This window comes from Oryctolagus cuniculus, chromosome 10 (assembly GCF_051225735.1).
Source record: "Oryctolagus cuniculus isolate XC-2025 breed Fujian yellow rabbit chromosome 10, ASM5122573v1, whole genome shotgun sequence".
Lineage (NCBI taxonomy): Eukaryota > Metazoa > Chordata > Mammalia > Lagomorpha > Leporidae > Oryctolagus > Oryctolagus cuniculus.
Window position 1 is genome coordinate 15,316,851 of NC_142876.1, and position 576,716 is coordinate 15,893,566.

The window sequence follows — 576,716 nt, forward strand, 5'->3', positions numbered from 1 at the left end:
AAAATTAATTTGAGTGTCCTCCAAAGGTCCATGTGTTAAAATAAAGGTCCCCAAAGTTGTGTGCTAGCATTTTTTAAGACTTATTTACTTATTTGAAAGGCAGAGCAACAGAGGGAGAAGAAGAGACAGAGAGATCGTCCATAGACTGGGTCACTCCCCGAAATGGCCACACCAGCCAGGGTTGGGCCAGGCAGAAGCCAAGAACCAGGACCTCCATCCTGCTCTTCCATGTGGGTGGCAGGGACTCAAGTACTTGGGCCATCTTCTGCTGCCTTAACAGGTGCATTAGCAGGAAGCTGGATCAGAAGCGGAGCAGCTGAAATTCAAACCAGCACTCTGATATGGGATGCTGGCATTGCAAGTGGCAGCTTAATTCGTTGCGTCACAATGCTAGGCTTTATGTTAATGTATAATGGGGTAATGTTAAAGGTTAATTAATTAAAGATGGAAACAATTCAATTACGGTGTCTAAAGCTGAGGTCTTTGGGAAGTTTTGGATTGAATTAGGTTGTTGGGGTGCAACACTTATGATGGAATCATCATGACTTTGTAAGTAGAGATCACACGGAAACAGACAATGAGCATCTCCTGGTCTCTCTGCCTCCTAGTTCACCACATGGTCTTTACCAAGCAGGCACTCCACCATCCACTGACCTGAGATATCAGTCAAGAAGCGAAGCCCAGTCATGGACTGGGAACCTCCCATACCATGAGCCAACATAAACCTTTCTCCTTCCTTAGTAGCTCCTCTGTTATAGCAACAACACACTGACTAATACAGCACCTTTTGTGAAATGTTTGAAGCCTCCTCATATTATCCTCCTGTCATCTACCACATACACATTCAGCCTCGCAGTAGGCACAAGTGGAATACCTCTGCCTGTGAAAATTTATCTTTGCTCTGAACTAAATAAGAGAAAATGAATCAGAATGAGGTTCCTCATTTCAGAACTAAAAAGACAATATAATCAACAGGATTTCTTATCACACCTATTGCCCCAATAGTTTTCATGACATTTATTATTCTTTGCATTTCATCATTAGAGAAAAAAACTGGATTCATGCATTCTTTTACTTTATTAGCCAAAATAATGCTGATTTCAGATACTCAAAATCCAATGCACTTCACCAAAGTGATGACAACAGGAGGAGAACATTCGGAAAGCAAACTGAAGGTGTGGCTTCTTCAAGCTCTCCTTACCATTGAACCTCTCCAGCCCTGGAGCTGGCTCAGAAAAGCCCTATTTGTGTGGATTCTAATGCCTATACAATTGTGGAACTGTCACTTTCCTCCTAGGCAATTCTGGTACTCTAATTGACCACTTGAGCACCATGGGAGACCAAGATCATGCCACCTCCAGCTTGCTGTGACTGTAACATGTCATCGCATGTCTCTAAGTGCTTCAGTTTTCTGGTGCCATACCTTCACTTGGCAGCCAGATATGAATGTAATAACCACACACATACTGTACTAGTTTGCTAGGGCTGCCATAAAAACTACTACAGACTGCAGACTGGGTGGCTGCAACAGCAGCAATATATTTTCTTAAAAATCTGGAGACTGCATACTTGAGATCAAGATAACAGCAGGGTTGGTTACATACAACAGAAATACAAGCTTACCTAAACTGGAAAGGGGACAGACAGTATAAAATCTATTGAACCAAGTGGGTGTGGCAAGAATGGACCAGGGATTCCACACACTCAGGGTGTTTTCACTTCCTTTCATCTCTACTCTCTCTCTGAATGGTGGCTTCAGTCTGTTTCCCTGGTTCCATTGCTCAGTCGCTCATCATGGTACCCATCACCTGAGAGCTCAAGGCTGTCATTATGATCGGCTTGACCAAGGTCACACGTCCCTCTCCTGACCAACTCCTGTTGCCTGAGTCCATCATCAGTAACATGTATCCTACAATTAATGGAGTTTGCATCTTTCCCTTGCAAAGGGGAGCATCTCCTAGATGCCCTTTCAGGGACCTCATAGCAGTTACAACTGTAATGATTAAGCAATAATTACTTTAATGTTAATAATAAGTCAAAGAGCCTCCTTGATTTCAGCTTTAGTCATTTAAAATTTATTATCATACATACACATGACTGATTTGTATTTGCTTAAAAGTTCAAAACAGTTTATTTTTTATATTTGCGATACACTGATACACAACGTGGACTGAGAAAAATTATTGCTTTTCATTTAGTTGACTAATAACCATAAGTACTTCAAGTTATAAGTAATATCTTAAAGTATTAAATTATGTTTCTGTAGAAATGTTCCATAACTCAGAATTCTTCTTTATCTCAACTCAATTTTTTCCCAATGATTCTCAGCCAGCGAGGACTTCTCCACGCCTTCCCCCTCTCTCTCTTACCTCGATCAAACCACTCCCTCTGCTGCTCCCATAAAATGTTAAGAGGAACTCACTAACTTCATAAGACAAGACATTTGGCTTGAGGATACAAATGTGACGGGGCAGGTCCTCTGCCCAGGGTCTGGGCACAGTGCCCAGCAGGGTCCGTTCCAAATGGGAATCGCTCAGACAGGTCCCTGCAGGAGATTCGCCAGTTTCCAGTTTCCAGGAATGAATGCATCTCTATTACAGAGGCCCCACCCCTGTCTCCAGCGAAGCTGGGCTCGACGGAATGAACTCACATGTTAAGGAAGGGTAGGGACGGAGATCCATGTATGTATTTGGCAGTTTAGAAAAGGCTCACATTTCAGGTGCTTGATCACCCCAGGAATGGAGGTTACTGAACCGCACCTTTGAGGAATAAAAGCTGAGTACTCAAATCCATCATTATGACAAGTGCCCTACCTTAGGGAAGAGGTCTGTATGTGGTAATAAGTAATAAAGTATACGCGTACTCATTCCCAGAGACATATTTACACCCCAGGGAACCAGACACTGAACGATGTGGTTCCCTGGAGACTCTTCCCTTAACTTCCTGTCAATGATGGCTCCCGTGTTTTTATTGCCAACTGGTGACATAATCGCTGTCTCATTCTGACAGCCCTTTTTAAAGAGACACTCAACTTGACCCACTCAGCCAGGCGTAGGTGTTCATTGTAACCCTTCTGTAACCTACCACATGCTTTTAATTTATTGCATTTTCAAGCATCTAGGCATGTACCCAAGGTTGAAACAAAGTTTTCATACCCAAGAAATCAAATAAGCGATCTGTGCTTTTAACTGTAACACTTTTTAACTGAATAAGTGAAAAAAGGAATGAAAAACAAATGTCTTGGCAACATGGTACAAATCGTTCATAGATGTAAGGTCAGGCTCTGCATACTCTGAACTCCTGTGCTTCTACCACCGTAGCACCTCTTGGCCTCAGCTCCCCTCCATGCAGGTGCCATGACTGTTCCCATGGCTCTCCCTGAGACCCACATCGTCTGGTCCACTACCCAGACACTCCGCACCGTCTTAGAACCCCATTCTCCTGGGAACACGGTGGGCATACGCGTTGGGGATGTGTGATCAGATGTGGCTGCCGCCCTCCTTCTGCACGTCTCCAGCACGCTCAGCCCTCCCCTAGCCTAGGCATTGCTAGAGCCGGCAAATGAAGCTGTTGTGGCACGGCGGGTAAAGCCACCATCTGCAGTACCAGTATCCCATACGGGCACCCGTTCAAATCTCAGCTGCTCCACTTCCAATCCAGCTCCCTGCTCATGTGCCTGGGAAAGCTGCAGACCCTGCACCAACATCGGAGAAGCTCCTGGCTCCTGGCTTTGGATCAGCCCAGCTCCGGCCGTTGTAACCATTTGGGGAGTGAATAAGTGGATGGAAGGTCTCTGTCCATCTGTCTCTCTCTAGCTATTTCAAATAAATAAATCTTTTTTTTTTTTGACAGGCAGAGTGGACAGTGAGAGAGAGAGAGAGACAGAGAGAAAGGTCTTCCTTTACTGTTGGTTCACCTTCCAACGGCCGCTGCAGCCGGTGCACTGTGGCCAGCGCACCACGCTGATCCAAAGGCAGGAGCCAGGTGCTTCTCCTGGTCTCCCATGAGGGTACAGGGCCCAAGCACTTGGGCCATCCTCCACTGCACTCCCGGGCCACAGCAGAGAGCTGGCCTGGAAGAGGGGCAACCAGGACAGAATCCGGCGCCCCGACCAGGACTAGAACCTGGTGTGCCAGCGCCGCAGGTGGAGGATTAGCCTATTGAGCTGCAGCGCCAGCCATAAATCATTTTTAAAGAGAAAAGAAAGGGAAAAGGCAGAAAATATTGTAAGGAGGTAGAGCAGAAAAGACCCATGTCTCTCAGAGCCCCACCCCGACTCCAATACAATTAATGACTCCCAACTTGGAAAGAACAAAGAAGGATTAGAAAGGAAACTAGGGGCTGGTGCTGTGGTATAGTGGGTAAAGCCACAGCCTGCAGCGCCGGCATCCCACATGGGCACTGGTTCAAGTCCTGGCTGCTCCACTTCCGATCCATCTCTCTGCTATGGCCTAGGAAAGCAATAGAAGATGGTCCAAGTCCTTGGACCCCTGCACCCACATGGGAGACCCAGAGGAAGCTCCTGGCTCCCGGCTTCAGATCAGAGCAGCTCCAGCCATTGCGGCCAATTGGGGAGTGAACCAACTGATAGAAGACCTCTCTCTCTGCCTCTGCTTCACTCTCTGTGTAACTCTGACTTTCAAATAAATAGATAAATCTTTAAAAAAAAAAAAAAGAAAGAAAGAAAGAAATCAGAGGGTAAGATATAATTTGGGAGTCTCACCCATCCCTGGACACGTTGAGGTGGGGGCAGGAGGAGTAGTAAAAGCACATATGAAGCCCCCACATTAAGTTTCAGAACCCAGGAACAGACAGGGCCTGAGCTGGGGGTGCTAGAGGAGGCTCAGGGACACTCAGGCTTCTCGTTCGGGTGGTGGGTTGTGGCACCCGTGGAGGGAAGCAGCAAATCCAAGAATGTGAGAAGGGCGGCAGGAGGTGCCCAGGTCCGCTCCTGGCCGGGTCAGTCTGCAGTTGGGGTACAAACGTGGCCTCCTAACATCATCCTGGGGAGAGGAATACGCCTGGAGTGATAGCACTGAATGAGGCTGAGGTCTTTGTAGAACTAAATTTTAAATCAATAATGCCCTTCAAATTACTCTATCTAGCTGAACATACTTACACTTCTTTTTTTACTAGAACTAAATTCAGTTATCAAAACTGTTACATTTTTGCACACCTGGTTTTTTAAAATTCATAAGAATACGTGTGTAATTGACGGAGCAACTTTAAACATGTCTTTGCCTACTTGTTCTATCTCCATACATTATCTTACTTGGAATTCGGCTTTTGTCTGCTGGTACCATGATCCTTACAATCTTCTCCACCAGATGAGTCTCCTCCAGTTCTCTCTCCAGAAAGCATTTCCTGACCACTCCTCCTAGTCTAAGCAGGACTTTCCCATCCTAGCAATTATTGTACTTATAACTGTTTGTGATCGTGCTACTTCCTGAACTACAACATCTGTCTTTTTGTTTCTACTGATTTATTGTAAAGATAGAACAACAGAGAAAGACAACAAACAAGTGAGATTCACACACCAAATGGCTTCAACATCAAGGTCTCAGCCAGGCCAGAACCAGGACCTAGAACTCCATCCTGGTTTCCCACGTGGGTGGCAGGGGCTGAGCATGTGGGCCGTCTTCTGCTGCCTTCCTGGGCACTTTTGCAGGAAGCTGTATTGGAAGCGGAGCAGTTGGAACTCAAACCAGTGCTCTGATATGAAATGCCCACATTGCAAACAGCAGCTTAACCCCACTAAGGCACCATGCTGGCCCTGATCCGGTCTTTTTGATTGTGTTTGTCTCAGGGTCAAGCAAGATCCTGTCCTATAATGGGCTTTCAATAGGATCTAGCAGATTTTTTACCTGCAGACATTCAAAGATACGTGCAAGCTCTCTGGAAGGCAAGAGTGCATCGAATCGAATCCCCAGCAACACTGTGGTCCAATCTTGACTACAAGAACAGTTCATCTATAGCTAAAGCAAGCAGGTGGCTTTTCTTGGCTCCCAGCCCGCTCTGCCCTGTTTCAAAGGATTCCTACTTGGAATGCCCTTCAGCAAAGCAGCCTGTCCCCATATGGCAGTGTCTTCTCCAATTTTCAAGTCCCAACTTAAAAGCATCCAAGTTCTGTATCTCATTTCGGGAGAAAACACAGTCCTACGTGGGATGGTTCAATGATAAGATGGATTTTAAGTGAACTGATCTTGATATACGTTTTGGTGTCTCAATGCCAGGCACACTTGGGGATAAGCTGATCCATAATGAGGGGCAGACAAAGGAGACCTCAACACAGAAGCCAAGTCTTAGGGTTACAACCTCGTGATGGGGGTGGGGAGATGGCAGAGCCTGACAGGAGAGCCCTGGCCTCAGGACTACCTGCAGCACAGCTGGTGGTGCGGTTGGCACTCCCCAGGCCTCCCAGAGCAGCAGCCTGTGTGCAACATCTGCCCTCCTCACACCCTGATTGTCAGGGGTGTCCCAAACACACAACACACAGAGTCGACAGGTACAGACCGTAGCCAAAGAGGTCTCCAGTGCTGAGACCATGCAATGGACGACAGCAACTCAAGCTGTCAGGTGGAAGACAAAGGGAGGCCTGGGGCAGGCAGAGAGCAGCACCCGTCTGAGAGCCTCTCAGGAGGGAGGCAGGAGGAGGAAGGAAGGGAGAGGAAGCAGGCGGCATTCGTGGGCTGATGGAGGCGAAGCTCACAGCCTCCCCTCTAGAACAAGCAGTCAGGAGATCTTGACTGGCGCTGAAAAACCCACAGGCAGAAATTCATGTAGGTTATTTGGAGAATTGAAAGCAAATCACTCTACCAGTTCCAAAGCAGCGAATGAGGCGGCTTCTGGGGAGTGCAGAAGGGGACAGAAGGAGCTGATGCTCACTCTCGTGGATAAGACACAGGCACCACTGACAAGACCAAAGCCTGAGAAGTGAAGAGGAAAATCGTTTGCTGCAACCCTGTGTGAAAGCCTGTTTAATATCTGCCATGGGGGAATGTCCTATCAAGCAGCATCATGATGGTAACCAAATTCCGACATTGTTGCCACTGTTTCTACTATATATATTTTTATTTGACAGGTAGAGTTATAGACAGTGAGAGAGACAGAAAGGTCTTCCTTCCATTGGTTCACTCCCCTAATGGCCGCCATGGCCGGTGCTGTGCCAATCCAAAGCCAGGAGCCAGGAGCTTCTTCCTGGTCTCCCATGCGAGTACAGGGCCCAAGTACTTGGGCCATCCTCCACAGCCCTCCTGGGCCACAGCAGAGAGCTGGACTGGAAGAGGAGCAACTGGGACTAGAACCCGGGGCCCATATAGGATGCCAACGCCGCAGGTGGAGGATTAACCAAGTGAGCCACAGTGCCGGCCCCTACTTTGCCACTGTTTCTAATATAAATAAGGCCAGACTGAACAGCTGCACTCACCGCTCTGGGACTGCACCTCTCTATTCCTCCCTAGGGCAGGTGCCCTTCCAGGGCAGACGGCCTGGGAAAGTCACACCTTTCCCTACAAACCCTGGCTCCTTCTCATGTGACCCAAAAAAGGCCCTGGACAGCAAAGATCTTCATGATCAATAATAAATTTTGTGCAATTATCTACTTATTTTAATGGAATTATACAAGTTAACTATGATTTTCATTTTATGTATGCATGTAAGTTTTACCTAACCTACCCCCAACCTCAGATCCCCCTCCCCCCTGGGGGGGAAGGATAGGAAAGGAAGTCCTGTGTGTTAGCAGCACTGTCAGGTGGCAGCTGTGCCAGGGCCAGTGTAAGCAAAGACCTACAGCTGCCAGCTTCCGCCCAGCAAACCAGAGCTTGGCACCCAAAGCCAGGCTGTTGCTCGGATTCCACAGCTACGCTTCCCACAGATGGGCCCAGAGGCCCCAAATATGTAAGCCACCCTGCAGAACACTGTAGCCCTTGTGCTCAACAACGGCTCAAGATAACAGCAACCTCTAGGTTCTTGCAAGCCAATGCATTCATGTTTGCTTGTCTTTTTCTAGATGGATTTCAAACAAATGGTAAAGTGTGGCCCTGAGCTAAGGATGCTAAGCTATGAACCAGCTAATGCCACATCCCTTGTGCCCTGTTCTGGCTCTTGGCGTGAGTCCTGTCCCGTGCAACACAACCTCCACCAGCCCCGTGAGGCTGCTGAGCCCCTGACACATGGCTGGAGGCCCTGCAGGTGACAGTGCACACCAGCTTTCAGAGGCTTCCTGCAACAACAGAACACAAGTGTCACATTCATTTTTCATATTGGTTGCATGATGAAATAGTAATTCAGAGATACACTAGGTTACATAAAAATGTCATTAAAATTACATATTATTAAAATTAATTTTACTCTTTTATTTTTAGTTTTGTTTTAATATGGTCATTAGGAAATTTAAGATTACATGTGTGGCTCACACTTGGGACTTCCATTATTTTCCCATTGAACGCCTTGTTCCATAGAGAAAAGACATTTTCAATTCAAAGCATTTTTCAACTTAACTCAGAGAGCTGTGGGCTGACGCATACTTCACAGGTTTCCTATTCTGGGCCTTTCCGTGTTTGTGCCGGAGGCCCCTCCCTCTGACAATTTTCAAAGGTGGGTAAAGAGGTGAAGGTCACTTTTGAACCCCTGTGTTACAGTGGAGACTAAAAAGTTGTAGTTCCTAAGGACTGCCAGTAGAGGGATCTCTTATCCCACTTAAGACTGAAAACCTTAGGGACCTGCTCCTTTTATTTGGAATTTAAATTTGTGCAATATAAATTTGTTAGCCAATTCAGGATTAACAGATCAATTTTGTGAACTAAGAAAGTAAAATTAATTCATACTCAGTGAGAGTATTTTTTTAAAATTTACAAATAAGCCCAAAAGAGACTGTTCCAAAAGTCAAAAACGTAAAGGAGCAGTGATGTAAGAAACTGCCCCCCTTTAATATTTTCCCTCAAGCTATAATTTTTAAAATAATTTGAATTTTCCTTTCAGATCTCAAGAGCAAGATACCCAAATTTCCTGATGTAAGTACTTTATTTACAAAAGCAGTTTATCCTGTGTAAAATATTTGTGTAAAATATTGCCAAAGAAAGGGTGGCTTCGTACTCAGGAATGTTCTTTTTCTAAAAAAAAGTATTAATATAAAGAGAACAGATTTTATGCATTCCACAAGATCCATGAAGAGTCACCCTTCCCTCGCTCCCCTGCTGCCCCCAAGCGCCTCCCTCCCTCCTCTCTCTTCAGCAGTTTTTGCAAAGCCATAATTGTATCCACTATGCACGGGCTCTTCCGCTCCTGAAGGTAACTGTCTTTAGGTCCAGCTTTTCCCTGGAGTCCCTGACAAGATTTGAGCTAATACGTTTGTTCCCGTTGATGTCGCCTTGCTCAGAGTCCTCGCTTGCTGACAGACAAGGAGACAAGGAGAGAGACAGAGACTCGGACGCTCAAGGTGAGCGCATTATGATGAGGAGGGAAGAGCGATTTGTCCACAAACCGGATGCACCGCTACCGGCACAACTTGGAAGCCGCAAGAAGGGGTCCTTCCCCCGCACTTGCGAGGAGCCGGTGCCTCAGCACTGGGAGACAACTTCACCTCTGCTGTCGGAAGCCAGCAGTTCGCTCCAGAAGCCCCAGGAGACCAGGGCAGGGTGGTGCCTTGAAGGAGAAAGGGCCATTTGGAAACTGAGCAGCCAAACGTCGAGACGCAGTCTTCTGGTTTATTTGCTAACACGGTGGTACTTTAAAAAGTCCATGACAAGTGGGAATGAAAGGTAAGCTTATGGTAGACAGTGTTTAGCTTAGCAGTTAAGGCGTCCTGGACCCCTGTGGGAGTGATGGGTTCAATTCCTGGCGCTTGCTTCTCCTTCCAGCTTCCTGCTGATGTAGACCCTGGGAGGCAGCAGTTGATGGCTCAAGTAATCGGGTTCCCAGCACCCACACAGGAGACCTGGATGAGTTACCAGCTCTTGGCTCTGGCCTCAGCTCAACCCTACCTGTTGCAGGTATTTGGGGAGTTAACCAGTAGATGGGAGCCCTCTGTCTCTCTGTGTGTCTCTATGCTTGCAAATAAATAATTTTTAAAGATAAATTTATTTTAGTGCAAAAACATTTTGAGGGGCCAGTGTTGCTGCATAGTGGGTTAAGCTGCCTGCCTGTAGCTCCTGCATCCCGCATGGGTGCCGATTCAAGCCCCGGCTGCTCCACTTCCAATCCAGCTCCCTGATAATGTGTCTGGGAAAGCAACTGAAGATGGCTCAAGTGTTTGCGTCCCAGCATCCACGTGGGAGACCCAAAGAAGCTCCTGACTCCTGGCTTTGCTATGGCCCAGCCCTGCCCACTGCAGCCATTTCGGGAGTGAACCAGCAGATGCAAGACTTCTCTTTCTCTCTCTGCCTCTCCCTCTCTGTAACTCCACCTTTCAAATAAATAAAATTTTAAAAAAAGAAGTATTGTGAAATCCACCTGTAGTTATTTTCATAATAAGCATTTTCCATGAAAATTTTGGACAATTCTCACGCATTTGACTAGATTTCTATAAAACTATTTTTTTAAAATTATTCATCACAGAAATATTTCAGAAATAAAGAGCTAGGAAATCTACAAATCTGTGTTTAGAGTCATTCATACAAATGGGATTTACTTGTGAGTAAATTCTCAGGTAAGATTAGTAAACTACAGAGGTTAAGTACGACCTCGCCACCTGTCACATACACCCATGTGGAGCAGAAGCAGCAGTACTCACAGTCACCAGAACCTGCTCCTTCCCAGGGACCTCCCTGCCCCATCGCGGCTGTCACACTGACCCACGGCATTAGCCTTGGAGGTGGATGACGTCAGACTAAACACAGACACGCGGTCCAGCCAAGTGCATCCCTCCACTACCTGATGCTCGCTCTTCTTCTCTAGGTTACACCAAAAAGAAGGTCCACAGATCAGGGGGGCTTATGGGCTGCTTGGAAGATAAGGATTTCGCTTAGAAGTTCTCTCGAGAAGAAGCTGAACAAACCACTTGGTCAGCACTTTCTGCGCCCCCCCCCCCCCCCGGGCCTCTGCACTTCCACTCGCCAAAGCCCATCCCCTGCTCTCCCACACCTCAAGTTCGTTGGGCAGAGCCCAGCCCAGAAGGGATTCCACTCCTTCCAGACGCACCTGCTGCTGGCAACACTCTGCTTGTCCTTGTCACACAGGATTGCATTTGCTCATCTCTCCACTGGTGAACGTGCTGCAAACTCGGAGAACAGGGACCACACCTTTTGCGGGGATTTGCTAGTGAAGGGTAAACCCACTGAAGCAGGAAACACTACAAAGAATGCTCATTTGTGAGTGCCAACCAGGCCCCCCTGTCCAAGAACAGCCAAAGACAGGTGTTCAGAAACAGGATAAAAGAAGTGACTTGAAGTTGATTCTGGAAGCAAGCATTGTCCTAGAAAATGTAAATGGCGTATAACCTTGCACTTGTGAGGATGGGGGTGGGGGCTGTGCACAGGAGATGAAGGGAAACAGCCAAGAGAGGCAACGATGCCTCTGGGTTTTCCTGAAAGAAAGAGGAGGCATCCAAGAGCATCTTGAACGTGGTAGAATTGCAACAACACAGAGCAGGGCTGCTGCAGTGTCCTAGAGATGGTGTGAGAAGCAGGAGCTGGAAAAGTGTGACAGAGGAGACCCTTCACTCACTCTGTCTGTGGCCCTATCTTGGAGCGGGTGAGAGCTGGCCTGGCCACCTGCAGCAGCCCTGGGCATCAAATGTCAGAAAATGAGCAGCACCACAAGGCAACATCCAACACCTTCGCAAAGAAACAGATGCCTGGGTCCATTAGTAGGTTTTCCTACAATCTCATACGTGGCAGGCCACGTTACAAAAGATAGCTGCACGCTATGTCTGCCACAGCGATGCCCTAGACGTGCTAGATTGCTATGAAGCCTATTTACTTTCCCATAGGAATAATACTATACCTTGGCATCAAGTCATCCACAGAAAACTGAAAAAGCACCAGCACTAATGAGTGTCCACCATAGTTCATTATCTCTCCTCTTCGCAGCAACCATGTAAAGTAAGAATTACTAGAGTAGTTTTAAAGATAAGAAAACTAAGCTGCAGGGCAGTTAAGTGCCTGTCTGTGGGTCTCTCTTAAAAACCTCTAACATTTTCTGTTGCACCACAGTGCTCCAAGAGTCAGCCTAAAGGTCCACATACAACTCTTAAGTGTCCACTGTAACCACGGGTAATAGAATCATGCTGTGTATCAAGGGACTGGCTTAATACAGGCAAGAGATTTCAGAGATGATGGCATTTGTGTAAGAGAAACCAAGTGCCTTCCCCAACATCAAAATGCAAGGCAGTGGTAGAGCTGAGAGGAGAGCCAGAGTCTTCTGACGCAATCACATGACCTTAAATCCAAATCCCTCTCTTAGTCTCTGCTGAGTGGAGGAGACAGAGTTGGAAGCCAGGAAGTCAGAACTGCACCAGACCACAGTGGGCAGACATGGCCTGGTCAGATCACAAGGTCGTTGTTGGCACTTCTGAAATCCATTTGTGTTGTAATACCCGTGAGTTAGACAATCAATGCACAATGCTGCTCCTTTTCCTTTGGGAAACTTAGAAGGAGCTTGAAGGCTTAGGTGCCTTTTACAGACTAGTCACCTCGATTTAGATTTGTTGATTGACGTGTTGGCCACTCGGATCAATTACATGATACTTTACACCCCAGGGTCTTTGAAGGAGCCAATTTTTAAGTACGTTAATGTCTCCATCTCCCTCCAAGGTATAGATTTCCTCTGACCTAAATCTACCCCTAGAGACTCTTATGATATCCTACCCTGGAGTTTCTCACTTGTCCCTAGCACAATCAAGCTACTTTGTGTGGGGGTACTCCTTGCCTTGATGGAGTAGCATACTTTCTCTTTGAGGAGGGAACCTGAGACTTTTGCTTCTATAAAGTCCCACCGTTGAAAAAGCAGGCCTGAAAACATGAACAGCGAAAGCTAGCCTCTTCTATCCTTACATGTCTTGATTTGTAGTGTTCTCCAGCATGATGTCTCTTATTACAGTGCTTTTATCATCTGTGAATATCTGATCATAAGAGTATATTGGGAGCATTTCCATCCGAGTATGTTTAACACTAGAATCCTCTGCTTTCTCACGTGATTTTTATAAAAACAAGTTACCTCTTCACAAGAACTATTGCAAAATTGGTTTTGGACTGCTGCTGGTTGTCATTCACATGTTAGTGAATGGGTTTTACATGTTCCTGATTGGTCTAAAGCTTTGTTGTGCTGGGTTAGGTAAGCTACAGAATTCTCCAAGAGGACCAGGGGTGGAAGATGGAATTTTCCAACGAAAAACAGCCATTTTGCAACTTCAAAAATACCATTGGCCAAGAATAGCCCTTGGGAAGCATTTGTCTGGCACAGAAGAGCTTATTTTCCCAGGATGACCTTAGGATATAATTTGGTAATGAGATCATTTGGCAACCTTGAGCTTTAATACAGTGAAATTAAATAATTGAATTGGCTGGGGTTTTTAACTTATCCTTACCCTTCCAAAGTGGAATTTGGCCAAGATTATGAATAAATATTTGGGCTTTCAAGATTTTCATTTTGTAATTACAATTTGAATAATATGAAAAGACACCTCTCTCCAGTAGCACTGAATATCTTTATAGGAACAAGTAAATTCCTCCGCTGTATCTTATTTCCTCTCAGGAGCAGTTCAGGTCCAACCTTTTCTATGATCACTAAGGCTAACATTTCTCCTTGCTTTTAACTCACAAGGCACGCATTGTGTTCGGCATTCATTCTGACCCTTGTAGACTGCTTTCTACTTGTATCACCTTTATTTTTCCAACTATATTGGAAACTTTCAGAAAGAAGGGATCGTGTTTGAATTCTCTGTTGGATTCATATTTTGGGTGGTTTTTTTTTTTTTTGCTTTTATGTACCCTTTTTTAAAGCCAGAGAGATAGAGAAACAGGGAGGGGGAGAAAGAGAGAGGGAATGAGGGTGAGGAGAGAGAGAAAGAGAATCAATATTCCATCTGCTGGTTCAATCTGCAAATATCTGCAACATCCCAGACTGGGTCAAGACAAAGCCAGGTGCCAGAACCTCCATTCGGGTTTCTCACATGAGTGTATAGGACCCAAGTACTTGAGCCATCATCACTGCCTTCGCATTAGCATTAGCAGGAAGCTGGATGGGATTCAGAGCCAGGCCCTCCAATGTGAGACGCAGGCATCCCAAGTAGCATCTTAACCACTGCACCAAACACCTGCCCCATTCATTTTTTTTTAACATCGAATTCAAGTACTGCATATCCAATAGAATCTCAGTTAGGATCAGATGATCATGTGATTGAAAAGCATAACTGATTCAAGCATAACTGTATCACCAATCCTATTGCCTCTTCGTAGAGTCCTAGGGTTTACAGCTGTCTTCATGTAGAAATCAGCATTACATTTCATATACTTTGAGTCCAAAGCCCAAGATAGCTACAGCTAGAGTAGGAACAGGACTGAATGTCTTCTTCAACAAAAATATTGACCTTAAGATGCACTGCAACCACAGCTTCCAATAAAATATCTTTCATGTTTGGCAATTTTGGGGTTTTTAATCTCACCACTGAAATACACCACTTTTAAATCCATCTTTAAATGCTAACTAGGGAAACTAATAAATCACAAAGAATGTTACTAGCCCATCTGCAACCTTAAAGCTCCTTGGGGTTGACTTTTCCTCAGGGATCCCCAGCCCTGTCCCCATATGCTTGTACCTGGAGTGGTACCCTCCAGATAGCTACCAAAGGACCAATGACTGTTTAGCTAGAAAATAAATCATGGGTCTTCATCATGTGTTCTACCTTAAACTATAGCCAATTTATTTTTTCTCATGACACAATATCTGCTTTAAATATGTTCAGTGTCAAAAAATTATGTGTATTCACCTTGAAAAGGAAGATGGAACACAGTTTAGATTTCCACAAAGACTTGCACGAAGTCCGTACAATGAGATTCTACAAAAGTGAATACAGCATTATACCATTTCAAAAAGAAAAAAAGAAGCTACTACAGACATCATATTTGAGCCTCTCTGGTCCAGTACATGATTGCTGGTCTTACGCTGCATGCACTTCATTTCTGCTTAATGTTTTTTGGTTGACTTGATTTTGTAATCAAAGGGACAATGAACAACTAAACAACTAATGTAGGCTATAATTACCAAGAAATCGTTCACTTAAACACCAAGAAGTGAAATTCATTTGCTTATAGAGGTGGACATTAGCTTGATGATAACATTATTGCTGTTTGGGAGATGGTGCTAATCTTTTTGGAGGATGGGGGATGGAGAGTGGGGTCTCCTAGATCCTTCTCCTGAAACTAGTCCATAGACTATAAGTGATTCCAGTGCAAACCCTCTCCCCAGATCTATGTGTTGATGTAGTGACAGTGATCTGGGGGAATTTTGCCTGTATGGAAAAACAACAACAACTGGAAAGAATCACTGTGGACAGCAAGGGCGTCTGCGTCCAAATTATTTTTGCTGCTGGAAGAAGTATTGGTCAACATGTTTTGAAGGCTCAGAGACAAGTTCCTCTTTTCTGAATTAATTGCTTCTGCTCCATATGAGTCCCAAGGTAGCACTTTACAGATAACTGTTGTCTTAGTCTCATAAACATAAATTACAAATATATATATATACACATATATGTAGTGCCAACAAAAATTCTATAGTTGCTTGTGAATGCAGTGTTTACTATATAAAACCTTACATATTTCTTTTCTGTTAAGAGGAAAGCATTCATTCCTCCGGTCTCTTTTATAGAAATATGTTCTGAAATACTACTATGGGGGACGCACACCAAGGTGGCCTCAGTGAATCATGCATTGTCTGGAGCTCAGGCAGCACCCGTGACTTGCTTCAAATCAACAGAATACAGGTAATGTTAAGCGGATTTTGCAGATGTAATTAGCTTGGAGTTCAACGAGGAAATTATCCTGGTGAGTCAGACCAACCATATGAACCCTTTAAAAGAGGGCCTGAGCTTTCCCCAAAGTCAGAGACTTGAAATCAGAGACTCAACATGCGTGTGTGCATGTGTGCGCATACGCAGGAGTGTGCATGTGTGTGCGCATATGTGTGTGTGTACTTTCCTGGCTTTGAAGAAGCAAGCTGTCAGTCATCCTGAATCACAAGGAAATGCATTCTGCCCACAACCTCAGGGAGCTTGGGAGCATACCCATTTCTGGATAAACCTCCAACCAGAGAAACATGAGAACACAGCCCAGCCTCTACCTTGATTTCAGCCCTGTCAGATCCTGAGCACAGAACTCAGCTAAGCTGTTCTTGGACCCACAGAAGCTGTGAGAAAGTAAAAGCATGTTGTTTTTAAGTGGCTGAGTTTGTACTAGTTGGTCATGCAGCAATAGAAAACCAATACAATCATATTTAACATTTAAAATGACTGTATATGAGACACTATAAAGTTTAGAAGAAGAAGACGGCCCGGCGCCATGGTTAATCTTCCACCTGCGGTGCCTGCATCCCATATGGGTACCGGATTCTAATCCTGGCTGCTCCTCTTCCAGTCCAGCTCTCTGCTGTGGACCGGGAGGGCAGTGGAGGATGGCTCAAGTGCTTGGGCCCTGCACCCGAATGGGAGACCAGGAAGAAGCTCCTGGCTCCTGGTTTCGGATCGGCACAGCGCCGGCCGTGGCGGCCATTTGGGGAGTGAACCAACAGAAGGAAGACCTTTCTCTCTGTCTCTCTCTCACTGTTTATAACTCTACCTGTCAAATAAATAAATAAAGAAGAAGACAAGGATACCTACTCTTGAACTTGATTTTTATGAAAAAAAGAGGCAAAGATACCACTGTTCGCGGAAGTTTTTATTATTGACCTAGAAACTTAGGAGCATATATTGACAATCTATTAGAAACAAGGTAGCAGCCAAAATTAACCTCTGCATATATACCACAACCCACTAGAAAATATGAGGAGAAAATATATTATTAATGATAGAACAGTAACATAATAAAATACTTAGCAATTGTTCAGAAAATATATAAAGCAAAAGAAAGCACTATTAAGAAACATACAAGGATACTCGAATAAATAAAGATATAATGTTTTCTTAAATCTGAGGAAATGCAGTACTATAAAGAGGTCCATGTGGGACCTGCGTCGTGCTGCAATAGGGTAAGCTGGCCCTTGAGATGCCGGTATCCCGTACGAATGCCGGTCTGAGTCCCAGCTGCCCCATTTCTGATTCAGCTCCCTGCTGAAGTTCCCAGTTGGAAAGCAGCAGTAGGTGGCCCAAGTGCTTCACTTCCAATCCAGCTCCCTATTAGTGTGCCTGGGAAAGCAGAGGAAGATAAACTGAGTGCTTGGGTCCCTGCCACCCACAAGGGAATTCCTGGCTCCTGGTTTGACATGGCCCAGCCCTGGCCCACTGCAGCCATTTGGAGAGTGAACCAGCAGGTAGATGATTCTCTCTCTCTCTCTCTCTCTTTCAATCTCTCTCGATCTCTCTTTGTCATTCTGCCTTTCAAATAAGCAAATATTTTTTAAAAAATAATCCTCTTATAGAAAACTTCACTGGTTCAATGAACTCTACAACCTTTCTCAGATGAAATCATCAATTCCTGGCCACTCCCTTGTCACTACTGCCACACTCATCTTCCCAGCCTGTCCACCCCACACTGCACTATTATGGAGCAAACTGTGAGTACATTGCAAAGCATATTTTAGATTACAAAACGCAATTTTTCCTAATGCATTGGCAAAGATCAATGAATTAGAATTCATTTTGCTGAGAAGTTTGAAAGGGAAAAAGCCAGAATAATACAGCTTCCAGCTGATACCCTGAAAGTTCTCCACCTCTCTACAACAGAAGGAGCACTCTCAGCCACAGATGTTTGAATACAAAAACTAAAACAAGGGCAAACAAGGCATTTTGGTGGGAAGAAACAAAAGACGTTCAAGACAAGAAAAGTTGGGCAGGAGTGGGGAATGGTGTTTGAAACCAACTTTTTTTTTTTTTAATTTTATTTATTTGAAAGGCAGAGTTACAGAAAGAGGGGAAGAAAAGGAGAGATCTTCCATCTGCTGGTTCACTCCCCAAATGGCCACACTGGCCAAGGCTGGACCAGGCTGAAGCCAGGAGCTTGGAACTCCATCTAGTTCTCCCAAATAGCTGGCAGGGGCCCAAGCACTTGGAGCACCTTCCAATGCTTTCCTAGGCGCATTAGCAGGAAGCTTGATGGCAAGTCGAGCAGCGGGGACTCAAACCAGTGCTGATATGACATGCCAGCCATGCAGGCGGCAGCTGGACGTGCTGTGTCACAACGCCAGTCCCTGAAACCAACTTCTTAGGCACATTACTTGGATACCAAGTATTTGCAGTCTGGGAGATGATGATGTCAGTCTGCAATCTTCCCCGCCGGGCGGATGCCTCACACTGTACCCACCCTGTGTCGTCAACGGGCAGGAACGGCCACCTCCTCCCCACTCACAGCACGTGGCTGGTGGCTGGTGAGGGCTGATCCCCAGACCTGCTCAGCAGTCCACAAGCTGGCTGTCTCTTCACGTGAATCAAATGAGTAGTAGGGGCTGGACCTGCAGGGTAACTGGGCACATTCAGAAGGCTCCACCACCAGTCAAGACCCAACACATAGGGCCTGAGAGTCACTCCTCTCACAGCACTGGTCCTGCCAGCACTGTCTTCCCCGAGGCTGCTGTCCGCATCAGGCAGGGAGCTGACAACAAGTAGAGACCTGACTTCCAAGTGCAAGGCTGTGTGAGGACTCTAATACGCATTTCCTTTCAAAATGGTCTGAGTGAAAGGGATTCAGTCCTGAACAGGCTGCTCTTGAGTCCAAGCTGAAAGCTGACTCTGAAATGCCGCCTGCCTGCTCCCTGGCCTCCCTCATTTCCCTCTCAAGCAGGTAAGCTTCGCTGTGTTCAACAGACCTTGGCCATATAAGCCAAACATTCTGGGTGTAAGGACATAAGAAACTACAAAAATGAGTAAGACGAAGGCTGAGTCCTTGGGGGTTTTACAATCTGGAAAGACAAGACACATGCCAGGGAGGCTGACAATGAGTAAGTATCTGCCAAGTGCCAGGCGCTGTACTAGGCAATCAGCACACATCACCTGTGGGACGTGCAAGGTCCACAGGGCAATCAGAGTGGAGAGTGTCAGAGGCTCCTTGAGGAAGTGGCTTTGGAATTGGCACTTGAAAAATCGGTGTGATTTTATTTAACAGGCTGAATCAGTGAAAGCAACTGAGCATAAGAGGCAAGGAAGTGTAGGGAGGGGCTGTGCCCCAGGAACAAGGGGTGCCCTACAGGGCTCTGCACACCTCTATTTCTCCATTGTGACTGCCCCAGCAACCTCCGACATGATCTGCCCACGTCACCCTCTTCCTGGTCCACTCATCTTTATAAAACCAAAATCAAATCAAATCATACCTCTGCCAAGAAGGCAGGCAGGAAGGGAGAGAGGCAGGGAAGGAGGATGGGGAATGGGGGAGGGGGGAGCCGCTCAACAAATCCTTCTGCCCTCAGAGTAAAGTCCAAGTCCAACTCCTCATGATTCAATGCCTTGGGCATCTGGAGGTGCTGGGTGGGGCACTTTAAGCTTCCTTGGCCACTCCATTGCCATGGCTCTCCTTCTTCCAGCCAGCCCTCAAACCTGTCTGTCCAAATCAGTAAGATTGGGTTTATTTTTTATTTTTTTTAAGATGTATTTATTATTTATTTGAAAGTCAGAGTTACACAGAAAGAGGAGAGGCAGAGAGAGAGAGAAAGAGGTCTTCCATCTGCTGGTTCACTCCCCAGTTGGCCGCAACAGCTGGAGCTGCGCTGATCCAAAGCCATGAGCCAGGAGCTTCTTCTGGGTCTGCCACATGTGTGCAGGGGCCCAAGGACTTGGGCATCCTCCACTGCTCTCCTAGGTCACAGCAGAGAGCTGGATTGGAAGTGGAGCAGCCCAGTCTCCAATCAGTGCCCGTATGGGATGCTGGCACTTCAGGCCAGGATGTTAACCCACTGTGCCACAGTGCCAGCCCCAAGACTGGGTTAATTTATTTTATTTTATTTTATTTTTTGACAGGACAGAGTTAGACAATGAGAGAGAGCGAGAGACAGAGAGAAAGGTCTTCCTTCCGTTGGTTCACCCCTCAAAAGGCTGTCACGGCCGGCGTGCTGCGCCAATCTGAAGCCAGGAGCCAGGTGCTTCCTCCTGGTCTCTCATGCGGGTGCAGGGCCCAAGCACTTGAGCCATCCTCCACTGCCCTTCCGGGCCACAGCAGAGAGCTGGACTGGAAGAGGAGCAACCAGGACAGAATCCGGAGCCCCAACTGGGACTAGAGACCACAGTGCCGGCGCAGCAGGCAGAGGATTAGCCAAGTGAGCCGTGATGCCAGCCAAGACTGGGTTTAAATGACACTCCTCCAAGATGGCCCTAACCACTGGCTCAGGATGGAGTACTCTCTCTCCTGTGGCCCCACGGGACATCCTGACTCTATTGTAGCTCTTGTCAGGGCCTCATCTGACATTGACCCTGGATGGACTTCAGACACCAGCCATGCCAGAGAAGAGCTGTATGGTTCGGGGAACTTCTATTGATCTGAGGTTTAGTTCTCATTTACATGAACTGCCAGCTTTAAATTCTAACTGGCAGAGCTAGTACGTGAAAGTACTTTGTAAACGGTTACAATGTAACATATTTACATTTGGGTTTTAAATATGTGAAAGGAAAAAAGTTTCTATTCCACTAGAATCTAAGGTTCCAGGGAATAGGAATTTCAAAAAGAAAAGCTTTTAGTTTCAAACAGTATTTACAGAAGAGTTGCAAAAGTGTGTAGAGAATCCCCATCCCGGACTGCTGGCTCTACTACAGACGTTATTCTGTTTTAGTTTTCCAACGGATACTTTTCTTTCCGGCATCTCCTCCAGCACCGCATTTAACTGGTGTCTCCGTCTGCAGCCTGTGGCCGGCCCCAGTCTTCCCTGGTCTTCCACGACCCAGACGCTTCTTGAAGCGTGTTGGTTAGCTATTTTGTAGTAGGAACACCTCCGACCTGGATTTTTCTCGTGTTTTCTCAGGGTTAGCCTGAGATTACAGATTCTTGGCAATAATGCCGGAAAGGTGATGTTCCTTTCTCATTGAACACCAGGGCCCCAGGGGGTACATCACATCCACAAATAAAAAAAAAAGTTTTTTTTTTCTTTTCACTTTTTGTTCATAGCCAGCATTTAAAATAGACTGGCACACACGGATCACCATAAATCTCATTCAATTCGTCGAACCATTTGGTGTCTTCTCCACTAAACTTCTAAAATAGCAAGAACCCGATTATATTCATCCTCATGGTTTCCTGATGCTCAGCTCTTTCTTTCCTTTTCTTTCTCCCCCGCCCCCCACAGCAAACACTCCCCAGCAAAGTCAATACCCCGGAGGGCTAATGAAAGTCCTCCTGCGCTTGCGCGCAGCCTGGCTCTCTGCCTCTAGAGCGCAGGCGCAAAGCCAGACTTCCGCCAGGCGTTGGCTGGCTTCAGGGATACTTCTTGGGAAGTCCCTAGCCACAGTGAGAGGCCGACAGGGTGGTGACTGCGTAGAGCGCGTGTTGATGACGGAAGCGGAAGTGCCCCGGCCAGAGGCGGGACTAGGATCCGAAGGGGCTCGGGTTTGCGGAAGTTTTGAAGAGGGTCCGGTGCTGGCGAGCGCAGTGTTGTTTCAGAACAAGTTCCGGACAGAAGGCCTTCGCTTGTGATCCGAGAGCCACCAGCTTCCCCAGGTGTGGGGCCGTAACACTGGGCCCGATCCGAGGTCCCTGCTCTCGGCTCTCCTCGCACCCCGTTGGACCCCGGGGAACCGCCTCGCGTCTCCACCATGTCATCCAGTAGCCCCAATCTCCAGGTATCATGCTACCTGCGCCGCCCTAGAGCAGTTGGGTGGGGGGCGGGGAGGAGGGAAGACCGGCCGCGCCCCTGCCCGGGCGGAGGAGGGCGGGGCCGGGCGCGGCCGCTGGTCGGGGAGTGGGCGCCTTCCAGCCGAGGGGGCGTTTCCGGCGGGCTGGGAGGGTCTCCTGGGCCACTGGCTGTGTGACACCCTTGACTTGGTGTGGAGCTTCTAAACGAAACAGAAACAGGAAAGCACCAGCCGAGCTTGGACCAGAGTGGGCCAGTGTCTCCCATCGCTGCAAAGAAGAGAGGCAGGAACGTAGTTTTTGCCGGCTGAGCGTAGGGTGGTCCCACTTTTTTGTGTTCCTCGAGCTGATAGAGCCAAAGTCCTTTTCTCGAGCTGTCAAGTGGCAGAAATATGAGCACAGCCTTGGAATCCGAGGTTCCAGCCAGCCTGCGTGCAGTCGCCGCGAATTCGGGGTGTGTGTGCGTGTGTGTGCGTGTGCGCTGTTCTGAGACGCCCCATTTGTCATCTTTAAGAACAGGGGGCATCTGTAAACCTCCGTGCCTCCAGTTCTTCGCTTTCACCGCAGTGAGCGCAGCATTTTGTACGTAAATCATGGACTTCAAAGATTTGAGACTCAATCGTTAGTCGCCTGTAGAGTGGAATTCTTAATAAGAAATGTATGTAACGTTGTCTTCCACCCCCAGAATGGATCTGGGACTTAAGAGGGGCTTGGGCCTGGAGGACTCCCAGTCCTGCCTGTCAATTTGGTACAGAAGTGTCCCATGAGACGTGTACTTTCCGTCGTCGTCTTGGGCTTCCAGTAGTTTGTTGGACAGGCATTTATTTATTGAGGGCCCGATACAGACTCCAAAAGTAAAGAGCGCTCTCCTTAACCCTGGGTACTCCATCCTGAGGGAAGACCACCCCAGCAGACCCATCTAAACAAGAACGTGGGAGAAGAGCTTGCTTAGGACGTTTACGTTGAAACTGGACCCAAAAGATTATGAAAATAAATGCTTTATAGCATTCACAAAATGTTATAATTGCAGGAATCATTCATTTCTTAGAATTAAGAAAAAGTTATATGTCTTTTTCCACTAAGGTATTAAACTGAGATGGGGCAGTCGCCACGTGATCCGGAGATGTTTGATAGCCCCATTCAGAAACGATCTTTCTGGTAAATGTACCTTGTAGAAATATCTATTGTTTGGTAAGATATTGTTCCTTTGAGTATTAAAGGTGATTTTAAGTTCACACTTGTCATCACCCTCGTTGGTTGTCTGTTAACTAGTTTTATTTTGTCAGCTTTTCATTTGTCACAAACTTTGAGTCTGATCCGGGCATTCCACAGTGAGATTTTCATCCGTTTGCTGATACCTTTCTTCTGCGAGATTTGCCGTTTTCTTCTGTAATCAGAATGCATCAACCTGAATTGGATTGTTGTATGTTCTTCAGTGAATCAGCTAGAGTTTGACAGGTGTTAAAGGCCAGTAGTAAACAGGAAGGATGTTGAGTTACGGCTTTGATTAGGGGTTGACTCACTCTTGTGTTTCTCATTGAACCCTTTCTTTTCTTTTTGAGGAAGACAGATATATATGGAGAGAGTTCCTTTCTGCTGGTTTACTTCTCAAGTGCTGGGTTTGGGCCTGATCAAAGTCAGGAGCCAAGAACTCAAACCAGACCTCTCACGTAGGTGACAGGAAGCCGTTTACTTGAGCCATCACCACTGCCTTGCAGGATTTATACCAGCAAGAAGCTGAAGTCAGGAGCCAGAGCTGGCATTGAATCCAGGCATTCTGGTACAGGACATGGGCATCTTAACTGGAGTCCTAACTGCTAGGCTGAACTCCCGCCCCTCATCAAGTCCTTTGAATGAAAACTACTCGGATAATGAATAACCTTTCCAGTGAGCAAGGCAGAAACCTCTGTAGCCAGATGCTCATAATGTAAAAATCAAAATAATAAAAAGTAATTTAACAAATACTGGGATAGAGTTAGAAGTCAGTGTGGGAGCACAGAAGGAAAGGACGTATCTCAGTCTTCCGAGGACATGACGAATATGTCACAGAGGAGCTGATGTGCGCTTCGATAAAGTGAACAGTGCTAACACTAATTGTCTGTTTGGTGTTTGATGTGCTCTCACTCAATCCTTAAAACAACTTTTCAAGGTGGAGTCTCACAGTATAAGAAACCTAAGCTTGTTAAGCTTATGGTTGACCCAAAGACATACAAGTATTAGTATGTAGGTTAGTTTTGAATCCAGATCTGTCTACTGAATTCACTACAAAACTGAACTCTCTTGAAAAAGTTGAATGCTTTCCAGGCAGAGAAAAATGACTTGTTCCTCAATCCAAAAGTGTAATAAATCCTTTGGGGAGAATTGCAAGTAATGTAGATGAAGTAGAACTCAAAAGTTTACTCATCCTAAATATTGTGTCCACAATGCCATGTTGTGTATGTGTCTGTGTGTAATCTGTGACCTCAGAAGGCTTACATGCTGATGTGAAACTAGACATACAAGTATAAGATGACCAATAGAATATAGTGTGGTCATAGAAGGTATGTACAGGGGGCAGTGGAAATCTAGAGGAAGTGCAGACAAAGCAGTCCAGGGGTTGCTAGCAAGAGCTTTGCAGCAAGAGTGCCATGCCTGGAGAGCCCTGGAGAAGCTGGAGTTTTACAGGGATGGGTTGGAATAGAGCATTCTGGGCAGACATGCGTGCTGAGCTGGACTAGGTCATGCCAGTAGTTTGGGATGACTGGGACTTACTGTAAGGTGGGGGCACAAGCCCGAGGGTTAGGCCCTATCACGAGGAGTCTTGTGTGCCACATAAACAGTCATCATCCTGTTCTACATGGGAGTCATAAAAGGGTTTCCAACAGTGGAGTAACCTGCTCAGGTGTTTTGTTTTAGAATGAGACTGTCCTGTGTACAGGGAGAAACTGGACTGGAATCAGGGAGACCAGTTAGGAGTTGGGGTCTGTTGATGGCAGAACGTAAGGGGCCACCTTAGCGTAAATACCTTTCTCAGTGAAGCAGAAAGGTATCGTCGGAGAAAAGTTGGGGAGGATAGTCAGGCTTGTGCCTGTGAGGGAAAGAGAAAAGGCAGGGTTTCCTCCCAGGATTCTGCATTGGATGTCTGAGTGGAATACAAAAGGAGAAGTATCAAGGAGTGTTATGGGACTGACATAGAGAAGCAAAATAGCTTTAGCTTTTGTTGAGTTTAAAATGTCCGTGCAGCAGGACAAGCATTTGGCCTAACAGTTAAGATACCTGTGTCTCATGTTGGAGTGCTTGGGTTGATACCCACCTCTGACTCCTATTTCTACTTCCTGCTGATGCAGACCCTGGGAAGCATCAGATGATGGCTCAGGTAGCTGAATCTCTGCCACCTATGAAGGCAACCTGGATTGCGTTCCCAGCTGTGGATTTCAGCCTCAGCCCAGCCATAGCCCTTGTGGACATTTGTGGGGGCAGGGTGACCCAGCAAGTGGGGTGCTCACTCACTTTCTCTCCTCTCTTCCCGTCCTCCTCTCAAAATGAATACAATTTTTTTTAAAAAATAAAATGCCCATGGGCATAATCAAATGGAAATGTCCAATCAGCATCTGAATACAGAAGTGTAGAACTAGGGTGAATGGCCTTGGATGTGAATAAGGATTTTGGAGTTATTAGTATAAAGATGGTAGCACAGGTTGTGGGCATGGTGAGTCCCATCTTGGAAAGTTTACAGAATGAGGGAAAATAAGGACCAGGGCAGAACCTCATGGGATATTGACATTTAAGGAAAGAGAAAAGGGAATCTGAAAAACAAGCAGTGGACAGCTCAGTAAAATCATGGGAGGATGCTGTCCTGAAGGCCAAAGAGGAGACACTGTCCAAGAGTTTGTTGTTAGTGTTAAGTGCTGTAGGGAGGGAATTAAGGTGAGATTTGGCAGTCAGGGCAGAAAACACTGCTGTGGCGAAAGAGCTCAAGAAACATGAATTTGGGGTACTCTGAGGTTTTGCTTAGAAGAACTAAGTAAGATGGTGGCAAGAAAGGACCCTGGGAACTGAAGAGAGTTGGTGAATTTTAGGTACGAGTCTGAAATGGGACTACACATGTTTTTCTGATAAGGAAGGACCTCTCAAACAAGGGACAGGTTGAGGAGAGAGCATGCCATGGCATGCCATTGAGGGCGTAAATGCTGCAAAGGTGGGGACCAGCTCAGAAACACAGAAGAATTAGCGTTGACTGCCCTAGCACATCTTTGCTCCTGAGGTAGATAGCCAGTTTGCAGGGGTTTCTAGGGCAGATGCACTGTGGTCTCCTAATCTGGAAAGGGCTGTCCCAGATGTTCCCAACCTTTGTACTTCCATATTGATAACTGGGTGCTGCCTGACCCTGGGGCAGTGAAGTCATTCACTCTCATGCTTGCCATTGTGCTAGTCTTGGGAGTATGAGCAAGTGCAGACCACAGACATAACTCCTGTCCCTACAGAGCTTGCATTCCAGTGAGAGAACAAAAATAAAACCCACGTAGGTTCACAGAGAGAGGGATAACATGCCTGGAAGGATTTTAAACAGGAGTGATGTGGACAGCTGTGTTTTATTTTGAGAGACAAAGAGAGAAAGAGCTGGTATCTCTTGTTTCACTTTCCAAATGCCTGCAACAACCAGAGTTGGCCAGGGCTCAAGCCAGAAGCTGGGAAAGCAATCTAGGTCCCCTAGTAGGAACCCAGGTGTCCCCATGCCCCTCAGGCTCCACATTATCAAGAAGCAGGACTTAGAAACCAGAGCAGGGAATTTAACCTAGGCACTGTGATGTGGGAGGCAGGCATGTTAACTGCTCAGCGTATGGGTTTTAAATTGAATTAACTGGGTAGTCATCAACCCAGAGATCATCAGCCATGAATCACTGAAAATAGACAACAGGCGGGAGGAGGAACAGTAAGCAAATGTGAGCCCCAAGCAAAACCTCATCCTATAAGAGGATGTAACCACAGAGGAGACTGAAAAGTAGCTGCCAGAGAGCTAGGAAGAAAACCAGGAGAATGGTGCCAGTGGGCTCAGCAGAGGACAGTGTCCAGGAAGCAAGTGATGGACCTTGTTATCAGCAGACCAAGGTGAAGACGGAGCTGGTCCTTGAGCCTGGCACCGCAGAGTCCCTTGATGTGATAAGGAGAGAATAGAGGCTCCGCTGTTGAGATTGTGGCTCTGACAGGTAGCAGAGAAACAGATCCAAGATGGAGAGTTATTAGTCTTTTTTTTTTTTTTTTTAGCGATTTATTTATTTATTTGAAAGTCAGAGTTATACAGAGAGGAGAGGCAGAGAGAGCAAGGTCTTCCATCCGATGGTTCACTCCCCAATTGGCTGCAACTGCTGGAGCTGCTCCGATCTGGAGCTGGAGCCAGGAGCCTCCTCCTCCAGGTCCCCCGTGTGGGTGCAGGGGCCCAAGGACTTGGGCCATCCTCCACTGCTCTCCCAGGCTACAGCAGAGAGCTGAATCAGAAGAGGAGCAGGTAGGACTAGAACCGGTGTCCATATGGGATGCCGGTGCGTCAGCCAGGGCGTTAACCCACTGTGCCACAGCACCACCCTGAGTTATAGGTCTTTTTTAGGGAAGACTATTTGTCTCCTGATGGAGACAATATCTGGTGGAGAGAACTTAGAGATGACAGAGGTGGGATAACCAAACAGAGGAAGATTTTGAGAAAACAGGATTTTTTTTTCACTCATTCAGCAGTTGTGTACTGTAGCCATCACCTTCCAGCCCAGATTAGGTTGGTGATGGGAGTCCTGTTCTCATGAAGCTCGCCTTAGTAAAGGTACAGGTGGTCAGTGTGTTTAGAATAAATATACTGGTAACGATGGGAAAAGCGTGTGGGAGAGGGGACGTCAGGGATGCAGCATGTCCCTGACCTGCGGAGCACCTCTCTGAGGACTTGTCTCCGGGGTAGGTCTAGAAAGGGAGCCATGCTGCCTCAGCTTGTGGGAAGGAATTTGGCTGTGTGTTCAGACTGTTTGAACCATGAGAGTGTAACTGCTACACTTTATCAATTCTAAAGCATACCACTTAGCTTGTGGTTCCTCCCACAACAGAGGAAGTAGGTTCTCCATTGGGAGATTTGGTGCCATCCCTATCCACTCCATGAACACCTACTTAAAAGTATATCATTCTGACGTATGATTGGCTTTGAAATTGTTTGATGATTTTTACTTAGATTAATTATAACTTATTTTTAGTATTGGGTAAGCATGATCTTTTTTGTCTGCATTTATTTCACTTTTACTGCCGAAATTAACCCAATTGGAATGCTTTAATCATGCTTCTTTCTTTATTTGTATGTGTTTTGTGCATTGTTTTAAAATTCAAGGATAACTTTAATGAAAATTTTGTGTTGAGGTAATTGTACATTTGTATTCAGTTTTAAGAAATAATAGAGAGATCCGATGTACCCTTCACACAGTTACATCTTGTAAAACTAGTACAGTATCATAACCAGGATATTGACATTGGTGCATTCTACAGCTCTTACTCATATTTCCCCAGTTTTACCTGTGTGTGTGTTCCTGTGCAGTTCTATCAGGTGAAGGTTCATATGTGCAATACCATGATCAAGACACAGACCACTTCATAAAGAAGTTCCCCTTTCGGATTCCAATTCAATCCCATCAAGGTGGCATGTACCAATGCCATCTCACTATTCCAAGTGATCAATTTCAGTTCACAATTGATCATAATGAAAGGACTAAGAGTCAAAGGGAGCACATAAACAAGTCTAGTACCTGCTAACACTAACCGATGGAATAAATAAAGGGGAGAGTGATCCAACATGGGAAGTGAGATACTCAGCAGACTTATAGAATGGCAGATGTCCTAAATAGCACTCTGGCCTCAGAATCAGCCCTAAAGGCATTCGGATCTGGCTGAAAAGCCCATGAGAGTATTTCAGGCATGGAAAGCCAAGACACTCTGGCAAAAGATCTCTGCGAGTGAGATCCCAGTGGAAAGAACAGGTCTTCAAAGAAGGAGGTACCTTTCTCTGAAGGGAGGAGAGCCTCCACTTTGACTATGACCTTGTCTAAACAAGATAAGAATCGGAGAACTCAGAGGGCTTCCATAGCCTTGGAAACTCATGACTGGAGCATAGGGAGACTACTGATGCCATAGACAGGAGTGTCAATTGGTAAAGTCAACAACAGGAGTCACTGTGCACTTACTCCTCATGTAGGATCTCTGTCCTTAATGTGCTGTGTATTGAGATTTAATGCTATAACGAGTACTCAAAAATATATTTCACTTTGTGTTTCTATGGGGGTGCAAACTGTTGAAATCTTTACTTAATGTATACTAAACTGATCCTCTGTAAAAAAAAAAAAAAGAAATTATCAATTCCCAACTTGACTCTCACTGGGATTAAACATGACAATAGGTCTGATCTGATTTCATCATCATTTAAAAAAAATCATCTATTATTTTTCACTTTATGTTTCTGTGTGAGAGCAAACTGTTGAAATCCTTACTTAATGTATACTAAGCTGATCTTCTGTATATTAAGATAATCGAAAATGAATCTTGATGTGAATGGAGGGGAGAGGGAGTGGGAAAGGGGAGGGTAGTGGGTGGGAGGGACGGTATGTGGGGGAAGCCATTGTAATCCATAAATCGTACTTTGGAAATTTATATTCATTAAATAAAATTAAAAAAAAAAAAAAAAAAAGAAGTTCCCCTTTCATAACCACAGCCACCTCACTTTGTCTTCCATACACCATCCCTGTCTCCTGGCAGAACAAATTTGCTCTCCATCTCTAGTTTTGTCGCTTTGAGGGCATTATATAAATGGAATCATACAGTATGTAACCTTTTAGGGTTGGCTTTTTTCACCTAACATGATTCCCTCAGGATTCATCCCAGTTGTTTGTAACGGTGATTGATTCCTTTTGCTAGTGTACCACGTGGTTTAACCACGCAGCCCTTAAGGACATCTGAACATTCACGTACAGGTTTCAGTATGAACATAAAGCTCTGTTTCCCTGGGGCCAGTGCCCAGGGGTGTAGTTGCTTGTTCATAGAGAAGTTGTGAGTTCAGTTTTGTAGACAAAAACAGCTAGTTTCCTGGAGTGGCTGCACCATTTTACATCCCACCTGCAATGTGGGAGTGATGAGTTCCCTGCGTCCTCACTGGCATTTGGTATTGTATTACCTTAGCCATCTGTGATGAATGCATATGGATATCTCATTGTGTATGTGTTTTTTTTAATTTTATTTATTTATTTTATTTTTGACAGGCAGAGTGGACAGTGAGAGAGAGAGAGACAGAGAGAAAGGTCTTCCTTTTGCCGTTGGTTCACCCTCCAATGGCCGCCGCGGCCGGCACTCTGTGGCCAGCACATCGCGCTGATCCGGAGCCAGGAGCCAGGAGCTTTTCCTGGTCTCCCATGCGGGTGCAGGGCCCAAGTACTTGGGCCATCCTCCACTGCACTCCCGGGCCACAGCAGAAAGCTGGCCTGGAAGAGGGGCAACCGGGACAGAATCCGGTGCCCCAACCGGGACTAGAACCTGGTGTGCTGGCGCCGCAAGGCGGAGGATTGGCCTGTTGAGCCACGGCGCTGGCCCATTGTGTGTTTTTAAGATTTATTTTATTTTATTTGAAAGTCGGAGCTACACAGAGAGAGGAAGAGGTCTTCCATCTGATATTCACTCCCCAAGCCGATCTGAAGCCAGGAGCCAAGAGCTTCCTCTGGGTCTTCCACACTGGTGCAGAGGCCCAAGGACTTGGGCCATCTTCCACTGCTTTCCCAGGCCATAGCTGAGATCTGGATCAGAAGTGGAGCAGCCAGGTCTTGAACTGGCGCCCAAATGTAATGCTGGCCCTTGAGGCCAGGGCGTTAACCCACTGCGCCACAGCGCCAGCCCCTCGTGTGTGGTTTTGATTTGGTGTTTCCTCACTCTCTGATGATGCTGAGCTGCTTTTCCCGTGCTTACTTGGTGTCTGTGTGACCTCTCAGGTGAAATGTCTGTTCACAGCCTTTGTCCATTTCCTAATTGGATTCTTTAACTGTTGCAGTCTAGATACTAGTCTCTAGACACATGATTTGCACATATTCCTCCTTGTCTGCAACTTACCTTTTCATCCTTTTAACAGGATCTTTTATAAAGATTAGTGAGTTTGATCAAGTCCTTTTTTTTTCCCCTTTTATATGTTGTGCTTTTAATGTCAAATCTAAGAATCCTAAGAACCATAGATCCTGGAAATTTTCTTTTTCTCTGAAAGTTTATAGTTTTATGTTTAAAAATTTATTTATTTGAGAAAGATGCAGATAGGTAGACAGATAGCAAGCTCCTGTCTGTCAGTTCACTCTCCAAATGCCTGCAATAGCCACAGCAGGGTCAGGTAAAAGTTGGCAGGTGGGAACCCAATCCAGGTCTTGCATATGGGTGGCAGGGACGTAGCTACCTGATCCATCAGCCGCCGCCTCCCAGGACACACATTAGTAGAAACTTGGAATCGGGAGTGAAGCTGGGACTAGAACCCAGACACCCTGGTATGGGATGTGGATTTTTTAACTGCCAGGCCAGAAACCTGTGCCTAATTTTACATTTTATATATGTTTGTGATCCATTTTCAGTTAAGTTTTACAGGAAGTGTGAGTTTAAGTTGTTTGTTTTTGCCTAAGGATGTGCAGTTGCTCTACCACCATTTTGTAAAAAGTCAAACCTTCTGCCATTGACTTGCTTTTATGTCATTTTCATAAATCATTTGTATATGTTTTTATGCATCTATTTCTGCGAGGGTTTTTAATACAGTAGTCCCCCTTTTCCTTTGGTTTTCTTACTGTGGTTTCAACAACACCTGCTGTCAGTCCCAGTCTGGCTTGACTTGAGAGAGAGACCACATTCACATAACTTTTTATTTCGGTATGTTGTGGTAATTGTTCTTACTTTAATCTCTTACTGTATCTAATTTAGGAATAAAATTTTTCAAGGGCTGGTGCTGTAGTGTAGTAGGTTAAGCCTCTACCTGTGGCACCAGCATCCCATATGGGTGCGTATTTGAGTCCCGGCTGTTCCACGTCTGATCCAGCTCCCTGTTAATGGCCTGGGAAAACAGCGGAAGGTGGTCCAAGTGCTTGGGCCCCTGCACCCACATGGGAGACCCTGAAGGAACTCCTGCTCCTGGCTTTGGATTGGCTTAACTCTGGCCATTGTGACCATTTGGGGAGTAAACTAGCAGGGGGAAGACCTTCCTCTCTGTCTCTCCATCTCTCTGTAACTCTGCCTCTCAAATAAATAAATAAATAAATAAATATTTTTTTTTAAAAAGTGAAAAATGAAAAAAAAACTTTATTACAGGTGTGTGTGTATAGTGGTCCCCTCATATCTAGATTTCTAACATCTCTAGACTGTACCAACCACGGAGCAGAAATATTCATGAAAAAAAATTGTGTTTATATTGAACGTGTACAAATCTTTTTTTTTTCCTTCTTTCCTGTAAATAATACAGTATAACATCTACTTATGTAGTGTGTACCTTGTATCAGGTGTTAGAAGTAATCCACAGATTTTGATATCCACAGAGGCCCTGGATCCAACCTCTCTCAGATTCTCAAGGACGTCAGTATAGGAAACAACATGTAGTACTGTAAGGTTAGGTGTGGTATCCGTAGTTTCAGACATCCATGGGGGTCTTAGAACTTACCCTCCTTGACAGGAAGGATGACTGTACTACAAAAGTTGTCTGTGTTCATTATGGACATTTTTAGAAGTGTGAAAAGGGAGAAAATGAAAACAGTAAAGGCTTATTTAATAGGCTCTGTTAAATTTCCTCCCCTTTTCCTCTGTTTTTTTGTCTGTTTCAAACGGTTGAACTTACGCTGTGAGTTGTATCCTACTTTTTGAAAATGTCCATCATAAACCCTTTTCATATTATTATAAATGTTTATTATTTTTATTTTAATAATCCTTCATTATTCCATCATATGGCATCATTTGACTATTTAAAATTTAAGTTTCGGGGACCGGCACCATGGCTCACTTGGTTAATCCTCTGCCTGGGGCGCCGGCATCCCATATGGGTGCTGGGTTCTAGTCCCAGTTGCTACTCTTCCAGTCCAGCTCTCTGCTGTGGCCCGGGAGTGCAGTGGAGGATGGCCCAAGTGCTTGGGCCCTGCACCCGCATAGGAGACCAGGAAGAAGCTCCTGGCTTCGGATTGGCACAGCGCCAGCCCTGGTGGCCATTAGGGGAGTAAACCAACGGAAGGAAGACCTTTCTCTCTGTCTTTCTCTCACTGTCTATAACTCTACCTGTCAAAAAAAAAAGTTTAAGTTTTCAGGTTTTGTTTTGCTATTTAAAAGTCTTCACTGGTTATTTGGGATTTTATTTGAATTCCTAATTTTTCATTAATATGCTTTAGATACAGCAGCATTTAAGATTTGAAATTTCCCTCAATGCTGTTTTAATTTGAATTTACAGATTATTCAATTATTCCTTGCTAGCCTGAGTTTTACTTTAGTTGACTGAGTTATCTGACTCATAAGTGATTGGTACTAGATAAAATGGTATTTGAGTGGCAAGTTATCCCTATGGCAAATTTAACTTGCATTTAGAATAAGAGATGGATTTGATATTGCTTTTATTTAAAAAAAACTTTTCAATGTGATTATTTCAAACCGAGATATATGCTTTAATTTTAGTGTTCTTATTTTTCCTCCCTCAAACAGAAAGCAATAGATCTTGCTAGCAAGGCGGCACAAGAAGACAAAGCTGGAAACTACGAGGAAGCCCTTCAGCTCTACCAGCATGCTGTGCAATATTTTCTCCATGTGGTCAAATGTAAGGGCATTGTTATTTTTCTTATTTAGAAATGCTGAAAGAAAAGCTTACAGTATTTCATTTATGAAATTTGAAATACAGTGCCAGAAAATTCAGAACTATCCATTTGCCAGAAATTTTCCGCTTTCTTCCTAGTCACTTAAGTACTTAGACTTAGCTAACAAATGTGACACTTCCTAGTTTGTATACCTGAACACATTACAATGTCATATGATCAGTGGAAGTTTTTTTTATGTTATTGGTAGTAAACCCAAATTATGTGACTTCCATAACCATTTCTAACCATATGCTGGAAAAATTCTGTTTTAAAAAATAGTTTGGGTGACATTTTATCCATTTCATTTAATTTCATTTGTGTTTTCCATGAGCTGGGCACTCACTATTCTAGACACTGGGGATACAATAAGGAGGGAAAAAATCAATTAAAAAAAACCGTACCTTTGAGCATCTTAAGTTAACGTGGTTGAATAAGGTTTTTTTTTTTTTAACTTCCCTCTCCATTTAATTTTGAGAATTTGTGTCAAATTAAAGCAAAACTAAGAATTAATGATAACACATAAATAATGGGGCTAATCCATGTGTTGGGTATATTGCCGAAGTCTGCTTTTGAAAATAGCCCTGATGGATGTATTTATATGTAATAAAATTGCTGTATCAGTGATACATATAACATATGACATTTCCATCACTTGTTATTCTTTCAAAATTAATATACACATTAATGGAAAAGATTAATATTGTTTTACTTCTGTTTGATTTTATTGATTTTGTGTGAGGCAAGCAGCTTTCAAATGGTGGAGAGAAAAGGAAACTTAGAAAATACTAAAATTCTTATGATTACTTAACATTAACTGAAAACATCCTCTTGTTTTGTTCAGGTCTTTGTTTGTTTTTTTACACACAAACTCACTATTGGTCTCAACCTTGCCAGAATAAGTAGAAAAGAGTTGATAATCAGTGGTTAGCAAGAGTTACAGACGATCTTGCTTGTCTTCCCCGACATCGACTTCCCCTGTTTAAAAAATGGGTCTGAAGAGCTTAAACAAATTCCTATACCTAACGCTAAAGAAAAAGTCTCTCATTTCTCTTCGGTAGATGAAGCACAAGGTGACAAAGCCAAGCAGAGCATCAGAGCAAAATGCACAGAATATCTTGACAGAGCCGAGAAGCTGAAGGAGTATCTGAAACAGAAGGAGAAAAAGCCACAGAAGCCAGTGAAAGAAGCACAGCCGAGCTCAGCGGATGAGAAGGGGTATGTATAGAAAGAGTTCGGTTTCACTGGAACTTTTTAGTTGTGTACCCATTTCTTTTGTCTAAATCAGTTGTTGGCATCCCCTGGCTCACGGGCCAAAGCTTGTCTGCTGCCTGTTTTTTAAATAAGCTTTACTGGAACACAGCTTCCCCAGTCAGTTACCTACTGTTATCTAAGGCTGCTTTCCTATTGTGTCAACGAAGTTGGTTGGCTGCAGTGGAGAATGTGTGTTGCCAGAACCTAGAGTATGTACAGTCTATGAATATTAAAACCCATTTTGGAAATGTCTTCCTTGATAGGGAATGTACCATTCACAGATGCAGAATTTATTTCTTGAACTTGCAATATGTGTAAGCAGATGGAACACAGATCCTCTCTGACCACGCTTAGTTGGCACACAGTGGCTCCAGGTGATACACTTGACACGAGGCTCTGGGATTGAGTGACCTAGCCTGGTTAGGATTGACAGTAGCGCGGTTCTGGTTAGCTTTAAGGGATATGGTACCTGTAATTCACGGTGCTCAGTGGCAGATGTTTAAGTCATGCTCTGTGGTCACAAGGAATGAGGTGCCTTTTTGGCAGTGTTTTGGGGACTCTGGCTGCTGCCATAGGCCATTTTGAAGAACTTGGAGGAATAGAAGAACTAGACTTGATTGGCTGCGTAGAACCATGTGACAGAACTTGAAGAAAAGTATTAGCTCCGAGTTTTGTATTCTTGACATTCTAAGAATATTTTTTTCTTCAGCACCTACAACACTGACATAATAAAAAATCAGATGACAGTCCGATTATACGAATTATTGAACTACATTTTAACATTTCTTATATGAAAGGACATTTAATGTAAGACAGGGACTCCAAACAAGAAACTAAAGCATTGGGAAGAACTCAGTTGAGCTCAGACGCCAGGACCTGCACCTGCTGCTGAGACTCCCTGGCCAGCGCATTCTCTCCCCGTCCGCGGAGGATCTTCTGGTCGTGCTGCAGTGACCTCTCCTGAAATGGGAACCCATCAGGGAGAACCTGAGGAAAGGGGTCAGGGAAGCAAGTGTGGATTCTTTATCCCTGGGAGGAAAACTCAGCGAGATACCAGGGTTGTTCAAGTAGAGATCACACAGTAAAACCTCTGCCACAGCTCCCTCAGAAAAACCAGTGCTTTCACCTAAAGATGTGGTCTCCTCGTGAGCAGCCCCACCTTCTTGGAGGAAGTTGAGCCGCATGTGGAACCCTGCCTGCAAGGGTGCCTACGAAGGGCAGTGTTCGTAAGTATGGACTCTACAGTCCACACAGCCATGATTGGAGGAAGCTGGAGAGTCAGCTGCAGTATCTGCCTCATCTGTAATCTCCATCCCGCAGTAACCAAGACTAGTCCATGTTGCCCTAAAAGTCTCTTCTTATATTTAAAAAAATGATGTAATGCTATGCGGGTTTTGTTTGTTTGTTTTGTTTTGCTTTATTGCTTTTTGACTCCCAACATTGTGTTAGGAATATCTTAATAATAAATTATTTCTCCAATATAATGTTTAAAGATTACAATATTTTATTACATGCTAATTGCTAGAATTGAACATCAGTTATTTCTGTTTTTTCCCCCCTTTTGTGAACACTGAGGGCATGATTATCCTTGTAGTCAAATCCTTGAGTTCATTTTGAATTATTTTCCTCAAGATAAATGTGTAGGTAAGAGGTACCTGGTTGGCCCACCTATTCTTTGGGTTCAGTTCATTTTCATCAGGAAACTTACCCATCCTTGTGGAAAACTCAGACTAAGAGTTACAGGCCTTTGTGCCTTACATGATTAGTGTTCCGGGGCTTTGCTCCTAGTGTGACCTCTTGCTCTGATGTGTACTTTGCCTGGTCCTGATGGATTTTTTTTCTGATTTACAATTCTGTGTGGCACATGCATTTGTGAATTCGTACATGATAGGTATGTCATGGGGACTTGGAATTAGTTCCTGACTTCTTTCTGGTCTTTTTGTCCTTTACATGTTCCTTATTCCCTGTTAATTGATAATGTGCCTGCTTCCTGTTATACTTAATATATTATCAAAAATAGTGAAATGTCAATGTCTTGTTTTTCCATTTAAATTACAAATATTTTGGGGAATCTTTCCTTCGTTTTTGCTTTATTTGATAGCAGCAAGTGATCATTTGAACATATTAAATTCTTTCTATTAGGAATGACAGTGATGGGGAAGGAGAATCTGACGATCCTGAAAAAAAGAAACTGCAGAATCAGCTTCAAGGTTGCTTTAGATTTCATTTTTTAAACTTATTATCTTATTTAAAAAAAAAAGAAACACCTCAGTGAATTGTGTATTTGTAGTGTATTTTTTCTCTCCTCTCTGCATTTAAGTGAAGGTCAAGAAGTGGCTTTGGTTCCCAGGGTGTCACATGCTGGCTTTGTTAGCATTTTCACAGAGTGTGCACTCGCAGGTCTCTAGTAGTTCAGTTTTTTATAGTGAGGATGCTGGTTTTTTTTGTTTTATATCTGCCTGTAAAAGGCTGTCCTTTAGCTTACTCTCTTTCACTGTATTTTCCCTCTTGTAGAGAACTCAGCGTTTATACTCTTAGCGTGCTACAAAATCTAATGGGTTAATTAAATTTACTGTCAGATGAGCAGGATGGATTAGGAATACATTTGGCATTTACTGCTATTGCTACCGCTGAGTCATTGATAGTTTATTTCATGTTTCCTACCTGCTCTTCCTCATCCGCTTTTTTTTTTTTTTTTTTTTTTTTTTTTTGACAGGCAGAGTGGACAGTGAGAGAGAGAGACAGAGAGAAAGGTCTTCCTTTGCCGTTGGTTCACCCTCCAATGGCCGCCGCTGCAGCCGGCGCACCGCGCTGATCCTGGCAGGAGCCAGAAGCCAGGTGCTTTTCCTGGTCTCCCATGGGGTGCAGGGCCCAAGCACCTGGGCCATCCTCCACTGCACTCCCTGGCCACAGCAGAGAGCTGGCCTGGAAGAGGGGCAACCGGGACAGAATCCGGCGCCCCAACCGGGACTAGAACCCGGTGTGCCGGCGCCGCAAGGTGGAGGATTAGCCTATTGAGCCACGGCGCCGGCTCCTCATCCGCTTTTTAATGCTCTGATTTACGTTTATCTGTTTGCATTGCCTTTGAGCTCTTTAAGCCTTCTGCTTTTACCTTGAGCAACATAAAAGCACTTGCACACCACTGCAGTGCCATAATGGAAAGGGCAAAGATTTTGGCTCCATTCCAATCTCAATTCCACACCAAGAATCTCAATTTCACACCAAAAATCTGGATTGCACACCGAGGTCTGCTGTTAAAAACTTTATAATTGTGGACAAGTTCCTTAACCTCCTAGTCTGAGTCCCTATCCTTGAAATGAAAATTCATAATACCTTCCTTTCAGGGCTTTTATAAGATTAATGGCAGTGGAAAAACTACCTTATGTTTCAGCTGACAAATTCTAGAGACTCGATAAATCGGTGACTCTATGTATTTAAAAGGCGTCTGTTGGGGTTGCCATGGCACAGCAGGGGTAAGTCACCGCCAGTTGCCATGCTGATATCCCAAATCCGAGTGCCAGTTCTACTCATTCTTACTCTGTGCTTCTGATCCAGCAAATGCACCTGGGAATGCAGCAGATGATCCAAGTGCTTGCACCCCTGGAGTTGCTGACTCCTAGCATCGGGCTGGCCCAGCCCTAGGTGTTGCAGCCATTGGGGCGTGAACCAGTGGATAGATGATTACTGTGTGTGTGTGTGTGTGTGTGTGTTTCTATGTCTGTTTCTGTTTCTGTTTCTCCCTGTCACTTTGCCTTTCAAATAAGTAAATACAATTTTTTTAAAAAGGCATCTATTTAATTTCTGGCTTCTTAATTGCTGAGTTTAGATTTTCTTTTTTTATTTCAGAGGGTTTTTTTAGCTAATGATTTTTTCAAATTAAATTATAGGTTATAGGTAGGATGTATCTATTCATTTGAATCTTACCAAATAGAATGCATAACTGGTCAAGATTCTTAAATGGATGTAGCTTCATCCTTGGTTACTGAAGAGTGAATATACCTAGCTGAGCAGACCTTTATCCTTGTTTTACTAGCCTTCTCAATTTGGTAATAGGGCTGTCTTACCTACCGCACTGGAATGTGTAGAAGAACAGGGTGTGGATAGTATCTTAAACACAGTACAATTAATAAGGACTCAGACCATTTTGTATGCCAAGAATTTCAATGGTTGATATAGTCCAAGGGCAGAAACTTCTGTGTACAACTGTGTTCCTACTGCCTGAAGCAGTCTTTCTCTCTCTCTCTCTCTTTGAAGTGGTATCTCGTTCTCGCTCACAACTTCTTGCTTTCTCTCTCTCACACACATACCACTTAGTATTTGTTGGGTAACTTAGTGGTATGCCAAGTATAGGACAAGCAACATTTTCAGTCTGCTGTACTGGTTTTGTTCTCATCTCTACCCACCCCCTACCCACCCACCCCAGTGAAAATTGGATTCTATCCTTTATTTGACAAAGATATATCCAACTTTTTAATAGCAGTTTTGATAAGGGACAGTTTTTTTTTTAAGTGCATGCAGAAATTTCCTCAGAATTTCATAATAAAATGCAATAGGAAAGGTGTTCCAGCCTTTCTTATCTGACAATCCATTTTTCCCCTCATCTTTTAATTTAATGAACTGCTGATAGATTTCATAATATACACTTTTTAAAATCTTTTCTTTTTTCCTGAAACACTAGTATAATTTTGTTTCAGATTATGACATTAAGTGTAACTTGATTGTTAAAATTAAAAATATATTTATGCTTTGAGCTTTCTGTTAAAGTTTGGTGTTTAGTATTTATCAGCAAGTATTCCAAAGTCATCTTTCAACTTTAAGGAGAAAAGTATTAGATAAGTGGGAGAATAAATTGACAAAAAAAAATCTATCCTGTAATGTAGATATTTTCTCAATTGGGATTATTAACCTTAATGGAATTAAAAAAAATGAATTGACATTTTTCTTCATTCTACTCTGTACTTTCAGGGTACAAAAATCATGGTTTCATTTAACTTTAGTAACCAAAGAATTTCATGATGTTGGGGAATAAATTTCTGAGTATAACTAGCTTTTGGGTAGTAGTTGATCTTTCCTAATGAAAAGAAATAACCTATAAAACTTAATTTCATAGATCAGTCATTAGATTGTATATGTCGTAGTGTTATACTTAAAACAGCTATACATCTTAGAACAGGTTGCTTAATAGTTGTAGTTGAGGTTTTTCCATGTGCTAGAAAACTGGAGAAATCATTTGATAATAGATAACTAGAAAATTTTGCCAGCTAGTTACATTGAAAGAAATCTTTGTTGGATTTATTGCAGTAATTGCTATGAATTGTGACTACGCTGCATTCAGAAACTAAATCATTCATTTGTGTAACTTAGTTAAGTTTCAAAAATTATAAATAGGCCTTTTGGAGTCAAATAGAAAATTGGGTAAATCTCAGGGAAGTATTGCAGATCTAAAGGGATAAACGGCCTTTTCTGTCATCTGCTCCCATTCCATTCCATCCCTTCCTCTCCTTTCCCTTTTCCTTCCATCTGTCTCGTCTTCAGTTAGAGCTGTGGGGCATATTTTCCTTTTTTGTGAGGAGCGCAGTAGATCACCTTTTGATTAACAGGAGAAATATCACAGGAGTGCTTCAAAAAGTTTATGGAAAATGGAATTAGAAGATAATTTTTGATGCAAAAAAGGGTTTAAACCCATGCATATGAGGGGTCATCAAAAAAGCTCATGGGAATTGTGTATTATGAAAAACTGTATTTCAATTTTTTTTCACCAAAATGAACTTATCTTTTTTTTTTTTTTTTTTTTTTTTTTTTTTTTTTGACAGGCAGAGTGGACAGTGAGAGAGAGAGAGAGAAAGGTCTTCCTTTTGCCGTTGGTTCACCCTCCAATGGCCGCCGTGGCCGGCGAGCTGCGGCCGGCGCACCGCACTGATCCGATGGCAGGAGCCAGGAGCCAGGTGCTTCTCCTGGTCTCCCATGGGGTGTGAGGCCCAAGGACTTGGGCCATCCTCCACTGCACTCCCTGGCTACAGCAGAGAGCTGGCCTGGAAGAGGGGCAACCGGGACAGAATCCGGCGCCCTGACCGGGACTAGAACCCGGTGTGCCGGCGCTGCTAGGCGGAGGATTAGCCTAGTGAGCTGTGGCGCCGGCCAGAACTTATCTTTTAATTCCATTCTCTACTAGCCTTTGAAGCACCCTAATAGATCAACATTTATTGAATAAGTACTTTTGGTACTCTAGAATGGATGTTTCCAAATTATAACTACTTCATATAATGTGTAGTGCTTTTCCAAATACTGTATTATTCATTGTGTCATTTCCTCCTTCCACTAACCTAAGCAGTTTGGATAGATGGTAATATTTTCATTTCATGAATGAGGAAGCAGAAATAGATTAAGTGGCTTACTAGTTATGTAGTCACCCACCAGATTCCTGTCTACCTCAAGAACTACTCCTTCATCAGGCTATTTCAGACATATTTATAGCACCTAATACTTTTCCAAATAATTTTAAACATCATTATTTTGTATTGTCTTCTAACTTTTGATGAAACAAACTTCCTTAATTTAAAGATGACATACATTCTTTGTAGGTGCCATTGTTATAGAGCGACCAAATGTGAAATGGAGTGATGTAGCTGGTCTTGAAGGAGCCAAAGAAGCACTTAAGGAGGCTGTGATACTGCCTATTAAATTTCCTCATTTATTCACAGGTGAGGTGACTTCTCATTAATTTTATTTAATGACTCTTAATAAGCATTGATGACTGAAGTAAAGCATTGTGAATTCTTGTCACCATATCGTGTCACTATATCATTAAAGTCAGACTGTTACAAGGTGATGATAATATCTTTACACATAGATGTTTTATTTCCTGTGCATATCCAAATTTCCACTATATAGATTGCAAAACAACTTAAATGTCAACCATAGCGCATAGGGTAATCTCTGATGTGCATAGTAGAATACTGTGTACTCATTAGCATATGGTATACATCTGCAGTGACAAGTTTAAATGTATATTATGCTTTGTTAAAGAATGTCTACACTGGGGCAGTGTTGTGGCACAACAAGTTAAGTCACTGCCTGCGACATCAGCATCCCATTGTCTAAGCAGTGGTTCAAGTGTTCACTGCTCTGCTTCTGATCCAGCTCCCTGCTAGTGCACCTGAGAAAGCAGCAGGAGATGGCCCAAATCCTTGGACCCCGTCTCCACATAGGCGACCTGGGTTCTAGGTCCTGGCTTCAGCCTGGCTCAGCCCTAGCCATTGCAGTCACTTGGGACATAATCAAAGGATGGAAGATCTCTGTGTCTTCCCCCACCTCCCACCTGTCAAATAAATAAATATTTTTTTAAAAGTCTACATCTGTTACAAAGATCAGAAAGCAAGTTATAAAATCTGTATAGTATGATTCCATGCTTATTGTGTAGTCTGATTCCATGTTTGTTAGATAAATGTATATGCGGAGAAGTACATGTAGAGGGACTGACATAAAAATGTTACTGTGTACCTAGGAGATAAGACTTTAGATGATTTTTACTTTTGACTTCCACCTGAACTTTTTTGCAATAGTCATGTATTTTTTAAGAGAATTCCATTTCTTAAAAAAGAGGTGTAAGAATTAGTTAGCTGCTTCAGATGAAGCTCATATCCTCCCGAGACAAAGAGGTGGATCCTTTCTCCCTGTGAGGAGGAAGTTGCTGACCCACCATCTGGAGAGAGTTTAAAATTCTGGTTCCAGCAGAAGCATTCCTTCACATTGTCCTTTTTGTCACTGGTAGCCTTTGTCTGTAATAAGGCTAGCCTCACAGTCTTAACGGTCAAACAGACTTTTCTTTTTGAGATCAAGTTGACTTCATGTAGAGAGGTGTTAGCCTCAACATGAACAGATCCAGACAGGGCTGTCCTACAGAACAGTAATGAAGGGCAAAGAACCAGTGGGGCCATGTGCTGTCCCTGTACTTTTGAGGTGTCACAGCCTACCATCTGGAATATGAAAAAAAACAGTATAAAGGTTGACATCATAATACTATAAAGGTATAAAACCATGATTGAACTAATTTACATTTCTTTTACCAGTGTTTCCTGAATGTGAGTCATTTATGTATTACTTCATTAATTTTTCTTTTATTCTTTTTTACTTTTCTAAAATCACTTTTTTCCAAAGATTTATTTATTTATCTGAAAGGCATAATTCTCAAAGAGAAAGTGAATGTGCCCTTCTTTCTTGAGAAGGACTTGGCTTATTGATACCCGGGTCACTCTGGGCTCATTCTCCACCATAGAGAGGCAAACTTGTTCCCAGGACCCAAGTAAGAAAACCCGAAGAGACAAAGTGATCTTCTGTCCACTGATTCACTCCTCAGATGGCTGCAGCAGGGCTGGGTCAGGCTGAAGCCAGAAGCCTGGAACTCCATCCAGGTCTCTAGTTGAGTGGCAGGGGCCTAAGTACTTGAGCCATCTTCTGCTTTTTTACTAAGGACATTTGCAGGGAGCTGAATTGGCATGCTCATATAGGATGCTGAGGTTGCAGGCAGCAGTTTTATCTGCTGCGCCACAATGCTGGGCCTAATCACTGACTTTCTAGAACAGACTCTTTTTTTATAGTGCAAATATGTGAAGACATGCAGGAACCCATAAATGTTCAGCTTCCTTAATTATCACAGGCTGTGCCATGTGGACATCTCAGACCAAGACCACACTCCCAGTAACCTAGCAGTCACCCTCCTGCCTCTTTCCTCCCTGTTGGTCATCACTCTCTGACTTGCAACACTATAGATGATTTTGCCCTTTTTTAAACTTTAAATTATCTCACTTTTTTTTTTTTAAGATTTATTTATTTATTTGAAGGCGGAGGTAGAGAGAGGCAGAGAAAGAGATCTTCCATCTGCTGGTTCACTTCCCAGTTGCCCGCAATGACCAGAGCTGGGCCATTCCGAAGCCAGGAGCTTCTTCAGGGTCTCCCACATGGGCGCAGAGGTCCAAGGACTTGGGCCATCCTCTGCTGCTTTCCCAGGCCATAGCAGAGAGCTGGATCGGAAGTGGAGCAGCTGGGTCACGAACTGCTGCCCATATAGGATGCCGGCACTGCACACAGCAGCTTTACCTGCTTCACCATAGCACTGGCCCCTCTCACATATTTTTACTTAGTAACACTGTTTTAATAATTTTTTGTCTGTAAGTGAAAAATATGATTTTTTTGATAAATATTTTTTAAAAATTATTTAAAAGGCATTTGATTACCACCTAAAACTATTTCATATAATACCAGCAGTATACACTGACTTATAATTGCATACATTTAAAATGGGAAGATAGGAGCAGGCGTTTGGTTCAGTAGTTAAGACACCACTGGGGCAGAAACACCCCTTATTTGAGTGCCTCTGTTCAGGTCCTGCCTCTACAGGCTATTGTGCATCCTGGGAGGCATCAGGTAATGACTCCAGTAGCTAAGTCCCTGCCACCCCTGTGGATTGAATTCCTGGCTCTTGGCTTCAGTCTGACCCAGCCCCAGCAGTTGCAGGTATTTGAAGAGTGAGCCAGGAGATAGGGTATCTGTCTCTCTCTCTCTTTCTCTCTCTCTCTCTCTGCCTTTTAAACAGAGTAATAGGAAGATAGGATTTTAAATAAAAGTTGAAGCTTTTGTAACAATGATAGTTTTGCCATTAACCATCTATATATCATTCTTTTTAAAATTTTTTAAATTTCATTTTATTTATTTGAGAGGTAGACATTCCCCATCTGCTGGTTCACTTCCCAAATGCCTGCAGTGACTAGGGGTAGGCCCGGCCAAAGCCTGGAGCTGGGAACTCAATCCAGGTCTTCCAAGTGGGTGGCAGGAACCCAACCACTTGAGCCATAAACACTGCTTCCCAGGATCTGCACCAGCAAGAAGCTGGAATCAGGAGACTGAGCCAGAACTTGAACCCAGGCACCCTGATGTGGCCATTTTAACTGCTAGGCTAAAGTCCGCCTCACTATCCTGTGTTTATCATTCTTTTGTAGACACTTTGTACTCATTCACAGTTTCTACCTAGTAGGTTTTAAAATGTGTGTTTGATATTTATTGCCAGCTATAATTCAGCCCAGTTTATTTTAAGCAGCATTTAATTTCTCATTATCAAAATTGTGCAATGGAATTATCTGTTCACTTGCTCTATTTTGACAAAATTAGGAGTTAACATAGAGTTTCTTTATTATTCCCCAACTGGGGAGATTAATCTGTAATTCTAACCTACGCTTCCTTATGAAATCAAGAAGGCAGTAGAAAGTCACAAGTCATCCAAACTCTTGGGTAGTAGGTTTACTCCTCCAAAGTTAATAAATATTTCAAAGAAAATCTTTCCATTTGCTGTTCCTTTATGGATATGCAATATTCTGGAATTATGGAATATATTCTGGCATGGAGCAGTGTGCATAGACACTTGAAATCGCCTTTACTTGAACTCTGTTGCTCCATTATACTGTAAATGAGGACAGAGATCATTTTGTCTGTCTGCACATTATGATTTCCATGCATAGGATTGAATGAACAAGCAAATGCACTTCCTGTTTGAAGGCCCATATTTACATCAACACATTTTTGACAAAGTTGTCTCTAGATATATGAGACATACTTGGAATGACTTACTTTATTTTTACTTTTATTTTTCCCCCAGAAACCTCTTATTTAAGGAATACAAACTTCAAACATTTCTTAAATACAACTTTTGGAATACAGTGATTCTTCCCATCATACCTGCCCTCCCACCCACAATCCCATTCCTCCTCCTCCTCCCTCTCCTATTCCCATTCTTATTTTTTACTAAGAGCTATTTTCAATTGACTTGATATACATGCAGTTAACTATAGACTAAGTAAAGAATTCAACAAATTGTATTAAAAAAAAAAAAGAAACCTGTTCCTTAATAGTTGAGACAAGAGCTATTCAAAGTCATTGCATCTCGAAGTGTTAATTTCAGTGCTCTATTAGTTATCACAGATCAGGGGCAATATATGGTATTTGTCCTTTTGGAACTGGCTTATTTCACTTGGTATGATGTTTTCCAGTTTCATCCATTTTGTTGCAAATGATAGGATTTCATTTTTTTTTTTACCTCTGTGTAATATCCATGGTGTACATATCCCATAATTTCTTTATCCAGCTCCAGTTGACAAGCACTTGGGTTGATTCCATATCGTAGCTATTGTGAATTGAGCTGCAATAAACATGGGGGTACAGATAACTCTTTCATATGCTGATTTCATTTCCCTAAGGTGAATTATTCCCAGAAGTGGGATGGTTGGATCTTATGGAAGGTCTATATTCAGATGTCTGAGGTATCGCCATACTGTCTTTCACAGTAGCTGTAGCAGATTACATTCTCACCAACAGTGGATTAGGGTGCCTTTTTCTCCACATCCTTGCCAGCATTTATTATTTGTTGGTGTCATATGAAAACCATTCTAACTGGGATGGGGTGAAACCTCATTGTGGTTTTGATTTGCATTTCTCTGACGGCTAGTGATTCTGAATCTTTTTTTCATGTGTCAGCCATTTGGATTTCTTCTTTTAAAAAATGTCTGTTTAAGTCCTTTGCCCATTTTTTCACTGGTTTGTTTGTTTTGTTGTTGTTGAGTTTCTTGATCTCTTTATATATTCTGGTTATTAATCCTTTATCTATTGCATAGTTTGCAAACAATTTCTCCCATTCTGTCGGTTGCCTTTTCACTTTACTGAGTGTTGTTTTTGCAGTGCAGAAGCTTCTCGATTTGATGTAATCCCATGTTAATTCTGGCTTTGATTTCCTGTGCCTCTGGGGTCTTTTTCAAGAACTCATTGCCTATGCCAATGTTGTCTCATAATTTGATGATATCAGGTCAAAGATTTAGGTCTTTGATCCATTTTGAGTGGATTTTTTTGTCAGGTGTAAGGTACGGGTCTTTCTTTACACTTCTGCATGTGGAGATCCAGTTTTCCCAGCCCCCTTTGTTGAAGAGACTATCCCTGCTCTAGGGATTGATTTTAGCTCCTTTGTCAAGAATAAGTTGGTGGTAGATGCATAGGTTGATTTCTGGCATTTCTATTCTGTTCCATTGAGCTACCCATCAGATTTTGTTTGTTTGTTTGTTTGTTTGTTTGTTTGTTTTTTGCCACTACAAGTCTCTTTTGATTGTAACTGTCCTGTAGTATGTCTTGAAATCTGGTATTGTGATGTCTCCAGCTTTTTGTTGTTATTGTTGTTGTATAAGATTGCTTTAGCTATTTGGGGTTTCCTGTGTGTCCATATGAATTTCAGCATCTTTTTTTTCTGTATCTGAGGGGAGTGTCCTTAGGATTTTGGTTGGTATCGTGTTGAATTTGTAAATTGTTTTTGGTAGTATGGATATTTTGATGATAATGATTCTTCCAATCCATGAACATAGAAAATTTTTTCCATTTCTTTGTGTCTTCTATTTTTTTTAATGCTTTGTAATTCTCATCTTAGAGATTGTTTACATTCTTGGTTAAATTTATTCCAAGATACTTGATTTTTTTTTTTTTTGGTAGCTATTGTGAATAGAATTGATCTTTAGAAGTTCTTTCTCAGTCATTGGATTGTCTGTATACAATGGCTGTTGATTTTTGTATGTTGATTTTATATCCTGCCACTTTATCAAATTCCTCTTTGAGTTCAAATAGTCTCTTAAGTAGAGTTTTTTGGATCCCCTATATATAGAAACATGTCATCTGCTGATAGGGATAGTTTGACTTCTTCCTTCCCAATTCATATCCCTTTGATTTCTTTTTCTTGTCTAATGGGTCTGGCTAAAACTTCCAAGACTATATTGAATAGCATTGCTGAGAGTGGGCATCCTTATCTGGTTCCAGATCTCAGTAGGGATGCTTCCAACTTCTCCTCATTCAATATGCTGGCCATGGGTTTTTCATAAATTGTCTTGATTGTGTTGAGGAATGTTCCTTCTATACCCAATTTGCTTAAAGTTTTCATCATGAAAGGGTGTTGTGTTTTATCAAATGCTTTTTCTGCATCTATTAAGATAATCATATGGCTTTTGTTTTTCAGTTTGTTAATGTGATGTATCACATTGGATGGTTTGCAAATGTTGAACCACCCCTGCATACCTGGGATAAATCTCACTTGTCTGGGTGAATGATCTTTTGATGTGTCGCTGGATTCAATTGGCTAGTATTTTGTTGAGGAATTTTGGGTCTATGTTCATCTGGGAAATTGGTCTGTAGTCCCCTTTGCCTGTTGTATCTTTTTCTGGTTTAGAAATTAAGGTGATGCTGGTTTCATAGAAAGAATTTGGGAGGATTCTCTCCCTTTCAGTCGTTTTGAATAGCTTGAGAAGAATTGGAGTTAATTCTTCCTTTACTGTCTGGTAGAATTCAGCAGTGAAGCCATCAGATCCTGGGCTTCTCTTTGCTTGGGGGGTCTTCACTACTTATCCAGTTTCCATCTTGGTTATTGATCTGTTTAGGTTTTCTGTGTCTTCATGGCTCAATTTAGGTTGGTTGTATGTGTCCAGGAATCTACCCATTTCTTCTAGGTTTCTCTATTGATTGGCATATAGTTCTCTGTAGTAATTTCTGATGATTCTTTTTATTTCTGTGGTGTCTGTTATATTTCCTAATTTTATTGCTTTGGGTCTTCTCCCTCTTTTTTTTTTTTGGATAGTTGGGCCAGTGGTATGTCAATTTTTTTTATTGTTTCAAACAATTAGCTTTTTTTTTGTCTTTTGTATTTTTTTGGTTTCTATTTTTGTTTATTTCTTCTTTAATTTTAATTATTTCTTTTCTCCTACTAGTTTTTGAGTTTGGTTTGCTGTTATTTTTCTAGGTCCTTGAGATGCATTGATAGCTCATTTATTTGGTGCCTTTCTAATTTCTTGATGTAGGCACCAATTGCTATAAACTTTCCTCTTAACACCGCTTTTGCTGTATCCCATAAGTTTTTATATGTTGTAATTGTCATCTTCATTTGTTTCCAGAATGTTTTTGATTTCTCTATTTCTTCAGTGACCCACTGTTCATTCAGAAGCATGTTGTTCAGTCTCCATGTATTTACATATGTTATAGAGATTCTTGAATTGCTGATTTCTAGCTTCATTCCATTGTGGTCAGAGAAGATGGTATGATTTCAATTTCTTTGAATTTGCTGAGACTTGCTTTATGGCCTAGCATGTGGTCTATCCAAGTTCCATGCACTGCTGAGAAGAATGTGTATCCTGCATCTATAGGATGAAAAGTTCTGTAGATATCCTTTAGGTCTGTTTGGTCTATAGTGTTGATTAACTGTTGTTTCCTTGCTGATTTTCTGTCTGGTTGATCTGTCCATTGCTGAAAGTGAAGCATTGGAGTCTCCCATTACCATTGTATTGGAGCCTATATCTCCCTTTAGGTCCCTTTACATTTCTTTTAAATAGCTAGGTACCCTGTAATTAAGTGCATATACATTTATAATAGTCACATCTTCCTGTTGAATTGAGTCCTTAATCATTGCATAGTGCCCTTCTGTGTATCTTTTAACAGTTTTTGTGTTAAAGTCTATTTTGTCTGATGTTAGGATGGCTACACCAGCTATTTTTGGTTTCTGTTAACATAGAATATATTTTTCCATTCTTCTACTTTCAGTCTGTGTGTATCTTTGTTGGTGAGATGTGTTTCTTGTAAATATCAAATAGAAGAGTTTTTTTTTTTTAATCCATTCAGCCAGTCTGTATCGTTTAATTGGAGAGTTGAGGCAATTCACATTCAAGGTGACTATTGATAAATAATGTCTTGGCCCTGCCATTTTTCCATAAATATTCCTATTGTTTACTTTGGGTTTCCTTTGTATATTTACTGAGAGATTTTCTGCTTTCACCTTCTTTCATAGTGATGACCATGTTTCTGTTTCAGTGTATAGCACATCCGTAAGCATCTTTTGTAAGGCTGGATGAGTGGTGACAAATTCTTTCAATTTCTGTTTATTATGGAAGGTCTTATTTCACTTTCATTGATAAATGAGAGCTTTGCAGGGTACAGTATTCTGGGTTGACGGTTTATTTTCCTCTTCAGACTTGGAATATACCTCACCATTCTCTCCTAGCCTGTAGGGTTTCTGATGAGAAATCAGCTGTAAGTCTAATTGGAGAACCTCTGAGAGTAATTTGGTGTTTCTCATGCACATTTTAGAATCTTTAAGTTTTACTGTGGAGAGTTTGATTACAATGGATGTCGTGAAGATCTTTTCTGGTCATTGTCTAATAGGAGTTCTGTGTATTTTCTGTACTTGGACATCCCTTTCTCCAAATTGGGGGAAGTTTGTTGTAATTATTTCACTAAAAAGGCCTTCTAACCCATTCTCTCTTTCCATGCCTTCAACTGTATGTTGGGCCATTTGATAGTATCCCATAAATCTCCAACACTGTTTTTAAGTTTTCTAATTTCTTTTCATTTTTTTTTTTGTCTGACTGTAAAATTTCCAGAGATTTGTCTTCTAACTCAGCTATTGTTTGTTCTGCCTCATTGAGTCTGCTCTTAAGGCTTTCTACCATATTTTTTGTTTGTTCTATTGAATTCTTCATTTCTAGTATTTCATTTTGATTTCTCTTTAAAATCTTAATTTCATAGAAAAAGTTTTAATTCATATCACATAGATTTCTTTAGCTCACGAATTTGCTTCTGATTACTTCTACATAATTTGACAATCAATATTTTGAATTCCATTTCTGGCATTTTGTCATTCTTTATTCATCTTCACATTCTAATATTGAAGAATTGTGTTCTTTTGGGGGAGTCATGTTTTCTCCTTATTCTTGTTTCTTGAATTGCTGTGTTTGTTATTGGGCATTTGTGGTGACACATGTTTATTTTATTTTTTTCCCCTGTGATGGCTTTTATCTTTGGACTGTGCCTCTTAGTGGAGTTTCTGTTCTTTTGGTGAATACCAGAGGCGTGTGCTGGATATGGTCAAGGAGCTCTGCTCAGTGCTTCAGGGTGAGGGGATTGTCCAAGGTGCACTCACTTTGGGCATGGTAAATCTTTTTTTATTTTTTTTTTCATAGGGAACGTTTGTTCTTCTCTATTGGTGCATCCTCACGCTCACCTACTCTCCTCAAAGGAGACAATGCCTGGGCGCTAGCCCCAGTGGGTATGATGTTCATCTGTGCTGTTCCAAGAATCATACAGAGGATCTATGCAGAGGATCTGTGCAGTCCTTGGTGTGAACACAGATCCTGCAGCAGTGACCCTCACCAGGGACTCAGGGAGCCCCGAGCATGTGGAGTCACCCACAGTGACTGCTCCGATGGTCACGAGCACCCAGCCACCTATCAGTTCTCCCGGCCAGACTCAGGCGTTTCCACTCAGCTGGTTGCTGGGGTGGGACATGAGCTGGTGCAGCTGTTTTGTATATCCAAAATGGCACCCACCCTCTCAGCTAGTCACAGGATGCCAGTGCCAGGTGGTTGGAGAGAGAGAAATGTGCCTCCCTATTTTCCCTCCAGGTTGGCAGGTACACGTCTCCCACAGGGCTCCATGTCAAGCTCTGCCTGCAGCTTTATCGCCAGTGGCTTGGGCTGGTGCAGGGAGTGACTTATTTTAAACATTTCTTTTTATTATGGATGCTTTAAAATGAATGATGTTTAAGGTAACTGAAATTAACAGTTTTGAAATTCTCATGTTATTTTTCTAATGGAAATTTTAGGCAAGAGAACACCTTGGAGGGGAATCCTATTGTTTGGGCCACCTGGAACAGGAAAATCCTATTTAGCCAAAGCTGTAGCAACAGAAGCAAACAACTCAACATTTTTTTCAATATCTTCCTCTGACCTTGTTTCTAAATGGTTAGGTGAAAGTGAAAAGTAAGTAGTAAGTCAATTTGGGGTTGGAGAGGGGGGAAGGGTTGGTAGAAACTTTGTATCAGTCTATAGAGTAATAGGCTTATTACAGCTTAGTAGAACTAATAGAAGTGACATAATAAAGTATTCATTTCTCTGTCATATCCACCCCTAAATTTATAATGTCTTTTGTAGGAAAACCATATATATCAAACTTAAATTGTAAACTAAATTATCCATTTAAATATCATTTTATATACCTGAAACATGATTAAACTTCTTAATCTCAACAGTTTTTGTAATATTGGTATATTGCTTTCCTTAGTCTTTATTTTTTAGAGACTGACAGTTTTTAATTATTTTTTAGACTAGTTAAGAACTTGTTCCAGCTTGCCAGAGAAAACAAGCCTTCCATTATCTTCATAGATGAAATTGATTCTTTGTGTGGTTCAAGAAGTGAAAATGAAAGTGAAGCTGCACGGAGAATTAAGACAGAGTTCCTAGTTCAAATGCAAGGTAATAGTACTGATTTTTAAGAAGTATTTCATTATGTATAACCATTATTTTTAAAACATGGGGGGAAAATGCAGCAGGACTTCTCCATTCTATTCATCTGTTTCATTATGTCATGTTCCATTCTGATTGTCTTCATGTGTATATAATTTTTCCCAATTGTAATCAAGTGAAACTCATTGATATAAATAGTAGAGATGAATGTGTTCACTTATTCTAGGAACAGTATGAATAAAATAACACAAACTTCAAATGAAATCTTTAAATAAATGTCTTTACTAGGATAATCATAGTATCTGTGCACAGTCTAAGGTATTGGATCCTTAGGAATATTTGCATCATGTTGTGGTAATACAGTATTTGGTTAAAAAACAATTTTTTCAGAGAGAAAGACTCATGATGAGGCATTTAAGTGTTAAAGCACCACATTTCTTCACAGAACATACAGATGAGTTTAAATAACACAGACTGACAAATTATTTAAAATATTACCAATTTTAATGCAGGAGTTGGTGTGGACAATGATGGAATTTTGGTTCTGGGAGCTACAAATATCCCCTGGGTTCTGGATTCTGCCATTAGGCGAAGGTATGATGATATAGTAGATTCCTACTTCTGACTACAGATTTAGCAAGGAAATGATAATTCCCTTTTTGTCTAGTTAAGAGGCATTCAGATAACTTTTCAGAATTTTTAATTTACCCTGACTGTTACCCTTTGTCTTGGGGAAAGAATGGTGGTCATCTGCTTGCTTGCCTGCTATATTCAAGACAGAAGATTTCTATGTTGGAAACTTTCATACTGGAAAATAAATTACTTAAAGCTTACCTTTAATGTTGATTGAACATAGTGGGCACTGATGCTTTGAAAATTTACAAATACAGTTTTTGATATTTTGGAAAAAAATCCTTCATATAAAATGTTAACAAAATGATTGTTACAAAAGTCAAACTAAGACTTATTTGTGTGTTTTTTTTAGTTTAAAAAAGTTATTACTCTAATTTTTAAGTTGAAAATGAAATTTCAGCCCTAGGAACAGTGTACAGACTCCTCACTGCTTCCTAGTTCCCTATTCATTTAATTTTGCGTGGTAAACATTAGCACTTCAGTATTTGCCCCTTGTATCCCATGTGCTTGATGGTTTGCCAGCATGCTAGATTATCATCTAATACCAAGAAACGAAAAAAATAGCCTAATTGCAAGCCCACCTCTAGGTAAAAAAAATTCCTCTTGTTGTCAGGGAGAATTACCTGGAAGAAAAACATCTGCACAGACCATGTGAATTACCCCTCGTTACTTCCTCTTTATTTCCATGTACTGAAATTCTAGGAAAAATAATAATAAAACATAACTGTTTATATATGATATAGGTTGTTTGAATGTACTCATCGTAATAAGGTGGAGATTTTGTGAAGTAAGTGTGTATTTAAGATTTTGAAATAATTTAACTTTTTTTAATTTAGAGAATTATTTTGTCATTTCTGCTTCTATTTCACATTATGATCATTAATCCCTTGATCAGGAATTAAGAGTATAATTCTGTGGGAGACTATATCCTGTAGGACAAGTCTTTTTATGAATTCTGAACATACAAATGCTATGGCCAAGATAACACAAAAATCATGTGAAAAAAATCAAAGCACTTTGTTTCCCTGGATGTTTTTATTTTATTTGTTGTTTTTAATACTTTCTTGATACTTTTGCCTTACATAACTAACTGAAACATAAACATTTAACTCTGGCACATATGGATTATTTGAGAATAACTAAATAAATATTTCTTTTGGGAAATATCCTAATTTTTATTAAAACTGAGTACATATTAACATGATTAATACAATTTTTTTTTTAAGATTTGAGAAACGAATTTATATTCCTTTGCCTGAAGCTCATGCCCGAGCTGCCATGTTTAAACTGCACTTGGGGACGACTCAGAACAGTCTAACAGAAACTGACTTCCGAGACCTTGGGAAGAAAACGGATGGTTATTCAGGGGCAGATATAAGTGTCATTGTACGTGATGCGCTTATGCAGCCCGTTAGAAAAGTACAGTCAGCTACTCACTTTAAAAAGGTTAGTAACTTTTACCTATCATTTTAAAATTTAATTTTCAAGATCATCACTGGTTTGTCTTCAAAGAATCTGAAAAAGTTTCAATGTTGTATATTAAGGAGACTACATAATAGAGATACAAAGGTACTACAAAAAGTTCATGAAAATAAAATGTGGAAAAATTCTGAAATCCTGGCTATATCAGGAGTCTTCAGAAAGTTTGTGGAAAATGCATGAAGAAACTATGCATAGATTAAACATTTTAAAAGTTAAAACTTTTTACTTTAAGTTATATATCATAAAATGGCACTGAAGTTTCATTTCACATTTAATTTTGCACTTACATTTGAAAGAATTTTTGTTGTAAAAGACTAAAAGATTCAGTAGTTTCAGACTAAAGCTTTCAAATATCAGAACTTTCTCAGCTGTGGAAAATAGAACAATTTATAAGCATTTTTTTGGTTTTTGTAATTTATTTTATGAAATTTTTTGTTCTTTTAGAGGCAGAGATATAGCTATATATGGAGAGAGTTCCTATCTGCTCATCCACTCCTCATTCACTCCTCAAATGCTGAAGCCAGAAGCTGAGATCTCAATCCAGTTCTTATACATGGGAGGCAGAAATCCATTCTCTCTCTCTCTCTTTTTCTTTTTCAAAGATTTCTGTATTTGAGAAGTAGAGTTACAGAGAGAGAGACAGAGACAGAGACAGAGAGATCTTCCATCTACTGGTTTACTCCCAAATGGCTGAGCTGATCAAAGTCAGAAGCCAGGAGGTTCCTCTGGGTATCCCACACCAGTGCAGGGGCTCAAGCACCTGGGCCATCCTCCATGGCTTTCCCAGGCCACAAGCAGAGAGCTGGATCAGAATAGGAGCAGCTGGGACATGAATTGGTGCCCATATGGGATGCCAGTGCCACAGGCAGAGGCTTAGCCTACTAAGGCAAAGCACTGGCCCCAGAAATCCAGTCTCTTGATCCATCACAGCTGCCTCCTAGGGTTTGCAGGAGTCAGGAGCCAGAGCAGGGTCTGAGGCCCAGATGCTCTGATACCGGAGGTGAGTGTTTTTTTTTTTTTTTTTGACAGAGTGGACAGTGAGACAAAGAGACAGAGAGAAAGGTCTTCCTTTGCCGTTGGTTCACCCTCCAATGGCCACCGCGGCCAGCGCACTGCGCTGATCTGATGGCAGGACCCAGGTACTTATCCTGGTCTCCCATGCGGGTGCAGGGCCCAAGCACTTGGGCCATCCTCCGCTGCACTCCCGGGCCATAGCAGAGAGCTGGCCTGGAAGAGGGGCAACCGGGACAGAATCCGGTGCCCCGACCGGGACTAGAACCCGGTGTGCCGGCGCCGCAGGCGGAGAATTAGCCTAGTGAGCCGGGAAGTGACTGTTTTAACTGGCATCTTCACGACGAGGCCAGACAACCCCTTTGAGAGTTAATGTCTATTTTGGATCTCTAATATATCTTCCACTAAAAAACATTACAGGGAAAAAAAGGAAAGCTCAACCACCAGCTGTTTTTCTTTTTTTTTTTTTGTTTGACTCATTTTCTCCTGATCATAAAGTAATTTATTGTGGTAAATTCAAAATATAGAAAATGACATCAAGAAAAAAATGAAAGTCAAAATCTATCCCTTAACTCAGTGATAACTACTTTTTGTTGTCTATTTGCCTATTTTTTTCAAAAGTAAACATTTTAAGCCAATATAAAAATATTAATACATTTCCATCTTGGCTGGTAATGGCCTATATTGTAGTGCTTAATTTGCTCAAATAAATATTTAAGATTTACTTTTTATTCCAGGTTCGTGGACCTTCTCGATCAGATCCTGGAAACATTGTTGAAGATCTACTAACGCCCTGCTCTCCAGGGGATCCTGGTGCCATTGAAATGACATGGATGGATGTCCCTGGGGATAAACTTTTGGAGCCAGTGGTTTCCATGGTTTGAAATCTTATTTGTTCTCTCTTTTTTTTTTATTTTAATTTAATTTTATTTATTTTAAAGACAGAGTTACAGAGAGAGGTAGAGACAGTAAGAAAGGTCTTCCATCTGCTGGTTCACTCTCCAGATGGCCACAATGGCCAGAGCTGAGCTGATTCGAAGCCGAGAGCCAGGAGCTTCTTCCGGGTCTCCCACGCGGTTCAGGGGCCCACGGACTTGGGCCATCTTCTACTGATTTCCCAGGCCATAGCAGAGAGCTGGATCAGAAGAGGAGCAGCCGGGACTAGAACCGGCACCCAAATGGGATGCTGGTGCTTCAAGCCAGGACTTTAACCTGCTGCATCACAGCGTTGGCCCCAAAATCTTATTTGTTCTTAAAAAATATTTTAAAACATTATATTCTGTAATTTGTCTAAGACAAAAATGTTCAGTTATATGAAATTTGCTGGAAAATATTAGTATTGTCAAATATGTTTATTTAATACTATCAAGTCACTTTAAAAATTGTAAAACATTTACAATTTAAAAATTGTAAACAGTAATTGAACTTGAACTTAAAATATAAAAATCTTTAAGATATTTTCTTGGGATCTGAGGAAACTAAAAGTTTTTGAAAAAATAAATTTCTGTCATTCTGTCTTATAGTTGGCGTATCATTGCCAAAATGCTCATATATATATTTCTTATTTTGTTGTCAAGATTTAAGTAGAAAGTAGGGGCAGGCATTGTAGCATAGCCAGTTAAGCTGCCACTTGGGACACCTACATCCCATATCCAAGCGCTTGTTCATGTCCTGGCCCTTTGCCTCCAGCCCAGCTCCCTGCTAATGCATCATGGGAGGCAGCAGATGATGGCTCAGGTGCTTGGGCCCCTGACACCCACATGGGACACCTGGATGGAGTTCTGGGCTTGTTACTGTGGCCTGTCTGTTGAGGCATTTGGGAAGTGAACCAGTGGGTAGAAGTGCTGTGGCTCCCTCTTTCTTTCTCTTTTTGTCACTCAGACTTTCAAGTAGATAAAAATAAATAAACATTTTTAAAAAATACTTAAAAGGGAACAAATTTTTCCCTTCATCTCAATTTTTAAAAATAAACAGAAATGCTATTGCTTATATCCTTGTATTTACAAGTAATGTTTTTCGGTTTAACATATTGTTAAAACTCCATAGAAGGGGCCCACATTGTGGTGTAGGGGGTAAGCTGCCACCTGTGATGCCAGAATCCTATGAGTGCTGGTTTGTGTCCTGATTGTTCCACTTCTGATCCAGCTCCCTGCTAACAGCCTGGGAAGAGCAGCAGAAGGTAGCTTAAGTGTTTTGGGCCCCTCTTACCCACATGGGAGACCTGGAAGAAGTTCTTGGATACTGGCTTTGGCCTCCCCCGGTCCTGGCCTCTGTGGCTATCTGGAGAGAGAACCAGCGGACGGAAGATTTCTGCCTCTATCTCTTCCTCTCTCTTTCTCTGTAACTCTTGACTTTCAAATGAAATAAATCTTAAAAAAAAAAAAATAGACATTTTAAAAAATGCAGTTGTTAAAATTTTTAACTGAATTGAAATATTTTTATAAAAGTTATATTGTTTCAGGTTATATTAGAGGAGTTAAAGCAATTCCCAAGACTTACTTAGTAAGTTACATTATTTTAGGAACTTGGGGTGACAACAAGTTATGTTCATGTTTTCTTCTTAATGAGCACTCTGAAATTTTTATGATTTTTACTTCACTTGTATATTTTCAAAGAGCTCTGCAGTAACTTCCAGAACAGAAACTTTTATCTGATACGTAAACTAATACATGTATTTATGTGTTAATTATCATAATGCTTATCTGAGAAGTTATTAACTCTTATTATAGAGATTTCAATCTTTGACATAGAAGTTTCAAAAGTTTTTGTACTCTATCCATTTTAGCATTTCCATTCTATATTATAGGAGTTAGTCTATGCACAAGTTAGTTTTTTTATGAATCTCTGATATTAGCATATTTTCTTACCATTTCAATTTTAACTTATTTTAAAATTTCTATAGCTAGTTGGTTTTAATAAAATGGTATTTGCTTCACTTAAGTGTAAGCGAATGACACATTTCTTTTTAATTGCACATACTAGAAAACAGGTAAGGCCAGAAGTTAGATCATGAATATGCTTTGAAACACCTTGATATTCAGGCTCTGAAGATTCTACTTGCGATGGATAATGGGGAGCCACTGAATAGTTTTGTTCAGGACAAGGGAAGAAATTGTAAGTTTCCATGCAAAGGAATGATGTAACTGAAGATGTCCTTTAGGATAATTATAAGGAAATTTATAGTCAGTAACTTGGGGCACACTTTTAGATTTAGCCTTAGATGAAAGTTAGTAACAATAATGATAATGCAGTGAGTTTCATTTTATTAAATCTGTTGTTAATATTTGCTCCCACCCTTTTTTCCCTGACAGTCGGATATGTTGCGGTCACTGTCTAGTACAAAACCCACGGTCAATGAACACGATCTGTTGAAATTAAAGAAGTTTACAGAAGACTTTGGCCAAGAAGGCTAACCCAAAGACAGCAGTAAAGATGTGTACCCTATGTATTATTTCTTTCATAGATATTTTTGCCTTTCTTGGATGGCATTCAGATTATTTCCACTAAAACTTCCCACACAGGGAAATGTTCATCTCACTCCAGCGTTACTTCAAGTTTTATATTGTACTTTTCCTCTGTTACCTATTAAATACTTCTGTTAAAAAAATTACAAAACAGTGGGTTATAGGGAAGTGAGTAATACATAATGGCAAAAAATAGAAATTCCCCAGTAAAAGAAGAAAGTTAACCATTGATTAACATACAGATACTCAGAATTTTTGTGAATGATGATCTTTGCAAAGAACGTTTATCTTTTTTTTTTTTTACTAAAATGAAATAGGGCTTATTTTATATTTTGAAAAAAATTTTAAGCATCATTCATATTATCAATGTAAAATGTATTTACTTCATTAAAAAATTTAAAATAATAGAATCTTTACTCTCAGGGATGGGCAGTAAAACAGCAGAGAGTACTGTGATTGGGTTTGAGAGACTGAATTGTGCTACAGCCAGTGCTCTGATTTTCAGTAGGTTGGTTTTTTTTTTTTTTTTTTCTGTGTAGGTTTAAATAATTTCTTTCAAGGCAACCAGCTTTTGCATTTAAATTATACCTTTCACTGTGAAATCTCAAGAGAAACACTTTAAATTAGGCACTTCTTTACCTTAAAGAAGAAAATTGTCTGTTTCCATGTGTTTTTGTAGAAAGATTGACTAAAACAGCTGGTAAATAAATAAGAAATTTTAAGTGACTTGTGAAATACTGTAATGGGAACCTTTGCCAATGAGAAAATGTTCTCCCTTTGGATTATGGGAAGTTTCTTGTGTAATGTGGGATGTGTGTGTACATATATATATAAATGTGTACGTATATAAATTTTTTTAATGTAGGTTATCGAGATTTTTTTCTGTCACCTTTTAAGTTCAGGGAACAGTTTGTCCTGGCCAAATATATGTTATCAGTATAATGCTTTATGAAGAAATGAACTGATAGCTCATTAAATAATAAACTACAAACAGGATATGTTGTTTTAATATCTTCAAGTAAATAATCTGAGGATGTGCATTACACACTTTAGCAGCAACACTGAGTTGTGCCTTGTACATTTGCATCGGCTATACATGCGAAAGATTAAGTTAGCTAGAATGAGGTAGTTGGGTTAATAGTTCTACCTTGCAAGTGCTATAGAATAACTTGCATTTTAAGGTATACTTGCACATTTTACAGACTATGCTATATGGTTGCCTTGGGATTTTCTGTACAGATTGTTTTTGTTGATATTAAATGGAAATCATAGTCCTGAAAATACTGTTCTTATGTGAAGTAAATTGATAAAACCTACTGTTGGCTATATTCTGTGTATGCTTCTTTATTTTGGGACCTTGTGTATAGGAGAAAATATCTAAACTAATAACTAATTAGATAGGAAGAAATCTTTAAAAACTATTAGCTGAGAATATACACATGAAAATTCTGTTTTTCAGCAACTCTCATGTAAGGATTGGGAATTAACACGGCAGACCAACAATGAATTATTTGTAGATGATTTATATATCATATTGTTTATCAGCCTCAGAATTATACAGTATTGATATTACTTATATATTAAAGTTAATATAATTGAATTAATAATATTCTGTGACTCCAAGTTGAGAAAGTAGTCAGCTTAAGGACTGATCAATACTTGACCAAATAGTATGTGAGTATAGTATTGTTAATATGTGAGTACTGTATCACACTTAATTTCCATGCATACTTTGACAGCTGTGTGTCCTTACCCATATCACTTCTGACCATAACTCCATTTTCTAAGTTTCTGAGTCTCCAACTGTGGAATATAAAGCTTTATTCTAAAATAGTAGACTACTGAGCTGGCGCCACGGCTCACTAGGCTAATCCTCTGCCTTGAGGCGCCGGCACACCGGGTTCTAGTCCCGGTCGGGGCTCCAGATTCTGTCCCGGTTGCCCCTCTTCCAGGCCAGCTCTCTGCTGTGGCCAGGGAGTGCAGTGGAGGATGGCCCAAGTGCTTGAGCCCTGCACCCCATGGGAGACCAGGAGAAGCACCTGGCTCCTGGCTTCGGATCAGTGTGGTGCGCCGGCCGCGGCGGCCATTGCAGGGTGAACCAACGGCAAAGGAAGACCTTTCTCTCTGTCTCTCTCTCTCACTGTCCACTCTGCCTGTCAAAAAATTTAAAAAAATAAAAATAAAATAAAATAGTAGACTATTATTCCTAGGCTGTTTTTTACCTATTCTTTATAGACTGATAACACATAGGCATCTCAGTGTTGCATGCTCTTTCTCAGACTCTTGACCATTATCAAATCTGAAGTAGTCATATTTTTAGCCAACAAGTAGAATCTAGTAGTTAAGCATTTCTATGAGCTGTATTGTACATTTTTTTTAAGATTTTATTTATTTACTTGAGAGGTAGAGTTATAGATAGTGAGAGGTAGAGACGGACAGAAAGGTCTTCTGTCCGTTGGCTGACTCCCCAGATGGCCACAACATCAGGAGCTACGCTGATCCGAAGCCAAGAGCCAGGTGCTTCTTCTGGGTCTCCCTTGTGGGTGCAGTGGCCCAAGGACTTGGGCCATCTTCTACTGCTTTCCCAGGCCACAACAGAGAGCTTGATTGGAAGAGGAGCAGCCGGGACTAGAACCGCCTGTATGGGATGCCAGCACTGCAGGCAGAGGATTAACCAAGTGAGCCATGGCGCCAGCCCCCCTGTGCATGTTTAAGAGTATTTTATCTCAGCCTAAGAAATCTAAGGGATGCTAACTTAAAGTACGTTAGTAGATAACTGACTTTTTAAGTTCACTGTCAGCTATGCAGGACAACGGGATGCTTGTACTTGATTATTAGTGCTACAGACACTCCATTTAGCTACTTTCATCATGAATAAATTGAGGCTCACCTGCCTAACATTTGGGCCAGATGCTGCAAATGAAGCAGCACAGAAGGCTGATCAGTAGCTGGTCTCAAGTTTGTAAACTCTGGAGGTGCCACGTTCTTTCCTACTGCCATCCCTTCACATGTCACTCTCTTAGCTAATACTAGGTTCTTTATTTTCCCTGCTAGACCACATCACATAGTGTTTTGTTGTTGTGTTTTGTTTTGTTTTGTTTTTTTTAGTGGCCAGTAAAATAGCAAGGTTTATTAGGGTAGGGACATCCGTAAGAACGGATGGGTACCTCTCCAGACAGAACCTGAGAGAGCGCCTAGTCGCTCAGACTGGAGGGAGAGCGAGGTTACATGGTTGAGTGGAATATAGCCTGGCCAGGCCAGGCGGGCGGCTCAGCATGGAGGCAGAGGGCTAAGCGCCCATAGTGTTTCCATTAAGCCCCAGCTGATGAATGATGTAATGGTTTTCAGGAAGAATCCCTAGACGCTCACCATCCAATCTGTAGATTTCTTTAGCATCAAGTTGCCACTACCAGCCTAAGATTTTTCTGTAAGTTTCAAGCATGTTCTAATAACTTTATTTATATCATTTAGATTGTAAGCTTTTCAAAGAATTTTTTTCAGACCAATTAACAGTGCTAGACATTTTGATTCTTAATAGTCTTAAAAAAGAAGGGAATTATATCCTTATTTTGATCTGCCTCATGGTTTACCTGTGAGAATTTTTATCAAATAGCTAATGCTGAAATGTTTTTATTCTTGCTGGTCTTGTGAAGTTGTGATCCATTTCTTTCTTGGTTATTGGGGACTTCAAAATCAGAGGTGTGCTAGAGCCAACGCTAAAGGCCTACAGCTGTTGGCACATGGTACACCTATCCCCACAGTGAATTCCGTGGCATCTTGTTGGGAGCCTGAAGTCAGCCATGAGGGAAGATTTTCACCACGGAAACGGCAAGCCTTTCCGTTATTTGTGCAAAGTGAGAACTACTTGTATTTTAAATTGAAAAAGTTAACATTTACTGCATTTACAAAAAGAGAGAAAAGTTATCTTTAGAGATGCATAAAAAGCAATAAAATCCAGCGCTCAGGTTTTTTATTTCACAAACTAGGAGAAGGAAACTTAATAAATACAATGTAACAAAAACAAAACTATAGCAAACATCATACATAATTGTGAATTATTGAAAACTTTACTCTCCAGAGACAAGTATAAAGGTAAATATACCCACCCTCACCACTCTTTCTCACCTTAGTACAGAAGATCCTAGACAGGAAAAAAAAAAAAAAAAGATGAAAGAATTATCATTCACAGATGCCATGGTTTATATGTAGAAAATTGATATAAGTAATATAGGCCGGCGCTGCGGCTCAATAGGCTAATCCTCCGCCTGCAGCGCCGGCACACAGAGTTCTGGTCTCAGTCGGGGCACTGGATTCTGTCCCGGTTGCCCCTCTTCCAGGCCAGCTCTCTGCTGTGGCCCGGGAGTGCAGTGGAGGATGGCCCAAGTCCTTGGGCCCTGCACCCCCATGGGAGACCAGGAGAAGCACCTGGCTCCTGGCTTTGGATTAGCGCGATGCACCGGCGGCAGCACGCCGGCCACTGTGGCCATTGGAGGGTGAACCTACAGCAAAGGAAGACCTTTCTCTCTGTTTCTCTCACTGAAAAAAAAGAAAAAGAAAAAAAGAAAATTCATATAAGTAATATGAATTTAGTAACATTCCATAGTAAGATATAAGATTAAAAAAATTGTTTGGCAATAATTGAAATTATGAAAACAAATTAAAACATTAGCATCAAGTACCTTGAAATAAGTACCTTATGGGGCCAATGCTATGGTGTATTAGGTTAAGCCTCCACCTGTGGCGCCAACATACCATATGGGCACTGGTTTGAGTCCCAGCTGCTCCACTTCTGATCCAGCTCCCTGCTAATGACCTAGGAAAGCAGTGGAAGATGGGTCAAGTGCTTGGGCCCCTGCACTCAAGTGGGAGACCTAGAAGAAGCTCCTGGCTCCAGATTGGCCCAGCTCTGGCCATTGCACCCATTTGGGGAGTGATCCAGCTGATGGAAGATCTTTCTGTCTCCCTCACTCTGTAACTCTGCCTCTCAAATAAATAAATAAACCTTAAAAAAAAAAAAAAGTACCTTGTACTTGAAGATGTGCAAGACCTCCAAGTAGGGAACAAGGGGCATCACCAAAGGAAACAACAGAGAAGTAGAGGGATAGCACTGTTCATGAATTTGAGACTGTAATTAAATCAGTGCTGACTAATCTATTTGTAGATTTAATGCAATTCCAAATTTGGATCTGGGTGGTTGATGGAAAGATTATATATTTGTAAAAACTCAAACTACACTCTTAAAACTGTGGCCCATAGTTCTGTAGGCTAAACATATTCTTATATCTAGATATAGATTCTTAATCAAAAAATAGGTGCCAAGTATAAATAACTCATTGATTTGCTAAAAACATTTTATAGTCTGAATGCATTTTTATGATGGTGTATTTCTCCTAAGCCTCATCTTTCTGTCCATCTACCCATCTTTCCATGTATCCATGATCATAAATTATAGGTATATTGGGACTGGCTGTCACCTAATGCTCATCATGTTTTGGGGGTAGTGCAGTTTGGACTGGGATTTGTTTACTTTCTTTACTTCTCATCTTCTTGAGGTATACTCTCAGCTGTCACTTTTTCAGTGAAACCTTCCTGCAGTATTTTTCTCTGTAGCACTTATGATCATCTAACATACTATATGATTTACTGTTTTTCTTATTTGTTAATTTCTTCCACTAACATGTATGCTACTTGAAATTTGGGAGTTTCTTGTCTGTTTTGTTCTCTGTTGTAACTCAGTATTTGGAACAGTGCCTGGGCCTAAGGAGTGCTTAATAAATATTTGTTGAGTGAATGAATATTATATTCTAAGTTTGAATTTTTTAATAAGCATGTATAATTTTGGTTCCTGACCTCTGCCCCAAATGTTTATTACTTTAAAAATAAATGAAAACAAATATACCAAGCAATTAACAGGTACTTAATTTAGGAGATAGAAATATGGATAACTTGGTTTTGTCCTTTACATTTTTATCTCTTTTTAAATTTCCAAAATGAGGGGCTGGCACTGTGGAGTTGTAGGTTAAGCTTCCGCCTGTGGCTGCAGCATCCCATATGGGCACTAGTTCGAGTCCCAGCTGCTCCACTTCTGAGCCAGCTCTTTGCTGATGGCCTGGGAAAACAGTGGAAGATAGCCCAAGTGCTTGGGCCCCTACACCCATGTGGGAGACCTGGAAGAAGCTCCTGGCTTTTGGCTTCAGATTGGCCCAGCTCTAGCCATTGGGACCATCTGGGGAGTAAACCAGTGGATGGGGGACCTTTCTGTCCTCCCTCTGCCTGTAACTCTCTCAAATAAGTAAACAAATTTAAAAGAAAAAAAAAAACACAAAACATCATAACTTCCAAAATTAAAGGAAGAATTTCAGTCAGTTTAACAGCAATTAGCCGCCACCTCCTCCAAAATATAGAAAAAAAATTAAAGAGGAAAACAAAGAGAGGGAAGATACCTGTCCATCAAATGTATTTTGGTTTAGAGAATGCTCTGGCTTCCTACACAGGAGCAGAAGTACAGAGATCCTAGCTTACTTTCTCACTTGGCCCCTGACAGCAGCAGTGGCCTAATCAGGTGCTGCAATGCAGGTGCTTCCTCCTTGGGCGTGTAACACAAAGATGACAGGACAAATACTTTCTTAGCATCAGTAGCATCTCCTGGGAATCTCATGATGAGACAGCTCAGTACATCACCACTTAATGGCATGTGGAATGATGAGCCCAGTGAAAAGGCATTTGTGAGCTTCTTTGCAGCTGCTGTAGAACACAGTACAGGGCACGAGAACTTGAAGGATGGCTGGGGCCAAGGCATTGACGGAAAGCTAGGACTCTTCTGTGTACTCAAAGAAATGTTTTTGCAGGCTGGCGCCGTGGCTCACTTGGTTAATCCTCTGCCTGCGGTGATCAGCATCCCATATGGGCACCGGGTTCTAGTCCTGGTTGCTCCTCTTTCAGTCCAGTTCTCTGCTGTGGCCTGGGAGGACAGTGGGGGATGGCCCAGGTGCTTGGGCCCCTGCACCCGCATAGGAGACCAGGAGGAAGCACCTGGCTCCTGGCTTCGGATCGATGCAGCGCCGGCTGTAGTGGCCACTTGGGGAATGAACCAATGGAAGGAAGACCTTTCTCTCTGTCTCTTGCTCTCACTATCTATAACTCTACCTGTCCAAAAAAATTTAAAAAAAAAAGTTTTTGCAGCTACTGTTAAAGCAGTGAAAGCCAAATTCTAATTCTGCAAATTGCCAAATTCTATCAGTTGAATTTACAAATTCACTGAATTATTTATGTGTAATGAGAAAATTAGTAGAAAAAGAACAAGATCCATAATCTTGGAATGTGTATATTTGTGGGAATTTGGAGGATTCTGAACATCAGCAAATATCTGGAAGTGTGGGAGTGGATTGTTGGTGATGAGCCAAGGAAAGGAGTTGCAAGTTTCAGATACCAACTTTATCATTGTGGGCTCAATTAACATAAATCCCTGAGTCAGGATTTTGGTTTCCATGCTAAGAGTTGTTTTAACTGTCTGCTTGAGTAGTTGAAGAAACTGAATTCAACAGCAGGCACTCTGCACTCTGCACTCCAATGATGTATGTGTAACAAAGTGCCCAACATCTCTAGGAAACGGAAATGCTGGAGTAGATGTTATCATGTGAGAGTCATCCACTAAGCCACAGTGTGTTCCTGGAGGAGATCCAAAGTCTAGTCCCTGAACCAAGGCTTTGGTAGGTAAAAAGAGCAGGAAACAGTCCTATCTACCTACAGTCTCAAGGTAAAGTACAGTAGGTGGCCAGTGGAGATAATTCAGACAAATTTTTTCGAGTTTATATTGCTGCATTACAAGTCATCCTAAAACGCTGTGGCTTAAAATAATAACAGTCATCTCAGTTTCTGTGGGTCAGGAATTCAGGAAGGGCCTCGTTGGGTGTTGTGACCTGCAGTTCCTTGCACAGTTGCAGTCACACACTGCCTGGGGCTGGAACAACACAGGCTGAAGCACCCGGGGGCTGCCTGCACATCTCTGTGAAAGGGCAGGGGCCTCTCTAAGTGGTCCTCGCATGGGCTAGTAGGGCCTTCCATGCTGCACGGCGACCTCAGGACACTCTGACTGCTGACAAGATGACTGATGACTGAAGACCTGAGGAACAAGTATTTCGGGAACAAAGTGGAAGCTGTATCGCCTTTGTAGCCTCAGAATTCACACTGTGTCACTTTGACCATACTCTGTTGGTTTAAGTAGTAAAGTAGTTTAAGTAGTTGGTTTGTCTAGAATCTTAATAAAAGTACTCATACACACGCCTTTCCTCTAAGAGACACAAGTTTAGTTCTCCCAGATTCCTTCTGCTATCGGTTTAGCCACAAAGTAGAGAGAAACCTTTGGCAGCTTTTCTATGAATATTAGATGAAACTTTAGCTTGTAGCAATGTTCAAAACATGGGCGCTCCCCAATGGTAACCCTGAATTTTAGTTTAGAAACTCAAGTACAAAAAAGTTGTCTTTACATTATTAAATCCAGGTCTGCTATACTATCAGGAAATTAGCTGTTAATCTTGATTAGGCCTCTACCTCCTCCAAGGATCGTACCAAAGTCCAAGAGGCTCCCAAAGTACAGGAGATAAACCCCCAGCCCAGTAAGTCTGTCACGGATGTTTTTATTGTCCCAGGCCATAGAAGTACCTCAACTCTCCTTCTCTACACCAGCTCAAGGTCCTGGCACCCTTCCTGGGGTTTGTCCTCAGCTCAGCAGCTGCCACAGGAGGGTGGGGTGAGATGGTGCCAACCTTCAGATCACCAGTATCTATTTGAGATGTCAGTGTGTCTCTATTCCTGCCTTCAGAAGTCTGGCTTCTCCTGTTGCTCTCAAATGGACTTAACATAACATCTCCAGGGACATTTCAGATGAGGATCTGTTGGTGGGAGAGCCGGGAGAGGCAAGAATTCTATAAGCAATTGCGCTTTTGCCTGTTTACAGGAGGCAAGGCAGCATTCAAAGCCCTGGCTACCTTCACACAATAGGGGAAGGGAAGATAAATAGAGAGAATGAGTACCCGGGGCAGGTGTCATAGCATGGCAGATAAAAACCTTGGCCTGCAGGGCTGGCATCCCATTTGGGCACTGGTTTGAGTCCCAGCCGCTCCACTTCTGATCTACTCCTTGCTAATGCACCTGGGAAAGCAGCAGAGGATGGCCCAAGGACTGGGGCCTCTGCACCCACGTGGAAGATCCAGAAGAAGCTCCTGGCTCCTGGCTTTGCCCTGGCTCAGCTGCAGCTGTTGGGGCCATTTGGGGAGTGAACCAGAGGATACAAGATTCTCTATCTAACTCTACCTTTCAAATAAATAAACTAAATCTATAAAAAGAGTATCTTGATAAACCCTGCCATGCCACTATGAGGTCATCTCAAGAAAACGTCATGAGGAAAGCCTGGAGCCAAGAGTTCCTCTCTCCGAGTAACTGAATTAGGAGTAATTTCTATTGTTGGTAATTTATTTTCTAAATTTTATGAAAAACTTGTTTACATCGGTAAGACGTATATAATATAAAATTTGCCATTCTAATAATCTTTAAGTGTTCAATTCTGTATCATTAAGTGCATTCACAATGTTGTTCAACCATCACCACTGTCCATTTCCAGAATATTCCCAAACAGAAACTGTGCCTTTTGAAAAATAATGTCCTGTTACTCTGGGTTGCCACATGTATCAGAATTTCATTCCTTTTTAAGGCTGAATCTTTCATTATATAAATATACCACATTTTATTTTTGCTTTCATCTATCGATGGACACATGAACTATTTCTGCATTTTTTTGGCCATTGTGAATAAAACTGCTATTAACATGGTATGCAGGTATCTGTTTCTGCTGGATCATATGGTAATTCTGTTCAACTCTGGGAGGCACCACCAAATTGTTTTCCACAGCTGGCTACACCATTTTCCAGCTCCATCAGCAATGCATGAGGGTTCTAATTTCTTTACATCCGTGTCAACACTTGTCCATTTTGTTGTGTTTTGTTTTATAGTAGCCCTCCTAGGGAGTGTGAGGTGCGCTGGCTGGCTTTGATCTGTTTCCTTTCCCTGTAATAAGCCCTAAGGATGAGTCTGGCAGCTTTCAGTGCGCTCTAGGAGTCCCTGCAAAATACCAAACTGAAGGTGGCTTGGGAACCCCTCAAGCTTGCAGTTGGTGTCAGAAGCACTGGACTCTCAGCTTGGGCAACTTTGGGCAATAAGCCAAGATAGATGGGAAAAAGCCAACTCCTTTTGCTCTTTAGCTCTCTAATATTTCTAAAGAATAGAAACAACAACAGAAAGTAAGCAAACAGAAGAGAACACGCATCTTACTGCAAAGCTTTCATCGAAACAATAGATGGTAATGATGAGGATGAGGATCTGGAGCCCCTGGAGCTCACAGGCGTTGGTGGGAGTGTGAAAAGTAGGGTGCAGCCACCTTGAGAAACATTCTGGCAAGTTCACCAATGGTTAAACAGAGTTGCCCTAAAACCTGGCAACCCCACTTCTGGGTGTACACCCAAGAGAGGTTTCAACCCGTATCCCCGTGAAAACGTCTACAAGCACCATTCATAAGAGCCAAAAAGCGGACACAACCCAGATGTCCATCACTTGATGCAAGGCCAAGCAAAACGTGGCACATGCATGCAGTGGACTATGGATTTGGAAAAAAAAAAAAAAAGGAATGGAATACTGATAATCGAACAGTACAGATGAGCCTTGAAACCAGTGTGCTGAGTGATAGGAGCCAGATACAAAGGCTAGATATTAGTATGACCCCATCGATACGAAATGTCTGGAGCAGGCAGATCTGCAGGGGAGGGACGGACTGTCAGGACTTCAGGATTTCTTGGGGGTGCGACAGAAACGTTCTGAAGCCGACTGTGGCAATGGTTGCGCGATTTTATTACTAAACGCCTTCACGTCTTAGGCACTAGAAATCGGCAGATTGACTGTCACGGCGTGCGATTCGGATCCCCACAGAGCTGGGGTTTTCTTTCGAACCTGCTGCATTCTGAGCCCAACGAAATGGAATAATCTGATGTTTCCGAACTCCATGTTACGGATTTTCCCCAGTGCCTCTGCGACCGTGATGTCACGGCGCCAAGAAAACACGAGATGGAGCCCGGGACTCGGGACGGGAACAGGGCCTGGGGACCCACAGCCCGGGACGCTCCCTGCGGCCCCGCGGCCCGGGGTTGGACCCCGCAGAGTCTGAAGCGCGCCCTGCCCGGCGCAGCGCAGCGCAGCACCCTCGGCCGGCCGGGGGCGAGGCAGCTCGCGGCCGCCAAGCGCTCCCAGGCGGCGCCTGCCGGAGCTCACGGGCGGTCGGGGTCGCCCCACTTCCGTGGCGGAGGCGGAGGGCCGCGTCCCGACGCCGCGAGCAGCCGGCGATGCTCCGGCCCTCCGGAGCGAGTGGGATGGCGGCGGCGCCGCCTCGCCGCTCCCCGAAGCGCCGCCCAGGCTGCGCCCCGCTCCGGCTCCTCCTCTTCCCCTCCGCCGCCGCCCCGCCTTCGCCTGCAAACCCAAACACTCCCGGCTCCCGCTGCGCGCCGGCCGCCGCGCGTGATCGCCCCGCCGCCGCCGGCGTCCACCCCGCGCCCGGCCCGCCTCCGGGGCCCGCGGCCGCGGCCGAGCGATGCTGCTGCTGGCGGCCGCCTTCCTCGTGGCCTTCGTGCTGCTGCTCTACATGGTGTCTCCGCTCATCAGCCCCAAGCCGCTCGCCCTGCCCGGGGCGCATGTGGTGGTGAGTGGCCTCCTGTTGCTGCCCGCGACCGCCGCCGGCGCCGTCCGCGCGGCTCTGTGCCAGGCCATGGTCCTCGGGTTAGGGCCGGCCAGATGGGGAGGGTCACCTGCTGCCGTCCACCCCGGCACTGCCCCCTCGGGCCGGGCGCCCGGCTTCGGGACCCGCCCTCCGCTGCATCTGGCTCCTCCCAGGCCCGGAGAGCGGCGCGGCCGGGGACCTCGCCTGCCGGCGGGGCTCCCGGGACTGCAGGGGCCCGGCAGCTGCTCGCCGGTCCCCCTACCCGAGCATCCCCGGGCGTCTGCCCTCAGTTTCCCCAGTGAGTCAGTTGAGCCTCAGAGAGGCTGAGAAGAAACTTTGCCAAGGACACCGCGGTCGGGGGCGCGCGGGCCGGGTCTGCAGGGGACGGGCAGGAGGGAAGGGGGATCTCCCGCCGCGGCAGCCTGGATCCGGGAGGGGTGGGGGTGGCCTGTGCTGGAGACACAAAGAGGAGCCGCCGAAGGATTCCGGGAAGTGACTCACCTGAGCCGGGGCTAAACTGCTCGGAAGCTGCTGCGCTGGCGGAGTGTAGACGCTCTGCCGGGTCTACACCGCTGGTCTCCCAGCCCACACTGGGGTCTGCTGGTGGCTGCGCCAACGCGATGCTTTGCCACGATTGCAGAGTCGGAAGGACGAGCCAGACGTCCTGGCCAGGGTTTTTGGGGACCAGGAGAGGTTCTCGCCGGAAGCTCGCGCGTCCCTGGCGCTGCGGAACCTGGCACCTGGTGTGCGGGGAGCGCCGGGAGCCTGCTCACCTGCGCCCAGCGCGCCGCGGTCGGCCCGGCTTTCCGGCGGCCTTACCCGTTTGGGCCTCACCGCCCCCGAGGCGCGTCGAGGCGGGGACTTCGGAAGAAGGAGCGCGGGTTTCCCAGCCGCGGCGCAGGTGCGGCGCGTGTCTCCGCCGCGGTGGGAGCCCGCCCCGCTGGGTCGGTGCGGGTCGGGATGGTGTGTTTGCCTGGGCCTGAAATCCGGACATTTGTGAACACGAAGGTGTATTTCCTCCTGTGCCGTCTCCTTTGGAATCTGTTCGTGTGCTTTGCTGCCGTTCCCGAGGTAGACGCGAGTGAGGTTTTGGGTGTAGGTTCCTTACAAAGAGACGGAGGCAGAACTGAGCTTCCGAAGGTTTCACACGCACGGAATTCCTGCCTCCGAAGCGTGGCTTTCAAAGTTGGGTTCTTTCAGAACTTGTGCCCGCAGAGTGTAACTTGGGGGCAAAGTCGAGCCAGAGCAGCGTGTCTAAGACGTTTCACTTGACCCTGACGCCTACCCTCCCGGCCCCATAGTTCTCCAAGCCCCAGGAACCCCGGACTGTTGGCATACACCAAGAAACATTTCTTCTTTTTCGCCATCTCGCTTCAGTCCACCACCATGAAAGGAGAGCAGCACGAGTAATTCACGTGGTGTCACCATCTGTCGTTTTTAATGGCATTAGGGGAGGAAAGTGTAATTATTCCCATGTATTAGTAGGAGACAGGGTGGTGCCTGGACATGCGTATGAGCGAGCATGGCCAAGTCAATTTTAGACAGTTCTTATGGAGGGGTCTTCAGAAAGCTCATAGGAAATAGGGATTATGAGAAAGTATGCATACATTGCAAACGTTTTTTGCACCAAGATGAGCTTGTCTTTTAATGCCATTTTCTATGAACTTTTTGAAGTACCCTTGAGTACTAGTTTCCCATGAGCCCTGATCCAAAAGCTTAAGTGTTACTCTGTTTTGGAGGGATCGTCTTAGAGAACAGGCTTAAACGCCGCTTTTGCTTTGAAGTCTGATGTCTGCACAGCACCTTAGAGCATACACGTTTTTCTCCTTAACCTTGTAACTTCTGCTTCCATTAAGTTATTGCACAGTGAATGGGAACGTTTTATTTACAAGATTTTTTTTGTGTTTTTTTATTTTATTTTATTTATTTGAGAGGTAGAGTTACAGACAATGAGAGGGAGAGACAGAAAGATCTTCCTTCCACTGGTTCACTTCCCAAATGGCTGCAATGACCAGAACTGGGCCGACCCGAAACCAGGAGCCAGGGACTTCTTCCGGGTCTCCCATGCGGGTCCAAGGACTTGGGGCATCTTCCACTGCTTTCCCAGGCCATAGCAGAGAGCTGGACTGGAACAGGAGCAGCCGGGACTAGAACAGGTGCCTCTATGGGATGCCAGGGCTGCAGGCCAGGGCTTTAACCCGCTGCACCACAGCGCCAGCCCCGACATTGTGTTTTTCAAAGAAATGGCATCATGGAAAGGTCCTTCAAAAGTTCATGGAAGTGGCATTACAAGTTATTTGTTTTGGTGCAAAAAAGTTAGAAATCCAGTGTTTTTTTCTTGTAATACATATTTTTATGAACTTTCTGAAGATCTCTCGTATGCACAGATGTTGAGAATCTTTTGCACCAAAATAATCTTCTAATTCCATTTCCCAGGAACTGTTTGAAGTAGGCTCATACATCGTTTTGCAGACTACTGTCACAGGCATTTATTTCACAAGATCCTGGGCTAGGAATAAGTAAGATCAAGTAGACTGGGAGTCCAGCAAGGGAGCGGAGACCTGTCCAGAAGAAACTGGGTGAGATGGACAGTGGCGGGCAGGGCTGGACTGAGTCAAGGGTCAGGAGGAGCCCTGTGGATGAGGGGAGGATGTTCGGACCGGGCTCTGCAGGATGAGTCGGGCTTGGAAGTGTGGGTGTAGGGGAAGAGGGAGGATATCCAGGCAGCAGGGACAGCATCATGCAACACTGGGAGGGACACTTTTAGAGTCCTAATTGCAGTGGAATTGTCACTGTGGTGAAATTTAATAACCAACCCAAAAGCAGCCCTTGGAGGCAGCTGGTGTATTTTTACTGAAACCTTCTGTTGGTGATTGGTCAATTAGCCCAAAGAAACCTCTTTGGTGATGGCAAGTTGAGACTAAAGAGGAGTAAGGGGTACCTAACAGGTCATGTGGAGATAGGTCCCTCTGTGTAGGAGTGTCTCATGATCATTTTTAAATCATGGATTGGGAAAGAGATGTTCCTTACAGTGTGATTTACATATAATCTATAATATTCAGAATAATTGAAAAGTTGGACTACAGGGAAATGGAGTTTTTTAAATAAGCTCATTTTTTAAAAGACAGAGAGAGGTAGAGACAGAGAGGCCTCTGTTGGTTCACTCCCCAAATGGCCGCAACTGAGCCAATCTAAAACCAGGAGCCAGGAGCTTCTTCCAGGTCTCCCATGTGGGTGCAGGGGCCCAAGGACTTGGGCCATCCTTCACTGTTTTCTCAGGCACATTAGCAGGGAACTGGATCAGAAGTGGAGCAGCTGGGACTCAAACCAGTGCCCATATGGGATGGCAGTGCTGCAGGCCAGAACCTTAACCCACAGTGTCACAGTGCTGGCCCTGAAATGGATGTTTTGATACAGCTGTTTAACGCAATGTTGGGAAGTCTTTCAGTTTTTCTACAGAATATAGTATGGTACCATTTTTTAAAAAAGATTTATCTTATCTGTTAGAAAGGCAGAATGACAGGGAGAACAGAAAGGGGTGTTCTATCCACTGGGTCACTCCCCACGTGGCTACAAATGCTGGGGCTGAGCCAGGCCAAAATCAGGAATCAGCCTGGAATTCCATCCAGGTCTCCCACTTTGGTTTCAGTACATCTGCTGCTTTCCTAGGTGCATTAGCAGGGAGCTGGATCAGAAGTGGAACAGCTGTGACTCAAAGCACTGCTTTGATATGGGATGCCAGCGTCGCAGACAGCACCTTAACTCACTGCACCACATCACCAGCCTCTATACTTTTTTTTTTTTTTTTTTTTTTTTTTTTTTGACAGGCAGAGTTAGACAGTGAGAGAAAGAGACAGAGAGAAAGGTCTTCCTTCCGTTAGTTCACTCCCCAAATGGCCGCTACTGCTGGCGTGCTGCGCCGATCTGAAGCCAGGAGCCAGGTGCTTCCTCCTGGTCTCCCATGCGGGTGCAGGGCCCAAGCACTTGGGCCGTCCTCCACTGCCTTCCTGGGCCACAACAGAGAGCTGGACTGGAAGAGGAGCAACTGGGATAGAACCGGTGCCCCAACTGGGACTAGAACCCGGGTGCTGACACTGCAGGCGGAGGATTAGCCTAGTGAGCTGTGGCGCTGGCCCCCTGATACTTTTTTAAAAACAGTACACAGGGGTTGGCGCTGTGGTGTAGTAGGTTAAGCATCCAACCCTGGTGCCAGCATCCCATATAGGCACTGGTTCGAGTTCTGGCTACTCTGCTTCCATTCCAGCTCCCTGCTGATGGCCTGGGAAAGCAGTAGAAGATGGCCCAAGTGCTTGGGCCGCTGCATCTGCATGGGAGACCTGGAAGAAACTCCTGGCTTCAGATTGGTCCAGCTCCGGCTGTTGTGGCCATTTGGGGAGTGAACCACAGATGGAAGAACTCTCTGCCTCTCCCTCTCTCTGTAACTCTGCCTCTCAAGTAAATAAATAAATCTTAAAAAAAAAAAAAACCAGTATACAGTGCCATGCAAAATTATCTAATTTGCATAGGGAAAATGATAATTCTGGGTATCTTATTAAGTGAAATATATTTTGAGCCCTTACCCGCTAAGTGCTAAGGATGTAGTGAGGAACAAGCATAGAATTGTTGTTTTCACGTAGTTTATGAGCTGATGATTGGAGACATGATTGTGAGCCAAGCAATCACACAAATCGAGGCATGGCTATTTGCTTATGTGAGTGAAAAAAGAACGAAGTGCGTAGAGGTCAGGGTAGGGAAGCCAGTGAAGGCTCTCCTGAGGAATTGATCTTACGGTTGAGATTTGCTGGGCCGGTCAATGCCAGCAGGATGAAAAGACGGGAGGCGAGCATGGCCAGCAAGGGAAGTGGAATGTGCAAAGGCCCGGTCGCTGGGGAGTGCATGGACCTGAAAGAGCCGGCGTGGCTGAGCCGTAGATGGTGAGCAGCAAAAGAGCACAAGCGGGAGAGCTTTACATTTCCCTGTTGCCTTGTGACCACGTGCCATTTCATCATGAGCAGCCATTGAAAATTTGAGATACGTGCAGGTGCCATTGCTTTTTTATCTGTTGTAGATGTGCGTGCAGCTAGGAAATCAGGTTTGTTTGGATTTGAAATCAGAGGCACACGATAACTTTTTTTTAAAGATTTATTTTATTTATTTGAAAGAGTTACAGGGAGAGGGAGAGACAGAGAGAAACAATGAGATCTTCCATCAGCTGGTTCACTCCCCAGATGAGTGCAACAGCTGGAGCTGAGCCAAAGCTAGGAGCCTGGAACTCAGTCTGGGTCTCTCGTGTGGGTGCAGGTTGGGCCATCTGCTGCTGCTTTGCCAGGCACATTTACAGGGAGCTGGATTAGAAGTGGAGCAGCCGGGACTCAACCCAGTGCTCATATGGGATGCTGGTGTCACAGGCAGCAGCTTTACCCACTGTGCCACAACGCCGCTCCCCCAATATATCATTTATTAGCTAGACTTACAGGGCACTTTTACTCCAGTGCCTGTAATATTTTCCTCGGAACAATATTATAGGTGTGTGGTGTGTAGTTGAGTATTAAGGCAGTCAAAGCAGCAGACCCTGCTGCTATTGTGGTCATTCATGCTTGCATGGGTTCCAGCGCAATGTGAAGAAGCTGCAATAGCTAAACATCTACTTCTGTGAAACCCATCCTAGTTACTTAAAATTTCCCCTAAAAGGGGACATACCAATTGCTAAGAAGATTTTTTGATGTTTGCTTTAGGTTACGGGAGGTTCCAGTGGCATTGGGAAGTGCATTGCTATCGAGTGCTATAAACAAGGCGCATTTATAACTCTCGTTGCCCGGAATGAGGTAAGTCTTTTGGTTCCTTCGTACTAACTTATTTATGCAACCCTTCTTAGTCAAAGCAGCTGAGCTAATCGTCTTAGTATTCACACCTGCACTAGACTGGAACGCGTTTACTGCCTGATAGGAGGTGTGAGTCCTGAACGATGGGTTCTTTATCATATTGAAGCCAGCACTTCCCAGCCAGACCAGCTCCACAAATATTTATGTGGTGCCATTGACATATTAGGCAACATCATCATAGTCACGGCAGTGAAGACACGCCTGGCTAGCCAGGGTCCCCGCCAACCTGGAGCTGACGGCTGAAGGTTTACAGGTGTTTACAGATTGTTTGTAATTTGCTTGTGATGTGACAGGTTCACCACAAGGCAATCTCCTTCCTCCCCAGAGGTTTAGCAGGCTGTGCTTTCCTGTGTCAAGTCAAGGCAGGGTCTGTTTTTCTTTTCTTCAGGGTCTGTGACTGTAGCCAAAATTGTTTCCAGGGCGCACACACCTGTGGGATCCCCTGCCATTGCTCTCTGCCTGTATGGCGCTTGCCACTTAGCAAGTGCTCGGAACAGATGTGCTGAGTAAAGAAATGAAGGGAGGAGCGATGGGGAGAGGGGGGATGCCAGTGTGGCATCCTCAACCTTGCTTGGGGATTAACTGCTCAGGTGGGATTGGACAGCTGACCAGAGCCCAGTGGCCATAGCAAGGCAGGGCTGGCCTCTGGGGGAAGATGGCTAAATGACAAAAGTAGGCTTGGATGGTCATAGTTTCTTACCATGAAAGGCAGAATTAGCTAGCTACCTGTCTTCGCGAACAGTGAACAAGCTTTGGTGCTGAAGCTGCCTCGCATGAGTGAACACATGAGTGTAATGAAGTGGTATTCTGGGATTTTTACACAGAGCCAGTAATGACACAGAATGAATGAAGAAGGGTGGTGGGAGGCCCAGCAGGGCAAGTGCCCGGTCGCTCCTAGAGGGGGCCTTAGTGGCCAGAGGTGAAAGAGCCTTTGGGCATCAAGACATTATTTTCTGGTAGAATTTTCCATTCCAGTCTTACTAAGATATTGTTAGGTGAAAATTACCAACAATAATATTGCTCAATATAGTTCTGCTAATGAAGATACACACAGGTCAAGTAATTAATAGAATAGCAGTATGGTGTTAGAGACCCTGCCAGGCTGAGAGGCTGTACATGCCCTTCGGAAGAATTCTCCTCCCCTTTTGTTGTGTTCTAGCTCTCATGATGTATTTAAGGTACTCGTATAGTACATGAAGATACTCTAAACCAATACCTTTTTCTTGAAAAAAGTAAAGCAACTAGCATCGAGACCTTATAAGAGCTTTCCAATTACATATCTTAAGAGTATTTTGGAAGTGGCCAGAGATTTATCCAGTCCCTCTCAAAAGTGATTTTACCATAATTGCTTTCATGGTAGGGGAGGAAGATATGGGATGATATAGAAGCCCTCTTGACATGGAGTCATATGTACCTTCCATTTTGGGGGTCGTTGTATAGCAATATAGTCACTTTTATATCACAGCTGAACACGCTCAGATCAAAACATTTATTAAAATTGAAAGGGTGATTAGTTAATATTGGGTTTTTGAGTTTCACTTATTTTTCCTGTTGTGTTCCCCTGTGATTAGTTTAAAAACTTGCTGTCACTTGTTTGTAGCCCAACATACTTTACAGTTTCTTTCTTTCTTGGACCGTGGCCCAGTTTACCTATACAGTATAGGTACTGTTTGTGTGTTTCTTAGATTTTAGCACTCACACAAGAAATTTTTCCCCTCTCTTTCAACAAACAAGCAGATGGATATACAGACAACCACCAAAACTCACTCTTCTGTATTGCTTTCAGGACAAGTTGCTGCAGGCAAAGAAAGAAATTGAAAAGCATTCTATAAATGACAAACAGGTAAGTCACTGTCTATACAAATCTACACAGTCCTATAAGGGGGAAAAGGACTACTTTAACTGTTCATTAACAGCATATACTGTTTTTCCAGTTAAAGTACATATTAGACTGTTTTAGAGAAGGTATAGTTCTTGTCCCACCCCCTTCTTTAGCTTACCTGGGCAGGTAGCTACACCCCTGCCCTCTACACAACAGCTCTGCCAGCCTCCACGCGTGGGCGAGGACAGATCTTCTAAGGAGATTCACGCTGAACAATCCTACTCACATTGTGGGAAACAGCCAAACATCCCTTATCTTTTCATTTCAAGTCCTAAATTTGGTTGACATTTGGATTAATGGGCACACTGGGGAGTGAAGTATTCTGACTCATAAGATTTTCTGATAAAGTTCATGTAGACCAGAAAACACTTAAAAAAAAAAAAAAAGAAAGAAAGAAAAGGTTCAATTGTTTGAATTGTCCAGGCACTCAGGTTATTGGCAGAAAATACACAGATTTGCACACAAAAATCTGCCAGTGGTCCAATAACAGAATGTTTCACTAGAAAATGATTTAATTCCAATCTTCTATTTAAATGAACTTTATTCAAATGCTGGAGAGGAAAGGTATTGTACAAAAGGTCCTTTCGGTTGTAAAATTTTTTAATGAATGAAATTATATATACAATGTATATTTCCATGTAAAATACAACAACAAATTAACCACACCCTCATCACCCAATAAGAAATAGGGTTTACCAGGGTGTCTGAGGCTCCTGAGTGCCCCATCAGCCCCTTCCCTCCTGTCTCCTTCCCGGAGGTCACCTCCCACCTGGTTTCTGTGTTGATCCTTTGCTTATCTTGATAATCTTCCCTTATCTGTTAAAATGCATGTGACCCTACTTACTATGTTGTTTATGGCAGCCATCTTATTTTGTTAACAGCTTTGTGAAGATATAACCTATACACCAAATATACAGTTGACCTATTTAAGGCGTACAAGCCAGTGATTGGCTGGTCACAGAGTTATGCAACCATCCCCACAACCAGGTTCAGAACATCCTTGTCACACTCCTGGACCCATTATCAGGCACAACCCGTTCCCACCCATCCCCCTGCGAGCCCTGAGCAACCACTTACCTACCTCGTATTGTCCTTGGAGATTTGTAAGTCATTGTTCTTTATGAATTCCTGCTCAACTTGATTGCTTCACTCCATACTAGTTTTGGAATTTATCTATTTTGCTGCATAAGGTGGCAGTTCTTTTTGTTCTTGTTTAGTGCTGTTCTGTGTATAAATACATTTGTTTTGTCTCAGTTCTACTGTGGGTAATATTGAGGTGTTACCAGTATTTCTGTTTTGCTGTTATGAAAGTTTTATGAGCTCTGTGTGTGCAGCTGGGCAGGAGGAGTGTTCTGTACCTGCTCATGGGACTCCTGAGCTGTGGTATGTGTCTGTCTTCAGCCCCCCCCCCCCCACCAGGAGTGAAGGTGGCTCCTGTCACACGCCACGTCCTTGTCAACACTTGGTATTGGCAGATTTAATTTTTCCCTTTCTGATGGGCTCTAAATAAACTTCTTGTGGTTTTAGTTGCCTTTATCCCCCCTCCAGAGTCTGTTAGAGATCTTTTCATGTCAATAAAAATAACAGTAATCTACCTCATTTTTTAAAGTGATTGCAGCATAGTATTGGGTGCACCTGTGTTTATTTAATCAATTTCATGTTGTCAGGCTGAGTTTGTTTTGCTTTTGCAATCTCTGTTCCTGGTCCACACCTCCTTGTACACATGCTGAGTTCTTCTCTAGGACTCTGGCCTCTGCCTGTACCCTCTCTCTGAAGCTCACAAGTGGCAGAGCACCCCTCTGCAAGTTGCCCTGCTTCTCTGGATTCACGCAGCCAGTGATAGAGAGGAAGGATGTGGTGAAATGCGTGCCACTGGAGCCCTGATGGCTGGAGGCCTGTCTTGCCTGTTGCTCCTCTTCATACTTCTGGGCCCTTCTTCATCTGTCAGGGGCTTTGGGGTGCGTGGAAAACTCTTCCTTTCCCATTAAGGGAGGGGAGATAATCTAGGGTGGGGATCTGTTGAGAGGGGCTGATGCCTGGGAGCATTTTTGTCCTGGTAATTTGCTAACATTTTTGTTTCCAAATTCACTTATCTGTAGTATAGACTTTATTTACAGTACATTAGGTAACCTTACGTACAAAGTGTGGAAAAGCATTTTTAAAAGCTGATTCCTCAGGGGCTGGCACTATGGTGTATTGGGCTAAGCCACTAGAAGTGGGTGCCACTTCTAGTCCCAGCTGCTCCACTTCCATTCTGGCTCTTTATGTCCTGGGAAAACAGTAGAGATAGCCCAAGGGCTTGGGCCCCTGCACCAAAGTGGGAGACCCAGAAGAATCTCCTGGCTCCTGGCTTTGGATCAGCTCAGCTCCAGCTGTTGGGACAATTAGAGAGTGCCCAAGGGGATGGGAGACCTTCCTCTCTCTCTCCCTCTCTCTCTGTAACTCTACCTCTGAAATAAATAAATAAAATCTTAAAAAAACAAACAAACAAAAAACCTGATTCCTCAGCTCTCTGGTAATGGCCTGGGAAAAGCAGCGGAGGATGGCCAGTGTGTGTGGGCTGCTGCACCCATGTGGGAACCCTGGAAGAAGCTACTGGCTCTGGCTTCTCTGTTGCTGAGCCCTGGCTTTTGTGACCTTATGGGAAGCAAATCAGCAGGTGGAAAACCCCTCTCTCTGTAATTCTGTCTTTCAAATAATTAAATCTTTTTTTATAAAAAAAAAAAGTTTCCTATTTTTTTCACTTTTTTTTTTAAAAAAAGATTTAGTTATTTATTTGAAAGGCAGAGTTACAGAGAGGCAGAGAGAGAGAGAGAGGTCTTCAATTCACTGGTTCACTCTCCAAATGGCTGCAACAGCCGGAGCTGGGCTGATCTGAAGCCAGGAGCCAGGAGCTTCTTCCAGGTCTCTCATGCAGGTGCAGGGGCCCAAGGACTTGGGCCATCTTCTACTGCTTTCCCAGGTCAAAGCAGAGAACTAGATCAGAAGTGGAGCAGCTGGGACTCGAACCAACGCCCATATGGGATGCTGGCACTACAGGTGGTGGCTTTACCCACTATGCCACAGCGCCTGCCTGCCTTCCTTCCTTCCTTCCTTTTAAAAAACATTTATTTATTTACTGGAAATCCAGAGTTACACAGAAAGAGAGAGAGAGAGTGATCTTCCATCCGCTGGTTAACTCCCTAAATGGTCGCAATGGCTGGAGCTGGACCAGGCTGAAGCCAAAAGCCAGGAGTTTCTTCCTGGCCTCTCAAGTTTGTGCAGGGCCCAGGCACCTGGGTTGTCCTCTGCTGCTTTCCCAGATACATTAGCAGGGAGGTGGATCAGAAGTGGGGCCAGCGCTGTGGCATAGCTGATAAAGCCGCAGCCTGCAGCGCCGGCATCCTGTATGGGCGCCAGTTTGAGTCCTGGGCTCTACTTCCGATTCAGCTCTCTGCTATGGCCTGGGAAGGCAGTAGACAATGGCTCAAGACCTTGGGTCCCTGCATCCATGTGGGAGACCCAGAAGAGGCTCCTGGGCTTTGGACTGGTGCTTGTGGCCAATTGAGAAGTGAACCAGTAGATGGAAGACCTCTCTCTCTCCCTCTTTCTCTCTCTCTCTCTCCCTCTCCTTCTCTCTCTGTGTAACTCTGACTTTCAAATAAATAAATCTTAAAAAAAAAAAAAAAAAAAAAGAAGTGGAGCAGTAGGAACTTGAATCAGTGCCCATATGGGATGCTGGCGCTGCAGGAGGCAGATTTACCCACTACACCACAATGCAAGCCCCAGAAAGTAGTTTTTAAAGAAGAAAATAGGGCCCTAGCATTGTGTCTTTAAAAAATAAAAAAATAAAAAAATTGCTTTCTGTGTGAGAATGTGGAGGAAAAAAAATCCTCTTTGGATGTCGCACAGGAAGGATCCTGGTTCTTAGAATTTAGGTTTCCTTCTTGCACAAAATAAAACTGATGTCAAATCTGAAGGTGGAGGGTGGCTTTTCTTTCTTTTTTTTTTTTTTTTTAAGATTAATTTATTTATTTGAAAGGCAGAGTTACAGAGAGGTAGACGCAGAGAGAGAGACAGAGAGAGAGAGAAAGATCTTCCATCCTCTAGTTCACTTCCCAAATTGCCCACAATGGCCGGAGCTGAGCTCATTCAAAGCCAGGAGCTTCTTCTTGGTCTCCCACATGGGCGTAGGGGCCCAAGGACTTGGGCGATCCTCTGCTTTCCCAGGCCATACCAGAGAGTTGGATTGGAAGAACAGCAGCTGAGACTTAAACCTGTGCCCATCTGGGGTGCCGGCACTGCAGGCTGCCGCTTTACCTGCTACACCACAGCGCTGGCCCCTGGAGGGTGGCTTTTTATTCCGTCCTTTGGCCTGGCTGCCTATAGCTGGAGAACATCATCGTCGTCACTGGCTTCCGAGGCCCTGAATTTCAGGGGAGGCCCCTGTGCCCTTCTAGGTGGGCTCAGCAGGAAGAGGAAGCAGCAGGACTGTATCCTGTGCGTCCTCCCTAGCTCCCCTTCTCGCAGGCTCACTGCTGCACGTAGACTGCTGTGTCAGTGGGCATTGCCACTACTAACAGCAACATTGGCAGATCCCTCTTTTTTAATTTTTAGGATTTATTTATTTATTTGAAAGGCAGAGTTACAGAGAGAAGGAGAGATAGAGATCTTCATCCACTTGTTTTCTACCCTACCCAAAAGGCTGCAATGGCTAGAGCTGGGCCGATCTGAAGCCAGGATCCAGGAGCTTCTTCCAGGTGTCCCACATGGGAACAGGGGCCATCTTCTGCTGCTTTCCTAGGCACATTAGCAGGGAGCTGGATCGGAAGTGGAGCAGCTGGAACTCAAACTGGCACTCACAGGGGATGCTGGTGTTACAGGTGGTGACTTAACCCCCTGTGCCCCAGAGCTGGCCCTGACATTAGCAAATTTCAAACTCCGTAATCTATACATTGAAGGTTGACTTTCTTCTCTGTTAAAAAGAACTGCTTTTAATTAAAAACATCCCAAAACAGAGTTTTGACACCTGCATATTTTCTATCATTTATTCCCACAGGTTGTCCTTTGTATATCAGTTGATGTATCTCAAGATTATAACCAAGTAGAGAATGTCATAAAACAAGTAAGAGACTGAGCTGATTGAAATGAATGTGCTGGACTTTTGTTGGTTCTTGTCATTGGGTTCTGTGGGTTGGACTTGGTAAATCTTCCCTTTGGGGTAAATAGTTGTGTAGATTTTATGTATTAATATTGAATTTGCTGTTGAGTGAGTTTTCTTTCCTCCTCTCTTTGTAAATACCTGCTCTGATAAACTTTTCTAGGCACAGGAGAAGCTGGGACCAGTGGACATGCTGGTCAACTGTGCAGGAATGTCCGTGGCAGGGAAGTTTGAAGATCTCGAAGTTAGCACTTTTGAAGTAAGTATGGTTGTTTGCTCGCTGGGGTAGCTCATTTACTGAAGGTAGCACAAAGCCACAGGAAGGCTTTAAGCACGGAGTGGGTGAATGCATTCAGAAATTCACAGAAACTTGGGAAGGTGAAGGAAGAGTGAACAGGGTTTTGGGTCCAGTGTCACAGCCATCCAACCGTAGGAATGTCAGTTGTCTCAGATGTGAGTGAAACATCTACTGTGACACAGATTACTGCAGCCACTCGCTGAGACCTTGTCTCAATAGAGCACTCGTAAAGCAAGAGGCGTTGTGTGTTCACGTCAAGCATCCGTGATGCGGACAGTGGGAAACCCAGAGCTGAAAAAAAGACTTGCCACAGCACTCAAGTCACAATAAAAAGATAACGCATCCTCGCCGTGTTGATATTTTTAAACAAGCACATCGAGGAACCTCTCTTAGTGATTTATTTCAGCACCAAAGAAATGGACATTCAATTTGATGTCTTTAAGTACAAAACGGTTTATTTGGCAGAGCATAAACCATCTTTTTCCGCGTGTTCCGTTGAGCCTTCACTGCGGTCATAGATTTTAAACGCTTGAGCCTGCAAAGTGAAGGTGCTTTCTTCCGTAGAAATGCAGACTGCGCAGCCGGTGTTGCCGCTTCTAGTAGGCTGCGGGAAAACGCGGGGGGTTACCTAAAACAAGCAGGAGAGTCAGGATGCTGGTACAGGCAGAGAGGTGGGACTTGAGTCTCAGCAGGGGTTTCACCCCAAGGGAGAACTAAGCTTCCGAAAGGACAGGAGGACTGCTAACCCAGACCCGCTGATGAGAGAGGCTGTGATCCTGGACCTGATGGGGGTGGGCCTCTTGGGCCCTCTACTTGTGCTCCCCTCCAAGGGAGGGGAGGACACCGTACTCTGGTTGTGTCACCTTCTAAAGCCATTGTTTGCTCTCTCCCTTTGAAATCCCAATGACTTGCCTTGTGCTGTGGAGTCCATTGTGGCCTTACTCTTTGTATTCATAGTGAATTCTTGGTTATGTGTGTATTTGTTCTTAGTTTTACTTTTATTGATGTTCTTGGGGAGTCACACATGTCACAGCTCCTTGCTTGGGGAATAGGGCACATCAGCACTGTGAGAAACCTGGCCGGTCTTTCTCTGCACGCCGCCCCATGTGTCTCCTCCCTTTGCTGACGTTGTTGGCATCCTTTGTGGGTCCATAGACTGTAGTCGTAAGCCTGGCTGCGTGCTGAGAGCTCTTCAGTGGTCCCCAAGCCCGGGGGTGGTTCATGGGGAACCTAGCACGCTTACCTTTGTTTTCCTTTTTCATGGTTTCTTGGTGCTGGGTCTTTCCTAAGAGTTATTTAAGTTTTCTTTTGTCCTTTTGCACATGTGTTTATTTTGTCTAAAGGGCAGGGTCTCTCTGTTTCATGGTAGAGGCTTTGCTGTGCTTTCATGTTTAAAAAAGGGGTACAAAGGAGCTGATTGGAGAGCTCATTGCAAGTTCTGTGCTGGGGTAGAGTTGTTTGATTATGGGCCCCTCTCTAGTGATTGGGCTGTATACTGTGAGGGAATTTCAGTGCCCGAACCTTAGGTCTTTCCTCGTGGGTTGGGTCAAAGCCTTGGGGAAGTCTTCAGGCCTCCAGCTTCATATGTCCCTGTCTGCAGGTGTATCAGTACCTGGACAGACTCTCAATTAAACCCTCATTGACCTCCAGTGCCTACCACACTAGAAGAGGGGCCCATATTGGCTCTTTGGAGAGAGAAAGATGTCTAGGACCTGACAGTTTTTGTTTTGTCATTTTCCTCCATCTCTATCTCTACATATCTGCATATATTTTGAATTTTTATTTATGTATCTGCTAGGAAGAGAGAATGCCCATCCACTGATGCTTGCAGTGGTCAGGGCTGGGAGGGGCCAAAGTCTGGAGCCTGGAATTCAATCTGGGTCTCCCACGAGACTGGAAGGAACCCAGCTACTTGGGCTATCACCTGTTGCCTCCCAGCATCCATATTAGCAGGAATTTAGAGTCAGGAGCCAGAGCCACATCACACTCCAACGTGGAACGCAGGATGTGCAACGTCAACCAGCATCTTGACCACTAGACCAAACATTTGCCCTAAATATATATGATATATTTTTAAGGATTTATGTATTTATTTGAAAGAGTGACAGACACAGGCAGAGACAGAGACAGAGAGAGAGAGAGAGAGAGAGTGTTTTCATCTGTCGTTTCACTTCCCAAATAGCTGCAACAGCCAGGTCTGGGCCAGGCAGAGGCTGGGAGCCAGGAGCTCTCCTGATTTCCCACGAGGTCTTCTGCTGCTTTCCTAGGCACAGTAGTAGAGGCTGGATTGGAACCTGAGCAGCCAGGACTTGAAGTGGTGCTCTCATGTGATGCCAGCATTACAAGTGCAGCTTAACCTGCAGTGCTGGCCTCCCCCAGGTGTATGTATTTTTAAGGTGAGACATCATCTAACCTAAAATTAGCTGTCTTCAGGGATACAATCCGGAGGCATTCAGCATATTCACAGTATTGTGCAACTCCCATCTCTGTCCAGTTCCAAAATGTTTTCGTCACCCCAAGGGGAACTCTGGACTCATTACCCAGTTACCCTTCATTCCCTCCTCCCCCCAACCCTGGTCACTGGCAACCACCAATCTATATTCTGTCTTCCTGGATGTTTTGTATAAATGGCATCCTGTGCTACCTGGCCCTTTGTGTCTGCCTTGTCTCGCTGAGCATGTCTCTGAGGTCCGTCCACACGGTAGCCAGCCTGGGTCACACCTTATTCCGTTTTGCATTCTGGTAATACTCCATGGCATGCAAATAACACATTTTGTTTATTTATTCATCTTTGGTGAAATTTGAGCTCTTCTACCTGACCTTTTTTTTTTTTTAAGAGATTTATTTATTTATTTGGAAGGTGGAGGTACAGAGAGGGAGAGACAGGCAGAGAGAGAAAGAGACGTCTTCCCAGCACTTGAGCCATCTTCCACCCCTTTCCCAGGCATATTAGCAGGGAGCCGGATCTGCAGTGGAGAAGCCAGGACTCAAACTGGTGCCCCTACCTGACTGCCTTCACACAACCTCTTAGTCAGTACTTCTGCCTTTCAGCCCAGTGCCCACCCACCCCCACCCCTGCCCCAGGGATCCTTGGTACATCAAAAGCCTTTTGGAAGTGTGTGATATATTCCTACCCTTTAGTTTCTCCATTCCTTGCTTAGCTTTCAGTTTTCTGGGGTCATATTTTTTTTTTCTCTTTTTAAAGATGTATTTATTTATTTGAAAGGCAGAGTTACAAAGAGGCAGAGAGAGAGAGAGAGAGAGGTGTTCCATCCACTGGTTCACTCTCCAGATGGCTGCAGTGGCCAGCGCAACACTGATCCAAAGCCAGGAACCAGGAGCTTCTTCTGGGTCTTTCACATGGGTGCAGGGACCCAAGACTTGGGCCATCTTCTACTGCTTTCCCAGGCCATAGCAGAGAATGGATCAGAAGTGGAGCAGCCAGGACTTGAACCGGCACCCAAATGGGATGCCAGCACTGCAGCACCCGCCCTGGGGTCTTCTAAGTTAGTTACCACTCATTTTTCTATTCTTCAACTTCCCAAATATTACCATTGTCATTCTTGTCCACATTTTCTTTGTTCTGATGGGATCTTGCCTTTAAAAAGCAATCTCTTGGAGCCAGCTTTGTGGTGCAGTAGGTTAAGCTGCTATGATGCCAGCATCCCAAATGAGTACCAGTTCGAATCCTGGCTGCTCCACTTCTGTCCAGCTCCCTGCTAATGCACCTAGAAAAGCAGTTCAAGAGGGCTCAAGTCCCTGCACCCACCTGGGAGACGTAGACAAAGCTCCTGCCTCCTGGCTTGGCCTGACCTAGCCCCGGCTGGTAGGACCATTTAGGGAATGGACCAGATCTCTGGAGGATCTCTTTGTCTCTTCCTCTCTCTCACTGTAACTCTGCCTTTAAAAACAAACAAACAAATAAATCTTAAAAACCAAAATAAAAATAATAATGTCTTTACTGAGATTTTTAGAGAATGTTGAAAAGGGAAGAACTGAGGTGAATACCCAAGTTTGGTGTTCCATCTTTTTTCAGGGACTTTTAAGGAATATTTTTTATTATTAAAACATTTAGGGGAGAGTGGGAATCCCAACAGCCTAAAACAACCACTTAAGATTTTCCTTGGTTCTGTACCTGTGCATGTATGCTCTTACTTAATATTTAGAGTAGTTCCACACACAGCCTGTCTGTCTTCTGCTTTTTAAAGACTTGCAACAGAAATATATCCCCCCCCCAACCCCGCCGTCACTCCTGATGTTTCTGGTCATCATTTTTGAAAGGTCCCTAGGAGTCTATTATTACATATCATCATCATTGCCTTAAAGTTCCCCCAACTGAAGGGGTCAGCCCAAGCTATTTACTATGGAAACATTTTAAGGCAGATATTTTCAGATTTTCCAGTGTACGTGTGAGGCTTTGAAGAGTTCGCAGGATGAGGGAGATGTCCAGTGGGTGCTTTTGTAAGCTCTTGCCCATCATCCTTGTGTCATGTGCTGTACTATGGGCAGGGGCTCCGCAAGCGTTTCGCCTGGGGCTTCTCTGAGAGTCCTCGCAGCAGTCCTGTGCGGGAGTGCCGAGATGAGCCTCGCTTTCAGCTGTGAAAATGAGCACAGCTGTCTTTCTTGTTCATCATCAGATAAGGTAGGAAACGGTAGAGCACAGACTTGGACCCCAAATCTGCTCTGTTCATCACTGTCCTACTCTTTGTGGTCTTTAGCTTAGAACTAATAGGGCTGGAAACCGTCTGAAGCTGTGTCCTAAATGGTCTTTCAAAAAGTGTCACGCACAACACGTACTGTTCTCTTTTGTAAGGAGAAAACGAATCGTGACTGGTTTTCAGCAGATGCGCATCTGTCTGCTGCCACTGTGAGACGAGATTGAAACAGGCTGCCAGTGGCAGGTCCCGAGCCTCACGTCGCGTTTGCAGCATCACGAGGTCATTCGTTCATTCAGCAAAGCTGCTGAGCTCCCCAGTCACCTGGGCGTCCGCTAAGGAACGTAAATCTGGAAATGGGATCAAATTCCCACTGAGCGCAGCCTTGAGGCTCTGACCTCGCTCCCACCTCACGCGGCCTCTTTGTTGCCTGCAGAGACTGATGAACCTCAATTACCTGGGCAGTGTGTACCCCAGCCGAGCCGTCATCACCACCATGAAGGAGCGCCGGGTGGGCAGGATCGTGTTTGTGTCTTCCCAGGCCGGGCAGTTGGGGCTGTTCGGCTTCACGGCCTACTCCTCGTCCAAGTTTGCTCTGCGGGGCTTGGCTGAAGCTTTGCAGATGGAGGTAAAAGTTGGCTCATTTTTTGCATTTATTCCTCTTAGCTTAGCAACATATTCTTTAGTTTTGTTGCTTTGTATGTTATTGTATTAAATTAGAGATTTGACATCAGTGGAAGAGAACTGGTCAAGTTTTATAGTTAACATTTTTCATTGTGTAAAGATTAGTTAGGAAAGAAGCAAAAATGGTTATGGCATTTTGCTTGTATAATTCAATATACAAAATACTAGAAATATCCTTACAGTTTTATTGGTCTAATACTGTATATGGGTTAAGTTAAGCAGATATTTTAGAAATTTTTCTATAACAAAAAGATTTGTCTTTGTGACTGAATAATTAGTAACTGAAAGAACTTGAATCAGTTAAGAAGCAAGAAGCTTTTTTTTTTTTTTAAGACTTAGTTATTTATTTGAAAACAGTTACAAAAACAGAGAGAGAGAGAGAGAGAGAGCTTTCATCTGCTGGTTCAATCCCAGTTGGCCTCAACATCCAGGGCTGGGCCAGGCTAAGCCAGGAGGTGGGAGCTCCATCTGGGTCTCCCACGTGGGTGACAAGGCCTCAGTACGTGAGCTATACCTGTTGCTTCCTAGGTGCATTAGCAGGGAGCTGGATCCAAAGTGGAATGCCTGGGACTTGAACCAGCACCCCAGGATAGAATGCAGGTGTCCCCAACAGTGGCCTAACCTGCTTCAGCACAAAGCCGGCCCCTAACTCTTAGCATTTAGACAAATCATTTACATTGTCCTCAGTTTCAACATCTGTAATGTGAGAGGGCTGGAAAAAATACATCATTTCGCTCTCGTGACACTTATATTTTAATATCATGAATGCACATCGAGGACAATGAATACTTTCTGTTTCTACAATTGAAAGGACATTTTGTAGAAGAAGGGTAGAGTCAGGATTAGCATCAGAGTCAAGTCATATGCACAACCTCCGACCTCAGCTGGACCAAGTAGATTTCTGCACCGTTGTCACATGGGGGCGCTTAGGATCTTCACTTTACCCCTGTCTAAAACCATGAACCGAGAGGGGCAAGGTAAGATTCATGCCCTTCTGTGAGATTCTATCACAGTCTGTGCTGAAATATAACACTACGTGATGTTCAGCACCCAGAAAATCCTCCATATGACCAACTCTGTTACCATAGAGTATGCTTTTAGGAACCCTGGTTGATGATTTAGATCAGGGATCAGCAACACTCTCAGTAAAAGAGCCAGATAGGGCAGAAGGCCAGATAGGCTGTGAAGGCGGGCTGGTGTCTGTACAGCTACTTGAGTCCACTTTAGCAGCAGAAAGCACCCGTAATTGACAGTATGTAAGTGGGCAGGTATGACTGTAGTCCAGTGAAGTTTTGTGCACACAGGCAAAGGGCTGGATTTTTCTCACAAACCATGGTTTGCTGATCACTAGAGGACTCCTCGCTGGTGTGTGACACAGCACACATTACCTGGATATTGATAACTGCTGCAGTGTAGACGAACTGTGGAGCTGAGTCCTGAGGAGCATCTTAGGGACCAGTAGACTGCCGTTCTCATACCAAAGAAACCGGCCACAAATTTCATTGTTACCAACCGGCTTAATACCTTAATGAAGAGTAGATCATTGTAATACACTTAGCAACATGGCTGTGAAATTTCAAATAAGAATATTGGTATTTCTTTTGCCAACTTTTACCTAAAAGTCCCTTTGTGAATAGCTGTTTTATTTCTACCCCAGTTTTGTGAATATGTGTGGCACATCTTAAGCTGCCTTATAGAAAGAAAACTGAGTTCTCGGTGAATTCAGTGAGTTGCTCAGTCTCGTGGTTCCTTAGTGGTAGCCTGAGTCTACTCCTTGCAGCAGGGTTGTCCACTTCAGGGGAGAGTCGCCTGGTCACTGGACTACTTGCCTCAGCTCTCGGTTTGCTTTTCAAACCCATGCAGGTGCAGAGAGGTTTTGAAGATGAAAAATCTGCTAGTGTGTGTCCCTGAGTCTCATCTCGCAGAGCTGTTAGGATTCGCTGCTGTAGGGAGAAGTGCAGTCTGGTGCTCGGGTTTCCCGTGAGATGAAGCAGAGGTGAGGAGGAGACCAGTGGGTGCTGGTGACGCAGTCCCCTCTGATCAGCGTGCTGCAGCTCTCACAGAGCTCCTTCTCTGCTGCTTCCAAAAAGAATGTCCTCACTTGACCACAAAATCATATAAACATGTACCATGAAAAGCAGGTTTGGGAGAAGAGTAATTTAGTCATCAGATTCAGTTTGTTCATAGAACTTGTAACAAACCAGTCTTTGAAAGCTGAATAATTAAATCAAATTCTATAAATGAAACTATATAATTGATCAAGTTCCAAATTTTTTATAATCCTTTGGTTTAATTAATTTTTTTAAAGATTTATTTATTTATTTGAAAGGCAGAGTTACAGAGAGACAGAGGCAGAGGCAGGAGAGAGAGATCTTCTACCTGCTAGTTCACCCTAAATGGCTGCAATGGCCGGAGCTGAGCTGATTTGAAGCCAGGAGCCAGGAGCCAGAAGCTTCTTCTCAGTCTCCCACGCAGTGCAGGTGCCCAAGGACTTGGGCTGTCTTCTACTGCTTTCACAGGCCAAAGCTGAGAGCTGGATCAGAAGTGGAGCAGCCAAGTCTTGAACCCGTGTGCATATGGGATGCTGGCACTGCAGGTGGCAAAGCTTGACCTGCTACGCCACGGTGCCGGCCCCCCTAATTATTTTTTGAATCTTCCTGTCTGTCTCACCTCGTGCCCAAGCTAACGTAGGACCCTGGAATGGTCTATAATTTTGAAATAATGCTTTGTCAACAACTTTCTTCATCTTTTTTTTTTCTTACTTAGTATTTTAGCTACAAATACATCATTTAAAGATTTTGAAAGTTAATCTTTTTTGGAAAGCAGACTCCTGAAGTGGGTGATAGCCAAAGATGTGGTGGCAGAGACCAAGCCAAAAAAAAAGAAAAACAAACAAACAACAAAAAAAAACCAGTGCTCTCCTTTCTGCCCCTCTTCTTTCAGTCCTGCACTTGCCCGCCCTCCTTGCCCTGAAGGTAAGGTGGCACTGAGCTGTTCCATGTAAACAGCCATCAGTGTCTCTCCAGCTCCCATGTCTTTGTTTTGATGAAATAAGGAACACCATGTACTTAGTATTTTGATAACAAATGGGTTCTGGAGTGAGCATCCTTCTTTCTGTTTGAGGCTGAAGCCATGTGAAACTGAGCGAATGGTGACAGCATCCGAGCGGGGCAGGACAGAAAGAGCACGGTCAGGCAGCAGGGACAGGGATGTGCAGACGTGGCTCAGCAGGGCCACTGGTGAGCGAAGACCTGGCTGACACATTCTTAGAAAAAGCCACGTATTGGCATTGTCCTACCAGGATCAGGAGAAGCCAACCCCCTTCGTTTCCTGTTTGACAGAGTTGTTAGATAGTGGATGAGAGGAAGGTGTGCATACAGTGTACAGTATTCATATTTTAGCAAATTATTGCATCAAGACTTTCAGAGGCTCCATGGAGGTAGGGTTTATGTCTGTTTTGTTCACATCCATATGCTTTGGTCTTAGACTGCATTGCCGGTTAAGTGCCACTGGGGTCAGCCAGCCGTGGATGCAGGAGAGGTGGTGGATAACAATGGCGCAGACACCAGCCCAGGAAGGAACTGGACTTCAGCTGTGAGAAAGCTGTTCTGAAAAGCTCTGTTGTCACCCTTTGACAGCTCAGCCTTGACCTTGTGTTTGAGAAACACTGCTTCGAAATGCTTTTATGTTAGCTTGGGTACCACAGTCCTTGCTTGTTGTGGGCAGGGCAGAGGAGCTGCCTACAAGTGACTGCCTCTGGGTGGGTAGTCAGCATCGTTCTTTATGTATAGGCAACCTAGTTACCACTTACGGGCTGTTTTGAAAGCTTATTATTTTTTTAAGCTTAATTTATTTGAATGGCAAAGTGACAGAGAGAGGGAGAGGGAGAAAGAGGGAGAATCTCCCATCAGTTTGTTGATTCTCCAAATGGCTGCAACAGCCAGATCTGGGCCAGTATGAAGCCAGGAACTCCATCCTGGTCTCCCACGTAGGTGGTAGGGGCCATCATGCACTGCCTTCCCACACACATTAGTAAGAAGCTGGATTGGGGCAACTGGGACTCAAATCAGTACTCCAGTATGGAATGCAGATATCACAAGCAACAGCCTAACCTTAGCCCCAAAATTTACTTTTTTAAGTTTCATCTTATAGGAAAGAAAGGGAGACTGAGACAGATGGACAGAGAGAGCTTCCATGTATTAGTTCACCCCCCAAATACCCACAACAACCACAGGTAGGCCAGGCTGAAGCCAGGAGTCAGGAATGCAGTCTGAGTCTCACAGGTGGGTGGCATGGATCCAGTTGCTTGAGCCATCAACTACCACCTCCTAGAGTGCATATTAGCATAAGTCTGGAATCAGAAGTGAGCCAGAACTGGAACCGGGGACTCCAGTATGGGTAGTGAGCATCCCAAGTGGAGTTGTAAACAACTGTGCAAAATGCCCCCCGTTTCTTGACTTTTTTGTAATGTTTTTTCACCCCTGGTCTCGAGAGCAAGACCGTGGGAAACAAATTTTTAAGTCCCTATCTCACAGACAAGTGGAAGAGGAATTGCTCGCTTATCAACCCCACCGCCTGGCCCCGACCCAGAGCTGTCGGTGAGCATAGCTGGGAGATGAGGCCACAAGCTCTGTGGGCGCTGAGCAGACGCGCTCTCACGCCCTGTTCCCCTGGCACTGGACCAGCGGAGGCACCTCCCTTCTGCTACTGCACTTCCCGGGAGGGCCGGCCCAGATCTGCCGCACACTTCTCCCGACCCTGGCAGCCACCCCCGCGAGCTTGGCAACGGCTCTTCGCGGAGGAACCAGGGGGAGAGGGGTTCCAGGAGAGGTCAGGGCCCTGGCGTACCCCTAGAGGCTGTTGCAGTAGACAAAGGTGTCTCAGATACTCAGTCTGCTGTCATGATTACCCTCCCTGTGCCCTGCAGTGGCTGACCGTGCTATCAGTGGCCTCCACTCTCAGATCCCCTAGATGTCTTCATGAGAATAAAAAGTGAGCCAATGCCAAGTCAAACTCACAGCACGGAGATTCTGACGGCCACTGTTGTCCGTCAGCTCGCTAATGGCCAAGGCAGGATGGTGTGTGTGGCAGGGCTAACGCTGGACAGTCTTTGGCAGAATCTGCGGGAATTACTCGGGATGTGTTCACGAGTGGGGAGTTTAGAATAGGGTAGCAGTAGTGAGGTAAATTAGCATCCAGGAAGCAAGGTGGGGAGGGGCTTCTCTGTACAGGTACTGGCTGTGGAGGTCCTGCAGGGGAGCTGTGTGGCTGGTGCCACCCTAGGGGACAGTGACTGTGCTGTTGGTGGGTTGTGGTGGAGGATGGGCAGCGGCTGGTTGAATAGGGAGTTCTTGCACAAGCTGAACTGTCAGGATGGACAGATCCAGCCCTGGGTCTGGAGGCCACGGGGGGTGGGATTTGAGTGGTCAGACATACTCTGTAGATGAAAGCGACATAGCCAGAATACCAGAGACAGTGTGAAGGGAAAACACATTTGCAAGCTGGTAGACAAGGAGCAGACCTGTCCACTGCCTTCAGACAGTGCCTGGACAGTGTGCAGTGTCTGGGGAAGATGAGGAGGCATGTTTTTGTTGTTTTACTTGCTTGAGAAGCAGAGAGAGAGAAACAGCAGCTACAAGCTCACTTGCCACATATCTGCAGTGGCCTAGGCTGGGCTAAGACTGAAGCAAGGCGTCAGGAACTCCGCCAGACGCCCATGTAGCTGACAGGGACGTAACTACTTGAACCGTCACTGCCACTTCCTGAGGTACACAGTACAGGAAGCTGGAACTGGGTATTGGACCCAGGGACTCTGATACGGGACACAAGCAAATCAACTGCTAGGCAAAACACCCACCCTTGAATCCTTTTTATTTATTTATTTATTTATTGACAGGCAGAGTGGACAATGAGAGAGAGAGACAGAGAGAAAGGTCTTCCTTTGCTGTTGGTTCACCCTCCAATGGCCACCGCGGCTGGGGCGCTGCGGCCGGCACACCATGCTGATCCGAAGGCAGGAGCCAGGTGCTTCTCCTGGTCTCCCATGGGGTGCAGGGCCCAAGCACTTGGGCCATCCTCCACTGCACTCCCTGGCCACAGCAGAGAGCTGGCCTGGAAGAGGGGCAACCGGGACAGAATCCGGTGCCCCGACCGGGACTAGAACCCGGTGTGCCGGCGCCGCAAGGCGGAAGATTAGCCTAGTGAGCCGCGGCGCCGGCTCCTTTTTATTTTAAAGACAATTACTCTATCATTTTATTTTGAAAGGCAGACAGAGAGAAGAGGGGGAGCAAGAAAGAAAGAGACAGAACTCGATCTTCTATCCACTGGTCCACTCACCAGAGGCCTGAAGCAGCCAGAGCTAACTGGGTGCACTGCACTCAATCCCAGGGACCCAGCTCCTTGAGCCATCGCCCACTGCCCCGCAGGTGCACGGTAGCAGGATGCTGCTTCCTAAGCGGAGGAGCCAGGCTTCAGACCAGGCAGGCACTCGATGAGAGCGCCCGCCCAGGCAGCTAACCTCTGTGCCGAGCGCCTGCCCCAGCCCCGTTCCTCATGGCAGTGACGGGGTTTGCCCCGCTTGAGGGTCAGCTGGTTTCTGAAGTGGAGGCCAGCGGGAGCTTCCCCGCCTTCCGTAACCACGCTTCGGCAGGGGGTTGCCGTCTCCACTTCCAGAATCCCCCGTTGGCCGGCGCTCCCCGGCAGTCCCCGGCAGTCCCCGGCAGTCTGGGCCGGCCGCAGGTGTGGAAGCAGGAAAGGGAACCGTCTCACTCACCGAGGCTGCTCGTGCTGTTTCTACAACGCAGGTGAAGCCCTACAACGTCTACGTCACGGTCGCCTACCCGCCCGACACAGACACCCCCGGGTTTGCTGAGGAAAACAAAACGAAGGTGAGTGTTTCCGCGTGGCCTCTCAGCTGTCCGTCTGGTTCGCATCCTCCTGGCGGTGCCGAGCGTGGCGCGGGGTTCTCCGCGCTGATCTCGCCTTCCTCTCCTCCCCTCCTTTGAGCTTCCTGTAAATGTTCACTGAACCTGTTTCGGAGCGCTCCATCATCACCTTCGCTCCATCACCTTCGCTCCATCACCTTCGCCTCCCCCGCCCTTGCCCATTCCCTCTTCCCAGAGGCAGTGCTTATTTGAACTCGTTCGGTTAGGTCGCTACTGCATTTTATCAAGATTTGGGAGTTACTTAGGACTTCCCGCCCTGGGCGGAAGCATCGAAGACTCAGATCTGCTCCGCACTCCCGCCTGTCGCCCATCTCTGCTTGAGTCAGCTTCAGCCTGTACCTAAATATGGCTTTACAGACAGCGCGGCGCCGGCCTTTCCGAGCGGACACTTCCTCTCTCGCCTCTCCGTCTCCGTCTGCGCTGGTTTGTGTGTTCCCAGTGAGTTCAGCCCAGGCGGACGCACGAATCTCGGTTGGAAGTAATGTCCCTGAGAGGTTCACAGGTGTTTGTTCATCGACTCAGCCTTCCGGTTTCCAGTAGTCACCCGATGCCGTGTGACTCCCACTCCTTTGGGCAGCACCTATTTTCTGTTTATTTTGGAAGCTCTCAGGCCCTTCTGGTCACTAAGGTACTTTGGATTGGGCGTTCTCATTTCACATCCTTCCACACTCAAAGGAGCCCTTTCTTCAGCCCAGAACTTCAGCTCTGGGGACAGTTTATAAGATTCCTTCTTCGATAATGTGTCTGCATCCACAGTACTCAGGTGTTCTTTCTGGAGTTTGTGTTACTCAGATGTTGAATTTTCTGAACTGATCTACTTTCCCTTCTTTTTCTTTCATTTTCTCTTTATCTTTTTGAGCCATTTTCAAGTTTCATTAACTTTATCTTTTAGCTTTTCCATTGAAATTTTTATTTCTACTGACATGTTAAAATTCCTTGAATACTCTTATCTGAATGTAAATTTCTTAACAGTTTCTTGCCTTCCATGAATTACATATTTTCTCTTATTTCTAAAGATGTTGATTTTTTTTTTTTTAAGATTTATTTATTAGAGTGACAGAGTTACAGACAGAGAGAAGGAGAGACAGAGAGAGAGAGAGTTCTTCTATCTACTGGTTCACTCCCCAGATGGCCACAACAGCTGGAGGTGGGCCAATATGAAGCCAGGAGCTTCTTCTGGGTCTCATGTGGGTACAGCGGCCCAAGTACTTGGGCCATCTTCCACTGCTTTCCCAGGCCATAGCAGGGAGCTGGATTGGAAATAGAGCAGCCAGGACTTGAACTGATACCCACATGGGATGCTGGCGCTGCAGGCAGAGGCTTAACCTACTGTGCCACAGTGCTGGCCCCTGGGCTTAAAAAAAAAAAGATAATTTATTTATTTATTTGAAAGGCAGATTGACAGAGACTGAAAGAGAGGGAGAGGTCTTCCATCTACTGGTTCACTCTCCAAGTGCCCCAAACCACCGGGGCTAGTCCAGGCCAAAGCTGAGAGCCAGGAAATCTATCTTGGCCTCCCTCTTGGGTGCAGGAACCCAACTATATGGGCATCATCTGCCCTTTCCCAGGCACGTTAGCGGAAGCTGGATGAGAAGTAGAGGTGAGGCTCAATCCCAAGCACTCCAGTGTGGGATTTGGGCAGTGGCTTAACCTGCAGCACCACAGTAGCCACCCCTCATTCTGGGCTTTTGGTCTCATTTATTTTTGTTCTTTTCTCCTGGATTTGACATTTTCTTCTGTCTCCTGCATTATGCATGTCCTCTAAGTTTCTTTTTCTCTGTTGTTATTTTAGGCATTGCTGTTACGTCTGGTGATCCTTGGTTGTCCATAGTTAAGGCAGGTGCACTAACGTGCGAGTGGAAACACTGGCTTCTCCACGTTCTCTTAGCCATAGGGTGGGCAGGAGGGGCTCCAGCTGTTTCATTAGCAGATTCCCCCCAGAGGCATCGGCCCACAATTTCTAATGACTCAGCTTGTCAGGGAGGAATCATTAGTCTCCTGCCTCTGGGAGAACTACGACCAGCTCCAAATCGTGAGACCCAAGCAGGTCAGGAGGTCTGGGAGGCTCACCACTCAGCGCCAGCTTCTGCTTAGTTTTTCTGTTTCCAGCAAGGCGCCTCGTAACTGCTCAAGGAGTGGACATCAGTGTTCTAGAGTTAACTCTCTGATTAATGAACTGCTAATCTTCTGCCACTGTAAGGGAGAAGAGTTGGAGTCAGGTGACTGGGTTTCCAAAGCACTCATCGAACCCAGACACGTAAATGACTGCCAGTCATCTGGGCTGAACGCGAGCGTCACGCCTTGTTTGCTGGAACGTCCCCTTTGCCTTGACACACAGTTGTGGCTCTCTGAGCAAACAGACAAGTAACATGGGAAGAAGGGAATCAACCAGAGATTCTTTCTCCTTTTTAGATTCCCCATTGCTTCTCTTGTATAGTAATGGTGTAAATCTTCATAGCATAAAAATTGACATTTGTTTCATGTTCAGTATACTCGCAAAAACGACGTTTATGATTTAGAGGCTCTTTTACCTGTTCTCTTTGGTTTTGCCTCTTAAAATTAGTGCTATTTCAAAGAAGTAAACTTAAGCTGAATGAGCAGAGATCTGCTAGACAGATTTGTGACATTTGGTGCAGTGTGAAGCCAAAGCTGACCAAGGGTGATGGCTTTTCTGTTAAGATTTGATTTTGATGTCAGACTGGGTTTTTTCCTCAGGTAAAATTTTGAGCCAACTTCTTTGGGAGAAAAGAAAATTTCTGCATTGATCTGTGGGCTCTTTAGGGGGCGACATAGTGCTTTTAAATCTCATGAGTATTTAGAACCTAGAAGAATGAATTGCACTACTTTCCAATGGATCTTTCTCTTTATCCCGTTTTTCTTTCTTTTTTTTTTTTTTAATTTTCTTTTATTTATTTATTTGAAAGGCAGAGTTACAGAGAGAGAGGGAGAGACAGAGAGAGGTGTTCCATCTGCTGGTTTACTCCCAAAATGGCCACAACAGCCAGGGCTGGGCCGGGCCAAAGCCAGGAACCAGGAGCTTCAAACAGGTCTCCCACATGGCTACAGGGACACAAGAATTGGGCCATCCTTCGGTGCTTTCCCAGGCGCATTAGTAGGGAGTGGGATTGGAAGTGGAGCAGCTGGGACTCAAACTGGCACCCATATGGGATGCTGGCACTGTAGGCTATGGCTTGGACTCACTGTGCCACAGCGCCAGCCCCTCTCTTTTGTTTTTTAGTTTATTTACTTGAAACGCAGAATGACAAAGAGAGAGAGATTTCCATTCACTGCTTCACTCCCCAAATGCCTGCAACGGCTGGTGTTGGGTCAGACTGAAGCCAAGAGCTTGGAACTCCATCTGGGTCTCCCTGGCAAATAAAATTTAGTCTCCTATAGCCTAGGGCTTCAGTTTGAGATTTCTGATTGAAACTCCCTTTGAAAGAATTTTTGAGCATACATGTGCCACAGTGCTGAAGGCCAGGATTGAGGCTGCCCCTGCCCAGGGCCGCAGCTCTCTCCCCATCAGTCATCTCCTGGCTTAGGAGTTTGGTCAGAAAGGAAGTGCTGGTCACATGAGCAGATTTGCTTTAAACACGGGGTCTAGATCTGCTGCGACACCATAGGTCAAGTGTCTGGCCAGCAGTGGAGTCAAAGGGGGGCGTTACTAAACTTGGATTCCATGGTGCACTCTCTGGCCATGACGGACCTCTGAGGAGCCGAGACCACCCAAGTCCTACACAGAAGTGAGCTCAATTTTATACAGTAACCAGGTAGACACTGATTTAGAATCCAAAGCTTATTCTAAACATAGGAATCTGCTCAAGGGTAGAAAGTTAGGATTATTTGAAAATCATCAGGGGAACTGTAAGAATCATTATTTTTTTAAAAGTAATGGGCAATAGGCTGGTGCCACGGCTCACTTGGCTAATCCTCCGCCTGCAGTGCCGGCACCCCAGGTTCTAGTCCTGGTTGGGGCACCGGATTCTGTCCTGGTTGCTCCTCTTCCAGTCCAGCTCTCTGCTGTGGCCCGGGAAGGCAGTGGAGGATGGCCCAAGTGCTTGGGCCCTGCACCTGCATGGGAGACCAGGAGGAAGCACCTGGTTCCTGGCTTCGAATCAGCGCAGTGTGCCAGCCGCAGCGTGCTGGCCGCAGCGGCGTTGGGGGGTGAACCAACGGAAAAAGGAAGACCTTTCTCTCTGTATCTCTCTCTCACTGTCTAACTCTGCCTGTCCCAAAACAAACAAACAAACAAACAAACAAAACAAAAAAAAAGTAATGGGCAGTAGTGGTGTTAATATGTACATTTTTTTTTTCAATTTTAGCCTTTGGAAACTCGACTTATTTCAGAGACCACATCTATTTGCAAACCAGAACAGGTTGCCAAACAAATTGTCAAAGATGCCATAGTAAGTAAAATTCTTTTTTGTTTTGTGTACTACCATTTGAAGTTCTGGTTGTTGAAGGATTTATTTCAAAACAAAAATTATAATTTTTTAATCAGATTAATTATATCCAGTATTGGACTCTACTTTTCTTCCCTTACATACTTTGTTGATTCCATATTAATGTATGCTCCTGTAGCTAATTAGGAATAGATTTACCAGTAAGAATGTCTGGGAACTTTGGTTCTTTGTAAAGAAAATCAGTCCTATGGTATGTAAACAATATTAACACTATATAACACTATGGTACATATACAATATAAACACACAATATATACTATATTTTCTTTTTTTTTTTTAAAGATTTTATTTATTTATTTGAATGTCAGAGTTACACAGAGGGGAGAGGCAGAAAGAGAGAGTCTTCCATCTGCTGGTTCACTCCCCAATTGGCCACAATGGCTGGAGCTGCACCGATCCGAAACCAGGAGCCAGGAGCTTCTTCCAGGTCTCCCATGTGGGTGCAGGGGTCCAAGGACTTGGGCCATCTTCCACTACTTTCCCAGACCATAGCAGAGAGCAGGATTAGAAGTGGAGCAGCCAGGACTCGAGCCGGTGTCCATTTGGGATGTCGGCACTGCAGGTGGCGGCTTTACCTGCTATGACACAGCCGGCCCTATACAGTATTTTCAGCATATACTATATATAGTATTATATGCACATACATACACTATATGCTGTATTTTCAGTTTTAGATCTTTTTAATTGCCAGGCTCATTGACTAAGGGTTTTCTTACCCCTTCTTTCTTGCCAGCATCATTTCCCCATAAGTGAAATAATTAGAACGCCTGCTCGCCTGCTGGGCCGCCATCCAGTCATCTCAGCTGACATGCCTTCTCGGCTTCTGAGTTTACTGGGAACCAAAAAATGGTGCCTTTACACATCCTGTGCTATTTTGTAGAACAGCAGGATATGTGGCCCATGCGTTTTGACAACATTCTTATTAACCCACATGCAGAAAAAGAGACATTCCCGAGGGTGCCTGGGAGTCATAATCCCACACTGAATTTGGAAAAATCTTTAGGACCACTGAAATGAAGGCATCAGCAAGGCATCAGTATGCCATGTGGCTGCCTGGAAGTAGCCAAGTAGCGTTGTATGAGTCTGAACTGAGCAGAATAAAAGAAATAATGAATTCTGTTAAAATGATTACAGATGTGAAGAATTGTGCCATCACATTAAAAGGCCTGGGAAGATTGTACAAGTGGCCCAAGGGAGACTTTGTTTTCTGCTTATCTCAAGTCAAAGCAAATACACTGCTGCTTTTTAATTTTAGTTTATTTACTGGGGGGAGGGGGTAGAGAATGTACTACCATCCACTGGTTCATTCCCTAGATGTCTACAACAACCACACTGGAGCCAGGGTCCTAGAGTCAGTCCATGTCCCCCAGGTGGGTGGTAAGGACTCAGCTACTTCAGCCGTCCCCAGTGCCTCTAGGGTGTGCGTTAGTGGGACTCTGGTCTCAGGAGCCAGAGCCAGGTACAGAACCTGGCACTCCAAGGTGAGATGCAGTGTCCTAACTAACTGGCATCTTAACCATTAAGCTAAATACCTGCTCCCCACTGTACTTTTTAGTGATCCTACATTGCTCTTCATATTTTGGTAAGATCAATTTAGTCTGAGGGCTTTCAAACTGTTTCTTCCCTTGACCATTTTACACTATTAGAAGTGGTTGACAACCCCAGAGAACTTTTATTTATGGAGGTTGTTAAACGTATCAATATCTGCCATATTAGAAGGTAGAAATTATGTAATTTTTGAAGTCAGTTATGAATTAATTTAAAACTGACAATAATAAGCCCATTACATTTTAATGTGACATATATACAAATATTTTTAAAGATTTATTTATTTATTTAAGAGGCAGAATGACAGAGAGAGGGAGAGACAGAGAGAAAGGTCTCCCATCCACTGGTACACTCCCCAAATGGCCACATGGCTAGAGCTGGGCCGATCCGAAGCTAGGAGCCGGGAGCCTCTTCTGTATCTCCCAAGTGGGTGCAAGGTCCCAAGCACTTGGGCCATCTTATACTGCTTTCCCAGGCCATCGGCAGAGAGCTGGGTCAGAAGAAGAGCAGGCTCCCCAGTGCCCATATAGGATGCCGGTGCCTCAGGCAAGGCTTAGCCTGGTACACCACAACGTTGGCCCCTAAAGTTATTTGTTTTTTTAAAACAAAACTTCAGTGAGAAGCGTGGTATTATTTTATATTTTCAGTGGTCTTTTTTAACGTCTGTTCATGGAAGACAGCTGGATTCTCTTAGCTGCTTCTCCATTCAAGCTGTTTTGATTGAAGAATCTGAAAGAAACCTGGCCTTACCAGACATGTAGTTAAGGGGTAGTACTTTACTAAGCTTTTCAGATAATTATGGAGATAATTTTCTTTTTTGATATTAAACCAAAATTTGACAAATGATACTTTCTTAAATGTTAGTTGCAAATCCATTGGATACCATATCAATGAAGTTTTTGTTCTCAGTGACATTAAAATCCATCAGTCTGTCTTGGACTTTCAATGAATCTTTTACTCATTCATGATTTTGTATTAGTCACTTGGAAAATATGGTTTCACTGAGTTATCAAAAAAATTTATGGGGCCCACGCTGTGGCATAGAAGGTTAAGCCTCCGCCTACGGTGCCAGCATCCCATATGGGCACCGGTTCTTGTCCTGGCTGCTCCACTTCAGATCCAGGTCCCTGCTGGTGGAAAGGCAGTGGAAGACGGCCCAAGCTTTTGAGCCTCTGCCACTCGTGGGAGCCCAGATGAAGCTCCTGGCTCCTGGCTTCAGTCTGGTCTTGCACTGGCTGTTGTGGCCATCTGGAGAGTGAACTAGTGAATTGCAGATCTCTCTCTGTCTATCCCTCTGTCTCTCTAACTCCAACTTTCAAACAAAATAAATATTTTTTAAAAGCACATATTTTCATAGATCTGAATTTTCTGAAATCTGAGATCTGAAATATCAGATTTTAACATTGACTGCAAATGTGGCTGTTTTTCTTGAAGTGAATTCTCATTTCATTTTCTGTAAATCTGCCACGTACCCAATTTCGAATAACTACAGTTTCCTGCCCATGATTCTTTCATATAAAAAACAGTGTTCCAGGAGCTGGTGTTGTGGCTCAGCAGGGTAAACCATTGCTTGGACGCCCACATCTCCAATCAGAGCATGGTTCGAGTCCACATACTCTGTGTCTGACACAGCTTCCTGCTAATACACTGGGGAAGGCAGTGGCTGGCAGCCCAAGTACTCGGGTCCCTGCCACCCATGTGCAACACCCAGGTAGAGTTCCAGTTACTGATTTTGGCCTGGCCCAGCCCTGCCTGTGAACCAGTGGATGGAAGATCTCTTTCTCTGTCACTCTGCCTATCAAATAAAATGAGTCTTTTTTGAAAAATGGGATCCCAAGAACAAAACCTCAAGTTTGGCTCTTGACTTGAGCAGCCGCCATGTGGGGGTTTTCCTTCACATCAACCATTCCAGGGTCTGCACCTCAGCAGAAGTCATTTGTGAGTATTTCTCATTTGTCACCCGGGGGAGGGTTGTTTTTTTTTTTTTTTTTTTTTTAATTTTTTTTTTTTTTTTTTTTGGACAGGCAGAGTGGACAGTGAGAGAGAGAGAGACAGAGAGAAAGGTCTTCCTTTGCCGTTGGTTCACCCTCCAATGGCCGCCGCGGCCAGCGCGCTGCGGCCGGCGCACCGCGCTGATCCGGTGGCAGGAGCCAGGAGCCAGGTGCTTTTCCTGGTCTCCCATGGGGTGCAGGGCCCAAGCACCTGGGCCATCCTCCACTGCACTCCCTGGCCACAGCAGAGGGCTGGCCTGGAAGAGGGGCAACCGGGACAGAATCCGGCGCCCCGACCGGGACTAGAACCCGGTGTGCCGGCGCCACTAGGCGGAGGATTAGCCTAGTGAGCCGCGGCGCCGGCCTTTTTTTTTTTTTTTAACTTTTATTTAATAACTATAAATTTCCAAAGTACAACTTTTGGATTATAGCAGATTTTCCCCCTATAACCTCCCTCTCACCCACAACCATCCCATCCTGCACTCTCTCTCCCATCCCATTCTTCATCAAGATTCATTTTCAATTATCTTTATATACAGAAGATCTACTTAGTATTTGCTAAGTAAAGACTTCAACAGTTTACATCCACACAGACACACAAAGTACAGAGCACTGTTTGAGTAGTAGTTTTACCGTTAATTCACATAATACAACACATTAAAGACAGAGATCCTACATGGGGAGTAAGTACACAGTGATTCCTGTTGTTGATTTAACAATTGACACTCTTATTTATGACGTCAGTAATCACCTGAGACTCTTGTCATGAGCTGCCAAGGCTATGGAAGCCTCTTGAGTTCACCAACTCTGATCTTATTTAGGCCATATTCAAAGTGGAAGTTCTCTCCTCCCTTCAGAGAGAAAGATACCGCCTTCTTTAATGGCCCGTTCTTTCTGCTGGGATCTCACTCACAGAGATCTTTCATTTAGGTCGTTTTTGTTTTTTGTTTTTGTTTTTGTTTTGTTTTTGTCTTGGCTTTCCATGCCTGAGAAACTCTCATGGGCTTTTTAGCCAGATCTGAATGCCTTAGGGGCTGATTCTGAGGCCAGAGTGCTGTTTAGGACATCTGCCATTCTATCAGTCTGCTATGTATCCTGCTTCCCATGTTGGATCATTCTCTCCTTTTTAATTCTATCAGTTAGTATTAACAGACACTAGTCTTGTTTATGTGATCCCTTTGACACTTAATCCTATCATTATGATCAATTATGAACTGAAACTGATCACTTTGACTAGTGAGATGGCATTGGTACTTGCCACCTTGATGGGATTGAATTGGAATCCCCTGGCACGTTTCTAAGTCTACCATTAGGGGTAAGTCCGAGTGAGCATGTGCTGGGGTTTTGAACACATGTCCTCAAGAGCTGAGATTTAATAAAATGATGAATTCTCCTTCTGCACAAAGAACACTTTAAAGCAAAATTGCCATCTTTTTTTTCATTTTTACAGATGTTTTTCAGTTGTTACTTTCTTTGTGTGTTTATAACTGCAAGTGGAGGTAACAATGACTAATCGTGCACTCTGGCTGGACTACTGCGGTTTGAGCCAGTGTCCCATCAGCTTTGCCTGGTGCAAATGTCACTGATGAAAAAGGCAGTTCATATCTTAGTAGCAGTATGACAGCTGTGTCTCTGGGACCCCCTGCAACAGTCCCAGAGACCCCCCCAGAAGTCTCTGGGTCTTGTTTTGAGAACCACCCATCTGGCAAGGTCACAGGTCCATTTATAAGCTCTGAAAAATATGCCTTGTTACGGACTTCCCGCTTCTAAAGTGAACAGACACGCTTCCTTGTTGCTGCTGTGTTGAACTGAATCCTTCCCCTTCGCTGTGATCCCCTCTCTGCCTTCTCTTTCAGCAAGGGAACTTTAATAGTTCGGTTGGCTCTGACGGGTACATGCTCTCGTCCCTCACCTGTGGGATGGCTCCAGTGACTTCCATTACTGAAGGGCTCCAGCAGGTGAGCTCCGCCTGGGCCGGCAATCAGTCGATGGATGGGTGGATGGACAGATGGATCAGACGAAAACTGCCTCTCGTGCAGCCTGGATGAGAAAAGGCTAAAAGTAGACTAAATAACTCTCTTTGAGAATAAGAAGAATTTTTCCCATACCATATTAGCTTTTTCTCTAACAGACTTGTAAATAGGCAATTTGTTTTGAGTCCTTCCATATTTGAAAATGTTGCTCTTTCTCCTTAGAACTCCATGCCTTTTCAGAATGCCTTTGCCTTTAGGGTTGCTTTAGTGAGGACCTTGTCGGGCAAAGGGTGGAGGTAAATGGATATGGCTCATTGCTGTCTTGACCCTGGAATGGTAGTTACTTCTCCCATGATTTTCTTCCTAATTAACAGATACACTCACTGAGGGCAGAGACTGTGTCTTTTTCACCACAGTATTCTCAGCACCTAGTGCACAGTCTCACGTTTTGTGTTCAGAACATAAGTCTTAAAGCAAACAAGGGCCTCGGTTGCAGTTTGGATATTTGGGTGCTGGAATGGATCTCCCCTGGTTCTTCCTGAGTATTTAGGGCCACTGAGAATCCCTGTTTTGTTCTTTTCACAGTTTTTTTTTTTTATTTTTTTAAAAAAAGATTTATTTTATTTATTTGAAAGAGAGTCACAGAGAGAGGTAGAAACAGAAAGAGGTCTTCCATTTGCTGGTTCACTCCCCAGATGGCCACAACGGCCGGAGCTGTGCCAATCCAAAGAGGAGCCAGGAGCTTCTTCCAGGTCTCCCACATGGGTGCAGGTGCCCAAGGACTTGGGCCATCTTCTGCTGCTTTCTCAGGCCACAGCAGAGAGCTGGATGGGAAGAGGAGCAGCTGGGACTCGAACCAGCACTACTATGGGATGCCCGGAACTTCAGACCAGGGCTTTAACCTGCAGTGCCAAAGTGCCGGCCCCTCACAGTTTGTGTTTATTAATTGGAGGATATTTGTTGTGATACAGAGCACATGAACTCTATTCTCAGGACCTACACTTACCAAGGTTGTGTTGTGCGTATCCTTGGAGCAGATCAGAAGATGTGTGCAAAAACAGTTTGCTAGAGACCCAAATACCTTGAAAAGAATCAGCATCTTGCACCTCTGAGTGAGCTGAAAGGTCTCTCTCTGTCTTGCAGGTGGTCACCATGGGCCTTTTCCGCACGATTGCTTTGTTTTATCTCGGGAGTTTTGACAGCATAATCCGCCGCTGCATGATGCAGAAAGCAAGATCTGAAACTGCAGACAAAACTGCCTAATCCATACCCCTTGGAAGAAGACTTGTTTCCAAGTAATTCCAACAGCTTGCTGCTAAATGGGACCCAAGGTTTGGCCTGAAGACACTTCCATGTTGTTTTTGAATGTGTGAGATTGGACCACTGGTCTTCAGAAACCTGGCTGAAAGTGAGGGGGTCGAAGGCCAGCTCCAGAGAGTGTCGTGAACACTATGCAAACCTGGCATGGGAGACCATCGGACTGTCTGGGCTCCAGGCTGGACAGGTGGTGCTGGGAGAACCAGCAGCAGGTGAACAGGGTAAAGTACAGGATTTCAGAATGATCATTTAAATGTTTTGTATTTATTCCGCTTCTGCCCCCAACCATACCCCAGAGAGAGACCAGGTCCAGAAATATACTTAATGGCACAAAGAAATCTTGAGGACTTTTTTAAACCTTCCATGAAGGCAGAGTATGGATTACTGGGGTTTTGCTTTTTTTTCCACCTGTTTTTCACTTGGTCTGTTTTGTTGGAAAAGAGTTTTACACATCACTTATGAGTGAACGCGGCTGACACCTAGGTGTTGTACTTGGGACTCACTCTGCTGCAGCTGATGGAAACTCGGGGCTTCTCTCTCTCTTTGATCCCACTAAGCTCCCGGGGGATGAGAGAGGGCACTGCGGTGAAAGGTAAGGAGATTAATATTTTCCAGTAGGGAAAACAGTGCTTTCTTGTCTTCTTTAGACTCAGATGTTTGGGAACTTTTCATTTTTCATTCGTGGGGAAAGGCAGCCTCCTTAAATGTTTCTGAAGAGAAATAAAAATCTTAGAAGCTTAAAAGTTTACAACTTCTTCAGTAGCCATGCTGATCTGAAGTCCACTCATTCTATTTTAGCATCTTCTTATTCCTCCCATCTCTTCCTTCCCAATTCTGCTTATCTGGCTGTTAAGATTTTTGTAAGGGAAAAAAAAAGAAGAAAAGAAAAAAAGAAGGCCAGCTACAACTTTTTGACTTGACTTTTTAAATTAATTCTTGAATTAATTAAAACAAGTGAAAACATGACAAAGTGTGACATTCTTCTTGTAGCCAATCTGTAGCTTTCAGAGAAGACTCTTGATGGTTCATGTAAATTGTACTCATTAGGGAAAGAAGACAAGGCTGGTTTTGAATATACTCGTTTTGGAAATCAGATGATCACCTGTTCTTTCTGCGACTCGGCCCCCAACTCTGAGGGCATGACCTTCGGGCCACATGTCCAGGAAGCCACTCTTTACTCTCACAATAGGACGTGTCTTCAAAAAGTTCATGGAAAATACGTATTGGGAATAAACAATGTGTGGATTTCAAAAGCGTTTGCACCAAAATAAACAGCTTTTAATTCCACTTTTTTCCACGAACTTTGTGAAGTCCTCTCATCTAGCCCTGGAAATCCTCTCGGCTCCATGAATGTTCCCAGGTACAGGGACCTCTTGTCCATATAGGGGATTTCTACAGCAAGTGCCTGAGATAGGTTTTAGCCAAATTCCCTGCTCCTCCAGTTACGCGTATGCACACCTCTGACTTAAGAAAGTTACCTCTCTGTGTGTGACCCCTCCTTCTCACCCACACAGCAGTGCATTCTGGTTCACTTCGGCGAGAAAAAGACCTCTGCTTTTGAAGAAGAAACTTTTTTATTGTAAAATAAATAAATAAATGCTCAATAGAAGATGGAAACCTGAAAATGATAGCAAGCCTTTTATAAACTTGAGTTTTTGAAGCTTTTGAATTTAAAAAGACTTAATTTTTAGATAGTAAAATGTTTAATGGCTTAAATCCATGTTATCTTTTTATCAAGATCTGAGAAGGACATATTTTAAATACTGGTAAATACAGAAGAAATTATTACTTAATATATAAATTGCCCGGAATGACTTCATCACAGTTTACGGGAGTAGGTTGATGCCAAAATGGTTTTATAAACCTCTCAGCCTTATTTAGCCAAAGTTTGTGACTGCTGGGCCACAAAAATGGAAATATGGCTCTACCTTTGTAGTTTGCAGAAAATAATTACATTAATATCTTTTTTTTAAAGTAAATGTTCCTTGAATGTTGACACCTTCTACTACTGGTCTGTACATATTGAGGTCTATCCATGATGGTTTCTGATTCAATGAAATTAATATTCAGCAATTTTTCAATATACATTTTTTCCAGGTATCCTCAGAGAGAGTGTCTGTGGGCAGTCTGCTGCTTGGATGAATTTTAGAGCCCCTGTTCTGTGGTAGGAGGTACAGTCCCTAGCCTGGGTTAGGCTCAGGCTGAGAGATTTTGTAGAGGTCATAATGTCTTGGAAACAGCTTCTGTGTCAGAGAGGTTAAAGGTCCACAGTCCCTTGTCCCAAAAGCCTTCAAAACTAAGTGTGCTTTTCTGAAGTTGATGCCGTAATTGAATTGGGAGCAGCTGCTGGGATCACTGTGGTCATCATTATGCCACTTCACGGGACTGCTTGCTACTTCACCTGGGTTCGTTCCAAGCACTGCCCCAGACTCTCTGAAGGTATTCTGTAATACCCAATATGCTTCCTAAGACCTCGTTAAAATCCAACCAGCTATGAATTCTGATACGCATCTGGCCCAAAAGGTCTGGAATAGGGGATTTGTAGACTTTTAAACTGCCTCACACAATGGTCCAACTTTATCCAATACATGAAAATACTAGAAGGAAAATTTTCCTTTTTTATCTTTTTTGGCTCAGTTCTTATGCAACTTGTTTCTCTGCTCAGGGGAAGAGAGCAAACAAGCAAAATTCCCAAGTCCGATGGCTAGGGAGACGATCCACTTTGTCCTAGGGATCACACTGATTGGGCACCATCTACTTCCACCCAGAGGCGGAGAATCTTGCCCACGCCAGGAGAACGTTAATTACAGTTCCCTTGCAACATGAGAGAACTGCGTGAAGCTCAGTTCTGAAGTGCCTCCTCTGCTGGGTTTGGCTGCACTATTTCACTGTAATGCTTATTTGTAAGGATATTCATTTAAATAACATTCAGCCACGGAAATTCCAAAGTGTGTTCTAGGACCCTTCATAATTGAAAAGGGTATAGAAAGCAATCCTCGTTCCTTTTTACAAAAACAAAATCATGAAATTGTCCTTTCCTTTATATATTTTAACTTAATCACTTGCATAGTTGAAAAGAAAGTTTGATGCTGTTATGCTCTCTTTACATTAATACTTACATATATTTAGCTATAAATCTTTATCTAGATCTGTTCAACCATCTATTATAGAGTCTTACAACTGAAACCTTGAGGGACTATTTCTGATATTTAGATGATAAAAGCATTTTGGTAAAAGTTGTTTCAATTCCAAGAATTGTATGTTTGTCTCTTTCCAAAAGAAGGCAATATCATAGATATCTTTTGCTGAATTATATCACCATTTAGTACTATTACATCATGTTCCAATTTAAGCACACCTCACCCGAGATCACTTTTAAATATTGGTACTTTTTGACATAAGATGCTTTGTATCTTTCTCATTTCCTCTAGTTCTAACAACGCAGCTTTAAAAAGTACTTGCTAACTCGGACCTTCGGGATTCTGGAGTAAATCTTGCTGTTCAGATTACAGTTCAGTGCGATGACTGTGGGTTTGATATTTGGAAGAAGCGATGGTAGCAATTATATTTTACATTGGCTTGATGTGAAAACTGTAAAGACATTTTTAAATTGATAAAAGTGCACCTGGCTATTTTGATACATTTTAGAACTTGTGTTTGCTACTTGAGACGCTTTTGTGGCAGAATTGTAACCTAATTTTCATATCTTGTATTTCTGAATCACAACAAAAATAAATGGGGAACAAGCTTTACAGACTTGAAAACTTTTTTTCTAGAATTTCACTTTTTAAGGAGACCACTTAAGCAAAGCGCAAACGTCTAAAATTGTCCTGACTTTGCATCCTAAACATTTTCACATTTCTATCATTTTTAAAAATTAATTTTTCCAGAATATGTACTTGCTATTCTGAGCTCTTGTTTCAAATGTTGGATTTATGTGCATGATGTGAGATACAGGAGTAAAAGTTTAGGAAGTGTGAAATTTAGTAAGATTTCTTGATTTCCTATACTTTATTAAGCCTGCATGTTCCAACAATGAGTTATCTCCTGGACTGTGAAGAGTGGTATTATTTTCCAAGAGTGATTCGTAAAAGAATGTGCCTTGATACTTGTCAGTTCTTAAGTAGGACAGTTTGATCACATTGAGACTCCTTGCATGTCTTGGTTGATTGGCAAGCCCCACCTTTCTTTAAATTTGAGCAATTTATATACCTAAGTGGCATGTTGTACCACTCCTGTAACTTTCGTATGTGGACATTAAGAAGGTACTGTTCCTTGATTTGCATCCTACTCCTAAATTTATGCCTTCCTTATTCAGCATATGTTTTTTGTATCTCCATATAAGCTTGGAGTCTGAGCACTGCAGATACAATTCTGGGGGAACAATTGGTCCCTGTCTGGTGGTGGCTGCATTTCTTATTTCTTCCATGTCTTCCCTAACTCTCATTCCTCAGATGGGCCTAATGCATTCTCACAAGTCTTCCTATATTTCCTTCTCCAAGTTGTGGCTTCTAAATTCTGTGTTGAAAATATTTGAATACCAAGCACTGTTCCAGTCTGGGAATGCGTCAAGTAAAAATGTAGTCCCTGCTGTCAGATAATTTATAATCTAGTGAGAAAGTCATATGTCAGGAATTACACTATGATTGACAATAGCTTTGATTAATATATCATAACTAACACTGAAAACTTAACAGGTGCCAGTCATTGTTTTGAGTGCTTGACATGTTTTAGTTTATTGAAATCATACACTAATCCCATGGGTAAGTACTATTTATATCTCCATGTTATAAACCAGGGATCAGGCACCAAGAGGTTGAATAACTAGCTCGAGGTCATAGCTACTCAGTGAAGAGGCCAGGACTCAAACCCCTGCTCTTGGTTTCTGAACTCCTAGCCTCTGTACTAAACCATAGTGGTGTAGATGTAATCCTAAGGATGCCCAGGAGAGTCAGGGATAATTTCACAGAGGAAGACATTCGTGAGCTGAAACTTGAAGAAAGTGTTTGAATTTGTCAGGTGAAATACTGGGTGCACTGTTCAGGGAAGCCAGCAATTATGCAAAGGCAAAAGAGTTCAGAGATCTTGCATATTCCAGAAACCACCAAGAGTCAGTGTGTAGGGCCTTCAAAAACTCAATGGACAGTGTGTGTTATGAAAAAACTGACTTTCAAGAATTTTTGCACCAAAACAAGCATCTTTTAATTCTACCTTTCCATGAACGTTTTCAAGTACCCTTGCATAGCTTCAAGAAGGGAAAGCTGGAAGGGCAGGCTGAGCCCCAAGGTGGCAGGCCCGAGCCAGATCACACTGTAGATCTGTGGATGATCAAGCCTTTGAAGAACTTTGGACTAGCTGGGTTTTAGTTTCAGAAAGATCCGGGTACCCCTTGAAGCTTAGATCTATTGTTGCTGAGTCCTGAGGTCTTGGAGTAAACAATCATCATTATTTGTTTTTTAAAAATACCATATTAGATACCTATTGCAATGGGTTGACTCATGTCACTCTAAAAAACGATGAAGTCCTAACCCCTGCCTCATACCTGTAAATGTGACCTTATTTGAAAATAGGGTCCATGCCGATGAAACCGTGTTAAGATGAAGTCAGTAGGATGGGCCCTAATCCAGTATGACTGATGACCTTATAAGAAGAGGACAAAACAGACCCCCAACACTGAGTACCACGCTGTACCAGAGCCAGAGATGGGGATGCACCTGCTACCCAGGAGATGTCAAGGTTTGCTGGCCACCAAGGAAGCTAGGGAGAGAATAGGAAAGATTCTACTCAGGCAGAGGGACATGGCCCTGCTGACACCTTGATTTTGGACTTCCACCCTCCAGAACCATTGAGAGTAAGATTTCTGATGTTATAAGCCACCTAGTGTGTGATACTTTGTCCCAGCCACCCTAGGAAACAAATACTGTCAACCTTCACTGTTCACTGGCACTTTCTGGAAGATATGCTCTGTGCTCTAACAACATTCGAGAATAAAAGTTACTGCACATAAGAATGTAAACTGTTCACCGAATCCCCTGGATACTATGGTGTTACCCCTTAACTGGTTCTGTAACTGCAGTTTGAATCCATGCAGAGCAATAGACATTTCAAAAATATAAGACAAGTTCCTACTCCTTATTTTATTTGAAGCCCCATGTCATAAAATCTTGAAAGAGAAAAAAAATCACAAGTGAATGTCCTATGGTTTGATGTAAACCAAAAGTAAACATTATTTGTTGCTATTAAACTTGGACAACAGGATGGTTTATCTTGTAGTTCACTGCCTAGTTTTAAAGATAGGTGCTTAATCTTAACATTTTTTGAGGTGTAGGACCTGCCATAATTCATCAAGTGGATGTCTAAGTTAAACTAAGGCCACAACTTGACTTGCTTCCATTTGAAAGAGGCTCCTATGACGAGTGGTTTGAGAGCACAAGCAGAGGACCTGGATGTGCCCTGAGTGAGATGGCATAGAGCAGAAGAGATGTTCTGGGGCACAGGTGAAGTGGGAACAGTGTGACGGGGGCTTATTCACGGGTACTCCAAAAGGTTTATGGAAAACATTTATTGTGATGCATTGTTTTAAAATTGGGGCAGGCAGTAGACCTAGCAGTGCAGATGCCACTTGGGACACATGCATCCCATATTGGACTGCTTAGGTTCGAGCCCTGCCTGTACTCCCAGGTCCACCTTCTGGGTAATGCGCACCCTGGGAGGCAGTGGTGATGACTCATGGGCTTGGGTCCCTACCACCTACCTACGGTGGGAGACAAATTGAGAACCTGGTTCCTGGTTGGGGAGTGAACCAGTGAACGGGAACGTTCTGTCAGACTAATTAATTAATATTTTAAAAATGTTTGAAATCCATGGACTGTTTTATAATGCACCTTTTTTATGAACTTACTGAAGACCCCCGTGTGCATGAGTTTTAACATTTTTGCACCAAAAATAAGCATCTTTTCCATTTGCCACAAACTTCTTGAAACATGCTTTTAGAGTGCTTGTGTCCAAGGTATTAAAGCCAGTGCAAAGAATATTGCACTGTTCATAAGAGTTTAAATGTATAAAATACCAGAAATTATACTAATATAATACTAGCATAAATAATTTGGATGCTTCTGTAGGCCCATAGGTGCTGTAATTTGCAGGGTTTTTTGTTGTTGTTGCTTTTTAGGCAAGCTGCATGGACTACTTGGCTTTACTCTCTATTCATTTTGTTTATGGATTTTTTTCCACTTCCTTTGGAGAAACAGTTGATGTTTTTAACCTAAAATAACCGAAATGATTCTATATTTAACTCTTTGATCTTATCAATTAGTTATCAACTCCTCAGTTAAAAGTCTCTTTGTACCCTCGTTTCCACCAACAGTGTTCACAGCTGGGAAGACTTGATGCATACCTATCTTAGTAGCGTGTCCAGGTTAGAATAATGTTCTTTTTGGGTTTCATAAACTTGGGGAACACTCCTGTTGATGGAAAATGAGCTTTCTGTATAATGCTGTTCAACAGCAACCAGCAGGTGGCGAAAACTGGCAATAAACAGCTTTTTCTTTGCAGCCTGGAGAACCAAGAAGGAAAACACAGGCCTCTCAGACCCTTGATAGGCTCTCCATCCCCTGCATGTTCTGTGCTGGGCCTGGTGTAGAGTCCGCCCAAGGTCAGCCACTGGCTCTTAGGACGGTCTTGGGCAGTGAAGTCCACAGGAATACACTGGAGGGTTGCTGGGGAAGCAGGAGGCACAGATCCGGGATTCAGATCCAGGACTCCTGACCCAGGTCAGTACTCTGCACAACCTCCTCATCAGCCAAAGACAGAGTTAACGTCACAAGGTCAGACCACCAGGGAGTGCCTGCCCTTAAGCTTTCAAGTGCACTCTAATAACCCTGGACTCGGAGCAGAGGGATGATTTAGGTCTTTCAGCGTTCCAGAACATTCCAAGGGAACAGATGTCCAACAAAGTGCAGCACACAGACCTGTCCTGAGCTCAGTCATGGCCCAAGGCCACCTGAAAATCCTTTTTAAAAGGCTCTGTGGAAGTAAAGCAGGAGGCACGTCGGGGAGCTCTTCTTTCCTTGGGAACAGGGCTCCCTCTGCGGAAGTACAGTTTCTTTTCCAGGTCTGTCCGCTAGTTCCTCACTCACTTGTGGGTATTAAAAGCACAAAAGCCCTCAACTCCCCGCAGTGATTTGGGGGGTTTAAGACAAGCTTCCAGGAAGGTTCCTAAACCAGCGCGTTGTGGGCTGTGCCTGCATTTCTACTATCCCTATGAGCAGACACCCAGGTCAGTCTGCCCATGGCCTGCTGAATAAAGGGGCCTCTGCCTCATCTGTCAGAAGAGAGGGAGAAGAATTCTTCCCTTTGTACCTTCTCGCCTGGATCCGGAGAGGTTGGCACACTGGCTGACCGATGTAAAAAAAAAAAAAAAAAGTGCAAATAACCTAGCATGCTTTATTCACTTAAGAATAGAAGCTTTGACTTTAGGGTCGCAATGAGACAGAATAAAGATGAGCTCAGGACACCCGGCATGCGGCCTGCGCCCTCGGTAACCCAGCGTCCCTGTGCGCTCGCACCGGGGCTCCGCTGAGCACGCGGCTTTGCTTGCAGTCAGTAGTTTTGCTGGCCCGGTGCTTTATTTGTCAAAGCTTCGCAGATTAAAATGGTTACGCACGTGCAACAACGCGTGTGTCCCCTCGCCCTTCTCTCCCGGGGGCTCTCCACGAGGACGCATTTGTAAACGTGTCTGCTTGTCCATGCGCGCGCGCGCGCGCGCGGCCGTCGCCCGTCAGGTGCTGCCCTGAATGGCAAAGGTGCAGAGAAAGCCCTGCACGCCGCCCCGCGCCCGGTGCTAACGCAGAGCGAAAAGTGCTCCGGGGAGAGGGCACCCCACCCCCCTCCCGGCCCGTTCAGGTGGCGTCCGGCCTTGGCCTCCGAGCCGGAGTCCAGCCGGTGACCGGCTGCCGTGCGTGAGCGCCTAAGCCCTGCATGGACGCCCGGGAGGCGAGAGGGAAGTAAACACGACTTTCTCAGGGTGGTCTCACGGCTGGGGGTCGGCGAGGGCCGCGGGCTCCCCATGGCGCTGACCGGCGCGCGATGTGCGTGGCCCCGCACCCTCTCCACACACACACACGCCCGGCCCGGAAGGTCCACGCGGCTGCCGGCGCCTCTGCAGCCCTTGTTTTCATGGCGTAGCTCCGGCCCGGCCCGGCCGCGTGCGGCCAGCCCGGCGCCCGTGGCCCACCGGCGGGCCCCGGCGACCCCCGAGCGCAGGCCGAGCCCGCCGCAGGCCCGGGGAGGCCCCTGGCACACCTACCGCGCCGCGGCCGCGCCACCCACCGGCCGGGCCCCGCGGGCGGCCGCCCCGGGCGCGCCCTCCCCAGCCGCGGCCCCGCGCGCCATGTGTGCCCGGCGGGCCCCGGCCGGCCGCGGCGCCTTTAACCGGGGAAGGGGAGCGGGGCGGAGGGGGGGGCCGTCGGGCGGCTCAGAGGAGGGCTCTTTCTTTCTTCTTTTTTTGAATGAACAGTGACGTACGTACAGGAAACCAGTCGGTTTGTGAGGAGAATGAAGTCAGCGGCCAGGCCCCCGCCCGCCCCCTTCCTCCCCGCCCCCGCCCCTCCTCCGCGCGCCGCGCGCCCGCCCGCCGGCCCGCCCGCCCGCCGCTCCCGGGGTCCCCGCCGCGCCGCCGCCGCCGCCCGCGAAGGTGCCCGGGCGCCGGGCCCCCCGCCAGCGGCCGTCAGAGCGCGGAGCTGCCGCACGGCGCGACCGGAGGAGGCGGCGGCCGCCGCCGCCAGCGCCCCGGCGCGGGAGCGGGCGGAGCAGAAAGGGTGCGCAGCCCGGAGGCGGGTGCGCCGGCGGGTGCAGCGGAAGAGGGGTCCAGGGGGGCGAACTTCGTAGCAGTCATCCTTTTTAGGAAAAAGAGGGAAAAAAAAAAATAAAACCCTCCCCCGCTCCCCACCCTGGCCGCACCACACACGGCGCGGGCTCCTCGCGAGGCCGGCGCGTCCTGCCTTCATTGATCCGCAGCTTTTCGGAAAACGCGTCGGCTGCTCTCGGAGTTGAATCAGAAGAGGACCCCGCGCCGGCCGGGCCCCGTCGGCGCCCGGGGCAGAGTCCGCGCCGTGCCCGCGCGGCGCGCGCGCCTGTCAGTGGCCGAGGGGAGCCCGGACGGAGCGCGCTCCGGGGCTCGGGGCCGGATTCCTGCGGATTGACGTTTCTGAGGAGCAGAAACCCGGGGGCCAGCCTGGAGACCCCCCCGCCCCGGGGTGCCTACACCCGCGCCCGCCGCCTCCCGATTCATTCGGAAGTTTCCAAGCGGCTCTCACCCGGGAGCTCCGAAGATTGATGGGATCCTTGCCTTATGCGTTTGTTTTGGTTTTGCAGAGAAGGAAACTGGACAGAGGGTCATGCTGTCCTTTAAAAACACAAGTAAGTTCTTTGCGCAGCAGATCGGGCTCGCGTAACTTTCGGTGGCGGCACTCGAGATGCTAACTCTGAGTGCCTTCGAGTAAATGTGAATTTTCAGGCAGTTGAATGCGTTGTTTTTAGCCGTGTGGCCCGCAGCGTGCATGCCCCCGCTTTCTCTCCGTGTGTGCCGGAGAACGCACCTGAGTTTGGCTTAACCAGGTTTTGTTTTTGTTTGTTTGCCTTTTTTTTTTTTCCAACCTTCTAGCATCACGTAGGGAAAAGACTGGCGTTCACCACGCTTATGAATGATAACGTGCCTCGTGAAACAGAGATCCGAAAGGGATTTGAGTAAAAATCTCCTGCGCCTGCTGCCAACGGGGAAACACCAGAAGCGAGGGCTCCGCGTGACTGAAGACACCCCCGCGCCCGAGGATGCGGCGCGCGCCCGGGAACCCCGCCGGCTTCTGAGCGGGCCCGTGCGGCGGGACGGGGCCGGAGGCACCGCGGGCGCCCAAGGGCAGCATGGCGCACGCCGGGCGAACAGGGTACGACAACCGGGAGATCGTGATGAAGTACATCCACTATAAGCTGTCCCAGAGGGGCTACGAGTGGGACGCTGGGGACGCGGGCGCCGCCTCCGCGCCGGGCGTCTTCTCCTCCCAGCCCGCGCCCGCTGCGCCCCGGGACCCGGCCGCCAGGACCTCGCCGCCGCCGCCGCCGGCCGCCGCGGGGCCCGCGCTCAGCCCGGTGCCACCTGTGGTCCACCTGACCCTCCGCCAGGCGGGCGACGACTTCTCCCGGCGCTACCGCCGCGACTTCGCGGAGATGTCCAGCCAGCTGCACCTGACGCCCTTCACCGCGAGGGGGCGCTTTGCCACGGTGGTGGAGGAGCTCTTCAGGGATGGGGTGAACTGGGGGAGGATTGTGGCCTTCTTTGAGTTCGGTGGGGTCATGTGTGTGGAGAGCGTCAACCGGGAGATGTCGCCCCTGGTGGACAACATCGCCCTGTGGATGACTGAGTACCTGAACCGGCACCTGCACACCTGGATCCAGGATAATGGAGGCTGGGTAGGTGCCTGTCTGGTTGCACGTGAGTCTGGGCTTGCGGTCGCAGGTCCGAGATGCCGTGGCGAGGGTGTGGGTGGACCCCGGGGGCCGGGGCAGACTGCAGAGCCCGTGAGCTAACAGCAGGTGTGTCACTTTCCCTGCTTTCCCTCCCGCGCGCCCTGCAGGAAGCGCACCCTGCCCTCCCAGCTAGGGCAACTGCTTCCCGCCAAAAGTGGTGTGCCAGCCCTGGAGGCTCCCAGATGCTGCCTTTGCGACCCAGTAGGATTTTGTGATGCATGGTCCTGCCTTCCCGTGCTTCTCACACTGGGGCTGCGGAGTCCCCAGCACCACAGTTACGTGGCCTGGGTAGTTGAAATCGCAGGTTTCAGGGACTTGGTGTGGACCAGACACCCCGCACATCCCACGACCACCACCACCCCAGGGCGAGGCCCTGGCAGTCTGCATCCTAAACAGGCACCCCTGGTGGATTTGTCTTTGTCCTAAAAGTTGTAAGCCACCCCATTGAAGAACAGACTCCCCCAGAGGACCAAGAACATGTTTGCCTCACTGGGTAAAAACTGCCCCAGAGGAAGCCCAGTGTAACCCCTTTCCCTGAAGGTCTTAGCTGTGTTTGTGAAGAGGTAAGTGGACGCAGGGAGAGCCGGGGGAGTGTTCACCTGCTGGTCGGGCCGTGACCCAGTGGACACGATGGTGTGCGTTGAAGGGCAGCAGTCTGTGGATGCGCTGCGTCCTCTTGTCAGTGATGGGGTTTGGATTGGCTGCAGACTTTGTGTGCTGTCCCTTGTGTCGCATTTAGAAGTTTCCTGGAGTTTTACCATCTCTTACATTTTACCACCTAGACGCCACATGATTTTGTGGTCTCTGCTTACACACACCACACACACTCACAGAGAAACTTGCAGCTAGGGAAACTATGTAAAGCGTAGAAGAATTGATCTTTAGCTGTGGATTCTTTCATGCGCTGACCAGGGTTGAAGTGATGAGCAGCTGTGACTTTTAAGAACCTTGGTAAGACGCTTTTTCTCCCGCTCCGGGGCGGTTGCTAGATAGAGCTTCGATCCTGTTCACCACGCAGTTGTATTTTTCCATGATGCTCTGGGACTGGGGTGCGGATCCCAAGACTCAACGGTGCTTAATTAAGATTTCCATCTCTTACCTAAAAGGATTAATTTATGAGAAAGTAATCATTCTTGTCTGGAGTTTTGTTAAACTTTGTTTTTAGTCTGAAGAGTTATCTTGGAAGAAGGATGCATTTCTGTGAGCTCTTCTATAGTCTCTTAGGAGAATGGCTCACATTATAGAACCTAATGGGATCCAAAAGCCTAGACGTGACTGCAAGAAGCACATTTCTTCATTTTTGCTCCATTTTTCAAAGTATGCTAATATTAAGGGGCCAAAAAGAGACGGGGCCAAGAAATGTAGGTGATTGATGTGAACATCTGATATTATTTGACCAAAGTTGACAAAATATTGATGCCACTGTTCAATGTTTGAAAGTAAAATTAACTAAAATATCCCAATTTAAATCTCTAAAATTTAATGACTCTTTATGGATTGTTTGTTGAAATCCCACATTATCAGGTCTTTAGTGATTCTGGAGTAATTTGCTAAAGGATGAAAAGAATATTTTTGTTAAGTGTTTAGTTAAGCAGCTGGTTTGATTTTTAATCACCATAACCAAAGAGGAAGGGACTTGTAGACTCCGCAAGGATCATTCTAAAACCAAAGTAAAACTGATTTAATAGGTCTCCTGGTTCCTATTTTTCATAAAAAAAAAAAGAAATCCATATTAAAAAAAAAGTTCTGTCTAGTTGAAAGAAATCCATGGTGGAAACCGCCATGTATCAAGCAAGTTAATAAAGTGGTAGGAAACAGACACATGTTTATGATGGAGATTAAGATAGAACCTTGATGTTTGTTGTTGAGCTGCAGTATGTTAATGTCTCATACAACTGAGGTTTCCTTTTAAATGAGGGCTCACTTTTTCTTCCTTTCACAATAGAGTTTTCGTTGTAGAGCCTATCTTTGTGGTCAACAGGTATCTGAGGTCGATAAATGCACAAGCTACATTTTATGATGCCAAACCACAATGACATTCTGTAGCACATGATAAAAATTTTTTGACAAAACCTCTTACAGTAAAAATAAATCATATAGAAGCACAAATGGCTGATGGTAAAATGTGTAATAGTTTTCAGAGCAACACGTAGATGGATGACTACAGGAAAACAAAGGAATTTGGCAACAAAAAAGAGTATAAATCAGGAAATGCAAACATATGTGGATACTCTGGAATAATAAAAGTGGTAGTATTTGAGAGTTATACATGATTTGCCTATCATTTCAAATGTGTATTATTAATCTAAATTTTTATTTTAAACATTTGGCTTTCAGAAAGACAGGTTTTCCTTACAGTTCACAAAGTCAGGGTTGCATCTCAGACTGTAAAGAAGTCTTAGTGACAATGGTAAAGTTTCACAGAACTGACTTATTTTCTTGACCTGCAGAAATGATTGGCACTGTTGCCAGGGGTCAGTGGATCAGTCAGCCCAACTGCTAAATACCGCACCCAACACTCCAGGCTTCAGACTTGGAGCCACTTTTTCTTCTTTGCTGCTGCAAAATCAGAACCTTCTAAGGCTGGGGGAAACGTCTGCATTCTGTGTTTCGTGACACGGAGAAAGCAGGTCCTTGGAATGTTCAGCCTCTGAGAGATGATCCCAGAAGCTCACAAATTACGTGAAGACTAAAGAAGTAATTGGGTGTGGAGTGGAGTGTGGCTTTATTCCTAAGTCTGAATAAGGCATTGTGTGGCATCCAGAGAAAGGCAGAGGGAGCAGTAGCAGAACAGCAGTTCCAGAAAATGTCTAAGACTTGCTGCTCCAGTGTGGCTCTCAGGCCAGCGGCAGGGGCATCCCCCACAGCTTCCTAGGAAGGCAAAATCTCAGGTTCCAGCCACTGCTGCTGAGTTGGGATCTTTGGCTTGGGTGCCCAGTAAAGCTAGAGATGGGGCTGCCATGATTCCCAGAGGTATCTTTTAGGATGAGTCACTTCCTAGGAGGGATTCTGCAGTGTCCCTTTCCAGGGGCCTCAGGTCCGTGCTGTCACCTGGAATACTGAATATTTCCCTGTTGTCCACTAGAGTGATCCCATCCCAGGAAAAACGAGAATGCAAGGAAGAAGAGGTAGGAGGTTATGTGCTGAAAGCCCAGTGTTTTTCATGGGAGTTACACAATGTGTGTTGGCAGCACCCGTCCCATTGCAGTAAGATGGCTTTTTGAGCTCTGTTGGTTATTATTTAACCCCCTCCTAACACATCTTACATTCCGTAAATGAGTTTGGTGATCTTGTGCCTGCCTTGAGACAGAGGGACTCTTGGCAAGAGAAGGGTTGGGATACGGGCAAGGTGATAGTGAGTGTGAACTGTTGTCACCCTCCAGTCTGGGGAATGTGGTGGCATCCAGCTTCACTCTGAGGAGGGAGTGAGACACAAGCTCCTAGGAGAGTGAGATGGCTCAAGCAAGACACTGAAGGAGGTGGTTTGGCTCCAACCCCTTGAGGGGATGATGGTCCAACTCTTTCTTTTGCTGTTGGTAGTTTAGGACAATGGATGCTTCTGCAGACCCAGCAGAGCTCAGCTCCCCCTTTGTTAGTCAGCAAGCAGTTTTGTCTTTCTTAAGTGTTATCCACGTGCAGCTGAACATTGGATTCACTGGAAAGCGATACGTTTCTCATGCCAGTGACGAATTGCTTGAAAGAAAATAATTTTCCTAGTGGCCGAGTATCAACTACTTATGGCCAATTTTGGCAGCAAAATGATGGGATTAAAAATAGCCTGAAGATGATCCAGTCTTAAATAATATTGAATGATGCACTTTCCCAAGGAAAGTGCATCTTTCTGCCTGCTAAGAATCTCGTGACCCCTTTCAATAATTTATTTTGTAGAAAAAAAATACAATATTGCTCCTAGAGTTTTCAGTCATGTGCTGTTGAGTGATTATATTTCTGGATCTTCACAAAATTTTGCAGTTCACTCAGTTCTCTTTTCTGTTGAGGGCCTTTGTTGGTATTTAGTGTCTGTGAACAGCTTTGTTTTGGGCATCCTGTTTCTTTTAGTTGAGCTTTCTAGTGAGGACTGATTGCTCCTTTTAGTAATCCTTGATTGAACCAGTACATTTCAGGTTGCTTAAATGTCTTTAGGCCACAGAGCAAACCAGGTAACAGAAGGCAACCGATTAAAACAAAGCAAGCCAAATTCATACAGCTTTTTCATATCTGTTCTTAGAGTCCTAGTCCTCCTTTTAAAGGGAGGATAAACCCACTCATGAGGCGAGTGTGTGTGAGCAGTGGCATCTCCCCTGTGACACACCTGTTTCTGAGGGTCTTCCTCGTGTCTTAGCAGGAGTTGAGCAAAGCAGGAGTTCAGTAGAAGTGCATTTGTGTTGGGAAACAACACCGTCTTTGTAGTGTACAAGAAGAAAGTTTTCTTTTTCCCCCTGAGATATACTGTCTGTGAGGTTCAAAGGTTCTGTTAAGCTTTTCTAAGGTAATCTAATAGCACCGGATTCAGGTATAGCAGTAACCTCTCAGTCTGGTCACTCTTTCCCCTACTACATCGAGGAGACCGCTCAGGGACTTTACCTCACTGCTGGGTTTCTCTTTCATTCCCCATGTTTGGTTTGGTTCAAACAACGTGGTGCTTGAAGTCTAAGAGGGGTTAAGGGTGGAAGTTTTCCAAGGCCTGGGACAGTGACTCCACAGCCGTCTTGGGATGTCCAGCTCTGGCTTAGGTTGGGGGCACCAGAAGTAGAGCTTTGCCCCTGTGAGGAAGAGCTCATGGGTTGGTGTTGGAGGGGCCTTAATGAACCCATACAGCCCCATGAGCATGATCCCAGGCTCTTAGACAAAAAAAAAAAAAAAAAAAAATAGAACTAAGTACATACTGTCTTACATCCATTTCAGTCTTTGTCTAAAAAAAGTTATTTCTAACCATCTGGCTGTTCATGTATGCATTAGGTCTCATTTAAATAGGGGGCAAAACGTAGATACCTTTAAAAAATACTGTAAACCAGACCGATTCTTCTCAGAACTGAAAGACGGGGGAGTTCCCTTTGTTAAATATTATTCCGCTAAGTACTCTTTATGCACGTTGAGACGTCTTAGCAAACAGCAGTGTACACTCTTTAAAGTCTTTCATTAACTCTTTTTAAGTAGAAAACAATCAAGGCTCTGATTAGAATGATTAGAAGGGAATAATTTGAAGGACTATCTTCCCTAAGAAACTCATTCTTCTACGCAGAAAAATACAAACAGGGTTTGAGCCAAAACGAGGGCTCTTCCTTGGGGAGAAAAAAAAAATAGCTTTTGTTTTGTTTTTAGGTTGTAGTGCTGTTTTGTCGGTCAAGATGCTCCTCTTGTAAGAGCCGTTTACAGGATTCACCCTCCACTGTAACACTGATATTCCCAGAGAGCAGGTGTTTATCTTCTTCCTTCACGTGCCTCTGGTCCTCCTCCCTTAACTTTAGAAATTGCAGCAAGGATGTTTTCCTTTTTTAAAGTATTTTTGTAGTGGCTGTTCCGACAGATGCCCAATTCTCTAGTGCTACCACTATCTCTCAGCTCTTGATTTGCCGGGAAAGATAAACCCACCTGTCCTTTAGTGAGAATGAGGATTGAATGATTATTTCCATCACTCTTCGGACTTTCTCAGAAGTGTCCCCCATGCCCATCCCCTCCTTGCCTTGTCTCCAAAGACAGATCCCCCAGGTGTCGCTCCTTCTTACCTCCTAACCCCTGAAGGCTAGAGTTCACCTGGAGAAAATAGAAACATGTCTAGATGCCAGCAAGTGGCAGCAGAAATGCAGGTCTACCTACCCAAAGCATGAATATGTCCCCCACTGTAATCATGATACAGGCAGCTGAGTAAGTGAAGGGGTGAAAACTCCATCAACAGATGCTGTCCGTCCCTTCCAGAGGAAAAGCGAGCCTACTGACAACACTTTTACACCTTCCCATTTGTAGTGCAGGATTGTGGTGGGGCTTGTATGTGAACCGTAGATCAATTTCGACTGAACGAAAATAACTTATAGTAAGGACTACTTCCCCAAACACACCCTTCAGTGTGATAGAAAGGGAACCTCCCCGACATGCCGGTGTGACCATTTGTGCGATACACGGAGGGCACCGTGGATGACTCCTGGGCAGTCACCTGCCTCTCCATGGGAGCCTTGACTGTGGAACGTTCCCCTCCTTCACGTTGCACTCGGGGCACACGCTTCAGTAAGAAACTCTTTACGGGGGAAAAATATGTGTTTTCATTCTGCTGCTTATTTTGCTTTCAGAATTTCAGGGATGGAACCATATTCCCTTTTTAGTTAATAATCAGCTCTCTGGGGCTTCGGCGTAATGAGTCAGAAGCTTATGACTGACTCCACTCTGCTCTTTTTTATGTCTCCTGAAAACAACTGAGAACCCACTGTGTCTAATGAGGCTTTAATTTTTTAAGGGAGATTTTCCGTTGAGACCAACACATCTTTTCTTGTGACAGTTCCAATTACTGTATTTCTCTAGTTTTAACTATTGAGAAGACAGTTAAGCTGCAAAGGAGTAATGGAGAGTTTACAAATTTTAATGCTTCGAGCACCAAATGAAATCAGTGTTGTAGGTTGTCTGTTTTTGACTTTTTCCAGCTCTCCTTAGCAGAGAACTCAGATGTCTTCTGCTTTGCACCACAGTGTTAGATCTGCATTTTAATCCTAAAGTGGGATTGTAGCCAAATATTCCTCTCAGCTGCATTAGAATTTTCTAAGAGAATAAGGGACAAGTATTTGTTCCTCCTAATTCAATGCCTGTCTGATTATACAAGGGGGCTTCAAAGGGATTTTGGGAAATGGAATTAAAAGATATTGATTCTGTACAAAACCAGTTTTTAATCCTTGCATGATTATTCCATGATGCTTGTTTTCCACGAACTTTTTGAAGACCCCACATATATATGTATGTGTTTGTGTGTGTCTTGTAATTAGGATAAGAAGTAAACTGATGACAAGTTATATAATCAGCTTTAGATGTTGACTTGCTATCTTTTTGTGGAAATAAAAAGAGTCCAGAAAGGATGGTGGCATTGGCACTGCTGGGTCTAGAATTTCAGGGTTATCACCTGCTGTTTCCTTTAAGGACCCCTGCCAGCATCTTTTTTTTTTTTAACACTGAAAACATGGAAACAAACCTTTGAGGTATTTTATAACAAAAGTATAAGTTCAGCTAGAAAGAAACACTAACTAAACTTTAAAGTGACAGTATCAGAAACAAATGATTTGAAGAAGTCTTAAGCAAGGAAAATGAGCAATTTTCCTGAGTTCCCAAAAGCCAGAGCAGTGATGGAAAGAAGAGGATTAAAAGGATGGAATTATTTAGGAAAGGGTGTATACCAGCTTTTTTCATTGAAAAAAAAAAAGTTATAGTAGGTGTTTTAGTGAAGAAGAGAACCTTTGACTTCAAGGAGCTTACTAACCAGTTGGGGACTAAGTGGCTGTACCTCTTGACAGTCTAGTGGACAGAGAGATCTGATCTAGCCAGAAGAAGGTCTGCAGGGGTGTTACACAGATCATTCTGAGACCAGATTTGGACATTGGGGAGGTGGGGGCAGGCAGAGAAGGCATTTCAGGTAGAAGGAACCAGCATGGTCCAAGCAGGTGGCATGGCTGGGGTGTGTCTCGGGCATGGTGGGAGAGTCTGGCCTGACAGGGCAAGGGGAACTCAGGTCCCACTGCAGTTTGAGCACTCATCACTGGGTCATAGGTTGAACAATTGAACATAGAGTGTTGAAAGACTTCGGAGACAAGGCAGGATGTGTGGGTTTGAGGAAGATTGTCAGTGGTTGAGGCTGGATGGGGGTACCAGGCAGGAATCTGAACCCCAGTGGTGGAGTGGGGCATGGAAGACAGGGTAGATGTGGGACACAGAAGAAAAACCAAAGCACGGAGAAGGGGTTGGATGTGAGAAATGAGAGAGGAATGAGTCGGAGGACTCAGGCTCCTTCCCTGCTGGCTTTAAAAAAAAAAATAAGATAGTATTTTCTGAGAGGAAAGGTAGAAGAAGTTACTGGGGTAAATGTGGTGAATTTAATTTTAGACAGTTTCAGCTTGGATTTCTAAGTGGAATTGCTTATTCAGCAGTTGGACACAGAATCAGGAGGTCAAGAGGGAAACTGAGGCTGGAATAAGGTACAAGGAGACCTCAAAAAAGTTTCTGGGAAAATTAAATTTAAAGGTAAGTTGATTTGGGTGCAAAAAATTTTGGAATTCATTTATCATTTTTTTTTCAAAATATGTGTTTTCCATGAACTTTTTGGAGACTGTGTATGCCTTTCCCTTCAATCATGAAGACTCTTTTTCTCCTTCTTTCATTTCCAAATGTTGGCCCTAAACCACTACTGCTGCTCCTGCCTTCCTTAGAACTAGGGAACTGTAGACTTCCGTGGATGGGATTGAGATGATAAACTTGAAGCTCTGCTATTCCAAGCTTGGCCTCCCACTACCAGTTTAGCAACTTAAAAAATAACTCAACTTGAGTCAAATTAGTGTTTCTCCAGTATCCTGTTAATGCCTTCCGTTTATGACTCTGGTCTTAGGAAGTCAAGGTGTTATTCACTGGGGCTGCCCCACTTAATGAAATATTGCTTCTATTAAATGCAGTCTTCCAGCTAACACAGCCTATAGTAGGTACACACAATGTTTGTTTATTGAATAAAAGAACTTGTAAAATTATAATCTTAGAAGCACTTTAGATATTTAACGCATACTTATCAGCTAATGTTTTCCCATTTCTCTTATTTTAGTGTTTCCCAAATGTCCCATTCTGTTGGTTCATTAATATTTAATGACAGTGGAAAAGAGAGAAATGCCTATTAAATACTTGATTTTCATCCTTTTCATTGAATTGAAGAAGTCTGTCACTTATAACTATTTTTACTAGAGAAATCATGTAGATTTTACTCCATATGAAATACTTAGTGTATATTAGTTTTTCATGCAAATACTGGTTGTCACATTGTAGCTATTGATGCAAAAGCTGTATACACACACTCTAAGTCTGTGTCTAGTGGCTTTCATTCTTCATGTTTCCTATCTCCAGCCTGACCCAGACTGCGGAGGTCTTGGAAGTCTGAGATTATCCATCACCTCATCACTAAAAGCAGAGCTCGCCCAACGTTCTCAGAGGGGAGCAATGCAGTTTTAATTCAGATCAGTGTTGTGGCTCAAATATAGAAAGAACAGCATACAAGTCACAAGGATAAATGATCCCCTGGTCCTTCTCCCATAAAAACAAGCAGCTGGTTGAAACTGGAAGTCAGTGCAGGTCAACATTCCAAGAGGTGAGGGAACTTAAGATTTCATTTCTAGAGACGCAGTCCAACAAGAAGACCACTGGTGCTGTCACCGATAAAACTATTGGCCTGGCAGCTTTCGGCCAAGTTCTCTGCCCTGGGTCAAGCAAGTATCACAGCTGATCTGTGGTTTTTAAGAACTGGTGGAATTTGTATTTTGAAAAACTTCATCCCTTGGCATGAAGCAAACTGAAAGCATTGCTGCTCATCATTTGTCATCTGTTTGAAAAAGATTGCATGATTTGTTTATTTGTAATAAAACTTGACCATACTTCTCCAGGGGCTTTTTAAAAAGACGGATGTGTCAGCTTGCAGATTTGTCCCTGTGAATGAAACCACAAGCAAATTCTCTTCTTTCTTCCCTCCTCCCTTCCTCCCTCTCATTCCTTCAGTGGCCATCTGTGCATTAAGTTCCCATTGCCAGCCCCTCTTCAAGTGGCTTATCTTTGAGTGAATTCAAAAACTTCAAATTATAAAGGACACCCAGATAATTGGCCTGGTCTCCAAACTCTCCTTTTCCTGTGCTGCTGCCAGATTCCTCCTTAATGAATACATCCAGTGACAGTGGGATTCTTGAGCTTGTCGGCATCCGTGAGAAAATGAGCTCCCCTGCTTTGTAACAGCTTGCGGCACAGGCAAAAAAAATGACAGCCATTGCACAAGTTTTCTTTGAATGTAGTTTTCTTTCCCATAAATGATACTTTGAGAATACAGTGAAGGGGTTATTAGTTTTCTATTTCATGCTTGGCCTGTGTGTGAGAATAACACAAGCTGTCACTGCAAATCAGTAGCTAAACACGCTTTGTCTGGTTAATGTGAGCATTTAATATTTGGCTCAATTAAAAATTAACTGATGAAAGTACATGTCATTGGAATTTGAAAGTACCTTTTGTAAGGAATGTTTAGAGGCCACACCAATGAGTACATTAGTGGTTTTAAAATAAGGAGAATTGGGGTGAAATTTCATATGGGTTGGGACACTTGACTCCACCTGTTGGGCATGGTAGGATAGTGGGAAAGGGGCATCCTTCTCGTTGCAGTTAGGGACTCGAATCTCTGTGCTTTTTAGTGAATGATTGTTTCCTCACACTTGGTTATGTGATTAAGGCACACAGAACAAGTGATCAGTTACCCATTTATGCCACATGTTCCCTTACTGATCCCGTGCTGCAGCCCCGGCCCTGGAGAAGTGGGCCGTGGGCGCAGGATAGACCTGGCTGACACTCTGGGGAAGTTGGGATCATTACACTGCAGCTGCAGAAGAGCGTGCTTAGAGCTGGGAGAGAAGGAACGCTACAGTGGAGAGGCACTTGGGAAAGTCAGGGAAGTTATCCCAGGAACGGGACTAACCTAACCGGTGAGCTGGAGTAGCCTAGGGAGTGGTGGGAAGTGCAAAATGAAGACAGAGCCAGAGCTTCCAGAACGAAGGCCAGAGGCAAGAGACCACGTGCAGGGAGCTGCACGGACCAAAGAGGCCAGCCTGGCTGGGTTGGGTAGGCCAGAGGGCTGAAGCTGGACGGGCTTATTCCAGAGAGGTCACTCAGACTCCAGACAGTTAATGAGATGGAGAGGGAATCACTGACCATTGTGGAGGCTGTTTCGGTAAAAGGAGAAGAAACCAGGTGCATGACCCAGAGGGACGGTAGTGAGAATGGCAAGAATTAGGTAGCGCTCTGTGATGTTGAGGACTAGGGCGCATTGCTTTGTGCGGTGTAGCGATGGAGTGCAAGCTTCAGAGCGTCACTCGTTTTTTCGGCTATGGTTGTCTTTACTCAGAGCCATTGACAGAATGTGGTCCTTGTTTTGACTGAGTGTGTGTGTGTGTGTGTGTGTGTGTGTGTGAGATTCACTTTACATTCTCTTTAACATTACCTACTTGGAAAATTTATTTTAGAATCCATATCATAATAAGTCCTCATTAACGATCAGTTACTAAAGATGTTATTTGAAGAAAGAATTCAGTTATGAAAGAAATATTTCATAGAATTTTACTTCAGGTGAAAAAAAATTATAGTGGAATGTTGCCATTATGCAGGATTTTAAGGTCTCCATAGCAGTTCCATATCTGTTGGGCCATTTGAGCTTCACAACAACCCTAAAAAAGGCAGGTGTTCTATTCCAGCCTCTCCCCACTGTCCTCCCCTCATACACTTTTGGTTATTTGCTGATTCCCATGTGGAGAGAAAACTTTGTAATAAGACTATGTAAGAGCAGTAAGCCAAGGAAAAACTGGTTAATCCTCATTCTTAACCATTCTGAGACTGGGAGTCCGGCAGATAATTTCTTTATATGGTAATGTTGTCCTGGGTATGTTCTCACAGGGGCACTAGATGGTTCAGTACCAAGATAGTCAAAATTAGTAGGGTATCCTGTAATGGTGTCTCAAATAGTTTCAGGAAATTAAAGTGTAGTCTTTGTCTCTGGTTATTTTTCCTTCCTTTTTTCCCCCCACTTTTGAAGTGTATTTCATGCTCGCAGTAGAGAAACATTTAACTGCTGGCCATTTGCTGTGCAGGCTCAGGACTTTGTAGCGACCTGTGCACCAGGTGGGCTCCAATGTGGTCCTCTCACAAAAGAGGTGGGAGTGTACTCAAACCCTGTTGTGACAGGTCTGTAAAACAGCCACTCTGACGTGGAGAGTGAAGTGAGGTGAACATGATGACTGTTCTTGGTGGTGGGTATCTGACTATCATTGACATCTTCATTTGGCTTCAAAAGTAGGCCCCTTTCTTTAGGTGGCCAACTTGTTGAGTGTTTATTCAGTTCTTAAAAATGGTGGAGCCCTCATCAGCAGAGTTTCCACAGGGTTAGAAGGCATGTTAGCTTAACTTCGTTCATTTAACAAATATTTATAAAGACCCTACTGTGTGCTGGGTACCATGCTAGGGAGCTGGAGCTGTAACAGAAGACACGCTAGTCAAGGCCTATCTCTCTTATCTCTCGTGAATTCACTGTTATGAGGGAGTCAAAACATAAATGGGTCCATAATACTAAGGGCTACAGAGTCAAAAAAACAGGGCAGTGCTGTTACACAGAGGGTGCTGGTGGGACCATGAACTTCCAGATTAGTCTTCTAGATTCTTCTAGCAGAATCACAGTTTACACAGAGCAAGTTTAATGTACCCTTTTTTCATTAAGAGCTGCAAATGGTGTTTTACCTTAGGATTCATATGTTGATGAATATAATACAGCCCTAAAGCAGTTTAAAATCAGTTGCTCTGCCCAGTATCAAATAAGAGACTTTCACCACTTCTGGCTAAACTGTTTCTCCCTTCCTTACCAAATCTTTCTCATTTTCTCCATTTTTATTTAACACAGCATTGGCCATTGGCCTCAGTCACCAAAAGTCAGGAAGGAAGGAAACCAGCTTTCACAGAGCCCCCACATGTGCCAGACCCCAGAGTTCAGCTCTTCTCACAGAGAGGACGTCATTTATCCTGCACAACCTCCCTCCAGGGTAGGAAGTGGAATTACAGATGGGGAAACGGGTTCTGCCAACTCAAGTAACTTTGCCTAGAAAGAGGCAGAATCAGGATCCTTTTCTTAGGCAATCCAAGTGATCATCAATGTCCTTTGGCACATAAAGACATTTTTTAAACGTTTAAAACAGAAGCCTATTTTTAAAAACTGGTAAATGTGACTTTTTGGTTTTTGTATGAAGCTGATTAATTTGCTTTATTTTAGAAACTGGGAGGTGTAATCTTTCTTAAAACATGGATTTTTTTTTTCAAATTCTTTTCATGGTTTAAAAATGAAATTTTTATTTCTTTTCTTTTTTCAGCAGTGAGCATGCCAGTCCAATGAAATTTTTTAAATGAAACTGTTTTTCTGTGTCTCTCGCCTTTGACTCCAAGTCTGTGTATTGAGAGGTAGTAGTCTTGACTGGTTCCTACCAAGACCAGACACCAGGTTCACCAGCTCTTCCAGGGTAGAAGTATGCAGGAATAACACATCCACAGAGCTCCCTTGGCTCCAGAGAATGACCTCACTGTCAAATTGTAACCCGCCTAATGCTTTAATAAAAAGGTGGGGAAAGTCTGCGGTTTTCCCTCTGGTGAGAGCCTCATCTCTCGGCCCGGCCTATTTTAGGCAGGACCTGGGTGTTTTTTTTCAGCTTCCAGAGGTGGAATGACATGTTACTCAAGTTTACAAGATGATGATGTTTCTGTTTTTATATTTAGCTGTAAATTTTATTCTACTCATAAACAAACCCACCTCCAGCAGCCATGTGCATCAAGGGAGAGTTATTTCCATCCTCCTTGGTTGAATTTGGATACATTTGGCCTGGGACAGCACAGTGTTTCCACAATAACATTTGAACAGGATGCTGTTGTGTTGATTCGCGGGGCTCAAGGAGTTTCAGCATGGGCCAGGAAACTACTTTTTTAAGAAACTTAGACACCAAATTCTGACAAGATAGGAAACTCTGACCACTTCATTATGAAACCCATCTCTTTTTTTTCCTCTTTCTCGCTAATTTATGTATCTCTTTGTGCTATTAAACACATGTGGATTGCTTAACTGACTTTAAGTTCCTGCGCAGAATGCAATGCAAATTCAGAAGGAAAACAGCTAATGCTTCAAGTAGCTTGTTTAATAAGACATAATTAATAAAAAATTAAAGTGCTTTCCCAGGCACAGCATGTGATGACTTTTTAGAGTAGGACTTCATGGCATTTCATATGGAAGCAAAAACAGAAGGGAAATTGTTATTCAGGCAGAGGGACCATAGGGACGTTTCATTCAGCAAGACAGAGTTCAACTCAGGGCTCCCCAGGCCTGGGTTAGTTGAACTAAATAAGCCACCAACTATTTCCTCTCTTCCATGGACCAGTGTGCTTCAGAAATACTGGTGCAATATAATCTAATGCATTTTATTTATGAGCTATAACCCAATAGTGTGATGATTCAAAAGGCTGCTGCAAGTCCTTACCATGCTATTGAACTGAGATAATCAGAATCTGTTCTTTAAGCACCTTTCTGTGTGACCTCTTAGTTGTAGAGATTGAGTTCAGGAGCAGGGGAGTGCTGATCTGCATGCTTTGCCCAGGATGGACTCGCTGGTTTCCAGGGTAAAAAGGAGAAATCCTTGCCCTCTCTGGGCATTGATTCTCTTTGGGAGTATTCATGACATCCCCGGAGAAGTGAGGCTCATCCGCTGGTCACTAGTTCTGTGATTTGTGGGTAAAGGACCTTTGGGGCTGCAAAATACTGGAACAGCTTCCCATATCTCCCTTTAATGATGATGATCCTGCATACAACTGGGAACTAGGAGGTGATTTCAGTCTTTCTGTGCTGAAGGATGTCACCCAATTCACACCCATAACTCACAAGAGCTCGGCCAGCATTCTTAGTTTGCTTGAGTGTGTGTGGTGAAATATGCATAACGTGAAATTCACCATTTCAACCATTGGTAAACATAGAGTTCCATGGAGATAAGCACATGTAATCATCACCCCCATCCATATCCAGAACTGTGTCATCTTCTCTAACTGTGTCTGTACCCAACAAACAGTGACTCCCAATCCTTCCTCCCATTAGCCCAAGGGAAACTCTATCTCTGTGAATTTGCCACTTCTGGGTATCATACCAGTGGAATTTTATGGTATTTGACTTTTGGTGTCCACCTTATGTAATAATTTTTAAGTTCATCCATGTTGTGCTGTGTGTCAAAATGCCATTCCTTTTTAAGGCTGAATAACACCCTATCCTATTTGCTTTTCTGAAAAATAGATTTTGGGGCCAGAATTGTGGCATGGCAGGTTAAGCTGCTGCCTATGAGGCCTCATCCCCTATGGGAGCCTGTTCACGTCCCGGCTGCTCCACCTTGGATCCCGTTCCTTGCTAATGTGCCTGGGAAAGCAGAGGAGGATGGCCCAAGTGCTTGGGCCCCTGCACCCATGTGGGAGACCTGGAAGAAGCTCCTGGCTCCTGGATTCAGCCTGGCCAAACCCTAGCTCTTAGAGCCATTTGGGGAGTGAACCAGTAGATGGAAGGTTTCTCTGTTTTTCTCTCTCTCCACCCTCCCAACCCGTAATGTGCCTTTCAAATAAGTAAAGAAATAAAGAAATAAATCTTTTTAAAAAGTAGATTTTTATCGCAAGATTGGCTATCATTTTTCCTCCAGCAAAAATAGAAACAGCAAATATATTAAATTCGGCAGTGGAGGCCTGAAATTATTTTTGAGTCTGATAGCAAGGAATGATATAAAAATGCCACTAAGCCAGGCCTGGAAATAAAGTCTCATGGCCACCAATGTTATTAAATGCGGACAGACAGGATGATCGCAGTAGCAAAGGATGGCCTAAATTTTTCCTGATAGCGTTGCTGGGTTGTTTTCCATCGGAACAGTTGAAGAGTTCAGGGAAAGTGGGTAATAAGTTATAGAAATAGCTTCATTCCAAATGCTTAAAATTTTTTAAGAGTTTAGGCTTCAGTCATCTGAAAAATTCACTTATGTGCAGTGATTCACTGCAGCATGTAGTGAGCAAGTGGAGAGAGCGACGGCAATGACAAGGAAGCAATGGGCTGCGAGGCCTCTGACGGCATTTGCTTACTCGCCAGCACAATATTCCTTTCTTCTCGGGAACGCGACTCAAGGGGAGATGCACGTTGTTATTTCTGGGGAATTTTCGCTGTATAACTGGATCTGGATGATGCTCTGTGGACGTAAATTGTGCACGTATTTAGAACAGCTGGGCCACCCTGCTGCACGGTACGGAGCTGCCTTGCAGCGCCTGAACTCCGAGCCTCTGCCTCGTGGCTTCGTTTTGGGAATGACAAGAAGGGGAGGGCAATCAGAATATCAGATAGGAGCTGTGGGGTGGAATGGAAGGAGCTGCAGTTGGGAGGGTAGTGGAGGCTGAGTCACCAAGCAGTGTGTGCACACCATGGAATTTAGATTTGATCTGTCAGGCACTGGAAAGCTAGGATGCTGAGCCACATGCCCAGATTTTTTTGTTGAGGAAAATCCTGCTGGCAGTATGTGGGTGGGTAGAGAGGGCAGATGGGAAGATAGGACTGGTATCCATGTTAAGGGGCGATACGAATAGCGAGGACAGGACTTAAAACGCATGTCTAAGTTCAGATCCACAGGGGGGTGCACAGATGGCGGGAAATACGTGATTTGATCACCGCTGACTACACAGTGCTTAGCCCAAGGCAAGCACATGGAGGACAGTAGGTGCTCAGTAAACACTGGCTGGATGAATCCGTGAATGGACGGCTGACTGTGTAGATGTGACAAGCAGTGCTTGCACGTGGGGAAGGAGTGCTCAGCTCCACCTGGGACAGTGGTGAAGCAGATGTGCCATTGTGCATACCGTGAGCCAGGTACTTTCTAAAAGTTCTGTCTATACTAACATTCCTTTCTCACAACAGCCTGGGGGAGTCCGCGGAGGCTCTGTTTTTATCTTTATCTTGCAAAGGAGGACATGAGGCGTGGGGAGGTGACTAACTGCAGCTGCTTCCATGGTTAAGCTGGGATCTGAACCCAGACTGTCCTGGAGTGCCCGGTGCTCTGAATTACAACAGCGGACGCTGCACTGCCTCTCTGCTTTTGGAGTTCCAGGAAGCTGTTTATATCAAGGCCCCAGAAGTGATGACTCAGGGCAAACATACTAGTAGCAGGATGCAGAGAAGCCTGTATAGGAAGCCATTTATCTCACGCAGACACACCATTTGAGATGACCTTAGCAGACATAACAATGGCAGAGATAACAGCACCATGGCCTGTTCCCTGGCATCAGAAACCAGTTTGGTAATGAAAATGGAATTCCTCTGGGAATAGTCCTAGAGAGAAATAAGCAGTGAGATAAAAATAACAAAACGTAAAGTGGGATCCAGTTGCTTCCCTTTGCACCTGGCCTTCTGCTTTGTGACGCTTACCTTGTTCACCTGCCGTCTGCAGGCTGGACCTCACGGGCTCATGTGGTTCACTCTAATTTGATCCAGAGGGAGAGATGGGTGGGTGCCTTTGGAGGCAGGTGGTTGCACCTTACTCGAGTTTACCCTCAGAGTACCTGGCTAAAAGGAGGAGGGGTGCTTCAGGGTGGACGTTGCTCCAGGAATGGAATCTCACGGCTTTCTGGAATGAGGGGTGGTGAGCTTTGTTTCCCAGGTGGCCCACGTGCAGGAATCTGAGCTCCTTGCATTCAGGTGCGTCATGGATCATTACAGCCGACTGAAGCTGTGTTTTCATGCCACAGGTCAGAGTCACGTCAAATAAACTCTTGTCATAACAAAGGATGCAGCATCCAGATTACATCTCAGAGTTCTTTCACTCTTTTAACCCAGAGGACACCGAGTTCCATGCCACTAAGGGGAAAGAGATTCCACTTTTATGTTGATTCTAACTGGGGGTCTGTCTTGCTCGACCACCTTGGTACATGGTGATAAACAGTGGTGGCCATAGCAGCGCAAAGAAAGAGCACAGTTTGGAAACCCTGCCAAGCTCTCTTGGCTTCAATTTTATGCAAATTTGCTTAACAGAATGCAAATGACTTTGCCCTAATACAGAGCCCGGGGACACTGTTCATCTGTTTTCAGCAGTGTCCCTGAGTTCCTTAGGGCAGTCACTTTAGAGTCAGGCCAGCGTACAGTGGAGCAGGCTCAAGACTGTTAGGGAGGGAATGGCTCACACCGGCCAGAGATGCCATGCCTGGAATTTTATGCCAGAGACTTTCCCTTTGGTACAGGCCAAGTCTTACGTGTTTTGGAAACAGGAAAAGGTCAACACAGACTAAAGCTTTTTCAAAGTCCTGTATTTTCTTCTTGTACCTAAGATTTTTCTGTAACTATTATATTATCAAAACATTCATTTATTTGCTGCTAGGCATTGACAAAAGGCTACTAAGTACCACCAAAGTGTGAAACCATAACACTGTGTCCTAAATATAGTTCTATAGTACCCCATATGAAAGCCACTAGTGAGCTGTGGCTACTGGGCACATGAAATGTGACTCATTCGAATTGAGATGTGATCGGGGTATGAAATATACACTTAGTTTCAAAGCATGAAAAACTGAATGTGAATATATCAGTAATTTTTATGTCATGTGTTGAAATGATCATATTTTGGATATGTTGGTTTAGAAATGCATTAAATGTGGCCACTAGAAAAATTTTAAACTGCTTACATGGCTCACATTATATGTCTATTGCACACCACTGGTCTAAGCAGCTGCCATTTATTGTACAAAGTTTTTAGCTTTTATTCATGTATCTGGATATTATTCTAGAGGAGAGTAGAAAGCACTTTTCCATGATGACATACAGTTGAGACTATCGTGTGGCACACTGTGTAACCCTTTTCAAAGTCATGTTCTTGCTGATCCATTGTCAGGCCATTGAGGCAGACAGGGAAGGGACTCTCTGTACTTTCACAGGTGCGTGTAGTGAAATACAAGAAGGGGGATTTGCCAGCCTGCAGAGTTACAGCTGGTTGAGAATAGAACTTAGGCCTTTGACTTCTATGCCAGTGCCTGTTAGAAATATATTTAAAGTTACCCATGAAAATACTTACCTTTATTTCTATATCAGAGATAACAGAATACAGTCATTTAGAAGCATTTATGCATGCATATGTATATAAATTTACAAACATGCCCTGCAGCAGGCTAAGCCAACACATGAGTCAAGGGTCATAGCTGATGTTCAGCATCAAGATACAACTCCTGTTGGATTTTTAGGCCCATCAGAAGGGCAGGGCCAGGGTGGCAGGCATGTCATCATGACAAGGAAATGTTTTCTCCTGTTGGAAATCTGCTACTGCCATTTCAAATCCCCAGCAGCATGAAACAAGGTGGGTGGATCCCACCTGTTTGAAAGTCCTGCCATTGAGTGTCAGTCCTGAATGAGAGGGAGGACAAGGCAGGCAGCCGGACCAAAGAGGCAGGGAATCAAATCCAGGGGGTTCCCCCTCGAGGGGATGACACAGAACACAGGAAGAGCAGTTCTAGGGAATATGGGAGAATCCATGAAGGCCAAGAACGGGAAGTAGAGCTGGTGAGTGTGACCTGAGTGGGAGCTGAGGGCATTTGGGCTGGGGCCTTGGGTTGATGGGAGCTTGCTCTTGGAGCACATGGCACACATTTCTGAGTATCTGTGACTTCTGCTGCTAATGAGGTCACTGAGGTGGAGTGTTTTTACTAACGTTGTGTGGCTGAGTTTTCAAGGCCAGTGAATCTGTAAGAATCAGGTTACTAAGCCATCGCATAGAGGATTTGGTTCTCAGTACTGCTCTTTCTGCTGTCTGATGTACGAGGGGACACCCATGGACAATGAGATCATTGGCCTGGACATTCACTTGGCCCAGGCTGAGACACAGGCTTGGTTTAGAATTGCTTCACAGCTGTAGCCAAAACACACAAATGACAGTATAATACCTAAAAACATTTCTACTTACTTGTCTGTCTTGACTCTCTCTGTTCTTATCCCCACACTTTCTGGGAGTTATAATTATTTCTTATCGTGTATCTTTAGAGTCTGGTATCACTCAGGTAGTAATTCTTCCACATTGATCATATGCTTTAGTAAATCATTGCTTATTCCTTGTCTAGAGCTATTTTCTCTGCCTTATACTTCCTGGGAATTAAAAAGCTTCTGGGCCCTGGATGAACAGCATAAGAATTTAACTACCTTTTCTTTTTTAAAGACTATATTTTAATTGCCTCCCATAAATGCAGGCAGACAAAAGCCCTTGGATCTCGGGGTGTCTTTGTACTTCTCGGAGAGCCACCCCAGGAGCACATTCCCTGACGGAGGGCTCAGCCACCTCTTCCGCCTCATTATACTCTGCTCAGCACCGAGAAGCCTGGCATGGTTTCTGCTGGAATGAAAAGATTGGCAGAGCTGCCCTAGACAACAGCACCGCAAAACACTGTGGCAGAAGGTTTGGTCTACATACCAAGGCAGCCAAAGTATTAATTGCATTCTCTGTGATCGCAAAAAAGGCGCTGAATTCTTCTCTTCACGTTTTCAGAATGACAGACTTCTGCTCTGCCAGCTCTGAGCACAGCGCATCACATGGAAAGGAGCGGCTAGATTTGAGGGGGAAAACTCAGAAGACGGATGATGGTAGCCAGCTAGTTCTTCAAAAAGAGTTCCCCGTGAACTGTTTCGGAACTGTGGAAGGTCAGAAGCAGAGTAAGGATGTACTTCCATGCATTTACATAATCTACGAAGCCTTTTCCCATCTTGAAGTCTTACTTTATGTGTTGCAGTGGGACCTGGCCAGCTGCCAGCTGCAGTTTGAGCCCATTTCCTTTTGCATTGGTTTCTGTGTCCAGGGAAACCTTGTTTCTCTATGAGGGTGCTTCAGAAAGTGTTTGGAAAGGGCGTGCTATGAAAAAATTGCATGGGTTTCAAACTTTTTTTTGCACCAAAATATACTTAGCTTTTAATTCCATTTTCCATGGATTTTCTGAAGTACCTTCAGTTATTGACTTTGCCCCAGCTCCTCAGCACATATACTCATAAATATTCTGAATAGTGGGGGTCTTCCAGACATGCAGTGCTCTTTGATGCTGTTTTTCCTTGGAGCTTGTGTTCCCTCTTCCAGGAATACACTCCCTTCACAGCCCACACCTGGGCGTCCACCACCCGGCATACACGTGTTTTCTTGTTAGTCGTTCCTTTCATCTCTGTGAGCGTGGGGTGGCTCTTCCTATAGAACTGCTGGTATTCTTCAATGTAGTTGGGAGGGCAATAGATACTGCAGGTGTTGGCCTGGTATTGGGGATTTTCCTCTGCTGAAAATTGTTATTCTGTGTAGCACCCCACCCTCCTTCACACCCCAAAAAAGAGAAGTACGAGCACTGCTGCCCTTCAAGGTTTGAGTATGTTTTGCTTGAAAATGTTCAGTGCATCAGAGAGAATTGCATTCTGGGCATGGTAGCCGGGCTGGAGAGATCTTTTGATTTTCTGTCATTAAATCTCCTTCCCTGATCCTGCTGCCTTGGGGCAGGAAAGGCGGTCCTGAGAAGCTGGCTGGCCAGTAGGTCTGCACCAGGGGTCGAACTAGGGGTGAGATTGTCACAGTATACATCTCGCATGTTGCATGAGGCTTTGAGCCCAGCCTAAATCTTAGGAATTTCCCATGTAAGAACACACTCTCCAAGCAAAGTGAGGGTCCAGCTACTGCCAGGTGGTGGAATGAGAGCCATTGCCAGCATCACTTGATGTCCACAACAGGAGGAAGGGTGATCATGCCATGTAATCCTTCTGTCTTCAGTCCGTTTGCCTACTGCATGCGGTAGAGAGTCTTGAGCTCCTTCCCCAATTCTTGGCGTATGAGGGCACTTTATTCAGTGAATTTCCTGCAGCAGAGTTTTCCTGCCACTTCCTGCCTGCTCCATTCCTGCCTGTTTCACCCACAGAACCAAGGGGAACTATTAAGCCATTCCTCAGTATTGCATCTCCTGGCTGAGCCACGCATTCGAGCCATTGATGAAAAGGACTCATTGCTTTCTTTTAAAGACTGTTTCATTTGTTGCCCATTTACCCAGCACCTGGTTGCTATCACACACTAATTCTTTCCTTTCTGTGGGCAAGCCCCACTGTTTGTTATCAGAAAGCAACTTCCTACGTAGCATTGTATGTATACATGCAATACATGATGTTGGGAATATTCATGAAACATGTGACAAAATTCAGAAAGAAAGACTTCCTGAAATTATTTTGTTATCTGTGATGACCATTAAATGTATCATACATCATTATACTGGGCATCAGAGCAAAACAGTATGGTTCCAGGCAAGCTAATACCTATAATAATAATGCTGAACGTATCAGTCTTCTAAGAACTGGGCGTGATTGGAGGGAAGGAGAGTTTGTGATGAGTTCTCCAGTTTTTATGAAAACCAGTGAACTGTTTTGTAGGTTTCTATGTTGTTATAAACATGGAAACTTACTCACTAGAAGCCTTTGGTTGTCCACTGGCTTCTCCCCTGCAGACTTGTCACTGACACCTCATGGCCCATCCACATCACTGACCCTCTCTGTTTTAAATACTTTCTACTCTTCTTGGACTCATTGAACTTCCTTCCTGTTGGATTCTTCTATTTCCCTAAGTCACTGTCTAGGCAGTCATTTCTTGAGATTCTAAGAATAGAAGAAGAGACACAAACTTGATTCCCTGTCTGTCTCAGCAAGATGGTCTTCCACTTTCTGACATGGAAAGGAATGCATTTAAAAGTTCTTTCAGGGATTTTTCCATTTTATTGAGAAAGAAAAAAATACCCATGAGTACTCCATGGCCTTATGTGATATATTACTTGGTAGTGTGACAAAAATAGTTCCAACTGAACCAAGTAATGCAAGGCTATTTACTTTTACTTTGTACTCTGATGCACTCTTATATGCACTTTTATGGACTGGGATAGTACTACTTGGTTTACATTGGAAACTCCAAGAGGGTGGGAGCTCTCTTTGTTTAACTTTCTGTGAATGATACCCTGGGTAGGGCAGTGGACCGGGTGACACTTGGCGAGTACTGGTTTCCAGAGCTAATCATGACCTGATGAAGGGCATAAGGCCAGAGGTGACATAGCTACCCAACTAGATAATGTTCCCATCAACAAAGTTTTGTGAATCGTTGGTAAAAAGAGTAACAACTTTCTGAAACATGTAGTTTTATATAGCCATGAACTTTAATCTTCCCAGTCAAAATAATAATCCATTTTGGAAACAATTTGGGGATTCTTTCAACAAATGCAGAATAATGAAAACCAAGCATTCTTGCCTCAAAAATTTGATATTGGAAGGAAATCAGCTTCATCTTGCTAAGTAACTCTGGTACAGAAAAACCTTATCCACTACTGGCTTTTTTTTTTTGCACTTTTCAATCTACAGCTAAATTAGGCCACAGGAAAAGGATGGCGCACCTTCAAAGAGCCAGTTGGGTTGGCTGTGTTCTTTCTCTTCGTGGAAAACAGCTGTGGGTGCCGCGTAGAAGTCAGGCTTTTGTTCCATGCAAAGGTGGGGAGGTTTGGTCTAGAGAATTCTTCTGTGGGGGAGGGGCTGTCAGATGTGGAGTTTCTTGATCAACGTTTTAAGGGCTTTTGAAATGTGTTGATAATGACCTGGGGAAGAGCCTGTGGGATGAGGGTGGGAGTAGGAAAGAAACATTTCTCCCACACAGTGCTCATATCTTCTCTTGTTTTTGCATCTGTGGTGGCTGCAGATTAAATGAATTAGGTTATTCTTTTCCATTGCCTTCCACCAAATAAGAGTACTCATTGAAGCCCTTGGTTATTTTTTCCTGCTGAGTGAAGCCTGAACTCCGTCTGTGAAAGGAGATCTGTGCAAAGCTAGGAGATGCCCCGCCTTGCAGGTGGGGTTCCCGCAGTGGAGTTGACCCCCAGGCTCTGTCATGAATGATGACTGTGAGTCAAGTTAAAACCCAGTTTTAGGCATTCTCTTTGGCTGTGAAAAATGTGTTCTGAGGGAACCCAGCTCCTCCTTATTCCCGCTTTCATGCGGAGCCGGTGATTTGGAAGGACTTTTCATTGCATTGTCATGGCTCGTTCTCTCCCTTTCTTCTCCTGGCGTCTTCCCTGGAGACCATCTGCATCCCCGCAGCTCAGGCATCCCCTACCTGCAGTTGATTCTCCAGTGGGATTTCCACCAATGCCAGTTCTTCTTATGTACTCCACTTGGGTTCCTTTCTATCAGGATTTCCTGGTGGCAGTTCACATTAAGTGTGTGCTTGCGATGCTTCATTCAGGACTGAACTCGTCAGCATCCCTCTGCAATGTTCTTGGGTTGAATGGTTTCTCTTCACATTACCAGCAGGATCCTGGTCACCCAGTCCAAACATCAGAAGCATTTGTGCAGCTCCTCGCCAGGCCCTGCTGTGTGTTCCTCACTGCTCTGTCACCCTGTGCCTCCTCCCTAGTTTGGCAGTCACCAGACATCTTAACTGTTGGCTGCATGGTTTCACTAGCCTGCTCCAAATTCTCCTCACTCCAGTTTACCTTACAGTTCCCAACAGATTCGACTTAAGTCCTTCCCCAATTGAAAAAAAGTTCATCTCCCCCCCTGGCAAGGTGAAATCTTTGTTTCCTTCGAGCCCACTGTCCAGGTTCCTCTCTCATCGTTTCTTTCAGCCTTTTCAGCATCTTTCCCTGCTACTCCTTAGCAAATAGCTATTCCTTGAACCAATCCTGTCTTCCCTACTCTGGAGATCTTTTTCCTGTATTTTTACACTCCAGAACCCTCTGCTTCCCTGCAAGTTTTCCAAAATTCTCCATCCCTTATACATTATAAATATGTTGGGGCCCAGGGCCATGTCTTCTGTGTTTCTGTGCCTAGAAAAAAGATCTCTCACTAGCAAGTGCTCAGTCACTAAATGAATGAAGGAATGAATGATGTATAGTGACCTTTGCATCTCTTACTCTAGGTCTACTTGTTCATGTCTATCCTCACTTCATTCATTCACTCACTAGTTATATTTTGAGAATCTACCACATGCCAAGCACTGTGCTACACACATGGACACATGCATGAGCAAAACAAGACCTCCGCCTAAAGGTGCAAACATTCTACCTTCTCGCTAAGACTCAGCCTCCTTTGCTCGTAAACACTGGACAGTTATTTTGAAAGCATTAGCTTTATATTTAGTTATTAAACTTTGTTTCCAAGAACATTATGCCTCCTTGTATCTTTCCAACTGTTAGGTCCCGGTTCTTAAAATTGGTCACATAGCCCAGTGGCTGTGGTAGTGTTGCGAATTCTCCTATTTTTCTTTCCCTGGCTCCAAAAGCAAAAGTTAATTCCAAATTACTCTGAAACATTGGCAAAAATCTCCTTGATTTCAGCTCTGGGTGCAGCAGAGAGACTTAGAGGAGGATGCTGCCTGTTGACTAATAGCAGATCAATGCTACATATTATCAAACAAAACTCCCAAACAGAGCAGCAGTAAATTATAACCAGGCATCAATAAGAATGGAAAACAGCTGTTTTTCAAAGTTTGGTTTGTATTGTTATTGATAAGGAAGACAAATCTTTGTTGTATAGATTCATGAAAATATGGCTATATGGATGACAAATGGGTTAATAGAGAATGTGCCTACAATCTTTGTTAGGTCAGCATCATTCCGTCTTTGTGCTTTTTGAATGAAAAAATAAACAGTCACAAAACAGAAACCACTCAGAATAACGCAGTGTGCCATCTTCATGTGGGAACCCATAGTCGCAGTTCTTTTGCATTGTAGCAGCAGTGAAACAATATTTGTGGGAAGATACTGCTTTCAGTGCCAAAACCCAACAATTTTGTTTTCAAATTCCTGAAAACTAAAAAAGGAAATCTTGGTGCCATAAATGTTCCAAATACAAAATATCCCAAAGTGAACTCATCAACTTCCTCCTCGCGCCTGTTCTGTGTTCTGTCTGCTGAGCCCCAAGCCATTAGATGTTTTCGACCCAGTTTTCTCCCGTGATGGAGCTCTCCTGGATGGCTCCTAAGGTCCTTTCTGAACCTGAGAAGCTCTGGGCCTCAAGGTCTTCACCCTTACCCCCCACAAAGCCCGGGTCCCACGTCTGAAATCTCTCTCCGAGATTCCCAGCTCCTCTCTTAGTGTCTCTTCATTTCCTGACTATTCTGCAACCTCCCAGCTGGGTTCCCTGGTTTTCTTTTTTGTTTTCTTATTTTATTTTCATTTGTTTGACAGGCAGAGGATACAGAGAGAAAGTCAGAGAGAGATCTCCCATTCACTGGTTCACTTCCCCAAATGCCTGAAACAGCTAGGTCTGGGCCAAGGCAAAGCCAGGAGCTCAGAACTCAATCTGAATCTCCCAGGTAGGTGGCAGACACCAAAATGACACGGGAATTCTGGTGTTAGTATCCGGCTGGATTCTTGTCCCATGCTGATGAAGAATGGAGAACACAGGCTGGAAGGAGTGGGGGAAAGTGGGTTTATTGTTAAAAAAAAAAAAAAAAAAAAAAAAAAAAGACAGAAAGGACCCAGTGCTGAGAGCAGATCCTAGAGCAAGAAGCCATTGGCTTGTTTTTTATCCTGTTTCTTAGGGAACTGTTTTTGATTGGCTAGCTAAGATGTCAATCCTGAAAGTAAGATATCAGCCCAAAGTAGCCTACTTTTCTCCATCTCCTCCCTCCCCCACTCCTCTCAAGATGTATTTATTTGAAAGGCAGAGCTACAGAGCAGGAGAGGCAGAGAGAGAGAGAGAGAGAGAGAGAGAGAATCTTCTATCCAGGGATTCACTCCCAAATGGCCGCCTCTGCTGGGGCTGGGCCACGTCAAAGCCAGGAGCTTCAGTTGGGTCTCCTACATGGGTGCAGGGGAACTGCATCAGAAGTGGAGCAACCAGGACTTCAACTGGCACCCATATGGGATGCCAGCACTACAGGCAGCAGCTTTATCCACTACGCCACAGCACCAGCCTCAACAAGTACTTGAATCATCACCCGCTGCCTCCCAGGGTACACTTGAGCAGGAAGCGGGAAGCAGAAGCAGAGTTGGCACTTGCACCCAGGCACTCTGATCTGGGATGAGGCCATATTAGTTAAGATAAGTGACATCTTAACTGCTGCCCCAAAGGCATCCCCTCCCTGTCGTTTTTAAAATTACTTTTCTAAAATTTACATGCAGTAAAATTCTGTTTCTGTATACAGATTGTGCGTATGGGTAGATGCATAGAAAAATCACCAACCACTACTGTAATCAGGATGCAGATCAGGTCCCTCACCCCCCAAAAAACCCCTGGGGCTGCCCCTTTATATTCGAACCCTCCCCCACCTTTAGCCCCAGCGACTGCTGATCTGTTCTCTGTTCCTGGAGTTGGGCATTTTCCAAAGTGTCATAAGTTTGTGACTCTCTCCTTGAGCGCCTGTCCCCAGCCTGTCCATCCTCTGCATCAGTGCCCTAATCTCCTCCGAAGGCGTCTTTGCCACAGACTTGGAGAAACAGTTTCTCTGAGCTTCAGTTTCTTGTTGGTATGACTGGGCAAGAGAATAAAGCTCTGAGCAGGAGTAATTCTAACACTTCCTCAGGGTGCTGGTTCCTGAGGAAGACCCTTACTGGGCTGCTGGGGGTGCCTGATGGGGAGATCAGAGAAGCAGTAAGCCACTCTGGGGACTTGGTGGCCTGGAGCTCCTGGAAAAAAAAGAGTATAGGAAGTGGGAAGGAGAGACCGAGCCAGCAGGAGGACATGAGAATTCCAACTACAGGAGCAGAAATCTGGGTGGGGAGAGGTGGTCTACAGAAGACACCCAGCGGGAACTTTGCCATGGAATGCACCGAGCATCCTCCCCCAGGGGCCTCAGGAAACCTGCAGTGGAGACCTGCGTTGTAGGGAGTGTCCTTTGAATGGTCTTTGTGTTGAGAGGGAATTAGCAGACACAGCCCCACAGTGGGGATTGTGCCCATGCTGTGTGGCTTGTCATGAGGGGGCCAGCTGCAGCCCTATGGGGCAGACTTGGGGGAGTAAGGAAGTGTTGACCCCCTTCCCACCATTCTGTGCTGTCCTCAACCTGCCCCTCCCCGGAGGACTGTCCTCAGTCTTAACTCCTGGGCTTGCTGAACAGGGACATTTTGAGCTGGCCCTCAGAACTGACCCCAGTCCAACTTCCCACTGACCTCCCACGAACACACTTTTCCTGCTCCCCATCTCATGTCCCAGCCGTGTTTGAGACCTTTCTCGAACACTCCTATCTCCTCTTCAATCAGAATTAGACTCTTCTTTGTGTTCTTTTTGTCTTTATATAACACAGTGGGATTTTCTCATAATTATTCATGCTCCCTCCTCCCCTGACCTGTGTAAAAGACGCTCAGTTCCTTATTTGATGAGATGCAATTAATTCCCAAATAATCGTAGCAAGGTGAGAACGGTAAAGGGAACATTTTAAGGCGTTTCTTTTGTATTGCAGCATGCTGGCAATGGGACAAATTTTACTCTCACAGACTTGCTGCAGGTATGAATGCATCCAGCGGTCTGTTTCCAAATGGCTGTCACATGGACAAAGCTCTTGCATGACCCTTCTGTGTGCATAGGGTTAGGACACAATCCAGATAGACCAGAGAAGTAAGGCTTTTGGGACCTTGGCAAGCTACTGATGCAAAAAGTTGGGGGAGGAGACCAGAAACTGGGTATGCTGAACCCAGCACCCACCCCCACCATCAGATGTTTGGTGAGCTGTCAAATTTAAGCTGCTAGCGAAAGTACGGACCACAAAGACATGCTCACGAAGTTGTTGAGTGGCATGCACTTCCAGTACCTTCCATACCATTGCCGAGATGCAGAGTACCCCCCTCCAACACATAAACACATCTTCCCTGCACATAAACTTGGGCCACCTTCACATAACCATCTCTCCTTGGGCATACTCAGAGATGAGAGGAGATAGGCCTGCTTGTGAAACCCAAGCCTCGGATTCCGTTCTTGTGCAAGAACCACATGGCTGACATATGTTCAGTCTGTGGCCCACACAAGCCTCTAGAACACACCTCCTATCTAGCACCTCCTCAGCAATCACCCGTCTTGTGTCTTGTATTTGCATATGTTCCCCTTTCACAAGGGTACAGTCTGCAGCTGCCTCCTTCTGCGGATACGGCTCCCATGGAGGCTGTGTGTACTTGGGCAGACAGAGGAGAATCCCAAGGGCCCCTTCTACCCCCTGAGCTCAGAGTCAGAGGTCAGCCAGACAGAGAAGTAGCAAGGACAGAGCCCAGCCATGGTCTCCAGCAGGGAACAGCAGCTCCCGGGGAGCTGAGTACACACAAGGACTGGATGAGTGAGAAGATCACACAGTGATCTTTATTTTCCATTAAAAAAAAATCCTTGTTCCAGCGCCCTTCCCTCCAGCTGCTACGCGTCAGCCCTTCTCTGGCGCAGCTGTAGGTGAGCTGGGGAGCCCCCCACTGGGAAATCCTCCCAGAGATGCTCTGAGCCCCTTGCCAGCCACAAGGCTGGAGCCTTCCATGCCTCACTTCCCCTTTCCCTTTTTTCCTGGCATCTACACTTGCTGGAGGGGAGCCTGGTGGGAACCAGACCCTGAGGCCTTCCAGGATTCTCGTGGTCTGGAGCCAGGGCTGTGTGAGCCTGACCTTGGCCTGCAGAGAGGAGGGGCTTTGAGTAAGAACCAATGCTTCCCCTCCTCTGCTGTCCCTCTCAGCTGTTTCCAAGTGGCTATCACACGGGCAAAGCTCTTGCATGACTGCAGTAGAAAATGGCAGGAGGCCCCCGTGCCGTTTTCAGATTTGCTACAACTACAGATGTCCCAGAGTCCTCTGCTTGCAGTTGTATGCTCTTGAGTTATGGATTTGAAAGCACTTTCCCAAAATTTATTTGAAATGTCAGATGAATGAACTTACTTAAAAGTTCCTGTTGCTTGCTGGGAGCCACTTAAGTATTGCCGTACATGTGTACCTGGCATCACCTTGAAGCAGATGGACCTGGGACACAGCCAGGTGAATCCTGGTGGATGACCCTTGGGAGGAGTCTGTCCACCTTTGGTACAGCTCAGACCCTGGGTCTTCCAACGTTTGGGGCCTCCAAGTAAGAGACCAAGGGCTCAGCACAACACGGTCGGGTTGGGTCCTTGTTCAAGAGCCTACAAAAGTGTGATCTTGCAATCTCTCCTCCACTCACTCCCCTAATTTGGGGGTTTCTTAGGCTTCTTGGTGGAGAAGGAGTAGCTGATCCAGTTTAGTCCTGTCTTCAATTGTCTATTTGATACTGTTTCCATTAAAATCACCCAGCCAGGGGCTGGTATTGTGGTATACCAGGTAAAGCTACAGCCTGCCACTTCTGATCCAGCTCCCTGCTAATGCACCTGGGAAAGCAGCAGAAGATGACCCCAGTGTTTGGGCTCCTGCCACTCATGTGGGAGATCCAGATGAAGCTTCTGGCTTTGACCTGGCCCAGCCCTGGCTATTGCAGCCATCTTGGGAGTGAACCTATAGATGGAAGATCTCTCTGTCTCTCCCTCTCTTTCTTGAATTCTGACTTTCAAATAAATAAATAAACAAGGAAATAAATAAATAAAATCTTTTAAAAAGAATTTAACCAGGCAGCAGTTACAGGTCCCAAAGTTCAGGCCATGCCACAGACCAATTTAATCAGGACATCTGGAGGTAGACCCCAAGTAGTTTTTCAAAGCTCCAGAAACTTCCTCAGGCCATGGCTGCCAGTTTCATGTTCATCAGAGCACACGTGTTGGGACCCCTGGTGTTGACCTGTAGTTAGAGTGACAAGAAGTAATGCTGCCTTGCTGTCACTGTAGACTCTGAAGTCAGATTTTCCACTGGACTAGGAAACAAATGCCAAGTTTATTTTAAAGTGCTCTTGATCTACCTAAAACTAGGAAGTGTGGAGAATCCTCGGGGAACTATCTTTTCTCACATTTCAGTGCCTCTGGCTTCCTCCCGACCAAACCTTACAGTTTTATCCGTCTCCAAAGGGGCCCGATGACTTAGGAGGAATCGGATGGCACTGGAAATTCTGGGATCACAGCTGGGATCACACCGTGAAAGGTGACTTGGAGTGAAGACCCAGCTCTTTAGACTGCCTCCTTCGGCACGGTGCCCTGGGTGGGGGACACATCTCAGGCAGAGGATGTTCCTGGCCAGTTAAGTGATTATTTGCTGAAAGCTTTAAAAGAAGAAGGGCAGATAGCATACATTTATACCCGGTTAACCACACAGACACTGTTAGGCTAAGATAGCAAACACCTAAATTGGTGGTTTGTTTTATTACCAAACTGAGGAGAGTTGCACAGGCAGGAGGGAGTCCATCTCCCAGATTGGAAAAGGTTAAGTCTTTGTACGCGGATTAGAAACTCTAACAGCTTGACTTTGCTTGGATTTTATTGAAATCAGAATGTGCTGCATTTGCTAGCTAGTAACAAGAGGTGCTTCCTTAGAGGTGACATGGAATGTTTTAATGTTGAGAGATGAGCTTTTCAGGACTCTGCAAATGACATTTGTTTTGGCATTGGTATTTTTGTTGTCATATTTATTGCCTGTAGTTCCTAGTAGGAGTAGTTTTCTGCTCCTAATTACCCAAAAAGCAAGAGAAAAATAACTAGAATTTTTTTTTAAAGGAGAGGGGAGATCTGTCTTGAAAGTTTCGTTAATTGCAAAGTGAAGTTAAATGAAGCATTCAATAAAAGTACTTCTCAGAACCGATGGAGGATTCTCAGAAAGAAGCCCATTAAACCTGGATTCTCTAAAGCAATGGAAATCCCAGGAACAAAAGCCAAATGCCTGGGAATTGAGTTTGAGAAGAATCTTTGAATTTGTACAGCCCCGTAATTTACAAAATGGAATGGAATCATTGAATGGTCTGAAGTCCGTTCAGCTAAAGTGGGATAATAAATTTAACTCACGTGGACCATGCACATTCCACTTGTGCTGTTATTGTATTTTTACTACCACATTTTAAGCATTCCCTGTGAGCCAGGGCGTTGTTTCACGACCTTGGATGATTACAAAGATTCGGCGCCTTTCACAAAAGTCATTACTAGGTTGTGGGAGCATCCTCATGCTGATCTTTGGTATTTTGAGCAAGTAAGATCTGTAATAACATTTGAAATGCTACTTAGATGTATGTTGAAGATAACCTAGAAAATAAGATTTCCATTCGGTTGACAAGCTTTATAAACTGGACCTCCACTCAGGAGGGAGAAAAGAAAAAGAAAGGAATTCACTTTCTTTATTGTCCAAACCATAGGCTACACTGGGTATTTGGGCAGATCGTCTTCAAGGATGGCATGGGCCTTGTATGTAAATGTGAGTTCTTAAAACTTGGAAGCAATTCCTTTAAATTCCAATAAATTTGGCATGTGAGAGAAATAACTACTCCTAGATTGGAACTGCAATTTAAAGATAATCAGAAGTGCAGCTTAAACATCATCAAATGGTAACCCATAGTTTATCTTAATTATAGATGCCATGAACTTGGGATAGCCCTAATTGAAATGAGTTAATATCAGATAATATTAATACCCCTTTGGTCAACTACAATCATTAATTCACCTGAGAAGTATTACCCTCACCTTCACTAGGAGGGACTATGGGATATAGTCAAACTACAAATACAAAAATTGGTAATTTTAATAATATTAGTTACTGCTATGGACTAATTTTTGTTTGGTCTCTACAATAAGAAACTTTTATTGATATTTATATTGAAAGATAAAAATACCTTAGGGGAATTGTTAAAGGAGTATTGGATAGGGCAATAATAATAATAGTAAAAACCTAACTACCAACAGCTGAACAAATAAACAAACCTTCAGCCTATGGTAGACATGTTGTCTTTTCTCTCTTCTGAACATGTTGAAATTAACTGGTTCGGGGAAGTACGTTGCAATAACATTTCCTACCATTCTTTTATTTTTTTTTAACTGTAGTAAAATATAACATAAAATTTACTATTGTAGCCATTTTTAAGTGTACAGTTCAATGGCATTATATGTATTCACACTGCTGTACAATCATCACCACAATCCATCTGTAGATATTTTTTACATCTTTCCAAATAGAAACTTGGTATCCATTATACAGTAACTTCTTATTCTCCCCCCACCCCCTGCCCAGACTCTGGCTACCACCATTCTAGTTTCTGCCAGTGAATTTGACTACTCTAGGTAACTCCTATAAGTGGAACCACACTTGTGACTAGCTTGTTTCACTTAACATAATGTCTTCAAGGTGTATCCATGTTATGATGTGTGTCAGAATTTCCTTGCTTTTTAATACTAATATTCCATTGTATGTATATATGGCAGATGGTTTATCCATTCATTCATTGATGGACAATTGAGTTCCTTCCACCTTTTGGATATCATGAATAACACTGTTATGAACACTGAACAAAAATCTGCATCTCTGCTTTCAATTCTTTAGGGTATATACCCAGAAGTGGAATTTCTGGATCATATGCAAATTCTATTTTTCAGGTTTTCAAGAACCACAATAGTGTTTTCCATAGCAACTGTACCATTTTACATTCCCACCAGCAGTGCACAAGGGTTTCCGTCTTTCTACTTCCTTGCCAAGGCTTGTTCCTTTCCCTATTGTGATAAAAGCCATCTTAATAGGGGTGAAGTGATATCCCATTGTGGTTTGTTTTGTGTTTCCCTAATAATTTGTGGTGTTGAGCATCCTTCTTTGTGTGCTTCTTGGCATTGCTTATCTTTTTAGAGAAATTTCCATTCAATTGTTTGCCCATTTTAAAATGAGCTTGTTTTGTTGTTGAGTTGTAGGAGTTCGTTATATATTCTGGATATCCAGTCCTTATCAGATACATGGTTTACAAATACTGTCATTTCTTGAGCCTTACCATAGGCCCCTGTCTTCTGCTGAATGCTTCTTATATGAGTCCATGACCTTAACAATCACCCTGACAGGTAGCGATTTTCCGTATTGTTGGAAACAGAGATTTTGAGAGTTGAAATAACTTCTTTAAGATCACACAGTAAGTGGCAGAGCCAGGATTGGAACTCAGGCATGTCTTCCTCCAAAGCCCATGATCTTACGCCATTTGGTGTGGATTCTTTTCTACCTTTTGGATTTCTGATTTTACTTCATTTAAACAACATTTTTACATGTAGAAGAATAATTAAATCAAAGTGTACATAAAATATAAATATATATCCCATTGGATTATATTACAGTCAGCACCCTGTAACCATCATCCAAATCAAAGAAATAGAGCTTTGCCGCTCTCTAGAAGCCACCTGCATGTCTCCTGACAGTCACAGCCCTTGCCTCTCCCCGAATGGAAAAGTTATAACTTTCATGGTAGTCAGTGCCTTGCTTTTCCTTACACTTTTACCACCTGAGCATGTATAGCCTAAATGATATCGGTTAGGCAACTTTACAACTAATTTATTTAACTGTAGATAGATGAAATTTTAGCATATGTGTGGGAGCTTCATTTAATGGAAAATTCATCTTATGAAAAAACTATGCATAGATTTCTAAAAAACTTTGCACCAAAATTAACTTATTCTTTAATTCCTTCCATAAAACTTTTTGAGGTGCTCTTTTACATTTTACGTGTTTGCTTTCTTTTTCTCATGGTTAAATTCGTGAGATTAGTGAAGCTAAAATTTATTCATCTTCCTTGTTGTGTTTTTTGTTGTGAAAACTAACCTGTTCTATATTCATCCTGTTGTCATAACTACCACATATAATGCTGCTCTGAACATTATTGTATATGTCCTTCGGTACCTAACAAGTACATTTCTGCTGGGTAATCTTGAGTAGTGAAATAGTTGTAGATAGGACGTCAAGCACTATTCCAAAATAGTTGCTACCAGTTTACCATCTCTGCAGCAGTGCATGAGAGTTCCTGCTGTTTTGCATACTCTCCGAACTTAGCATTCTCAGGGTCTCTCATTTTAGCCATTCTGGTATGTTTATGATAGTATCACAATGTGGGTTCAATTTGCATTTCTCTGATTACTAACTACTGTTTACTAATAATCTTTTCCTATGTTTATTGGTTAACCTGTGTTGTGACATGCCTATTCAAGACCCTTGTTCATTTTCCCACTGTGTTGTCTATCTTATGGATTTGTAGGAGTCCTTTACAGCTCCTGGCTAGGAACACATTATTATATGTGTTGGAAATATCTTCTCTGGCTCTATGACTTTCTACTTTCTGAACAGAATCTTTTGATGAAAAGAGTTTCTTAACTTTAATGTAGTTTTATTTGTCATTCTTGGTTAGTGCTTGCTGTCTCTTGTTTGGAGATTTTTCCCTACTCTTAAGTCAGGAAGATTTTCTCTTACGTTAATTATTTCTACAAGTTGTATCATTTGCCTCTCTCATCTGCATCTATAGAATGCACCTGGGACTGAATCATGTGAATGATTTCAGCGCAGGGGAAGGTCAAGCTTTCTTTTCTCACATGGACATGCAGTTGACCCAGCAACTTTCTTTGGGAGGAAATACTTTTTTTTTTTCCTAATGCTTTGCAGTGTTCAAATTTTCAAAAATTGTGTACCTTTATATGTCTGTTCATGGGCTCTTTATTCTATTCCATTGGTCTGCTTGCCTATATTTGTCGCACAGCCATATTTATAGCTTTATAATAAGTCTTGATATTGTTAAAGATATAATTATTCATGACTTGTTTAAGACAGCAAGGGAGGCATCATTTGAGTAGAAACCCTTGTGTTACGCGTAGGGATGACTGCAATGGAGTCTTGCAGTGGTGTAGACATTGGACTTGACTCTCACTCCAACAAGGATAAGTGAGGTTTATAGCCAGAGATCCAGGTGGGAGTCAGTAGGTGGAAAATGTTTAAAAGGAAACAGCAGAGTATGGGGGATTCTTGTTAGGCTGAGTCTCAGAACTCTTGTGAAGGCAGGACAGGGTGATGTAATATTGATGGGGTATGTGTGTGGTGGGGAGGTGAAATCCTGAGGGTGGGAGATTTTCACTCAGTTGACTCAGATTCTAACTCAAATTGGATTCTGCAAGAACAGAGAAAGAAGCCAAAGGACCTAGGAGCCTGACTCAAGTTTTATCAAAGAAGTGAATCTGTCGATGTATTTGTACAATGGGATGAGTCCTGGTTTCATTTTCTTTGCCTCAAGTGTATCTTGGCTATGGCCAGCCTTTTGGGCTTTTATGTAACTTTCAGAATCAGTTTATCGAGAGCCACTAAAGTATTTATTGGGATTTTGATTTGAATAAAATTTCTTACTGATAATTTCTTAATAAAATTCATTTCAAGGAAGCAAGTGGGGACAGTGCCATGACTAAAATAAACAAAAACAAAAAAGAGAAGAATGAGGAAGGACAGACTTTTGCCATCACCAGCCAATGTTTAGAGATCTTAAAATATATCTGTTTTGGTTTTTGAGTGACAGAGACAGGTTGGTTATTTTTCAAGGAACCATGCCATCAGGAATCAAACATCTGCCTCCATAGCATGTTTCTGTCCACTGAATACAGTAGATGATTAGGGTGTCCCAAATCCCCATGTTAGAGCTGGTTCTAAAAATATGACAATTTGAAAAAATGTGCTCCCTTCCCTTTCACTGGCCTGGTTCCCTTTTTCTGCCCTTTTACCTGGCCAAGGGTGGTGCGTGAGAAACTTGGTCAAAGGGAAAAAGAGCACAAGGAGTGGGGGTGGAACTTCCTGATTCCCAGAGAAGCTGAGCCCTTTTGTCAGAACAAACTTCAGTCTGTTTGCGTCTTCCTTTATTCATCAACAGGTATTACTAAGTGCCTTTTGTGTGTCGGACACTGTTCCTGCTGCGGGGGAACAGCACAGACAAAAGCCCTTGGTTTCAGAGCTTGATTCTAACTGTAGAGAGAGTCAGTAAACAGTTAAGTGTGAAATGCAGTGTTGGGCATTGATGAATTCTACAGAAAGCAAAAGAGGGGACGTGGAGTTAGAAGGAAGCGAGGAAGGAGCCTTGTGGGAATAAGGAGACTCATGGGTATCTGAGCAATGGACTTTGCAGACAGAGGGCAAGTTAAAGGCCCTGGGGCAGAACCTGGGCATGTTCAGATAGCAGCAAAGAGGAGGCAGAATGAGGGAGGGAAAGTAGTAGGGCACAATATGGAGGGAGGTGGCCCTGGCCAGACCCACCCAGAGAAATTTAGTAACACCCCTTTTACACCCTTACAATGAAATTTGTAAAAAAAAAAACCACAGTTTATGTACTCATATAATTAAAACCATCAATATGATGCCTTAACATAACATGAACAAAATACAAAAGCAGGTTAATTTATAATAAGATAACAATGATTTAGGTGTTAGTTTAGGCCTGACCATGCAGGATGACATAATGGTGTGGTTCTGATTTTTTTTTCTATGTAAGATTATTGGGCCAAATAGTAAGGGCACAATAGTGAACTAATAAACACTTCTTCAGAGGCCACACACAAAACTGAAGGCAGAGTGCATTTCTGCCCTTGCGCACTTGGGTGCTAGGATGTAATGACAGCAGCAACACCATAGGCACAGCTGGATTCAGAGTTTTCTGTTGAAAACAATTAGCTTGTATTTATATTTACTCATTAGGTTGGAAAATACCTGGATTCAGCCAAGTGCCTGAAGGCTTCTTCCTTTGGAGGAAGGTGGGATTAGGAAGAAACCACTGCAGGCTGTATCCTTAGAGCCCAGGCTCCTAAGCCACACAGGTAGCACAAAGCCTTGTTGCCTGGTAGTTCCATTTGCTTCACAAATTAGGGTGGGAAGAGTTCAAAAGTGGATCTTTGTGTATGTGCAGCCTGGGGAAAGTGTTATGTAGAAGATCTCCTAAGAGGTGGACTCCCACGGTCCATTGGCCTAATCCAAGTTTATCAGCAGTCTCAAAAACCAGCATAGGAATTCCTAGGCTGTAGGAGTGCTCTGTTTTGGCCAGAGCAGAACATGGGGAGGAAAAATATCTTCCCCTCCTTCCTAATCTTAAGGGAGATAGGAAATAAGAAGGATCAGAGTCTCAAGGACGAGAACTGAGGACGCAGACTGTAAAAATGCCTTCCTAGATCCTTTCTTGAAAAGAAAATAGAGAGGTTCCCATATCACTCGACAGTCTTAGCTCATCTTTTTATCCCCTCCTTACCTTTATATGGTCTGAGATACCCACACAACCAAGAAACAGGAAGCATCGTGGTGAAAAACAAACTTGCACCTTCATTTGCTGCCATCATCTGCAGGGTTGAGAGCACATCGTATAGACAGAGCCTTAAGAGATGAGTCGGGTGCAAGGCTTTTGGGAGGTCAGAGTTGGGGGTGTAGCCACAGTCGTTCATCTTAAACACATGGAAGGTTAGAGCTGGAAGGAACCTTAGTCACTTTGTTCAAATCCCTTATTTCATAGATAAGAAAAATAAGGTCTAAAAAGATCTAAGATAATGCCAGAGATTGTCTAGCAAATTGGTGGCTGAACTAGCAATTGAAAGATAGATATTTTTTCAAGATTTATCTATTTAAAAGGCAGAGTTACGGAGTGAAAGTGAGAGTGAGAGAGAGAACTTCCATATACTGGGTCGCTCCCCAAATGGCTGCAACCTCCAAGGCTGGGCCAGGTTGAAGCCAGGAGCCAGATTTCATTCAGGTCTCCCACATGGGTGGCAGGGGCCCAAGCATTTGGACATATGTTTTCCAGGGCAATTAGCAGGGAGCAGGGTTGGAAGTGGAGCAGCTGGGACATGAACCAGTACCAATATGAGATGCTGGCATCTCAGGTGGTGGCTTTACCCACTATGACAATGCCAGTCTCCTGAAGAGTGGATTGTTGATGAGCTATGTTAAATTCTTCAGCTAGGCTCATATCACTGATAGAAGAGTAGAAAGGTTTGAGGGGTTGTATTTTAAAGGATAGGCTATTTTAAGAGGATAGGTTGTTTCTCTTTATGCTTTATTTATTTTTAGTTGACAAATTATAATGATATTTATTTATGGGGCATAATGTTATATTTTGATTTATTTATACATTATAGAAAGATTCAGTCAAGGAGATTAAATACCTAGCACCTCACCAAGTTATTTTTTCGTCATGAGAATGTTAAAAATCTATCAGTAAGTTTGAAATATGCAATATGCTCTTTAATCATTAGATCTACGCACTATTAGCGCATTAGATCACTAAAATTTACTCCTTCAGTCTAACTGAAACTTTGTACCCCTTTATCATCATCTTGCATTTCTCCATCCCTTCTCTTCTACCTAGACTTTTGTAACCAACTTTCTACCTTGTGTCTATGAGGTGGACTTCCTTAGATGACACAGATATGTGAGATCATGTGGTGTCTTTTTGTACTTAAGTTATTCCAAGCGCAATGTCCTGCATTTCTATCCCTGTTGCTGAAAATGATGGCATTTCCTTCTATGTAAAAGCTGTAGTGCTCCATTGCATCTGTATGCCATGTTTTCTTTGGCCGTTCATCCACTGGGGGACACCTGGGTTGCTTCCATGTCTAGGAGAATAGTGCTGAAATGGCAGTGCAGCAAATATCTTTTCTGCAGGCTGATTTCAATTCCTTTGAATAACCTATAAGTGGAATTGCTGGATCACATTGTAATTCTAGTTTTAGTTTTCCAAGGAACTTCCATATTATTTTCCAAAATGGCTGTCTTAATTTCCATTCCCACCAACAATGTACAAAAAATCCTTTTTCTTTACATCCTTACCAACACTTGTTATCTTCGGTCTTTTTGATAATCCTCTTTCTAACAGGTGGGAAATGATGTTATGATTTTGATTTGCATTTCTCTGATGATTGTGATGTTGATCCTTTTTTTCACCTGTTAGCCATTCAGATCTCCTCTTTTGAGAAATGTCTGTTTGGATCCTTTGCCCATTTTTTAATCAGGTTATTTGGTTTCTTGCTATTTATCTGTTTGAATTCCTTATGTAGTTTGAATATTAGCACCTTAACAGATATATGATTTGCAAATATTTATCATTGTCAATTTACTTTGGTTTGATCTTCAGCACCCCAGCTGGTAAGCGTAAATTGTACTTGCTAATTTGCTTTTCCCGGACATGTTTGTGAATGACTCTCTTTTTCTTTTAAAGCAGTCAGTTGAGTTTAGAAGGGAGGAGCATTTGAACGGCCTTGGAAATTCTTAGCAGACTGACACAAGGCAAAACCCAGGCTCTGATATGAAAAAGTTTGCATGATGCATTTTCCATGGGTATTGGTAGATTGGTTTTTGCTGGAAAATCTAAGACAGAGTATTCCGACCGTGGCATTAGCCTCCCTCTTCATGAATCAGTTTTATGCTTTCTACATTGTGTCTATGAAAGTTGCCATTTAAAACTATCCTTTTATAGAAAATAGAATTGATATCTAATTCCACAATGAGATATATACACATATGAGTTATGTATGATATATATGAGATACATGTATATTTCTCATTATGGAAATGTTGCTGCATTACCAAGCCCTCCTAAGAGGTTAAGGAGCTTATTTTCATTTGATTCCTATCTTTCCCATGTTCTTAGACTAGGTTGTAAACAAGCTGTAATGCAAGGGACTACTGAGACATCTACAGCAGACGCAGCCTCAGAAATAGAAATTGAATTCATAGGCAGTGAGATAGGATAATTAGTTTTTATATTTAAAAATCTCCTCAAACTAGAGGAGTCTGCTGTCTCAGATAGAGAATGGAATTGAGTTTGAATCTTAATACCTCAAATAATTTAGTAGAAACTATCTGGTTTGTAAAATCTGCTATGTACATGTGTGTATATTTTATTTATTCCTCTTTAAACACAGGAGTTAAAGTGTCAGCTTAAGCCCAAAGTTTCAGATCGCATGAATCATTTGTACTTAGAATTCTTGGTCTTAAAAGTTGTTGGTAGAGCTAAAGATATTCCTGTTTACCCACTGTTTCCAGTGTTTCTTTGAGTTGTTATTTGGAATTCAAAAATCACTCAAATGAAACCATTTTTCTGCTTTTTATGGGAGAAGAATTGTGTTTGGTGTTTACTTCAGTTTTGTTTTTAATCCAACTGTTAGTACAGAAGGGGCATTTAAAGCTCCATGTAGGTGAGCCTACCCAGTGTCCTCTGGTGTTAATAACCATGTGCAGGTTCAGCGCACCTTCTGTGGTGGCCAGTGTCTTAGCCCCTGTCCCTGTGGTTCTGAATTGGCAGGAACCAGACCCTGGTTTTGGATCTCAAACAGATTTTTTTCCCCCATCACGCCCCTGGGGAGGGCGTCCTGTCTGCAATGCGCTGCCTCCCCAGCCTGGGTGAGTGGGGACAGAGAGAAATCGCATCTGTCATTGTGCTGACCTCTCCCACATGTGGAGTCAGTCACTGCTTTTTTACATAACGTCAGCTAATGAAACTGCCACTGCTTGTGGCATCTTGGTTTCCACAGAGAAAAGCCTGAGAATGGGATGAACTTGGAAATAAGAGCAAACAGCTCTGTTCCTCCCACTGACCTCTGGAGCTTGCCTTTGAGCAGGGAGGAACCAAAAACGCCCACCCCGTTGGTACCTGCTCTGAGGACTGCACGGGGATTTCATCAACCCTGGGGTCTTTGCCCCTCTCTCTACCTCCTGTCATAAATCTCCGTTTCAAAGGAAAGAAAATGAATGGTTGTTAAAGCATAAACCTCTCGGTCAGCTCTTGTTACATCGAACTCCAAGATGATGTCCAAAACCTTTTGTTGTACCGAAGTGCTAGATTGGTTTGAAATAACTGAGCCATTCATTGCCCGAGGATAGGAAATATGCCTGTTGTAGAAAGGTGGTTGGTTGGTTAGCTGGTGTGTGGGTGTTTGCTTGTGTAGAGAGTGGGACGCTTTTGGAATAGCCGTTGCCTCGTGGAGGCTGCACGCAGAAAGCAGCAATACCCAGCAATGCCCCAAAAGTAGGGATCTGGACAGGCTGCTCCAGCCCACCTTCAGAGCTGTGCTCACTCAGGTGTGGGTTCTCTCAGCCCTTTGAAGTTTGCAGCATCAGATCAAGTTTTCTTTCTTGCTCCCCAATACCTCACGTGCTTGTTTGCCATCTGTTCATTGCCACTGCAGACTGCTCCATACAGTGTTACTCAGTGTTAATGAGAACATGTGCCTCTTTGTCATTCATCTGGGGAAGGGGGTTAATGATAATTTATGTCCCTTTAATTGGTTCTCTGCCAAACTATTATATTTAATTTATTGTTTTGTAAGAACTTCCAGAGACCAGGAAACGAGAAAAGTATCTCATTTTTATTCTTCACAGCTTTGGAAAGAAAACAATCTTGGTTGAAATGTTTTGATGTTTACAAAATACAGTCCTTCAAATTCTTATTAAATGGTAACATATATGAGTTTAAATTTATGGTTTATTGCTGAACAATTTATTAGTCATATTTGTTCATCTATGTTCATTTCTTTTTTAGTAAATAATATGTTTGCATGGCTCAAAATTCAAAAGGCCCCCCAAGTAAGCAGTGGAGTCTTCTCTCAGACTCTCAGGTTCCATTTCCAGAATCTGTTATCAAGGTCTTTGGTGTGTACTTGTTGCACTTGATGTAAACATTTATGTATTCACTTGAGTATGTGAGGGCACTTCAAAAAATTTCTTAGAAAAATGAAAGTAAAAGGCAAATTTATTTTGGTACAAAAAAATTGAAATCCATGCCTATGCATGTATACTTATTTTCCCCCTTCATGTGCAGGGGGTGGCATACATATGTGCTGTTCTGCAGGTGTGTTTTAAGTACATTTTGGAGTTCAGGGCATATCAGTCAGTTAAAAGCTTCCTCTTTCTTTGTTAAGGCTACATTGTATTACTGTGCTATGACTTGCTAACTAGTCCCTTACTAATAGACGTGTAGGCTATTTCTACTGTTTGTGGAGACAAACACTGCTGCAGTGAATAACTTTGTATTTTATTAGTATTTTGTATGTCTCTAGGACAAAGATCCTGGAAATAAAATTGCTGCAGCTCAAAATCAGTCCATTCATCATTTTGATTGATTCTGTCAAATGGCCCCGGATAGAAGTTAACAGTTACAATTCTACCCTCTGTGTGAATAGTCACCAGCCTTTTTTATAGTTGTGAAAATAATGGGTGAAATAGCTATTTTATCTTATGGCTTCATTTGTCTTTTCAATTATTTGTCATGAATGTGTTGAATATAATGAACACTTCAAGGTAAAAAAATGAATTTTTACAGTTAGATGTATAAATAAATAAACTTCAAAGATGGAAGCCTGTTTGTGCATTTTGCCTGCAAAACACCAGTAAATTGTATCTGGTTTCTAGTAAATTAGACAGCTAACTTCTATTATGCTGTGTTATTAGCAGTAAATATACTGCCATGTTGGAGGATACGTAATGCTCCCTTTCATACGATTACCAAACCATATTGCTGAAATCTGATTTCAACTGAAATTATTTTTCAAAATAATGCATTTTAAATCATCAAGTCAGGTTTTGTAAGGGTGTATGACATGATCTCTTCTATGATAAAGTACCAAACTCCACCATGCATTGCTTTTTTACTAAAAGTACACCAATTCTAGAGGAATCACAATTTGACTTGCGTGATGAACAAAAATATTCTAGATAAAAATGGCCACCTTTCTGGTATTTTTCTTTGTATTGAGCCTTATGTGACAATCGCCTGTGGCTGTTTATAATGACTGTTGCTTTCACTGAATGATCCCATTGCCCTCATCAGAAAGAGAAGTTGGGGGGCCTTTTATTTGTATTAGATTCCCCTGTTTGTATTCCTTGTTTGCTGGCAAAAACTCATAAAGGTCTCTGTAAGTGGGAAAACGCATTGTCCATTTCTTGGTAGACTGAACTTTCCATCTTCCTAGTCTTGAAATGTTAGTGTATCATTTTTATGGTTATGGACTGAATACTGATTCCTTGGTCTGGGTGCCTTTTTCTCACCCTTGTGAATACCTTCTTGTGATTTCTTTGGCAAATAAGAAATTTAGAAATTGAGCATTTGCTGCATGGTAACAGTAGGGCTCTCCCTCTGGGAGAATCAACTTGCCACTACAGGAAACTGTGCTAGTGAAATAATGACACGTCCATTGCCCAGTCAAGAAATCAACCCATCTACCCAAAATGAAATTTCCTCGAATGTGTAATTGTAGTTGTGAACTACTGAATATTCCACGTGGCCACAAAACCAACTTAAGTCTTTCCTCAAATCTAGACTCAAAATTTGAGATCCAGAAAGGGATTTGGAGAAGCTCAATTTTATAGGCGTAGAAACTGATGCCAAGAGAAGGTAAGGTTCACTTAGTGATTAAGTAACACAATGCCCCTCTCAATGCCTGGCTCAGTTCTTCCAGAAATCTTGCTTAAACATGATTATTTTTCTAGTAGAAAAAGGTGTCCTTTTATAAGTCAGCTCTAAGGTCTCTTAGTGAACCCGTTGGTAGGTCATCTGGAAGTGGAGGCTGGTTTCACTGAAGGCCCTCAGCAGAAGAGAAAGCTGCAGAATGCTCCTTCTAAGGCACACCTAGAGGGCTGGCGTTGCGGCATTGTTTGTGACGCTGGCATCCCCAATCCAAGTACTAACTATTCTGCTTCCAGTCCAGCTTCCTACTAACGCACCAGGGAAGACATAGACGAGAGCACAGGTGTTTGGGCTCCTGCCACCCATGTGGGGGACCCAGATGGTTCAGCCTGGCCAAGACCCAGCTGGTGTGGCCATTTGGGGAGTGAGCCAGCAGATGGAAGATATTTCTCTCTCTCTCTCTCTCTCTCTTTGCCATTCAAATAGATAAATAATTTTTTAAAAAAGGCACAGCATGCTTGAGGCAAGCTCATGGTGCTCCCTAACCCTCTCTTGTACTTGGGGCTGTAAGTTACCCACTGTGGGAAAATCAGGTCCTTTGAGGGTGGCGTGGGGATGCCTACACAACTGAAACCACTCTCACATGGCTTCAGCTATGTGAAGGGAGATTCAGAAGGAGTATTGGGAAAGTACCAGCACTACCACTGATTGGTGAGTGATGGGTTACTTCACTGGAAGCACTGCAGGAAGCCTCTTGTAAGGACTTTGATTAGGAGAGAAGGGAAAGAGAGAGAAAGAGAAAGAGAGAGGGGGAAGGAAGAAGGGGGGCGGGGGAAGGCTCAGGGATCCACCTGCATCACAGGTATTCACTTTCTCTACAGTCTATTACTTGGACCAAAGGGGCCAGAGGTGCAGCTGCCTTAACCACAAACCGGGACTTTGAAGTATTAAGGGCTTGTCTGGAACCTCCCAAAATTCTATTTGCAGCCTAGCTCCTTTGTCTGAAATGTAGACACCTACAGCTAAGCACAGGTTACCTGTGGGGCATCTGAACCGCAACAAATCCAGGACTTAACCTATCATCTTACTCCCTCCCCGGCAGCCCTTTCCCTAAACGCCTTCCAAAGACCTGCATCACAGGCCTCCAGAATGATCAAGTCAAAACTCCTCTGCATCACAGGCCTCCAGAATGATCAAGTCAAAACTCCAGGAATTATCCTTGATTCTATCGTCTGTTCCACTCAGCCCCTTCCAGAGCAACAAACCCGGTTGATTCCACTCCTCTGGGGCCCCAGATGCTTCCACTGTAGGGGCCCACTGCCAGTGGCTTAGTCCATGACCTCATTATTTCTTCCTTGAGCTGCTGTAGCAACCCCCAGCCTGCCTCTCCGCCACCCCGCTTGTACCTCTCTCCAGCTCTCTGTGCCGGAGAGACCTTTCTAGGAAAGTCTGTCCCGTTGTGGAACTCCCCCGCACCACTGGCTGAGAGACTGTCAGTACTCACCGCTCCAGCCACAGCTCTTGCTGCCGCCCCACCCTCACAGGCTGCACCCAGTCATGTCAGGCTTCCCTCAGCGTCACCAGAGCATTCTCCCAACCCTGGCCGCCTCTGCACATGCCACTTGTTCTACTGCTTCCCACCTCCTTGCCTAAGTGTTATTTATCTTTCTGATCCCACTGCAGGTGGCACTTCTCAGAGATGCCTTCCTTGACGGACTAGGTAAACTTATTTAACAAATACCTGGATATCTTCAGTGTGTGCCAGGCCCTGACCTAAGGGCTTCCTAGACACTCATTTATTTGTGCCTCGAAACCTTAGTAGGAAGGAAGGATTATTATCTGTATGTGATGGAAGGGGAAACAGGCCCTGTTTGTACAGTGAGAATGGTGAAGCATCTGGCCCAAGGTTAACAGCATTGTGAGTTAGAGACCACTTTGGTCACTGTGTGGCACTTGATTTTGATTTGTATAGAGTATGTATGTATTGTGTGTATGTATATCTTTTTTAATATTTTATATGTTTATTTGAGTAGTAGAGTTACAGACAGAGAGAGGGAGAGATAGAGAAGGGTCTTCTACCCACTAGTTCCCTCCCCAAATTGCTTTCATGGCCAGAGCTGGGCCCATTTGAAGCCAGGAGCCAGGAGTTTCTTCCAGGTCTCTCACGTGGATTCAGGGGCCCAAGCACTTGGGTCATCTTCCTCTGCCTTTCCAGGCACAGTAGCAGGGAGCTAGGTCAGAAGTAGAGTATCCGGGACTCGAATGGATGCCCATATAGAATGCTGGCCATATGGGATGCTGGTGCCACAGGCTATGGCTTAACCTGCTGTGCCACAGCACCAGTCTCCATATATCATTTATTTTTGCATAGGTAATATAAACATGTATTACAAACTTCAAGACATGCAAAAAATATAAAATACAGTGACAAGAATGTCAACTAACTTTGCATCTCAGCTGCCTACTTCTTAGAAGAAATTACTATTACCTGTCTTGTATGTGTCTTTCCAGGGGACACATACAAGTGTGCTTGTAGACACGATACGATTTTGTTTTTGCATTTGCAGTGACATTCTGCTTGCCATTTTTAATTTGTTTTGTTTGTTAACAGTATACCTTGGGGCTTGTTCCACATCAATATGTTAAGAGTTTCCTCTTTTTTTATATCTAAATGATAGACCATTATAGAAATACATCATAATTTATGTATCAGTCTCCTTTTGTGGGTTACTCAGGTTATTCCCCAACTTTTACTAGCATAAACAATGCTGCAAAGATTGACTTCCTACAGCATCGCTTTGCACACTTGAGAGTTTATCTGCAGGATAAAATCCTGGAATTTGAATTTTGGGTCAAGGGGTAAGTACATTTATAATTTTGATAGATAGTGCCAGATTGTCCTTCGTAGCGGATGTATCCATTTATGCTCTCATTAGTAATTTATGAGAGCGCCTGTTTCCTCATAGCCACACCATTGTGTCTGTATTAAAACATTTTGTTGTTTGTTGATCTAGTATGTTTAATCTGCATTTATCTTACTATTAGCAAAGTTGAGTACGTTTTGATGTATTTATGAACTATTTTGATTTTCTATTTGCTGACTGTTCACTGGGTTTTGTTAGATCTATTCTTACTGATTTATAAGCATTCCTTCCATATTAGGGAAATTAGCCTTTTGTCTGTGATTTATGTTCCAAATAGTTCCCCGAATTGCTATTTATCTTTGTCCTTTTTATGATGTTTTTTTCCCATGCAGAAAACTTGTGTTTTCATGAAATCAGATTTATTGTTTTTTTTTTTTTTATTACAGCCTTTGGGGTTTGAGTCATAGTTAGGCTGACCCTCCCTACGCCTAGACTGTAAAACGCTCTTCTGGGTGCATGCGTATATGTGAGAAATTGTTAGTAGAATGCCAGTCGACTATCAAAGCTTAGGAGACGGATTCTGGAGTCAGGCTGACCCGGCTGCCCTGTTCTCATCTCTAACTACCTCTGTCATCCTGGATGGAAATTATAAATGGGTTAGTAACAGCTCCATCCTAGGGTTATTATGAAGGTTGAATTGACAGTATAGGAAAGCGTCCGGGCATTCAATTACTGATAACTGTTCTTAGTGTGTTATTATTTCTCTCCAAATTCATGAGTCGTCCATGAGAACAGAGGCCCTTTCTTCTGTCTCCTCTTCGTTCCTTTTGTCACTATGGCCCTTCCCCACCCCCCCACCCCCCCTGCTCCCAGCCAGCCTTGGGTATAATGCTCTGCTTGGGAGCGCTTGAGTGCTCCTCCTGATTGCTTTGCTGTTTACTTTGACTTGGGAGGGAAAGGCCTGGAATTCTGGCTGGAGCCACCTGGAGGGCCCTGGTGCTTCCCCACTTACCCTGGTGTCCGCCTGGCCGTCAAGGACCCTGCATCTTCATGTTTTGTGCCTTCCCACGGGCACCAGTGAGAGCCCACGCTCTTCCCTGCACGCTGCCCAGCAGCCCACCCTGCGGGTCTCCTACCTCCGGGCATTCCACCTGTGCACCGTGCTGCTGCTGTGTAAGCAGTGGTGTCCTCCACTTTGCATAGTTAGTGCCTCACCTCATCCACTTTCTTTTTTAATTTTTAATTTTTTTTTTGACAGGCGGAGTTAGAGAGAGAGAGAGAAAGGTCTTCCTTCCATTGGTTCACCCCCCAAATGGCCGCTACGGCCGGCATGCTGCGGCCAGCGCTGCGCCGATCAGAAGCCAGGAGCCAGGTGCTTCCTCCTGGTCTCCCATGGGGTGCAGGGCCCAAGCACTTGGGCCATCCTCCACTGCCTTCCCGGGCCACAGCAGAGAGCTGGACTGGAAAAGGAGCAGCCAGGACAGAATCCGGTGCTCTGACCAGGACTAGAACCCAGGATGCCTGCGCCGCAGGTGGAGGATTAGCCTAGTGAGCCGTGGCGCCAGCAACCTCGTCCACTTTCATATTCTGAGAGGACCTGAGACAGTGTCCTCCACATGCAAGGCCCCGTAAATATATTTGACCAGATGATCTGGGAGAAGTCAGAGGTGTGGGTGTAGTATTGACAGCAAGGGCCTTAGATATCTCGGTCCATCTTTGTTCCTTTTGTAGCCCCAACTAGTATGGCTGTCACCCTAAAAATTTGTTATGTCAGCTTCCACTAATATTTACTAAAGTTTTAATTGCCATGATTTTACTCTTTAAAATGTTTTTAATAAGCTGTCAAACGTACCAGTAATTTGGAGACAGAGCTGGGAATTTGGCTTTAATTTCCTTTTATCTCTGTTGCTCCTTCTATTCTCACTTGTTTCTTGAAGTATTTCCTTTGTGTATTTAATTTTAACAGGAGTAGGACAAGCAGTGGAGCAGTAAGGTCATCTCATATTTAATTTTGCCACTAACCTAGCCATTAATTAAAGTAATAGTTGGGGCACAAATGTCAGGTTTTATATGGAAGTATATTAAGTGTTAAGCACGAATAATCTGGAGGTGCTACTGTTGCACCAGGAAGAGAGTTTAGGGGCCACAAGCAGGAGAAAATACTAGAGGAAAGAAAATGCTGTACTGTTTTGTTCAGTTTAACATGAGCTCCTGCTATGGGAAAATGCAGTAGAGATGGATAAGGTATGGTTCCTGAACTCAAGGCAGAAGCTATTTCATGCTGAATGTTCTCCCTGTACATTTAAGATTTGCGATAGTCCTAAAATGTAGTGGCTGGGGGCCGGCGCTGTGGCGTAACAGGTAAAGCTGCCGCCTGCAGTGCCGGCATCCCATATGGGCGCCGGTTCAAGTTCTGGCTGCTCCACTTCCCATCCATCTCTCTGCTATGGCCTGGGAGAGCAGTAGAAGATGGCCCAAGTCCTTGGGCCCCTGCACCCACGTGGGAGACCTGGAAGAAGCTCTTGGCTCCTGGCTTTGGATCATCACAGCTCCGGCCATTGTGGCCATCTGGGGAGTGAACCAGCAGATGGAAAACTCTCTCTCTCTCTCTCTCTCTCTCTCTCTCTCTCTCTCTGTAACTCAGCCTTTCAAATAAAATGAATAAATCTTTAAAAAAAATGTAGTGGCTGTATTCCCAGTACCTTGACATTGATTCCATAGTGTGGTGGAGCCAGGATTGGATGGGGTGAACCTGGTCTCAAAGCCTGGGCTCCACAGCCATGTTGCATTACCTTCTAGAAACTTATGACTCAGTAAAGGGGAACAGGTGCACGACAGCAATGTGACTGTTTTCAGTGGAGAAGTAAAAATAATGAAATAAAAATCAAAGAAACTCATTGAGTCCCTTGAGTTACCATTCTGTTTGAAGCTTTGGGGTCCAGGGTTCTCTGGTGCATGTCAGTGTGGTGGACGTTCAAGTGAGAACAGTCACTCTCCAGCGATCTGCTCAGCTCCCCCAGCTCTCACCTTGATAAAAGAAGTTCCCTTCGAAGCTGAGGCACCTGCAGATGACAGAACAGGTTATTAAAATATGAAGTAAAGAAGGACTGCTTTTTCCTCTTTGGCAGTCATCCTAGTGGAAGTGAAACTATGCAGGATTGGCTGCCTAGTTCCATGGACCCAAGGAGTTAATTTTTTTTTAAAAAAGAATTGGTTGCAGTTCCTGAGTTCCCATCGTAAATTACTAGAATGTTCTGTAGCTTTAAAAACTCTCAGTCCTCATTTCTCCCCACCCCCACCTTTTCTGCATAGCTGGGGACAGGTCGACTCCTTGTCCACCCTGAGTGCCCCCTTTGCCAACGCTCCCGCCTGAGCGTAGAGTTTCCATGGCAGGCTCTCAGCTCCTTTTTGGGAGATTTCAGTGATCTTGCTCTTGTTTCCAGAAGGAGCTTCCTTACCAACTTGAAATCTTGCTGTATTCCTTGGTGTTTTGGAAACAAAATGTGCAGTGGGAGAGTTCTGGCTTCGTGAATATTGGATCACTGTGTTCCCTGGCACAACAATCTCTCCTTTGTATTAAACATCTGAGAACAGAAGTTCTAAATAACATTTTGATTTTCCCTGTTGATGGGTGTTTTTTATTTGGGGACAACAGTTTTGTACTTGTTCCTCTGTCAGGTTCTGATGTGCTTTCCCCTGCGATGACATGGATGCCTCCGACCCACAGCCTGGAGCTGGTCTTAGGCGAGGCGGTGGTGGTGGGTTTGCCTGTCCTTTGGGGCTTTCTTGTTGGTTCTAGTCGGCAGTAAGAAGCCCACATCACAGTGGGATGGCCGACCGGGCAGAGCAGCAAAGGCACCTCATCTGCTGGCCTGGCCCTGAGCTAAGTGGAAAAAGCCAGGCACACAGAGACCCACTGGGCACTTCCTTCCTGGAAGTGCAGAAGGGCCGCTCCAGGGCTCAAAGCAGACCTCATTTGGTGAGGAGTCCAGCACTTACTCCCAATAGGAAGTGGAGTGGTGACCCTGGCTTGAGTCCCCAAGTCGAGTCTGATGTTTACGATTGTGCCTGCACATCTTCAAGGAGGTGACCAGCCACCCCAAGCACAACGAACAAATACCCTTACTGTGAAAGCACTGCTGATTAATTTCCTCAATTTTAAGGTTGTACAAAGTGCTAATACTTTGACTCCCAAGAAAATAGCTGCATGTGCTTTCATCTTTAGGCAAACCTAGTATCTTCAAAATCCAGTTTTGTGTGACAATGCAGGACATTTTTCTTTTTCAGAAAATTTATCACCATGTTCCTTAAATGGCATAGATAGTATAATAAAAGTATGATTTATCTGCCAAGGATGTTTTTGTTTCTGTGTAAGTCTCCAGGCAATCCCTTTTCCTCTTTCATTCAACAAATACATGTTGATCGTTGCACAGGGGACAAGGCTGGCCCACCCAGCTCTCCTGGGGAGAGGACCACACCAGCATTGGTGTTTGACCGCTGTGTGTCAGAGATGTATTTCTTGCTGCCTATTCCTTCAGTGAATATTTATTTTGGTCTTCGTATGGGCCAGGCGTGGTGCTGGTTTTCTCCCCTTCTGCCTTGATCCTGGTGGCAGTGGTGGATCTGGAGGTCCTGTCTTGTGCCTCACAGGAAGGGACAGTCTCTTGTCTGACCCACAGCCAAGAGCTGATCCCTGGCTCTTGGGAAGCTGGGGCACCACCAGGAAACCCCATAAGCCTGAGGCACTGGGATGGATTAGATTATTTTCTAAATGGAAGAATATTCTACCCTTCCTCTATAACCTTCCCTTGTAAGCTAAAATGGGAAAATTGCTCCACGAGCAGACAGGCTCAAGAGATAATAAAAAATGCCCTCTCAGAGGCAGCTTGACAGCACCTGCCTGAGCCAGCCAGTGTTTGGATAAGAAGCCCCCCGAGGGGGAATGGAGCCCTTCCCTGGACCTTAATTGATTTTTATGTTCATTCTGCTCCTTTTAATTCTTTGTGGAAAAGTGGCTTGTCGTGCAGAGTGGGTTTCCTTGCATGTTATGGGCGCTGTATAATGTAATATCACTCTTATCAACAGATCATTTCTGCTTGTTCCACCCTTTTTTTCTTGATCCAGCTCATGTTTGTTTCTCTTTGTCTTTTTTTTTCTTTTTGACAGCCAGAGTGGACAATGAGAGTGGACAGTGAGAGAGAGAGAGAGACAGAGAGAAAGGTCTTCCTTTTGACGTTGGTTCACCCTCCAATGGCCGCCGCTGGCCGGCACATCGCGCTGATCCAAAGCCAGGAGCCAGGTGTTTCTCCTGGTCTCCCATGCAGGTGCAGGGCCCAAGCACTTGGGCCATCCTCCACTGCACTCCACTGCACTCCATAGCAGAGAGCTGGCCTGGAAGAGGTTCAACCGGGACAGAATCTGGCACCCCTACTAGGACTAGAACCCGGTGTGCTGGCACTGCAGGTGGAGGATTAGCCTATTGAGCCGCGGTGCCAGCCTGTTTCTCTTTGTCTTTTCACATCTTTGTGCTCAGGCAGGCACTGGTCTTCTCATCTCGCCCCGCTCATCAGTGCCCACCCTCTGCCAGGGCAGGAGGAGACATGGGATTTGGTCCATTCTTTTCTTCACTTTTGCAATCCACTGGCTGGACAGCTTCAGAAATAGGCACCTTGTCCCCAGTGAGTTTGTTATATAATAAGGAGCCTCATTAGCTGTAAACTTGACTCTGAAGAGGTTGGGTTATGTTCATTCCTAGGGATTAAGGCTCCATTCTGGCCCGCTTGTCCCTTTGTGGTCTGTGCCATTGTCCAGTCCTGCTGACCAATGGGGGCTGGCTCCTAGCCGGGGTGCCCTGCTGTGTAAGAGTGTTCTTAGATTAGTAGCTACTAAAGTCTCTTTCATTAAATAAGGTCTTGAAGCTGTCAGTCTTGTGCCTCTTAAGCAATGTATGTAATAAATCTAGAACTTGGAGATCAAAGAGTATGACATACTTCAGGTTATATTGCCAGGAACCCTGCCTACATCCTCAAATGATACATTGCTCTGTGTGCACAGGTGTATATACCTGTGGAAGGAGAAAGTTCAAGATTCATGTTTATATGCTATCGTGAAAGACTCGTTAGGCTCATACAGTGGCGACCATAGCTAAAAAACACAGAATTTGTTTACAGCAGGGTTAATGTGACCAAGAAATAGAACAGATGAGAAGTAGGCAAGCATGTCGAAAGATTTCTAGAGCATTTGAGTCCAAGGGTTTGGTTGAGAGGTGATGTTTCATTTATTCTTTTTTAAAAAATTATTTATGTGAAAGGCAGAGAGATCTTCCATTCACTGGTTCATTCCTCAGATGGCCCACAACAGCCATGGCTGTGCCAAGCTGAAGCCAGGAGCCAGGAACTCCATCTGGATCTCCCATGTGGGTGACAGGGACTCAAGTGTCTGCTGTCTCCCAGGCACATGAGCAGGAAGCTTCGTTGGAAGGAGAGTAGCCAGGACTCAGACCAGGCACTGTGGGATGGGATGTGGGTGTCCCAAGCTGCGGCTTATTCTGCTGTACCACAACACCTGCCCTAAGGTGATATTTTAAAAGCAAAAAGTGAAGCAGATGTTTGACATAGCAGTTAGGCTGCTGCTTGGAACATGTCCAGAGTGCTTGGGTTCAAGTCCTAGCTCTGCTTTCTATTTCAGCTTCCGGCAAATGCCCGCCCTGGGAGGCAGCAGTGATGGCCACCACTGTGGGAGACCAGACTGAGTTCTGGACTCTGGGCTTTGCTCTGCCCCAGCCCTGGCTCTTGTGGGCATTTGGGGACTGAACCAAAGCATGGGAGATTTTTGTCTCTCTATATCTCTGCCTTTAAAATAGATAAACATGTATTTTTTTTTAATTTTAGTAAATAAAAACAAGAAAGGAGGAAAGGCCCATTGTGGAAAAAATGATAGCTGAGACAGTTAGGAAGTAGACTGTGCCGCTGGATGTGGTCAATTTCAAATACATCAATGATGTCCTCTGAGGGGCCGGGGGAGACTTCTGTTGAAGGCCACACAGTAAAAACTGAGTCATTTTATTCTTCCTGTTCAATACAGATTCACACATACAGTGGGTTTTTCAAATTGTGACTTGCTTTCTCATTGCCTGGACTCCCAGCTGCCTTTGGAAGCCTGTTCCAGGGTGACCTTGCCACCTGCAGCATGGAAAACTCTGGCTGAGAGTCCAGATGCCAGATAACCAGGTAGTCAGTGAGGCAGCCACCAGGGTTACCCAGGGAAGCCGGAGGCTGGGGTGCAGTGACTGCAGGCGGACTCTCCTGCTGCTAGGATGCTGGCCCTTTGTTCTGCTTCCTGCGTGTGCACCTGTATGATCGCTGTCAGGCATTTCATTCAGGTTTCACCCACCTGGTGCTGCGTCTGCAGCAGCAAATGGCACGCGGCTCCCCAGCTGCCATGGGAAGCTGTGTACAAACAGACCTCCGCAAAGCCTGGTCTGGTGCACACCGACTTGGTCTCGCATTCTGTTTCTCTCTCCGAGCCAACCTAGGGACCTGCAGCCTAGTACTCTTTCTGTGACAGGGGTAGTGTTCAGGCACTTGACCTCCCACAGGCATCAATAGTTCTGTTCATGTGAGAGGTGACAACCACGTTTTGCCACAGCACTCAGACTGCTGGGCTCAATGTGAACATTCTTAGAGAAAGCAAAGAGCATGGGATGGCATTAGCGTCTGATAGGCAGTCACAGCCTGTACTGAACAGCAAAGCCCCTTGATCCAGGCTGTGGGGAGCGCTTAGAATTTCTCCTTGTGGCTTCAGTAAACGTGATGAGCGGACGTTTGTGATGAAGTCTGTGGTGTGGTTTTCTGACAACGGATAACTGAATTACTGAAATCTTTGCCAGGCATTGTTCTTCATTTTTAAACTACAAGGGAAGCCACTGACAAGCTCCCTGCTGTTCTCTGGGTTCCACACAGTTCATTCTTAATCATCCAAGTCAAAAGGAAAAATCACCATCATCGATGATACAAACCCACAGAGAGTCCAAAAATAATTTGTGTTTGACCCTGAGATGAACACAGCAGCATGTGCTCACATGGGCTGAGATGTTAGCCTCCTTCTGCGTCCAGTCTGATGCCCTCCCAGCTGAACTCTGCTCACCCTGACCATGCTTAGGTTTCTGGGCAGGGTAAAGGGTAGGTGTTGGGGAGGGTGAGCCCCCAGGAACAGGTCGAGGAGGTGGCCCTCAATCCTCAGAGTACCTCAAAAGGCTGGTCAGTTTTTGCCCTAGCATCACATGGATATTTCATTTATACTTTTGTAACAATCAGAGTAACACATGTAACTGGTTAAAAAACCAAATGGCACGGAAAATGTTTAATAAAAAATTAGTAGCCTGGGCTTTCTCACTGTCTTCTGTAGGCCCTCTTGGTGGAAACTTCACCACTGAACCCTCCCACCCTTGTTTGTTTTTTTGGTGGTTAAAATCATATCCTTAAATAACATGGGTACCCCATTTGTATGCATCTCCTAGACTGCTGTAACAAAGCCCCATAACCTGGGTGGCTTACAACAATAGGGATGTTCTGTCTTCAGTTCTGGAGGCAAATGGCTGAGGTCAAGGTCACAGGCGCAGTCCTCCAGGGCCTCTTGCAGCTTCTGGTGGTAGCTGTGAATTCTCAGCATTCTTCAGCTTGCCCAGTGTGGTTCTCTGTGTCGATGTCTTCCTGTAGGGTCTCCTTAAACGAAACAGTCACATTGAGTCAGAGCCCACTTTCATGGCCTCATCTTCACTTGATTGTATCTGCAAAGACCCTTTTTCCAAATAAAGTCATGTTCATGGGTACAGGACACTTGATCAAATCCTTTGAGGGGACACAGTTCATCCCCTCCCACCAGTCCTTCTCAGTTCATAAATATTTGATTTTGTTGGCTCCCTGTTACAGGAAGTAAAGCTTCTCTCCCTTATTCAATCCCCTAAGCCTCTTTCCTCCCTGGTATATTCCTCCACTTCAAGGATATTGCTTAAATCTCAAGGATGTTCTTGAAACCTCGTTTCTTATTCTGTTAACCATAGAGGGTATCATTTAGTTACCATTTAAAAGTGAGAACAGGAGCTCTTTGAGCTCCATCTTTCACCTCCCAGTCTCTGCAAATGGTATCAGGATTGATAATACCCAGGTTCTTTCTGGATGACTAAATGATATACCCCTCTGTTATTTGTTCTCTGATGTAGAATCAATATTTGTCTGTAGCTTCTATAGATATGATCTAAAAGTTAAAAACCAATAAACAGTGTTTTCTTTCTTTAGTATTATTACTGTGTATGCTGAATTATATTACCTTGGCATGCCCTCTGGGATTTAATTAAAATACTCCATACCATTTGAAGAATGGCACTGTAATTTCTGTTTGCATAACACTTTAGAATCTACATTTCATTTTGTTTTAGATAACCATTTACTGTTCTAGCTCTGAATTTGGAAACTCTGCTATTACTACATCTTGAAATCCCTTTTGCATTTCTTGTTGAACTGGGCTTTGTATTTTACTGTAAAATGTTTAATCACATGCAGCAATAGCCACATGGGTAAGGCAGAGCTAGCCTTAGATTTCAAGATCCTTTTTATTCTTTTCCTTTTTCATTGTTAAACTTAAAGACCAGGGGCCAGCATTGCGTAGTGGGTGAAGCTGCCACCTGCACTGCCGGCATCCTATATGGGTACTAGTTTGGGTCCAGGCTGCTCCACTTCCCATCCAGCTCTCTGCTATGGCCTGGGAAAGCAGTGGAAGATGACCCAAGTCCTTGGGCCCCTGTACTCACGTGGGAGACCTGGAGGAAGCTCCTGGCTCCTGGCTTCAGACCTGTGCAGCTCCGGCTGTTGTGGCCAATTGGGGAGTGAACCAGCGGCTGCAAGACCTCTCTCACTGTCTCTCTGCCTCTGCCTCTCTATAACTCTGCCTTCAAATTAATAAATCTTTTTAAAAAATTTTTTTTTATTTTTATTTTTTTTTATTTTTTTTGACAGGCAGAGTGGACAGTGAGAGAGAGAGACAGAGAGAGAGAGAAAGGTCTTCCTTTGCCGTTGGTTCACCCTCCAATGGCCGCCGCGGCCAGCGCACCGCGCTGATCCGATGGCAGGAGCCAGGAGCCAGGTGCTTTTCCTGGTCTCCCATGGGGTGCAGGGCCCAAGCACCTGGGCCATCCTCCACTGCACTCCCTGGCCACAGCAGAGAGCTGGCCTGGAAGAGGGGCAACCGGGACAGAATCCGGCGCCCCAACCGGGACTAGAACCCGGTGTGCCGGCGCCGCAAGGCGGAGGATTAGCCTAGTGAGCCGCGGCGCTGGCCCTTTTTAAAAAAATTTAAAGACTAATATAGAGATGCTAACTTCTTAATGGAATTTTCTTAATTACTTTAATTTTCATTAAAGCCCTCTGCTTTCCCTAGTTTTTACTTTTTGGCGTATACTGGTGAAAACACTATATGGAGGTTGTCCTGGCTCAGCCATATTTGGTGGGCACGCATTTGATTTAAGTAGATGTATACACACTGTTAGTTACTCCTCTTATTCTGTGGATGGTTGCGTCATTAGAACCTGACATGGATGATGCCCAAGAGCAAGTGGGGAGGCTTTCTGTGGAGTGGGAGCATTGGTTTGCCCTTTCTTGCAGCCCTACACTATAAGAATACCGATTTACCCCTAATGACATTCCCCAGTGCAGACCAGCAGAGTCAGCTCACAAATGTGTGATGCTGGGCATGTCTTTACATCACTGCCTGCGGATCAATCAGATATTTAGATATGTAGCCCTTGAGTGAGTCACACTTGAACTCTAGCTTAATTTCTTTTTTCCAAAAAGTGGTCTGCCCATAGGTATTTTACCAGGGTCATTTTGTAACTGTAACTGGTAAAACGGAAGCATTCAACCGACACACAATGACAGCATTTAATGGTCTTCTCAGAGTAATTTAGTTCTGAAACAGACAAGACTATTGATTTATTTGTCCCATCAAGTATATATTTCTCTAATTAACTATCTGGTTAAGTTCATTTCTCTCCTAATAGAACTTGTGGGTTGGATAGTGCCATTACTAAGTGTTAATATGTTCCCCTGTCACATTCAACTGAACTGAGTTTTCAGAATGTTAATTTTTAAAAATACTTTTGTGAAACTCCTCACAAGCAAGAACAAAATTAACTCTTAATTTTCTTTTGAGGGGAGGGAGAAATGTTGGTTCATCCATGGCCCACCACACGTGATTATGATGCTGGTGATAGAGAGCGCATCCAGCTTCCCTAAGACCACGTGGTGTAAGGCATTGATTAGGGAAACCTTCATGACATCCCTGAGAGGTAGTTGGACATTGTCTTTCCATGTGCTTTCACACGGGGGAAACCCAAGACAGAGCAAGGGTAAGAAGTGAGTATCCCAAGCCACTGAGCAAGCTAATTGCAAAGTGGGAAAAGGAAGCCCAGGCTGTAAACACTACACAGCCTAACCTGGCTAGGTCCATTTTCTCAACCGTAGGATTTCACATGCGACTACTTGGGTTTTCAAAGACCTGAACGTTCAGATGAGTCATACATGACTTTCCAATTAGAAACATGGGTAGTTGTGTCCTTGGAGGTTTTGGTGGGCTGTAAACACTACGCAGCCTAACCTGGCTAGGTCCATTTTCTCAACCGTAGGATTTCACATGCGACTACTTGGGTTTTCAAAGACCTGAACATTCAGATGAGTCATACATGACTTTCCAATTAGAAACATGGGTAGTTGTGTCCTTGGAGGTTTTGGTGGGCTGAGAAATGAGGATAGAAATGACGTTGAGCTCTGGGACACCAGCCAGACCCCATAGTGGAGGAAGAGGGTTCTGACTGCAGCGTCACTGACCTTGTTTATCAGAAGCAATGGTTTGGCTGGAGCTGTCCACATGGTTATCCTTTTTGTTGGTGACTAGTAGCAAGATTACTGGAAAGGTCAGGTTTCAGTTTATGGCGCTAGAGACGGTGGCAAGTGTTGGCCCTCTACCGTGCTAACTCTATGTCACATGGTGCTGTGGGCCTCAGCTGGAGAGGATGCTGGCCACTGCCAGGCCTTCCTCATTGGCTGTAGTCATGTTCTTCCCAGTGCCGTTGATAGCTGTTGAGCTTGCACCTGATGCTCCTTGGGTCTGTGTGGTTCCACCATCCAAGGCTCCACCATCCAAGCACCAGGTCCAGGTCCTGGCAGCTGTCTGGAAGCTCTGCATTTTTGCTTGTCTGTATTTCATCTCTGTGCATTTACTAACTTATGGAAGACCTCATGCTTCACTCTCTATATTCTCCTTAGACACTTTTTGCAGAGATCCCAAGAACGTGCTACCCTGTGCTGCCAGGATGGTGCTTTGTGGTGATTCCCTTGAAGATCTGATCTCTGTTTTAGCTGAAACCTAATACTCGTTGAAGAACAGGACAGGACAGCTACATAAGGTAGCTATAGGATAGCTTTATGCTATCCTATATTTTGAACATGTATACTAATTTATAACTGAACCTTCTGAACATTTCATATAACTCTGGACTGTAACAAAAAGCTGGCATGAATAATCGTGTTCCTAGTTATGAGGAACACTCAAGGAAAGAAGATGAATTCAGGTTCAGCACACTTTAACTTTTATCCAGTCTTGTTGTCCATCGTCGAGATTAGAAAGTAGAAAAGTACCAGGCAGGCTTTCTCTATCTCCCAAGCAAACATTTGAAATAGTTGGGAGTGTGCTGTACATAAAAGGAGGCTTTCTCTCTTGCAAAGTTTTCAAACACATGGGGACTCCTGGAAATAAAGACCAAAGAAAGAGAAACTTGAACAAGCTTGCTGTAGTGGGTGGAAAATAAACACTGACTTTATATGTATTTCAAGAAAGTAAAAGACACAGGTGGGAAATGAATCCTCGTCGATAAGAGAGAAAAATGCTTAGTAGAGTGGAAAAGAAAAAAAAGAAAAGAAAACATTCAGCAAGTCTTGGAACTGTTCAAGTCCAGAGAGGTTTTTTTCCCCCCTTTTTTTTCTTTTCTGGTTAGCTGCTCATAGCCACAAATATGTATATTATTTCCTTTTTGCCCACAATTTACTGAGAATCATCTTTCTAATATACTGGGGAATCCCAAATAAAAATCTCATTTTCCTGAAGACAGACAAGCCTTTTAACTCTAGCAATTAAATCATTCAGTTGTTCATATCTAAACTGTAAAATAAATAGATTTTTTAATAGAGATCTCTAGCATCTATCTCAAATAGTTTCCTCCCCAAATTTATACTGTGACCTGCTTGGGTTCTTAGAAAGGGGTTTTTGCCCTGGTTATTGAGATTTTAAAATAAAGCTCAGACGTCTGCTTCGGGAAGCCTCTCTCCTGGTGTGCAGTGCAGTAGTGGGAGCACAGAATATGTTAACCCTCTTGAGAATGTTGCATTCTGTTTTTATGTCACAAATGATTATTAACCACCTTGAATATGCTTCTCATCCAAGCAGATCAGGACAGTGAGCACAGGTAACTTCCCAGCTGGTCAGTGTTGTGTCGCATGTGAGCAGGACAAGACTAACTGGAACCAGCATGCCTGGATTCAGACCTTAGCACCACCCTTTTCTTCCCTGGTTGTCTGTGTCTCCTTGTCCTTGTCTGCAAAGTGCCAAGCAAAACAGCAGCATCTTCATAGGGTTGCTTTGAGCTTTAAGAAAATTAATATGGGTCGGCTGCTTAGAACAGTGCCGGTACATAGTGAGCATGTTGTGAGGATGCAAAGCTAACTGTGCCTCCTAGGAAGAACTTCAGTTGCCATTGAACTGTGTTGTTGTTTATAGAGCTGTTATCTGTTGTCTGGGCATTGGCCTTTTTTTTTTTTTTTCCTTGTTCTTCCTCCTATCTCTGCTTGCTAGATCTAGGTCTAATATATTTCCATATGCAGAATTTCTTCTGTGCAGAACCAACTTTGTCAGAGTCACCTGGGAAAAATACTGTTTGTTTGTTTTTGTTTTGTTTTGTTTCGTTTTTCATTTGACAGAGTTAGATAGTGAGAGAGAGACAGAGAGAAAGGTCTTCCTTCCATTGGTTCACCCCCCAAATGGCCACCACAGTCGGAGCTACGCCGATCCGAAGCCAGGAGCCAGGTGTTTCCTCCTGGTCTCCCATGCGGGTGCAGGGGCCCAAGCACTTGGGCCATCCTCCACTGCCCTCCTGGGCCACAGCAAAGAGCTGGACTGGAAGAGGAGCAACTGGGACTAGAACCCAGTGCCCATATAGGATGCCGGTGCCGCAGGCGGAGGATTAACCAAGTGAGCCATGGCGCTGGCCCCCACTGTTGTTTTTTTTTTTAATAAGAGCTCTCCTACTAAGACATGTGGGCATATGCAGAAAATGAGTAAATAAAAGTAGCTTGGAATGTTAATAAAGAAAGTGATAAAGCTAGTAGGTGCTGACTTTCAACTTGCTTTCAATTAACTTGAAAGCAGATTTTTTGATAAGCCATGAAAGGAATGCTTTCACAAGTTCTATTTCCTTGTAAATATCCATTTTTTCATTCTATCTAATAATCTTAGTAAATGAAGATTGGTGTCTTTATTGAAGTATTAGGAAAATTAGCATTATTTTTATATGAGAAATGAAAGAGTGCTAGGGAAGTAAATGCACCCTTATGACTTGTTTGTGTTTTTGTTTCACAGATGATAAATATAACGTTCATGTTCACTACTTAAGACCAAACATTTTGTCTTGATAATCAAATAGCAAATAGTCCTTCTTGGTGTTACTCTTTTTTTTCTTAAGGTTTACATTAGCTGTGCCTGATTTTTAAATATTAAAATTAAAAATTTCCCCCTTCTACCAATATTGAAACTCCCTGGTGTCTGTAAACCGGGTTACACATTAATTATTTAACAAGCAATATAAATCCTTCCATGCTAGGTATTTTATTTAATTTGGTTATTCATGGATTTGTGACCAGTGTGACTTGTTGTTTATTAGTTTGTTGTTAATATTTTACTTGGACTTACAGATCACATGTGTGCTTCAGAAAATCTCCAAAGACAGCAATACCATTAGTAAGTTGAAAAAAATCACTTATTAATGTTCAAAGTATCTCAAAAAATGCCCATAAAGAGGTTTGAGTATTTAAGCGTGGATTACAGAAAGATGGATATGAAAAATAAAACACTCATAGTTTCTCAATGGATTATCCTTGAAGAAAGTTTCCATTCCCCTTTGGGACAACAGTAGTTTCGAATAGTGTATGTTTTTGTGTGTAAGATGAAAATGTGCTACCAACACCATCATATTAACTGAGCTAATGCCCATTGGAGATTTCACAAATAACCCAAGTGAACTAATACTTTTCAGGAGACACCAATAAACTCTAACGTTAAATGGTCATGCAGAGCTGTATTATATATTTGTGATATTCTGTCATACCATGATTTAATTCTCTTTACTTCCTTAACTTGATTTATTTTTCAGTAGTAGTAAAGATCCACATTCACAAGGGATGGAATATTTTGATGGAAAAACAAAGGTTTCCTTGTGTTGTTCTTTTCAGCTAGCACGAGTGGTGGTAGGCACTGCCACCAATCTCAGATATGGAGATTCCTAAGTTTGATATGTAATTCAACAAACCTTTAGGAGGGACTCTGGAGAAGGAATATAATACACTGGCAGGATGATGTGTTTTGGAGACGGACTGTTCTGAGCTCAGATCCTGGCACAAGCCGCTGTATTCCTGAGTTTCCTGATCTGTGAAATGCCTGACCTGCAGAGCTGGTGAAGAGCCAGGAGGATACACGGGCAAGTACATGGTTCGGCATTTGCTGGGGCTTCATCAGCGTTGGCTTCCCTTCCCTTCTGCACCAGGTCCACCGTCCTTAGAGTAGATGGTGGAGGGTCAAGGGTTAACACTACTCTTTTCTGTAGTGAGCCACACATCCCAACCTGTGACATCTTAGGGCCACTCTTCACCATGGCTACACTCTTCACCATGCCTCTGTTCAATCGGGTTTGATCTTCATGGTTGTTTCTAAGAGCATTCCCAGTTCTGACCTCCTGTGAATCTGATCTTAGGAAGCAGTAAGTTCAAGAATAGGAGACAATTATATAAAGTGGGCAGTACCGACGACAGTAGTCTAACATGAGTGAAGAATCACATGGACTTAGTGATCCCTTAGATGTGAACTAGGAGCTGTCCCAAGGCAGCCTTCCCCAGTATGCCCTGCCGACATAACCAGTCCTGGGGGTGGGAATAGGCAGCGACTGACGAAAGGCTTCTGAAAAATCACTTGGGAAATGCTGACTTAAACAGGTTTCTTTCCTTCCAGGACCTCCCAGAATCTTTAATATGCTCCTGTGCCTTATGATTCTGAATCTTGGGAATTTAGTAATAGTATGAGTGTTTCTAAAATTTTTTTTCATCATGGAATAGATTATTTTTTCCCCCTTATAGGACCAGTATTTCATGGGAAATATTCTGCAATGTACTGGTCTATGATTGTGGTAGACTCCAGATGTCATTGACTTAGATCCCATTAACCAAATGAGTATGTTTAGTGTGGACCACCTGCAGGGTCCTGCGGAGGCCAGAGGTGAATCACATCCAGTCTTTGCAACAAGTCCAGGAAGAAACCACCAAGTGTGGCATTGTCCCCAAGGCTAACTGCAGGGATCCTTGGAGGAGACAATATTCCACCAATCACTGACTCAGAATCAGCTGAGGCACAGAGTCCTGGTTTCTGCCTTCCCTGTGTTTATTTTTTGTCCTCTGTCAAGCTCTTATAATTGTCTCTGCAAGCTGTTCATCTCAGAGAAGTCTGTAGATAACATGAAGGTACAGTGCCCAGCCTCAGGTATGGGAGTTAAGCTTGTTGGAATTTTCATTTGGGAGATTTTGCAAAACACACTCCATGGACTTGGCTTTGTGAGTGCTTAGTCAATCATCCACCATTTTAAAACTCAGCTTTAAAGTCATCCAAGGAGGGAAGCTTTGACAGAAGGGCTACCTACTGGGTGACACCCTTCATTCTGAGAGGTGTGGTGGCTCGACGTTGCTGGGATCTGATGGCACCTGCTCATCAGTGTTTATTTCTCCCTGATGAAATAGGACTGAGCGCCCAGTGGCAGATTTCACTGGCAAGGACCTCTTCTCCCCACCCGACAGATCCAGGGGCTCTCTCACCACTGGGTTTCTGTGCCTGTTAGGCCTTCTGAAACTTCTTGGCAGGTCGAGCGGTTATTTTGCTCATGTTGTGAGTAGCATTTCTCTGACCTTTTGTTATTTACTGAAACAGTCCAGCCTGTTTTCTTTTGAGAGAAGCGTGAAATGAAGGGGAGTCACTCGGCGTGTGCTGACTCTGGTATCAGAAGACGAACTTTTGGGCTGCTTGGCTCGGTGCAGACTTTCAAAGTTAAAGGGTCATTGGCCTCCTTGTTTCTTATTCCTGTGATTTTGAAGGAGTTTTTTGGGGGATTTTTTTTTCTTTGCTAGAGCAGATTCTTGTAAGGTTGGTGATTTACTTGAAACATTTTACCACTTCTGAAAACACAACCTTCTATGAGTTTTCTCATCACATCTTGGCCGTGGTGGGTTATCAGAAGCCTGGGCCACCTTGGGCAGTGTTGGGAGATGTTCCCAGGGCCCAGGGAACACAGCTCAGCACTGCAATGATGGTTTGGAGACAGGGAAACCCTCACTCCTGACTTCTCTGGACCTTGTGAGTCTGACAGCCAGGGGAGGTGATGGCACCTTCCAGGATACTCCCCCAGGCCACAGTAGCACCTCGGTGGGCTCCCCCTGCCCCCACTTTCTGACTACTGTGCCCAGAAAGCCTGGATTCTCCATTCATTACAGGACAACTTCTAAGGGTAAAAGAAGCATCAAGATCTAATTACATCTTTGAAGATGAGAAAATGTGTGTCTGTGCATGTACGTGGGCATGTGTGTGGGTATTTAGATACATGTTTATGACCTTCGGATCTCTCTGTCTCAACAGAAAATTCAACAGGAACCAAGTCTTTTCTTTGGGATCACCATAGCACTTGAACTCAGCCACTAGATCACTCGAAATGATCATATTTATTCTCTTAGCCAAACATACAATGTCCATCATGGACATAAACTAGCAGGATTGGTCATTAATTAAGGCTCTGTGATTTAATAGTGACCTGTGCATGTGAGGACCATCATAGTCTAACAATGGGCCGCAGCTTTGGCAGATCTTGAATTCATTTCTTCACCTGCTCTGGCAGTGGGCGCTTAACCACAGCATCCTCAGTGCAGGACGTGCCTGGAGAACAAGAGATGAGCCTCCCGTTGTCCTCAAGTGGGAGTGCAGAGATGCAGAGCAGGCAGTGAAAAATTAAACAAGAGACAGTTAGCCCTAGACAACAAGACTGGGGAGGGGAAAGGCTACTGTGTAGCTTAGATTGCAGTGTCTAAACTCCCGTGCTGCTTTGGTTCAGACCTGTGCAATGAGGATCCAACCATGCGAAGTCCTGGGGGGAGCTTCTGGAGGCAGGAGGAAGAGCTGGACTTAGTTAGACTCCTGTCTCCTCCCTGTTCCTTGTCAAATGACCTCCTGTGTAACTTTTCCACTTAGGACTGCGACCCTTTAAACCTAGAGTCTGGCTGTTGGGAACACCCACGAAGCAGCAGGCACACGAAGCTTTGTTAGAATCCCGGTCCTGGTGCAGAGTGCGGCTGACCCGGGATGCATCTTCCAGGCACCCAGCTATCCCTCCACTGTGTCTCCCTAGCTCTCGTACGCACAGAGACTACATTTCACAGATCAGAAGCCCAGTTGACTTCATTTCTTCCAGGCAGATCATAAAAAATACTTAAAATTACTGTGAGAAGAAAGTAACAGTGTAGAGCTTCGAATAAAGTCAGGCCAAGTTGGGCAAGCTACTGCCAGATAGGCAGTAACCTTCTCCTGGGACTTTTTAAAAAACTTTTAAAAAACTTTTTATTTTTAAATAATTACCAATTCATAGGAAGTTGCAAAAATAGCGAGGCCTGGTGTTTCCTCAATCCAACTTCCCCCAGTGGCAGCGTCTTGCATAGTTAGTGTGTACACTATCATGAATATAGCACACACATTATTAACACCAGGAAACTGATGCTGGTAGGACCACCAGCTCTTACTTGGCTTCGACAGCTTTTACATGCACTCATTTACTCCATGTCTAGGTTCCTGCAGCCCCCACTGCTGCCAGGATACAGAGCTATTTCATCACCACCAAGAAGCTGCCTTGCCTTATGGCACGACCCTGCCTGGATCACATTCTGGATGAATCTCTAGTGAGAGAGTTACATGAGTCTCTGAAAGCTATTGCTGGCTTTGGCCACCGTGGAGTCTGCTTATTTGACATAAAAATGGAGTTCTTTGGTCTGGCCTACATGAAGACCATCTACAAGCTGAGAGCAGAAAAACACTGGTTTGAGCAAGTAACTCGGACCACGCTAAGGGTTTAAGAGGCTGATACCAGTCCTTCCAGTGGCCTCAGTACTTTACTTCTAAGAAGAATAAAACCATTTGGGGTACCACATAGCTCTAGGACTTACTGATTTATAAGGGGTGTTTACTACAAGTTTTGTGAAGATGGCCAGTGAGGGGTTAATAGGTTACCTGAAGAGTGGCTGCATACCTTATGGAAAACAGAACAAATGATTAGAAAATCCCCTTTGTGTGGAGGCAGAAAGCTTTAGGACGTGCCGTTAGCAGTGAGAACTTAAGGTGCAGGCTGGAATGGAAACACGCTATAAACAGATTGAGAGAGAGACAACAGATTTAAGGGAAAACATCTGTCTGCTGGATCTGACATCCAAAAGCTGCATCTGTGGCCTGGGATCAATCTTGTAATGCTTCAAAAAGGAATGTGAAGGGGCCCAAAGCAGGCTCTGAGCGTTTCTTTCTTTCCTTCTTTTTTTTTCCTCGAGATTTTCTGTTTGCTCTGTCCAGAATGCTGCCAGGGGCCGATGAAATGAACTCATGTGGTCCTGTTTCTCAGTGCTGAAATAGCATTCCTGAGAAGCTAACTTCAGAACCACTGATTGAGAAGACATTATTTACCTGTACGGTTGTAGACACAGGGGTCAGAACAGCCCATTTGCCTTGCCAATTGAAACCCCCGGAAATCTCAAGATGGACTCATGGACTAGTTCACATTTCAAGTTGAAATTTTCAGGAGTAAAGAATTGGAAGCTCGAAGAAAAGAGTAGATTGTGTTCTCAAGTGGCCCCAGAGGGGTCCAACAGCATCTACCTTGATGCTAGATTGAGCTTAAAATTTATCACAGCAGTCTCTTGATTTGCTACTTTTTACTTTCTGCCATTTGTTTGTATCCTGTAAACAGAGACTCAGGGGCTAATGTAGAGGAAAAAGAGCTTGAGTGTTGTCCTCAATTTCTCTGAGCTCAAGCAAAAGAGGACGGTGAACTTGGACATCATCCTTCCTCCACACAGTCTTCACAGTGAGTTGCTCTAAATTTGTACTTCATTTTCCATGATTTTTTCTCCTGATGAACTTAAATGAGCCCAGTCCTGGTAACCTGAAGATACTATAACTGAGGAAGTTGTGCTAAATTATTGAGAGCAGTCTCCTGGGAAATTCTGCAGTGCTCCATGGTCTTGCAATTCCTTCTTACCCTCTGTTCCACGTGACACCTTGTCAATGCTTGTCTTCATGTTGTCCATCTTACCACAACCCGAGAACATGGTTAGATTGCTAGATGACCTTGCCATCTGTCTTCAAAGCAGTTGGAAATCATATCTAACATGAATTAAGCCTGAATAGCAAATAGCCCTTCGTGGACATGTGGTCTGCTGGAGCACTGTGCTGGGGACGTGAGGATGCCATTAGTGTGTGGCAGTGGGGGGCAGAGGCTGTTGAGTGACCACTCATCCCATAAGCAGACAAGAGGAACCGAGGATGGCTGGGCAGTGGAGTGGAACAAAAAAAAAGCAGTGCTCTCACCTGATGAGCCAAAACCTGCTCACCTGCTTTTTCTGCTCAGCGTATCTGACGTGGTCTTTTTCCAGTCTCCAACACATGCATGTCATGGGCTCTCGGCATTTTTTTTTGTAAATAAACCCTAGCCTGTGATAGTAATTAAGACAGCAAGTTACACTGAAGTCAAGTCTTTGCCTCAAGTCACATGGGTTGTTTGTGGTGGATGTGAACTCAGAGCTTTTGACTCCCTAGTGGTACTGTCCTTTTCCAAGCCACTGGCTTCTCATTTTTCTAGGGCATAGAATCCTTCCTTTTAAAAACCAGACCTGGTGTTGAAGAAAAGCTTGACATAATGAACAGGCTTGAATCTCACTTTGCCTTTTCAGAAGAAATGCTGAGAACTGGGAGGGCTGGTGAAGTTTGAAGATCCCCACTTGACAGTAGTATATTTCCAACAATGCCAATGGGGTGCTCATTGGTGCATGGTTTGCAATACATTTCCTCATACCTTGGAAAAAACTTGTTGAATTTTTCCAAAGCAAGCAGTTGACTTTGCTTTCTTCTAGTTTCTGCCACAATTCAAATCTAACTCTTTTTATTTTTAATTCTATGAGAGTACTTCAAAAGGTTTGTGCGAAAATAGAATCAAAAAAGTAAGTTTGTCTTTGTTCAAAAACTTTGAAATCCATGCACATGAGGAGTCTTCAAGAAGGTCATGGAAAATACCTATTATGAAAAAAACTGCACAGATTTCAAATATTTTGAAATATTTCAAGCATTATGGTGCAGTGGGTTATGTGGCAACTTGCAATGCTGGCATCCTACATGGGCACCAATTTTATTCCTGGCTGCTCCACTTCCATTCAGCTCCCTGCTAATGCACCTGGAAACACAGCAGAAAATGACCCAAGTACTTGGATCCCTGCCACCCAAGTGGGAAACCCAAATGGAGTTCCAGGTTCCTGACATCAGCTTGGCCCAGACCTGGCTGTTGCAGCCATTTGGGGACTGAACCAGAGGATGGAAGATCTCTCTATAACTGCCTTTTAAGTAAATAAATAAATCTTAAAATAATAGCAGTAACAATAAAAGATATAAGTATGGGAAAGAAAATTTATTTAAAATTATCTTCGCACCCAAAACTTTATCTTTTAATTTCATTTTCCAAAGGCTTTTTGAAGTACTGTCATATGTTACACAAAATGTGGCCCAATATTAACACAAGAGTGGTGACAAGCCAGAGAACCTAAATGAGGCCAGGTGGCAGGCCAGGACATCTTGTTTTACTCAAATTATTGTAGTTATCTTACTTTTCTGTGTGTTTGCTGAGCTTTTGAGATTCTGTTGTGCTCTTTCTGGCTGGATGTTTTCCAGAAGGTCATCAGGAAAAAGGAGTATCTTCTGCATTAAAAACTTCGGGAAGAACCTAGCAGTAAAATCAGAGACCAGATGATCTGGTAGAAAACAGAATGAGGGGACTCTTTTTCCCCCTTCCAGGAGAGTCAAGTTCAGTGTGACCTAGCAGCAGACCCTTCATCCAGTAACTGAGGTCTTATCATATCAAGTTATCTCAATCATGATGATGTTAATGGCAAAATGACTACCCTTGTCTCTTGGGATAGGAATTGTTCCTTTTGAAGGCATGCAATACACAAAATAAGTGACCATGAAATATGCTTAGTGGAACAACTAATTTCCATGTGTGCTCTTTCTGATTTTTTTTTAAAGTGAATTCATGATTATGGAGTTCCAAAACAACTCTTTTTTTTAAAAAAAAGATTTATTTACTTATTTGAAAGTCAGAGTTACACCAAGAAAGGAAAGGCAGAGAGAGAGAGAGAGAGAGAGAGAGAGAGAGAGATATCTTCCATCCCATCCACTGGTACACTCCCCAGATGGCCACAACAGCCGGAGCTGTGCTGATCTGAAGCCAGGAGCCAGGAGCTTCCTCCAGGTCGCTCATGCAGGTGCAGGGGCCCAAGGGCTTGGGCCATATTCTGCTGCTTTCCTAGGCCACAGCAGAGAGCTGAATTGGAAGTGGAGCAACCAGGACTTGAACCGGCATCCATATGGGATGCCAGCACTGCAGGAGGTGGCTTTACCCGATATGCCACAGCACCGGCCTTTTTTTTTTTTTTTTTTTTTTTTTTTTTTTTTTTTTTTTGATTTATTTGAGAGGCAGAGTTACAGATAGAGAGAAGAGAGAGATGGAGAGGGAGTTCTTTCTTCCTTTAGTTCACTCCCCAAATGGCCAAAATGACCAGAGCTGAGCCAATCTAAAGCCAGGAACCAGGAGCTTCTTCTAGGTCTCCCATGTGTGTACAGAGGCCCAAGCCCTTGGGCCATCTTCTGCTGCTTTCCCAGGTCACTAGCAGAGAGCTGAACCAGAAGTGGAGCAGCCGGGACTTGAACCAGCACCCATAAGGGATGCTAGCGCCACAGGCAGAGGCTTAACCTACTGTGCCACAGCACTGACCCCCCAAAACAACTCTTTAACATTTATTTTTTCTGCAGTTTATCTAATTATTGCAAAACACAGGTTCCATATACAAACTTAAAGAATACACTGAGTTTATGGCAAAGATAAACACTGTAGCTCTAAGGTTAGAAAACTGATCTATGGGCCAAATCTTGATCACTACTTGTTTTTGTATATAAAATTTTATTGGAACACAGCCATTCCCACTTGCTTATGTATTGTCTATAATGCTTTAACACTGCAACAGCCTATTTGAGTAACTATATGGAGACCATGTGGCTTGAAATATGTACTGTCCGGTCTTTGGCTGCAAACATTTTCCAACTCCTGCTATAGACATTTCGTGATATTTATTTCCTTGCTCATTCTTTTATTCTTTCTTTGAGTGGTACCAACTCTGTTAATGACACTGGGGAATACAAACGGCTTTCACAAAGCTCATGAAAAATGTGTGTTATGAAAAAACTGTGCTTGGGGCTGGCACTGTGGCGCAGCGGGTTAATGCCCTGGCCTAAAGCACCGGCATCCCATTTGGACGCTGGTTCGAGACCCGGCTGCTCCACTTCCGATCCAGCTCTCTGCTATGGCCTGGGAAAGCAGTAGAAGATGGCTCAAGTGCTTGGGCCACTGCACCACATGGGAGATCTGGAAGAAGCTCCTGACTCCTGGCCTCGGGTTGGCGCAGCTCCGGCTGTTGTGGCCAACTGGGGAGTGAACCAACAGATGGAACACCTCTCTCTCTCTCTCTCTGTCTCTCTCTCCCTCTCCCTCTCCCTCTCCTCTCTCTGTGTAACTCTCACTTTCAAGTAAAGAAGTAAGTCTTAAAAAAAAAGAAAAAACTGTGCATAGATTTCAAAATTTGCACCAAAATAAGCTTACCTTTTCATCCTATTTCTTATGAACTTTTTACACTTGATCTTAGCCAAAAAGCCGAGAAAGTGATCTTATGAATTTTTTGAAGTCCTCTCATTTAAGGTGAATAAAGCAGTCTGTATTAGCCAAGAACTAGAATGTGATAGAAACAGGTCATGGATGCAAATGGCCCTCTGACCAGGCGGAGCGTAGGTAATAAACAACTAAATTCTCGGGCAGTTGAGATGATGAGGGCTGCTGACAAAGGGAAGGAGCTGGGATGTGCACAAAGATAGCACATCCCTGTCTGTAACTCCCAGTGATTTCCCAGTAGGAACTGCATGAGAAATGAGAGTCATTTCCTTCATGGAATTTTATAAATTGCAATATCCAAAGGGTGGAAGTGATTTAGGGCATTACTTTGTGTCCAGTTTTCTTTATCTGGAAGTGTATTTCCCCTGTAGCTATGGGAATAATCGTATTTATAGAAAATTTTTGAAGATTTGAAGGAAGGCTTCCTTCATCAGTGGGAGGACAGAGGGAGTTCTTTTCTTTAGTACGATGTTCACTGAACAAAATAATGGTGATGCTATGGGTATTAAAGAACAGAGCTTGAGGGAGAGCCTCTCAAATATCAATGGCTAATATAAACGAGAACCCAGCCATGAAATAACATGGCCCAGTGACACATCTCCTCCTTCTCCAGAATGCCATGGTGTCAGAGCGTGAACTGAGCAATTGGTCAGTTCCCGTTGGCCTGTGTAACCCTTTGAGGGTTGAGCCCCATAACCCTGAGTAGATTGCATTCATGAAGGCTCCTGGAATCCTCCAAATTGTTTTCAGGGTCTACCTCTTCCTTTGTGACCCATTAGAGGATTCCTGCCTATTGATCTGTGTGTCACCAGGAGTGCCTTGTCCGTGATTTGTGTTTTCCCAAAGATCCCATTCACTTGGCTTGGATAGAGACACACACCATGCATTCAAAATTCTGGTGGTAGGGGGTGCTGATTTGGTTAGTCTGAGAGTGAGTTGAGTGGGATTCCTTCCATGTGTTTCCAGCAGGTTATCAAATTGTTGGCTAAATGCCAGCCAGCCATTCTTATATTTGTAACAGAGGTAGTGGAACTAATGCAGTGCAGTTTTGTTTTAAAATACAACCTTGTTTCACCCGCGGAAGGGCATCATGTTTGGTCTAATAAAGTGAGTGTGTTTGGTGAGAATCGTACTAAAAGTGAATAGTATTAGACACCCAGTTAGGTAATTTAAATGCATAAGAAGCACCAAGCTCAGATACTGTCACTTCTTCCTATGAACTGGCAGGTACCTGCAGTGGGGCAGACACCAGCAGCCCCCAGACCCACTTTCCAGCCTGTCTCCTAGTGCATCTTGTTACTTTCGCAGCTCTCTCCAGCCATTGTGCAGAGGGTTGCCCTGCATAGAGACTGCAAGAGGGAAACACAGGCCAGAAGCTCATCCTGTTGCTCTCCTCGTACTCCCTGAGCCAGAAAGGAAAACCCAGCCCTGCGTGTCTGAAGAACACATTTCAGGGCATTTCCTGACAAGCAGGTACAGTTACTGCGTACACACGGGAGGGCTGTGTGCTCTCAGAACTGTCTAAATAAACACAGACTTTGCCGTCCCCTTCAAGCCCCCCATGCATTTTTGAATGGGATTGCTGCATCATTTTCTTTCCATGTCAGTAGCTGGGAAGTCAGAAGACATTGCCTCCAAAACAGGGACAGAACATGGCAAACAGGCGCATTCTCAGCCAGCCGCGGCGGTAACCAGCAAACACAGTCGCCGTGGCCCGTCGTCACGGGCCCTGTCCCTCTGGGATTTTTCCTGCTTTTCTGACTTTATAAGGATCCCTTTTGAAGGGCTAGAAATGCTTAGGTGAGATTAAATTACTGATTATTCTACAGTTCTGTTTTCACTGGAGTCTTTTGGACGGCTGCTGATTCCGTCCCATTTAAAGCATTTGGTGGCATGAACTCACTTGGTTTCTGCCCACATCACTGCATTCCTGGGATGCCGTTCACAGGCCTTAGCAAGATCATCTGACAGCCGCCTGTGAGGTCAACGAACTTTATACACAATTAAACACTCGCGGAGAGGAGAATTTGCTTCTTTCCTCCCTGCGAAGTGGGGAAAGAATACATGTTGTGCTGCCCTCCATTATTGGGTAAACGTTACGTGGCGTCGTCAGGCTAGTTTCACATGATTTAATGCTGAAACGACTAAGAAAGTGATTGTATCCTCTGTGGGGCCTCACACAACAGTCACCACCCACACTGTTTATTCAGACTGGGATCTTGGCCATTTGGGGTTTAGGCCAGAAGAAAGGGGGGGGGGTGGACCCAACCCGGGAATGAACGCTTTTGAAACTCTGTTCTCGATGAAATGCAGCCAAGGATTCTTTTAAAAATCTATTTAAAATCAATTACTGGGATCATATTTTCATTTACAATGGATTGTTAGCAACAGCTAATTCTGTTTTCATCCCGATTTGGAGGCTCGGCTTGGGTTTGCTGGCATTGGAACCATCTCCCTGTTTTGCCTGGTATCTGATGCTACCACCAAACTATGTTGTGGTAATTGGGCAACTCTGACCTTTGACCGACTTTCCATAAAATAACAAGGAAAGGTGTGAGGAGGAGAGGGATTGAATGAAAACAAACCTAAGAGGGGAGGAATGTATACAGGGGGTGCCTGGAATATTGTAAGGGAGATGAGGAGGCAAGAGGCAGAATCGTAGGCTTGGGAGGAGGGGTCTGTAAGGCACCTAGGCCATCTGTCTCTAGTCAGAACTGCAAAAAAATCATTTCAGACATGTGAGATTGGATTGTATTTTTAGAGATCTCTTGAGGAGATTCCGGAACCTCCCTTGGTTACCCACCCTACTATTTAGCAATTCCTATGGCCAGGAAATTCTTTCTTATTTCTAGTCTAAAATGTCCATGTGGTGCTGCTCTAGGGAAGTCACTGGTGGAGACCACTCCCATGGCCCCACAGCACGCCTGCTCCTGGGCTGGGACAATCTTGTTGCTTGCTTGTTTATTACTTGGCTCTTTGGCCTAAGAGAGAGAGAGGGGGAATGGTGCAGGCGTGGGGGTGAACAGACAGGTAGCATTTCCAGAGACTGCTGGATGCCAGACACCATTGCTAGGCATTTATGCATTTATCAGAGGTGCAAGAACATATCTGTGGCATTTCTAGCAGTGAGTTGCAAACCTACGTGCAAATAGTAAACGCAGAAGCTCCTCTTTCAGTTTTCTTAAAGGAAAGGCAAAAAATCCAGAAAGAAGAGTCTAGCATTCCATTGGCCTCAAGATGGTGTTGAAAACTGCCCTCTAAGTTTTAAATCAGGGGGGTAAGGGACCCATCCCCAGACCAGATCTGGGGTGTGATGCCCCCAAACACAGCTACCCTGTCCCTAATTTGGGCAGTGACACTGAGCTCCAGGACCGCAGCCACTTTTCTCACTTCCTCCTTCTCAGCAGATGCACAGTGAATGGTCAGGCCCTCCTGGGGTGAATTTCAGATCCATTGAAAAGCTGTCAGATGACCCAAGCAGCCTGGCTTCTTCCCTTTTTATCAAGTGATGTCACTGCCCTTCCTCAGACTGCAGTTTGCTCCAAGGAGGAAGAGGCCAGCTCCCCCATCACCCGCCTGCCCAAGGTTGCAATGAGTCCCAGTTCCTTGTGTTAAATAAGCGATTGAATGAGTGGAGCAAGTGCTGCCATGTGATGTGTGTGTGTGTGTGATGTGTGTGTGTGTGTGTGTGTGCGTGCACACCCTGCAACAATAAACCCCGGGTTCCTAAGCTGCTCAGCTTCCTCACCTCCCAAAGGATAGTAACACTCTTCCTATCCACTCTTGTGGCCCCTGAAAACAAATGATGATACAGTTACATGTCACATAATGAGAAATGTATTGTTAGGTGACCTGGTGGTGTGAGTGTAATCCCAGGAGCCCTCTGTCAGCCAAGCTGCCTGCCATGGGTCTAAGTGTGGGTGCGCAGCTGTACTTACTGACAGCTCCAGAATGCGCACACACGGGGCCAGCGTCATGGTGCAGCGGGTGAAGCCGCTGCCTGCAATGCTGGCATCCGTATCAGAGTGTTGGTTCGACTGACTCAAGTCCTACCTGGCCCACTTCTGATCCAGCTTCCTGGGAAGGCAGTGGAGGATGGCCCAAGTGCTTGGGTGCCTGCCACCTGCGGAGGAGACTGGGATGAAGCTCCTGGAGTCAGCCTTGCTCAGCCCCAGTTGATGCAGCCATTTGGGAGTGAACCAGGGAGTGAACCTCTCCCTCTCCCTCTCCCTCTCCCTCTCCCTCTCCCTCTCCCTCTCCCTCTCCCTCTCCCTCTCCCTCTCCCTCTCCCTCTCCCTCTCCCTCAACTCTGCCTTTCAAATAAATAAAGTAAATTTTTTAAAAAAATGCTCAACACAGTGTTTCTTATTGTGAAGTACATCAAGCAGACAGGAAATACAGAGAACACGTGTGGTTCCACCACTGTTTTGTCAAATCCACACTTGATGCAGATGCGCCCTCCTGGTGCTGTTTTCTAAATAGAGGTGATGCATTCTCTCACCATTGTGCCCTTCCTCCTTCTCTGAGCATGACAGCATTGATGCAAATGGGATGCTTGTTATCACCACACATGATACTTTCTCCTACAGGTGTGGATCCATAAGCAACATGGCTATTTTTATGGGAATGTTTCTGACCTTTATCTAAATGGTGTCATGAATTTGTTGTGCTTTGTCTGATGTGACTCCTGTGCCTCTGCCTCATCCATTTTTAACACCATGTCATAGTCTGCTGTATAAAGGATTTTAAAGTTGTTCCCAGCTTTTGAAATGTCTCTGGAAGGACATAGGAGTTTCTGAGTTTGTGATGTTAGAGGCAAGGCTGTGACCCACCTGTGCTCCTTGCACACTGTGTGGGATAGTTTCTATGAGGTCTGTAGCCGGTGGCAAAGTGAGAAACTTTAGCTCTTCTTTGACTTTCCTGAATGTCACCAAATTACTCTGCAAAGTGCAGAAAGTACCGAGTCACCTTCCCATCAGGAGAATCGGAGAACTGCTGTGGCCCCATATTCTCTCCACTACTTGTCATATCATGTTTCGAAGTTTTCCTTTGCCCAATCTGACAGTTGCTTGGGGTTTAGATTGCAATCTCCTGATTCCCAATGAGGTTGAGCATCTTTGCTTCTATAATAATCTCGATTCCTCCTCAGGAGCCACCTCATTTTGTCCTTTGTACCTTTGTTCATTTGTCTTTTGGGTCGTTTGTTTCCTTGTTGATTTTTTTGGAGCATGCAATGTATGCTTGATCCAGTTTCTTGTCCATGTTATGCTTGGTTTTGCAGTCTTATTGTGTTGATGGTGCTGTGCTAAGAGTTTGCCATTCTTCATTTATTTTCTTCTCGTGACAAGTCTATGAGCTGGATAGGATCCGCTGCTGTTTTCTAGGTGAGGACAGCGCTCTGCGCACCTTGAGTGAATTAAGGTCCCCAGCAGTGGATAATGGAGCTGGAGATGTGGTCCTGATCTACTTCCAGAGCTGTGCTCCTCACCACTGCTCTCCAAGACATAAGCACCACAACTCCCCCCATTTTACAGAGAAGCATTTTACAGGGTGACTTGCCCAGGGTCACACACTGGGATGTGTTAGCACTGGATGTATTCCTAGGACTCCAGACAGGTAGCATAACTGTATACCTATAGAAAGATGGTGAGAAGGGGCAGATAAATATCGCATGCACATACTCTCATGAAATTTGACCTCAAAAAATAAGCTGGTGAAAAAGCAAAAAAAAATTTGTTACAGAGATAAAGCCTCTTTTGTACCCACCTCCTTCTACTCGCCCCCAGATCTCGAGCAGTGGCTGCTCCTGCATAGTTCTGTTGTCAACAGAATACCAGCTCTTGGGGTTTGCTGTGTGGTTCTGTGCCATAAACAGTACCTACTATTATTTTGCCAGTTTAAAAAAGCCAGGTAATGCTCTCACTTAGTAATCTATCTTTCTGCAACTCAGTTTATTACTTGAGCCTTATCCTAATTATACAGAGCTAGTTCCTTTAACGGCTGTGTTGCTGGGGACTGGAATGTTTGTGTCCCCCACCTCCCCACAAAAATGCATATGTTAAGATCCTGACTCTCAATGTGATGTGATGAGGAGGTGATTAAGGCATGAGCATGGAGCCCTCACAAATGTCATTAGTGTCCTTATAAAGGAGACTCTGCAGAGTCCCCTCACCTGCTTGGCCATGTGAGGTTTCGGTGACAAGGCTGTCTGTGAACCAGGGCCTGGGCCCCTACCAAACTCCAAATCTGCTGGTGCCTTGGTCTTGGATTCCTGGCTTCCAGAACAGAGAAGTAAGTGTTTAACTCACTCAGTCTATGTATTTTCATTACAGCAGCCTGAGCAGATGAAGTTGTTTGGCAGTTCCTTTCTGGGAGTGTATTATAACATTTTGCAGCATCTCATTTTATGCCCACGAATATCTGTACATGTTTTCACGTGGAGCGTTGTACTTCTGAGGATTCAGAAGTGCAAGTGAGATTCTGGGTCTTAGGCTACAAACATCATAAACTTTGCTGGATGTTTCTAAATTGCTCTCCAGTTACACTTCTGGTAACAACCTAGAGTTCTTCCTGTTCTGTGAGTTCTGCCACTCTATATTTTGCTCATCTGATGGACCGAGAAGGCATCTCACTGTGATGTTGATTTCTGTTTCTCTGATTACTCATGAGGTTATCTCTTTGTTGAGGTTTTTTTTTCATGTTTTTCAGTTATTTGGGTTTCTTTTTATTTGTATTATCCATTTATAGACTTTGCTCTTATTATTTTTTTTTGGAGTTACTTTTCCCTTCTAGATTACTAAGTGTTCATTATTCATTATGGATACTTAAACCAAACCTTCTCACTCCAGCTCTTATTTATTGCCTTTCAACGTTGTTCCTGGCAATTTTTTTAAACCACATAATATTTAAAATTTAATTTGTTGATTTTTTTTCTTTTTTGCTTTATGGTTTGTACATTTGTGTCATTCCTTAACCTAAGATCATAGTTACATGTCAAAACCATTACCATTTTTTCTTTCTTTCTTTTTTTTTTTTTTTTTTTTTGACAGGCAGAGTGGACAGTGAGAGAGAGAGAGACAGAGAAAGGTCTGCATTTACCGTTGGTTCACCCTCCAATGGCCGCTGCAGCCGGCGCACCGCGCTGAGCTGAAGCCGGGAGCCAGGTGTTTCTCTTGATCTCCCATGCGGGTACAGGGCCCAAGCACTTGGGCCATCCTCCACTGCCCTCCCGGGCCACAGCAGAGAGCTGGCCTGGAAGAGGAGCAACCGGGACAGAATCCGGTGCCCCCACCGGGACTAGAATCCAGTGTGCCGGCGCTGCAAGGCGGAGGATTAGCCTATTGAGCCACAGCGCCAGCCACCATTTTTTCTAAATGCTTTAAAGTTTTCCTGGAATTCACTTTTGTTTATTGTATGAGTGAGAAATCTGTTTGTTTGTTTTTTCCCCCCCCGTATGGAGAAGAATTGCTCCAGAACTACCCATTAAGTGGCCCAGTCTTTCTCCCATAGTTTTGTAATGTTGCTTCTTTCACTTACTAAGTTCCTATACACTGTGGGGGCTCTCCTTATTACACTGGCCTAACTACCTGTATCCGTATCAATAAAGACATCTTAACTATATGGCTTTAATTATTTTTATTTATTTATTTAGATTTTATTTATTTATTTGAGAGGTAGAGTTACAGACAGAGAGAGAGAGACAGAGAGAGAGGTCTTCCATCCACTGCTTCACTCCCCAAATGGCTGCAACTGCTGGAGCAGCATGGATTCGAAGCCAGGAGCCAGGAGCTTCTTCCAGGTCTCGCACTTGGGTACAGGGGCCCAAGGACTTGGGCCATCTTCCACTGCCTTCCCAGGCCATAGCAGAGAGCTGGCCTGGAAGAGGAGCAGCCGGGACTAGAATTGGCACCCATATGGGATGCTGGTGCGGCAGGTGGAGGATTAACCTAGAGCACCACAGTGCCGGCTCCTGTGGCTTTAAGTATATAATCAATGTCTTGGTACCTGGTGGGACAAATTCCCCTATCATTCTTTTTCAAAATTATCTTGACTGCTTTTAGACCTTTATTTTCCCATATGAATTTGTAAATATGCTGCAAATGTCCATGAAAAAAGCCTTTCTATGGTTTTTATATGAACTTTACTCAATTTACCCATTAACCTGGGGGCCTTGAGCTTGTTGGATATCTTGGTTTATTCAGGTCTTATGGCTTTTGATAAAGTTTTATAATTTTTAATGTAAGCGTTGCAACCTCTTTCTTTAGATTTATTCCTAGGTACCTCAAAATTTATTGCTAATGGGTTCTTTAAAAAGTTACCATTGATGGGGCCGGCGGTGTGGCGCAGTGGGTTAATGCCCTGGCCTGAAGTGCCAGCGTTCCATATGGGCACCAGTTCGAGACCTGGCAGCTCCACTTCCAATCCAGCTCTCTACTGGGAAAGCAGTAGAAAATGGCCCAAGTCCTTGGGCCCCTGCACCCGCATGGGAGACCCAGTAGAAGCTCCTGGCTCCTGGCTTCGGATCAGTGCTGCTTCGGCCATTAAGGCTATCTGGAGAGTGAACCAATGATGGACCTCTCTGTGCCTCTCCTCTCTCTGTGTAACTCTGACTTTCGAATAAATAAATAAATCTTTAAAAAAAAAGTTACCTTTGCTACTTGGTTGCTGCTGTTTAGGGATACAATGGATATTTATATAGTAATCTTGTCTCCAGCATCCTTGCTGAACTCTCCTTACTTAGAATTGTCTTTCATGCATTATCTACATAGATAATCTCATCTTCAAATAATGCTGCTTTTTTTTTCATCTAATCCTGATTTGTATTCTTCATTTTTCATGTTTTATTGCACCACTCAGGATCATTCACACAGTGAACAGAGTGGTGAAAGGGGAGAAGATATGTTTGTATAGTTTAAAAGAAATGTCCCTGTAGTTTATTGTAGGTTTTTAGTAGAAATTACTTTTTTTTTTTTGACAGGCAGAGTTAGACAGTGAGAGAGAGAGACAGAAAGAAATGTCTTCCTTTTCCTTTGGTTCACCCCCCAAATGGCCGCTGTGGCCAGCATGCTGTGGCTGGCGCTGCACCGATCCGAAGCCAGGAGCCAGGTGCTTCCTCCTGGTCTCCCATGCAGGTGCAGAGCCCAAGCTCTTGGGCCATCCTCCACTGCCCTCCCAGGCCACAGCAGAGAGTTGGACTGGAAGAGGAGCAGCCGGGACAGAATCCAGCGCCCCAACCGGGACTAGAATCCAGGGTGCCGGCGCCATAGGCAGAGGATTAGCCAAGTGAGCCGTGGCGCCGGCCAGAAATTACTTTTTTTTTAAAGTATGTATTTATTTGAAAGGCAGAGTGATAGAGGGAGAGACAGAGAGAGCAAGACAAGGAAAGACAGAGGGAGAGATCTTCCATCTGCTGGTTCACCTCCACAAATGGCCAGATCAGCCAGAGCTGGGCCAGTCTGAAGCCAGGAGCCAGGAGCTCCGTCTGGATGGGTCTCCATGTGTGTAGCAAAGGCCTAAGTACTTGGACCATCTTCAGCTGCTTTCCCAGGAGCATTTTCAAGGAGCTGAATCAGAAGAGGAGAAGCTAAGGCTTGCTTGAACAAGCAGTCAGATTTGGGATGCTAGTACCACATGCAGAAACTTAACCTGCTGCATCTTGCCAGCCCCAGAAATCACTTTTCAATAAAGTTTTTCTTTTGTTCTCAATTAGCTAGACATTTAATAGTATTCTTGACTTGTGAATAGTTAAATTTTTTAAAATGCTCTTTTTCTTTTTTTTTAAATTTTTTTTTTAATTTGACAGGTAGAGTTATAGACAATGAGAGGGAGAGAGACAGAGAAAGGTCTTCCTTCCGTTAGTTCACCCCTTAAATGGCTGCTAGGGCCGGCGCTGCACAGACCCGAAGCCAGGAGCCAGGCACTTCTTCCTGGTCTCCCATGCAGGTGCAGGTGCCCAAGCACTTGGGCCATTCTCCACTGCCCTCCCGGGCCACAGCAGAGAGCTGGCCTGGAAGAGGAGCAACCGGGACTAGAACCCGGCGCCCATATGGGATACCGGCACTGCAAGGTGGAGGATTAACCAAGTGAGCCACAGCGCTGGCCCCTCTTTTTTCTGTCTATTGAAAGAATATATATATATTTCCTTAACCTGTCAATGTGGTGAAATGCATTAAGATTTTCTAATGTCAAATCCTCCTTGAGCTTCTTGGATAAATTGTGCTAGGTCATTATACTGGTATGATCCATATATATCTCATGTGATTAAGTATGTTACAATAATACATGATATATAAAATGTATTTATTAAAGAAATACTATGTATCTGCACACACTACTTTCCTGTAATGTTTGTTAATATTTTATTTGGGTGTTTGCACTGATATTTTTAGCTGAGATTCAAAGTATTATTTTCCTGTTTCACTATCTTAGTCTATTTCTTAAAATCTAGACTTAGATAGAACTCATAAAAGTACACTTAAGAGCTTTTGTTCTATTTTCGTCAGCTTTGGTAGCATTTTTCTAAGAAATTTTTCCATGGCATTTGTCTTTAGATTTATTGCTTTAGAGTAGAGAGTAGAATTCTCATACTTCAAGAAAATATTTTTCAGCTTTAGCTATGGTTCTTTTTCATGCTTATGTTTTTTTGTACCTTCTTTTCCTGCTCAATATTGTCAAATATTTACTTATTTCAGTAGTCTTACAGTCACCTTTTGTTTTTTCCTACTGTCTATTGTTTCTATTTTATTGGTTTTTTTGTGTCTTTGTTATTTCTTTCCGACTACTTTCTTTATCCAAGTGTGGAAAAGACTTTTATTCCCATTTTTAGTTTACTTTGTTGCTCTTTCTCCAGCTTCTTAATTTTAAATTTTTCTTGTTTTCTGATAGAGCATTTAATGCTAAACTTTTTTTTTACTGCAATCTATGGCTTCGATTGTTCAGTTCTAAATGTGTTTTTACTTTCATTTTTATTTCATATTAATAATTTAGCAGGGTGTTTTTGAAATTTCAAGTACTTGGGGACTGTGGTTTTGTTATTGATTTCAAATTCTATTATATTTTGGTTGAAGAATGTGGTCTCCATGATAGCAGTTCTTAGAAATTTGTTGAGACTTGTTCTGTGGCATGGAAGCTGTTCAATTTTTATCAACATTTCATGTGTATTCACTATGTATTGGGTGAAGAGTTTTCATTCCATGTCAATTAGATGAAGTTTATAATATGCATTATTTAAACATCTCTCTCTCTCTTTTAGCTTGGTCTATCAATGTTATCAAGCCATGTGCAAAAATCTTCCAAAATTATATTGATTTTATTACTTTCTTATAGTTAAATCAATTTATGATGTGTATATATATATTTGACATTGTTACATATATTTCTGATGTAGATATTTCTGATATATATTTATATTTGACATTGTTTTCGGAATATATGAAAGGATTCTGGAAAATGTTTCCTTTATTGTTAAGCAATGATTGTCTTTTTCCCCAGAATTGCTTTTGGCTGTGAAGTCTGTTTTATCAGATTAATTCACTGATTCAATTGAAACTAATCTGTGTTGAACATTTATTTGTAGAAGGTGTTCTAAACACTGGAGACACAAAAGTGAATGTTATGAGAACAAAATGAGGACATGTCTACCTTCTTGGATTTTACATATCTTACATTTTACCTGGATATCAAATAAATACAAAGTGTTTCAGGTGGTATAGTGCCATCAAGAAAAATAAGGCAATAGCAGGTGTTCTGCCTAGCAATTAAGATGCCACTTAACGTGCCCATGTTCCTTATCTGAGTGCCTAGGTTCAGTTCCTGGCTCCTAATTCCAGTTTCCTGCTGGTGCAGACCCTAGGAGGCAGCAAGAATGGCTCCAGAGGTTGGGTTCCTGCTGCCTGTGTGGGGGCCCTGAATTGAGTTTCCAGTTGCTGGCTTTAGCCTGTCCCAGTCCCAGGCTATTACGGTCATTTGGGAGGTGAGCCAGCAGATGGGAGAGCACCATCTCTCTCTCCCTCTCTCCCGTTTCCCGTTCTCCCCGCCTTCCACTCTCCTCTTCTCCATGCCCCTCTCCCTCTCCCTCTCCCTCTTCTCCCTTCAAATAATTTAGAAAAATAATATTTTCTAAAAATTTTAAAGGTCACTCTCTAAAGATTTTTTTAGAAAAAGAAAAATATGGTAAGATGAGGTGCATCAAGCATGCACACAGAGGTAGCTGTCTCCTGTAAGACAGTCATGGGCAGCTCTTGGATTAAATGACATGTGGGCAGAGACCAGAAGGAAATGAGCCACTTGATGTTAATGTTACCGTTGTGGACTGTTTGTGCCCCCTGAATTCATATGTGCAAGCCTTAAGTGCCCAGGTGATTAGGATTAGATGGAGTTAGTGGCTGTGAAGGGACCTAGTTCTCTGAGGACAGACCACGTGAGGACATCACCAGAAGGCTGCAGTCTGCCTGCCAGGAAGAGAGACCTCTGTAGGAACCAAACTGGTGCCATCTTGGTCCTGGACTTAGCCCCCCTAACTGGGAGAAGTTTCTCTGTCTGAGCCACCCAGTCTATGACACTTTGATGTGGCAGCCTCAGTTGATAAATTCACACCAGCTTCCTCTTGGTTCCCTAGGATGTTACTTTCTCTCCCTTTATATTTAGCCTTTTTATGACATTGTGTTTTAGGCTTATTTCTGGTAAACAACTGGACTTTAAAAATCTGATGATTTCTGTGTTAACAGTTAGCTTAAGCCATTTACATTTATTATTTACATATTTGCAATTCACCAGGAACTCACATGCTTTCTAGATGCTGTACTTCTTGAATTGTTTTTTCTTCCTGTTTTGTTTTCTGTTAAATTACTTTTTTTCTTTATACTTTTTTCTTTTTTACTGACTTGTAATGTGTAATGTATATGCTTTGTCCTGTTATTTTGGGTATCTGCTAACTGTGCCTGACTTTCTCTGCTCTAGCCCAGAGTTCAGCTTCTTTTTGTCTGCTAGTTTACTTCAAAAAAAAAAAAAAACTTTTTTATTTAGAGAGAGAGAGAAAGCTCCCATCTGCTGGTTTGCTCCCCAAATGCCTGCAGCAGCCAGGGCTGAGCCAGGCCAAAACCGGATGCCAGGAACTCAATCCAGGCCCCCCATGTTGGTGGCAGGCACCCAACTACTTAAGCCATCACCTGCTGCACCCAGGGTACTCATTAGTAGGAATCTGGAATCAAGAGCAGAGCTGGGCTTGAACCAGGCACTCCAGTGAGGGATATGGGCATCCCAAGTATCACCTTGGTCTCTGTAGCAAATGCCCACCCCTCATCTGCTAGTTTAATTACTACTTGTCTGTCTGTTTTCCATCCTCTAAATCTTGTTATGAGTATCCCCTCACCTGTTGTCCTTGTCAGTTTATAGCTTTTGAAAGATCACCTCCCTGAGTGAAGTTTCAGGCAAAGCCTGTCTTAGATATGGAACATTCACTTCTCTGGTTTCTCTTGAAATCCCACGTTACAGTTTAGGGGAATTTCTTCAGATCTGGCTTCTGGTAGTCTGATGATCTATTTTGTGTTGCTCTCTTGTCTAACATTTCTATCGAGTTACTTCTAGGAGTTCTAGTTTGTTTTTTCTCAAGTCTATTTTCTTTTTCATTTAATCCCACTTTTTATTGTGATTTTCAGTCTTTTCTTAATAATTTTAAGCAATTTTGTTTGGTAGTCCATTTCAGACTGTTGTGCTTTTCTGGTTCTGAGGACTTAATTTAAACTCTTTCCCCTTTATGATTGCCTCTCTTGAATGTTCATTATGGGAGGTAGGGTAGAGGGGGGCAAGTTCATCTTCAGAGATTTTTTTTCCAATAGGAATCTTGTGAGTTCTGAGTTATGAAATTGTCCCTACATGGTGGTCATGTATGTGTTTCTAGATACTTGAGGACTTTCAGTGGTCTTGGAATTATGTTTCTGTAATGGCTTGTCATGGGATGCCTGTCTTCAGATTCACAGGTGTTACAAATTCTGATCCTACCATTGAACGTGGTTCATGTTTAGGGTTTTTAGTTCTCTAAGGTGTCCTGGGTGTGGATTCAGGGACTTTTCTACTATTCATCTCTAGGCCAGTGGGCAGAGTGCTTTTGAGTCCCTTTTCATCAACAAGGTGACTTTTTGAGGCTTTGAGGTTTATACAGGGAACTCAGTTCTGGGCCTCTTCCCTCACATAGGACTGACGTCATGTCCCAGTATGGGTCTCTCATGCGGGCAAGGGCCCAAGCACTTGGGCCATCTTTTGCTGCTTTCCCAGGCTATAGCAGAGAGCTGGATCAGAAGAGGAGCAGCCGGGACATGAACTGGCACCCATGTGGGATGTGGTGCCCAGGCAGAGGCTTAGCCTACCACGCCACAGCACTGGCCCCAGGTCTCAGTTTTTGGCTGGAGCCCGGGCCTCAGTTTTTGTCTTCATTTCTGGGGCTTATGCTTCCTTGCCTGCCTCCCTTTCTTTCCTGCCTTCCCTTCCCTTCTTTTGTGGCAAGCTCAGCTCTGTGAAGTTCTCTTGAGAATTTCACACATTGTAGTGGGAAAGGAAACAGTGCTTTCCCTGTTGGTGGAAATCACTTCATATATAATTTTAAACTGAGCCTAGAATATACTAAACAAAACCTTAAACTGATTGTCAGAGGTTGTGAATTGCCAGAGATCAACATTCCCTAGCATTTTAAGGAAGCCAAGGCCCAAACTGATGAGACCACCTGCAACCTGACAGTGGCCTGTTGGTGGGAAAGCGGAGATGGAAAATGGGGCTGTACATCTCAAGGAGGAACACTGCCATCCAGCAGCTAGCACCTGTCTGGTTGTTAAGACACCTACAGCCGGTGCTTGTTGAGCCATGAGCCACTGCTACATTTTTGGAAAGCCATGGAGAGTAATAATGCTTTCAGAATCATTTAAGTGGCTTATTCATATCCGATTTTGTTTTCCGCTTTCATTTTTCCCGAAGACTAGACACCTTTTGTTTCCTTTTGCCTTTCTATTTTCGTGGCGCAGTTCAGGATCCGTCCATCTCCTGGAAACCCGCACTGGAGTCTGAAGCCTGTAAAAATTTCACCTTCATTTGAAATCGATCTTTAAGCCACACAGTCATCATCATGATGAGTTTATCCTATCCTCTTTAGTTATAAGGGTGCATATGCTTTATTTCTCCAACAAGATTACAAGTGCTAGTTTGCAAACTTACAGCTTATGTATCTTTACCATTTCCCAGAGTGTTTTTCTGCTAATTAGTTGATAAAGAAACAACCTACAGGAAATATGTTCTTTCAGATAGTGCCAGAGCTTGGAGTCAGGAAACCTGAATCCTGCCCCTTTTCTCTGCCCTCAGGTGTACTTAGGCAAACCATTCTACCTTGTATTGCAAGCTACTGGCCATCTGTCTGACAGTAGCACTGATAGAGTACTCATATAATTCATCACTCAAACTGGGACAGTTTTGAGAGCAAGAAGGGGTTACTGTTTTTCAGGGACAACAGGTGTAAACCGGGACTTTCCCTGACAAGCTGGGACATCTGGTCACCTTATGTTATACATCACCTTGAGCTCTTCAGAAAAATTTGCACAGCTGCTCTCAAGATACCAGTCTTCCAAGCAAAAAATTATCATCCCTTACAAAATTTTTCTTCCCTCAGCCCCACTTCACAAGTAATAAAATGTTTGGTCTTTCCAGACATTCTTGTTATCTCAGCTCCTTTCGTGGCTTTAGATGCTGTAAGTGATGTTCAAGGAGATTACAGACTTGAGGATGAATGCTCCCAGGTGATGAATGCCTTCATTTTCCATATGACCCTTCTGTCTGTCCCCGGACAAAAGAGGACCTGTGATTCCCAGAGTTCTGAACCTTACTTCGGGTGCAACGTAGAGATCTTATCCCTGGTGTAGCCAGTAAAGAAGGAAGGCCTATGAATGACTGGTGATCCATGAGACTGGATATGGCTTGGTCATAATGGTCATAATTTGGTGGCTTAGCATGGTGAGTTGACGTAGGTCTCTAAAAAGATACATTATAAATCCCATTGCTCCCCAGCTTAGCGCCTGCCAGAGTGCCTTGTACGTAGTAGGCACTTAATAAATGGTAAACTTTCTTTTTTTTACTTACTTATTTAAGAGGCAGAGAGAAACAAACAATGGAGAAAGAGAGACAGAGTTCCCACCCACTGGTTTACTCCACACATTCCCAGAATGGCCATGGCTAAGCCAAACCAAAGCTGAGAGCTGAAAACTTAATCCAGATTTCTCGTATGAGTGGGAGCCATCACCAGTGCCTCCCAGCATGTGCCTTAGCAGGAACCATAGCTGAAAATCAAACCCAGGTACTCTGATGTAGGACATGGGGCATCTTAACTGGCATCTTGACTTCTAGGTCAAGTGTCCATCTCAAGCTGTTAAAAATTCCAGGGCACACTTGGAAGACAGTTGTATTGGTCCATTTTCTATTGCTAAAAGAATATAGCTTGAGCTGGTTGCTTTAGCAAGAAAAGAGGTCACAGTTTTGGAAGCTGAAATTCCAAGAGCAGGCCCGTCTGTCGGGACTCTAGTGAGAGCCCCTTGGCTGGGTCACTGCCCTTACAGAATGAAAAGGATGCGGTTGGACCTGAATGTCGTTTCCACACGTGGAGAAATGACGTTCGTCTGGAGGAGGGTGTTGCTCCCTTTCTGCCCAGCCTATCCTGAAACTTTGCAGGAGAATCCAATTTCCCCTAATTGCTTTTTGTGACTGGAGACCAAGTCACATTGACTTTCTCTGATGAGACACTTCAGGGTCACTCTCAATTAATTCTTTTATTAGAAGCACTGGCCAACACTTGGTCTTACTCAATGCCTTTTGGTTTCTTTGTCTCAGTGTCTGATTATTTGGTAAACATTTTAGTTTCGTGATTACGTGGTGTTTAGATGGCAATGCATGAATTGTGTTACTAAAATTGTTTGCTTTCAGTTATAGTACATCTGCTTCAGGAATGTCAGAAAGCATAAACACAGTTTATTTAGTAAACTACCTCTGTGGGAACATGTGAGAGAGGGCAGGCATAAAATCTGGGGCTGGCATGGGATGGCAGCTGGAGTCAGAGTCCCGGGGCTGGGCAGCCACCTTCTACGTGGGTACACCATTCCCTGCCCAGGTCTTCTAATGAAAAGGAGTTCTCAGAATGTGCAGACTCTTAGAAAAAGGCAAACCACAGTAGAATAGAAACTTTTAAATTAATTTCTCCTAACACTGATCATAGACTTGTTGACTACAGCGTGAAATGAATCAAGCCAGAAGTTCCCTAGGAGTATTTTTATTTGATCTAAAAAAATCCCAGCGTTTGAGGTGACGCTTTCCAATGATTCATTTTCTGTGCATAGAAAAGCGTTTTACATCATCTTAGAATGAAGTTTCTCTTTGTCTTTTATGGTTTCTACAACTTATTTTTTTTTTCTTTTCCCCTGGGTATTATACCTTTCCTTGATGTGGGTTCCAAAATGTCGCTGTATTTAGAGACTCGATATTCAAAACAGGCCAGTCTCTAAAACAACTGCAGTGCCTGTACCTTTGGGATCAAACCCGCCGACTGTGACGTTTGGCCGAGTGTGGCTGCGGACCTCGGTGCAGGTCCTCCAGGGGCCTGTGAGCCCCACAGTTCTTCCTGAGCAACACTCTACTCACTCCTTCAGTTTAGAAAATGTTTAAATCCTATTTTCCTTTCCATTCCTGCTCTTTCTTCTCTGTTTGTGTCCCTTATTAATGCACATGATCACCCCTGCTTCATTGAAGGGTTTTCATAGTTTTTCTCCAGTACCCCAGAACACCATTTTCACTTAAAAACTTCTGCTGCATTGTTTTTTCCATAGTACATTTTGGGTAACAAAAGCAAGATAGAATTTTTGTAGGAAATCTGAAAAATAGAGAAAAGCAAACAAGGGAAAATCAGCTACAGTCTGCCACCGAAATGGACAAATGACAGAAGCGGGCACTATTCATGAGATGAGATGCATCTTACACACTGTTTTTCTTCTGTCTTTGCCTGGCACTTAGAGCCTTCCAGTTACTCGTGTTCCGGCATGACCTTACAACCTCATTTCCTAGCCTGCTTCTGCGCAGGGAACCATCCTGCCTTCAGGAGGACTTTTCATATTTCCCCCTCAATGAATTTTAAGTGATTATATAAATAGAGCATATGGACATAAATATTTCAAAAATACATACAAGGATAAAGTAAGAATTATCTTTAAAAGCTTCAAAATCAGAACATCTATTTAGCCTGCTGATTACCATACAAACCGTTCCCTATTGGAGTACTTGGAGTTGAGTCTCAGCTCTGCCCTTGACTCCAGCTTCCTACCAGTGCTGACCCCTGGCAAGTTATTGGGTTGATTCCCAGCTCCTAGCTATGGTCCTGACCATAGTGTTTGGGGAGTGAACCAGTGGATAGCAGCATGATTTCTCTCTCTCTGCCTCCCTCTCTCCCTCTACATCCCTCCCTCTCAAATACATAGTAAGTTAAACCCACTGACATTTTGGAAACCATCCCATCATCAGTTGTTTGTGTACATGTATAGGTCCACACCTACCAGGTTTCCCATAAATAAGATCATAGTATCTGTGTTGTTTTTGTGTCAACACCGTTTTTTTTTTTTTTAATTTTCTGTGTATTTTTTTGGTCACACTTCTTCCCTCCTATTCTAATCCCTCTTGCCCAGATTGTCAGTGTTAGCAACTTTCTTTGTATCCTTCCATGGCTTCCTCCTTGCTCATACATTTATACAAAAAAATTTTTAGATGGATGGATGGATGGAGAGAGAGAGAGAGAATTACAAAGTCATATATTCACACATCTATGCCATGATTTTAGTCATTCTGTAAAAATCAGATCCTATGTTCTTTCCTGCATCATTCTTTTTTCATGGAGCAATGACACATTTTGAAATTCCTCTTTTCTTTTCATGACTGCATAGTATTTCTTGGTTGTAGTATGATTTATTGAAGTCAACAGCCAATAACAATGTATTAAACACCCTTACATTTATGTGGGCATGAGATGGCTTGATCAGAACAGTGTTTACTTTTTAATTGGGCTAGGTATTTCCAGATTGTGTCCTAAAGTAGCATGACAATTTGTATTTTTATCCACAGTGTATGAAGGTACCTCTCTCTGGCAGGCATGTGGCATAGTGATTAGGATGCCAGTTCTGATGCCTGGCTCTAGCTCTTTACTCCAGCTACCTGTTAGTGCAGACCCTGGCAGGCAGGGGTGAAGACTCAAATAGTTGGGTCCTTGCCACGCTAGGAGACCCAATGCCTTCCTAGCTCGAGACATTTGAGAAATCAGTCAGTGGATGGGAGCGTGTGCGCATGCTCTCTGTCTTTTCTGCCTCTCAAATAAACAAATAAAGATTTCAAATAAAGTACTGCTGTCTACATCCTGCCCAGAGGCAGTACTTCTGAACTGCAGGAGAGGATGAGATGCTTTGCCTCTTCGAAATCCAAAGAATCAAGACAAATGTGGAGCTCTAATAAGGCTGTCCCAACAGTAAATATAAGAGAATTCATTAAGAGATGATCATGGCTCGCTAGAGCTGAGTTCTGGGGAAGTGTTATTTATAGAAAGGTGCCCCAGGGCCTCAAGTGTAATTTTATTTTTAAGATGACTTTTTTTTTTAAATAATATGACATTATTGGGTTAGCGGAGAAGTTAGAAATTTCTCTCCTGACTTTAATTTTTAAAATGCTTCACAATTTTTTTCAGAAATTTAAAAGGTAAAACACATCACATGCACCATTCGAACATTTGAGTCCATCTTCCAGATATGCAGGCGGAAGCATGTCAATGTAAGAGTAGGCCAGAAGTTCCCACAAAATGGCTTCTTTCAGGTGTTTCTAATAACTGTATGTGATGTTAGGAGATGAGAAGTGGGTAGAAGGGTTGGATCTTGCAGCCCTGCTGGAGCTGTGTGGGAAGGCTTGTCTCCCCTCCTCTGCTAGTCTGCCTCCAAACCAGGGACTGTCCACCTCTTTCTGCACTTGCCCTTGCTGTTGACATCTGCCCCTGCTTCTGCTGTCCCTCCTGCTTTCCCTCTGCCTTGTCCCCTCAGTTTTCCCACAGGGAGCCTTGGCCTTTGCAGCCATGGCCTTCCATTGAAGTCACACGTTCTTGCCATTAGCCTCACCTGCTCACATGGTTTTGTGGCCTACCCCAAGGTCATAGGTCTGTCTTTCCTAAATTCATCCCTACTTGTTCTGCTAGACTTTCCACCAGCTCCCTTGTGAGTTTTTGTTGTTGTTCTGTTTTTTTTTTTTGTTTGTTTGTGGTTGTGTGTGTGTGTGACACCTTTTGGGGACCTTCCTTGTACTCTGAGGTTGGCCAGATAGATTCTCACCCAGCCTGTCCTGGGAAGGAATGTTGGCAGATGTTCGCACCAAGTAAGGATTAAGGTAGATCCATTGGCCTCTGAGAAGAACCTGGAATATGACTCCATCGCTCTTGAATATCTTCTCATTGTCAGGGAGAGTCGCGAGTAGGATCCTGGTCTTCACTCTTTAATTCTGAATTTAGTCACATTTGTGGATTAGACAAAGCCTCAGCATTATTGTGATAGAGGGTGTGTGTGTGTGTGTGTGTGTGTGGTTTAATGTGCACAACTCGTCTGAATGCAGTAGGTCTGTGGTTTATCTTCTACTTAGAACTTTTTTTCTTCCTTTTCTAAGAAAATGCTAGTTTCCTAAACTAAAGTCTGTCTTGAGTTCATCAGCCATGAGGGGTATTGTGTGAGGACATGGTGGTGATAATAAGATCAAACAATCACCCAGTTCAGGTGACTTGAACACAAACTGTACGGACTAAAATAGTATTGACACATGATGCTGGTGTGTGGTATTTGAATATTTGCCAAGAAAAGCACCTAAGTGGCTATAACTGGCTGCAAGTGTAAGAGATTTGCCTGTTTTGTTGTTTTGACAGTTTTTACATACACTTTTATTTGAGAATCTGAAACCAACCTTTATAGTTTTCAGAGGGAAAGCAGTACGTAAGAATTCACTGCTCCTAAGAATCCAGGTCCATCCTGGCTGGAGCACTTAGTCCTAATCAAGACAATGCAGAAATTATTGGATAAGTGAGTATCAAATTTGACCTTTCTGTATGCTCTGTGTCTCTCATGCGCCCTTCCTGCAGTCTATTCATGTGAAGGTAGCTTCATGTAAAAAGCTTGGAATTCAATTCGTGGCTTGTGGCCAGTTCTTCCCATGAGAGTCACTCTCAGGATTTGGTTTTCTAATCTCTAAAATGGGATATCTCAATTCATGAGGCTAGTAAAACATCCTAACTTCCTTCCTTTACTCCTTCCTTTTGGAGAATATTGCTTTTAGGTGCAATATTTTAGGACCACTTGGATGTCACCCCTTGTGATAGATGTCACCCCTCATGATAGATATGCCCTATTCTCCTACTGCCTCCTTCACAGAGCAAAAAGGAGCCACAGCTACTTTTCTGGTAACACCTGTGCAAGGATAGAGACGTCAGAGATGCTGTGTTCCTTGATTTCTGTGATGGAAGAGCTCCCTCTGGGGCCCCTGGAGAGAAGCCATCACATGGTGTGAGACTCCCCTGTTGGCAAATGCATCATTAGCTGTGTAGAGACAGAGGTTGTAGCCAGGGCAGAACCATACAAAATGCTGGGCTGACATTCAGGAAGAAAAGAACTACATATCAGCAGTACGTACGACTGTCAGGTGCTACATCACTGCGTGTGTCTGTAGGACTCAAATGAGGCCAGAGCCCCACCAGCAGCATCTCCAGAAGATGTAGAAAGTGAGAGGTATCCCAAACCGCACTGCACTACCTAATGGAATTTAGTTAAGGTTGAAAGGTGAAGACTTGAAAGATAGATGGCTTAAAGCTGGAAATAAAAGAAGCAAGAAGATTTGAGTTAAAGCGAGATCAGCCTCTCTCAAGTGGCAGTTTTCTGAGGCCTTGGAAAGATGTGAAGAAATAAAAACTGCAAAGCGACAGAATTGGGGCAGAAAGTGACAGTGGAACAGTGTTAGAGCCCAACACTTGATATCTGGGATTTGGTGAAGAGAAATCAAGAGAAGGGCTAAGACCCCGGAAGTGGGTCAGAGAACAATCAGGTCACAAGTGAGGGCCCAGAGGAGCAGAACCCCAGCGCAGGGCTGAGCACAAAGCAACCAGCGTTGGCAAAGGCCTTCAGAAGTGAATGGGAGCGGAATTTAGAAACAGAGGTCGCTGTGAATGGCAGGGGAAAAAACTGGAAGGAAAGCAGATGTCTCATGGGCAAGATAAGCTCATTCTTAGACATGTGACTAAACTGAAACACAGATAAAATATTATCTTTTAACCCAGGGTCTTCCATTAGTTGGAAGTTCAGTTTCTTTGAATTTCATTCATAAAAACAATACAGAGGTACACTGATACATTTGATTCTGGAATGATGGATGGAAACTCATTGCTGATAAGCGTGCTGCAAATTAAGGAAGTCTTAACAAAACATCCTTGAGAAGTATAAGACGAGAATGAAATTTTAAGCCAATGATGAGATAATAAAGACTCAATGCTAATCTACATTCCTTGAAGAGTCAAAGACTATTCTTAATGAAGCCTGAAGTCGATACTACTGCCTTCACCAAGGTTGTAACCACAGGGGTGAGGCCGCATCCCTCTGCATGAATGAATTCCCTTCTACACATTCACTTCCCGTCCACTGCACCTCTTGTCCTCCCTCTGAGAACTCCAGGCCCTTTGAGCACCTTCATCATCCCCCCTTGCTGCCCACAAGTATTCTTAGGGCTCCTAAATCCTAGAAAAAATTGGCTTTAATTCTGTTGCTCCTTTGGTCTGACTTTGTCTCCACCCAATGTCTGTCTTCATGAAGGCTGGCTCCTTTCTGACTCTTTCTTCATCCCCTCCCCTCCCTTACCACCACCCTCCACCACACCAGGGGGTCTTCTGTTTGTAGGGTTTTAACACAGTGGCCATCCTGGGAGGGAATTACATGCTGTTTCCACGGACATCCAGAGGGAAGCTATTCCACCTTTCTAGCAGTCGAGCCCAGGGAAGACATCTATGCTTAACTGTTAGGCCTCCTTGCTCCTGTCACACCAGCCTAATTCCTCCTCCACCCTGCTGATCAGCCCGTCTCTATCCATCACTTACAGCTCTTCCTTCTCCAACTCAGGTAAACTGAGATGATTGCCCCAGCCCAGGCCTTGTGTTCCTCTCCCTGGCTCCATCTCATAGAGCTCTCATCTGTTGCCTCAACTCATTGCAACTTGTATGCAGATTGTTCCAAGCCCCTATCCCCAGCCCTAACATTTCCCCTGTTTCCATTGTGCATTGCTGACTCCCTGATGGTCACATCCACTTGGACAACCCACCACCGTTTCAGCCAAATTCTCCCTTCCCCTACCATTGCCATGGGAACACCTCGTCCTGGTCCCCGCATCTTGGTCCTCTGTGGTTCCATCTTCTCACTTTCTTCCACTCTGGGCAGTTGCTAATGCTTCATTCTCCTCACTGCATACTCTGTCCTCCTGATGTTCTTAGAAGTTGAACAGCTGGGCAGTCTCCTAAATTCTGTATAAGTGGAAGGCTTCTGGGCTAAGTGAACAGAAAGCCTGGTTTGAACCAGAAAAACAGAGTCACACCCCTCCATTCATTTCTACACATGAGCCAGTGTTCAGACCCAGAACCTCCCCAATGACGAGGAGGCCAGGTCCCCTTGAGGAAAGCAGCCAGCACACTGCCAAAAATGTAGACTGCTAACTCTCCCAGCCTTCCCCAGAGGGACCTCCAGCCTGACTGTGCTATGGGGAAAAGGAAATCATCAAACCTCTGGAGACCCCTGGACCCTGGCCCTGAATTGACACCAATTCTAGGAGATGCACAGTGTCATGACGGTAGAGCAAAGACTGATGGAGGCCGGGGAAAACCACTGGGGTGCTAGCTCCATTTCTGTGTCCATTCCCATAGCACTCTGTGCAGGCCAATATGGCTGGGCCTCCGCACTACTACTGTGGCTTCCTGCAGAATTCTGTCCAGAGCTCTTCTGTGGTGTTTCAGTTCTCTGGCTTAAAACCCCCACTGGTACCCAGCTATCAGGAACGCCAGCTTTCCTTAGCCTGGTAGTTAAGTTCCTCCCACAAAGTATCCTTCCCCTCCTTTCCTGGCCTCCCTGACCATAAGTACTCAATTCAATACCCCATCATCACTCCTACACCTCACCATTGTACCCCCCCCCCCACCGCGCCAAATATGACTCCCATTCTTTCTCCTCTTCACTGCTACCCACTCGGCTCCTGCACTGGTATTTCTTGTTGGCTCCCTTTGAATTTGTGGGGTGCCTGGAATATACCATATTCCCTTGTAAAACTTTTTCCCCCTTTACTACAGCCTGTAACAGCCAGGGAAATGAGCAACAAAGTGCAGATGGATTAATTCACCAGTGGAAGGGGAGGGTGACTTTCTATCAATGGGTGGTTAACAGTCTTCATCAACAAAAGATTGCCTTGTTTATACCTGTTCTTCAGCGTCAGCATTTCTTAAATCTGCTTGAGGTGAAATGAGTGCTTTGTGTTTAAGAAAAATCATATGGGAAGCACAGAAATACGAAATGTTCACTTTGTTTAATGTGTAAGTATATTCTGTGACAGGTGGCTTCTCAACTTGCACAAATAAAACAAAATTGGCTGGCAAAAGCCTATCAGAAGGCGGAGTCATGGGCAGGTGGTGGGACCAGGAGCAGATGGGGGATATTTACTTAGAGCTTCAGCTCTTCTCATTAAGTAACCCTCTAATCAAGTCCCTTCCCCTGGACGTTAAATAAACTTCCAGTGCTTTGAGTATCCTTTTAATAAAAGGTATATTCCCGTGCCAGTTTCTTCTTTTTCCAAAGTCAAGGGTTGGGTAGATAACCTCTGTGCTAGCGTAAATGTTCCAAGTTTCCTTTCAGACTTTTATTTGAAGTTTCCCTATTTCACAGCCAAAACAGAAATTACACTGAAAAGATTATAAACCCAGGAGATGTTTTTTCCATACCACATAAGGCAGTGTCAGCCCTGGGGGTCCGTGGAATTCATGGCCATTGAGGCAGCTTCTGTCACACCCAGACAGGCTGGGACACTCAGTGTTGCCATGGTTTTCAGTAATCACTACAGTTCTCTTCCCGGTGTCCACTCTTGACTGCCTTTGAATTCTTCTTTGCCTTTGAGTTAAACAACAAGGCTGTGCTGCTGGTCTTCTCTCCATAGCTCTGACTCCTGCGTTCCCGTTCCTTCCAAAGACTCTGTGAAACATTTATGTCACACCTGCTGGGATCAGAGGCACACCCAGTTCCACGGCTCTGACAAAGATGAGCCAGACATCCCATGCCCTCTTAATGCATGACTCAGGTTTCAGTCGCTGCCCACCTCTGGGGCTGAATGGCCCCCATGTGTTTTCTCCAGTCCTCTTCCCCCATGTGCTTGCTCAGAAAGGCTCTTCTCTCCTGCCGTCAGTTGTCGACACTGTCGTTCCTGTTCTATTTTCTCATCTGGTGTTGAGTGTTCAATCTCTCGTCCTCTACCAGCTGGCCTGCCACGAGCGCCCTCTGCCTCTGTCAGCAGCCAACACACACAAGCTTCCTTCTTTCCCAGATTCCCAAATCTGGAAGCCATCTTTAAGGTACCTTCTCCCTCTCTGTGTCCAGAAACCAACTTTCAGGCCTCCCATGAGCTTTTTTCCTCTCTATCCTCAGCGCCTCCGTCCTGCACTGGCCCAGAGGCTGCTCCCCTGCGTCACCCCTTCCCATGTGCTCGTCACACCAAGCCAGATGCCCTCCTTGAATCCCTGATTGACGTCATTCTCTTTAAGTGGCAGGGATAGCCTAATCGTTTCCGTCTCTACCAACATCTGACTCAGCACTCTGCACACAGTAGGTACATAGCAATATCTGACCTGTTATGGCAAAGGCTTACCTGGATTTTTAACTGTGTCAGTTTTCTTACCATGTTTATCTGGTGGATCTTAATGGCAGGGCCTCCACTGTCTTCATCACGGGGAAAGAAAACAGTGAAACTGCCCAAAGCATGGGAAAGTGGAATCTAGGAGGTAAATGAAGGAGTTGGAATTACTTGACCTGGCAAAGACAGACATGATGGCGAGAGCATAAAGGGAGAAGTCTAACTGCCTCTGTGTCTGAGACAACTCTGTACACACCCTTAGTTTCCACTCTTACTTATTCATAGCCTTGACTAGTTCTTTAATGCTTAATGCTTTACTGTCTCCTGAGTTGTTGCCCGCAGCTTTTATCTTGTGTTGGTCAGACATGGTGCCAAGGCTCTGTGATGCTATTTGTGCAACCCAGTGGGGGAAGGACAGGGACATGGCAGTGCAGGTGGCCCACACTTCCTTCTCAAAGAGTTTGCACGCATGGGAATCAGGCATGGACACAGTAAACTCCAATAGAAGGGGAGGAGAGCTTGTGGCACAGTAGGACAGGTACAGGTTCAAAGTAAAGATCTCCAGTGAGAGTTGTCAAACCCTTGAAATGGGTTACAGAGAAAGCTGTGGTCTCCTCTTTCCTAGAAATGCTGAAGTCGTAACAGAAAAGTTTTGCTCAGTGGTTGCTTGTCTCCTTCTCTCGAGGCCTGAGGATGGGGCTGGGAGCCTGCTGGCTCTACATTCCCACAGTCTACTTATCTGGATTGCTTAGTTTGCTTGGTGAGAGAGCCACTTATTCCAACCACAGAAGTTACATTTGTTATTTATGGGAAATAATTAAAAATCTTGCTTCCTTTCTTTTTCTAGACTCCTTCTAGTCAAATACTGTTGTTTTTTGGAAAGAGTTGGTTTTGTATTTTCAATAGTATTCAAATTCAGCATTTGTAGGTACCCTTCTCAGAAGTTCAGGGTGCATTTCTAAGAGAAGCAAACCCTAAGTCATAGTAAATGTTCACTCTTCTCCTTAAATATGGTATGTGAAGTGCATATCCAGATGGAAGAAGTTAGGCTGGCCAGCGCCGCGGCTCACTGGGCTAATCCTCCGCCTTGCGGCGCTGGCATCCCGGGTTCTAGTCCTGGTCGGGGCGCCAGATTCTGTCCCGGTTGCTCCTCTTCCAGTCCAGGTCTCTGCTGTGGCCAGGGAGTGCAGTGGAGGATGGCCCAAGTGCTTGGGCCCTGTACCTGCATAGGAGACCAGGAGAAGTACCTGGCTCCTGGCTTTGGATCAGTGTGGTGCGCCAGCCACAGCAGCCATTGTGGGGTGAACCAACGGAAAAGGAAGACCTTTCTCTCTGTCTCTCTCTCACTGTCCACTCTGCCTGTCAAAAAAATAAAAATAGGCCGGTGCCGCAGCTCACTAGGCTAATCCTCCGCCTAGCGGTGCCGGCACACCAGGTTCTAGTCCCGGTTGGGGCGCCGGATTCTGTCCCGGTTGCCCCTCTTCCAGGCCAGCTCTCTGCTGTGGCCCGAGAGTGCAGTGGAGGATGGCCCAGGTGCTTGGGCCCTGCACCCCATGGGAGACCAGGAAAAGCACCTGGCTCCTGGCTCCTGCCATCGGATCAGCGCGGTGCGCCGGCCGCAGCGCGCCGGCCGCGGCGGCCATTGGAGGGTGAACCAACGGCAAAGGAAGACCTTTCTCTCTGTCTCTCTCTCTCACTGTCCACTCTGCCTGTCAAAAAATAAAAAAAAAATAAATAAATAAATAAAAAAAAATAAAAATAAATAAATAAATAAAAAGAAGTTAGGCTGCTGAAGATTATATAGAACATTCCAGCATGGACAATGGATGCTTTCAGTGACATTAGAATTTTTTTGTTTTATTTCTTTGATGCAGTGAGCACATGCTCTGTGCCCTGCACTATGCTTGCCAGCGGCTGGAGAAACAGAGATTCAGGAGATGTCCTTCCTGCTCTTAGGGAACTCCCAGTCTAGCAGACAAGATAAACATGTGTTCAAGTAACATTATATATTACAAAGAAGGGATCATTCTGGTTCCGGGGAAGACCACTCGTTATGAAGGATGAATTCATGGATTTGTTATCATCAGTTTAGAATTCAACTTGTTCAAGCTTTTCAATTCTATCTTGTATTGTTCTTTACTTTTTAAAAATAATTTCTGAGGCAACACATTCATATGATTCATAGGCTGAAATAATTTGAAGGTGTTTTCTGAAAAGTCTCACTCCCATCCCATCCCTATCTACCCAATTCGCTATCCTCGACCTCATTAAAACCAGAAATCATGGTTATTAATGTCTTGAATATATGTCCAATAATGTCTTTGTGCAAAATAAAAACCCATACATTAAAATTTTCTAGCTCTTTCATATGCCAAAAGCAGTGTATGTTTGCCATGTTCTTCACTAATCTGTTAACACTATTGTATCTACAGACCTTACCTTGTCAGTGCATAGAATGCATCCTGTTCCTTTCTCCATAAGTAGTACACCATCTTCCTAGTCTTTTCACTGTTTTGAAGGTATTATGATGCATCTTCATCTATTGCTACGGTACGAACTTCTCCATAACACAGTGATTGCAAAGCAGTCGTCTTATTAATTCACAATTCTGTGGTGAGTTTTTATATTGGGTTCAGCCAGGATGTTTTCTGCCAGATTTGACTGGATTTACTCACGTGGGTACAGTCAACACAGAGCTAGATGATCTCAGATGGCCTCCCTGGACAGTGGAATGGTAGGCTCTGACCGCTGGCTGGAACATGTGCCTCCCCTGGCCAGCCCAGACTGATTCACACACTGCCTGGTCCCGGAAGCAGGGAGGGGTTGTGCCCCAGTTGAAAGCCTTGATTAAGCTTCTGCTTACATCATGTTTGCTCATGTCCCATTGGCAAGAGCAGATCACGGGGCCTAGCCCACTGTCATGTGGGAAGTACCATCAAGTTGAGAAACTCATTGGAAGTTGTTCTTACTACACATATTGTAATCAAGCAGCCTTTGTTGATGGACATCTATTTCCAGTCTTTTGGTATTACAAATAATGCTTCAGTAGATAACCTTGTCCACAAGTGAGTGCATATATGAGCAGGGTAAGTTACCAGAAGAGAGTTGTTGGGTCGAAGGGCAAATGCTCTCAAAATTATCTACTCTATTTTTGTGGTGCTGTTTCTCTGGTTATTTTAAGCTGTGTTTTTCTGACACTTGCACAGGAGCTTTGAAAATGTGAAAAGAGCTTAGATAGGACATGTATACAAACTGAATTAATTAGAAACTCACTCCTAAAATAACAAAAAAGGATGAAAGCTGAAATACAAATCAAGTCATTTTGAATATGGTGACATGTATATAATAGTTGAATAAATACAAACAAATCTGTTATTATAACAATATTGTGTTTCCAGCTTAGAAACACTCTGCTTATAGTATCTCTTAATACTCAGAACAGTTCCATGAGTAGAAGGTATAATTGGCCCCATTACAATATGAGCTCAGAGAGGTTACCTGATTTGCCCCATCTAGCAAGTTCAAGCCAGAATATATCCCCAGCCTAGTAACAACAAACTTGACTTCTTCCTATTAATTACATCTCATTAGTAGGGATTTGTGTCTTAGATCTGGCTTAGCTTCGGATGACATAAATTTGTTCTTAACCTGCTAATTGCTATAGTAATACATCACAATCACATGTGGTCTCCTCCCAGGCTCTTTTAAAAATTATAAGTAGTTTGTTTCTAATTTCTGAATACTTCTGGGCTTCTCTAACGTGTTCCCTGTTTTGCACAGGATGCTAACGTCCACACTGAGAGTTCTGACCCCTTCTTGAGTCTCTTGACAGGAATGTTCTTTAAGCCCATATGCTTGCTTCTGCCTTTGAGGAGGAGGGGTTACTTCTAAATAAAACCTCATCTTGGCCTTCCTGCAGGGGACATGGAAAGTTGACTATTTTCTTGTTTCTAATTCACACTTAGACACTTTCACAGGGGCTTGATCACGGCAGTGTGGGCTTGGCGTCCAAACCACCCACTTTCCTGAAGCGTGATTGACTCGCAAAGCTGTTCTGCTCAAGGACAGCCTGTTTTCCCGAGCTGGGATGATGACAGGTCCGACATGCACAGATTTTAAAACAGGTCGCGAGTCCCCAGGCTGTAGGCTGTGGGCCAGGATGCTTGTGCTTGAACGAGAAGACAGGAGAAAGGATCTACTTCAGGGAGCAGGGGAAGGTACAAGGATCAGGAGGCACCCCACCTTCTAGACTTCCCGAAACACGGCAGCTCAGACCAGTGTGCTGCTTGTGTCTGGCGTCCCTGATGATGCTGGCTGCCAAGAAAACTCTGGCTTCAGAGAAATGCAAGGTGAAGGCAAATACAAGGATGTGTCGGAAGGCCTGTTCATTTGACTGAGAATCTAAAACATCAAAGAGAGGCAGGCATCCATTTAAAGAGATAGAGAAATTTGTTATCTAATCAAGGTAGCCCATGATGGAAATTTGAAAACACAGCCAAGCAGTGACTCTGTAAACAAGACGAGGCACAGGTTTTGCCTTTGCATGTTTGTCTCCTCCGTGGCATCTAGCAGAGTGGAATTTTTTATAGAGTGGAATCTTTGTAAATATGGTCATAAATTGTTACAGCTCAAAGAAGTCTTAGAAACATCTTGTCCAGGGCTCACACTTCTAGAGACAAGTAAACTGAGGCACAGGTCCAGTAAATAACTTTAGGCTACAATCCTGGGACAGAAGCAGGTCTTCTCAAACTTAGTAGAGTTAGTTGTCATTGTGCTGCCAATATTCAAATGAATATTAATGAATGAATAAAATCGTATATAATCACTTACTTATGTATTAAACATAGGAGATCACCCCAGATTCATCTGCAGGGGAAAAGGGGTTTCGAATGATGAAGTGCCTGGTGTTACGGGGATCTGGGTTTCAGGACATGTTGGCCATCTTACAGAAAGTCTTAAATGTCAGAGTTGGATGAAAAATTGTGGACTTTCTTGCAATGATATGTTGTATGCTCAAGCTGCAGATAGCATGATGGGGAAAACTCAGCCTGAGGCTGAGTGGTTCTTACATGCACTTGAGTAGACTGCATGTGTGTGCAGTAGAAGGAGTAGAAATCATTAAGAAAAGGACTCCAGCAGCCGTTCCACTGACTGAGCTCCTGTGGCACCACCTGCCCATCGGCCAGTGCACACAAGGGCACTCATGCACGCCTTGCTTGATGGAGCTTGGAGAGCAGCAGCTTCCTGGTCGTCGTGCAGATGCTGTTACGCGGTGCATTGTCAGCTCCGTCTGCTCTGACTCCTGTCGCACCACCTGGGAGGTACAGAGAAGCTTCTGTGAAGGCTTACAGAGATGCATGTGACAGAATCTGTTGTCATGAGTGCATTTTCACACCTGACAAACAAGTGTCGCTGCAAGGTTTAAGGGGTCAGATATTATCGCCCCCTTGGGGATATAAATCAGTGACTGCTCTGCCAACCACTGAGAATATTTTAGAAGCCCACTTACCTGTGTCTAAAAAGTGCCTCATACTTGGTTTCCTGTGTCATAAAGAAAACCCTGCCACTAGCTAAAAGCAGGGATTCCAATGAAATGTGGGCTCCACTTTGCTACATTTGGTGTGGGAGGCCGTGTGACTCTAACTCTAAGAATACCGGTAGTGGTATCTATCTACATTCTAAGAATTGGGGGAGGCGAGGTTTGTACAGAATGAAATCACCCTGTCATATCTGTGAGGTTTCCTGCAGAACGAAGGTGAAAATCAACCCAAACAAACAAAACAGGAACGAGTCTGAGTGAGGTGCGCACTTCGCGAACAGAAAAGATGATGGTGACCTGAGCCTTGCGGAGTTCGCCAAGGACCGACCTACTTGAAAAGATCCTAATTTTTGTTTGTTTTTGTTTTTGTTTTGGCAGCATTGTTTTTTGTTTGTTGTTATGGTTTCAGTTTTGATCCTTGCTACAATTTTTTACCCTGCATGTGGTTGGAAATGTCAGTTTTCTTGATAAAAAGGGGAGAGGAGATGAGAGATTCTGCCATTCACACCACAGAAGAGAGATAGACCTAGCAATGACGTGGACATGTGTATCCATGAATGTGGGTGCATGTTGTGTGCCTCCGTGTGCCAGTAGGTATTGTGTTCATGTGTGTTAAGTGTATGCATATGTTGGTGCCTGTCATGTATCTGGTTACACACTGTTATACCTTCTTTTCTTAAAACACTTCATTCCTTCCTGAAGCTGATGTGCTTTGCTGTGAAAACAGACATAACTACTGTCTTATAAACTAAAAACCAAATACCTGAAAAGCTCAAATAAAATCCACCTTATGACACAATATTGAAAAATAGAAATTCTCCATGGAGAAAAGCCCACGCCGCACTGGGGAAGACAGACCAATTTGCTCAGAGGCTTTGCTTGTTGTGTTTTGTTTTCTGACCTACATCCCCATTTGCCAACAGAACAATGCTCTGTCAGCACATCTCACACCTCAGCGTCTGACTGCGGATGACTTTCACTTGAAAATCAGAATCTTTGGTGATGAGTCGGGATAGGGGATTGAGTGTTACACTATCCTACTGCAGCTGTCTCCCTCCCTCCTCTCTCCTTCCTTCTATTTTCTTTGTTGTTCTTTGGGATAGTTCACCTGGTTTACCAGATGAGGGTGTGCAGACAGCCCACTGTCAGAGTGATTGACGCCTCCTAGACACGGCTGCTCTGAGGTAGCTCTCTGGAGGAACCTCACTGAAAATGTAGGAAGAGTTTGGCGTTCAAGTGCATCTTGCCCATTTCAAAAAGGACAACTGACAGCAGAAGATGATAACAAGAAATAGCCACCACACAGTGAATTGTCACCACATGAGAGACAGGGTGCTAAGCTCTTGGCTTGCCCTGTCTGAGTCCTGAAGTTCTCCAGCAGATCCCAGTCTTTTCCCCATTTTCCGATGAGGATACAGAAGCTCAGAGACAGTGAATGACCTGTCCAGGATTGGCCAGCTAGGAAGCCACAGAGCAGGGCGTGAGCCAGATTGGACTGTGAGGGTCATGCTCGTGCTGTGTCAGCATCCTTGCAAGGACACAGGCCCTCAGGTGCACGTTAAAATCTGCTTCAACCCATGTGCGTTTGGCAGCCACGTGTCAACAAGCCGTCATTTTCTTAGGTACATCAGGAAAGTTATTTTCCCTCCCCTGTGTTTACATCCATCCTATCTGGTGTTCTGAGAAATGAAAACATGTGAAGAAGAATAGTTTCACTGCTTCCTGTGGTGAGATGCAGTCAGGAGATGGAGATTAGATGGTGGGATGTTGGAATTTCTGATCTAAACTCATGGCTGGGGGGAATGTAAGCTGCAACATGGAATTAAGAAATTGAGGAAATCCGAGCCAGCAGAAATGAAAGCCTCCATAGCTGTGGGACTTTTAAGAGTAGGGAGCCAGGAAGCAGTCAGAAGGCTTTTTTGCTTTGTTTTATTTAAATTGAATATATATTTAAATTATTTAATTATTTGTTTTTAACTGACAAGTGAAGGTTTCACATAAGGTTTTTGTATTTTGTTCTGCGTGATGAAGGGCTGTGTTATTATCTCTTGCTGCCTGAGTTAACTAATCATATTAACTGCATGCAGTGTTCAGCTCTCATTAATTTTCCATAGTCTCATTTGGCTTTGATCTTTTTATTTCAAAGCCAAAAAAGACCATATATAGAGAGAAACCATCAGGTTGTATCTCCTCTCCCAGTAGGAGTAGTTCAGACTCTAAGGATGCCTTTCAGGAAGGTTTTCACCAGCAAGTGACCAAGTTACACAGCTAAATACCTCCCCTGCCCCTTATCCGTCCTTTATGAGTACTGACTCTCTTCTTGGCTAAACCTCATTTCAAAACCTGCATCACAAACTGTTTCCATAAAGGAACGTTTTAAAGCATGTATTTGAAATATCCTTAGGTCTAGGAGACTAGTTTTGAAACAACTTACACGTTGCAGTCCTCTCACTCTGACATATCTTGAGTGACTTTCCTGAAGGATTCTCTGTGGTTTGCTGCACACGGAAAGCAATCAGTGCACCAGTTTTGGTAGATGGAGGTAACAGCATTTGTTCTACAGGAGCTTAGGTCTCCTGGAGGAAATAATACACTTTCGACAAATAGCCACAAGGTAAAATAGAAAATTGTCCAGCGCTAAGTTTTCATGCCTATGACTGCATACCTAAAGGCTGGTTAAATTATAGTTTTATTGAAAGCTAACGAACTCTTACTCCTCTCCCGCACAGAATTTTAAAAACCCTTTCCTCTCTCTGGGTTGTAATTATGGTGACCACATTTTCCATACCAAAAATTAAGGCCCAGGGTCTGACAAAGGGTTGTTGTGTCACTTGGAGGTGTGAGACCACCCATGGTTAGATTTTTTTGAGCAGCCTTTTTCAGGCAGGCCCTATAAAAATAGATTCATTAAATAGATGTGTTTTCAGACTTTTCATTAAAAGCCTATAATACAAACAGTATTTTATTTTGTATCTGAATCAACATGTTATATCCTAGAGCACTATTTTACAGCCTGAGGGTATGTGTTGGCCTATTCATACAAACATACTGCTGCATAGAGTAATAACACCTGCCATTATCCAGGTGGAATAAAAAGGTCCCAAGTGGTCTACTCCAGGTCTTTAATTTTCCTTTTGAAGATAAAGCTCCTTATTTCACTTTCAAAGTTTTTGAACCTTGCAAATGATTGCCATTGAGGCGTGCCAGATGTGAGCAATTGTGAACAGTCGTTCTTGAAAAGAGGGTGAAGGAGCGACATTTTCATCCTCATTGTCTCCCCTACTATCATTTGCAACTTCCACACATGTCATTTTTCAGCCCATAAAAGACATGGGGTGGATACCAGCCAGAGATGCCAGAGTCCAGGCCTGGGGCTTTGGAACTGAGAGGACGTTAGAGGTGAAATAGGCCAGTCCTGGTAACTTCCAGGTGAGAACACCAAGGCCTGTTTGACCGAAGATCGAATGACTTGCCCAGGGCCATCCATCTTGTCAGTGGAACAGCCAGCTCCTGTCCCAGCTTCCCGACCAAGGCGGCTTTCTGTTCTCCAGCCCTAAGACTTGTTTCTATTCTGGAGTCCCTCGGGTTGGTTTCTAGCCAACCTGATGTTGGAGGAAGCCCCTAACTATGATTATTTCATCCCAGAATCATATATTTTCTGTATGGACCACCACCACGTTACTCTCAGAGAAATAAGACAAAACACCTGCAGAGAGGATGCCTGGCTGTGAGGCCTGGTGGCAGACGTGACCTTGCAGGCAGCAGGACTCCAGGGAGGCTCTCACCTAGCGTGCAGTTGAGTTCAAGGCAACTCTTAGAACACGGCTCTGCTCCTGCTGCTGATCCAAGGACTCTTGAGACCAGGTGTTTCCCATTACAGCTTTATTTGGGGTTGAAGTATCATAGTGTGTGGTTGACCTGTTATTCTCATCAATAGACAGTTTTGATAGCTAATTTATTTTGTAAAATGGCTGCATGTATAAGCCGATTTTCTGAATATGCTTACAGACTGTGTCTCTTCCATTAAAAGTATACCAGATAATTCAACCTCATTTCACTATAACTTCAATTTGTCATTCATTCGCTCATTGGCTGTTCATTGAGTACCTTCTAGTTGGCAAGCACTTTTCTGGGTGTTGAAGACATAGCAGTGAACAACAGAAAACAATTTCCAGTGCTTTGGGGCCTCACATGCCACTGAATGGTTTTAATAAATTCACCAAAAAATAAAGAATAAAAACTCTTAGCTTGCTAAAAATTTGGATTATCATGAGAGCAGAGAGCCAAAGGAAAAGGGATCTATGTTTATTGAATGTCTGTGACTTTGTCATGTGCTGTGTTGGGTGCTTTATCTCAATGAATCATCACAGCAACTCTGTGAAAGATGAATATGAGGCTTTTATTTTTAAAGATGAGGAACCAGAGTTTAGAAATGTAATATATCTTGCCGATGGTCATATTAGGAAGGAAATAAGTCTGCATCAGTCTTTTTTAGGACCATGACACATATGATTATATAATTTAGAACTATATATTCGATGCATGAATCAACATACTATCACAGAAAATAAGTGAGAAGATCAGAGGGCACATCTTTGCCGATGTTAATTATATAAACAAAGAAATGCCATTTCATGGCTGGATGGATAAAGAAAATGTGGTAGATACATATAGCAGGATATTTTTCAGCCTTAAAAAAGAAGGAAACCCTACCTTGCGCAACAACAGTGTTGGTGAACCTTGAGAACATTATGCTTAGTGAAATCAGTGAGGCACGGAAGGACAAATACTCCATGATTCCACTTCAATGAGAGGTCTGTCGTAGTCAAACTCAGAGAAGCAGAGATAGGATGGTGTTTGCCAGGAGCTAGAGGGAGAGGGAAAGGGGCACTTGCTATTCAGTGGGCATAAGAATACAGTTATAAATGATACAACTTCTTGATATCTGTGACACAACATTGTGACTATAATTGGCAGAACTGTATTGTGACTTTAAAATTTTGTTATGAGAATAGATCTCATGTTAAGTGTTTTTATCATACACACAAAATTGTCATTTAACTGGACTTGTTTGAAATGTTATTTGGAATTAATTATGTCCATGTTCCCCCGTAGTAGTGATCACATTCTATTTCAAAACAAGCACCTTCCATAGAATACCTCACACTAGACTAGCTATTTGATGACCACAATAACATGTGCTTCTCAGATAACACATGACCTTTCATTTGGCTCAGAACTTAGTGGTTGACTTGCTAAAAATAGCTTGTTAATGGCTGAGTGTGATGTTCATCATAGGACGCTGATATTTGGGAGTTTTTCTCTTCATACCATGAAACCAGAGTGATTACCAAACTGATTACTCTCGTGTCTTAGATGAAATGTATTAAGAATTTCAGAGATAATTCCCTGTATTTTTCCCCTGAGCTAGTTACAAAGGAAAAGTATGGAATCTGCCAGTGCTCAGGGACTCAAATCTTTCCATTTGTCCAAAATACAGAGAGTAGACCGGGCAGCATTTCTGAAGAGGGGAGAAGGGCTGAACTGAGGGAGAAGGCCTTGGTGACTTAGGCCTTAATGAATTCAATACTGATGTGATGGCATGTGATGGCCATGATGACATGTGGTTCTGTCACTCCATGAACCCAGCTGCCGTCAGCACTTCCCAGGGCCCTGCTCATTGGGTGAGGGGTCTCAGGAGATGTATATCCTCCCACCCAGCCTTTTTGGTTAACTCTCTGGTTTGAGGTCTTTGAATTGTGCTTCTCAGCCTTATCACCCCAAACACTTCCTGTCACCCTTAGTTTAATATCCAGACTCCAACATCTGATGTCCAAAGTCTTACACTTCCTCCTTCACACTCCTCATCTCTCCCACTGCCCCACTCACATGTTGCTCATGGGTTACTCTGGCTGGCTTCCAGACCCCCTACCACGTCAGGTTGTTTTTACATCCTTGGGGCCTTCTGTGACCTGTTACACCTGCCTGTATTGTGCTAACCTAGGATTGGCTCCATCCGGCCTTCCCATGGCCTCTCCTATTGCCTTACTTTAATTTTATGGACATTTTCACAATGTACAGCCATTGCTTTGCTTGTTTATCCTTTCAGCTTCACACAAGCAGGGACCATCCCTGTCTTACTCTCCACAACATCCCCACCACCTAGGCAAGCACCAAGTGTGTGGTAGTTGAATGAATAGATGCCAGATGAGGGGAGGGGCATTCAGACTGCAGCTGATTTAGATGTACCAAATATATCTGGGAGTTATTTTTTAATAACGCAAAATAAATAAAGACCATGGCATTTTTTTAAAGTTCACATTTCTACTCAACATGTAGCTAGTTCTGACTTGTCAGATATTCACTGATCACATACAATAGCCTGTCCTAAAGAGATCCAAACCCGCTGCCCTTCTCAGCTCTTTGCAGATGCCCAGCCTGCAGCCTCACTCTATGGCACTGATTTTGGAATCTCCATTTAATGCATCAGAAACCGCTGGGCTTATCCTGAAATCCAAGGCTGGCTCTCCTTCCTGGGTTAGCAGCTGCTTATGCACAGATACCCACGTCAGTGATGTCACCAGAAACCAACCTCAGATGCTCCTGTAGAGTTGCATTTATTTCACGCACACACAAACCCACTTTTTCACTTGAGTAGCTTAGTAATACCATTGAATACAAATGGCCTTTCCCGAATATACTGAACCCTCACAAAATTTTTTTCTGGCTAAAAGGTGGAATTCAGTTGAAGATGGGTCTGTCATAAGCAGACCCAAGGGATCTATATAATTACTAAAATAAAAATCTCAGAAGTGGTTTCACTTGCTGGGGCAGCCTCATGGTTTCTAGGGCTTGGGGCCAATTTCCAGGAGCTTGGCCTCAGAAGGAAGTGGGAGAACCCCTCGTCTTTGCAGGGGCAGGGAGTACGTGGTGGTGGCAGCCTTCGGATCTGAAAGTGAGCTGCGGACTGTGGTAAGAAGAGACTTACACCCCTCCAGGCTGTGAGTGACCAACTTCCAATGTGTCAAGGTTTCCTACTTGGAAACCTAACTTAATTGATTATCACTTCTTGGCCTTTTGGCTAAGATCAAGCATAGTAACCTAGTTGATTTAGGGGGAAGTTGTAGACTGAGTTTCCAAAACTGACTTTTGAAAGCTTTTAGAAAATATATATTTTAAATTTTTTATAAATGATATTAGCAAATCATAGAAAATCTATGGCATAAAATCATTGAATCAAGCCTTGCATTCCAAACCAATGACTTATTTGCTGTAATCTGAATGATGTAACTGTTAACTTGGAGATTCTTATTAAGGGCAGATTTAACAGCCTTACATTGGATTGTTTCTAGGGGGAATGATGGGAAATGGCTTTTTCAAGTTTTTTATCCTGGGAGGGGGCTCTCTGTTCTTTTGCTCAGTTTGACAGTAAGAGTGAATTGATGGGGAAATCAGAGCTGAGTAATTTGGCAAATCCCAGTTTTAAGTACAGTAAATTCTCAGTTACAAGAAGAATGAGATATTCTGGTTAATTCAATCTTTAGTTTTTTCTAGGTATCCAACAGACCAGCTCTCTATGACCAATTTTTTTTATAGAATTCAAATACAGCAAAATATACTTGACACCCAACTATACCAAACACATGTTTACCTCTTAATGATTCAGAAGATCTTTGATGATCTCACCAACCCAGGGTCATCACAAAGAACATCAGTTATCTCAGAAATGGCCGTTATAGGGATTTTTGGCTGATAATAAGAGGGCCCGTTAACTGCTGATTGAAAACAGCACTCCATTGGGTGCAGTGGGTGGGAGGTGGGTCACCAATTATGTTCCCTGTGTCTTCAGGCAGGCTGTGAGGCTTACTCAAAAATTCACAGATTCTAAAATAAGGTGATGTATGTAAAACATGTAGTGCTGAGCCTAACAAAGAGAAGCAGTCATGAAGACGGGAACTTTAACACATTGGTTTGTGCTTGGTTTGCTTTTGGGGACGGGGGAGCATGGTCATGGGCTCAGCAGCTGGAGGAACCTGATGTATCTAGCCTGGGACCAGCGGAAGCTTTCTTTTTAAGATTGATTGATTGATTTGAAAGAGTGACATAGAGAGAGAGAGAACAACAGAGACTGGCTAGCTCACTCACAAATGGTTGCAACAGTTGGGGTTGGGCCAGGCTGAAACCAGGAATTCCATCTGGGTCCCCACTTCAGTGGCAGGAACTCTTTACTTGGGCCATTATTTGCTGCTTTCTTGGCACATTAGCATGAAGCTGAATCGCAAGCAGAGATGGGACTCGATCCCAGGCACTCCGGTCATGGATATGGGCAGCTCAAGCAATGGCTTACTCCACCTCGCTGCAATGCCTGCCCCAAGCAGAAACTTTTTAACCTCCAATATTGTTCACATTTTTAAACTAAGCACCTACAGAGGATAACTACATGGACAATTATTAGCTAAGGGTAAATTTTGCATATTTAAATCAGTTATGACTTCAGATTGTACACTGTCTTCTGGGACAAGTCTGTAAAAAGTTAGGAGAAGCTAGGAAAAAATGTCTAGTGTTTTATTTTTCCTTTCAAATACTATTCATGAAGGTAAGTGCTTATAAAATTTTTGGAAGTCATTTTGTCCTTAATTTTAAAGATGCAGAGGCTGGCATTGTGGTACAGTGGGTTAAGCCAGCACTTGCAACACCAGCCTCCCTATTAGAGTACCAGTTCAAGTCCTGGCTGCTCTGCTTCCTGTATAGCTCCCTGCTAATGAACCTGGAAAAGCAGTGAATGATGGCCAAGTGCTTGGGCCCTTGCTAACCATATGGGAGACCCAGATGGAGTTCCAGGCTCCTGGCTGTTGCAGCCATTTGGGTAGTGAACCAGTGAATGAAGGAGCTTGCTCTCTCACTCACTCACTCTCACTCTCTGTCACTCTGCCTTTAAAATAAATAAAATAAATCTTTATTAAAAACTTTTGAAAATGCTAAACGCTTTGACTCAGTAAGTTTGCTTCTGGGAGTTTTCCCTACATGTATATAAAGGCAGTAGTATTTCTTTTTGTTTTTGCAGAAAAACAATTTGGGAAGGAAAGAAATGTCTATGTAGGGAACTGGTAAGTTGGTTTTATAAAATAAAATGCATCTATGAAGAAATGAGATAGAGGGCAGTTTTTGTGGCCCAGTAGGTTAAGCTGCCGCTTGGGATGCCCACATCCCATTTTGGATGCCTGATTCAAATCCCAGCTACTCCACTTCCCACCCAGCTTCCTGCTAATGTACTTAGAAGGCAGCAATGATGGCTCAGGTACTTGAGTCCCTACCACCTACGTGGGAGATCCAGATGGGGTTCCTGGCTCTTAACTTTGGCCTGGCCCAGCCCCAGCTGTTGCTGGCATTTGGGGAGTCAACCAGCAGATGGAAGATCTGTCTCTCCCTCTGTCTCTGTCACTCTGCCTTTCAGATCTTTTAAAAAAATAAAAAGAAATATGATAGCTATATATAAACTCACATGGAGAGATGCCCAAGATCTGTTGCAGAGTGACGAAGTTGAAGTCTGTGTGGATTATACAGTTTCACTGATGAGGGGAAAAAAATAGATGCACATGTATATGCCTTCTATGATTGCAGTTTCTGGAATGATACGTAGTACACTGTTCAGTTCATGTAACTTAATTATAAGTGTTACATGTTAAAATTAATAATTACAAATAAATAAAAATTAAGATTAATTGCTCTAAGCATTATTGATGGTAAAATAAGCGTGATTAAAGGATATAAAAGTTTACTGTCTTTCATTTGTTAACAATTTCCTAGTTTACTTATTTAAACCTAGTTTATTTATAGCACCTGTACAACTGAACTTCGGTTCAGCTTAAGCTTGTTCATAATTTCCAAAGCGATGCTTTTACTCTTTGTGCAGTAGTGTGGGAGAAAGTGGTGATCATACCGGTCACTGAGTCCCTGCTATGTGCTTATATTTTCTCCAAATTCCTGAGAAATGAGGAGGAGCCTGAGGCTCTCCTGTCTTAAAGAACTTGCTGAAGCTCTGAAGTTTCAGGCCCGCACTGAAACTGGGCTCGTTCTCCCAGGGGTGTGCTATTCCCATGTGTCGTTCTGCCCAAGATGTGGCACTGGCGAGTTAATCTCTCAGTCTGTTTTGTGGTGAAGATAGATTATGTCAAAGAGAAGATATAACAGAAAACGTACTTTGGAGAGTTAGCTGTTTACTGCTTTCTACATTTTCCACTCGCCATTGTTTTACTTACTCGGTACTTCACTTTTGTCTGAACTCTGAACATATACTTGGAGTTTTATGGAAACGTCCCAAGCCTTTTTCCATGGTGTGAACAGCGGTCCCCTTCTCCGGGGCCAAGGAGAGCCGTCTGAAGCCTGCTTCAGCTTTCAGGGCTGGACCTAGTTCAGATGAGAACACCATGCCATTGTTTATTTTCATGAGATAAAGAACAAAGAAAAATAAGAGAGCAAAATTGGCTTTTGAAAACATTCAAGTAATGTAATTTTTATTAGTTGAACTAATTCTAGGCTTGGCTTTTGATTTAAGCGATCTCTACAGTTCCATGGGGTACACCCAAGTGGCCATGTAGAAGTTAGAATAACAGTGATAGGGAGGCCCTTCCATACTCTGTTTCTTGCCTTGCTTCGCGGACATCCTTCATCCATTCTTCCATTCAACCACTTCCTGAGATGTGCAGGCTTTATATGAAGTTCTTCCTGGTATTTTCAACCTAGTAAAGTAAATGGAGTGGGTGTGGGTGGTGGTGTCCACAAAATGGGCCTCTAACCCAGTTTCAGCAGAGGCTTCTTAGAGGAAATCATAGCTAAAATGTCCTGAAAGAGAAGCAAGAGAGGTGCCCAGTTACCTCAGAAGAGGAAACAGTGTGTGCAGAGGCCAGAGGTAAAAGAGAACACCGGACATCTACACAGCTCTGAGTCTCCAACTAGCTGATCTGTGGCGTGAAGATGCTGACTACAGAGCCGTCACTTGACCTATTAAAGGCTCATGTATTCCTAGAATAAATGGCTTTGTTCCTAAACACGCCTCCCACTCCTACTGATTCTGCTTGTTCTGATTGGGTAGCCATCCCCTCAGCGCATTCAACTGGGTATGGAAGGCTTTCCTAATCTCTCATATTGTTCATACCAGCCCCATCTTCCTAAATTCACAATTGGCATGTGATACCCGTGGGCAGGATGAATATTTTAGAGACTCATGTAGAATGAAATTATAACTGCCTTCTCCAGGAAGAGAGAAATGCTTAAGGATGGCTTTTCTCTTTTTAATAACAAAGATGGGCATTAAAAAACAAAACACTGCACCCCAGCCACAGCTAAACAGTTCACTCTTTTGATTCATCATTGAAACAAACATCAAATAATTCTTCCTTTGTTTCTCTTTTTGTATCTTAAAGCATGCTACTAAGGTCTAAATTTTATTAGCTCATGACAGTGAATAAACTTAACTTTCCAGTTTATATACGCCACCATTTAGGATTCCCATCTATCCTCCTGTAGTCAAAGGAATCTTCGAAATTCTTTTCCTTACTGTATTTCATCATCTGAATTTATTTTTTTCTTTTTTTGCCTGTGAAAACTGAAAAAGTGAAGACCAAATTTGGGCATTCATGTGTGACATCCACATGGCAACCTAAAAAGCTAAGAAAATACATGTTGGGGAGCTGGCTTTCTGGCATAGCTAATAAATCCACTGCCTCCAATGCCAGCATTCCAGATGGGCACTGGTTCTTGTACTAGCTACTCGGCTTCCTCTCCAGCTCCCTGCTAATGCACCTAGGAAAAGCAGTAGAAGCTGACCCAAGTGCTTGGGCCCCTGCCACCCATGGGGGAGATCGAGAAGAAGCTCCTGGCACCTGGCTTCAGCCTGGCGAAACCCTAGCCATTGGTGCCATTTGGGGAGTAAGCCAGCAGGTGGAAGATTTCTCTCTCTCTCTCTCTCTCTCTCTCTCTCTCTCTCCCCCCTCTGCTCTGTCTCTGTCTCTGTAACTCTGAATTTCAAATAAACAAATAAATCTTCTATTGGATTTTGGAAAGTGAGGTAGATCTATCCTGGCTCATGATAAGCCATAAATGGAATTGAGGAGGAAGGATAGAAATAACATATGGTTAATATTCAGGAACAAGAATGGCCATATCCTATATAAATGAATTTAGCTAAAAGATAAGTAATAAAATACTGCTCTTCTAATTGTCAGCAGACTTCCACTAATTATACGTTAAAGATTGTCAATAATACCCATGGATTCAAAACCTATGGAAGACTGAGAATCTTGTAGTATTAAGCATTGCAGGGTACATGGGTCGCATGTGTATAATAAAGACAATAAATCCATTTAAGTATAGCTATGATGAAATGTGTATAAAGTGCTTTGAACTCTACAGAAGTAAGCAAAGTATAAATAGCTAGCATGCTCAGGCACAGAGAAAATCAAGTGCTATTTTAGCGCTTGGGCCAGTGATAATTTATTGTTCAGGCTTTCCAGTTGAGTCAATGTTTACAACGTGCTGTATATTAACGGAGACAAAAATAGTCTGTGCACATTACTGTCTTGGATAGATTGCTGAGTGATCAGCAGCAACTGCATCAAACAACCACTCCCCTATGAGCAAGGGATTTATAATATTTAAAATATTCATCCTAAAAATCCAAGCTGTTTTGGCAATTTTATCTGTTAATAAATATGGTTCAGAGAGAGGCGGTATGATATCAGTAATGGAAAAAGACAGCAAAGTGAGTCACAGTCCAGTCTCAGAGCCCAGATTCCCTGTTTTCTCATCCTGCCTCCATTACCTGCTAACAGTACTGACCTTGGATAAATCACTTCACCTTTCTGTGCCTTGATTTTCTCATCGACAAATGGGATTAACAACACTACCTACCTCACGGGACTGTTGTGGAGCTGAAGGGTGTTAATACCAAGAAGCACTTGGAATACTGCCTGACACAGAGTGATTGTGAGGTGTGTAGACTCTTCCAGGGGCCAGCAGAGTCACTTTAGATAAGTCACTTAGCCGCCTTCACTTTCGGATTCTTCTTTGTAGAATGCCAAGGGTAATGAACCCTTTGCAGTATGCCTGTGAGAATCCAGTGAGACTCTCTCTGGAAAGCAGTGAGTCTGAGGTTCTGTGTCTTTTGTCAGCCTTTGCCCTTGCATGGAGAGCTTCCCATGACCCTTTCTTGGGTACCTCTGTGTGTGGCCTTGCCCATACCTTATGAAATCACAGCCATGAGGGTGGTTGGGTCCACATCCTTTTGAACAGGACACTAAGTTCCTTTTCCCTAGAAATACCCCTTTCAGAAAGTGTTTTTGAGATGAACACTTAATCCTGCCGCACTCCTTTAGCAGTCTGGGCTCTGTTTTTATTTGTGATATGGAATGTGTTTGACGATTTTGTGTGTATATTGTGTCTCCCCAACGAAAGCCAGTGTTCTTTGGGAACAAGTACGTCCTCCGACGGCTGGCTGGCTGACCCTATCTGACTGGCGTTCGCTCTGATTATGTCAAAGGTGGGTGTGGCCACAGGGTTCCACAGGTCCCTGATGCTGTCAGTGTGAAGCTGGCTTGGGAACCAGTTGTGCACCAGGGCTGCCCACTGCTCCTAGGGCCAGACCAGTCATGCGCAGGCATCCAGACCCTGTAAAACCTGGCGGGGGTCGGGGGTGGGTTCCTGAGTCTACAGTCTTCATGTAAGAAGTAGCAGTGAAAGTCTTGCAGCACTGTGTCGAGGTCTCAGGAGAAGACTATGTGGGTGAGCTCCACGAGTGACATCACTTGCGCATTCACCACTGTCCAGGGGCTGGACTGCATCCTGGCAGACTTGAAGACCTGATCTGTCCACCCTGCACAGGACAGATCCGTCTCTGAAGGGCGGACTCCCGCTAAAAGCTTAAAGTGGTCAACGCAGAATGCCAGTGTAGTCACTGGAGTCTGTGTGCTTCTCTGCCCTAGCCACGCTCTCCTTGCAGGCAGAGTTGCCCGGGAAGCCAGATGTGCCCCAGGGGTGGCTTGGTGAGCAACACAATCTCAGACAAAGGCAGTTAGCACACTGAGATGATGTCACAGGCGGACTCACAAGATCGCCTCCAGCTCACTGACCAGCAGCTGGCAAGTCTCTGTTCTGACTGGCGTCGCCATCCACTCCATGCGTGCAGTCTGCTCGTTGTCAAGCACAGGGGGAACGGGGAGCCATTCTGTTTCTTTAAGGTCCATTTTCTTAGCCCGTCATGTTTCTGCCTGTGTGGTCCTAGAACCTGCACATGTTACAGGGGGCGGGGCTGCAGTGCAGTGGGGCACTGGTGCTTTGCCACAAGCCACCTCCAAGAGCAGCCCAGAGTCAGGCAAGAAGAGAGGAGTTATTCTTGCTAAAATAAATTACACCACTTAATGTACACAGAGATAGGAGGAAGAAGAGCGCGGAGGCGTTTTCTCCAGGCAGATGTTTACTGTTGAGACTGCGTGACTGCGATGTCCCGGGACAGCGCGCAGGGTGCCTGCTGAGGCCCCGGCCCCCGGGCACAGGGCGGTGTCGTGGCTTCTTTCTTTTCTTGTGAATGCCTGCCATGCAGGCACTGATTCCGAAGCTGGCCATCTTCAGGCACCTCTGTCGCTTTACGGCTTAATGTCTTTGAAGTGCCTCTCATTAAGAAGCTGCTTCGTCTCTCAGGTACCCAGTGGCACAGCTGAGCTGCTGGCCAAGCGCGGGGCCCCATCTGCAGCTGTCTCTCAGGAGCAACAGCTGTCCCAAGCCCAGGCAGCGAAAAGGCTTGTGTCCCTACCCAGCTCTGGGCTCCGCCTCTCTCTCCTCATGATAGTGGTTTAGCGGACGTAAAGCCTCGTGTGACCCAGGCGTGCCCCACTCCAGCCAGCCCAGGAGGGCCGCTTTCCTCACCTGGGGTCACAGAGGGGCAGGCCCACTGTTCTGCACCTCTTCTTCTTCCTCGCTCCTGGCCCCCAGCCAAGAGTTGAGGGTGTCCAAATGGGTCATTTCCTGCCCTCTTTCCTGGGTCACCCCTTCAGCTCTCACTTACCAGCTTCCCCGCTGCTAACCTATCCCCAGCATTTCCTCATCTTTGTGCTGTCCGTGGCCAGGGCTGGAGCCCCATCCTCCAGGGCGATGGGCATTGACTCATGTGTGCATGAACAGAGATTCACTGGTGAGGTGCACCTGCCAGGCTGTGTGCTACACGTGCCTTCAGCGTGTGCAGGTGCACTCTGAGACTTCAGCAGGCCTCTCTTTGCAGCCTGCTCTTTCTGATGGGTTACAGTGTGGATTGCACATGAGGTCCTCCTGCAGAGAGCTGTTCCTGTCTTCCAGCAAATGCCCCGGTTGGGACATGAGGTCTGACTACTCTCTGCAATGTTTGCTTAAGGGGAGTGCTGCAAAGCAGAACTCACTGCAAAGTTTTGCATCCTTTGTGGGCTTTGAGTGTCCGTGTGTGCAGACAGTCTCGGGAGTGGGTTTGCAGAGGGGCCTGTGAGGCCTGATCCATGGCTCTGTTTATAGCACAGCCACTCCTCGTGTGCCAGGCGGCTGTGGTAGCCATTCTTCCTGTCATCCACCCGTGGATACTCGCTGGTCTCAAGGGAGCAGGTTGTTTCCCTGAAGTCACTCTGCAGTGGCCAGGCAAGGATGCACTTTGCCCATCAGGTGTTAGGGTCCCTCACTCCATGTGGCTGGCAAGTGGTGGCCTGCATGGGCCGATGCAGCTGGACTGTTGCTGGCACTGTTTGGTTATTCTTCTTGATGCCCTGTTTAAATGATGGGCAGTGATCAGCCACCTTTTCAACCTGAATGTGTTCCAGGGAATCTCCTGATTCTGCAGCCTGTGGCTCCCAACCGTGGCTGCCCTCTGGAATCACCAGAGGTGTTTAAAGGTGCTGATGTCCCAGGCCACACCCTGAACCAATTCTGCCTGGGAATGTGACCCAGAACCCCCCAAGGGATTCCACTGTGTTGGCAAGACTGGGACCAACTGCTGTAAGGGAAGAGAGGAACGGGGAAGGCAAAGCCAGGTGAGAGGAGAGAATGGAGGAGGGACGAAGAGAAGAAACAAAAGGGCTGCCTGTGTGCGGGTGGGGAGCATCTCCCAGCAGGTGCCTAGTGCTCCCCAGCAGAGCCACACCCTGGCCCTGCCCCTGCCCCTGCCCCTGCCCCTGGACCTGGACGTGAGGCTTAGGAATGGAGGCAGTGCCAGGTGGGAGGCCGGACGCCTGTTGTGGGCTCTACGTGCATCTGGTCTTTCTGTGATGTGCACCCCTTCCTACCTGAGGACCCCTGGATTGTGAGTTCCCTTGAGCCTCTGGGAGCTTCTGGTTCCTGATCCAAGTGAGGTCACATCCTGCTTTGTGCAGTTGCTGTGTGGTTTGGATAGGATGCTGGTACTGAGAGCACATGCCAGCGCGTCACACCTGGAAGCGGCATAAGAGCGCGTCTGTTTCATTGGAACTGCTGCTGCCCTCCCCGCCGTCCTGAAAGGCAGTGGTTCTGAAATGTCGCCTTGGGAGCGCGAACCAAACCACCGAGGCCTAGGCTCACGGAAGGGCCCTGGCATCGAACTTTCCCTAAGCTCCCAGCTGATTCTGAGGCTCCTAACGCTGAAGATCCTCTCGGCGGGCCCTGCCTCACCAATGCCACGCATCAGTGGGACCACAAAGCCACGCCAAGGACTCTGCAGCCCACAGAGCTTCACTGCCTCCCACGGCTCGCTTTTCACCTCCTTCTTTCTCTTTGTCATGATTTCAGTGACTCCTGTCCTTACCTGAGCATGGAACAGAGGCGTCTGCCAGGTGTGCAGGCACCGCGGGGCAATGCTGGCGAGGTCCCACCTCTTGTTCACAAGTCAAACTGAGAGCAGTCGTAAGGCGTCCGTCATCCGCTGAGTTAGAAAGCCCTCGCCAAACAAGGCGAAAACCTTTGCGCTTGTGACTACAGAGGCAAAGTTGAGTTGTCTGCTTTTTAGTCCAGCTGCCCTGAAGGTCCTTTCCAGGGAGCCTCGATGGTCGATGGTCGATGGCTGGCTGTGAGGGTGCTAATCAAAGAGCATTCTCCCGGCCTTCCGGCAGCTTTTAAAGGCCTGAAAAGCCCCCTGCATCACAATGAGTCAAAGGCGCTGTGCTCCGACTAGTTTCCAGTGTGCAGTGTGAGAATGCCGGTCCGTGAGAGCCCACAAGGCCCCACGGTGGGTTTACTGCTCATTGTGTTTGCTGTAACTATAATAAGAAAGAGGATGTGTCTGCCCATACGGGCAGCCCACAGTAGGAGCCCTGCCCTGAAAGCCTGGGAGCCGACAGTCAGAGAACCTCGGTGGTGGGTCTCAGGGTCTCATGGCTAGCAGGCGGTCCACCAGGGTTGAGGAGAGACCCCGTCTGCCTGACACCGCGGCTTCCGGCCACACTGCTGCTCCACGGCAGGAGCAGTCACTCAGCTGGCTGGCTGGCAGCGAGTCGTTCAGGTTGCTGCAGTGGGCCTGGGAAAGTGGCAAACGCCATGGAGACTCAGCCCAGGGTGGGCGCACAGCCCTGCCTCCTCCTCCTCCTCCACCTCCTCCTCCTCCTCCCCCTCCTCCCCCTCCTCCTCTTCTGTCCGGGGGGATGAATGCTCTCCCAGGAGTCCCCATGGAGCAAGAGAGCTGGAGCCAGCCCTTTATTTTCCATTTCACAACATGGGGAGGTCTTGCTGCAAGTTTTGCCGAAGAATTCCTAGCAACACCAAGGGCATCTGCCTCATTGTGAGATTTTAATTTCTCCCTTCCGTGATCCTCACATTTGGCTAGGGTGCCAAATTTGATTTGAGAAAAGCAACCCCACTAAGTGGCGTTGACCTTCATCCTGCTAAAACCCATTGTCCATAACCTGTCAACAGGTAGTAACATTTCTGCTGGGAATGTCTGCAGATTTAGAAGGGAAAACAAGGGGAAAGAAAGAAGGGGTGAGATACAAATGCTAAAATCTTAGCAAGCGCTGTACTGACTTGGTGGATAGCATCGATGACCGCATGCTTGCTTACAGGGGACCCTGGAGTCATTCATGAGTGAAGAGGGATCTGTTATTGTCACAGTGCCATTTTGACACATGTCAAACTACAGAAGTCTTATCCAATGAGAGAATGGAAAGCCGGATAAGTCATCAGAGAATAAGGATCCTTACAACAATAGTGCAATCCAACATCTACAGTACATAGGGTTTCAAGTTTTTTTCTTGCACCTAAATAAGCTCATCTTTGGGTTTGATATTTCTGTGAACTTTTTGAAGTACCCTCATATTAAGCACCTGCTGTATGCCATCGTAAGCACCACATGTACCGACCCCTGTTGTCAGCACAAGAACCCGTACTCTGAGTTAGGTTCCATGACTATCCCCAGTCAGAATCCAAGATGTGGGCCAGCGCCGTGGCTCACTTGGCTAATCCTTCGCCTGTGGCACCAGAATCCCATATGGGCGCCAGGTTCTAGTCCCGGTTGCCCCTCTTCCAGTCCAGCTCTCTGCTGTGGCCTGGGAGTGCAGTGGAGGATGGCCCAAGTGCTTAGGCCCTGCACCCGCATGGGAGACCAGGAGGAAGCACCTGGCTCCTGGCTTCAGATTGGCGCAGCGCTGGCTGTAGCGGCTGTTTGGGGTGTGAATCAACGGAAGGAAGACCTTTCTCTCTCTCTCCCTCTCACTGTCTGTAACTCTACCTGTCAAATAAATAAATAACTAAAAATCTTAAAAAAAAAAAGAATACAGGATGTACAGACTTGATGAGATCCTTGACATGATCAAGGAATAGGCTCCCAATGTGAGTTTCCATCCAAAGATGGCTGGTGATTGATAGCCACACTGGGTGGAGCCCCAGCCCCTTGCTGAGGGTACCCCTCCCTGATGATGATCTAGGGGCCTTCACCTCTACACCTCCCTCTGCACCCCAACATGTGGCTCTTGGGGACCAGCCAGTGGGATCACACTCCCTTGATGTCACCCTCTTTGCTCCCCTGTTACAAGTGGCCCCAGGAGCGAACATGGGAAGGGGTTCCTATCTGTCTCAAGCACAGTCCGCTCCAAGGACTTGGAAGCAGAGCCAAGGCCCAGGCACGCTGGAGGGACCTAGGGGCTGCCTGTTGAAAGCCAGGCTGCCTGAGACACGGCAGCTTGCAGACAGCCTGTTTCAAGCCCTCAGTCTTTCCCACCCTTGCCTTAAGGACTCCTAGGCCCATCCTTTTACCCACCCCCTCCAGTGTTTCTGAGCACCTTACCTCTCTCAGGAAACATTCAGGGGCGGTGGACCCTTTATTCCCGCTCTGCACAGCAGAACCCTTGTGTGTTAAGGGCAGGGAAGTAGGTTTTAAAAAAAGCACCCATGCTGTGCCTCAGGAAGTCTGCTCCCAGTTTCCCAAGCAGGCTCAAGAATGGAAGCAGAGAGCCAGTCAGAACAGCCTTGTGCCTTATTTTATCCCTATTTTCAACTTGTGTGTTGTGCTTTTCCATTACTTTTAATTGAGTCAAGTCCGTGACTTTTGTGATCCCCAAATCCTTCATAAATTCATGGCAATGGGCCCCCCACTCCCCACCCCCTTGAACCTTCTCCCTTCAGCGCCTGGGAACCTGCCCTTTAAATTGGACATGGCTGGGATTTTAATCGCTCCTCAAAGGCACAGTGACAATTTCACAACAAAGCAGGGAGGTTGAGTTGGGGGGAGGAAGAGGGAGTTTTGTTTTCTGCCCCGATTAAGAGAGCAACTGTTCTCTCTTTGTCCCCTGGGGCCGACTCCTGGCACCAGACTGGGGAGACCTCAAACTCTGTGTTGCAACATCCATCAGCTCGGAGCGAGCCTGAGACTCCTCAAAGGTGCACTGCAGCTGTTTGGATAAAATTCCAAAATCTTGTTTGGGAGAGTCTCAGCCCTTGTTTTACATTCGCCCTTCCTGGCAGAGAAACCAGGAAGTTTTACTTTCCCAGGGATCTCAGGCAGGTAATTGTTTTCCCAAACCATATTTTAATCTGATGGCAGTGGACATTCTTGCTCTGAGAACCTTTGCCCGCGTCCATAAACTGTTTGTGTTTGCCTTGTATTTTGGAGCCTCAGTTCCAGAAAGCTCCAACCCCCTCCTCTATATGCTGTACCTCTGTAACGTTAGAGTTGAGGGCTGTTTTTGTTCCTCCACAAAGTTATGAGCCCGCTAGTCCTTGGCATCTTGGAGTGCTTTGCTGTTATGAGGCTGGCCACGTCCAGGTGCTGGGTGATCTGTGAGGACGGGAATTGGCAAAATCTCCTGCTCAATACCATAGTAAGGCAGAGGAGCAGCAACTGTGCCTGCCCGGTGGGTTCTGCCACAACCAGGCGTGTGTGGCCTTTGACGCCAATCCGTTTATCATGAGGCCTCTTTAAGAAAAAAAAAAAGTACTTATTTATTTGAAAGGCAGAGTGATGCAGCAAGAGAGAAAGAAAGAGATATCTTCCTTCCACTGGTTCATTTCCCAAGTGGCTGCAATGGTTAGGGCTGGGCCAGGCCAGCGCCAGGAGCCAGAAACTCCACCCAGGTCTCCCACAAGTACTTAGGCCCTCATCCGCTGCTTTCCCAGATGCGTTAGCAGGGAGCTGGATAGGAGTAGAGCAGCTGGGACTTGACCCGGTGCCCATAGGGGATGCCAGCATCACAGGTGGCTTCTTAAATGGCCATCCTGGGACTGTGAGCTTAGAGGTGTGCCCACCATCCACAGGTCCCATCCCCCTGCTGCTCCAGCCCCACTGAGAGTCCACGTCATTTGCTTCTTACCCCAGACATCAGAGCTGTGTTCTTGACAGCCACTAAAAACATAAAAGCCAAATAGTTTGGAGCAAAAAGTCTCATATGCCACCTGGAAGCTGGGCCTCTACTTGTGCAAGGTGAGCCATAGGGGGACCTTGGAGAGGCACTGCCCCCGAGAGGGGTTACCCCCGGTCTCTGGAGTGAGCCAGATCTCCAGAGAGTGGGTTGTTACAAAAGGTCAGAGAGAACGGCCCCTCCCTGTGCTTGCATCCATGCTCCTGCCATCCTCATCCGCTGCTGTGAGGTTCTCACCAGAGGTTGAGCCAAGGAGCTGCCTGGCCTTGGACTCAGCCTCCAAAACTGTGAACCACAGAAACCTCTTTATAAGCACCCCGCTCCAGCCACTCCAGAGGGGTGGGAGAAATGGTGTGAGGATGGAGGAGGGGGCCTGGCTGAAGTCCCCAAGCTCACGGTGGGTGCTCAGAGAACTGCAGCGAGACCCCACAGCTACTGTCATGGAGGGAAGCTGTCCCTGCACTGGGAGGTTTGCTCTGTGTGATTGCTGCCTTCGTCAGCATGCACGCACACCCACCCCTCACTCGCTCGCGCACATATGCACTACCTTTCCGTTCATGCGCTCATTGATTCCGTCAACACATCTTTCCTGAACAAGCACTGGCGACGCACTGGGCGCTGTGCTAAGCAAACGTCCCACGGTGAGCTGGCAGCAGGAGGGTTTCACAGCCCTGACCCCAGGCACCTGACCACCGGCACGCATCTCACAAGGCTTCCTCCTCCCACCCAGTGAGTGTCTAGAGTCGGGAAGGTGTGGAGAGAGCCTGGGAGAGCAGACTCCAGGCCAGCTCTCATCATTCCAGCACACTGAATAGACTGTAAGGAACTTATCTCGAGGGCTCTCAGAGCACTTGTTCCCATCCTGCCGCTGCTCCCTGACCTAACAAAGTCACATCCAGAGTGCTGACCGGAGCTGATGGAACCACCGGTCTGGGAGCATACAACCAAACAACAATGGCAGGAGCTCGGCCGAGATCTCTCTTTAGATTTGCCTTTGCTTCAAAATGCCATCCATGATTTCCACCTGCCTTCCCCTCGTTCCAAGTCAAATTTCACTCCATCATCCACAGCCCCGATATCTGGTGTGAGGGCCTCCTCCTGCCTCGCGTGGCAGGCTGCGATAGCAGTGGGGCTGTCCCACGGGCTCCTCAGTAGGTCCAGTAGCTTTGCTGTCTGATGGGGCAACCTGGTATCCCGAGAGCATTTGGGGCACCTGTGTAGTAGGGAGGAGGTGACTGCAGAGGTCAGAAGTGTGAATGTGAAACCCATCTCTACCACTTACCAGCTGGTTGGTGCCGGCCACCTCTGAACTTCCCTGAGCCTGGGTTTCTTCACCTTTGGGTTCCTTCTGAAAGCTATTGATAAAACAGGTTTAGCACCAGGAGGGACCTTAGTGAACGAGGAGCTAGAATTCACCTGGGATGCCCTCACACAGCTGTGCTGGCTGTTTCCAGCCACTTTCAAGTCTGGCCTGATTGGCCTGCGGACACACCGGGCTGCTTGTTCGGTGTTTTGAATATGACTCTTAGAAATAACATAGGTGGGAGAGTTTGTAGAATGAGCAACACCCTGTCAGCTCATTTGACTCTGGCATTTGGGTAGTTACCACTTTCAAGTCTAACTTAAGACACATTTCCTATCGACAGTTTTTTCATCCACTGACAAATCAGTAGTCATTAAAATTGTGGATCTTTTGGCAAATTTGGGCTTGCCACAGGCAAACCTTCTGCAGCAACATTTAGGTTCACTCCTTTCCTGTTCATGAGTGCTGATTGGAAAGTGCCTGCCAAACCCCTCACTGCAGCCTTGTGCATGGGGGTGGAAGTGGACTTGCAGAGAGTCAAGACAGACACCTTCAACCTTGATTTGTGGGCCAGTGTGACATCTTATTACAAGCAGTCAGTGTTTTTTAAGGGGCAGGGGAGTGCTTTGTGGCTCTTAGTTGAGTTCCATTGCATTACAAAAGGGCCATAGAACCTCTTTAGGCTGCTTATAGTGGAACAGTAATGTATATTCTTCAGTTGGATCTCAGGAAAGAGGAGTATGACTTGGTGTTTAACTTTATAGTAGGATGTGAATTGACAGGGGACCTATCTGCATGCATCAGAAAAAAGAATAGAGGGAGGAATAACACAAAAGCAACCTGAGACATCCACTCATCCACCCATCCATGCATAGTGATACACCTGCTGGAAACTCTAAGCTCCACTTTGGCTTCTCAGTGAGTGATGTTTTGGGTTCACAGTCTTGCCTGGGCCCCTTAGCATTTAGTGAAATACTGCTAGAATGGAGATCAAAATAGCTCTTATCTCATGGTTCTTTTTTCAAGAATTAACTGAGTGTGAACATGTATATGTATTTTTACATATGTATGCTCATCTATGTATATAATATCATAGATCTGTGTCTGTGTGCCTTGAAAAGTAAGGCTCTGCACATTCTATCCAGAAAAATTCATAAATACAAAAAACTAAGCCTACTATTGTCAGGAAATTTATGGATTCCCCAAACTGTAGGCCTCTTAATAAAAGGTTCTCTTATCTAAGGGGAGGAAATCCTTGCAGTGCTAACACCCGTATTATTTTTCTTGCTTAAGAGGAACCTGCAAGTCAAACTTGATGATAGTATTTTGTGATGAATATTTCACCAACCCCTTAAAGTACAGTCATGTGAAGCATGTACCTAATGATGATAAGTTTGACACAAATAAGAGGTCTTATGCAATATTATAGTTCATTGCAACAGGATTTGTTCTGTATTAGCAGGGAAGTTATTATCTGGACAGGCATTCATTCATTTCCAAACTTAACTCCGGATGAGGAATAATTTTCAGTCCTCACTTGTGCAGGGTGGAGATGTCCTTTTTTTTCTTTCAGTTTGTTTTTTTTACATCTATTTAGAGCAAGCAAAATAGGAAAACTACTACACAGGTCTTAAAATTCACTTCCTCCATCCATTTTCTGCCCCATGCTCTGGGTCTGATGATTGCAACTTTTTAAGCACGTCATTTTTATTTTTGTTTTTATTTTAGTCTGAAGGTCCCTTCAGAAACACTGGGGTGCAGGGAAGGACATTTTTAGCTCAACTAAGAAAACAAAGATGTTTAAACAAATAACACCCAAAATGTCCAGGTAGAGCTAGGGGTTTTGGCATGTGTGAGTTTTAACAGTGAGCCAACTCACACTGGAAACAGAACTTTTCCTCATCTCAGATGTGCTGGTTTCTCTCTAGAGTAAAACAAAGAGGATAGTTGATGATAACTTTTATATCAAAGCCAAAGTGTCTGTTGTTTTGAAAAGTTATTTCAAGCTGGACAATATGTTGCCTTTTTGTTGTTTTTAATCACCATTTGTAGACATCCCAGGCAGAGTCCATGGAAATGCAGAGAATGGCTCAGGAAAGACAAAGACGACCTAGAAGAGGATTGAATGCTGAGGGGGGACTGTTACAGCACTGTGAATGTCTTTGTGACCTCATAGGATCCTTTTTAAATTTCAGAGTAGAATCAATAACTTAAAACTCATCTCTGCTCTCAGAGCGTGAAGCTTGACTCTCCAAAGTTCCAATGTGGGGAAATAATTGTATTTTGATGAGAAAGCTCTCTCCAGTTCTTCGGGGCCAAGCAGTCTCAGGATCGGCATTGTTCTTGCTCAATAAACAGATAGGCGAGGAATAGTTCTCATTCAGTGAGCGAGCACATGAATGAGCGGGTGTATGAAGTAATTACCTGGCAAAGCGTGCCATCCGTCTTTGGAAATACAATTGAGATTGCATTTGATCACTGAGTTTTTAATTACATAAGGTCATGGTAAGCCCAACATGCTTTGCATCATGGGAATCAGAATATTCTGTGCCTTACATGATATTACCTCCAGTATAGCTCAGAGTTGAAATCTCTCTTCTGCCCAATATATTTATTATTTCTGTCTTCTATGACTTGAAGCATGTTTACCCCATGCACTTAACTAGCTTTCTTCCAAAAGGTTTTCCAGTTTGACTTTATCTGTTGAAATATAGGAGCAGTGAGTGAGGGACCTTACCTAGACTCTTACATGGAGGAGAATGTTACCGACCTGCTGGCTATTATCAGTATCATCTCTTCTCATTTCATACTTAGAGTGTTTTGCTCTTGCAAGCCTTCTGAAGCCTGCTGGGTCACGAGTTGCTAAGCATTTTCATTATACTTTATCTGAATTTATCAGGACCCTCTAACCTCCCTACCTGCACAGTGAATTAGGCTCATTCACACCATGCTTATAGAATTGCAGGGCAGACACTCTGAAATGTTTCAGCAGGCTATTTAAATCCTTTCATTTCCTAAAAGGTGAAAAGGCCAGATCTTAGAAATTAAGGTATTTTGTTTTGTTTTGTTTTCTGTCCATTAAGCTGGCCCAAGGTCTGAAACTTGAAAAGTATACAGGGAACTCAGACTGTTGTCAGGTGATGGATCCATAGCCCACGTGACTCACTAATACTTTGGCAAAGCGTGGTTTTTAGACTTAAAGAAGAACATTCACTTTGAATTCCGAAGAGAAGAAAACATTCATTATAATAGTGAGAAAACCTCACAGCAACTCAATTTATAATATTTTACTAACACTATTTCAAAAATAAATCAATCTTTTTCCAATTTTCTCCCAAGAAAAGTCTATTTACTAAGAATGCCTAATGAAAAGATTGTCTTCCATCTGATTCTACGTCTTTGGAGGAAGGCAGCTGATTGATTTAATTCTATTTGTACCAGTGTACAACCAATTGCCAGCAGCAGTACGCAAGATATGCATCTTTGTAAGCACAGTGACCATCCATCCATCCATGACTAGCCTGATTGATTTCCTATGCTGTTTTCCATATGTGTGAAATAGAAGTACAAATCAAATATACCTTATCTGAAGTGCTAAGAAACAGAAGTGTTTCAGATTTGGGATTTTTTTTTGGAATGTTTGCATATACATGATGAGATGTCATAGGGATAGGACTCAACTCTAATCACAGAATTCATTTATGATTTATATACACCTTATACCCATGACCTGAAGACAGTATTATATAATACTTTTAGTACATAAAAGTTTTGGTCATGATCTGTCGCATGAGGCTGGGTGTAGAATTTTCCATTTGTGGCGCATCATTTCAGTACTCAAAAAGTTGTGGAATTTGAAGCATTTCAGATTTTGGGTTTTCATCTTCAGGATGTTCGACCTGTAGTAGTGAGTGAAGGTTTTTAAAAGTACAAAGGACCCCAAGATTGGAGACTCAACAGATGCGAGGGAAAACGTGTGGAAGGAAGTTGAAACCAGAAAACTCCAAAATAGGACCCTTCGTACTGGTTCTATATCAGCAGCTGCCAAGTACCTCACAGTGTCTGAGCATCCTCTCTGACCTGAGGCTGGGGTTGGGCCCTCTTCCCTGAATACCAAAGATGAGAAAAAGGAAGTAAAATGTAGTATGGTACCCTGGAGCTTTGGAAGGATTAAGTCAAGATCATAAAAAACAGTTCAAAGTAAGTGTGGCCCAGGTGCCCAAGTTATTCATTGCTAGCATTGAACACTCTTTGCACGAGGCACAGTTCCAAGCTGTTTACTGTATCATTGTATCCCATTGAAAACCCGAGTTCCCAGATGCTGCCTCACCTGCTTGGTGTTGATTAGTTCACTGATTAATTCATTCACATTAGGACTGCTGACATAGAGCACTTCTCATGTGCCAGTCACTGTTTGAAGCATGTTCTGTACAACAACTCATCTCACCTTCACAAGAACCAAGTGAGGTGTGTGCTGCCAGTATCCCCACTTCACAGATGCAGAAATCGAGGCACAGTGCCGTTTACCACAGTCTGGCCAAGGTCACACTGTAGTAAGAGGCTAAACCAGGCTTCACCCATGTCTGAGGCTTCCTCTTTTATACTGATCACAAATTCCGTCATAAATGGTAGTTGTTTATATTAGTTTGGTTGTTACAATTTAAAAAAAATGGAAATACACACAAGAACATAAACGGATACTCTCTGTTCTTCCCAAAATAATAAAAAGTTAAAGTAGCATTAAAACTACTTCTCTTCAAGGAAAATACAAAGGGTGAAAAACTCTTCGGTCTGCACTTAGTTTAGAAAGCACAGCCTGACTGCTTCTGAGAGCCCAGCAGAAGCTTAAGGAATGAATGTCACCAGGAACTCTGGGGTGCCTACCTGTGAGTGCAGGCTTCTCAGCCCTGTTGAACTTGAAGCATCAGGGCCAGGCAGGCATTGGGTGCAGCAGTTAGGCCACCTCCTGGGACACCCGCATCCCATATCAGACTGTCTCACATCCCTTCCAGCTTCACTACTGATGCACATGCCGTGAGGCAGCGGGTGATGGGTTGAGTACTTGGTTCCCTGAACCCCCAAGAGGGGGAATCCGACGGAGCTCTGGGCTCCTGGCTTTGCCCTGGCCCTACCCCAGCTGTTGTGAGTATTGGGGGAGTAAACCAATGGATGGGAGATAGTCTTTCTCTGTCTCTCTCTGCATTTCAAATGAATAAAATGAATGCTTTTTTATATATATAAAAGAAAGAATTAGGAACTGGATTCTGCAAGAGAGAGCAGAGCCTATGAATCATTTATGCAATGCTATTAGGCTAATAAGTAATTTTATCAAAAACAGTTGAGACCAAGATTAAGACTGATGACCACTGAGCCTGCTAAATGATACGTGGGTTGTTGCTGTTCAGCTGTTGAGGGTGGTAACCCTTGTGGCTTGGATTCCAATACAGAATGTGCAATAATCATCGCTCAGCAATGTCTCTAGAAACACCCTCAGATTACCTTTCCTCTTACCGTGACATGTACACCACCTAAAAAGCCCTGGCATTCCAGCTGGACCTTATACTTAACAGAAGGTGAAGGAGCACGTGGAACTGTGTGTTACAGAGGCCAGATTCTCCACGAAGCAGAGCAGTCTACACTTCCCTCCAATTAGAAACAGATAGAAGCCTTAGGGCTACAGAATGAAATCCCGAGTTCAAGCATCTCACAGCTTGCTGGCTCTCGATGTCAGTTGTGGGGATCATAAGCCTAGTGCAGCTCTCAGTGTGGAGGTGGCAGTCGCTGTTAGGACTGCAGCCAGCGGCAGCACTGACCTCTGAGATCATGCAAATGCACCCTCCAGGGCTGTCACTCCTCACCTCAGCTTTTGGCCTGGGCGGTCAGGCGCAGTATTGAAAGGATAGCAGCTGCTCATGGTCCATGGGGACTTATAGCTCTGGGCACTGGGGGAAACAAGGATATGGGAACCCTTGACGTGTCCCACTGCCTTAGGCAAGACCACCCAACTAGCCAGATGAGAACAATCCTGTTTTTAAAGACCTACAAAGAAGAACTCCAAACCCCTTTGTCAGCTCTCACTTTGGCAAAAAGGATCTTTGGTAGCTAGGCTTTCTCTGTAGTGAGAAGAGAAGCATGTGTTAGAAAGTAAAATTGTATGTTTAAAATGTTTGAGAGAGAGCGAGCGAGATGGATGATGGATAAAGATTGAATGTGGGATGTAGATAGATGAGTGGATGATAGAAGGAAGCAAGGAGAACTCGTGCCTGTGAGACGCAGCCAGGCCCCTGGCAATGAGACTTCTTTGCTGTAGAATTTGTGCTGGAGGAGGCCTCTAAGTCCTGGTCAGTACAGAAACCCCTTCCCTCGTGCTCCCCGCACAGTGCACTGTGCCCACATAGCTCTCTTACAGCACCTTATCATATTGCAGTGTTAGAATGTGTTTGCCGCAGGTCTCGGGGCAGGCGTGTAAGCTCTGTAAGGAGGGTTATGTCCAACCCCGGCTCAGTGCCTAGTCCCTGGTAGGTGCTCTGTGGGAGAAGGGAGGATGGAAGAAAGAAGGCAAGTTGGAGGGAAGTCAGTCAGCCAATGCGATCAGTAAAACTCACCTAAGATGCTGATGTCCCCTTTCGGGCGTGCATTGTTCCTTATGCTGCCGGCATTACTGTCTTCTTACCCAAACTTAAACCATCTGATATTCCATTTCTACTCCACACACTCCACATCAATACAATTATATTACCTGCTCAGTGATGGAGCGATTTTTTAATACCTGTCTCCGCTTCACATTCTAGGGAACACCAGTTCATCCTGACACTAACATCTTCCTAACATCTTCCTGTGTTCAAGTCCTGCCCCTCCAAGGTTGGGCAAAGCCTTCTCTCTTGCTTGGTTCCCTCCCTTTCTTCTTGGCACCCCCTGGTGTTCTCTCTTCCCTGTGAACCATCTCTCTCGGGGCCTTGTTCTAGGTGATCTAGAAAGCCCTGAGCACCTGCAAGCCAGAAGTCCCCTTCTGAGCTCCTCCTGCTAAGGGCCAGGCTTGTGGCCCCTGAACACCACTGATGTGGGATTAGGGACCATGGCTTTTACAAAAAGGACTTGCTCAGAAGTAGACAGCACAGCTCTTGGGCAGTCTGGCTCAAGACCTCTGCCCATTTGGGGCATTTGATTTCTGCCCAGGAACTGCATAGCTCCCATACACACTTGCTGGGAGTTGTCTCCGCTCTAACATTGTCATATGGGTTGTTTACTGTTTGGATGTTCCCTTAGGCTGCATTTTTCCCTCCTGTGTACCATAAAGTGCTTGAAGACAGTTTTGCCTAATCCCACCTTTCTCCCTTTATGTTGGGCCCTTCTCATTCAGCAAAAATTGTTGCACAATTAAAACACCTAAGCCAGATGCCGTAACCCACATGAGTACATTTCTGCAGAGGCTCCTCTTCAGGGTCTGCAGCCGCAAAGCATGACACAGACTTGGGATGGGTGGAGGCCACTCCTGCCTCACTGACAGATGCGGATGAGGCCACTGAGCAGGGTGGAGGAGCCGGAAGCAGCCACTGGCCAAGGATGTGGTTGGAGGCACAAACACAGGAGATGCCCATGGGCTCCTCAGGCCAGGGAGGTCTGAGGCCAGGAGCCTGGGAAATGGGGATGTAGCAGTCAGGTGACCAATGAACAGAGCCAGAATCATGGAAAGGGATGGCGGCAAGCCCAGGGAGAGCGACAGACACGGAGTTAACACCACATGATATTCGTCCAAGCTAAACCACCCCCAGTGCTGCTCCGCCCTGGACTGTGAGGGTGCTGTGCGTCTTGGTTGCTTCAGGGCCTCGCTGAGAGCCGCATGGGGCCTGGTGCATGGTGGGCTCCCGGTAAGGCTTTCTAGCCGGAACTGAATAAAAGGAAGAGGAATTTTCAGCCTTTCCTGTCTACCCAAAGGGCGACCAAGGTTTCCATCACCTTGAATGTCGAGAAGTTCTCTCCCTCAAGTTCATTGTGCTTTCTGGACACAGCTTCCTTCCATTTCTCCTCAAATGGTTTCAAATGCATGAGATGATTTTTTCAGCCATTCAGGAAGAAAGAATGCTGTGTATAAAGCCTGGATTCAATAAAACCAGATTTTTAAAAAACAGCTCTTAGCATCTTCTGCTACAGACATTGGTCTGGGCAGGGCTTTTTATTTTATTGAATCCAGCTGAATAGCTTGAGTACATTAATAATGGGGCTTCATTTCCAACCACTGCCTCCCAGTCTTTTCCCCTAAAAGCCTTGTGGTACTTAAGCAACTGCTAATACATGAATAATTGTCTGTGGCATCATTTCCTGCAGAGATCTGACCACCAGGATGAGGTTTTTCTTCTGGTACCTAATCTGGAGTTTTCAAGCTTGCAAGATTATGTTTAAACAATAGTAAACAAATCTCAATGCAGATGTGATTTGGGTGGTATTGAGTTTCTTTATGTTGAGAAATTATGGATTTAGGAAGATTCTGTTGGATGTGCAGGAATATTTGTTTGAAGCAAGCCTGCTTAAAGATTGCCTGGGGTTGGAATCTGGTATTCCTGCAGAAGGTAGATGGGTAGTATCATTTTTTGGGGTCCCAGGGGTGGCCTGGCAGAGTTTACCCTCTACATTTCAAAGAAAAAACTCTATTTGGCTCTGATCCTGAAGCTTCCCTGGAAGATTGTATTCCATTTTGTTGAGTGCCAAGGAGCTTTGGTCAACATAACTGCAATAAGGTGTCCATGTAGAAGACAGGTTTCTCTTGCTGCAGTGAAAGAAGCCATGGAAAAACACACACCTACACCCTGGAGCCAGATCACCTGAGTTTGAATCCAGCGCAGCCACTTTGGACTCGTTACCCACTGCATGTGTACCTTGGGCTCCTCATGTGTAAAGTGGGGATAATAATAGTATCTACTTTGCTGGGTCAGAATGAAGTGTACATGAGTTGGTATCCGTTAAGTACATCACTAGTGTTTATAGACAAGGCTCCATAAATGACTGTGGTTGCCTTTTTTGTCATACTGATGAGCATTCAGGGATTTTATTCCTCTCCCCAGAGCTGCCTACAAGGCTGAAAAAAGAGGGCTAGAAGTGTGGTAAGACCTCGCATGTTATACCACTTTGCAAAAAGTAAATTGTCATTTTTAAACCTGAAGCTCAATTCACCCATTGCCATGGATCAAGGCAAGGTAGGGCTATCCAAGAGCAAAACACACGATCCCCTCCCAAGGGAACCTGCGATCAGACATGACTCTGACCTATCAAGGAGCAAAACAAAACTGAGGAACCAACCTGGACAAGTGCTGGGAAGCTGAGGAGATGCAGACAAATGGCCCGAGTGGGTGGGTAAGCAAGGTTTCATGGAAGGTGTTGAGGTGGGATGAGCTGAGCTGTTGGAATAGGTTAAGATACGGGTGGTGAGAGGGCTCCACCAAGGTGAAGGTATGGAGAGTGGGAAGGAAGGGTGTGGGGCTTTTGGAGGGGATGGTGGAAGGCCAGGGGTGGGAATGAATTTTCAATGTCTTCATTGAAGGGGCTCTGAAGATGCTGTCCTGGTACTACCCAAGGATGGGCTGTGCAAGTAGTAGAGATGGTACTAGAATAAGGCAGGCGAGGCCAGGGTATGACGGGCTTCACATAGCAGGCAAATGAGTCTAGATTGGGCTTAATAGAAAATAGGAAGTGAGAATGAGGTAGGAAACACTATCTAGAGTGCTTGGCAGCTGTGTCACCCGCGTGCCTTCCTGCAGTAGCAGCGTCCCCAAGCCATGCCTAACGCTATTCTCTACCAATGGAGGAACAGAGACAAGCTGGAGAAATAAAGACATTTTTATGTCTGAGAGTTACCAAATCAAACCACAGCGGGCCCCAGGAGTGGTTTTCTGAGTTAGAAGTGAAGAAATGTTGCCAAGTTTGGGGTTGGTGTGGATGTGGGTTTAGACCTGCCTGGCTAGGTCTAAATTTCTACTGGAGCAAGAAAGAGACAGAACATAGAGTCATTGTTGTTTGTTTGGGTTCTTGTCATATTCTATTTTTGTGGATTTTTTTTTCTCAGAACTTCCAGTGGTCTACTAATACTAAAATAAATGCATTAGGCCCTTTGTCTACCTCTTTTATTTTCTGTCTTTGGGTCAAGTCTTTTGTTTCCTCGAATGGATACATTCCAGGTTTGTATGCAGACAGGCGGCCCCCAGCAGCTCATCTCCATCTTTACCCCCTCCCTGTGAAAGGAAGGAAAATAAACAGCGTGTGGGAGGGGCAGTGTGTTCTAAGAACTGTTCTGGTTTACACATCTATAGATACACTCAACCAGCACAGTGGGTCACATGTGCTGGCTGGTGAAGCTGAGGATGAGTCACTTGTAAATTACTCATAGAGGAAGAAATATGTTTCTGAAAGCCAGCGCTGTTGGCTTATACATGGAGCAGGGGAGCAAGCAGACAGCTTCATAAAGCACTCAGGCCTCCGGTGACAGCTGGAGCACAGTGCTTCAGGTGGGAAGAAGGGGTCCTGGGGCCCGAGCGCTCTTTGCTGTGCAATGATGAGGCCCTGTGTCAGTGAGAATGCCTGCACTGGGGCGGTGTGTGGGTGGGGAGAAGTTTTCCATCGAGCCAGTCTTTCTCTTACAGTCTCCCTTCGTAGTTGGCACTAGAGTTCTTCATGCAAAGCATCTGAGCCTGGAATTCTGAGAAGTGTGTCAGTTCAACAGGGGGTCAGGGAGGGAGGAGCCCCGTGAGAGGGCCCTCAGAACCCCTGGGAAATCAGGGGCTTTGCATGAGCCTCTGTGGTCTTAGTTGCTTGCAATGGAGAAGGAATTCCAACCTAAGCGAGATGAAAGATCCCCCAAGCATCTGCCTCTCAAGTACAAAAAGCAAGCATACGTGACCCAGGCTGCAGCTTCATTGCGTGCGTTGGGGTCTAAATGTGTTTGACAGAGAGAAAATAGAGAAGACCAGAGAGCAATCACTAAAGAAGCCCAAGGCACTGCTTACTAAATTGGTCCAAGGGAGGGATTTCACCAAATGCAAATGATCAAAGAACAATACATGTGACTCAAAATATCCGTTATGCTCTTAATGCAAGAGGGTGTGAGGCTGGGAGGTGACCTTTTCAAGGGTTGAAGGTTGTAAACTTTTCAACCACATTGTTTTGAGGGCTGGGAGATTTAAGAAGGGATCTCCTCTGGGTACCATTTTGGTAATGTGATTTTAAAAAGTACTACTTCCTACATGCTATCTGAGGACATTTTTCAGGTTTTTTTTTCTTTGCTTTGAAGGCACATGATTTAGATGCTCGTGAAGGAGCTCAACTTTCTTGAGAAACTAAAGCCACTCAGGTCTTCTACTCCTGGAATCCTGTGCCAACGTGTGGGTGGGCAGGAGGAACAGTGAGGCGTTCAGGCCCACTGGAGCACCCCGACTCCAAAGGAAGCTCATGCGGCCACGGTTTTCCTGCCACGTCCCCTCCTCTTCCACAGCCCTAGAGCGACAGTGTGCCAAAGTGGCAACATGGGGGATGCAGGTGGTGGAGGGACCCAAAAATACCATCTCGCCCCATCCTTAATGTGCTACCCCGAGTCAGACATTCCCTCAAGGACCTCTCTGAAATCTGGGAAACAGGAAATGCTAAGGAAACTCCTAAACTGTCTGCTCCTGTGAACCCCTCTGCGGGTGTTGCAGCAGAACTTGGGAAGAGCGCTCGAGCTGTGGTTGAGCCCTCCTGGGCAGACAGCATTGGCTCCTGTGAGAATATGGTAGATTTGACTATTAGGCCTCAACTTCCCTCTTTCTAAACATGGAAACCCTGATGCCTGAAGAACAAAAACCAGAAAAGAAACCCACTCGGTCTTAGTTCAGTGGTCAAATGCCAGCAGGGCTGCGGAGAGGGGCCACGTGCCCGTCCCTAAAAGGCCCCTCTGGCATTTCATAAAAGGACCCGTCCCTGCTGCTAACTTGCCTGTGCAGGCTCACGTACCATCTTCAAAACCTTTGCTACCTATGTTTGTAGTAGGTGATTAATGATCAGGCTTTGTTCCCACACATTTGGCTTTGATAATCTCCACTCAAAAACATTCAGATGCCAATAATTTAAAAACCAAGTTGGCTTCCAGGGATCTTTCGGGGAGGAGGGAACTGCTCCTTATCTTGATGGAGGACTGGTTACAGGGGAGCATGCACTTGTCTGCATTATCAGATGGTGCACCTGCACTGTGTTCCTTTTGCTGTAAATAGGAGAGTCCTCCATGAAAAACTTTGAGAAATAAAGTGGATTGGATTTGAAAGTATTGAAAGTAGACATGATGTAAATGAGCCCATTTAAATAAATTTGGAAGCCTAGGAGTTGGCCAGAGGATGTGTGTGCAGAGGTTGTCGCCCACTGATGGAGACTCTGCCAGGTGGGCACATTCAGCCCCACTCCCAGAACCAGCAGGAGGCTGTGTGCCCTCACCAGTGTCTTTGTGTCTTTATGACCAGTTTTGTTGGACTCATTTCCAATTGTTTTGATTTTGACTTCTATTTCCTTAAGACACCTCCCCTCACAGAAGCTAGTACCCCAGGCCTGTAAAAGTGAACGTTCAATCATGTCCATTGCCCTCCTACCCCCACCCCCCACCCCAGGATGGGAGTGCCTCCCCTCTCTCCAGAACACTCTATCAAAACCAACCAGTGCACATTCTCCTTAAATGCATACGTAAAATGGAAAGTGAAAGGAGAAACATCCGTACTTGTGCTAGTTTTGAGACAATTCCCAACTATATCTGCTTCTAAAAAATACATTTCAGGATTTTTACTTTGGAAAAACTTGTTGCCCAACAGGAAAAATAAGACATGTACACTCTACGCTGTGATGTTCACTTTAAAAGAGACATAATTAATGATTTTATCTTCGTGGCAGGGAGGGGGCTTCGGTTCCCCTCAGCCCCTCCCCTCCTCCTCCTCCTCCAACTCCGCTTCGAGGCAAATCAGAAACTCAGGTGTGGAAATTCCCGCAGGTTGCGCGGTGGCCGTTTGCACGTTTGTATGTGGAGTTTCGTGTTTTTTTCTGACAAGTCAGTCTTTTTGTCATCATCTCATCTTGAAACTAGAGAGGAATGCAATGGAAGGGCAAATTGCTAATATCAGAGGCCTCTGGAAATTCCCCTTTTATGGTACGTGAGTGTGTAAGAATAGTTCTCTTTCAGTTGTGTTTTTGTGACATGGGGGACCGTCAGCGTGCTTGGCCCTACCTCTGCTTGGGCCCCAGTTTACCTAAGCAGCGTCTCAGCTCTCCTGAGGGCACGGGACCGGAGCCGGTGGAAGGAGGCCGACTAGAATTACCCTACTTGACAGAAAGGGCCCAATATACCGTCCCGCTTTGAGCAGATAACTTGAGCGTGAATCTACACTCCTGTGCTTTGGAATAATCGACTTCTCCAGTATCTTCTATAAACTGATAAATCTCCCATGAATCAATGGCTCCCCGCTGCTTCGCTGGGGACGTAGACAGGGAGCTCTGGGCGTCTCTGTTGGCGTTTTGTGTGTTCATGCATATCATCAGTTCCCGTCACACCCTGGCTTACTTGAAGGTATTTTCAAGTCATACAATGCAGAGCTATTTTATAGGAAAAAGCTTTTTCTTTTGCCCCAGTTGCTCACAGGTAAACAAGACCCACCCAGCCTGGGCAGGGCCCCTGGGAAAAGGCAGAGCCCTGCTCTCTGGCTGGCTCACCACCCCTTAGGGTCTCTGAGGGCTGGAAACCAGGAGAGCCTGTGACAGCCAGTCACTTGCTCCTCAAGGCACCCCCAGACTAGAAGAGAAATATGCCTTGTGCACCCCCTGCTTCCTTACCCCCCCCCCTCCCCAATCTCACAGCCACGGGAACAGGCGCTCTGTGACCTAGGGGCTGCCCCGCCCCCAGTCAAAGGTGTCTGCAGGTTGTTGGCCAGGTGAGCTTAGACCTCGAAGGAGCTTTTCTTGTGAAATGTCTTCACTTCTGAGTTTCTTGTTCCTGCCGCGCACAGCCCCGTGTGTTTGTTTTCGTTCTAATTTTGGCTTCAGAAAAAAAGAAAAGAAGAGAAAAGAAAATGTTTGGGTACAGTGTAAAAGTTTTCTCGTATCCAGACTGGAAACTCCCTAGTCACTCTGAAAGTGGACAGGTGCCCGTGTGTTTCTCTGTCAATAAACAGAGCGTACTTGGCCTCAGAGCAGCTCCTGCGGCGGCGGCCGCGTCCTCGGGCCCCTGACAGTGTCTGTGGAGGAGGATTGCAAGGCCCTGGCTGGGGAGGGAGGCCTGCCTCTTGGCCCGTCTCCTTTGATCTGCTGAGAGAGACCACCTAGAGCTGTCTTCAAGGTGTTCTGGTGGCAGGCAGCATCCAAACACAGGTGTGACCTTTGCGGGTGCACTGCGTGAACAGCTTAATAAGGGAGAGGAGATGACGCCGGCTGGAGTTGAAGGTTAAAGCTGCAAGCAGCTAATGCTGATTTCCACCGAAAACAAGGCACAGGCCGAGGTGCCCCTCCAGGGAGCGCTTTTCAAGGCCCTCTCGTGGGGCTTCACAAAGCAGCCCCGGGGGAGTTGTCCATGAAGTAAGCAGCCCCTTGAGGTCCAGAAGCACTCAGGGGCACACGACTGAGGCCCTGCCCTGGGGGACGCGTCCCTGGGCCACATCTGGGAAAGGGGAGCTCAGGTTGCCTGGAATCGGGACTGTGTGTCTGGTCCTGGCTCGGACTCTGGCTTGCGTTCCACTTCTCTGGGGCTCAGCGTCCTCGCCTTTAAAATAAGGGACTTTGTTTGCCTACATTCCTTCAGCTTCACGCATTCTGGTTTCTTGGAGGCTCCAACTGGAAGCCTGACCCAGAATGGGCGCTTAATTCCTTGGGAGAAAAAAATATATATTTGTCGGACCCGCAGTTAGCTTGATTGTTTATTTGGGCAAAGGCTGTCGTAGCTCCAGGACTTGCTGTCTGCACTTGAAGGAGAGCAGCCCCAGATTCGTGTTCACAGGAGTAGCTGCTGCTGTGGCTTCCACTTGTTGAGGGCAGAGAAAAGGCGAGGAGAAGATAGAGAGTGAGGTCTGCCCCTCCACCTGCTGCCTGCCTTCCGGGCGGGCTTTTCCCTGCATCTCCAGAGGGAGATGGAGCACTGGCCATCAAGGCCCTTCTGCCACTAGGATGTGCACTGGGTTGAGGAACAAGCAATGGCCCCCAGATCTGGACTCGGAAGAGGGTTCCTGGGCTCTGTCGGGTGGGGGAGGAGGTGGATGCCCATGTATGGCATTCTTCAAATGCTCAGGTGAGGGTGACACTGAACAGGAGGTTCCGCTTTGCGTATTTGGGTGGGACCTAGTTGTAACCCAAGGCTGTGCTTCTCAGAGGGGGTGATTTTACCGCCTAGGGAACACGGGTAAGGTCTGGGGACCCTGGATATGGGTTTCTCCTGACACTTAGGGAAAACCAGAGATGCCCCCCAGTGCCAACAGTGCCCCCTCCCCAGCTGTCCTGTGCTGTCAGCTCCAAAGTCTAGAAATATCGTGTAGATTGAAAGCTCTGGACTGACGTGATGGGAACACTTATCTGCAGGCTTTCTCCCGAGGGCAGCCACTGCCCCCTCTTCCACCCTCTGCTGGGTCGCAGTCTGGGTTAACTCTTGCCTCCTTCACCTCGTTGTCCCTCCCTGTCTGATGCCCCTTCAGCCCTGTTGTTGTTTGCTTCTCAGCAAACCTCATGAGTGTTAACTGGGGCATTCAGGGCCATCGGGGGTCCTGGCCTTGCTTGACAAATTCCTCAGGCAGGAAGAAGAACAAGGGGCCCAAGAAAGCTAAGTGCATCTCACTCCTCACCTGGGCCACACCAAGGGTCCACACCTGGGCCTCTGGCCTGCAAAGGGAAAATGAGTGGGGGCCTACCAGGAAGTGAAAGGTGTTAAAAGCGTCCAGGGAAAGAAAGGCAGGGAGGGCTCAAGGCGTCCCCAAGTGCCGGACTAGGCCCGCAGGGGCTGCCGTGAGCATGGTGCCCGCATCTGGCCAAGCAGCCCTCCTCTGTCTTCCCCATCTGTATAAGGTTGTGTTTCTTGTTCCCTCTTCAGCCTCAGCTCTCTTCCTCACCTGTTTGGCATTCCCCTGTCTCATCCAACTGCCTGTCCTTCCCTCCACACCAACAGGGGTCAGCAGAGAGCAGCACAAGAGTAGACAAACCCTGTCTCTTAACCCAGCCTCCCCTGCCCTCCAGGGGTCCTTGTGGCCTTGCAGGTTGACCTTTGGGGACCTCCTTTTGGCCTTGCAAGTTGACCTTTGGGGACCCTCCTTTTCTACCAAACCCCTCCACTCCCAACCAAACAACCAGAGAGCCCTCTCCCCTTCCTGGCACTGCATATCCAGGCCACCTCTCAACCCCCTCCTGCTTCCAGACATGCATGAAGTTACTCACTTGTGGCGTGGCATCTCAGCTTTGCAAGTGAGGGAAGCTGCCTGTGCATCCCAGAGGCAGGCGCCCTCGTGCTTTCTCGGGCAGTGTCGTTCCCGGAGCTCTGTACAGCACTGGAGATTCTAGGAGGAGGACAGCACCGTTTGCCGCGTGTCACTCTGCCAGCCCCCAGTGGACACTTGGCCAATGCGAGCCCGTGCAGCACTCATCCCAGCCTTTGCAGTCATTGCCGTGTCGTCCTCTTATGTTCACGGAATAGACCGTGGCTCCGAGAAGTCGGAGTAACCCTGTGAAGCAGCACGGTAGGGATGCTAGGTGGCTTCTGGCCCCACACTGTGTTGCCGGCTCAGTCCCAGGCTGTCCTAAGTCTTTCTCCGAAGGTGCAGTGAGACCATCCTCCTTGAGTGCAGCACAAGCTTTATGGGCCTCCTTACGCAGTTTTCGTTTTGATCCATAGATGAATTCATTCCGCAACACTCCCAGAGCTCTTACCAGATTGCAGCCATCCTTAGAGAGACAGAGGCAGATAAAACACAGGCACCGCCCTCCAGGAGGAGACAGACAGTCTGAGAGTGAGCCAACAGCCAATAGTGAGCTGAGGCAGGGCAGGGCAGGTAGGGCTTGGTCAAGAAACACTTCCCAGAGGAGGTGGAGATTGAGATGTCCTGAGAAGCCTACAAAAGACAGAAGGGCCTTCCAGCTCCAGGACATGGCAGGCAGTGGCTGCCAGTGCTCACTTGGGGAGAGGTGAGGCTGGGGGTGCAGTCAGGGCCAGCTGCCCTTTGAATTAGTCACTGGGGTATTTGAATAAGAGAGCAAGACCCAATAGCTTTGTGGTTTGGGGAAAATCCTCTGGAGCAGTGCCAAGGGGTCTGGACTGGGCATGATGAGCTATGAGCTTCTGGCCATTGTCAGGGAGCCATGCAGTGCAGTGCACAGCAGAGCTGGAAAGAGAAGGCATCCATGAGAGACATTTGGGGGCAGGGGGACAGCAGTGCTGAGGCTGTGGGAAGATTTCGGGTGACATCTAATTCCCTTGCCTGAATATCTACCAACTGCCCCTCGCTCGCTCCCTCTCTCTCTTTTGAGAAACTATTTTACTTGGCTTTTGACCCTGCGTTTGCACCTTGTACCCTCTCTGGAGTGCTGAGGTCACTGTCAGCAGGCAACGTGGTAGAGAGGAGGGAGTGTGGACTGCAGATGATTCGCACTATCAGTGAGTTTATCTGATGTCCTTTCCTTCACATGATGGGCCCTCTGAGTCTCAGTTTATTCATTTATAAAACAAGGAGAATAAGTCTCTAGTTGAGTTGACAGAGGATTAAATTTGTACTTTTTGTACAAAGGCTTTATAGATTTTTAATTTTAGGAATTCATTTCCTAACAGCATGAGTCAGGCTAAGTTCTTAAAGAGAGCACTTCCAACTAGAAGAGAGAAGCTCTGAGCCACAGGCCTGGAAGCAGAGTTCTGGAGTCAGTGGAAGTGATTTCCTGAAGACCTTGGTACATGAAGGCCCTCAAATCTTGGGCCTTGTCTGGAAGGAATTTCCAACCCAACAGAGTAACCTTAGAGCCTGTGCTAAGCCATGAGGTGCCTCCCATCCACCTATTCACTAGAATGTTCTGTGCAAGGCCAGCTACTCCAAAGGCCAGTGCCAGGCCCAGAGCAGTCAGACAGCTAAAGTGGCCAAATGGAAAGAAGCCTTCCACCAGACATGAATATTTAAAAACTAGAGATGGCCCTGGGTGCTAGGGATAATCAAGAACTCTTAGTGATACAAGAAGAATTGAAACTATTTATTTCTCACGTCCCTGAGTTTTCTAACTTTGGGCTATTTCTGTCAACCTGGAGCAGGTAGTTCAGGGACAAAAGAAAAAAGTAATACTGATCCACCCTGAGAGATGGGTTTTTAGAAATATCTGCTCCCGCAGACTAGAGAACTCCTACCCTTCCTTGACTTCAGCCATAATCTTGTTTCTGGCCTCTGAAATGATGGCTCCTAAATCTCTTAAGAGCCCCAACCGTAGCTTGTACCCAAGTGTATCTGTGTATGCACCAGACACCTCACTCCAACACACCACGAAGGGGAGTCATCAAGCTTCCTCAACACCTGCCCCTAAGAGTGCAGGCAGTCTACCACCTCAGCAGAGAAAACAGAGGGACCTGAAGAAGTGGCAGAGTGTGACCGCCTGACCTGTCCACCATCCTGTTATAATAGGTTTTGCAGTTTCGCCAAATCCCAGTAATTACATCTTCAGAAAGAAAAGAACCTCTAGGTTGCAGATATGTTGATGGTTAGTTCTGGGCATAAATGCTAGAAAAATGAAGAATAGATTTGGTCATTGCCTCACTTGACTTAGGAGTGGTCTGGTAAAATCTCAGGTATTTAAAAATTTTATTAATTTGTTTGCTTGTTTGTTTATTTATTTGATAGAGCGCATGGTCCTGCATCTACTGGTTCACTCCCCAAAGTGCTTGCAACAACTGAGATGAGGCCAGGCTGAAGCTGGGAGGCAGGAAGGCAATCCAGGTCTCCCACATTGGTGGAAGGAACTCAGTTAGTTGAGTCATCAGCCACTGCCTCCCAGGATCTGCCTTAGCAGGAGGCTGGAGCCAGGAGCTGGAGCTGGGACTTGAACCCAGGTACTCTTGTGTAGGATGTAGGTGTCTTAACTGGCAGGCTAAATGCCTACCCCCATGGCATTTTAAATGACCTTTGGGAAGGTTTCTACAAATTAATGAAAACATCTTTCATTTTAGAATTTTCTTGGAAGAGATAATGTTTTTAGATTTTCAAGTACCTAGAATTGGGCAAATGAGGTGTTGCCTAGTAGAGGCTCTGCTGAGCGAGTAATGACCACATCAAAACCCGGCACCTGAGGTGTGCTCCAGTTCTGCAGTTGCATGGTTTGGTGTCAAATGTATGTTTCTAGAGAACTTGAATTTTGTTTTCTCTTGGTTAGGTAAACAAACTCCTTGATGTGTGTCTACAACTCTCTGTTAGCAGTCCCTGGCTCAAAGCAGTTAGAACATGAAGGAGGCATTGTACAGGCTGGCTGTTGAATCAAGACTGTCCATTTTGATCAGACTCAGGGTCCCCTCCCAAACCCCTGTAGGAAATTCTGAATGGGACTTCTCTAATCACCATCCAAAGCTGTCCTGCCCGCCACTGTAGTTTATATATGTAGGGAGCAGCAACTATGTTTGCTTTTGCCTGTAGTTTAGCCAATGGGCCTATTTGAGTCTGTTTTCTCACTGCTTTATCCAGAGGCTCAATGCACCATGGTAAACCTCCCTTTAACAGAAAGCCAGTGTTTGGGGGCATTTGGTTCTAACTTGTTTGTGTTTGAACATTTATATTTATAATAGTGTTGATCTCTAAGGGACTCAAATCACATTAAGAGCTTTCTCTTAGGCTGCCAAGGAAATTAGCATGTATCCACATGACTAGGAACTATGAGAAATTGGGTTGGGCCTACAGAAATTTAATAAAGTCTGACTTTTATTTCATTTATTTTTTTCATGAGATTTTGTTTTAAAACTCACGCAATGAGGCCAGGCCATTAGCATTCCCTGTGCACACACATCCACCCAACTCCTGCCTGTGCCGTCCCTTTCCTCCTCCACCTTCCATCACCCTCAGTCTCTCACCCCTGCCTCCCCCTTTCCTGTCCCTTCTCTGACCTCTCATGACTGTGTATTGGGCCACACAATCTGCCACAAGGCCATTCCTTCTTGTAGTACCCCCTTCTACCTTTGTGTCTAACTAGAGGGAGAGAAATGGTTGTACGTTTTCTTGACTCCACCCTAGATTTTAGATCATTCCAGTAGTGTACCGATGCCCAGTCAGTTTTTGCTGATGGATGTCAGTCAAGGGTGCACTGATATTGGGGAGGAGGTAGAGGGACCATAGGCAAAAAATAGTTTAAGGGTATAACAGTCACTATCAGTGTGGCGTAGGGAAATTTGGGGGAAAATCTGAAAAAATTAATCTACCCAGTCGATGTGGCTAATGAATAAAAAAAGCTCAAGAAGGGGAAAAAATCTTTTTTGGCAATTGGAGAGATGAAAGAGAAGCAGGGAATGCCCCTGACTGCATTACAGAAGGGGAAACCAAGATGATTAAGAAGCAACTGGTCGAAGCTCCAATGAGAGTTCACCGTAGTCAGGACGAAAAGAGACCCGTTTTCTGTCTCAGTGGAGACGTGGCTTAGGCATCTTTGACAAGTGTTGTCTGTCCAGCTGAGAATTATGGCCGGACTCTCCCCGTGAAGGCTGGAGCTCCAACACACTCCCCACCCCCAACCTGGAGAACTCTTTCTGAAGCCTCCAGTTTTTTTTTTTTTTTTTTTTTTTTTTTTGACAGGCAGAGTGGACAGTGAGAGAGAGAGACAGAGAGAAAGGTCTTCCTTTGCCGTTGGTTCACCCTCCAATGGCCGCCGCGGCCGGCGCGCTGCGGCTGGTGCACCGCGCTGATCCGATGGCAGGAGCCAGGAGCCAGGTGCTTTTCCTGGTCTCCCATGGGGTGCAGGGCCCAAGCACCTGGGCCATCCTCCACTGCACTCCCTGGCCACAGCAGAGGGCTGGCCTGGAAGAGGGGCAACCGGGACAGAATCCGGCGCCCCGACCGGGACTAGAACCCGGTGTGCCGAAGCCTCCAGTTTTATGTTGCAGCCCAACATTCCTCGAAATTTTACTGCCAGAAGCTCTCCAAAAAATGTGTTAGCTAAGCTTCAGCTTTTTTTAGGAATTCATATTTAAATCTACTTCTTTATCCCTTTGTGGAGACTGTTGGCGTATCAGACTAAAACAGCTCCCTGGGAGGCTGAACAGAAAGAGTCTAATTCTAGAATTTGTGGCAGGCTGGTGGGGCACAGAGAAGGCGTAGCGATGGCGGGTTCACAGGGTGGGGAGAATGTAACTGAGAGAAGACTGCTGAGAGCAGAGCAGAATGCCAAGAGAATGGGAGAATGGCCCATGAAGAGAGAGAAAGCAAACGAGAGTAGATCTACCTAGATGTAACGGAAGGAAAACCCCAACCATGCTCAGTGAGCACACCAGGGATGTGTCCTGCTTTTCTCTGGTTGCCACCGGGCCCCCAAGTGCAGCTAGGAGGTGAGAACAGAGAGCTGTCTGTGGAGGCCACTGCTGAAGGAGACACTACTAACCAGAGGGGAGAGAAAACCTAGCAATCTTTCTACCAAATTTCCATTTTTCAGGCTGACCCAAAAGAAATGGGGGGAGGAGGGGGAATTTGCATCACAACGAAGGAAACTTCTCTCGCCAAACTGAAATCCTTAGGTCAGTGGAAGTCTCTCTGCAGACAGCCATGCTTGTATAGTGAAGCCTTGTGTGTAATTCACACAAATCCTAGATAAAGAGTAAGAAATCAGTATCATGGGTGACACCGCCTTTCGCGGCCATCCTCCACCAGGTCACTGTCATACAGTGTTCTTTTTCAGGCTTGAAAGGAAAATTGGAGATTCCATCAAGAACAGCCTTTGTAAGGAAGGCTGAGTTACTGCATTATTATTTGGACTCTCACTGTAAATATATGAATGATTCCAATTTCTTTTATCATGGATTGAGGGTGGCAGACTTGCATCTCACTGGGCTAGAAACATGACATAGTCAAGAACAAGTCCAGGTCCTTTAAGGTCAGCCAACTCATCTTTGGTCATAGGTCATTCTCTTCTATGAATGAGCTTCACTTTTTTTTCTCATAATTTAAGCTTTATCAAAGACATAGATGTTATAAATAAGCAAGGCTATGGTGTAAAAGTATTGTTTGTACTTATGCTATCTTGGCTCAGGGCAAGTCCATTTAGTTGGGAGGCCAGGCAACCAAGTGCAAAGGCAAGAGAGTTCATGTCAGAATTCTTTTTTTATATATAAGATGTATTTATTTGAAAGACAGAGAGAGAGAGATCTTCCATCTGCTGGTTCTCTCCAAAAATGGCCGCAACAGCTGGAGCTGGGCCAATCAGAAGCCAGGAGCTTCTTCCAGATCTCCCACGTGGGTGCAGAGGCCCAAGCACTTGGGCCATTTTCTGCTGCCTCCCCAGGCACACTAGCAGGGAGCTGGATCAGAAGAGGAGCAGCCAGGACTTGAACTGGCACCCATATGGGATGGCACTGTAGGTGGTGGCTTTACCCACGATGCCACAGCACCGGCCCCATTGTCAGAATTCTGGGTCTGAGTCCTGGTGCCACTGTGGATTAACCATGAGGCCTTGGAGAGGCTACCTATTATTCATCTGTGCAATGGGATGACCACAGCATTAACATCCCATGGGCTGTGCGGGTCATGTCAGTTGACAGGTAGCTCTGATAGGCAGCTCTCAAGTAATAGGAGAGAGAAGGTTATTGTCTCCTCCTCAGCGAATGCTCCCTCTTCTTATTTAACTAGTCTTTCATCCTCTTACTTCCAGGCAGCAGGCCAGAGGCCAGAAGATCCGTTGCCGCCCTGTAATGTTGTGTTGCAGCATTGTGAGGCTTATCCTTACCTAGCACCAAAGGTTCTTTCTGTCTTTAAAAATAAGGACAAGAGTCCACGAGCCAGGAAGACTAAGAATTAAGCTAATTTTTAAAATCACAAATGTTTTCTTATATTCTCTTTCCATTTACATGACACTGGCAATTTCTAAAATTAGATTTTTCCCTTGGGCCTTTCCTGCTAAACAGACAGCGTTCCCTGTGCCTTGTGCATTCCTTTTGATTTTCTGTTATTATGACTTGTGTATCACTGACACTTTTTTCCTGGAATGCTAAAAGTGTACATTATCCAACTAAAAGGAAAAAATACTGTTTTCATAAAAATGGAAAAAGAGGGTGAGACAGAAAGTGGATGGTCCTCTCATTTGGTTCCAAACAAGGCAAAAGTTGTCCTCCCTGGTTCTTCCTTCAAGCCAAGGCTAATGTAGAAGATCCAAACCAGTTTTGAGTTATCCAGGAAAAAAAAGCAATTCTGAAGCTTTAAAAGCAAATTTTCCACAGTCTGGATATCCCAGAAATGACTGATGGATCTCCTCTGCTATGTCGAGGCAGGGGCAGGCACAAAGAAGGAGACATTTCGAGAAAAGACTTACAGACGCAGTTTCATCTCAAGGGGGTGCTCTGGGGCAATGAAGAAGTATCTCCTGGAGAGGTCAAAGGGGACTAGCTCAGTCATCCTGAGTGACACATGGGCCTGTGGCTAAGACATGGGGAAGAAGACCGTAGCAGTCTGGGTTGATGCATTAACATCACCAGATGTGACCACGCATGGGTATAATTTATGGCTGATAACTAGGACGCAGAGAGAGAAGGCAGCCCTCGGTTTTTCATAAGCTGGAAGAGAGTTACTGAGATACGGCCTTCATTCCATCTGAACTGGGGTCCCGAATGGCGATGAGCAGAATCATCAGCAGAAGTAGCTGGGACTTCGAAGCCCTGCCCAGATTCCGGCTGCCGGCGCCTGACGGTTTTGGCATGTGTTTCTTTTGATGTCTGGACTATCAGGCACGTTCCTGGCACCTCTAGCAGGCCAGGCCATTTGCCCCAGCAGAACCACCCCTGGGATTCAGGCCCCTGTTTGCACCAGTGTGATGGCAACTCTCACACTCAGCTGCAGGGCCTGTTTCTTGCAGCCTGCAGCTACTTAACCTTTCTTCTCCTCCCTGCTCTGGACGCACACACGCAGAACACAGTTCCCCGACCTTGAATTTCCATCACCTGCAAAATGCCTACGGCCTTGACAGGGCCTTGGGGTGTTCCCTTCCTGGGACAGGGAGGCCCATGAGATGAATTCCCGGGCAGCAGGTAGGGGACCTGGAAAGGAGTCGCAGACGGTCATCCTGCACAGCTCGCCATTGCGGGACGGCAGCATCACAGGGGCCATCAGGACAGAAAGTCATTGAAGGCTGAGGATCTGGGACTTCCCAATGAGGGGCTGAGCCAGGCGTGCGGCTTTGCGCCAGTGCCTGCCTTGGAAAGGTTGCGTTTCATGGCCCAACACTGACACCTTGCAATCCTTGCAGTCTCACCAAAAGGTACTATGGATATCACGATGGTGAAATTATAATTTTTTTTAACTTTGACAATTACCCTTAATAAAAGTACCTTTTCCAAGTAATATATACTGTTAGTAAAATCTCTATTGGAATCTGTAATCCATCAGCCATGAACTTAAACCCAGAGGTGAAATACCGCCTAAAACCTTCCAGGTGTGTGTGTAGAATAACCCTAATATTTTTCACAGTTTTTCTGGGTGTCTCAGTAGGTCGGGATTACCTCAGAAGACATTTAAATGATGTCTCGGGCTCAAACGGAAATGAAAAGCACATAAAATGGTTAGACTTCGGAATTCCAGGAATTTGGCAGAAGTAAAAACACACCAAGAGAACGTGAAACTGAGACATTTTGTTATGCTCCTTCCTCCTTCACAGATCCCTCTCCACTTGTCCCGAAACTGCAGCGCCAGAGCCCAGCTCTGCAAGGGTTTAAAGCAGGTTTGCAGGAGGAGCCTGTGGCTGGCTGCAGCCAGGATCAAAGCTGAGCTCCACTGATGGTGACATCGATGCCCTGTGTCGCCTCTCACACTTCCTGGGGGCTCTGGCACAGCCCACTTTCTCCATCAGTGCCCAGGGCCAGGGTCCTTTCACCAGCAGGATGGCTGGGGGTGCCATGCAGCTGTAGCCAAGCTTCTGAGGTCTCACCCACTGCACTTACCCAGCATTCATTCTGTCGCATCGTCTTCCAGCAAATTCAGAGCAGGCCTGTCCTAGAACAGGGCATGCCAATGCAGATGAGAGAGAGAAATCAGAACTGCCGATGAACGCCAGCTGCTAAAATTCAAGACAAGGGGGGAACAGGAAAGCAAAGAGAAGACAAAGGCCCAGGAGGAAACAGGAGAGGGTGTGGGAGAGGCATCCTGAGTGATGCTGGTGGCACACTTGGCGTCCAGCAAACCCATGGAGCAGGCAGGCTCCAGGCCTCCTGTGTGCCACGGTGGAGCTGCGTGCAGAGCCGCTGTCTGCGGGGAAGTGTGTAAGGGACTCTGCAGTTCTGCTTGTGTTTGTTCACCTTTAATTGGGCGTCTGAGGTAGATTGCCCTGAGCGCTCTCTCCCTCCGCTGTGCTGCGAGCAGCTTTAAGCCGGCGTTTGACTTGCTGGGTCCGACAGTCACCAGCTTGCCCCACCGACTTCCAGCCTTCCAGAAAGAAACCTAACATTAAAGGATTAACTACTCAGTGAACACAGATAGCTTCTTGTAAAATGCTCCCTGGGCAGGGTCCTAGGCATTTGAAGGTCTCTACCTCTGTTAAATTATAAGACACGTGCCACGTTAAGTTAGTAGGGAGAACAGTCGCTAACCTGAGCACCAGTGGATGATGTCCACGGAGGAAACCCTTCTAGTTGCTGGCTGGACCGCAGCAGAGGTCCAGATGGCTGGGTGGCCATCACCCCCCGTGTGTCTTGCGCGTGCTATCATGGTGTGGACACAGCCCCTGCTCAGCTGTGGACAAAACTGCTCCAGGCTCCAGGGGAACCACTAGCTGATCCTGGGAAGGGATCGGGATCCAGTGGCCCCTGTGGAGACTGCGGGCCACGTCTTTTACTGTTCCAAAGAGGCCTCACGTTGCATTTGTTTTTGTGACTCAAGGAAATTGTATTCTCCTTCGCATTCCAGAATTCCCCGCGAAGCAGCCCTGTAACGAGGAAGGCTTTTCCTGAATTATGCGGAAGGAATTTCTCCTTTGGGACTCGGGTCTTTATCACACAGCTTTTGCAAACGCTCTTGAGGTGGCGCGTGCAGCAGCCGCCAGCAGGGCCAAACCGCAGACAGGGGCATTCCAGAGTGTGCCGCACACGTTCCCGTGGGAGCCAGCTCTGCAGAGAGCCGGGGGTGAGGGCGGTCCTTGGGACTTGTGGTTTCTCATGGTCACAGGGTCTTCTTTCTGTTAGTGCAGCCCTGTTCACTCTGACTGCCCCTGCCTGCAGACACAGCTGGCTGTGGGAGCTGCCATGGCACAGCTCCAGACTCACCCTAACTCCACACCCTGAAACGGCAGCCCCAGTTTCCTTCGTTCACTCAACATTCTCATCGCTCTTGCTTTTTGCTGGTTTTTCTAGGGACTGGGTCTTGCATATCTTTTCTGCCTCCTGCAGGAAAAGCACCGGTCTAAGATGTTGCACTGTGCTAGGTTCAAGTCTCAGCTTTGTCACTGTGAGCTGTGTGACTTTGGGCAAAGTGCGGGACTTCTCTGATGGGTGTCACTCCTGTCTCATGTTTATATAAGCCGCTTTAAGGGGGTTGGCACACCAGTTGGATCTCTCCCACATCCCAGATTTAGTGCCTGGCTAGAAACAGACACTAAATAAATACTTGGATAAGTGGTATGGCTGTGGTTGCATTGCTTGACTTAGATATGTGCAAAGGGTAGAGCAAAGTGAGAGGAACCAGGCCACCCCCGTAAGTGAGGACCCATCCAAAGTCTGCACCAATTCTATTCTGAAAAACCTGCTGCAGGGACTGACGCTGTGGCATAGCAGGTAAAGCCGCCGCCTGCAGTGTTGGCATCCCATATGGGCACCAGTTCAAGTCCTGGTTGCTCCACTTCTGATCCAGCTCTCTGCTATGGCCTGGAAAAGCAGTCCTTGAGCCCCTGTACCTGAGTGGGAGACCCAGAAGAAACTCGTGGCTCCTGGCTTTGGATTGGCTCAGCTCCAGCCATTGCAGCCATCTGGGGAGTGAACCAGTGGATAGAAGACCTTTCTCTCTGTCTCTCCCTCTCTCAGTATGTAACTCTGCCTTGCCTTGTCAAATAATTAAATAAACCTTAAAAAAAAGAAAGAAAAATAAAAACATGCTGCACATGGATCCAAGATTGGCTGAGGTTCCCGTGGGGCATAATAATTTGCCTGACCTAATGTGCCTCCTAAAGCCTTCCCCAACCAGACACGAGCATCTTCTCAAGGATGTGCACCTCTGAGTGCCTCATGGGAATAGCATTCATTGAGCCCTTGACTTTGGTATTGAGTATGACATCAGTCCTGCCTCGAGGAACCCACCTGTGCAGGGTTCTGGTCACCCAGCGTCGGTGAATGTTAGCTTCTTTGAGTTCAGCTTAAAGGGACCCACTCCGAGGGTCCAGCAGTAGTCGTGCCACAAGACCATGCCCGCAGGCGTGGGCACCGACCACTGCCTGACCTGCCATTTCCACCCCCACCTAGAAGTTCCAGCCCCGCCCTTTTGTCTGAGGAGTAGTCCATGTGTGAAGGCCTAGCAGTGCGGTTCAAATCTCATGTCAGATTCAGCAACCACTTGAGTACCTTCTGCAGACAGCGGCCTGAGGCTGCACACTGCGAGCTGCAGATGCGCCCGACCCCTGCTGAGTGCGTGACGGGCAGTGGCGGTTGCTTTGGAAGTCAAGCTCCCAGGGGCATGGCTTTGTTTCTTTTAAGTGCCCACTGCTGACAGCAATGATGGGCCTTGTCCGGTGGGCACATGTAGTTTTCTGGCCTTGTTCATGTCCACAGCAGGCTCACTTCACTGCAAGGTGTCCTTGTGTCAGGGCAGCCAGCTGTCAACCTTCCCCCTGGAGGTTGCGCTGATGGAAGATTTTTTCAGCCCCTTCTCTCATTGGAAACTCATCGTGATTGCGTGATTGCTGTCAGGATCTCTCTCGCTCTTGCCCTGGCTCTGTGTGTGTGTGTGTGTGTGTGCGTGTGTGCTTGTGTTTTTTCTCTGTGTGTTTGTAAATATTGCCCCATCTCATTCTGGCAGCACATAACACACTGTCTGAGAGCCTTCACGGTGAGCATTGATTCAGACGAGAGGCCACGCCGGCGCATCCTGTCCACGTGTTAATGAGTCTGCATGCAGAGCTGCAGCCTGACCTGATGCAGCATTCGCATGCATCCCGACTCACAGCTCTTGCATGCTTCTGTGGTACAGAGGTCTGCCTGCTCCCCGGGCGCGGGAAGCCTGTCTGATGAGGAAGGAAGAGCTTGTCAGAGCGCCCAGCAGAGCGCCTGGAGATGCATCTGGTTTTGTTCATGTTGAGTCTTTCCAGGTGAACTGAACTAAATCATAAACTACAAAATGAAAGCAGATTTTTCTTAGCATGCCCATATGGAGCACACCCAGAGAGGTCACCACCGTCCGTCAGCCACCCTCGCCTCCGGAGCACTGAGGATGTAATTGTTCCTCCCTCACTGATGGGTGCGGAAGAGGCCTCTCCCGCAGGCTGCTCAGAGGGGCTTCGTGGTCACCACGACCAGGCCAGAATGAATGACTCACTGGACTGCAGAATCAGGGAGCTAGGAATAGGGCAAGGATGTCTGTCTTGCAGTGTTTTGGGATAGGATAGTAGCCGACTGTGAGATTTTGGCAGAATTGGTAACTTATTTGTCCCAGACCTGAAACAGCAAAACCAGCACCATTGGGTGCCAAACCGGTCCTGGACAGATGCTGGCTGGGTCTGTGGTAGGTCCCCATGCAAGAGCCCAGGAACCCATTCAAGAGGGGCTCCCGGGAAGAAGCCCAGGCCTGACCCTTCATGTTAAGCAAGGGATAGCGGGAAGCCGCCCGTGCCCTGTGCTCTGCATACGCTGCCTATGCAACTTGCTCTACTCCACTCTTTCTCCCCTGGCACACCCCCCTCCAGGGCCGAGGCCACTTTCAGCAAGTTCCTATTAGGAAATGCAGGTTCTTTGTACTCCCCACAACCACCAACCTCAGTCAACACTTGCTGATTTAAACAAGTGAGAATCAAACATTCAGCCCTCATCCCTGGCCTTGCGTGTTTAATCAGTGCCCCCAGCAGTGCTGTCCTGATGACAGCCGTCAGGCCAAGCTGCAGAGCTTAGCAAGCCTCTGCTCTCAGTTCCCATTCTGGCATAGTTTCATGAATTAACTCTTGCAGCAGCAGGCATGGAGATGGGAAGCCACGACAGGCCATCCGGTCTCAGGCCACAGGGTAAGCACTGGGGCACCACATGCCTGGCCACAACAGGGACACACAGGTAGAGCCCATGCAGCTGCCGCTGAGCCCTGTGGAACACACAGTGTCTATGCTGATGCTCACATACGCTGGACTGGTGTGCACACTGGCAAGGGAGAAGTGAGGGTGCCTACACCTGTACCTCCAGCTCCCAAGAAAGTCAGTGCATCTTTTCTAAGGGCCAGCCTGCCCATGGCATCCCCAGCCCACATCAGGCCCTAGAGTCCTGTTTGGTCTGAGGATAGCAGAGCCTCCCAGCCACTCCCTACTCGGAGGCATACTCACATCACCAGTCCTAACTAAAAGTGGCAAGAGAGGCACAGGGCTCTGAGGAAATACGGGCAGTAGAGGATAAGCCTCTTAGGTCATGCTCACAGAACAAAGAGTGGGAACACTGAGGGTCACGAGTGGCCACCACGGCTTCCTGCCATGCTGGAGAGAGCAGGGACTCAGATTAGAAGGCCCAGAAGATGAGCCTCACTTCAGGACGTTCTGGGTCAGGTGTGGATTTGGCGGAGAAGAGAGCTGTAGATCCCTTGGAGCAGATCCCAGAGACCCAGTATTTGCAGGAGCTGCCATGACACAGTTTCTGACATGCATCAGTGTATCCCAGATCACATCCTGGAGGATGCATGAGGACAGGTGGAGAATCAGATCACCAACCAGGTGAGCCCAGGTGGCGACGCAGAGCCAGACCCCTGGAGGTCACTCGTGCAGTTTTCAGATGAGGACCACCTAAGACTCATGCACACATGAGCATGCCTGCGTTGGTGCTCAGCCATCCTAACTTCTCGGTCGGAGCAGGCTTCACCAAACCACACACCTCCTACTTTTTTTTTTTTTTTTTTTTTTTTTGGAGGATGACAATATCGCAAAGGTTCTAATCAAAGGAGTCCTATTCCCCCATACACAAGGGTTACAGAACAGCTAGTGCTGCCATCGAATTCCATGCGGTCTAAAAATAGTTCAGTCCCTCTGTTCATGCAGTTTAAGGAATAGAGTTTAAATTCCATTTAAAGCAATTAATTCGTGGATTTTCTAAGCGTATTTACAAGGTTATGCAACCATCACCGTTATCTAGTTCCAGAACTTCCCATCACTCCAAAAAGAAGCCCTGTGCCCACCAGCAGTCACCCCTTTTCCTCCCTCTCCCCAGCCCTTGGCAACCACTAACCTAGTTCCTATCTCTATAGACTTGCCTGTTTGGGACATTTCATATCAGTGGAATCAGATAGCATCTGAGGTCTTGTATCAGTCTTCTCTCAGCGAGTTTTCAGAGTTCATCTGCTGGAGCGTGTGTTAGTGTTCATTCCTTTTCAGTGTTCATTCATTGTCATGGGTGCATAATATTCCATTATACGGATATATTACACCTTACCCATCAGTTAACAATATTTGGGTTTGTTCCACTTTTTGGTTATCATGAATCATGTTGATGTGAATATTCTTATACAAGTTTTTGAACAAATTTTGTAGTTGCTTTGGGTATATATTTATGTGTTGGATTGTTGGGTCATATGGCAACTCTGTTCAACTTTATGAGGGACCACTGAACTGCTTTCCACAATGGCTCCCCCATTTTACATCCCTACCACCAATATGTGAGATTCTAATGTGTCCATTCTTTTAAATTATAGCCATCCTAGGAGGTGTGAAGTGATTATCTCATTAGAGTTTCAATTTGCATTTCCCGAACGCCATCAAGCATCTTTTCATGTACTCATCAGCTGTCTGTATATCTTTGGTGAAGTGCAAGTTCTTTGCCCATTTTTAGATTGGACTAGTTATCTTTTTGTTGATTTATCATTGATTATTTTTGCTACACTGATTTCCATACTCAACACCACAACATAAAGCGATGGTCCCCACCACACAGTGAAACAGCCTAAGCCCCAAACAATAAAAGACTGAGCACAGCATCCCCAGAGGCCAAGCCGGAAGACAGTAAAGGAATGAGGAAGGTAAGAAAGAGACGAGGAAACTTTGTTCTGCAGCCAAAACACTGGAAGGCAGGTGGCTGAGGTCGCTGTGTGGGTGAGATCTGAGAGAGGCACCTTCTGCAGGGTCCCTGAAGGGTGCTGAAAAGTGTAGGCAACAGCTCAGTCCCTTCTCTCCTGGCCAGGGATCAAAGTGCCCATGCACACGTCGGAGAACGCTCTCATGCCCACGAAAGCTCCTATGAATTATTGGGGAATTACCCAGCAGTTAGTAAAGGGCAAGGCCTGTGTCCTATTTAGCTCTAAGATGCCTCGGCACCTTGCAAGGCTGTGCTTGGGACTGAATGAAGAAGCCAGCTGAAGATGAGGGTTCAGTGTCCAGCATGGACATGGCCTTTACTCTCCCTTGTTAGAGTGTATGACACAAACCTGATGCATCAAATAGCATAATGGCTACCATATTTGCAGCTCATTTTGCTGTAAATGCATTTCTTTGCCCATTTCCACCTAAGTCTTTTGAAGTACTGGACTGATCACACCTCTTTGCGGGAAGGACCGGCGTGCACAGGTGGCCGGGCGGCCTCTCCCAGTGCTATTTGCATAGCTGGTACAGTAGGGGAATTTATCTCTTTGCTCCACCTCCTGCCCAGTCCGAACAGTCGTGTGGAGTGAGGAATTCTCTGAGGTCCTGCCCAGGGAATGGCCTGCGTGGGGCTGAGCTCTCGGCCAGCAGGTGCACACGGCCAGACATCCTTTGACCTGGTCCAGTGGCTGCAGGTTCCGCGGAGCAAAGCCTCCTCACTGTACCCCACTCAAGAACGGAAACAACCATTTGGGCTTCTCATTTCTCAGCCTCCCCACCTCTTGAGGGCCCTGCCTTATTTGCATCCTCAGTCGAATTTACATAGCCAAATACACCAAAACTTCCCTGGTCCAGCTCTGGTAGGCGGGCAAGGTCTGTTTGTGTTTTGTTTGGGTTTTTCATCTCCTGCCATTTCTCTGACAGGTTTCTGGTTACATACAAGTGGCACTTCGATTAGGTTTCCTTGCCCGACACCTGTGATTCAGTTAACCCTGCCTTCTTGGCCCAGGGTTGCTCCCTGGTCCTCTCCGGTTCGTTGAGGTGACTTCGGTGGGCAGCCCTTGCCCGCCCTGGAGGAGAGCCCTCTGGCTGGCGCCCTCGCTTCTCTCTGCGGACCCCAGCTGGGCAGCTGTGCGTCCTTCGGTTAGACGCTCCAGGGTTATTTTTTCCCTTTCCTCTTCCGTCACACCCGGAATCAGTATTTTCGGGAGTAAAGGGAGGGTGAGGGAGGAAGAGTCGCAGAGGACAGAGGCGAGGCGAGCGTGCAACTGCCCAAGCCGCCGCGTTGCGCAGACGGTGCCCTGCGGGCTCATTCAGCACAATGTGGCTGCGGAGGAAATCCTGCCCGGCCAATGATAAGGCGGGAAATGGAGTCACTTCCTCACCAGCTGCTAGCTTCAGGTAGAAAAAAGTCCTCACTTCCCCGCGTGTGCTCTGCTGGCCGCCACTCACAGCAGCCCAGAGCTGCCCACTTCCCCTTTTGCTCTGAGCCAAGGCTGGCGTCAGGAGACTCACGGCTTCCTTGGCTTTGTGGAGAGGGCACGCCTCCGCCACGCGTGTGCCGCCCTTCCCCCTCCTTCTCCCAACGGTTGCTCTCCTGTGACGGTCAGCAGTTCACGATCGCATGGGGATGACGAGTCTGTCATCCCCCGAGTGGAGTCCAGGGTGAGGAGCCTTGGAGGGTCGTTGAGTTTGCGTGGGTGTCCAGAAAGGGCACTTGACCTTGGGTCACCTCCTCTGTCCTGCGCAGTAGACCTCAATGCCCTGGATTACTGTTCTTGCACCCTAGGTGGCGTCTGTCACTGGGTGTCTTCCTAACCCGCGTGGCACAGCAGGCATCTCCCTGCCAGAGGAGTAAGTGGGTAAGTGAGTTTGCAACCTGCTGCCCGGCTTCTTCCTGTCTTGGAGATCCGCAGTGCACTGCGGGTCAGGGTGCCCTGGACACATAAAATACTTGACCCCCAGCAGGGCCCGGCTGCCAGCCATGGCGATCCAGTGCTGCTGAGAGCGCTGCCCTTATGAATGGGCTGCACACCAGACGCTGACAGGAAGACAGTACAGGTTGCTTCAAAAGAAAAGAGCCCCGAGTCTTGTTTAAACTGGCTGTGTATTTGGCCTTTGAATGCTTCCCTTTTTTTAAAAAAAAAAATCATCTGTTAGGATATGTTTAGAAAACCTGCTGGGTGGTAAAAGAAATCTGCTTATTTCAATTCCACAAACATTTGCTGAGTGCCTAATATGTGACAGATACATGCTCCAGGGATCTGAAGATAAATAAAACGTGGCCCGGCAACTCCAGGTGCTAATAGTTGAATGGGAAAGACAGACACGTAAACAGATGATGTTCATATAATACCATGCCCAGGGAACAGCCGAGGATTATTTAGCTCAACCTGGGGGTTTGGGGAAAAGTTGCCTGCAGAAAATGATTGCATTGAATTTATGAGAAGCAGAGTTAACTTAAAGCGACACACGCTGGGAGGTGGAATGAGGTTGGGGCCAGAGATCGGGAGCCTGGACAGAGAATTTGGATGTCTGCATGAGTGACAGATCTATTCTGAATGGATCATGGTGACTATAGTAGGAAGAGGAGATATACAGGAGGCACAAGACTGCAGGTAGAGAGATCAGATCCTGTCCCCAGCTCGCTTCCTTAACTTCCAGCTACACAATAGAGCCTGCATCTCTTTCCTTGAGGGCTTCCGCAGGTCTCCAGGCTGGAAGTGCCGGGGAACTGACACCTGCTAGGAGCAGCCTTTAATGAGTGAGTGCCAGGAACCCATGTCCAAACATCCCAAGTCCTCAGTGGGACAACGAGATTCACACTGTACACCAGCCTCCAGGTTTCCCTGCAGGGTGAGGCTCCAGTTGCCAGCAATAGTAACTTCATCAGTAGAAGAATTCACGCCTGGCTGATCGCCCTTTTCCCTCCGCTTCCCCACTCCCTGCTAGAGTTTCCTGGCATCATCTCCCCGGTAAACTGCTTACACTCAAATCTTTGTCTTAGAGTCTGCTTCTGGAGGAACCCAATCCCAGGTGGGATTTGCTACTGAATGGATGTGGGAGTGAGGAAGAGGAAGACGTGCAGGAGATGCTGTGGGTGTGGTTTCCTTGGCAGCACGGACAAGGGAAGCCAGGAAGAGAGGCAGACTTGGTGGAGGGAGTGGTGACCTCGGGGTTGAGGCAGGTTGGTGGCAACTCCCCAGGGGACCTTTTCGAAAGCATTGAAATAAGACTCGGACAGTTATAGCAGCTCTCAATGTACATCTTTTCCATTTTTGGCAATCTGATCAGTTTGTTGTTTAATCTTAGTTGAAGTTTAAGTGAAAGGGAAACTTGTGGAGAGCAGGCCACATCCAGGAGTGGGTATGTATTTGTGTGTTTCAGACAGACATGGGAGCAGCCAGTGGTCCCACACTGGTCATAATACAGGAGGAACAAGGACACTTCTGCTGAGTTGAGGCATCCTGGTTGTGGTTTGTCTCCATGCATGCTTTCTTGGCTCACCTCCCACCCTGCGCCAAGGGCTTGGGGTTCCGGTGTGTGGCCATACTGCCCCTTCAGTGGAACTCACTCTCAGATAGCCTGTGACCTCAGAAGTGGAAGTGCGTGGAGGAGCTGCTATGGGAAGAGCAGAGCCAACCCCGCCTGCCTCCTCTCTGATGGGAGATTTGTCGTGTCCGAGCCTCTGCATGTCTCGCCTGAACCTTTGCCAGCCCCAACTTGAGCGAGGGACACACGCCCTCAATGAAGGTGCAGGCTGGGAGGTTGGCCGAGTCACGTGATGATGGCCCAGGGTTGCTTTTAATACATGAAATGAGCGTGTGTTTGTTTTAAAACGGCTTTTAAACTTAAACAAATAATGACAGACTGTTCAAACAGACTTCGGAAATCGCCCTAATCAGGATGTTTGAGAAACAAGAAGACTCCATGAAAGTAGGTTCAACCTCGGGGGGTGAAGTGAGTCGCCCCCTAGTCCTGCAATCTGATCAGTAATTCACGAAAAAACTCGGGGAAACATTATGTTGTCACTTCCCATCTCCACCTAGAACCCAGAGCAGGTGCATTTCAACGCATGATTCCTATAGAAATCACCAACCACCTTCAACACTAGAAACCGTCTCCGTAATGGGCTTGTGAGATGCCAAGCTGGCTGACCCTCCACAGGGAAAGGCAGGCACGGGGGGGTGCTTCATGTCCGGTGCCACATCTATAATGGCTTTCAGTGACCTCTGGTAATCTTCACATCAACCAATTTGAAGTAAACGAGGCCGGCCCAGGGTTGGGTGATTGGCTCAAGGAGCTGGATTTCACCCCAGACTCGCCTCCAAGTACAATCCCTTGCCCAAGAGTCAAGGGATGTCTCTGCAGCTCATTTCTCTTGGAGATGACATTTTTATTCATAATAGACATCCAAAATGCCTGTCGGATCCCTTCCAGGCGCTGCTGTCTCTGTGAGGGCTGTGGTGGGGCATCACTGGGAGGGGCATTGGGGACGGCATTTCTTTTGCACCTGGTGCTGTGAACCAGGCAGACTGGGAGAAGGTCCCAGTCAAAACTGTGTCCCTGCTTCCTCTACTCTCCCAGGATGGCTCCATGTCCAGAAAGGCCAGAGGATCAGGGACCCGGACCAGTTCAGATTTTGCTATTCAGTCAGTGACTAAAGGAATTCAGGGCCCATCCTTGTTCTTTTGAAGGTCAAGCCACAATGCAAACAGGGTCAGTGGCCAGGAAAAATGGGGGCATCCTTTGCCTGTCCTCAGAGAGAAGCATGGAGGAGGGACTGTAAGATGTTGGCATCTGGGTCTGTGGAAGCCTGGGGTGCTGTCTGAAGAGACACAAGTGTCCCTGCTTCTGATCGGTCCTGACTCCCTCCTGCCATGTGTGTCCCCAACAATGTCCAGACAAGGTGTGTTTCTTGGCAGTCATGTTTGTGCCTCAGTTTTGCACTAGGAACACTAAGCATACTTCATGTATGTCCAAATTTAGCTACATTTTAATAGATTTTCTTTTCTTTTTTGTAAAAAAGAAGAAAATCACTGTACCCTCTCCTGGGCAAAGCGAACCCAGTGTCTCTGAAGACTCAGAGCAGTTACTTCTTGCGTGACTGATTTGACCAGCTTTGCAGGATGCTGGGTGGGCCCTTTGTCCTGCTGTCAGTGGTCACTGCGCCAGCCCGACTGGCATTGGGGCCAGATGCTTGCTGTTGGAATATGCCCTGCGTTGAGCAGCAGCTCTGTCCTCAACCCACTTGATGCTAGTAGCAGCCCCACTCCAAATCGTTAAGACTAAAAATGTTTCTAGACATTTCAAATGTTGCCTGGGGGAGGGGGAGGGACAAGACCACCCTCAGAGTGATCCACTGCCTGAAACCCTTGCTGCCTTTTTTAACAGATGCCTTTGGGAGCAGGGCAACCCTGAGAGTGAAGCTAGCTCAGTACAGCCCCTTGTGGTTGCAGGAAGCAACTGCAGCGACTGTCCCTTCTAGGAATTTATTTGAAACACAACTGAGCAAGCAGACAAGAATTTGTGTGCATGGATATATCGTAATATTGTTATAACTGCAAAATTAAAGTATCCAAATGAGGAACTGGTCTAATAAAGTACGACATATACAAGGGTACTTCAAAAAGTTCACAGAATATGGAATTAGAATATAAGCTTATTTTGGTGCAAAGCAAGATTTATTTATTTGAAAGGCAAAGAGACAGGGAGAGAGGGAGACAGAGAGAGAGATATCTTCCATCCACTGGCTCACTCCCCAAATGACTCTAACAGCCAGGTCTGGATCAGACCAAAGCCAAGAGCCAGGAATTCCATCTGGGTCTCTCAAGTACTTGGGCCATCTGCTGCTTTCCTCAGGTGCGTTAGCAGGGAGCTGGATCAGAAGTGGAGCAGCAGGGACTCAAAGCAGAACTCTGATATGCGTTGTTGGCACCAAGGAGGCAGTTCAACCTGTGCATATTTTTAAATATTTTAATAAGTGAATATTTCAATATTTTAAATAAGTGAATATTTTTTACAAGATTGTCGCAAAGAAGCAGTGTGCACGAGCATTCTCTCCAGTGCCTGGCGTGCCATAGGCCGTCAGCGAGGGAGCGGGGAAGCCATCGTCCTCACTGCTGTTTTATTGTCTTACGAGTGGCCGTGGGAGTGAACACTGCAGGGCAGCCAGTGTTCTCCAGCTGCTCTGCTGTTTCCTTGTTTCTCCTCAGCTCTCCGGGTCTCGTGCGTCTGTATGTAGCGTGTGTACCGTCTAGCCTGCTCCGTGAGACAAGAGCCTCGCGGGATGGGAAGCTTTCTTCCGTCTCATGCCCTGCTGTCTCTCGGAGGCGCTAGCAGGTGGATGTGTTTGTAATCGCTATTTCTTGAGGGAATGAAAGAAAGTGGTCCCTCAATGACTGCCTCTAAAGAGCATTCTCCCTTTCCCTGCCAGGCTTCCAAGGGTGCCCAGGCACAATGCCTCTCTCTCTGGGTCGGGTTCTGTGCTCTCTCCCCCACCCCCTCTAATACCCATTCTTTCTCTCCCCACCCCCGCCCCCTGCAGGATGCCTTCGTGGAACTGTACGGCCCCAGCGTGCGGCCTCTGTCAGACTTCTCCTGGGTGTCTCTGAAGACTTTGTTCAGCCTGGCCCTGATAGGAGCTTGCATCACCCTCGGTGCCTACCTGGGCCACAAGTGAAGACACCAGGCCTGCCCCCCACAGATATGCAAACAGTTCACGAAAGCAGGAGACATGATATGCATTGTCAGTGCCGCACCATGCAACGCAGCTGGCTCTGTGAAGCGAGAGCCAGCAAGCCCCACGCGTACACAAAACAGCTTTCAGGCAAAATGTCGAATCAGCTATTTACTGCCAAAGGGAAATACCATTTATTTTTTACACTTTGAAGAAAAAAAGATTTATTTATTTAAGACAGTCCCATCCAAACTCCTGTCTTTGGAAACCTTCCCACGAGTGGCCCGAGCACTCCTTGTGCGGCTGCCCCCGGTGCCCCACACCCGTGGGCGTAGATTTGCTGGCCGTGTTCTTGGCCGCACTGAGCGACCATCTGAAGAGCAAGAAAATGGACCCAGGGCTTGACCCCGGCAAGCCAGCTCTCGGACCTGTCTAGGCTGGGAGGAAGGTGTCTTTCCGACCTGCATCTACCTGCCCTGGGGCCTGGGACGTCAACTGGGAAGTCCTCATTTCCTTGGCCTCAAGAACACACACTTGGCCCGTGACCCACATGGTCCAGACCCAGTTGCAGGAAAGGAAAACAAACAAAAAATACCTGGGAGCTTCAGACGGACGTGGCCCCCGCTGCCCTTCCCACGCCCAAGGACGGCTGCGGGAACAAAATGCCCTTAAACCATAGGAAAGTATTTTTTTAAGCTACCGATTGTGCCGAGAAGCGTTTCAGCAATGTATACCATGTCATCCAGTACCTTAAGCCCGGATTGTGTATATTCGTATATTTTAGATACGCAGTGCCCGCCGCCCAGTACTGGCTGTGTCTGAGCCGGAGACAGCATCCTCTGGAGTTCAAGGCAGGGGACGTTTCGGTGACTTCTTCAACACAGGAAGGCTGGCCCAGAGCGTCAGGCTGCCACAAGTGCCTGCATTCCGGAGACGGCGTCTGTAGAAGCTGCCTTGTGTCCGGCTCTGGGGCCTGGCCCTGGAACTGAGCCTGGGCACCCGCAGGCTCCTGGTGGGGATTTTTCAACAGAGCGGTGCGGTCCTCGAGTGTTTGGAAGCTGATGCAGCTCAGAATTCCACTGTCAAGAAGGAGCAATAGTGGGACTTGGCCCTGGGCCTGTTGCGCTCGGGCCGGCAGGCAGGCCTGTTCTCTGGTAGAGCGTGGAACCTGGGGCCACAGCTCCCCTAAAGACTTCGTCACTGTGGAGGCAAGGAAAGAGGCCGCGTGCGTCTCCTGGCAGAGGGACGTAATGGAGACTGAGCAGCCGCCACCGAAACGGGGTGCGGCCCGTGGTGGCCGAGGCACAGGTGCATTGGCTGCTCGGCCGTGCGCCTGTCTGTGCAGTTTAAAGCAAGGTTTTCAATGACTTTGAGTAGGGTCATGAGCCCTAAAGGAAGTGTTGAAATGAGGTGTCATGGATTAATTGACCTGTGTCTGTGGAATTAACATGTAAAACATTATCTTGTCATTGGAGGTTGTTTTTATTTGAAAACCTGATAGAAGAAAAAAAAAATAGTTCCAGGTGTGGAATGTGGGGATTATCTGTACATCCTGGGGCATTAAAAAGGAAGAAAAAAAACCAGTGGTGGAAAACTGTGGAGAAGTAACAGAAAAAGTGAGGTCTCTGGCTAATAAACTAGCAAATACTTTCGCAAGTTTAGAATCAGCTTTGAGACATTCATGGAATAACTTTGTGGCATTATTGCATTATATACCATTTATCTGTATTAACTTTGGAATGTACTATGTTCAATGTTTGATGCTGTGGTTGATATTTCGAAAGCTGCTTTTTGAAAAAATACATACATCTCAGCATTTTCTGAAATAATTGTATTTAGTTATGGCCTGCACACTATTTGTTAGCAAAAACGATCATTTTTCCATTGGAGATGCTTGTCTCTCGTTCCTTCAGAAGCGTTTCTGAAAGGACGGGTCAGCCCTGAGTCTCGGCTGCCTGAGGAAGCCTGGGTTTTGCTGGCCACTGGGAGGCTCGGATTTCACCGAGTTGCATGCAGCTCCATGTCGACAGAACTGCTCCGGGCTGTGGATGCATCCCCTTGTCCCTTTGCCCTCGTGCCTTGAAGGGTTCCTTGGCCCTGGGCAAGTCACCATTTTGCTCACATAATTTAGGATTCCATGCATGTGTGGGTAAACCCGGGAGATTCATTTGGTTGCAAACCCAGTGGGGAAGTGACCCAAGGATGGACATCTGGCTCTGACGGCTGCCCCCTTTAGGCGACCTGTTTTGATGCAGACCCACCCCGACCCCCCCGAAGGAGGCTTTTCTGCCGCTGCCCTTCGGGGCCTCCTGAGTGCCGTGGGGCTGCCACTTCGCAGGGAGGGCAAGAAACCCACGGTTTGGAGCCAGACCTCCCTGGCGGGCCTCAGGGAATGGGACGATCAGACCTTTGAATGATTCTAATTTTTAAGCAAAATATTATGTTATGAAAGGTTTACATTGTCAAAGTGATGAATATGGAATATCAAGTCCTGTGCTGCTATCCTGCCAAGATCACGTTCATGGAGTCAGTGTGCCGGACACGCCGAGGCGCGAGACCCTCCAAGCTGCTTCAAAAGTCGCCACGAAGAACACGGACAGTTTTCATAACAGAAAGCCTGCTCTCATCTTTTATTGTTTTTGTTATTGTTGTTCAAATTGGGATTTGCAGAGTATCTGAAAAAAAATGTACATATAAACAGAATGGTCCAGGGGGCTACCCTCCAGGCTGGTTTGTCCTCAATGCACCCAGCCACCTGGCGTGTACAGTCCCGTGGCTGTGCCCACTCCACGGGGAGTCGATGTTGCAGTTTTCCTTGTTGTTAAAGACATACTAGAAGCAATGAATGTGTATAAAAGCCTCAACTACTCATTTTTTTTCCTCTTTCCTTTCTTCATTGGCTCAGTTAGTTGGCAACTGGGCAACAGAGAACCATCCTGAAGTGTTTCGTGTTGAGAAGGGATTCATACCCAAATCTTAACACACAGAGAGGAGTCCTCCTTCTGTTGGCCCAGGTCCCAGTTAAAGAGGACACCTTCACTTTGCAAATTGTGGTCAAGGGCTTTAAAAAAGAAACCAGGAGGCAAAGAGCATCCAAGAACCTCCCTGTTCCTCCCAAGCCTCACCATCCCAGCACTCAAAGAAAAGACCCAAACAATGTAGAGAAGAGTTCATCCCAGCTTTTGCAGATTTAAGATTTGGATTAAAGTCCCACTTAGAATTAAGGAAGCACTTTTCTGTAGTTCAAACGAAACCCCACCATCTCTGCCCCAGCTCACTGTGTCTCTGTGCATTCACGTGTGCCCTGCCATTTACATGTGACTTTTATTTCATTAAGAAATGTTTGTTACCTATCACCTGGAGACCTAGCCCAGGCCCAGTATTGGGGACAGCAGGAAGGGATGATATATCAGAAGGGTAAGTTGTAATAATCAGGACTAAATGTAAATCATTAGGGCAGTCCCAACAAATGTCTAGCTTTCACATCCCGAATCTAGGGAATGAACAGAATTGCAGTAGTCTATATTTGTAAAGCTATAGTAAAACAAATAATTTATAAATGTGAACTTAAACTAATTCCAATTGTCCTTTGAAGGCAATGGCTGTTTTTATACTTTCTTATCACTTATAGTTAGTAACATACACCTCCTCTATCAGAAAAAAAACAGGAAAGACTTGAAACATAAGCTGTTCTAAGGAAATCAGGGCTTCAGTTGAAATCCTATTCTGATCTTCCTCCGTGGTGTCCTTTGCAGCCCAGACAAATGTGGTTGCACACTTTTTAAGAAATACAATTCTACATTGTCAGGCTTATGAAGGTTCCAATCAGATCTTTATTGTTACTCAATTTGGATCTTTCAGGGATTTTGCTTTTTAATTTCTACAAGACAAAGGACATTTGTTGTGGGTGGGAGGGGAGAAGAATTTTTAAATGAGTAAAATATTCCCAAGATTGGATCAGGGAATGGAGGTTTTCAGAGAAGCCAGATGTATGGGGGGGGGGGGGGGGTGAGGGATCTTTAGAAGGGTCCGTGTCATTCCTCCATAAAGGCCCTTATGCAACAGATGAGAAACATTTTTTTAAGTCCTGTGGTGCTTTCAGATTTGGAGATACTGGCACACTCAAAGGCCAGCTCAGTGTGGCTGCGCAGGGGTATAAAGTTTAAAGCTGGGTGTGTGTAATGGGAATGTTAGCACAAAGTTTGCAGTTGGAACTAACAGGATATTTAATGACAATGACAACTTTCTGTTGGTAGGAACATCTGTTTTAAAATATTTATTATGCAGGACACAGAAAACATTTAAATAGAATGAAGTTGAATAAAACAATGGAAAGCTAAATTGGGTCCCTTAGCCTTACCCAACGACTCATTCTGTTCTGTGCCTTTGGACAACCATGACCTGGGACAACCATGAAATTGGGCACAAAGAAAACCAGATGGAATATGGATGGTACTGCAACAGTTGCGTCAAGACGATCCCAGGAAAATAACTTAAAACCAAATTCCTGTTGTTAATAATTTTTCTCTATGTACCAAGATCAGCACCCTCTGTTAAGCACTCATGGAAGATGGAATGTTAATAAATACGACCGTAGTGTTGACACTCCATAATGCCATGCACCTAAATATCTTGGAAAATCTGCTCTGCGGCCTCCAGCTAGCTCATTTCATTAAGTTTTGCCCTCCAAGGTAGCATTTGAAGGAGTGATGGCTGATCAAATTTCCTTTGGGGAAGCTTCCTTCTGGTGGTTGTGTTTGTTATTTTCTTTAAACTAATTTTTGCTTTTGTTTTTGAGTTACTGGGGTTATTTTCATTTTAAATAAAGTAACTGTACAATATGTATTTTTGTATTGAAAGCTTTTGTTGTCAAGATTTTCATACTTTTACCTTCCATGGCTGTTTCTAAGATTGATAATTCTTAGCAGTGGCTCATAGCCTGAAATACTGTATACACCAAAAATGTATGGTAAGCATACTTTACATAGTTAAGGTAAAGTAAGTTTCCAGTTGGCCACCATTAAATATAATGGCACTTTGTGTTGTTGGGAAAAGTCACATTGCAATTAACCTCTCCTTGTCTGTCCAGTTAATTTCGTGAAGAAAAATAAAGTACAGTGTGAGATATTGGTTGTGCCCTGGAGTTGTTTATAATGTGTTAACATGATTTTACCCTGCCATTCGTCGTCATTAAACAGGACCTTGGAAAGCCTCCCTAACAAGCCACTAGAACCATCATGAACCCCACTCTAATGAAGCCCTCAGGGACTAGAATACGGTTGCCTTACAGGTGAAACCACCTTGGAGGGAGGCCCTTTTGTTTCCCAGCCCTCCGGGGTAGGTTCGATGGACCAGTGTTGAGCTCTCCATGACAGAGTGGCTGTTGCTGTTGGGTGTGTTCATCCACTGGCACTGCAGATGCCAGCTTCTGCAGTCCTGGAGATGATCGCTTGTGGCAAAAGGAAGGAAGCAGCTGAAATTCAAGTTTTGAAATTAACATTTTAAGAAAACCAAAGCAGTCACTTGCTTTGGAGCTTGCGAAGCCCAAGTTAGAAGGGATGCAATGTTTCCCTTTTATGTTTGAATCCTGATACACTGAGCTTCGACTTCCAAGTCTCTTCCCTTTGACTTAGTTCAAGGACGCTGGTGGCAGCATCCTTCTGGTGAGTGTCAAGCACACTTCCACCTAGTCTCACACCTTGGAAGGGAGGTATTGGAAAACCAGGACTCAGAAGTTGAACAATACACCCACGTTCTCAACCATCCTAAGTGACAGAGGCAGGTTTTGAGCCCTGATCTGGCCAACTCCAAATCCAGTGCCCCATCATTTCAATCAGTGCTTCCACACTAGTGTATGGGGGGTCACGGGGACACAGTTTTCCAAGGGAGCCCGGCATGGGATGTTGAAAGGAACCAACGTTCTCAACACTCATGGATAAGCTTTCATAAACTAATCTTGAGACCACCCTGGAGATCAGACCACTTCTCACCCTCTTCCCCTTTCACAATTGTCTATCGCACTTCTCAAGAGAGAGGCATGCTGTTCACTCTTTCTGAATCCTATTTTGAAGCACTGTGTGGGCTTGCTGGAGCTGCCTCATTCTGGCCGGGGGAACCAGCTCTGCTCCTCCATTCCCAATTGCATGTCATTGAAGTCAGGTTGGTAGCTTCAGATTGGCCAAAGTGGAAGTATTGACACCACAGGAATGAGCAAGCACCCCAGGCAGATCTTTTTCCTTTATTTTTCTTTTTCTTTCCCCCAACTGCCTCCCAAGGAGTCAATCGATCTCCATACCACTTGCCTTGGAGTATGAAAACCTTTGTGGTTACGAAAAGACATGGTTTAAAATCCTGGAGAATATTAGATTCTTGTAACTGGGAAATAAGTCCTTATACAGGTCTATTTTTTTTCCAATTCTTTGCTTTCAACTGTCCCTGCATTTTTCATGTAATGTTGAGTGTTGTTTCATTGTGGTACTTAGATTCCATTGTATATAATTAAAAAGTGATGCAACAATTTTATTTTTAAATTTCAATTGTTAAAACAGCTTCTCAGACAAGCTTATTATTAGCATGTGTCACAATTCTATTTCAAACTAGCCTCAGGGGAAGAAGTTCCCAGGAAGCCAGCCAGTGCAGCCGTTCTCTTTTAGAATAGACACACCTAGAAAAAAAGCAATGGTGCCACACCAAGAGAAAGGCTAGATCCTGGTTGGCATAGTTAGCTGAGTAGCTCAACCCCACGGCTCAGCCATCCTATTTCTTTTTAATTTATTTTTTATTTATTTCCCCCCAAAGAAACATTTTATTTAAGGAATACAGACTTAATGCATTTCATAAGTACAACGTCAGGAATATAGTGATTGATACCCACCCTCCCACACCTCCTCCTCTTCCCTCTCCCATTCCCAGTCCCATTCTCCACTAAGATCCATTTTTGATTAACTTTGTACACAGAAGAACAACTCTATACTAAGTAAAGAGTTCGACAATTTGCACAGAAAAAAAACACCATAAAACAAAAAACAAAGCAAAACAAAACAAAAAAAACTATTCCTCAACAGTTGTTGAGCGAAGGGCTATTATAAGTTATTGCATCTTGAAGTTATTTTCACTTCTTTTTTTTTAGACACTTAATTAACTTTATTTTTTTTAAAGATTTATTTATTTACTTGAGAGACATAGTTACAGACAGTGAGAGGGAGAGACAGAAAGAGAAGTCCTCCATCCACCGGTTCACTCCCCAGATGGCCACAATGGCCGGAGCTGCGCTGATCCGAAGCCTGGAGCCAGGAGCTTCTTCTGGGTCCCCCATGCGGGTGCCAGGGCCCAAGCACTTGGGCCATTTTTCACTGCCTTCCCAAGCCACAGCAGAGGGCTGGATAAGAAGTAGAGCAGCTGAGACTCGAACTAGTACCCATATGGGATGCTGGCACTGCAGATGGTGGCTTTACCCACTACACCACAGCACCAGACCCCACTTAATTAACTTTAAAGAAGCACCCAAGAATGATACATCTTTTGTGAGCACTTAGACATGATTTCAACACAAATCCTTAAGGACAGAAGTCCTGCATGGGAAGTTAGTGCACAGTGTCTCTTATTAATTTAACAACTAACACTCTTAATGTATGACATCAGTGATCACCCAAGGCTCTTAACATGAGCTGCCTAGACTATGGAAGCCTTTTGAATTCACAATCTCTGTCAGTATTTAAACAATTCCATAGGCCAGCACCGCAGCTCAATAGGCTAATCCTCCGCCTGTGGTGCCAGCACACCGGGTTCTAGTCCCAGTTGGGGTGCCGGATTCTGTCCCAGTTGCCCCTCTTGCAGGCAAGCTCTCTGCTGTGGCCCAGGAGTGCAGTGGAGGATGGTCCAAGTGCTTGGGTCTTGCACCCCATGGGAGACCAGGATAAGCACCTGGCTTCTGGCTTTGGATCAGCGTGCACCAGCCACAGCGGCCATTGGAAGGTGAACCAACAGCAAAGGAAGATCTTTCTCTGTGTCTCTCTCTCTCTCTCACTGTCCACTCTGCCTGTCAAAAAAAATGCCATAAGCAAAATAGAAGTTCTCTCCTCCCTTTAGAGAAAAGTACCTCCTTCTTTGATGACCAATTCTTTCCACTGGGGTCTCATCCACCACGTTCCTTCATGTAGGACATTTTTTGCCACAGTGTCTTGGCTTTCCATGTCTGAAATGCTCTTTTAGACATTTTAAAAGGACCAGAATGCCTAAAGGGCTGATTCTGAGGTCAGAGTGCTATTTAAAGCAATTGTCATTCTATGAGTCTGCTATGTGGACTGCTTCCCATGTTGGAACATTCACTCCTTTTTAATTCTATTATTACCAGACCCTTAATCCTATCCATATAATCACTTTAACACTAAAATGGTATTTTTACCACCCAGCTTAAGGGGATTAGTAGTCCCATGGCAAGTTTTTAAACTGTACCCTTAGAAGTAAGTCCAGGCTGGCGCCGCGGCTCAATAGGCTAATCCTCCACCTTGCAGCGCCAGCACACCGGGTTCTAGTCCTGGTCGGAGCACCGGATTCTGTCCCGGTTGCCCCTCTTCCAGGCCAGCTCTCTGCTGTGGCCAGGGAGTGCAGTGGAGGATGGTCCAAGTGCTTGGGCCCTGCACCCCATGGGAGACCAGGAGAAGTACCTGGCTCCCGCCTTTGGATCAGTGCGGTGCGCCGGCCGCAGCGCGCCAGCAGTGGCGACCATTGGAGGGTGAACCAACGGCAAAAGGAAGACCTTTCTCTCTGTCTCTCTCTCTCTCTCACTGTCCACTCTGCCTGTCAAAAAAACAAAATAAAAGAAGTAAGTCCATAGGAATGTATGCAAAACTATACAGCTTTACAGTTACAAACTTCATACACTTCATAATTACAACTTTAGGAACATGGTGATTCTTCCCACTGTGCCCACCCTTCCACCCATTCTCCCAACGCCTCTTACACCTCCCTCTCTTATCCCCACTCATTTTTAACTGAGATCTATTTTCAATTGACTTTATTCACATATGTTTAACTCTAAGTTAAGTAAAGAGTTAGTATTAAAAAAAACTGTTCCTCAACCGTCAATACAAGGGCTGTTCAAGTCATTGCTTCTTAAAGTGTAAATTTCACTTCTACATATTGCCTTTTAGGTGCTCTATTAGTTATCACAGGTCAGGGAGAACATTTGGGATTGGCTTATTTCATTGAGTATGATGTTTTCCAGATTCATCCGTTTGGTTGTAAATGACCAGATTTCATTTCTTTTTACCCCTGTGTAGTATTCTATAGTGTATATATCCCATAATTTTTTATCCACTCTTTAGTTGATGGGCATTTTGGTTGATTTCATGTCTTAGCTATTGTAAATTGCGCAGCAATAAACATGGGGTGCAGATAACTCTTTCATACACTGATTTCATTTCCCTTGGGTAAATTCCCAGGAGTGGGCTGGCTGGGTCTTATAGGAGGTCAACATTCAGATTTCTGAGGCATCTCCATACTGTCTTCAATAATGGCTTTACCAGTTTACATGCCCACCAATAGTGGACTAGGGTGCCTTTTTCCAAACATCCTCACCACCATTTGTTATTTGTTGATTTCCGTATGAAAGCCATTCTAAATGGGGTGAGGTGAAACCTCTCTGTGGCTTTGATTTGCATTTCCCTGATGGCTAGTGATCCTGAGCATTTTTTCATGTGTCTGTTAGCCATATGGATGTCCTCTTTTGAAAAATGTCTGTTTAAGTACTTTGCCCATTTTTTCACTGGGTTGTTTGTTTTGTTGTGGAGTTCTTGATCTCTTTACATATTCTGGTTATTAGTCCTTTATCAGTTACATAGTTTGCAAATAATTTCTACCATTCTGTCATTGCCTCTTCACTTTCGTGGGTGTTCATTTTGCAGTACAGAGGCTTCTCAATTTCATGTAATCCCATTTGTGAATTTTGGCTTTGATTGCTTGTGCCTCTGGGGTCTTTACCAAGAAGTTGTTGCCTATGCCAATGTCTTGCAGGGTTTCCCCCAATGTTCTCTAATAATTTGATGGTGTCAGGTTGTAGATTTAGGTTTTTAATCCATTTTGAGTAGATTTTTTGTAAGGTTTTAAAAGGTAGGGTTCTTGCTTCATGCTTTTGTATGTGGAAATCCAGGTTTCCCAGCACCATTTATTGAAGAGACTGTCCTTGCTCTAGGGATTGATTTTAGCTCCTTGGTCAAATATAAGTTGGGTGTAGATGCCTGGGTTAATTTCTGGTGTTTCTATTCTGTTCCATTGGTCTACCCATCTGTTTTTTGTACCCATACCAGGTTGTTTTGATTATAACTGCCTTGTAGTAAGTCTTGAAATCTGGTATTGTGATGCCTCCAGCTTTGTTTTTGTTGTATAAGATTGGTTTAGCTATTTGGGGCCTCCTGTGTTTCCATATGAATTTCAGCATCATTTTTTCTATATCTGAGAAGAATGTCCTTGGTATTTTGATTGGTATTGCATTGAATCTGTAAATTGCTTTTGGAAGTATGGACATTTTGATGATATTGATTCTTCTAATCCATGAAGATTTTTCCTTTTTTTTTTTTTGTATCTTCCTCTTTCTTTAATGTTTTGTAATTCTTATCCTCTGCCATTTTCTCCTTAACTCTCCCTGAGACTACGCTCTCTCCAATTTTCTTTAAACTATCTTCTCCTAGACTAGAGTGGTAAACACCCTCCCTACTCTGCCATCTTAATCCAATCTCCCTCAGCCATTCTTAATCCCTTTAAAGTCTGTACCGAAATGACCCTGGCATTTTATCAGGAATTATAATTATTTCACAGGCAAACCTATACATTATAAATTGTAGCAAAAAGTTCTGCCATAGTCAGAGGATAATTTTCTCTCTCCTACTAGTACTAACACAGTGAAAAGGATATCCTTAGCAACTACTTACCTTTCCATTTTTTAAATTAAATGTCAAAGTAGACAAGTGCAAGGGTGGTCCCTGCCTTTCAAACTTCTTTCGCATGGCACAGCAGCCGAGTATGGAAGTCCCTTCCCATCTGCTCTGCTTGACTTGCTTTCTTACCTTCTTGGAAATTCAGGGGGAGGTGTGCTGGAAAGTCAGACAGAAAGTGACCCGGGTTCCTTTGTATTCAAATGAATCTTTCTGTCAAAGCCAAGGAAACAGGTCCCTGGATAATGATCATCATTCAGAAACAAAAAAGGAAAGCCATAACATCAGGGGAATTCATTTTAATACATAGATTTAACTTGTTTTGTAGAAGAGTGTGAGAAGCTGATCAGTTTTAAGTATTAAATTTGACAAGCGTTATCTAGGGTCAAAAATGAGCTTGAAGAGTAAAAGAAACAATGCCACATTTGCAAGTGTCAAAAATAACTTGTTCCTGTGTTCTTCATATATATGTTGTTGAGTTTCAAATTGTTATGATACTTACATTCCATTGCATTCATTTTCAGTGTGAGAATTATATTGCATACAATCTCAAAGATTTGCTTGGTATTCCCACTCCGTGTTTATGGGAGGAAGAGAGAAGGCAACAGATTTAGGGACTGTGTTTCTCCATGCCCCCACCATACACTGCCACCAAGTGGAGGATTGCATGCTAAGTCTCTGTCAACCTCATACCAAGAATAGAGAATTTGCCAAAAGACCATTCCAGGGCAATGTTTGGTCCCTAACAACCAGCCATAAGGGACCTTCCCTGGAAAGGCATGGTCCATTCACTCTGGTGAGTTCAAACATGACTACTGTTTTATTAGCCTCCCAACTGGATGAATGGTGGTGTCGTTTACTGAACTAGAGAAGGACTGCGAAGTGAGGTGGGTGAGGATCAGCTCTGGTGGAAGATGGTGAAGAGAAAACTGGAAGTTGATGGTTCCGTTACCCATCTTTCTCCTGAGCATTTAGTCTCCTCTTGGGTAACAAGTATCTCATCCTTAATTTGGCCAAAGCAGAACTCTGATGAAAGTCATCAGCATGTAGATAGATAATATGTAGACATGGGCCTGGATGAGGTTACCAGGGAAAGTGGAATACAGGTGGGGACCAAGGATAGAGCCCTGGAATTCTCAACAGATGGGACTCCGTCATGGAGCCAGCAAACAACAGACAATAGGAAAGATGTGAGCAAAGAGGTAGGAGGTTACCAGTGTATTATGGTGATGGTGCCATCGTCTCATTTCAATCTCACAACAATCCCATGAAGTGAGTGTACTGTACTCATCTTTCCGGTACAGAAAATGAAGCTAAGAGAAGTGCACTGGTTATGGTTGGCTACATTAGGCTTCAACAACAAACACACCTCCAAATGTAAGTACCTGCACCAAAAGATGTGTGCTGGTGTCATAATCTGGAGGCGGGTTGGAATCCTCTCCTCCAGGCAGTGACCCAGGAACACAGCCTTTCTACCTTGTGACACCATCGTCTTCAACAGGAAACTCTCACAGGTAGGTCCCTGGAGCCTCTCAAATCGTGACAGCAAGAAGGAACAGTCTTGCCCTTCTGGATGTCAGATGTGCTAATACAAACGGTAAAATGACTCACAGTGGGCTCAATGTCCCAGCCATTCTCCAGCCCCATTGGATGTCCTTTATTTCTCAACATCCCATTAGAAGATTACACCAAACCCGAATAGTATTCCCTAGACAGCAACGGATCTGTCTCAAGTGCCCTGTGGCTGCCGCCTTCCTGAACTGGAGGTCACCCTCTCGTAATAAGAAGGTATGGCAAAAAGTTCGTGGAAAACAGAATTAAAAGTTGCTTATATAGGGGCCAGCATTATGGCGTAAGAGGTTAAGCCACCGCCAGTGATGCTGGCATCCCATATGGGCACGGGTTTGAGTCCTCGCTGCTCTGCTTCCAATCTAGCTCCCACTAATGTGCCTGGGAAAGCAGTGGAAGATGGCCCAAGTCCTTGGGCCCCTGTACCCGTGTGCAAGACCCAAAAGAAGCTCCTGGTTCCTGGCTTCTGAGCAGCCCAGCTCTGGTCATTACAGCCATTTGGGGAGTGAACAAGCAGATGGAAGATTCTCTCTCTCTCTCTCTCTCTCTCTCTCTCTCTCTCAACTGTGCCTTTCAAATAAAATAAAAATCTCTTTTTAAAAGTTGCTTATTTGGGGCCCAGCATTGTGGCATAGTAGGTTAAGCTGCCACCTATGACAAGGGTGTCCTATATGGGTACTGGTTCAAATTCTGGCTGCTCCACTTCTGATCCAGCTCCCTGCTAATGTGCCTGGGAAAGCAGCAGAATATGACCCAAGTGCTTGTGCCCCTGCACTGATGGGAGACCTGGATTAAGCTCCTGGCTCCTGGCTTCAGCTTGGCCCACCCCTAGCCATTGTGGCCATTTGGGGAGTGAACAAGCAGATGGAAGATCTCTCTGTCTCATCTCTCTCTATAACTCTGCCTTTCAAATAAATAGAATAAATCTTTTTTTAAAAAAATTGCCTATTTGGTGCAAAAACTTTTGAAGCCCATACATAATATGTATTTTCCATGAACTGCTTGAAGACCCTTACTATGGCTCAGGGCCAAGACTATGTTTCCACCTGTTCCATATTATCTCTCCAGTTAAGATTGGCATTAACCTCAGATCTTTTATGCAACTGATGTATTTTAGCATAAACACAAGCCTTGCTGTTATGTAAAATTTCATTTCTTGGTCTCTGCCTTGCCTCCCAAACCATGTGAACATTCTAAGACTTGGTTCCTATCTCTGTTTTATTATCCAGACCTCTGAGTTTGTGTCCTGCAGAGATTTGATAAGCCAGCCTTCCTCACCTCTGATCAAATTATAAAACAGATCAGGACCAAAAACCAGACACCTGTGTCACTCTCTTAATATCTCTGCATCAACATTAGACCATCATTTCTTCTTGTTATCTTCCTAATTCGCTCAACAAAGGCATAAGAGAGAACTGAGCTTCCTCCCTTCTCTGTAGCACCTGTAACTATTGTTCAGGCTGTGCCTATTTATGTTCTTTGTCTTGCAAATATATGTTAAAAATTCCTTTGGATATTTTTTATTTTCTCCACCCTAGTTGTCCTTTGTCTGTATCTTTGATCACACAGCCTCCTATCCAGCCCTTAATACATGCGCTTAAATACTTGCGCCTGCAGCTGTAGTGACCGGCATTGCCACACAGTAATCATTCCCTGTCCTTTGCCTCCCTCTACTCTTAGCCTCTATAGAACTCTCACTGACTTGACTTAATCAGAGATTCTGTTCAGGGTCTTCTCCATGGACCTCTGAGCAGAGTGTCTGAGGGTCAAAAACTCTGAAGGCATTGGGTGTTTCCCTACTCACAAGCTGACAAATCAGTCTGTCACCATTTTACGGATGTTGGCTTGCAAACACGAGGTTCCTGGGTCAGAGACAAAGGACAGTGCACAACTCACACTTATCAGCATTTTTAAGTAGAGTCCCCAAGCCATAATTCCCACAGGGCAATATGAAGAGGACCAGTTGACACCTGCAGACACAGCGGGTCGTGATAACGGAGAGGAACGCTGAGCTTAGGGCGCTTGAAACTTTTATAATGGGCAGTAAGCCTGTCTGACCTTTGCTCTCGAGGCAGACGTTATCTCTGACTTCCAAGGCTGTTCACTACGCAAACATTCTTGGAAAGATAGTGGGGAACAGAGAGATGCGTGCTTTGCATGTAACAGACACAGAAACGTGAGAGATCCATGGAGAATTCTCTTCCAGCCATGATGACATAGTGCAAGCTTGCCTGTACTGCATGCCAGGCCGCCAGACACTAAGATAGCAAAATATATGCCATGGGCTTCAGTCACCAAAGCAGAATGTTCTAGCCACACTCAGCCCAACAGCATCCTAGCTCCTCCATTTAGACATACGCTATATATCGTCATCTCCTAAAAAGGATTGTGCCAAACATGGTCATGCAGCTAATGCTGACTGCGCGCTGCTGATCCCCCAAGGTAACTTTGATTCTTCTGTTCACAGATACGTGCTGCCCACAGGTGTCATCTCAACCATGCCAACCAGGAGCCAAATCACGTTCACAATCTACCCCAAGACGAGGTTCATTGTTAGTTTCCCCTTTTCTTTTCTTTTTCTTTTTTTTTTTTTTTTTTTTTTTTTTTTTTTTTTTTTTTTTTTGACAGGCAGAGTGGACAGTGAGAGAGAGAGACAGAGAGAAAGGTCTTCCTTTTTGCCGTTGGTTCACCCTCCAATGGCCGCCGCGGCCAGCGCGCTGCGGCCGGCGCACCGCGCTGATGCTGATCCGATGGCAGGAGCCAGGAGCCAGGTGCTTTTCCTGGTCTCCCATGGGGTGCAGGGCCCAAGCACCTGGGCCATCCTCCACTGCACTCCCTGGCCACAGCAGAGGGCTGGCCTGGAAGAGGGGCAACCGGGACAGAATCCGGCGCCCCGACCGGGACTAGAACCCGGTGTGCCGGCGCTGCTAGGCGGAGGATTAGCCTAGTGAGCCGCGGCGCCGGCCCAGTTTCCCCTTTTCTATCATTTCCGTTTCCCTTGGACACATCAGTTGACACTCAGTGCTTGTTCTGTGGATTGATTGATGGATCTAAGTCACTGAACAAGTATATGTTGGACTCTACTCTAGGGACAAGGGTGGGCTGGGCTCCCTATGGTGTTAAAAAGCTGTTGAAGGGGCCAGTGCTGTGGCATAGTGGGTAAAGCCGCCACCTGAAGTGCCAGCCTCCCATATGGGTGCCGGTTCAAGTCCTGGCTGCTCCACTTTTGATCCAGCTCTCTGCTATGGCCTGGGAAAGCAGTAGAAGATGGCCCAAGTGCTTGGGCTCCTGCACCTATGTGGGAGACCTGGAAGAAGCTCCTAGCTCCTGGCTTCGGATCAGCACAGCTCTAGTTGTTGCGGCTAACTGGGGAGTGAACCAGCAGATGGAAGACTTTCTCTCTCTCTCTCTCTCTCTCTCTGCCTCTCTTTCTCTCTCTATGTAACGCTGACTTTCAAGTAAAAATAGATAAATGTTTTTTAAAAAAGCTGTTAAAATTGTGCAAATGCTGGGCATGCTTGGCATGAGATAATCTTTTATTTTTACAAAATTGTAACATAACTACCCAAATGTGTTTATTAAAAAGACAACAACTTAAAAAATATTATTAAGAGTCCTTAACCTCAGGAGCTCTCCATTCCAGGCATGGAAAACCAAGACACTGTGGCAAAAATGGCCTACATGAAAGATCTCTGAGTGAGATCCCGGTGGAAAGAAGGGGCCATCAAAGGAGGAGGTTCCTTTCTCTGAAGGGACGAGAGAACTTCCACTTTGACTACGACCTTGTCTAAATAAGGTCAGAGTTTGTGGACTTAAGAGGCTTCCATAGCCTTGGCAGCTCATGATAAGAGCCTCAGGTGATTACTGACATCATAAATAAGAGTGTCAATTGTTAAAGCAACAAGAGGAGTCACTGTGCACTTGCTCCCCGTGTAGGATCTCTGTCCTTAATGAGGTATACTATGAGAATTAACGGTAAAACTACTACTCAAACAGTACTTTCTACTTTGTGTGTCTGTGCGGGTGCAAACTGCTGAAATCTTTACTTAGTACAGAGTTGATCTTCTGTATATAAAGATAATTAAAAATGAATCCTAATGAAGAATGGGATGGGAGAGGGACTAGGAGTTGGGATGGGAGTTGGGGTGGGAGGGCAGGTATGGGGGAAGAACCACTATATTCCAAAAGCTGTACCTACGAAATTTTTATTCATTAAATAAAAGCTTTCTTTAAAAATCTCAGAAGCTCTCATTGTAGTTTCTTGCTTGTTTTCTGTTTTTTAATGTGTGTTGGATACCATTCAGTGGATTGATTATTTTCAAGAATGGCTTGCTACTTACATTACTCAATAATATTTTCTTCCAAAACGTGTCTCACAGGTAAACCGAAATCTCTCTCTCTCTCTCTCTGTCTCTCTCTCCCCCTCCTTTCCCCTCGCCTCCCCTCCAAGGCCCTTCTGTTTGGATGCTGTATAGCTGTGGGTTCTGTTTTTCCAGTGTTGAACCCACTGCATCTCGAGTCTGCAGGCAGGAGCGGGCAGAAGCTGTGCAGCTTGCGAGTAAAACTCAGCAGCAAGTAGACCCAGGGTGGCTTTGATCCTGCCTCCCAGGGGGAACGTCATCTCCTTCATCCATGTGGAAACTCTCAGCTGGAGAACAAAAGGGGAAGAAAAAAGAGGAATAAAATATTTATAGGAAAATTATTTCTCACAAGCAAGCAATTGTTTCTAAAGGCTTTTAGAAATATAATTATTTTTCTCCTTCTTGGCTTTTTCTGTTTTTAATATGAAACACTTTAAAGTCCCCTGGTTCGATTTCCAGGAAGCAATAATCCCTTTTGCCTTGGGTGGAGTTTAGGAAAGAGGCTGCGTTTTAGAAGTGGAAATGTTTCCATTGAAATTGCCACATGGGGCTCTAGCTGCTTCTTTAATGTTCTTGCATAATCAGGGCCCATTCCCAAGGGCAGGGCTGACGGCTCTCTCGCCTTCAGCGCTTCCTGCAAGTCTGTCCTGTCTGAGCCCCAGCAGGACCCCTGGCCTCACTCACCCTCCCTCCCAAGTGACCGGGAAACTCCAAGGAGGAAACCTGCGCGCCACTGCCCAACAGAAACCAAATGTGAGCCCAAATGTGGGCTGTGTGTGTACATTTCAATTTTCTCGGAGCCACATGAACATTTTTTAAATAATTCAGGGAAACAAAGCAGAGTGATATATTTTATTTAACCCAACGTATCATGACAACACAGTAACAGCTGTCTAGATGCCGCATTCCTTTTTCCTACAAAGTCTGAAATGGGTGAGTTGACAGTGGTAACACAGTTCCATTGGAAAGATCCAGGTGGTAAGTGCGCAACTGCCGCATGTGGCTGGCGGCTGCCTGCTAGAGGGCACAGCTGCAACTCCGTGTCGGAGAGTTTACGGTTCACATGTGAACACCATGCCCATAAACCGCCCTCCTCCGCATGCGCCACACTCCTCATCTCAAACTTGCCAATTAAATTGCTAAGGCGAGAAAACATCTTTGTCTTCAGTTTCCTCAATTCCTCTTTTCCAAGCGTACCACACAGATTTCTTACTTTTGAAACGTTTGCTGTTGGTTCACAGGGAAACTAGGTCTAGTTAGGTCCAAGGCAAGTAGTGCTTGTCCTGTTGGCAGGCAGTGAACTCGCTCCCGGAAGAGCAGCGCTCGGATCCAGGCCTACTAAAAGAATAACTAAGCAAAGCACTGGACTGCTTTCGACCTCTGTTTTCTCGTCAATACGGTGGGCGGCACTTGTACTGTGTCCTTCCAGCCTCATGGGATGGTAGGGTAAAGACAATCAACACGGTAAACGTGAAGGCACCGTCCGCCACATAGAAAACATTATGGACTATTCCAAACCACTAAACACTGTTTAGCTACAGAAAATAATAAATCTTACGATATCTACAAAGTCAGGGTAAGGAGTCAAACAAAGAAACTGAACCAAAGAAGTAAATTCCTGTAATTACCCACAATGTCAACAATTTTCCTAACCACTACCAAACACTGACTTGTCATTTTTATTTACAGAGAGAAAGAGAATGATAAATGACCCCCCCCCCCAGGATAATAATCAAGTGTGGTCCTTGGGGCCAGGTACGGACCGAGACAAGCGTGGTGATGTTGCCTAGCAATAAACTCGGATCCTGCCGATGACACCGCAGCGCAGCGCACGTGGACCTTACTTTCAAAGAGCAACAATTTGAGAAGTCTACAGAGAGTTCCTGCAATATCTCTGCCCCATAACCACCTGGATCCTGCCTTGCGCTGATAGCTTTTAGATTAGGAACATTAGCTTCTAACATTCCCTAGGACACACTTAAAATGTACCTTCTCATTGTTTTCTTTAAAATGAGATCTGTGTGCAGGGGACTGGGGACATATGTTGTCTTCATTCCTAAATTGTTCTCTCCCAAGTGTTATGTAAAAACAAAACTCCAATTTTAGACTCTCCCCACTTGCCTTCACTAATTGCTTCCTTTATGTTCCACCCAGTTGCACCGTAACTAATTCACATTCAAGTGGAACTTAGTCCCTATTGCATCACCCTCATCTCCTGCTCCTTGGGAAGGCTTGCACACTCCACAAAGACAGGAACCAAGAGCGGCCCAGGGTGCCGTGAGGCCACAGTGTTGTCACTTTGATCCAGTCACAGAAGACCAAACTTGTCTAGGCCCAAGTACGTAGAACATAACCTCACCTCCAGATCCGCACTCACCAGCTGCACGGTGTGTGGGAATGAAGACCAACGAAATGAGAACAGTCAACGGCTGCTTGTTCAAGGCTTGCTATAACAAAGGAGACAGTGGGCCATTACCGCTGGCCTTGGGCAGAACTCAAAGGCAGGGGAGTGGGAAAGCTTTATGATAGAGAAGAGGTAGACAGTTCCAGGCCTTCCGTGACGAGAAGGGGTCGGCATGAGGAAGCTGGAGGTGGGAGAATTCGAAGGACGACATCATTTGTGACTGATTACAGGAGCATATTTGGTTTTCTCTGGTTGGTCCTACATTATAAACAGAGAAAGAAAACCAAGGAAGTTCTCGGTTATCCATCAAATCCCGGCCATCTGGGGTCCGTTGTTTCAGGGGTTAGTGTGTGGCTTCCTGGGGTATTACTGGAGGTAGTGGTCAGCCTTCCTATGAGTCTGCCCGAGTGTAGGCTGGCTTGCTGGGCTGGTTGCTGCAGATCGTGGGTCCAGGTTCTGTTTCTATGTTCGGTGAGGCCATTAGCCCTTCATATACTAAGTCTCTCTGGTGTGAGACAAGGCCAGGGAGGATGGCAGGAAGCAAGGGATACACACGATGATGAAGATATTACAAATGAAACCACAAGACTCATGTGACTGCCTGGCAGACGCTTCCCAGCCACACAGCTCGGGGACATGGTTCATCTCCGCTGTCACACTATGAGAGTGCCTCAAGTGCGTGTGCATCCTGCAGAGGCCACCAGGAAGTACAGGAATTGAGTCACGTGTCTGGGGCCTGATGATGCAGCGGGTTATCTACGGAGGACCCTAGAGTCCCAAACGCTTTCTCAGATAAAGGACTAGGGAGTATCTCCTTGCACTCCAGCATTCAGGAAAATGCTTTACCATAGGTTCTTTAGGAAGTTGCATCCACTTTCTATGACCCTGAGCTACAGTGTGGTCGATAGGCAAAGCCAGACCTGGGATCCGACCTTGTCTCTGGTGATACAATTTAAAAACCGAAGATTAAAATCATCTGCCACCAGCACCTGGCGTGCACTGTGCTACGTGCTTCAGACACAGGGTCACATTTAATCTGTCCCAACCGCCCTACGAGGTGAGTACCATTGCAGGTGCATTTCATAGAGCTCACCGGGAAAACATCCATAGTTGGCAGAGCTGTGTCCCTTCTGGAGGCTCCAAGAGAGAATCACCTCCTTGTCTTTCCCCGCTTCTGGAAGCCTCCTGCATTCCTCGGCTCATGGCCGCTTCCTCAGATGGCTCCAGCCCCCTTCTCTCTCTCACCTGACAATCCTGCCTCCCTCCTAGTGGAACCTATGATTAGGCTGGGCTCACCTGGACAAGCCAGGGTGGTCTCCCCTTCTCGCCATCCTTAGCTTCGAAGTCCACTTCACCTTGCAAGGTAATTATCCACGAGCTCTGGAGATCAGGAGGTGAGCAGCTCTGGAGAGGCCGCTCTTGAGCCTGCCACAAGAGAGAAAGAGCCTGAGCTTCAGAGAGGGTAACTTTCGCGGTGCCTCATCGCCTGCAGCCCTGGCGCTGAGCTGCGTTGTCCAGCAACAGCAGCTTTCTCTTTCTGAGCTCACCGCTTTGACAACTGAAGCCAAACTGCGTCAGTGTAGAGGATAGCCTCTACGCTGACTTCCCCAGCACAGCGTTGCACCAAGAGGGGACGACCCACAGCCCTCTTTTATTGTCCTTATTGCGTGTGGGTGGCGAGGGGTTGGAAGAATACAGAAGACGTATTCATGATAAAGGAGAAATTAATAAGGACTACAGTGAGCCTAGATTCTTCCTTTTATCTTCTCTCCATACCATGGTTCAGTTACCTGTTGGGATAATTGCAGATCAATTTCATTTACTTAGTAATTAAAATAGTTGCTAAGAATTGCCTTTGATCTCTGCAATAGGGACAGGGAAGGTGACCCTCAGAGGAAGGCTCTGGGCCCCGTCCCTGGGGAAGCCCAGCAGGAGTCCCCAAGTCCTCCATCCCCGACCTGTAACACGCTATGGCTCTTTGTGTTTGATTCCTACAGGGGAGCAGAGCTTCAGGCCACCCACCCACCACGAATCTGGCCCCCAGTGAGACCTCGCGTGAGGCTCCACATAAATCCAGGACACGGCTGAGTGAGTGAGACATTTATTGTCTGTCTGGGCTCTCAGAAGCGCTTACGAAGCACACTCAGGACACACATGTCGTGCGCGGCCGGCACACTATCCTCCCAGGCTGGATCTGACCAGCGATGGGGACTGACGGTGGCTGTTAGAACTCCAGGGCACGGCCGATCTGTTGACCTTGTCATACGACGGATCTCCATTTTCCAAGTGTTTTAGGAACATAACAGTCTTCCGGGCACACCCCTAGGTAGAAGATAAGCACAGTCATGCTTCTCGGTCTCCAGAAATAAATTCAGTCCTCATTCTTGTGAATCTTCACAGGCCACTAAAAATAGGGCAAGAATTTAAACAGAATTGAATGTGCCACGATGAGGCCCTCCAAAAAGGATCCAGTGTTTTTACGTTTCAGGACCATTTCTATATTACATTATTTATAAAAATCAAATATCTATCTGGTATGAAAAATCTCCTTCAAAAATCAGGATTGACACAAAGAAGACACCCCTCTACCCAAGGATTCCAAAATAGCAAAGAAATATATTCTCATAAATCACTATATAGGCTTTTTTGAAGTTACTTAATCTTCATAGGTCACATTTGACTCAAATCCTGTGAAAAGTCAAGGTGTTGGCTGGGTAACCCATGAGGCAGAGCGCACCATTGTCAGAAGTCTTCTGCAGCTGCTCTGCTGTGGTAGCCGCCTGCCTCTTCTGGCTACTGAGCTTCGGGTACGGCTAGTGCGAGTCAGGAATGAAACTTCTTTTAAAGATTTATTTATTTATTTGAAAGGCAGAGTTACAGAGAGTGAGGGGTGTGAGGGGAAGAGAGAGAGAGAAAGAGAGAGAGAGAGGTCTTCCATCTGCTAGTTCACTCTCCAAATCGCTATAACAGCCAGAACTGCACTGAGCAGAAGCCAAGAGCCAGGAGCTTCTTCTGGGTCTCCCATGTGGGTGCAGGGGCTTGGGCCATCTTCTACTGCTTTCCCAGGCACACTAGCAGAGGGCTGGATCAGAAGAGGATCAGCAGGGACTCGAACAGGCATCCCAGCACTGCAGGCAGCAGCTTTACCCGCTATGCCACAGCGCCGGCCCCAGGAATGAAATGTTAAAGTTTACTTAATTTAAATTTAAACAGCCATATCTGGCTAGGAGCTATGTACTGGACAGGAGTCTCCTCTTTTTTTTTTCCTTTTATTTGACAAGTAGAGTTATAGACAGTGTGAGAGAGAGAGAGAGACAGAGACAGAGACAGAGAGAAAGGTCTTCCTTCCTCTGGTTCACTCCCCAAATGGCCGCCATGGCCGGTGCTGCGCCGATCTGAAGCCAGGAGCCAGGTGCTTCTCCTGGTCTCCCATGCGGTGCAGGGCCCAAGCACCTGGGCCATCCTCCACTGTCCTCCCGGGCCACAGCAGAGAGCTGGACTGGAAGAGGAGCGACCGGGACTAGAACCCAGAGCCCATATGGGATGCTGGCGCCGCAGGCAGAGGATTAACCAGTGAGCCATGGCGCTGGCCCCAGAGGTCCCTTTTTGATACAAGGGTGATGAAAAGAGGGATGGAGGTTGGTGATCTAGGACTGAGGGCAAGCCTCTCGTCACCTGCAGAAAGCCACGCCTCCGCCCTGGCACACCTTCTGGCCCTCCCAGCTAGCCAAGGACAGGATGCTGCAAGACCCAGCGTACCATGCACCACTCGCCTCCTGGATGGCACCAAAGCCACTTGGAATGCAAAGGTGAAAGGCGTGAGGAGCGGGCTGTGCACCAGTCAGGCACGTGGCCTCACACACGAAAGAACACGCGCCAGGCCCCTCCCCGTGTGTCCTTGGTCTAACCCCAGACAGCTGCAGACACCAATGGCTCAGTGACTGCCGAGAAAGCGGGAACACAGTCCAGTTAAGATGAGGGTGCTGGCTCCCTGCCGCCAATCAATCAGAAAGCTTTTAAGATGGGAGTCTATGAAATATGTATTAAATGCAAAAAAAAAAAGAATACAATGAAGTTTTCAACTTGGAAGCACTCTGGGGAGCCGCGAGCCAAGTTCTCACAAAATAAAAACCTGCATTAAGACCTCACTGAGGCTGGACTCAAATCCACCTCCTAAAGGAACCCTTAGGCCATCGGCTCTGTCCCCTCTTTGGGCCCAGAGGAAGGTCTGAAATTTGGTATCCTTCTGTAGAGCTAGCTTTCTTTCTGAAAGAAACAAAAGCCACAGAAACATGGGCTGGTGCCATTGTGTGTTTGCACAATCCCACTCCTTGAAATCGCCACAGTAAAACTGTGGTCCTCCACGGAGGAGCTGGGTGACTATGGCTAGTGCAACCTTGTGGGTTCTGGTTTCGTGCAGATCCACGAAGCCCGTGGAGACATGTAATCCCAGCCCGCCCTCAGAGCGAGCCTCCATTAACATGTTTGTTTACTTATCTGCTAATCTCATTATTTTTTGCCAAATCCGCTCTCAGTAAGAGTCCAGAATGTGACGTTCAGCCATTTCTGAAATATGACCAGAATGGCAGCAGGGAGAGAGCGCTATTCAGCTGGGGAAAGGAAATACGTCAACCCCCAAATGAATGACTTGGAGTGTCTCTCACTTTCCCCTAACAGAAAGCCATTTTCTGCCGACAAGATTTGTGCACAAAGGAGCAACTTTTTCAAAATTTACCAGTGATTTTTATCGTGGTGCCGTGAGCCACAGTCCCAGGGAGAATACTCGCTGTTATTGCTGAAGTGCACAGAGCCTGCATTTAGTTTCGGAGGAGTTTGGTATCATTTTTATTATTGCTCTTCGCAGAGAGCAAAACAGAAACCGCCCGAACCTCTTAGAGGTAGATCAGATTTTATCTCTCCTCTCTCTCTCTCTTCCCCAGCCCCCTTTCCGAAGGAGGAAACCACACAGAGGATTTGGCCTGGACAGGCCGGGCTGGGGGCCAGAAGCTCCGGTCTCTGGATCCCCGACCAGCTGAACTGTCCCTGGAGCCCGCCCCTCGTGTCCTCAGTGGAGGCGACGCGTCAGGCGCCCTGCGGCTGGTCAGTGCCCACAGCCGCTTTGCCCGTGACTCCCAGTGTCACTGGCCCCGGTGCCTCGCCAGGGAGACCTCCTAAGGTGGTTCTTCGGTTCCTTTGTAACTGACACTCCCTGGATGGAGTGCAGGATTCTTCTTTTTCTAGATTTGCTTCTATTGCACATAAATCGTATTATTGTTTTTACTATGATCTGGCCATGACTCCCAGCCGTTGTAAAGTGCCTGTTGGTGTCTTCCCTGAGCAGGAGGTTCTTCAGGGTGGGCTCCTGTATGCATGGCGGGGGCAGGTGCTTCCCAGGCCTGCTAAGGAACCAGAGAACACATCTCGGGAGACGCGGCCGTGGAGCCCGAGCAGGAAGCCGTCTCCCACCTGCCCATAACCTCCAGAAGCTGCTCCGGAAGCTGCTTTCCCGCTGCCTGCTTCCCTCCCAGGCACTCGCCCACCTTCCTCTGCCCCCGACCAGTTTCCCGGGCATTGGCTCTTGCTGGGACACCTTTGTACTTGCTCCGTTCTTCTCCCTTGCCCCCGTTCCACCGTGGCCAGGGACACGTTGCCCACTCTGATGTGGTCTTCCTGCTCTCTGGCAGCTCCCAGGAAAGCCTGGCCAGCTCATGTGTCCTACGTATTCCTTCCGCAATGGCCTCTGGCCTCCTGCAGGGACTGGAAGCTTCCGCCTGCCGCCTCCTCTGTCTCCAATACCCACACTGCTCTCACCATCAGACCACGTGCCCCTGCTCAACTCCACTTGCGCCTCCTCTGCCTGGCAAGCCCCACGAGAGACTGTAAGAGCTGAGCCTTTGGCCCCAGATGAGTTTGAATCCTATTCCTCTCTGTATTGGCCCCGTGGCTCACGCCTCTCGGGACCCCGGTTTAGGGGCTGTCATCCTGGTAGGGTGAGATCGCACATGTCAGTGTGTGCCCTGGCACACAAAAAGCTCAACAAGTCTCCTCCTTTATCTTAGCTAAACACTCCCTGCTAACCCCACTTCCAGGGGTGTGCTTGTTCACACACATGCACATGCATGCACATACATGCACACACTGGCACATGCACACACATACACACATGCACACACTGGCATGTGCACACACATACACACATGCACACACTGGCATGTGCACACACATACACACATGCACACACTGGCATGTGCACACACGCACACACATGCACATGCATGCACACATGTGCACACTGGCATGTGCACACACATACACACAAGCACATGCATGCACATATGCACACACTGGAATGTGCACACACGTGCACACATGCCCATGTGCTCATGCACACACTCCTGAAACTCACTGCATCCTCCCCACTTCCTAGACCTCAGTCTTCCCTGCCAAACCCATTCCCACCCCGCCCTGGATTCCTCCCTGAAAAGACCTGAGCGGCTCTTCCGACCTGGTTTCTCCTGCAGTACGGCCTCAGGCGCCCCGGGTGCTGCTGCACCATCACCAGGTGCAGGGGCCTCTTCCCATCACCGGCGTGGGCCCGCAGAGCTGGGCTCTGCTGAGCTGAGGAGTGGCCTGGTTGTGTTCACAGCACGAGGAAGAACCCCGTGTCGTCCTGCTGGCTCTTCAAAAGCCTTGCTCGCTCTCCATTGCATAAGCTATGAAACCTCACCTGGATGGCACACGACCACACGACGGCAAGAAGGAAACACTCGGATACACCAAGGATGACCCACACGTGGATCTGAAGACGCATCGGGTGGCACCTTCTCTGGGGCGGTGGTGACACCTGTGCTTCCACCCCTTGGCCGCTGGGACCCAGGTGAGGGGGCTGAAATTAGTAACTGGGACCGTCGAGGGAGCCTGCTACCTTCCCTGCTCCCAGCACCCGCAGGCTGCCCTGTGGCACAGAGGGGAAGAGAGGAGGCACAGAGAGAAAATGACCAGATTTCAGACTTTCCACATGCAGGGGCCCTGAGGGAGCTGGCAAGCAGAGCGCGGCCCCCGCTCCACCTGCTCCTCCCCTGCTAACGTCTCTGGAGGCTGTAGGGAGCCTGTGTGCCAACCTCTCCCGCCCTGCACACCTGCAGCAGAGAGACTCGGCACACACACAGCAAATGGAGGCCTTGGCTCTGCTGAGCTTCACGTCAGGAATCCTCCCCCGCTGCCACACACACACACACACACACACACACACACGCTCATTAGGTCCCAGGGAACACGCGCCCTTTAATGCTGCCACCTGCTGGCCCGTGGAAGAACAGCAAAGAAGACGCCAAAGACACAGGCCTTCCCTCAGCCACAGGACAGGGACGGCAGGGCTGCTGTCTCTCCTGTGTTCTTCACTGGGAGAGGCGCTCCGCAGCAGAGATCAGCGCGGGCAGCAAGCCAGGGCAGACCTTCATCTCAGGGTCCCCTCGGGCCTCCCTCTCTGGCCTGGGGTCTCCGGCAGCTGCCCGCGTGGGCCTGGCTTCCCCCACACACACCGAGAAGAACCCGATTCCTCTGGCCCTGTTCACATCAGCAGGCCTGCCCTGGCCTGCATGTTGGTGGCCCCCAAATTCCCATGTTGGAGTCCTGGCCCCCCAGGCATCAGAAGGCGGAGTCTTTGGGAGGGGGTCAGGAGCTGAGCCCCCCCGCCTGTCCCTGCCACCCTGTGAGGGCGCAGTGAGATCTGGGAGTGGGGACCAGAGGCTTCATCCCCAACCTTCCGGCTGTGTGGCTGTGACATTGCTTTCTCCCTGCAGCCCAGACGAGGCAAGATCTCTTCTAACTTCTAGGGAGGTGGGGGGGAGGGAAGGAGAAACCAGACAACATTTCGGAGTCAGGGGTTTCCTGTTCTCTTCCTGGCTCCAGAGCTCCCTCCTGCTCAGCGCCTCCCGGCCTCCCCACCCCCCGCCTCTGCTCTTCCTGTGATCTACCCCAGATCCTCAGGAATGATCTACCATGGTCCCCGACTACAGGCACCTGCGCCCATTGCAGTCTGTACCACTGTCCCCCCTGCAACCCTCTGCCCTAGGTGTAGACAGTCTGCACAGAACAAATTGCGCGGGGAGTGGAGGAGCCTGGGGGTCCCTTATCTATCTGTCCGCAGCTCCCCAGCACAGCGGCACGCACTTGGAAGTGTGCGCTCCTCCAGACCCTGGGAGCATCCTCTTACTCCACAGAGCTTCATCTGCTGGTGGCCGCGTGGTGACAACAGCTGGGAGGTTCCCATCAGTGACCTTGGAGCACCTGGAGTAAGGGCAGGCGGCAGAGTGCCCAGAAGGAGCCAGGAGGGGCGGGAAGGACAGCGGGGTTGGGGGAGGGCGGGGGGAGCATGGGGGGAGAGTTGCAGGCGTCTCAGTGCAGGTTAGCAGTGAGCACTCTCACAGCGCTCCTGCTCTTGACTTTCTGTTTTGTTCTTCAACTCTTGGAATCACGCACAGCAGTTAAACCGCCCACACTTAATTGTCTCTCTCACAAAAGGCAGTTTGGAGTTGCTGGCGAGCAGCTGGTGGTGGCGAGGCTGCCAGACGAGGGAGTGATGGATTCAGGGTTGGGAGGAGGTGTGCCCACAGCACCGGCGAGGTCAGCCTGGGGACCCGCCAGCCTGGACCACATCTGTGGAAAGTCAGCAATGGCCAAAGCTTGGCGCACGGGAAGCTGTCCCACCGTGACGTGACGGGGAAGGCGGTGAGCTCCACCCCACTCCCAGGGCTCCGCACCCAGCACAGAGCAGAAATCAGGACCCCTGAGCAGAAGCAGGGGCTGATGTGTGTGAGATCCAGTATCAGGGACGTAGCTTAGCGGGGGCGCCCCAAGAGGAAGGGGGCAGAAGCCAGACTCCCCACTGCGCCAGGAAAGGTCAGAGATCAGCGTTGAGCTCCCACGTGGAACCTGCACTCCACGGGGGCCTATTTTCAAGCATTGCACCAGGCTCGTGGCCTCCATTCAGCTTGGAGCTTGAGCCTTCTGCAGTGTGCCACGGAATCTGTCACTGGCTGTGGACTCAGTGTCCCCAGGACTGCCCCACGATGTCTGAGAGAGCGAGATCACCCCTGGAGTGAGCCCAAACACAGGGCCCTCGGCTTCCCAGACACTCACTCTGCCCTTACGGCTGAGCCCAGCGGACCAGGGAGCGAGGAGCTGAGGGCCTCAGGGCAGGTCGTAGCCACCCACTCAGGGCTCTAAGCCCCGGCCGGAGGAGAAGTGTGGGCCCCTGGGGGGCCACACCCTGGCCGGCCGTGCCGCTGCCTTTCCTGGTCCAGGGAGGTCGGGCCGCTTTGCTCCAGGACCTGCAGAGTGAAGGAAGCCACCCCTGGTGCTGGCAGTGCCGCCTGCACACCGAGGGCGCACCTCCTGTCCTCCCGCCTCTGTCATCGCTCTCCTGCCTTCTCGCCCTTTCTTGGCTGTTTGTGGTTTGTTTGCTCCTGCTTGCCCTTTGCAGTCAGTGCGCTCACAGCTTTGGCGTCTCCTACCTTGGAACTTGGAATGAAATCGTTGCTGTCTGTCCTGGATGGCTGTGATGCTGTCTCGGGCCCCGCAACACCTCACGGGTGAGGCTGTGGTGCCACAGGCCCAAGCAGGTGCTGCCGTTAGCCTGTAGCCAGCTCATCACCGAAGATCCCTCTTGACATCTCTGATGCCCTGTGAAGTCTTAGTACTTGGTGCCCAGACAGGTGACAATGATGGAGCTGAAATACATGAACAGCACCTGCACAGGCTGGAGTGTGCAGATGGTGCAGGAGCCAGGGTGCAGGCGGTTCTCACTTGAGGAACAGGTTAATTGATCTTTCAGGGAGGGAGCTCGTGGCAGGGCGGGGACTCAGCTGTGCGTCCAGGGACACCGCTGCCATGAGGCTGTTCCGTCTCGGATGCTTCATGAGTGTGAACATGCTGCACGCGAAATGCACTGTGCTCCCCACGGCCGGTCTCAGCCACTCATCCTCAGTGCACTGGTGGCCTTGGCCTTACGGGAGGCCAGCCCTGGTCAGTGGGGTACAACAGCCTTGGGTGCATCTAGAGCTGCAGAAGGGAGGAAAAATACGTGGGACAGACACCACGAGTAGGCTCGTGCATGGGGAAGCAAAAAGGAAAATCACCTGCCTCTCCCATCCCCCCCCCCCCAAAAGCACCAAAGCCTAATTAAGACCCACATGACAACTAAGTAGAGGAGCTAGGGAGCAGCCAGCCGTAAAGGAAATTCGTTTGTGACCACAGAGGTTGGAAAAGGCTTGTCTCTTCCCCGGTCAGCTAAGTGGTTTATTGTGCAACCTGTGAGACTCAGCCCAGTACCTCTTATCTGGGCTGTCAGTTAAACTGACAAAGCGCGCCTCTCCCCACAGCCAGCTGCACCGGGACAGGCCTGGGACACTTCCAGGGGCTGGTTATCGGCTCCAAAGGGACCTGATCGGCAGTAGCTCCCTCTACCTGTGCTCCTTCCACACCCAGGCTGTGCCACGGAGGCCACTTGTGGAATGGGAAGGGGACACGCACTCCCGCCACGGGCGCTTCTCACGGCCCTTGGCCTTCCAGTGAGAAGCAAAACCAAGTTAATAAGTTAAGCCTTTACAGGCCTTCTTGTACCCTTGAGAGATAAGGCAGGCCCTCGGTCTGGCGCTACACGTGGCCAAGGGCAGAAATGGAGGCTGAGGCTGCCCACTCAGGGACAGGGCCACTTGGGCTGGTCCTGGACATGGTGGCCGGACCTCAGCTTCACGCTGTGGCTCTCAGCACCTCCCCGGCTTCCCGTGAGCACTAGCGAGAGCCTGGCAGAGTCTGCCTCCTGGTAATCAAAAGGATTTCAAACTCCATGTCTGGGAAGTCCAGGAAATTCTGATTTTCTCACGGCGACAGCTCTGCTGCGGCCCTTCAGTCCCTCCTGCTTCCCTCCTTCTCCCCTCTCTCCTCTTCTTCGAGTGTTAGATTCCTCCAAGCACGCGTGCATTGGGCACCCCTGCTGTCCTTGTGCCTTAAGCATGGGCTTCGTCTGCAGTGTGGAAACGCAGTGTCGGCCCTGCCCTTGCTCTCAGCAAGAAGCTGCCGTGGTGGGATGACCCCCACCCAGGGCACCAGTCCCGGGACGCCTCCCCCTGTTAAGGCCCCGAGTTCAGCACGTTGGCTGCCCATGGAGACACTCAGAGTGCACGTACGAAATGAAATCACTCTATGCCACCCATCTCCGAAGACTTGGGTGCAGAATTCCCCAGGCTACCCTAGGGTCTCGTGGGGAAAGAGTTCTGGGTAGCCCTCCTAGGCTAGAGGAACTCGCTTTCCCGGACCTGAGAAATGTGGATGTGGAAAACAGGAGTTCAGTGTGTTCCTGGAAGTGGACACTGGGCCGCGTCCCTCCAGGCCACGGAGTTCACTGGGTTTGATCCATTTCCTTGCGAGGAAACACTGCTTCCCAAGGTCCCCAGCGAGGCCATCTCGATGAGTCTGTGCACACTGGACGTCTTGGCTGAGACCGATTTGCAGAAGGGCGAAGTCCCAGCACCGCCGTGGATGAGCCGGTTTAGCTACATTTAGGGGGTTTCTTTCTGAATGCTTTGGGGGGAAGGAACATGGTATCTGAGTCACCATTTTCTCCTATCTAAAATCGGGGTGGTGACAAGAGGGCCCCGGGCCTGGGTGGTCAAGGGCTGCGGTGTGTCACCGGAGGACCCACTCAGCACAGTGCCAGTCGCAGGGCGAGCACCCGCTTGGTGGCAACTGTGGTTCCACTCGCCGGGTTCTTCAGGCAGCAGCCTCATCTTTAAATCATAAAATCTCTGCCTGCCTTTTTTTCCCCCTTCACAGACATTATCCAGAGCAGCAGGCCTTGTTTAATGTTTCCCTGGCTTGCTTCCCTCTGTTTGCAGTCTCCGGGGAGGAGAAGAAAGGGAAGGCGTCCTCGTGTTGTGAACACCACCTCTGCTGATCCTCACGAACCCACGGCACCCGCCCGAGATGACTCTATTTTTAGCACAATGGAGCGCTCGGTATATGATAAAGGTCACCGCCCACTCCAGTGGGGACAGCAAGGGCCACTCAGTGAACGGAGCTGGAACCCTGGCTAACGACTTGGGAACATGGGGGCACACTTTCGCTTTTAACCAGCACCCAAACCTTTACAGATGGATAGAAACGAATGCTCTCCCAAATCCAAAATCAAATATTTGCACTTCAGAATGAAGAAGATCTTTCCAAGCTCAAAAGTGATAAAGAGATAGACATAAAACACACGCCTCTGAAATAAAAAGAACAATGAAGCCAGAGAAACTGTCAAAGCAGATTAAAATACTTGTAACCTAGCCAAGTGTCCATTCTTCCACTGGGTGATTTCTCTTTTTATTCACTTTTAAAAGCTCTTTGTATATTAAGGGAATTAGTCCCTTGGGTCTCCCATGTGTCATGTGCCTCCTGTCTGCTGGTGTGTGGTGTTCTCTTTCTTACAGAAGTCTGTCACTGCTATGCAGGTAAATGCATACGTCCAACAGAAATTAATTATAAGCTGACTTCATTGTATATATATCTACATGGTCACCTTTGGTGTCGCCTTGCCAAGAATAACATAAACTGTGCTGGAGAACTGTTTGTTGTTGTTAAGAGTCTGAGTTGAGTGGGATTACATGGAATTTTGGATCCATAGTCTCTCGCTGCCCTGAAAAAAAAAAAAAAAAAGAGCCAATAACTATTTTTGTTGGAATGTGGACAGAAAGCTGCCACTCTTAAAGCCTTAAAGCCCTGTCTGTTTTCAATCCATACCCTCATTTCTTTGTCTGAAACACTGACCAAGTCGCCAATTTCCACTGAGTGTTTTCAGAGGCAGAGCCAAAAGCCTTGCTCCATCCCTGTGCGGCTGGCTCCGTGCTGACCGGAAGGCACTGGGCCTTGTGTGACGTCATCCTTCCCCTCCTTCGTGTCTCCACTGGCTTGGACAGCAGTCGGCCAGGTCCAGGGCGGGTTTCCACAGCGTTGTTCAAAGCTGGGTCTGTGGCAGTCTCAAATAAGGGCTAGAACAGGCAGGCATGGAGCCCGGTGCTCCTGTTCCATTAGTTCCAAGTCCCGCGAAGTTTGCACTGTCTTCTGGGGGCTGTGTGCGGGAGGAAGCAGCAAGACATCTGTTCCAGCCATCCAGCCGCACTAAATGGATAAGCTCTGCTAATTGACCTCGAGGAAGCTCAGGGACACTGTAGATCAGCTGTTAAGTGACTTGTCTATCTAAATTTAGAGAAGATGCCTGCTCCCTAGCAGATTTGTCTGCCCATAAATTTCCTGATTAGGCTAAAGGCCTCTGCGAACATACCCAGATCTTCAATTCCCTGTGTCCTTCATTGGCGCTCATGTCACGACGGAAAGCATGTTCACTCTGGATGACACAATATTTAAATTTAAAGTTGCACTCACAGCCGGTTTCCAAGAGACCGACTTATTAGTCTAGGTGGGAGATGGACACCACCAAGGTTGAGGGGAGGCTGCTCTTGGAGGTGTGTTAGCCGGAACCGCATGGCGGAGGCAGGAGCTGCGTGCGCTGTCACACTGCCTGCCCGGGATGCCAAGGGTTTGGTACAGCGGTGCCCTTTGCTGGAAAACACTGGTATATATGCAGGCTCCGTAAGACATCGGCGAAATGAGGAAAATTCTTAGTGTAATCACTGTCAGTAAAGACAAGACAAGAATTTCCCACTGTATTTCCATGACTTTAAAACAGGTTTAGCTGGCGCCGTGGCTCACTTTGGCTAATCCTCGGCCTGCGGCGCCGGCACCCCGGGTTCTAGTCCCCGTTGGGGCGCCGGATTCTGTCCCGGTTGCTCCTCTTCCAGTCCAGCTCTCTGCTGTGGCCTGGGAGTGCAGTGGAGGATGGCCCAAGTGCTTGGGCCCTGCACCCCATGGGAGACCAGGAGAAGCACCTGGCTCCTGGCTTCGGATCAGCACAGCGCACCCGCAGTGGCAGCCATTTGGGGGGTGAGCCAATGGAAGGAAGACCTTTCTCTCTGTCTCTCTCTCTCTCTCACACTGTCTAACTCTGCCTGTTCAAAAAAACAAAAACAAAAAACAGGGTTCAGGGGTCTGTTCAAAGAGGACAACTGGTTAAAGAAGCTGTGTGGGACTTACTTCCCAATTTCTCACTCTTCAATCATTGGAGAGTTACAGGCAACACGCCCCCTCTTACATCAATATGCTCCTCTCTCTCTCTCTCTCTCTCTCTGCCTCCTGACTTTCTTTCCCATTAAGAAAAATTGCTTATAAGAAAGCGTGAAAAATCAGCTTAGAAATGCTAAAAACAAAATAAAAACAATAAGCAAGCAAAAAACTTGCAAAAGTTTTAATTTTCTAGAACTTTCTTACACATCCCAAATGGATCACATGCAAGCACCACACACACACACAGGCCTCAATCAGACCACACACAAACACCACATACACACATCACACACACACACACACACGCCTCAATCAGACCACACACAAACACCACATACACACATCACACACACACACACATGCCTCAATCAGACCACACACAAACACCACATACACATATCACACACACACACATACACACACGCCTCAATCAGACCACACACAAACACCACATATACACATCACACACACACACACACACAGGCCTCAATCAGACCACACACAAACACCACATACACATATCACACACACACACATACACACACGCCTCAATCAGACCACACACAAACATCACATATACACATCACACACACACACACACATGCCTCAATCAGACCACACACAAACACCACATACACATATCACACACACACACACACACACGCCTCAATCATACCACACACAAACACCACAGATACACATCACACACACACACACACACACAGGCCTCAATCAGACCACACACAAACACCACATATACACATCACACACACACCTCAATCAGACCACACACAAACACCACATACACACATCACACACACACACACATGCCTCAATCAGACCACACACAAACACCACAGATACACATCACACACACACACATACACACACGCCTCAATCAGACCACACACAAACACCACATACACACATCACACACACACACACATGCCTCAATCAGACCACACACAAACACCACATACACATATCACACACACACACATACACACACGCCTCAAACAGACCACACACAAACACCACAGATACACATCACACACACACACACACACAGGCCTCAATCAGACCACACACAAACACCACATATACACATCACACACACACACCTCAATCAGACCACACACAAACACCACAGATACACATCACACACACACGCCTCAATCAGACCACACACAAACACCACATATACACATCACACACACACACACACACATGCCTCAATCAGACCACACACAAACACCACATACACACATCACACACACACACACACACAGGCCTCAATCAGACCACACACAAACACCACATACACACATCACACACACACACCTCAATCAGACCACACACAAACACCACATATACACATCACACACACACACACACGCCTCAATCAGACCACACACAAACACCACATATACACATCACACACACACACACACACCCCTCAATCAGACCACACACAAACACCACAGATACACATCACACACACACACACGCCTCAATCAGACCACACACAAACACCACATATACACATCACACACACACACACACACACCTCAATCAGACCACATACACACATCACACACACACACACACACACACATGTGCACAGGGCACAGGCCCAACACATGCCACATGCACAGAGGCTCTGTTCCAGGCACGGTCCTGTGTATGTGGCAGCAAACTCTGACGTGCTTGTCCCTCTCTTAACTTCAAGACGTCCACCAGGCCCTGACCCCGTGACAGCTCTGTCTGGGTGTGCGGGGCTCAGCCTGCTGCAGAAGGGCCTCGGAGAGGGGGCCACACTGTAGGATAGCCAGTTAAGCCTCTGCTGCTGCACTGGCATCCCATCTGGGCGCTGGTTCGAGTCCCAGCTACTCCTCTTCCGATCCAGCTCTCTAGTAATGGCCTGGGAAATCAGTGGAGGATGCCCCAAGTGCTTGGGTCCCTGCACCCGCCAGAAGAAGCTCCTAACTCCTGGCTTTGGATCAGCTCAGCTCCAGCCATTGCAACCATTTGAGGAGTGAACCAGTAGATGGAAGTTCTCTCTCTCTCTCTCTCTCTCTTTCAGTAACTCTGCCTCTCAAATAAATAAATATTTTTTTAATTTTTTTTAATTTTTATTTTTTTAATTTTTTTTTGACAGGCAGAGTGGACAGTGAGAGAGAGAGACAGAGAGAAAGGTCTTCCTTTGCTGTTGGTTCACCCTCCAATGGCCGCCGCGGCTGGTGCGCTGCGGCCGGCGCACCGCGCTGATCCGATGGCAGGAGCCAGGTGCTTTTCCTGGTCTCCCATGGGGTGCAGGGCCCAAGCACTTGGGCCATCCTCCACTGCACTCCCTGGCCACAGCAGAGAGCTGGCCTGGAAGAGGGGCAACCGGGACAGAATCCAGCGCCCCGACGGGACTAGAACCCGGTGTGCCAGCGCCGCAAGGCGGAGAATTAGCCTAGCGAGCTGAGGCGCCAGCCATAAATATTTTTTTAAAAAGAAGTACAATCTTACTCTCCACCCCCAGCATTCCCCACTTAAATTTAACTGCTCCCAGGCAGGCCCGGCTGACCTGAAACTTTTCTACAGTGGCTGCAACATCTGGGACCGTCTTTCAAAACCACAAGATGTTGCAGTTGGAAAACAACTGAATGAAATCTGCACTTGTTCTACATTTGCCAAGGTGCTTGCCCACTACAGACAAAGATGGCCCTCGCTTCTGCTCCTTTGATGTGCCCTGCTTCCCCAGCAAATCAGTTGCTGGAACAACCCGAGTCAGCACAGGCATGGCTGGGGTGAGTTTGGACCCCTGGGGGAACCCTTGGAAGCCAGGCCTGTGGCCTCTGCTCCCTTCCCAGGCACAGCGAGCCCTGCCCATCATTCCTAGAACTGTGTAGGGACACTTGGAAGTCATTCCCATGGGAAGTAGGTAACTTTCCACCACAGATGCAAATGAGAAGCAGAAGGTCTTGCGGTCCAGTGCAGGCGTGCAAGACCTGCATGTGGCTGCAGAGGGAACACGGCTGTGACTGTCACTGGCGCTGCCTGGCTGCTGCCTACCAGCTGCTCAGAGCTTAACTTGGAGCCTCCGCGGGCCAGAGGTGCTGCCTCAGTAGGTGCTGGGGACTTCCTCCCCGGCCAGTGCCGCTCCCTCTGCTCCTTGCTGCAAACAGTTCTGGGCTCTGGGAAACAACACTGGAGCTCCAGGCCTGGACTCCGTTTCTCAGTCATCCTACCTTTAAGCCGCGGCTGGCTGGAGTCTCGGAGCCATGACCTGTGCACCTCTCCAACAAACATGAGATGCCCAAAGAGGAACAGCCCCTGGGAACGCGAAACAGCAATTAGGCAAAAATCCTAAATTACACAGTTCTCATTCCGCAGAGAATGCAAATTATAATTTTGCCTCCTCCAAAGCCCACAGCCCGGCTTGGCTGTCCATCTGCAGAAGGCCGGCTCCCGCTCCACCTGCCTCCCCAGCCAGCCTCCCTGCACAAGCCTAGGAGTGGCCCTCCTCGGGGAGGAGGAATGGTCGCGGGCGGAAGGCAGTGAAGTGCAGGCTGGGCCGGTGGACTGAAGCCTGCCTTCTCCTCCGAGGGCCCCAGCAACACCTGCGCCCCTCTGAACCCCGCCCAGGGTGACTCCCACAGTTCCCTCTGTGTCTCCCAAGTTCTTCATGACTTAGTCCAATGTCCCCGCAGGGCTCCAGGAGGGCCTAGATGTCCCTGAGGGTCCTGCTGCAGAATCAGTGAGCCCTCCCCCACCAGCCAGAGAAGGGGCTCCCGCTCCACAGCGCTTTGGGCATCACCCTCAGCACTGGGCTGCCCCAGACCCGCAGGTGACAGCCCGGGGCTGGCTCCTGGTCCTGATGCCCCAGCCTCCCCTCTCCACGGCCTCCTGCCTGCGTGAGCCCCACAAGCATCCGCCCAGCTCTCATTCCCGACCCTGAACACCTCCTCTTCCAGATCTCAGCAGTTTCTTGGCTCTGGCTCAGGCCGTATCTGAGGGTGTCACTGTGGTCTCAGCACTGGGTCCTCCGGCGGCCGAGCTGAGCTGGGGCTGATGGGACAGGGGTCCCTGGTGGCTGAGGAGAACAAGGTGCAGCGGCAGGAGGAAGGGGCCATGGGTGTCAGGAGCTATTGGGCATGTGCGGCGTGCAGGGCTGGGGGAGGCTGGGAAGGAGCAGCCCCAGGAGGGCCTGGCGTGGTGCAGAGCAGGAGGAATTCCTCTGCGGGAGGAGCACCATTAGAGTCTGAAGTGGAGGAGGCACACGCTAGATCTGTGCTTGGGGAGGATAACCCAGCTCTGATATGTTCAGCGGTGAGGCGTTGCCTAGCTTAATGACTCACTTTTTACAGTCCTGTCTCCCTTGTATTCATCCATCAGTACCCATCTCTAATTCATTATCCAGACACGCAGGGCATGTGGATTTAAGGGGATGTGGGAGACAGCCATGCACAGTGGGGGTGCGGAGGGGCCATCTGCACAGGAAGGCCTAGGAGGGCCCTCGGGCTGTGGTATTCTGTCCCCACCCCTCCCACCCCCAGTCCCGGAGTAAAATCTGTTTTCTCCACACACCACTTGGACTTTCTACATCTCTGTTTCACAACACACCAGAACTAGGTTGCTGTACACTTGTTCCACCAGAAGTTGATGTAAATAAATCATTTCATTAAGTTATTTCTGGGTCAACCAAGAGCACCTGTGTGGGTGAGAGAGTCTGAGATTCCAACACTGGTGGTTTGCAGCAAGGTCTGATAAGAATATCCCCACCTGGGGCAGGCATTTGGTGTAGTGGTTAAAGAGCCTCTTGGGACATCCTTGTGGGATGGAGTAACTGGTTCAAGTCCTGCCTCCAACTCCTGATTCCAGCTTCGTTCTAATGTGCACCCTGGGAGGCAGCAGGGGCTGGGTCGGATACCTGGGTCTCTGGCACCAAGGCGGAAGACCTGGATTGAGTTCCAGGCTCCTGGCATCAGCCTGGCCCTTCCTGGGTTATTGTGGGAGTGAACCAGCCAATGGGAGAATCCTCCCCCCCCCCTTTCCAATAAAGTAATCTAAAAATAACCCTTTTTTAAAAAAAAAAAAAGAGGGGCTGGCACTGTGGCATAGTGGGTAAAGCTGCCGCCTGCAGTGCCAGCATCCCATATGGGCACCGGTTCGAACCCCGGCTGCTCCACTTTTGATCCAGCTCTCTGCTATGGCCTGGGAAAGCAGTGGAAGATGGCCCAAGCCCTTGGGCCCCTGCACCCGCATGGGAGACCCGGAAGAAGCTCCTGGCTTCTGACTTCAGATCAGCTCAGCTTTAGCTGTGTGGCCAACTGGGGAGTGAATCAGCGGATGGAAGACCTCTCTCTCTTTGCCTCTCGTTCTCTCTCTGTGTGTAACTCTTTCTAAATAAATCTTTAAATTAAAAAAAAAGAAAAAAGTATCTCCATTTGTGCAACTTCAGAGAGCCAAGGGTCTATCTACCAGCTGGTGCCTCACTTAAGCCCTATGATCACTGAGGCATGGACTGTAGGGACAGGCTGCCTGGATCAGACCCCGGCCCTGCCATTCACATACTGTACAACCCTGAGTAAGGTACTTAGCCTCCCTGTGCCTCCACAGCCTCATTTACAACACAGGACTTATAGCAGAAGCTATACCCCAGGGGTTTTGAGGACTAAAGGAATCAATACACACACAGTGCTTAGAACAGTGTCTGCTACTTGAGGAACAGACAATAAATGTTATGTCTTCTTCTTAGGATTATTCTCTTGGCTACTGGAACATGGCCAGAATTGGGTTTAAATCTGTCATTTTCCCATAGACTGGCCACTGATTCTTGACCCTTCCAAGTCCAAGGAAAGCGCTCCCTGTTGGTCCCCAGCACGTGCAGTTCCCATCTGTGCTTCTCTAGGGCTCAGTTCCAGACTATTTATAGTCTTGTGTGATTCCTTGGGTAGTATCAGTCCTCATCTAATTAGAAACTAACATATTTTCAGGGATTTAGGATTGGGTGCCTTGCAGAGAATTAATCTAAGTAATTGTGTGATATGAATTAAGCAGTGACGTTTGTATTCCCAGTTTCCAGAATATTCTAGGCACCTGCTAATGCTCAGTGGGTGAATAAGTGTTGTTAGAGTCAACAATAGCAAGTACCCTCTGGGCTACTGTGGATTCATTATTTCATCATTCACATCACACACTGGGAGTCAGCCTTGTGCTATGAGTAGTTATAAAATGATCTCATTTAATTTACTAAGTGCCAAGCTTAAATCATCCTGCAAAGCTCACCAGAGTGCTGAAATCACATCAATTACTTCTGGTCAACTGGTCAGATACTCTGCGACTTGATGAACTTTCAAATGCAGCGTCTGTGAGCCAGAGGTAACTATGACCCAAGAAAATGAAAGAGCATTGGCACATGAGAAGTTATTTGACTTGCACAAGCCTTTTCCAGCTTTGCAGAGTCAATACATTTCAAACTCCTTGTGGGTGTTCAAAGTGTGACCCAGAGGCAGGCGCTGAGCTGCTGTATGCTGAGCTGCAGCTTGGGATGCCCACATCCCACATCAGAGGGTCTGGTTTTCAGTCCCACTTCCACTTCAGATCCAACTTCCTGCTAATGCACCTGGGAGGCCGCAGCCGATGGCTCGAGCACTTGGGTTCCTGCCACTCTGTGGGCGGCCCAGATGAAGTTCCTGGCCCAGTCCTGGCTGTTGTGTGCATCTGGAGTGAAGCAGCAAATGGAAGATTTTCTCTCTTTCTCTCTCTCTGTCTCTGTCTCTGTCTCTGTCTCTCTCCCTCCCTGCCACTTCGCCTTTCAAAAAAATAATAAATGAATCAGTCTTTTTACAAAGATGATTCAATTTACTGAAATGTCATCTTTTTTCCAGGAATGCAACCATTTTACCAGTAAACTAAGCTATAGGATATTGCTGTTTACCTAAGTCAAAGAGCACATGTAAGGGTAACTGAGTATGGAGAACATGCAAAAGACTAAAAATAGAGAAACTTACTAGGGATGAAAGAAGGGACAGAGAACCAAAGGTGATTAGAAAAGGAATGTAGGAAAAGGAAGAAGAATGTCATGAAGGCTAAAGGCCAAAGTAATAGAGGCTTGTGGGACATTCTAATGACAAGGAGGTGTATGGTTTTCATCCCTAGCCCAGAATAGCAAAGAAAGGCAGACGCTGCTGGGGCAGACAGCCCAGTATTAGCTGAGAGTGCAGAGAAGCAAGCTCTGAGCTCTGTGAGTGCGAGGAAGGGTCTAGTGTCCATTGACCATGGAAGGTGAAGTTGAAGCCACCGCCCATGAACCACACTAGGAACCGTCCTGACCTCCAGGCTTGGCTTTCATTTTAACCTTCACTGACAAATGGGCTCAGCCTGGGATTCCATCTTTGTCCCTCATTCTTCAACCTAATGTTTTGGCCATGTCAACACCCAGGATCTCATGTGTCTGGAGTCTCCCAGCCACCAGGTACCTTTATTAGTCTTCAACCCTTTGGCTCAAGTACTCTCTGCTCTTATTTCCTGCTTCGACAGAGCCAATGGCTTGGAAGAACACAGCATGCTGGAGCTGTGGCATACTAGAACTTGATCTCAGCAAAATACTTAATAAACCCTTTCATTTGGGCCCCCGTGAACAGTGCATGCTAATAGACATTAGATCGTTGTTTCCCAAGTGTGGTTTTTGGGACTCCGTAGATGATACCCTCACACAAGGACACACACATATAAAACAATCCATGTTTCTAACAATTCATGGGCACAATAAAAACTCAGAACTTTTAAAAAAGCAAATCTTACCAGAAGCAGATGTTTAGCATAGTGGTTGAGAAGTTGCATTCCACATCAGAGCATCTCTGTTTGACTTACCTGATTCCAGCTTCCTACTAATGCAGGCCCTGGGAGGCACTAGTGATGGCTCAAGTAACTGAGTTGCTGCCACCCACGTGGGAGACTGGATTGCATTCCTGGCTCCTGGCCTCAGCCTAGCCCCAGTTGTTGCAGGCATTCAGGGAGTGAACCAGTGAATGAGAGCGCGCTCACTCTCCCTCTCTCTTCCTCCATTCCTTCCTCTCAAATAAATATATTTTTAAATATTTAAGTAAATCTTGTCAATATTTAGAAGACCAGTTCCTCCATCAGATACATCCTGAGGTTCCCCAGCGTTTGGGCCAATTCATAGATGGTTTAATATCTGTGCTCGAAATGATTGCCCAGTGTCGTTTTGTAGAGACCTTGCTAGTTCTGTCTGGATCAAAGGCTTTGCATGTGGCTCTGGTCAGTTCAATTTGTTTTTCCATCAATGACTAGCAGTAAGGCATAGAATCCTTACCTATCAGTTGGTGGTGGGAGATAATGTAACAGAAGGCAAAGATCAAAATAATCTGAATAATGACCATTCATTGTTCATTTTTGATTTGACTCAAGTACTAACCTATATTTATAATTCAAAAATTAATTGCAAAAGAGCAAACAATGAGTTGGCAGTGGTTCATGAATTGCCTACAAGCAAAACCCAAGTCAACACAGTGTTGACAGTGTAGTCCACAGCTACATTCATGTAAGCTTATTGTCCAGATTATGTCTGAACTATATATTCAGTCCTAGATACTACATTTTAAGAGGGCCACTTGAGACTAAATTATGAAGAAGGAGTTGGAGAGGCTAAAAGTTGCCATCGTATGGAACAGTTGGAAGGTGTTAAATACATTCACCTAGAATAAAAGAAAACTAAGAGGACTGTTTTTGATTTGTCTCCAGCAGGCAAAGGGTTATCATTTGCACAGTTAACACTGTGTAAGACTCGCTGTGTGTGCTCAGTCTGGATGCAGACCATAGGGTAGAGTCGCATTTCCCTTCAGCGGAAAGAGGTTTCCATATTGGCCAATCACTGAATAGTTGTCCTCATAAGTAATATGTGCCCCATCATGGAAAATGCTCAATGTCAAGTGTCAGGGCTAAAAAACAAGAAATGATACCAATATATTCTAAAGGTTTCTCTGGCTGTTTAAATATATTTTTAAATTGGCCGGCGCCGCGGCTCACTAGGCTAATCCTCCGCCTAGCGGCGCCGGCACACCGGGTTCTAGTCCTGGTCGGGGCACCGGATTCTGTCCCGGTTGCCCCTCTTCCAGGCCAGCCCTCTGCTGTGGCCAGGGAGTGCAGTGGAGGATGGCCCAGGTGCTTGGGCCCTGCACCCCATGGGAGACCAGGAAAAGCACCTGGCTCCTGGCTCCTGCCATCGGATCAGCGCGGTGCGCCGGTCGCAGCGTGCCAGCCGCGGCGGCCATTGGAGGGTGAACCAACAGCAAAGGAAGACCTTTCTCTCTGTCTCATTCTCTCACTGTCCACTCTGCCTGTCAAAAAAAAAAAATTAAAAAAAATTTTAAAAAAAATATATTTTTAAATTACCAAGCAGCCATCTCTTTTGGAGGATGTAACGGGGATCACCACGCTTGCTGTCTCATTTCATGCCACCCACGTGTGAAGCTCCTGCTTTGAGTCCTCAATCCCATCTGAAAACGAGGAGGCCCCAGGAACTACAGCAGAGCCGCCCACTGTCCGGGGCTTGTGCCTGCTCTCCCGACCATGGCCACTCGGGCATTCAAGCTGAAGGGCACCTCGTCATCCTCCCACCAACTTACTCTTTTCACGCAAGCTGGCCTAACCTGGATTTCACCACTGGCACATTAAAGAACAGAGCTACAGACTCAGTCTAGTGCCTTCTACGATATTATCTCACTGTACGATAGTTCGAGTTTACTTAAGCAGGAACGCTGACCCTTATTTTACGATATGCCCATGTCACACCCTTATGTCCTGGGCACCGAACTCCACCCACTCAAGAGCAATGGGGCAGTCTGATGCTCCTCACGGTGATTCTTCCTCACACGGCTGGGATATTTGGAAAAACCCAAAAGAAGGCTGCTCTGAACAGATTTAGCTAGATTTTAATTAAAAAGCATTCATGCACATTGGATTCAGAAGGTAAGCCTTTATCATGCAAACACCATTTTCTCTCTGAAATGTCTCACTAGTGGTATTGAGTTTTATATCTACCATTTCTGGCCTGGAACCAAGAAAATGGCACAGCCACTAAAAATTCACTTGTTACACAGCTGGCCTGACAGTTAATGGACTTTATTAGGCTGGAGGATGCACAGCTTTCCTAAGCCAAGTTCAGGATCCAGTGGGGTCTCCAGGGTCGAGTGCCTCGAACAAAACTCAAGCGTCATGCTGTTCTCTCCCCCGAGCTCTTGGCAGGTGCAGTTTTCTGTCTGGGAAGTAATGGCTTCCTGTCTCTCATGAACAAGCCCGGCTCGAGATCAAAGCAACCTTCCACAACCTCGTTTCGATGAGTTTAGGGAAAATGAACCAAAACATGAGGACTAATGTCCTTTAGCATTCCCCTTGGGAAGTAAATGTTGAGAACACACAGGGCCAACTCATCCATGGGCTTTTATCAGAGCCAAGCCAGGTAGGCAATGCACAGCCAGGCTTCTGACAAGTTGAGACACGTCGCAGTCTGCCTCCACCTGGCTGGTCTGTTTTGGTCTTTAAGGAGGTCCCTTAAAGCGCTCCCATCTACGGGGCATAATCTCTTCACATGGACCAAATGTAGCTTCTAAAATTGGTGCTGCTTTAGCTTTAAATTGGTCATAACATGAAGTAATTCTGTACAGTTACAGATGTCACATAGGTTTGCATGCATGTAAGAGAAAAAGGACTCTGTTATGTGTTAATTTCTCACTCAAAACACAGCTCTCTCTCAAAGGGGTTTCTAGAACGCATATAATGTCAAAGATGAGTGCCCAGTCTGCCTCTGACATGTGCAGTGAATAGTCCTGCATATAAGATCATGAGGGTAATATCTGTTTTTATTGAAGTGAAATTCACATAACATAAACTTAATATTCTATTCTATTCTATTCTATTCTATTCTATTCTATTCATCGAGAGAGACAGAGATTGACCAACAGAGAGCTCCCTTCCACTGGTTCATTCCCAAAACACCTCAATGGCTGGCACTGTGCCGGGGCTAAAAAACCGGAGCTTGGAACATAATCCAGGCCCCCGACTCGAGCGGCAGGAACTCAATCACGAGCCATCACTGCTGCCTCCCGGCGACTGCACTGACAGGAAGCTGGTGTCGGGAGTGGGCTGGAAATAGCCCTGGGGCACTGTGGTGTGGGACACAGGCGCCTCAGCGCTACACTAAACACCTGCTCCAGGCAGACAGCAGTGGTGCGAAGGCCTTGGTCTGTCTGAGGACCAGCAGAGAACCGCGACACTGACATGCAGGGAGCAATGGGGAGGTGGTGGAACGTGCATTGGGAGGAGTGAGGGCCTGGGTCACACAGGGCCTGTGGGCATTGGGAGGGTTCTGGGAAGCTGGTAACCAAACAAGGGCAGCACGAGAAAGGGAAACCACAGGCCGATCTCAACCATGACACTGCCAAATCCTCCACGTGATAATACACCAAATCCAGAGAACCATTCTGAAAAATCCATTTGGATTTATATCAAGAGTGCAAACACGGCTCAGGCCATGTTACCATGTTAACAGATGAAAAGAGAAAATCGTGTGATCATCTCAATAGTTGCAGATGAAGTGTTTGATACATTCAACACTAATACCAGATTTAAAAAAATCATAATAAATTAGGATTAGAATTTAATAAACTTAACTCGATAAGGAGTCTTTATAAGCAACATCCCCAAGGAAGAAGTGTCAGAAGTATTCTCCCTAAAATCAAGAACAGCCAAAGATTCCCACTCTCAACACTATTCAGAATCTTCCTGGAAGCTGGACAGGAAGACAAGGAGAAGCATATGAGGATCTAGTGCTGAGTCAGGGGGTCTGTAGCACCTCGTGTCCTCACTCCTTCCCCCTTCCTTCTGCAGTCTTCTCTCAGCTGTGCAGTGGAAGCCAGAAACTACATCTCCCAAAACCTCCCCCTTTGTATGGTTCTGCATCAACATTTACAGTCGAGTAAGATCTGACAGGTATAACATGAGTTCAGGCTTTTATCCTCCAAATATGAATGAACCAGGCATCTGGCAGACGTGAACTGCCCAGGATTAAGTGAGAAACACCTGCCCCGTTGCTGGAGGCTGAGACACTTGACAGGAGTTTCTTAGAGATTCTTAGGATTGCAGTAGTTTGCTGTCAATACCACCAACAGGATGCATCGCCACAGTTGTATACATTCATCTCTTATATACAATAGGGGCAAAAAGAATTGCAAACATTTCTTAAATAGTGTTTTGTTCTTGTGAAGCTATTGGATATATTTAGTAGACTGAAACAAATGTAATTATGCTACTGTGATTAGGACGCAGGTTTTCACGTGAGAGAAAAGACATCCAAATATAAACCAAAGAATAAAACTCTGTAATCTTAGATTTAAAATAGAAATATGAGAATCAGTTCATGATGACTCTACTCTTTAAAAAAGTTAATGTACTAGAAAAAATACTTCCTACCAAGCTCTGTCCATGGAAAAAATTATCTTGAAATGAAACAGCCTAGAAAGAAATGCTAAGCTTGGGATCTACTAAGGAAATGCGGATCAAAACGGCAACATGATATTGTTCCACACCGCTAAGACGATTATAACAAGTGTTATGAAGATGTGGAGAAACGAACCTTCCACACTACTGCCAGGAACAGGATGTGGTGCAACCATGTTGGTGGCAGACTGGCAATTTCTTAAAAGATTATACGTAGAGTTACCATATGATGCCCAGTAGATATCCCCCCAAATGAAAACGTGTTTCCACAAAAGCTTGTACATAAATGTTCACAGCAACGTTATTTATAATGGCCCAAACTGAAAGCATCTCAAATATCCAACAACTGACAACTGGGTAAAACGTGGAATATCCATACCACAAGGGATTACTCAGCAATCTAAAAGCAAGAAGTACTGGTACTTCAGCATGGATAAACTTTGAAAATATAGATGCTAAGGGGCTGGCACTGTGGTATAGCAGGTTAAAGCCCCAGCCTGCAGTGCCGGCATCCCATAACCACACTGGTTCAGGTCCTGCCTGCTCCACTTCCCATCCAGCTCTCTGCTGTGGCCTGGGAAAGCAGTAGAAGATGGCCCAAGTCCTTGGGCCCCTGCACCTGCATGGGAAACTTGGAAGAAGCTCCTGGCTCTTGGCTTTGGATTGGCCCAGCTCCAGCTGTTGTGGCCATTTGGGGAGTGAACCAGTGGATGGAAGACCTCTCTCTCTCTGCCTCTGCCTCTGCCTCACTGTAACTCTACCTTTCAAATAAATAAATAAATCTTTTTAAAAAATTTACTATAGTTTACTACACATATATGTATACACACACACACACACACACAAGTGTGTCACGAAAGACTGCATATTGTGCAATCCTGGTTGTATGCAACGTCCTTCTCGGGCAAATCCATGGGACAGAAAGCAGATCTGTGGCTGTTTAGGGCTGGAAGAACAGAGGGATCAGGGAGTGAAAGCTAAAAGGGGTGAGACTTCCTTTTGAGATAATGACAACGCTCTCAAGTTAACTGTGGCGACGGCTGCACAAATCTGTGAACGTGTGAGGGTTCTTCAAAAAGTTCATGGAAATACGTGTTAGGAGAAAAACTATACCTGGATTTCAAATTTTCTGTGCCAAATAAACTTATCTTTTAATACCACATTCCATGAACTTTATGAAGCACAATTGTATTAAAGATCATTGAATTATATAGACTTTCAGTGGATGGGTTGTATTGTGTGTGAAATATATCTCCACAAAGTTGTTAAAAATGACAAATTATTTTAGAACTTAATTGTAATGAAAGAACTAAAAACACCAAGACTTGGGACACAGTTAAAGAGTTAAAGGAGGCCGGCGCCGCGGCTCACTAGGCTAATCCTCCGCCTTGCGGCGCCGGCACACCGGGTTCTAGTCCCGGTCGGGGCGCCGGATTCTGTCCCGGTTGCCCCTCTTCCAGGCCAGCTCTCTGCTGTGGCCCGGGAGTGCAGTGGAGGATGGCCCAAGTGCTTGGGCCCTGCACCACATGGGAGACCAGGATAAGTACCTGGCTCCTGCCATCGGATCAGCGCGGTGCGCCGGCCGCAGCGCACCGGCCACGGTGGCCATTGGAGGGTGAACCAACGGAAAAAGGAAGACCTTTCTCTCTGTCTCTCTATCTCACTGTCCACTCTGCCTGTCAAAAAAAAAAGAGTTAAAGGAAATATTTATAGCCTTAACAATATTATAGGATATAAGAAAGACAGAATAAATGAACTGTGTCAATCCAAGACAGAAAAGAACAAAAGTTTAGCCTGCTCCCCCACCTCAAAAAAGTGATGGAAATACTAAAGATTAAAAGCAAAAAAAATACAGAAAGGGAAACAAAAGGAAAATACAAGTAATTAATGAAATGAAAGTCATATTATTGCAAAAGAAGTAACAGACAGATACCTAATAAAATAAATTCCTGACAAGGCCAGTAAGTATAAGAGAAGGAATAAATAAATGCTAAGATAGAAAAAGTGGTGCAACCAGAAATGCAGTAGAAATGGGAAAAAAATCAAAAGGGGATCTGGAACGTACTTTACGTCAATAATCTAAAAATACAGATGAAATGGCTAATTTTCCAGAAGAAAATATAATTTCAAATGGGCCAGATTAATAATAGAAAATCTGAAAAAAAGCCACCAACATTAAAGACATCAAATATCCCTGCCACCCCAGCCACCTCCCCTTGAAGGCACAGGTCTTTAGATGATTTCAGCAGTGAATTTTAAAACCTTCACGGAGAAGGTAATCTGTGTCTTACATAAACTCTTACAGACTACAGGAAAGAACAGGCTCCTTAACTTGTAAACGTGGTACAGGCCTGACATCGAAATGCAACAAGGACCACAAGAAAAGGAAATGTAGAGGCATCCCACTTGTCAGTGTAGATTAAAAGTCCTAAGTCAATATTAGCAAATTAAATTCAACCAAAGTAGTTTTCAAAACGATCATGACAAATTTGGCATAGCTCAGGAATATGAGAATGTTAGAAAAATCTATTAGTGGAAGTTTATCAGATTTAAAGATCAGAAAGAAATAAAATAATTACATCTTATTTTGGAAATTCAACACTCACCCTTATCCGAAAGAAAAACTCTTACAAAACTAGAAATGAGGGAACTTCCTTAACTGATAGTATTTTTACCAAAAACCAAGAGCCATCCTACCATTTCCTTTTAGAGTATTCCCATTAAAAGCAAGAACCAGCATGGGGGGAGAGGGACAGTTATCACGACCACAATGCAACAGTCTGCAGAAAATACTAGTGACTGCATCGAGGAAAAGTGAAGAATTGAAATGCATGAGGTTTGCAAAAGAAACAAAAAAGTTAATTTTTTAGGCATAGAAAATGCACAAACATCAGCAAATAATCTATTGCAACAAATAAAAGAATTCAGCAAGGCTGTTGATTCCAGGATCAAAATACAAAACTCAATAATCCTTCCTTGTGTATCTGTGAACAACAGAAAATGGGAAAATAAAATCAAAAAGAAAAACAAAACCAGCCAACTCACAAGAGCAGCAAACACTATAAACGACCTCAGGACTGTCCATCACTTAAAGTGTTTAAGAGCTGTATGGAAAAAATTATAAAACTTTATTAAAGGACATAAAAGAAGATCTGGAAAATGGGCAAGAAGACTCAAAAGTATAAACATGTCAATTCTTTCTAAATTATCTATAAATTTAAGTAAACTCTAAACAAAATCCCTGCAGAATTTGTTTTTTTTCTGAGTTGATCCTAAAATTCATATGGAAGAGAAAAAAAGGCATCGCCAAGATAAGCTTAAAAAAGAAAAACAATGGAAGTGGACAGAAAGTGCCCTGCAAGCAGTAAAACAATCGAGAAAGTTGCAGAAGTGAACAGGGTCTCTGGGCAGAGGAATGAGCCATGGAACAGAAGAGACAGCCCAACACAAGTCTGTGTTCCTCCAGCAGAGTGGAATGTGATGGGCTGGCATGGCAGATCAGTGGAGAAAGGAGAAGCTTGTTCAGTGAAAGATGATGGGAATACTGACTTGTCATGCAAAACAGTAACTGCTTGCTAGAACAATTTATACAGAATTAAACATCCCAACGTGAAACACTGCAACAGTAGTGTATACACTACTGCAACCTGGAGAATACCTTTACGATCTCAAGTGAGTCTGTGGTGGCCTTCACTGCCCTGTCTAAAGGCTGCTCGTTCTCCATTCGGGAATCCTGCTTACCCGGGGTGGAGGGTGGGGGGTGAGAATCAGAACATCCCGGGACTCCTTCCCAGGCAAGGTGCAGGTGTGTGACCCAGACTGGCCAATCAGACGCGGGGTGCCTCAGACCCAAGGGGAAGCAGAGTGGCCAGGACCGCCCCTGACTCCCATCTTCTCCGTGAGTTTGCAAGGTTTGGGTGAGGTCAGGTTCCTGGAACTGCCGGTTGGCTCGGGGAGAGTCCCTTTCACTGGGTCTCAGCCCTCTTTTCCCATCGGTCCAAGCATTGTGTGAGCTCCCTACTTACTATCTCTCACAAGTTTCTCCTCTTCTTGAACTGGTCAGACTGGATTCTATCGCTTGCAGCTCACAACAGTAAGTGATATACGATTGCCCGGAACTGAAAATATCTTGGTAGCAAAGCATATCATGTCAAAGTTGGAGATAAAAGATGGACGAGACCAAAGAGATTGGCAGAATCTGTAACAAAGGAATTGAGAAATGTACATATTTATTTTATCAGAGAATTTATTCTGATTGGAGAAAGAACAACAAATAAATGAAGGATGATACACAACAATTGGAAAGCTGGGTGAGACTATAACAGGAAACTTTCAGAAGTGGAAATCCACGTGTCTTCATTATATATACATTTTATTATTATATAATAATAATACTATATAGGAATTATATAGATAGAATTATGGTATTCATGGTCCATTACTTTTTTCACTCAGAGGAGCATATACAAGAATTCAACCATGCCTTAAGTGAAAAAAATTATAGAATATGAGTCATTTAGAAGTTTTAAAATAAGAAAAAGCAAAATTGTTATTTGTGTAGCTATTTAAAAACATTAAAAAAAAAAAAAAGTGGGAAGCCCAGCCAGTGATGAGGGAAAACCAACAGTGTGACAATCAGGGGGTACCTAGAGGGATTTGTTTATAGGTAAATAAGAGTGTATACAGTGGTTCATGGCCTGGTTTGGATTCTTTTTATTTCATCGCCTGCACTTACAGTTTTAAACATGTCCTTATTTATTTTTTGCCCTTCATAAAACATGGGAAGGACAGACACATAGTTTCATCTATACATTATGGAATGTGGAGAAATAACGGCAGAGTCTCAGTGTAAGAGTCTCAGGGAGATGGGTGGGCTGTTTGGCTAGCAGTAAGACACTGCCTGGGACACGCGGATTCCACATGGGATTGCTGGATTCAAGTCCTGGCTCTGCTCTCAGTCCCAGCTTCCTGCTAACGCAGACTCTGGGCGGCAGCAGTGATGGCCGAAGTAGTTGGGTCCCTGTCACCCACAGGGGACATCTGGGTTGAGTTCCCCATTCCCAGCTTTGGCCCAGCCCAGCTCCAGTTGTTCCAGGCATCTGGGGAGTGGTGCAGTGAATAAGAGCTCCCTGTGGCTGCCTGGTCTCTCTCTCTCTGCTTCTCAAATAAATAAATGAATAAATAAATAGATAATTTTTAAAATTCTCAAAAACATGTTACTATATATTAAAGACAACTAGAAAGGGAAATTAGATTTTTTTAAAAATAAGTAAATTTCTCCAGCTTTATTCTCAATTCAATTTTAAATTATGTGTTCCCTTTATTCTCACGAGGTAAAGATAAAAGCCCATAACAACTCACTCACAGTGATTTTAGGTCTTAACAAATTACTCCTAGCTACTTTTACTTCTGGGATTGCCAAGTTTTCCCAGTGAGCCTGTATTTCTGTGTAACATCCTGAGTCCACGCTGTTGACGCACACCTGTCATTCACAGATCCAGCCACAGGATGCCACTATTGCATTTTTGCTATAAAAGGTTTATACTCAAACTAAGAGGAAAATCTGTTGCTATCAAGGCACACATGGTAATTAAAGCCTACCAGTCAAACCTTAGTTATTAGTTATGACTAATTATGAATCTCGGTAAACTGGATTTTGAGAATCACACATTGAAGTCATAGGCATCTTTCATTAACTACATTCCAGAATCAAAGCAAAACAAATGATTTTAGGACAGCTGAAGAAGAACGCGGGCACCCACAAGTGCTTAGAAGGAAGCCTGGGAGAGTTAAATTCCGGTGCCGCGTTTCCCCTCGTGGGGTCTCTGTGGTACAGTGCTTCCCCCTCTGGGAACACAGTCACTGCTTCACACCACGCCAAAGTCACTTGCTTTCTAATGGTGTCAGCGCATTTCTGAAATCAGAGTACTGGGCAAGATCAAGCTATACGTGTCCCTTGACTTACCCAAAGACTCTTTATTTGCATTTCTTTTTCTTTTGGTTTCTTATTTCTTTTAACCAATTATTATGAACAATTGTACATATTTTGGGGCTACTGTGTGACATTTCAGCACATATAGATGAGGTTGCTGACCTAATCACGGTGAGCCACATTTCTACTTCTCTACTCCATGATTACAACCCGGGAGCCCCTTCTTCTACTTGTTCATAATAGATACAAGGTGACTGAACTGTGGTCACCCTTTGCAATTCTGATCGAATCACAATCAGTACTTATACTTGGCACTTTAAAATCTTTTTGGTGACTGTCCCCAGACCCTCTCACAAGTAAAAGTTTATATGTTAACAATTATGGACCCCCAAAAAACTTGTGTTGACCGGGAAGCATTCCTTTTGTCTCATGAACAAATAAAATGTACAGAAAGCTGTTCTCAAAGTAGGAGGTGCTTCAAAAAGCCTACAGAAAGTGGAATGAGAACTTAAGTTTATTCTAGTGAAAATAATTGAAATTCATGCTATCTTTTCATAACACACAGTTTCCCTGAGCTTTCTTAAGACTCATATTTTTGACCAAAAAACCCTTATCTTCTAATTTCACTTTTCCATGGAATTTTTGAAGAACCCTTGTAGAACATATGCTATTACAAAGTGACCATATTTATGGATGCCTGGTCTACGCATATAGGAAATCAATAAACTATAGTCTCTCAAAGAGCTTGCGATCTAATTGGAGTCATTATGACACATTAAACATGAAGAAGGGAGCCCTGGTATTAGGAACGTGAAGTGCCACAACATCTGGAAAAGCTCCATGTGGACGAGGTGAGTCCTTGCAGGTCCAAGCAGAACAGGAAAGTCTTTGGAGGAGGCAGAGAGCATGGCCTGCAGGCTCAGGGTCCCCTCCCTGCAGAGTTCACCTGGCCCTCCCTGCACCGAGCCAAGTGGTTCCCTTTCCTTTGCCAACTCGGTCATTTCTTCTGCATATTACATAACTCTTTGAGCATGTGTTTAGCTATAAAGTGTTCTTTTGTTTATTCTTTTACTGATCCAACAAATGCTAGGCACAGAGACCCAGATACTATACTACTCCTTGGAGCTTATGGTCAATAAACGCACATATGCCTGTGAGCCGCTCCTCAACACCCCCAGAAGGCAGGGTGGAGCAGGTGGTGAGGGAATGCTGCTTGCATGAATGACATGCCAGGATGGCGTGGAGACAGGAAGGTCAGAGGCTGGCACAGCTGCCCAGCCAAGAGGGGCTGGAAGCTCAGAGAAGAGTGACGGAAGTGGTGATGGGACAAAGGGACTGTTAAATAGGAAGATAAATGAGCCAGGGACTTGTTCTTGTGAGCAGTCGGGGAGAGGACCAAGCCAAAACCACCTGCCAAAGATGGCTTTACTCAGTGGCTGGGTTTGTCAGCTGTGGTCGGACTCTAAGGGACCCCTCCCCCAAATTTCTCTGTTGAAATCTTACTCCCAGGGTGATGGCATTAGGAGGCGGGGCCTTTGGTAGGCGATGAGGTCATGAGGATGGAGCCCTCATGAATAGGATGAGTGCCCTTATAAAAGGGATCCCAGGGAACTGCCTGCCCCTTCTACCATGGGAGCACCCATCGAGAAGAAAGTGGTCTCTCACTAGACACCAGATCTGCCTGCAGAACCATGAAAAATAAGTTTCTATTGTTTCTAAGTTGCTCATTTTATGGAGTTTTCATAGCAGCCAGAACAAAGACAGCTTGGACCGGTGGTCTTTTCACGTTGTAGAATGAAGCGTGCGTCGGCCTCATTACCGTGAAATCATTCACCTGTTCTGCAGTGAACAGTGACCCAGCAGTGCAGGGCAGGTCTGCTGACAGGCCAGCACGGAGAGGCCTCAGTCCCTTCTATCTGAGGCACTTGGCGAGCAGAGGAGCAGGCCGCCGGCAGTGTCTGGCTCCACGGTGCACCTCTCCCAGCATCTCACGGCACCCGAGCCACCCATCTCAATTTAGAGTTCAAGGGTCCTCTCCAGGGCTCAGTGTGTCTCATGGGAGCCAGACACGGGCAAAGTGATGAGCTGAGTGGTTGTAAGGTTGTAAATTTTTTAACTCAACCTAAATAGCCCAAGTCTTAATTCAGGATGTTGGTTACCTAAACAACAGAGAAGTCAAGCAGCAATAAATGCTGGCCAGTCTTATCAAAACAGCGCTGTTACACTTTTACAACAGAGAATGAGTGTCCTAACTGTTGGCTGCGAAACACAATTCAACATGGAGAAATTATCAGGAGGTCCGTGTCGAAGGAAAACAGCAAACCACAACCAAGACCCGAGAAGGCTGAGGGGTAACCTCAGCTCAGAAAACAGGACACCACATCCTAATCTCAGCGGTGCCCTCCACTGAGTGTGTGACCTTGTGTGGCCACTCATTTGCTCTTTCTGACCCCCAGGCTGCCCCCTTTCACGGGGAGACGTGCAAGGCTCTCAGGAACCCAAGTGCGTGGAAACACTCTGAAAACAGTCAGCTGCTGCAGAAACACTACCCCCCCCCCCCCGGCTCTGAAAGCAAAAACCAAAACCTCCTTGAGTAGGACCAAGGCTAAGCCGGCAGTGCTCGAGTAAGAAACACCTGCCAGCCCGCAGGAGACGAGTGACGCTGCCTGTGACAACTTCTTAAAGGCATCTTCTGTGAACACTCAGGCTGACCTTTGGAGATGCTGGTGTTCTGGCCAAGTTGGAAATGCCTGGCCAGCTCCCGGGAGGAGACTCACAGCAGGGCTGTCATTCCAGTGTGCGATTAGTGTTTCTAGCACACAGCCTACGTCCAAGTGCCTCCGTCACTGGTTTGGTGCCTTGTGCATCCCACGTGATTTTATACATCTTCTCCCCACCCCGCCCCCCACATCCAAGTTGTCCTCTCCAGCCATCCTTGTCCCACATGCACTCTTCATTGTCCTTTGTCTCTGAAGACCAAGGCCAGAGCATCAGTGACCCAGCGATGCCTGCCCCACATAGGGTCCACTTGCCAAAGGGCTGTGCTATCTTTCTCTCTGGGCCTTCAAACAGCCTTTGAGCCCTCTGAGTAAGACCCAGGAGGGACTCTGCTTGTTGCTATTCACATCACAGGACTCAGTAATCAACCTGCCCAGGCTGAAGAGGGGAGAAAGAGGAAGATACAAAGGGCTGTGCGCTGTCACATCTCCGCTACACCCCACAGGGCTCAGCCCAAACGTTCCTCCAAAAAGAGAAGCCTTCCCTCTCCAGAGGAACATAAGCAGTTACCCAAGTCAGCGTGGACCGAGTGAGCTGTGCCGCCACGCCGCTGCCTTCGCCTCCTGTCTGTCCTCCCCGCAGATCTGACAGATAGACCGGCATGGAGAAGACACACATCTAAGCAGGGACTCAGCCCCATTGGCCCAGAGGACCACCTGCCAACCCAGCGGCTGATTTTACTCTTCCCATCCCGGACGCAATGCAAGGACTCGAGGACCCCCAGCGGTGACCCCTGCAGTCCACCAGCAAGGCAGCACGCACGAGGCCGTCTGCGGAGGAAGGGCCACTTGCGTATCTGCCGTGCTGGCTACCTGCTCAGAAAGGCAATGGCAAAGACACAGCAAGCACAAGCACAAATCAGGTCTTACTACAGCCAACTCTGCATCGATCTCGTCTCCCTCTTGCTTCTTGTCAGCGATCTGTCCCTGCCTTCCCCCACCCACTCACGCCTCCTCCCCAGGAGACGTCTTTTAAGCAACTGAACGTGTGAACCTTTTCCTCAGTACCCAGTGCTGTTCCGAATCACAGAACGTGGCCTCGCCCTTGGAAGGCTCAGGAGCCGTGGAAGAGCAAGTGCGGTTAGGAGAGAGAAAGATGGGAACCTGGAGTCAGAGGACAAAGGGCAGGGGGCAAAACCAACATCTGCAATGTTAGAGACTGAGGATGCCACTGAGAGAGAGGCTCAGGGGAGGGGAGGAGCTGACGCTGAGATGATGGTGGTGGGACAGAGGCTGAGGGGGCAACGCGCGTGGGACTCCCAAGGAGGAGATTTGAGAAGCCATCTAATCAGAGTGTTTCTGCTAAATGATGCTAAGAGATTATCTAATCTGACATGGACTGCTCTTTTTTTTTAATTTTTATTTATTTGAGAGGTAGAGTTACAGACAGAGAAGGAGAGACAAAGATCTTCCATCTGCTGCTTCACTCCCCAAATAGCTGCAATGGGCAAAACAGGGCTGGTTGAGGCCAAGAGCCAGGAGCTTCTTTTGGGTCTCCCACGTGGGTGCAGGGGCCCACGCACTTGGGCCATCTTCCACTGCCTTCCCAGGCCACAGCAGAGAGCTGGATTAAAGGGGGGGCCGCCAGGACACACACCGGCACCCACATGGGATGCTGACCCCCGCAGGCAGAGAGAGACTTAGCCTACTATGACACAGCACTGGCCCTGCTCTTTTTCTTTCTTTTAAGTAAAACAAAATCCCACTGTGAGTAAGTCTCAACTTTAGCATTTAGCAGATAAGATAATGAGGTCAAGAGTTCCCACAAGGCACTGAGGTTCAGGGCACCCTGGAGCCCTTGACCAGAGAGGCCAAGCTTTCTCCTGCTTTATTCATTAGGATGAATTAGTCACGTGATTCTCTAAGATAAATATCCAGGTAAGCCCAGAAATGCGAGGGTCCGGTGACTTACCATTTCCTTTGCAGTACTGACAATTTCTCCTGCTTTCCAGCCCCAACGGCCTCACTCCGTGCTGTGACGGGGGCTCATTAATCATGGTGTCACCCTTGCTCCCCAGCTTCCTCACCTGGTCTTGTGCCCAGATTGCTGACCAACTGAGATTGTGAAATAGTGGTAGGTGCTACTGAGAAAAATAAAGCAAGAAGAACGAAGGGGCATGTTTTAGTTAGGATGGGCCAGGAGACGCCTCCGTGAGAATGAGGCTTGAAGAACGGTCTCACAGAGGGGAGGGAAGCCGTGCTGCCTAAGCAACAGCAAGGACCAAGGCACCGAGAGGGGAGCCTGGTGCCAGGGCAGAGTGTGCAAGAGGGAGCGTGGTGAGGTGGGGGCCCTCGGCTATGGCAAATGGTGGGTGGGTTTCAGACTTGCAGGTGCACCAGACAGAGCCGCATATCCCCAGAGCTTCTGTATCAGTAGGCCTGGAGGGAGGCCAAAAATCTGCATTTCCAACACATTCCCTGGCGAGCTGTGGCTGCTGGTCGGGAGCCCCTGCCACACACCAGGGCGCACCGGCTTCCTGCCACCTCAGACGCCCTCTCCCAGGCGGCCCCAATCTCTCTCACTTCCTTGCCATTGTTATTCAAGTGTGACCCATGCAGTGGACCTGCCCTGGCCACAAGACTGACAGTTTCCAACCTCCTCCTCCACTGAACATACTTCTCGCCCACCATGGCTGCCTGGGGCCGCCGTCACAGCCTACCAGGCATGACTGGAGACCGGAAGTCCTGATTCAGGGTGCACGGGTGGAGAAAGCGGCCATGCCTCCCTGCCGGCTTCCTGAGGTTCCCAGTGATGCCCTGCAGCCACTGGCTACAGAGGCAGGGGCCCCATCTCTGCCTCCTGCTTCCCTGGCCTTCGTCCCTCTGTGTCTGCGCGGGTCCTCCTGGTAAGGATACCAAACACCGAATGTAGGGCCAACTCCAATGCAGTCTGACCTCACTCTAACTAGTTACACCTGGACTCTGTTTCCAAAGCAGGTCCCATTCTGTGGTTCCAGGTAAGCGTGAATTCTGGAGATTTTATTCAGCCCAGTATATCACCCTTCGACACCCAGTATTTTGAATTATTCTTGCTTATTTTCTAAGTCCTCTCCCCATGCAAATGTCCCTGCTACAAGTTCCATGAAAACATTTTTTTTCCTTTTTAAAATCATCAGCAAGGGTCCAGCACTGCAGCATAGCAAGTAAAGCTGTCTCCTGCCGTGCTGGCATCCATATGGGCAACTGTTCATGTCCTGGCTGCTCCGCTTCTGATCCAGCTCCCTGCTAATGGCCTGGGAAAAGATGTGGAAGATGGCCCAAGTGCTTGGGCCCCTGCCACCCACGTGGGAGACCCAGAAGAAGCTCTTGGAACCTGGCTAAGCCCGGCTCATTGAGGCCACTTGGGGAGTGAATCAACAGATGGAAGATCTCTCTCTCTCTCTCTCTCTCTCAACTCTAACTTTCAAATAAATAAATTTCTTTTAAAAGTGTTCAGCAACTAGAAAAGTTGAATCAATCAATGACTGCATAATAGAATAAAGACAATACCTGGCTTGGGTGCACAGAAGGAGTGTGCAGAGTCCCAGCACTGAGCGTTCCAGTGTTGGGAAAGGAGGGGGATGAGGAGGGGCAGCCTAGGAAGGTGGCAAAGAACCAGGATACAGCACTGTTCAGGAAAGTCACTGAACAGTGTTTCAAGGTGAGCACATCACTGTGTCTGATGGGGAGGTCAGGTGGAATGAGAACTGAATTTTAGCCATGTGGAAATCATTGTGACCTTGAAAAAAAGTCATTTAGATGGAGTTTTGGAAATGAAAGATCAAATGCACAGAAAATCACCCGGTTGGAAAACGTATCAAGATGATAATAGTGGTGTCACTGGATGGCGAGAAATACTGGTGTCATTATCTGCTCTGTGCTTGCCTGTAACTCTTCCAACGCAATGAAGAGACAGCTGCTTTTACAAAAATAATCTTCAGCCATATATAATAAAATAGGAAAACATTACCTCTAATTTTTCAGGATTAAGCTTTTTTTCCTTCTAATTTATTTCTAACCTGCTTTGCCTGTCTGTCAATGTGATCATGAGATTTTACAATTGGACAAAGTGGGGCTGGTGTTGTGGTGTAGCAGCTAAAGCTGCCACCTTTGATGCTGGCATCCTATATGAGCCTCCATTTGTGCCCTGCCTGTCCCAGCTCCTATCCAGCTCCCTGCTTATGGCCTGGGAAAAGCAGCAGAAGTCCTTGCCTCCCAGGTGGGAGACGCAGATAAAGCTCTTGGTTCCTGGCTTCAGCCTGGTCCAGCCCTGGCCACTGTGGCCATCTGGGGAAGCGAACAGAGAAAAGAAGAGGTCTCTGTTTCTCCCCTTCTGCCTGTAACTTTGACTTTCATATAAATAAATAAATATTTTTTAAAAATAAAGTTTTACATTAAAAATAAATAAAATTGGACAAAGTTACACTTTCTAAATTAAATTAACAGCTCATGTTTTTAAAGTGTTTGTGGATAAGATTCTTTTTATAATTTAGTTAATCAATCCCTTGTTGATATACTTTTAAGTTATTTCCAGCTAAATTCCTATTTCTAGGCATTTTGGTTGTTTCCAGTTTGGCCCTAAGAAACCAACACCAGAATAATTGATGAAACCAATAATTGGGTGAAATAAACTACCAGAGCTAGAATAATTGGGTGAAGACAAATTATAAATAAAGGAGGGGCAGGGCAGAAAAAAACCTGGAAAAATTCAAGTAAAAATTATATAATTTCTCAAAGAAATAAAAGTTTTTTTTTTTAAAAAAAGTCCCTTGATGAACAAAGTTTGCCAATGTATACAAAAAAAACATGATTAGGGCATTCATTTTCAAAATATTATCTTTTAGAAATTTTTGATTAATGACTCAACCGGGTTGTTTTCAACAAAATCCTGGGCATGTCCTCTCCCGGGCCAGTGGGTCAAGAGGCCCTCAGGGAGCTGTGCTGTAGTTTGTGGGTGAATGTTTGCAAGATGGCCTTCTCTCCCATCTCAAGTCTGGTAGTGACGCAGACATGTCCCACAGGTAGTTCACCAATTTTACACCAAAAGGGCGCACTTCACAGCCCTTAAATGTAACGTCACAGCACTTAGATTCAAGGTAACCAGACTCAACAGTGAAATGAGCCCCTTCTCCCCCCAGAACTCCTGAGTCCCACAGAGGCCTGTGCAGAAAGAGACCCAATCCCTATCATTCTGCCTTTCAAATAAGTTAATCTTTTCTTAAAATTCTACCTCAAAGTTGAGGCTCACACACTATCTTTGGTTTTTATGTCTCTTCTAGTGCCCTTTTGTCTGTTCTCCATGACTTGGATTTTTTTTTAAGTCTCCATCAATTGTCTCATAGCCTCTCCCACACCCTAGCTTTGTCTGCTTACTCCCTCATGATTGGATTTGGGTTCAACATGTTGGGCATGAATGCTATGCAGATGACGGTGTACACCCACAGCTTCAGAAAGCGGGTAAGTACAGACTGCCCAGCTGCTCGTCACCAACTTACTTCTTGAAAACAGCATTAACAAGCCATGCGGTACAGGAATGCGTGTTTGCTAACGCCTCCAGTGTGACTGTTCTCCCGAGCCGCAGCTTTGCTGGCTTATTCGAATCACCCATACACAGCATCCGCCCCTCCATCACTGTGGCAGGTGTGTTTAAACAGTCTTCCAGGCTGTGCATTTACTCGCAAGCCAAAGCCCCAGCTGAGACAGGCTGCTGGGGACAGGCGGCCACGTGGATGCGAATCTGGCCTGCGCCCTTCTGGGGCAGGTCTCTGGTCACCTGGCCCAGGCACAGCTCAGTCACACGAGGGGTGCTCAGGCAGAGGAGTAACCTGTCCGGGTAAATCTGAGTGTGTGTGTGTCTTGTATTTTGGAACTGGTTCGGTGCTTTATTGTGATCAACTGCCTGGATGAGACTTGCGCCGTGGGGGCAGCCACTTCCAGACTCCCCGCTCCTCTTTCTGGAAACAGACCCCGCGCTGTCCCACTCCACGGACCTCTCAGGGCCCCGCCCCTCGCTCTGGGGAGAGATAAGGAAAGAGGGCTGAACATTGACTCAGTACTCCTTCCATTACTACTCTCGACTTGCATACATGGAAATGCCTTTCAGTGAACTGCGTTTTCAGCTGCTGCCAGCTACAACTTGAGCAAATGTCGTTTGGGAAAACACCCTCAGTAAATATTAAAATCACGAAGAGTTTCGTGAACTCGAGATACAACACGAAGTCACAGAAGATTGGCCTAATTTGAAATCTGCTTTCAGCTGCCGTGTCTGTTTTCAAGGTAACAAACTAATTGAACTTGAGATTCACCTTTTGACGATGCATCAAATTGCAGAACCGGAGGACAGGCAGGTCAGCGTGAAATGATGAGCAGTCACGCTGACCTTGTTCCGTCATTTGTGGGCACAAGCCCTTCGTGTTCTTTTATAAACACCTCTGGATGTCTGAGAACATACCGATGTCAAAACATTCTGGGATTGTGCCTGGGGAGAGAAAAGGAGGAGAGACTGGGCGGGGGGCGGGGCGCAAGGATGGAGGGAGGCGGAGAAATCTCTCACAGCGGCCCCCTCCCCTGCCCTCTGTTTTTCCTCCTCTGCTACATGGGAAAACAGGCCTCCTGTGACAGAATGAATTAGAGAGAAGGCCTGTGTTTATTTTCCCCGGCTTTGACTCAGGGAAGCTGCGTTGTGAGGTGGTAATAACTGTATAATTGAAATCGCCTTGCTTTGTAGTCCTTAGGAGTGGCTTGTTTTGTAGGGGCTTCAGATTTATTGAGACAGATTACACTCCAGGGTGTAAATCACTTTGTAAAAGTAAATCAGGCAGTTTTCCATAATTCCTTTAAGCCTCTAGGGCACAATTTAATACACTAAAACAATAATTTACTACTAAGTGGGGCCCCCGGGCTGCCTCCTCTCCTCGCTGGGAGACCCGGATCCACCGAGCCACAGTTCAGATGCCTCCTTGCTTTGAGCGCCCGCGTCTCTCTTTGTTTATGTGTTGAAAGGGGGAATGTTGGGACTCCAGGTCTGGGGGGTTGGAGGTCAGGTCTTGTGTTTCTGGCACAGGGAAGGCGTTCGGGATTCTCGGGAATGACAAGGCGACATCACACGGAGGATGTGTGTTGGTCTTGGCAGCAGCCCAGCACGATTTGTCCCCTTCAGCCGGCCAGGCTGCCCTGGGCGGCTTGAGAGGCCAGCCTGGGCCCCTGGCACGGCAGTTCGCTCTGAAGTTGCGACGGGCAAACACTGGTTCCCTCAGACACTTAGCCCGCATTTTTGTTTGATTTAGGACGCTGCAGTAGTTTCAATGTTTTCATCTTTGCAAAAATAATAGGAGGAAACTTCAAAAAAGTTTGTGGAAAATGGAATTAAAAGATAAGCTTATTTTGGAGCAGACAAAATGTGAAAGCTCATCTTTTCCTTAATATGCCCTTTTCACGAACTTTCGGAGGATCTCTTGCAATAACTGATCGGCCGCTTAACCCTCAGTGGCCAAAATGAAGTAGAACATGGCGGGTAACGGCTCAATATTTTAAAAAGTGTCCATTGAAATGAAGAAGGCCCCTTTAAGAACCGAAGCCTTGAGTTTATTGAAAATGTGATTACTTTGAGCCTTTGTGATTTTGTTCCCTCTTTGGTGGACAAAGACAAGCATTCCACAAACAGTGCCATTCAGTGGAACTTAATATTCAAGTGAGGATTTGAGTGGTTCAAGATGAAATTAAATCACATGCTTGGGTAGGCTGCAATATGAGGAACCCCCAAGCTACATTGTCGGATTTGCTCGTTTCTAGTTTCTCACTACAGCGTGGTGCCCTCCTCCGAATTGGTGGCCAGCAGTTTTGGTGCCACTCGGAGGGCCGATACCCTAAAGACGCTGTAATCCTTCTTCCCCACCTACACTTTTCTATTTCATTAGGAAGGGAACAGGGTTTAGATGACCTTTCTCCTACGCCGCCTTCTCTCTTCTCACGGCTCTACTGTTTTACTCCTGAATTTAATTTCTTCTTTTCTAGTAGCTTCTCATTATGTAATTCAAAGAATAAAGGCTAAGAAAATAGAACTACTCAGCATTGCACACTCATGTTCCGCATAGGATCAGGATTCCCATGCTTATTTAATCGGCCTTAAGCAACAGTAGAGGGGTAGGTCGCTAGGAGCTGTTCACTGTCCTGTGTTGCATTAGAAAATTGGGTTTGATTACGGTGGGGATGTTTAAGAAATAAACGATGGCAAAACCATGTGTGACTCAAACTCTGCTTTTATAAATTTGTCAAAATCCTGCCTAGTAATACCCAGAGAAAAGGGAATGTGTTGAGTTTACTGTGTATAGCCTGTTTTGACCTAACAGTATGTGAATGTTTTCCATGGAACTAGACACATTATAAAGCTTTCTTATGGTTACAGATGATTTCATCTATTGGGTTGTTCATTGTTCATTTATTCATGTCAGTGTTTCTAGTGTTTTCTTATTTTTCAAACAATACTGTGATGTATGGGTTTACGGCCATTTCTGTTCCCATACTGCCAGGCTTTCTGTCTTCTCTCCGCTTATTGCGGGGTGAGGAACGCCCCTGGCAAGGATGTTGCTTGGCTGTACCGACAATATGGTTTATCTCACCCATAAATGACTGTGGCTTAGAAGGGATCTCAGGAATCCACAAGCATTAAGGTCACGTATTTTACAGATGCAATTTAGGCTTAGCCAAGAAATCTCATATTTAATGAGTTCAAAGCACAGACTGGAACCAGGAAGCTGGGGGCCCCCATCCAGTGATCTTTCCACCCTGCTGGATCACCTCCCAAAGTGCCTTGAAAATGAAACTTTTGGAATCATGCAAAGCAAAACAGATTGGATGGATAGCCAGCCAGCCAGCCAGCCAGCCAGATAGATAAAAAGACATATATACATATGTATATTTATTCTAATTTAGGAAGAACTAAATGTAATAGATAATTACATTATTAGTTTGTTTTTAAACTCACTACAATATTACACAGATTGCACTGTAATATTACAGCATGAAATAATTCTAGGGTCATCTAGGCCCCTGAAGAGTTTCCCCATGAAACGAGGTCCAGAGCAGGAAGACACCTGCAACCCCCTAAACCCCATGGGGGCTCCATGTGCCGGGTGAGAGAGGATCTGTGCAGTGTCGAATGCAGCGTAGCAACCTGCAGCCAGGTGTCCGAGCACGCATCCGACTTTCCTCCCACCCTGCCATCCATCCTTGGAAGCCATGAGAAGACAAACAAGGCTTGTCTGGAATCAACGAAGCAATCAAAGAGCCAGATCTTGGTAGCATTTCATGAGTGCTGTGTCTTTACTATTGCTGTCCCAGGTTATGGGCTGTAACAACTACAAAAATATACTTCGAAGCCTAAAAGGAGAATCTCACATAATTGAAACGCTGCTGGTATTTAGGGTGATGATATTTAAGAGAAAGTTGTGAACAACCCTCGGAAGGTCTGTTGTGCCAAGATAGTCTGCAGAGAGCAAGCTGCTGGTAGTTGTGATTCTTTGTGTGTGTCTGTAGCCTCCTGGAGTTGTTCGGAAGCACCACAGTTCAACACTGAAGGATACTCAGAACAATCCCAGAGGGCACTTGGACTCATGTTTCTAGCTGGCTGGATGCAAGGTGTGTACCTAGCACCAATCTGACTTCTGCAGGATGGACGGACCTGGTGACACCCCTGCATTGATGTCAGCCGACTTGAGCTGGTGTTTGGTGGTGTTGCTCCCAGGAGAAAATAAACCAGTACTTACAGACGTGCAGTAGGCAGATCCTGAAAGTCTGAACCACTTTTAGATCTTTGCAAACGGTGACTACAAGCCTAGTATTTTTCAAATACCTAATAATACAGTAGTATTTTACATAATTGCCTTCCCTAACATTCGTAGAAAACTATAAATAGCCCTCTTAATATGCACAGTACTTCTACTCCAGATGTTCCCATGGTGAAGGGACTGAGCTATAATTTCTACCTATTTCAGAAGCACTGAGATGTGGGAACTTGACAAGCACATTCTTTTCTTTTCCCTCCTACAGATTCCCTCGCCCCCCATCCTCCCAGCCAGTGTTCAGGATCAATGCCTCCCCCTCAATGTGGGGTTCCAGGGCACATGCAGCCATCCCTGGCCTTCCCACTTGCTCTGAAATAAACCTCGAGAAAAGCTGGCTGCAGAAAAGTTATCTCCCCTTTGTGGAGGCAGGGTGTCTTGTGCCACTGGCTTCCTTGTTTGCGTCTGTGCAGACAACTGCAGGTGGGTAAGCTGAGCAAAGGCTTCCTGACGTCACTTCACTGGGGAAAGCTTTCCTGGCTGACTGTGCTTCCATGCCTAGTTATGAAGCCACTGGCGTGTACATCTAGCAAAGAGTCTTGCCCAAGTTTGCATTAGATCCTTGACCACACAGACTCATTGTCTGCTAGAATCAGAACTGGGTTTTGTTTTTTTTTTTTAATCATTTTGGCCCTGCGTGGCACCCCTCAGTGCATTCCAAGCCTCAACTTCCAAACGTGCATTGCACTTGATTCTTTGAAACCCAGGCCTGTGGTTGGAGGGGTGACAGAGCCAAGGTGGAGGGAAGGTCCGGAAGCCTCTGAGCCTCACTTGTAAATGCTGTAGGAAGGACAGAAGGGTTGCTTTGCTCTGGGTGACGTTACTGCCTCTGTCAGGCACATCAAGAGCAGGCAAGATTCCCAAGGAAGTTGGGGATCTGGGAATGTATTTGCATGAACCTAACTCTTTTCACTTCTCCCTAGAAGTCTTTTGGTGGTAAGCCTCCCACAGTTGGGTTAACACAAATAGATTTCCAGATCATGACTTCCTTGGGAATCCTGCCTGATAACCGAGCTCCTGAGAAAGGAGCAGATCTCCCACACCTACCTCCCATGGGTTACCCAATGCCATCTGACATACTGCTGCTTAACCAAAGCATCATAGACTTGCTGCCACACATAGTTCTGTGAAGTGGAAGTGCAGCTTCAAAACTGGGCTTTTCCCACCTAAGTTAGGTGTTCAGACTATTCTAAAGATCTCTCCTCTTTCACCTCCTTACTGTTGACAGGGTCCTAGACTGACTCCTACAGGAAAACAAGCAAGGAGAGAAACCTACCTGCAGTTGGTAAAAGAGTATTGCTGTTGTTTCCACAGCAGTCTCTGGAGGGAGGCATTATGTCAGAGATACATCCAAACACATTCATTTGAACTGAGGAATGAAGGTAGATTCCAACGGAAAGCCTAAGTGTAATTTGGCTGATTTGTTGTACATTGAGGACTGATTTTGTCCATTTGCTTATATGACAGATATTTTCAAGATAGGAAAAAAAGAAGTAGAGAGAGTGCAGTCTCAGGGAAAAGTTAGGGAGAAAGCAGCAGAGGAAACTCCACAGAAATTAGAGGACCCTATGGACCTATGTGGAGGGTGTGGATGTGCTCAACTCAGGGCCCCAGCTGCCAAGAGGCTCAGCACCAGCTTTGGAGTGAGAGGAGACCAGACTGCAGCAGCCTAAGCCACTGACGATAAAGCCACAGGGAGATCCTGGCAGGAGTCCAGCTTGGAGCCCTGTAGGGGACAGTATACCTGCCAACCTAGAGAGAAAAAAAGGGGCCCACTTCTCTCTCCCAGACCTCCTGGCCCCAGCAACTATAACTAGCTGAGAGAGGGAAGGCACCACTTTGGACTTCTGTAACAGCCAGCTTGTGTCCACACCCACAGCGACCATGAGGGGAGACACCTGCATCTGGCTGGGAGAATTGACATGGGGCTGGGAGCCTGTGACTGTGGTGGCTCTGTGTGCCCTGATGATGAAAACACTGTGGCTGCGTGGAAGGGTATAGGGTGTGGCCGGGTCCTTGGGTAGGCAGTGTGGGTAGCTCCACACGTTTGGGGCTCCCTGATTCTCGTGAGAGTCATTACTGCGGGATCTGTGCTCACACCGAGGACTGCACAGATCTTTTGTGTGGTTCTTGTGGCAAAACAGATGAAAATTGTGTCCACTGGGGTGAGCACCCAGGCATTGGCCTTCTTTGAGGGGAAGTGGTGAGCATGAGATGACACCAACAAAGTTGAACAAAATTCCCCTCTGGTTAAAAAAAGAGAGAGAGAGATTTACCATGCCCAACTTGGGTGTCACCTTAGACACTCTCCTCACCCTGAATCACTGAACAGAGCTCCCTGACCACACCCAGCACATGTCTCTGGGTATTCACTGAAAGAGTGGACACTCCACTAAGCCACAGAGGAATAGTTCAAAGATAAAAGCCATCCCAGAGGGAAAAAAATAAGTGTCACCACAAATGCCTAATAATAAATGCAACAACTCAAGAACAAGAATAAGGAAGATGGGCCGGCGCCGCAGCTCAATAGGCTAATCCTCTGCCTTGTGGTGCCGGCACCCCGGGGTTCTAGTCCCAGTCGGGGCGCCAGATTCTGTCCCGGTTGCCCTTCTTCCAGGCCAATGTGCACAAGAGAAATACCAAATTACTTTCAGAGGAACTCCAATTACACTCACAGCTGACTTATCATCAGAAAACCTACAGGCGATGAGAGAATGGTGAGATATATTCCAAGTCTTAAGAGGAAAAAAAAAACCTGTAAACCCATCATACTTTACCCTCCAGACCTCTCATTTATGAATGAAGGTGAAATAAAGACCTTCAATAACAAACAGAAATTGAATTTGTCATCATTCTTCCAGCCTTACAAAAGATGCTTGAGGATGTGACATACACCAAAACACAGAAACATGGTCATCACTATGAAAGAAAGTGAAAGGCCAGCGCTGCGGCTCACTAGGCTAATCCTCCGCCTTGCGGCGCTGGCACACTGGGTTCTAGTCCTGGTCAGGGCACCGGATTCTGTCCCGGTTGCCCCTCTTCCAGGCCAGCTCTCTGCTGTGGCCAGGGAGTGCAGTGGAGGATGGCCCAAGTCCTTGGGCCCTGCACCCCCATGGGAGACCAGGATAAGTACCTGGCTCCTGCCATTGGATCAGCGCGGTGTACCGGCTGCAGCGTGCCAGTCACAGCGTGCTGGCCATGGCGGCCATTGGAGGGTGAACCAACAGCAAAGGAAGACCTTTCTCTCTGTCTCTCTCTCTCACTGTCCACTCTGCCTGTCCAAAAAAAAAAAAAAAAAAAAAAAAAAAGTGAAGGCAGAAAATCTCCCAGTAAAAGTATAAGGGAAATCCGAAGTAAACAACTGGAATATTTACAGAAAAGTGGCAGGACCAAGTTGTTACTTATCAATATTCACCTTGAATGTAAATGGTCTCAACTTTCCAGCTAAAAGATATGGACTGGCTGAATGGATTAAAAACAAAACCTATTTATTTGCTGCCTACAAGAAGCACATCTCACCAACAGAAATACACACACACTGAAAATGAAAGGATGGAAGAAGGTATTTCATGCTAACAGAAACCAGAAAAGAGCTGGTGTAATCATCCTAATATCAGACAAAATAAACTTTAACACAAAAACTGTCAAAAGAGACAAAGAATGGCATTATGTAATGATTAAGGGGTCAATTCAATAAGAAGGTGTGACTATTATAAATATATATGCACCTAATTACAGGGCACCTGGCTATTTGAAAGAAATGTTAATAGAACTAAAGGGAAACATAGATTCCAATACAATAGTAATGGGGGACTTCAATAATCTACTTTTAGCATTAGACAGATCAACCAGACAGAAAATCAGCAAGGAAACAACAGAGATAATTAACACTATAGACCAAATTGACCTAACAGATATCTACAGAACTTTTCATCCTCCAGATGCAGAATACACATTCTTCTCACCAGTGGTAGGATAGACCACATGGTAGGTCATAAAGCAAGTCTCAGCAAATTAAAAAAAAAATCATACCAGGCATCTTCTCTGACCAGGATGGAATGAAGCTGGAAATCAACTTAAGAATCTCAAAAAATATGTAAACATATGAAGAATGTACAACATGATCCTGAATGAACAATGGGTCATTGAAGAAATCAAAAGAGAAATCAAAAAAAATTCTGGAAACGAATGAAGAGGATAATGCAATGTATCAAAACTTATGGGATATAGCAAAAGCAGTGATAAGAGGAAAGTTTATAGCAATTGGTCCTCACATCAAGAAATTAGACAGGCACCAAATAAATGAGCTATCAGTGTATCCCAAGGACCTAGAAAAACAAGAGCAAACCAAAACCAAAACTAGTAGGAGAAAAGAAATAACTAAGACTAGAAAAGAGATAAGCAAAATTTAAACCAAAAAAGTAACACAAAATATCAGTGAAACAAAGTTGTTTTTTAAAAAGATAAACAATCTTGACACATTATTGGCTCAACTAACCAAAAAAAGGAAATAGAAGACTCAAAGCAATAAAATTAGAGATGAAAAAATAAATATAACAACAGACACTACAGAAATAAAAAGAATCATCAGAAATTACTACAAAGAGCTGTATGCCCACAAACAGAAACCTAGAAGAAACGGATAGACTTCTGGACATATACAACCTACCTAAATTGAGCCATGAAGACATGGAAAACCTAAACAGACCAATAACCAAGACAAAAATCGAATCAGTAATAAAAGACCCTCCCTGCAAAGAAAAGTCCAGGATCAAATGGTTTCACTGCTGAATTCTATCAGACATTTAAAGAACTAACTACAATTCTTCTCAAGCTATTCAAAACAATTGAAAGGGATGCAATCTTCTCCAACTCTTCCTTTGAAGTCAGCATCACTTTAATTCCTAAACCTGAAAAAGATATAACAGAGAAAGAGAACTATAGACTGATTTCCCTGATGAACATACACACAAAATTCAACAAATACTAGCCAATAGAATCTAACAACACATCACAAAGATCATCCACCCAGACCAAGTGGGATGTATCCCTGGTATGAAGGGACAGTTCAACATTTGCAAATCAATGTGATACATCACATTAACAAACTGAAGACAAAAACCATATGATTATCTCAATTGTTGCAGAGAAATACAACACTCCTTCATGATAAAAATGTTAAGCAAATTGGGTATAGAAGGAACATTCCTGAACACAATCAAGGCAAGTTATGACAAACCCATGACCAGCATCCAACTGAATGGTGAAAAGTTAGAAGCATTCCCACTGAGATCCAGAACCAGACAAGGATGCCCACTGTCACCACTGCTATTCAGATTAGTCCTGGAAGTTTTAGCAGAGCCATTACGCAAGAGAAAGAAATCAAAGGGGTAAAAATTGGGAAGGAGGAAGTTTAACTACCCTTATTTGCAGATGACATGACTTTATGTATAGGGAATCCAAAAGACTCCACTAAGAGACTAATGGAACTCATAGAAGTGTTTGGTAAAGTGACAGGATACAAAAGCAATACACAAAAATCAACAGCCTTTGTATACACAGGCAATGCCTTGGCTGATAAAGAACTTCTTAAGATCATTCCAATTCAGAATAGCTGCAAAAAAAAAAAAAAAACCCAAATACCTTGGAATAAATTTAATTAAGCATCTCAAACATCTCTGCAATGAGAATTATGAAACATTAGAGAAATAGACAGATGACTCAAAAATAAAAATGGAAAAATCTTTCATGTTCATGGATTGGAAGAATCATATCATCAAAAAGTAATTTCCAGATTCAATGCAATCCTAATCAAAACACCAAGGACATTCTTCTCAGATATAGAAAAAATGATGCTGAAATTCATATGGAAACAAAGGAGACCTGAATAGCTAAAGCAACCCTATACAATAAAAACAAAGCCAGAGGCATCATAATACCAGATTTCAAGACATACTACAGGGCAGTTATAATAGAAACAGCCTGGTACTGGTACAAAAACAGATGGATAGACCAATGAAACCGAATAGAAATGCCAGAAATCAACCTACACATCTACAATCAACTTATCTCTGACAAAGGAGCTAAAATCAGTCCCTGGAGCAAGGACGTCTCTTCAAAAAATGGTGCCGAGGAAACTGGATCTCCACATGCAGAAGCATGAAGCAAGGCCCCTAGCTTATACCTTACCCAAAATACACTCAAAATGGATTAAAGACCTAAATATAACACCTGATACCCTCAAATTATTACAGTACATTGGGGAAACCCTGCAAGACATTGGCAAAGGCAAAGTGTTCTTGGAAAAGACCCCAGAGGCACAGGCAATCAAAGCCAAAATTGACAAATGGGATTACATCAAATTGAGAATCTTCTGCACTGCAAAAGAAACACACAGGATAGTGAAGAGGCAACCAACAGAATGGGGGAAATCATTTGTAAATTATGCAACTGATAAAGGATTAATAACCAGACTATACAAAGAGTTCAAGAACTCAACAATAGAACAACTAACCCAGTCAAGAAATGGGCAAAAGACTTAAATAAGCATTTTTCAAAAGACAAAATTCAGATGGCTAACAGACATTTGAAAAAATGCTCAGGGAAATGCAAATCAAAACCACAATAAGGTTTAACTTCACCCTATTAGAATGACTTTCACACAGAAATCAACAAAAAAAAATGCTGGTGAAGATGTAGGGAAAAAGGTACCCTAATCCACTGTTGGTGGGAATGTAAATTGGTAAAGCCACTATGCAAGACAGTATGGGGGATACCTCAGAAATCTGATATAGACCTACCATACGATCCAACCAATCTACTCCTTGGAATTTACCCAAGGGAAATGAAATCAGCATATGAAAGAGTTATCTATACCCCCATGCTTATTGCAACTCAATTCACAATTGCTAAGATATGGAATCAACCCAATGCCTGTTAACTGAAGACTGGATAAAGACATTATGGGATATATACACTATGAAATATTACATAGTGGTAAAAAATGAAATCCTGTTGTTTGCAACAAAAGGGACGAAACTGGAAAATATTATATTTAATGAAATAAGCCAGTCCCAAAAGGTCAAATACCATATTTCTTCCTGATCTGTGATAACTAATATCACACCTAAAGAGTAATCTATAGAAGTGAAATTAACACTTCAAGATGCAATGACTTTGAATATCTCTTGTCTTGACTGTTGAGGAACACTTTTATATATATATATAGATAGATAGTTTGTTGAACTCTTTACTTGGTATAGATTTAATCATATGTGTATAAAGTTAATTGAAAATAGATCTTAGTAAAAAATGAGAATAGGAGAGGGAGGAGAAAGAGGGGAGGGAATGTGGGTGGGAGGGCGGGTGCAGTGGAAAGAATCACTATATTCCTAAAATTGTATTTATGAAAAGCATGAAGGTTGTATTCCTTAAATAAAAGGTTTCTGGGAGAAAAAAAAAACAGATATTTTCATAAGCTAAGTGAGCTAAATTAGTGATTTCTATGTCGTAAACAAAATTGATGTAAAAACTCTGATAAGGAAAAATCCCACTTTATCCAAAGTATTTGATTGCCAAAGGTATACTGAAACTAACAATATATAGTTTTCCCTAAACCTTTCTGATAATATTGGGTACAATAAAATAACTAAATGAAAAAATAATGGGTATAATTAATCATCATTTACTAAGTTTTCATTAGAGCCTTGTTGCTTGTACTTTCTCAAAATTGAAAAACTAAATGAGTCCAATAACTAATCTTTTCCTTTGTTGGGGGTGGGGGTAGAGAGGTTTTCAATAAAATTGAAGGAGGACCTAATTGAACCGTCAGCTGACAGATTATTGAAAATCATTTTTGATGATGGATTACTAGGTGATTTTTGGAATATCCTCGGTAGGAACTCAAAGGATTGAGTACTGTGTAAAAAAATGTCTGTCATTTATTTATGGAAACAAACATTTTTAGAACTTACATATGTAAAAACAAAAACTAAGACTAGAATTGAAACTGAATCCTGTTTTACTCTAGCCATCAGTAATATCTACCTATGGACAAATCACCTTTGTAAGAGAGGCATTTCCAACACTTTTTTAACTTTAATATGTAGTAATTATATATACACCTTTGAAGTATAGTAATGGTGTTTTGATCAACTGTGGACTAATAATTCTTATACATCAATCCAGATAGAAATCAGTGGATGGAAGACCTCTCTCTCTCTTTTTAAAGATTTATTTATTTGAAAGACAGAGTTACAGAGAGAGCTTCTTCCAGATCTCCTACACAGATACAGAGGCAGAAGGACTTAGGCCATCTTCTATTGCTTTCCCAGGCCATAGCAGAGAGTTGCATTAGAAGTGGAGCAGGCAGGACTCGAACCGGCATCCATATGGGATGGCCAGCACTACAGGTGGTGGCTTTACTCACTAGGCCACAGCGCCATAGTTGGTTTTTTGAAATGCCACTATTTACAACACAATGGAAAGTATATCTTTTGTGACCATTCTAATTTATGATGAAAAATTTGAATGTCAGAAAATAGTGCATGGAGGATAACTTGCTTTGTTTTAATTATTATTCTACATGCTATAAGAGAAAAATTTGAAGTCTACTCTCTGGGAGACTCAGGTTTCTTGATATAAGACAGGACAGACCCCCTCTTTTCCCTTTATGTGTCTGTGAATCTGCCTCAGGGGGCCGAGTGTGGCTAAATGTTCCCCTTCCTGCTACCCAGCTGTTTTAAAGCTTGAGCACTATATGGGCACTTTTTAAAGGGAAAAATTCTGTGGACCCTCATTATTGGCTCAAATGATTTCTCTAGTAATGTTAAGATCACTGATCTCCATATCCCTTATACACTGATTTATAAAAACAAACTTACAAATCAAAAACAAATCACAGGACCACCAAAATGCTGATTTTATCTAACAGGACTGTTGATATTGTTTGCTGAAGCTGAGTTGTTGCTCTCCATGGAAATAGAGCAGCAACTGCTGTGTGGCTGGTTTTGTCATTTTGTCTTAATGCTGACATCCCCATACCCCCTGGGACAAAGACTGGCTCAATGATTTCCTCACCTTTTCTCAGTCAACTGCTGTGAGCCTTTGTGGACAGCTGGCCCCGTGGCTTCTCCTGGTGAGACCCCCTTTACCAGATCCCACTGTTCTCCGCTCAATAGCCCAGAACAATGATATGCTTCTTGCGACAAAAGGATTGTAAACACAAACGCAGGTGCCTCACTCCAGGAGTGGGAGTTAGTTTCAAAGTGGTCACCACACGACCCTGAATTCAGTTCTATTAAGATCTTTTTTAAGTCAGCATCAAAATCAGATATGAAATTAAAAAGATGGCTATGGGGGGGGGGGATCTGTGGGCTCCCCATCCCATCCTTGGACCATCCCAGTTTGCGCACCCCGGTTGGAGACATACACAGCAGTCTCTGCTCTTTCCTACAACCTCAGTGGGGGCAAATCTTACCCACTCAGACAGGTCTGAGAAGACAAGGAGGCAAGAGAGGGCATGAAATAGAATTTTCCATCCAATCCACCCTGAGCAACTCAAAGTAAAAGCATCTTGGAATGGTTCGCCATGCCTGGCACACTACCTGACATTAGCAGTAAGCACTTAATAATTTGTTTGTTAAAGTGATTTGAATAAAGGAGCCAAGTTATTACATCACCTGAGATGGACCTCTGATGATGAGCTTTGTTTCTAGATATCCCCAGGATAGAGTTACTGGGTGTAGGATCTCTATGGGTTCCAACTGGACCCTCCATGGCCAGATTGCTGTGGATTCTAAGCTCCTCCTATGTATCTATTATATATGATCACATTAATAAATAATAAAGTATAAATTATATGGGTATATATTCATAAGTTCTTCCTTGTTAGAATTATATAGATATTAAATATATAACTACAATAATACAGATATATACTGTACCTGTCATGTGTAACACATGTGTTATGTAAAATGTAAACCTGCATAACAATTCATACATCAGAGAGAGAGGGAGAGACTGGCAGGAGCTGGTGTTCCTGTAAACCCACCTTGAAGCTTCCAAAGCTGGGCAAACACCCTGAGACTGTGTATTTCTGCAGGAGCCGCTCTTAGAAGCCCTGGTGGGAGCCTACATCCTGGGAAGTTCTGTACGAGATTCCCCATGCTGCCCATAGGAGAGAAGCTCCCACATCCAGATATTCCACGGAGAATGGAGTTCTCGCCATGGGCTGCATAGGCCCTTCCTCAACCCTACGCCAAGCTTTTGATTAGCACATATTTTCCTTGTTAACAAAAGAATTTCTCAGAAAGATGAATAATGCCTTCTAATTCCAACTTGGAGACCAAACATAGCCAACACTTTTAAACATCAGGTGATGTCTGCCCTATCATTCTTCAGCACTTAGTATATTTTGAGGCTCCAGCTCCCTGACACCGTTGGTTTGCTTCCAGCTACGTTGTCAAGTTCTAAGACATGTGTGTCCGTTCTGTGCCGTGTGGCATCATGACTCAACACCAAGACTTAGAACCACGTTCCTTGGTTTGAATCATACCCTTGGCTCCTTCGTCACTCTTTAACTTGGAAAGTCACTTACCATCTTGGAGCCTCAGTTTTCTCATTTTAAGAATGTGTGTTGGGGCCAGTGTTGGTAGAGTTGTCACCTATGATGCCCGCACCCCATACGGGTGCCAGCTTATATACCAGTTGCATCACTTCTGATCTAGTTCCTTGCTAATGGCCTGGAAAAAGCAATGGAAGATGGTCCAAGTGTTTGGGCCCCTGCCACCCATATGGAAGTCCCAGATGAAGCTCCTGGCTCCTGGCTTTGGCCTGGCCCAGCCCTGGCCATTGCAGCCATCTGGGACACGGACTAGCAGAAGGAAGACCTCTCTGTGTCTCTCCATCTCTCTCTCTCTCTGTAACTCTGACTTCCAAATAAATAAATCTTTAAAGACATTGTTGAAAGTATTGTGTGAGCTAATACGGATAGTCTTTTATACCTAGCACAAAAGAGGCACTCAATAAATAATGCTGTTTTCTATCATTACCTTCTAAATAATAATAAATTCAAGCACAGCTTTGGGAATAAAATTCTTTTAATGAGATTTCACAGGACCTTGTTAGATGTAATTCACTGTCTATAACTTAAATTCTTCCTGGGTTCCTCCAGAACTCAGCACAGTACCACACACACATCCATTTATAGTCTCCTGAAACCAGAGCAGCAGGCTTAGGTACTGTTACTCATTCATAAATCAGCCACAGTTTCACGTCTGCTCTGTCCTTGAGAAATAAGAGACTGACACATCACTTGAAATAAGACAGAGACTTTGTCGGATTCAAGAGGCGACTGGGCTGAAGGCCATGCTAACACGCAAAACCTTGGATTTTCTTTCACACTTGACTAATTCTCGGCTGGCTTTAAATTACAGAACTCCCAGAAGATTCTGAATTGAAGTTCTGAACCCAAAGGGGACAACTTGGGTTGAGCCATCTTGGAGGAAGAGCAGGGTCTCAGCAGCGAGGGTCCCAGCCTCATCACTGCCATGGCCTGGCTGTGTGATCCCAGGTAACCCCCTGCCCCACTCTGACCCTCTGTTTCCTCTTAATCCAATGAGAGGAAGGATTACCTGAACTGAAGGTTCCAAGTTCCATTATTCTAAAAGTAATAGGCGAATTCTCCTTATATCCCCAAGAATGAAGTGGTTAAAATGCTTATAGGGCTCTACAACTTACAAAGCACTGTCTCGTTTGGTTCCTAGACCACTGCTACGAACTGTTATCATTAACCCATTTTATGGATGAGGCTTTTGTAACACTGAGACATGAAGTGGCAACCAACTAAGGACAGATCGAGCACTTTTATTTCTGAACTTTCTCTAACGTGTTACCATTTAATTAAAGGAGAAATTTATTTTTCTTTTTTTTTTAAGATTTATTTTAGTTACCTGAAAGGCAGAGTCACCCACAGAGAGACGGGGAGAGACAGAGCAAGAGAGAACCTTCTGTCTGCTAGTTCAGTCCCCAAGTGGCCGCAATGGCTGAGGCTGAGCCAGAGCAGAGTAAGGAGCCTGGAGCTTCCTCTGGGTTTCCCACGTGGGTGCAGGGGCCCAAGGACCTGGGTCATCTGCTGCTGCTTTCCCAGATGCATTAATAGGGAGCTGGATCAGAAGTGGAGCAGCTGGGTCTCCAAGTGCGCCCACGTGGGATGCCAGCATTGAAGGCGGCAGGCTCACCCACCACGCCTGCCCCAAGAAGAAATTGCTTTAAACTTCAGATCCAGAAAATTCTCTTCATCCTCGTGACCATTTGCCTATTCCCAAGTCTGTACATTCTACAAGTTGCATCACTACGCATTCATTCATTTCAGCAGGGTTAACGGGCCATGTAGGTACAGCAGGGTTCAAAGTGCTATGTGGAGAGACAGAAGAGAAGAAAGCGGAAGCTCCTGTTGTTCCCAGGTACTGGGGAAACAGCAAGCAGCGTCCAGGTCTCTGTGTTGACCGGCAGGGCCCCAGCACTTGCCACGGTGTCTGCCGCATGGCAGATGAGTGACTGAATAAAACAGCAGGCAGGTTGAATCCCACGGTCACATAACTGTGACCAAACCTCTTCCAGGAAGTCTTCCCTTCCGAGCGCCACTCAAAACTCCAAATGTCTTCCTCTCCAGCCCCACTCCCAGGGCACATTCCACATCGTGATGATTTCCCCTTATTTCTGCATTTCTTATCAAAGTCATGGACATTTTAACATGGAGTTAAAATCAAATGGTAATAAATCCCAGCAATCCCTTCCCGCGGCCACCAGCCCTCCGACACCGGAGGCAACTGCTCTGAACTCTGAGCTGCTGCTGCCGGCAGTCCCCTTCCCATTACTAGCCAGTGTGCTTATATGGCTGCCTCCTGATTTCTCCATCTTAGGTAGGATCTAGCATCACAATTCTCGATTAAACCATGATGACTACATGAGTATCACGCGCTGTGTTTCAAACACTCCACCAGTTCTGCCAGCTGTCTTTTCTCTTTCCCCAGTGAGGAACCGACTGGGACATCACCGAGTCCCACTTCTTTCCTGCACCCACTCTTCCCAGCCCCACTGCCTGCTGCGGGTTGGCCTCAGGCACTTCTCTCCTCGCTGCTGGATCACATGGCTCTCTCCTCCAGCCCAGTGCCTCCTTACTTCTTGGTCTTCTGGGCCACAGACTCCATTCATTTCCTGTGACCCAGTGAATGGAAGGTGGAGACTGGGTCCTGGCACATCTTGGAATCCGCTTAGCCACACGTGACAGTGAGTTTAGTGCCAAATTCTAGGCTGAATTCATTTTTCTCAGGGTTTAAAAGACATTGCACCCCATCTTCTTTATTTATTTATTTATTTGAAAGAGTTACACAGAGAGAGGAGAAGCAGAGAGAGAGAGAGAGAGAGAGGTCTTCCATCCACTGGTTCACTCCCCAGCTGGCTGCAAAGGCCAGCGCTGCACCAATCCGAAGCCAGGAGCCAGGAACTTCTCTGGGTCTCCCACATTGGGTGCAGGGGCCCAAGGACTTGGGCCATCTTCTACTGCTTTCCCAGGCCACAGCAGAGAGCTGGATCAGAAGTGGAGCAGCTAGGTCTCGAACCAGCGCCCATATGGGATGCCGGCACTTAAGGCCAGGGTGTTAACCCGTGTGCCACAGCGCCACCCCCGCCCCCCATCTTCTAACATCAATGTTGATACACCAGATGCCAATACTTTGGTCTTCTCCTTGGAAAGGAAGAATGCTCCTTTATCTTTGCTGCTCACTGCAAAGATCTTGTCCCTTTGCTGTGCTAGTAACTCAGTCAGCTATTGCAATCTGAGGATTTTGTCTCAGTTCTAGAAAATGCACCCTGATGGTTTCTCTGTCCATTTACTCTGTTCTCTCATTCCTAATCTCTTATCAATCAGATGCTGGACCTTCAGAAATAACCTTGGATACCTGCGTTTTGGAATCTGTAAATTACATACTCAGTTCTAGGCGGAGTTTGGTGTTGAGGGGCAGCTAAGTAGACCCTATCTGAAGATGGATGAAGAACTCCCCCACCCCTTCACCCCATCACATAGCTCTGCTTGTTCCTTCAGTCCCAGCCTGAAGGAGAAGGGACGCCAGGGGACTCCTGCAGCCGTAAGTAAAGGGACATCCAGGATGGCTGCCACGCAGTGACATGTCCTGTTTCATTTCAAAATTCTCCTTACACATTTTCTGGGATAGCCAGAGGTACCTGCTTGATTTTTCTTCTTGGTGCCAGGTATTTGAGAACAGATGGTTAATATTTGCTAGGTTGTCTTCAAAAATTTCCTATAGGAGGTACTTCAGAAAGTTCATGGAAAATAGAATTCAAAGATGAATTTATTTTGGTGCAAAAAAATCTTGAAATCCATGCATAGTTATTTCATAATACACATTTTCCATGAACTTTCCAAAGGCCTTTCGTATGTGCATAAACGTTTTACCCTCCAGCCTTGAGCTTAAATATTAGAGATGACAGCCCTTATTACTGTTAGAAATTGTAAGTAAAAGAAAATTCTCATTCTGTGCACTCAAGCAAAATGACTTAATCAATTTCTCCTTGACTTACACAAAGGGAGTTTGAAGTTAAAGTTCATGCTTTAGAAGGCTTTATGTAGGGGACTTTTTTCTTCCACACTGCACATCAAACTGACTTTTTATTCAACTGCTAATGATGTTGGGATAATTAAAATAAGTCTCTGGAACACTGTGTGAAGAAAAATAGAAATTCCATGTATGCAGTTAAGATGAGAAAATTGTCAGAATGTTTATTGTCAAGGAATGCATTATGCAATCATATATTATCGTAAGTCAGTTATTGGCATGTTTTGTGTCTATATAACACTTTACAATTCACCTAGTTCCCACAATATAGAGTAAATTGGCTCATCTAAACAGAACAGAAAGAAAGAAAGAAAGAAAGAAAGAAAGAAAGAAAGAAAGAAAGAAAGAAAGAAAGGGAGAGAGAGAGAGAGAGAGAGAGAGAAAGAGAGAGAGAGAGAGAGAGAGAGAGAGAGAGAGAGAGAGAGAAAGAGAGAGAGAGAGAAAGGAAGAAAGGAAGAGAAAGTGGCCTCAATTGCAGGTGTCGTCTTTTAGTGACGATGTCCTTTTAGTTGCAGCTTGTAGTAAAATTAAAGGGTACTGGGCTTACTCTGTGTTATTTTTCCTGCTTCTTAAAGGTTATTTTAGGTTTTGGCGCTGATGGATTTTAGCATTACTCTCTTTGGGTGGTGCGGGAAGGAATCTGGGAACTTGGGAGTGAGTGTTGGAATGCGGCAGCACAGAATGCAGGATAGAATCTGCCCCCAGAGCCAGTAATATCCACATAAAGGATGATGTTGCCTGAGGACCTTGCAGCTCAGAGGTAGAAGAGACAGCACTGGAAGGTCTTGTTATAAATGCAGACTCCCAGGTCCCACACCAAATGAATTGAGTCCGAATCTGCATTTTTAACAAACCCCCGCCCCCTCAATTGTGAGAAGCACTCCTTTAGGAGATATTTGAGACCAGGACTAATTCACATATTTTGTAAAGGAGAGAATGCACTTACCCAAGGATTAGTCCCCTTGTGTTTATGCTGTCCTCTGACTGTTCAACCTTGCTGGCCCTGTAGTTACAGTTCTCTTTGAGTTCCTATTATTTTTCATTTGTGTTTGCTTTCTTGGTTAATATTGCTAGATGTTTATTATGGCTCCTGCAAAGAAAACCTGTCTGATAATTCTCTCTAGTACACATTTTTCTATTTCATTAATGTCTTATTCAGTAATATTTTTCTAATTCTTCAGTTGGCTCTTACGTTTATTAAATTTTAGATTTTCTTCTTTCCTAATATAAACAATTAAGGCTCTAAATTGTTCTCTACATACACATGAGGCTCATGAGGCTTTTTAGCTATCTCTTTTATTTTTAATTTAATCAAGTTATGATTAAACATTATGATTTGTATACCAATCCTTTGAAATATTTCCCCAGGTCGGTGCTGTGGCCTAGTGGGTAAAACTACCACCTGCAGTGCCAGCATCCCATATGGGCACAAGTTTGAGTCCTGGCTGCTCCACTTTTGATCCAGCTCCCTGCTAATGTGCCTGGGAAAGCAGCAGAAGATGGCCCAAGTCCTTGGGCCCCTGTACCCACATGGGAGAGCCGGAAGAAGCTTCAGGCTCCTGGCTCCGGATTGGTCCAGCTCCAGCTGTTGCAGCCATTTGGAAAGTGAACCAGCGGATGGAAGACCTTTCTTTCTCTCTGCCTCTGCCTCTCTGTAACTCTGCCTTTCAAATAGATAAATAAATATTTTTTTAAAAGAAATATGTACCAAAATAGGTCTGTTAAAATTTCCCACAGAGATGGTAAATTTGGCAGTTTCTCCTATGGAGCTATCAAGTTTTGTTTTACGCATGTTCGACCTATTATTAGTTGTATGTATGTCCTATTATTAGTTGTATTCAAATTAATAATTGTGACATGTTTCTGAAAAATTAGAGTATTATTCATTATGCCATGACCTTTAGCTCTAGTAATATTTGCCTTATTGTTTAGTCTGATACTAATGTTACTATCACAACTTAATTTATCCTTTGGTTGGTATTTCCTTAGCATATAATTTTTTTCATACTTTCATGGCTAATCTTCCTATATTCTTTTCTTAAAAAAAGATTTATTTATTTGAAAGGCAGAGTTACACACACACACACACACAGAGAGAGAGAGAGAGAGAGAGGGAGGGAGAGATGTCTTCCATCTGCTGGTTCACTCCCCAGGGGGCCGCAACAGCAGGAGCTGCGCTGATCCGAAGCCAGAAACCAAGAGCTTGTTCCAGGTCTCCCACATGGGTGCAGGGGCCCAAGGACTTGGGCCATCTTCTGCTTTCCCAGGCCATAGCAGAGAGCTGGATCAGAAGTGAAGCAGCTGGGACTTGAACTGGTATCCAAATAGGATGCCAGCACTGGAGGCAGCAGACCTACACAGTATACCACAGCACTGCCCCCCACCCCATATTCTTACATTTAAGAAGCATCTTTTTTAAACAATATACACATGGACTTTTTGAAATTTAGTTTGGCAACCTTTTCCTTTTTAAGTTTAATACTTTTACATTCACAGTGATTATTCCTATATTTTTATCTACCATCTTCTTATTTGATTCCTGTTTGTAATGCTACTTTGTTGTCTTTGTTCTTTTTTGCTTTAAAATGTTTCCTTCTTTTTCTTATTTCATTCCTTCCTCTACTTATTTGGAAATTATATGTAACATGTCTCTTTTATTATTGGTTATTTGAGCATTAATATGTATGCATAACACAATTTAAAGTTAATCAATAACTTTATGCTCTTGTTGATGACATTAGAAAGCTTTGACTCCAGTCATGCCCTTCCCAACTTGTATGTTGTCATTGCTAATTTTTTTAAAGATTTATTTTATTTATTTGAAAGAGTTACAGAGAGAGGCAGAGACAGAGAGAGAAGTCTTCCATCCACTGGTTCACTCCCCAGATGGCCGCAATGGCTGGAGCTGTGCTGATCTGAAGCCAGAAGCCAGGAGCTTCCTCTGGGTCTCCTACAATGGTGCAGGGGCCCAAAGACTTGGGCCATCTTCTACTGTTATCCCAGGCCATAGCAGAGAGCTGGATGGGAAGAGGAGCAGCCGGGACTAAAAGTGGTGCACACATGGGATGCTGGCGCTTCAGGCCAGGGCTTTAACCCGCTGTGCCACAGTGCTGGCCCCTATTGCTAATTATTTAATCCCAACTTTCCCCTGTAAATCAGATGTTCTTGTTAGCCCACATTTAGTGAAATCACTTTCCTTTGGCCTGGAATACATTCTATGGGATTTCCATTGGTCAGAGTTTTATTGTTTATGATAAATTCTCTTTGTTTCTACTAATATCAAATTTTCTTTATTTTGGTCTCATTCTTATGAGCTATTTTTCTGAGTATAGCTTTCTATGTTGACAATTATTTCACACATCAAGTATTCATTCCATTGTCATCTGGTTTCCATCACTGTGACTGAGAAATCAGTGGTATTTCTAATGATCATTTATTGCAGGTGATTTTTCTTTTATCCCACTGGTTGTAATGTTTCTGCCCAGGAGCCAGCACTGTGGCTTGCCAGTTTAAGCTGCGGCCTGCAATGCCTGCATCCCATATGGGCGCTGGTTCAAGTCCTGGCTGCTCCACTTCCAATCCAGCTCCCTGCTAATGTTCCTGGGAAAGCAGTGGAAGATGGCCCAAATCCTTGGGCTCCTGCACCCACGTGGGAAACCTGGAAGAAGCTCTTTCTAAGTTATGGGATGCTTAGAGGCAAAAGGCTAAAAGAATATGGTCAAATAGTCACCATGAATTTAACAACAGGTACAGGTGGTGAAATGCTGACCTCAAAGGTTGTCACTAGTATTTCCATTGTTGATGAGATTTTCCAAATGGTAGAGTCATCATTTCATGCTAAAAAGTATAAACAGGCTCAGTTGCATTGTCTAAAAACTCAATGTATATTGAAATCATGCCAAAAAAAATTTCATCATTGTATATAAAATGGACTTAGGTGTGGAGCTCAAAATTTTTAACCCATATGAATGTCTATCAGGACACTCAAACCTGGGGCTAATCTGAGAATTTTAAGACACCTAATTTTCTGGTTCCTTGCCTTTTAAATACCATTTTCACATCTTCCGCACATAGCCACTCTCACTCCTCATTTATAACTAAAAGTGTCTCCCCAGATTTTTCATCTCCCCCTAGGGGGCAGCATTGCTCCTGTAAAGGCCTCTGCAGTAGTTCCACGTGGTTGGTAGGGAATAGTAGAAGCAGCTTAGAGCGATTCCCTTCCGTTCTTTTTAAGTTTTTATACATACATATGAAAGAAAGCTTGGCACCTGGCTTAGGCTGCTTGGGAAGCTGATGGGGTGACTCACAAAAAAGCCATAGTTCTAGAGCCGAGCAGCCCCGACCAAGGCACCTGCAGATCTGGTGCTGAGAAGGCCCGCTGCCTGACTCCCAGGTGGGGTCTTATTGTGCCTCACCTGCTGGAAGAGGCAAGGCAGGTCTGGAGGTCTTCAGATAAGAGCACCACTATCAAATGTGAGGGCTCCACCTCATAACCCAGTCCTCTCTCAAAGACCCCGCCCAGTCTCCTCATACAGTCAGCCTGGAGAACTGGGGGAGGTGAACATCAGTCTATAGGGCAGTATAGAAACCCAAGTGTTAACAGTGGTCGGTGATGAAGCTGGATTCAAGGAATGACTTTTTTCTTTTGCTGCATCTGTATTTAAAATTTTTTTTCTATAGAAGAAATGGTTAAGTTTATTCAAGGCAAATAAAATACACAACAGGTCAGGCCAGGCAGCTGCACGTGTCAGGATTCTGGTTGTTGGATGTGTCCCACCCAGAGGTTGTCGACAGGAGTTGGCTGCTTGACACAGCCTCTGCCGGAAATGCTGCCCTCCTTCCTGTACGTGAGCCACACAGGTGCCTGCTCTTCCTTCAGGACGGGGAACAGAGCATGTCCTTCCTGGGCAGGCACTGCCGGTCTGATGTAGGCCACGCTGCACTTCCGACCTCCTAGCAACTTCTATTAAGAAAAAAATTAAAAATTAAAATAAACCCTCAACTCAGTGCCCTGTGATGTAGAAATATCTCACCTTCACGCCTGCACCACAAACCTCAGCTATAAAGCCCAAACGGGGAGACCCAGCCCCAGGCTTGAGAAACCACTTCCCATCCATGGGCAATGCCCAGTGGAGGGAATCCGTGCAATGCAGGGAGCTAAAGGCCGCGTGCTGGATGCTGTGGCGGGACTGGCATTGTGAGCCCTGCCACGAATAGCCGAAAAAAGCTGGTAGGATGGGAATGCAACGTGGTGCTGCTCGCAGCCAGTCCCAGCATTTTTGTAACAACTGTGGCTTAGGATTGAACCCGACTCTCCCAACCTGCCGCCTGCCTGAAGACCTCTGCCCCACTGGGGCCTTCTGTTCGCATCAACAGACAGGGTGTGGTTGTACCTGCAACACTCATCTCTGCAGCTTCAGGCCTGGGCCAAGACAAGGGATAGTTTCCAGATGTGGGCTTCCCGTCTGGGCCAGCCATCAGGAGGCTGCTTATTTGAACAAAGACTGGAAGAACTCAAAGAGCCCCAAGGTCCAGAAAAGGCTGCCAAGACCTGGCGAACAGATGATGCAGAACAGACCTTAAGTTACGGTTCCAGGCGAGAAAGCGGGCTGCACTTCATGGTCCCGTGCCGGTGCACACGAAGCAGGAGACTGCTCGCACGGGACAGGCAGCCACTTTGATCCCGCACATGAGGCCGCCGCCCATGGAGGGCTTTGGCTTTAGGACGAGCAGAATGCTACGCGGAGGATGCCTTCCAATCTCCACTTGCCATCTCTCCACGCTTCCGCCCGTCCTGTGTCATCTCTTCTTCTGGGAGAATGACAGACTTTTACAGCTGCGCAGTGTGTGTGTGTGGGGGGGTGGCTTTGAGCTCACCAGGCCCAGTAGACACAGATGCCCGTACAAAACCATGCGACTTCAGAATGTTCCCCACTTAAGACGGGGAAACTGCCGAGGCCTCCCTGTCACCCAGACTCGCATGTGGAAGTCCTAACGCCTGGTACCTCACAATGTGATGCAACTGGACAGAGCAACAAAGCAAAAATGAGGTTACCGGGGTGGGCTTTACTCCAATATGACCGTGTCCTTGTGAGGAGATCAAGTCACAGGTTCACACTGACGGGAGACCAAGGAGAAGACAGCTGCCTACCAGACAAGAAGAGCAGGTCCATAAGAAACCCACCCTGCCAAGAGCTGGATCTGGGACTTCTAGCCTGCAGAATAAGGACATAAATGTCTGCTGCCCAAGGCACCTGGTGCGCGGTGTTCTGCCATGGCAGCCCCAGCGGTGAGCACTGGTGGGGTCCGTGGCTGCTTGTCTTGCAGGGAGGACCAGGAGCCAGGCTGGCCATGAGGCCTGGGAAGCCCCACAAGGAGGCCTGGGTTTGGTCCAAGCCCAAGGATGTGTGTAATGTATTTTCAGTCCCGTGCTCTAGTTACCCTCTAACTCAGTAACCTATCAGATGCCAAGGCCTGGCCTCTGCTTTGCTGTGGGTCATTAAGGAGAGGACCTCACCGAGGACGGGGTAGTCAGGGGACAGCATGTCCCTTCCTCTGGGCACAAGGGACAGTTATGCAACAGGGCAGGGACCTTCAATCCAGGCCCAGGACAACTCGCCCACCTGTCCGCACACCCTGGGGTCCTTGGGAACAGGAGCGAGGAGTCTGAGGAGTTTTAGCTTCCTCCAGGGAAGCTGGTGCAGGGGTGTCTATCCTAATTTGGATTATGCAGAAAGTATCAACGTTCCTAGCTGTGTAACCTTGGGAAAGTTACTTCGACTCTCTGGTCCTGTGTGTTGGCTATAAAGTAGATAGAGTTGTTGTAAGGATTAAATGAAACAATGACAAGAGTTTAACACCTTCTCTTATCAAGTATTTCTTGAGCACCTACTATGTGCCAGGTACCATTGAGTGCTATGAGGTTATAAAAAAAAAAAAAACAAGAGAAAGACTGCCCCAGCCCTCACAGAAGTTATACTATACATAGGGGGAATGATGAAGAAAACAAGTGACTCCAACAGGGAGAGGGAGGTGGCCTGTGGGCCAGACGTGGCAAAGTCCAGGGAAAGAGAGCAGAGGACCCACAGCAGAGACCACCTGTTTCATTTCACTCACGCATTCGTGTGGGTGGAGGGCAGAGCCTCGCCTTGCAAACTGGGTCCTGGAGAGGCAGCGCCCAGGGAGAAGCAGCCGGAGGCACTGGTCCAGGGAAGCCACCAGAACACAGATGGAGGAGGGAAAAAGCCTCCTGCGTAGAAGTAAAGAGTTTGGTGGCTTTTTGAAAATGTTAAACACAGAATTACCCAGTGACCCCGAAATTCCAGCCTCGGTTTCTTCTCCCAAGAACTGACAGCAGGGACCCCGGGGCACCCAGTTCTCAGCAGCCAAAAGATGGACACGACCCCTGCACCCCTTGGCAGATGAACAAACAAGACATGGCGTGGATGTACAGTGGGCGGTTACTGAACCTGAGAAGGAAGGCAACCCTGATGCAGCAAGCACAGAGGAACCACGATGTTGCACGGCATGAAATAAGTCAGGCACGAGAGGACAAACACCGTACAAGTCCACTCACACGAGGGACCCAGACAGCCACAGTCACAGAGACAGAAAGCAAAATGAATGTGACCAGGGCCTGGGGAGGGGAGAACGAGCAGTGATTGTCTGATGGGGACCCAGTTTCTGTTTGAGATGATTAGAAAGTTCTGGAAACAGATCATTGTGATGTTACACAACCCTAAGTATTTAATGCCACCAAATCAAATACCTAAAAATGTACTTAAAATACAAAAGAAACAAACATAGAAAAGTAAAGTGATTTGCCCTGGGTCCCAGAGCCGGGAGAGCAGTCCCTGTTCTCGCACCACCCGGGCTGATGGCACAAGCACTATGCTGTCGCGGGAGCAGCGGGGAGAGGACCCAGCTCCCTCAGCTCCTTCACTGCACCTTCCACTGCTCTCCCAGCTTTCTTCCTCGACTGCCTTCCAACAGCTGCCCCCACCATCCTTCCAAAGCCTCCATTCTCCTTGGTTTTGAACAGTAATGAACTGAGACAACCCTGGGAAGGCGAGGAGCAAGGTCACCCGGATTCACCTCCCAGCTCGGTCATTCATGGGAGGTGAGGTCTAGGGCGTTTCTCAGCCTGTCTGGAGCTCCGTTTTCCCTCCTGTGCAAGGGTAAGTAACAGCAGCACAACTTCTGGGGGGCATGGAGACAAAGGTTCTCTCCTCCTTGTGGCTGTGACACAATCCTCTCCTGGCAAAGGGCTTGGACTGCTTCCTGCACACTAAGTACATTGTGGGGCTTTGTACTTTGATGGCTGCGGGGCTGAGAGCTCCCTTGGAGGGAAGCTCTGTGGCCGGCTTCCAGGCTTGCTCTGAGAATCCTTTGGCATGGTTCTGAAAGCCGGGGGCTCTTCTAGGACACTGCATCCCAGCCAGGCAGGTTGGCAAAGGTACAGCGAGACACGTGGCCCTCGGACATCAGGCCTTCCTCACTCAGCGGAGTTGACTGTGTCTCCACGTGAGTATCCACTGCAGGGTGGTCTAAAAATGTACAAAATGTGCTCAAAATTCCCACACAACAACGAGAGCACCACCTTCCATTTAGCAGTGCTGTTCCCTCTGGTGCACACCTGCAGTCGGGACTCACCTTTGCAGGTGCAAAGAGAATTGGAAGGGCTGCTGGTACTGCTTCCCCTGGCAAGAACCCTCTAGCCCCTCTGTCTTCCCTTAAATAGGTTTGTGAGATACTTACAGCATCCCTATTCCCAGGAAACAAGGGTTAACAAGAAAAGAAAAAGACAGCTGACCACTGTTAACCCAAGGACAGCAGTGCCCCTCTGGGACTTGGGGGTGTCCCCCAGGTTTCTGATCACCCAGAGCCAGTGGCCGTCCAGAAGCCTGGGTATGCTTGCTCCTGTAGTGTAGCCCTCCCAAACTATGACTCAGATCCCAGGGATGTGAAGCTACATTTAAAAAATGTTCATTTATTTGAGAGAAACAGAGACAGAAGAGAGAGAGAGAAGCAGAGATACATGCGCAATAGACAGACAGAAGGAGCACCCATCTGACAATTTACTCCGCAAATGCATACAACAGGCCAGGCTGAGGCTGGGCCAGGCTGCAGCTGAGAGCTGGGTACTCAACCCAGGTCTCCCACGTGGATGGCAGGTGAGTCAACACCTGCTGTCCCCCAAAGTGTACATTAGCAGGAAGCTAGAATCCAGAGTGGCCAGGACTTGAATCCAGACACTACAATAGGAATTCAGGTGTCCCAAGACACATTCTGACTTCTAGGCCAATGCCAGCCCCTACTGCACATTTAAACCTTTCACACTGAATTGAAAAAGAAACACCACCGTATGCTAAATTGTAAAAAATGAAAATGGGAAAAAATTGCAATTTGTATGATAAATAAAGCCTGATCTTCCCAATACATAAAGAGTTCCTAGAAACTGGATGAAAGCAGAGAGAGGGGGAGAGAGAGGAGAAAATGTGGGCAACACTTGCAGAAAACAACATTTTCACTCATCAAATTGGCCCAAGTCCCTATGTGTAATACCACACTCTGATGGTCACTCCTGAAAGACAAGTGCTCTGAAACACCGATTGTGACAAGGGAATGAAAACTGGTATATCCATTACGGAGAGAATTTGGCCGTATCCATCAAAACCCGCAGTGCATAATTTCACTTCTGAGATTTTACCCTGTAGCTACAGGAGGCTGTGGGAGATGACATGTGTATGAGATTACTCATTGCAACATTGTTTGCCATCAACAACATGGAAACAAACAGGTGGCTGCTTCCCGATTCTGATGGAAGGATGGGTTGACAGGTGGATGGGATGGATAAAGCTAATGTTGATCTTAAAGGGTAAAATGACTCTCACTCAAGTTTTGTGTGTGTCTCAGTTTAGGAACAGAGGAATTACTGACTTAATTCTCTTCTAGGAAGGGGGGACAGCTTTTCCTTACTAATCTCAGTAACAGATCCAAGGCTACCCATTGCAATCCTTTCTCTTTCCATCCATTGAATAGCAGAGAGAGAGGCGTGAAGGCAGAAAGAAGGTGCATGGGTTAGCACCTTTATTTTAGAAGTAAGATAACTAACTGAACCTTCCTTGTGAATAACAAATGTCCAAGCTATTGGAAACCTTATAAATATCTTGCATTTGAACTAATATTGTAGACCATAGAAACGAACAAAAGGAGAATGAACAGGGTCATTAGAGTCATTCTAGCGACGGGACAGGTCACCCCATGGTAGTTACTGCCAAAGCTAAATTACAGTGTGCAATGCCATCTGCCCCAGCATTCTTCTGTCGCACACGAAAGCACCATCTATTTTAGCAGTGCCAAAAGGTGTGTTTCTAATTCTATTCCTCTCCAGTTCTTTTTATAGTACTCGAATCTGTACAAACGTAATATAAAATGTGCCCTCTTTTTTTGTATTGTAAGTCAGCAATAAATTTAAGGATTTCCTGCTTCTTTGGACTTTGTCACCTGCTGTTTTCTGTGCCAGCTGCACCTGCGTGGTTTGCAGAGCACATGTCTACGTGCTGGACTGCGCACAAGGCCACGAGCAAAGCCAGTGGACAGATCACACACAGTTGGGTGTTTTCAGAGCCTGTCACTTTAATGGTAGTGACAAGCTCCAGTGTTTCTCCCAGCCAGAGAACTGGGAGCTGGGAGCAGGAGTTGATTTAGAAAATGTCCGTAAGTAGCAGGAAGTGCTAAAGTGCCTTTCATCTAGGAGGAAGACAGCACTTGATGCCCTGCATTTGTTGGGGTCTTTATTTTCACCTGTAAAAAGTGCCATCTCCGAAAGCCACTGAACTCAGGTGGTACGGCGGGTACTGCCGGAGCCCACTCACATCATCTTGCTTTCCCCTTCAATGACAGGTTCCCCAATGTCTTGGTCTGAGGACTTGTCTTGCTGTGGATCCTCCCTTGTCATCTGTGCAGCTGGCCAAAGTGCCAGAGAGTTGATGCCTCTGGGAGCAACCTCCCAACAGCGACTGACAGGAGTTGGTGCATACACACCCCAGCTCCCTTGCTCCTCGGGTCTGAGTTCCACGTTGGCTTCTGGAATTTTCCGAGTGGAATTAAGCGTTAGTCAGCCTTACGTAGGGGTAGTGGCCGACTTGACAAGACGTGCTTTTCTGGCTGCCTCCCCTTCCCAGTCATACTCCCCAGCCTCTCCTGGGATCATCTCTCAGATAAAACACTGGATCTGGAATGTTTGTCTGCTTTGGGTCTAATTCAAATGGTGGACCAGTCATCTCGGAGATCCCCTCACAAAGTCAGAAAGCATGGCTACTTCTACAGCCAGAGCTATGCACAACGTGGATTCCTCTGATGCAGTCTGGGGTCTATCCAGATGCCATGTACATCTTCAGTCCCAAGAGTGGTGACTGACTGGGAGCCCAGGCAGAGGTGTTCAGAACACAACACGCACAAGTGGACACAGACACATGGAGTGGTGGGACGGGTGTGCAAGAGAAAGTCCCACTGTGTGCTCCTGCCGTCACCCCTGAGTACACTTCCTCCTAAGTGGGAGACACCACTGGGAAAGCAGAGGCCTTCCTGCACCTGCTTTGCTATGGAGTCAATGAACTATTTTTCTCCAAAGTTCACTTTTGTAGTGTTTCAGGAAGGACGTGCTAGCACTCATCTCTCAATTTTTATGTGATTGAAGATCGCTTGATTTTGCCCTCACTCTTGAATACTAATTTGACTAGGTTTTGAAGTCGATGTCTTCTGTTGGGGTGTGTGGGCAATGGCTTATGGCTCCTCTATGGTGGACACTCGAGGGCTGTTGTTAATCCAGATGTCTTGTTTGGTAGGTGAGTCCCACCTTCTTCACCCCTGTATCTTTTTTTTTTTTTTAATGAGCATAAATTTCCAAAGTACAGCTTATGGATTACAACAGCTTCCTCCCCACCCCCCCATAACTTCCCTCCCACCCACAACGCTCCCCTCTCCCACTCCCTCTCCCCTTCCCCTTCACATCACGATTAATTTTCAATTATCTTTATATACAGATGATCAATTTAGCATATGTTAAGTAAAGATTTCCACATTTTGCTCCCACACAGAAACACAAAGTGTAAAATACTATTTGAGTACTAGTTATAGCATTAATTAAACACCTAAGAGTAATTGTGTATTAATTACAGAGTTCAACCAATAGTTTTAAGTAGAATATAAAATGCATCTTTTGTATTGTTGTGGCTCCTCCCCCCCGACCTCCCTCCCTCCTGTAGCCCTCCCCTCACCCACTCCCTCTCCCATCCCACCCTTCATCACGTTTCATTTTCAATTACCTTCGTATACTGAAGATCAACTTAGTATATACTAAGCAGGGATTTCAACAGGCTGCACTCACACAACCGAACCAGGTATAGGGTATTGTTCGACTAGTAGTGTTGTTTTTGAGTTTCATAGTTAAACACATTAAGGACAGAGATCCTGCGTGGGGAGCATGAACCCAGTGACTCCCAGTGTTGATTTAACAATTGGCACTCTTATTTATGACGTCAGCAATCACCCGAGACTCTTGCTATGAGCTGTCTAGGCTATGGAAGCCCCTTGAGTTCACCAACTCTGAATTTGTTTAGTCAAGGCCATATCACAGTGGAGGTTCCTTCCTCCCTTCAGAGAAAGGCGCCTCTCTCCTTGATGGCCTGATCCTTCTGCTGGGGTGTTGTTCACCAGGATCCTTCATTTAGATTGTTTTTTGCCACTGTGTCATGGCTTTCCATGCCTGCGAGACTCTCATGGACCTTTTAGTCAGATCCGAATGTCCCAAGGGTTGATTCTGAGGCAAGAGTGCTATTTTGGGCATTTGCCATTCTATGAGTCTTCTGTGTGTCCTGCTTCCTCCGCAGGATCATTCTCTCCCTTTTGATTCTATCCTTCATTATTTGCTTACACTGGTCTTATTTGTGTAATCTCTTCGACACTTACCCTATCTTTTTGATCAGTTGTGTATTTATATTTATCACTTTACCAAGTGTGCTGGCATTGGTACCTGCCTCCTTGGTAAGGTTGAGTTGAAATCCCCTGGCACATTTCTAGTTCCACCATTGGAGGTAAGTCTGAGTGAGTATGTGCCGTCCTATATATCGCCTCCCTCTCTTATTCCCACTCCTATGTTTCACAGAAATCAATTTTCTGTTAATTTTTAAACGCTTAAGAATGGTTGTGCATTGATTGCAGAGTTCAACCAGTGGTCTTATGTAGAGCAAACCGAGCAACAACAACAACAACAAAAATACTAAAGGAACAAAATAGTAAGTTGTTCCTCAACAGTCTAGACAAGCACCCCTGTATCTTAATCCAGAGATTTCACCTCTCTTCCCTCTGGTGTTATGAATTTTATGTATTTACTTGTGTCAACTTCCAAGGCCCACTGCCCGCCTGGCCGTCTCACCTGAACAATTTTTGAGGGCAATGAGCACAACCTGTGTATTTGCATGGCCTTTGGTCAAGCAGGAAGCACAGTGCTAAGGAGCAGGTTTGAGGGAATTCTGACTCACCGAATGTCAAGTTAGACTTGCAATCTGATGCTTGCTCCCTAAGTATAAAATAGAAGCTGGCTTAGAATACTAGGCACTTTTGATGATTATAAAGCCATTTTTGGTTTGGGCTATAAGTTCTCTTTTTTACACAGCATTTTTTTGGGGGGAAAAAGAAGACTGGGCTTGCCAACGGTTTTAGTGGTTCCAAATCGCTATCCTCCCCTGCCCTCTAGTGGTTTCATGATAAATTGTAAGAACCTCCCCAATTTTTTTTTTTTTTTTTTTTTTTTTTGACAGGCAGAGTGGATATTGACAGAGACAGAGAGAAAGGTCTTCCTTTGCCATTGGTTCACCCTCCAATGGCTGCCGCGGCCAGCATGCTGCGGCCGGCCTACCGCGCTGATCTGATGGCAGGAGCCAGGTACTTCTCCTGTCTCCCATGGGGTGCAGGGCCCAAGCACTTGGGCCATCCTCCACTGCACTCCCTGGCCACAGCAGAGAGCTGGCCTGGAAGAGGGGCAACCGGGACAGAATCCGGTGCCCTGACCGGGACTAGAACCCGGTGTGCCGGCACCACAAGACAGAGGATTAGCCTAATGAGCCACAGCGCCGGCCCTCCCCATTTGTTTTTAAAGACAATTTTCTTCATTTCTCCTATTCTTTTTCTCTTGTTCTTATTTTTACTATTGTTCACAGAAAAAGACTTTCTTAAACTTGCAGGGCCTGAAAGTACGCTATGCTAAACAGGAAATGAATTTGAGGTGTGTTTTCCTGAAAACATGTGTGTAGTCAGAGGCATAGTCCTGGACACAAGAGACACAGAAAGTGACTTGGGACTTGATGAGGAGTGACTCTCTCATCATCCTCCACAAGGCCATCACCCGTGGTGTACATGCTTCCTGAGACAACTGGTCAGCACACTGGGAACCTCGCTCCACAGTTCCACCTGACTGTCTGAAGCATCATGCCTCCCCTACCTGCATTCTGTGACCTAGAACCTCCCAAATTAAACCTGCACTGCTTTCACATCATTGCCAGCCGCAGGCCCCTGCGCCGGCTGAGAACAGTCCCTTTCTCACCAACGCCTTGGCTCCTACCTCCAACCGCTGCCAGTGATCGTCACATCAACACTAGAGGGTGGAGCCCCCCACAGAACTAGACCCTTGATTTGAACACAGAACTCCTTCACAGTGTGGTTGACAATACCAGCTAGCTATTTCTGGTGAAGCATGGACTGTGCAAACCTGTTCTTTACCTATGCCACTTATGTCTGCATTTGTTCCTCTGTCAAACACAGAGTCCAGTTGGCACCTACGGAGCTTGCTGCCTCCTGACCCCTCGGTCATCTTCATGTCTATCACTACCCTTCAGTGGCAAAACTCCAGTGTCCGGGGCCTAAGCAATATAGCGCCCTACACAGAGAGACCCTTTCTTAGTGCCCTCACTCTGCCAGGAGGCTGGGACCTGCTATTCTGAACCCAGTTTACTCTTTCTTTTTCCCTCTGGAAGCCCCTTAAAGCAATTCCAAAAGACAGAAAGAGCCCTTGACATTACGTAGATTTGTCTTCAGGTCTTCCCTGAGGGAAGGTCTTTCAGAGCCTGGTTACCTGCATGGACTGGAGGGAGGGAAAACAAGATGAACAGTAAACTCACACGTCAGTGGACTGCCCTGCCACACGTTTATAAGGCACAAGGCAGTTCACCGATGGGAGAGGACAGGCTGGCGGGAATCACACACAGGAACATGCAGCCTCTCTCCTGCTTTCCGAGCCCAGCCCCAAGGCAGCTGCCCTCCTCACCAGGTGCTTCTGGGACTGCAGACGATGGACGAGTGGGCTCTGCTGGACACAGGGCTTACACTGAGAGCCACAGGGGACAGATCTTGGGAAGAGATGGGGAGGGAGCCATAGTCTCATTTGAGGTAAAAAGAAGTAACCACATGCTTGGCAGGATATCCTGACCCTGAACACCATAGGAGCTGGTTGGGTGCATTGGGACTTTTCTGCCCTAGAAGTAGTTGCTTTGGGAGACCTGAGGTCAAAGGGCCAGAGACATCACTGCTTCTCACCACATGTGAACTTCTTGTCACTAAGGAAAAAAAAAACAATTCCAATCAAAAGATTTTTTTAATTGGTAAGCTTATTCTATGAACTTATTTGGAAAAAATAGCCAAAATATTCCTTAAGAAAAAGAATGAAGTTAAGAAGTTAACACTCGCAGATATCAAGAGGTATAACATGATTACATACCTAGATATACACACAATAACTGGAAGCAGGGACTTAAACATATGTTTGCATACTCACACTAATATCATGATTCCTAGTAGCCCAATGTGGTAGTAATTCAAATGTCCATCCACAGATGAATGGCTAAAATGTGGTGTAGACAAATGCTCCTCAATTTACAATTGGGTTATATCCCAATAAACCCATGCTAGGTTGAAACCCATGCTAGGAAATGTCTGTAATACATCTGTCCTACTAAAGAGCATAGCTTAGCCAATTTTTTAAAAAGATTTATTTTTAATTATTTGACAGACTGAGTTACAGAGAGAGGTCTTCCATCTGCTAGTTTACACCCCAAGTGGTTGCAACAGCCGGAGCTGAGCCGATCCGAAATAAGGAGCCAGGAGCTTCTTCTTCCAGGTCTCCCGTGTGAGTGCAGGGGCCCAAGCACTTGGGCCATCTTCTACTGATTTCCCAGGCCACAGAAGAGAGCTGGATTGGAAGAGGAGCAGCCAGGACTCGAACCGGCACCCTTATGGTATGCCAGCGCTTCAGGCCGGGGCTTTAACCCACTGTACCACAGCACCAGCCCCTTGCCTAGACTCTTAAACATGCTCAGGACATTTACCTGAGTCACAAGTGGGCAAGATCGCCTAAGATCATTTTATCATAAAGTGCTGACTAGATTAGGTAACTGGACACAGTAGAGGATAGGCACTGGATCAGCTGTTCCCTCAATACCAAGTGGCTCACTGGGAGCCCGGGCTCTTTGTCACTGCCCAGATTCACCAGAAGTTATTGCACCACATATCGCTATCCCAGGAAAGATCAAAATGCAAGATCATGGTGGGCTTCTACTGAACGTTTATCACTTTGCACTATCATAAAGTAGAAAGATCCTAATGTGGATCACCGTAAGTAAGGGACTGTCTGCACATGGAGTGAAATATTATTCAGTCTGAAAAAGGAAGGAAAATTGAGGCCACTGTTGTTGTGTGTCAGGTTAACCTGCTGCCTGTGACATGGGCAGCCCGTATCCCGGCTGCTCCACTTCTGATCCAGCTCCCCGCTAATGCACCTGTGAAAGCAGTGGAAGACGACCCACGCAGTTGGGCCCCTGCCACCCAGATGAGAAATCTGGATGAAACTCCTGGCTCCTGGCTTTGGCCTGGCCCAGCCGCAGCCATTGTGGCCATTTGGGGAGCGAACCAGTGGACAGAACATCTCGCTTTCCCTGTCTCTCCTTCTATCTCTGTAACTCTGCCTTTCAAATAAATAAATCTTTTAGAAAACGAAACAAAAAAAAAAAAAAAAGGAAGGAAGGAAGGAAAGTGTGACAACTGCTGCAGGATGGGTGAGCCAGTCACAAAAGGACAAATACTGTGTGATTCACATATATGAGGTTCTACACTAGTTGACTTTATAAAGACTGGAAGTCAAATGATGGTTGCCAGAGGCTTAGGGGAAAGGACAGGAACTATCCACTTCATGGGTACAGCACGGACTTGCAGTTTAGGAAGATGGAAAAGTTCTGGGGGATGGATGATGGGGATGGCTGCAAAACAAGGTGAATGTGGTTAATGCCACTGAACCGTCCACTTAGAAATGGCTAGGATGGGGCTGGCACTGTAGAGTAGCGGGTAAAGCCATACCTGCAATGCCCCGTACTGGTTCATGTCCCCGCTGCGCCACTTCATCCAGCTCCCTGCTAATGACCTGGGAAAAGCAGCACAAAATGGCCCTAGTGCCTGGATCCCAGCTACCCTTGTGGGAGACCTGCATGAAGCTCTTGCTCCTGGCTTCAGCTTGGCCCAGCCCTAGCCATTGAAGCCAGCTGGGGAGTGAACCAGTGAATGGAAGATCTCTCTCTCTCTCTCTCTCTCTCTCTCTCTCTCTCTGTGTGTGTGTGTGTGTGTGTGTAACTCTGACTTTCAAAAAAAAATATTTTTTTTTGACAGGCAGAGTGGACAGTGAGAGAGAGAGACAGAGAGAAAGGTCTTCCTTTGCCGTTGGTTCACCCTCCAATGGCCGCCGCGGCCAGCGTGCTGTGGCCGGCGCACCGCGCTGATCCGAAGGCAGGAGCCAGGTACTTCTCCTGGTCTCCCATGGGGTGCAGGGCCCAAGCACTTGGGCCATCCTCCACTGCACTCCCTGGCCACAGCAGAGAGCTGGCCTGGAAGAGAGGCAACCAGGACAGAATCTGGCGCCCCAACCAGGACTAGAACCCGGTGTGCTGGCATCGCAGGCGGAGGATTAGCCTAGTGAGCCGCAGCACCAGCCAAATAAATAAATATTAAAAAAATAATAATTGGAATGGTAAATTTCATGTTATATATATTTTGGCACAAATTTTTTTTTTTTTTAAAAAAGGACTTGTTATAAAGCTACAGCAACTAAAAAAGTGTGACAAGGTCACCAGAACAAATCAACCAATGGATCAGTACAGAAACTCCCAACACAGCCTCACATATATGGCCACCTGATCAATGCTAGTGGTGACAATACAGTAACAAGGAAAGACTGCTCTTTTCATAAATGGCTTTGGATCAACTGGATACCCTAGGAGCAAAGAATGGGCCTGACACCTAAGTCACACCACACACAGAAATCACTTCCAGATGGGTTGTAGGTTTAAATGTAAAACAGAAAATAATAAATTATTGAGAAGACAACACAGGAGATCTAAAAAGCATTAAACCTAAGGGAATAGGTAAAAGAGAATTAATTGAAATTAAGAACTTTAGTTCATGAAGAGATCACTAAAGAGATGAAAGGGCAGGCCTCAGGGTGAGAGAAGACATGTGTAATACATACACCCAAGAATGCATAAAATGTCCCATGAATTGGTAAGAAAACACAGACAACCCAACAGAAAAAATGGACAAAAGGTTTGAACATGCACTTCACATAATATACTCAAATGATCAATAAACACAAAAGTTGATTGACATCAATATAAATGAGACATTTTATTGTCAATAAGACATGATGATAAAATAAGATAAAATAGAATAGACAGTGCAATGGACTGCTGAGATTTTGGAACAACTAAAACTTTGATGTACTGCTGAGAGTATAACTTGGTACAAGTAGCCCAGAAAGTTACTTTTCTATTTTGGCTGAGAATGTGCATGCCTTATGGCCCAGAAATTCCATTCCTAAGTATAGATCCAATAGTAACTAAGAAAAATTTATTGTAACAATAATCATATACACCCCAAATTAGAAACAAAGCAAATATCCATTAACAATAGAATGTAGGGTCAGTGCTATGGTATCATAGGCTAAGCCTCTGCCTGCAGTGCTGGCGTCCCATATGGGTGCTGGTTCATGTCCCGGTTGCTCCTTTTCTGATCTAGCTCCCTGCTGATGGCCTGAGAAAGCAGTGGAAGATGGCCCAAGTGCTTGGGCCCCTGCACCCGCGTGGGAGACCCGGAAGAAGCTCCTGGCTCCTGGCTTTGAATTGGCGAAGCTCTGGCTGCTGTGGCCCTTTTGTGGATGGAAGACCTTTCTCTCTGTCTCTCCCTCACTCTGTCTGTAACTCTACCTCCCAAGTAAATAAATAAATGACAGTAAAAATGAAAAATAAGTGTGCTGTATCAATAGAATATAATACTATACAACAACAAAAAATAACAATTATTGGGGCAGGTGTTTGGCCTAGCAGTTAAAAATGCCCATATCTGGGGCCGATGTTGTGGAGCAGTGGGTTAAGTCTGCAATGCTGGCATCCCAAATGGGAGCCAGTTCTCATCCCGGCTGCTCTCCTTCTGATCCAGTTCCTTGCTAATAGTGCGAGGAAGCAGAAGAGGATGGCCCAAGTCTTTGGGCCCCTCTACTCAAGAGGGAGACCCAGATGGAGTTCCAGGCTCCTGGCTTTGTCCTGGCCCAGGTCTGGCCATTGCAGCTATTTGGGGAGTGAACCAGCAGATGGATAATCAATCTCTCTCTTTAACTCTGCCTTTCAAATAAATAAATACACATTATATTTTTAAAGTGCCCATATCCCATAACAGAAAGCCCACTTTGAGTCCTGGCTCTGGGTCCTGACTCCAGCTTCCTGCTAATGCAGACCCTGGAACACAGCAGGTTATGTTAGAACAGTTGGGTCCTTGCCATCCATGTTAAAGACCTGGATTGAGTTCCCAGATCCTGGCTTTGGCCCTGACTCAACCTTGGCTACTGTGGGTATTATGAACATCTGGGGAATGAACCAGCACATGGGAACTCACTCTGTCTCTGTCTAATCCCAAAAATAATATTTTACTTAATGAAGAAATACTAGAGGTAACATAATAGTAAAAAAAAAAAAAAAAAAAAAAAGACAAGGTTGCCCATTATGTCCATACTTAGAAATTTGTACTGGAGATCCCAGCCAATTAATCAAACAAGAGAGCCCTTAGAGGCATAATAATTAGAAACAAAGAGATAAAACTGTCTCTGTTCATAGATGATATAATTATATATTAGGGAAACAAAAATCAGTGGAATGTGCTAAAAATAATAAGAAAATTGGGCACAAATAACAAAAGCAGCATCCTGGGAACAATAGCTCTTAAGAATTTATATAATGACCAACTAGAAGATATGAGATTTACAATACAAAAACATTTAAAATCAAATAGCTAGGCATAAATAACATGGAAAATATAAACTCACATGAGAAAACTATAATACTCCTTAAATATAGAAAAGAAGACTTGGGGGAGGGCAATTAGCATAGTGCTGAAGATGCAACTCAGGATGCCCGCATCCCACTCCAGAGTGCCCGGGCTCAAGCCCAGCCTTCTGCTAATACATACTGTGGGAGACAGCAATGGTGGCTCAAGAAGTTGGGTTCCTGACACCCACATGGGAGAACCCGATTGAGTTCCTTGCCCCTGGCTGCTGCCTGATCCAAGCCTGGCTATTGTAGGCATTTGGGAAGTGAACCAGCAAATGAGAGATCTCTCTATTTGTCTGACCCCCTTCAAACAAATTAAATGTATAAATAATATTTTAAAAATAGATTTGACAAACTATTTTTAAATATAGAAAGATTCAATGCCATAAAAAATGTTGAATCTTCCTAAGTTTTCTACAACTTCAATGTGATATTGGGCTTGTTTTTGTTTTGTTTCCTGGAGTCAGCCAAGTTAATTAGAAAGATCATGTTGGGTGAAAGGGAGGGGATTTGGCCTAGTGGTTAACACACTACTTGAGATATCTGTGTCCCATGTCAGAATACCGGGGTTCAAGTCCTGGCTCTGCTGTTAATTCCAGCTTCATACTAATGCAGACAGTGGGAGGCAGCAGTGATGCTCAAGTAGTTGAGTCATTAGCACTCATGAGGGAGACCTAGAGTGAGTTCCTGCCTCTTGGCTCTGACCTGGCCCAGCCCTAGCTATTGAAGGCATTTGGGAGATGAACCAGTGGGTAGGAACTCCCCCCGCCCTTTCTCTGGTTCTCAAATTGATATATAAATAAATAATATATCTTTTTAAAAATATCATATGAACTAAAACTCAAACAGCACTAGCTAGGAAAACTGCAAAAGAAGAAATTGTGTATGTGTTAAGGGGAGCACTACAGGGCTGGTGTTGTGGCGTGGCAAGTTAAGCCATGCCTGCAACTCTGGATGCTGTATCAAAGTGCCGTTTTGTGTTCTAGTAGCTCTACTTCTGATCCAGCTCTCTGCTAAAGTGCCTGGGAAAGCAACAGAAGTTGGCCCAAGTGCTTGGACTCCTGTACCCATAGGCAAGACCCAGATGGAGTTCCTGGCTCCTAGCTGCAGTGTGGCCCAGCCTCGACCATAGCGGCCATTTGAGGAGTGAATCAAGGAGGATCTCTTTCTCTCTGTCTCTGCATCTCTCTCTCTGTCACTCTGCCTTTCAAATAAACAAAAGGGTGGCGGGCACGACATGATTTTAAAATGTACTGCAAATCTTTATAATTAAATCTATGAAGTATTAACTAATGATAGGCTAATGAAAAATAAGAAATCCAGAAAAAGACCAAACCATATAAGGGTATTTACTGTACAATAAAGGCAACATCTCAAATCAAAAGAAAGATGAAATTTTTAATAAATTTTAAAATGAATCTGAATGAATGACTTTTTTAACAAGTGAATTTGATGGCTAACACGTGGCTGCTATGATTTAGATGTGATGTAGTTTGTTCCCCAAAGATCCATGTACTGGAAGCTTTGTCCTCTGTGTGGCAGTGTTGAGGTGACGCCCTCTAAGAGGTGAGGCCTGGTAGAAGGTGATGATGTCATGGGAGCCCTCCCTTGTGACTGGATTAAGGCTGTCTCTTGGGAGTGGGTTAGGTCCTGTGAGGCCGGATTCTTTCTCAAGAAAACTGGTTGCTACAGGTGAGGCAGGTGTCCAAGTTTGGCCCATGTGCACACAGCCAGTTCCCTTTCCACTTCTCTACCACGCACCAGGATGCCAATGCCATATTGTCAGTCATCAGTATCATGAGTCAAATGAATCTCTTTTTAAGTTCATAACTGAACTTAATATCATAATTGCCAGAATGTGGAAGCAACGGAGATATCCTTCGAGTAGGTGAACAGATAATACTATCCAGCAATAAAGAACTGTCAAGCTAAAAGACACAGAGAAACCTTAAAATGCATATTGCTAAGAGAAATAAGCCAGTCTGAAAAGGACATATAGAACTTTTATCTGTATGACATTCTGGAAAGGGGAAAATTATAGAGACAGCAAAAATATTGCTGGTTGTTTAAGGTTTGGAACAAGAGAGGAAGGGAAAGAAAAACAGGTGCAGGGGATTTGGGGAACAGTGAAGTTATTCTGCACCACACTGTAATGGGGGACATATGGCATCGTGCCTCTGTCCAAACTCAGAAAACTATACAAAGAGTGAGGCTTAATGTAAACAATGGATTTAGTTAATAATGATGCACCAATATTGGCTCATCAGCTGTAACAAACATGCCACACTAATGCAAGATACTAATAACAGGGAAACTGTGCAGGCGGAAGGGAGGGATATGGGAACTCTGGACTTTATGCTCCATTTCTTCTGTAAAGCTCAAATGTATTTTAAAATAAAGTCTATTAAGAACAATAACACAAGCAAAGTCAAATGACTAGAAAAATACATGTGACTTTTTCACAAAGGACTAATTTCATGAATGTATAAAGAGCTGGAAATTTGAGAAGGAACCAACAATTTAAATGAAAAAATATTGGAAAAAAATCCAATGGATAATTCAAAAAATAAATGCAAATGGCTTTTAAAGACACAAAAAGCTTTAAAACTCCCCTCATTATAAGAGGAATGCAAATTAAAGCTATATTGAGATGCAATTTTTCACCAGCCAGATTGGCAAATAGTCCTAAATCTGACAAGCACTCTGTAGTGAGGCTGTGGGAAACAGGCGGTTTCACACATTACTGCTAAGAATGCAAAACAGCATGACCTTTATGAAAGGGAACTTGGCAATATCTACTAAAATTGCACATGCATTTACCCTTTGGATCAGTAATCCTACTTTTAGGAATCTAGCCCCAAAAAGATACTGGGAGGCATGAAGTGGGGAGTAAAAATGATATATGTGGGAGCTGGCACTGTGGCACAGTAGGTTAATCCTCCACCTGTGGCACCAGTATCCCTTATGGGTGCTGGTTCTAGTCCTGGCTGCTCCTCTTCCAATGCAGCTCTCTGCTATGGCCTGAGAAAGCAGTAGAAGATGGCTCAAGTCCTTGGGCCCCTGCACCCATGTGGGAGACCGGGAAGAAGCACCTGGCTCCTGGCTTCAGATCAAGGCAGCTCCAGCCGTTGTGGCCATTTGGGGGGTGAACCAACAGACGAAAGACCTTTCTCTCTGTCTCTCTCTCACTGTCTATAACTCTACCTCTCAAGTAAATAAATAAATCTTAAAAAAAAAATGATGTCTGTGAAAGGCATTATGGTATCATAGGTGATAGAAAAACAACCCAAACACCCATCCACAGGCAGGATGAAACCAGGTACATACTTTCCACAAAGTATTGTGCACACCACTGTGAAAAGCAACAAGAAGATCTCCAAACACTGGTATGGAGACATCTCTGGGACCTATGGTTAGGTGGCGGTGGTGGAGAGGCAAGGAGAAAAATACAAAACAATTTCTTATAATATATTGCCTTTTTCAAAAATATATTTGAACAGCAGAGAGAGAGAGAGAGAGAGGGAGAGAGGGAGAGATTGGTGGACAGAGCTGGGCTGGGGCTGAGCTAAGAGCAGAACAGAACACAATCCAGGCTTTCCATGTGGGTAGCAGAGACCAATCATCTGAGCCATAAACCTGGTCTTCCAAGGGTCTGCATTGCCAGAGATCTGGAATCAAGAGCCAGAGCTGGGAACTGGACCCAGGCCCTCCACTGTGGGCCAAAGGCATATTAATCACTAAGTTAAATGCTGGCCCCTAATGTACTACCTTTTGGGTTATCTTCTCAAAAAGAAACAATACAAGGATAAAGAAAATTAATAAACAGGGCTAGCTACAGGGGAAAGAATGAATTATGGAAAGAAACACAAATGGATGCTAGACTTCTTGAGGTGCATCTTGTTTCATAATTTTAACTTTGGGCCATGAAACTGTTTATGTAACAAAAAACCAACACTAACAGTGAGATCCTGTTTTTGTGGTCCCAGGTCTCTATGCTCAATGCTGTGAAACACATCCTCCCTGTATGTCCTGACACCTTGGTTCCTTCATTTCTATAGGATGGAACCCCTAGGAAAAGAATTCTTAAAGAGGACATGCATTCCTTAACTTTACATTATGAAATGGTCAAGCATACAGAAATCAAACGAAATGTAATGAACCTAATGCATATTAAGCAGCTGGCAGGACCTCACAGAAAAATGGCTTTTGGGGTCTTTTCAGTGCAGTATTTTGACTGTACATACCTGGTGGAATATGCAAAAGAAAGAACAGCAAAATAATTAAAAGCTGGCCGCAGGAACTAAAACTTGAAAGGGCCCCTACAGGGCTAAGTTCGAACAATTTGGGCTTTCAAATAAATGACACAATGGATTGAAACACATAAAATACATAAAAACCACAAATAAACTACAAAGAGTAAAAACAAAAAATGTTGTTCAGCATTGGAGAGTATGGGGCAGCAAGTCATTGGCCTTAAAATGGACAAACAATGGAAAACAAGCCAACACTCACCCTGCCTTTGTTGAACATCCTGTATCCCACAGCAGCCAGGGTCCATGAGGGAAAATCTGGTTTTACAGATTTCAGCTAATCTTGTCAGAAGGGATGTCATGACTATGAAATCACATTTCGTGACAGGTAATGGAAAAATGCATCTGTCTAGGCTGCATCACCAGTCCAGGGGGCTCCCTGAACCATGGCGGATACATTCCAAGACCTCGTGAAACCTCAGAGTACCAGCTACCATATATGGCACGTTTCTTTCTCAACATGTGTCCCAGTGGTCGAGTTTAACTTGTGAATTAGCATAGTAAGAGCTGAACAACAGCACAAACCATAAAACAGAACAACTGTAACAACATACTATAATAAAAATCATTGCGTGTAGGCGGTCTTTCTTGACAGAGTTGCGATAAATACTAACATTTTCAGATCCTGGCTGATCCCAGGTAATTGGAACTGGGAGTGGGAGGGGGAGCGGACGTGGATACTTGAACCATCTGATGAGAGGTTGGCAGGGAGTTCTACCTTGCTCTGATCCGAACTTAAGGATCAGTATTCACGACGTCCCTGGATTTGTGTATGCTAATTATGACTCTACACAAACATACAGGGCTGTGGCAGTCTGTGCATATGCAAAGTGTAGGAAGGGACAACAGATGGCTAACATAGGCTACCTACGTAACAGGATTCTGTTACACCGTCTGCTTCTCCAGGAACCGGCACCACACATGGGCCCCCCAGACAAGGAAATCCCAGGCAGGAAGACGGGACGGGATGAGACGCTTCAGGCACCAACAATGCAGAGATGCTTCAAGGTTCAGCTCTACTTCGTCTGTCTGCAGAATTTAATGATCGGGTGAGAGGTAGACAGGTGTGGGCGTCATAACTGCAGGCCCCTGTACAAATACTGGCATTTCTAGGATAAGATCACTTTGACTTCTAACTCGGTGAAAGAGAGTACCTGAATAAGAAACCTGCTGCTTCCTTCCACCTTGCTCTCTAAATTCAAACCAATGGCGTCACGTTAGATATTCCCGCTCTGAGGTCTGATTGAAGGGAATGGGAAATGACACCTGCAGGAGTCAAGTGCAGAGAGAAGGGAGAGACGAGGGTGGAGAGGCCCTCATGAGGCAGCTGGTACGTCTCTGAGGAGCTGAGATGCAAAATCATTAACCTTTGGAAAGGACGCGGGGAGGGGCTCTGGCATTTTCCCACCTGGCTGAGGCCACAGGTTAATTGGTTTGCCCTGGGTGGGACAGCCAGGTTCAAGCTGTCAAAAGGCTGGCACTGGCATCACGCACCCGAAGGGCAGAACCTGCGCCTTCCTGCCCGCAGCCTCGAGCCCCGGACTGGCCCAGGGCCATCTGCTGCTCATCTTGCTGAGGCCAGCTGTCCCCCGGGGCCGTCGCTGAGGTCTTGTCAGAGTTGCTCCGTGGCTGCTCCAGCAGACAGCGTGGCTCTGAGAGCAGACGCTTGCCGCACCACCAGGGACGAGGCTTCACCCCCGGCCAGCGCGGCTGCGACAGGCTCTGTCCTCTCTGCTCCGCCGGCTCCAGAGGGGACGGCATCTGCCAGAACTTGCTCTTCTGTGAAGAACACGCGTCCTGGCTTTCGGTTCAGCGTACATGGGGTCCTCGAGTCCCTTCCTCGCCGAGTTGGAAAAAGAACTCTCGGTTTTCTCCTTCAGCCCCTGTGGTTTTCCACGCTGGCTGCAGGACAGAATCACCTGGGGGGGGTCCCAACCCCAGGCCCACTGAGGCACAGTGGCTCGGGGCAGGCCCGGGCACCCGTGTTTTCTTAAGGCTTCCCACGCGACTCTAACTTGCAGCTGGACAAACACCCGGCGCGCCCTCACGTCCCCTTTCCTATCTCAGCAGCCTCTGCGGCGGCGCTGTTCCCACTCAGCGAGTCCCTCCTCTCCCCAGGCTGACAAGCAGCATCACTGCCACCCAGACCTGTGTCCCTACCAACCATGAGGGCACCAGCCCCAACCAGCCTCCTGTCCCAAGGCTGGGCTTTGGTTCCGGACCCTCAGCAGAATCACTGGGCAGGCTCATGACCCAGTGGACCCCTGCTTCCCGTCACAGGTCTTCCCTCGGCTGGGGTCCCCACCTGGTCTTTTCCTCCCTCACTGGCCACGTGTGCCTGTCGGACTCCCAAATGTTGAGCAGTGCAAGTTTTTTTTTTTTTTTTAAGATTTAATTATTTATTTTGAAAATCAGAGTTAATAGAAAGAGGGAGAGAAACAGACAAAGAAAGATCTTCCATCCACTGGTTCACTCCCCAGATGACCGCAACAGCCAGCACTTAGCAAGGAGCCAGGAGCTTCTTCTGGGTTTCCCACACAGGTAGCAGGAACCCAAGCACTTGGGCCATCTTCCACTGCTTTTCCCGGGCCATTAGCAGGGAGCTGGATTGGAAGTGGAGCAGCTGAGATACAAAACAGTGCTCATCTTGGATGCTGGTGTCGCAGGCAGTGGCTTTACCTGCCAAGCCACAATGCCAGCCCCAAGCAAGCAGTGCAGGTTTGAGAAACACAAGGCCCTCCAGGGCTGGGCATCAGCCTCATTCCTGCTTCCCCATTGGTACCTGCTCTCTCAGGTGTGTCAGTGCATGGTGCCCCAAGATACTCAACTGTTCAGGCACCTTGGTTTCTTCTAAAATCTCAGAATCCTTCTCTACGGCATTACCCCCGAATCTGCAGCTCATCTAGCACTGGGCTGTGCTGGTGCCACATCTGGCCCTGCCGGAGGAACTGGTTCAGAAGCGGGGAAGTCCGGTGAGCTAGGTCGGAGCATCTCCCTGCAAGCTGCAGCCACACTGCAGTCCCAGTGTCTTCCCTCCTCAATGTCCTCCTGCAAGCACCTCACACCCAGCCCAGGGCCTTAGCGCTGTCGGCTGGGGCGCTTCGTGTCCAGCTTCTTCAATGCCCTGGGAACTGTCTGCCAGCCCTCGTTCATCCCTGGCCTCCACAGCTCGAAGGCGTCACAACCACTGACACACAAGGACCAGTACAGCGCCCCGGAGCAAGTCACTTCATGATGGATGATGAGTCCCTAAAACGTCACTGGTCAACTCAGGAATCACCAATCCCAGCATAACACGAGGTCCCTACAGCCGGATGTCAGCACCCCACAGATTTCCCTCCAGCTACTGCTGAGAACAATCAGGGTGTTTCACAGGAGTTCCTAAGAAAGGCCCTGTTATCAGTTGAACTGTGTCTCCCCGCAGATTCCTATGCTGTAGTCCTAACCCCCAAGTGTGGGGAGCAAACCGGACTAGACTGAGTTACTGGAATTAAGACTTATTCTATGCATCTGCTCTCCCACAATATGGCGCTGGGAGAGAAGTAAACAGCTTCCGCACAGCTGCCTCCAGTTCAACCAATAAACTGTAGGACTTGCTCCTGATTGGAGGAGAGCAGCGTACTCGGCGTGTGGGCAGCCGAGTTAGGATTGGCGGAGGAGGACTATAAAGGAGGAGAGAGACGGCATGCACCAGGAACATCTATGGGGAACATCTAGCTGAAGGAACACCTGTGCAGCCCCCGAGAAGAGCCGGCCGGCGGTGTGCCGCTCCCCTGCGGAAGTGGGGAATGTGGCCAGGGGGAACTGCCCTTCCACGGAGGTGGAAGGGATAGTAGCCAACCCGGGAAGAACCAGCAGCAAACCCGGGGAGGGCCGAGCAGACGAAAGAACAGCGCAGGGTCCTGTGTCGTTCCTCCACGAAGAGGGGGAGCGACATAATGGTGCCGTGACTCGGATGTGAAGCCTAGGCAGGGCTTAGTGTCGTTCCTCCACGAAGAGGGGGAGCGACATAATGGTGCCGTGACTCGGATAGGAAACCTGACTCGGATAGGAAACCTAGCTCGGATAGGAAACCTAGGACGGATAGGAAACTTAGGAGGGAAGAAACGGAAAGAAGTGGGAAAATACCGGAGAGAGAGACTAGCAAAGAGCCTAGGTGCCGGAAGAAGCTATTGAAAGCCTAGGCATAGACTCGGATGCGGACTATGGCGGGGAAGCTAGGAGATTGAAAGCGAAAGTGAAACCTGGAGGAGGCTTGGACTCGGATACGGACTGTGGGGAGTAGCCAGGAGAAATGAGAGGAATATTGTTGGAAGAAAACTTAAGGAAACATACCGGGTAGAGAAAAATGTTAGGGAGGATGAAGCCGCGAGTGCAGGCCGAGGCGGAGATATAAGCCACCTTGGAATTCTTCAAGTCACCCCGGGGAGCAAGAGGCGAAGATCTGGAACCAGAGGCAGAGACGTGGGCCGCCAGGATTCGCCAGGTTAGTCCGGGGAACTTGGACTGAATGCCGGTGGTGGCGGAAACATTCGCGGAAGCCGCCGCGTGCAGAGAGAGCACGGGGCGTGAATAAATAGGGAACGCGGGGCTGGCGCGAGGCCGTGGTGCGGGCGCGAAGTGCGTGGAGACCGCGGAGCGTGCGCGCAGAGCCGGGAACCCACCGGCGGGGCGAGGCGCCGGGAAGCCGCGCAGAGCCGTGAAGCCGCCGCGGGGCGGGCGCCGGCGGGGCGAGGCGCCGGGAAGCCGCGCAGAGCCGTGAAGCTGCCGCGGGGCGAGGTGCCGAGAAGCAGCCTCGGGGCGAGCGCCGCCGGGAAGCCGCAGGGATAAGAGAAACAGAAGTTTAGAAGTAAAATGAGAGAAATAGGAATGCTGGAAGATAGAAGTAAAATGGGAGAAATAGGAATGCCCGGAGATAGAGAAATAGAGAAATAGAAAGGCCTCCCCTCAACATGGCAATGAGAAAGCTTGGATTCGGTCTGCCCGATTAGTGAGGCGATGAGCACCTGCGGTGCTAGCAGATTATGCGCCGCAGGTCACCGAAGACAGGCACGAATTAACATCAGTAAGGCCTCCCCACAATACTGCAATTAGAAAGCTTGGATTCGGTCTGCCTGATTAAGTGAGGCGATGAGCACCTGCGGGCCGCTAGCAACTTACGAGCTGCAGGTCACCGAAGATAGGCACGAACCAACACTAATAAGTCTCCCCCACAATATGGCAATGAGAAGGCTTGGATTCGGTTTGCCTGATTGTTAGGGCTTGTAAGCCCCTGCGGGCAGAGCAGAGCATGCGCTGCAGGGCACCGAACACAGGCACGTATCAGCGCCTAAAAACCTCCTCACAACATGGCGAAGAGAGGACCCAGATTCGGTTTGCCTGATAGGACTTGTAAGAACCTGTGGCAACTCTAGCAAGTAGAGCAGAGTGTGTGCCGCGGGACACCGAAGACAGGCGCGTATCAACGCCAAAAATAAAAAGAAAGGGGGATCTGTGGGGAGCAAACCGGACTAGACTGAGTTACTGGAATTAAGACTTATTCTATGCATCTGCTCTCCCACAATATGGCGCTGGGAGAGAAGTAAACAGCTTCCGCACAGCTGCCTCCAGTTCAACCAATAAACTGTAGGACTTGCTCCTGATTGGAGGAGAGCAGCGTACTCGGCGTGTGGGCAGCCGAGTTAGGATTGGCGGAGGAGGACTATAAAGGAGGAGAGAGACGGCATGCACCAGGAACATCTATGGGGAACATCTAGCTGAAGGAACACCCGTGCAGCCCCCGAGAAGAGCCGGCCGGCGGTGTGCCGCTCCCCTGCGGAAGTGGGGAATGTGGCCAGGGGGAACTGCCCTTCCACGGAGGTGGAAGGGATAGTAGCCAACCCGGGAAGAACCAGCAGCAAACCCGGGGAGGGCCGAGCAGACGAAAGAACAGCGCAGGGTCCTGTGTCGTTCCTCCACGAAGACGGGGAGCGACACCCAAGACCTCAGGATGAGACCTTCTTTGGAAATGGGGTTCTTACAAAGGTGATTAATAAAGTTGAGGTCATACTGGAGTAGGGTGGGTCCCTAATCCAATGTGAGTGGTGTCCCTTTAAAAGAGAAACAGACACAGACAAGCATACGGGAACAAGATCAGGTACAGATGAAGGCAGAAGGCAGAAGGCAGAAGGCAGAAGGCAGGATGGGGGCCCGTGTGGTGGCACAGCAGATTAACTAGGATGCTGACTGACATCCCACATGGATGCCAAGTCCTGGCTGCTCCACTTCCAACCCAGCTCCTTGCTAATGCACCTGGGAAGGCAGCGGAGGATGGCCCAAGTACTTAGACCCCTGCCACCTATGTGGGAGATCCAGATGCAGTTCTAGGCTCACGACTTTGTGCTGGCCCAGCCATGGTCAATGTGACCATTTGAGGAGTAAACCTGTAGATGAACAGTTTCTCTCTCTCTCTCTCTCTCTCTCTCTCTCTGTCTCTGACTTATTATTATGTGAAATAACTACAGAGATAGAGGGATATATATATATATACATACACACATATATATGTATATCTATCTATCTATCTATCTATCTATCTATCTATCTATATATACACACACACACACGCACACACACACAGATCTTGGATCTGCCAGTTTACTCCCTAGTCAGCCGCAATGGCCAATGCTTGGCCAAGACAAAGCAAGGAGCGAGGGGCTTCATCTGGGTCTCTCATGTGGGTGGCAGGGGCCCAAACACTTGGGTCATCTTCCATTGCTTTTCCCAGGCCATTAGCAGGGGGCTGGATTAGAAGTGGAGCAGCTAGGACACAAACCAGTGCCCATATGGGATGCCAGCATTGCAGGAGGCAGCTTTATCCACTACGCCACAACTCTGGTCCCCTACCCCTTTCCCTGTAACCTTGCCTTTCACCTACATAAAAATAATAAATAAATCTTAAAAGAAAAGAAGCCAGGATGATGTTCCTACAAGCCAGGGAACACGAGAGATGGCCAGCAAACCACCAGAAGCCAGGGGAGAGGCCTGGAACACATGGATCCTCATAGCCCTCAGTAGGAATCAACCCTGCTGACTTGAGCTTGGACTTCTAGCTCCAGGACTGTGAGACAATAAAGGCTTGTTGGTTAAGCCACCAGTGTGTGGTTCTCTGCTATGAAGCCCTAGCAATCAGATACGGGCTCCTATGCTGTTTTCCCCCAGGATCTTTGCTCCCCTACCTCTCCGGCCCTCCCCATGTGACCCCACAAGGCTGAGCACACAGTTCTCCTTTGCTACCACTGCTGTCCCCCTTGCCCCTCATCCTGAGACCTCTAAGGTACACCACTGAGAACTGAGGTGGACTCAACACTTGATTATAACTGCAGGGGTGAGCTGGCGCCGTGGCTCACTAGGCTAATCCTCTGCCTGCGGTGCCGGCACACTGGGTTCTAGTCCCAGTCGGGGCTCCGGATTCTGTCCCAGTTGCCCCTCTTCCAGGCCAGCTCTCTGCTGTGGCCAGGGAGTGCAGTGGAGGATGGCCCAAGTACTTGGGCCCTGCACCCCATGGGAGACCAGGAGAAGTACCTGGCTCCTGCCATCGGACCAGCGCGGTGCGCCGGCCGCAGCACACCGGCCACGGCGGCCATTGGAGGGTGAACCAACGGCAAAGGAAGACCTTTCTCTCTGTCTCTCTCACTGTCCACTCTGCCTGTCAAAATAAATAAATAAATAAATAACTGCAGGGGTGGAGGTGTTGGGAGAGAATGACCCAGAAGACCAGCTCTCCCCAAACTGGCTCCGCTCAAAGCCGCAGCTACAGACATCTCCTTCCTGGGTACCTGCCTGTCCCACACGGCAGGGACAGAGTCTCCCAGGGTGAAGGGCCACAGTATTTGGAGTTCACCCCAACTCCACGAGACCCCTAAAGAGAACAGGTTTTCCTAATCCTCTTGCCTCACCAGGACCTGCCTCTCTTCTGAAAAGCTGTGTGAAATGGCCCAACTTTGTCTTCTGCTGGAGTTTTTGGAGCCTGCCTGCCAAATACTGCTGCCTCCCAGCGTGTGCATTGCAGGAAGCTGGAATCAGAAAAAGGCTCATCCCCAGGCACTCCAGCACGGCATGCCATTAGCCTAAGTGGCATCCTAACTGCTGCACTAAATCTGTCCCCCTTGTGTCTTAAATGAACAGAAGTATGGAGTTATCACACCACACCAATTTCAGAGGATCTACTGGGTTGAGTGGTATCCCCCATAAGTTCATGTCCACCCAGAACCTATGAATATGAGTTTGTTGGGTGTGGGGAGCAACTCGGACTAGACTAAGTTACTGGAATTAAGACTTATTCTATGCATCTGCTCTCCCACAATATGGCGCTGAGAAGGGAGTAACAACTTCTACGCAGCTGCCTCTCGCCAATTTGATTGACTGAGCTGCAGGAGCTGATCTTGCTCCTGATTGGAGGAGAGCAGCGTAATTGGCGTGTGGGTAGCAGAGTTGGGATTGGTGGAAGAGGACTATAAAGGAGGAGAGAGACAACATGCACCAGGAACATCTATCTGAAGGAACACCTGTGCAGCCCCCGAGAGAGCCGGCCGGCGGTGTGCCGCTCCCCCGCGGAAGTGGGGAAAGTGGCAGGGGGAACCGCCCTTCCACGGAGGTGGAAGGGATGGTAGCCAACCCGGGAAGGACCAGCAGCAAACCCGGGGAGGGCCGAGCAGACAAAAGAACAGCGCAGGGTCCTGTGTCGTTCCTCCACGAAGAGGGGGAGCGACATAATGGTGCCGTGACTCGGATAGGAAGCCTAGGCAGGGTTTAGTGTCGTTCCTCCATGAAGAAGGAGAGCGACAGTTGGGGAACAGAATCTCTGAAGATGTAATCAAGTAAAGATGGGGACACACAGGGAAGAAGGTCATGTGACAACAGAGATGGGACCCTAGGATTGCTGGCGACCACCAGAAGCTGGAAGAAGCAAAGCAGGGTCCTCCCCAGGAGTGTGACGGAAGGGTTGCTGTTGCTTTAAGCCCCTGGATCTGTGGTCCTGTGTCGCAGCTCTAGGAGACGAGGGCAGCCTCCCAGTCCAAGGCTGCTCCTTCCAGTTGTTCTCCTGAGTGAGTTTCTGTGGACTAGGAAAGGATGCTTTCACGTGCACACAACTGAGACCAACTCAACCGGCGTAAGCAACAAAGGAGTTATCCTCAATCTCAAGTTCCTTGATAAAGAGAGACCAGTGCTTCGATGAGTTCACGTGCACTGAGACCGTGAGCTGCGCTTACCTGGGTCAGGGACAGCCTGTGGGGCTGACAGAAGGTGCCTTTCTAGCCAACCATGTCATTCTGCCTCCCACAATAAAATAGCTCTTTCTACAGTATTTGTGCATGAGACATGGATTTGTACTGGAGTCAGCCCCCCAAAAGACATAGTTTAGCCTCTTAAAACAAAAAGCCTCCTAAGATTTTCCTTAAAACATCCAGTACATTCCACTATGATTTCAAAATTCTTAGAGCTAAGCTCTAACTAGGGCATCCAGTGTGTATGCGTGTGTGTGTGTGTGTGTGTGTGTGTATGTGAGACAATTTAACAGGCCTCTGGTAAAATAATCTGGAATCTCGTCTTCCAACAGGACTTCTCCACTTCCCTTCCTGCTTATTGCCACCAGGATCTATCCAGGTGGAAGCCCAGCTGGAGTCACAGCATCCTCCAACATGAGCTCACTGCAGAGCCATAAAAATGACAAATTCACATGTGTCCCAGGACTCCGGATATCCCAGCCTTGGCAGTATGGATGCTGTTACTGTGAGAACCGCAGACTCTTGCATGAGGTTCCTTCCCCTAAGGACAAAAGCCACAAACAGCCCTGGATGCTTGGCCCGAGGCCAGCCGGCCTGTGTTGTTTACTGATCGATGGGTGCTTCGGCAACCTGGAGGGTACTCTGCAGCAGCTACATGTCTGTAGTAAATAACAACATGATTCATTTTTATGTTGAGGACTTCAGTCGTTGACATAAATTCTGTCAATATTGTCTTTCTCTCTCAATTCCTGCCTCTGATATTTAATTGTAATGTATTGTATTTGTAACAGGCAGAATCAGTTGAGATTGAAAAATGAGATGTTAAAAAAAAGGGGGGGAGAAACATATCCATTGTGGTTAATATTAATCTTGCAAAGGATTTCTTTTCCTGTGAGGAAGCCTGCCAAGAGCAGAGGAGGCAATTAGGATAAAAAGTGATTCATTACATCAGCGGCTTCAGAGAGGTCAAAAGGAGGAGACAGAACTGGCCTTGGTATTTGGCAAAGAGAGGAAAGTCAAGAGTCTGGGATGGAGCCGCACAGAATCACGTCCCATGAGACCATGGGATGGTCAGGCGGATGGGGCTGCTGCCACGCTGCTTAACGGAGGGAAGCGGCCAGCCTCCTGCAGCCCGGCCCCCGCCCTTCTACACTGTGGCTCCCAGCAGGGCGCCTTCCCCTTCCTGGTCCAGCTTCCGGCACCAAATATAATACTCAATGCCTGCTTCAGTCCCAGCCTCTCCAGACCAGACTATTCTTGGCCCACAGCACTTCCGCCTGTACTGTCCCAGGAGCAACCGCTATGTCAGGGCCAAGAAAGCCGTGTGGGACTGCGTCAGTCAGAGGATTGGATCCCTGGGGTCCCTCACCTGTGACCACTGGGACTTAGTTAATCACATTCAGAAGCTGAGGCTACAAGAGTCTGTCCAAAGCAAAACTACTCCTACTGACTTTCTCAAACAGCCATGTATCGCTGAAGGTCAAGGATGTGTTCTGAGAAATGCACTGGTAGGCGATTCTGTCACTGTGCAAATATTACAGACCATGTGCATACAAAGAGACTATGACATCATTAGGCTACATAATCTGTGGAACTACTGTCATATACATGGCCCGTTACTGATGGCAATGTTGTATGGCACATGACTGTAATTATGTGCCGACATTCTTAAAAATTATTTATTTATCTATTTATTTGAGAGGTAGAGTTACAGACAGATAGAGGGAGAGACACAGAAAGGTCCTCCATCCGCTGGTTCACTCCCCATTGGCTGCAATGGCTGGAGATGGCCCAATTTGAAGCCAGGAGCCAGGAGCCTTTTCCAGGTCTCCCATGCAGGTACAGGGGCCCAAGCACTTGGGCCATCTTCCACAGACTTCCCAGGCCATGGCAGAGAGCTGGATAGGAAGAATAGCAGCTGGGATATGAAGTGCTACCCATATGGGATGCCAACGCCATAGACGGAGGCTTAGTCTACAATGCCACAGCACCAGCCCCATGTGCTGACGTTATTCCAAGCATTTTGTAACACCATCATGCCACCAATCCCCAATCTTCCAAAGTTCTCAGTAAAGAAGGAAGTTATTTATGATCCATTCAATATCTTGCAATTATGCCTGGTATGGCTTGTCCTATTAGGGACACTTCATATAGGTTAGTAACTGCTTTCATGAATGGAGGGATGGTGAACAAACAGAAAAATTAGGTCATTTTGTATATGGAAAGAGGATCAAGAAGCTAAAATACAGTGTTGGCGCCAGTGCTGTGCCACAGTGGCTTACACTGCCACTTGAGATGCCAGCATCCCGCATCAGAGCGCTGGTTAAGTCCTAGCTACTCCACCGCTGACTCAGCTTCCTGCTAGTGTACCTGAGAAGGCAGCAGGCAATGGCCCAAGTGCTGGGCCCCAGCTACCCATGTGGGAGACCAGGATGGAGCTCCTGGTCCCTTCGGCTTGGCCCAGCCCTCGCTGTTGTGGCCATTGGAGGAGTGAACCAGCAGACGGAAGATCTCTCTCTCTCTCTCCCTCTCACAGTTGCTCTGTCTTCCAAATAAAACAAATCTTTACAGAATACAGTAGTGCAGTACAGGCCATCTTACTGAGGATGTTCAAGGAAGACCCTCCTGAGCGGTCAACATCCAAGCTGAGGTCAGAGCAGGAAGGAGTCAGACGTGAGGCTACGTAAGCAAGAGAATTTGGCAAGGGAGAGTCCCCAGGATGGGGCTAAATGGGAATTAAACTTGGCTCGTTCAGCAGGAAGGAAGCATTGTGACGAGCAGCTGTCACCCAGGGTGAGTTTGTACCCTCCCCCTCAGGAAATACTTGCCAATGTCTGGACACATTTTTGTTGTTACAAGTGTGGGAGGGTGTTGCCGGGTGCTGGTGGGGGCAGGGCTGGAGATGGCACCCAACATCCTTTAATACACAGGATGCAGCCTCAACCTAGATGTCACCAGTGCGGAGGTTGAGAAACCCTGGGCAGAGGGTATGAGTGAGACCAGGAGCAGAAAGGCCTACAGACAGGGACCTTGATGGGTCACAGTCCTGATGAGGAGCTGGTATTTATTCAAAAAGGACAGAAGGACACTTTTTTAAAAAAAGGGTTTATTTATTTATTGGAAAGGCAGAGTTACAGAGAGGCAGAGTCAGAGAGAGAGAGACAGAGAGACAGAGAGAGAGACAGAGAGGCTTCCATCCGCTGGTTCACTCCCCAGATGGCCATAAACGGCCGGAGCTGTGCCCGACCTGAAGCCAGGAGCCAGGAACTTCCTCCGGGTCTCCCACACAGGTGCAGGGGCTCAAGGAGTTGGGCCATCTTCTACTGCTTTCCCAGACCACAGCAGAGAGCTGGATCGGAAGTGGAGCAGCTGGGACTCAAACCAGCACCCATATGGGATGCCGGCACTGCAGGTGGCAGCTTTACCCATTATGCCACAGCGCCGTCCCTCAACTATAGTCTTTTTTGCCTCAGGTGCCTGATATGCCCTTCTGTGTTTAAAGAATGATGGTCGCGTGGGCCGGCGCTGCGGCTCAGTAGGCTAATCCTCCGCCTTGCAGCGCCAGCACACCAGGTTCTAGTCCTGGTCGGGGCGCCGGATTCTGTCCCGGTTGCCCCTCTTCCAGGCCAGCTCTCTGCTATGGCCTGGGAGTGCAGTGGAGGATGGCCCAAGTCCTTGGGCCCTGCACCCCATGGGAGACCAGGAGAAGCACCTGGCTCCAGGCTTCGGATCAGTGCAATGCGCCGGCCGCAGAGCGGTGCCAGCCATTGCAGGGTGAACCAACGGCAAAAAAGAAGACCTTTCTCTCTGTCTCTCACTATCCACTCTGTCAAAAAAAAAAAAAAAAAAAAGAGAGAGAGAGAGAGTGATGGTTGTGGTGGGAAGCAGATGGGGGTGGGTATGAGAAGTAATAGTTTGGACAAGCAGTGAAGATGGACATACATAGCTAGTTTGGAACTGTTGAGGAATTGGCTGTGTGGAGTGGAGACAGAGAGAAATCCAGGGTGATTCTTGGCAAATAGATAATGATGGCCTTCCTGTGATGAGAAAGACTAAAGAGGAATAGTTTGGAGTGGAAAACAGCAAGTTCTGTTTTGGATGCGTGTGCGCTGCCTAGGCAGAGATGGTATTTACAGTCAATGAGACACAGCAACTCCACCGCACCAACAGTGTACCAGTTACACCAGACCACATCAGCAACACTAAACTCAACATCAAGGAAAAAGATGTGTGCCTAGAAAAAAAATCTCAGCTCTAATCATCTGTGATTCTTAGAATTTTGTTTAGGAAGCAGGACAACAGTCAACATGTCAACAGTCGACATGTCAACAGTCAGTATGTCAACAGTCAGCACATCAACAGAGGCAGATAAGCCGGCAGACGCAGTTAAGAAGCAAGGATCAGAGAACCCGAACTTGTTGCTGGAGCCCAAATTTCACATCCCTGAAGCAAGTGTTCCCCAGATGGGGATGCTGCTCCTGTAATTCCCCACGGGCCTCCCAAACAATCTCTAAGAACCACTGTGGAAAGATCCATCTGTGAAGCCACCCCTGGTCCTGACCTGCCACCTGCTCTCTCTCCCGTGCAATTTGAGAGACACTCTGAAGCGAATCCCTCCACGAGCCAGGCCCTGACACCCACATGGCAAAACATACACAGTGTTTAGTGCTGTTTACAGCTTCTGGTATCCACTAGAGGTCTTGGAATACAACCCCCATGAATAAGGGGAGACTACCTTAAGCCAAACTGGGTTCAGAGTGCCAATGTATCACCTATCTGAAACACATCTTTTTTTTTTTTAAGATTTATTTATTTATTTGTAAGTCAGAGTTACATAGAGAAGGAGAGGCAGAGAGAGAGAGAAAGAGAGAGAGAGGTCTTCCATCTGCTGGTTCACTCCCCAATTGGCCACAATGGCCAGAGCTGTTAATCCAAAGCCAGGAGCCAGGAGCTTCTTCTGGGTCTCCCATGCAGGCGCAGGGACCCAAGGACTTGGGCCATCTTCTACTACCATAGCAGAGAGCTAGATCAGAAGTGGAGCAGCTAGGACGCCCATATGGGATGCTGGCACTGCAGGTGGCGGCATTACCCACTATGAAACAGCGCTGCCCCTGGAACACTTCTTAACATTCAAAATCCAAGCTATGAAATTGCAGCCACCAGATTTCAGCCTTAGGGAGTTTATAACCCATGCCACGGAAACCTGCTATCTATCACCAGGCACTAAAGGAACATTTTTCAGAGAGGAAAAAATAAAATCTTGGTTTTCTTCTCAAAACTGAGATGTTTAACCTTTTAGTAAACAGCCCAAAGGTATAGCAGATCAGTTTTTTAACTGAACTTTCTTTTTCTTCCAGAAAGAGGGAAAGGGGGAACAAACGAACAAACAAAACCTCACAGTACAATTTCCTTTGTGGCAGGTGCTTTGACTTCATCACTCTCCTGCCTCATAAAACACTGTCCTGGTACACAGCCAGCCAGCAGCATGGTCAGCAGGGCTGCACCGATCCTCCATCGAAACCAGGGCCAAGCTCTCCTACACTGCAGAGAGTAAATACCTTGCTTTCTCATCTCCTGCTCCGACTGTCCACAAACTCTAACAGACAATGGTGAAGATATTCAACGCAGTGTTATTTATAATAATAAAAAGCTGAAAACCATCCAAATGGTCATTATTGCTATGCTTGAACAATTACTGTACTGCACCTAACAGAACACTACACGCTTTTATAATGTTTACTAAGAGCTTTTAAGAGACGAGGCTCAAAGCATAAAAAAGCTATCAAATAGAGCATATTCATGATCACATTTTAAGTGATGCTTAACGGAAAAGCTAGACGGGAGAAAACAATGCTCATCGGTTTATCTCTAGATGATGCTATCCCAGGCCATCTTCTTTTCTCCATTGTGTTCTTATCTTTTCCACTTCCGTGTGTGTATTATTTCATAGTTAGGAAAAGGATGATTGGCTATATTTGTAAATGTGCCCATAGCTTCTGGGGCAAGCGAAAGCTTTGTTCTATTTCCAGCACCTTTGTGGCACTGGCTGGCCACATCTAATGCTATTGGGGCTGGCGCTGTGGTGTAGCAGGTAAAGCCGCCACCTGCAGTGCTGGCATCCCATATGGGCACCGGTTCATGTCCTGGCTGCTCCACTTCCAATCCAGCTCTCTGCTGTGGCCTGGTAAAGCAGTGGAAGATGTCCCAAGTCCTTGGGCCCCTGCACCCATGTGGGACACTCAGAAAAAGCTCCTGGCTCCTGGCTTCAGAGCGGTACAACTCTGGCAGTTGGAGCCATCTGAGGCGTGAACCAGCGGAGACCCACCCCTTCTCTGCCTCTCTGTAACTCTGCTTTTCCAATAAATAAATAAATCTTTAAAAACAAAAGGGTACCCAACTAAAAGCCAACAGGTCATGTTGTTTGCAGAGTCAGTGCAGCACTTCATACACACAATTATGTTGCAAGTTGATAATGTGCCAGGCCCAGTCGGAGCCCCTGAGATACAAACATGAGTAAGGTAAGATCTTTCCCTCAAGAAGCCTACAAGGTGAGAGGTGGCTGTTTAAAGTCCTGGAATAAGGAAAGAGTATCCAACAAGGGAGTGCCAAAATCCTTAAGAAGATAGAACATCTTCCTTTCATTACCATTAAAGAACAAAACTTTTCAGGGATTTAAACAATCTTAATCAAATGTAAGAGTAATGACCTAAATGCAGTTCCAAATGTTTTCTGTAAACCTGTGCACTCCCTATCAGAGGGCTGGCTGGCACCTCCCCTTTGTCCCACAGACAGACTCCCCAGGAAGGTACTAGAAGGCGCCCTGGCCTTACGGAATGCGGCCGCGTCAGGTTCACCTCAGCAGCACCCCACCACACACCGGAGCGTGTTCCACAGAGCCTTCCTTCTGCAGAAGTGAACTGGCCAGGCTCGCTCTGCGACCTGGCTTGTGAAGCCCTGGATCCTCCCTGTGGCGGGGGGGGGGGGGGGGGGTCCTTTTCCCTGGACGTCACAGGGCCAGTGACGCAACCATTGCATTACTAGCAATAGATCTGGAGGTGGCAAGAAATCCTCAAAGCTCTCTCTCTCTTTTTAAGCTAAATTTGGCTCAAGCACATCCACCTAGGATGAACATGAGGGTGCTTGGGACTCAAAGTAGGCCAAGTAACCATCCCTCAACTCTTTACCAGCACAGACAAATTGCAATGCCTTCCAACAATAAACAGAACAGGACGGGAGCCCCTTGTAACAAATACTTATCAACGATGACAAGATCTAGGTTTCCATGAGAAGGTCAAGGTTTACATAAGAACAAGCTAGGAAGGGCTCCATTGCGATTGCCCCTGGCCTTCACAGTAACTAACCTATAACACTACCTTTGGTCACCTTTGTTCTTTGATGCGTGTTAAGGACATACAAACGCCCCTAGATTGTGGCTTGGCCTCTCTTTCTACCGGCCACTCTGATGATACCATTCAGAACCCCTCTTCTTCTTACTTGAATAAAACTTCACTTCTACTCTCACTGTTGGGTCCGGTCTCATAATTGGTCATGGGCACCAGGACACAAACTCGGACTCATCTCATCAAAAAGGTTCCAAACTATCTCCAGCACTGACCTCATGGTTCAAGTCAGCCCAGGGAAACACGCAGTGCTTGCAAACTCTCTACTCTCCCAGGACGCAAACACAGGGGGATTCATCTTTGCGGGGGCCCTGGCTCTGGGCACTGCGTCCAAAGCATCCCTCTCCAAGGTGGGTCCACGGAGCCCATGAGACTTGTCGGAAGTCCCACTGCTGCCCAAACTGGAGCCCGGCTCCCCCAACTTAGCTTTCTGTCTGGCTGTAGCAAGAATCCTACTGAGTCCCTTTGAAGCTGGATCAAATTCCTCGTCCCCACTCTTGCCAGCCCACCACCCTGGCTTGCCTTCAACAGGAATCCTGTTAGGTCAGTTCAGCCAGAACCCCTCAGCCCTAAGGTCTCCTCTCAGTCATGTCTGGTCCCTCCGCTGCCCAGTCCTACCCCCTCGTTGTCAAGCGCTACTCTTCCTCGTGTGCCTCAGCTTCCATCTCGGCTACCCTCAACCCACTTCTCCAGGATCACAGAGGTCTGGCCACGCCGACCCCTCCCAGACCCCTGAGCTCGCTGAGCGGGGGGGTGGGGTGGGGGTGGGGGCGTGGGGCAGTTTCCACCACAGCTCTGCACATCTGCTGTGCACTCCTGCCCAGGGACCTGGGAAGATGGAACTGAGCACGCGCAGTCCTGCCCCCTCGCCCTTCTGCCTGGGCGCCCGACTGCTCGGCTTCCCCTCCAGGGGGCGCTCGCTGCACGCTGGCGGCAAGTCCTGCTGATTCTGGATGGTTTTTAGTGATCAGAACACTTGCCCAGCCAGGGACACAGCCACATTCCCCATGGTGAGCGAGAAGAAATAAATTCAATCTTTTTGCTCTCTTCTGTTTGGTCCTGTCTTATTTCACTCTTGGTTCAGAAGTTGGGGCAAGGAAGAGGGAGACTATTTAGTGCCAATGCCGCCCCCCCCCCCCCCCCGAAAGTCCCTATCTCCTGCTTCCCGCATGCCTGCGTCCTTACACTAAACTCTGCTGGAATTCTCTGCCTCCTGACCCTAACTTGACTTCTTGTCCACCAGGTTTTAGATCAAAGCTCAGTCTTGATCACATGACCCCCTCCTGTTTCCTTCACACCTTTGTTCACAATCTGACATAATCTTGTTTTCAAAACTATTTTTCACTGCCTGTCTCCTCCATTAGGAGCTGGCTGTATGCAGAGGCCCTTCCTGCATCTCCTCCACCGACCTGAGGGGTTAGAACAATGCCATGACTAGAGGATTAATGCTCAGTGCTGACAGTAGCCAAGTGGGCACAAGAAACAGCCACCCTTACCCACCTCTCCAGGCCATTAGAGGACTCGTGGCCCAGGAAGAAGGATCAACCAACACCAACAACAGGGGCAGTGCTCTGCTCCCAGCCAGCGCACAGCCCTCAGGGCACACAGCCCGGCCCCAGGGAAAGCAGTTGAGTGCCTGCACCGCCCTCTTCCATAGGAAGAGACAGGACAAGGTACCAGCCCTCGCAGAAAGCCTCTAGTGCCTGCCTGAGCCAGCAGCAGCAGCAGCAGAGACAATGCCAGGGGCACAGTGAAACACACAAGTATTGGTTCGAGTCCTGGCTACACCACTCGAGCTCCCTGCGAATGCACCCGAGGAGACGGTGAAAGATAGCTCTAGCGCTTGGGCCCCTGCCACCCATGTGGGAGATCCAGGTGGAGTTCAGGCTCCTGGTTTCGGCCTGGCCCAGGCCCTGCAATGAGGCCATTTGGGGATGGACGGTCTCTCTCTGTAACTCGGCCTTGCAAATAAATCTTTTAAAAAATTGTTTAAAGTTTCATTTTATTTGAAAGCAAGCAAGCTCCCAATCCTGTTCACACCCCAAATGCCTGCAACTGCTCCCAAATGGGGCTTAAGTTGGTAACCCAATTCAGGTCTCCCACGTGGGGGGCGAGGACTCAGTTACTTGAACCATCCTGCTGCCTCCCATGATGTGTTTGATGTCCTCAGGTAGGATGCGACACCAGAACACAGGAGCACGGGGGTATTTTAGAAAGCACTTGGATGGACCGGCACTGTGGCTTTGTGGGATGGTATTGCCTGGACTGTTGCCATCCCATATGGACCCCGGTTTGAGCCCTAGCTGCTCCTCTTCTGATCCGGCTCTCTGCTTATGGCCTGGGAAAGCAGCAGAAGATGGCCCAAGTATTTGGGTCCCTGCACCTGTCTGGGAGGTCTGGAAAAGCTCTTAGCTTCGGATTGGCCCAACTCTGGCTGTGGGGGCTATTTGGTGGGTGGCCCAGCTATTTGGGGAGTGAACCAGCAGATGGAAGACCTTTCTTACTCCTTCTCTCTTTGTCTCTCCCTCTCTCTGTAACTCTGTATCTAAATAAACAGATAAATTATTACCTTAAAAAAAAAAAAGCTCTTGGATATTAAAATATGATGGTAGAAGGTCAACTCTTAGAATGCTAGAAGGGACATGAAGATAACAACATACATGTAGGAATGTAGATGGTGGGGTTGGCACTTTGGCATACTGGGTAAAGCTGCTGCCTGCAGTGCCATCCCATATAGGTACTGGTTTGAGTCCTGGCTGCTCCACTTATGATCCAGCTCTCTGCTGTGGCCTGGGAAAGAAGAAGATGGCCCAAGTGCTTGGGCCCCTGTACCCACATGGGAGACCCAGAAGCAGCTCCTGGCTCCTTGTTTCTGGCTCCTGGTTTTGGATAGGCCCAACTCTAGCCATTGTAGCCTTTTGGGGAGTGAAGCAGTGGATGGAAGATCTCTCGCCCTCTGTCTCTGCCTCTCTGTAACTCTGCCTTTCAAATAAATAAATAAATCTTGAAAAAAAGAAAGTAGATGGGCAGCAAGTTTGTTCTGTAAATGGTCATCCAGTAAATATTTTAGCTATTGTGGGCCACCTGGTCTCTGTCTCAACTTCTCAATTCTTTCCTTGTAACACAGAAGCAGCCATAGAGAATATGTAAATAAAACTGTATTGGCACACAACATAGTTGTTTAGGTAAAAAGTTTTATTGAACACAATGATGTATCAAAATGGCACCAGGCTCAGTGGAAACCAGAGGGCAACAGAGCAATGCAGTGAAAATTCTGAAGAAAATTCTGAAAGGGAAAACTTTATGTCCAGCCACACTATCAACCAAGCACTGGGAGAAAACAGAAATTTGCAGCCACGCAGGGTCTCACAGCACCTACTCCCTGTGTTCACCGGGAGTCGCTTCCCTGTGACCTGAAGGAGTGAGCTCCAGGGCCGGAGGTGGGCAGAGAAGTCCCAGGATGAGGATGAGGATGGAGGGAAGTGCCAAGACAGCAGCTTTGTGCGAGTCCAAGGAAGGGAAGTCTAGATGGGACAGGGGAGGCTGTACGAGGGAGGAGCCGCAGACCCCAGAATGTGTTCAAACATAATTGTGCTTCTGGCGGGGAGGCTGGAAGGCATGAATGGTAACTACGTAGAGAACCAGGAGGGCAACAAGCCAAGCACCGACTCCAGAGAAAGGACCTGTGCAAGAGGAAGCCTCAGAACCCCCCGCCTGACTCAGAACGTTCACACAATCACGACGGCATCAACACCGCCTACTGATCCAGCAGAACCCGATGTCACAGCACCACAAGGTGGGGGAAGTGGAGCAAGGAGGGGCTCCTCAGCTCCCGCAGAAGGAAGTTAAGCCAAAACCAAGACGCGGAGCTGGCCAGGCAGCTCGGGAGGGGGAGGGTCTCCCAAGGCCAGCTGCAAGGGAGTGCGAGGCAGCGGGGAGACAAGGAGGGAGAGGCAGGAAACGAGTGCAAACTTAGTCAACTGCTTGACTTTAACTTTTTTTTTTTTTTTTTTTTGACAGGCAGAGTGGACAGTGAGAGAGAGAGAGACAGAGAGAAAGGTCTTCTTTTTTCCATTGGTTCAGCCCCCAATGGCCGCTGTGGCCGGCTCATTGCGCTGATCTGAAGCCAGGAGCCAGGTGTTTCCTCCAGGTCTCCCATTTGGGTGCCTGGGCCATCCTCCACTGCACTCCCGGGCCACAGCAGACAACTGGACTGGAAGAGGAGCAACTGGGACAAAACCGGCGCCCCAACTGGGACTAGAACCCGGGGTGCCGGTGCCGCAGGCGGAGGATTAGAACTATTTGACTTTAAAAACGATTCAGAGGTGTAGCTCTGCTATAAGTAGAAGTGCATTCTTTACAGAAGGGGTGGGAGGACTTGAGGGTTGCACGGGGCAGGGTGAGAAGGGGGTGGGCGAGGGTACTCTTGGTGGGAAGGTGGACAGGGTCAGGCTGGGGGCAGCCCCGACCTCTATGACAAGGATTTTGTTTCTGCCTGGGTCGGAGAAGCAGCTCCACGATTTCCGCTGGGGGAAACTGGATCAGATCGGTGGTTTAGAACGATTTCTTGGGCAGCCACGTGGAGGGTGGGACATGCAACGGAGGAGGCGAAAGGGGAGCCCCAGAAGTGGATGAAAGTAACTGGAGCTGAACTGAGCGTCTCTGTAAAACCTACAGTGACCAGGGACCGCGAAGAGGGGCTGGGGAGAGAGTAGATAGGACAAGCCGGTGATGGGAAGCAGGGATGGAGCAGGGGAGGTCAGGCAGCGGCGGGGATGGTGGTTACTGGAGCCCAGCATCAGGCTTGCAGGCAAGGGGATCTGCAGTGCCTGAGTCACGGGAGGGAGTGTCCAGGAGGCCTGTGACTGACAGCCGAGTGTGAAGGAGAGGCTGAGTGGAGGCTCTGGAGCCACTACACTTCAGGATCAGGTGGAAGGAGCCATCCTGAACAATGGGGTGGAGAAGCAGCAGTTGGAAGCCAGATCTAAGGCACAGCAAGAGGGACGACCATTGACACAGAGGACCTGCAGAGGGGAGTGGCCAACTGTGACCAAGGCTGTCAACAGCTGGAGCAGGCCATGGAGGCAGCTGGGGGCGGCCAGGAAGAGCCTGACCCAACTCAGGTCCAGGAAAGGAACTGTTTTTCTTTTTGTGACCAAGAGGGATCCTGCACATGTTCTCGAGAAGCGCCGGGAGGAAGGCAGGGGACACAACTCCCTAGGCACAGGCAGCGGGCAGTCACAAGGTAACTCCTTTCTTGGAGAGAAGGGGATGGAGTGAGGTCACCACAGGTGTTTCCTTCTAGAAGTTTCCTTGGAGAAGTCTGGCTCAATTGTTTCAGGAGGGGCTACAGTACAGTGAAGTCTTAACTCATTCCTTGAGGAATGGGAGAAGGCAGCCATTGACAAGTGCAGGGGGCGGCGGGGGGGGGGTGCCTGAGGAGCTCTGAGGACTCCACAGGGAGTTGGGGCTGAAGTCCGGGGCCGGTGTGTCTGTCTCCATGCTCCCAGGAGGGAGTGGAGAAGCTGAAGAGGCTGCACTTGTCTCAAGGACAGGCCCCCTGCCATCTTAAGGATGCTCCTAACAAAAGCACAGCCCTCTATCTTCCATAGCGGCCTGCCCGGAGCTGGGGGGAGGGGTGATATCAGATTACTCCAGGGAGGGGCCAGCTCTACTCTGTCCACACTCTGGGCTGAGGGGGAGTGAGGAGTAAGGCTATATACTCAGTGTGCTGGAAGTAGACACCATGGCTGGGACCTTTTATTGTAATTTTAATGAGTGAGAGAGAGAGAGAGAGAGAGAGAGAGAGAGAGGCACTCCCATTTGCTGATTCACTCCCCAAGTGCCCACAAAGGCAGGGATTAGGCCAGGGCAAAGCTGGGAACTCAAATCAGGTCTCCTACAGGGATGGCAGGGGCCCAGCTAGTGAGCCATCGCCTGCCACCTCCCAAGGTGTGCATTCGCGGGAAGCTGACATCAGAAGTCGGAGCTGGGTAGGGAAACCAGCTGCTCTGATAGACTTTAGTGTCCTGTTTCAACTGCCAGGCTAAATGCCAGCCCCTGGGAGCATGCAGAAGTAAAATGACGAGTGTCTGGGGTATGGTCATGGCAGCCACGCGGGATGGAAGCGAGTGTCGCTGCCCTCCCACTTCCTACGAGGATGTAGAATTCAAAGGCAAGCAGATCAGACCTGTCCACTCAGGAAAATCATCCCAGAATTGGTTGTGTTGGTGCCTCGTGCACAGGGCAGAGCAACCCAATTCTTTTTGGCTCTCTGCCCCACGCATGCGCTGCAGCCTCCTGGAGCTCTCGGCACAGGCAGTGTCTCTCTGCCCTGCATCCTCTGCACTTGGTGACTTCGGCAGCCTCCGGGGCATCAGGGCAGCCGGAGAGAAGCAGCACGTGGGATGGGGACTCTTGTCCCTCTGTGACCCCTGAAGGAGGGAAGTCGGCAGACAGGCGCTCAAAGGCCACCCATGAACAGCAAGAACCTCACACAGACTGGCACGGGGGCAGCAGGGCTAGGATTTCAAGATGGTTTGTCACTTTCGGTGGCCCATTTGCAATCTCAAGACTGGGTGCAAGCATGGGACCAATCCCCCACCCCACTCATTCTCTGGTTTCCTGTGTCTCTCCAGTGGGTTACCATCCCAGGACACAGGACTTTGCCCTCCATCCCTGGGCTCCTTTCCCATGGCACCCCACATGGAGTGTGTGCTCCATCGACACGCAAGTGCTCGACAGCTTTCACAGGGGAGCAGGGAGCTTCTAGGGCTGAAGCTCCAGCACTAGATAAAAAAGCCACTCGGCAGAATGACATGGTTTGGGTTCTGCCTAGGAGGAGGAACCAGGGGAATTTGAGATCTTGTCCACTATGAAGCTCAGACAAGAATGAAACCCAAAGGAAAGCAGCTGTCTCTGGTCAACTCTGGGCTACCATTTTCCTCCATTACCCTTTCCTTTCTAGCACAAGCCGTCTCCTGCCTCAGAACATGTGCCCGTGACCGAGAAGCAACAAGGACACTCCGACCTGTTGCAATCCAGGGACTATAATGGTGAAATCTAAATCTGAAAACCGGAGGATGCACAGAAGTGTTGACATGAAATTTATATGCAGATGACACTCCGACATGCAGGCCTAGAGTTTTTAGGAAAAAAAAATCTCCAGTGGGTTCACCAGTGGAAGATGGTGGTTTCAGCTTATTGTTCCCCCAAAGAAGGAGCATGGCTCACCACGCTAGAGTGCGCAGGGATGCACACTCTCGAACAAGGAGTTTTTAACCTTTGAGCTGCGCGAGGAGGAACAGTTGAGTAATTCTCAAAAGGTATCACAGGGTGGACCTGGTGATCAAGACACTGGTTGAGATGCTCGTGTCCCACGCTGGGGCAGCAGAGTCTGAGGCTGTGCTCTGGCTCCTGATTCCAGCTTTCCTGCTACTGTAGACCCTGGGAAACAGCAGCTGATGGCTCAAGTACCTGGGTTCCTGCTACCAGTGTAGAAGATCTGGGTTAGGTTCCCAGCTCCCAGTCCTGGTGCCAGCCCAGCCTTGGTCACTGAGGGCATTTGGGGAGTCAATCAGCAGATGGAAGATCTGTCTCTCTCCCTTTCACTCTCTCTGCCTCCCAAATAACTCTGAGAAAGCATTGCAGATCATAAGGCAAATGGTAAACATTTATTTTGTGGGCTTGATTTAGTCTTGGCTTACAGGGAAATTCCTACAAAGTAGAAACTGGCATAGGAACCTCCAAATGCTAACCATGGCTCAGTTTTCTTAATGACTCAGAAAAGCAAATGGCCCATTAATGAGTTCAAGAAGAGTCAACGTCTTGAGGTGTAATGGGAAAATCATCGTAGGTGCCATTTCAGCCCTTTCAACAGGTGCAAGTGAGTGGTACTTAGGGGAAAGTACAAGTTCATGGGAGCAAGACCTAGGAAATGCCAATGACTAGAAAGTTCTTGACGTTTCAGTGTGAAACCAGTTTCACTTCCATGTCTTTAGAAATGAGAGGAATGACCACGGATGGGAGTTAGAAGACCATTCTCCAAGTGTGTTTGTTTCCGCCTTTGAAAAGGACGGAACACTGTGTTTCTGATTAAGAAAGGAATGAAGGGACTAATGAACCAGAGTCCAATGAATGCAGGCTTGTTTATGGGGGAATTAAGGGCAGGGGCAGCACGGCTCTATTTCACCACACAGCCAGAATCAGAACCCATCTCCTCCTGCCTTCTAGAAGGGACAGCACCTATCAGGGGCTGCCAGCATGGTTCCTGACTCACCAGGTCAGTACAGCCACCAGCACACTCAAGCCATGCATCCAAGGTCCTACGCTAGTACCCCACGGCCAAGCCCAGGAGCTCCCTGAATGCTGAACGACGCCAAATATGAACTAAATATGAACTCTGTTGTCATGTTGGTACTGGTTGGCGTGGGGTTTATAAGAAAATACTGGAGTCATCTTTCCAGTACACTAACAATAACCAGTTAATCACAGACAAGTGACAAGAATGAAATACAGCTTGTACAGAGTCATTTGCACAAAATAGGAGTTGGGGAGATGAACCGAAGAAAAATGAAATTCAATGATAAGAAATGAGAAACGCTCATTTTCTCTACCATTATCTTTTCTCTTCCTCCCACAACAATTCCAACAGACATTCCCCTAGGAGCTTTCCAATCAAAACAGTAGTTTGCTGTGTTCATCATTATTTTCTTTCTGATTATTCTTAGTTCTTCATTGATGACAATGACACATCAGGCCTTCCTATTCACAAATCACTTCCGATCTGCTCGTGGGCAGACCCCATGGCCCCTACACTTTACAGGAATTCTAGCTTATGATGTGTGCTGGGCATGAACGCCCACCTGATCAAATACGGGTGAGTCTTCTCCCCACTGGGCAGGGCCAGCAGGGAACCTTACCCCATAGGATTCAAAGCATTTTAGATTTTTTTGTAGAGGAACTGGGTGGATGTTGGACATGGACTGCTTTTGCAGCTCAGCTATGATTTTTGGTTACACTTCTTGATATTTCTACATGTCAAGGTCTCACAGAAAACAGCGCCCATCAGAGGAATGAGTTGTCATCAATTGTACCACCATATAAAGCAGAAAGGACCACACATGCAGGAAACAATACACTTTAAACCAGCACCTCTGCCACACTCAATAGTCGTGGGGACTGCTTTGCTTTGTCTTAGAGAGGCAATAAGAAATGTAAACTTTGTTTCTCCTGAGAGTGGAGGAAAGAGAAAATGAGTCAAGCCCTTTTCCACGAGGAGTCTAAACTCATCAGCAGGTGGCGCTGTGACAAAAGCAATCGGGAGATACCAGGTCAGCCAGGCTGGGTCTTCGGGTCCCTCTTGTCAGTATTCCCTGGCTGCTCCAAGGCCAACCAGCTAATAGGGTCTTCAGTCAGGAGCCTTCATTCTACTAGCCAGGCTGTGAGCCCACCAGAGCTAAGCTTCTGCTTAAAGTGCCTGCACAAGCCCTTTCCCAATTGTCTGAATTTCCCAGAAGGAAGCAAACTTAAGCAGGCAGGATTCACTCTTCAGACAATAATGACTCCAAGATCCTCAGGTGTTATGCATTTGAATATTCAAAAAGCACTTTTGTGTGCAGCTCTACCTATCTGATTAGATGCTACCAAGAAAAGGAGGCTCCTGTGCCTGAGCATGGACATCTGTGTCTTCATCTCCTTGGCCACTCAAGGCATGCTCAAATAATTACCTTCTCAGTTACATGCCATATGTACCCAGAGCTCCTAAGGGCATCATCTCATCCGCCACTGCCACAGCACCTAACATGCAGCAGGTGTATGTGACTCCGTGACTTTCATTAAACACGGAAGCCAGCACTGACCGAAGTGGAGGACTTGGGAAACTACCAATTCCAAGTCTTGTGCTCTCTTCTTCCACATGTGTCATGGAAGTCAGGAAGGGAGATGTCTCCCTGGTACACACATGGTGATGCAGGACCCATCTGGAACCCTGAAGTGCCTGCTACCCCAGAAGAACTGCAGTGGAAGAGGTCTAGAATGGCTGTCTGTGTCTCCTCCAACCGCAGGGACACATGAGCCCTGCCCAGAGGAGGATCTGAGGACTGAGGCAGTCAGAGAACAGTCCAGATGTCCTGGAGGGAACAAGGCACTTGGGTGAAAGCCCACAGCCCATCCACAGGGAGTAGGGCAAAGACTGAGGAAGGCATGGGCTGGGCGGTGCAGCAGGGGCAGGCTCCTGAGGGGCTCTGCTCCCACCCTAAGGCAGAGAGCTCTGCTAGCACTTGGGTAGCCCTCGGTCGCTGGGTCTCCTACAGGACTCAGACGAGTGGATTCTGCTGCCACGGCCTTAGTGGTTTCCAAGGAGCACCATCCCCAAGTTGGCTGACACGGAAATGAAATCACCAAGATGAAGCCAGACAACTGGCCTGGCCACCTAGGTGGGAACACAGAGCCTAACAGAGTCTACAGGAAAGAGTAACTGCTCCATTACTGCACTGGCCAGCTAGCACTGGTCACCTGAGGGAAGAAGACGGGCATCCCTCACTGGTGCACAGGAGGCAGAGCAGGGAGGGAGGTGAGGTGAGTGAGGAGGGAGGGCTCCATCTGCAAATGTGCTCGATGACTCAGCTAGCAATGTGGGATGGGATTTCCCAGGTGCACTTAACTACGCCTACAGTATTTCTGCTAGTGGTGGAGAGTGGGCCAGGCCGCTTTTGATTTTCGTTGTTCAAATAAAAGGGATATTAACCTGTTCATGTGATCTCAGGGCGTCGTGGGAGCAGTTGTTTTCCAGGGAATCTCCTTTATATAACCTCAATCTTACATAAAAAGAAGAAACAGAAAGCCTGTAAGATCAGCTATGTGTAGTGCTAGCCACAGGTTACCTTCACTACCTCATTTCATGTGAGTTACGTAGCTCGGTGCTTTTCTCTTAAAAAAAAAAAATCTAAGTCAGAAACGTCTGATGTCCCCAGCATTCCACCCAATCCCAAGAAACTCAACTTGGTGTGACTGTAAGACACATCTGGCTGCTGAGACAAAAGCAGATGGGTCCGTTACTTGTAAATTTCATATTTATTATAACAAAAATTATGACGTCCATTTGTGCATCCTGCTTTAATATAACTCTGGGTATGTAAATGGTCTACTGGAACACTATACAGGCATGCTGATTGTGGCAGCAGTATGGAACACAATTAAAAAGTGTCTGTAAAAGCCGAGAGGCTAGGGACAGAGGGAATGGAGCGGGTTCTCGGGCCTCTGGGTGCAAGCACCTGTCCAGTGGCCCAAGGTTGACCTCATCTGCACAGAAATACCCCACCACTCGGCCTCCTCAGTGAATGAACTGAAGCTGAGCAAGGGGCAGGGGCGAGGAAGGCTCATGAGAGGGGAAGGAAAAGAGTCAGTTATTCGGGCTATGTCCTTATGCCAAGACTACAAAACATTTTAAGCATTACTATACAACACTGAACTATTTACAATAGAAATTTCTCAATCAACTGTTCTCTCAGAGAAAATTAGTGGATCCCAGTGACTTAAGTCACCTGACAGAGTAAAGCAACTCCTAGGAGTTAGTCTCCATATTCTACAAATGTCTATCATTTTCAAGACAAAAAAAATCCTCACCCCCCCACAAGAAATACAGAATTACAACATTATTAAATCATTTAGCAATGGCAACCTGCCCTGCCTGCCAAACAAAACAAAAAGCCATTTTAAAAAATATTACATTATCATTAACTGTCTCTCTGTAATATATTAAACCTTTTGTTCTTTGTCTTTACACATCTGATATGTTAGAAGAAATTAACAAATTCAAATCATATTCAGAAAGCATCACTAAGAGAAAAGTGGTTATTAAAAAAATAAGAGAAAGAGAACCTACAGATTGGCTGCAGACGGGTTGGGAACAGTGTTTGGGAGAAGGACGTGGAGTAAAACCCCTGGTTTAATGTGAGCCTGGGAGACTCTTGCAATTCAGTCTTTCTTGGTTAGTTTATTTCTGCAATAGCACTCAGAGCGGGTCATAGTGGTGTGTCATAATAGTCTGGCAGCGGGTCCACCTGGTACGGCCGCTGCAGTGGCGGCTGCTGCAGCTGGGGTGGGGCCGGCGGCGGCGGCTGCGGCTGTGGCTGCGGCAGCTGCTGCTGCTCCTGGTGATGCTTCATGATTTCCTTGACTTCTTCCTCCAGCTCGGGAGGAATGATAAACTGATCATCAGGATCCGGCTGAGCGGGGGCAGCAAAATACCCGCCAGGCTTCCGCAGGGGGGCTTCTGCAGCGACCTCTATCACATTGTGGCTCCTCTCCTGGGGCGCGACAGAGCCATTGGCCCTTCGGCGCCCAATGGTCCCCACGGCAGAGAAGTCGGCCTTCCTGGGCAGCCCTGGCTCGTCCTCGTTGGCACTGATGACAATACCCTCGTCGCTGGCCTCGGCCGGCACCTGAAGCACCTGCTGCTGCTTCTCCTTCTCCTTGGCTCGGCTGCAGTGGATATCCACTTCCACCTCCACCCGGCTGCCGTTGCTGAAGACACCCTCGATCGGCTCCTCGTCGTCGCTGTCAAGGCCATTGTCTGAGAAGGCGCTAGAGAAGGTGGCGCTGGACAGCTGGCGCTGGAAGGAGTTGGACAGACAGACGGGGTGCAGCATGCAGCGCTGCTCGCTCGGGTAGGCGGGGCTGCTCTCATTCAGGGCTCCGTTTGGGGGCTCGTCGGAGGCCGTGGACCCCACCTCGCTGCTCATCTCGGAAGTGGAGAGCTCACTGCTGATCTCCGAGGCCATGCCGCTGCTGGAGGACGGCACGCCCAGCCCGTCGGGGGGCCGATCCTTGATCACCATGTTGACGGAGGGGGGGAAGATGCCAGGGCTGGGTGGCGGCACGCTCCCACCGGCACTGAGCTCGCAGCAGCAGAAGCTGTCCTCGGTGACGCTGAGCTGCACCACCACGGCGCTGATGCTGTCATGGCAGCCATAGCTCTGGGCCAGGGTGCACAGCTTCTTGGCAGCAGCCAGGGCGTCAGGCACATTGCGCACGGCCTCCACTGCCTCCTGGATGGACAGGCTGTCCCACAAGCCCTTGCTGCCTAGGATGAAGAACTCATCCTGGGGGGTCAGCAGCACAGACTGCACGTGGGGGCGAGGCACCACACTGGGGTGGAGGAAGGTGTAGCCCAGGATGCGTGTGGACTCAGTCACTCCGTTCACCTTGCCGTCCTGGAAGAAGAAGGTTCCCAATCAGACAGTGAACACAGAGCTCCTCCGGCAGCTGTGCAGCTATTGCTGGTCCCTGAGCGCAGTGCGGCCCACAGAGGGAAGGGCTGCTCACCCTGCAGTGACCGGTTAACGTGAACCTGTCATCAGAAACCCCAGGGGCAGGCCTGGGCGGGGAAGGAGCAGCAGGCGCCAAAGGCAAGTATCTGGCTGATCTGCTCGGTTGGGATCCTGCTCACACGGGGTAGGGAGAGCTGTCTACCTGTAAAGCAGGCTGTCCTCCAGCCTCACACAGCCAGCGTGGCTGCTGAGCTCCTCCTGTACACCCACAGGACTCCAGGGCAGGAAGAGGCTGAGAGCAGCCAGTCCTGCGCAAAGACACAGGAGGCAGGTGCACTTCCAGGTAACGTGCCCAAACATGACGCTGCTCTCTGCTAGGACAAGGCCCACAGGCAGCGGAAGCGTCTGAAGGTCCCGAAGGGGGACCGACACTGAAAGTGCTTTTAATCAGTGAGGAGAGTCTGGCTGGGTGAGAATGCTCATGCCTGTGGAAGCAGATCTAAGGGAGAGGTGCCAATTCTTATGATTTCCTTGCAGCAAATGGAGAAGGCAAAGTCTCCTGGCTTTGGTTCAGTTGGGTTTAAGCCATTTACATCAGTAGCCAAAGTTCCAGACCATTTGCCAGCAAGAAGACCTTTATTTTGTCCCACCCTGTGCACCTGTCAGTTCTTTACTCTTCGAGTCTGAGGTCTTCAGGTCCATAGGGTGCCTCTTCATGCCTCTAGCTTTAACACCTTTGCAGAGAAGGCTCCACTGCACACCTAGTGACTATCTATCGAACCGCTGTTGCTTCCAGAGAGCATCCTCGTCCTTTCCTGCCCTACGACACTCCTTTACTTGGGATGTTGCAAGGCGTTTGCTGGTTCTAGGGGTGCCGCCCCCAGCTCCTCACACAGCTGGCCATGCCAGTTACAAGCAGGTAGCATTCTTACAGATAACGTTAGCAAAGCAGAGCATCAAGCACACTTTTAAACTTCCTGGATTCTGCTATTGTAACTTTTCCCCAAAGTGTGGAATCTGGCAAAAACTCCCCTTGCCATTCTGACCATCCTTTAGATTTCCCCCCAAGAACCGACGGTTTTGTGTATTGTGTTTCGATCACTTACCCTGAATCACATAAGGCCCAAGATTGAGTCTTTAATTCAATATACCCTGTACCACATTAGACTGACTGCTCCCTAAAAGTGTCTACTATTTATTTAATCTTCTCTGCTCCTGGAACAGGCAGAGAACTAAAATGTACTCACTTCCACAGACATTTATAGTACATCTTAAACCTTATGGCCTTTATACCTAGAATCTGTCCTTTTCTCTGCCAGACTACAAACTTTCACCAATGGCTACCTCCAACCACATAGGGTTCTCTCAACCAGGCAGGACCGGACGGCCCCTCACATCACTGCTATGCCCCACATTGTTCACCCACACGGCAGGTGACTGACATCGTAGGCGATGCCTCAGTGAATGGAGGAGAGCTTCTGGACCCTTCTGGATGGCTTACTGGCCATGAACCTTATTATAATACAGACCCTCTGCAGGGTTTCTCAACAGCGACACTACTAACATTCTGGGCCAGAGACGTCTCTGATGTGGGGACTGTCTTGTGTACTGTGGGATTTAGCAGCGTCCTGGCCTCTGCCTACTAGATGTCAACTGCACACTCAGCCCCAGCTGTGAGGACCAAACACACGTCCAGATGCTGCCAAATGTCCCATGGTGTGGAGACAAAACTGCCTCCAGGTGAGAGCCACTTGCTGTATTACTCCAATGGAATACAAGGTATGAACAAAATAACTAGTTATATGTAAACAGACATTCACCGTTTAGAAGTTACACATCCCTTGGAAGATGGGACAGATAGAGATGCATCACTATTGCCACTCTACGTATGAGAACACCAGGGCCTACAGAGCTTCAAGGCAATAGCCCACTCGGGGCAGAGCATAGCTATGTGATCCAGCAGTGTGATTTCAGGGGTACAGTTCTCAATCCCTAACCCAGTGCTGCACAAAGGGGCTGTGAGGGTCAAATGGGGGTGATGCCCATCAGCCATGCTGCCAAGTCCCTGACCGACACAGAGAAATGTTTTATCTTCCTCTGCAGCAAATGTCTCTGGACACAACGCACAAGGAATTTGCTCCATGACACGGATCTGGAGCTCTAATTTTAAACCAACTTCAAAAATGTTCTTTGAAGGCAGCTGCTCCCTAACTGGTCTCTGCTATGACCTGGCCCGCTCCTGCCCAACATTCTGAGGAAAATCTCCCTCCTCACCTCAGTGATGATGGCCTTGTGCTGTTTAATCCTCTTCAGTTCTTCCTCACAGCTCATGACGTAAGATCTGGACAGAGGCAGCGGCTTCCCATTGCGACAGAGCACTGTTTGGCACTTGCCCACATTGGCAGAGGTCAAGGTGAAGGAACCACCTGGGTCCACAGGGTCATGCTTGATATGGCAAAGGACAGCAGAACCTCCGAGCTTCTGCCCAGCAGTTCCAAGTTTCCTGGAATCCAGAAAGAGTTCTGTTCATTTATCAGGAGGACTGCACCCCTGGTCCTACTGGGCCGGAGGGAGTCGGACCCAGGGATTCAGGAAAATCAGCCTTGTTCATCAAAGTATGCCCTACAGGCACCACTCAACTTCGCAGAGGAAGAGAGCCCCTGACACACCCAAACTGACAGGCGTCTGCTCACAAACAGGGGAGAGGTGACTTTACCATTAGAAGTCATAGGAGCCAGTCTGGAAAGATGGAGCCCCTGGATTGCTGTGTCTAGCTTGCCACGTCCATGTCAACGACACTGCCCTATCAGCACACTCGAAAGATGGCAGGACAGCTGCTCAATGCTCCACCCACTTCTCTAAATTCCCTCTGCTCCCAGGAGAGGAAAACTCAAAGGAGCAGTAAAGTAACAACAGTTAGCACACCACACCCACTAATATCTGTGCTTCACAGTAACCTGAACACCAGCGTGTTCACTGGCATGAACCTTTCGGTTCTAAACTTGTCCCTATTCCTGCCCTATAACAAGACTTTTGGGACCAGTACTATCTATTCTAGAAGATTCACAGAAAGAATGTTCTTGTAATCAAACACCACGTGCTTAGGATTTATCCTTTTCTCATGGCCACTGATCTGCAGACGTACTGAATACATGACATATCTGCAAACTTTGAAAATCAATAGAAGCAAAGAACTGTCACCAACAAATGGTGATACTTCCCAGGACCTGCTATTCTGAGTGGTAGAGGAGTAACACAGTTAAGAAAAAATAGGCTCCCCTGTGTGACAAGAGCAGTCTTAGGCACTGTCAGCAACCATGGAGTGCTTCAGGGTGCTGGGAAACATGGGCTGCCTACTCCCATGTGTTAGTTCAGGAACAAAGAACATTCCATTCTTCTAAGCACCAAAAAGCTCATCACTCACCCTGCAGCCTCTTCTTAACAAATATGGATCACAGGAGGCACACAAGAGATTCCCAGATACCAGGACTCAGTGTGGTTTTAGACCTTTCCCAGGCAGCTCTGTTCTCTCTTTCCAAAGGCATGGTGACTTGTGAAAGTACAGTGATCTGAGTTTCAGGTTCTGTTTCTAATTCTTATTTAGAACTTGATAGACTACAAAAAGGAGACTTCTTTGGGGATCGTGGAGGGTATGCGTGCATGGCATGCGTGTCTGTGCTGTGTGTGACATGTGTGTTTCTTTTAGGACAAGAATAGTAAAAACTGCAAAGTTGACCTGCCTGGTAGTTCAAACACTCTCTGCATTCTTACTGCTGGAGAGAAATGTTGGCCACACCAATTACTAGCTCTTACAGCCCTTTGCCTTGTATCTGTAACCTCAGTTTCTCTCCAGTGAAATAAGTACAATATTACTATCCCTAGGGGAAGTGTGTGAGGTATTTAGAGCAATGACTGTGCAGATTGAGGACTCACTATCTCTTAGCTATTATCGTCATCCCATTGCTAAAAGTATATGACCACTGGGAATCTGCAAGATAGGCGAGCCCAGCCATAAAGAACTACATGGGCCTGCCTCTGCTGAGCTCTTTAAGAAGAACTATTCATGACTTAGGTAAAGCTCTCAATGTTGCCTGAAACAACATTCCTCAGTAGGTATTTCTCCTACTCCCTGAGAAAAAGCAACTTCCTCTAGCAGAATATGGAGTAGGAAGAAAAGCAGAGACACAGAAAAGATCATTGTTCCAATGACCTTTGGACCATTAATACATGCATCACTGGTGGGTCTGACATGAAGGAGGGTGGAGGGCTTGACATGAGTGCGCGCAGGGACGGGGTGGGGGGTGTCTATAGTGCAACATTTACAGACAGGCAAATCTTTGCAACCTGCAAAGCCATGAAGGGAAGATAAGAATAAACTATTCTTTGAGCAATGGAATTGCTATATTATTCAGTTCTAAGAGCCCAACAACAGCCCACATGTCTAGGTGACCTAAAAGCCTTATTGCAGGTGGGAAGCTCTAGGCATTAGATTCTCCTGGTGATACTGCTTTGGACAATTAAAGAGGGAGAAGAAATAGAGTGAGTTAAAGCCTGGGTTAAAACTTGGCATCTTGGGGCTGGTGCTATGGCACAGCGGGTAAAGCAGCCACTTGCAGTCTCGGCATCCCATGTGGGCGCCGGTTCTAGTCCTGACTGCTTCACTTCCCATCCAGCTTTCTGCTATGGCCAGGGAAAGCAGTAGAGGATTGACACCCACTCATCTCAAGCACTGTTTTTGGTAATGAATACCCAAGACGCATTTAGGATTTTGGTGTTGTCCGAGCCCAAGTCCTTGGGTCCCGCACCTGTGTGGGAGACCTAGAAGAAACTCCCGGCTTTGGATCAGATCAGCCCAGCTCCGGCTGTTGCAGCCATGTGGTGAGTGAACCAGTGGATGGAAGATTTCTCTCTCTCTGCCTCTGTGTAACTCTGCCTTTCAAGTAAATAAAATAAATCTTTAAAAAATAACGGCCATCTCAATTTCACAAGGTATTTCCTAAGGGTCAACAAATTGGGTTTGAAATGGTACATTTCAGAGAAGTCCACACACCAGATCTAAAGAATCTCTGGAATTCAAGGGATTTGGGTGGTGGCAGCGGGTGGGGTGGGGGTGGCTGTCATCATTAACAATCTGGAAAAACTATGGTATTACAGGCCAGTGAGGCCCAGTTCTCAGAGAAACTAAATTCCTGGCAATGACTCAATAGTCTGTGAAGTTTTCTAAACATCAGCATGTCTCACGCTGGGTCACAGTCCACCCTGAGGCTCGGACAACACCAAAATCCTAAATGCGTTTTGGGTATTCATTACCAAAAACAGTGCTTGAGATGAGTGGGTGTCAATTTTTCATTCTTCTTCTTCTTTTTTTTTTTTTAAGATTTATTTATTTGAAAGTCAGAATTACAAAGAGAAGAGAGACAGAGAGAGAGAGAGGTCTTCCATCCACTGATTCACTCCCCAGATGGCCACAATGGCAGAGGCTGGGACAGACAGAAGCCAGGGGCCAGGAGTTTCTTCAGGTCTCCACCGCAGGGTAAACCCACAAAGAGCCAGAAAACACACAGCAAGGACTCTAAAGTCTTACCTTTGCATAACAATGAACGTATTGACCATGTACTCTTCTTCATTTTTTGTTTTCTGTAGCTCTTCAGCCAAAATGTCACTCATGGTACACTGGAGAAGGTAGGGCACCTCCACGTTCCGGTCTCCATCAAACACACCGTACAGGGCCTCCCGGTTGTCACAGAAGTTATTCACTGACAGGGCTGCCACACACAACCTGCAAGGCAGAACGTTCCATCCCGGAGTCTGTCCATCTTTCCTTCTCCACGCCAGCCCAACCCTGCTTCCCCCACCCAATCTGCCGATGCCAGTGATGCCTCTTTCTTTATGACTATGGGCGGAGTAACAATAGATAAACTGACCCCAACTAATGTGTATCAACCAGTTTCTACAAGCAGAGGAAAATGATTACCACATATTAAACTTCACACATGTCTTTTCCCACCATTCTCTTCTGAGGATTTGATTTTTAAATGGAAGAAGGGGAAGAGAAAGAAGGCATGGGAAATAATATAATGAATATGTATCTACACATTCACATAATAAAGTTATTAAGGGAAATCTCCACATATGACCAAAATAGATTAATATCTGAAACACTAAAAAATAAACATATATTTATAAGTTACAAAAATAGAGGAAAGATCTCAAATGGCTAAAAACAGGCAAAACAAACAAAAAAGAAACAATAGAATCCAAGCAGTAAGAAGCACAAGTCCATGATCCCTGAGAGAGGCTGCTGCCTGCCCTGCCTGCTCCTGGCACAAGGTCCCAGGCTGGGCAGGAGCTGGTGGTGGCCCCTGAGGGTGTGGGTCTGCAGCTCAGGAAGGACAGGTGGTTGCAGCTGTGCTTTGTGTTCCATGCAGGGAACTGCAGCAGCAGAGCTGCTGGGAGCCAGTCCTGGCACTATTCAGGAGAATCAAACAGTTCTCCAACAATTTAACTATGTCCCAGAAACTCTGCAAACTGAAAGAGAGGAAGAAAAGAAGGCTAGGTGTGTGTGGTGGACGGAGAGGGGGGTCTTTGTGACTGGTGGAATACCTTTAAGCAGCCTAAGGTACATGAAACTGGAATCTTCAAAAGAGAAGAAAGACAGAAAATCTTCAAGTATTTAAGTGGCTGTGAATATTTAAAACTGGATGAAAGCTCTAAACCTGTAGACAGAAGAAGCTCAACAAACTGTAAGCAAGGAAACATCGGCACATCAAAATCAGATGGATGGCTAAAGACCAAGGGCGAGGGTGGGAGGGTGAGGTGGGGCAAAAGGCTGTGAGTGACAGCAGGCTTCTCATGGGAAACAATGCTGGAGAGAGTAGAGCTTAAAGTACCCAGAGGAAAAAGGCAACAGTAGAAAATAACCTAGATTTATCAACCAGCAGAAACAGCTTTGAAAAGTTTAGGTGAAATAAAGACATTTCCAAAAGCACAAATAAAAGCATTTACCACCAGAAGGCTGGCACTACAAAAATGTAAAAAGAAACCCTTGAGGCAGAAAAAAATGACACCAGATGGAAATCTGGATTTATACAAAAGAATGAAGCACACTGGAAATGACAAATAGGTGAGTAAATATAAAAATGTTCTTGTTTTTGAAATCACTTTAGAACAGTGGGTCTCAGTAGGGGCGATTCTGCCCCCAGGAAACATTTTTACTGTTATGAGGAGGGTGGGGGACAGCACTGCTACTGGCATCTGGTGGGTAGAGGCCTGGGATGCTACGGAACACTGAATGGTGCTCAGGACAGCCCTCGCCCTTCCTCCCAACCCAACCCAAGAATGACCTGCCTCAAAATGCCCATAGTGGTGAAGCTGAGAATCACAGCTTTAGAAAACAGCTTACTACTGTAATCGTGTGCCTTGCAGTTTACAACAAATGTAGAACTAAAACACATGACAGCAGCACAAAAACTGGCATAGAAGGGGCACTTCTATCTGCAAGTCTTGTGTAAGAAGTGATACAAGGCTAATTGAAGGTAAACTAATAAAATTAATGATCATACCATAAGCCCCAAACAACCTCCCCCACAAAGGCAGAACTAAGCAATAATGAGAGCAAAAATAGAATCCTAAGAAATAATCCAAAAGATGGAAGAAAAAGAAGGAAAAGGAAATAAAAATCAGATGAGAAAATAGTAAGTTGGAAGGGTTAAAACTTCCCATATCAAAAATTTCATTAAATATGAATGGTCTAAGCACTATCTCAAAAAACAGAAAAAGAAGGTATAAAAAAGCAAGCCCTAATTATCTGCCACCCACAAGAAACCAACTGTAAATATAGAGACAAATGGGTTAAACATAAATGAATACAAAAGGGTATACCATGCCAGCATTAATCCAAAGAAAGCTGGAATGGTATGACAAAGTATTTTGTATATTTCAAAACAAAGAACATTACAGGAATAAAGAGAGTTGTTCACAAGGCTAAAGAAGTCGGTTCACCGAGGTTGTAACATTGCAAATGCCAACACATCTAATAGAGAACTTCAAAATACATGAAGTAAAAACTGATGCAACTTATAAGAAACAAATACATAACGACAGTCAATCACAAACAGAACAAGGACACAGAAAAATCAGTATGAATACTTAGATTTGAACAATATTATCAACCAATGTTGACCTGACACCCTACCCAACAAGTGCAATTTTTCCTAAATGCACACAAAGCTTTTACCAAGAAAGAGTACATTCTAAGAAACAAAAAAAAGTCTCAGTAAATCTAAAGGATTCAAGTCATACAAATTACGATCTTCAACCATACTGAAGAAACTGCTTAGAGAGTTTACAATTCTAAATGTTTTATTGTAAAATTAGAGTGATCTCAATCAATGACTTAGGCTTCCCTTTTAAGAAATCAGAAAAAGAGCAAAGCAAAACAAATTCAAACAGAAAGAAAATTATAAAAATTAAAAAGTGAACCACAAAACAGAAAAATGAAAGCAAAAAAATCAACAAACCCAAAACCTTGTTCTTTGAGTATCAATAAAACTGACAAACCCCAAAACAGGAAAAAAAGAAATAACAAAATTACCAATATAAGGAATGAGCAGTTAGAGGGACATCATCATATATCCCACAGAGATTAAAAGGATAACAATGGAATATTACAACCAAGTTTATGCCAATAAATCTGAAAGCTAGATGAAACAGAAAAATTCCTTGAAGGACACAAATTATCAAAATTCAGTCAAGAAAACAAGAGATACTCTTATACTAAAATTCATGTTTAGTTAAAAATCGAAGAAAATTCCAAGCCCAGATGGTTTACTAGTGAATTCTTTCAACAGTTAGGGAAAGTAAAATATTAATTCTATATCAACCCTTCCAGAAAACGCAAGAAGAGGAAACTCTCACCAACTCATTGTATGAGACCAGCATTATTTTAAAATTAATCAAGATTAAAAAAACACCATATGATCATCTTAATTGATGAATAAGTCCATGATAAAATCTAGTACTCCTTTATATATAAAATAAATATATAAAATTTTATATATGAACTATAGCAATCTAAGGATAGAAAAGTATTTTCTTAACTTGACAAAGGGTGTCTGTAAGAAATTTTCAGGTAACACATCATATCTAACTGTGAAAGAATGAATTCTCACCAAAGAAGATACACAAATGATAAATAAGCACATGAAAAGACACTCAATGTCATTCGTCATTGGGAAAAAGCAAATTAAAACCCAATGAGATACTACTATTACAAGGCCAAAGCCGCCACCACCTGACAGTAACAAGTCCTGGTATAGATGTGGAGCTACCAGAACTCTCATCCATTGCCTGTGCAGAGTGCAAAACGGCACAGGCACTTTGGAAAACAGTTTGGCTGTTTTTAATAAAAGTAAACACTCACTTACCATAAGATCTAGCAATCTCACCTCAAAGATTCACCCAAGAGATGAAAACATACATTCACCCAAAATCCAGTATATAACTGTTTATAGCATTTTCATTCATAAGTGCTAAAAACCTGAAGCAACCTAAATATCTTTCAAATCAAAAATGGAAAAACAAACCCTTAAAACATCCATGTAATGGAATTCTACTTATTGTAAACAGGAACAAACTACTGGCACATGCAGCAATACAAATCAATCTCAAGTGCATTAGGCAACGTGCAAGAAGTCAGACTGAGAAGGCTGAGCCTGTATGATTCCAACTGTATGACATTCTGGCAAAGACAAAATAATGGGACAAAAAACAGATCAAGAGTTGCCAAGGACTGGGAGTTAGGAGAACTGACAAAGAGGCATGGGTGAGTTTAGGGGTTAAATAGAACTGACTGCTCTGTATCTGGACTGTGGGGATGGTTACGTAATGATATTCTTTAATGAGACATGCAGAACTGTACACTAGGGAGGGTGAATGTCACTGAGAACAGACCATACCTTCTTCCAGTAAACAATAAAAAGAAAGATACTAACTACTCGCAATAGATCACAGAGAGATACCCTATATAAACGTGAATACAATCCCTGCCCTTATTCATTCAGGGATAAATAATAATAGTAATAATCACTTTATTAACAGCAGCTAACACTTAAACGGGATGCATCAGATGGCACACCCTGCTCGGAGTACGTCACGTACACGGACTCAAGCGATCCTTACACAGCTCTATGACAATGGGTGGTAGTCTTCCCTTTCTTACGGATGAGGAAATTCAGCTAAAGCAAGATTTGCCTAACTGCCCATGAGCACGTAATACAGAGTCCAGATTCAAAGCTAGGCAGTTTGCTCCTGTCTCAGAACTTTGAAATTCTTGCTCTATGTATTAAAAAAAGTCACATAGAACTATACAGTCATTATTAGCACAATTAAACTCAATAATCATTATTCTGTAAACTCCACCTTGTTAGAATGGATTTATATGGACAGCACATACACAAAGAAATAACTTTTTTTTTTTAAGTACAGTAGTGATCACTCTTAGAGTTTCTTTCCTGCTGACGATTCCCATTTGTTTTTAGCCTGAGGAAGAGCCTAAATTATACAACTCCAGCTCCCTGCTTGGGTTCCCCCAGAGGATCTGAACTGACCTGACAGCAGTGACACTGGCCCCCAGGGCAGCAGGCACGGCAAGGGAGAACAGATTTCCACTGAGATGGGGAAGCAGGACGGTCCTCCCCTTCCCTCAAGGTGGCCAGTGGCAGGTTCCTGGTTCACGTGACCATCTTATCCACAATGCAAAAGGCAAACAAATACAGACAAGCAGCCAAGCACACTTGAGAAACTCTGGCAAAACCAAAGGATACAAAAGCAAGAGCCATAGTGGGCTGGGACTTCCTGGTGCTGCTCACGTCCATTACTCGATCTGGGTGGTATTCACTTGAGGACAATTCACAATACATACCTACTTATGCACTTTGCTGTTCTTGGTTTACACGTCAGTATAACAAATGTTAAGACAGGTAACTGAGGAAGGGGAGTCATGCAGAAACACAGATCTAATGGTTACCTGTCTCACATGAACAGACCCAATGCAATGAGATCTTGTGCAAAATACACAGAAATAAGGCAACAGCCAGAAGCCAGCCCAGCAGAGACAGGCCTCCTCTGCTTCTCCTGCCTTTGCTGAACAAACAGAAAGGAAGTGCTGCAAAGGGGGCTCCCTCTTCTCTGCACAGCTCAAGGCCAAATCTCAGCTTTAGGAAAGACGACATACAGACACAATCCCAGACACACATCAGAATCACCCAGGGGGTTAAACACATTCTGACTCCATGGGTCTAGCTTGGGGGATGTTTTAAAGCTCCTCACTGGACTGACTTTAATTTGTACCCTGGGTTGAATACTAATGCTTGCTAGTACTGGATCTTCCTCTACTTTCTTTCTTCCCCTACTCTCAATGCTTTCTGTTTTTATACTAATTAAATTTTGACAATTCTAATTTATAGGATTCTTTGTTTTTCTGGTACTTATTATCCTGCTAATTATTAGCATCTCTTCATACAATGCAAGCAAGCCTGAAAAACTTGATGATGGTTTTTCCAGGAAAACCAACATTTGTATATGAGAGAAGATTGGTGGAAATACAGGGAAAAAAACAGAAGTTAAGACTAGTCCTGGTGGCAAGACAAGCAGGTGACATCACAGGGAGCAGACATCCAACTCCTGCCAAGCTAATGTGGATCGTAAAAGCATCTCCCAGTCCATAAGATCAGTGATCTTGAGTATGGACAATCAAAGCTACTTCTCCTTTAATACTGTCCCTGTTTTACTTGGTAAACAGGCTTCAGAGAAAGATAAAGGGGCTTTTCAAAGGAACACGGATGCATTTCAATACTTAGGCCTTTTCCAAACACTGGAGCCTTACACAGATATAATGTGTCAGTTACACTGTAGCCTAGCAACATTCTCACAAAGGGAGAGTATGTGACGCCAAGCAGGACCTCAGTTCAAATGCAAGTCATGAGAGAGCCTCACTTTGCAGAAACCTACTCAAAGAAAGAAAAACGTGTGCGGCAGCACGGTGCTTCTTATTACCCCAGTAAAGAAGTGAGACAGGCAGGAGCCAGTGCTGGCTTCAAAGGCTGGTCTACTTACTTGTTTTTCACTCCCGAAGCTTCGGTGTAGCCATGACTCCACACAGCTGGGGCTCCAGATGCATCTCCAGCCGAAGGCTGGTCAATCTTGAAACAGCGGATGTTACTAGAAAGGGACACATGGAGGGAACAGGTATGAAAACGAAATGTGTGAACTGCTACCTTCATCTGCTGATAATAAGCACCTGTACTGAGTATTTCTTACTGTGTGTAATGTGTCTAAAGTATTTATCAGCAACAAGAACCAGCTATTTGTCGCAATGAAAACCAAGGGGCATATACCCAGAGCATGAAAGTAGTTTTGGGACTGGTGTTGTGGCACAGTAGCAGCCACCACCTGCAACACTAGCACCCCGTATCCGAGTGCCAGTTTGAGTCACACCTGCTGTGCTTTGGATTAGCTCCCTGCTAATGCACTTGGGAAAGCAGTGGAGGATGGCCCAAATACTCGGGTCCCTGCAACCTCAGTGGGATACCCAGATGAAGTTCTTGGCTTCAGACTGGCCCAGCCAGACCATCACAGCCATTTGGGGAGTGAACCAGCAGATGGAAGATCTCTCTCTCTCTCTCTCTGTAACTCTGCCTTTGAAATAAGTAAGTACATCTTTTAAAAACAAAATTTTTATGGACATCATAAAGCAGCCATTGAAAACTTTACTATACTTCACACTCAACGGCTGTTCTCTCCTAGGAATGAAAAGGGTAGCTTTGTCTTTGGCATGAAAAAACAAACTTTTCAATTATTAAATTGAGTGAATTCTTACACTATGGATACTCAGACTTGAAAAGAACAAAACCAAAGTCACAATTACTGTGTTTAAGTGATGGGAGAGAATTCTGCAACGTTCATCCCCAAACCCAATGTCTGCTCACAGTACCCCCTCAAATACTTAACAAACCTTATCAAGAACTTGATATTCCCTGGCACTTCCAATTCATTGCTCACTTTTTTTTTTTTACAGAGTTAGCCAGTGAGAGACAGAGAAACAGAGAAAGGTCTTCCTTCCGTTGGTTCACCCCCCAAATGGCCTCAACAGCCGGTGTACTGCGCTGATCTGAAGCCAGGAGCAAGGTGCCTCCTCCTGGTCTCCTATGTGGGTGCAGGGCCCAAGGACTTGGGCCATCCTCCACTGCCTTCGTGGGCCACAGCAGAGAGCTGGACTGGAAAAGGAGCAAACGGGACAGAACCCGGAGCCCCAACCGGGACTAGAACCCGAGGTGCCAGCGCCGCAGGCGGAGGATTAGCCTAGTGAGCCATGGTGCTGGCCTCCATTGCTCACCTCTATAGCCACCCATGCTTTAGACCACTACAACAAAATTAAGCCCACATGTAAACTAAGTAAACAAGGGAGATTTTAATAGACTACAAGAGTTAATGCCATGTATTTAAACTATTTAATCTTAATCAGCTCTCAAGTGACTTATCTGGTCCAGGAGAACCCAAAAGAGAAATAACAAACGCTAAACTCTCAAAGTGGGCTTCCTTATAAATAGGTCTGCTAGAAAGCACTCAGTGCCCACAAACAAGAAGTCGTAACAGACGGTGAAGCAGGTCTGTAGAAGCTGGCTACCACATGGCCAAACAAATCCTGCTTACTGGCTGTAAATTGTCACAAGATTTTCTCTCCTCTTAAACAAAAGTATATGCATCATCTCTTTTAAACTTCTAAATACGTCTGCAAAGGTCCCAAGAATTTAAATTATTTGTTGGAATTCATTAACTCCAAAATCTGATATTGAATATCTTTCTCCAGAACCAGTTAAAACCCTAAGTAAATCAATTTTTAACTAGTACTCATCTTGATTCTAGAAACAACAAGGAACAACACCTCTAGGACTTAAAAATATTTGTCTAAAAATTTCTACTCTCAATTTCCCCCATATCCTAAAAAGCTACAAAACATAAATCATGTGTGGTGTCAACAAAAAATCTCCAAGTCAAATTAACACTTCATTTTAGAGTAAGGTTATAAAACCTGTTTGCAAAGTTTTCAATCTTATCAATAAAAAAGACTTTTAACAAAGGCAGTTCTCCGTCACTTGCTCTCTGTATGCCCTGGTACTACATTTCATACATCGGCAACTGCAGCACCGTGAGTACTTCCCAAGGCTCTCCTCCAGTTCTCATAAGCTACCGTCACAAATTCTAGGGAACGTGAAGGCTCATTTCTAAAGACATTTATAATTGAACACAGTCTTCAAAGAAATAATTCACTTCCTGGAATGGCACTTTTCAGGGCTGGCGCTGTGGCGCAGCGGGTTAACGCCCTGGCCTGAAGCACCGGCATCCCATATTGGCACTGGTTCTAGTCCTGGCTGCTCCACTTCTGATCCAGCTCTTTGCTGTGGCCTGGGATAGCAGTGGAAGATGGTCCAAGTCCTTGGGTCCCTGCACCCGCATGGGAGACCTGGAGGAGGCTCCTGGCTTTGGTTTGGCACAACTCCAGCCGTTGTGGCCAACTGGGGAGTGAACCAGCGATGGAAGACCTCTCTCCCTCTCTCTCTCTCTCTCTGTAGCTCTTTCAAATAAATAAATACATCCTTAATAAAAAATGAATGGAACTTTTTTTTTGAGGGAGGGCAATGTTTCTTACTAGTTGTCATTTGTCTTTTAGATTTATTCTTCATAGTTTTTGGACTCTGACATTTAAAACTTTTAAGTATAAAAAGTATGGACAAATACATTTACATCTTTATGTATAAAAAGTTTATGTGTAAATATATACAACATAAATACCAAAACCAAAATATATATATATATATATATATATACATATATATATATATTTCTTGTGAGTTTCTTCTCTTTGGTCTCAAGTTCTTTTTAGCTTGTGATTATATTCATATGATTTCTTCTTACTTTTACAAATTATTTCATTTTACAGATTTAATTCTGTAACTCGGGGGAATTTGGTGTGAGATTAAACTATAATTTTATTTTTCTCTAAATAGCTAGTTCCATTTTTTAACAAATATTGATATATTTATTTTTGACACAAACTCATATTTGCCAAAAAAATTCAAGAGTTATCTGAAGGTGAAATATATTTTGATAATCCATGTACTCATTCCTGAAAAGTTAGCAGAGGTCATGCAGGCCGTCTTCCTCATCTTCAAGAAGACTGAGGTCTGGACAGATTGAGGGGCACTGGTCAAGGCTGATCAAACAGTGGAGAACCTAGGTTCCCTGTGTCCTCCCCAAGACAGTACTTAGGCAAATTTCTCCAACTATACACACAAATCAGTTTTCCATTCCTTTATGTACTAAAATTTCAACAAGTAGGCACTACTTGGGCTTAATTCTATCCAGTAATCATCCTACAGGCTTTTCAAATTTTGGTTTGCATTAAAGCCTAGGACAGTGTTTATGGGCCATTCACCTAAATTCTACTCTTCAGTTGTATCTAAGATAGTGGCAAATGAGTGTCAGTGACAGGTATGTTAACACTGTATCAGCATCTATGGCACACACAATGACCAGGCAAGTCAGCGTTCAAGACTGACTGACTCTTCAGGTCGCAGCACAAAAACTTGAAAATACAGAAAAGTTTAAACACAACAAAGAGTTTCCATAATCCTATTATGCAGAGAAAAACACTGTTTTAATGTTTTGTTATGGAACTTTTCAGTGCACACAAATTTATTTTGTGAATAACAGGATTATACTAAAAGAATTTTTTGGCAAATTTTCTTTCTACTTTATTATACTGTAGAGATTTTTCAAAATCATTTGAATGGCTGTATAATATTCAAAGTGGAGCATAATTTATTTACTTCTACTAATTGATATTTAGAGTTCTGTGATGAACATTCTTAAAAGGCGTTTTCTAACTGTAGTTACCTTTAATATATCACCTAGCAAACATCAATGTTGACCTGTACCTCTGCACCAACAAGAATGAAGGAGCATCAACAAATTCTCTCCCAAAGCATGAAAAGCACTGTAGCAGGATCTAACTGCCCCACCTTTGTTTAAATAAGAGTTGAGTTCTAAACTGTTAGTTTTCCCTACATTATCCATCTCTTTCAACTTTTCTTTAAAGATTATATTTATTTATTTGAGATGTACAGTTACAGACAAGTGAGAGGGAGAGACAGAAAGAAAGGTCTTCCATCCACTGGTTCACTTCCCAAATGGCTGCAATGGCCAGAGCTGGGCTGATCTGAAGCCAGGAGCCAGGAGCCAGGAGCTTTTTCTGGGTCTCCTACATGGGTATAGGGGCCTAAGCACTTGTGCCATCTTCTACTGCTTTCCCAGGCCATAGCAAAGAGGTGGACTGGAAGTGGAGCAGCTGGGACTCGAACCAGCACCCATATGGGATGCTGGCGCTGCAGGCAGAGGATTAACCTACTGCGCCACAGCGCTGGTCCCTCAACTCCTTTCTTAACCTTTGCATTAAGTGTCGCAACCATGTTATCAGTGAATATTGTGATAATTTCATATTTTGGTTGTTCATTGTTTTCCCCTTATGTCCAGGGATGTGTGAAGATACAGTTAATAAGCCAGTGGATGCTTCATATGCTCCGCCTCATGATTTACTAAAGTTACAGATCCCACTCTAGTGAGCGACGACGGGGCTCGGCTGCTTTAGACACTCACTTCAGCAGTTCCAGCGTCTTGTGATCCAGGCTAAGGCGAGGGTTCCCAGTCAGGTCCAGCTCCTGCAGTTTAGGAGGCAGGTTCTCTGGTAAAGTGACTTCACTTAGCTCATTACAGCTCAGGTCCACACACTGCAGGACAAGCAGAAACAAGAAAGAGATGGTCTGGAGGTGTTCTCTACTCCTACCCTGTGCAGGACGACAGCCTGACCACTCACTGTAATGTGGCATCTGGTATCTGGGGGGCATTGGTTCCAGGACCTCCTGCCAACAGAAAACCCAAGGATGCTCAAGTCTCCCAGGTTACATGGCACATAGTCTACACAACCTCCTGTACATTTACATCATCTCCAGATTACTTATAATACGAACTACAATGCAAGTGTTGCATAAATAACTGTTCTATTGCTTAGGAAATGACAACAAGAAAATAAAGTCTGAGAAGGCTCACTACAGATGCAGTTTTGTTTTTAAAATTTACATATTTACTTGAGAGGGAGAGAGACAGAAAGAGAGCAAGGGCTGCTGGCTGACTCCCTAAATGGCTGTACAGCCTGGGGTGAGATGGGCTATGACTGAAGCAAGGAACCAGGAATGTCATTTAGGGCTCCACACGTATGGCAGGAATTCAATGACCTAAGTCAGCACCACCACCTCTCTGGATGTGCATTAGCAGGGAGCTGAAGTCAGGAGTACAGAACCCAGGCCCTCCAATATGGGACATGAGCATCTTTTTTTTTCCTTCTTCTTCTTTTAAGATTTATTTTAAAGAGTTACAGAAAAAGAAGGAGAGACAGAGAGAGAGATCATTCATCTGCTGGTTCACTCCCAAATGGGCGTAACAGCCAGAGCCATGACAGGTCGAAGCCAGGAACTAGAGTTTCATCTGGGTCCTCCTACCCTTAGGTGCAGGGGCTCAAACACTTGGTCATCCTCTATTACCCTCCCAGGCACATCAGCAGGGAGCTGGATCAGAAGTGGAGCAGCTGGTCTCAAACTGGCGTCCATATGGGATGGTGGCATCACAGTGGCGGCTTTATCCGCCATGTCACAATGTTGGCCCCAGAGACACAGAACCAACAGACTAAGTGACTGACCCTCAGTAATTCTATCTATGAATACCAAACCCATAGGTCTGGTACATTGGCCAAATGAGGAAAAAATTTATTTGCTACTCTGTCATAAACATTTTTTTAAATTTATTTTACTTATTTCAAAGACAGAGTTACAGAGAGAGGTAGAGACAGAGAGAGAGGTCTTCCATCCGATGGTTCACTCCCCAGATCCGCAATGGCTGGAGCTGTGCCAATCCGAAGCCAGGAGCCAGAAGCTTCTTCTGGGTCTCCCATGCAGGCTCAGGGTCCCAGGGACGTGGGTCATCCTCTAGGCTTTCCCAGGCCATAGCAGAGAGCTGGATCAGAAGAGGAGCAGCGGGACTCAAACCGGCGTCCATATGGGATGCTGGCACTTCAGGCCAGGGCTTTAACCTGCTGCGCCACAGCACCAGCCCCATGTCATAAACAGTTTTCTAAATGTAGTAAAGTTTTTTTTTTATTGTCTTTGAATAACAGAAAATCCATGTTCTTTATTCTTTATTCTGTCTTTCCTTTTTATCTCTATATTTAAAATTAAGCATTAACTGAAAAATCCTAAGGGTAGGAGCTTTTCTTACTGCTCACAAAATCTCTATGCCTGTTGTGGCCATGGAAGCTAAAGTTCCAGCACTAAAAGGAAATCTGAAGGGCTTTCTTCAACAAAACTAACAAAAAATGTGTTTAATGAGGAGAAGGCAGAGGGCATACACTCAAAATAAGATACTTCAGGAGAAGCTAAATAAGGGAATGGCCAAAGACAGTGGCAGGTAAGCCAGTCCTACTATGCATAAGGAAAAAAGGCAGCCTTCTGCCACAGCATCTGGTAGCTGGATTCTACAACAGGTTCTCCCTGATCTAAACCAATGGGTCATCATGTTGATCAAATCAAAATAATAATATTATATTATTTATATAAATTATATAATAATATTATATTATTAATATATCTACCTTTACTTTTAAGATTCATTTATTTATTGAAAGGCAGAGTTACAGAGAGAGAGACAGAAAGATCTTCCAGCCACTGGCTCACTCCCCAAATGGCCACGATGGCTGGAGCTGGGCCAAGAACCAGGAGATTCCTTTCAGTCCCCCATGTGGGTTTGGGGGCCTAAGTACTTGGACCATCTTCTGCTGCTTTCCCAGGTGCACCAGCAGGGTGCTGGACTGGAAGTGGAACAGCCAGGATTTGAACTGGCACCCACAAAGGATGCCAGTGTCACAGATGGTGGCTGTACCCATTACACCACAGCATCAGCCGCACATGCTAGCTTTAAATGGTAAGGTTTCCTCTTTCATGAAAACTATGTGAGGCTTAAATGAGCAACACTCAAATCTTCATTTTATTTGCAAAAATTCTTTAAAAAGTTAAATCTAATAGAACTGTATTGAGAAGAGGCAGAGATTGGGTAAAATGTATTTTTGGAGAAATATATTCTCAATAGATTTCAAATATTACAATGCTTCCATATAAAATGTTTTATATCACTGCTCCCAAATAGTAACAGTGATAAAAAATTACACTGACATTTTAAATAATTATATTTTATTATGAGAAGCATTATAGCCACATTTTTAAATGTGCAGAAAACTTACCCTTAAATTTACAGCCCTGATACAACCTGTGTTGACATTCTGGGTTTTTTGTTTTTCTTGAAATCTTATTATTGTCATCTTTTTAAAAATCCTTTAAAAATCACAGCTGGTACTGCAGCACAGCGGGAGAAGCCACTTGGAATGCCAGCATCCCATATCAGGTGTCAGTTCCAGTGCCGGCTACTCTGCTTCTGATCCAGCTTGATTCTAGCTTCCTGTTAATGAACCTGGAAGTTAGGTCTCTGCCACCCAAGTGGGAGATCTGGAAGGAGTACCTGACTCCTGGCTTGGCCCAGACTGGGCTGTTGTAGCCATTTGGGGAGTGAACAAGTGGATGGAAAATCTGTCATTCTGCCTTTCAAATATATTAATAAATAATAAATCTTTAAAAAATTGCTAGTATGGGTGCAATTTTATTGTATTTCATTTATTCTATCTTTCTCACAACTGTTTTCCCTAACTTCATTATCACCTGTTATGGCCTGGATGTTTGTGATCCTTCAGAATTCATAGGTTGACATTGAACCCCCAATGTGATGATATTAAGGGATGGGAAGGTCTTTGGAAGGTCATGAGGGCTTGAGACGACCGCTCTCATAAAAGCCCAAAGAAGCTCATTCACCCTTTATGCCTTGTGAGGACTCAGAGAAGTGCCTGCCATCTGTGAGGAATAACCCCTCTCAGATTCAATCTCCTAGGCCCTTGAACTCGGACTTCTCACCCTCCAGAACTGTGAGCAGTAAATTTCTTTTAAGAAAACTTTTATTTAATAAATATAAATTTCAAAAGTACAGGTTTTGGATTATATCGGTTTTTTACCCCATAACCACCCTCCCACCTGCAATCATCCCATCTCCTACTCCCTCTCCCATCCCATTCTTCAACAAGATTCATTTTTAATTATCTTTATAAACAGAAGATCAACTTAGTATATACTAAGTAAAGATTTCAACAGTTTGCACCCACACAGACACACAAAGTATAAAGTATTGTTTGAGTACTAGTTATGCCGTTAATTCACATAGTACAACACATTAAGGACAGAGATCCTACATGGGAAGTAAGTGCACAGAGACTCCTGTTGTTGATTTAGCAATTGACACTCTTGTTTATTGCGTCAGTAATCACCCTTGGCTCTTGTCATGAGTTGCCAAGGCTATGGAAGCCTCCTGAGTTCACAAACTCCGACCTTATTTAGACAAGGCCATAATCAAAGTGGAAGTTCTCTCCTCCCTTCAGAGAAATGTACCTCCTTCCTTGATGGCCCATTCTTTCTACTGGGATCTCACTCACAGAGATCTTTCATTTAGGTCATTTTGAGCAATAAATTTCTGATGTTTATAAAGTATCCAGCCTAAGGTACTTCATTACAGCTGCTCCAATGGACTAAGATACCACAATGTCTAAAAGCCCCATACACTGCTACTTTGAGTAGATATTTACTGAATTACTCATCCTAAACATTAATAAGGTAATAGTCTCCTTAAAAAAAGACTCCTTTCTCTGAAGGGAGGAGAGCACTTCCACTTTGACTATGGCTTTCTCTAAGTAAGATAGGAGTTGGCGAACTCAAGAGGCTTCCATAGCCTTGGCAACTCATGACAAGAGCCAAGGGTGATTACTGACGCAATAAACAAGAGTGTCAATTGCTAAATCAACAATAGGAGTCACTGTGCACTTACACCCCATGTAGGATCTCTGTCCTTAATGTGTTGTACAATGTGAATTAATGCTATAACTAGTACTCAAACAGTATTTTACACTTTGTGTTTCTGTGTGGGTGCAAACTGATGAAATCTTTACTTAGTATACACTAAATTGATCTGTATATAAAGATAATTGAAAATGGGGCCAGCGCCGCAGCTCACTAGGCTAATCCTCCGCCTAGCGGCGCCGGCACACCGGGTTCTAGTCCCGGTCGGGGCACCGGATTCTGTCCCGGTTGCCCCTCTTCCAGGCCAGCCCTCTGCTGTGGCCAGGGAGTGCAGTGGAGGATGGCCCAGGTGCTTGGGCCCTGCACCCCATGGGAGACCAGGAAAAGCACCTGGCTCCTGGCTCCTGCCATCGGATCAGCGCGGTGCGCCAGCCGCAGCGCACCGGCCGCGGCGGCCATTGGAGGGTGAACCAACGGCAAAGGAAGACCTTTCTCTCTGTCTCTCTCTCTCACTGTCCACTCTGCCTGTCAAAAAAAAAAAAAAAAAGATAATTGAAAATGAATCTTGATGTGAATGGGATGGGAGAGAGAGTGGGAGATGGGAGGGTTGCGGGTGGGAGGGAAGTTATGGGGCGGGGGGAGCCACTGTAATCCAAAAGCTGTACTTGGGAAATTTATATTTATTAAATAAAAGTTAAAAAAACTATAAATAATGGTCACATGAATAGTGACTGGACGTCAAGACTGAAAAACAGTAGTAGCACTGGTTCACAATGGGCTAAGCTGCCCATCCGCACAGGAAGACTACAAACTACTGTGTCGCGATGGACTGACAAGTGTGGGTAAGCTGGGGCACAAGGAAAGAGGATACTTTATGGTAAAATTTACTCAGAGCAGCATTGAGTTTTATATAACTAGAAAAAACTCTTTTTTAATGTTAGCCAAAGATTTAAACTTTTCGAGTTCCGTAGGTATGAAATAACTCATTCTCTAAATCACCAAGCTACAAACTGGTAGGGTGCTTAGTGATACAGATAACGGGGGTGACTGTGGTACAGACGCTGCTTTGCAGGGCATACCACACCCCAAGCCCCTGCCCCCTCACACCCAAGCCCAGAGCCCCGGGCTCACCAGGACCCTTTGGCTGCGGCTCCTGTTCATCTCATCCAATTCCATGCCCTGGTTCTGACCCACATCACATTTCCCCTGGAGGCAATGCATCTTATCTCTGCTTTTAGTCTTGTTCATAATGCTGTCTTCTCTACTGCCTTTTACTCTGTCTGATCACATTCCAGATTCTGTCTTTCAGCTGCTCCCAACCGTGCCCTTCAATCTGCTCCCCAAATTCCTCAGTATGTCAAATGAGGTCCTTCACCCCACCTTCCACCTTCCGCCTCATCACCCACTTTGTTTCAGCCACATCAGAGCCATTGGTTTCTGTCTGTATCATGCTCTCATTTATTCATGTCTCCCCACATGCTGTTTCTTTGTGCTTGGGACTCTTTTCTTCAAGCTTTTCTTGCCTTTTACCTGGTAAAATCTCCCTTATTCCTCTTAAGACTCAAGTCCATGTCAACTCCTCCACAACCTCTGTTTCAACTAAATGTCCCTTGTTTTAATTGTCTTCGTATTTATTTCATCCACTAGACCTTGACCTCCCAGAGAGCAGGGACTGCTCCTTTTCCCCTTACATCCTAAACACCGTACACTGGAAACATCAGATGTTCAGTAAGAGTAGATGCTTAAAAGAACGAACAAGTAAGGCATTGCCTGGCACATGACAGGTAATTCTTTGTTGAATGAACAAATGAATCAACCTTTTAAGATCCTTTAGTAATTTAATCTGCTAGGACGGGAACTGAGATGTAAGTGCTTAGGTTAAGTTCAGCCTAGAGTAAATGGCATTGCAATGCAGTCTGGATACATTTTAAATGTTACTACTTATCTGTGTGAAAATGCAACTATTTTCTTTAATGGTAGATAAGCAGAAATCACCCTTTTATACTTCTGCATATTAAGGAGGTTTGTTCATAAAAATTATAGAGTTCGAAGGTGCTACCCTATTGGAATTAACATAAAGTACGATTTCAGATGCTTTCAGTAGTCCTCAACAATGACTGACTAGTGAGGTACTCAACAAGCAGGTATTGGATGAATAACTGAAAAACAGAAAACAAAATATTTGGATGAGATTGAAGAAAAAAACAGTACCAATACATTCTATGTTGTTAAAAGTATTTATCTCTGTTTATTGTACTACAATCTTCTTGAGAATACATTTTTAAAGACAATGTTACATCTGCCTAAAACATGACTATTAGGAAACTACCTCTTTGAGGGTCAGTTTAGGACATAGCTAACAAAAGGTACTTTGCTATAATTAAAATTCTGGTAGGGGCTGCACGCTGTGGCATAGTGGGCTAAGTCTCTACCTGCGGCGTTGGCATCGCATATGGGTGCTGGTTCATGTCCTGGGTACTCCTCTTCCCATCCAGCTCTCTGCTGTGGCCTGGGAAAGCAGCAGAAGATGGCCCTAGTGCTTAGGCCCCTGCACCCATGGGGGAGACCTGGAAGGAGCTCTGGCTCCTGGCTTTGGATTAGCCCAGCTCCAGCTATTGCGGCCATTTGGGGAGTAAACCAGCAGATGGCAGACCTCTTTCTCTGTGTCTCTCCTTTCTCTAACTGTGCCTCCCAAATAAATAAATAAAATCTTAAAAAAAAAAAAAAACCTCCAGTAAAAAATAGTCAAATTACCCAACTCTGAGAAAAAGTGAGATAAATGATAGTTGGAAAGAAACTTATGATTTAGAAGAAATGAAGTGGGTTAATGCCTGGCCTGAAGCGCCGGCATCCCATACAGGTGCCGGTTCGAGACCCAGCTGTTCCAGTTCCAATCCCGCTCTCTACTATGGCTTGGGAAAGCAGTAAAAGGTGGCCCAACTCCTTGGGCCCCTGCACTCGTGTGGGAAACCAAGAAGAAGCTCCTGGCTCCTGGCTTTGGATCAGCACAGCTCTGGCTGTTGCAGCCATTTGGGGAGTGAACCATTGGATGGAAGACCTCTCTCTCTCTGCCTCTCCTCTCTCTGTGTAATTCTGAATTTCAAATAAATAAATAAATATTTTAAAAAAAGAAGAAGAAGAAATGCTGCACATGCATTATATAAGAGCATACAAAAATAATTAGTACATTTTAAAGGAAAAGGAAGATGGTTTGATGCATAGTGGAAGTGTAATTATCGCAAGGCTCCACGAAGCAGTTATTATGATGTTTTCCAAAAAACATTTTTGAAGAAACAGGCACCTCATTTTACAGACACGTACCACGAATGTTGCACATCATCTGCCAAACACCTGCCTGAGACGCCCTGACACAGCATCTTGATCTACCAGCTCCTAGAGTAACTCCTGTGTCAACCGGAGCAACTGGAGTCCTGGTGTGTGACACTTTGCTTCCTTCTTCCTCCCTCAGATGACACCCGTCTACTGTGGAAACCATGCTCCCTGACAGCACCGGTGGCACTAGCGCCGAGGCTCCCAGGCACTTCCTGCATTTTCCTGCACTCACAAGGTAACAGCTGCTGGTGTGGAACATGCATCCCCACTAAACAGCCTCATTAATTTTCACTGTCAACTTGTAAGAAGCAAATAAAGCCAAGTATTCATTAAAAATAACATGTATCAAGCACCCACAATTTGGCAAGCACTCAGCTTTACATGAGGGATAGACAGAACTCAAGTGGGGGAAATAAACAACATGACCCTCACCTCTTCTGCAACATCAGGGGTATGGAGGAAGTGTGCACAGGTTGTGACAGCACAGGGGCAGCCACTGGGGCCTCAGAGAGGTCTTTATGGAGGGGATTTCTGTGCAGAATCAATGATAATCAGGCTTGGGAGAACAGGAGAACACGTAGGAAGAGCTAACAACCAGGGCACCAGAAAGGGGACAAGAACAGGCCTGGGTTTTGGAAAACTCATAGTGAGCAGCTGATGTGGCTGAAGATGTCTGGGCCTGAGAGCAGAGGGTAGGATGGAGAAGCAGATGATACCACCTCCTCCCCTTTACAGTTATGTAAGAACTAGGGCAATTTAGCTTAGTAATAAAACAAATTCCACATGTGTATTACTGCTCCAACGATGACTTTCAGTCAAATTCTCTTAAGCTATAATATATTCTTCATGCTATAAAAGGCTAAGTGATCATCGCTGTGGGATCCACATACATCTGAGTAAACCTATTAACTGACTGAGCAGGGCCAAACCTACTCCAATCCTCTCCGCCCCCCCCTCCAATCCAGATCCAAAACCTGTATAGTCTGGGCTGAGCACGGGCTGAAGCCAAGAACTAGAAACTCAATCCAGATCTCCCATAATGGGTGGCAGAAACTAGGAACTTGAGCCATCACCTGCAGCCTCCCAGACTGCACACTGACAGGAAGCTGGAATCAGAAGCTAAGCCAGAGGTAAAACCCAGGTACTGTGATACAGGATGCAGGCATCCCAAGCGATCTCTCAGCTGCTGTGCCAAATGCCTGCCCCCACCATTACTTCCTAAGATTGGCTACTTGAACCCTGGGGTACTTAGTAGGACATTGCAAAGTTACAGGGCACCTGGCACATACTTCTGGGGCTTCAGTCTTACTCAAAGATGATAGAAGAGAGTCATTATTTTTATACTAAAACAAACAACAATGGCAAAAAGTAGAACACAAAACATGCATGAAATTTTAGATGGAAAGAGGGACTTAACTCCCAGATTTCTGGGTCCACGAGTGCATCTCTCTTTACCTTTAGGGATATGTGGTGACCACCTCAAAGTCTACTTCTTTTGAGGAAGCAGTCACAGTGCTCAAAAGAGATACCCTTCAATAACAAGGTTACTGAGGATCAGTCACACACAAATGGAAACACACACACACACACACACACACACCCTCCACGCTGCTAAGACACATGCAGTGTTTTGTTGGAAAGGGCCTGGCTTTGAACTTAAAAATCTACAGAAACTTAAATTGAAAAACAACAAGACTTGACCATGCTGATTACTGCTCTTGGTTTCTGGTTTTCTGATGCACTATAGATGCCTTGCTGATCTTTTAGGCCTACTAGGTCACAATTCCACCCACCCGGCACCTAACTAACTCATCCCTGACCTTTCTTCCTTTCCACCATCCCACTTCCCAAGGGTTCATCCTTCTTCCTTCTTCCACTATGAACCAGATGATTTCCCCAAGCTCTTTGAGTTTTTATTGCTGAGCTGATACTGGCTCTTTCATCTCAAGTTAGCGACAAGAACAACAACAATCAGGGCTTACCCGGGTCCAGCCACGCCAAGTCTGGCCTACATGGTGACTCTGGGATCCTGTTTTCCTCTCCAGTTGATGAGAGCTGATCTGTATCAAGGGAGGTCTACTTGTCCAACTTCCTGCAGGCATTGTTCTCAGGAGTATGGCATATTAAAAATACTTCATACTCCATTTCCCAATTAAAGTAACACAGATTCTAGATACAAGTTCACTCAACTTGTCCAAGTAGCTTATTATTACATAGCACCAACATGAAAACACTCTTCTGAAGAGAATTAAAATGTTTTAAAAGATGCTGTTCTTAAAATCAAGAAGCCACAGGAACATGGAAATTTGATTAAGAAGTTACTGATACAGTGTTTAAAACACCAAGTTACAAATTTAGTTCATCATGTTTCCACATTTAATTCATCTGCTTAAAACACGTTACAAAAGGGGTTAGCACAGGCCTCCAATTAGAAATTAAATAATAGCTTGGGTTCTACTGCAGAACTACGACATAAGCAGTGTGATCATTATGTGCTTCAGGAGGACAACCCAGGGCCATATTCCTGGTCATCTTTGCTTCTGAAGTTCATCACCCAGGAGTGGTCTAAGAGTGGGCTTAGGCCCAGGGTCTTCTTTTTTTTTTTTTTTTTTTTTTTTTTTTGACAGGCAGAGTGGACAGTGAGAGAGAGAGACAGAGAGAAAGGTCTTCCTTTGCCGTTGGTTCACCCTCCAATGGCCGCCGCTGCAGCCGGCGCACCGCGCTGATCCGATGGCAGGAGCCAGGATCCAGGTGCTTTTCCTGGTCTCCCATGGGGTGCAGGGCCCAAGCACCTGGGCCATCCTCCACTGCACTCCCTGGCCATAGCAGAGAGCTGGCCTGGAAGAGGGGCAACCGGGACAGAATCCGGCGCCCCGACCGGGACTAGAACCCGGTGTGCCGGCGCCGCAAGGTGGAGGATTAGCCTATTGAGCCACGGCGCCGGCCTAGGCCCAGGGTCTTCTAAACCAACTATGGCTTACGTGGTGACTTGGATCAAGATTTTCCTTAGTGGACTGAGAGGTAATCTATATCCAGAGGAAGTCAGTTTTAGAATCAGAACAGAACACAACCTGTTCTAGTAAAACAGGGGACTGGTGGACCAGGGTCAGAAGAATGATGTAAAATGTTAAATAAAACTGAAGACAATAATACCAAGGAACAAAGTACTATGAATTTAGATCTATTTAGGCTTTCTGAAAAATATATTTTTCCTATTAACAAGTTATATGATCTCTTTATCTAAATACAGAATTTGATACCCGATGATCATTTTAATAGATCTTACTAAATGTACCAAAATGGAAAAGAAGCAATACCTAATTTTATGAGATAAGACAGTGCACACTGTTTCTATTTTAGGGGTACAAAAACTGTAGCCTAATTTTTCAAGTTCTTTAGAAACACATTTTAGCATATTTTAGTAGCAAGGCTTGTTTACTCTTTTAAATAATTGTTTTTAAAGCTTTGACAACAAAGCTATGAATAAGCACTTAAAAGTTTACTTATTTTTTTGTGTATTTTCATTTACTTCAACGGCATAACAACAGAGTGAGAGAGCGAGCTAATGTGAGGACATGATACATCTGCCCTCCCTGGCTTACACCTCGACAGCCCAGGCTGGGCCATGCCGAAGTCAGGAGCCTGGAACTCCATCGGGTCTCCCTCATGAGTGGCAAGGGCCACGCACTCAAGTCATTATCTGCTGTTTCTCACCATGCATTAGCAGGAAGCTGGATCAGAAGCAAGGTGCTGGCTGGCACTTGGTGTCAACTGATGGAAGAACCTGTGGCACCACAATGCCTACCCCACAATTTCCTTTAATATCTAAAAATGAAAGACTATTTGGAGAGAATTAGCTAGTTAAATACATCATGGTATTATCCCTTTTAAATTGTTACCTACCAAGATTTTATAACTGCCATGATCTTAATGCCTTATAAACTACTTCACAACTGACAACTACTGCACTTTGTTTTCAACATGCAGTATTGTTATATTGTTATATCTGCATATATTCTAGGGTCCTTAATTCAATAACAATGTTTCAGTGTAAGCTGCAATTCTCATCCCAGGGATGAAATCACCTTAAAAACCTGCTGGAGGGCTCAGATTGCAGTGAAGGCTTTCCCCAGTATACTTATCATTTAGGATAGCACAAGTATTTTTTGCCAGGAATTTTGTTTTGGATTGTTTAAATATGTGCAAACATGTATATGATAACCTAAAGTATTATATGATAGAACACTAAAATATCAATTCAGAATTCTAAAACAATTTAACTACTACTTTTTCAATAATACTATCTGTCCAGGGATGCAAAATTTATGTTCTTTTATTCAAAGGATGCCTGATATTGTTCAAACTCTCTATACCCCCCCCCAAAATAAAAACCAATCTAGCATCTACTATAATCTTATCTACTAAAAAAGGGCTGGATATTGTTAACAGAAGAAAAATGCTAAGATAGAATAGCTGTGGAAAGGAGGAAGAGAGTCAACAGTGAATCAAAGAATGAACACCACTTAAAAAGCCACATCAGAAGTAAACTAAAGAGGAGTTGCACAGCAGGGTACAGAGAGAAGACAACAGACCCAGGAGGCAAGAACTCAGGCAAAGGTCTGGGGAAGGATTTCATTTTCATAGCAAAATCATATTTAGCAAAATCTAGTCAAAAACTGAAAATTTAAAATATCAATTTGTATTTTGAACTAGATACTTAAAAAAAAAAAACCCAAAACAAAAAAATGCTCTAACCTATACTTAAGAATTATTTAACATTCAAAGACAGGTGTAGGAACTAAGAGCAGCAAATAGGAAGTTAATCTTGAGTCTCTGTTACGTTACATTCTTTTGATCTATCACCTTGCACATTACACAGACTAGTCCTGCCCCTGTGAAAGGCAGCACTGCACAGCTGCTATAGCAAGGAGGGGCAGCTTACAATTTCTGGAAAACCTGGCTGTCAACAACTTTCCTGTACTGGAAGCAAAGAAGCATTTGCTTCAGCTAAATCTCCTAGATTTTGTTGAGCAAAATAGCTGCTCTATATAATAATCAACATAACAGCCGAACTTTTGCTAGTTACATTTAAGGGAGTTCTTCCTCTATGCCACTACTATTTCAATTGCTTTGCATGAATTAATTTCTTTCTTTCTAACAACAATACTGTAAATGAAATACTATTCCTAATTTTACATATGAAGAAACAGACCAGCTCAGTAATACACAACTGAGATCCAATTCTATTTCTGCCTCCCTGAAACTCAGAGCCCTGTCCCTTCATCACTGCATAATGTATTATACAGGAAGTACAAGCACAACACTTCTACAAGTTTATACACAAAGCATTCTAAAATGGCACAGTGATATATGATGGTGCTCTTAAACCTCAAAGTAAAATATTTTATGATAAAGTATAAACATACATACACACTTTCAAGGTGGTTTGTACATATTATAACCACATAAATGTATAAAAATTGGTATGATGAAAAATATGCATACTATTTAATGTTTTCAAATGTTTATATAATTCCCATATCTGATACATAAGGCTTCTGTCTAGAAACTGGAGGGTGGCTAAGTAGGAATGTCTTTGAGATCAGGGTAAGCCCCAAATATATAATCCCCAGTTACTTTTTATTAGCACAAAATTGATAATTAAAAATGTTAAAGATACAAATGAAAAACTACATGATCTATGAAGAACTTTATATCTTCGTACCCACCCCACAACTACAGGAAACCAAACAGTATTACAAAGTTGTCAGATAGATAGTTCTAGTAAACTAGCTTCATTCCATTAGTCTATTCCAAGTCAGGAGCCAGTAACTGCAAACTATCTGCCACCAGTGTGCTGCCTTCATTTACCAAATCATTTTACTTTTCAGTACTTCAAAGTATCACCTATCAAATGAAAAGAATATGCATTCTGCCCATTTAAATGAATGGTGACAGCAATGCGGCCAAGTCTACGTAAAGTGAACGACCACTAACTGGCTACTGTGCTATGTAACTAGGTGAGTTAGGAGGGGAGAAAGGTGCGTATGGGAGCATAAACTTTTTCAAACTATCACACCTGACTCATTCAGCTTCATAACCACCCTGGAAATAAGCAGGGCAAGTATTGTTAGACAGGAAAGAAGCTGTGGGTGGCAACGTGGCCAGCTTCATGTCACAGAACTAGGTAGGGACAGGACATAGCGAAGGCACACAATCTTCCTACCACTCAGCCAGTTAGGAAAGATGGCACAAGGTCTACTGGGAGTCTTCATTCTGAGTAAATGCAACAAAGCTGCAAATATCCTGAAATAATGAATTAAGGAAACTGACTTCATTGCTGACCTGAGCTCAGGGTTCATGAAATCAAAACCACACACCTTGATTTCTGGGAGCTGCATAACTTCAGGGAAGACTTCAATGCAATTGGAGTGAGCAATCACGGTGTGCATGCGCCTACAATTCATAATAGTTGTCGGAATGGCTTTCAGTTTATTCCCACTGATATCAATTTCCTCAAGTTCCTCCAGTTTTGCCATTTTACTAAAAGAGAAAAAATTCAGGGGTGAGGGAGTTATAAAATAACTACAAGGCAATTTTAAAAATGAGATACAAAAGAATAATTTTATTATGACTTTAAAGATCCACTTATTTTTTTTTATCTTTTATTTAATGAATATAAATTTCCAAAGTACGACTCATGTGTTACAATGGCTTCCCCCCCCATACCGTCCCTCCCACCCACAACCCTCCCCTTTCCCACTCCCTCTCCCCTTCCATTCACATCAAGATTCATTTTCGATTATCTTAATATACAGAAGATCAGCTTAGTATACCTTAAGTAAGGATTTCAACAGTTTGTTCCCACACAGAAACATAAAGTGAAAAATAATAGATGATTTTTTTTAAATGATGATGAAATCAGATCAGACCTATTGTCATGTTTAATCCCAGTGAGAATCAAGTTGGGAATTGATAATTTCTTTTTTTTTTTCTTTTTTTTTTTACAGAAGATCAGTTTAGTGTACATTAAGTAAAGATTTCAATCGTTTGCACCCCCATAGAAACACAAAGTGAAATATACTGTTTGAGTACTCGTTATAGCATTAAGCCTCAGTGTACAGCACGTTAAGGACAGAGATCCTACATGAGGAGTAAGTGCACAGTGACTCCTGTTGTTGACTTTACAAATTGACACTCCTGTTTATGGCATCAGTAATCTCCCTATGCACCAGTTATGAGTTTCCAAGGCTATGGAAGCCCCTTGAGTTCTCCGTAAAGATCCACTTATAATAGTCATTTTTACAAACAAGATTTTTCACTACTTTTTCGAGTATCAAAGTATTTAACATCTCCTTTCCCACTACAGAACATAAATGTAGCTTCAACTCTTAAAATTGGCAACAAGAAGAAAAATGATGTCCTTTTCCTCCTAAAGTCTGTGTCTAAATTAAGTTACCGTGGCAACAATCTCTTTGCTATGTTGCTTAGTCTCAACTCCAATGAAAATCCTACTTAAATGGGTCAAAAGGCAGCATTAATCCAATATAACTGCTTTAAAAGAGCTTAGTTTGAGAGTATGATTTCTTTTCATTGGCACGGAAAACTCAAGGGGATGTAGAGGGGACCAGGGCCATAGTTCAAGGTAAGATGGTTTCCTCCTCAAAGCCCACTTCCCAAAGTCCGATGACCACTCATAATCATAAGGCAGTGGTGAGCAACAGGGGCTGTGTTCAGAGGTCATTCCAACATCCCTGGGCCTTCTGGGAGCGTCCACACTCAAACCAGACCCTAAAGGAATCTTCTCAACTTTTGCTAACCACCTACAAAGAAGGAACCTCTCCTTCTTTGGATAGTTATCTTATTCGGAAAGAAGTATGGAGAAACTACCATGTAAGAGGCATAAAAAATGACTGAAGGTACAGAAATCAGACTCGAGAAAGGAAAAGTTAAACATGCTTCCATCTCTCAACATAGAAAGAAGACAGGGAGCAGTGCTGCGGCGTAAGCAGGTGAAGACGCCACCTGCAGCGCCGGCATCTCATATGGGTGCCGATTTGAGTCTCGGCTGCTCCAGTTCCATTCCAGCATCTCTGTGATGGCCTGGGAAAGCAGTAGAAGATGGCCCAAGTGGTTGGGCCTCTGCATCTGCATGGGAGACCCGAAAGAAACTCCTGGCTCCTGGCTTTGGATCAGCCCAGTTCTGGCCGTTGCGGCCACCTGGGGAGTGAACCAGCATACAGAAGACCTCTCTTCTCTCTGTCTCTCTGCCTCTTTGTAACTCTGCCTTTCAAATAAATAAATAAATCTTAAAAAATAAATGAAAAATAAAGTGGTAGTTATTGTGTAGAATTAACAGTTACTAAAGAAAGAAAGAAGACAGCCAAAGAATGTCCTGATTTCTGCAGCACGTTCTTCAATTCAGAAGCCATCTGCTGAGTGTTTACTGAGGGACAGACTGGAGTTAGACCTGAGGCTGAAGGAGACAGGACATCACAGTCCTAGTCCTTACTCCTAGGAAGCCTAGACCTTGGCAGGGGACCTACTGTGCCACATCACAACCCCCAGAGAGGGAAACTATACCAAGATGGAATTTTATGAGGTGTGTAGAAAACTTCTCTGTACTTAGTAGGAGACTGACCTGGCATGGGTCTCTGGGGGGATGTCCTTAGCATTAGAAATGATGTTCATTTCTCCCACAGGGTTTAGATACTCATCCCTGGAAATAGAACACTGGGCTCTTCCATTTATTTTTAAAAATTTTTATTTATTAGAAAGATAGAGAAAGAGAGAGAGAGATCTTCTTTCTGACAGTTTACCTCCCAAATGCCTACAATAGCCAGGGCTGGGCCAGGACAGCCAGGAACCCAATCCCAGTCCCCCGGCTTGAAAGACTGGTAGCCCTAGGGGCTAACATTATAGCCCAACAGGCTAAGCTGCCACTTACGGCGCTGGTACCCCATACTGGAGCATCAGTTCCAGTCCCAGCTGCTCTGATTTGGATCCAACATCCTGCTAATGATGGTCCAAGTACATGGACCCCTGCCACCCATGTGGGAGACCCAGATGGAGTTCCTGACTTCAGCTTTGCCCAGCCATCCGTGGCTGTTGTAATCACCTGGGCAGTAAACCAACAGATGAAAGATTTGTCTCTCTTTCTCTCATCCCTCTCTTGCTCTGCCTTTCAAATAAATACTATTAAAAAAAAAAAAAAAATGGAGTGGTAGCCCTGCTGGCAGCAGAGGGCAGCTGTACTAGTACTTTGATTTAGCCCCAGTGCTGAGCTCTAGTCAACAGAGTACCAGAGAGTTTGTTGCTTTGATGTGTGGGTGTGTGTTCCAAGTTCCAACCTGTTGGACAAATGCTAATAAAACAAAGTGCAGGAAATAAAATAAAATAAAACAGAGTGTAGACTCCCTCAAGGCTAAACACAATGCCACTGCTCCTCAAAATTAAAAATGGATCATCTGAGAGCTGTAACTTGCATTGTAACACAGTGACTATACAGCCACTACTGCTTTCTATACCATGAGCACAAAAATTAAAGCTGGTAGCTAATGAAGATTTTTCAGGTTCCCACTTTACACTCTAATGTCCACACACTATATTAATGTTTCTTTTAAAAAATCAGTTTGGTTAAAAAGAGGCAAAGGAAAAAATTAACCTACTAAACAACATACTTTATTTCAAGCCATTCAGAATATTCTAAGGGCTGACACTGTGGCATTAATAGGTAAATCTGCCGCCTGTGGTGCTGGCATCTATTATGGGCATCATATGGGTTCAAGTCCTGGCTGCTCCGTGTCTGATCCAGCTCTCTGCTGTGGCCTGGGAAAGCAGTCGAAGATGGCCCGAGTGCTTAGGCCCCTGCAACTGCTAGGGAGCCCAGGAAGAAGCTCCTGGCTCCTGGCTTCAGATCAGCCCAGCTCCAGTTGTTGTGGCCATATGGGGAGTGAACCAGTAGATGGCCGACCTTTCTCTCTCTCTCTGCCTCTCTGTAACTCTGCCTTTCAGATAAATAAGTAAATATTAAAAAAAAAAAAAAGTCTAGTGATTTCATCCTTTGGATACATTCACATTAGAAAAATCAATAGGCTTCTTCTTGGGGGAATGTTACAGTTTGTATAAAAGACAATTGTAAATGAAGGAGAAACACGTGAACAGCGTTACATCACCTGGGAAACACACTGCAGCTTTTGTGTTTTCCATTTCTTTTCTTTTTTTTTTTTTTACAGGCAGAGTGGACAGTGAGAGAGAGAGAGACAGAGAGAAAGGTCTTCCTTTTGCTGTTGGTTCACCCTCCAATGGCCGCCGCGGCCAGCGCGCTGAGGCCGGCGCACCGCGCTGATCCAATGGCAGGAGCCAGGTGCTTTTCCTGGTCTCCCATGGGGTGCAGGGCCCAAGTACTTGGGCCATCCTCCACTGCACTCCCTGGCTACAGCAGAGAGCTGGCCTGGAAGAGGGGCAACTGGGACAGAATCCGGCGCCCCGACCGGGACTAGAACCCGGTGTGCCGGTGCCACAAGGCAGAGGATTAGCCTACTGAGCTGCGGCACCGGCTTGTTTTCCATTTCTAGCTACTGTTTTATTATTATTTTTTTTTAAACAAATGCAGTTAAGAACATCAATCACTTTCCTTTACCTGGCTGGAAAACTCTGAAGTCGGTTATAAGCCATGTGAAGGATCTTCAGATGGGGATGCCCTGTTAACAAGGGTACACATTTGTCTGTGAGGTTGTTGTTTGTCAAATACAATTCTTGTAAGATACTGCTCGTCTCTTCACAAAGTGTGGCTGGAGGAAGGGTCTCCAGTTTGTTTGCAGATGCATTCAGGAATCTCAGGCTACAATGACAAAATGCAACAAAATCTCATTAATAAGCCAGAGCTCTTCAGAATCCTCAACAAACCTAAAAAATTCTGATCAATATCAGACATCCTAGAAGCTGGCTGAGAAACATGAATGTAAAAATGGCCAGGTTTCAAGAAGTTTGATTTAGCAGGCATATGGGTGGATCCTTGACCCACTATTTATGATAAACACAATAGCTATTAAATGTGCATTAAATAAAAAAAAAAATCAAATTTAGTGGAGGCACAAAGGAAGGTATGTTTTCAGCTGATTGTGATTGGAGGGGAAAGTGATACCGTAAAGCTAATATTCTGACTTAAGGAAGAGAAAAAGAATCACTTGCTACTTTCAAATAAAAGGGTTCTAATTAGGCATTAGGCATTAGATCATAATGCAATTAAATCACATTATGACTAAGTCCTTTTTAGTACCACATCCAAACCACATTTCACTGACACATTCACAACTGCAGGTGACCATCTGCTCTATATTTAAAACAACAGAATACTATATAGCAATGAGAATGAAGAACTATAGACAGGTGCATCAACAGGGATAAATCTCACACAAATATAATGTTAAGTGAAGAAAGCCAGGCACAAAAAGAGACACTGCATGATTCTGTGACTATGAAGTTCAAAGTCAGACAAAACTAACCCACCATAATAAAAGTCAAGGTGGGCGTAACTTCCAGGCAATCAGGAAGGCAGCAGCCAGGGGAGGGTGTCTAACACCTCTCATATTGTGCTCTTTCTTGGTCTGGTTGCTGGTTACACAAATGTGTTCACTTTGAGAAAATTCATCAAGAGGGCCACTTTTCTGTATTAATACTTGCATCAAATTTACAAGAAAAAAAAAACAAGCAAGATAACATATATGTTGCCACAGTTTCCACATGATAAAAGTGAACAACAGATAAAAGATAAAGAACAGTTCCACAGTTAAGATAATTAAAACTGTTAAAGGCTACACGGTTCTTGCAGTTACTGGGAGACAGATAAATGCACAATGCAAAGCTGGGGACTGAAGCAAAACCCTCACTGCGGTCGGCTTCCCAATCATTCTAAAGGAATGAGAAGGATGGGGCAGGGATGGACTGTGCCAACTGCTTGTGAGTCAGAGGTGACCCTCCCGCACAATGCACATCCCACTGGACAGGTGCGGTGACCGGAAGGGGTCAACGCTGCCTTGCCTCCTATCCCAGGATCCATCCTACTAACTCTTACCACCTCTCTTGTTGAAACTGTCAGCATTTGGTTCAGGCCTATTCTACCATATGTTGGGGAAAAGGAACAAAATCTTTTTTAAAAAAGATAAATGTGGCTAGTAGTAGGTACATTCATGTGTAAACTTTATTAGGAGTCCTCACCAGGACAGTCATTTCAGGCTCTCAATTCACTAATTCCATTCGCCTCGCTCTTACACATCCATATACACTTACATACACACACCAACTCCATAACTTATCTGAGGAAAAGCAGCTTCCCCAAAATAGAACATTTTCCATTAAAGAAACACATATTCCGTTGACATTTAAAAAAAAAAAGGAAGTTAGAGAAGGGCTGTACAGACCATAAATAGTCATGGGAAATTATAGTCATGTGTGCTACAGAGAAGAAAATGAAGGTCATTCATGCAGTTTCTGAAATGGTTTTGAACTAGGAAGGAAACCAGGTTCGGCACCATGGTTCTTTAAAGTATTTTTATGAGTGTTTCTTTAGGTCCCATTTATATCATCTGACTTAAATATCCTGTTAAGAACTTCTTCCGTGTAGAATCAGAATAAATTAAAACGTTAAGAAATACATTTTATTGCCCTAAAATATCACGGACTAAGGTTGGTTGAGAAACCATCTGACAATCTCATTAAAATACAATTCTCTAGGAAATACATGGTTACATGCACATGAAGAGAAGAGAGAATGAATTCATGACATTTGCATATTTTTAGTCCAGGGAAAGGAGGAATGTCATTTTAAAAACACTGACAAGGCAATGTTCATCTAGAAAGTTACCGAAGGGACTTAAAAAATCCCTCACAGCATCTGAAGAAAGGGAGGAAAGTGATTTACAAAAAGACCTATCCTCTCATTTTTTTGAAACTTGCCCGTACGAATAGAACTATATATACTTCATGGAAAAGTAAGAGGGGGAAAAATCCTGCACCATATCCTTCCAGGAAAATGAAGCTAAGTTAGTTAAAACTACATGGGTCAGAAGGCTGTGTGTTCAAGTCGCATGGGGATCCCCCCCCCCCAAAAAAAAGAAACCTACATGGACTGGTTTCAAAAGATATCATTAAACTGCCTAAAATCTGACTGAATCGCCTTGTCAGCTAATGGTCAGAGAGCAAACTGTTAGACTAAAAAGGTTTTTTGATTATAATGGCCTTAGGAAAATTAAATTCAACATCCACTCCCTTGAAATATTCCTTCTTCCCACCTCCAGAGTTTCAGTAGAAGACATGAACTTGATGCAATGGTCCAGGTGTCATCCTTCACCACCGTGAACAACTTCTTCAGCCTTGCAAAATTACTACAGTATGAATAACAGTTGCACTTAATAAATAGGTTATATAACCAGCTTCACTCCTTGCTTTCAACCACATAAAAACAGCTAAATTGCTAAAGCACTGAGTTCAGTCTCAATTCACTCTGATGTACTAATTATCCAAGCTTCTCCCTTAGACATTTTAGTAATATTTGTATAAAAAAACTGTTGACTGTGCCAAGAGATGGTTCATCTATAGAAGCCTCCTCATCATACAGCCCTCTACTAATTAGAGAAAAAGTAGTAACATGACATCACTGTTTTCATTTGTTAAGGTGCTACGTGCAGGCCACAGCTCTTTCCATTTTTCTTTCTCATCTGATTCTCCCATCACCCAGTGATAGCCTCCTCTATTTCACAGAAGACACAAAATGAAATCATGAAAGTAAAATTGCTTGGCAATGGCTAAGTCGTAACTAGTGGCAGAGCCAGACATAAAACCATTTCTTGTCAACTTTAAGCCCACTGTTTACAAACACATTTCCTGAAAATTCAAACATGTAAAAAAGTTAATAATAAAGGCCTCTTCCAGAGAATATTTTCATAGTCTCCTCTCTCCGAAAAAGCTGTAGCACCTGCTGAGTAACGTGACACCATCACACAGCACTTTAAACTCATTCTTACAAGACAGCAAACAGCACAGGACTCAGACTTTTCTTAGAGGAAGTGCAGAAGTCATAGAGAAAAGATAGAGATCCGGCTCCTCCCGGGAGCATTTGGAAAGTGGCCCACAGCAGCAGCGGGACAAGTCCACTTCCTGCCTCTGCAGCAACTGCTCTGTTCTGTCCATCTGGCTCATCCAGGGCTTTTCTGCTTTGTTTGCTTTTCAGTAATTTCCAGGACAATCTTACATGTTACAGCCAAATCCTGTCCTCTGAATCAGCAGATTTTGGTACCATAACAAATTTACAGACATACCATGTATTTGCATTTAAATCATTCTTCTGGAGGTCAGTACTGGGACCAGTATGCTGTCAAAACTCCAAATCGTTAAGACTGTTAAGCCCAGTAAAATTTTTTTACTTCTGGATAGCCTCCTGACCTCTGGCCCCAAAGTGTCCCACAGTATAAAATGAAACACTCTAAATTTCTTATTATTCCTTGTCCTTACAACATAGTACTTTTGACAATTTCATCCTCTTTCACAAAGCCAATAGCTCTTAAAGCTGGGGCTTTCAAACTTCTTATGATTGTGACCAAGAATACGTATTGTATGACCAGCAAGCACACATGCCACACATACACGTGTAACTCCCTAAGTTCCGTGAAATAAAATCTGACTCTGATAAGTACTGTTTTTTTCTATACTAAATTTTTAAAGTGCTGGTTGTGACACACTACATTAATGCTATAATCTACTAATCAGTTTGAAAAACGGACTACAATTACCTATTGTTTAGCAGTACCTCCCACTAATAGGGATTACAAGTGAAGAAAGAAGCTCACATAGCTTACAGAACTCACACCATTGTTGTGGAAAGTAAGAGAATGGCAATAAAAATCATAAAGTCAAAAAGTAGAGGAACTAGAAGCATACATATTTAAGAACTGCTGAGCAACAACTCAAAAATTAAAGAATTACATAAAATCAATTAATGTTGATGCAAGAACTATGAATTAATTAATCTACAGACCTAATCCTAATCAAACCAATTATCCCACTGATGTTCTTTATATGGTTGATGATGCCATCCATGCTGCATTTTGTTATCTTGGCCTCCTCTATCCATTTTCTTATTGGCTTTAAATGATCTCGACACTTTGAAGAAGTACCAGACAATTACTTTGTAGAACATCTCCCAGTTAGGTTTGTTTCATGCATTATCACCATTTAAATAAGGTCGTACGTTTTTGCAGACATACCACAAAATTCTGCCCTTCTCAGCGCACTGATGTCAGTGCAGCATTGACTTTACATTTCAGTGCATCACAAGACATTAGTGCCAAGTACATGCTCAATATTAATGTCTTACTATTGATGGATTCGTTTCAATCACTTGTTTACTGGTGTCAGCCAAGTATCTCTTTTGTAAAGTAACATTTTTTTGTAGTTAACAAATCTGTAAGAAGATAATTTGAGACTATGCAAATATCCTGTTTCTCATCATTTTTTTTCACATTAACTCAGCATTTTTATTTGCCTTTCTGGTGGTTTTTCTATTTTCATGATTCCTTCCTTCTATGCACAGTTTGTTAATTGGAATTACATTGAAAGAACAGTCCTATTTACTTATTCAATTGTTTATCAGTAAAAGACTTACAGATATTTACTAAGTTCTACTAGATATAATCCATGATTACCAAACTGTCCCAGATGTGGCCCCTGAGAGCTCTTTCAAGAGGGCTCCTGCAATCTTTGACATATTCTCATCAGTTTTTTCTGAACAGTTCACCTTTGGACTCATCCTGTGTTTACACTGCTCTAGCCACAGAATCAATCCTGTTTCCATGGATACTTGGTTCCTTTTCTGGAGAACAGGTCTCAGAAAAAGGTCTGGGTGTTAGGGTTTCTCCCTGGTACTGAGTGTCACTGCTTCTAGACCTCAGCAGAATGAACTAAAAGCCCGTATGTTCAGATGCCTGCCAGTTTGTCTCCTGCTTGTAGTATTAATTTTCCAGTGTTTTCCTAGCTACTGTTGTATGCTTCTTGTTTCTAAATAAACTGCAGCACCAATTTGTATAACTCCATTATAAAACCCTTTTGATATTTATGAGGATTATGTTAAATTTACAAAGTAACTTAAAAAACAAGAAAAGAGATACATTTACAGTTTTTAAATTTACTTTAGTATTATTTCGAAGTGTTTTGATTTTTATTATTATAATTCTCTTTTCTTTTTTTAAAAGAGATTTATTTATTTATTTGAAAGGCAGAGTTAAAGACAAAGAGAAGTTTTCTATCCACTGGTTCATTCTCCAAATGGCCACAATAGTTAGAGTTGGGTCGATCTGAAGCCAGGAGCCAGGAGCTTCTTCTGGGTCTCCCACGCGAGTGCAGGGGCCATCATTTACTGCTTTCCCAGGTCATTAGCAGAGAGCTGGATTGGAAGTGGACCAGCAAGGACAAGAACATCCATATGGGATGCCGGTGCTGCAGGCAGAGGCTTAACCACAGCACTGCCCCTTTGATGTTTTCATTTTTATTTTCACCATGTCTTTGCATATTTTTAATTAAGCTTATCACTGTATTTAACATTCTTTAACACTATTGTAAATGGGGTCTTCCCTAATACTGGAAATAGTGTGTACTCTTAACCTGTTACTGATTTTCAAGGAACTGTCAATGGGTTTCCCCACCAAAGTATAATGTTCAGGAAGTATTTCTCAGTATCTGTTGTCTTTCTTTTTTATTAAGAGCTTAACTGGGAAGTACTACTTTAGGTTTATCATTCACCAGCCAACAGATACTTGGACTGTTCCTATTTGGGGAGGTTAAGTTCAACCATAGGCATTGATATATTTGATGCCTAGTCTCAACTCTATCATAGTACTTCACACTTATAAGTATTTGCTATGTTTTCTCTTTGGGTTGTACACTCCTTATTCTCGAATGTATTAATTTGGGGGAGAGAGAAGTATTTAGGGAAGCTTGTTTTCTTCCAGTAATTATCTTTGTACTATGTCTTATCAAATTACCTTATTAAGATCTGGCTTGTCTGTTTTTGTTCGTATTAAGTTACACCAATTGCCCATGCAGAAATAAATAAACTCTTTTTTTTCTCTTCCCATTTTCAGCATTATTTCCACTTTGTCACCACTTAACAACTTAATCTTCACCCTCTTTCCCACTTTTCTATTAGTCTTAGATCGACATCAATACATAATTTTTGCTAAAATTATACGAGCCATTTATTTCTTGGTTGGATGACATTCACACTTTGCTGGAGCACAGTCATAGGCTTTCTGGTCGGATGGAAATGTTCTCTACCTTCACTGTCCACATGGCAGCCACTAGCTACATGTCACCACTGACCTCCTAAAACACGGCTAACACACAGAGGAACTACGTATTACACACTTTACACTCACTCATATTACTACTAACATCCTCAGGATAACAGAGTCTTAAAAAGGGTAAATTTTATGGCACGTGTGTATCTGAAGAGCCCCATGTGGCTAGGGGCCCCAAACCAGACCAAGAACCTCTAGTAGATTTCTGGAGAAGGGCACATAGGTGTAGAGATTCCTCAAATTCTTCAGTTTTTCAAATAATAGCTTTATAGAGATATAATTCACATACCATAAGATGACCCCTTTTAAAACATATAGTAGGGACTGGCATTGTGGCATAGCAGGTTGAGCCTCTGCCTGCAATGCTGGCATCCCATATGGGTGCTGGTTTGAGACCCGGCTGCTCCATTTCCAACCCAGCTTCCTGGTAATGCTCCTGGGAAAGCAGTGGAAGATGGCCCAATTCTTTGGGCCCCTGAACCCATGTGGGAGACTTGGAAGAAGCTCTGGGCTCTTGGCTTCAGGTTGGCCCAGTCCCAGTTGTTGAGGCCATTTGGGGAGTGAACCAGCACTTGAAAGATCTCTCTTCCTCTCTCTCTCTAACTCTGCCTTTCAAGTAAATTAAAAATAAAAAAATAGATCTTTAAAACATATGATTAAAGTTATTTCTTATCTGGCTTTACCTCAGAATTATCAAGGGAGCTTTCATTAGTTCATATTCTCTAATTCTGCTCTCAGATAGTCTTGTTAAATAGGTTAAGATAAAGTCTCAAAATGTATATAAAAGAATTCTGATGATTGGTCAAGTTGAGAGTATGTTATTACATAAACCCTTGTCCTAACGCATTTTAGTGGCCTCTGGGGACACGCACACATACCCACTCTTAAGCTTTCTCACACACACACACCCTGATAGGGGCACAGGTGCCTAATTCATGTTTTAGGAGCATTACAGCCATGGTAAGCATTACCAAAGCAGCCTCTCAAGAATACAAGGAGAGACTGGCACTATGGCAAAGCAGGTGAGGCCACCACCTGCAGTGCCAGCATCCCAGTGGGTGCCAGTTGGAGTCCCAGCTGCTTCACTTTCAAACTAGCTCTCTGCTATAGCCTGGGAAAGCAGTGGAGGATGGCCCAAGTCCTAGGACCCCTGTAACTGTGGGAAACCCAGAGGACGCTCCAGGCTCCTGGTTTCGGATCGGCCCAGCTCTAGCTGTTGCAGCCATTTGGGGAATGAACCAGTGGATAGAAGACTCTCTCTCTACCTCTGCCTCTCTGTAACTCTGCCTTTCAAGTAAATTAATAAATCTTTTAAAAAAAAAAAAAAAAAGGAAAACAGGGTAAGTCCTGATAATCCATAGTGGCCTCTTTTCAGGCTAAGAGCAATGTTCACTGCTAACCTCAGTAGTACTTGGAACCTTCTGACTAAATCCTTCTATTTGTTCTGGTTAAAAACAAAAGGAGGAGTAGGCATATATCTTAGTGGTTAAAATGCCTGACTCCCACATCAGAGTGTCTGGGTTTAATTCCTGGCTCCAGCTTCCTGCTAATAAATACCTTGGAAGGCAGGTGATGGCTCAAGTAACTGGGTTCCTGCCCACATGGAAGACCTCAACTGAGTTTCCAGCTCTTGGTTCCAGCCTAGCCAAGACCTGTTGCAGGTATTTAGGCTACAGAGAAGGTGGGTGCTCCTTTTCCTCTCAATTTAGCTGTATTCCTGTCTCTGTTTTTTTTTTCTTTGCCTCTTAAACGAATAAACTTTTAAAAACTAATGGAGTTTGCCACCAGAACCCTAATAACCCACTGCCTGATTCTCTAGTTTTGGAAACTTTGCCAGGTGATTTTGATGTACTATCTATTTCTAAGAAACACTACTTTAAAATATTTGAGAAACTCAACACTTCACAAAACAGAGATGGTCTCCCTTATATATGGGAGTAAAAGCTAAAAAAAGAAAAACAACAAGGAATGTCTTTGTGTATCAATATTAGTTTGTGTGTATTACTATTGCTGTAAATATAGTTTTGTCAATCTTTGTTTTATACCTTTGTTAAACCATTTGCAGGAATGTTATACTACTATATTTATTATTATACTGCTGTATTTAATATATAATGATCTGTGGTTACTTTAAAATTTATTGTAGATGGGTAAAGTGGTCATCTTTCCATTTGATTTTTACTTCAGCCCTTGCCTACATTCCCTCTAAATGACGGTCTTTTACTTTTCTTTTTACTTGTTAAACTTCTTATATGTTGAAGCATTAAGCCCTTGCTATAATGTAAATTAAAAATGCTATCGCAAAAGAAATGAGGAGGCCCAGGTAAAGCCTCTGCCTGGGACGCCAATATCCCATATGGACGCTGGTTTGAGACCTGGCTGCTCCATTTCTGATCTAGCTCCCTGCTTATGTGAGTGGGAAAGGAGCAAAAGATGGCCCAAGTCCTTGGGCCTCTGCACCCACGAGGGAGACCTGGGAGAAGCTCTGGGCTCCTGGCTTCAGCCTGGTCTAGCCCCAGTTGTTGTGGCCATTTGGGGAGTGAATGAGAGGATGGAAGATATATCTCTCTCTCTAACTCTGCCTTCCAAATATGTAAATAAATCTTCCAAAAAAAAAAAAAAAAGGAAGTAAGGAAGGAGGGAGGGAGGAAGAGAAAATCATTATATTCTTAAAATTGTATCTGTGAACTACATTGAATCTGTTAAAAACTAAGAATTAAAAAAATAAAAAACAGAGATGGGATATGTATACCATTCAATTTCACATGAAGACTCTTCTTTTATAGAAACCTGTTTGCTTCAACAGTGGCACCTGTGGTTACCTTTAGTTTTCAGTGAAACCCTCCATCCTGGAATCACAGTGGGGGTGGGTGGAGCCCTATTAAACATGCAGATTTCCAGGCAGTTTCTAGAGTGTAAGTGTGCAGAACTGAGATAAGAGCCAAGAATCTGCACATCTGGTAAGCACACTAGGACATTCTGAAGATACACCAAGAAGCACTGTTTTTCAGGCCACCCTGAGTCTCTAAATAGCAGAACTTCACAAAACAGTTCTCTTCACTAAAGAAACACAGTAGGCAACTTATCTCTTCAAAATGCCAGAAACGTCTGCCTTTGCCAAAAGGTACCAGTTGTTATGGTCAATCAATCACGATCTTCTACATTTTCTCTTCCCTTTTAGTCCCTTTGATATTTACACATATTCTGCCTGAGTCACTAAAACTTATGGTCTGTAATGTGACTAATACTCTGGGGACAGTTAAATACAAATGAACAGTTACGATGAACTTCATTTACAGATAAAGTCAAGTCGCTCCTGCCCCTGAAAATACATTACACACTGCTGCTGCAACCAGGGAGAAAAACAGATCTGGACGCCCATCCGCAACAGGAATCTCTAATTCTCCTTTAAAGTGTCCATTCTGGCTTTGTTAATTAGAACGACTCCATCAGGAGACGGTATCTGGCCATCAAATGCACTTGCAGATGCTAGGTGGACAGGGAGTTGGCGGCTGCCAAGATTTCAGGAAGGCGGAAGGACGGCAATGCTTCTGGCAGTGTCTCATCCATGCTGGTGACCCAAAGGGAAGATCAACCCACTCCCCTGCCCATCTGGTGATGACAACTAATTATCTTGGGAGGTTTCCATTAAAAAAAAAAAAAAATTCAACCCTAAAAGCTCTCAAGATGAGAAATTCAGGCCAGTGAGATCCAGATTAGAATATCTGCCAGTTTACCAAAGGAAACTGAATCTTGCCCTGGACCCCAGAAACAAAAGTACAGTCAACTTGTCAGTAATATATGCCCCACCATACATCATCACTGTTTATAGTTTCTGACTGCCAGTGAAAAAAAATCAGAATACACAAAATTCAAAGATGAACATGGAGATTAAACTCAAAAACTGAATTTCTGATTCAAGTCATAAGAATTTCAATAAAATCGGGTGCAAGTTTTCAAAGATAAAAGTCTTCTAATTTAAAGTAGATTTCTCTCTCTTATTTGGTTATCAAATAACCTTCCTGTTATCAGGTATGGCAGATTTCACATTATTCTCAAGCTATAATTTAAAAAAAATTATTTCTGTGAGAGGCAGCCAGACAGAGAAAAAGGGAGAGAGAACTCTCCTATCCCGTGGTTTCACAAACTCCTCATATGCCTGCAAAGGCTGGGGCTGGGCCAGGTCATAGCTGGGACCTGGAAATGCAAACTGGGTCTCCCTTGTGAGTGGCAGGAATCCCATCACTTGAGCCATCACTGCTGCTTTCCCGAGTCTCTGACAACAGGACACTGGAGTTAGGAGCAGAAGCTGAGAATGGAATCCAGACACTCTGATTTGAGCTATACGCATACCTCAACAGTTACACAAAAATGTTCACTTGCAAAGCTTTAATATTTAACAGACAATATATAAATAAAACTATGAGACCGGTTTTAGCAGGCAAGATAAAGAACAAAGGAAAACTGACAAGAAGTAAAAATTTGGTTTTCTGCTTTTTGTGATGCATTTTTTTTTTCTGACACAGTTTTCCGGATTCTTCTACACGTTAAGTTCTACCCAGAGCATGATTTAAATCATTTTAACTGATGAAGGCTTGTACTCCAGCTCTTCCCTCAGTTAGTTATGTGACTAAACACAGAACCAGTATTATTGCAAAAATACATGAAAAAAGGAACAATTATATATCTTTAATATTAGTATGATGAAGCAAACTGAATGGACAGAGAAATGAAGCAGTTAGTTAGTACTGAAGCCATCTGACACACACACAGCTTTGTGTGCATGTGATACAGCACAGAGCTGCTCTTTGTATCATGAGCCTAAATTACGCCAGACCAGCTCTTCTGCCTTCTTAAACTTATGTTTTATTAAGACTTACTATGCCATTATTTTAAACTCTGATTTAGACTGTAAGCTCCCTGAGGGTGACACCTATATTTAGTCATTTTTCAGCGTCCTGCAGCATCCAGCACACCAACTTAAACTTACACTATGTTGAATAAGATGTGTGCTGTCCTGAAAATGTAGATAAAACAAATCACAATTGAAATGACCTACAAGGATCCTGTCAAAAAGACTCCTTTCTAAAAAACTTACAATACTTTAAATTCCATTTTTTCTGGGTTAATCTGCTTTAAATAACTCTCAGTACTAGTTTTTGCCCCCTCAACTCATCAAAAGAAATACACAATAGCTATACATTTTTCTGTAAAGAATGCCCTAATAGCAAAATATATACTTTTTGAAAAAAAAAAACAAAAAACAAAAACAGGTAGATAAAACCTCCATTATTCAGGTTGTGCAGAAGAAGCTTGTAGGAATAGGAATCCTTTAAGCAGCAGCAGTCTGGTGGAATTACTAGAACATGCTTTGTTTTTCTTGCCTTAAAGCATGGAATAGTACAAAAATGTGGTTTAAAAAAGAACTCATCAATTCTGCTCCACCCTCTTCGCAATCCCATCTCCCTGAGATAACCAAGCCAGCCCGTAACTTTTCATTCTGACTCAGTCATCACTAAGAGATCAGTTGCTAAACGCTGCTATGTTACTGGTGGGAAAACAAAGGCACTAGGCTTTGCCTTCCTAACAAATTTCTTTATTTTTGTCTTTTTTGGTCATTGCTTTTGTTTCAGAAAATAAACCAAGATACCTGCTCCTTCTTGTTCACCCCAGCCCTTACTCCAGAAAAGCCTTTAGTGCCCTGGCCTCCCTGAAGGCCTCAAAAGGCTGGCTGATTGCCTCCCACAGCAGCCTCTGTTCTCCAGCTAGCCCAGCCTAGTAGCTGGACTATGGGAACTGCTGCCTAAAACCCTTTAGCAAACACTGCTTGCTCACCCTGTACCATTCATTACACCAATGTCCTCCTTTAGTGGCTCAGTTCCTGTCCTGATCCACCCATGTTGCATTACTAGAAATATTCAAGTTCACACAATCCTTCCTATCTCAACTTACAGGTTCCATTTGGGAATTGTACAAAATAAGCAAAATGAGGAAACTGACATTTAGCATGACCTGCCAGGGGTCATAAAGCCAACAGTAAAGGCAGCAGCTGTCAATCTGGGAGCAATAGGAATCCCCGTGGAACAATCTAAAATTACAGTTGCCCTTGCTCAAATCCTTGTCCAAACACATGACAACATGAAAATAAGAGTCTACTTGACTAAACGGTCAGCTCCTCTAGGGATGTTTTCACATCTTCCTCAGCGTCAAGTATACACAATGACTACTTACTGACTGCCTCTAGAGGATGAAAAACAGAACTGACCTATAAAATCCCAAACCCCTGAGGGGTCAGCAATGAGCTGCAGCAGGTTAAGCCACGGCCTTTACCAGCATCTCATGAGTGCTGGTTCGAATGCTGGCTGCTCAACTTCTGATCCAACTCCTTGCTAATCTGCTTAGGAAAGCGCAGAAGACAGCTCAAGTGTTTGGGCCCCTGCTACCTAAGTGGAAGACCCCGTTGGAGTTCCGTGCTCCTGGCTCTGGTCAGGCCCAGACCTGGCCCTGGTCAATGAATACAGCTGCTTGAGGAGTGAACCAGCAGATCGAAGATACCTGTTTCTCCCTCCCTCTGTATCTTGGCTTTCAAATAAATAAACAATTCTTTAAAAAAACAAAAACAAGAAAACACCAAACTCCCAGAAATGGATAAAGAATGGTTATTTTCTATGGCAGGGTCCTGCACTATTCACCTGTCAGTCATGAGTTTATCAAATTGGCCACAATGAGGACTGTTTTATGTCACTTTAGGGGCCAGTGCTCGTAGCAGGAAAAGCTACTGCCTGCAGTGCCAGCATCCCATATGGGCACCAGTTCAAGTCCTGGTTGCTCCACTTCTGATCCAGCTCTCTGTTATGGCCTGGGAAAGCAGTAAAAGATGGCCCAAGTCCTTTGGCCCCTGCACTCACATGGAAGACCCAGAAGCTCCTTGCTCCTGGCTTCAGATTGGCACACCTCTGGCCGTTGCAGCCAATTGGGGAGTGAACCAGTGGATAAAGACACCTCTCTTTCTCTCTGCTTCTCCTTGTCTGTGTAACTCTTTCAAATACATAAATAAATCTTCAAAAACAAACAAACAAAAGAGTTGTATGCTTTATAAGTTGTACCTTGTAAGATCATTAAAAAAATGCAGGAAAAAATATGAAGCTAGGAGAGTAATATATAAAACGTGAATATTCTGTCATCCATTAAGCAAATATTTGTTGCCTAACTTCATTTCAGATATGGTATAAGATATTCACAATAAAACTATAACAAAGACACACTCATTGGAGTTACAGAGTTAATAATCTAAAAGTGGAGTGATACAGGTGAATAAGAAATTACTGTACAATGTGTGCTAAGTATTGTGATAGGAGTATAGGAATTTTAGAACATATTGCAGGCTATCTTATTCAGCTCAGGAGAGCAGGGTTCTTGGACTGTTACTTTGCCCACATAATATCACACAAGCTAAAACCATGGCTAAATTTTATTAATTTTTTAGGTAAAAAGATCCATTTCCTCTCTTTTCTTTGTACAAAATTAAATGCAACTTTTTAATCTTTTTAAAAAGATTTATGTATCTGAAAGGCAGAGTTACAAAGAGAGCCAGAGAGTTTCCAACTGCTGGTTTACTCCCTAAATAACTGCAATAGCCAGAGGTGGGCTGGTCTAAACCCAGGAGCCAGGAGCTTCCTCTGTGTCTCCCATGTAGGTGCAGGGGCCCTAGGGCTTGAACCATCTTCCGCTGCCTTCCCAGGCACACCCGCGGGGAGCTGGATTGGAGGAGCAGTTGGGACCTGAACCAGCACCCATAGGGATGACAGTACTGCAGGTAGCATCTTTACCTGCTACACTGGCCCCTTAACTTTTTAATCTTTATCATGAGATATCTCAAAAAATCTTTTGGGGCCAGTGTGTGGCGTAGCAAGTAAAGCCACTGCCTATAGCACCAGCACCCTATATGGACACCAGTTAGAGTCCTGGTTACTCCACTTTCAAGTCAGCTCCCTGTTAATGTGCCTGGGAAAAAGCAGCAGAAGACGGCCTAAGGCCTTGGGCCCCTGCACCCACGTGGGAGACCTGGAAGAAGCTCCTGGCTCCTGGCTTCGGATCGGCGCAGCTCTGGCCATGCACAATTGGGGAGTGAACCATCAGATGGAAGACCTCTCTCTCTCTGCCTCTCCTCTCTCTGTGTAACTCTTTCAAATAAATAAATCTTTTAAACAAACAGACAAACAAACAAAACCAAAGAGGCTTCCTTCAGCATCCACAGGGGAGTGGTTCCAGGACTCCCCTTCCCCCCAGGATACCCAAATCCATGGATGCCCAAGTGCCTTATATCCAACAGTCTAGTTGCATATATGTAGGCATATCTTCCTGTATATTTAAAATCATTTCTAGATTACTTACAATATATAATACAAGGTGAATGTTATGTTAATAGTTGCTTTACTTTACTGTTCAGGGAAGAGTGACAAGAAAAAGTCTGTATCTGGTTAGTACAGATGCAATTTTCCCCCAAATATTTTGACTCCACAGTCGGTTAAGTTTCTGAATGTGGAATCCTCAGATATTGAGGAAGGTCTACAGCATCTATGATAAAGATTAATTCAAAAATTAGGCACAGGAGATTAAGAGCAATAACAACACAATAGAATAATTAAAGCGATATACTATAATAAAAGTTGTGTGAATGTGGTTGCTCTCAGGATTCAAGACCAATACCAGAAATTTCAGACCACGGTTGACTGCGGGTATCTACAACCACATAAAGTAAAATCACAAACAAGACAGGACAACTGGAAGCGGGAAGTTTAAACCAATGCTCTCAGATCATGGAAGACAGAATACTGATGAGGGAGCATTTTACAGACTCAGACGAATGAGTAGGAAAAACTGCTTTACCTGTCTGCCTTCATCAGGAGGTTTGGCGGTAGCTCAAGGAGCTGGTTGTGTTGCACGTCCAAGACCTCCACCAAGGTTCTTTCAAGTCTTTCAGGCAGCCTTGCCAATTGGTTGTGTCCTGCCAGCAGTTTCCGGAGGCTACTATTACAAAATAAGCTGCACAGAAAGGAACAAAAGACAGAAGGATGAGGAAAAATGAAAAGGAATATTGCGCAAAGAAGCTCTACCTAGCGAAAATCAAGTTTCATAGCAGAGACTGAACAGATGAGGCTAATCTTGTTAGACCGACAAGGTCAGCTTTAAAAGGTTTTATACTTCTTTAAGGTAGGACCTCTGTTTTGTATTGGCCTAGAATGCTGGGTGTTCTACCCAGAACAGATTCTGAATAAACTGAGCTGAGGAATCTTTACCTACAGAATTAAATAAAGACTCTTCTATCCAGTTAAACTTTTATAAAAGTCAAGTGGGAAGATGTTGTGTGCTTCCAGTTACATTTCACAATTATAACGGTTTTTCCCTTTCCTGACCTCTCTGTATATTTTTGTTGTCTCTTTGGTTTAATCCTAGACCTTCCTGAGGACAGCAGAATTTACTTGATTCACTATTTTCTTGTGAGCCTTAAAGAGCTGTTTGGAAGCTTGGCTGTGTTTTTCCTAAGGGTACGACAATGTACCCTTCCAGAAGTACAACAATGATGAAAACTAGTTAATCTGAAGTAAATCTGCCTATGACCACTCCACACTTCTCCAACAGTTACAGGGAATGAAACAGATCCTGATTAAAATACAGATTTGTAGGAAACGCAGACAAGTAAGACTAGAACTGCATCATGATCACAACGGAATAGGAATGTATTTACTCTGCAGCTGCAGAGGGAGGCTTCCTCATCCACCTCCTGGCTCCTGCCCCTTCATTTTGACCTCACTCACAGATTTAAGTGAATTTTTAATCACCAAACAAAAGGTACAAATTTATGGTATACAACAAGATGCTTTCATGCGTGCACATACTGTGGAATGGCCATATCAAGCTAATTAACATATGCATTACTTCACTACCTAAATTTTATGGTGAACAGATTTTCCAAAATACATTGTCATTAAATATAGTTACCAAGTTTAGATTTCTTAAACTTATTCCCCTCTTGTCTAATTAAAATTTAGTGATCTCTGATTTACAATTATTAAAATCCACCATACATTGGAGAATAACTATATTCATTTTATTATTTTTTTTAAGATATACTTATTTGAAAGACTATAAAAAAGTGAAAAAGTAAAAGAGAGAGAGAGAAAGAGAGAAGGAGATAGGTAACTTCCATCTGCTGGTTCACTCCCCAGATGGCCCAGCCAGGTTTGGGCCAGGTTGAAGCCAGAAGCCAAGAACTCTCTCCCAGTCTCCCACATGGGTGCAGGGACCCAACTACTTGAGCTATATTCTGCTGTTTTCCAGGCACATCAGCAGGGAGCTGTATTGATAGCAGAGCAGCTGGGATTTGAATAAGCACTCTGATATCAGATACTGGCATTACAAGCAATGGTTTAATCAGCTATGCCATAATCCTGTGACACCACAAGCAACCATTAAATCTGACTTTGCAGGTTAAGGTGTCAGTGTGCCAAGGCAGATTGCTCAGGGCAGCTAGACAATCAGTAGTCATGCAGCAGTCTCTGCTGTCAGTCATAGCAACCCAATAATGCAGCATTTGGAGAATCTTATCCATGATGACCCCTCTCAGTTATCTACCATAACACATGGAAAACTGAAAACCAACTGACACAATCTTTATCTTAAGTTTTTCCCAACAGAAAAAGTAGACTTGATTGATTACAGGATCATTACTAAATGTTAATTACTGGATTTGGTTCAATTCTTTTGGATACTAAGTATTAAAATACTTTCCTTTTATTGGGGCCAGCACTGTGGTGCAGCGGGTTAAAGCCCTGGCCTGGAGAGCTGGCAACCCAAATGGGTGCCGGTTTGAGACCCAGCTACTCTGCTTCCAATCCAGCTCTCTGCTATGGCCTGGGAAAACAGTAGAAGATGGCCCAAGTCCTTGGGCCCCTGCACCTGTGTGGGAGACCCAGAAGAAGCTCCTGGCTCCTGACTTTGGATCAGCGCAGCTCTGGCTGTTGCGGCCATCTGGGGAGTCAAACAGCGGATGGAAGACCTCTCTCTCTGTAACTCTGTCTTTCAAAAATATAAAATAAATCTTTAAAATACTTTCCTTTTTAATACATTCCCACTTCTAAATAATACTTCTTTTTGACAATCCCTTCACATACTTATTTGAAGTCTTAATATTAAACCAATCCTCATGAATCACTGTCTTGCCTGAATATCACATCAATGGTAGGGCTTATAAAAAGTCTGCAACTAAACCATTAAAAAGAAAAAAATACATACTGTTTCTGTTTCAGAAAGACAGACTTACAAGCATACTATTATTTAAATTCTTTGACAATACAGCATTTGGAACTTGGCTTTGAATAAGCATTTGTTTAGATCTAAAACAAGCCTATACTACTCCAAAGTAAATCTAAGATTAATGAACTCTGGGGAAAATTGGATAAAATATCGATGATCTTATATTTATTTGCTTGTGTGTATATATATCTACATTATCTTTGTTGCAGGCTATAGAAAACCAGAAACTTCAGTTGCCAAAGGGCTGTCTGTTGGACTGTGAGGGGGTAGAGGTGGTGTGGGGAAGAGAAAACAGCAAACAGAGGAAAGATACATTAAAATCTTTTTTCAGGGGTCGATGTGTGGCACAGCAGGTAAAGCTGCTGCCAGGATGCCAGCACTCCATTCAGAGAGCTGGTTCGAGCCCAGCTGCTCTGCTTCCAATCCAGCTTCCCACTAATGTGACTGGGAAAGCAGCAGAAGATGGTCCAAGTACTAGAGTCCTTGCCACTCAAGTGGGAGATCAGAATGCAGTTCCTGGCTCCGGGCGTCAGCCTGGTCTGGACCTGGCTGTTGTGGCCATTTGGGACAGAGAGAAGATTCTTTCTCCCTTTGTCTCTCCCTTTCCCTCTGATGCTCTGCTTTTAAAATAAATGAATCATTTAAAGGATGGATTTTTTTCAATAAATTATTTGCAACCCCTGTTCCTCTTCTGAAATAGGCAAACACACACACACATGCACACCCTCTTGATAATGGTGATGGGCTATACTAGGTCACCTAAATGCTCAGTCAACATAATACCCTAGGGCAAAACGCATTTTCAAAAGAATCAGATTTACAGGTATAACGCATGGTTGAGAAATAAAGTAAAATTAACTGAGCTTTTCAGGGACTGAAAAGATCTCTCATTTCTTTTGTAAGGGCTATATATAACACAGTGTTATCTACCAGAAATATAATGCAAACCACGTATTTTCAATCTTCTAATAGCCAAAGTAAAAACAAGCAAATTAATTCTTATTATATATTTTACTTAACTCTATACTCAAAATACTTTTTATTAAAAAAGATTTATTCACTTATTTAAAAGGTAGAGTTACAGAGAGGCAGAGGCAGAGAGAGAGAGAAAGAGAGAGACAGAAGTCTGCCATCCACTGGTTCACTCCTGGCTCCGAAGCCAGGAGCCAGGAGCTTCCTTCAGGTTTCCCACACAGGTGCAGGGGCCCAAGGATTTGAACCATCTTCTACTGCTTTCCCAGGCCACAGCAGAGAGCTGGATCAGAAGTTGAGCATTCGGGACTCGAACTGGCACCCATATGGGATGGCGGCACTGCAGGCAGCAGCTTTACCCACTATGCTACAGAGTCCTCTCTTGATGGTAATTAAAGTGCCAGTCAGTGAAGTACAGTGACATTTTATGCCATAATTAGCTAATTTGAGAATATATGTCTCTATTCAGATATCATCACATGGCTATTTTGCAATATTTGCCATAACATGAAAATTTTGAAATTAATAACAACATAAGTGAGGGGCTGGAGGCCGTCACCTGCGATGCCGCCAACCTGTATCATAGCAATGGTTTGAGTCCCAGAAGATCTGCTTTTGATCCAGCTCCCTGCTAATGTGCCTGGAAAGAAAGCAGATGGCCAAATATCTGGGTCCCTGCCACTCATGTGGGAGACATGAATGGCGAGTCCAGGCTCGTGGCTTCTGTCAGACTCAGCCCCAGCCTTTATGGCCATTTGGGGAGTGAATCAGCAGATGTCTTCCCCCACCCCACCCCATCTCTGTCACTCTGCCTTTCAAATAAATTTTAAAAATAAATAAAACTTTAAAAAAAACCTCTCTCACACACACATAGACACACATTAAAAGGGAGAAGAAAAGAGAAGTTCTTAGAACTTCTACTCCAAATTTCACGCCAAGAAATGGAGAATCTAGTTTGTTCTTTCAATGTTTAATAATCTAACACTCTTTCCCACTTCTGCCCCTCCAAACCCTGCAAAGTTGTATTCTAGGGAAAATAAAAATTATTTATTGGTAAGTCAATGGACAGACATGAAGATTCTCAAAGAATTAAGAAGCCAGAGATGAGCCTATAATATTGTTCACTGTCTTCAAACATCTCTTAGTTTTTTTTAAAAACTTCCACCAAGCACCATTGCTTGCAGGGCTTTGAAAAGTGCAGCAGAGTCAAAGTTTCATTCTACTCTTCAGTGCACGGAGAAAGTTTATAACCTAAAGACAGCGTATCGGGTAAAATACACCAAACTGCTGTAGGACTTCATAATAAGTTAAACAAGGAATCAGCAACTAAAAAAAGGCTCATCTATCTTGAGATTCTCTCACTTTTCTGTAATACTCACCGGGCAGGAAGCTCACATATTTGATTATGGCCAATATCCAAAACTTCTAGCTTTCGGCTTTCACATACCCATTCAGGCACATTTTCTAAGCGATTCCTAAATACAAGAACACAAAAATTATTTTGGGGATTAAAAATGGCTTCAATATGGTTCTAAAATAAAAATATTACAAAGAATAAACAAAACTTTAAATAAAATGCCAAAGAACAGTTAGTATAAATCAAAAGGCTATATGCTTTCACTACATTCCAGAAGCAAGATGAACTGTGATAGACAAAATGCAGAAAAAGAATACGGTTCCATCATCTTCATCGTTTACAGTCTTTTTAAGTCTAGTTTTTTTTTTTTAAAGATTTATTTTTTGTTTATTTGAAAGGCGGAGTTATAGAGAGAGAGAGACAGAGACAGAGACATCTTCCATCTGCTGGTTCTCTCCCCAAATGGCCACAACAGCATGGGTTGGGCCAGGCCAAAACGAGGAGCCAGTAGATTTTACCGAGTCTCCAACGTGGGTGGAGGGGCCCAAGCACTTGGGCCATCATCTAATGCTCTCCCAAGCACACTAGCAGGGAGCTGCACTGGAAGTGGTGATCTTGAGTGATCTTGAGTCAGCACCCATATGGAAAGCAAGCATTGCAGGAGGTGGCTTAACCCACCACACCACACCACAACATTGGCCCCTAAGTCTAGTTTCTACAATCACTTTCCCAAAAAGTCTATAGACTCATGCAAATTTAAAGAGAGGATGCCTTATATTGGAAAACAAGGATACATACACTTCTAGTTTAATCAAAGAATCAAATGGCATGATGTGGTTTTATGTTCAAATTTACATTTTTACCCTTAACATTAAAATACTTCCCAACTCCAGTTGGCATAATGAAAACACAATCATGGAAAAATGGAAAGAAAGACAAGCAGTTTTAAAATGTTACAAGGAAAGGTGCACTGATGGTTAAGACTCAGGATTAGGGCCGGTGCCGTGGCTCACTTGGTTAATCCTCCGCCTGTAGCGCCGGCATCCCATATGGGCGCCGGGTTCTAGTCCTGGTTGCTCCTTTTCCAGTCCAGCTCTCTGCTGTGGCCCAGGAAGGCAGTGGAGGATGGCCCAAGTGCTTAGGCTCCTGCACCCGCATGGGAGACCAGGAGGAAGCACCTGGCTCCTGGCTTTGGATGGGTGCAGTGCACCGGCCGTAGCAGCCATTTGGGGGGTGAACCAACAGAAGGGAGACCTTTCTCTTTGTCTCTCTCTCTCACTAACTCTGCCTGTCTAATAAAAAAAAGACTCAGGAATAATTATTGAAAATTATTTACCTGCGTATTAGATGGAAATTATAATTACTGGAAACAAGTGAACTAATGGTGACTTACTTGAATTGACCATTAGTTAGACAAATCTACATCTCATTGATTCCCTAGTCCTACACAGTTAGCCTTTTACCTTCTCTTTTAATTTGTTTAGTGGCCAGGCATACAAAATCTAAACTGGCATTTAATTATTTACATACAGATTAACAATTCTGTGATGCTTAAGGTAAAGCCTATAAGATATGGGAAATGGGGAAAAGAGTGGCAATGTTAGGGTGGCAAAATCACACATGATTTAAAAATAGTTTTCTGGGGCAAGTGTTTGGCATAATGGTTAAGACTCTGCTCTGGATACCTGCATCCCGTATCAGAGTGCCTGGCTTCAAGTCCCAGCTCTGCTCTCCTTTCAGCTTCCTGCTAGTGTACACTCTGGGAGGCAGCAAGTGATGGTTCAAGTAGTTGGATTCCTGCCACAGATGTGGGAGACCTGGATTGAGTTCCCAGCTCCCAGTGTTGGGCCCAGCCCAGCCCTTTGCTTTGAGGGCACTTGGGGATTGAATCAGCAGATGGAAGATCTACCCTGAATATGCGAAGCAGGTACCACAGCTGGTGTCTTAACCGCTAAGCCACAGACTTGCTCTTGTTCTTATTTAAAAGGTGAGAAAAACAATATCTAGGACAGGTAGAAAGGAAACAAGAGACTTTAAATTGGGTATCATCTCATTTCAAGTTCATTAAATAAAACTGTCTGATAAGTATAAGGGTACTTTAAAAAGTTCAGGGAAAGATGCATTATCTTTTAATTCCATTTTCCCATAAACCTTTTGAATGATTCTCATAATTATAAAATGTACTAGTCAAAGAATTCTATAATTATAAACAAAATAAAATCGCAGCAATCCTCCTAATAGCTAAATATTGACCAAATCTTACATAATTACGATTGAGTAGTTATTTAAATAGCTAAGTCTGTTTACTTTCCTGATGAAAGACAACGTTCTGTTCATGACAAATCACACTGCAGTTGTGATTACATGGTATGGTGACGGTTAACAAGTATATCAGAATTCAGACCTGAAATGACTTAACAGTTATCACACTGAGGGGTCACAAACTCCCATGTGCTCAGGAAATTTGGGTACTCCCTTTGAAATTACCCTCAAAATGAGTTTGAATTTTTGTGTGTTGTAATTATTAAAGTTTTATTTGTTGCTTCATGACAAAGTCAACTACACAGTCTGTGAGAACTGGAATAAAATGGTGCACTGCAGAAGCAAATGTGCCTGAAACACCAGATGGTCAGCCTATTCAAAAATGACTGGAAAGCCAGGCAGGGTACAAAGAACGCCTGTTTTGGTAGGCCCAGTCGTTATTTTCTAAGAATTCTCAGCAGGAAGATATACGTACAAAATAACAAAAGGGAGGAATCCAAAATAATAATAATAAAAAAAAGGGATGGGTGCTGTGGTGTAGTGGGTAAAGATGCCGCCTACAGTGCCAACATCCCAAATTGGCGCTGGTTCAAGTCCCGCCTGCTCCACTTCTGATCCAGCTCTCTGCTGAGGCTTGGGAAAGCAGAATTAGATGGCTCAAGTCCTTGGGCCCCTGCATTTGTGTGGAGACCAGGAAGATGCTCCTGGCTTCAGATAGGCACAGCTCTGAAGTTGGGGCCATCTGGGGAGTGAACCGGCAGACAGAAGACCTCTCTCTCTCTCTCTGCCTCTCTGTCACTCTGCCTTTTAAATAAATAAATAAATAAATCTTTTTAAAATAAAGAAATTAACATTATTTCAAGGAGAAACAAAAAGACACGGTTAAAAAAAGAGTAACTGGGCCTTCCAGTCATGACCCTAATCTTTCAAGTCCACATCCAGTGTTCAAAATAACACCTTGATTCTGCTGGCTTGAATTATACAGAATACAGTATATTTTTTTAAGATTTATTTATTTATTTGAAAGTCAGAATTACATAGGGAGAAGACGAGACAGAGACAGAGACAGATCTTCTATCTGTTGGTTCACTCCCCAAATGACCACAACAGCCAGCCCTGAAACAGGCAGAAGCCAGGAGCCAGGAGTTTCTGCAAGGACTTGGGCCATCTTCCACTGCTTTCTTAGGTGCATTAGCAGAGAGCTGGATGGGAAGTGGAGCAGCCAGAACACAAACTGGCACCCATATGGGATGCCAGCAATGTAGACGGCAGCTTAACTTGCTACACCATAGCACCAGCCCCAGGATATGAGCATCTTAACCAGTAAGCTAACCCACTCCCGCCACAAACAGTATTTGAATGGCTAGACAGTAATATACATTTTACAGAATATGTAAAAATCACTAATTTTTATTTTTTATCTTCAAAATATAAAAGGTGTAGTTATGCATAAGTTCAGACAGAACTATTTAAACAATTTTCTAGCAGATGCAAGAGTGCTCTGAATCTTGACTTATTACCTTGAAACATCCATGTAGGACAGATAATTCGGAACTGGGTAAACATCAATTTGGACAAGTTCTAGAAGGAAAATAAACACACAAAAACCTTATTATCCAAGTGACAGAGACTCTTTGTACGTAGAATATCATTATTGTGCTTTATTTTCCACCGTTTGTTTAGTTTAGGAAGTACAATACATCCATTCAACTTTGAAAGCACAGGAAGGTAAAGCTAACTTCTAATTTAATCACAAGATCTTATTCAGAGATGAGAATAAACCACTCATTCTACTTTCCTGCCTCTTCCCCAGCCATTCACTATGGTCCTCCTCTTGTAATGCATGCTAACTTCACTGGGAAGAAAAACCCACGGAATGCCATCTTTGTAACAAGCAGAGTGCCCTCCACAAAACTAAATTCATCTTATCTTTTGTCTTGCTCTCTCTACTGAACCAGCTCTCCAGGAGGTCAAAATGACTTCCCCTAGTCAAATCTGAAAACTCTTCTTCAAGATTTTATGAAACGTGACACTACTGTCTACCCAGGTTTTGCTTCTCAGACACAATAGCTTCTAAATGTCTCTTAGCTTCTCTTAACTTTTCACCAAGTCCTTCAAAGGTTTAGTTCCTATTGGCTTGCCCAGTAAGGGTTTTTAAGTCCACTTTTGGTCCCAGCTCTCTTCCTTTTTCCAATTACTTTTCTTCGATAGTGTCAGATACTACTTCCGAGTAGTTGTTTCAAATCAACACACATAGTCCTCGCTGCCAAGTTCCCCCCAGCTCACACAAAGCCCATCACAATAACCTGGATTAGTGGGGCACTAGATTCCCTCACTCTTCTCCCATCAAAGCATCTGCACCACACTCCTTTCCTGCTTGCTATCTTAACAGCATCACTTGCATCACATATCTCCACTTAAGAATCTCTCCTGATACCTACAGATTACTATGTACCTAGTGCTTTGCCATTCAACTCCAAGCCCTGCATCCCATAATGACTTCTGTGCATCCAGGACAACTGCTGATCAAATCATATTCACATTCCTTCTGTTGTAGGCAGGAATACAGAATAAAATTGATTAAGTTTGTGAGCTGGAAGACCACACCTTCACCATGCTCCCTGTGTGACCTCACGCCCCTACCTGGCCACACCTGTGTGCCCACCTGACAATCAGGTTAATCAATCATTCCCCTTTGGAAGTGGATTAAAGGCCTGAAATACAGTGGTCCTGGCCCTTTTGCCCTTTTTTGCCATTATGGACCCCTGCTACCCCGCCTTTGGGCACCATGCTTCCTGGCCTGCATGCACCTCCATGTGGCTAGCTCCTGGTGCTCAGTATGAATCCAGATTTCTTTTTCTCTTTTAGATAGGGCCCTCACTCTACTATGCAATTCTCTCACTGAATAAAAGCTTAAAAACTTAGCATGCTGCCTGGTTTATTTGTACCAGTATTCAGAATTCTTCTCTGAATATGAGGCATGAACCCACAAGGTTTATTAATTTCAAATTATTAATAAGCAAGCCGGTAACACTTCCTCCCACTTCATTCCCTGACCCCAAATCCTGCAACCCCCAGCACAGAGCTCTGATTAGCCCAGAACTTGTGCCACTTGGAGCCTGCCTCTGTTCTCCAATGAGAAAACAACAGGCACATTAAAAACAACCACCACCACGCTTTTAGCACTTGCGGACTACATCATGCATAAAACAAGTGCTTGGTAAACACAGGTTCAACTTGTAGAAGTCAATACTTGTTTCCATTCAGTTTGCTGATTGCAGGGGACTGAGATCTTCCCGAATAAGCATATGCCCACAGAAACTTTTCTTTTCTGGACCTGTCATGAAGTTTAAATTCTGAAGAAGAGAACTTACTAAGTGATTAAGACATCTGCTTTATGCTATCTTTGTGGTTACGTAAGTCAGGCTATCGCATTCCTTTATTAGTGGAACATGAAACTGGAGATCCTGAATGGAGTCCACAGTGAGCTTTTCTTTCACTCTCCAGCATTAAATCAAGCCTACAAATTTACTACCTTAATAATGTTGCCAAAGAAATAGTTCATTTCTCCTCCTCCCTTTCTTTAATCAGAAGAACCAAATCAAAATTGGGAGTAAATTATCTAAAGAAGACAAACTTGAATTTTTAAACAGCTAGGAACAGTAAAATCTTCCTTTTTGATTTCTTTAAATACCAAACCAGTATTCTTCTTTTATGACTTTTATCATAGCAAACTTAATACTTACTTTACCAACGAATGAGGAAAGAAAAATCAGAAAGGCAGAGATCATGGTGCTGGGTAAGCTCTTGGAACCAAAAGAGAAACGTTGATGTGGTCTTTGTTACATACCATTGGAAGAGGCATAGAGTGCTTTTAGGAAATAGCCACAGATGTTTAATGTCACCAACTGATTCCTTTCACAGTGTAAAACTTCAATGTTGTTGAAAATCATGGCATCCAGTTCGCTCAGCTTATTGTCTCTCAGGTCAAGCTGAGTGACGTGCTGCACAAAGTCCACTGCATCCGCTATTACCTCCCGAATTACGTTCAATCTGAAGAGTAAAGGAAGCAGAGAGAGGCTGCAATTAACTGCAGTGTCGCCAATAAATGGCCACACCCTATTATGGTGGGGTACCCAGAGAGGACTCCAGTCTCTGGGTTGTAGTCCTCCAGTTTCTTTAGTGTCAGCACCTAGCCTTGCTTAGCTGGCCAAATTCTCTGGCTATTTTCAGCTACAATTCCAAAAGGTCTTAACCCTCATAATATATTATGAAAAACAATTTTAAACCACTAAGGCTGGGAAAGGAGAAAGCATATCAACTTTATCTCAATTCATTTCTAGAAGGAAAAGAAATCCACTTAGGCATCATTTCCAAAGAATCAGATTATGAAAGTACTGATACCATACCAGACAGAACGCAGGAAACAAAACCCAAAACAACCCATCACATGTTAAATAACAAGAATATTTAAGGATGGAGAGAGGATGAGTGAGCAGGCAGTTAGAAGGGTGGAATATAAGGGGGAACAGGGGAGAAAATAATGAATGAAAATTGCGTAATTAACAGGAACAGCAGAGGACAGGGATTCTCTCCCACTCAGGATCTGAAATGACCGCTAGAACTGCCTGCATCTACTTGAAAGAGCAAAGTACAGAAAACACTGAGACTTGGCATCTCTGAGATGACAAAACGAAGGACAAGAATGGAGTCTAACATCTCTACAGAGAAAGACTGACCGATCTCTAGCCAAACTGCTGCAGATGAGCTGTCAGAACATAAGGAAGAATGATGGCGACTAGGTACAAAAATAACAAAGATACAATTAGCTCCAAAGAGGAGAAAATACATGAAAATCTCAATTCTCAGTTTGGTAGGCTAGGCCTCACTTCTTTAAAAACAAACAACAACAACTCCCTCACTTACTTCTCATTACAAAGCTAGCAAAGTGCCAAGAGCGTGCACCTGGGTGAAAGAACATCAAGGACATCAAGAACATCAAACATTTTAGAAAAATGCTGAAGATTCTCTGTAGTGAATTTCTGCCCTTTTAAAATTAAAATAAAACTACGGCAACTCAATTATTAAGAGCAATATCATAAAGCCACTGTAACACAAGGATGAGTGACAGCAAAGAGCTAGGATTTGTCAACATGTGAACACAGCATATGGCCCATTCAAATGTCCCAAGATGATGTTCTTGGCTCCTTCCCTTTTTTCTATTGCAGGTTGTAAGATTTAAAAACTGGCTTCAACCCAGCAATTTGCCAACTTCCAAATGCTCACTAGATTATTAGACTCTGTACACGGAATAAAAAAATTAAAAAAAAAAAAAACCTCTCATGTTAGATACAACAGACTGCAGGAATTGAAAAAATGTTCCATGTTCTCTGAAAACCACCCTTTTAACCTTCATAATGGCATTGTCTTGATTTCAAACGGCCACATAAGCACTATTGTATTACCAACACAGTAAGTGTTGGTTTAATGAGGAGACAAAAGAACATCTATGATGAAAAGAAAATGAACATTCCCACTGTGTAGTTTAAATTACCAACTCTTACCATAATTCAACTACCAAAAGCTTTTGGTATCACAAACACACTTATTTAGGATAAACATTTAAGAGGCAAAATATGGCTAAAATTCCCTTTTAGTAATTCCCTAGGTTAATATGACTACTTCCTTTACTTCATAAATATTCACTGGAAATTCCCACGTGCAGAAGGGCAGTGTAAAGGGGCATGATGTTTCAGCCCCACTTGGCGGCTCAATGCTCTGCACAGATGACCCTGTGCAAGGCACCTAATGAGTCTGATTCTAATCTGTGAAATCAGGCTACCACCTCTTTGTCTGACAAAGCAGCTGAGAAGATCATAGAAATAATACTGTGCTGGTACTTTGTAAAGTGTGAAGGGCTATGGCGAGAATGATGATCTATGGCTTTGACAGCACTGACAGAAATAAAACAGTTTTGTCAACACATTTCAAAATTGAGTGAACAGACTCTGATATGCTTTAAAATGTAAAATATCAGGACTACAAGCAAGTGATAGTGCCATAAATAATAATTAAAATACAGAGAATAGTGGAAAAAAAAGATAATATGGAAAAGGAGGCATGCCTCTGAATCCCAAGGGCAGGGAGAAGAAAAGCAGTTCCACGGAAGCAGCACAATGGCTCGGCTGAAGAAAAGAACACAGTTCCATGCTTGGGGGCATGGTTTCTCGGGATCCAGTGTATGTGAGAGTAGTGAGAAAATGGTTAGAAAGGTGGGATAGTAAATTAGTATTTATCAAAGACTGCTTACTAAGTGCTAATGGCGAGGGGCAGGGATGATCCAGGACAAGTAAAAACAGTGCTTAAATTATATACAGTGAAGGAGCTATTTCCTTTGTAAAGCTTTATTTATTTATTTTGGAAGTCAGAGTTGTGCGCACACACACACACACACACACACTCACACACACACACACACAGAGAGAGGGAGGGAGGGAGAAAGAGAGAGAAAATATCTTCCATTCATTGCTTCACTTCTCAAATGGCCGCAACAGAGTTTCTTCTGGGTCTCCAAAGTGGATGGCAAGGACCCAGGTATTTGGGCCATCATCTACTGCTTTTCAAGGCCATTAGTGCGGAGCTGGATTGCAAGGACAGCAGCTGGAACACTGACTGGCATCCATTTGGGATGCTGGCTTTGCAGGTAGTGGTTTTACCTGCTACACCACAATGTCAGTCCTGCAGGAGCTATGTCCAAACACCTAATTCACTGCAGACTGATGTAGAGTCCCATGCACACAATCAATATACAGTTCACACCACTTGCTACTCACCGTGCAAGTCTGATAATACCTAAACTAGTTAATTCCCTGTACAGTGAGATGAATCTATAAAGCATTTGGATATTGCAGCAATTCAAATCACTATTTGTTTCTAAACTATTACATCTCACTGTGGAAAAGCAGCAATAGTTGACTTGCCAGCAGAGGTTAGAGGATCAAACCTGAGCAGTTCTGAGACAGAGCCTCATCTACAAGGCACTTGCACACTAGTGGCCTGAAACCAGATATGAGAGCTTAAGTACCTTGAACTAGGAAACTAAAGACTCTGAGCAAGATTCTGTTTGCTTAAGAGGCTGCACAAGAGAAGCAAACGGCTTAGCTAGGAGACAACAGCAGCAGTAAGATGGAAACGGGGCACAAGAGAACAACTAGTGTAAGAATTGATAAACACTTACTGGTAGATTAAAAATAGAAACAAAAGTTCTGTGTCTGGATAATCATGAGGTGGCTTTCTATCAGAAAAGCAGGAATCTAGGGGGAAGAACTAGTTAAAGAAAGAAATTGGACTCTGAATCACATATATTTGGTAAAGTGTTGATGGAGAAGGGAAAATTGTCCAGCTAGAAGCTGAAGCGAAATTAGTCGGAAGACAAAGAAGGGTTAGGGAAAGATTGGGGAGTGATGACATTGTGATGAAAGTGAAAGATGAAGTCACAGTACAGGTAGCCACCACACTGGAAAACATACAGAAAGGCAGAAACTGAGGGCAGAGATGTGGGAAATGGTCACATTTTGGAGAGAGGAAGAGGAGGAAAAATTAAGGATGCTATGTAAGAACTAACATTAGACTCAAAGAACATCAATTAACAAAGATAGTAAGACTAAAAGAAAATGGTCACTTTTAATCTGATGTTAACACTTCCATCTGAAGGAAATTCTTAGAAAAACAAAGTGAAGGGGCCTGCACTTTGTCTTGGTAGGCTAAGCCCCAACCTGTGGTGCCAACATCCCAAATGAGTGCAGGTTCGTGTCCCATATCCAGCTCTCTGCTAATGGCCTGGGAAAGCAGTGGAAGACAGACCAAGTGCTGGCATCCCTGTTCCCATGTGGGAGGCCCAGAAGAAGCTCCTGGCTTCAGATCGGCTCAGCTCAAGCCATCACGGCCATTTGGGGAGTGCAACAGTGGATGGAAGACCTTTCTCTCTGTCTCTCCCTCTGTCTGCAACTCTACCTCTCAAATAAATAAATAAAGTCTTTAAAAAGAAAGACGAAGTGAAACTCCTCTTAAATTCCCACCAGCTATGAAGGCAGAATTATAAGCCAATCTAACAGATTTTTTCCTCCTCAGCTCAGGGGCTTAAAGGAAGCAGTTATTACTCATGATGACCCAAAGTTGACAGAGTGCTTAGTGTATATTTCAGTATTTAAAAATCCTGTAGCTGATGTCATCTAAAAATGTACAAGTCAAAACTACAAATCTGAAGAATCTATTAAGCTCTAAGAACCATTACTTCTAGACATTATTAGCTTGATTAATTTACATCAAGACAAACGATGTCTTCTTCCATGTACCAGGTAATTCAGAGATCATCTCATGTTTGTCCCCGAGGTCAGTGTAACGCATCCAGAAGCTCCCAAGTCTGATAAATTAGAACCATTTGTGCTCCCCACAGGAACAATCCCAGATCTTCAAACTGATACTTCTCCAGGTGAAAAGTAAGTAATTCCTGGGGGACTTCTCATATAAAGAGAAGAAAAGGAAGCAAAGGAAGACACAACCTCATGCTGAAAAAAATTGAGCCTGATTGAGTTCGGTGTTCTCAATAGGGAAGGACGTGAAGCTAGGACAGAACTACCTTTGACAATCAGAGAGGTGTAAGGATGACAAGAATGACGACTGAGTGGAAAAGAGTCCTCAGTCAGTTAATAACAACAAAACATAATATATGCTAGGTGTGAGGCGATTTAACTCAATTCCCTCCTCAACTACATGAATGAGGTTCTGTTGTTAACTATAATTTATAAATGAGAACAAAGCAGCATGTAGACACTAAATATCTTTTTTTTTTTTTTGACAGGCAGAGTAGACAGTGAGAGAGAGAGAGAGAGAGAGAGAGAGAAAGGTCTTCCTTTACCATTGGTTCACCCTCCAATGGATGCTGCAGCCGGCGCACCGCGCTGATCTGATGGCAGGAGCCAGGTGCTTCTCCTGGTCTCCCTTGCGGGTGCAGGGCCCAAGCACTTGGGCCATCCTCCACTGCACTCCCTGGCCACAGCAGAGAGCTGGCCTGGAAGAGGGGCAACCAGGACAGAATCCAGCTCCCCGACCAGGACTAGAACCCGGTGTGCCGGTGCCGCAGGCAGAGGATTAGCCTAGTGAGCTGCGGTGCCGGCCGACACTAAATATCTTGCCCAAGATTTAACAAGTATTACATGGACATCAATGCTTGGCTAATGGGGGAATTGGTTGGGTTGAAAAAGTATTAAATTGAGCAAGTCAATATTAAGGCCTAAGCCCTATATGCTGATTTATAAGAACTCAAGCCTGTGACAGGCTCTTGTGTTTCCTTTAAGAAGAAAAATGTAGAACAGCTTCTTCTTCAGGTACTGGGTCTTCGTGCCTTAGCAACGAAACACAAAGTTTAGTTACTAAGGGATGATTGTGAGCATCCATCATGCAGCAAGGATCAGGCTAGTTAATCTCCATGTGGGCTCAGTGTGCCACAGATTCAAAATGCAGGTTTTCTGCCCTTGTAAACATTGGTCAGACAAGGTCATAGATTTCAAATTTTTGTAAAAATGCTAAACTAAGAGCAGAGTCACAAGATGGAAAGATAGAAAATTAAAGTAAATTAATTAAATTTACCTAATGGATATATTATATTAAGAAAGCCAGGAAGGAAAAAACAATTTAAGAAGAGAAATTCTCAATGATGTCAAATGCCTCAGATAAGCCATGGAGAGAAAAAATTATGAAGAAAACAATAACCACTTTGCTTTCAATGACACACATTTCATTCACTGTAAATAGCTCTCTGATGCAATAGCCCCGTCTATTCATACACATTAAAACTGGATTCAGATTTGCAAAATTAAATTAAGACTTTCAGGAGATACAGTCATTCATGAATGAGAATTTTTTAAAAGCAAGTTTTAGGGTAAGAGTGAATGCTACCATCAATCATTCTTCTTCCCTTTGGGCAGAAATAGAAAAATGGGCCCTCGTTCAACTAATCAGGCTGTTTGCCTTGGGTAATATCACCAAAAGGTCTATAATCTACCACCCACAGACAAGCCAACCACCCAAGTGGTGTATATATTTCTCAAAAATGGTTACCTTAGATCCACATGCTTAATGTGAGGCATTTTTCTTAAAGCCTGTAGCCTAAGAGTCTCCATACAGTTTCCAGACATACAAAGTTTATCCACAGCAGTCAGTTTCTCCAATACCTCTGGAATGTCAGTAAATTCGTTGAATGAGAGACCAAGATAACTAAGCTGGTGCATGTTTTCCAACTCAGCAGGAAGGGACTGGAGAAAGTTTCCATCTAACAAAAATGTCTGTAAACTATGAAAGAAAACATGAGAATTACAAAGAGAATGGGTAAATTTTACATTTTTATCAACAAACAAGTTCCATAAGTACAGATCATATCACTATAAAATATATTACTCCTTGCAAAATGCATAAAGGCACAGCCAGAGGCAATAGTGGACCAGAGAGAACAGTTCAGAGATAAGCATCTTAATTTTTCATTAAAAACAGAAATTATAACCCATGGGGTCAGTTTGTGGCATAGTGGTGCTGCAGCTTGCAATGTTGGCATCCCATATGGGTGCCAGTTCATGTCTCAGCTGCTCCACTTCTGATACAGCTCCCTGCTAATGGCCTGGGAAAGCAGAGGAAGATGGCCCAAGTGCCTGGGCCCCTGCCACCCACATGTGAGACCTGGATGAAGCTTCTGGCTTCCACCTGGCCCAACCCTGGTCATTGCAGCCATTTGGGGGAATGATCAAGCACATGGAAGATATCCCTGTCTCTCTAATTCTGACTTTCAAAGTAAATAAGTACATCTTAAAAAAAAAAAAGAAAGAAAGAAATTGAGACCATCTTTCCCCAACATGCATAAGTATAAATGGAAACAATGTGGAGATAACTGCAAGTATGAACCAACCCAAATACTCATCTCTCCTTCTTATTTCTCTTCTGTGTCTTAGAATTCAATATAACACAAAAATGAGAAAGTAAACCCTCCTCCATGTTTAGACACACTCATCCATAGGAATCTTTAACTCTAAACAAAGATCTGTTAATTTTTCCAGCATTTTAACAGTATAAATCCAACAAAGGAATGCTTTACTGATCTCTTGATTTGGGGCCAAGACTTCCATGATCAGAACAAGTTCACTAATCTCACATGCTACTATCGGATGTAGTTTCCTTTAGTTTCCCAGATACCCCTGCCGTGGGCTTTAAAAGTACTGACTTGTGCATAGCTCCGACAGCTGCTGGGACGGCTTGCAGGGCATTGCAGGACACATTCAGCTCTGCCAGGGTTGGAATACTGCAGACTGCTAGTGGGAAGTCTCCTAAATGATTATTGGAAAGGTTAAGACTCTTCAACTTGGTGAACCTATTATAATAAAACAAAAGAAAAGAAGAAGCAAATTTTATAGCAGCATAACATAATTCTGGCATAGCCTTAAGAGGCAATCTGGTCTGACTCCCAAATATAACACAGGAGGAAATGGAGCCTTCAGAGGTTGAGGGAGCAGTAGAGCTAAAATGTGTATCTTTTGACTTCTAAGCCTGGTGTTTGACCTAAGAGAGAAACTTTATATCCAAAACACACTTGTCACTCTACTGCAAGGCTGAATGTTGGAGGTGGTGAGTTCTGCTAGGGTCTGCTTTTTAGCCATGCCTCAGCTTAACTATCACACATGTAAATGGTCCCAGGGAAGGACCCCTTTGAATTCCGTTATCCCAGAAAAACGAGGAACTTCACTCTACTTTTCTCAAATCTGAAACAGATATAGTAAAAATTTTAACATTTATTATAATGACACACTAAGGTAACCAGGACTTCGCAGTTCCAAATTTAAGAGCCAGTTATCAGTCTTTAATCTCATTGTAACACTTGATACTGCTGGCCATGCACCTTTCCTTGGAAAATTCTCATTTCATTTTACCACAGTATTCTGGGTGGACAGTCTTTTTCTTTTAGGACTTGGACTATGTCTCTCCACTCTCTCCTAGCCTGTAGGGTTCCTGATGAGAAATCAGCCATCTAATTGAATCACCCAAAATTGAACTTACCTCAAACCAGCATTTCCTCTTGTTCTATTTTTGCTATTTTTTTTTTCATTTTCTTAGTTGCCCAAATAACTAAAGCAATTTAAAAAACTACCTTTCATTTTTACTTCTCTGTGAGCTCCTACATTTGGCTCACTGCCCACCTTTACATCATTTCCCTATGAGATGAGAATCACAGCAGTCACTGCATTATGCTAAGTCTTTTAAAAACCACCCAAAGTGTACACTCTGCCCAAGACTGATAAAACATTCCAAAAACACTTCAATTCAGCCCAGTCTGTAAAAGAAAGCATCATGGGACCTATCTGTTGAATTCTGTAATAAAAAGTGTTAAGCTCTACTCTAAAAATTAAAAACTTTATTCTACACAGAAAGCTGATAACACAACTATTTGAAAGGTTGAAAGTGTTAATCTTCATTTTTTTTGTAATAGCTGTTTTCTTGGAAAGCTGAGTACAGATATAGAAGTATTTTAAATTATCATTAACAACTATAAACTCAGTAAAGAATAACTGCTAAATATGCATAATAATTTTTAAGTTGTCTGCTTTATATTTTTCACTTTGATTCATTAGACTTTCTTAAAATGAGCAATGATTATTCTCTAATCTAATTATCCATGATCTATAAAACACAAGGTAGAATTTCAGGGTCTATTATTTCTAGCCCAGTGAGCCTCAAAATATGCTGGGGAACACCAGAAACATTCCCTGAAGCTCTTTCAGGAGATCCCTAAAATCAAAATTATTTTCATAAAAATATAAAGAAATTTTCATCTGCCATTATCATTTTCTTCCAAGTGTTTGGTACTGATTGCCAGGTGACACATGTCTTACTTATAGCATATCAGACTGACTACAGAGAGATATGAGAATCTAGTCAGACATTAAAAGAATTGTAAGAATACAAATCAAAACTCTTCTTATTTTTGTTTTAGAAAACTTATTTTTCATTAAAAATGGTATTAAAATGTTATTAATGTTAACATGAATGGTTTACTATATAAATTAATTAATATGCTTTTATTTCTAGTTCAGTAAAAATCTATATATAATTCACAGAAATAAAAGCTGCTAGGGTGCTCAATTTTCAAGAGGGTAAAAGAATCCTGAAATAGGATTGCAGATGAAATAAGAACTTTCAGTTAAATATTAATTTCAGAAAACAATAACTATTTTAGTATAAAGACATTGTCAAAAATTTTGTGGAAATTGAATTAAGAAAAATTAATTCTAGAGCAAAAAAATCTGAGGGAAATTCAAGATGTTCATGGAAAATGCATATTATGAAAAAACTATGCAGCCAGCACCGTGGCTCACTAGGCTAATCTTCCGCCTTGCGACGCCGGCACACTGGGTTCTAGTCCCAGTCAGGGCGCCGGATTCTGTCCCGGTTGCCCCTCTTCCAGGCCAGCTCTCTGCTGTGGCCAGGGAGTGCAGTGGAGGATGGCCCATGTCCTTGGGCCCTGCACCCCATGGGAGACCAGGATAAGTACCTGGCTCCTGCCATCAGATCAGCGCAGTGCACCGGCTGCAGTGCGCCAGCCGCGGCGGTCATTGGAGGGTGAACCAATGGCAAAGGACGACCTTTCTCTCTGTCTCTCTCTCACTGTCCACTCTGCCTGTCAAAAAAAAAAAAAAAGAAAAAACTATGCACGGGTTTCAAAAAATTTTCCACCAAAATTAATTTATCTTTTAACTCAATTTTTTTATATACTTTATTTTATTTAATGAACATAAATTTCCAAAGTACAACTTATGGATTACAATAGCTTCCCCCCCCATAACTTCCCTCCCACCCACAACACTCCCCTCTCCCACTCCCTCTCCCCTTCCCCTTCACATCAAGATTCATTTTCAATTATCTTTATATACAGAAGATCGATTTAGCATATATTAAGTAAAGATTTCAACAGTTTGCACCCACACAGAAACACAAAGTGTAAAATACTATTTGAGTACTAGTTATAGCATTAATTAAACACCTAAGAGTAACTGTGTATTAATTACAGAGTTCAACCAATAGTTTTAAGTAGAACATAAAAAATACTAAAAGGGTAAAGTATTAAGTTCTTTTTTTTTTCTTTTTTTGTTTGTTATATAGTTTTTTTTTTTTATTTAATAAATGTGAATTTACAAAGTGCAACTTTTGTATTGTTGTGGCTCCCCCCACCAACCTCCCTCCCTCCCGTGGCCCTCCCCCTCTCCCACTCCCTCTCCCATCCCGCCCTTCATCGAGTTTCATTTTCAATTACCTTCATATACTGAAGATCAACTTAGTATATACTAAGCAAGGATTTCAACAGGCTGCACTCACACAACCGCACAAGGTATAGGGTATTGTTCAACTAGTAGTGTTGTTTTTAAGTTTCATAGTAGAACACATTAAGGACAGAGATCCTACGTGGGGAGCATGTACCCAGTGACTCCCGTTGTTGATTTAACAATTGGCACTCTTATTTATGACGTCAGCAATCACCCGAGACTCTTGCTATGAGCTGTCAAGGCTATGGAAGCCCCTTGAGTGCACCGACTCTGAACTTGTTTAGCCAAGGCCGTATCACAGTGGAGGTTCCTTCCTCCCTTCAGAGAAAGGCGTCTCTCTCCTTGATGGCCTGTTCCTTCTGCTGGGGTCTTGCTTTTAACTCAATTTTCAATGGACTTTTTGAAAGATCCTTGTATGTCTGAAATATTACATGGGACATAAATGTATATATAAGTGTGTATATATAGATATATATTTTCATGGTTTATTTGAAATTCAAATTTAACAAGTGCTTGCTATACTCCTTAATATTTGACAAACCCATCTGAGATAAATGTTTGTCTGAGTTATCACAGATGAAACTGCTAGGATCCCACTTTCTAGATACTTTTCTTATTTGACAGAAATGGAGAGAGTTTTAAAATTTGCATACAGTTTGACTAAACTTTAAAAATGGTTCCTCCCAAAAGGGAGAAGATGCAACAGACATTACTCAACACAACATACTACAGACGTTTCAGAAATGGGGTAAAGGGAGGGCCTCAGAGCCGGTAACTACTCAGATGGGAAAAGGAAACATTGCCTTTTGGAGAAGTACAGGTCAACAATGAGGGTGAAATAATTCATCTCCACAAACAAATTACTACTACTCTCACAATGTGGGATAAAGGAAGGCAGCAGTGAGGCAAATCAGTAAAATGCAGTTGACAAGCATAAATAAAAGAGAAAAAAATTATGTATTTCATATTCTGAAATGGCCACCATCTCTAAATGTAAAGACAAAGAGGTGCAATTATTCTCTGCATCTACTCAATAATAAAAGACTACAGATCTATGTAAAGAGGATGGTCTTAAGCCCCAGGGGCCAAGTGTCCCCTAAGAAGAGTTGTGCTCCCTTACAGTACAGTATTATACTCCAGCCCCAGGTGGCGACTGAGTACCTGAAATGGGGATAGTACAAATGAGATGTTCTCTAAACATGAAGTACATATGAGTATCCCTCATCCAAAATGTCTGGGACAGACACATATCAAATCCTAGGATATTTGTACAGACTTCACTGGTTAAGTATTCCTAAACTAAAAATTCAAAATCATTAATTTTTTTGACCATTATTGTCAGTACTCAAAAAGTTCTGGATTTCAGAGCATTTTGATTTCCCTTTATATAGGACCATGCTATCTGCAAATGGGGATAATTTGACTTCCTCTTTTCCAAATTGTATTGTTTTGTCTTCTTTTTCTTGACTAATGGCTCTCACTGAAACTTCTAAAACTATATTGAATAGCAATGATCAAAGTGAGCATCCTTGTCTGGTTCTGGATCTTAGTGGAAATGCTTCCAAATTTCCCTCATTCAATATGATGCTGGCTGTAGATCTGCCAAATATGGACTTGATTGTGTTGAGAAATGTTCCTTCTATACTCAATTTGTTTAAGGTTTCCATCATGAAAGGTTGTTGTATTTTACCAAATGCTTTCTCTGCCTCTATTGAGACAATCATGTGGTTTTTACTCTTCAGTTTGATAAGGTGATTGTATCACATTTATTGAATCATCCCTGCATAACAGAGATAAATACCACTTGGTCTGGGTAAATGATCTTTCTAATATGTTATTGGATTATATTAAAAATGAGTATTTTGTTGAGGATTTTGGCATTTATGTTCATCAATGATTGGTCTATAATTCTCTTTCCTTGTATATTTTTCTAGTTTACGAATTAGGGTGATGCAGGCCTCATAGAAGAAGTCTGAGAGGATTCCTTCCCTATCAATTGTTTTGAATAGTCTGAGAAAAATTGGAATTAGATCTTTAAAAGTCTGGTAGAATTTGGCAATGAAGCCATCCAAATCCTGTGCTTTCTTTGTTGGGAGGGTCTTTATTATTGATTCAATCTCCAAATTGTTGTTGGTCTATTTAGGTTTTCTCTGTCTTCATGACTCACTTTTGGTAGACTGGACATGTCCAGGAATCTATCCATTTCTTCTGAATTTTCCAATTTGTTGCCACATAGCTGCCCATAGTAATTTCTGATGATTAATTTTATTTCTGTGATATCTGTTGTGACATCTCCTTTTTCATCTCTGATTTTACTAATTCAGAATTTTCTCCCCCCCACCCTTTTTTGATAGGTTGGGCCAATGGTGTATTAATTTCTTTTTTCCAAAAAGCCAGTTCTTCATTTCACTAATATTTTGTGGGTCTTTTTGTTTGTTTGCTTGAATTCTGTTTATTTTTTTTCTCTAATTTTAATTATTACTTTCTTCCTACTATTTTGGGGTTTGGTTTCTTCTTGTTTCTTTGGTCCTTGAGATGCTTTGTTAGATCATTATTTGATGCCTTTCCAATTTCTGATTTATTTATTTGAGAGGTAGAGTTATGGAAAGAGAGGGAGAGACAAAGAGAAAGGTCTTCCATCTGCTGATTCACTCCCCAAATGGCCGCAATGGCCGGAGCTGGGCACATCCAAAGCCAGGAGCCAGAAGCCTCTTCTGGGTTTGCCATGAAGGTGCAGGGGCCCAAGGACTTGGGCTATCTTCCACTGCCTTCCCAGGCCATCAGAAGAGAGCTGAATCAGAATAGGAGCAGCCAGGACACGAACCAGCATGCATATGGTAGGGCAGGCAGCACTGCAGGTGGAGTCTTAGCCTACTACACCACAGCAACGGACCCTCCAGTTTCTTGATGTAGGCACTAATTTCTATAAACTTTCCTCTTAACACTGCTTTTTGCTGTATCCCATAAGTTTTGATATGTTGTGATATCATCTTTATTCATTTCTAGGAATTTATTGAATTCTCTTCTAATTTCTTCAATGACCCACTGTTGATTCAGGAGCATATTGTTCAGTCTCCATATGTTTGCATATTTTCTGAGTTTCTTAAGTTGTTAATTTTCAGCTTCATTATGTAGAACATAAAAAATTTACCGGAATGAAATGAACATCTTGTGATTTGATTGCTGTTTTTAGCCTTTGTTTATACTCCTGTGGCATTGTGGTCTTTATACTTTTTACTTGTTGAAGACTACGGTTAGTGGTGCATTAAGCCTGTGATTATACAATGGACTGAAATTATGTTTTTGTAAAAATTAAAGAAAAAAAGAAAGGAAAGAAGGAGGGGGATTTAAGGGGTTAAGGAAGTATGACTCTCTTCTTAGAATTGTACCTATGAAACACATGAAATTATTTTCTTTATATTAATAAACATTTAAAAAATTTTAAAAAGTGCTCTCTCCATGTTGGGAATTAGCAGAACCTTGGAATTCCCTATTCAAATAACATCAGCCTTCATTTTCAGAGCTTACATGTGCCTTTTCCCCTGGCTCCAACCTCCCACCGGTGTATGAGCCACCCAAAGCCTTGTATGGGTAGGCTTTGGACATAAGAGCTACAATGTCCACACTCCTCTAAAGTCAGGAATGGAGCTGGGGATGGGAAAACAAGAGAAATGGGTCACTGGCTCAGCTCTGCCCAGGCTACCAGACTTAGTATGGAGCCCCAAGGAGTTTGAGAATCTATATCTGAACCAGTACTTCCAAGACATTATATAAAAAGTGCATCTGACAAGGTAAGGTTAATGATATATTTAACATTTTGTTAACTGATTATCATAACTTAAATATTTGAATATATGGTACTTGAGCTTTCATTTACACTATTACCCTAGACCTGCACATTTTAAGAGCTGATTTACAAGTATTCTTAATTTCTTATTCCTTCTCATCACATTCCTGTCTGTCTTATATTCCTCCCTGAACAGTCAACCCCCTAAACACTTCCCAGTGTTTATTAAAGACTTGTTTATCAAATAAAAACCATGGATTGTTTCTGAGAATCCAATTTCTTTTTTTTTTTTTTTTAACATTTTTTTATTTATTTGGGAGAGAAAGATAGCGATGGAGCTTCATCTGCTGTTTCACTCCCCAGATACCGACAACAGCTGGGGTCAGCGCCAGGAACTCAATCCAGATCTCCCACATGAATGGTAGGATCCCAAGTACTTGAGCCATCACTGCTGCCTCTCAGGGTCTACACTGGCAGGAAGTTGGAGTCAGGAACTACTGTTCATAATTGAACCCAGACATTCTGATGTTGGATGCAGGTCTTAATTGCTGGGCTAAATACTTGGGTCAAAAACAAGTTCTTGATCAGAACACATTCACCAACATTAAAACTCAAGGATTTTGGAAATTCTAACCTTAGATTTTTGCTTTTTCTTTACAGATACAGAAAGCAGTCAGATTATAGACATTTACGGATTCAAAAAGCCCTTTAGAGAAAGAAATGGAAGGTCTACACAGAACTCACTTTCTTTTGGTACTTAAAATGGGTGAAACAGATACCCAGAGGCAAAGTTCTGAGAGAGGAGAGATCAAAATGGTAAAGCGAGTGAAGAGGTGAGAACAAGGTGACTGCACACTAGTAGGAAGAAGATTAGAAGTCTGTCTGCACAACAAAATGTAAGATTTTTATCTCTTCCATGTTAATAGGTAAGTCAAATAAATTAGCAAATGCATCCACACTTGGATTCTATAAAATAAGACTAGCTGCTGTCTTGGGGAAAAATGCATTTGATAAAATATTTCATATAATTTATTTTAATATTTCAGTTCTATCATTCTAGATCATTCAGTTCTATCACTGTATTTGCTCTGGATACAAAATTTCCTCAAACCTGTTCAATACAGATAAAATGATAATGAGAGCATGACAGAATTCAAGGTTACTAAAAAAAATAATTATTTTTATTTTTTTTTAGGATTTATTTCTATTCCTGAAAGAATTATAAAGACAGAGGTAGAGACAAAGAGAAGACAGTAAATATGTCAACCTTATTTCTCATGAGTTATCAAAAACCAAGTCATTTGCATTTCCCAAGCTAGAAACAAATGAACAACAAAAAGCTGAGAAAATCTTCTGCTGTATACAACCTTGAATATACTGTCTTTCAACATCACCACTACTTTCATCTATGCTCTTCGTCTACTGGATCTTATTAAAGAATTTCAGATACACTGACATCTATCACTCAATCCTCAACTAACGGTCAATGAATGGCCTTGGAATAGCAATCATTAGTTTTGTTCCTGTGTTTATCTAGCTTCCATTTTAATTTAGATAACAGTACACTATGTATCACTACCTTTAATTTTAAATGATTTTCTCTCTAGTTACTAAACTTTGAGGCATAATGTTCCAAACTATTACTTAAGTGAAATATTTTCCTCTGCAAAAGTGAAGATTATTTATTTCTTAAGTTAAATGGCAAGCACTATCTTTCACCCTCATGTTTCTCTATCGAGGGCAAGATGACCAATGGAGGATAACAGCTCTCACGTTCAAACCAACTGAGCCAAACCACTCAACAACCTGAAAAGACTGATTTCAGAAATCGAGTTAACATTTATGCATAGCCTAATAAACAGCAGTGTTAATCATCAAAATGAAGTCAAAGGATACAGTATTAAAGTGTTAGACACAGCAAATGGCAATGGGCATTGTGGGAATTAATGACTCAGGTCTGACCTACCCAAAGCATCAAGACACACTTTTTTTTTTAATACTGTCACAGAAAAGTACAACCAACTAAATATACTTGGTAATCCACAAAGAAAAACAACTCTAATTTAGTGTGTTACAAAAAACCTTGAGGTCCCTTCCAAATTTAAGACAAACTAGGTGTCCTAAATTCTTATAACAAAGTGCATGATTGTTTGCCAAGGATGGCCTTGAGGTAAGAGACCAAAATTAGGAACAGGTAAAAATGGTAGAATGCAGTCAACATCCCTCTGCCAAGTTAATGACATTCCTTTAATTTGCATCTCCTACTTCATAAAACAAAGGTATAGTTACAGCAACACTGTATCTAGACAAACAATGTGCTGATCTATCAAAGGGTGCAAAACTATCAGTGTTCTTACCTTTTCTGCCCTTTTTCCAACACAGCCAAAACTAATTAACAGCAAAGCAAGAATAGCTCACACCTTCAAAGAGCCACTGAGGGAGCACAACAATCTTTAAGCTTTGTCCCTCTATTTGTCTAGCTTCCCTTTTAATCTAAACAACAGTAAACCATGTGTTATTTCAATGGATTTTCTCCTCAGTTACTAACCTTTGAGGTATAATTTTCCAAGCTACTCAATTACACAAATTATTTAGCTACAAAAAGGGAAGAGTGAGCCGGCGCCGCGGCTCACTAGGCTAATCCTCCGCCTAGCGGCGCCGGCACACCAGGTTCTAGTCCCAGTTGGGGCGCCGGATTCTGTCCCGGTTGCCCCTCTTCCAGACCAGCTCTCTGCTGTGGCCAGGGAGTACAGTGGAGGATGGCCCAGGTGCTTGGGCCCTGCACCCCATGGGAGACCAGGAAAAGCACCTGGCTCCTGGCTCCTGCCATCGGATCAGCGCGGTGAGCCGGTTGCAGTGCGCCGGCTGCGGCGGCCATTGGAGGGTGAACCAACGGCAAAGGAAGACCTTTCTCTCTGTCTCTCTCTCACTGTCCACTCTGCCTGTCAAAAAAAAAAAAAAAAGGGGGGGGGGGAGTGCTGAATTCCTTAATCATAAAAGTTAAAATGCATCAAATTCATGCCTCCAACTTCCCAATCTTTATTTGGTAGATCAACCACACAGTTCAAGTTTATTCCATTCTGGCCTTCCAAGTATCCTGTAGAAAAGAGGGTGGAGCCATTTTTATCCATGGTGTGTGTGGGGGGGGGACTAATGTTCTACAATATCAAAGTAGGGAGAAGTAAACAAATGTGCACTGGTAGGGCCAACCCTAGATTTCCACCTTTGGGGCTTGCTTTGTCATGATCATAAGACATATTTAATCATTTCTCCTCCTTAGCATTTTCTCATTCAATCTTCCATACTCAAAAAGTAAAGCACAAAAGTCTTTTTGCATGTGAAACAGGGAGTGGCTATATATACTGTAATAAATATAGGAAATAAAACCAAATAAAAAGCACAATGACTATCTGGAAAAAAACTAATTATCTTTAATATATCTAAACCATTAGTAATTTTCTTTCCAAGAACTAAGAATATACATGATACACTTGGAAAAACTTGTCTGGAAAAACTATGATGGAAATAGCTCTATTTTTAAACATATTCTGAATGTGTGCAAAAATAAAGAAAAAAAAAATAAGTGTCACACTCCAGGAGGCAGCACATAATGGCTCAAGTATTTGGGTTCCTGCCACCCACACTGGGAGACCTGGATTGAGTTCCTAGTTCCTGACTTCTGTCTGACCCGGCCCAGCCTCTACTGTTACAGGATCTGTAGACTGAAACAACAGATCAGAGTTCTATCTCCCTGCATCTCAAACAATTTTTTTAAATGAATATCACAAGTGACACTCAGAAAGAGGAAACCATTCTTGTTTTACTCGATGAGTCCATCACAGAAAAATCACCATTGCTCTGAATTATTATTCACCACAAGCGGCTCAATTATAGAAAGATTCCTGAGGTGGATAGATTTCCGTTTCATAGTGACAGCCCTGTTTAACTTGTTTCTTCCCTGTGGGGGAACATGCTAACACACTTTGGAAATTATCACACTTCATCATTAACTAATGAAGGTCCTGTTGTAAGGCTGGTGTTGTATGCCCAGCTGGGGGTGAGTCCTGCTTTGCACTAACAATGAAACTCAGGATCCCTAACGGCTCAGCGGAGCTCTACCATGGTAGAGTCTCCAGGTCCTAAGTGCTCTCCAGGACTCACTGTATTTGTTTTTGAGAAAAGACTGCTTTCATTTAATTAAAGGAAAAGTTAACAGTCTCTCCTGCTTCCTTCCAGTGTCAACTGAGATAACCAGTATAAGCATTTCTTCTTTACAAAACACACAAATGCATAAATAAGAGATGCCCTTCTCCCTATTTTTTGAGTGGAATTATACCTCACACCTTTTGCCTACAACTTGTTTTCTCATCTAGTACAAGCCATCTTTTTGAGTCAGTACATAGAAGTCCAACTCAATCTGACAGCTATGTAACACACCATACAAACATACCACAATATATTCCATTCCTATACTCACTGAAATTAGGCATACTTCCAGGTTTTTTGCTGTTCAAATTCCAAAAGAAATATTCTGGTCACACATATATTTGTGTATCACACAATTATTTAGCAATATTTACAGTATTCATTAATTCTGAAATCCAAAAGGCTCTGGGAATTGAAAGCTCTCTCATTGACTCATGTCAAGGCAACACTGACCTGAGGTGATGTGAATATTCATTTGTTCCCTCTAGAAACATGAATGTGTTTGCTCCTGGTGTTCCCTGGAGTTGTTAATGCATGTACTGTATTACGTTTATGTAATCTGAAATCTCTGAAACCTGAAACACAATGGCCTCAAGAATTTTGCATAAGAGACTCTGAATCTTTATTTCTAAAAGTATTACCAATGGGCCCAAGAATATGTATAATTAAAATTTTCCTATGTACGACAATATTACAAAGAAGACTGCAGATATTTGTTAACTTCCTATCGGTCATGGGGACAGGGTCCCTTTCCTTATATTGTTGTCACTATTCTTACTCTGACAGGCCACTTCAGCTGACCAATGAAGATGATCCTTTTTGTGAAATATAAATTCATATTCTGTGCAGTTTCCCACTGGGATGCTCATTTCCCACTTACCTGAATATGTCCTCCCGGCATACTGTTTAGTTTTTCTCACTGGGTTAATGGTGACATTTGTCACACAGTAATTTTTAATTTTTATTTGCTCAAACTAGGCAATATTTTTCTTTATGGGGTCCATGTTGTTTACCTGGCTTGAAAAGCTCTTCTCTAGCCCAAAGTCTTCTATTTCCTTCTAATGTGTATATATTTCATTGTTAACATTTCAAACAATGCCACCTGACATTATTTTTACATGTAAATTACTTCTCTTTTCTTTCTAATTATGTCACCACTGACTATTTAATAAATAATCCTTTTCCATTTCAATTTAAATAAATTTTATACATTTGGGGAAGGGAGAACAAAAAGAGAAAGTTTAGTGCTGTTCAAGTAAGACAAACAAAGAGAAAAACCTGGGTAATACAAGTTACATTTAGCTTTGGTTTCTTTTTTCCAAGAGAATTTATAAAACCAAGTGTATGCTGGTTTTCTTCAAGAGCCCACCTTGTGGTTTTTGAATCAGCAAAGTGCTTCAGTAAGGTAAGACTATTAGCTTTTCTCTTTTAAAATGATCAATCTAGGGAAGGGGTTCAAATACTTCTTACAAAGTGTTTTGAGTACACATAAGAAACAACAGTCAAGTAAAGGAACGGATGGGAGATGTCCATCAGTCAGCAATTTTCTGACTTATCTTCCACAGACTCCTCAAATCTTATTCCTTCAGTGTGGTGCTTTATTGGCTTGTGAACTTAATCCTACAGCCATTATGTTTACTCCCATCCAAGTATGATACAGGCCAATCTGCATAACCACAATGGTTACTAAGGAAGCAGAGTAATTGGTGAAAGTAGTTCTCTCTTGGCCGGCGCCGCGGCTCAACAGGCTAATCCTCCGCCTAGCGGCGCCAGCACACCGGGTTCTAGTCCCGGACGGGGCGCCAGATTCTGTCCCGGTTGCCCCTCTTCCAGGCCAGCTCTCTGCTTTGGCCAGGGAGTGCAGTGGAGGATGGCCCAGGTGCTTGGGCCCTGCACCCCATGGGAGACCAGGAGAAGTACCTGGCTCCTGCCATCGGATCAGTGCAGTGCGCCGGCCACAGCGCACTGGCCGCGGTGGCCATTGGAGGGTGAACCAACGGCAAAAGGAAGACCTTTCTCTCTGTCTCTCTCTCTCACTGTCCACTCAGCCTGTCAAAAAAAAAAAAAAAAAAAAGAAAGAAAGAAAGAAAGAAAGTTCTCTCTCCTGCATGCAGAAGGAAAGAAAAGATTATCTTCTGTCCCACGTTACTCTTGAATTTGTCTGTGGCTGCACTGGCCTGAGAAACATCTGACTCCCTGAGCCTAACGTACAATATGTGCACAGAGTGACTCAATTCCTCTTGGCTCTCACAGGGCTCTCCACACACCCAGCTCCACTGCCCTGTGCGTGAACTCGCCTCTCTTCTCAGTTTCTGGGTGCAGTGCTCTTCCTGTCATCCCTTTCTGACTTGTGAAATGAATCTACATGAACTTATGTATGCCCTTGTGTTCCAAGGGCCAAGCAGTCCACCAGACTCGGTCCCACCCCTAAGCATCTTCCGCGAGTTTTGGCAGCAGATGGATGCTAATGTGACACGTGACCAGCTTCTCAACACTTGAGCCAAAATAAACAGAAACCACCCTACTGGAGTACTAACCACCATAAATGACTCTTGTTACAAGCACAAGAACCATATCACCTTCCCAGATGACTAGAAAATAAAAATAAGTACAAGCATATTTTGCTTAGGTAAAAGAATTGCTGCAGACATTAAAAAATCCGAACAAGCATTCCAAAGCTAAAACTCACAGCAATACCTATCCAAAATAATAAAGAAACAGAGAACACTTGGTGTTGGCAATAACATTGTAAAGACAAATTAAAGCACTTCCTAAAGAGAGAAACCTTTACTGAAATGTTTCCTTTAAAGTAATTCGAACAAGGGGCACTTTCTGGTTATTTACTTTGTGCCAGACCTTAGGCTGGGTTACTTGTATGGATACAATAACAAAGATACAGCTCCTGTCCACAGGATGGGGGTTGTGTGTGCGTGGTGCAAGGCAGGCTCCCATGAATCCAGTAAGTACAATAATATAGAAAAGCAGTGCTTGGCGTTGTGGTGTAGCTGGTTCGTCCCGGCTGCTTTACTTCCAATCCAGCTCCCTGCTGGAAGGGCAGCAAAGGATTGCCCAGGTGACTGGCCCCTGCACCGACATGGAAGGCCTGGAGGGAGCTCCTGTATCCTGGCTTTGGCCTGACCCAGCCCCAGCCAATGCGGCCATTTGGGAAGTGAAGCAGTGGATGGGAGACAACTTTCTCTCTCTCTCTCTCTCTCTCTTTCTGGAACTTGTTTTTCAAATAAATAAAATAAATTAAAAAAGAAAAAGAAAAAAAGAACCCAATCTCATAGACTGCTCTCCCAATCCCACTTTCAGAGGTCAACAGAAAAGGCCTGGGCCTCCATATATTTTAAAGAAAAAAAAGAAAACCACTCCAAGTCATAAGACAGTAATTATATGGAAACAGCAGTCACTAGATCTACAGTAACTGTACACTAACAAAATTCCTGAAAACAGTAGGTCAGAAGCAGCATAAATTTATCATTTTTTATTATCTTTATAAATTGGCAACATAAGAATCAATATAAACAATAAGTATATTACATTTATACATATTTCTCTTATGAGATGGTTTCTTAATATATCCATGACTTCATTTTTTCATGTTCTTACTAACAGATCTGGCCATAGTTAGTCAACTTAATTGCCTATATTATTCAATATTATTTTATTAGCAGGACAAAGAAGAATGTAAGAAGATTTCTGTTAAAGGTAGAAAATGGATCACAATTTTTACTCCTCTTACCAAAGCAAAGGAGAAAATATTCAAACAATACACTTGGATAAAAGCCTAGTGTGTCATAAGAGGACATATAAAAATGAAAACCAGATTGCATCTATGTTAAGGATATCGGATTACTTAAGGAATGAGAAAGTGAGCATAAGCAAAAGCCAAAAAGTAACTGTCATAAAAACATGCTTAGACACGAGTAGCCTAAGCTCCACACCATGAATAGAAAACAAAAACAGAAAACTCGCAAACATAAAAATGAAACACCCAGGTCAGGTATGCTAAAGTCTGATGATGTTATGACTGAACCATTCATTCGCTGAACATTTGCTAAGTGCTTACTATGCATGAAGGTATTTGGAGCATACAAATGTGAATTAAACATAATTTTCACACTTCACAAACTGGCAAAGGTCTGAGAACAAAGCTGTTGTAATATAAAGAAGATAAAAACTTAACTGGGAAAAAAACCCAAAAACCATGAGTGCTTATAGCAGAGAAAACTCACTTTTATTGAAGGAATATGAACAAGATTTCAGTAGGTAGATGGGGACCTGAAGAGAGAACACTTAAATGCAGCTTCCTGGGCCCATCACTTAACTTCTGATTCTGAAGGTCTGGAATGAAAAAGAGGTCTCTATGCTTCCAGAAAACACATGCGGTGAGTGTGCTGCAGGCGTTCCGTGAATCATTTTGGATGTGTGGGGCAAAAACTACAGGTATACTTGGGAAACATTAAGCAGAGCAGACTATTAAGAAGAAAGAACCCCTGAAGTTGAGAAGGATACTTAAAGAGAACCCATCATAGAGCATCTGGAGAGGAAGACGTAAGTATTTATTTATCTGTAGAAAACTCCGAACCAAATAATCTATCCTAGGAGGCACAGATCTGTGTATCACAAGTCAGATAACATCTCCCTGCTCCTTGTTCCCCTTCCCCTACACACACACACACACACACACACACAAGTAAGGAGTTAGAATATGCATTCTGACAGGAAGTTTAACATTAGGAAAACAAAAACTATTTAGAAAGTCAGCTTTTCCTAAGGTTTTCTTCCTAATTACTAAGCCTAAAAACATCATCAGGGAGGGATGGGTGTGCCTCACTTTTAACCAAGGCCACTATCAATGATCCGGCCAATTTTCGTGTCATCATCTTCATCCACCCCTGGGAAATGAAACAATACTAACTCCTCCCATTGTAAGCTCCATTATGAAGGAGTACAGTCACTCAGGAATAAGAGAAACTCTCCTGAGTCTTTAATTTACACAGGTTATGTGTTCATGTTGTCTGAATGCACTCCACGAGCAGGGGTGTGTGTTTGATAAGAGGCAGAGAAGAGAGCAAAGGAGAAACTTGCCTCCAGGAGCGGTTCTCACACTGGCAACTAAAGAGTGATTTCAGAAGTCATCAATCATGACGGTAATCATGCTCTTAAGTCCTGAGTTATGAGAACACTTCACCACTGACAACCACAAAATAAACATCTTCAGCCCTCTTACTTCATGCTTATCACTGGTCGTGTCAACTTTCTGCAGGGTAAAAAGTTGGTTACTATTCAGAATAGCAAGTATATGAAAGATGATTTAGGACCAAACTCTTGCAGTCAGGTTAAAGCTTAGAGAATACAGCAAAGAGCTCAACTAAAACCACAGAAGGATAGAGCTGGGCAGATAGAACAGTCAAATTAGAATCAAACCACCCTTATAGAGACAGCCTGGTCCTTTTATTTAAGAGGGAGAAAAGTTAAAGAACATCTTCAATGATTCTGAGGTCAACAGGGCAAAATGCAATTTAATAGCCTAGCTGATAAATAAATCTTGTGTTTCTCTCTGAGCTTCTCTTCAAAATGTGCCATATGAGGGAAGAAGAAAATGGGCTATAATTGTGGAAATGAGGTGGGCACCATAAGCCAAAGGGCCCACATATAGCCAGAGAGCCTCCAGCAACCTTTGATCAAATGCTCACAGAAGGAAAATGGGAATCTTATGAAATGGGAAGCTTCCCAAGAGGATCCAAATTCCATCTGAAGGCACAGCTCTATGAGAAAGGAACTCCCAGCACTGCAATTACCAGCGAGAATAGTTAACTGGGAAAAAAAAAAAAAAGGACATTCCATACATTCTATGAAATTCCTTAAACATTTGGCAAACCTCACCAAATCCCAGTAGTGGAAATTCCTTCCCAAGATTATCTCTATCCCTAAGCAGCACTTGTATTAAGTGTTTTTTCTTTTGTATTAGCTATATCCTTTCTTCAATATTTAGCAATCCATTTGTTTTTAATTTTTCTAATACTCATAAAGCAGAGCATCTTAAAAGAAGCTGATACTATTCTAAGTACTGCAGTCTAAGTATGGAGAATGAGCTGCAAAATACTTTTGCATGCCACTCCTGATTCCACCACATTAAAGAATTATCACTATTTCTACTAAAGGAGTTAAAACAAAAACTAAAATATCTGCTTTGATAAAAACCTGAAAACGTGAACTTTGATAAGAATAAATAATTAACAAGAGTAATTCTGTACCTCTGGAATGCTAAGATCCCCAAAAGAACAAAATATGAAAAAATTTGAGTTTTCTAAGAAGAGTACTTGAAAAATGCCAGGCATAATGATGAGTTTCTCATTCCTCCATAACTTCCATTCTGTTACACCCACACCCTACTCCATCTTTCCCTCTGTGCTTCCATGAGAAAGTCTGCTTCTCCACCTCTCCTATCCTTCTCAGCTGAAATAAATCTCACAGCTAACCAGAGCTCAAATCACATCTTTCCTCCAAGTCTTCAACTCACTCACTCCCCAGCTCAACAGTAATCTTCACCTTATTTCAGATGATGCCACACTCATTTATACCATAGTCTCCAAAACACACACACTCCTAACTTCCTTGAAATTGATCTCTTGGTGCCATAAAAGGTAATGCGACTGATCTGCAATCATTCTTAAAGCAGTCACTTTGAGCATCTGATCAGAGCGTTTTTGGACGCTTCTTCTCAGTTTTATGATCACATTCTTTTAGTTATCCTTAATAGTAGAAAAACCAATAATTCAATTTAATAAATATTTTTAAAAGAGCTTGCTACACACACACACAAACTCACCCTCCCTGGGATAAGTACTGGAAAGGAGCACTGGAAGAGAATACAAATAAACGGAAGTTCCATTCTTTCCCCCAGGGAATCTATAAATAAATGGCAATTTCAAAAGTTTTCAGATATTTATTGTAAAAATGATAACTGATAAATGCAATAAGTATAAAGAAAGCTAACAATTCAGAAGAGGAAAAGGTCACACTGAATTGGGAAATAACTAAAAGATTCCAGAAAAAGTAGCCCTTACAAATAAGCTTTATTGGGCAAGTAGAACTCAGGCTGCCTGTCCAGGTGGGAAGGGTAAAAGGTAAGGCACATTCCTGGAAGGCAGTGCTGTCTCCTGCTCTCCATTTTAAATCCAACTTCTCCTTACAAATCCTTTCCTAACAAGTCTTTCTTCATGTACTTTTTTCTGAATTATCTCCCTGTGCACAACACATTTTCAATGGAAGAGAAACAATATGATAGATGATCAGCCTCACTTCCTTCCACAAGTTGCTACAAATACCACTTACAAAGAACTGAGGCATACTTTAACAGGTAACTAAATGAAAAGACAATGCCCCCACCATTTACTCATATTCACCCGTTTAAGTAGTGAGTATTTAACGGTACACCTAGTGACAGCCATGACTTTGGAGGGAGACCTGATTGCTGCCCTCTAAGAATTCAAAGCCAAGCAGAGGAAACAAGGTAAACATAAAAGGTGACAGCCTGAAAACAACTTTTTCCTTACAGTATCTGTATTATAAATCATTACAGCAAAAATTAAATGCAATCTCAAATGTTTAAAACTAAAGGCAGGTGCAGGTGTTGTGGCACAGTGGGTTAAGCTGAGGCTTGGGATGCCTGCATCTTCTATCTAAGTGGGGTTCCAGTCCCAGCTGCCTCGCTTCGGACCCAGCTCCCTGCTAATGCATCCTGGCAGGCAGTAGATGATGTCTCAAGTCCTTGGGTTCCTGCTACTCATCCGAGAGACCCAAATGGAGCTCCAAGTTCCTGATTTAGCCTGGCTCAGCCCTAGCTGTTGCTAGCATTTTGGGGATTTAACCAACAGGTAAAAAGACGACTTCCCTGCTCCTAAACTCTTTCAAGTAGACAAAAACAAAAATATAGACATTAAAAAATAAAAAGCTAACACAATTTACCTATTCTTACTACAAAATGGGCTCTCCTTAAACTATTGCAGAAAATGTGAAATTCTGAGGGGACATTAGTAACAAAACAATAACAACAAAATTCAATGTACAAGGTAGAAAATCAGCCATGGCACATCTTTTCTTTTTTTTCTTCTATAAATATCCTGTTAATAATTTTACAGATATACATAATTTATGTCATTTAAAATACAAACTTCCACTGAAATTAAAATTAATATTCTCTGTATAAAAGTTAATTCCATTCCTAGAACCAGCTGGAACCCTCTAGCTGTGTGACCTTTGTTTCTCTTTACCAACTTACCCGCAAATGAGTGTGTCCAAGTGGAGAGAAGTGATATCCATTAAGCATCAAAATCAAATGTTCAATAAGTGAAACATGTACTAAGTACTAAGAGCAAATCTACCAGAAACGTGCACACACAAATTATTAGTACCAAATTTTGCTTTTGAGTTTGTCTCTATATTTCTCTTTCGCAACATTACAGGACATCCCCATAAAAAAGTTCTCTGATATAGCATCTGTTATGAATGATGGGAGAATGTCACGCTAAAATATTGCACTTTGGCACAGGATTATTTTGAGCTAAAGACATTTGAAAAATAGGTGAAAGAAGAGTGCTCTGATTTCCCTTTCTTCCTGAAAACAAGAGAGAAAACTACCATGTGAACGATGTCCTGCTTATACCAGGAGGAAAGAAACAGTCATCATCACCAGAGATATGGAACCAAAGCTGGGAGAATATTATATAAACAGACCTTGTTAAAATAAGTCATTGTCCTAGTGCTTAAGATGCCGGTTACTAGGAGGCCCTCATTATACATCTGGATTTGACTGATGGCTCCGGCTCCAGCTCCTGACTCCAGCTTTCTGTTAATAAAGGTCTTAGAAGGCAGAGGTGATGGCTTAAGTAGTTGTGTTCCTGCTATCCATGTGAAAAACCTGGAATGAGCTCCCAAATCCTGGCATCAGCCTTGCCCCACCCCAGCTGTTGTGGGGAACCATTGGATAGGGGCCTTTCTCTCTCTTTTCCTACCCACTACTCAAATAAAAAAAATCACCTTCGTTTGCTTTCCCCAAATATTTTAGTTACTTTTCATTTCCACCACTGTCTCTGTTCAATCCAGCATCTAACGCAGGTCTTGCCACTTTATCAGGTCTTCATTTTCCTATGGGCTCATTTCACGTACATGTAAACATCTATATGCTTTTCTCTTATTAACTTGTCAGTTTAATCCTCAGACCCAACTGGAGACTAATCTCAGAGGTAAAGTTTTGCGTCCCTTATACTCAGATGATAAATAATAAAAACTGATAAAGTTAAAAGTTAAATTTATCAGTGTGATAGAATGTTTCAACACCAATATAATTTGGTGTAAATAAGTTCATACTTCTTTGCTACCATATTAAGGAAAATTAAGATTTGGGATGGGAAAGTTCTATTCCTTGAATTTAAAATAGCAAAAAGTTGCCCTCTTCACTGACTCCACAAAGAAACTGACATTTTATTAAAAACCATTCTCTATTTAGGCCAGCACCGCAGCTCAATAGGCTAATCCTCCACCTAGCGGCACCGGCACACCAGGTTCTAGTCCCGGTCGGGGTGCCGGATTCTGTCCCAGTTGCCCCCCTTCCAGGCCAGCTCTCCACTATGGCCTGGGAGTGCAGTGGAGGATGGCCCAAGTGCTTGGGCCCTGCACCTGCTTGGGAGACCAGAAGAAGCCGGCCGCGGCAGCCATTGGAGGGTGAACCAACGGCAAAAGGAAGACCTTTCTCTCTGTCTCTCTCTCTCACTGTCCACTCTGCCTGTCAAAAAAAAAAAAAAAAAGAATTCTCTATTTAAAAAATAATCTCATATTAAGACTTTCTGGGTCATCTAAATGTAAATATAGCTAACAGAAATACTATAAATAAAGCAGACATGTAAATACTGCATGGTAGTTATTAGTGACATATATAATCAGGAAAGAAACCATTAAAACCGCCAAAAATTATTCTGATGTTTGTCTCTCCTATTTTGAAAACTAATTTGAAGAGCTCCAATGCCAATAAAGGAAAAACAAACAGTGGTAGTTCCAAGAACAATGTTTCCCCTCTGAAACTGCTGACCCATGTATGTGTACCAGCAGGCCATCTTTCCAGATTTAGAGTGCTGGGGCAAACACCAACTTAAATGTTCTGTGAAAATAGCTCATTTGTTTAAGGTGAAAACTTGCAGTAGGAAGAAAAACTAAGGGGATATGTGTTTAAGAAAAAAAAGTCTCAAAACTCCTACCTATTATAACTGTACTGTATTTAAAAGATTCCTCCTGGATACCTGCCCTAATACTGTCACCTAAAAATTAATTCCTTGAGACTAAAGTAAAAATATAAAAATATTTGAAACCTCTCTAACAGATTCCCTGTGAAACGTACACTAGAGATTAGCACAAATTCTTCACATGCAAATACAAACAAGCAATTAAATATAATGTATACCTCAAAAACATCACTAATTATATGAACATTAAAAGGTATATTAATGATTTTGATGTATAAATATGACTTTCTTAAGGATTCATAATTTTAATTCTTGGCACTAAATATACATGGGTTTCAAAACTTATTACTTTGAAAATATGGCAATAAATTATTTCTTGGATAATGGGGATGGGAGACAAACACCTCATTTATGTGTGTGGTGAAAAAGAAATCGATGTAAAGCATGGCTTTTCCCTAAAGGAGAACAGCAGCAGCTTTACCAGTTCCACAGGGCTCACACCAAGTCTCCTAAGCCTACCACTCCCTATGCTTACAGCAACAAAAGAGTGAAACAAATATTTTATTGCAGTGTTAAACTTAAAAATCTTCTACTCTAAACAAATCAAAGTCATTGCTTTATACTGCCCACTATAAAGTACGAGCTGATAGCACGTCACTTGGTATGCTTGTTTTTGTTTTTGGGAGGCAGAGAGAGGAGCAGAGAGGAAGAGCTCCCAAATGCAAAAAGCTGAAGCCAGGATCAGGGAATACACTCCGGGACTCTCCTGTGAGTCGCAAGGACTCAACCAACTGAGCCATCACACTGTCTCCTGGAGTCTGCATTGGCAGGAAGCTGCAGTCCGGAGCAGGAGCCAGGAATGGAACCAAGGCCTGCTGGTGTGGAACACAGTGTTTTAAGTACCAGGCTAACAGTCCACTCCCTGTTTTGCTTTTCAAAAAAAAAAAAATGTTAAAAGAGAATCTGGACATAGCACATAGTGTGTGAACCATTTATTATCGACTACAAAAACAGGCAAAACTAATATATAATGTCAGAAGTCAAGACAGTGATTATCTTTGGGATATTAAGAGGAGGGAAGCAGGGAGTGCTTCTGTGACACTGGTAATATTCTCTCTCTCAACCTGGGTACTGGTTACATGGAGGTGTTCACCTGGTGGAAATCCATCAAGTTGTACTCACATTTGTGCCTTTCCTATATTTCTGTTAAGTTTCTACAGAAAGGGTCTCAAAGATTACAGAAGTAAGAGTTAGAACCCACATGCTTCCCCCACTTACAGCAGGAGGTGGTTTATTCCCTGTAAGAAAGTGAACCAAAGTCCCTGATAGAGACAGCAAGGACAGCAGAAAACACTGTTTTGAAAACAGGATGATGTTAAAACCTTGAGATTCCAGCTCTCTTCCCTCATCAGTTCCCCACGTCTTGGCACACACTGCCCAGGCAGAAGACCACAGGATTTATCTTAAGTAAAAATGGCACTGCTCGGTGCTGTGGCGTAGCAGGTAAAGCCGCCGCCTGCAGTGCCAGCATCCTATATGGGTACCGGTTCAAGTCCCAGATGCTCCACTTCCTATCCAGCTCTCTGCTATGGCCTGGCAAAGCAGTAGAAGATGGCCCAAGTCCTTGGGCCCCTGCACCTGTGTGGGAGACCCAGAAGAAGCTCCTGGCTCTGGCTTCAGATTGGCACAGCTCTGGCCATTGCAGCCAATTGGGGAGTGAACCAGAGGATGGAAGACCTCTGTCTTTCTTCCTCTCCTTCTCTCTCTGTGTAATTCTGTCAAATAAATAAATCTTCAAAAAAATGGCATTGCTTAAGGAACAGATCCACATATTCATTTGCAAAAAGGCAGGCAAAAAGAAAACAGAACAAAATCAAGTAATGTACAAATTAGTAGGCAAGAAAACAGAGGCTGAACTGCAGTGGGAAAATGACAGCAGAACAGTTTTCCAAGGTATTACGATAATACAGGTGAGAGCTAAGGAGTCTTTTTATCATGACAGTAGGGGCTGGGGGCAGGGGTGAGGTACAGAGACAGGGAAGAGGAGAAAATACAGATTTAGAACCAAAGACACAGGGGTCAGTCCAGTAACCCTGAGAGCCAACAGGTAGGACACAGGACTTGAATCCTAGTTGTTCATGCCCCAAATATCTCTTCATCTGGATATTCACTCATTCCACAAACACTGAGAACAGGACACTCCCCTATGTAATAAGAAGCATCTTAATTCTATTTATATTTCAATTTTATATTACTAGATTTTTGTTGTATTTGCCCAATTTCTTTTTCCTTTCAAAGAAATAAACACTAGAGATATTTGAAATACTCTTCAAATCATTCCCTAATCCTAACACCCCAACTCTCCAAGTTAACCATGAACCTGAATTTGGCATTTAACATCCTCATGGGCCTCATCTAAAAAGACAACATCCGTTCGGATAAATACTAACGCTAATTTCTGTTGTAAGACAGCAATATTCTGTAGCATGATAGAAAGTTCTTAATGTCTGTAACAGAAATACAGAAGTTTACACTGCTGTAAATACACAAAAAATATTTCAAAATAATTTCAAACCTCAAATGGATTAATGATATAACCTATTAACAAAAAATTAACTTTACTGTAGAAATGCCAGAGCAAATATTAATATCAACATATAGGGCATATAAAACGTTAAGTTCAAGAGTTCCATTGTGATTTATGTTCATTGTCCCCTTAGCTACAGGGTGCAATAATAAGGCAGCGTTTGCACACACAAAATCCACCCTGGACTTCCCGCTGCCTATAATCAATCCATTGCAGAACGAGACCATACCAGTTGTCATTGTGTCCTTCCCTACCAGGCAATCACAGCAAAACATTCCCTGAAACAATCTGGAACACCAGCTTTACTTGAGAATGTCCTTGATGATGCAAGAACGTTATCTGTATTACATCTCCGCCCTTGAGTAACTTATCTTTTTAATTTTCTGAGTAATAAAATCAGGGGTGTAGGTCAAGTGCTTCTGGTGCACACTGAAGTGTGATGGTGATCTTGAGGAAAGCACTTGCATGATGATTTAACTATGAGCTGAACCAGTCACTATTTTCACTGAAAACCATTTTTACTGGAAGAACAACTGACCATTGTTATTCTTACCTGGGTATCTGGCAAAAATTTTATCAAAAATGAAGTGAGAAGATTTCTTCAAGAAAAATTGATGGTATTTGTTATCAATCATAGCCTGAAAGCTATCAACTAAATTAAAATTTCAAAAAAATTGTTTCTATAATGAGATTGACAGCTTCCCATTACCTAAAGACTTCTGTGATGAGATCAGTTATTAACAAATGTGATTTTTTGAAACTGCATAATGAAATACATTAACAAGGGAAATATGTATATTATACAATTAACCAGTATTTTTCAAATGACAGATTACTTAATGTAACAAGAAGATGTATGAGTAAAGATTCATTCAAAGTGTAAGATCAATGTTAAATGTAAATTCTTAATGTTAAAGACTTCAAAAAGTTCACTAATAGGGCTTTAGTCCATATTGGAACGAACAGTTAAGAAATGACCATTGAAAATTTTGGCAGAGTACCAAAGAATAATATTCACCACATCTGAAAAAGACAATTCAGTCTTCCATTTTCCAATCGCATCACGAACTTTCTAATAAGCAATTACTGAATTACTCTTTTTGGTTGTTTAAAAGCCGTGCACAAATAAGTGCAAGGATAAATTACTACAGTTTAATCTGATCATATCACTCATTTAAAAGTAAGTAAAATACACATTATTCACTTATAGGTTCTAGTCTCATGTATTAGCAACATATATTTATGAGAGGCCTAATTTACCAAAGAATCAACATTGATCATTGCTCCAAAAAGGAAAGGAAGTGAAAATGGCAAATTCTTGAGTCACGTTAGAAACATGCCAGTCAATTCCCTCTCTGGTTATGAGGGAACCCATCCTGTTTACCTGACTCTCAAAACCGTCACACTAATCACCCAGATAACACAGTGTAATGGATTTAATTCTTGGTTCTTATGCTTCTAAAGAAATATCCTTTCTCAGCAAAGAAAAATACAACTGACCTTTTGCAAATTTTAAAAGAAATAATTTAACTGAACAAACATCTGAAATTCAGAAAGTAGCACACTAAATGTTATAACTTCACAGCTGCAGACAAATTGAAGAATAGAAGTGGTTTAAAGAGAACTGTCCTTTTCTAAGGCAGGCATCTTGGGGGAGGAAATTTTCCGAACGAGAATTGACATCCTCATTAATACATGCCCTCTGGAAGAGAACGTTTACACACTGTAGCTTTAAGTCAGGATATTCAAGAGAGAACAACCAAAGGTCAACCCTGCTCCTTCCCTGTGATGATCCACCCATTGTGCAGGCTCACCTTTGCAGTTCGTTGAGTCCCCTGGTAGATGAGAGGCTGGAATTCTGCCTTAGGAAGTTTTGTTTTAAATTGAGATGAGTGAGGTCTTGGCTGTAGAAGAGGTTGACAGGCAAGTGTTCCAGGCTACAGCACGAGAGGTCCACGGAGCTAATGCGCTGGGATGCGACCTAGAGAGGGATAGGAATGCAATTCAGTCTTAGTGTCATCCACTTAGCCTGCAACTGCTTTCTTTCTTTCTTTAACTTTTACTTAATGAATATAAATTTCCAAAGTACAGCTTATGGATTACAATGGCTCCCCCCCCATAACTTCCCTCCCACCCGCAACCCTCCCCTTCCATTCACATCAAGATTCATTTTCTATTCTCTTTATATACAGATCAATTTAGCATATATTAAGTAAAGATTTCATCAGTTTGTACCCACACAGAAACACAAAGTGAAAAATACTGTTTGAGTACTAGTTAGAGCATTATATCTCAATGTACAGCAAATTAAGGACAGAGATCCTACATGAGGAGTAAGTGCACAGTGACTCCTGTTGTTGACTTAACAAATTGACACTCCTCTTTATGGCATCAGTAATCACCCTAGGCTCTTGTTATGAGTTGCCAAGGCTATGGAAGCCTTTTGAGTTCACCGACTCTGATCATATTTAGACAAGGTCGTAGTCAAAGTGGAAGTTCTCTCCTCCCTTCAGAGAAAGGTACCTCCTTCTTTGATGACCTGTTCTTTCCACCGGGATCTCACTTACAGAGATCTTTCATTTAGGTGTTTGTTTGTTTGTTTTTTGCCAGAGTGTCTTGGCTTTCCATGCCTGAAATACTCTCATGGGCTTTTCAGCCAGATCCGCATGCCTTAAGGGCTGATTCTGAGGCCAGAGTGCTGTTTAGGACATCTGCCATTCTATGAGTCTGCTGAGTATCTCGCTTCCATGTTGGATTGTTCTCTCCCTTTTTTATTCTATCAGTTAGTATTTGCAGACACTAGTCTTGTTTATGTGATCCCTTTGGCTCTTAGTCCTATCATTGTGATCAATTGTGAACAGAAATTGATCACTGGGACTAGTGAGATGGCATTGGTACATGCCATCTTGATGGGATTGAATTGGAATCCCCTGGTATGTTTCTAACTCTACCTTTTGGGGCAAGTCAGCTTGAGCATGTCCCGAATTGCACATCTCTTCCCTCTCTTATTCCCACTCTTATATTTAACAGCAATCACTTTTCAGTTAAGTTTCAACACTTAAGAATTACTGTGTATTGATTACAGTATTCAACCAAAAGTATTAAGTAGAACAAACAAAAAAAAAATACTAAGAGGGATAATGTATTAAGTTGTTCATCAACAGTCAGGACAAGGGCTGATCAAGTCACCGTTTCTCATAGTGTTCATTTCACTTTAACAGGTTTCCTTTTTGGTGCTCGGTTAGTTGTCACCGATCAGGGAGAACATATGATATTTGTCCCTTTGGGACTGGCTTATTTCACTCAGCATAATGTTTTCCAAATTCCTAGCAGGGATCACTTTTCAGTTAAAATTTAAACACCTAAGAATAATTGTGTGTTAATTACAGAGTTCAACCAATAGTACTGGAACAAAAAAAATACTAAAATGGATAAAGTATTACATTGCACATCAACAGTCAGGACAAGAGCTGATCAAGTCACTGTGTAACTACTTTCTATAGATAGAAATAAGACAGCTCCAATGGGGAGAACAGACACAGTATGCAGATAAGCACTGTTGGCTTAAATATAAATCAACAGGGTGTTCCCCAAGTACACAGAGGAGCCAAGCACTATAAAAGCAGAAAACAGTGTTCTGCTAGAGGGTGATTCGGGAACCTCACAGAAGAAGCAGATTCTCAAGAGCACAGGCCATCCTACTAGGCTTGTGATGACAGGGGTCTTCAATGTATAAATTTTATTCCTGAAAATATTCATGGTAAGAGAATTTAAATTTCAATAATATAAGACTTTAGAGTTACTACAGCACTGAGAGACAGAAGCGAAGTTCCAAACTGAACCTATGAAAGCCTCTGTATGTGCTGATTTAGAACAGCACAAATAAAGAAAAGTATTATCAATGGACTTGTCCCGATCTTTAATAATAAAATCTGAATGGTATAACCAGATTCCACTACAATCCTGCTATAAAGTTCTCAGGTTGTCTCTCCACAAAGTATCAGTTAGATGCTAACAAATTTGAGCTTTGCTTCATCAGGTATTCTATGTAAAACTTACATCTAAATGTTTATCCAGATGTACAATGCCTTTCTGGTTTAATGATTCCCACCACAGCCAGGCTCCCATGGCTACAGATCAACAGGCACACTGGAGACAGAAAATGTGCTGGGTAGCCTGCATTTCCCAAATGTTCTCTCTAGTACCACTGTGACAGAGTGCCAGCTGATGCCAAAGCACACGGCTTCAGCTCGACTTCCTCACATCGTGGCCCCTTCTCTCCTCACAGAGATCAGGGGAAGACAAGGATTCTCCTTTATCTTTGCCATAGAAACATCACTCCTTATCTGTGGTCAACTTGATGGTCTTTTCTATAACCCCAGGTTTCTCTTCCCTAATTACAGAGAGCAGCAGGACACAGTTCTTAGGAGAGTGGCTCTGGGCTCAGAGCATGCAGAGTCACTTCCTAGCATCACAACCAAGCTCCATTTTTCTCATATGTGTAACAGGCATAAAGAGGGTACCGATTTCATGTCTGGTATATAGAAAGCATTCAGCAAATGTTTTCATTTAGCAATAATCGCGCCTCAGATAAACCTCACTGGCTATGATACTGCCATTGTGCAACGCTTTAGTAAATGTTAACTGTCATTATTACCATTAACATTATTACAACTAATGCTAATGCTAAATAGAATGATTCACATTTTATAACCATTGGAATCCAATTCTTCTTTGCCAAAAAGGTATTCAGAAGTAAATATGCATAAAATACAATTTGCTAATGGTGCATTTGAGGTTAGAAGTTACAGTATACACAAGGTAAGGAATCCTAGGGTGAAAATGGCTGGGCAGAGCTGTCTCCAAAGATCTTAGGAGGAAATCTGAGTTTGTATTTTAGCAATTCATCTTTTCTTGAATTTTCACCACTATGTAAATGTGACCCCACTCATATGTTGGGGGACAGGCTGCCTGATTAAATATTCAGAGGAGGCAGAGGGGTGGGGCTGTAGCACAGGTGGTGATCTTCAAGAGGGTACTGTGGCGTGTAGGTGCATGATGGAAAGTGAGCTGAACTGCTTGATCACAACTGGGTGGCTGAGCCTTTAGCCATTTTGAATGAGTATGGAAGATGATGGGATTTTGTCAGTGCATGCGTTGTGACTGCTCGTAGCCCTTAGCTCCTATAGGTCACTAGCTACCTGCCTAGCCATATCAGTACTACCCAAACTATTATCATTGTTCTTAGTACTTGGGGGAGGGAAGCTAGAATAATAAAGGCTACTTATTAGGAGGGATAAACAAATGGTTTTCTTATTAATATTTATGTCTTTGTTTTGAGAAGGATCACAGTTTTTGATAGTTGCTTTGTAAGTGGGTCATAGTTTCTTTGGATAGCTTTTGAAAATCAAAAAACCCCTTCTAACCAGAGTGCTTTCCTCTTTGTGGCGGGGTCCTGACATGCCCCGGTTGGTCTTGGTGGAAGCACTTAAATCTCCCGTTCGGTTGCCAGGGCAGGGGACTGGGCAGGGGTGCAGCTAGTGGTAGCTCTTGTGGCCACCCTGGCAGCCCTGTGGTCATCATGAAATGCTGAATTTATGTTCGCACTATCAGTGTTACCAGGTCTGCCCGGCTTTCTCAACACTGCTCTCAGCCTTGTTAATGTGGTTTCCTCCCCCTTGTTTCCAGGCAAGAACAGCTTGTGGTTCATAATGAGGAAAGGAAGAAAACACAACTTGATGTTTAATCATTTTCTCTAAGTTGTCCAAAGGGAGTATTTAGTGTGATGCTTCAGTTGGCATATAATTTGTCTTCCTCAATGCAATTTCCACAAGAAACAGTCCAGGGGCCCTTCACTCAGCAAAACGTTCTGAGGGTTGTACAAAGTGCTAAGCATGGGTTATCTGAACAAAACAGAAAGATCCCTCCCCTCATGGAGCTTACTGCACTCCCCTAGTAATGATAACTCTTTCAAGAGCACAAGATGTAATATTTATTTTCATTGTAACAACTCAGTAAAGTAAGGGCTTACCCCCATTTCAAAGATAAAGGTTAATCAATGAGTGTATCCAAGGTCAAATGCTTAAAGTAGCAAGAACAGAGTTTGAAGTCTACAGCATTAACTCTATGCTTATGGGTCTGGAGCCTGAACACAATTCAGATCTTATTTGAAAGGAGGTTCCCTTAACTCCCAAGATAAAATAATATAACCAGAGCAAAGAAACTAGACGCGGTTCCTGAGAGAAGCTACGCTTTAGGAATGGGACAAGGCAGTGACAGCCCGGGGGAGGGGTATCTTCCTCAAGAGAAGCAAAGACCATCTGTTGACCAAATACAGACTTCAGAAAAGGGGTGCAGCCCTGTGGGGGTGTCATTCCTTAACGTCACAAGCTCTGCTCTCTCCAGTCTCGCAGAGGTTGTCCAACTGGGTGAGCACCAAATGAGCACCTAATAAAATATTTAAAGTTTACAGGAAGGAGTAGGGGTATAGTGGTATTATGGGTTCAGCTACCACTTGGGATGCCCGGAACCCATATTGAAGCACGTGGATCAAAAAACGAACCAGTGAATAGAAGATTCTCTCTCTCTCTCTCAATCTGCCTCTCAAATAAATAAATAAACAAGTTTTAAAGAAAAAAGTACAGGAAAAGTATACAAGATCACAGAAACATAGAAACAAAGTGAAAGAAATAGGTATATGCACAAATTCCCTCAAATATTTGTTACAGAATATGACTTCTAAAAGCTCTCACAGAGTATAAAAAAGCACTTTCGCAAAAACTACTGTACTTCTGTTAACACCTACAAACATCAAGACAGTAGAAGACACAAAGTTGACACTCAAGCAACTTGACAGGATAAGGAAGATAGGCTTCACAATGTACAAGGTGTGTGGGAACACTTCTATTACTAAATGACAAGTCACTTCCTCGTATCAGTCCTTCTGTCTCCTTATCGCTAAAGATGACTAAATAACACCAGCCCCAATAAATTTACCAAGTTGCTCTAATAATACTTTTCTAATTTAAAAAAAAAATCAGGGGAGGGAGGCTCTGCAGACCCTATTTCCCTAGACCAACATCCACAGGTACAAGAAATATAATCTTGGGAAAGGCATTATGGTGCAGTGAATTAAGCTGCCACATATGGTACTGGGATCCCACATCAGAGCGCCAGTTCCAGTCCAGACTGCCCTGCTTCCAATCCAGATGCCAATTCATGAGCTTGGAAGGCACTGGCCCAAGTACTCAGGCCTCTGCCACCCATGCAGGAGACCAGGATGGGGTTGTCTCCTGGCTTTGGCCTGGCCCAGCTTTGGCTGCTGTGGTTATTAAGGGAGTGAACCAGCATTCTCTGCCACTCTGCCTTTCAAGTAAATTAATTTTTTCCTAAAAATACAAATCTATAAAACAAAATACAGACTTCAATGTATAGGCTAGTACTCTTGCCTTGAACAGTTACACAGATGAGTGTAGGCAAATGCAGACTACCAATGAGCTACATATGAATGGGTTCAAGTTTTAAATCAGTGTGAGATAACTGTAGATAAGGAAGTCAGTTTCTAGTCTGTATTAACAATAAAATTTTTAAGGCTGATAATTTATAGTTGGTAAATTAAATGGAACTTTTCCCACCTATATTCTCTGGGAGAAACATTAATGCAGACATGAATCCCCATGTCCTGCTCAACATCTTTTCCAAATGACATACATGCATATATAGGGGTAAAGTTCATCTGGCCCTCAAAGCATGTGCAAAGAACACTACAAGGTAAAAATACAAATGATGAATTGAACAACAAGATTTTTAGATTACTTAACGGTCTTCCACACATTTTTCTACCATGCTCTTCAGCTTGATACTTTCCTAAAAGTAATTTCTTTGCCTCTCCTTAGGCACTTATCTAAAAATTGCTTTTCTTCTGGGTCTAGTTGAGTTGTGTTTCTAAACCAATGTTTTCCTAACCCTAACTATCTCCATTATCCTTTCAAATTTATCATCCTCCCTTGCAATAGGACTTAACTCTGCATCATATCATTATTGACGGCTTACTTAGTGGATAATCATTTTTCATAGGCAACAGAAAGTTCACAGTAACATTCATGTGATCTTTTTGGGTCTCTTCTGTACTTTAAGAAAGTTGTATTTATCTTTATTATACGCCTAGTATGCTCAAAATTAAGCAAAATGACTCTGGAAGGCTAGGTCAAAGCAGCTGAAATAGCACAAATAATTCTACTTGTGTAAAGCAAGACTGCTGTGAAGTGGCCTTATGAGTCATTAATTGCTCTGGCCCAGGCTTCAGTGGCTTGGGAAATTATGCCCCTGACTACAGGGACAGTCTCTGGGGAGTTACTGGACCTCCATAAACAATTTTTAACCTCAAATGACCTAGTTTTAATTCTCACCCACCCCGCCAAAAAAAAAAAAAAAGCTTTAAGAAGGCATGAGAAAGGAGCATATAAATTTTGAGCATAGCATATTAAATTTTATTACCTAAGCAATCTAACAATGTTACTTGTTTCAATTTTATCAATACAAACTTGACCCCAGACCTCTTCATAATGACAGCCCATCTCCTAATCTGGTGATAATTATTATTTTATAAAATCTGTTTAACAGATGCAGAAAGCCTTATAAAATTAATTATGATATATGAATTAATAATGTCCTAACAGGAATATATCAAGTTACCAATTTTGGATTTAGTGAATTCCTCCTGGAATTTCAATATTTTATCATTTCTTTCTCTTAAAAGGTTAAATGATATGAAAAAATACAAAGAATAAAATAGGCAAATGTACACACCAATCTAATTTATTGGAGGTTATAAAATGTCAATGAGACCGAACAAGAGGAAAATCCAGAGAGGCTGTCATTACTAGGCAGAAATAAGAGATGAGACTATGCAGGCAAGAACATTCTAGGAGGGGGAAGGGATGGGAACTTATGACTTTAAGATAATGGGCTAAAAGGTACCAATTAAAATATAGTTAAGGAATGCCAAAATTAAAGAGTATGGAGAAAACTGAACATTGAATAAGAAGCAAAACAAAATGCCTGGCTCATTGTTCAAGCACAAGAAGGATCTAGAAAAACCAAAATAGAGAAATAGACACTAAGAGATCTTCTAAGGCATCCCTATGTCTCTCTGCCAGGGAGGAGAGAGGCTGGGGATGAGGAGTCAGCATCCATACAACTACGAAGCTAACTTGAGTGAAATGTCTGATATATCATTCATTAATTACCTTGCATGAAGATGCACTGTATTTGGTATTCCTGAAGACAAAGACATCTAAACTATAGTTCAACAGTGTATATGCAATGGTTCAATGTGGACATACAAGGCAAACAACACAAATCTCTAGGGGCAGGCATTTGGCACAGACATTAAAATGCTACTTGGGACATTCACATCCCTTATTGGAGTGCCTGGGTTTGAGTCCTGGCTCTGCTTCCAATTCTAGCTTCCTGCTACTGCACACCATGAGAGGCAGCAGGTGATGAGGTCCCTGACACCCACATGGGAGATCCAGATTGAGTTCCTGGATCCTGGGTTAGACTGGACCAGCCCCAGCTGCTGCAGTCACTTGGGGAGTGAACCAGCAGACAGAACATTTCTGATTCTCTCTCTCTGCCTCTGTCTCACTGTCTTTCAAATACATTTTAAAAAACGTAAAATATTAAAAAAAAAAAAAACACACAACACAAACCCCAGAGACCTCCACATCCATACTGGCTACAAAGTTCTCTCTTACACAATGAGCCATGCATTCACAGGTACTTCTGCTGTATTTGTCCAATAAGGTCACTGTATAGCCTAAACTGGAAACACGGATATGGCACCTACTCTTTATGAGCCAGAAGCAACTGTATAGGGCCAGAGGAGATGGTGCCACTAGCGTTCCCAAATCACGAAGAGTGTCAGTCTAAGTTATCTCCCCAGCACACACATCAACACTATTGTGTTTCTCAGTAACAACAAAAAAACAGAACTCAGCATGGGTGGAGGGCAATCTAAACTCAGAGTTCCTTCCTCATTTCCTTATTGGCAAAATACACGTAAACAACATGTTAGAATGTTACTACCTGAGAATGCTTCTGAAAGTCCCAGCAGCAATCCCCAAAAGGTGGCGTCTATGCCACAAAGGTCTGAGAAGTGAACTGCAAAGACTTACTTTGTAACCTGCTATTTTAAAACATTTAAGTACATATTCAAATGGTTCTATTATAATAAGCTACTTGCTTTGTGTGTAAAACACAAAATAAACCAATGTTTAAGTTCCAAGTTAACATACAAGGCCCAATATATTTAATAGAGAGTTACAGATTTTCCCCTCGATTATTCCACTGTTCTGTGCTTTATAAAACTACAACTCAAGACTCGTGGGTAGAGTAATTGGAGAAATGTAAAACGCTGGGTTAAAATATTAGAGATTCCCAAGGTAAGTGTGTAACAGCAACTAAAGTTTTACAGATTGGTCTAGACCTTCAGAGTAAAACAATTTAATTCTAAAATATAACAAGTAAATTCAGAGATGTGGTTAATCATATATGCATCAGGTAACAGCTCCCTCACCACTGAAAATGACTTAATCTGACTTGGACAACTCATCTCAAATTTCCTAACTACCTCTTGGTTGTCGTGAAGATCAGCGATCAATGTGCAATGGCTGTGCTCACTCCAGGAAACAGACACCTGGTAAATCACCTTTTATTATACCACTCCACTGGCTGGATTCTGCTGACAACTCTGTAAATGAAATACTTTATTTGGATCTTTTCCACAATTCTTAGTTGTCATTTGACTCTTTCGATTTTTAGACCCTTCAGATCACTATAAAGCACTACTACAATACAAATGAATAACAAGGGCGAGGCAGCAGAATGTCTACGAAGCACTGGTTGAACACTTTGTACCTCAGTTCCATCACCTGCAAAATGGAAATGAATATACCTCCCAAGAGCCGCTACCTTTTGTTGTAAAGCCCCAGCTCCAAAACTGTCATCAGCATTCCCCTCACAGGGCAATGAAGTGCTCCAGAGGGCACCCCAGTTGGTGTTATCTCTGAGCAGCAATTTAGTCAGGTGAATAGCACTGTTATTATTAAAATAAATCAACAAGTTAGAGGAGGTGCTGAACACTAATTCACTTTGGATATAGTATCAAAGGCAGGAGAAATAATGGTCATACACTCTGTGCTCAGTACATCATTTCTGCAAGGATGTCAAGAAACCAGAGTATACCCAGGAGGGAGGCTGCTAGATAGAGGGACCTCAGAGCCAAGAGGCAGAGGGAACTGTTGGACTCAACAAAGATGCTTCTTCTGAAAACCAAGTGCAATGAAGGGGACAGGGTGGTGCAAGGGCACAGCCATCGTGGTAACCCTCAGCATTTTGAGGTTATCAAATAGAAGAGGGAGAAGAACTATCTTGTGCAATACCAGACAACAAAAACTAGGGCCAATAAGTCAAAGTTACAGGAATAGACTTAGTTCATTTATAAAGGAAGAACTGTCTCTTCAAACACCACAGGTGTCTGAAACATTAGACATCTGGGGGATTAAGTTGGGAGTCCATAAAGGCCTTTGTCAAATCTTAAATTCTAAGTCTCTCAACCTAAGATGATGAACAAAATTCAAGGTTAAACTACACAATGTCTTCAAAGAAAATTCCAAATAATTGTTAGGCAATTATTTATAGAACTATAACAATTAATACTACCTTTTTGGTAACTACCTTTTACAAGAGCCTTCTCAATATTAAAATGCCAAGTTGTCTAATTTTTTTTTTTTAAGGCATATTTAGACAGTGAGAGAGAGAGACGGAGAGAGAGATCTTCCTTTCCATTGGTTCACCCCCAAAATGGCCGCTATGGCCAGCGCGCTGCACTGATCCGAACAAAGCCAGGAGCCAGGTGCTTCCTCCTGGTCTGCCATGTGGGTGCAGGGCCAAAGCACTTGGGCCATCCTCCACTGCCTTCCCAGGCCACAGCAGAGAGCTGGACTGGAAGAGGAGCAACCGGGACAGAATCTGGTGCCCCAACTGGGACTAGAACCCGGTGTGCCGGCGCCGCAGGCAGAGGATTAGTCAAGTGAGCCACAGTGCCGGCCAAGTTGTCTAATTTTTTATTTTTTTTTATTTTTTTATTTTTTGACAGGCAGAGTGGATAGTGAGAGAGAGAGACAGAGAGAAAGGTCTTCCTTTGCCATTGGTTCACCCTCCAATGGCCGCCGAGGCCCACGCGCTGCGGCCGGCGCACCGCGCTGATCCGAAGCCAGGAGCCAGGTGCTTCTCCTGGTCTCCCATGCGGGTGCAGGGCCCAAGCACTTGGGCCATCCTCCACTGCACTCCCTGGCCACAGCAGAGAGCTGGCCTGGAAGAGGGGCCCCGACCGGGACTAGAACCCGGTGTGCCGGCGCCACAAGGCGGAGGATTAGTCTAGTGAGCCGCGGTGCCGGCTCCTCAAGTTGTCTAATTTTCAAACATAGTTTAAAGTTCCCCACTTAAGATCTAGCATGCATTTAATTAAAGCTAACATTATATTGACAGAATCCACACATATTTGAAAGTACTAATAAGAGAAGCACGAACCCTAATCAACCTTTTTTACTTTTTAATTTTTTTAAAGATTATTTATTTATTTGAAAGGCAGAGTTACAAAGAGAGAAATGGTGAGACAGAGAAAGAGAAAGGTCTTCTACCCACTAGTTCACTCCCCAAATGGCCACAACTAGCAGGGATGGGCCATTTTGAAGTCAGAAGCCAGAAGCTTCCTCTGAGTCTCTCATGTGGGTGCAGGGGCCCACGTCCTTTGGCCATCTTCTGCTGCTTTCCCAGGCACATTAGTAAGGAGCTGAATCGAAAGTAGAGCATCTGGGTCTCAAACCAGCACACACATGGGATGCTGGTGTCGCAGGCTGCAGCTTTATCTGCTGTGAATGCTGGCCCAATCAACCTTTTTTAATGATTCTACAGGAAAATGTTTCCAGAGTTCCATCAGGACATGAGGAATACATTTCTATTTGCTGAGATCCTAACAACCCCCAGGGACCCTAGAACAATCCCCTGGCGCACACAGAGAACAGTAACTGTCTTCTCTTTCCTCTCTTGCTCCCATCTCCCTGTTGAGCAGGAAGAAGAAAGGGGCAAGGGATGAGAAGACAGGAGGAAAGAAGAGGGAGGAACACGAGGAGAGCCCAGTGGCAAGAAATTGGCATAGCATTTAAGACATGGAGTTGGGGAACTCAATTTCTCTTACTGGAGTGCCTGGGTTGGAATCCTACCTCTGGCTCCTCATTCCAGCTTCCTGCTAATGTGCACCGTGAGAGGCAGCAGATGATGGCCCAAGTAGTGGAGTCCCTCCACCCACTTGGGAGACCTGGACTGGGTTCCTGGCTCCAGTCTTCAGACTAACCTAGCCTCAGGGGCATTTTGGGTTTTGGAAGTGAACTAGCAGATGGATAACCTATTCCGCTTACTCTCTCTACTTCCCTCACCCTCTCCTCTCTCTCTCTCTCCCCTTATCTCTCAAATAAAGAAAAGCATAGTTTTATAAGATAACAGCCTTAATATACAAATAGGTATTGTTTCAAAAAAGCATGATTTTTTGTTATGAAACAGTAAGAAAACTAGGTATCTATTATTTGTATAAATTTTGATTATATAACAAAGTTTTAGTTGGCAGTGGACTGAATATAGGGTGGTGGCCACCTAAGACTCCAACTCTTAATGACACCATTGCTCGCTCAATTTGTGTAAATACAGTCTGCAATGTTCACACACTGACAAAATTGCCTAATGACCAGGCTCTCAGAACGTGTCTTTGTGGTTAAGTAACACATAACTGTAGTTACTCAGATTTCAGAAACAATAGTCACTACAGGGAAAACAGAAGGGATTAGTATATGGAAATAAGAGAGGGATAGCTGAAGCTTAAGTATAAAGAAATCATTCTACTATTTTTACTTTAATCATAGCTGTACTTCTGCACATACTAGACTCCTCCTTGAAAGGAACGTTCCTGTTTTCATGGTGAGCTCCTTCAAGAGTCAGCAGGCTCCTTACTTCCTTGAAGCCCTCCCATGCCCAAATACCTTAAACACCAAATCTCCAAACTTTTCCTTGCTCTGATCACGACAAGAGCAAACTTACTATAAGTAAAACTCCATGTCACTCATGATCTTAGTTCCACATCAGAAGCTACTATGGCTTGCTAGACTGTCTTTGGTCAAAGGGCCCTGGATTCTTTATTTGAAGAATCGGTACAAAATGTGAACAGGGAGGTTACAGAAAAGCCTGGGACTTCTCCTCCGCCTGCAGCGCCGGCACCCCAGGTTCTAGTCCCAGTTGGGGCGCCGGATTCTGTCCCAGTTGCCCCTCTTCCAGTCCAGCTCTTTGCTGTGGCCCGGGAAGGCAGTAGAGGATGGCCCAGGTCCTTGGGCCCTGCACCCGCAAGGGAGACCAGGAGGAAGCACCTGGCTCCTGGCTTCCGATGGGCGCAGCGCGCTGGCCACAATACGCTGGCCCTAGTGGCCACTTCGGGGGTAAACCAACGGAAAAAGAAAGACCTTTCTCTCTGTCTCTCTCTCTCTCACTATCTAACTCTGCCTGTCCAAAAATAAATAAATAAATAAATAAATAAATAAATAAATAAAATAAAAGACCAATTTACATGAAAGGGTTTCTTACAATCACATATAGTGACACTGATGTACCTCAATACTATCGCACTAGAATGATTTGACTCAAGTGGTTACTAAAATAATATTTGAATAAAAGCTGAACAGGAAAACACTATTTTTAAATGTAAGAAACCAAAAGTTCAACGGTTTTCCATGTTATCTTATTCTTATTTAAAAGGTGATGTTTACTAATTATCTCATGTGATCTTTAATAGTGTGAAATACAGTCCTGACCTTTGACTATAGTGACATTTTCCCCCCCGTGCCAAAGACATGGAATTAAAATATGGTGGTTAACACTGAGAGGGCCAAATGTGAAGGCACCTGCAACCACCCGCAAGTCAACTACTGATCAACTCAGACAGACACACAGGCAATTAAAATATCCCCTAAGAGGTCTGATTTTGTAACTCTGGGCTAATCATCAAGTTATAACCAACCAAACTGGTTGGAGGTGCTTTCCCCTACAGAAGAGAACTGAGGGGATCTCAGGGCTTGGGGTCGTGGGGAATGCCTATTACTAGATGTAACACAGGTTGAACACCCCTAATCTGGAAATCCAAACTCTGAGGTACTTGCCAATGCAAAACATTTGGAGTTACAATATGAAGTCAAAAGGAGAAAATTTCACACCTGACCTCATATGACAGGCTGCAGTCAAAATGCAAGTATAACAAAAAATATTGTATAAAATCACCTTTATAGCACGTGTGTAAAGTGAATCTGAAATATAAGTAAATTTCAGGTTAGACTTAGGTCCCATCCTCAAGCTACTGCATTACGTATATGCAAATGTTCCAAAATCCAAAATCTAAAACACTTCTCAAGTATTTCAGATGAAATAGATTCCACCCGCATCCTAACTATAAAAGTCTATCACTTTTAATTCACTCCCTTTATTATCCACATTCAAAATACTGGACTTTAGAATGTATCCAGAAGGAAATTATTTTCAACTTCATTTAGCCAGTCAATACTAAAGAGTATTCAACCCATCTGACAAAAAGTTAAGAGCATATACTCTCTGGGATCACATGTTTCAGAACATTTTTTCAGAAGACAGACACCTGAATCAATATTCTGTTTTCCTTTAAGATTTATTTTATAAGGCAGAGTTATGGAGACAGAGAAGGAAAAAAGAAAGAGCCAGATCTTCTATCCACTGGTTCATTCCCCAAATGGCTGCAATGGCCAGGGCTGGGCCAGGCCAAAGCCAGGAGCCAGGAGCTTCATCCGCGTCTCCTACTTGGGTGCAGGGGCCCAAGGACTTGGGCCATCTTCCACTGCTTTCCCAAGCATGTTAGCAGGGAGCTGGATCAGAAGCAGAGAATCTGGGTCTCAAACTAGCACCCATGTGGGATGCTGGTGCTGCAGGCAACAGCTTCATCTGTTATGCCACAATACTGATGCCCTGAATCAACAGTCTAATCTTTGTAATCTGAACAGAAATGTGTAAAATTAATAGTTACCTGATATGTTCATTCTTTTAAAAAAATACATAGATAATGGTCCTGTGGTTTTATCTGTAAAAAGAGTTCTCACCTTGAGATACACATACATATACCCACAAGTATTTGTGCGTAAAATAACAGATGTCTGGGGTTTTGTATAACAGGAGAGAAAAGGAGTGTGCAGACCAGTCTTGAGTTGACCATTGTGGAAGCTGGGTCACAGGCATGTGGGTGTTATAATACTATTATCTCTACTTAGACTATCTGACATTTCCATAATAAGATGCTAAAAGACACACAATACTAACTTAGTGATCTGAATCCATTTCTAATCTTGTGTGAAATAAACAGACTGTAAATTGGGATAATACAGTGTCACAGAAGTGACTAAGACTTCTAAATTAAGAATGAGATTCAGGCTACAGATACACATGAAAGACTAACGTTGAAAAGAATTCAGAGGATCAGTCAACTTGTCTAAAAAGTGGGCCACAAAGATGACAGCCAGGTTTGCATTTCCAGAACGTTACCCATGTAACAGACAGGAGCTCTTCTACAATCCCTGCTCTTCCCTCAGCTACCGCTCTCAGCCTTAAGACATCACTGCTCCTCCATCTACTTTATAGACATGGGATACACGGACCCCAGTTGAGGACACAGAGTCCTGTGCATACATGTTAGGATGATTACTGAGCTGTTAAAACTGGCCACGCATGCATTAGTGTTTTAGCAATGACTCTACAGACAACATCATAATCCTCCCAAAGGCGCGCCCTCGTACGATGCACTGCTACTAACACACGCCCAAAATACAAGCTCTAAAGAGACTCCCTGGGTACTAATTTGGCAAGCAATATTAAATGCTAAGATTAAGCTATTAATTTTAAAACATAGTAAGTACATAAGAGTCTACCTTGGTAGAACACATTTAATTAATAAACTTCTATAAATTTTCTCAAAAAATCAAGTGAAACAAATTACAACAAGGATGAACACTTCCCTTATTGCTAAATCTAGATGCGTAAATTGAAAATAACAACATTTCTTTTCAAATTACTTATCTAACTCATATTAATCTAAAAATAACAGGTATTTGGCTCCTTTTGTCTTTCTACTCTCACAAGAACAAACAAGGATGAATGGTCATTAGAAATAAAAAAAATTCAGATAATCCTTCCTGTTTTTCTTTCAGATTCTTACCAAAATCCATCCACATTTAAACATAATAAATAATTAATATTATTTATTAATAATTTAAACATAATAAAAAATAAATCTTTTTAAAAGAATCTGCTTGTGGGGAGCAACTGAGACTGGACTAAGTTACTGGAATTAAGACTTATTCTATGCATCTGCTCTCCCACAATATGGCGCTGAGAGAAAGCGACCAAACAACCTCTACGCAGCTGCCTCATCAGTTTGACAAGCTGCAGGAGCTGATCCTGCTCCTGATTGGAGGAGAGCAGTGTGCTCGGCGTGTGGGTAGCAGAGTTGGGATTGGTGGGAGAGGACTATAAAGGAGGAGAGAGACAACATGCACGAGGAACATCCGGATAACATCTGAGCAGCCCAGAGAGAGCCGGCCGGCGGTGTGCCGCTCCCCTGCGGAAGTGGGGAAAGTGGCAGGGGGAGCCGCCCCTCCACGGAGGTGGAGGGGTCGCAGCCAACCCGGGAAGGACCAGCAGCAAACCCGGGAAGGGCCGAGCAGACAAAAGAACAGCGCAGGGTCCTGTGTCGTTCCTCCGTGAATGGGGGAGCGACATCTGCTATGATAAGATGATATGTAAGATGATATTAGCTATATCTTTATTCACATTAAAAATTTAGACTTCTAATTTGTTGCAAAAAGAATGTAAAGCAGCTGACACTGGACTAAAATGCAGCACACTGCATTTGACCTAAAAGATCAAAACACCTCCAAACAGAGAATTCTATAAAATATTTTCTCAATGCTCTTCAAAAGTATCAAGGTCTTGGAAAACAGAATGACTGAAAAAAATGTCACAGGCCAGAGGTGACAAGTGAGATGTGATAACTGAATGCATTGTGGTGCCTGGGATTAGATCCTGGAAGAGAAACAAGACTGTGGGATGACTAGTGAAACACAAATGAAACCTGGAGGTTAGTTCAGCATAATGTACTAATGCTGGCTTCTTAGCTTTGACAAATACTTCATGGTAATATGTACAGTAAATTGAATGAGGAGTATATATGAACTCTTCAACTTTTCTGCAAATATAAAATTATTCCAGTTGGGGGGGGGGGGTGTGGACCAGCAAGTTAAGTCACTGCTTAACTTGTTAAGTCACTGCTTGGGACAGGAACATCCCATACTGGAGTGTCTGGGCCCAAGTCCCAGCCTCCACTTCTGATCAAACTCCCTGGTAATACACATCCTGGGAGGCAGTAGAGGATGGCTTAAACTCTTGGGTTCTTTGCAATCCCTGAGGAAGACATGGACTGAGTTCCTGGCTCCTGGCTTCACTCTAGACCAGACCAAGTTGTGGGCATTTGAAGGGTGAACCAGCTGATGAAAGATCTCAATTTCAATCTCTCAGTCACTCTGGCTTTCAAATAAACTTTAGAAACCATATTACAAAATAATTAATAAAATTTAATGATAAAAGCCTGTTTTTAGGGGGCCACATTGTGGTGTAGTGGGTAAAACCGTTGCCTGCGACATCAGCATCCCATGTGGGCACTAGTTCCAAGTCCAAGATACTCCACTTCTGTTCCGGCTCCCTGTTAATGTGCCTGGAAAAGCAGCAGAAGGTGGCCCAAGTGCCTGTACCCATATGGGAGACTCAAAGAAAGCTCCTAGCTCCTGGCTTCAATCTGGCCCAGCCCTGGCTATTGGGGCGGATGAAGATCTCCCTCCACCCCCACCAACTCTGCCAAATAAAGTAAATCTTTTTAAAATTTTTTTAAATGCTTATTTTTTAAAACATCAGTATTTCCATATAACACAGAAAGAAACTTGCTGCACTTTGATAATATTTTGTTATCTTATTCTGAAAAAAGCAGTGTGTAGACAATTAATGCTTTGAATGCATACTCCACTTAAAATTCAACATGCAAGTCTGAAAGAAAAGTGTGATTCTTCCCTTGCTCTCTGTAGGGTGGCTGCCCCATACATACAGAACCACCATTTGGTTATCAGGTTGGAGAAACCTTCTAAGTCCTACCCAGAAATAAATAAATAACTCTGAAGTCCTACCCAAAAATAAATAAATAAATAGCTGCTTGTCGCCTCCAGAAGAGAACACTCCACAGTGATATTATATCACTGACTTGATCATTCAAATGTAGCCAGTACTGCAAGAAGACATTTTGTACATCATTCTCTAATATTTTGGTAACTGTTTTTCACAATATTTTTCTATTACTTACACACTGGACAAATCATGACATCACACAGAAATCTGAATTACAGTGAATTTGGATCACAAATTGGATTATAAATTCAAAAACAGGAAAGCAAATTTTGTTGTAATGTTTCTACACCCTTGAGAGGTTTCATCATTTCAAAAACACACCCAAAACAAGGGCAGTAAGTACTGTAATCTACCCTATCGTTTACACATAATTCTACAAATGAAATGTAAAAAACAGCTTCTCCTTCAGTAGTTGAAATATTAGCTTTTTTAGTTATTTGTTGTATTTATTGTGCTATTCTGGTCCCCATTACAGACACAAAGATGTATCACTTCATGAACATGGTGACTTTATTTAGCCTTCCTTCTTTTTTTTCTTGACAGGCAGAGTGGACAGTGAGAGAGAGAGACAGAGAGAAAGGTCTTCCTTTGCCATTGGTTCACCCTCCAATGGCCGCTGCGGCTGGCACACCACACTGATCTGAAACCAGGAGCCAGGTACCTCTTCTGGTCTCCCATGGGTGCAGGGCCCAAGCACTCGGGCCATTCTCCACTGCACTCCCTGGCCACAGCAGAGAGTTGGCCTGGAAGAGGGGCAACTGGGACAGAATCTAGCGCCCCGACTGGGACTAGAACCTGGGATGCCGGCGCCGCAGGCGGAGGATTAGCCTAGTGAGCCGCGGCACCAGCCCATGGTGATTTTATTTAATCAAGGGAATCTAAAATGTTCAATCAGATAGAGAATAAAAGTGAAGAGATGGCATAATTTTTTTTCATTTCATTTATAGACCAAAAAGAGGGACACAGTCTTCCACCTGCAAAGATTAGACTGTTTAAAGTAAGACGAAGAGGGGAAATTTGCAGCAATTCTCGGTATTCTGTGGTTTTGTAGTTATCCTGCCTTGGGCTAGTCCCTTAAATATTCTCAATTCCTCATTTGTATCTATAACGTTAAAATAGTAATAATAATCTATCCATTGAAAAAGTAGAAACAAAACCTGGCAAATAAAAACCAATATTTAAAAAGCTACTTAAACCTTTTAAAAAACTAAAAATTGCTAGCCATGGATAGTATCTGCGAAAAAAAAAAAAAATCTGTGTGTAACTCTATTTTGGTCCTGAGTAAAGCAGACAGAAAATTCCACAGCCAGCACTCAACTGAACAGATTCCTGGGGAAATGCTTGCTTACCTTGGAGACTTGTCGCAGCCACCTTAAATACTCTGTGAAAGTATCAAAGCAAATGTAGTACGTCTGGCTTTGGGGTCCAGAGGAGCTAAATGCTAAACAGTGCTGGTGCTTTTTCACTTCTTCTACCTATAAAAACAAGCAGAGAGGCAAAATCAAGTAAGAGCAGAATCTCTGACACGTTTCACCAACTTCACCTTGAATCAGTGAGCCAACACAGATTTGCATCTTTCCCTACATATGTTCCTCCGATTACTTAAAATAACTAAGTTCCTTGTATTTGACCAACCAGTTTTCATTACAAGGAAGCCAAAAAAGGGCAGTGTCGTCTTCATCAGATTTCCCCTCCACAGTGAAATTCTCTTCTTCCTGTTTTAAAATCAGCAGAGACTCCTTTTCTTACTCCCTCGATGCCCTCATAATAGGATGCTGGGTATTTACTTCCTCTTGGGACGATTTTTTACTTAAGAACTTTCACTTAAGGAACTTTTGTATTATTCTGCACTACAGCTTTCTTTAAAAGAGGCCTTTTGGGACTGGCACTGTGGTGCAGTGGGTTAAGCTGTGGTCTGCTGTGCCGACATCCCATATGGGTGCCCGTTTGAGTTCTAGCTGCTCTACTTCTGATTCAGCTCCCTGCTAAAGTGCTTGGGAAAGCAGCTGAAGATGGTCCAAGTCCTTGGGCCCCTGAAACCACATGGGAGACCAGGAAGAAACTCCAGGCTTCAGCCAAGTCCAGACCTGGCCATTGCTGGGGTGAGTGAACCAGAAGATAGATCTGTCTTTCCTTCTCTCTCTCAGTAAACTCTGCCTTTCAAATAAATAAATAATCATAGTAAAAAGAAGTCTTTCAAGCATGCTAAATGTTTTTAAAAATTTAACATGAAACTGAGAATAACCTGAAATAAAACCCTACTGTGAGAACTTTCAAGTCCTAATGATGCAGTAACACAGAAAATTCTAACTTCCACTGCCAGCACATTTTTTACAAAGAGGAAAATCTACACAATAAGGTGGCACTGTATTACACAAACTCCTATGTCTCATTTACGAAGATGATCACAAGCCGAGTCACAAAGAAAGCATAAAAAGATTTTTAAAAGATCATTATCACAAAGAACATGCTCTTGCACCACAATAATATTTAATTAGAAATCAGTTTTTAAAAATCCATGTCTTCTTAGAATATTAACAGACTTCTAAATAACACAATTTTCAACTACATACTACTAAACAACTCAGAGATTAAAAAAGAAATAAAAAACCTTAAAACTAAATGATTGTAGGCTGGCGCCGTGGCTCACTAGGTTAATCCTCCACCTTGCGGCGCCAGCACACTGGGTTCTAGTCCTGGTCAGGGCATTGGATTCTGTCCCGGTTGCCCCTCTTCCAGGCCAACTCTCTGCTGTGGCCAGGGAGTGCAGTGGAGGATGGCCCAAGTGCTTGGGCCCTGCACCTGCATGGGAGACCAGGAGAAGCACCTGGCTCCTGGCTTCGGATCAGCGCGGTGCGCCGGCTGCAGCACGCCGGCAACGGCAGCCATTGGAGGATGAACCAATGGCAAAGGAAGACCTTTCTCTCTGTCTCTCTCTCTCTCACTGTCCACTCTGCCTGTCAAAAAAAAAAATAAATAAATAAAAATAAATAAATGATTGTAAAAATACCACATATCAAAATCTGAGGAATGCAGTATCAGTAGCTATAAAGGGAAATTTAAATTTTTAAATATATCAGGAAACATGTCAGAAAACTAATTTGATCAGCACATATTCTTAAGAACTTTGGGGAAAAATCTGAAATCAAAAACTGAATAATTCCGAAGTATAATGAAGGCAATGTTAAAAGCAGAAGCTGATGAAATGAAAACCAAACATGCAACAGAGAACATTATCAAAGCAAAAAACTGATCTCAAAGGGCTGGAAGTTGTGGCTCAGCAGGTTAAGCCAAAATCTACTTCCGTTCCAAGTGGGCTCCCTGTTAAAGCACCTGCCAAAGCAGCGGAAGATGGTCCAAGTACCTGGGGCCCTGTAACCGGCATGAGGATCCCAGGCTCTAGGCTCTAGGCTCTGGCCTGGCACAGCCCCAACCATCATGGCCATTTAGGTAATGAATCAGATGAGGATCTTTTTGTTTCTGTCATATCTCAAATAAAAATTTAAAAATAAAATTTATCAATTATCTGGCAAGTTATATCAAGAAAACACTAAGTATTAATGAAAAGGGGGACATTACTACAGACTCAGAAAGAAAATACCACAATTTTGTGACCAATTCTTTTTACCAACACTAAATCAAAAAAAAAGGTCTAAATAATTCTGAAACCATTTAAGAAACTGAATATTTAAAAAAATTTTTCTCAAGAAAATATCAAAATCATAGAGGTTATTTTTTATTTTTTTAAAAGATTTATTTTACTTGAAAGGCAGAGTTACAGAGAGGAGACAGACATACATATATATAGAGAGAGAGAGAGAATGAACTTTACATCTGCTAATTCACTCCCCAAATGACCACGAGCCAGGAACTTGAGGTCTCCCACACGGGTGAAGGGCCCAAACACTTGGGCCATCTTCTGCTGTTTTCCAGTGCTCATTAGCAGGGTGCTGAATGGGAAGTGGAGCAGCTGGGACTCAGCAGCACCCATACTGGATGCTGTTGGCTCAACCTGCTATGCCAAAACAGCAGCTTCAGAACCATAGTTTTTAACTTTATTAAAAAGATTACTTATTTATTTGAAAGGTAGAGTTACAGAGCATCAGAGGCAGAGAGAGAGAAAGAAGTCTTTCACTCGCTGGTTCACTCCCTAGACGGCCACAACGGCCGGAGCTATGCTGATCCTAAGCCAGGAGCCAGGAGGTTATGCCAGGTTTCCTACACAGGTGCAGGGGCTCAATGACTCAGGCCATCCTCTACTGCTTTCCCAGGCCATAGCAGAGAGCTGGATTGGAAGTGGAGCAGCCAGGACTCAAACAGGTACCCATATGGGATGCTGGCTCTGCAGGTGGCGGCTTTACCTGCTACTACACAGCGCTGGCCCCAAGAACCATAGAGTTTTACAGGTGAGTTTTACTAAAGTGTCAAGAATTTATGTAAATATTCACCAAATAAAAAACATGAATGAAAACACATCCACCTAGTCTCTGAGACCAGTATAACCAAAACTGAACCAATAACAAAAAAGGAAAACTATGAGCAGCATCAGTCATGAAGACTTCCTTTAAATAAAATATTTCACCCGAATTCAGTATGGAGAAAAAATATTTCAAGGACAAGTTGAATTTACCTCAGGTAAGGAAAAATGGCTTAATATTATTATAAATTGTCAAAACAATTAATCACAATAGCAGTAAAAAAAAGGCAACCATATGACTATTGAGATAACTGAAGAAAAAAGAAGGTAATAATTCATCATCATTCATGATAAAAACTTTTACCAATATAACGAATAACTCACATAGGCTGACCAAACATTTTTATGAAACATCTGAGAAAAGCTGCAGTGTTAATAAGGAGGCAATCACCGATTAGACAAGTACTTACTATTTCTATTGAATACTGTACTAGAGTCCTACCCACAGAAGGGAAGAAAGATATTTGTCACGCCATTATTTGACTATTATATGATTAGCTACACAGTGAACTAAAAGGAATCTACAGGCATTATATTAAAGAAACCAAAAGAGTTTATCAAAGTGGTTGGATATAAGCTCAATAGTTAAAAATCAACTGCATTTCCATAAATCAAAGAGAAAACACTTTTGATACCATTTATATTAGTCCATATTGACAGAAATCAGGTAAGTGGCTTCTTGGAGATGAAAAGCAACATACAGGAAGGGGCAGGGGAAAAGGAATACAGATAGCAAAAGGAAAGTTCTAGAGTTGATAGATATGTTTACTACTACCTTGATTATGCAAATAACTTCATGGGTCTATATAACTATTGAATTATACTTGGGAATATACAGTTATCAAATTATTACCAAAATCTGAATTTTATTGTCATTAATACTTCAGCAAAATGGTGGTGAAGATGCAGAGAAACATGTGTATGCTGATGTGAGTGTATAGCAATCTTAGAAAATAATTTATCATCTTGTAAAAGTAAATGTGGGCTGGCACCGTGGCTCAATAGGCTAATCCTCCACCTAGCGGCACCGGCACACCGGGTTCTAGTCCCGGTCGGGGTGCCGGATTCTGTCCCGGTTGCCCCCCTTCCAAGCCAGCTCTCTGCTGTGGCCAGGGAGTGCAGTGGAGGATGGCCCAAGTACTTGGGCCCTGCACCCCATGGGAGACCAGGAGAAGCACCTGGCTCCTGGCTTCAGATCAGCACAGCACGCCGGCCGCCAACATGCTGGCCGGAGCGACCACTTGGGGGGTGAACCAACGGCAAAGGAAGACCTTTCTCTCTGTCTCTCTCTCTGTCCACTCTGCCTGTCAAAAAAAAAAAAAAAAAAAAAAAGCAAATGTGCACAGAACCCAGTAATGGCATGGCTGAGTATGTAATTCTCAAGGAGGTCATTATAGGAATTTTGTATTGAACAGCTCTTCATTGTCCAATGCTTTGCATGTTATTTTTACTCTCAGTCCCTGTCCTTGAAATGCCAGATAACAGTACTCAACAATGACTATCTGCTTTTCTACATTCCCAATATCTCTTGCAATTAGGATGGAGTCATACATAAGTAGCTCTGGCCATGTGTCACTTTTATATCCAAATGGACAAAAGCCAGTGAATGATCCTCCAGTTACCTCTTCCCTTGCCAAAGCAACAAAGGCAGGCTGTGTGTCTCTAATGTTAGAATTACAAAGGAATACGGGAGGGAGCGCTTAGCCTAGAAGTTAAGATGCCAGAAGCAGGCCACATGACAGTACCTGGGTTCAATACCCTATTCTGGTTCCTGGCAGTAATTTCCTGCTAATGCAGACCTGGGGAGGCAACAGTGATGGTGTAAGCAATTGCGTTCCTAGCACCCATAAAGGAGGCTTGGATTATGTTCCCAGCCCCAGTTTCTGTCCCTAGCCCATTCTGAGGCTACTACTATAGGTATTCAGGGGACAGGAGCTCTATCTTTTTCAAATAAATAATTAATAAATAAAATTTTAAAATGAAATAAAAAGAAGAAAGCCACCATCAGGATGGTTTCTTGCACAACTATATAAAAAAAGAAATTCCAACCTCTCTTTCTCACAGTAGACATAGAATGCAATTAAGAACAGCTGTTGGCCGTTGCCACGGCTCACTAGGCTAATCGTCCACCTGCGGCGCCAGCACCCTGGGGTTCTAGTCCTGGTCGGGGCACCAGATTCTGTCCTGATTGCTCCCCTTCCAGGCCAGCTCTCTGCTGTGGCCCAGGAAGGCAGTAGAGGATGGCCCAAGTGCTTGGACCCTGCACCCGCATGGGAGACCAGGAGGAAGCACCTGGCTCCTGGCTTCGGATCAGCACAGCACACCAGCCGCAACGTGCTGGCCGGAGCGACCGCTTGCGGGGTGAACCAACAGAAAAGGAAGACCTTTTTCTCTGTCCTCTTTCTTTCACTGTCTAACTGCCTGTCATAAATAAAATAAAATAAAATAAAATAAAATAAAATAAAATAAAATAAAATAACAGCTGTTAAAAGTCACTAAGGGACTGGTGCTGTGGCTTAGTGGGCAAAGCCTCTGCCTGCAGTGCCAGCATCCCATATGGGTACCGGTTTGAGTCCCGGCTGCTCCACTTCTGATCTAGCTCTCTGCTATGGCTTGGGAAAGCAGAAGATGGCTCATGTCCTCGGACCCCTGCTCGCACATGGGAGACCCGGAAGAAGCTCCTGGCTCCTGGCTTCGGATTGGCTCAGCTCCGGCTGTTGTGGTCAGTTGGGGAGTGGACCAGCAGATGGAAGACCTCTCTCTCTCTATCTCTCTCTCTCTCTCTCTGCCTGCCTCTCAGAAACTCTGCCTTTTAAATAAATAACCTTTTAAAAAAATAAAAACTTAGGTAGCTTAGGACAATTCTGGTAAATCACATGACTTCTTTTTAAAAAAAAGTCACTTGGATTGGGGGTAGGGGTGGGAGTCAGGGGAAGTTGTTACCATGGCATAACTTTAGCCTATATTAACTGATATGTTTTCTGTGGGATCATTTGACCATCAAAACATTCCTACATATTGCCAAATGTGCCCTAGGCACAGAAACTGTTGCAAACTATGTCCTAAAAAAGTTCTTTAGTACCAAGAGGCATATCAACATAAGACTGTGTCAATAGCATTGTTTGTAACAATAAAAAACTGGAAGCAACCCAAATGTCCATCAGCAGGAAAATTACTTAAATGATGGAATGTTTACAGAGTGGAACATTATACAGAAATGAAAACCACATGAGTCACATGGAATCTTATTACAAAACATAATATTGGGTGCAAAACTCAATCACAGGAGACTACATGCAGTATGATCCCAGTTTTATTCAGATTAAAAACAAGCAAAACATACTGACATGAAAAAGTTTATTTCAAACAGGAAGAAATTTATGACTACACATTATAAGAGAATGGATGCCTCTGGGTTGCAGGAAGGGAATGGGACATATGTAAAAACATAGGCTGAGGGGCTGGCACCCTGGCGCAGTAAGTTAATCCTCCGCCTGTGGTGCCGGCATCCCATATGGGAGCCAGTTCTAGTCCTGGCTGCTCCTCTTCCAGTCCAGCTCTCTGCTGTGGCCTGGGAATGCAGAAGATGGTCCAAGTGCTTGGGCCCCTGCATCTGCATGGGAGATCCAGAAGAAGCTCCTGACTCCTGGCTTCAGATGGGCACAGCTCCAGCCGTTGCAGCCTTTTGGGGGGTGAACAAACAGAAGGAAGACCTTTCTCTCTGTCTCTCCCTCTCAGGGTCTGTAACTCTACCCCTCAAATAAATAAATAAAAGTCTTTAAAAAACAAACAAACAAACATAGGCCGTACAGAACACTGGTGTTGCTGCTGTGAAGGCTCCTAAATCAAGCAGCTAACAGTTACTGATCACCTTTCCTCTCCACTGGCAGCCAAGGTAAGTGAGGATGGGTGCATACATGTAATTGAGGAGCAATGGAAGAAGGAAGCAGTCAGAAGTGATACACTTTCTCATGAGGGTCCACTGTTGGCAGTGCCGCCAGCTCTCCAAACTCCACAGTCCCACCCAGCCCAATAAGGCATGCAGACTGGGATACGAGGCCAAGAAAAGTTATGTCACTGGACCATGAGTGCCCAGTTCTAAGGGTGTTAAAATTAGTCTGCAAATAATTTCATGAAGGCTTTGTCAAATTATGAAAGTTAAAAGTGCAGTAATGTTTGAAGATGAAGTGGTAGATAACTTGTTTCCAACAAGAAACTTTGTCTTTATTTTATTTTATTAGGGAGTTAATATGTCCATATTAAAAACATGCTGTGTGATATAACAGGTGTAAAATCAATTCTTTAAAAGAAAAAAAACCAGTTTACTCAATTTATTAGGCTTCATATTTTAAGCAAATTGTAATCAAAGTATATTATCAAAATTCTGTTAAATTCTAAAGGAAAAATTAAAGAACTGCAAAATGAATAAAAACTCATTTACTATACATTTTTTTTTTTTAATTTTATTTTATTTTTGACAGGCAGAGTGGACAGTGAGAGAGAGAGACAGAGAGAGAAAGGTCTTCCTTTGCCGTTGGTTCACCCTCCAATGGCCGCCGCTGCAGCCGGCGCACCGCACTGATCCGATGGCAGGAGCCAGGATCCAGGTGCTTTTCCTGGTCTCCCATGGGGTGCAGGGCCCAAGCACCTGGGCCATCCTCCACTGCACTCCCTGGCCATAGCAGAGAGCTGGCCTGGAAGAGGGGCAACCGGGACAGAATCCGGCGCCCCAACCGGGACTAGAACCCGGTGTGCCGGCGCCACAAGGTGGAGGATTAGCCTATTGAGCCACGGCGCCGGCTCTACTATACATTTTTCAACAACTAAATTTTGAGAGCTTTCACAACAAAATAATTTGTCATTTGAACATAAACTAATGACCATGCTCCAGTGCTATTTCAATCTGATACCATAACAATTATACCTAGACTATAACCAAGCTATATCACATCTTATTTTGAGATCTTCTGTATTTACAAATTTAAAAGAAAAGGAGGGAAAAACTATTTACTCTCAGTTTTGTCTTTAACAGAATAAAAACAAGGAATAGACAAATATTAATGAAAGCTTATTATTACAAAGTGAAATATTGTGTCCTAACTTGGTCAACAGGTTTTACAGGGTTTGCTCGCAAGAAGAGGAAGCTATTAACTTTCAATTCACTCAATGGTAGATGTCCTCCCAATAAAAGCCCTGGGAAACAGGACAAGTCTCCAGCTGTGAAGAAAATGCTAATTATAACTAGATCTGACCTTATCTGAACATTCCACGTGCTTTCCTGTCTCAGCCTCTCTGAGTATAACAATCTTTTTGACCATCTTCTTCATGTGTCAAATGATTTTCACTCTTCAAGTTCCACTATAATTGTTACCTTTCATTCCAAAAAAAAAAAAAAAAAAAAAACCCTATCCTTCACTAAATACTTACAGTATTTTCTCTTCATCTCTCTTACAGTAGACACTGCTGGGTCCATCCCTCATCACCTGAAACTAAATTAGAACCTATTCAAAGGCAGGGATGGTTACTTTCCCATTTAGGTGTTTCTGGGGTGGCTAGCACAGTGCCTTCCCCAAAGGATACTTAATAAACAGTGATATTGATTTGCCTATGCAAATATCCAGCATCATAGAGAAGAGACAGACTGTTGACCTAATACATCATCAAACATTAAACACACATTTTTAACAATGATCTATGATGGTTGTACTGATGACTAATTTTCAGTAATATATCCAAATAACAAAAAATCTTACATATCAGTCACTAATCCTGCAATGTCCAGACAAAAGTTTAAGGAGCAATGGTTTCAATATGAATGACTGAAAAGGACCTGAATATACCTTGCAGCTGGGCTAATACCTATTTCAGAAAATTATCAAATACTAGCCTTCTTAGGACTAGTACATGTAATAAAAGGGGAAGCAATTTAACATTGGCTACTTACTCAAAACTAAAGGTTAGTTTAACCTTATGAATGAACAAAGAATGAGTCTGCCACACATCAGGTGAACAACAAAACCACTCATCTGGTCTTACCTTCTTCATTTCAGACATTTGTCAATTTTAGAAGGTTTACTTTAAGAAAAGTTGGCTTATTTTTCTTCCTTCATATTCTTCATATTCTGCCTGCTTTCCCATGCCCACTCAGGACGGTGAGGGAAGGGGAATAGTAAAAAAAAGCATTTAAAATATTCCCAATTTCCAACAATGCATTTTCTCATCCAAATCTTTGTTCCTATTTATCAACAGATTATCTTATTTAAATGCCAAGAAACACTGACATATTATGATGATGCAACCCTTACAAATGCTTAGAGTTTATAATTAAATCTGGCACAGTAAAGAATTTAATATTTTCCCAAGCAATCTGGTTCTTTCTATTTTATAAATGATAGGAATAAAATAGTTAACATACCCAAAGGAAAGCAGCCTGGAGTATCAGAAATATTTGTTGGTTATATCACATGTTTTCTCTGAAATGAGCTACATTTCAGGTTCAAAATGTATGACCAGCCTCAGAATATACTGAAAGTATTAACCTCACTGGTCACAAAACACAAATAAACAGAGTGGTAGGGGAAGTGTGACCAAAGACTTCAGCACGAGAGTCTTACTCTTGGTAAGCATGCTTGAATGTTCCTGAGGTCAAGGGCTTGGGGATAAGTATTCTCTACTACTAAGTCTATGCTCAAGACAACAAAAGATGTCCACGCAGAAACAATGAATTTATGATCTACACTCTAAAATATGACAGTATTTTCTGGGCAGCAGGTAAAATGAATGCACCAATGAAAGGAAGAGCAGCAGGGCTCACGTGAGCCCACGGCATCACCTTCCACAACTCCACCAATCAAAAAGGCCCCAGTGGGAGAGCACAAGAACAAGTAAGACCTAGCATTCATCAAAAACCATCTGCCCTCCCTTAGTACAGAAACGGCTTAAAGTAACATCTGTAGTGATCCTGGGAAACCTTGAGTAGTTTGTTTTTAACTTACTTTTCCACCTATCAGTGGCAGAACATGCATCTTTCCGGTCAGGCTGTCTTTCACAGAGGATACTATCAAGCAGGTCCCACACAGGATAACTTGACGTCGTGTCCATCGGTTCACTGGCAGCTGCATTTTGCCTTTCCGGACATTATACATTCCTGAGAGCTGAATCCGTTCAGAGCTGCTGGTACTGTGAGGCTTCCCTAAAACACAAGCAAACAAGTCACTCCATTAAAAATGAGCTTATGTTTTCCCTTTATCTGTACCCCAGAAAAACTAATCAGACAAGAGAAGCATTGTAGGGAAATAATCTAATTTACAACCAAGCTTATATTACAGCCGCAGTAATGTAATTATGGTAAGAACTGTAATATCTACTCCATACATACATTTTAACACTAGGTAAAGAACCTTTTCCTTCAGACTTTAGAATACCATTTTACCTCCTCTATTTTAACTCATTTATTATATATCCTTCACAATTTAGTTTTATTTTAGAGATGAATTCAAGATTTTTATTGATGTCTAGAATTAAGCACACTAAGAAGAAAATATTATAGAGCAAGACAGGAAAACAGCATTTGACATCTAGGACTTAATGAAACTAGCAGTTAGCTGCTATTCTTCCATCTACATATATTCAATTTACATTTACTATGAGAGAAAGATAAAAATGAAAGGTTTTTAAGTCTTCAAAGATAAACCTAACAGCAATCCACAAAGGATGTGTACTGTGAACTTGTGACTTTTGGAGAGGGGCAAAACAGAAAGACTAGCACCAAGACTGAGAGATAGAGGTCTGAGAAAATCCGAAGTCTTCATTTCCCAGGAAGGGCCTACGGCAGAATTACAATCAGGCAAGTCCTAGCAACTTGATGGCAAAACTACTGTGATTAACTTGACACAGTGATGGAGCTGTATACAACAACAATGTCCCCAGTTCTAGATACTGAATACATACTATGTCACAGGGTACTGAAGTCTATGCATATAAGTGAATTAATAAGAAATACATGTCATATAGTAAGAACCAAGTAAAAAGTGACATATTTATTTGTATGATTACTCGCCAAGAGCCAGCAGAAGAAACAGTCAAGAGAAAATAGATTTTTATAAATATTAGCATAAATAAATTCCATTTAACAGTTTTGAGAAATGTCTAACAGCCACTAGACAGGGAACAGGAAGAGCAAGAGCAACAAAATTAGATCTCAAGAAGATCCAGGGTGTCTGAACCCTATTTTTCTTAGCACACTTTGCTTCATGTTTCTTCTAATTGGTGTTTGTGAGATTTCTTGGTTTAATGATTAAATTAAAACTTTTCCTCAGCTAGTACTTCTGAACTTTTTCTGACCTCACAGGACAAGGGTACTTTAAGATGTTGGTTAAGACGCTGCATCCTGGGACTGGTGTTATGGCACAGTGGGTTAATCTATCGCTTGTAATGCTGGCATCCCATATGGATACTGGTTGGAGTTCCATGGGGTCCAGTTACAATCCACTTTTGATCTGACCTGGGAGAGCAGAAGATGGCCCAAGTGCTTGGGCCCTGCATCCACATGGGATACCTGCTGGAAGCTGCCGGCTTCAGCTTGGCCCAGCCCCCACCACTGCAGCTATCTGGAGCGTGAACCAGCAGATGGAAGAGCTCTCTCTTCCTGTAACTCTTTCAAATAAATAAATAAATCTTTAATTTAAAAAAAAAAAAAAAAAAGATGTTGCATCCCATATTAGCTGCCTCTGGCCCAGACTGTGGGATGCATCTGTGATGGCTCCAGTAATCAGGTCCTATGTGGGAGACCTGAATTGAGTTCTTATCTCCTGGCTTCAGCCAAATCAGCCCCAGCAGTTGCATACATGTGAGGAGTTAACCAGAGATGGGGGGAGTGTGAGCACACTCTCTCTCTCTACCACTTCCCCTCCCCTGAAAAACAATGGAGGGGCAGGCATTGTGGAACAGCAGGTTAAGCCACCGCTTGGGATGCCCTGGTTCAATTTCTGGCTGCTTTGCTTCCTGCTAATGACATCCGGGAAAGCAGCAGAAGTACTTGAGTCCCTCTCACCCACATGTAGACTGAGATGGAACCCCAGGCTTCTGGCTGTCACAGGCATTTCAGGGTACTGAATCAGTTGATTAAAGAGATATTTCTCTTTCTCTCTGTTCTCTTCCTTCCAAATAAAACTTTTTGCAGTGAAAGTGGAATTTAAAATGTTTATTTTGAAGTTAAAAAACTGAATTTCATGTTTTTTTAAAAGACATTTATTTATTTGAAAGTCAGAGTTACACAGAGAGAGAAGGAGAAGCAGAGAGAGAAGTCTTCCATCTGCTGGTTCACTCCCCAATTGGCTGCAACGGCCACAGCTGAGATGATCCGAAGCCAGGAGCCAGAGTTTCCTCCAGGTCTCCCACGCCCATGCAGGGACTTGGGCCATCCTCCACTGCTTTCTCAGGCCATAGCAGAGCTGCATCAGAAGTGGAGTAGCCAGGACTCAAACCGGTGCCCATATAGGATGCCAGCACTGCAGGCAGCGGCTTTGCCCGATAAGCCACAACGCTGGCCCCTATAGTTTTTCATAACATACATTTTCCTTGGACTTTTTGAAGACTTTCATCAAGCCACTTGAAGCTATCTTAAAGCTCACTGATACCTTATTTCTTTTCTCTATTTCACTATTGGTTATATCAATTATTGGTTTCACTATTGGTTATACCAATTATCACATATTCGGATTCATTAACATTTTCTTTGGTGGTATGTAATGTACCACTAATCCCATCCAGTAAACTTTCATCTGTACACATTCAGTCTGGGTGTGATGTAAACATATGTTTACATACAGACATATATTCACACACATGCAACTCCCATATTTCTCCTTATATGCTAATACTTTATCTTCATGAAGATATAGAACATATCTGTAACAACTGCTTAAATGTCCTTGTCAACTAATTCTATCATTTGTATCACTTCTATGTCAGTTTAGTTTCACTGAGTTTGCTCCTCATTATGGGGCATATTTTCCACAAATAGTAATTTTTGCTTGGTGCCAGCCACTATGAATTTCACCTTGGTGAGTGCTGGATATATTTGTATTTCTATAAATATTACAGAGCTTTGTTCTAAGACACACTTACTTGGAAATAGTTTGCTTCTAAGATCTGTTATGCAGGACCAGAAAGGCCATAAGTCTAGAGCTAATAATAGTATCAGCAAGCAACACCCTACTGAGTACTGCACCCCATACCCTGTGAACTCCAAGGTTTTTCACTCTGGCTGTCAGGAACATGAACTGCCCCGGCCCTGCGTGAGCTTTACAGATTGTTCCTGCTGCTCCCTCTCAGTCGTCTGCCCAGTCCTGCACACCTTCATCAGCACTCAACTTGAGGACCAGTGGGGAGACCTCGCGCATGTCTTCAGAACGCCATCCCTGAGCTGCTTTCTCCTCTCCAGCAACTACCCTATACACTAAGCCATTTATCTTCAGCTGACTCCCAGCTCTGTCTGTTGAATCCAGGAGGAGTATCAGGCTCTGTCTGGGTTCCTCCTCCCAGTACGGAGGCCTGGAACGAACTCTCTGTCATCTGTAAGATGCAGCAGCTCATCTGCTTTCTCCCTTTCGAGGACTGGATTTTCTGTGGACTTCAGTGCCCTGTGGAGACTGATGGCCACTATTGGAAAGTTAATATTTCATTTTATTTCCTCTGGTTTTTAGCTGTTTTAAAACAGTGAAATGTTTTAGAGTAAATGCAATTCCTGTTACTGCTATTTTTAGCTTAATACTAGTACCCACTTTTTAAAAATTTCTAAGAATGTTTAACATAATTAGATATTTCCTTCAAAGTGCTGAATATCATACTCCCTGCAAGATCAACTCCTGGAGGAGTTGTCTGACCTTTTCCAAAATTTCAATATTAACACAGTCCTGCCCTCATTTCCATCTGGTCACTGTAATGAGAATATAAATAACTTACAATTTGTTGCCTTACTTTACATTCATTCAATCCTAAAACTACAGGCCTAACATTAACTCTCTACCCTTTCTCAAAGTAAAGGACTAAAACTGCAGTAGCTTTCTTCTTCCACTTCTCTATTTGTAGTCATTAAACTAAGTAGTCAGGACCACTGAACAATTCACTTTTGGTTAAGTCAGGTGTCACTATACTACCTTTCATAAACTAATATCAACAGAACAATAAAGTACACTTCATTAATCTCTTTGCCTTGCCACATACATTAGGACTTTGACCTTACCAGACATAACTGGGATAACTGGACAGCACAACTTGGATGGAAAAACCCTGACTGAGCATTATAAAGTAGCCTTCTTTACTGATTCAAAAGGCAGTAGGGCAGATTGTAACAATTGTTTTAGATACAGTAGTTCTCAAAATGTGGTTCCAAAACGACTGGTATCAGAATTACCTGAACTCATATTAGAAAATACAAAATTCTTGGGACTGGCACTGTGGCACAGCAGGTAAAGCCAATGCCTGCAATGCCAGTATCCTATATGGGTACTGGTTCAAGTTCTGGCTGCTCCACTTCTGATCCAGCTCCCTGCTAATATGCTTGGGAAAGCAGCGGAGCGTGGCCAAAGTGCCTGGGCCCCTACAGCCATGTGGGAGACCCAGAAGAAGTTACTGGTTCTTGACGTTGGGGCAGCCCAACTCTAGCCATTACAGCCATTTGGGGAGTGAACCAGCAGATGGAAGATCTCTCTCTCTCTTCCTCTAACTCTGCCTTTTGAATAAACAAATGAATCTTTAAAGAAAAAATACAAATTCTCAGGTCCTACCATAGGACTAGTGGACCAGCATCTCCAGGGGTGCAGGCCAGCAACCTGTGTTTTAACAAGGCCTGTATAAACACTGTTCAGTGAGCACAAGTACCACTGTGATGGTTTAGATACATTCCTCCAGTTCTAGAAGTCAGGGGTGAGGGGTGAGGGGTTTCTCTCTCTCTCTCTCCCCCTCTCTCCCTGTCTCTCTCTCTCTCTCCGTCTCTCTCTCTGTCTCTCTCAACCTTTCTCTTTCTCCCTCTCTCCCTCTCTCCCTGTCTCTCTCTCTCTCTCCGTCTCTCTCCATCTGTCTTTCTCTGTCTCTCTCAACCTGTCTTTCTCTCTCTTCCTCCCTCTCTCTGTCTCTCTCTCTGTCTCTCTCTCTCTCTCCCTGTCTTTCTCTCTCTTCCTCCCTCTCTCTCTGTCTCTCTCCCTGTCTCACAATTAAAACATACATACATACATACAGGTTTATCTCCAGAGCTTCAAGGTAGTTCCCACAATCTTTGAGCTGTGGAAGTATGTGCATCACAAGTAGATGCTGCAGTGTTAGAAGCAGTCTCAGGTCCACCACCTGCGATTTGTGTCAGTGCGCTTTGCCCTGTGTCGGCTCTTGTGAGAAAGAAAAAGCCAGTCGTCTAGGAGTGAAGAAAGGCTTTGAGCAAGTGTAGCCCTATCAATGTGGAAGACACCACAGGAAGTGGAGCTACAGGTAGTAAGAATGATGACTGCATTGATCTCTTAGGATCTGATGAGGAGGAAAGTGAAGAGACAAAGAAGCTAAGGAAAGAACGACTTGCACAGATGTGTCAAAGAAAATAAAAAATGTGTACTTCTTGCCAAGTCTTCCATTACATTAGATGTGAAAATTGAGGAATAAGACAGATATGGCAAAATTGGAAGAGTTCATCAGAAGTATTTAAGCAAATGTCTTGATTTGTGCTCCTCTAAACTAGTTCCAGTGGGCTACAGAATTCAAATACAGTGTGCAGTTGAAGATGACTAAGTTCAGACAGGTAAATTGGAGGAAAAGATCACAGCTTTTTTTTTTCTTTCTCTCTCTCTCTCTCTCTTTTTTTTTTTTTTTTTTTTTGACAGGCAGAGTGGACAGTGAGAGAGAGAGAGAGAGAGAGACACAGGGAAAGGTCTTCCTTTACCATTGGTTCACCCTCCAATGGCCACTGCGGCTGGCATGCTGCGGCCCGTGCACTGCGCTGATCCGAAGCCAGGAGCCAGGTGCTTCTCCTGGTCTCCCATGCAGGTGCAGGACCCAAGAACTTGGGCCATCCTCCACTGCACTCTCGGGCCACAGCAGAGAGCTAGACTGGAAGAGGGGCAACCGGGACAGAATCCGGCACCCCAACCGGAACTAGAACCCGGGGTGCCGGTGCCACAGGCGGAGGATTAGCCAAGTGAGCCTCGGCGCCGGCCAAGATCACAGCTTTTGACGACCACATGCAACCAATGGATATGACTGTTTTCAACAAAATCGAAAGCCATCCTGATCTTTTCACTTACATAAAAGCTTAAAAGATTAAAAACCACATACAACGAGAAGGAAACTATTCAAAACAGTTTGTTTTATGGGACATTCACATCCCATTTGAAGAGCCTGGTTTGAATCTCAGGTATTCCAATCCAACTTGCTGTTAATGCACACCCTAGGAGCAGCAGGTAATTTCTCAAGTACTTAGTTCCCTGCAACCCACATGAGAAACCCAGATTGAGTTCTGGGTTCCTGGCTTCATCCTGGCCCAGCCCCAGCTATTGCAGGCCATTTGGGGAGTGAGCAGTGGAAGGAAGATCTCTTTATCTAGCTTTCTCTCTCAAATAAAACAAAAACAAATAAGAACTTTAAAAAAGAATAAAATGTCAATTTGGATTTTACTAATTTGGAATTCTGTACAAAACTTTAAATTGAAACCTACATCTGTCTTATCTATCAGCAGGGATTTTTACTAATAAATTAATAAACATGACCTGAGGAAAATATTTTTATTTTTGGGAAAAATATAGTTTATTCTGCTGAATCACACATTTTTTCAAACGCCAATTAGTTCATTTATTATTGTAAACAGGGGACTGATTCCAGTATAATAGGCATTTTGTGTTGATTCATATGGATTTAATCTGGGCGAGGAGAGTGAGAATAGCAGAAATAGAATTGTAACTTCCAGTAGGAAAGAAAAAGTCCACACTAAATTTACAGGCTCAACACCCACAAGCCAGTATATCTCCTAATCAACTATTGTGCATTTTTATTATTTCCTTAGACAACTCACCTTGCAGCCACATTAAACTGCCTGCCTGAGCTATCTATATCTTAAGGTATTAACTATCATTTTTGTTAGTGTTCCAATTATTTAAAACTAATGGACTTAGTGTTCTGTGCCCCATGCCCCAAACTCCATTCTCTCATAAGCCTTGTTATTTCTTAATGTACAATTTTTGATGAATGTGAGAATTTTCAGGAATATATCCACTATCAGAAGAAACTCTCATTTTAATTACACCATTAACACAACACAGAAATAAGTACAAATATGGAGCCAATCAAACGTCTTTGCTAAATGCTTCCTGGAGCGTACCTTTGTAGGAAGTGAAAAATATGCCCAAATTTGTTTAAATTCTTCCTTTCAAACAGTGGGGCCTAATTCCACTCACTTGGTGATTCACTTCAGTAGAAGTTAGATAGATAGAATGTGGCAGACGTGAGGTGGCAGCTTGTAACTTCTGAAACTAGGTCACAAAAAGCACAAAGCTTCCTCCGTGCTCCCTCTCCAGGATCACCGGTCCGCCTGGGGAAGCCAGATGCCATGTCATGAAGATACTCACACAACCCTATGAAAAGGCCAACTAGGTGAGGAACTGAAACTTCCTGCTGACAGCCTGGTATCACCCACCATGGGAGTGAGCCCTATTAGAAGCGATCCTCAAGCCTCTGTCAAGGCCAGAGAACTTGCGCGCCCAGGACATCTGACGGCAAGACCCTGGGCCAGAACACCCTGCTAGGCCACTCGAGAACTCTTGACTGAGAAACAATGAGATAGTAAATGCTTGGTGTTTTAAGCCACTAAATTTGGAGGCAACAACCAACACAACTTTACTTCATTGGTTTCCCTTTGTTCTATTGACTAACACAGTAAAACCTTAATAACCTCCATTTCCCCTAAAAGATTATATAGAATTATTCATAGGACTTTGCATAAACTAGTGAAGATCTACTGCATCCAGAAACAGTCCAAAACAAGAAGAAGAGCACTTAAGACTATCAGAACAATTTCCAAAATGTTTGAGAATGAAAGCATAGATGTTAACATAGCAGCAAGAAGTTTGATTGCAACATAAAATTAATGGAAGAACTGGCCATGTCCTTGGAGCCAAAACTGGTCTGGAGTGAGTGAAAACACTCAACTCGCACTTCACCTTCTGTACCTGTAAGCACAGGGTCTGATAAAACTGGAAAGCATGTTTTTTACTGCATTTAAATCCTTAAATCCTTTCTGACTACCTCCAGTGACAGAGAGAATGAATTAAATTCCTTGCCTAGGGTCATTTCAAGAGCTAGCAAAAGGAATGAAACAACTCCATGAGCTGTCTGGAGAGCTAAAATTGCATCTGGGAATTTCTTCTCAGAGCAGAAAGGGCAAAGCAGCTCAGCAAAGAGTGCTGGCAGGGGCTATGAAACAGATTTAAGACGAGCTGCTTTATGGCTAATGGAAATGACAACCAGCTGCTACACAGATTGGGGGAGGGTTCATTTATACATCAGATCAACACATAAAAAGTCAACTGGCCCTATCTCTTACTTCTTTCTGATAGCTATTCAATTTGATTAGGTTTATTTATATCTCCCCAAGTTACTGCAGACCCTCATCGTTGACAAATGTCATGCCTTGAATCTTCCTCTAATCTCTAAATTCTTATAATTTCCTTTACAATATTTATTAAACAGTACCTGAAAAATGTAAGCTATCCCTTCATACCCTTAAAGATTCTATGAACACACAGTAAAGGTAATTATAAAGGAAAAGCAAAGTATTAACCAAGGCAAACTCTCACATAAACTATTTTAAAATTAACCAGGAACTTCCAAAATGTTGGAATCAAAGTAATGAAGATTATTACTGAGACTGTGCATTTGTGTGATACACAAGTGTAACAAAAGATAAATTAAAATGCTGAATGACGACAAGTTTTGCATGCACCAAAATCACCTGGAAGACTTGCTAAACACAGACTGCAGAACTCCACCAGTCGGTGTCTGGTTCAGTAGTGCTGGGTGCGGGCCAAGATTTTGCTTATGGTGTAGACCTGCAGACCACAATCTGTGACCCACCGACTTACAGTAGTAAGTTAGCAATGTCTTCTTGACTTGGTGGGTCACTGGCATTTGGTTGATTAATCTCAACCAAAGAAGCAGATGAGTCAAGTTGGGGAAAAAGGGCTAAACAAAATGGGCCAGAAAATGGTGCTGGTTTTCCACTTTTCTTTCTTCTCTCCTTCTCCCATTTCCTTTCCTCATAAGGAACTAGATTCATGTCTACGGTATCTTTAAAATTTCCTGCATTCCTTCAATCAACAAATGAAAATTACTCTTAATTCCTCCTGAGCACCTGAGGCTCATGTCTCTAAGTCACAGTGTATTAGTGTATTATTTTTTTCTTGCTTTGTTTTTTAAATAGTTATTTATTTATTTGAAAGAGAGTTGGGAGGGAGGGGGGGAGACAGAGATCTTCCATCCACTACCCAAACGGCTACAATGGCCAGTGGTGGGCCTAGCAGAAGCTAGGAATCTAGAACTCCATCCAGGTATCCCATGTCAGTGACAAGGACCCAAGCACCTGGCTCATCCTCCACTGCTTTCTCAGGCATATTAGCAAGAGAGCTCGATTGGAAATGGAAATGCTGGCTTAATCCAACTGTACAATGCCAGTCTCAGGGTGTGTGTTTGCAGAAAGAATCTTCTTCAAAGACGGGTTTCATTACAATTTTGCATTCACAGAGACCATAATTCTTTAGCTTATGAGCTTCTTCAGCTCAGTCTAGGAGCAATACCCTGTTAGTTGGTGTGGCCTCCTGCTGTTAGCTTCACAGCTGGCGAAGAAAACACATTTGAAAAATTTCAAATCTACTTACACTTGCCAGTTCAAGGTCTTTACCATCTGTTACTTCTCAGAAATGGGTGTCTCCTATCTCCTGTGCTTAACTTCACACACTACCTTAAGGCCTTTTCAGGATTCTCAAGCTTTATTTATTTGAGGAGTGTGGTATTTTCACTGGCTGGACAATCACTGAAACCATTTTACTAACTTTCTGTTGCTGTCATTTCCATTATAAGAGATGGTAGACTTGCTCAGAAAAACAGGTTCACTAAGCTTCTGCCACAGCCAACATTCTCAAGTTATCAAAAACTTCTATTTCCTGGCTCAAAACCACCACTTTGGTAGACTTCAGGATTTTCATCACTTGCCTTGCCAGCTGGCTCCTTCTCCACAGAGAAAGTCACAAGACACAAGAGGAGAGTGTAAAAAGCCATCGGTCAGGAAACTCACTGAAATGATGAAGCTGGGCATCAGACCTGAAAGTAGGCTTAATTCAAACTTGGGACTCAGAAAAATAACACATTATTCTATCATGAAGTTTTATAGGCCTAAGGAATAACTAAATCTTAAATCTAAGAATACCTAAGCTCTGGTATATTCCTTTTTACTTTTAATTCCACTAAAAGAATAAACAACATACTGAGCTTACTGCTTTGGACAAAAATTGTGACTATCAGAGGTGATACACACTGCTGTGGGTGTGGAAATCAGGATGATGAAGCCGGACAGCTTCACAGCTCCAGCTGAGTCAAGCTTTCACTGTCACATGCTTTTATTAGGAGTGTTTTGATGTTCCATCTAGGCACACACCCACTCCTAAGTAAATACTAAAATAAAAAATTCTAAAGCCAAGCATGAATGATTTCTGGATTATCCAGACCACCGTTCCTCTCTGAAGCATGGTGAAAAAAGCTAACCATATTTCAATTTCCTTTGCTGCACAGAACAGACTTCAGATTATAAAGAACAATGTCCACACAAAAGTCACAATAGGATTCAAAATTATTTTCCTGGTTCTCTCTGGGAGGTGGGGTTATAGAATTTATTTTCCACTATGCAATATGTAATGATATTGTTTAAGTTTGGCTTTTATAAACAAAAAGATTCTAAGAGTAAATCAACTTTCTCAAAACTTTTATTTTATACTCTATTGTACTAGATATTATTCAGTTACTACTCTTTTCCTTACAAAGTTGGTTACAGTAATGTATTGTTCCATCTTCTATTACTACAGTGAAATACCTGAGGCTGGCTAACTTTATAAGGAAAAGAGGTTTATTTAGCTTACAGTTCGGAGGATACAGGGGCATGCAATGGAATCTGCCTGGCTCTGGTAGAGGCCACCATGGAGGACAGCATCACAATGGTAGGAGTGAATGTGTGAAATCCCAACAGCTGAGGCTGGACCAGGCCAAAGTCAAGAACCCAGAGCCTAGAACTCAATCCATGTCTCCCACGCAGGTAGCAGGGCCCTAAATACTTGAGTACCTGCTTCCTCCTAGAGTGTGCACTAGCAGAAGTTGGATGGGAAGGAAAATAACCATGACTTGAACTAGGTACTCCAATAATGGGATGAGGAATTGCAAGCAACAGTGGCGCCACTCACTCCAGGTCCTACCTCTTAAAGTACTCACACCACTTATGGAGACAACAGGGACCATGGTTCCAACACATGAACACCTGGAGGGCAAACCACAGCCAAACCATAGCAATTAAGGTTTAATCGATCAATTAAAGCTATTAAGATTCTAAAACTGGCCTTAAGAAGCCATCTGGTACAAACTTCACCTTAGAAATATATAAAACTCACCCACTCCAAACATATGACTGTCTCTCAATTTATTAGGACTTTTTAAAAAATTTAAAACTTTCCACTTTCCACAATTAGCCATTCCTATGATCTACCTATGAGAAACTTCATGGAGTTTTATTTTAAAGTTTCTCATTACCACACATAAAATCAAAACAGAGTTTCCCCAATGTAAAAAGTTTTTCCCAATTATTATAAAGAAGGCTTCATTATCAAAAGTTTAAAAGAAAAACCAACATGACCATAATTCCACTATTATTATAAACATCTTGATGAATATTGTCAATTTTTAAAATGTATGCATCTTTTATAAACTTTTAAATGTAACATACATACAACTTGTTTATCCCTTTCAAATTGTATGATACATACTTTCCACGTTGTCAGTCTTTGTATCTTAAAGACCATTTATTCTAATTTCCTCATCTTTCATGATTATTTCTGATTTTTCATTCTGTGCATTGCTAGGCCAAGCAGCAAGAATTTCTTTTTTAAATAACTCCAGATCATTCCTTAATGTTACCAGGTCTTTCTAGCCAGCAGCTATAAATTAACTTCAAATCAAAATGAGCAAAAATAAGCATGCTGGCAGTAGTGTGTATTTACCTCAAAGGAACAAGCACATTTCTAGACATCCTAAGAACACATGGGGGAGGGGGGAACCACACACTGAGCCATATTATTAATTAAAGTGAACTCACATCCACTACCATAATGGAAGTAGGCTTCACACTGTAGATATTAGTAGTTGTGTTTGGATAAGATGTGTGAAGTCACTATTTTTAATTAAAAAAATTTTTTTAATTGGAGAAACAGAGAGCTCCCATCAGCTGGTTCACTTCCCAAATGCCCCCAACAGCCAGGGCTGGACCAGGCCAAAGCCAGGAGCCTGGAACTCAATGCAGGTCTCCCACATGGGTGACAAGGACCCATTTACTTGAGCTGCAATTGGGAGAGCTGGAGCCAGGAACCAAACCAAAATGCTCCAATATGGACAGCTTACCCACTAAGCCAAATGCCTGCACCAAGACATTACTTTTTAAAGAATGATTTAAAGGAAATAACTTTAAAAAGGGGGGAAAAAAACCACACACCTATATTGTTTCCGATGATGACATCTGCACTTATATGAAGGGCATTCTATTTTTAGTTAGCATTCTATATTGTTTTCTTCTGTTCTCAACTCCCTCCCCCTAAAAGGAACATTGTCACCAAAAGGGAAAAGAAAGGAGAGGTTACTCTGCCATAATATGTTAGCTAATTGTGAGCTACAGAGAGCAGCAAAACACTTAGCAACGGATAAAAAACCATCCCAAAACTGTAACAAAAATACACGTAACTGATCGTGATGGTTTTTACTGTGCTTCCTATCATAAAAGTGTATTTAGTAAGTCATTCAGATCTAGTGTACTAATTTAATTTCTTGGTGACCAAATCATTTATTCATAACAAGTAAGTCTTTGGGGCTTCAATGGTTCTATAACCCCCAAAATCTAGTCTTCCTGGGCTTTGGAATCTCTCCAACTAACCATTCCTTGGTTTGCAGATTCCAGAATAACCCAAACACATGGTGTACGAGGTACAATCTTCTATGCCCAGGTCCAAAGCTCAGAACAATATGTAAAATATACAAAGTGTTCCATAAGTATCTGTTAAAGACATTAATATACTCCTACATGTAGGCCAAAGAAAACAGCCATTTCTCAACACATATGGCAAATAACTAAAACTATACAACTTACACCTATGTTTGGCAGAAACATAGCATAGGACAGAAAATGGGTGGCTCAAAACAAGCTTCCTAGCCTCTAACAATCTTTAGTTTATATAGCTGAGGAAACAGTGCCTTGCATTATCAGCCAAATATTTCAAGCCAATTTTCTAAAAACCTAAGGGAATTGTTTTTAAAGAGAGTGCATTTCCATTGGGCAAGTGAAAGTCACCCCAGCTGAATTAATTATAGCAATGTGGACGGTCTCAAAAAACTAAGCTATTACTATTTTCATAATAAAAGTGTATTAGGAGACGATAATGCACAGACACATGAATAAACACACACAAAGTAGGTATGACAAAAGCAGGGGCAACAGAGATCACACTAAGAAGAATCTGAAAGGTTAAGTGGTTTAAAGCAGAAATAATAATTCATTTATCCTTTTCAGTGTCCCTGGAAATTAGAAAGCAAAATCTGCCTCCAAAATTTGCTGACAATAGGAAGCAATATTTGCTAGCTCATTCTTTGGACTATTAAGTGACAAGACAAAAACTTGTGAGAAATGTGAATTTTCACATGTTGTGGAACCCTATAAGAAAATTAAAAGCCAAGGACAAGTGTGCAGTCTAGTGCTTAAAATGCTAGTTAAGCACCTGGATTCTATGCCCAACTACAGTTCCTGACTTCAGCTTCCTGCTAATGCAAATCCTGGGAAGCAGTGGTGACAGCTCAAGTAACTGGGTTTCTTTCACCCATGTGGAAGACCTATCAGCCCAGTGGTCCTGGACATTGTGGCCATTTGGAGAGTGAAAAGCAGATGGGAGCATTCTTTCTCTCTCTCTCTCAGATAAATTAATATTAAAAGGCCAATTCTTCACTTTTTACTACAATTTATAAACACAAAAGCATATTGTGTTGCAATGAAATATGATCCAAGATCATCCTATTTTTCAGTCCTAAAATATAGAAGTTTTAATTTTGGTAGGAAAACAAATTATAAAATATATTATTCAAAAAACTGCAGAGGAATGAGAATGACTTAGAACACTCAGCTGAAAATTTAATCCTCACATCCTAAATAACAAAAGCTTCATGGCAACAAAACATATTAAGGTGATTTTTAAATATGAATGCACCCAAATGATCTATGTTATTTTGGTACAGATTGGCTAGATGTTCCACAGTTCCATTTCATCATCCAGGACACACAACAGCTGTATTTCTTAACCTCTCATAGAATGCAGCTGGAGCTGACCAACAAATGTGGGCACCAAATATACATGCCACTTCTAGATCCGCCTATAAAATGGCCCACGCTGCCCTCTACATACACCTCGCCCACTGACCAGCTGGATGAAGACAGTCCAGATGATTCTGAGGAGGCTCTTGGGGACAGTGAGCCACAAGATGGAAAGAGCCTAATTTGCTGAGTCAATTGGAATGCAGCTGCCTGGCCAGAAACATCAGCAACAGACTTGATCATGAGGACAAAAGAAACCTGTATTACGTTAAACCATAAGATGTTTTGGCTGTTTATTGCAGTAGCTAAAATTTCCCTAATGTAGTGATATTGAAGTCCCAGAACTAAAATAAGCTGTCATATACCATGAGCAAACTTTCAGAACTGGGAAAACTAACATTCATAAATGTGCCAAGATTCCCACCCTTGACTTACAAATGAAAAAGGCTATGAACGTTCTGCCTTCACAACAGAGGGGCAGGAATGTATGGTTCTGGCACACCTCTCATTTACTGTAATGGGCAGCCAATTCTCAGAAGAGTCTGTGCAGCAGCTTAAAAGGCAGGCATACAGGCCAGCACTATGGTGTAGTGGGTGAAGCCACTGTCTACAGTGCCAGCATCCCATGTAGGTGTCAGTTCGAGTCTTGTCTGCTCCACTTACAATCCAGCTCTCTGTTATGGCCTGGGAAATCAATGGAAGACAGCCCAGGTCTCTGGGCCCCTGTACCAGTTTGGGAGACCAAGAAGAAGCTCCTGGCTCCTGGCTTAGGATCAGCACAGCTCCGGCCGTTGCAGCCATTTGGGGAATGAACTAGTAGATGGAAGACCTCTCTTTTTCTTTCTCTTTCTCTTCTGCCCCTGTTTCTCTGCCTTACAAAAAAATTAATCTTTTTTTTTAAATTTTTTATTTATTTATTTTTTAAAGGTCTTCCTTCCATTGCTTCAATCTCTAAATGGTGTTAACAGCCGGAGCTGCACTGATCTAAAAGCCAGGAGCCAAGAGCTTCTTCCAGGTCTCCCATGAGGGTGCAGGGGCCCAAGGATTTGAGCCATCATCCACTGCCTTCCCAGGCCACAGCAGAGAGCTGAACTGGAAGAGGAGCAGCCAGGACGAGAACCGGCACCCATATGGGATGCTGGCACTTTAGGCCAGGACTTTAACCTGTCACACCACAGCGCCGGCCCCAATCTTTTTTTTTTTTTTTTTTTTAAAGCAGGCATTAGTGGTCATAAAGGTAGCCACTGATCATCTTCCATTGAAAATTAGTCAAGGAACCTTAAAATACCTTTATTAGTTGCCTAGGCTGCCAAAACAAACTACAACAAATTGGATGTCTTATGACAACGCCAATGTATGCTCATGGTGCTGGAGGCTAGAAGTCTGAAATCGAGGTAATGATGGGGCTGGTTCCTTTGGGAGGCTTACTGGGAGAAACTGTCTCATGCCTGTCTCCCAGCTTCTGGTGACTGTAATCAACTCTTGATGTTCCTTGGCTTGTGGTTGCATAATTCCAATCTTTCCCTCTGTCTTCACATCACCGTCCTTTCTATGTGCATCTCTATGTAGCCTCTTCTGTTCTCATGAAGATACCAGTCATTGGATTTAGGGCCCGCTGTAATCCAGCGTGACGTCTTCTTAATGAACACATCTGTAGACCCCCAAGGTTACACTCTGAGGTCCTCAGTGGGACGACGATCCACCATACTACTGATCTCTGCTCTAAACAACTCTATTTTTCTTTGGTTTTACAATATTTTTATTTGTAATTCAATAACTAAGTATTTATAGTGCCAGAGCTGTGGCTCAACAGGCTAATCCTCTGCCTTGCAGCGCCAGCACACCGGGTTCTAGTCCCGGTCGGGGCGCTGGATTCTGTCCCGGTTGCTCCCTCTTCCAGGCCAGCTCTCTGCTGTGGCCAGGGAGTGCAGTGGAGGATGGCCCAAGTGCTTGGGCCCTGCACCCCATGGGAGACCAGGAGAAGCACCTGGCTCCTGTCTTCGGATCAGCATGGTGCGCCAGCTGCAGCGCACCGGCAGCAGCGGCCATTGGAGGGTGAACCAACGGCAAAGGAAGACCCTTCTCTCTGTCTCTCTCTCTCACTGTCCACTCTGCCTGTCAAAAAAATTAAAAAAAAAAATTTATAGTATTATCTTTGTTCAGTATTGCCATAGTGTATTTTTAATATAATGCAGTTAGAGTATTAAGTTTACAATAAAATTTACTTAATCAGCAAGTATCACATAAGATCAAAAGGCTTAAACTAAAACCTTACAATCTGAGTAAATATACTGCTTCAAACTGATTCCTGCTGAAGTAAACATTCATTCATCTCAAGGCTCATAGTCTGTAAACAGTTCTGATTCTCTTTATCTTACCTCCTATAGACAACACTTCAGCTCATATAATCCCAAATTTATTCAGAAAACAAAACTGTATTTAAGAGCTTTAGGGATGAAGAATATAATCTCATACTAAGATCTGAGAACAAAGTCCTGTTTAGATAAGTAGGAAATTATGGATTTCAAAACAGATGTCAATCTAATCCTCAAAGATTTAATTTCAACATTGCAAACAACATTTAAATAGCCCAACTACAGAAAGTAGTATACATCTAATACAGCACAAAATCCTTGTTGCCTTTTTTATTTTCTTACAAAATGTTTGCTTTGGAAGTATTGTCTAAGAAGACGACTTGGGGCTGGCACTATGGCGTAGATGCCTGCAGTGCCGGCATCCCATATGGGTGCTGGTTCGAGTCCCAGCTGCTCCACTTCCGATCCAGCTCTATGCTATGGCCTGGGAAAGAAGTAAAAGATGGTCCAAGATCTTAGGCTCCTGCACACGCCTGAGAGACCTGGACGAAGTTCCTGGCTCCTGGCTTCAGATCAGCACAGCTCCGGCTCTTGCAGCCATCTGGAGAGTGAACCAGCGGATGGAAGACCCCCCCCCCCCCGTCCCCCTCTCTCTGCCTCTCCTTCTCTGTCTGTGTAACTCTGACTTTCAACTACATAAATAAATCTTTAAAAAAAAAAGATTTTCTTAAAATATTAGAATGAATAAAAATAACAAAAGACAAGATTCAACTAACCAAAGAGCAGCTATCCTGAAAGTGTAATACTTGTCATCAGTTCCACTGCAGTTAACATTTTCACACCTATACCTTTGAAAAACAATGGGGAAAGCAGCAGAAAAGCAAAATAATAAATACTAGGAGAAATATTTCTATCAATAGATTCTTTTTGGACTCAATATAGGAAATCAATCTAGGAGAAAGAAATGAAAGGAGCAAGGTAAAAGAAATTACTTGTTTTCCCAAATTTATCTACCAATTCTCCAGTCTTCCATGTATGCATGAATACACCCAATGCTATCCTCATAAGTAGAGGATATTTCTTGTGGTCAACATAAAAACATGACTTCTCAGAGTAAAGACACTATACAAAATTCTTTAAGCTTTATTTGTTTAAGTTTTGTGTTATTTTTATGTATCCTCATAAATGGATACCAAGGCAAGAAAAAACCACTGATTTGCAATTCAGAAAACTATAACAAAAACAGAACCATTACTTTTATTAAAAAAAAAGAATATCTTAGATCATTTTAAGTATTTGCAGAAGAGACAGAATTGGATAAAACATTCTTGAAACTTTTTTAAGATATATTTTTATTTATTTGAAAGAGTTACAGAAAGAGGTAGAGCCAGAAAAGAGAGAGGTCTTCCATCTGCTGGTTCACTCCCACAGTGGCCACAATGGTCAAAGCCGAGCTGATCTGAAGCCAGGAGCCAGGAGTTTCCTCCAGGTTTCCAGCGTGGGTTCAGGGGCCCAAGGACTTGGGCCATCTTCCACTGCTTTCCCAGGCAACAGCAGAGAGCTGGATCGGAAATAGAGCAGCCAGGACTCGAACCAGCGCCTACATGGGATTCTGGCACTGAAGGCTAAGGCTTTAACCTACTGCGCCATACTGCCGGCCCCACTTTGAAATATTTTTTAAAATATTTTCAATCCTATGATTTGAAGTTTTATATATAAAAATAAAATCAACACTGGCTATCCATATGGTTAGAAAAAAAAAAGCTGAATTCTATTTTAGACCATACTGAGACATTAACATAAGAGAGTATATTGTGGCTGATGTTAAGGCATAGCAGGTTAAGCCTCCATCTGTGTGTGACAAGGGCATCCCATATTTAGTGCTGGTTAGAGTCCCAGCTGCTCCACTTCTGACCCAGTTCCCTGCTAATGTACCTGGAAAGCAGTGGAAAATGGCCCAAGTGCTTATAGGTCCCTGCCACTCACATGGGAGACCAGATGGAGTTATAGACTCCTGGCTTCAGCCTGCCCCAGCTTCGGCTGTTACAGCCATTTGGGGAAAGTGAACCACAGGATGGAAGATCTGCGTGTGGCTGTGTCTACTTTGATCTCTCTCTCTCTGTCACTCTGACTTTCAAATAAATAACTCTTTGGGGGAAAAATATCTTAATGATCTTAACATAGAAAAGATTTCTTAAACATGACATGAAAAAGAATAATCATGAGGAAGACAGACATATTAGAATACATTAAAACTAAGAATGTTTGCCATCAAAACACATCATTAAGAGAATGAAAAAAAAGCAAGCAACAAACAGAAAAGAAAAAGGATACCTACAACATCAAAAGGCTCATATCCAGAATAACAACCCCTGTGAAGGAAGGAGGGAAGGAGGGAAGGAGGGAAGGAGGGAAGGAGGGAAGGAGGGAAGGATTTAGAAGGAAGAGACTTCTGTCATTTGTTCGCTGGGTTATGCCACTGTTCTCTTGCTGACAGGGCTATGCAGTTCCAGCAAACACGTCAGTCCTTTCTCACCAGTGGTGAGCCAGTCTCTCTCCTTTTCTCTGGCTCTCCCTACCCATCAACAACTGGATCAAGGGGTAGCTCACTTCACTCTCCCTCGGCTCATTCCCCCAGTCCTTCTTGGCCTTTGGGTGTCAGCAAACAAACACCATGGCCAATGAATGAAGGTCATCAGGCCAGTGAGGGAAAAGAGGAAGGGGAGGTAGAAGAGAAAGGAAGTAAAAATACAAATGGTACTAGGCATTAATCAAAACACAAAGCCAATCGTGTTCCCAGAGACTAGGATTAATACCCTCAATGTGTAAGAATGTGAATGCAACGTAAAAGTTAAATAACTTTGAATGAAACTTATATCAATAGTTTGAAATTTACCAAGCCCTCAGACTTATTAAATATGGTCACCATTGACAAAAGTGCCTTCTTTTAATAATAATCATCTGAGAAAAATGAGAGCTTAACCATCATCTTCTAGGCTTACACTCAGCAATTTAGCAATATAGACTGAACAGGTCAGCTGACTATGGGAGGACATTTTAAAAGACAAACATGAATACACTTGGCCAAGTAGCGATTCCCAACCAACTAAACTACCCAAGCACTTTATAATTATTTTTTGACAAGGTCGTCTCACTCATCTAACTGAACAAGTAATTTTGGTGGTAAAATTGTATATTACAAAAAAAGAATTTCTGCTTGGTGTGTCTTTTAGCTCCAGATCCAACCTACCATGTCCAACACGTCACCTAAGCAAACCTAGTTAAGTTTTTTACAATAAAGACCTTTTCCCTTTCATATGCTCCCATGAGGGAAATGTTCTATTCCTCAGACACTCTCTCCTCATCTCACCCTTAAGAATAATTTTAACTGCCTATATTGAAAGATACAGTGAGAGTTTGTATGTACTACAGTAGGGGCCAAAGTAAGTTAGGACCACCATTATACACTGTTACCTAACAACTTTAGATTGGATTTTAAAATATAACTGAGGGGGCTGGTGCTGTGGCGTAGTAGGTAAAGCCACCGCGTATATCCTATATGAGTGCTGGTTCGAGTCCTGGCTGCTCCATTTCTGATCCAGCTCTCTGCTAAGGCCTGGGAAAGCAGCAGAAGATGGCCCAAGTCCTTGGGCCCCTGCACTCGCATGGGAGACCCAGAAGAAACTCCTGGCTCCTGGCTTTAGATCAGCTCAGCTCCAGCCATTGAGACCATCTAAGGAGTGAACCAGCAGATGGGGGACCTTTCTCTCTCTCTCTCTGCCTCTCTGTAACTCTGCCCCTCAATAAATAAATCATTTTTTAAAATATATAACTGAAACCTGGACTTGCCAAAAATAATCAAATGACAAAAACCACAAAGTAAGCCCAAATAAATGCAATACAACTCTAAGGCATAAATTTATTTGCTGATTATGATGGCAAAAGACATTTTAAAATTCCACAAGGTAAATTAAATGCCACAGATTATAATGGAAATTAACATGCTAACAGGACTCCATGCTAATGTGAATGAATGAAAGAATGCAATATTTAATAAAGAAACAGGACATGTACATACATTCTAAAAAATACTTTTTCTAATTACAAAAATAAAATGAATAACTTTTCAGAGAAGCTTGATAGAGATCACTTTAATCAGGTTATCAAAGGGCATCATCAGTAATGGTACGAATTGACACTATATGCCAACTAGGAAGCAATTAAAAAAAAAAATCAAGATCTCTTCTGTGATTTAGCTGCCAAAGATGCAAAACCTAAAGACAGTCATGGTACTACCTACATTCAGAAATGTCAGACCTTCCAAATTTGTGGGGCTTGGTATAAGGCAAATGGAATGTGGTTTTCAAAAGTGTCAAGGCCAAGAAAATTTAAAAAAACTTGAACTTTTTCCAGATGAAAGGAGACTAAAGAGTCACAGCAACTAGGTCTATCTGCTACCAAATTGTTGGGACAACTGGCGAAATGTAATTGGTATCCAAGGATAGAATGGTAATTTTTTAAAAAAGATTTTTATTTATTTATTTGAGAGGTGGAGATACAGACAGAGGGAGAGACAGAGAGAAAGGTCTTCCATATGCCGGTTCACTCCCCAAATGGCTACAGTAGTCGGAGCTGGGCCGATTCGAAGCCAGGAACTTCTTCCGGGTTTCTCACTTGGGTGCAGTGGTCCAAGCTCTAGGGCTATCTTCCACTGCTTTCTCAGGCCATAAGCAGAGAACTGGATCAGAAGAGGAGCAGCCAGAACATGAACTGGCGCCAATATGGGATGCCAGCACTGCAGGGGGAGGCTTTAGTCTGCTATGCCTCAGCGGTGGCTCAGAATGGAAACTTTCTAATTTTCATGACTGTAAGATAGTTATGTAGGAGAAATTGCTTATGTGTAGGAAATATGCAGAAGTATCGCGAGATGAAGTGGCATAATGTCAGCCATTTACTCACAAACAGTTTAAAAAAGTTACTTGCTCCATTCTTAACTCTGAAATTATTTCAATGGATTTTTCTTAAAGATATTTTTATTTATTTGAAAGGCAGAATTAGAGAGAGGGAGGGAAAGACAGAGTGCCTGGTTCACTCCTGAAGTGCCAAAAAGGCCAAGGTTGACCCAAGCTGAAGCCAGGAGCCTGGTTTCCCACAGTGGGTGGCAGGAACCCACGCACATGAGCCATCTTCCACTGCTTTCCCAGGCACATTAGCACAGAGCTGGATTGGAAGCCAAGCATCCGGGCTTGGACTGGCATTCATAAAGGATGCTGACATTGCAGGTGGTGACTTAACCTGTAGTACCACAACACTGGCTTGATGGTTTTTTAAAATGAAAAAATACAACAAAATAAGGCTCTCACTAACTTTTCATACAAGTTAATAATTTAATGTTATTAAGATAGTATGAATTCTGAACCTGAAATGAGTCAGAACACATGACTTCATATCACATGACTTCATTATATGACACACATTTTTTATTGTCAGTACATAAAATGACAAGATTACTATAAAAATAAAACTATAACCATTATAGTATCTGATAAGAAATCCAAAGCATCTAAGATTGTGAACCGTGAATGCAAATGTGTGGACATTGTGATCTTTGAATACCGTACTCATGGATGTGAAGCAGATTTATTGTTTTGTAGAGCATCTAATATTTATATATGTGTGCATAGCATACACACACACAATAAGTAACTCTTCTGCTCAGGTACTTGCCTTTTTTTTTTTTTTTTTTTTTGGACAGGCAGAGTTAGTGAGAGAGAGAAAGAGAGAAAGGTCTTCCTTCTGTTGGTTCACCCCCCCAAATGGCCGCTACGGCCAGCACGCTGCGTCAATCAGAAGCCAGGAACCAGGTACTTCCTCCTGGTCTCCCATGCGGGTACAGGGCCCAAGCACTTGGGCCATCCTCCAATGCCTTCCCAGGCCACAGCAGAGAGCTGGACTGGAAGAGGAGCAACCGGGACAGAACCGGCGCCCCAACCAGGACTAGAACCCGGGGTGCCAGCGCCGCAAGTGGAGGATTAGCCTAGTGACCCGCAGTGCCGGCCCCAGGTACTTGCCTTTTTGACACAGGGCTCACAGCATCTCAGGAACTGCAGCGCTAACACTGAGAGGTAGAGGTTGCTGGGCAGACTGTACCAGTAGGACTCAGACATTCCCATCTGGAGTCCAGAAAAGATTTCAGTGGGGAGGAGGTGGGCTGGGACGTCTGAAACACCAAAGCTCCTCACCCACCCACTTTCTTTCCTAACAAGAACAACTGTATCATTCCCCACAACTAGACCCAGACAAAGAACATTCTGATAGCCCTTGTTTCAAACCTTCTGTGTGCTCCTCTCTGCCCCCAGGAGGCTGATCAGGGCGGAAGATGCTTCCTCTGTCTCATGCATGCCCCTTGATGTAGTCATAGGAGGAAGGGAGGCACCACAGTGTGACCAGGGTACCTGTTCCCCTAATACCTTTCCTCCATCTGGCTATGTCCCTGGCCTGAAGTTCTCTTGAGGTACAAAGAGCTCTAAATAAAGGCTCTCCTCTCCTGTCAGTTCTGTAAGCCTCTTCTCCTCCACCTGTCCATTTGGGTAAAGAGTTCTACCAGTCACTAAGGGGCACTAACCCTATACAGACTTTACAGTTTGCCTATACCCTATCCACATCGTCCCCAAATTCTCCAGATTTAAGCGTGGGTACCCTGTTAGAACATTTGTAAATAGGGAAAAATGTTTTACTAAGTATTCAAAAGATATGTTCTAATCATAAACAGTAACACAAAAAAAATAGGCTATATTTCAATATAAATACTGTGAGATAAGGCCAAAGAATTATGGTTCCTCTGAATGCTGTAGAGCATGCACTGTACAAATGAAAGGTTTTGGAGAAATGAACAGAGAAGGGGCTGGGAGCGGTGGAGGTTCAGCAGGAAGACCTTTGCCTGCCGACCACAAGACCATCGCCGGACACACTTCAGACTCTGCCGCCTATTAGCTGCGCATCGTGAATACATCTTCCCGCATCTGTCTCCAGCTTTGACTAAACACTCAGATCCTCTACAACAGAGCTGCGTGTCAGTAAACGAAAGCACACTGATAGAAATCAAATGACATACCTGAAATAAAATGGTATTTTTAGTCTCTATTCAATGCTTATTTCATTCAATGCCTATTTGCCACCCCCCTGGATCTTTTCTCTTTCCTTATGAGTGATTATCCAAGATCACTGCTGCTTTTCTTTCATTCCTTAAGACCTTTAGCAGGTATGAAGCAAATATACAAGGAGATCCAGAACACCTGTTTTCCTACCACCAGGTCTCACTGGGGACCTTTCCGGCTCTTATCGAGGCTGATTTGATCAGTGACTCAATTTGAACACTTTGACCACCCAGACAGCTCAAGTACAATTCAAAGAAGAAAATGTGAGGCAATCTCTAAGGAACAAATGAGCAGTAAGAAACGTGAGGAAAAGATTCATTTTTGCTTATGATTTTTCTGGAGTTATCAAAGCAAGTCCATAAACTCATAATGTAAACTCTTCAACAACATAATTCTAAAATACTTTTGAGGACTCTTACATGGGTCTTAGTGATTTAATGTGATTTACTTTAACAAAAGTGTATGATGAGTCCTACAGAGATTGTGAGTCAAACAGCTCCTAATAACTATCTCAGGGTTTAAATCTTACTACCAAAAAACAATCAGCAATAGATGGATATGTACCAATAAGTAAAAGGTAACATATTTTGTTCATTTCCAAATAAAAACCTAAGAAGGATGCAGAATAGGAAAGGAAGGATGAGTGGACTCTTGGAGACCTGGGTTGAAAGCGTTAGGCAACTCAACAATTTCTGAGGTGTGTGACGGTAGTCCTGGGTCTAGAAGCATCAGGATGACCTGAGAACTTAGAAATGTGCGCTTGTGGGCCCCACACCAAATAAATGAGGAAACTCTGGGACTAGGAGCCAGCCGAATGCAGTATAACAAGTCCTCCAGGTGATCCTGATGTATGCTCAAATTTGAGAGGCACTGTCATAAGGAATGAAATGAAATTTGCAAAGTCCCTAGCTCAGGAAAGTACATTAAGTATTCTTTCAATAACTCTTTTCAAAAGCATGTACTGAGAGTTACTATGGCACAGGAGATTACTAAACACCCGGGTCCTACAGGTCCCCCCCCGCCCCTGGCAGACTACCAGCTCCCAGTGATCTAGTGGCTGGGCTAACAGTGTCTTTTCCCATTTCATGAATTGCATGAGCCATCAAGTCTGGCCCAGGTAATGCTTATCCTGACGTTCTTCTTAATTTCACCTGCCAAGAGGCTAGAAATTATATCATTTAATGCACAGAAGGCCGAGATATGTGAAGATATATAAATGTATCATAACTAGGGGCCCCAATTAATCAAGGTCTATATACAAGAAGCTGAAGAAAGGTAATAAAATAAAAGAGGGTGACAAGCTTTTAGTTAATTAATTAGCCACTTGGCTTCTTTGCTCATTTTCTTCAAGCCTTTCCTAAAACAGAAAACAATGAAACAGAATAAAACAGAAACAATGAGTTAAAATCAAAATTAATTATTGTTCAATAAGGTAAGATACATCTCATGCAGTTACCGCTCATAGACTGCCTGTTTATATACAGAATTCTGAGATCTGGCAATTTAGGCTTGGATTGTAAAAGAAACAGAAAATACAATTTGTCTTCCCAAGCAATTAACAATCCAGGTGACAATACTCAATACATAAATAAAACACTTCAACAGTTTTCTAAAACAAGTTCAAATTCATAACAAGGTCACGTCTATCTTCCAGCAGATGGCTGATTAAAACAATACTTCACTGCTGTTTTGAATAAATATTCCACAATGAATGATCACGCTCACATGCTATCTCTTGTCTGCCTGTGGAGACACCTACCTGACTGTACTCCAGGAAAGGGCTGAACTTTCTCTGTTCTGATAACCTTCAACTCTTCCCTATTTCAAGTGTTCAAATACTTCCATCTGTAAAGTTCAGCCAAGGTCACAAGCTATCTGGCAAAACAACAAAATACAAAGATCTGGGACCTTGGCAGGGAAAGGGATGAAGGTTAGAGCTATGTTTGAATGATTCCTTCCTCTCCTCTACTAGGTTCAAAGTTTTTCTTTTAACTGTTAATTCACTATGGAAGCAATATTGCACAGTGGCTCAAAAACAGATTCTACAGCCAGACAGCCTAGGTCTGAATCCTACCTCTGCTACTTAGCTCCCTCTTTTCACCTCTCTGTGCTATACCTCTTTATAAACTGAATTCACACAGGATACTAATGAAAAATATTCAGTGTATAGGAAGCTCAGTAACCTTTTGAAGGTGAAAGTGTCAAGTCACAAGAAATTAGGAAGCACTGACCTATCTTGAGCAGAAGGAGTAAACTAAACCTCTAGAACATTGCTTTGCCAGGTCAGTTCAGACCAGAGACATGATGCAACAAACCATTAACATGCAATAATCCAGGCAGAGAGAATTCAAATTGGAGGACAAAATTGGAAAGGCAGGCAAAGATGGGTCATTCTCAACGTCTAAAGAGGAGAAGCAAGAGAAGGAAGAGGCTTCTATACTTGCTATACTTCTATACTTTCCGGAGAATGAGAAGATGAGCTGACATTTAATTTGGAGTTCATAGAGCTTCACTGAAAAGTGTCCTTTAGAGCAAGGATTGACAAACTTCTAGCACAAGGGCAAGTCCAGCCTGTGGAGTGGTCAACGAGCTCAGTAAAAGTAAAAATTATTAAGGATTATATAAAACAAGCGAAACAAGTATCTGCAACAGTGACCTATGTGACCCACAAAATCTAAAGTGCTTACCATCCAGCCCCTTACTGAAAAAGTCTGCTGACCCTTGATGTTAAGCAACATCAAAGCAGATTTCAAAGTACACTGGAACTGAAGGGTGATGGAGAGATGGGCAGGGGGTGCTGTATACTGTAAGATCCATGGTTCCACTTTACTCCTCAAGAGTTTTGTTCCCTGCCCTGTCTACTTAATCTTTAACACTAATCCTCAACAGCACTGCAAACATCAGGCCTAAGAGTCCACTTTGAGTATTTAAATAAGGGCCAGTTCCTAAGAGACCTTTATCCTTTTTGTCAACAATACAACTAGAAATATAAAGTGTTGAAAATACCACCAACAGGGGCCAATATTGTGACTGTGGATTAAGTCACTGCCTCCAACGCTAGTTCCAGTCCTGGCTGCTCTTCCTCCAGTCCGAGTCCCTGCTAATGAGCCTGGGAAAGCAGTGGAAGGAGGCCTGAGTGCCTGGGCCCCCGTAGCCCATGTGGGAGATCCAGATGGAGTAGCAGGCTCCTAGGTTTGTCCTGGCCCAGCCCTGACTGCTGCAGCCATTTGGGGAGTGAACCAGTGGATGGAGGATTGATCTCTCTGTCTCTGCCTTTCAACACATATAAATCACACAAATCCTCTAGCTCTTCAACATTCTAGGCATGGACTTGGAGCTTCTCGGGGAGGGGGGAGTAATTCAAATATATCATTTTATATGTAAGTATGTGTGTGTGGGTACACAGGAGTGTTTGAGTATGTATTTCACCTCAAGTACTTAAAGAAGGCTTACTACAATCTTGAAAAGAGTGACACAGCCCCAACATAAAATGCAGTGATTTTATTTATCTTTCAGGAAACCAAGTTAGTTACACCAAAGCTCACTATAAATGTAGACAGCAGCAACAAAGAAAATCAGTATCAGGAAACCAAACCTGTACAATGTAGGTTTGGGCCAACTTGAGAAACACTCAACTAGTCCAAACCACAGCGGGTAGGGTAGGAAACCACCCTTATGGTAATAGAGTTAAGAGTACAAATTTATACTCTCAGACAGACCTGTGCTCAAGTCCTAGCTCTTCCTCTACCTGTGAAATTGGGCAAGTTACTATTCATCTGCAAATACATAAAACTATCACCTGAATCATGTATGTGTGGTATGTGACATAGTGCTCAATAAATAGCAAGCACTTCAATAACTGTTAACTAAATTAATGTTTATATATATATACACACATATATATATAAAGTTCTGTGTTCAATAAATACAGGCTCTGGTTATAATTCTAGGAGAGCTGAGCAATGGTCTATAGGAGACTGGACAAGGGACCAGTCAGTTCCAGGAATGTCCAAGGCTAAACAAGCAGCAGATCCAGTTCCGTCATCAGGTGAATCTGGAAGTTAGAATGACATAGTTCAAACAGGTAGGTAGTAGACACACAGCTTTGAATATTTAGTCATTAGAGTTAGAAAGAATAAAAACTGTTACTAAGTAATTTTTCAGAACTGACTTTTCTATGCAAATATCTAAGTGACCCACAGATCCGGACAAATACCCCATTGTGTTGAGGTGGATTCGTTCTGAGAGGAGGAGCGTGGTGGGGGCAAGAGGAGCGGAATTACCACACAAACCCTGGGAGCCGGGTGAAAGCAGGCCAGAGGCCAGCAGCTTGTAAACTCATTTATTTCAGTTGGTACAGCAGCTTAATAGCCAAGGCAGCCAATTTGGTCAAGGAGCTGTTTATGCCCTAACCAATCACAGCCTGTTGCCAGGCAGTTTCCAAAGCCATCCAATCACAGCCTGTTGCCAGGCAGGCTCTGTTGTCATGTGGTTTCTGAAGCCATCCAATCACAGCCTGTTGCCAGGCAGTTTCCGTTGCCAGCTGCCATCTTGCATGGCTTTCTCATTCCACCACACCATTGCAATCTATATTTGCTAGAAATGTCTTAAAAGGGCACTTTAAAAACCTCACAGAGAAATGAAAAAAGCTTATTTTGGTGCAAAGAAGTTTTGAAATCCATACACATTTTCCATGAACTTTCTGAAGACAGCTTGTAGCTTTTCTTTTCTTTTCTTTTTAAGATTTGCTTATTTACTTGAAAGAGTTACACAGAAGGGGAGAGAGAGAGAGAGAGCCTTCCATCCATTGGTTCACTCCCCTAAATAGCAGCAACAGCGGGGGCTGGGCCAGGCTGAAGCCAGGAGCCAAGAGCTTCTTTCAGGTCTCTGACGTGGGTGGCAGGGGCCCAAGCATTGGGCCATCTTCTACTGCTTTTCCTGGGCCATTAGCAGGGAGCTGGAACTGAAGTGGAGCAGACTGGACAAGAACTGGCACCCATATGGGATGCTGGCATCACAAGTAAAGCCCCTACCACAACAATGGTCCCTCCTTGTACAGCTTTTCTAATGGAATGATGCTTTCATCATTATTCTATAAGATAGAATTTATTCCTAAATACAAGGTTATTTCTTTGTGCAACACAAAGCATCAAGTATAGGGAAAACTCACATTTTCAAAAGAGAAGAAAAAAAGAAATGAATTTTGAAAGAAAACTATTGACAGGAGCCCTTGGGTCCCTGCACCCACAAGGGAGACCCAGTAGAAGCTCCTGGCTCCTGGCTTCAGATCCATGCAGCTCCGGCCATTGCAACCATCTGGGGAGTGAACCAGTGAATGGAAGACCCCTCTCTCTCTCTCTGTTTTTTAAAGATTTATTTATTTATTTTGAAAGAGTTACACAGAGAGAAAAGGAGAGGGAGAGAGGGAGAGAGGGAGGGAGGGAGGGAGGGAGGGAGGGAGATCTTCTATCCGATGGTTCACTCCCCAATTGGCCACAACAGCTGGAGCCGCGCCGATCGGAAGCCAGGAGCCTCTTCTGGGTCTCCCTCACAGGCGCAGGGGCCCAAGCACTTGGGCCATCTTCCACTGCTTTCCCAGGCCACAACAGAGAGCTGGATTGGAAGTTGTGCAGCTGGGACTCAAACCAGCACCCATATGGGTTGCGGGCACCGCAGGTGACAGCCCTACCCGCTATGCCACCCACCCCACCTCTGCCTTTCTGTCTGTAACTCTGCCTTTCAAATAAATAAATAAGTGTTAAAAAAAAAAAGAAAACTATTGAGGTTAAATTTTTTAAAAGATTTATTTATTTATTTGAAAGGCAGAGTTATACAGAGAGAAGGAGAAGCAGAGAGAGGTCTTCCATCTGCTGGTTCACTCCCCCAGATGGCTGCAATGGCCAGAGCTGCGCTGATCTGAAGCCAGGAGCCAGGAGCTTCTTCCAGGTCACCCACACAGCTGCAGGGGCCCAAGGGCTTGGGCAATCCTCCACTGCTTTCCTAGGCAACAGCACAAAGCTGGATCAGAAGTGGAGCAGCCAGGTCTCAAACTGGTCCCCATATGGGATGCCGGCACTGCAGGCGGCGTCTTAACCAGCTATGCCACAGCACCAATGCCATTAAATTATTTTTAAAATTCAAATCCAGAGCTTGGTAATAAAAGGAAAGAAATTCTTAAAATTTGTTTATTAGTTGTGCACCTTTGCATCATTTAAGGAAGTAAATATTTTTAATGTCATCAGGCAAACTGATTACAAGGCAAGGGGTAGATTAGAAGAAAAAAGTTAACACAAAGCAGGAAGGGAGCAAAAGTTGTCATTTAGTCAAAAAAGGGTAACAAAGTCAGAATTTATTTTCCCTAGGGTGAAGCGATGCCACCCAAAAGTTATGGGAAATCACTTGCACTTTTAAAAGATCATCAGCAATAAATGAGCAGTTCCACGCTGGTGTCCACAGAGTCCACATGTGAGAGTAAACTACAGTTTCACTCCGCTGCTGAAAAATAACCACTAGAGATTCAGTAAGTCACGCCTGAGAAACACTTCTTTTCCAAACTGCCTTTAGGCTCCAACATTTTCAAAGATGGGAAAGTCTCCAAGACTTGAAATAAAGCTTAGTCAGTATTGTATACTCCCTGGAGTTCAGTTTTCTTTTTCTGTAGCACTCTCTGGAAATGATAGTTTGCAGCACAGAAAAAAAAAGAGTTTGATTTAATCACTGATTAGAAAAACATATGCTTCAATTTATAATAACAAAATCTCCTTGGCAATAGGAATCCAAACTGACTATATCTAGACTGGAAAAAAAAAGTTATTTTTATAATTTCTTTACTCAGAACGAGAAAAAAAAAGTCTCTCTCCAGGAAAAAGTAGCAGGGTAGTAATCAGTTAGTTACAAAACAGAAAAATGGGTTCTACTTCATCACCTAAGACTGCTTTCCCTCAAGTGGATCCAGAGTTCTGAACTCTTCTAGGACAGTAGGTGCCATTATCAATTAGCCCTTTCAATAAAGAGCACTATTTTCTGCAGACAAAAGTCTTCAATCACTTTCGAAATTTTCTATTACTCTGTTATAAATCCAGCTACAAAAAAGTTCCATTAATGAAGCTGCATTATCTTGCTTTTCCTAACAGCATTTCATAATGCACAGCAAATAAATTTAGAACAGCTGTCTAAAGATTATGGAAATAATAGTAACAACATTCAAAGATGTAGTAAAAGATTTGTCCCATTGCTGGCAGGAAACTGCATTACCCCTTGTAGCTCAAAGAAAAGTCAGGAGCAAAGCAGCCTTAAGAAGAAACAAGTTAAGCCAACCAAAACTGCAAGCGAAACATGCTAGGAAACTTTTCATTAGGGTTAACAGAAATTACTAATTTTTTTGTAGTTTGAAAACTGCATTCAGAGAACCATAATGGAGTAGAATGAAGATTTACATAACATTTCAAGAGGAAACATGTGGCTTCACACCATATGAAGCCAGCATGCCTGCCTCCACTTCTACTCCCACTCTCCAAGTGCCCAAGGAGATCTCATTGCTGACTTTTTACTTGTAAGCAAAAACTGTGTTTCTGAACAAAGTTTGTTTCCAAGAGAATCCAGTCATCCCACAAGACTCAAAAGAACTACACACCAACCGATAATTATTAAGTACTTCCCAGGGCAACAATGCAACATGCCTGTCTTTGCTCGCCTTGGGAACTGCTGCAAAAAGCCTTTTAGAGCTCCAGGCCCTCAAGTCCAAGCTCCTGCCAGGTCTCTTGCCAGCTCTACTCAGCACCTTGAAAACAAAGCCAGTTATCCTCTCTGCAAAACCTTCACTCCCTGGCCCATTTCTGCAGCAGTGAACAATGTTCTCCCAGACCCAAAAGCTGCAAAACCTGGGATAATATGCCCTCCTCTAACCATCTATATCCAGATGATCACTTCAGCTTGCAGAATCCTCACAGCATCTCTTGCACAAATCCCTTTCTCTCTGTCCCCTTATCATACTACCCAGGCTCAGGTTCTTTATCTTAGCTCCCAAACTCCCACTCAACCACTGTAACAGCCACCCAACCATTCCACATGCTACCAAACCACGTGCTACCACCAACATACATGCCATTACCAGTAATGTGGCACCCCACATGTCCCACTTAAATCTTTGACTTTTTCTGGAACATTATAAATCCTTACAGCTGTTAATAATTACAGCTTGGCTTCCCTAAACTTGTGGATCAAGTGTTGTTCCAGATTAGTGAGCTTTTATACATGCCCAAGACGTAAGTTTATTTCAGTACTTTTGAAAACACCATAACTTGTCCTGGTCATCAAAAATCAAATAAAAAGAAAATAATTTTTCTTGATGACCTTGGACCATTATTATTGCAAGGATATGTGCAATATTATTATGAGGGGTCAAAACTGTGGTGCAGCAGGTTAAGCTGTAATCTGTTATGCCAGTATCTCATATGAGCGCTTGTTTGTGTCCCGGCTGTCCTACTTTCAATCCAGCTCCCTGCTAATGTGCCAGGGAAAGCAGCAGATGATGGCCCAAGTACTTTGGCTTCTACTACCCATGTGGGACACCAGGATGGAGTTCCAGGCTCCTGGCTTCAGACTGGTCCAGCCCTGACTAATGCAGCCACTTCAGATATACTCCATCCAAGTGCTTATACTTAAATTCTGTAGTATTTATTTGGGCTGCTTACGAGCCTTTTTCACTAGTTTCCTGACTTAAGGCTGTGTTTTGAACTGATAATGCTGCCCGACAACCAAGCATCAAACAGGTGAGGAAAACCTACATTTAACTTTTTACTTATAAAGTCTTACCTTTCAAAATTCTTCAAAACTTCATGGAAGGCAATGACTCTCTCTTTTGTTATCTGTATCTCCTCTTTAAAGTTACTGTTTCATCATTCTACCTCATGAAGTCACTCATGAAGTCACTAGCCTTACACAGAATTTATTTTTAAAAATTGGATGGAAGTGGCCAGCACTGTGGCATACCAGGTTAAGTTGCCACACCGGCAACACCAGCATCCCATATGGGTGCTGGCTGCTCCACTTCTGATTCAGCACCCTGCTAATGTGCATGGGAAAGCAGCAAAAGATAGCCTAGGTGCTTGGGCCCCTGCACCCACATGGAAGACCCAGAAGCTCTAGGCTCCTGACTTTGGCCTAGCCCTGCCCTGACTGTTGCAGTCATTTAGGGAGCAAACCAGCAGATGAAAGATATCTCTTTCCCTCTTTCTCTGTAACTCTGCCTTTTAAATAAATTTTTAAAAGCAACTGGATGGAAAACAAATGTATTTACACACAGGACATAAATGACATACACATAAATGACATATGGAACCCATTAAAGAAAAAGCCAAAAAGAATCGAATCTGTTGCTATGAAAAGCATCATGTATATTTAGTTTTCTCATATTAATGTGTGTATATGCGTATATAAAACCGGCCTCAAGTGCAGCCTTGATTTACCTTCATCAGTCAGAATGTTCCACAGCCACAGAACTCAAAAACTGCATTTCAAATAAGTATCAGGGATTTGCAGCATAAACAAACAAAAAACAGAAAGAAAAGGAAGCTGAGATTAAAAAGTATGGCATCTACAGGCTAGAAGGAGTAGAGAAGGTTTTCTGCTGTTAAAAACAACACTGTGGGCTGGCGCCGTGGCTCAATAGGCTAACCCTCCACCTTGCAGCGCCAGCACACCGGGTTCTAGTCCCGGTTGGGGCACCGGATTCTGTCCAGGTTGCCCCTCTTCCAGGCCAGCTCTCTGCTGTGGCCCCGGAGTGCAGTGGAGGATGGCCCAAGTGCTTGGGCCCTAGACCCCATAGGAGACCAGGAGAAGCACCTGGCTCCTGCCTTCGGATCAGCGCGGTGCGCCGGCCACAGCACGCCAGCCGTGGCAGCCATTGGAGGGTGAACCAACGGCAAAAGGAAGACCTTTCTCTCGGTCTCTCTGTCTCTCACTGTCCACTCTGCCTGTTAAAAAACAACAACAACAACAACACTGGGAAAGATCCAAAGGGGGAGCCACCACCCGCCTCCCACTAACCCCCAGTGGCTAAGCTTTCCTACTCACCTATGCCACTGTGCACCTCCGCAGAAAAAAAGATCAGTATTTCAACTCTGCAAAGAAAATCTTTACAAAAACATCCTAGAAAATCCTGGTAGAAATTCAGTCATTTTACAAAATCTGAGATGTGTTTGTCCACTGGACTCTCCAAAAACAATAGCACTGTTTACTTGCACTCAAAAGCAACTAAGTCTACCACTTGATCAATGCAGCTACACAGATCCACAAGCACACATACACAGTGCCATCTGAGATTTTTCAAGCAACTATTCTTTCTGGACAACAATGCCGCCTACTTACATGGAAATGTGCACTGCTATTGTTTGTTTCCATGAAAACAAAGAGTCTTATACATATTCACTAATGCTTAAAGAAAGAAATTTCAGAACACAGTTGACACTCTGAAAGTATTTCTAGCTCCTCTTGCTCTCCCATATCCCCATCTGACATGGTATGGGTGCGGCTCTCCTTGTCAGGTTTATTGCCTGATATAAAGCCTTGATGTGGATTTGTTTAATTTAACTTTATAGGCTTCCCTGCCACAACACCAACATCTTCACCAATGGGAAATACAGCAAGCCATCCAATTGCAAGTTAAAGCTGGTTTTCCGACTCTCTCATTTGCTAACACCAAGATGAAAGAGCTTAGCAGAACTGGTTCCCCTCCTTCAACTGAAAAATAGACATAAAAACACTAATAGATGAAAGAATATAAACTTTTTCTGCATACAATTAAACATGGTAAGATGAACAGCGTAATGCAGTTTCAGACATTCTAAAATAATCCCTTTATAGTACACTGATTTTTCTGAAGCTGAAACCAAAAAGAATCTTGTGCAATTTTGCAGTCCATGAATGTAGGTAATAACTAATGACTATAAGACAAGAGATAGAAGGTAAACAGTGGGTGGCAGAGACCAAGAAATTCTGAAAGTTTCGACCTGCCTATATTCCATATACAGATCACTGGCATTAACAACATTTCAATAACTGACATCAACCTGCTAAACAAAAAACAGAAAAAAGAGGGGAAGAAAAGACATTTTGGGTAAACCATCTTTTTTCTGGAATCCAGAATACTCTGCTGTAAGTTTTGTTTTTTGGTTTCTTTTGTCTCCAAAAGTTTTTTTTTTTTTTTTAATTTTACTTAGGGTATATAAATTTCAGGTATTTCATATATATAGATTTAGGAACACAGAGATACTTCCCATCCTACCCCCCGTTCTGTCCACACTCCCACCCTTCTTCCTCCTCCCGCTCCTATTCCCACTCTTAATTTTTTACAAAATTTTATTTTCAGTTTATTTTATATGGATATGATTAACCCAATAAATAATATGAAGAAAAAAATCACTGTTCTCAATAGTAGAGACAAATGCTGTAGATGATCACTGAATCTCAAAATGTCAATTTCACTCCTATACATTATAATTTAGGTACTCTATTAGTAGCCACAGATCAGAGAAAATATATGGCAGCTATCTTTTTGGGACTGGCTTATTTCACTAAGTATAATGTTTTACTCTGTTGGAAGTTTATCCATCCAGTATCATAAACAGAAGCTGCACTTCATCAAGGGTTTGATAACGGTTATTTTAAGCTCAAGATTGATGTTTTCCAATACTTAAGATATAACAACTTTTAATTACAATTTATGGTAATACATTTCAGTGAACTGAATGAAATTAGCTCTAGAGTTTGGGAAAAAAACAAAACACTCTGGATTAAGCCATCACCTGCAATGACTGGGTCCCATCTGAGTGCTATTTTGAGAAGCATGCTCTGCTTTCCATCCAGCTCCCTGCTAATGCGTCCAGGAAAACAGCAGAAGATGGCTCAAATGGAGTTCCTGATCCTGGCTTTGGTCTGGCCCAGCCCTGGTTACTGCAGTCATCTGAAGAGTGAATCAGTGGATAGAAGATTTTTTTCTGTCTCTTCCCTTTTCTGACTCTGACTTTTAAATAAATTTTAAAAATTAAAAAACAACAAACGGGCTGGTGCTGTGGCACAGTGGATTAAAGTCCTGGCCTACAGTGCCAGCATCCCACATAGGTGCCAATTCAAGTCCCAGCTGCTCCACTTCCAATCTAGATCCCTGCTAATGTGCCTGGAAAGCAGCAGAAGATGGCCCAAGTCCTTGGGCCCCTGCACCCACATGGGAGACCTGGAAGAAGCTTCTGGCTTCGGATTGTCTCAGCTCCAGCAGTTGCAGCCATTTGGGGAATGAAACAGCAGATGGAAGACCTCTCCTTCTCCGTTTCTACCTCTCTCTGTAACTCTTTCAAATAAATAAAATAAATCTTTAAAAAAAAAAAAACACCATTCTCATTATCCATCTATCTTTGAAGATACACTTGAATCACATAAATGATCCTCTGTTGAAAACAGCATACAGAAGGAAAAAGCATTCACCTTTTGCCCAAAGGCACAATTCCAATATAAAATGAGAATGGGAGGACTGATTTCATTCTTGTTAGTCCTGTCCCCAGTAATTACAGTGGGATCACACCTGTGCTGCGTGTTCTGCCTAGTCCGAGCTGTCTCTGGCACAGCCAACCTCCCTCCTCCCACCATCCAGTTCCTGCTTTACCACCTTAGCTTCCTGCAGGCGCCCCAGCATCCAAATCAAATAAAATAAATACAAGTGGACCAAACTAGACAACACCTGGGCAGTGCAAGAAGATCCGTCTCCCAGAGATACAGCCTAGGGGTCAAAGGAAGGAATGAAGAAAAAAACTGTAAAAAGGGCCCCTCTGCCGGGCCTCAGGAGAGTACTTACTATTAGCATAACTTCTTCACTGATGTATTACTGAAAAACATCGAATAACATAAAGCAGACATAAAATGTTTATGACAGGAAGAGACTGAACAAGTACTGTGCAACAGAGGTCTGAAAAAACTAGAAATATCCTCCCCAAAGGCAGAAGACTTGATAAAGAGTCAGAACAAACACAATGCACTCTTACCCAAGCCTCAACTCAACCAAGCTACCAGATAATGCATACATCTCCATTTCTTCTGTAACATATAGCAGTGAAATCCATGGCACTGTAGGAATCCCCATGTAGAGTACACACAACATATTTTACACTCCTGCTAACTGGTGGGTTCAAATAAGATGAAAATGCTAACTGCACTTGTTCAATTTATATTAAGTTTTACATACACTAGTGAAACAGAAAAGC

The 576,716-nt window shown here is 44.5% G+C and overlaps 4 protein-coding genes, 1 long non-coding RNA gene and 1 pseudogene across 11 annotated transcripts in view; 3 read left to right on the plus strand and 3 right to left on the minus strand.

Annotated features, from left to right (window-relative positions):
* Positions 1-21,633: 21,633 nt before the first annotated feature.
* Positions 21,634-60,218, plus strand: VPS4B (vacuolar protein sorting 4 homolog B). Its single transcript, XM_008261441.5, has 11 exons — positions 21,634-21,901; positions 33,600-33,711; positions 34,807-34,963; positions 37,142-37,209; positions 41,581-41,700; positions 51,663-51,819; positions 52,163-52,311; positions 52,815-52,896; positions 54,162-54,381; positions 56,166-56,306; positions 58,740-60,218. The coding sequence occupies exons 1-11, from the start codon at positions 21,875-21,877 to the stop codon at positions 58,839-58,841; spliced, it is 1,335 nt and encodes a 444-aa protein (XP_008259663.1). The 5' UTR covers positions 21,634-21,874; the 3' UTR covers positions 58,842-60,218.
* Positions 60,219-70,386: 10,168 nt separating this feature from the next.
* Positions 70,387-111,179, plus strand: KDSR (3-ketodihydrosphingosine reductase). 2 transcript variants are annotated; one of them, XM_002713630.5, is made up of 10 exons: positions 70,387-70,632; positions 76,386-76,475; positions 78,319-78,375; positions 83,453-83,518; positions 83,718-83,813; positions 88,944-89,135; positions 95,995-96,078; positions 100,458-100,541; positions 105,994-106,095; positions 107,254-111,179. In XM_002713630.5, exons 1-10 carry the CDS (start codon positions 70,525-70,527, stop codon positions 107,371-107,373), a joined length of 999 nt encoding a protein of 332 aa, XP_002713676.2. In that variant the 5' UTR covers positions 70,387-70,524; the 3' UTR covers positions 107,374-111,179. The 2 variants fall into 2 exon arrangements, with proteins under 2 accessions (XP_002713676.2, XP_089161126.1); XM_089305000.1 differs by lacking the exon at positions 70,387-70,632 and adding an exon at positions 71,589-71,721.
* A 5,920-nt stretch (positions 111,180-117,099) lies between these two features.
* On the plus strand, positions 117,100-287,055 carry BCL2 (BCL2 apoptosis regulator). The gene is made up of 3 exons (XM_089305001.1): positions 117,100-117,846; positions 118,091-118,893; positions 281,797-287,055. Exons 2-3 carry the CDS (start codon positions 118,348-118,350, stop codon positions 281,929-281,931), a joined length of 681 nt encoding a protein of 226 aa, XP_089161127.1. The 5' UTR covers positions 117,100-117,846; positions 118,091-118,347; the 3' UTR covers positions 281,932-287,055.
* LOC149123687 (uncharacterized) lies at positions 202,198-242,791 on the minus strand. 5 transcript variants are annotated; one of them, XR_016213892.1, is made up of 4 exons: positions 218,609-242,791; positions 216,215-216,310; positions 213,640-213,830; positions 202,198-208,112 (listed from the first exon to the last, which is right to left on the minus strand). It is a non-coding gene; the product is annotated as an uncharacterized LOC149123687 (long non-coding RNA). The 5 variants fall into 5 exon arrangements; XR_016213891.1 differs by having other exon boundaries at positions 213,640-213,847; positions 216,185-216,310; XR_016213890.1 differs by having other exon boundaries at positions 216,185-216,310; positions 218,609-242,788.
* A 126,418-nt stretch (positions 287,056-413,473) lies between the features above and the next one.
* PHLPP1 (PH domain and leucine rich repeat protein phosphatase 1) overlaps positions 413,474-576,716 on the minus strand; it is a 228,904-nt gene continuing 65,661 nt past the window's right edge. Inside the window, exons 1-17 of one of the 2 annotated variants that reach the window (XM_089305002.1) lie at positions 573,538-573,719; positions 539,347-539,543; positions 529,224-529,349; positions 510,339-510,505; positions 484,607-484,753; positions 483,457-483,687; positions 477,188-477,390; positions 474,858-474,918; positions 471,098-471,193; positions 466,320-466,475; positions 450,722-450,922; positions 446,460-446,622; positions 432,404-432,534; positions 427,805-427,909; positions 421,275-421,469; positions 417,965-418,193; positions 413,474-415,633 (exon numbers count right to left, since the gene is read on the minus strand). In XM_089305002.1, coding sequence (XP_089161128.1) covers positions 414,443-415,633; positions 417,965-418,193; positions 421,275-421,469; positions 427,805-427,909; positions 432,404-432,534; positions 446,460-446,622; positions 450,722-450,922; positions 466,320-466,475; positions 471,098-471,193; positions 474,858-474,918; positions 477,188-477,390; positions 483,457-483,687; positions 484,607-484,753; positions 510,339-510,505; positions 529,224-529,349; positions 539,347-539,496 — 3,552 coding nt within the window. In that variant the 5' untranslated portion in view covers positions 539,497-539,543; positions 573,538-573,719 and the 3' untranslated portion in view covers positions 413,474-414,442. Of the gene's footprint in view, positions 415,634-417,964; positions 418,194-421,274; positions 421,470-427,804; positions 427,910-432,403; positions 432,535-446,459; positions 446,623-450,721; positions 450,923-466,319; positions 466,476-471,097; positions 471,194-474,857; positions 474,919-477,187; positions 477,391-483,456; positions 483,688-484,606; positions 484,754-510,338; positions 510,506-529,223; positions 529,350-539,346; positions 539,544-573,537; positions 573,720-576,716 lie in introns of those variants that run through there. The other variant, XM_051851890.3, reaches the window with a different exon arrangement.
* On the minus strand, positions 513,072-513,154 carry LOC127492519 (U4 spliceosomal RNA; annotated as a pseudogene).

Excerpts from the sequence above, each read along its gene's own strand:
- VPS4B (XM_008261441.5), top strand. The coding sequence starts at position 21,875 with ATGTCATCCAGTAGCCCCAATCTCCAG. Across the intron at positions 54,382-56,165 it reads CAGCTACTCACTTTAAAAAG|GTTCGTGGACCTTCTCGATC; the intron begins GTTAGTAACTTT and ends TTTTTATTCCAG. Across the intron at positions 56,307-58,739 it reads TGGAGCCAGTGGTTTCCATG|TCGGATATGTTGCGGTCACT; the intron begins GTTTGAAATCTT and ends TTTCCCTGACAG.
- KDSR (XM_089305000.1), top strand. The coding sequence starts at position 71,611 with ATGGTGTGTTTGCCTGGGCCTGAAATCCGGACATTTGTGAACACGAAG. Across the intron at positions 71,722-76,385 it reads GCTTTGCTGCCGTTCCCGAG|GTTACGGGAGGTTCCAGTGG; the intron begins GTAGACGCGAGT and ends TGTTTGCTTTAG. Across the intron at positions 78,376-83,452 it reads ATTCTATAAATGACAAACAG|GTTGTCCTTTGTATATCAGT; the intron begins GTAAGTCACTGT and ends TTATTCCCACAG.
- BCL2 (XM_089305001.1), top strand. The coding sequence starts at position 118,348 with ATGGCGCACGCCGGGCGAACAGGGTACGACAACCGGGAGATCGTGATG. Across the intron at positions 118,894-281,796 it reads TCCAGGATAATGGAGGCTGG|GATGCCTTCGTGGAACTGTA; the intron begins GTAGGTGCCTGT and ends CGCCCCCTGCAG.